Here is a 445,479-nt window from a genome sequence, read left to right as displayed (position 1 = left end):
CTTGTCGTTTGAAACCCCCTCTGAAAAGAAAAACATGAGTCACTGGAAAGTCGGCCCGATCAGTAATAAACCAGCAGGCACAACAAGAAATCAGGTGTGTCTAATGGTATTGAGTAAACAGCAGGCAGAGTAACGAGGGAAAAGGTAAGAACCATCCCCATTGCAAAACAGTTACTGGTGTCTTTCCTGAGGAGATTTTGTCTGTTAAATGGAAGGGGGGATGCCCGGAGGGCAATAAAACTTTTTGGTGACTTCTTTTTGGCAAAAGCGTGTACAATTATAGTGCCTAAAGGGGACGATAAGCTGATAATTGGAGTAACCCAGGGCCTTAGATGCCGCCAATATTTGGATAACGTGTGATTTGTAAATCATTACCCTTTGAAATTTGAAACGGTCTGACTGATGCCAGTGTGATTACAGGAGATGTTTTTCTTTGAGTAATTGCCTTGCAGACTTCAAGAAGCAAATCAGAAATAGCTCTGACAACCACCTAAATGGACTGCAATCCTGCAAGGATGCTCTGGGGGCATCGAAAATAATTCGGGTAATAGTGTTAATCTAGTAACTGGGATCCATATTTACAATTACTCTTCAAACAATGCTGACAGGGCTCCAAATACATTTATGCCCTAAATGCAATATGGGGCCAATCCGGCACGTCTTTAATCTGGCAAAACTCCCACCATTTAAGTGGGTGAGATGATTTCTCCGAATACAGCGGGCAGGAGCTGCAACCGTTCAAGCCAGGGGGGGTTTCCTATTGACTCCATAGAAGAAGGATCAGGCCTGTCTTGTGCAGCTATCGTTCCCACCCCCAGAGCCATCTACTCATTTCCCCCAGTTTAACCAGTTAATGGAGCAGCGAATTGTCTCTGTCCAGGTACTCAGCAGCAAATCAATGCATACTTTAGAGCGAGGGACAGCTTCCCCCAGAAAGAACAGGAGTACTTGTGGCACCTTAGAGACTAACAAATTTATTTGAGCATAAGCTGAATGCATCCGATGAAGTGAGCTGTAGTCTCTAAGGTGCCCCAAGTACTCCTTTTCTTTTTGCGAATACAGACTAACACGGCAGCTACTCTGAAACCTCCCCCAAAATGTGTGCCATTGCACTTCGGGTGTTATGTGCTCCCTGGGCTGGACTAGAGCTTTTGTGAAAAGTGTGGGACAATCACACCTGCTCGCAAATGAAGGTGGTTTATCTGTGACATAGAGAGAGAGCACATTCATGGAATACCTGGAGAAAAATTCCAGGTATTAACTGATGAGATGAGGCAATCCATTGACTTTCAGATCCAGGATATTTGAATACGTAAGAAAAAAAGGAGAGAGAACGGGAGAGAGAGAAGCTGAAACAGGATTTCTAATCAAGTAGCATCACAGTCTTAAATCAAATAAAAAATAAATGTTTTTGGAAAAATTTATAGCTATAGCAGGAGACTTATCACACACTGTCTACGCTCACTGTCCTTGCCAAGTTAGAGTAATGCCCACCGCCAGGGTTCAAACTGTAGACGTTTCATATTGCTGCAACCATAAATACTTCCAGAATAAAGCTAAACATAGTAAGGAGCAAATCGGGTGCCTTGAGTAATAATATGTCATGTAATATATCAAAGTACACGCTTATGGTCCTGGCATGTTTGTTTTCCAAAATCACAAAGTTAGCACATTTTCCTGTTACCTTGCTTTAACCTGAGATGATTGAGTTTTTCCCTTCAATGAGCCTGAAGTCTCCACAGCTAGATAGATTATGCAATAAGAGTCACTTGGTTTTAGCCCAGGAAAGCTTATACCTAAAAAATTTGTTAGTCTCTCAGGTGCCACAAGGACTCCTCCTTGTTTTTGCTGATGGAGACTAACAGGGTTACCACTCTGAAACCTGTCTCGGAATTCAGTTTTTCCTTCGCCCTAGAAAAAGAATGGTCTGTCTTGCATAAAGAAATCTAAAAAGTTTTTTTCGGGTTTTTTTTTCTGTTTACCAATTCTCACTGTAATGTCTGAATCATAAAGGAAAATACATCTAAAACTAATTATTTGGTGCTCACAACAAACGTGATGGGTAAGGGCAACAGGTTAGAGAAGTCCAATTTTAATTATTTTTATTGCACTGTTGTAGTCATACATTAAAAGTCAATAAAAAATTGAAACACAAAGAGGGTGAGGATGTATCAAAAGAACGCTTGGTAAGTGGTTTTTTTTTAATGTTTGGGGGGGGGGGATGTCTATTAAAGAATATTCCTCCTACTTATTTAGAAATAAAAGTCAGACGAAACAATGCGAGCACCTTCTATACTATCTAATTAAACTCTTCGAAGGTTTTTCCCTTCAACTTTAGCGTTAACGTGAGCCGCTTTTTCCATGTTCAAATCCATAGCTCTTGACAAATACATTTTGGAGGGCGCCTATAAATTGTTGCACTCTAAACTTTCTACGGATGAACGTCTCAAAAACTGCAAACATTTGGCCTCAGAAGCACATAGGAATTGGCGGTTGCTCGGCTTTTCTTTAAATGCCCCTCAAGACTTATCACGGCCATAAAATATTACTTGTGATCATTAGGGGAGGTGGGGATAAAGAATTTTTACTTCCGTTTTTGGTCCTTCACATTGATCACAGCTGTTTTAAATTACTTTCAAAGTAGTCCAGAGTTCCCCTCGTTTCCAACAGCATGATTTTTTGTCGTTCAGGTGATGTCAAATGTTAATGTCCGTCGGATGCTTGGCGTCACGTGCTTAAATTGCAGGGCTCTGCCATCTCTTCACTTTAAACCTTGTTGGGGGGAAGTGACCCTGGAGGCGCCTCATCCCCTAGGCTTGCAGCTTGGTTGCGAATGCTGGAGCTGAAAGTGGCTGAATGCGTGCGGCGGAGGGAGGACCGGGGAGAAGGGAGGAGATATCTTTCCTGCGCAGGCTGCCTCCCGTCCCCACTCTGGGTCTTTGAGAGAGGCGCTGGACCTCGCAGGGCGCTTCAAAGCCGCCCAGAGCGCCGCACGTGCGCCGGGCCCCACCCCGTGCCGCTGATGAGGACTTGGTGAGCGAAAGGGGGCAGCCGACGAGCGGCTTCTTGTCCCGTTCGCAGGAGTCGCGGAGTCCCTGAGCAACTGTCATGTGATAATAAGGCGGGCGGCGGGGGTCTCCGCATCTCCGGGATCGTTACAAAACCGTGCAGGAGAGCTCAGCACAGCCACAGCCGCCGCCTCCTCTCTCCGCCTGGCTCCAGGACAGCGGGGCCGGGGCTCCAGCCATCTTCGCCGCCAGCCGGGCACCGGCGCCCCCCTGGCAGCGGCAGCTTGGCCCCGCGTTAATGGGACACGGCGCCGTTTCGCCTGCTTGCCGCGGCGGCGGGGAGGTGTGCGCTGAAGGCAGCAAGGACCACGCGCTCCCGCCGCAGCGCTCCAGAAAAAGCCCCCGCAGCAACTCCCGCAAAGAAAGTCTGAGCGCGCCGGGGGCCGCAGAGTGCCAAGCCGGGAAACTTTCCGGCTCCAAAGAGGCGGCAGCGGCTGTCCGGGGAAGGCGAAAGGTTGGGGCATAAACGGAGACAAGCAGCGATTCCCCCCGCCGTCTGGGTGACGCTCTCCCCGCTAAATAGCCCCCGGGGCGGGCGGCTGAGGGAGCTGCACGTTTCGGGCAGGACACTGTGCTGGGGGGTGGGCGGGAAAGCGGGGTGCGGAGCGTGTGAGAGACGCTGGTTCTCCCCGCGCGAGCCCCCGCCTCTGGCAGCGCCCCGCGTCTCGCCAGCGGCGCGCGGGTTCCCGGGACCCGGCGCGCGGCCCGTGCGGAGTTCGCGGCGGGACGCTCCGCAGCATGCAGCGGGGCTGCGAGGTAGCGAGTAGCGGGACGTGGAGCCAGGGGGCGCGATAGGCGGGAGACGCGGGTGTCGGGAGGCGGGAGGGGGGGGCGATTACCGGGAGATAGGGTCGGGGTTAGCGGGCACACGGGGAGCGTGCGGGGGCTGTAGCTGCCGCGGCAGCGGGCGGCGATGCCGAGGCCGGGGAAGAGCTCCTACAGCGACCAGAAGCCCCCCTACTCCTACATCTCGCTGACGGCCATGGCCATCCAGCACTCGGCCGAGAAGATGCTGCCCCTGAGCGACATCTACAAGTTCATCATGGAGCGCTTCCCCTACTACCGGGAGCACACGCAGCGCTGGCAGAACTCCCTGCGCCACAACCTCTCCTTCAACGACTGCTTCATCAAGATCCCGCGCCGGCCCGACCAGCCGGGCAAGGGCAGCTTCTGGGCGCTGCACCCGGACTGCGGCGACATGTTCGAGAACGGCAGCTTCCTGCGGCGCCGCAAGCGCTTCAAGGTGCTGCGCCCCGAGCCGCCGCTGCCCGGCGGGGTGCCCAAGGGCCCCGCGCCCCCGCCGCACGTGGTGCACTACTTCCACCCGCAGCACCCGGGCAAGATGCCGGGCCTGGGCACCTCGGAGGCTGCCGTGGCCGCCGCCGCCGCCGCCGCCGCCGCCGCCGCGGCCGGCGTCGGGAGGCTGCCCCAGTTCCAGCCCTACGGCCTCAATGGGAGCAGCCCGTCGTCCGGCTTCAAACACCCCTTCGCCATCGAGAACATCATCGGGAGAGATTACAAGGGGGTGATCCAGGCCAGCGGGCTGCCCTTGGCTTCAGTGATGCACCATCTCGGGTACCCGGTGTCCAGCCAGCTCAGCAACATGGTCAGCTCGGTGTGGCCTCACGTGGGGGTGATGGACTCGATGGCCAGCATGCCCGTGTCTCACGAGTATGGACCATTTGGGGTGCCCATGAAGGCTCTCTGCCACCCACCGGGCCAGACTATGCCAGCGGTTCCTGTGCCCATCAAACCCACCCCAGCTCTGCCACCTGTGTCTGCCATCCCCGCGCTGACCGTCAACCCTTCGCAGATCTGCCCTTCCACTTCTCCAGCGTCTTCTTCCCTCCTTGAGCAGACCCCGCCAACCCCCTCCGAGGGCAAGAGCGCCTTACACTCTGTGCTAGTACATTCCTAAAGGGCACGGGCAGAGACAGACACCTAGCCACAAGGGGTGTATTTGTAGGGGCAAGGAATGTATCTGAGAAATGGGCTCTTAAATGGTTTGATTAATATAACTATCTGGTGTCTGTGTTTATATATTGTACAATCAGATTACTGAGAGCCAGGTTTCAGGTAAGAGCTTCTATTGTTGTTAACTATTATAAAACTAAGTGATGAAAAGGTGATGTGAAAAGTCACAGTGGCTGCAGAAGTAGACCCTGGTCCATTTCTGAACAGAGGAAAGTGCTGGGTGGGCAGCACATCGGAGTGGGTCTAAAATCCAGATACATAAGAGCTCACCAGTCAGAGTGCAATCCTTCAGCATTATATATTTTAAACGGAATAATATTTCTGCAGCCGGGATATCAAAAAAACAGGTTCTAAGATTCGAGATGAGAATCTGTGCAAAAATAAGGAATTCTCGAATAGTTAGGGTAAAAGGAAATTATTTTTAGAAACTTTTATTTCCTTAACAAGATAAAGAGTTGGATAAAATTGCCATTAAAATCTGATTTTAAAAATATCTCAAAGGGAAACTTGTTTGTGTTTCTCTGCTGGATAGCGAGACTGATCTTGCTCTGAAAGGGACACCAAAGCAATTACCGTTGACAATGGCAAACAACAAGGGATTAAAGTGGGAGGCTCTCGATTGCACAAGTAAATTTCGCAAAACAATAGAGAAATTATTAGTAGGAATTTAAACCGCAGCTGCATTAACAGCAAAGGGCTCTTTTAAATATGGGTAAGTAGTCATGACTCTGCATTCTTGTTTGCAGTGTTGTTGCAGCGTATTGGTCCCAGGATATCAGAAACACAAAGTGGATGGAGTAATATATTTTACTGGACCAACTTCTGTTAGTGAAACAAACACGCTTTTGAGCTTCACAGGTCTTCAGGACTTGCAGAAGAGGTCCGTGTAGCTCGAAAGCTTGTCTCTTCATCAACAGAAGTTGACCAATAAAAGATATTACCTCACTCACCTCGTTGCTGTATATTCTCTCCATTTTGCAGTGAATGAATATTTAACCGTGGGGAAGGAAACATTTTTATAGAGGACCCTTTAATAAAACAAATGCGTGGAACGTAGCATTGCCTGTGAACTTGTAACATGTCTCTCAATTTTCTGTTGTCTTCTCAAAATAAAAAATCCCCGCAACTTGTGAATTAAGCTTTTCACATCACCTTTTAACAATTCACAGATATAGCTATTTTATGTGTGTTGCTTGGTGTGTATTTCAGCTGAGTTTGAAAACTAAGAACTGCTGAATGAGAAGAATAAAACAAAGATTTTTTTAAAAAAATCACAGGAAAAGCACTTTACTGAAGGAAAAAAAAAAAACTTCCAACAGAAAAGAGGGAAGTTATGAAGCAAACCTCTCAAAAGTCACATTTTGTTTCTTTGACTGATGAATCCCAGTTGGTTTGTGAATGATTGTTACCGTTGTCCGTCTGCCCTGCTGTACAGTACACCAATGTTTTATTAAAGCCGAGCTATTGGTTTGCTTCTGCTGGCGCTGCTGTTTAGGATTTTTCACTTGTTGTCACCCAGATGGGCATTTTCCTCCGAGAGATTTGTGTGCATAATAGTTTTATGCATTAGGAACCTCCCAAACATACACAAATACATAAACGTTCTGGAGCTGTGTTCTGCTAGGCATAAAAGAAGGAATTCTGTGAAAAATAAGCTTGCTATGTCATAGAGAAATTGTTCATCCACTTCCACGTGATCTGCTTATTTCGTCTAGTTGGAGAGTTTGTGCTGAAGTTTCTACTTTTTTCTCAGCCTTAACCTCCAAGATGCGCCTGCCCTTATACTTCCGCTAATGAAAGAACATTAGCAGGTGTTGTACACTGACCTAAAATCCTGCTCCTTCTCTTCCATAGCGATGCTGTGACAAGGGTGGAAAGAAGGGAGAAAGTAAATGAAGCTGTGAAGGTAGGGCCGGGGGACACTTAGTCCGATGCTGATTCCATCGAAGCCAGTTGGAATTATGCCATTGATTTCAGTGGGTACAGGCTCGGGTTCACTGGCTATAGTTTTCTCACCAGATAAGCCTGAAACCTTCTGAGTCATTCGTTTTTAAATTTGTATCGAAGGGATCTGCTCATAGGGTTTGCCGGGATCTCAGATATGCAGATTGCAGTCCAAGTCTTTGCTTTAGAGAAGGATGGCTGGGATCTAAAGCAGTTGTTTTCGCCTTCTTTGGTGATATCGATCTATTCGAAACTTCGTCTGGGAAAGGAAAACCTGTTGCAATCTCCGTGGTCTAGGCTGAAACTGCATGTAGCTTTCCTAAAACACATTGTGGCAGTATCTGTGCACTTTAAATTCCACTGGAATAGTTCCATCCGATCCAGAGAGTGGTTTGACTTTAATTTCCAGAATCAAAATAACTCTTAGAACAGCGAAGAAGAAAAAAACTGCGAATGAAGCACAGATCCGTATCCCGGTTTGGAAATCAGACGGGGGAACGACGCAAGAAAAGTTTTGCATCTCAGACGTGCCGGGCAGGAATTCAGTATAAAAAATTACAAGAAATAGATAGCTTCCCTTAGATTTTACATGTGAACAAACTTCGATAGTCCTATAGCTACATTTAGTTATAAATTAAGCGATTCCCAAAATGTTTTAAATTTAAATTTACTTCCGGCTCTTGAAAGCCCTATAATTGCTTTTAAATACACTAAAAATCGCTCTTGATGTAAAAATGTGCTCTTTTTAGAGTTAGTACATTGTCTAGATGTTTCTTGTTAAATCCGGACAGCTTTTAAAACAACCTATCTCATTTTTGTATAGTTGATTGCAGCTATTTTGGCACATAACAGAAAGAAAGATGGACGCTTTTCACTGACTTCAATGAAAGTAGGGGCTGACCCTTACATTGATACGGGCACGATTTTCTAATATATTTTAGAAAAGATTTTCCCCCCCGAGCAATACACGGGGTAAAGGAGATGAGAAATACAGAGCAGAGGAAGAAATAACCAGACTGCGAATTACTTAGAAGATTAATTTCTGAGTGGAAGCTCCATTTGATTCAATAACAATATTGGTGCTAGAAGCAGGGATGGAATTGTGTAGATGAGACGCTGATCGGGTGTAGACAAACTCTGCAAAGGCAAGTGAAAGGAATTATGCTACTAGAGGGTTCTCTAGTATGTCTACTCTTCCCTCTTGTAGTTGTTTCTCAGAGAAAACTACAGCGTTCGTCTGTCTGTCAAAAAACTTGTATTCGGGAGTCATGGGTTCTTATTCCAAAGTGAATTGATATTGCCAGCCTTTAACTCATCAAATATGATACAGCAGTCATAAAAGGGCTGTGACTAGAGAGAGAGGAAACAATGAGAGAGGCCCAGGTGACAGTTAAGTAGAGTTACTAGACATCCACGATGTTTGACAAATTCCTTCCTTTGACACGCTGTTCTTGTCGATGCAGATCCGGTTCTAACGATGCAGATCCGGCTCCTGCAAAACTCCATCGGACTTCAAGAGGCGGTTAGCCGGGGCAAAAGCGCCCAAAGGAAGCGAACCTGTCAGCAAAGCACGCTGTAGGGATCCGGAGATGTGTAGGCAGAATGCCTTGTAATGAGGATTATCGATCATGATCTTTTCTCAACATACAAAAAATGATAGTGAGGGTGATTGTGAGAGGATCCTTGCCAAATCCTGCTGACCTTACTGACAGAAATTGTCTCACTGAAGTCAACAGGACTCGTGTGTATGAACTGAGCTGGATTTGGCCTGAGGTCAATGACCCTGACTAACATGTTTAGTCCTATTCAGGTATCTCAAGTACAACTACAAACAAGTTTTTAACTCGTGTAATTTGTAATCCATCCGTTTTAATACAACTAATGAATAGCTTTTGGCTTCGTCTCTTCCCCAGTACAGAGAATCTAGACCAAAACTAATGGAAGGAGTGAGTAAAAATGCTACCCCTGCAACACCTGGGAGACATTAGCTCACTTACACTTTTGTACAGAGATAGAGTAGATAAATGAGATCAACAACGCCTTTTCTCAGGGCTCTGTAAACAAGACATTTCTCAATACTAACATCAAATAAGAGAATGTCCAGTCCCATTCAACCGCCAAGAACCGAATCAGAGACTAGTGCTTTCCCATGGGCGGCGTGACTATCATCCCTAGTTCGGATGGATTTCCAGAAAGGTGCTGTTGCTCCCTGGCACATCGACGGAAGGTATAATACCACCAAGCTTTGTGAAAATGAGCGTTACTAATCTGATTCACTTGGACCACAATTGTACAGGCGAGTTCACATCCCCACTGATTCATATGATATTTCTATTCAGTCAGCCGAAGGAGGTATTGGGCAGGGAGCAAGCAACCTTAAGCCACTTGTGTTTTATTAAAATCAGTGCATTACAAACTGAATAAATTAAAAACCTGATTGCAGCTGTGACCGTCAGATGAGAGACGATTCAAGACAAAGGGCTCCAGTGCCCGCAGAGATACACAGTGCCTGACCGCTAGGGGGCAGGTATGGGCTCGGCGAGGGGCTACAGTTATTAGGTTGCTCTCTCCCAGTAGAGTTCTACAGACCAGGAAAAAGCTGCGTGGTTCATGTCTACGTTCCTGGTCATTTTTTTTCCCCTGCTCATGAAAATCTGGAATGAAATCTTGAGTCTCACATATCAAAAGCATGAGAAATTAAAAAGTGCCCTGGGGAACTGCAGCAGGACCAGACCCACTTCTAGTCCAGTCCTAAATGCAGCTAGGTGACAGTTTGACACACACACAGGTGGCATTTCCAGACATTGAGAGACAAGTATCAGTTGCTGTCTCCTTCAGCAGATTGGCACATCTTTAGCTCCTGCTTTCATGTGTTAACACAAAATCCTGGAGTCACTACTGGACATGTGATCCTGCTTAGTTATGAGTGGTTTAGAGTTTATAGTCTTGGGCGACAACTGTGTGTGGGTCAGCTTTGATAGGCCACAGCTGGCTATTGGAGCTGTAGAGCAGTATGTGAGGGGAAGAAAGGGTGATCACCTGCAGAAATCTCCACACTGTAAATACTGTTCAAAAATAGTTCATCTGCTAAATAACAGTTTATGGAAGAAGTGGAATTACAAAATTTATCTGTCTTTCAATTAGAGGACTAACTTCTTTGGGAATCTAATATTTTCCATTTCAGGCTGACTAAATAAAGGAAGATCTTTATGCATGTAGCTTATAATGAAAAATATTTACACAACTCAGAATGACCTCATAATTTAAGATTAGAAGTGAAAAAAGAGCACAGCCACAACTGGGGACTATTTTTAAAATATAATTTTTTTTTATTTCAAAGCATTTATTTCTGAATACCTCTCTAAAATGTCATATATAATTGTTAACTAAGCTTGAACTAAAACTGGTCCCAGTGCTCAGACAATGCCAGCCCTTGGTGTGAACAAAAAGCAGGAAAAATAAAATAATACAAAAAGTGAAAAGCTGATGAAAAACAAGGAGCAACATTCTTATAGCTGTACAAATTGAAGAGAGCAACTACTCAGAGCCCTGAGGAGACCGCTCAGTATTCTACACGTAGAAGCTGTTGGTCTTCAAATCACAGTGCAGGGTGCATCCTTTCAGGCAAGCCTTTAATGGCTGAATCTAAGGTCCCAATCCTGCAAACACTTATGCATTTGGTTAACTTAACTATCATGGACAGTTGCATTGAAATCTATGAGATTGTTCATGGTAATAAAGTTAAACGCATGTGTAAGTGATTGAAGGACTGAGGCCTAAATTAAGACATTGCCTCCATATTGCCATCACACTATTTTTCTGATTTATTTCCTTGTGGGTAATCATTAATTAGGGGAAGGTTAATATTTGTACTCATTGTGGGCTATTCTAAACTGGTAAATTGTTTCTTGTATGATCTGTCCAGAGGCAGTGGTAATGGGTACATTAGAAGTCATTAAAATGAATATAAATAAAATAATAAGACTTTTAGACTTGTAAGGGTTTTTTAATTGGCATTATCCTAAAACCAAATCCATTTGTGGCTCCTTTTCTGCCTAGCACTAATAGTATATATGACTAATAGTATTTTTCCTCACTAGCACTGCTGCCATTTATGGTAGTGACATGAACTACAGTCTTCAGAGATTGTTCCACAGGATTAACCAAAAACACACACATGATTTCTAGACATTGAAGAGTTAAATGGAAGTTAAAGTACTTTCACTGCTTGGTCCTTGCAGTGGAAGAAAAGGTGTTCTTTCTGGTAAGCAGTCTTTGGGTTTTTTAATCAAAGCTTATAAATAGATGTTGCTGATTTTGGGGGTATGCAATATTGATTATTATAGATCCAGCAATCTGCATATATATTCATTTATCCTTTTAGGATCCCCCATTTTCCCCCTATGGAACCTTTGTAAAATGGCAATAAATGGGATCTTTTTGTGTGCCTTTAGAGGCACATATGAATATTTAGCGACTAATAAGTTTTTACTGCCTTTTACTCCTGTTAGCCAGCAGAGCCAACACAGTTCAGAGTGAATGAAATGGATTCTGTTCCCTCTTGTGCATCATCAAGCATTGTTCAGAACTGAAATTAAAGTTCCATTCAGTTATACCTGTGCAAACTCTATCAAAGTCAATGAGGTTGCAGAGGTGTCAAGGAGGGTCTAATTTGGTTTGTAGAACCTTTATAATTGATGATAATGTGCATGGAGGAGAGAACTCAGCTTAGTTGTCAGAGGACAGGGTGACTTTGCAAGACTGACTATTAGTGGAAAAAACAGCCTAATCTTTTTACTTGTACACAGAGTATTTTTGATATGGAAATTCACGGTGCTATGGAGCCCACAATGACATTGCAGTAGTAATTTTTTTAACAGTACTTTAAATACCTGTCGCCTGTTACAAGATGTTGCAATAATTTGGGCTAATAATAATAATAATAAATAATATGGCTAGGTTTTCAAAAGTTTTACTAGAGAAATAGTACCTGTTTTGTTCATTCAAAATGTCTGACCTATCAGAAATGAATTCAAAGTTAATGTTAGCATTTAAGATACTGGTGACTAGATGAATTAAAAAGATTAGGTTGGTACAGTGGACCTTTGACTACCATCAGCCCTGCATGTAAGAGCAGAGCTCTTATAACAGATATATATACTGCAGCAAATCAAATAACTATTGCTCTTTGGAATAAGCCACTAAAGATTTGAACATCTTTCAAATATAGAGCAGCCATGTGTTTGTTTAATTTTAGTTGAGTTTTTGAAACATCAGTATTAAGTTCTGCTTTGAAAATAACTGTCTGCTGTTGTTGAAGCCCTGCTGTTAAACAAGTGACTGTGTCAGTTTTACTAGCCATCTGTATGCCAGTTGTTTCAGTCCACAGGCTCAAAGAGAGGTGCTGGGATGCAAAAGTCATTTGTAGATTTTATCATTGCACTCCTGGCCCCACTGAAGTCAAACAGAGTTTCGCTATTGACTTCAGTGGGGCCACAGTTTCCCCTTATTTTTAGAGGAACCTAAAGGTAGAAAAAATTGGTTTTAAACTGAACTAGCACTGAATTACGCAAGGAAGGAGTAGGGTTTATTACCTTTATTAACGATCTGGTAGAGTGAATTAAACCCCACATTTAATGCTAGGCGCTGATGACACTACGCTAATAGGAGTATACCAATAAGGGCAGAGAGATAATACCAAGGGATCCAGAGAGTTTAGAAAAAAAGGCAGAAAATAATAAAATGAATTTCTGCATGGACAATGTCAAGTTAATACTTTTTCTAAAAATAACTTGAAACACTGATAGAAGGGAGAAATTTGCACAGCAGTCATGCAGCTTGAGACCTGTGTGGATAGTGGACAACAAATTGATGTGAGTTTGTAATGTGTTATGACTGCAAAATAAAAGTTCAATGTAATTTTGGGCTAATAAGCGAAAGTATCGTATCACAGAGCAGAGAGGTACTAACCCTTCTGTGCACAACTCTGCTGTGACTTGAGATACTGTATTCAGGTCTGGGCACTAGCAGAGAGATCTTCAGAGGCACAAAGGCACTAGGGCCTAGATCCTGAAAGCTATTTAGGCCATTGATATCAATGGGAGTTAGGTGCCTAAATACCTTTCAGGATCCGGACCTATGTGCCTCTCTGCCCTATGTGCCTTTGAAAAACTCCCTTCCTTGATCCCCCATAAGAAAAATATTATTAATACATTTGAAGGGCTTTCAGAAAAGAGCAAAAGAAACAATCAAGGGGCTTCTGAGGAAAAATTTCAAGAGATATATATATATATATATATATATATATATATATATATATATATATATATATATATATATATATATATATATATATGCAAAAAGAAAAGGAGTACTTGTGGCACCTTAGAGACTAAGGTGCCACAAGTACTCCTTTTCTTTTTGCAGATACAGACTAACAGGGCTGCTACTCTGAAACCTGTATATATGTTTAGTTTGCCTCAGTAATTACTGTGAGTAGACATAATAGCCCACAAATATCTAAAGGCTATGAACACACAAGGGGGGGTGGGATGAATTATTTAGTGTGATACATTAAGAAAGGGCAAATTCAGGCTAAACCTCCTAGCAGTGAGATATTCTTGGGTATACCAAGGGGGGGGGGGACGGAAGCCCGACTTTAAAACAAGAGGGGACAAAATACTAGAAAAATTACTGCGGAGAATAATCCTGAATTGGATAATCTAATTGGTCCTTTCAGTATTTAGTATCTAGAATTCTGTGATGCTATGGTGAAGTACATAGGATTATAATTTAGGAAAATATTAAAATCCATCATATGTTTCTGTGTAAATGTTTCCTCAAATTCAAAGATTCACACACTTCAAGTTCCGGATATGAAGTGGTTTTTCAGAAAAGATGTTCCCCTGATCCTGACAACCAGTAATTAAAAAACACCCCCTAAAAACACCATCGAAACAATCTTATCTCCTTGTTCAGAACTTTCAGCATGCTTAAAATCCACAAATTCTCATTTTACACTAAATATTAACCACTTTATGTTCAGTAATATTTGTGTTTTTACAGGCAGTCTCATACATCATGTATTTTCTTTTGCATCTCTCCTGGATGACCTACAATAGTCTCCATGTTTCTTTTTTAATTCCTCTTAAAGCCTCCTGGACAAAGTCTGCTGCTGTTTCTTAAGCCTCAGTTCTGCAAACATTTACATATGTGAATAGTCCCTCTGACTTAAATGGGAGTGCTCATGTGAATAAAGCTAAGCATGTGAGTAAATATTTGCAGGATCAGAACTTCATTCATTATGGCTGTCTAAATTCTTGACACAGGATTCTCACCACATGTAGCTGAGTTGAGGTAAATATTGCAGCTATACCTGGTGCTGCCATCTGGAATGAGTGCTCTAGTTTCTAAGAAGCCCTTAATTTCCCCAATTCTTTCGCTTTGGTGGTGTCTCTCTTACACTTTTACAGAAGTCTGGTTCATGAGTGAGCTGTGGTACCATTCTGTAATTTTAAAAGGCTTGTAAACAGGTATTATTATTAAAATTCTGGAAGGCCCATGGAGCTCTGGGCAAATCCACCTGATTTCCATTTCACAGGTGTTTACCCTAGTGTAACTTCATTTTACAATGTTGTATCATATTCATATTTGTTTGCCTTTATTCTCATATTCTCTAATTAAAGAAGGGGCAATTAAATCAATTCCCACTGTAGGCATGATCCTGCAACCTTTACTCAGGCAAAAATTCCACTGTGCCCTCTGTTAGTCAGCTAGCCAAATAAACAATTACTTTACAGTGCATTTCCTTTGCAGTTCATATACACAGGGAATGATTTACTAGAGGTTTAGAACCTGTCAAGGTTAAAAAAGAGTTAAGCATTTGAAGTTACAACCACGCAGTTTATTAATAACTAATTGGCCTTTTTACAAAATGAAAGCAGAGGAAATATTATTGTTTTGCATGTTTGCTACTGAGATTGCTTAGTTTCCTATCATCTGCAGTTAAAAAGAATATGTAGAAGTTAAGGAAATAAAATTGTCTCTAATTTGACAAAAAGGAGGAAACCCCAGTCAAGCATCCCAGAGAGAATAATTATGGCTGAATAAAGCAAAAATGGCCTGTATCACCACATTGCTGTGATCTCTTACATTTGACCCAGCAACTGACCAGATACAAAGGCACTGACTTGAGTCAGGGGGTTCTGTTGTGTTTTGCAAGAGGGTTAAAACATACCTGCTTCAGTACACAGAAGTAGAATAATAAATGACAATGGACCACTTCAGGTGCAGCAGAGCATTGTGTTTTGAAGGAGCGTATTTGAGAGTGGGTCAAACTCTAAGGTAGACTGTATTCTGAGGGAAGGTTATAGATGTGATACAGTTATGTAAACCTGGGGCGAAGGGACAGAAAACAAGGGAAAGGTGTGAAGTCAATCCATCTGGTCTTTAGACACTCTCTCAGTTCTTTCTCAGGGATTACGCACAATAATGAACTCTTTTCTTATGGGTAGAGGATCGGCCAACCAGGTTAGGCACTCCGAGGGCAACAAGTGTCGGTAAGAAACTCACCTTAACCTACATTATAAAAAGCTACGTAAATTACTACTGCTCATTCAGAAACAGATTAATCATTGAGAATAATAGGTCATACTGTGGGATCACATGGTGACATCATTGACAGGATCTCAATAAATAACTGTGAATAGGGAAACTTAATCAAATCATCACTAGGGGTGTTTCAAATGTGGTCCCACTGGGATTGATTCTTGGTCTAACACCATTTAATGTTTTTTATAAATGATATAGAATAAAATACAAAATCATTGCTTATAGAGTTTGAAGATGACACAAAGATTGGTAAATAAAGAAGGCACGTCACTTATACATAGTGATCTGGATTGCTTGGTAAACTGGGTGCAAACAAATGTATCCAGGAAATCTGTCACTCAGAAAAAGATTTAGGAGTCATAGTGGGTCATTTAGGAGTCAAATGTATGTAAACTCTGAATGTAACGTGGCTAAAAGAGCTACTATGTTCCTGGGATGCATAAGTGAGTATACTGAGTAGGAGTAAGGAAGTGGCATTACTTCCACTGTATATGGTGCTGGTAAGGTCATTACTGGAATTCTGTGTCAAGGACTGGTGTACACACTTCAGCCAGGATGTTGAAAAATTGGAAAGGGCTCAAAGAAGAGCTACAAGAATGATTTGAGAATTGGAAAACATGCCTTACACTGAGACTTACGAAACTCAATCCATTTAGCTTGTTAAAGTCAATGTTAAGAGGTGACTTTTCACACTCTGTAAGTACCTACATGGGGAGAACAGAGGGCTCTTTAATGTAGCAGAGAAAAGCATAACAAGATCCACTGGCTGTGGCTGGAAGTTTAAGCTAAACAAATTCAAATGGAAAGTGAGGCACACATTTTTAACAGTGAAGGTAATTAACAACTGAAAAAACATACAAAGAAATGTGGTGAATGTTCCATCACTTGATGGATCTCTTTCTAAAAGCACAGCTGTGCCTAATTACCTTTTACAATCTAGGATTTAGCATTGTCCAATTACTGAAATACTTCTTTCCCTGATACATGCTTTCAGAGGATGAGGATATATGGCCCCAATATAGGCTGTTTTGGAGAGAGAGAGCTGGAACATTTTCCATTATAAAATGTACAAAGGGAAGCCTGAAAGATTTATTTCATAATAAAATATAACTGTAGAGAAATCAGTGAGTTTAAAAATGACTATCCTATATACAAATATTCTGGAATAATAAAAGGAAATGAGATTTCCATGGAATTGGTATGGGATGAACATGGCCTACCTGCTAGTAAACTGACAGCAGAAAGAGGTGAATCTTGAAATGTGCCCAGATGACTGAAAGACTCCTGTTCAGCCTGGTCTGTGATGGAGATTACAACTGCATGTCCTTGGCTGAGACTGTTCTGCCTCTATTTTCTACTCGATGCACCCTGGGCTATGTCAAATTGTCTTTTTCTTGCTCCAGGCAGGTGCCACTCTGAAGTGGAGAAGAGAGATAAACATTGAGACAGCTCCACCTAACAACAGACCAACAAGCTCATAACCTCGTGTTAACTTACTGTGTGTATATAGAACAAGGAGTTCTTGTGGGCAACCTTGATTAGTCTTGTTAGAGTTGGTATGGCAACACCCATTTTTTCATGTTCTCTGTGTATATATATATGTGTGTGTGTGTGTGTATATATATATATAATCTTCCTACTGTATTTTACACTGCATGCATCCGATGAAGCGGGTTTTAGCCCACAAAAGCTTATGCCCAAATAAATTTGTTAGTCTCTAAGGTGTCACAAGTACTCCTCGTTCTTTTTGCTGATACAGACTAACACGGCTACCACTCTGAAACCTGTGTATATATACTAAATGGATTTGGGGTGGACATTAGACCCTATTATACAGCATATTTTTATGCAGAGGTGTCATGGGGAAAGTAAGACTCCAGGTGCAGACATATGTGCTGATTGATATTGGGTAATGTGCTGTGCCATTTAGACTCATTGAGACCAATTCACCTCTCCGTTGCAGCCCTTACAGAATTCCTCTGATATTGAAAGGTTTCAGAGTAACAGCCGTGTTAGTCTGTATTCGCAAAAAGAAAAGGAGTACTTGTAGCACCTTAGAGACTAACCAATTTATTTGAGCATAAGCTTTCGTGAGCTACAGCTCACTTCATCGGATGCATACTGTGGAAAGTATAGAAGATATTTTTGTACACACAAAGCATGAAAAAATGGGTGTTTACCACTACAAAAGGTTTTCTCTCCCCCCACCCCACTCTCCTGCTGGTAATAGGTTATCTAAAGTGATCACTCTCCTTACAATGTGTATGATAATCAAGTTGTGAAGTCTCCCAGACTGCCATTTCCAGGAGCATGGCTAGAATGCTCTGAATTTTAGCTCTTTCTGGCTGCTGCAGTGGCCTCTTGGGGCCATGGACTGCCAGATGCAAGCTTGGGTGGCTCTCAAGTTGCTCTAACATATGCCTGAGGCCAAAACACCCTCCATTCAGTCCAGAATAAGGGAGACACAGATGTGGAATAAAGGCACTTTTGCCTTTCCCCACTACCGCTTAGTTCTGTGCCAAACTCAGTTGCAGTGCAGAGATTAATTAGCTCCTTTATATGCCATAATTTCTGGTGGCCAAATGTCTGTGTAAACACGTGACAACATAATCAGATCACAGACGGATAACAAAATCTATGTGCATACTTGCAAAAGATCTGTGATCTGTGCTGACTGATGATAACTTTAGTGCAACAAATGATCAGTAAAACTCCAACTGACATAGAGGAAGAGAGAATAAGAATTTCAATAGGTATTTTGTCTGAACAAGAACTATGGGTTCACAGTCTCAGCCTACCACTGTAATAATTCTTTATGTTTGTATGAATACATTTTTATTTAAACATGAAAACAGTATCATGCACAGCATTTTTGTCCAGAAGTGTTGCTTATAAGTTCATTATTTTTATTAATATAAATATCTGATGCTTTTCATAGTTTATTCACTTTTGTGCCATGTGTTAGAGCTCTCCACACAGGAGAGAAGTTTCTTATCAACATGGGACTTAACTCTGCAAGCAATCTGCTTATAGAATTAGTCCCATAAACAGCAGTCTCCATAAACTGCCCATTTAAAAATATCTAATGACAAAACTGTTGGCCAAATTCTACTATCAGTACACCCATGCCACCTCTTTGAAGTTTCATAGGTACAACTGAGAGCAGAATTTGGCCTTTTGCGTGCTCTAGGTTTGGCATAGAGATCTCTTTAGACTTTAATTTAAAAACAAAACACTTATAAAATTATAGCATATTTCACTGTCAAGTGAGTTTATGAAGAAAAATAAAATCAGAAACACCCCCATTTTTGTCATATTAAAGTTAATCCTTCTTAATAAAAAATATTGAAGACATTAAGGTTGTGTATTGATACTATTACTAAAACACCTGAACTGATCAGTTGCTACCTACAGGTAGGGGAATAATAGCTGCCTCTTAGATATGTTTTCTTATTAGCAATTAATAATTATATGACCACACATCACATTATGGTCACTTGGGTTCTAAAGAGAATTTGTTTTTAGTGATGATGTTTCACTTATACTATAAGTTCCATAACAGTTACGTAGTTTCTTGTAATGAGTTATTTCAAAATGATGCTGAAAGAGCAGTGCCAGAATAAAGGAACACATTATCCTGTTGGAGCAAAAAACTGAAAATTTGCAGAGAGTTTTCATAAAATTTGTCAAGTTTTATGAAATGGAAAATTTCAAATGGCAAGAATCTGGAATTTCATTATGGATATTTTGTAAAGCCATAGCTGCTGATATAATGATAAAGGGACCTGAGAGAGGGACCAGACTAGTGAATGACTAATAAATGGGGAAGATACCCAAGAGATGAAGAACTAAGCACTGGGACCTAGATACTCAAAGGTATTTAGGTTTATAACTCCTATCAGGTTAGGCACTAAACACCTTTGAGGATCCGGGTCTGGGCTCACGAAATAAAACCTTCAGGAATAAGTTCTGACTCACAGGTCTGGTAGGCTGTCACCCAACAACTAGAATTATGCTGAAGGTGGTTTTGCTCTGAAGTGTGTTTACAAAAATTGCTCCTGATAATGATGATTTTAGTACATGATGATAATAATCTGTATTTAAAAGCAATTTTGTTTTGATCAGATACTTAATCCAAGATTCTAACATGAGATAGGATAGTCCTCTGTTCCATGATAAAACCTACAGCAGAACTAGGGGGAAAATAAACTTAGTGAGGATTTCTTCACAGAATTTCTCCATGATCTTTCTCATGGAGCTGTGAAACACACCCCAGACTCACAAATCCCAAAAATCTCCCAAGAAGATCAGAGCCATTTCTATTGGTGCCCTATGTTTCAACACTGGTTATGTGTCTGCAGGCCCCTTCCCCACCTTCCCACCAGCCATTACTAGTTCACTGCAGTGTAGCTCTGATAGATCCAGAGTACAAGAACCCCTCTTGGTCACAGCTGCTCTCAGGAACCCCCTTATTGGGGGAGGGAGGCAACCCATCACAGGTAGGTAATGAGAAAATGTGGTGTACTGAGGACTGTGCTGGAATTGCAAGCTATCCCTTTCAGAGGAGGGTTTTGCCTGTAGGCTAAAGGGGTTTGCGGGGAAGCATCACATTTGATCTGGGAGCAACAGTCAGTTTTGCAGATGGACAGACTGCAGCCTGCTGTCTCTCTCACTTTTAGGGCTGTTGTGTGTTACTATTCTGAATTCTAAGAAATAAAAGTAGTGCTATGTTGCAACCTTCCAGCAAGATTATTTATGTTCTTATCTAATTTCTCTGTGTGTAGGCCATGAAACATTACGGAAAAGTAATACAAACTTATACCATTTCCAGCCCCGCAGAGGTAAGGGCCCAAAACATTCCCCTAGCCCTCTCAGTCCTTCCTCAACCCACCCACTCTGTTATAATAGTGACCAGAGCTCCTAAGTGGGATTAAGATTCAACTGTGCGAGACAGTATCCATGCACATAGTAAGGACAGCCCCTTCTCTGAAGAGCTTACATTCTAAATAGTTTAGACAAAGTGTGGGAAAAACAAGACATTATTTCCCATTTTACAGGTGAGGAACTGAGGCAGATATAATGTGTCTTTTTCCCAGAAATTTGCAGAAGAGCCAGGAATTGCACCCAAATCCTGAAACCCTGTCCAGTGACTTAGTGCTAAGATGATCCTTGCTCTCATGAGTATATCATTTCATCTCAACAATGTTCTTAATCCAGTTTCCACAAATTTAAATATGAAAACAGCCAAAGGCTAAGAAGGAACAGAGCATTGTCCATAGAAAGCTCTGTGGCTGTTGTAGGTTTGAAAAACGCTTTTTCTGAAGGAGTCATTGCCAGTCTCCGGAAAGTAACTCACTGCACTTCCTTTCTCTCAGAGGCTGTAGTCTCTGGGGTCCAGACCCACAAATTAGGCACCTAAATACCTTTGATGATGTGGGCCTAACTGCTCGTCTGTGCCAGGGACCAATAATAAAAAAGCTACCCTCAATTTCCCAAATTCAGACAAATCCTCAGTTTTTCATATTCCCTTTCAGTTGCCATTTTATCTGCACATTTTTCATTTTACCTGAAATTCTTTATGAAACTAAAATCAGTTCAGCAGGACATTCCGGAGATTTACTGTGCTAAGCTAGCTAATCAGTTTTACTTACTCCTACAGGCTGTGGCTTCTAACTGATATTAGCCCTTTTCTAAGAGCTATACATGTTCAGACCACTTTCAGAACTTGTGTTAGCCGAAATGGAAGTTTCCCTTTTTGGTGAACTGCAGTGTATGATTCTATGGGATGAAAAATATCTGATTTACAAGTCTCATGCACAATTAAAGTTAGCTCTAGTTGGCACTAGCACTAAGCAGCCCTTGTTAATGGTTTCAGAACTTTTATTTTATATCCAGTAACTCTGCCTACCAACCTGCTCTTCTTCTCCGGTATCTCACAGAGAATGTTTTCAAAGTGTTCTTTCAACTTTTGACAGGTTGGGAATTAAGGAAGCTGTGAGAATGAAAGCAGCAGAGTAGTAGCAAAGGTTATTGAAAGCTTGTTAAATATTCTAATAGTCCCTCTCCCCGAGACGTGTAGAATTTCCAAGAACTGCATTGACTGCAAAATGTTTAGCGAGACCCTAATGGCCACAAAGGATTGGTAGGACCACCCAGAGTTGCAAATACTATAAGGAGCTTCAAGGGCCTCTTGCAGGATTAAAGTTGCTCCCCCCATTAACATCCTGAAAGTCTTCCATGAGGGCCTTCCCACCACCATCAAGTAATGAAAACCTTTCTTTGTAGCCTTCCAAGCACTTCAACATCACCACTGTACCCTGAAACTGGACCAGAAGAAAATATCCCACTTGTAAGACTGACCTGACATAATGGTGTTATATCATACTGCTGAGGCCATCTTAAAACACATTCTTTCCAATTCTCACATTTCATGATTCTTTGGAAAATATAATAAATGAACACACACAGTTAATATTTACTACTAAGTTCTGCATCAGGAAGAAACGTTCAAAAGCACAGTCTACCAATGAATCATTTTGGAAAGGCATTATTGATGGGTCTTCAATGGACTGTACACTAACATCTTCCTCTGTGGGAGGGTATCATACAGCTAGAAGCTCCAATTCTAAATATTCCACAGGATGAAAATTATCAGTATCATTGATAAGATTAACCCAGACAGAAAAGAAACAGAAGATGAAATCATCTTATAGGTAATTAGGTGTGGGTTGGTGGGGGTGCGAGAAGTTATACATTATATGTACCCAGTTATAATAGTACAAAGCAATATAAAATTGTCTTACCTCCCCTATCGTATAATTACAAGAAGCATGAAGTATTAAATTGCTGTATGATCAACAACCTGTGGAAAATATTTGTTCCAGACTTATAGAATATAAGCTTCTTTTTCTTAACCACTGGTAACAATGGAGTTTAGAAGTGTATAAACATTTGTATTACCAAGGTAAATGCTCCACTTTAAAGTCAAGACAAGTATACCACTGTATTGGAGGAGAATGGAGTATAATAGCAGACTTGTAGCCCATTCAGCACTGCAGTTGATCTTGTTGAGAATATGAAGATGCTTTGGTGTGTTGGGAAGGTGCACGTTTCTTGTGTGGGCTGTTGAATCTGATTGTCTGTGTTTTGTGATTTAGGAGTTGGTTATCTCTAATCTCTTTGGTTGGGGAAGGTGAACCTAATTCCACAAAGTTAGAGGAAAGACAAGCTAACACAGCCAAATCTCAGTCTTGTGTAGAGAGCAATCATACTTACTAGTGTTTAGTATTTGAAAAAGCTTCTAATATCAGCCTGAGTTATAAACTGCCCAGGAGCACTTATTTTGGCCTTGGGAGATTAACCAACCACTTGAATTCTGATTTACTACTTAAAAAGCGAGAACTCTAAAAGTCAGGGGTTTGTAGTTTGCAAGTGTTAAAACAAAAAGTCTTCCTGTAACCATGTGAGACAGTGAAGCTGTAAAGGTTTGTATTCATCCCAGACGATTCCTTTGAGGCTCAAAGCAGACCATATCACTAGCTACAGATAATTTTCATTTTGATAGATTTCCCTGCAGAAAGAAGCTAACTATTTGAAGTGTAAAAAAGCCTATAATTTTGCCTTATATTCAAATTCTTATATATATATATACATACACACACACACCCCATGGTATCAAATGTACAAGATATAAGATATAAGGCATGCAGTACCTTACAAAATATGATCATAGTAAGCTCATTAGTAACCAATATTGTATTTCGGCATTCCCGTCTTCTACTCTAATAACTCCTTAGTAGCCTTCCCTGCAATCATGTGAAATAAGTTAAATTCTCATTAAAGAACCATCCCAACAACATGCATAACAACAGTCTTTGTTTAAAAGAAAAACAACATATTAACTTGTAGAACAAACCCTCCAAAGCCCACAAACAATCCTTTAGCACATTTGGGAAGATTATGGCTTAATGTACAATCCTTTGGCCCGCCTGATATACTCTAGTGCATGATGAAACTACCCCCACCCCTGCACCTGCACCCTGGCTTTTTGTGTTCTAAGGAGGGTTATTTTGTCTTGGAGAGAGGAGGACTTTCATGACTTCAAACATGAACATTAGATCAAGTTTTTATCTTCTCACATAATCCTGTCTTTGATGTCACAAGACCGAAGCCTCTCAGAACAGAAAGAGAAAGCTGTGAAAAGAGGCCCAGTTAATTTATACATTTAAGTGCTGCTGTTCTAATTCGCCTGTGTAGCATTTTCATTGTTTTCTGCTTTGCATCCTAAAGGCAGGCTTACACCAGGCAATTATGAATGGTCCCTCTGAACAAATAATTGAAATTCACAAGTTGTGGGATATAGTTAAACAATGTCAGGGTTGGAGGTGTGAGGTCAGACATATTCCCAGTGGCATTATTAACGTCACAGGGTACTCTTTTCACTTGTTTTGAAGGATGAGTATTTGTATTACATTAACTTTAATAGCAACTAATCAGGAGAGCTACATGAGCTAAATAACAAGCATGCGGTGATGTTTTGCCTCTTATTCCAAGGCAAAATAACAGTCAGTAGCTAAAATTGGCTTCCGTATCTAGCTTTTAAAAAATATTATTCAGAAAGTCTTATGGAGTATGTGCTGCAATTTGGAAAATATTTGTAAGAGGCAATTATTTTTAACATTTAACTATATGTCAAATTTGCAAAATCCTCTCTTTGCAATGGCAGTGGAGAAACAATAATATGCATCCGGATGAAGTGAGCTGTAGCTTACGAAAGCTTATGCTCAAATAATTTGGTTAGTCTCTAAGGTACCACAAGTACTCCTTTTCTTTTTGCAAATACAGACTAACACGGCTGTTACTCTGAAACCAATAAAAAGGTGAGTGACCATATGCTTAAACATGCATCATTGAGCATTATTGCAGAATAAAGGTAGCAGTGGTAGGACTAGCATTTTATTCTATCAGTACTAGAGACAAATACAAGAGAAATAAATTATCCTGAAACATTTTTCTTCAGACATCAGAGAACAAACATCCTTGCCCATCTTGTTTTGTCAACAGGTCATTTAACCTCTGATAAAAACCAACCAACCGTAACGTAAATTATTTACAGATTACTTTCCAGTGGATTATGTAATGGGAAGAGTTTTGTGCCCAAAAGATTCTGTTCTTAGTAACAGCAGATTTTTTTCCACCATAAAAGCAGATGGTGGGGGTGGGGAGGCAGCTGCAGAAGTGTAGAATATATAATCTTGTCAAGGGGAAAGATGCCATCCTAATGTATTAAGGAATCTCTCTGGGTCACAAGAGAGAAAGGCTTAACTGACAGAAAACATGAGCGCTTCCAATAAATGCTTTCCCCCCCTTTTTTTATTTTCCCACTGATTCAGGAATATATACTCACTGAATTTTGCAATTCCAAAAAACAGAATAATTTACTACGCCACCTTCTTCAAAATGCTGTACACACGACAAAATTTCCTTTTTTAGCATACTGCCTTACTGATTTACAGCATATAGTTGGCATAGTACTGCCAACTCCAAGCATTCAAAATTCATGAGTGGGGTCCCCCAAAATCAAGAGATTGGCTTAAAAATAATAAATGCTGGTTCCTTTTTTATTGCCTTCTGGGTATTGACTCTTTAGGGCTCAGGTTTTCAAGCTTTTCTCTGCAACCATAGGCCTAGAAGTTTATTTGTCTTTAAAATTAAGGCTGACATTCTCTCATACTCACATTACTTCAGTTGCTGTATCTTTAACAAAAACACCCAATATTATGAGTCCTGGGATAAAATCCACAAATGGTATTTTTAAATATATGCCCAATACAATATAGGCCTTGATATTTAAATATGTCCTGCATTTCCTAGCAATAAAAACAGGTTCATATAACACAAAAATAAATGTATCTAACTATTAGTTCAGATTTTCATTCTACAGACAAATCTTTAAAAGTGAAGGAGTAAGGGAAATATATAATAGTAAGATGCTATCAAACAAAATGTTAGCGAGGGCTAAAGTTCCAAAGGTATTGACTAATAATGAGTGTCCACACAGACAAACCACTGCCCCCTCCCCCCCAGGCGCTGCCCCCGCAGTTCCCATTGCCTGGGAACTGCAGCCAATGGGAGCTGCAGGGGTGGTGCCTGCAGACAGGGCAGTGTACAAAGCCACCTGGCCATGCCTGCATATAGAAGCCCAAGGGGGGACATGCCGCTGCTTCTGGGAGCTGCTTAAGGTAAGCGCCGCCCAAAGCTTGCACCCTGGACCCTCTCCTGGGCCCCAACCCCCCTGCCCCAGCCCTGATCCCCCTCTGAACCTCTTGATCCCAGCCTGGTACACTCTCCTGCACCCCAAATCCCTCATCCCCAGCCCTAACCCAGAGTCTGCACCCCCAGCCAGAGCCCTCACACACACCTTGCACCACAACCCCCTGCCCCAGCCCTGATATTCCTCCTGCCCTTTGAAACCCTCAGTCCCAGCACAGAGCCCCCTTCTGAACTCAACCCCTCAGCCCCAGCCTGGAGCACCCTCCTGCACCAGAAATCCCTCATCCCTTGACCGCCTCCCTCCTCCCCAAGCCTGCACCCCAACCCCCTGAGCCAGCCCGGTGAAAATAAGCGAGTGAGTGAGGGTGAGGAGAGCGAGCAACAGAGGAAGGTGGGATGGAGTGAGCAGGGGCAGGGCCTCGGAGAAGGGGCGGGGTAGGGGGCAGGGCAAGGGTGTTTTGGTTTTGTGCCAGTAGAAAGTTGGAAACCCTAGTTCCCATTGGCCACAAACTGCAGCCAGTGGGAGCTGCGGGGGCAGTGCCTACGGGTGCAAGCAGTGCACAGAGCCCCCTGTCTTCCCATGGGCTGCAGGGACATGCCCTTCAGGGGTGTGGGTGTGTGCAGGGACATGTGGGAGTGGCACGTGGCCAGGGCAGGCAGGGACCACTGACCAGGAGCCGCCTGAGGTAAGCTCCTCCTGGCCGAAGCCTGCACACTGCAGTCCCTCCTGCACCCAAACTCCCTCCCAGAACCTGCACCCCACAACCCCTTCTGCACTCCAACTCCCTACCCCAACCTGGATCCCCCTCCTGCACCCAAACTCCCTCCCAGAGCCTGCACCCTTCACCCCTCCCGCCCCAGGCCTGAGCCCCCTCCAGAACCTAAACTCCCTCCCAGAGCTTGTGCCCCACACCCCCTCTTCCTACCTAACCCCCTGCCCCAGGCTCAGCCCAGAGCCCCCTACCACACTCCAAACCCCTCGGCCCCAGCCCAGAGCCCACACCCCAACCTCCTGCTCCAGCCTGGTGAAAGTGAGTGTGGGTGGGGGAGAGCAAGTGATGGAGGGGAGGAAGGAATGAGTGGGGCAGGGCCTCAGAGAAGGGGCCAGGCATGGGTGGGGCATTGGGGAAGGGGCAGGGCAGGGCAGGGGTGGGGCAAGGATGTTTGGGTTTGTGTGATTAGACAGTTGGCAACCCTACTCTGAAAGTCATCCATTAAGCAGCCCTAGGAAGGCTGCTGTAAGTTAGTTACACCATAGCTGTATTGTCCCTCACAGTAGCCAGAAAGTTCAAAGGTAAGGCAATGTTTCTTTTGCCCCTTTCTCTTTTGTCTAGGCTGCACTTCTTAGGAGGTACAGTACAGGCTCTCGTTCAGTATCGTATATTGTGCCTTTCACCCAAAAATATCAGACTGATTTGTTATTCATCTGACATGTTCAGTGCTGCACATAAAAATGTAAAGAAACAAAAAACAAGTGTAAAATATTAATTAATTTAATTAAGCCTGAAAACACCCCTGTGAGATAGGTAAATATTTTTAGTCCCATTTTGTGTATAGGGGGTGAAATACTGACTCTATCAAAATCAATGAGAGTTTTTCTCTTGATGTCAAAGGAGCCAGGATTTCACCCAGGGAACATGAAGCCCTGTGATTTACCCAAGGTAAACCATGAGCAGAGTTGGGAACCTCTCAGAGCCATTGTTTTAGGCCATTTGCAGACCGAAGCAGGTATCACTGCCTCAGTTAACCTTCCAAAAACAAACTGAGTGTTTCTTCACAATCATGAGGTCTAGAAACTTACTTTTTCAATGAAAATTTGGACTCTGCATAACCTGAGGATGTCTTCAGGTCACACGCATACATGAAGTAGATCAGATTGGCCTGTGGGCTGGATATTAGATAATCCTGTTTTTAGCACTATGTTTCATCATCATAAAGGAAACCTAGAATGTTATTCTCTTCTTAAGTACTATTTAAAGTAATGCTATAATTTTACATTTAACAAATGTCACTACATTGAAGAATTTATAGGGAAAAATGTTTCTCACTGAAATAAAAATTATTTTTCTCTGCAGTATACTAAATATAGTTAAAAGTACATATAAATGCTGTCCCCAGCTGCTCTCAGTTACACATCCTTTCTCCTGTTTATGGTCTTTTTTAATGGCTATTAATTTTTAATTTCAGTAGACACATTCACTGTTTTTTCTGCTCTCTGACGGGAGGTTAACATGATTTAGACCCTAATTTATGTTTATTAGGGGTTGATGGTTCTGACTGTATTCCCACAAGAAATATCGTCGACTTTCACAACTACCTTCTTGCTGATCGTAAAACCAATATTGAACAATGACAGCAGCTAAAGAACTTCCATGTCGAATTACATGATGGCTACCAAAGTATAGGTCCACATTCTGTTCTGCAGTGCACTGCCCGTCAGTGTTTTTAACCACTGTGTCCTCCAGATCTGATCAGTACAGACGTCTGGTGACACAGTGGCTAAAAAGTCCGTACACGCTAGCACTCCCAATGTTGCTAGGTCTGGTTATGCTGCATCAATGCTAGAGCAGTAGGAAGAGAATTTCCTAAAATAGCCAATGTAGTCCCACCCTAGGAAAAAAGGCACTGTAAATACGATCCTGCTCCTACTGAAGTTGATAAACAGCCCATTGACTTCTACAGGAACAGGATCAACTGGGGCGGGGGGTACTGGGAGAGCCATAATGTTTCAGAGCCACTCGACATCCCCTTGCACATTGTCCCGCTCCTGATTGTCCTCAGGATCAGTCAGGACAGTGCAGATGCTCTGTAGACAGGATAAAGAGATCAAGTGCCCATTTCTCTTTAGCACTGACATAGATAATTATTTATCTGATTTATTTAACAGCAACTTGCATTACAATACAATTGTCCAGTGAGATTATTGATAGAGTCAAGTGGTTTGGTAGTTTACTTGAGAAGACACTGAAATCAGCAACTAAGGTATATATTTTCTACCAGGGATACAAAAATTTGGCTCAATCTTTTTAAAGGAAATCTCGTCCAGCGATTTTTAATTAGATCTTGAATGGGTAAATAAATATTTTCTGAAAATAATACCTAGACTACGTACCATGTAGTTTAATATTTTAATCATAATACTTTGTGTGACTCACACACTTGCATTGCAGCATTCGATGGTGTAAATAACAGAAGAAACAGCAAGGATACTTAATTCTAAGTTTTGTTTTGGAGCTCTGTGAGTATGATGGCAGAGCAGATTTTCCAGAGCCAGGTGGAGTGATTGTTGGATCCAGAAACTGAGTGTGGCAAGCAGTAGGTATGCTCATTAGCCATTTGAAGCTACTGGAGTAATTTCCACTGTGGGCAAGCAATCTGGCAGGATGCACCCATAGTCACTCTCTGAGAGTGGAACTAATGGAAACTCAAAGAGGAGGTGGGAGAGTTCATAAATAGGAGTGTGAGCCAGAGTACAGGACTGAGCTGTGGAGCAGCTCAGTAATCAGAAGGGTCTGCTGTAAGGATAGTTTTCCAGGGACTTTGCAGTGTTGTTGGATTTAGATTGAAAGCTTGTTCACCCCTGTCATAAATATAAAGGGAAGGGTAACCACCTTTCTGTATACAGTGCTATAAAATCCCTCCTGGCCAGAGGCAAAACCCTTTCACCTGTAAAGGGTTAAGAAGCTAAGGTAACCTCTCTGACACCTGACCCAAAATGACCAATGAGGGGACACGATACTTTCAGATCTGGAGGTGGGGGGGAACAAAGGGTTCTGTCTTTCTGTGTGATGCTTTTGCCGGGAACAGATCAGAAATGAAAGCCTTCCAACTCCTGTTAAGTTAGTAAGTAATCTAGCTAGAAAATGCGTTAGATTTTCTTTTGTTTAATGGCTGGTAAAATAAGCTGTGCTGGAGGGAATGTATATTCCTGTTTTTGTGTCTTTTTGTAACTTAAGGTTTTGCCTAGAGGGATTCTCTATGTTTTGAATCTGATTACCCTATCAGATTATCACGGTATTTACCATTGTGATTTTACAGAGGTGATTCTTTTACCTTTTCTTTAATTAAAATTCTTCTTTTAAGAACCTGTTTGGTTTTTTCATTGTTCTTAAGATCCAAGGGTTTGGGTCTGTGTTCACCTGTACCAATTGGTGAGGATTATTATCCAGCCTAGCCCAGGAAAGGGGGTGTAGGGCTTGGGGGGATATTTTGGGTAAAGAGTTCTCCAAGTGGGCTCTTTCCCTGTTCTTTGTTTAAAACGCTTGGTGGTGGCAGCATAGGGTTCAAGGACAAGGCAAAGTTTGTACCTTGGGGACGTTTTTAACCTAAGCTGGTAAGAGTAAGCTTAGGGGGTCTTTCATGTGGGTCCCCACATCTGTACCCTAGAGTTCAGACTGGGGAAGGAACCTTGACAACCCCATTGGTGAAGAAGATTAGAATTTCTGAATGCTGTGCAAGTTGCAGACTGCCCTTGCAAAGACTCACGGGGAGATTGTGGGGCTCTTCCCCCCTCCTCCACACACACTTTAAGGAGCTGGAGTACAGAGGATTTGGATACCATTCCAGAGACACCGAGAAGGATAAATCATGCCAGAGAAGAGCCCTGAGGGAGTGTATGTATAAGCACATGCATAATTATATTTTGCGTTTGAACTTGTGATAGTAACAAGTACTAAAACTTGGGGAACTCCTCCCCCTGCAAAGTGTCTGTAAACAAGAGTAGTTGTTGACACTATTCACAGTTGTTTCAAGGGTTATAAGGAAACTGTTATTTATGTGCACAGAGAGAGAGTAAGCGTAAATTTTTCCTGTAGAGAGTGTATCACACCCTTATCAGTGATTAACTTTCTATACTATATATATATAGTCAAAGTCCTGAGAAGACTTAAGTCTGGTCTGTGCCACAGCAGAGAGGTAAGATGAGATACCGGAAAGGGGAAAGAAACATTATACCTAACATTAGCGTAGTGCTTTTGCCTAAACCCAGATATAAGACTTTTAGTGTGAAAATCAATCTGATCATAATCAAGCCTCTGTTAAGGCTAGATCACTTGGCTGACAGCTCAGATTTATAGGAGGTCTGATTCTCCACTTCTGTATACCTGTGAAAAATGCGAGAAAAGTGGGGTATAAAATGCTATCATCAGTGAAAGTGATTGGAGAACTCAAAATTGGCACCAATTCATGCTCACTTTGCACAAATGTAATTGACTACAAAAAATGCTAGGGAGTGGAGAATCAGATCCAAGGAATTGACTTTTCCTTCTTTATAAGTTAAACAGACATCTCTAGATCTGCATGCGTCCTTTGAGTAGCAAGCACCCAGCTGGCTGACTCTGCTCTCTTTTGCCATTCTGAATTTTCCATGTTTTCAACTAAAACTAGCCCTTTATATGCATTAGGTTATGAAGCAAGAGCCTTCGTATGAAAAAGTAAGCAGTAAACATGTATTTATATAGAACTTGCTCAAATATTTGTTGTCTTTTGCAATTGGTCTTTTTAAATGTTTAATATTTTCATAAATATACGGTTTTAGTTGAGGTGATTGGGTTGCCATAACAAAGTTCTTTATTATTAATAGTATTTATTTATGCATTAGTGCAACTGAACACTTTCCAGACACTTAAGACAGTCCTGATCTGAGGAGTTCACCATCTAAGGACAGAGGTCAGGAGAATAATAGACAAATTGTATACAATTTATTACAAATCAAAAAGATTCACTTTAGGCAACATGGCAAAAGTAGATCTCTAAGAGAGATTCAAATGTGAACAAGATAAGGGCTTTGTGGATGAGATCATGGAGGTGTATCATGCTTAAGGGGCTTCATGAAAGAAGGCACAGAGGTGATTGCTTGAAAATCTGACAAACAGATAAGGTTGGGAGCATTGGCAGAACAGAGGGGAGAAGCTCTGTACAACGAGGATAAGTACGGTGGGGGAGAGTTCTGTAGAGCTTTGAAGGTGGTGACAAGAATCTTAAATCTGATGATACAATATTCCCTTGGAAACTGATTGGAAGGATTAAAAAGGGGAGTTATATGATCAAATTAATGCATTTTGTATGGACTGAAAGGGGGTAATGTGTGTGCTTGTGAAGCCAGAGAGGAGGAGGAGGATATTGCAGAAATCAAGACAGGAGGTAATGAGGGGCTGAATGAAGGATTTGAGTGTGGCGGTAGAGTGTAAAGGACAGATCTGGGAGGTACTGAGGAGGAAAAAGTGGCAGAATTTAGAAATGTCCTGGATGTAAGTTACCAACTCTCAGAAATGCAAAGCAATTGTTTCTCAAGGACCAACCCCTGAACTGCATTATATGCAGTGACTTCCACAAAAGCAGGATCCAACATTGTGTAGTACAATCCCTAAGTAAGACAGCATCATAAATATGATCTAGGGTGCCTCTCAAAAAAGCAGACCCATTAAGTCAGTAGTGGAGACTGCTGAAAGAAATAACTTGTAAGTACATCACACACTCTTAAACTTATGACCCCATATACCTATGGGAAAATATAATTAAAATGTAGACTATCAAGTCTTTCACTGCACACAGAGTATTTACTTTAGATCTGTTGACTTCTACAGTGAGTGCAGTACACTTATCCTGGTTATAATGGGGCTCTGAAGTCAGAGGAAGATAGGCTTCAAATGATGAAGAAAATTAAAATACTTGTATTTTGTGGAGAAATGGACTACCAGTTAATTGTATCAAAATAATGATTTCGTAGATCTCAGTAGGTTTCCTCTCCTTGATTAGCATACATTTGGCCTATGCGAGGTTGAACTCCTGTTTTGCTTTTGCTAAAGTATTCATCAACAAAAGCACAAAGAACACCATAAAGAGTTGTGATTCTGGAAACAGAATTTTCCCTACGGAGGCCCAACATTTGAGTAAATGAGGCTTCAATTTGATATATATAATCTCACGTTTTACAAATATTGAAATCAGTGGGAATTTCTGCTTAAAGACAGATGGTGTGATATGGTCCATTCATTGCATTCTTTTTGGTAACAACTTATATGTGATTACAGGATAAGAGAAGATGAAGTTCCCAAAAAATAAAAATAAAAAACCCACATTGGATCTGGTTCTCAATTACAACAAGGCTTGGGCAGCTTTAAGGGGCCTTAAAATGGATGTATGCTTTTATTCCTATTACTGCCAGGGCAATGTAAAGGGGCCTTAATGTAAATGAGAACCAGGCTGATGAAATAAGTATTGTAATGCATGTGAAATAGCGTTTGCATTTTACTACTGACCCAAACTTCACTGAAGCGACGCTGTCAGTAAGATGAGGAGTGGAGCAAGGGGCCCCAGAGGCAGTCTAGAGGTTCTTACACAGATAAATATTTTCTGTCATATTCCCCATGATAGATGCACATCTTTGGATATGTGCAGGTTATAAGGTTAACCCCCCTTTTTACCTGGGGGAAATAATCAAAAACATTCTACTTGTGTCTTTTACATACTCACACCCTAGTAATGACCGTGGCTTTTGCCACTCAAGTTTATGGTTTTATGGAAAGTGTGATGTTACTTTGGGGTTGTTGTGTGTGGTGTTTTGTGGGCAGATGGCTCTCCGGGCTGTCCTGCTCCCCAGGGCAGGCAAGTCTAAGCGCTAGTCTACACTAGAAGTACTACATTGGCACAGCTGCACCAATGTGCCTGTGTACCATGCCTTGTGAGGATGCTCTGTGCCAACAGGGGAGAGCTCTCCCATCGACATAGCTACCACTTCTTGAGGAGGTGGATTCATTATGTCAGCATCTTCCACAGCACTCAGGTTGGTGTAACCTACGTCACTCAGGGGGGTGCCTTATTCATACCCCCAAGGGAATGTAAGTTATACCGAAGTAAGCAGTAGACCTGGCCTAAGAAACTGTAAACTGCTGACTTGGGTGAGTGTGTATTGTTCTGGGAGATTTGTATTGACATGTATGTGTAGTGAATGATGGGAGGTGCTGCGGTGAAGGTCTGTGTGTGTGTTGGGTTTCTTGTGTATACTAGTTTGTGGGTGGTTGTGTTGTTTTTTTTTCCAGGTGAATGATTTGTGTGGGCCGTGAATGAGAGGTGGTGCTGCAGTGAGTGTCTGTATGTTTGGGGTTATTGTGTGTGTTGGCTGGGTGGATGGTTTTGAAGAGTTAGGAAAAGTCAGACTTCCCATGCAACCTTAATTCGGCTCCCCTGTGCATGTTTTGTGGGGCAGTCTTTAATTAAATGATCACATACTATTTTTTTCTGCAGGTCCCTTGCTGCCTTCAGTTCACAGGATAGGCAATGCTCATTGAAGGTATAGCTACTCCAGTATTTCTTTTAATCCTCCTCATTCAATGTATTTTCCCTAAGCCTTATTTGTGACACGCCATTCAAACCCTCCACTAAATGAAATGTTAATTTCCTCCTGGGTGTTTTTATGGATGCTCTTACCAAAACAACAGAGTGCTCACAACAACTCCATGAGAATAAGTAGTGGTATTCCTATTTTATAATAGGGAACTTTGGCACAGAGAGATTAAGTCAAAATTATCAAAGGTGTTCACTAATTTTGAGTTCCCAGTTTGAGACACCTAGGCCCGGATTACTTGGCATTTTTGCAGAATTCAAAGCACAGCTCCAGTTGGCTTAAGTTGCAGTTGTGAGGCCTCAGCACTTCTGCACATCTGGTCCCAGAGATGTAATGTTGAACACCCAGAAAACTTGGAACTCAGTTAGTGCCCAGCTGTGAACATTTTGGTTTAAGTGACTTGCCTAGCATTAAATAGGAGCACTGCAGCAGAGGCAGGGATACAATCCAATTCTCCAGTCTGGCATTCAACTTTCTTAGCCATGAGACCATCTTTTCTCTTCCTGCAGTTCCCCATCTCATTCACTGCACACCTTCCAACCTCTGACACAAATGAGGCTGGGGTACTATAGACAACAGCCTCCTTTGTTAAACAACTTGGATTCGTTCCCTAGGCAGAGTCTATCCTGTGTAGTAGATAAGTCAAGGACACCATGGGGGAAAAAAAGTGTGTGATCATGTAATTCAAGACTGACTTTTAAAAGGCTCACAACTTCACCAAATTTGGGTGGTTTTTCATGGAAACAAGAAAAGGCACATACCTGACACCAGGGTGACCCCTTTGCCAAATTTCAAGTCCTTACTTGAACCCTGCTTCAACCATGGAGTGGCTAGCACTTCTTTAAAAAATAATAATCTTACAATCAATTCATTAATCAACATGTATTTTGCCCTCATTCAGGGAAATGACAGAACCCTCTTTGCTAAACTTTAAAAAACCAAACAGCCTGAGGCAGAGACCGGCATGGAAAATTGAGCCCAATGATGGACATTTTGCAAAGTTATAAGCAACTGAAAACAGTGTCTCATAATGGAAAGTGTTGGGAAAACTTAATTATAGATGTCACTGCAATTTAGTTAAATAAAGTTATATGAATAAATTAAACCTCACAATCTGTGTAGTATATATATATATACACACACAGCAGAAACCTATTACTAATAGACCAAATCTTGAAGTACTTACTAATATATAATTTGCATTGACTTTTAGGAGCATTTTGGCTGAGTAAGGTCTGAATAAGACCTGCAACATCTAGTCCAGTGACAGTAAATCTTGAGTTTCAGGGTATTAAAAATGTCATTTATAGTATATGTCACCTTAACCCCTCACCCCCCCCCCCCCAATAAAATAGCGGTTAGTATACTTGAAAGAGGGTAATCAAAATGTTGGGATATTTCATTTATCTTGAACACACAACCATGGTTCAGCAGAGCACGAAGGGTTGTACAGCATGTCATGGTTAAAATACATTTCAGAAATTAAAAATAAATACAAGGTTGCTTTTAGTTCTTGCTAAATCTGTTAAATATGAATGTGAAAATGAATAAAGTATAAGGCCAAAAGCAAATCACCCTGTTTTTATGAACCTTGGTCACATAATAGAAGTTACATTTGTTCCTGAGATGTGAATGGAGATGGAATTCAAGATAAGGTATTAATCATAATTAGAGTGACTATGACAGGTCTGTGGTGACAAATTCTTAACAACCAGAAAGAATGCTTATCCATAATGAACTGTTTAATTCATTAATTTCCTCATTTAAAAGGTCGCCACTTAATAAATTCAATATAAAGTTGATATAACATTATATTTGTAATCTCTATTTTTTATCAATTTCCTTTTCAGTGGTATATTATTCAGAAAATGAAATAAATCATTTAAAACATATAATTGCTTGTATATATTCATACAGTAATTCCCTAAAGCTATGCTGTGGTTATAAGTTGTCAGTGTGCATATTAATTTATCATACCCAGTAGCCCCGTGTTCATTTATTTGCTACTAGCCGTTGAAAAGCAAATTAAAAAACACATGCTGCCCTTCTTTGAAAGTTTTATTATGGTGCAAGTAGGCCAAATGGTATATTCCATTTAGAATCCTGATGTTTGTCAGGACTTGAAAACGACTAATTACAGTCATAACTGACACTGTTTGTATGCATGATTATTTATGAATACATGTTATGTGCTGCATAAAACGATACTTTGTAGTTTCAATATTAAAACCTATTAGTTGTTCAGTAGGTTCAGGTTCAACTGAACTTGGTGAATTCCATGAATTTACTGAGACATATTTCATTTCTATTAAATCTGGCAAAGATTTAAAATAAAACAAAAATGAACTAAAATATGATAAATAGCACCCCTCAGCCAGTGGCTATATACAGGTATATTTAAACTACAATTACTTGGGCAGATTCAGACTATCCCCTGGATCAGCTTTCATTTCCCAGACAAACATTAGTATGTGGTATGCCTGGTGGTACGATAGAATCATACTGCTCCTTTGCTGCCTCCCTCCTTCCTTCAGGATATGTCATGATGTGACCTGAGGAGCCAAAGAGGGGTGTCTGCAGACTCAATGTTCATCTCCCTCCTGTGGCCTATGCTAACAGCAAACGCATAGCTGATAGCAATTATCCCCGTGCTGTGTGGGGCTTGTATCGCTCTGCAGATAAAGAGTTCAGCTTCTGGGTCCAGTGAAGGAGAATCCCAGCTTTCATTTTAAAAAGAGGTTTCTCGTCTTTTTCCTTGCAAAGATGGACTCAAAAACTTAAAGTGGTGTGAACTGAGGCAAAGCAATTGCTAGGAATGAAAAGAACAAACGGCTATGTTCAGTGCTGCAGCGAATGCTAGGGGGACTCCAAGATTCCCCGGTCACATTTCTTCCTCACTGTGTATGGAAGTGGAGGCAGTGATGTCTGAAGCGTAACCCACGAATCATTTCATTAAATCTCTCCAACATTCTGAGGGCCAATCCAGTGTGTACAGGGTTGTGTGATCATGGTGTACAGGAGTTGGGTACAAGGGAGTAGGAGTTGGGGAAAAATAGGCCAATCCAAAAATGCAAAGACCAATCTGAAAATGAAAAATGTCAGCCTTCTCTGTGGCTGGCCCTGGGCTGGTTGTTGCTCAGTCAGGTAGCTTGCAGGCCAAAGGCTCAGCCACTGTTGCTGTGCTTCTGGTAGTTGCAGCAATGCAAACTCCCCTCCTGCCTGCCCCAACAGTGACATCTGGAGTGCATGGGGGACATCCTTCATGTGGTCTACACTTTCTGGCCACTACAGAAGTGCATGTACAGAGGGATGAGAGCCGGGAAAGCTCTTGCGGCATTGAATGGGAGTCCTGCAGCTAAACTCTCTCCCACTAGTGCCACTCTACTCAGTCATAGGTTTGAAGAGCTGAGCCTGGAGCTCTGTTTCTCCCTACCTTTACCCTCCACTACCATACTGAGCAGACCTGCTCTCCCTAACTCCCTCTACCAGCCAAGGGAGACCTTCCCCGGCAACAGCTTGTGGAGACTGCCAGAAGTTAAGGGATACCTGCCTCTCAAACCAGAGGAGCCCCATCACCAAACAAGCATCCAACTTGGCACTAGAGGGGACCAACTCCTCTTCCAGCAAACCATGCCATTGCCACAGGCCCTATTCCAATTGGTTTGCTGCTGTGAGAACAGAGTTGCCAGATAGAGGAGCCACCTAGAAAAGCTTCTCTCAGCTTCTGGGGAGTTGGAAATGAGGTAAGGTGGGTGAGGGTTACATAATGGATTTAGGGGAGAGGAAGAGCATGAAATTGATGGATCTACCAAGAATGCCTCTTTGTGGCTCCAGCTGCAGATAATCTGTGGAGTATGAACTTGGCAGGTTCCCCTGTCAGCCACAGATTCTGAGGTACGCACCTCTGTGGAGGCTGAGACCTGAATATTTACTTGACCAAATTTGGACATAGTTGCACTCTAACACCAAGTCTGAATTTAGCATTCTATGCTCTTTGGTATTCAGCAACTCTCTTTGAATACTTTATTTCTTACTCATAGATAACTTCTGTTAACCATCTAACAAGTAATAGCAGCAGCAGAAACACAGACAATACAGAGAAATAAACAAAAACACATTATAAATAAAGGAGGATTTTGTGTCACAGAGGAGGATCAAAACACAGATTTGGCATGCTGTCTGAACTACATAAAGCAATGCTTAAATCTTTTCTCAGGAACAGTTTTGAGTTCCCCAGGCCAAAATCTGCTTGCAGGTGCCTTGTGTAACTGAAAACAGAATTTAACAATCCCATCCTCCCATCTTCAACAGGTAACTCCTAGAAGTTGATCTGGAAATGACAAATTCACTGTGCTGCAGTTGCAAATAAGAACACACAATTTATAAATGTCTCAGGTATTTTCTGTAAATTGGAGGTCACTGCAAAAAGATGTTAAGATAATAAATCTATCTTATAAACATATTCTCTTGGTACTCAGCAGGGGCTCGCTTGGGATCATTTGTCTCCTGTTCATTATCTTGTCTGCATTATTCAGCAGCCCAGCTCATGCTCAATGGGCTTTCAACAGCTTTTAACAGATAGTCGTCTTCAATTTTGACTGAAATTCTCACTTTTCTTTGTAATAAAAAGTTGGAAACTAATAGCTAACTAGATAATTGATGTCAGAGTTCAGTGTACTTACATACCCCCATCAATGTTCAACTTCTAACATCTGGTGTACATCATTTGCATTTAAATATAATAACTGTCTAAACATTTTTAATATATCTATTACAATTTTTTGTTTTAAAAAAGTGGTGCATCTTGTTAGGGACCACGATGAGTCTGGCCTAGTCGTCAGAGCAGGCATCAGGCCTACTGGGTGGAGCAGGCATCCAGGTTAGAGACCTAAGGAGGGTCGAAATTAGAGTCGAGTGCCAATTACCAGAGCCACAGGTTGAGCCTGAGTCAGAGCCAGAAATTGAAGCTGAAGGTCAGAGCCCGGGTCAAATATCAAATGCCAGAGCCAAGGCTCAAGCCAGAGTCAAGGGTCCGAGCCAGAACTGGTAACTAATGGTCAGAAATGAGTTGTAAGGATAGGAACTGAAAGAGAGGCAAGGATCAGGGATGGAACAGGAGTACAGTGGAAACTAGAACCAAAGCCAGAGGTGGAGCAGAAATGCAGGAAGCAGGCAATCACCTAGTTGCTCAGACATTTTTCTGTGCCTTCTTCTGGTTTAAATAGCATGGTTGGACGAATCAGTGGGGCTGGGCAATCCTCCAGTCAGGACTCCCATGGACGGTGCTTGGGCTGAGGCTGTAGTCTTGCTAGCACCAGGTTTCAGCAGACATCAGGTGGTGGGAAGAATGGCAGTCTGGGAACTCACAGGCCTGGGTTCGAGACCCAGGACATCACACACCTCTCACCTAAATATGGTGTTACATAATTTATCACAATTATTTTGATTTCATATATACAAAACTTCTGTGTGAAACCAATAAATCCATAAAAATATCTCAAACCAGCATTATACTGAAGTGAAAATTAGTTTTGAACAAATGAAGATTTATTTACATTGCTTAATAATCTAAGGACTCATTATATCCTAGATTATCTATTCCTCTTCCACGAATGGAGTGGATTTAGCAGATCTCAAGATGAGGGCATAGAAGAGGCTCTAAGGCATTGGTTTTTCCATTTCCTCAATCTCAAGGAAACTCCTCCTTGGTTCCTGATAAAGTTTGCAGTAGCAAGGAGTAAGGTGGGGACAGGGATTTGGGACTTCCACTGTTTGGAGGGCTGTTTCCCTGGAAACCAAATGCTAATATGATATTGACCACATCAGCATTGTCTTACATGATGGCCATGTGAGCTGAATGAAATTTTGCCCTTTGAGAGGAGGGTTTGGAAGAAACGATACATGTGGACAGTATGAAGGACCAATACTGCCATTGTGGGCCAGCTGGTATAGGAAGCAGTGCATAAGGTCTACACATGTGTCCTGAGAACCATTGGTTTAGGCAGTAAATCTCTGCCCGTTTCACCAGTTGGTAAACCCTGCTCCCATATAGAATAATTTGAAGGAAACTCCTCAATCTGAAACTCTGGTGTTTTCTTTTCTTGTTCTGTTTTTTTCCTATGTTGGGGGAAATCTATCCCTATATCTGAAGCAGCTAGATTCCCAGGTTAGAATCCAGGCACAGTCAACTCAACCCTGAATTCTTCTGAGGTACATACATTGCATTCCATGTGATTCACTGTGTGGGGTGTTTTCAGAAAATATTTAAAAATGCAAAGTCCTCTCTGTTCTGGCTATTAAAGAGCCTATGGCACCTTTAATAAGAATAGGGTGGTTGCCTCAGCATCCTAGACCATAATTTTATTTCTTCATACTGTTATGTATTGTGCTGTCTGGCTGTGCCTCTTTACATCAGAAGTAGCTGAACTTCAACTATGGATGAAGTGATTCGTATATGTATATCATATTAGGTCCTGGGTCTACTCTTACTGAAAACAATGTTAACATTTTCATTGTTCTTAAATATTTTCAGGACAAAAGGCACTCCATAAGCATCTGATAGTGTTATTGATTCTCTTGTTTCTTCTGTCAGTAAGATATAGCATCAAATATTGTATCATGATCACCAGTCACAATTAATGAAATACAATACATTCAGATAATTGAGATTGTGGGAAAACAAGGGAATGTTAAACAAACTGAATGTGGATATTTAAACATACATACATCTATGACTCCATGTTTCACCTATAATGTTTCACTGCTGGGAATAATGTGAACATCCCAAACTCATGCTGATACATTAAGGTGTGGAATAAAGAATTTATTTCTTCTATATATGCTTATCTATAGATACACTGACTGACTTAAGATTTGGATAACTGGAGGATGTGCTGTGTAATAAAGCAAAACAGGGTTGTGTTTTGTTTTTTTTGTTTGTTTGTTTTTTTTAAGGTAGGTAGCAAAGCAGAAAGGAATATGCACACAATCATGACTTGGCATCCACGGTTACTAGAACTGCCAAGAATAGATACAAACACAGAATGAAGGTAAAAATTAAATCCACAGCAGAGCTAATGAAGGCACTATAGAGACCTATCAAATGCCAATTATTTCATCCTATTTATTTGAAAGTGAGGCATCTATTGAACATCTTCCAGTGCTGAAATCACAATACTGAAACTTAGTGGCACTGATACCCTAAAGTATGAAAAGTCAGCTAGATGTGATGGGAAATAAAATGTCGGAATAATTAAAAAAAAAAAAAAGAATATTCCCATTAGCAAATTCTATCACATCATATGTTGTTTAACCATTTGACTGAATCATGATTATCAGAGCCCTTTATTAAGTTAATAACTGAAGTCCCTGTGCTCTCCTCCTTCATGGAGAGGAACAAAGTAATCCAAAAGCATTGTAGTTTTACAAGTATAAACATTGTCCTGCATGCTTAAACACCTCCACTGAAAGGTGAATTAATGGAGTAGTCAGTTATGCGCTGTCATTCAAATCCTATCCTTACTCAAGAAGGACAAATATACAATGTAACTACAGATTAGTCAATAGACCTGGGGGAAAGAACGGAACATGAGTTTACTGAAATAACGAGTACTTGAGAGCTGAGAAACAAATAGTAGAAAGAGATGTAGGAGGAAACTTTAGAGAGAGCCATACTGCCAGGTATGGTGACTGGATGAGGAAACTATACTATTATAAATAGTCCTTGCCTACATGAATCTGGGGTGAAGACAAAGTGCTTCTGACCTGTGGACTACAGATATTTTGTTGCATTGGAAGTTGTTAATGTATGCTTAAAATAAAAAGTAGGAAGACTGACCTGGCAAAAGAGGATCAGGTTTCAGGAACTATACATAGCTGTGGGACTGGAAGGTTTGGGGTTTGCACCTCAATGTGGCATGTAGAGAAACAGCAGAATCTGTAAAACTGGTCACATATACAATACATACAGTATAGCACTGTTTCTTAAAACCTGCTTCTGTGTTGCATTACTACTTGCCAATGAGACTGTCTTCTGTAACAGGAAAGACTAGAAGTAGAATTGAACTTTAAAGATGTCAGCACTATTTTTAGAGTCTTCCAAAGTACAGCTCTTTTAAAAATATATATAGAAAAATAGCACTACTATAGATTTCAATCAGTAGTTACAGTGCACGTTCGCAAGGTAAATTTATGAACTACTAGCCAAAAATAAGCATTTTTAACCACTCCTGACAGACTTCATATTCTCCAGGAGATAGCACTCTCATACAATGTTCAGGAGAGGCCAGGCCATCTGCTTCTAACAGTAGGAAGCAGACTAGAGCTAAATTAACTATGTTCCATGAATTCTGACTAAAGATAATCAGAAACATGGAAGAATGGCAGACATCTGACACGCTGGCAAAAAGTAAATTGTATCACAAAGGGCAAAACATCCATTGATGTCAGAGAGATTTATTAAGCTGGACATCAGTATGTTACAATATTCTTTTTAATTAGTTTTCAGAAATACAGAAACCTGCTGCCTCAAGTAATGAGAAAACCCATTTACAGAATAAAGTACAACTTTGAATAAGCATAAGGGGCCTGATTCACACCTGTTTTACTGCAGTTTTATGCCAGTGTAACCCCATTGACTTTATTGGCGTTATACCAGCATAAAACTGGAGTAATACAGTGGTGAATCATCCCCAAGACGTTTTATATTCATTACTGTATTGCCAAATAGGTTTAAGGAGCATAAGAAGAGAGGGTGGTGAGAAATGATTAAGAGTAATAATAAGGAAGGGAAGAATGATGAAACCTTACTAAAGAAGAGAATTCATCACTAATATAGTCAGGAAACCAATTCTAGGTGCTCTCATACTTTTCTTCATTGATTTGCAATTATTATGTGATTTTTCCCCCCTTCCTTCCCCCGTGCAGGAGAATAAGATAGAGATAACATGGCTTCAGAGTCAAGGAAGTCTTATTTTAGTTTTGATTTTTTTCCATTTTATATAATTGCTGTAAAGAGGTACCAGTCCTCTGAAACAAATACAAAAACACTAGCTGCTCCTTCAACAGTGCTAGCAATTGGGTAACACATGCCCCTCTGAACAAGGTGGGCAAAGTGAGAGACCACAGCAGCTGTAAAGACACAAATGCAATCACACAAGGAGTTATCAGCTTTATGAATTGAGCAGTCTTGACACTACTTGACATTCATTCTCAATTATCAAGCACAGGTTTCTCTCCTTCATTGAACAGCACTACAGAATACCTCAAGTAAATGAGCGGATTCTGTGCAACCGTAATAGTGTAAGTAGCATGCTTCACTTCTTCAAAGAACCTGGGTCAGCTAACAAAGCACTAGGCATTAAATTATATTTGACAGCAGCCACAAGCTATTAGAAATGTAACTTTCCACTATCTTTCAGATGTTTATCTTTGAAGAAAGCACTTACTATTTTATTGCAGCAATAAAGGCTGTTGTAATGATTAAGAAAAGACATTTGACCTATGGTTTTACACAGTAGCAGACCACTAAAAAAGTGTTAATTGCCTTCTTTCACACTTCTTTCAGTTATAACTCCAGGTAGACTTATTCAGAGCACAAAATTAAGGACTGATGATAAATAGTCAGCAGGGGATCATATGAAATATCAAATAATTTGTCTGCAGGAGAATGCAACACTGTACAAAAATGAGTAAAGGAGAAAATAGATGTGTTCAGACCTGTGTGTTTATTTTATGCAAAGTGTTTGTCTTACAATCATTAATTACAATCTACTGCTATTATAAAAAAACCATTGGAAGTTGGTATTTAATTGTTCAGCAAACTGGCCTAACAGAAAACTTTCAAAATGATTTCCATCTAGTTTCTAATTTCTTTACCTAGTTCTACGTACCTAATCATGTGGGGGTGCTTAGCATTCTTCACAATCAAGCACTCATCCTATAGGACTTTTTGAAATAAAATTGGGAAGATAAAAAGTGCTTTCATATCCTTTCCTATTTTACATGAACAATGAATAACCCTACGGGTTGCAGATGGGTGTTGGATACTAATGGATAATTAGTCCATTGTTGAGATTTTAAAGATAAACAGCTCACCCTGTACGTTCTATTGTCCTGTTATCTGTATAATAATCTGATTCCTGACCAATATTCCCTTCCACCCAACAAAACTCAGGACTCCCCCTCAGCAACCACCACCCAACAAGTTGATCTTTCCTCTTGGCTGGTGCTGTCTTCATGTAAAGGCCTAGAAAGATACTAATCCTTCCCCCATTTCCCCCACCCCCTCCCCCACACTCCAGTGTAAGTTCTTCAGGTGATGTCTATCTGTCCCACCTCCCTGCCTTCTTGTGGGTGAAGCGATAAAACGTTGCTGATAGACCTCCCCTACAGAATCCTCACAGCAGTGATCTTTCGAGAGTGTGGACTCCCAGCCATGCTGCATCAGTGGGTGCCAAAACTCTGTTTCAAATTTGCTTCTGGTTCTTCCATTCCTTTAATTCACTGTGTGATGGTGAGTTATCCCAGTGTGCACTGGGCAGAAGAAAAACTAATGGGGTCATAAGCAACAGTGGCAGACAAAGGAATGATCAAAGAATATTTGGAGGGACAATTGTTACTAGATATAATTAAATAAACATGTGGCTGTCCAAATATTACTAATTTGTTTTGCTGATTGGAATTTATAATATTAAATTAACACATTCTGACTTTGAGTAATTTCAGGCTTCATCTCCAACATGTGTCCTTTGTATAGATTTTGTTTGTTTATAAAATGCACTTCATTATAAAATCTCAGGATGTATGTATACCACTAATAAACATTTAGAATGTTTAGTATATTGTTAACTATTATTAACTGTATGTAGATGGAGGATAACATCCAACAGCAATAGCAAGATTTGGGGAAATTGCCCCTCCAAAAATGAATGGTCTTCATATATTAATTATGGTAAATGAATACTTTAATTATGTTCTTGAATATTAACTTTCTCTCTAATCGGTGATTGGGAGCTCAAAAGAAGGAAATCTCAAAGTTTCCTTTCATGGAAATTCTCCCACATTGTTCCATGGGGCCGGAGCAGGGCAGGGTTGAGACCTTCCTCCAAACTTCCTGGATCTTCAGTAGGCCAGGGAATCTCCATGGAGGCTCAGTGCCTTTGCAACTCTAACACCTGGCCCAAGGGTATGTCTACACTACGAAATTAGGTCAATTTTATAGAAGTCAATTTTGTACAGTCAATTGTATATATTTGTACGTGCATTAAGTCGGCAGAGTGCGTCCTCACTACCGTGGCTAGCATGGACTCACGGAGCAGTGCACTGTGGAAAGCTATCCCACAGTTCCCGCAGTCTCCACTGCCCATTGGAATTCTGGGTTAATCTCCCAATGCCTGATGGGGCAAAAATATTGTTGCGGGTGGTTTTGGGCATGTCATCAGTCTCCCCTTCCTCCCTCCCTCCCTCGCTCTGTGAAAGCAACTGCAGACAATCATTTCACACTTTTTTTCCTAGGTTACCTGTGCAGATGCCATAGCACAGCAAGCATGGAGCCCGCTCAGCTCACCACTGCTGCCAATTTTGAGACCAATCACCTGGCTGCCAATTTTGAACAGCCAGACACTAGGGCGATTAGAAGAGCACAGGTAAGCGCGCTGCGCATCAGAGAGGCTTTGAAAACCAGTTTCATGACTGGCCAGGCTATGGTGTGACAGTTGTGTGTGTTTCTCCTTGATGCAAACCCGCCCCCTTTGTTGATTTTAATTCCCTGTAAGCCAACACCCTCCCCCACTTCGATCACAGCTGGCAAAGGAAATTAAGTCATGATTGTTTGAAACCATGCATTCTTTCTTTATTAATTTAAAAAAAAAAAGGGAGATAACTGATAAGGTAGCCCAGGTGTGGTAGGGTGGGGTGGGGGAGGAGGGAAGGACAAGGGTACATTGCTTATTGTAGCCACACTATAAATCAAAACTGTTTGAATGACAGCCTTCTGTTGCTTGGGCCATCCTCTGGAGTGGAGTGGCTGGGTGCCCGGAGCCTCCCCCCCTTCCTCCACGTGTTCTTGGGTGTCTGGGTGAGGAAGATATGGAACTTGGGGAGGAGGGCAGGCAGTTGTACAGTGGATGCAGAGGTGGTCTGTGCTCTTGTTGGCTTTCCTGCAGCTCCACCAGACATCTGAGCATGTCCATTTGCTCCCCCATTAGCCTCAGCATTGCATCCTGCCTCTTTTCATCGTGCTCACTTCCATTGTGCTTTCCTGGACTCTGCCACTGAATGCCTCCATGCATTCAGCTGTGCCCTATCAGTGCGGGAGGACTGCAGGCGTGCGGAAAACATGTCATCGCGAGTGCGGTTTTTTTCGCCTTCTAATCTGCGATAACCTCAGGGACAGAGATGATAGGGGGAGCATAGAAACATTTTCACCTGCAGGGGGATAAAAAGGAGAGTAAAATTTAAGATGATACATTTCTGAGAACAAAAGGGAGACTCTTTCACAGTGAATCAAGCAATTCACAGCAGACAGCACGTGCTTTAGGTACAAGGTTGCATTTTGCCTTTTATATTGAGCATCTGCTGATATGGTGATACATCACACATGACTGAGCAACAGAATTCGGTTTCCAGGCAGCCATGGTAAGCCAAATGTGGGTTTGGCTTCTAACGCCTTCAGAACATGTGGGAATGTTTTCAAACTGCAGCGTCCTCCTGTCCCAAGCTATGCCGGTTGGGTTTGCTATTTAACAGGAGGGGCTGTGGTTTTCAGGTGGATGTGCAGCACAAACCTCCCCCAACCCCTCCACGTGGCTATTTGGGATGATCCCTTCACCCCTCCCCCTGTCGCGTGGTTATGGGATGATCCCTTTTAGCCAAGCGCAAACAGCCCAGCATGAATGGAGTCCTTTTACTGTTCCCTTTCAAAAAGTTTCCTATTTCAACCAGGTGACCATGAATGATATCACTCTCCTGAGGCTAACACAGAAAGATAAAGACCGAATGTTGCTTGAATGCAACCAAAACCCAGGACCATTTGCTGCCATGCTTTGTTCTGCAATGATTCCAGACTACTTCCTATTGGCTTAGCGTGGTAAAGTGTCCTATCATGGAGGACAAAATAAGGCAGCCCTCCCCAGAATCCTTCTGCAAAGGCTTTCAGAGTACTCCAGGAGAGCTTCATGGAGATGTCCTGGGAGGATTCCCACTCCCTCCCCACACACGTTAACAGACTTTTCCAGTAGCTGTACTGGCCGCGAATGCATCCCAAGTCTTCAGAGCAAATCAAACATTAAACAGCCCAGCATGAATGGGGTTGCTTTTATTGCTATTTAAACCCTGTACTGTAGTTACTGTAGTTACAAATGTGCACTTACCAGAGGTGCCTTCTCCGCTTTCAGGGTCGGGGATCCCGCCTTGGGAGGGTATTGGCTCCAGGGTGATGAAAAGGTCCTGGTTGGCGGGGAGAATGGATTCACCACTTGCCTGCTGCACATTCTCCTCCTCCTACTCCTCCTCTTCCTCATCCACAAAATCCTCCTCCGTGTTGCGTGAGACTCCCCCCTTGCAGGTGTCCATGGACAGTGGTGGGGTAGTGGTAGGGTCCCCCCCTAGAATGCCATGCAGCTGTTCATAGAAGTGGCATGTATGGGGCTCTGACCCAGATCGACCGTTTGCCTCCTTTGTCTTTTGGTAGGCTTGTCTGAGCTCCTTGACTTTCACGCGGCACTGCTGTGTGTCCCTGTTGTAGCCTCTGTCCATCATGCCCTGTGCGATTTTGGCATATATATTAGCCTGCACAGATTCTTCTCCCCTTACAGCATTCAGATCCATTGTCTCCCATTCGCTCCATGCCGGAGCTCGTTTGCGATTCTGGGGGGGCTGCATGTTCACCTGGGCTGCTGAGCTCGCCACGCTGACCAAACAGGAAATGAAATTCAAAAGTTCCCGGGGCTTTTCCTGTGTATCTGACTAGTGCATCGGAGTTCAAAGTGCTGTCCAGAGCAGTCACATTGGAGCACTCTGGGGTAGCTCCCGGGGCCAATAGCATTGATTTGCATCTGTACTACCCCAAATTTGACCCAGTCAGGTCAATTTTAGCGCTACTCCCCTGGCCGGGGAGGAGTACAGAAATCGATTTTAAGAGCCCTTTAGGTTGACCGAATGGGGTTGCTTGTGTAGACGCATTCATTGTAAAATCAACCTAACATGGCTAAATTCGACCTAACCCTGTAGTATAGACCAGGGCTAAGACATGGCTGTCTGTGGGTCCCTATTTAAAGATCACAGGGAGAGCAATATGTGTCCCTTTTTCCCCTTCAATATACAGCCACCCTTGATGAAACCCAGATCCACAAAACACTATCCACAGGATTTTTGGAAAGGGAGACCACTGCTGGAGGGGCAGCTGACATGCCTTTCTACACAGCAGAGGTGAGATTATATCTGTGTCTAGATCTTGGGAAGACAATCCTGCCCCCCTCCCCCATTCATTTGATACAGATTATACTGCTGCACTCATAGGAAGGTGAATCAATTTAAATTTTATTAAATCGCATATGATATGTTTTTTGCCAAATCTAAAATAACAGCAGCATCTATATAATGCAAATAATATTTTTAAAATATCAGTCAGAACTTCATAACTCCCTTCTTTGGCATGATGCTAAAAGGGGCAAAAATTGCCACTGATTTAATTACTACCAGAGATTGAAAGAATACTAAAAATGTTATCTTTTGAGGTGGTGATAAAACCTCTTTTTTTAAAAAAAAAAAAATACAAAACAGGTAAAATCCAGCATGTTCTCAGAAGCTGGAAAATTCTACATTCCTGAATCTAATGAGGAAGATCCTCCAATGCTCCAGATTTTCATGGGTAAAAACAAAGTTGTGAAGGGACTCTTCCATATCTACCTGTAACGCCTTGGGGTTTAGAGAGCATGGCCCCTTTAAATCTTTTTCCTAAGCGGGGAGAGGGAGAGGGAGATAAAGGAGGGAAACTCCAGGTGGGTCTCTGGAGCTGGAGAGAGACGGGGGCTGCAGCAAGCAGGCCCTCCCAAAGTGAAGCAGCAGAGAACCTGCCTGAAGCCTGGGAAGGACAGGGTGGCTGATCGGGGACATGCCAGGACAGGAGCCAGGAGGAGCACTGTGCCGGGGGGAATTGCCTGAGAAGGACAGGCCGGAGCTGGACCCAGTATCACTGCTGCCCAGAGCTGCATGGGGCTGTGAGTACTGGGGCTTGTGACTCTGCATTGGGAATAAGGAGGGAGGCTGCTAGCTAGTTAAGTGGGGAGGTGGCTTTGCAGAGAGCGGCGGAAGAGGGCACCAGAGGGGTTTGTTAGGGAAAGTTCACTGGCGCCAAAGACGACCAGGAGCACCCAAGACTCCCCATTGGACTGGAACTTTGCTCAGGACTCCTGAACTCTGTGTGCAGACAGATTGCTCAGTGTCTGCCCTTTCAGATTGTGCTACCGCTGGGCCTGTGGGGCCTGGGTTTGGATGCAACCCGGTTCTACTGCTCCCCCTAGATTTCCCCTTGTTGTTTTTCTCCTCTCATCCCTCTGTAAATAAATATTTCCCTTTCTTATATCCATTGTACTTTTCCGGTAGGTGTGTGTGTTCACTCTGGGGAGCTGGAATAGGTGCCCTTGGGGTGGAAGGGATTTTTCCTGCTGCATTCCTGCGCGCACCTTCTCTTGGCCAGAGGAGCCCACAGAGCAGACCCCATCTTGGCCACGAGGGTGCTACAGTTACATACCTTTGAGGACAGCAGTTTCCATGGTTTGGAATCTTAATTGAGTATAAGTCTTACATAAATAAGGGTTTGATAATTCATTCAATTACAGTCCAAAACCATGAGCTGTCTTCAATGTTGAAAACCAGAAGGCACATTTAGACTCAGAGCTATCTTCTTGATGGGTAATATCTGTCACTCTGTACGTCCTTTCCCAGACCTGAAGAAGAACTTTGTGTGGCTCAAAAGCTTGTCTCTCGCACCAACAGAAGTTGGTCCAATAAAAGATATTACCTCATCCATCCACTCTGTCACTCTCTGCATGAACAGATTAAAAGACATTGACAATAAGTGACGAATAGAAAAACCCAGTCTAGCTATAATAAATTGGAGGTTCTTATACCATGGAAATAAGGAATATACAGGTCGTTCCTCCATCTCCTAAAGGCAAAGGTGGGACAATCTATAACAGTAATTCTCAAACTTTTGTACGGGTGACCCCTTTCACATAGAAAGCCTCTGAGTGCAACCCCCCTTATAAATTAAAAACACTTTTTTAATATATTTAACACCATTATAAATGCTGGATGCAAAGCGGGTTTTAGGTTGGAGGCTGACAGCTTGCGACCCCTCCATGTAATAACCTCGCGACCCCCTGAAGGGTTCTGAACCCCAGTTTGAGAACCCCTGATCTATAATCTGGAAGTGAACAGATCTTAGACCAAAATTTAAGAAAAGTATTACAGGATCTGCTACTTGTAAAAGAACCCCCCTCCTGAAACACACAAAAATGAGGCAGAGGTAAAATTTTGGAGAATTAAGAGTCTCCTCAAAAATTATTTTGAACGATCTCTGAGGCCAAAATTTGCCCCTAGGGGGCAAAACACTACCTTGATCACTTTACTTTTATGTTGTAGCCCTTTCCTGTCTTTCTTTTTAAACTGTGCAAGCTCTTTTGGGGGTAGGGATCAAGTTGTCTTTTATGTTTGCGTAGAGCTGAATAGCTTGTGAGTGCTTCCAGAAACAAACAACAATAGACAAAATTATGGCATCTGATATTTGTATTATTGAAAACTAGTTAACTTAATTTTAATGCAAATTTAAGAGGAGCATTGCTGAATCCACTTGTGGTAGATATTAAAAACTAAGTTAAGTGGGTGAATTCTTGCTGGATATGAAGAAAAAAATAAGTTTAATCAGCTAGCTTTATTACTTCATTTGTTATAGCAGACATGCTAAAACTAAATAAAATTAGTAAAAAACTAATGAAGTATACTTGAACAATAAAAATACAATACAAGGATGATATTTCTTATGTTAATAGAACATGGAAGATTTAGCAGGTACAAATTCTTGAATGATTGAGGTGATAGCATTGTTAGTAATGTGTCCAAATATTCACTATGATGCAGATGCAGTTGCAGTTTATTGGCTAGATCCTGAGGTCCTTACTCAAAAAGTGATTTATACATTTTATGTGTAAAGCTCTAATATCACAAAGCAAGCCAAAATGTTATTGTATCTAATGGAGGCAATTGTTTTCTGACTTTTCAGTGATATTATAGTTCCTATTAAAGTAACAAAGTCCCCATAAAATCTCTAAATTGCTTCTCTTCAAAGGATGGTGATGTAACAAGAATGGCATTTTATGGCATGTATATGAGTTTTGTTATGAGTCTTTTGGCTCTCCTCTGGTCCACCCTCACTTATGTAAATCAGGAAGCACAGTTCTACCAATGTAATGTTAGTGAAATCTATGGGATTGTCTAGATAGAGTTGGGGGTGGAATGTGACCCAAAATGTGATTTCTGTAAAGGATTTTAAACTAATATTTTTACAAACATGCAGTGGCTGACAAACTTTAGGTAAGTGTAATGTTAAGTTACTCATGAATGGGCAAATACTATAGTCTGTACTCAGTTCTTACTAAGGTAATACTCTCACTAAAATCAAGGACAGTTTTGCATCAGTAAGGAATGTGGAAGCTATCTTGAAATTAATATATATGTAGGTATAAGAAAAGCTTGTTTTTGTTTTCAAATCTTAGTGTTTCTATTTAAAATATATCTCTTTACAAACTTGCACTAAGGAAAGCTTCAGAGCTTAAATTAAACAGCCCTTGTTTAACATCAAGTATAAAAATACCTATGGCCTTAGTATCTGGGAATATATGAGCCAGCTCCTTACATTATTTGTTTGGCATATGCACACTGACAACCTCTCACAATGTCAGTCTTTTCAAATGGATAAATCTGTTTGAAATGGATTCACCTTCTTACTTCCCTGTGTAAGAATAATGGAACTGATGCAAATGTAAATCAGCTCTTTTTTGTTATGCACAACATTCAAAGCAAATGCTTGTATTACAAAGCTTGTATTGATTTGCTCTGAAGGTGTGAAGTGGCTTGATAAAGTTCTGGTCGACACTTGCTGCCATCTTCTGGTATCACTAAAACCTGCAAACATAAAATATAGACAGGTTTCAGAGTAACAGCCGTGTTAGTCTGTATTCGCAAAAAGAAAAGGAGTACTTGTGGCACCTTAGAGACTAACCAATTTATTTGAGTATGAGCTTTCGTGAGCTACAGCTCACTTCATCAGATGCATCTGATGAAGTGAGCTGTAGCTCACGAAAGCTCATGCTCAAATAAATTGGTTAGTCTCTAAGGTGCCACAAGTACTCCTTTTCTTTTTATAAAATATAGAGGCTGTCTTCTCAGGAGGCAGACTGTACATATTGGATTGTATTCAAACTGAAATATTGCATTCCTTTTAAAAAAAGAAAAGGAGTACTTGTGGCACCTTAGAGACTAACCAATTTATTTGAGCATGAGCTTTCGTAAGCTACAGCTCACTTCATCAGATAAATACCGTGGAAACTGCAGAAGACATTATATACACACAGAGACCATGAAATAATACCTCCTCCCGCCCCACTGTCCAAGTGCACTATTAATTTAGTATGTAGTGTTGTTGTAATTGTTAGTCCCAGGATATGAGACAGACAAGGTGGTTGAGATACTGTAATATCTTTTATTGGACCAATTTCTGTCCAATAAAGAGAAAGAGACAAGCTTCCGAGCTTACATAGAGCTGAAGAAGAGCTCTGTGTAAACTCAAAAGCTTGTGCCCCTCACCAACAGAAGCTGGTTCAATAAAATATATTACCTCACTCACCTTGTCTATTTAATTTAGTAGCAATTTGTATGCCTTGCAAGTTTTAAGTCTGCATGAACTATTTCAAAGATTTCCCTATCACTGCAGACGCTTATGGTAAAATACCTAATCTGGGATTGTGCTTTATAGGTAATGAAAGTAATGAATTACCAAAGAAATAATTTGTACCAAAAAAAAGTAATGTGACAACTAAGTATTTAAATTACCATGACCTGATAGTATTCCTTAGTGGGTGCTAAAGGAAATGAAGAATGAAATACTATAGTAGAATTCATTTTTTAAAGTTTTAACTAAAAGCAGCTGCCTTTAGAATTTAGAGTTACCAATATTAGAGTAATTTCTAGCCATATTTCAGGCACTATGGATACATTTTTCAGAATTGCCTAAGGGCCAGATTTTTAAGGGTATTTAGGCAGCTAGTGGGATTTATAAAAGTGCCTAGGTACCCAATTCCTTTTGATTATTGGAATTAGGCACCTAAATACCTTTGAGAATCTGAGCCTAAGTGACTAAATCAGTTTTGAACATAGGTCACTTAGGCACTTAAAATAGGTTAAGAGATGGGAAATAAAAAGTAAGAAAAAATGCCCATTACTGGAAAAGAATGGAAAAGGGTTAAAAGTAAGGTGATCCAGAGATCTATACTAGCATTGGTGGTGTTCAACATATTAACATTATTAATGATCTGAATGAGGGAGCAAATCATGAGGTGTCAACATTTGCTGGGGGCACAAATTTGTGTAGTTAGTCAAGACTAGAGAGGATGATAAAGTACTCCAGAATAATCTAAACAAAATGGTTCACCAACTTCTAACTGATTACTTCAAAAGAAAAAAAATCTTCCCTCTCAAAATTCTGATCCTTCATTTCTTGGTTCTCAAAATGTTTCATTGTATGGACCACAAGAAAAAACTTATTAGGCTAATCATACTTTATAACTGGGCAACACAATGACCAATGAAATAACCACTTTGGGACATTGGGAGGAACAATTTACTACTCATACACATGAATGGGTTGTGTACCATTTGGAAATGAGTATATAATAACTTTCTTTTGGTTGAAGGCCATTCCATGTAATGTATCAGTGCCTAGAGACCCCTATATCCCCTTGTGACATGACTTGACATAATTTTTCCCCCCTCTCTCTCACCGCCTCTCTCCTATCTTTTTCAGACTATTCTCTTTTTCTGCTTCTCACTTTTCTATGTGTTTTTCTAGTTTTATTTTTCTGGGCTGCTCTACATGAGCAAGCTGCATGTAGAGGATGTAGGCCCTTAAAATAGGTTTTTAATTCTTGTGGTGTTTTTTCCCACTCATTTCCTTCTCCTAATTCTCTTCTCCCATTTCCTGAATTTCACAGATAAGATTCCCTGTGAAATGGTAGAGTGTTTAATGTTATAAACTGCTTTTGATTTAAGGAAAAAATCAGGGACAAATCCACAAAATGTTCAAGATTTTCAGGAAATCGTGAGAACTTGATATCTTACTAGTTTCATGACTTTTGGACATAAATTAGTGAATGCTTAATCCAATAAGACTGATCACAACCTTCTCAAAGGCTCGGCATCTTTTTAACATTAAACAAACTCAAGTTGGAGTGGTATTTCTCTTACATTATGTACAAAACCATATTATAGAGTTTATTTTTATTTGGAATTTATTTACTTTAGCATACCTTTTGTGAAATTTGCTATGATTTGAAATAATTTAGGGATGTGTTTGACTGAAACAAAATGATGTGATGACTGGAAGACTCATAAACTGTTGCCTTTTGTGTAGGTTGTGTGGTTCAAAGGACAGAATGGGCCTGAATACTGAATTTCCTTTTCATTTATAGTTTTAGACCCTCCAGGGCATGGCACATTGACATGGGAGTGGTCAGTCTCCCAGAGTACTAATTTGCTCTTGGAAAAGCAATAAATAAAAAATAGGTCAAGTGATTTTCCCCAGTTGACAGACTGATTCAATGTGGATTGGTACTCAGGATTCTCTGAGTTCTTAGAGATTTACTCTAACCAATAGAACACACCACAAATCTATCATCAGATATAGATTCAGATGCTCATATTGGCAGTCCTGACATTTGTGTAGAGCAGATATGAATAAGTAAAAAGTAAAATGCTTCTTTTCCATTGAGAGAAATTTATTCTTTGGAGAGAATAATGATTGGGTAAGGGAATAGAGCAGGCTAGCATAAGCACGATTATATTTGGAGGGGCAGGTGGTTTTGGCAGCAAAATCAGGCAGCAAGGGACAAAGCTCAAACAAGCTGTACATCTAATCTTTGCTCTTTGCAGGTGGGTGGGCCTCTGTTCCTCCATTTTGCTTCACTTCATTTCCCATATGACTCTCATGTCTTTGACATATCTCATTCCTCACATCAGCGATGACTGGCATCAGGCCCCTCTGGCTTTTCCTGAAGAGTTTCAGCTGCGTGTGTGTGTGTGCGCGCACTGCCCTACTGCTTTTTTTGTATGCTAAAAATCACTATTGACTTTCATTAAGCTACCTAAACTAGAGGTTTTAAAACAAGGTTAGTTTCAGTACCATGTGGTTCTTAATTACAGAGATCTATCATTTGGATGTATTAGAATACAAGTGCCCATATGCTCTGCTCCTGTGCAAAAGCTCATGCAGGGGAATACATTAATGGAAAAACTCCAGTGGAGCTGCAGAGTCCAGGCATTCTCCCTACAGTCTGCAGAAATAGTAAGCGTGCAGAATAGGCAGGGAGCCAGACCAAAAAAGGGAGTGGAAAGCCAACGGTCCTGGCTTCAAACACTATGGAATGTATCCAGTTGTGCAGACTTCCCTCTGAGCTCCACTGCATAACTCCCTCCACAACCAGGGAAGCACAGTAAGGCTAAAACCTGTTCTGCCATTGACTCACTGCCCCACTGTTTACTCTGTGGCCTGGTCTACACTACAGAGTTATGTCGTCGGAAGGCAGCTTATATCGACCTAACTCTGTAAGCATCTACACTAAAATATAGCTCCTACTGATGTAACTCACCCACTATACCAACTTAATAACCCCACCTCTGTGAGAGGAATAGCACTTAAGTCAATGTGGTTAGGTCGATATAGTGTCAGTGTAGACACTCTGTTGTTTACATCGACTGTTGCTGCCTTTCAGAAACCGTCCCCAAATGCCCCACACTGGCAGTTAAGTCGGTGCAAATGCTCCTGGTGAGGACGCACACCATCAACATAAGGAGTGTAGCGTGGACCTGTAAAACCTATTCAGTTATTGCAGTGGCTGTACATCGACGTAACTTAAGTTCATTTAAATTACATAAGAATGGCCATACTGGGTCAGACCAAAGGTCCATCTAGCCCAGTATCCTGTCTTCTGACAGTGGCCAGCGCCAGGTGCCCCAGAGGGAATGAACAGAACAGGTAATCCTCAAGTGATCCATCCCCCTGTTGCCCATTCCCAGCCTCTGGCAAACGGAGGCTAGGGACACCATCCCTGCCCATCCTGACTAATAGCCATTGATGGACCTATACTTCATGTATTTATCTAGTTCTTTTTTTTAACCTGTTATAGACTTGACATTCACAACATTGCAAAAGACCCTCAACAGAGCTTCAATGAAAGCTTTGTGTTTAACTCTGCGATTAAAGTACAAATGCTACTGTAAATATAAGCCTGGAAATCCATTTCAGATATATATCACTTGGCATAATTACAGTAATCTGGAGAGAAAAAGCAGAGCTGGAAGAAGCAATAATTAGTTCTTCAGTTACATAAAGTTACTGAATACAATTTTGTAGTGTAGACTTGCCCTGTGATTCCGTGGAGATAAGTCCTAAAAGGTAGAGCAGTAGTTAATACTGCTTCAGGCAACTTTATGATGGCTAGGCCCAGTTTTGTGGGAGGGCGCCCAGTGCATCTCCTCCCCTTGATCTGCCCATTTTTTACCAAGTAGCTCTTGGCTGAAGCAAAAAAGGGATATAAGGAGCATAGATCTATTACATGGGTCAACAATGGCCTTCACAGTAGATTTTCTCCCCTCCACACCACATGATATAGAAGGGGAACACAAGGGTCAATGTAAATAATGTAGGGCAAAAGTAGCATTAAGACTCAGAATTGCTCTCATTTATTCTGAGACTGTACATGGTCCCCAATGGACCCCGAAGGGCTAAAAATAGCCGGAAAGACTTGCACTCCAGCAATACACCTTGTCTACCACTGCATGCCCCATATTGGGGCCATAAAGGGGAGGGTGATGTAGAATTGTTCCACTATCTAAGTCAAGAAGAGAACTGTCACTTCTTCTAAGGGTATTTTCCAAGGGCTACTTCCACTTGGCTGTGTAAATATTGCACATGCTTAACTTTACTCCTGTGCATTGTTCCATTGTTTAAAGACATTTATTTTACTTTAAAAAGTGATAGAAAATAATTATCACTAATTATTAATAATAATGTATAATCATACTTCTGTGGAAATAATAGAAAATGTATTAAAATTTTAATATTTGGATTTAAACAATTTAATACTAGTTCCTGAAATCTGATATATGTCCACTAGATGGTGCCATCTCCATCAGCTAAACCAGAAGACTTTCAATTCAGTTAACTCAAAATTTCCTTGAAATTAATAGCTAAATTGTTCAATTACTCTGTTTCCTGAAATCTTGTGAGAAAAACAGGAGCTTCTCTGCTTACTATTTTAGCCCCAGGAGGCTTCACGAAAGTTGAGGTTGTAAAACAGTTTCCATTATAATCTTGTGTTTTGCCATACTCGTAATTTACCATTTTGAGATTATATTTACCACGCTTCACCCTGCCCAAGGGTGTTTTTTTTTAAATGTTTGAATTATTCTCACCAGCTGTTTATGTTATAAAAGAATTAGAATTATTTTCAAATGTGAAAAGTTTTTTTTCCAAGTACACTTTTTTGAACTAGGATACAAATAGAATGGAAGTTTGAAACTTGGCACGGACATAGCTCTCATTGAGCAAGGGCAAAAGAAAATGCCCTACAGGAGGATAGTGAACACAGTGGTACTATGAATAATATGAAGTTAGTTAATGGGGCTTGTTAGTTGTACAGTGGATAACGATTATGAATTTCCATTAGACAAATGGGGAAAATGTCCTGCTGCATAATTTGCTGGTGAAATGAGAGGAATGGCCCAGGGATGAAGCAATGTGATTGTTAAAAATGGAGGAAAATAGTATTCAGCTATGATCCTTGTTAAAAATTGATTCAGGTTGCACCTACTAGCTGGAATAGGTTCAATTCGCTGATCAGTTTTGTTAGTATCTGCGTCACTGTGTTTTAGGGTGACCATATTTCCCTATGCTGAATACAGGACACCTGGTAAAATTACCAGGCAACCAATCAGAACTATGCAGTACAAACATTCAAATTAACATCAAGTTGATTGAGCTCCTGTTAAAAAGAAATACTGCGTAGTTGGATTCTTCTATTTATCTGCTTATCTTTAAGGCTTTAGGGTTCACATGGGGAGAGGTGACACACCCACTCCTACCACACACACCCATGGGGAGAGGTGACACACACACTCACTCCTGTACACCCCTCTCACACGGTGGGGGGATAGGGAGGAACAACCTACCCGGCCCTCCCTGCCTGGCGCTCTCCACCTAGGGTGACCAGATGTCCTGATTTTATAGGGACAGTTCCAATATTGGGACTTTTTCTTATATAAGTACCTATTACCCCCCAGTCCCATCCCGATTTCTCACACTCGCTATCTGGACACCCTATCTCCCCCTCCATGCCTAGCTCGGGCCCCTGGGATGGACCCACCTCTCCTGGTACCTGATGCCGCATCTTCTCGAGGCAACACGGGGGAGTACGCAGGGTCACATCCCCCTTTCCTTCCCCCCCCCCCCCCCCCCCGCAGATTTGGGCTGTGCTGACGGACCAGCAGGGGGAGTGGCTGGCCCTGAGTGCTTCATCTTTGCCCCATCACCAGCCTTGTACACTCACCCCCATCGTCAGCCACTGGATACTGGGTGGGTGGCTGGCGAGCAGGGATCTGGCCAGCAGCAGGACACACCAGTACTGATGGGAGGGGAGACAGAAAATATGGGACAATTTGCCTGTTTTTAAGAAAAAGTTGGGACATTTGCATGAGGGCTTAAATATAGGACTGTCCCTTTTAAAACGGGACGTCTGGTCACCCTACTGTGGCTACATTTAAAATATATTAGTCAAAAGCTAACTAACTTAATCAAATTTTATTAATGTTTTATTTCACTTATTTGAAACATGGAACTCCTGCATTTTCTGGCATTCACAACTGCCCACATTATGCCATTGATGGTGCTCGCACTGAAGTCAATGACAAAACTTCCACTGACTTTACTGGTGGTAGAATCAATTACAATAACTCTGATACTACCTCTGAATTCCAGATGGAGGGAGACATTTGGTTACTGTAGGCTGGTTGGGAGTCAGGTGTTGTCATTTGCAGCCTGAACAGTGCTTGGTGACTGGTAGTTGCTAATCTTAAACAGAGCTGTGAAGAGAGAGAGTGCTATGTTTCCTATACTCCTGTTTACATTCTGACCATCTTCAGAAAGTATCTTTTGTTTCCATGTGCTGTCTATTTCTGCCCTTACACTAAGATCGGGGTCATACCTAGTGTCCTGTCAAGGTTCCTCCCCCACTCTGAACTCTAGGGTACAGATGTGGGGACCTGCATGAAAAACCTCCTAAGCTTATCTTTACCAGCTTAGGTCAAAACTTCCCCAAGGTACAAAATATTCCACCCGTTGTCCTTGGACTGGCCGCTACCACCACCAAACTAATACTGGTTACTGGGGAAGAGCTGTTTGGACGCGTCTTTCCCCCCAAAATACTTCCCAAAACCCTGCACCCCACTTCCTGGACAAGGTTTGGTAAAAAGCCTCACCAATTTGCCTAGGTGACTACAGACCCAGACCCTTGGATCTTAAGAACAATGAACAATCCTCCCAACACTTGCACCCCCCCCTTTCCTGGGAAATGTTGGATAAAAAGCCTCACCAATTTGCATAGGTGACCACAGACCCAAACCCTTGGATCTGAGAACAATGAAAAAGCATTCAGTTTTTTACAAGAAGACTTTTAATAAAAAATAGAAGTAAATAGAAATAAAGAAATCCCCCCTGTAAAATCAGGATGGTAGATATCTTACAGGGTAATTAGATTCAAAAACATAGAGAACCCCTCTAGGCAAAACCTTAAGTTACAAAAAAGATACACAGACAGAAATAGTTATTCTATTCAGCACAATTCTTTTCTCAGCCATTTAAAGAAATCATAATCTAACACATACCTAGCTAGATTACTTACTAAAAGTTCTAAGACTCCATTCCTGGTCTATCCCCGGCCAAGACGACTACAGACAGACCAGACCCTTTGTTTCTCTCCCTCCTCCCAGCTTTTGAAAGTATCTTGTCTCCTCATTGGTCATTTTGGTCAGGTGCCAGCGAGGTTACCTTTAGCTTCTTAACCCTTTACAGGTGAGAGGAGCTTTCCCCTGGCCAGGAGGGATTTCAAAGGGGTTTACCCTTCCCTTTATATTTATGACATGTCCATATTCCTAGGAATCTGATTGTAAAAACAGCAGTTGGAGGTTAGGACTGGGGATAGGTTGAAAGGACAAAGAGTCTCAGTGTTTCAAAGGGTTTAATAGCCAGAACAATATTCACCATCATGGTGCCCAAGGTCTAAGTTAAATGTCTCCTTTTCTCCCTTTCCAGTCTCTTCTCTCACATTGAAGTACATAACAGCCTTTCTAAGAATAAATGCAGCACCCTAAATTGTACTATAGCCTCCTCATTCCCAGATCACTCCACTTGCAATCATAGTCTCCGCATCAAATTCAATTGAAGTGTCTGATCAATTAGCCACAAAAACGGCTAACGTGAGAGGTCAGTGATCCAATAACAAGTGGATGCAGCTGATAAACTAAGCAGCAGCTACGTGGTGGGTTATAAATACCAACGCAAGACTTCTTAGTTATTCAAAATGCATTGTGTTGAGGCAACTGTTCTCAAACTGTGATCCATGGATCATCTACGGTTTGTGGAGCCTTTGGTGGTGATCCACAGAATGAAACATTTTGAGAACCAGGCACTGGGATTTTGGAAAGCTGGGACTAATATTGAGACTAGCCCAGGGCAAGACTTTACCTTGTGTGTCAATCTCAACTCAAACAACCACTAAAACTATTATATGTAGATGGATGGAGGCAAAATGATTTTCAGCCTGAAGCAAATTCAGAACTGGTCCTGATCTTGCCTTTCTTGCCTAATGTATCCTGTACAGCTGCCCAGAGGATGACTGTTCCATTTTGTGGCAACTTCTGAGGTTTCAACATTTTGGTTTTGTTCTGCACTGAAACAAAAATAAAACCTTCAAACCCATTTGTGAAATGGAATTTTGTTGAAACATCCAATTTCAGCTCAAAAAGATCATTTTCAATTTGTGTGTGTGTGTGTGTGTGTGTGTGTGTGTGTGTGTGTTTTCAAAAGTGTCCAGGCAGCCCTAGACCCAGAAAAACCTTCCAGATGAAAACTTAATTGAAACAGATACAGCTCTGTGAGACGTTTTGACTTGGATGAAATGGCATATTTTGACAAAATAAATTTAACTGAAAATGTTTCAATCAGCTCTAATAGCCAGAGTCTGGTGGAGCCTTTGATTCAAGGCTGTTCTCACTGAAGGAGAGCTTCCATTTTCTTGTGGACTGTTGGTATTATTGACCTCCTCATAAGATAAGAATCTTTATTTTAGTATTGCATTTAAATAACTTTGATGATAGAAGAGGGTCTTGATTTTTATTAATAGAGACTTTTTTGGCTAACTTGAACTAGATTTGGACTATTCAGAATTAATGGATCAGCATGAGTTAATCTGCAGTCACACAAATGTGACCTGTGTTGAGTTCTTATAGGTATGTGGTAACAAACATAAAAAGAGAGAAGATAAATTGCCTAATCTGAGCAAACATTTTTAATATTGAAGCATACGAGATATGACACCATGCTAACTGACAGTTACAGAAGATATATCACAAATACAAGTCAAATATTTAGTTTAAAATAGTTCTATCAACAATATATGTATTATAGAGGTGATATGACTCAAAGAAATCTTGTAAATTGAAACACCGTGATTCAAATATTTGTTCAATGTATGCTTGCTAAGTTTAACCATGTTCATGTGCCTTTTCATTTGGTGTTCACAAACATTTGTAGCATAAAACCCATTGATAATGTTTGAAGCATGGCTGTTCTTTGTATAAATACCCATATTTACCCATGATCGAGGGTATTAACATACTAGCAAGAATGTTAAATATATATTCATTATCAGCTATTCATCAGTTGTTGTTCTTCTATTTAAAATGTTTCACTCACTCAGAAGGTAAAAACAATACTATATGATTTACATGACCATACAAATTACCATTAACAGTGAACAGTATGCAAACAACTCATTGGCTGATATTTTTGCATATACTTTTAATCAAACAATTACTTTGAATTTTACAATTTCTATTTATGTGGATAGTTAATTTAACTAAAAAATAGGTTATTCACAATGAACTTTATTTAAAGATGAGGAAGAGGTAACAAGAAAAAAAAATGTCCTAAAAATGGCAGGAGAACCAACAAGGTTTTTAGCTGTGTCTATGTTAAAAAGCCTACAGTAGATGTAAACGATAAAATATGACAAAAACCGTCAATTAGTGTGTTTGTTGGTTTGTTTTATGATACAGTAAGCAAAGTTAAAATATTTAGCGTGAAATCCTGCCCCTGTTAAATCAATGGCAAAACTCCCATTGACTTCAATAGGTCCAGAATTTTGCCCTTAGCTTTTCATTCAAAAGATTTTGATAAATTTTAAGGAGATGAAGGGCACCTTTTAATACCAACAATTCTATATTGATTGTAATGGAAACAAAATGGATTTCTCCTATGTTAGGATCCTATCCAATTGTTCATTCGACTACTAAACTCAAAGATATATTTTAAATTCCATGTCTCTTTACTTTCCAGGCTGGTATCAATATAAATTATGTACTATGTGTAGATAGCTTATCAGAAAAACTTTTATTACAGGAAACATATGGGCTTAGCCCTGGTACACCTGTTTGAAATAAAAGAAAGCAATTCCTTAAATATTAAATTTATCAGAGGCACAACTGACTACATATTCCATCCAATATGTACCTTATGATACAAATTAGATGATCACAATGGTCCCTTCTGGCCTTGGAATCTCTGAATAATGTCCTTTTACTAAACTTTATGGACAGGATTTCCTTGGAAAAGTCTATTGTTCTTAATTTAAATGAGAGTTACGATGTTGCTGATGTCTTGTTATTTGAAGAGTGTTCTCAGTGAGTGATGCAAGAAACAAAGGAGATATATTAAAGCATGTACAATATGCTCTGAATTAATTCTATGAGGGATACCACTACATTATTGCCAGATAGTAATAGGAGTGCATATATACATTTTTATATGAATATAGCATTTCCAATAATCTTTCACTTCTAATGTCATGTTATATTCACTTTTATTAATGACTTACTAAATTTTTAAAAGAAACTTGAATGTTTGAAATCTGGTGAAAATATTGTGATTATTTACATGGGGGTAATATGAGAGTGCATATACCTGTAATTATAGTACTTTTTAGCCCCCCCCCCTTTTTTTTTCAATTAACTGAAGGCTATGTTGATCATATAATCAGAGAATGTAGAGAAGGCAAAGACCTATATTGTCTATCCCTTTGTCAGCCCAGGATTTTCTTTCGTATCTTTTCTAATCCCTAGAAGTAGTGCTTTGACTATTCTAGTTTTAAATGTTTGCAGTAATCCAATACTACTTTTGAGAGACAAACAGAGCTTTGAAATGTAATAATTTTTAAAATTTTACATCAAACAGATTATTAACATTTATCTGCTTATCTTGTTGTCCCCAGACTATTACAAATAAGTTTCATATTAACACTGGTAATACTTCAAAGAATTATGTGGCTGATTTTTAAAAAATCATGAAATTATTGAAACAAGCACCTTGGGTGAAGATCAAAGTCTTTCAACTAATTAAGGTTGTAATTCAAAGGACAAGGACACTAGATTGCCAAGAAATGTCTTGATGACAGAAAAGATTCCTGGAATCGTTATGCCTCCAAAACTTTGTACGAGTTCAAAACATTCTGTAAAATCCTGGCCAAAGCATTTCACCCCCAAAGGAGTATTCTGTTAATGAAAATAATAGACAATGCCCCCCCCATCTCAATTTTGAAACCAAAAGCATCAGTAAAAATAAAAGCAATGAGGATCTGGTAGGGTTTCCAAACTCCTGAATGCACTCGGGGTCTGTAGAAGACATAATTACAGAAGACAAATCAGATAATGAACTGTATTTGTTAGGTGCACGTCAAGTTTCAGAGCACGCTCTTTGTGAGTTTCTGGAAAGTCTTTTTATTAAAAGAAAGGAATTTTTATTCTACATAGATGTTAAAAACAGTAAAACAACAAAGGAAAGATACCTTAAAGCGAATGCGTATGAAACCTGTTTCTAGCAACTACTTACATTCCTCTTTAAATCAACATGGAACAACTAAGGCCTGGTCTACACTAGGAAATTAGGTTGGTATAACGTGTGTCGCTCAGAGATGTGAATTTTTTTTATACCCCTAAGCAACTTAGTTAAATTGACTTAACCGCTGGTGTAGACAGTGCTAGATCAATGGTCGGAGAGGTGGATTACCTACATCCACAAGAGAACCCCACCCGTTGGCAGCCTCTTGACTGAAGTGCTACAGAGACGCCGGCTGCACTGCTGCAGCATTTCAAATGTAGACAAGCCGTAATGCTTAAAAGATATCCTGAAAATAAAGTATTTCTGATTGTGAAACAATCTCTCTCCAGCTCTCCATTATTGACAAGGTCACTTTTAGGATCTTCATTGTTTAATCAGGATAGATTTTCAAGTGGTATCTCCAAATCAGCAGCCAAAGAAATCCTTTGGAAAGAATTCTGCGTCCTCTACAAAAGAACGTCTGGCGACAGACAGCAACCCCCAATCTTTGATAAAGACTACAATTTCATGCCCTAAACGGTTTTCCCCTCCAGCAGTTTCTTTTGATCTTTGGTGTCAGGAAAGATTGCAAAAAGAGAACATAGATAAGAGCTTGACAAAAGAAGCATATTCTTGCCAGCTACTGAATATAATTCAGGTAATGCAACCCTTAGAGTCCGTGTGACTGTAGCTAGGAACCTCTCTGATGAGGCTGTTACCTGAAGTATGGTTATCCCTTATCCTTGGGAATATCCAAAACCAGCAAAATACAGTAATCAAAAACAGCACATTTCCTATTTTTAATGAGATTTTTTTTGATGGAGTGATGGAAAGCATTCCAAAGGTTTTGTAACTTAAAATTAAGGTTCTTAACAAAGAAACTACCATTACAGTTGACACAATCTCAGGCAGAAAAATATTGCCTCTTGGAATTAATTAATTTGTAACACCTACAATTAATTTGTGACAGCAAAATTGTAAAATGGGGATTACAAATTAAATATAATGATTTATATGGCAATGGGAATATTAATGACTAATAATTTAATAAAACCTATAAAGCCTTCAAGATTTAATCTATCTCTCCACAGGTACCGTTGCGGAGAGTGGACCAGATGATATGTCTGGGGCGAGAAAGCAGAAGGAGACTCCGCTGATTGGAAGGCATGAGATGCGATGTCCTGAGGTTGGGGGTTCCACGACCACCACTCCCAAGAGGAGAAGGCGGGTGGTGGTGGTCAGGGACTCTCTCCTCCGGGGGACTGAGTCATCTATCTGCCGCCCTGACCGGGAAAACCGAGAAGTCTGCTGCTTGCCAGGGGCTAGGATTCGCGATGTGACGGAGAGACTGCCGAGACTCATCAAGCCCTCAGATCACTACCCCTTCCTGCTTCTCCACGTGGGCACCAATGATACTGCCAAGAATGACCTTGAGCGGATCACTGCGGACTACGTGGCTCTGGGAAGAAGGATAAAAGAGTTGGAGGCGCAAGTGGTGTTCTCTTCCATCCTTCCCGTGGAAGGAAAAGGCCTGGGTAGGGACCGTCGAATCGTCGAAGTCAACGAATGGCTACGCAGGTGGTGTTGGAGAGAAGGCTTTGGATTCTTTGACCATGGGATGGTGTTCCATGAGTGCTGGGCAGAGACGGGCTCCATCTTACGAAGAGAGGGAAGAGCATCTTTGCCAGCAGGCTGGCTAACCTAGTGAGGAGGGCTTTAAACTAGGTTCACCGGGGGAAGGAGACCAAAGCCCTGAGGTAAGTGGGAAAGAGGGATACCGGGAGGAAACACAGGCAGAAATGTCTGTGAGGGGAGGGCTCCTGCCTCATACTGGGAATGAGGGGCGATCAACAGGTTATCTCAAGTGCTTATATACGAATGCACAAAGCCTTGGAAACAAGCAGGGAGAACTGGAGGTCCTGGTGATGTCAAGGAATTATGACGTGATTGGAATCACAGAGACTTGGTGGGATAACTCACATGACTGGAGTACTGTCATGGATGGTTATAAACTGTTCAGGAAGGACAGGCAGGGCAGAAAAGGTGGGGGAGTAGCACTGTATGTAAGGGAGCAGTATGACTGCTCAGAGCTCCGGTACGAAACTGTAGAAAAACCTGAGTGTCTCTGGATTAAGTTTAGAAGTGTGTGCAACAAGAGTGATGTAGTGGTGGGAGTCTGCTATAGACCACCGGACCAGGGGGATGAGGTAGATGAGGCTTTCTTCCGGCAGCTCACGGAAGCTACTAGATCGCATGCCCTGATTCTCATGGGTGACTTTAATTTTCCTGATATCTGCTGGGAGAGCAATACTGCGGTGCATAGACAATCCAGGAAGTTTTTGGAAAGCATAGGGGACAATTTCCTGGTGCAAGTGCTAGAGGAGCCAACTAGGGGGGGCGCTTTTCTTGACCTGCTGCTCACAAACCGGGTAGAATTAGTGGGGGAAGCAAAAGTGGATGGGAATCTGGGAGGCAGTGACCATGAGTTGGTTGAGTTCAGGATCCTGACGCAGGGAAGAAAGGTAAGCAGCAGGATACGGACCCTGGACTTCAGGAAAGCAGACTTCGACTCCCTCAGGGAACGGATGGCCAGGATCCCCTGGGGGACTAACTTGAAGGGGAAAGGAGTCCAGGAGAGCTGGCTGTATTTCAAGGAATCCCTGTTGAGGTTGCAGGGACAAACCATCCCGATGAGTCGAAAGAATAGTAAATATGGCAGGCGACCAGCTTGGCTTAATGGTGAAATCCTAGCGGATCTTAAACATAAAAAAGAAGCTTACAAGAAGTGGAAGGTTGGACATACGACCAGGGAAGAGTATAAAAATATTGCTCGGGCATGTAGGAATGATATCAGGAGGGCCAAATCGCACCTGGAGCTGCAGCTAGCAAGAGATGTCAAGAGTAACAAGAAGGGTTTCTTCAGGTATGTTGGCAACAAGAAGAAAGCCAAGGAAAGTGTGGGCCCCTTACTGAATGAGGGAGGCAACCTAGTGACAGAGGATGTGGAAAAAGCTAATGTACTCAATGCTTTTTTTGCCTCTGTCTTCACTAACAAGGTCAGCTCCCAGACTGCTGCGCTGGGCATCACAAAATGGGGAAGAGATGGCCAGCCCTCCGTGGAGATAGAGGTGGTTAGGGACTATTTAGAAAAGCTGGACGTGCACAAGTCCATGGGGCCGGACGAGTTGCATCCGAGAGTGCTGAAGGAATTGGCGGCTGTGATTGCAGAGCCATTGGCCATTATCTTTGAAAACTCGTGGCGAACACGGGAAGTCCCGGATGACTGGAAAAAGGCTAATGTAGTGCCAATCTTTAAAAAAGGGAAGAAGGAGGATCCTGGGAACTACAGGCCAGTCAGCCTCACCTCAGTCCCTGCAAAAATCATGGAGCAGGTCCTCAAAGAATCAATCCTGAAGCACTTGCATGAGAGGAAAGTGATCAGGAACAGTCAGCATGGATTCACCAAGGGAAGGTCATGCCTGACTAATCTAATCGCCTTTTATGATGAGATTACTGGTTCTGTGGATGAAGGGAAAGCAGTGGATGTATTGTTTCTTGACTTTAGCAAAGCTTTTGACACAGTCTCCCACAGTATTCTTGTCAGCAAGTTAAGGAAGTATGGGCTGGATGAATGCACTATAAGGTGGGTAGAAAGCTGGCTAGATTGTCGGGCTCAACGGGTAGTCATCAATGGCTCCATGTCTAGTTGGCAACCGGTGTCAAGTGGAGTGCCCCAGGGGTCGGTCCTGGGGCCGGTTTTGTTCAATATCTTCATAAATGATCTGGAGGATGGTGTGGATTGCACTCTCAGCAAATTTGCGGATGATACTAAACTGGGAGGAGTGGTAGATACGCTGGAGGGGAGGGATAGGATACAGAAGGACCTAGACAAATTGGAGGATTGGGCCAAAAGAAATCTGATGAGGTTCAATAAGGATAAGTGCAGGTCCTGCACTTAGGATGGAAGAATCCAATGCACCGCTACAGACTAGGGACCGAATGGCTAGGCAGCAGTTCTGCGGAAAAGGACCTAGGGGTGACAGTGGATGAGAAGCTGGATATGAGTCAGCAGTGTGCCCTTGTTGCCAAGAAGGCCAATGGCATTTTGGGATGTATAAGTAGGGGCACAGCGAGCAGATCGAGGGACGTGATCGTTCCCCTCTATTCGACATTGGTGAGGCCTCATCTGGAATACTGTGTCCAGTTTTGGGCCCCACACTACAAGAAGGATGTGGAGAAATTGGAGAGAGTCCAGCGAAGGGCAACAAAAATGATTAGGGGTCTAGAACACATGACTTATGAGGAGAGGCTGAGGGAGCTGGGATTGTTTAGTCTTCAGAAGAGAAGAATGAGGGGGGATTTGATAGCTGCTTTCAACTACCTGAAAGGGGGTTCCAAAGAGGATGGCTCTAGACTGTTCTCAATGGTAGCAGATGACAGAACGAGGAGTAATGGTCACAAGTTGCAGTGGGGGAGGTTTAGATTGGATATTAGGAAAAACTTTTTCACTATGAGGGTGGTGAAACACTGGAATGCGTTACCTAGGGAGGTGGTAGAATCTCCTTCCTTAGAGGTTTTTAAGGTCAGGCTTGACAAAGCCCTGGCTGGGATGATTTAACTGGGAATTGGTCCTGCTTCGAGCAGGGGGTTGGACTAGATGACCTTCTGGGGTCCCTTCCAACCCTGATATTCTATGATTCTATGATTCTATCAAAATAAAGTTAACAAAATAAATTGTTAAACTCATTCTTTATTCCTTCAAATAGTGCAGATATATTTATACAATGATTTAGAAACAGATTTTCCCATAGTTTGTAATACACACAAATGTACATACAGATAATTATGTAAAATCTGAATAACACTTACATCCTATTAAAGCTTTGATCTTGAAAGTCATTGTGTTGGGCACAGCAGAATGCACAAGGTTCTTGCTTTCCAGAACAAGTTCATCTGTGAATGCAATTAGGTATACTATTCCACTTCAAACAGTTGTAAGTGTAATGTTTCCTGCACATCCACTCCCTTATTTGCAAGTGCACATGGTAAAAAAAAAAAAAAGATCAGGTGTGGAGAGCGGGTGCGTCTGAGGCTATGTCTATATGGTGAGCTAAGGGAGCAAGTCTCCTGCTTATTATACATACTCACGCTAACTCTCATCAAGTTAGCATGAGTATAAATAGCAGCGTAGCTGTCATAGCATGGGTAGTGGCTGCAGAGGCACAGCTGAGCCATGCTGAGTGACGTACACACCGGTTTCAGGTGGATTTGTGCTTGGCACGGCTCAACCGTGCCTCTGTTAACACTACTGTGACTACGGTCCTATTTATACCAGTGCTAGCTAGCATTAGTATGTGTACATGAGCAGGGGAACCACACCTATAGCTAGGGTTGCCAACCCTTTAGGATTGTCTTGGAGTCTCCAGGAATTAAAGATTAATTAAAGATTGTCATGAGATGAAACCTCCAGGAATACATCCAACCAAAATTGGCAACCCTACCCATAGCTCAGAATGTATGCATAGCCTGAGTGTTAACGGAATACACATAGAGAATGCTCTTACTGGAAGGTTGCAATGTAACACGACTTTATTTTTTTAGAATTCAGAATGACAACACACAAGAACCCCAAAACACAGAGAGAGAGTGGGTTGCTCCCTAAAACAGAGAGCCACAACTCTCCTCAACTTACTGTAGGCTCTCTGTATAAATGACTTTGCTAGGCCCAGATCATACACTTCCCTGCAGAGCCCCCTAGCCTGCAAGCTGAACCAGGAATTCTCTCCATCCTCCCCAACATTTAAAGCGATACTTTACAATTCTAATAGTTTTCAGTACACCTGTGAGGAGATGGGCTTAAGAACACTCCTCATTATCAAAGCCAATGAGCTATGTACTCTACTCTTACTCTTGCTACTAGGCCATACAGCAATGCTGCCATTAATGCAGGAATCCTTTTCCCTTGTGCTCTCTGTTTTGTTAATCACTTGGGACCAGATTTTTAAAGATGTTTAGGCACCTAAAGATGAAGATAGGTACGTAGTGGGATTTTCAAAAGCACCTAAGTAACTTAGGAGCCTAAGTCTCATAGAAAATCAGATGCTTTGCACCTTAGTTTATATGTGTTGAAGAATATGGGAGATATCTGTATTAATTTTATATATTGTGTAATTTATATATTTGATTATTATTGTATTTCTAACTAAAGCATTAAGTCAGTCTTAATTACCTTTGGTCTCCAGGAACCAAACTCAATGATTTTAGACAGCCCCAATTGCTGGTACTCAATGGACAATGTAAGTGGTATTCTTTGAAATTTATCTCCAGTTATGTCGAATCAGGAGTTTGGCTTTTCCCACATGCGGGGGAGAAGGATGAGTAAAGTCACAGCTTAGGTCCTCGGGGATTCAGGTGGGAATTCTTAAAGAGCTTGAAAGTTAAAATCTGGGCCTCTGAGGAGATGGAGGATCTGCAGAAAACCAGGTTGTAACTTGATCCCTAGGAGACCTGGAAGGGAGGGGTTCCCAGGCTGCCTAGACATGTAAAGAAACACTGCGGGTATGTCTACACTACAAAATTAGGTCAAATTTATACAAGTCGGTTTTTTAGAAATCATTTTTATATAGTCGATTGTGTTTGTCCCTACACAAAATGCTCTAAGTGCATTAACTCGGCGGAGTGCTTCCACAGTACCGAGGCTAGCGTTGACTTCCGGAGTGTTGCACTGTAAGTAGCTATCCCACAGTTCCCGCAGTCTCCGCCGCCCATTGGAATTCTGGGTTGAGATCCCAATGCCTGATGGGGCAAAAAACATTGTCGCGGGTGGTTCTGAGTACATGTCGTCAGGCCCTCCCTTCCTCCCTCCGTGAAAGCAACAGCAGACAATCGTTTCGCGCCTTTTTTCCTGAGTTACCTGTGCAGACACCATACCACGGCAAGCATGGAGCCTGCTCAGCTCACTGTCACCTTATGTCTCCTGGGTGCTGGCAGATGCGGTACTGCATTGCTACACAGCAGCGGCAACCCATTGCCTTGTAGCAGCAGATGGTGCAATAGGCCTGAAAACCATCGTCATCATGTCCGAGGTGCTCCTGGCTGCCTCGGTAAGGTTGGTAAGGAGCACCTGGGCAGACATGGGTGCAGGGACTAAATTAGGAGTGACTTGACCAGGTCATTCTCTTTAGTCCTGCAGGCAGTCCTATTGTACCATCTTATGATGAGCAGGCAGGAGATGAGGATGGCTCGCAGTCCTATTGCACGATCTTCTGCCGAGCAGCTAGGTGATGTGGATGGCTTGCAGTTCTACTACACCATCTGCTGCCAGCCAAAGATGTAAAAGATAGATGGAGTGGATCAAAACAAGAAATAAACCAGATTTGTTTTGTATTCATTTGCTCCGCCCTCCCTCCCTCCCACTGCGAAATCAATGGCCGACAATTGTTGTTGGTGAGGTCTGTCAGGGGCAACTTGAAAACTTTAATGGAGATTCAGTCCTGCCTGAAATACCAGAGGGAGGGATAGCTTAGTAGGTTGAGCATTGGCCTGCTAAACCCAGGGTTTTGAGTTCAATCCTTGAGGGAGCCATTCTGTGTGACAGGTGTTTTTGTTTCTCCTTGATGTAAAGCCACCCCCTTTGTTGATTTTAATTACCTGTAAGCCAACCCTGTAAGCCATGTCGTCAGTCACCCCTCCCTCTATCAGAGCAATGGCAGACAATTGTTCCGCGCCTTTTTTCTGTGCAGACACCATACCACGGCAAGCATGGAGCCCGCTCAGATTACTTTGGCAATTAGGAGCACATTAAACATCACGTGCATTATCCAGCAGTATATGCAGCACCAGAACCTGGCAAAGCGAAACCGGGTGAGTAGGCAATGTCAGCGCGGTGACAAGAATGACGAGGACATGGACACAGACTTCTCTCAAAGCACGGGTCCTGGCAATGTGGGCATCATGGTGCTAATGGGGCAGGTTCATGCAGTGGAATGCTGATTCTGGGCCAGGGAAACAAGCACAGACTGGTGGGACCATATAGTGTTGCAGGTCTGGGACGATTCCCAGTGGCTGCGAAACTTTCGCATGCATAAGGGAACTTTGTGACTTGCTTTCCCCTGCCCTGAAGCACAAGAATACCAAGATGAGAGCAGCCCTCACAGTTGAGAAGCAAGTGGCAATAACCCTGTGGAAGCTTGCCATGCCAGACAGCTACCGGTCAGTTGGGAATCAATTTGGAGTGGGCAAATCTACTGTTGGGGCTGCTGTGATGCAAGTAGCCCACGCAATCAAAGATCTGCTGATATCAAGGGTAGTGACCTTGGGAAATGTGCAGGTCATAGTGGATGGCTTTGCTGCAATGGGATTCCCTAACTGTGGTGGGGCCATAGACGGAACCCATATCCCTATCTTGGCACCGGAGCACCAAGCCGGCAAGTACATAAACTGCAAGGGGTACTTTTCAATCGCGCTGCAAGCACTGGTGAATCACAAGGGACGTTTCACCAACATCAACATGGGATGGCCAGGAGAGGTACAAGACACTCGCATCTTCAGGAACTCTGGTCTGTTTAAACAGCTGCAGGAAGGGATTTACTTTCCAGGCCAGAAAATAACTGTTGAGGATGTTGAAATGCCTATAGTTATCCTTGGGGACCCAGCCTACCCCTTCATGCCATGGCTCATGAAGCCATATACAGGCAGCCTGGACAGTAGTCAGGAGCTGTTCAACTGACTGGTTGAATGGTGGTAGAATGTGCATTTGGACGTTTAAAAGCGTGCTGGCATAGTTTACTGACTCAGTTAGACTGCAGCAAAACTAATATTCCCACTGTTATTACTGCTTGCTGTGCGGTCCACAATATCTGTGAGAGTAAGGGGGAGACGTTTATGGCGGGGTGGGAGGTTGAGGCAAATCGCCTAGCCTCTGGTTTCGCACAGCCAGACACCAGGGCGGTTAGAAGAGTACAGGAGGGCGCAGTGCACATCAGAAAAGCTTTGAAAACCAGTTGCATGACTGGCCAGCCTACAGTGTGAAAGTTCTGTTTGTTTCTCCTTGATGAAACCCCCCGCCCCTTGGTTCACTCTACTTCCCTGTAAGCTAACCATGCTCCTCTCCTCCCTTCGATCACCGCTTGCAGAGGCAATAAAGTCATTGTTTCTTCACATTCATGCATTCTTTATTAATTCATCATAGAAATAGGGGGATAACTGCCAAGGTAGCCCGGGAGGGATGGTGGGGAGAGAAGCACCGGGAGCGGTGCTGGAGAAGGGAAGGACAAGGCCACACAGCACTTTAAAAGTTTAAAACTTCTTGAATGCCAGCCTTCTGTTGCTTGGGCAATCCTCTGGGGTGGAGTGGCTGGGTGGCCGGAGGCCCCCTACTGCATTCTTGGGCATCTGGGTGAGGAGGCTATGGAACTTGGGGAGGAGGGCGGTTGGTTACACAGCGGCTGTAGCGGCGGTCTGTGCTCCTGCTGCCTTTCCTGCAGCTCAACCATATGCTGGAGCATATTAGTTTGATCCTCCAGCAGCCTCAGCACTGAATCCTGCCTCCTCTCATCACGCTGCCGCCACCTTTCAGCTTCAGCCCTCTCTTCAGCCCGCCACTTACTCTCTTCAGCCCGCCACCTCTCCTCCCGGTCATTTTGTGCTTTCCTGCACTCTGACATTGTCTGCCTCCACGCATTTGTCTGTGCTCTGTCAGTGTGGGAGTACAGCAGGAGCTCAGAGAACATTTCATCGCGAGTGCATTTTTTTTGCCTTCTAATCTTCACTAGCCTCTGGGAAGGAGAAGATCCTGTGATCCTTGAAACACATGCAGCTGGTGGAGAAAAAAAAAGGGACAGTGGTATTTAAAAAGACACATTTTATAGAACAATGGGTACACTTGTGCACAGTAAACCTTGCTGTTAACATTACATACATAGCACATGTGCTTTCATTCCAAGGTCGCATTTTGTCTCCCCGCACTGTGTGGCTAGCCCCTCCGCCCTCCCCCCTCCCCATGGCTAACAGTGGGGAACATTTCTGTTCAGCCACAGGCAAACAGCCCAGCAGGAACGGGCACCTCTGAATGTCCCCTTAAGAAAAGCACCCTATTTCAACCAGGTGACCATGAATGATATCACTCTCCTGAGGATATCACACAGAGATAAAGAACGGATGTTGTTTGAATGCCAGCAAACATACACTGCAATGCTTTGTTCTACAATGATTCCCGAGTACGTGCTACTGTCCTGGAGTGGTAAAGTGTCCTACCATGGTGGATGGAATAAGGCTGCCCTCCCCAGAAACCTTTTGCAAAGGCTTTGGGAGTACATCCAGGAGAGCTGCGAATGCCAGGGCAAATTAATCATTAAACATGCTTGCTTTTAAACCATGTATACTATTTTAAAAGGCACAGTCACCAGAGGTCTCTTCTCCGCCTGGCGGGTCCAGGAGGCAGCCTTGGGTGGGTTTGGGGGGTACTGGCTCCAGGTCCAGGATGAGAAACAGTTCCTGGCTGTCGGGAAAACCAGTTTCTCCGCTTGCTTGATGTGAGCCATCTACAACCTAATCATCATCATCTTCCTTGTCCCCAAAACCTGCTTCCATGTTGCCTCCATCTCCATTGAAGGAGTCAAACAACGCGGCTGGGGTAGTGGTGGCTAAACCCCCTAAAATGGCATGCAGCTCATCATAGAAGTGGCATGTTTGGGGCTCTGACCCGGAGCGGCTGTTTGCCTCTCTGGTTTTCTGGTAGGCTTGCCTCAGCTCCTTAAGTTTCATGCTTCGGGTCCCTGTTATGGCCTCTGTCCTTCATGCCCTGGGAGATTTTGACAAATGTTTTGGCATTTCGAAAACTGTTCTGATAGCACAGATTCCTCTCCCCATACAGCAATCAGATCCCGTACCTCCTGTTCGGTCCATGCTGGAGCTCTTTTGCGATTCTGGGACTCCATCATGGTCACCTCTGCTAATGAGCTCTGCACTCACCTGCAGCTTGCCATGCTGGCCAAACAGGAAATTGAAATTCGAAAGTTCGCGGGCCTTTTCCTGTCTACCTGGCCAGTGCATCTGAGTTGAGAGTGCTGTCCAGAGTGGTCACAATGGAGCACTCTGGGATAGCTCCTAGAGGCCAATACCGTCTAATTGAGTCCACAGTACCCCAAATTCGACCCGGCAAGGCCGATTTCAGTGCTAATTCCCTTGTCGGGGGTGGAGTAAGGGAATTGATTTTAAGAGCACTTTAAGACGAAAAAAAGGGCTTTGTCGTGTGGACAGGTGCAGGATTAAATCGATTTAATGCTGCTAAATTCGACCTCAACTCCTAGAGTAGACCAGGGCTAAGGGTTTAGTTAAGATAATATGTGAATAGGCCTTTTGTTGTTGTTGTTTATTCTTTTCCTCTGTTGTATTTCAATGGACAAATCATATTTTGTTTTGATCAAGCAGAAGCTGTTCTATGTCACTGCACTTTCATATTGGTCACAAGCCCCCAGGGAGAAGTCTAAGCAGGGACCAAAACCCAGTTGGACATGCTGAGGACAGGGCTGGTGAAGAGGGTGCAGTATCCGAGGGACCTAGTCTAAGAGTTGGGGTAAACTGCAGGATTTCACCCTGAGAGAAGTACAAGTGTGGGCCTCTCACTTGGAAAGTATGCCCCCAGAGAGACTGGGTGAAGGGTCAAAGACACAACTCACCCAGGAACCATAACAACACGAAAAACTCCATACCTGATCTCAGATCCTCCTACTGAACTGAACTGTGTTCAGTGCAAGACCAAAGTATAGATGCAAAGGTTGCTTAAGCCACTTTTACACCCTTCCAATCAGGGTGGCGATGAGGGACCGGGCTGGTCTCTGATGTAAATGTTCTAATTTATCTTGCAGTCCACAACCCAAGGGGTCTGCAGATGGGATTACTGGGGCACAGGGACACCTCAGTCCTGTACCTTTCTCCCAGGCACACTTTTTGCACTGGAGATCATTAGGGGTTGGTGCAAATTCTGTTCCAGTGGTTCTTTGACACCCAAGGATTCCCCTAAGTAGAAGACATCTTCAGGAATAAGAATAATCTGCCAGTTTTCTGGCTTCTTTGTGCTCTGCTGTCAGAGAGGGGCCAGGATCTGGCTTCTGTGCTGGGTACAGTCAACAGTGTCAGATTTATACATTTTGAAGAAAACACCTTTGAGAGAGAGAGAGAGAGAGAGAGAGTCTATAATTAGAATCAAGGTGTTAGGTGAAACATTAGGTACAAGCTCATAAAGACTATAAAAAACAAAAGTTTTAAAATTATTTGTTGGAAATAACATTTTATCACATCTGTAATGTATAATTGCTTAGTTACCTTCATATATACAGTAGATTTTTGAGACTAATTAAATAGCATCACTGCATCAAAAATTTAGCTGTCAATAAAGTTCCAGTCCTGCAAACATTTGAGTGTGCACTGCACTCTAAGTATGTGAGTAGCCAATGTGACTACTCATGTACTTAAAGTTAAGCAAGTGTTTAAATGTTTGTAGTACCAGGGCCTGTTTTACCCCTGTGAAAATAACTGGAATAATATTTATTTTCAAGGTTTAATTAAAAAAAACAACGGAGTGCTCTTCTTCCATATATCATTTGGACATAAACCTATTTTCTGCAGAATTTTTTAAAATATCTGAAACAGTAGTTACTACAGTCAGTGGGTACTGACCCTGCTATATGATCCTGATTCACTTGACTATAGCCAGGAAATAAATGTCAGTCTCTTATTAGCACTTCTATGTATCACACTTCTTTTATAAGTACATTTAATTGAAAAGAAGCTTCTTGAATTTTTCCCTCTGGGGGTAGCTGCAGTGTTCCCATATTTTTCTGGGAATAGTACTGTAGAGAAAAACAGAGAGATCAAAATTTTCCAGTGCTCTCTGTGGCATGCTCAGAGGCACTGAAGATTTCAGTACTTTCTAGTGGATGTATGAAAAAGACCGCAAACTGCTAGACAAGGTCATTCATATATCTCGAATAAATCAGTTGCTAATGTAAAGACCTGACCAATAAGAGTAAGTCATGTGAATTTGAGCAGTTAATTGATTGACTAATTGTAGATCAAATTATTAGTGGCATACTGATATACGGGTCAAGGCAAGGTTATTGCAAGAAATGGACTTGCTTTGTAAAGAATGGTGGATATTTGGAGGACTAGTGAAAATGTTGCTTCCCAAAAGAGTTGGCAAACAGTGAGAGAACAGAAGTGCATCTATCCAATGGAAGACCTAAATTTGGGGGCAAGCAGGGTGACCACTTCCCTTCTCCCACTCCCCCACCAATGGCTTTTAAGTGTATGAGAGGCATCTTATCAAGTGTTTTATCCAATTGACAAAAGGAGGTGTATGACACACATTTTCACACAAGGGTGGAGAGTGAGCCCACCCCTACTCAGCTAGCAGTGGTGGCTCGCTCGTCTTGCAGAGTTGGGCCTGGCTCCCCACTTCAGGGGTTGCGACATGGCACATGACACTGCATGGTACTGCAATCCCATGTGCCATGCAGTGCCATAAATAGGCATTTTAGTGCCCGGGGTGAGCAAGCATATTTGCACCCCCTACTAGAGCCCTACACTACTGGACTATTTTTTAATCCTACTCCCATCCTGCCTTGCAATACCCACTCTCACCTGCTCCTGTATTGTGTCCTCAGGGGTTGGGGACACAGGCCAGGAGCTGCTCTTGGGCACCCCAGCCGCCCCCACCCAGGGCAATTGGAGGGTCTGGGGCTCCCCACAGTGGCCTGGGCTCCTTGGTTGTCTCTTACCATGGCCCAGATCCAGCTTTCTGTAGAGGGGGAAGAGGAGGAGCAGGGGGTGGCCACTGAGGGGTGGGTGGGCTCATGTGTCCTGCTTTTGCATTTTGAAAAGGGTGGTCACCCTACCTCTGGGTGGCCCTGATTGTCGCTGTGGGGGGAGTGCAGCGTGGGCTCAATCAGCCCACCACCAATGACCCATCGCCCTTCCTAGGTGCAAAACCTTGCTGTGCCACTGAGTGTATCTAATTAAAAATTAACCTCAAGGCATATAGATAAAATACAAATCCAAACTAATGGCAGAGAACAGATTTAGAAGCAAACACAACATAAAGCAAAGATGCCCAGCACAACAGCTGTGTTAAAGATCTTTTAGTTTGTGCACTGAACACTATATAGACTCACTCATGGTTCAATTAAAATGTTCTAATTAGTACACTAATTGTCAAATTTCAATGTACAATTTCTGAAATCAAATCTATATTTTTTTTCAATTTCATAATCTAAAGAATGGGTATTTAGATTAAAGGTGACTTGTACTCCAAACTCTAAGAGGTATTTTATCTATAAGTTCTTGTTACAGTGTTCTATAAGATTCAACAGATGTCAGAAAATTGATCTCCCAAGAATCCCAGGGCATTCTAAAAATGGACTATGAATTAATCTTAAAGTTTTGAGCACAGTTTGAAAAATCAATGTTCAAGAACATCATTGACTTCCTACTACTGATCCCCCCCTTTTTTTTAACATAGGAGAGGTACAGTGTAGGCCTCGCATAATGATTTTGGCATAATGCCTTCCTTTATTGCCTGTGGATAAATCTCCCTTGAGTCTCCCATTAATTTCATCTAAATTCCAAGTTGTGAGAAGCTGTATCAGTGCAGGAAAAGGCATATGAATTGCCCCACTGTAGACACATCCTACAAGGAAAATACAAGTGCAAAACTTGATCATTTTCTTAGCAAGGACCAATATGAACTTGAATTTAAACCTAAGCCCTTTCAGTTCTTGGGGATTAGTATATAAAAATAAACTCTTTCCAGAAACAGACAACAAAACAATGTTCTTCCTGCCACTAGCAGAGAAGTGTATTCTGCTGCTTTAGCAAATCATCACTCCTCGGCCTGGTCTACACTAGGAATTTAGTTTGGTATAGCTATGTCTCTCAGGTATGAAAAATCCACACCTCTGAGAGATGTAGCTATACCGTGGTGTAGACAGTGCTAGGCTGACAGAATAATTCTTCTGTTGATCTAGTTACTGCCTCTTGGGGAGGTGAATTAACTGCACCGAGGGGAAAAACAATTGACCCAGGCTCTGAGACTTGGCACCATGGTTTTTTCTATGCAGTGCAGACATACTCTGTGTGTGTGTTAGAGAGCGAGCGATTTGGATGTGTTTGAGATGGTGTTGTGGGGACACATGATGTATAGTGGGTGGAATTTATGGATGTGTGGTGTGGGTGTGATGGATTTGGGGATATAGTGGATATGTGATATAGTGGGGTGGAATTGGGGGATGGAATGCGTTGTGGGTAAATTGGGGATAGGGATTATGGATGTTGGGGTATTTGTAAATGTGATGTATAGTGAGTGGGATTGGGGGTGTATGATGGCATAGGGCATGTGGACATGGTGTGCAGTGGGTGGAATTGGGGGACAAGGAGAGATAGTGAGTCATGGATAGTATTTGGGCATAGGGTATGAGGTGGGTATTTGGGAAGGTGGAGGTGGTGTGCACTGGGTGTAGTTGGAGACTGGGCAGTTGGGGATATGGTGTGTAGTAGGGCGAGTGGACAGAGCACTGGACTAGAATGTGGAAAGCTAGGTTCTGCCTCCCAGGTGAGCTGCAAGAGGGGCTCCCTGGGCCTTTGTCCTTGTCCCCACTTCACACTGTCCCCCACTTTGTACAGCGTGGTGAAGGGACAAAGGATGTATGAGGGCATAGCACGTGAGGGGACAAGGGACAAAGGATGTATGAGGGCATAGCAGGTGAAGGGACACAGGCTGAGCAGCCCCTCCAACGGGGAAAACGGTCGCGCCTCGGGTAACAGCGCGCGCGCCCCCACCAGGCACCACCCCGCTACTGTTTAGGTAGTAGCGCGCGCCATCGCGTCACGCGCTCTGCTCTCTGTCAGGCGGCGGTAAGACAGAACGACCGCTCCTTGGGCGCCTGCGCGAAGGGAGTCGCCCGTTGGGAGAGTCTGTGGGGGAGGGGGTGAGCCCGTCGCCGTGCTTCGGTTCCTACTTGCGGCTCAGGGTGGGGACCCCGCAGCCTCTAGTCAGGGAGAGGCCCGGGCAGGCGGAGGGGAGCCAGCGCGCGGCCCGAGGCAGCGGCGGCTCCCGGGCCGGGGCAGGATGGTGTTCGAGTCGCTGGTCGTGGACGTTCTGAACCGGTTCCTGGGCGACTACGTGGTGAACCTAGACAGCTCCCAGCTCAGCCTGGGCATCTGGGGAGGTAACGAGAACCCGGCCGCCGCTCCCCGATACCGCTCCGCGCGGGGCGGCAGGGCACTGCCCGGCCCCCCTTCATACCCGCACCCCGCGGAGCAGGCCCCTTCTCGCCCTCGGGACCGGGCGCCTGCCCCGCTACGGACAGGGTCCGTTCCCCCCCGGGGGGCTCTCGGCAGCGCTGATCTCCTGGAAGGGTTTGCGGGCGGGCGGGCCCGGGGCTGCTGCGCAACCCACGCGCTGTTGTCCCGGGGTGTGGCCTGCTCCCCGCGCTGAGCTGGGCCCGCTGCCAGCTGTGCTCGCCTCGGCTCCGTCTCCTTTCGGAGGGTGAAGGGACGCTTCTGTCTGGGGAGGACTACGCTGTTGTTCAACCCAACGCGACTAATGGGAAGAGCCAAGAAAAACGTTCTCGTTTTTGGATTTGACAGCACTTACATAGAGCCTTGTCCATCGTTACAGTTCGTGTCCCCTGTTCCTGTGTCACGTTACTGCAAAAACAGAGGAAATTATGACTGCAGAACTAGCGAAATTGGGGTGGGGGGCTTTGGGGAGAAAGGCAATATCTGAAACTACTTCACGTTCTTTAAAAAAATCGTTTAATCTTAGTATTGGTGTCTCAGTTTGGCTGAAAACTTTTGAAAGCAGCTCTTGGCATCCACGACCAATGTACCCTTTAAAAACTCTAAAAGAAAGTTGCATTTTAAACACTCCCCTGCACGGTTTAAAACCTAAACAGGTGAATTATTCAGAACCTGAAAGTGAAACTGCTTGTGAATAAAAGTGAATTAGACTTGATTGGATTTTCATTATCCAAGGATAGAGAAAAACAGGTAACAGTGTTAAATTTAGTATAGTTTCAAATTTAGTTATATAAAGTGAAAAGAGAAAACAGTTTTACTGTAACGGGATGATTTGTTAAGGATCTATAAAAAGTTGTATTATTTTGCTGGTTCATCATATAAACACAATGTGGAAGGTTTTATTAATTTGTTTGGCTTTTATTTCTTTTTACCTAAAATTTATCAGGAATGGCAAGAATGGTCTTCCCTACTTTTTTTTTTTTTTTTTTTTTTTGGGAGGACCTAGTGCAGAGGTGGGGGTGTGGTCAGGGATCAGGGGTGTGGATAGCGGTCGGGGCAGTCAGAGGGCGGGTAACGGGGGTTGGATGGGGCAGCGGTCCCAGGGGGGCAGTCAGGACTGGGGGGGGGTGTTGGATGGGGTGGCAGGGGGCAGTCGGGTGCGGGGTCGGGGGTGGTTAGGGGACAGGGAGCAGGAGGTGGTAGGTGGGGTAGGAGTCCCGGGGGGCCATCAGGAAACAAGGGGGTTTGGATGGGGCAGGAGTCCCAGGGGAGCCATCAGGGGGCGAGAAGTGGGGGGGTCGGATAGGAGGCGGGGGCAGGGCCACGGCCACGCCTGGCTGTTTGGGGAGACACCTCCTCCCCTGCCCTCCGTACAGTTTTGGAAACCCGATGTGGCCCTCAGCCAAAAAGTTTGCCCGCCCCTGACCTAGTGGATGTCTGTCTGAAAACATTGTAACCAACTCTCTCTTGTCCAAGGTAGGTTTAAGTCTGTGTGAGGTGTGGTATACAGAAACAGGTAGTGTGAGTAGCAGTGATGACCACGCCACAAGCCCTGAAGGTGTGTACTGTAGTTGCTCCAGCTGCTGGAGCTATGTAGCCATCTGGGCTCACTCAAATGTCATGCATTCAGGAACCACAAAATAAACAGACCCTTTACTCCCAGTGTAGCTGGGGAAAAGGAGTTCAGTAAAGTGGCAAACAAGTCATATGTATGTGCGCATGCACACAGATAAGGTGGGTGAGGTAATGTACTTTATTGGACCATCTTCTGTTTTGGTGAAAGAGAAAAGGTTTTGAGTTTAAATAGAGCAAGCTTGAAAACTTGTCACTTTCACAAACAGAAGTTGGTCCAATAAGGATATTACCTCACCCATCTTGTTTCTCTAATGTCCTGGAAGCAGCATGCATGTGTGCACACGCACGCAAAAAAGTCAGTTAATAACATGCTTTGTGGTTCTATATCAGCCTGAATCCACACTGGCCCCATTGTGTCTCTGGAGCATGCACACGTTCTGAGACAGTCCTTCTCAGCTAGGGATTTTCATGTCTCTAGGGCCAAGGCTTCCTTCTTGAAGCCCTTCCTTATTCAGAGCCCCATCTGACCCAGGCCTTCACATGTTTGGGCCAGATTACAGGAGCTTTCCTTGGTCCCCTCAGGACCAGGACAGTCCTGCGTCTCTCCAGTTTATCTTGATGGCTTGTGTATCCATTTCCACTCCTGGGATTATTTTACTGGCTGAGGAAAAGGGATTCAGCTCTCATCGGAGAGAGAAGCTTTCAGAGTCCTAAAGTTGCAACAACTCAGTTCCCTGCTGGAGAGAGAGAATGGATCTTGAAAAGACCATTGCTAGCATATTTATTGTGAGTATGTGTACCTTAATTGGAAGGACTGAGTTATTGAATCTTTAGTAAAGATGTCATATTTCCAGAATATTAATTGCTCACATTGTTGTTTCATTAGTTCTCCAGTTGTTGTACAGGAAGACAAGACCTGAATTTCTAATATAAAAAACTTGTAAAAACTTTCAGCTGCCCCTCTGTGTCACAGAGGGTAGAAGCTAATTTTTTTCCCCTTTGTAGGATATCTTTAAGACTTCCCCTAGCTGTTCAATCCAAACAATATTGGACTGAATCTAATCTAACTAGATTTTTCTGCACTAAATGGCAATTGGTATCTTTCCCTATGGAAGGCAGTTTTGAGATTTGGCTGTAACATAATGGCATGTAAAATCTCACTTACTGACTGGTCTTTTCCCCACTTCCCTTGGAAGGAACACAATTCTACAGTCTAACAATTTAAATTGTAGCTTTTGTTTTGGAATATTCTGTAAAAATCTTCTTTGCTTACTTTCATACTTTTGTAATAAGTTTATCTTTCCTTCTTGATATTTACATACTTGACAATGCTATACTTTCTCATAGTGGGTTATTTAAGTTTGGTTCTTTTTAATTTTTTAACCAAATCCCTGTGGCCCTTATTCAATTTGGTGCATGGAAAGTGGGTTTTCCCTTGCGGATTCATTTTTCTGATAGCATTGTTCCCAGAACTGTATTGGGTAATCTGTGACACTGTTGAAACAGCATCAGAGAAGGTTGATTTTCCCCGGTCCACAATGTGGTGCAGTTGTGGCATATGCAACCCAAAACATATCTTTCATATTTTGCATTACAGTGGAGTCGCATCTTAGGCGGGGGTTAGGTTCTAAAGTCAGTGCGTAAGGCGAAAATCGCGTATAGTCAAGATTACCCTTGAAAATCCCTTAAATCGCAAACCGGAGTGCCACAGGGTAGCCAGGGGCATTGTCTACGATCAGCAACACTTTAAAGTCAAGTCCTTTCTCTTTGAGGTACCGCTTGACCACCGGAATGAAACACTTGTGGAACCAATCCAGAAATTGTATTTAAATAATGCTGCTGTCACCCAAGCCTTTTTATTTGATTGCCAGAACACAGGCAGGAGATTTTTTATTCTTGCCTTTTAGAGCAAGGGGATTTGCAGCCCTGTAGAGCAAGTTCGGCTTTATTAAATGCCCAGCCGCATTGCCACAAGACAACACAGTCACATGGTCTTTAGCTGCTTTGAAGCCAGGGGCTTGTCTTTCTGATTTCGAAGTGTAAGTGTGATTGGGCATTTTTTTCCAGAAGAGCCCAGTCTCGTCAGCATTAAAAACTTGTTTTGGAAGATAGCCCTTTCCTTCTATGATTTTCTTTAATTGTTTGGGGTAGGCTTTTGCTGCCTCTTCATTGGCAGATGTGGCTTCACCAGTAGTCTGCACGTTTTTGAGGTTGAAGCGGTTCCTAAAACTGTTAAGCCAACCTTGGCTGGCTTTGAATTCCTTCTCATCAGAAGGCTGTCCCTCTTCGGTGGGAGGTTTCAACAGCACATAGAGGCTGTCTACACTACCCGCTGGATCGGCGGACAGCGATCGATCCAGCAGGGATCGATTTATCGCATCTAGTCTAGACACGATAAATTGACCCCCAAGTGCTCTCCCGTCGACTCCTGAACTCCACCGCGGCGAGAGGTGCAGGCAGAGTCGATGGGGGAGCAACCTCAGTCAACTCACCATAGTGAAGACACCGCTGTGAGTAGATCTAAGTACGTCGACTTCAGCTCCGTTATTCATGGAGTTGAAGTTGCGTAACTTAGATCGATTCCCCCGGCCCCCAAGCGCGGATAGTTGAATTCGCGTAAGTTAAATGCACGTATGATGCGACTCACCTGTATATGTTAGCCTTTCATTCCAAAAGATCTCAAAGGCTTTGCAAAATATATATGCTTTTCCCATTCAGATGTCACCATTTCTGTAGCAAAGGGTGGCAGTCAGTCAACAACCCTCCCCCCCACTATCTCATAAAGCCATGGATCTCTAATGACCAATTCACATTAACCAAACTAATGTTATGGAACTCAATTCTTTCACCTTAGAGGAATGAAGGCTTTTTGCCTTAATATTGAAAACAAATAACAAATTTGCTGCTTACAGTCTCCTGTATTACTACTTTCAAAGTACAGTATCTTAATCCTGATAAATATATTTCCTTTGATATTTGTCAAGTGAACCAGCTTGCATGGTTTCATATGAATTTTAAGTGACACCTAGATAATTGCATAATGATGGAGCAGTGAAATTCTTCTGGTCACGGTAACTATAGTGTCTTTGACCCTTGTATTAGAGCGTTACTTTTGTGAACTTCATGTCCATCCTAAACTTTAAATAAAATTTTTAGTCTCTGAAAGGTGAAATATGCTAACTTCAATCTTCCAAATGTCGCACTGAGCAAAGTGGTTGCAACTTTTTATATTTTTGTTTAATTATACTCCTTGGTTTAACATAAGAACATAAAACTGGCCATCCTGGATCAGACCAGTGATCCATCTAGCCAAATATCCTGTCTTCCTGTGGTGGCCAGTGCCATATTCTTCAGAGGTAATGAGCAGATTAGGGCAATTGTCAAGTGATCCATCCCCTTTTGTCCAGTCCCAGCTTCTGGCAGTCAGACCTTCAGGTACACACAGAACATGTGGGTTGCATCCCTGACTGTCTTAGCCAATAGCCATCGATGGACCTATCCTCCATGAAAATGTCTAATTCTTTTTTGAGCTCATTACAATTTTGGCCTCCCTAACATCCTCTGGCAATGAGTTCCACAGGTTGACTGTGCATTGTATGAAGAAATACTTCCTTATGTTTGTTTTAAACCTTCTGCTTATTAATTTCATTGGGTTCTTGTGTTATGTGAAAAGGTAAATAACACTTCCGTATTTATTGTCTCCACAAGAATAAGGTTCATGATTTTACAGATCTCTATCATATCCCTGCTTAATCATCTCTCTTCTAATCGGAACAGTCCATTTTTTATATGGAAAATTTCTTTATATGGAAGCTGTTCTATACCACAGTCATTTTATTGCCCTTTCTGTACTTTTTCCAATTTTAATATCCTTTTTTTGAGATGGGGCGACGGGAACTATATGTAGTATTCAGAATTTTTTTTTCCAGGTGTCTGGTTCGTGGATCTTGGCCACAAGCTCAGAGTCTAATTGATTGCCATATTTGGGGTTGGGAAGAAATTTTCCCCCAGGGTTAGATTGGTAGAGACCCTGGTGGGTTTTCGCCTTCCTCTGCAGCATGGGTCATGGATCACTTGCAGGTTTAAACTCTTGTAAATGGTGGCTTCTCTGTAACATGAAGTCTTTAAATCAGGATTTGAGGATTTCAGTAACTCAGTCAGAGGTTAGAGCAGAGGTGGGCAAACTGTGGCCCTTGGGCCACATCCGTCCTGCGGGACCGTCCTGCCCGGCCCCTGAGCTCCTGGCCCGGGAGGCTAACTCCCGGCCCCTCCCCTACTGTTCCCCCTCCCATGTAGCTGTGCCTGCTGTGAGCTCCTACCACTCTGAGCGGCATGGTAAGGGGGTGGTGACGGCGTGCGTGGCGGTAGAGGGGTTGGGTAGGGGGTCCTGGGAGGCAGTCAGGGGACAGGGAGCAAGGCGCAGTTGGATCGGGCGGAGGTTCTGAGGCGGTCAGGGGTTGGGGAACGGGGGGGTTGGGAAGGGAACAAGGTGTGGGAGTCCCGGGGGGCCTGTCAGGGGATGGGGGTGTGGATAGGTCGGGGCAGTCAGAGGACAGGGAGTGGGGGGGGGTTAAATAGGGGGTGGGGCGGTTTGGGGCAGGGGTCCCAGGAGGAGGCAGTCAGGGGACAAGGAGCAGGGGAGTTGGATGGGGTGAACAGGGGACGGGGGCCAGGCTGTTTGGGGAGGCACAGCCTTCCCTACCCGGCCCTCCATATAGTTTCGCACTCCGATGTGGCCCTCAGGCCAAAAAGTTTGCCTATCCCTGGGCTAGAGGTATATTACAGGAGTGGCTGTGTCAAGTTCTATGGGCTGTAATGTGCAGAAGATCAGACTTAAATGATCATGTTGGTCTCTCCTGACCGTAAAGTCTATGAGGTCTGGGTGTATCATGGATTTATAGTGGCATTATGCTATTTTTGTCCTATTTTCCAGAAGCGCGGACTCCATGGGTGCTCCGGGGCTGGAGCACCCACAGGGAAAAAGTAGACAAGCTCCCCACTCCTTGTCTCCTCCTCCCCCCCTTCCCCGAGCGCGCTGCATCCCTGCTCCTCCCCCTCTCTCCCAGCGATTCTCACCCCCCCCCCCACCGCCTAATACAACTGTTTGGTAGCGCTTAGGACTTTCCAGGAGGGACGGGGAGGAGTGGGGATGTGGTGTACTCAGGGGAGGAGGTGGAGAAGAGGCAGGGCAGGGGCGGGGACTTGGGGAAAGAGGATGAAATGGGGGTGGGAAGGGGGAGGGGTTAGAGTGGGAAAAGAGGGGGCGGGGACTTTGGGGAAGGGGTGGAAAGGGGGTGGGGCAAGGGCGGTGCAGGGGCAGGGGTCGAACACCCATTGGGCAGAGGGGAAGTCAGCGCCTATGCTATTATCTGTCCCTTTCTTAATGGTTCCTAACATTCTGTTGGCTTTTTTGACTACTGCTCTGCATTGAGCAGATGTTTTCAGAGAACTAGTCACAATGATTCCAAGATTTTCTTGAGTGATAACAGCTAATTTGGACCCCATCATTTTGTATGTATAGCTGGGATTATGTTTTCCAATATGCATTACTTTGCAGTCACCAATATTGAATTTTATCTGTCATTTTGTTGCTCTGCGTAATGGGGTCTACAAACCCCATATTAAGCATAGATCGGGCTGGAGGGAGGGGAAGGAGGAGAGTCTCTTCTGTTTATAAGCAAGCAGCTTTATCACAATCCCGTGCAGCTCCCAATCATGGAGGGAGGCACCCACAGCTGCCACCAACAGAGGAAACAAGGCCTGCTATAGAGGGCAGAGTACAGAGAAGGAAAGGGAGGCATAAGAGCCTGGGATAGCAATGGGATGACAGCCCTGCACCAGGCTGCCTCCAAGAAAACAGCCAGAAGACTGAAGGAGACTGCAAGCACAAAAAGTAAAGGGCTAGCAGACTTAATTGGAGGTGAGGGTCCAGGAATTGACCGGAGAGCAGACTATGGCGGGTCAGTCAGAAGAAGCTAAGACCCCCTCGAGACCATACTGAGAGATGGTGACACCCAGTCACCCAGTTTTGTGATATCTCTTTGTAACTGTTTGTAGTCAGCTTTGGACTTAACTGTCTTGAGTAATTTTGTATCACCTGCAAACTTTGCCACCTTACTCTTTACCCTCTTTTCCAGATCATTTATGAATATGTTGAACACCATGGGTTCCAGTACAGATTCATTGGGGACCCAGCTGTTTACCCCTCTCCACAGTGAAAACTGACCATTTATTTCTACCCTTTATTTCGTATCTCTTAACCAGTTACTGATCCATGAGAGGACCTTCCCTCTGATCCCATGACTGTATAGTTGTCTTAAGAGCCTTTGGTGTGGGACCTTGTTCAATTCTTTCTGAAAGTCCAGGTACACTATATCAACTGGATCACTCTTTCCACGTTTGTTTGATTTTCTCAAAGGATTCTTTTAAATAGATGGATGAGGCACGATTTCCTGTTACAAAAGCCATGTTGACTCTTCTATAACATATTGTGTTCATCTATGTGTTGGATAATTGTTTTCTTTTAACAAGGTCATTTTGAATTCTGATCTTGCCCTCCAAAGTGCTAGCAACCTCTTGCAGCTTGGGGTCATCAGCAGATTCTATTAGCATACGCTCCACTTATTTATCCAAGTCATTAATGAAAATATTGAATGAGTCCGGACTCAGGGCAGACCCTTTGGGACCCCATTAGATATGTCCTCCCCGGTATGACAGCAAACTACTGATAACTACTTTTTGAGTACAATCTTTCAACTAGTTGTGCACCTTCCTTATAGTAATTTTATTTAGCCAACATTTCCCTAGTTTGTTTAAGAGAATGTCATGTGGGACAGTCAAAAGTCTTACTAAAATCAAGATATCCTGGCTACAGGTTTCCCCCATCCACTAGACCAGTAACCCGATCAAAGAAGGAAATTAGTTTGCATGATTTGTTCTTGACAAATCCACTATTGGCATATATTTATAACTCTGTTATTCTCTAGGCACTTACAGACAGATAGTTTCAACCATATTTTGCCTGGTACAAGTTAGTCTTACTGGCCTGTAATTGCCAGGATTGCCTCTGGAACCTTTTTAAAAATCTGATGTTACGTTAGGTATCCTCCAGTCATTTGGTGCAGAGGCTGATTTAAGTGACAGGTTATATACTGCAGTTGTTGGATGACACTGAGAGATGTGGCACCCTCAGTTGACTAGTAAAAATAGACAATAGCCTCATACGGTACAAGACAGACTAAAAGAAAAATGCCTTTTTAACTTTAGGATGCCATTATGCATAGGTGTATATGGAGGAGCATAAATGTAAAACCAACAAACGCTTGAAGTGATGGAAAGTAGATAAATATTCAAATATACTAACAGTTTAAGTCTCTTAAATACACACATTCGAAATGGTGACATCTTTTCAGTGAAGATTTAGCATTTTTACCTGAGCCCTGCAGTGAAGTGTCATTACCCGGTTTTATTATATCTGTAAAATGTTGTTTAGAAGATTTATGGGTGAATTATGAGGCACAAGTACTTCAAATTAAATTTCATATGTCAAACCAAATAAAAACCTTTTTTGATGGCTTTCTTGTTTACTTGACAATTTGCAAAATTCCATAATCTGTAGTGCATCTCCTAGTCACTGGCAAGCTACTGATCTACTTTATATGTATGTAGTTGTTCAGCACAGCAAATTCTTCTTCATGGGGCCTCTGCATAATCCTATTTGTGGGATATAGTGTTCCTGGTGTCGAGCTGTGATATATTTCTAGCCAGCAATGTCCATTTGTGCCACTCGGCGTCCCTCTGTAGAAGATTTCGAGAGCATAAAGGGGGCAGTGGCCTCAACTGCCCTTCAGTTGCTTTTTAGTTGCTGAAGATGCAGTGAGCTTGAGTTGCACAGTGTCCTCAGCGCTTTCCTCATCTGTTTCTTTGTTTTGATTCTGCCCTTTGTGGGCTATTTTCTTTTTAGTTTCACAGATTATTTAAACAGATTATTTAGTACTTTTCCTCAGATTGAAGCGTAAAGAAAAATGAATCGTGCTGAAAGTACAAATTCAGAAGGTATAATAAACTTTTTGTGGAGCTGAATATTGTTCTTTGGACCTGATGGAAATGCTGCTGATACTAAAGTCTATTGGTTGCAAATGGTGTTGCACAGATGTGCAGCTCAGTAAAGACTCTAGTTAACACTCTCATAGTTGCTTTGCCTCTACAGCGTTAACTGGAATGAAAAGCAGGAAAAGCTTACCTAAGTAAGCAGATACAACTTAGTGTATACACGGGCAGCAGATCTGTTGAGTAGCAATGTTCTGTGTTTATTCAGGTAGTCACTTTTCTGAGCACATTCACACCTAAAGACAGTTAGATTTACCTAATTGCTCTAGTTGGAAACATGAACATTAATTGTAAGCCTATAGAAGTCAGTTAAATGGATGTTTACCCATGTTGTTGTTAACAGATGCAATATCAGACTTCATGACTTTTCTGGATACTAGGGCCTCGTCTAAAACCTACTGAAGTCAGTGAGAGTCTTCCATTTCTTCAGTGTCCTATTGGTCAGCCTCTGAATCAGTAACAGAGGATCCAATAATTTACTCAGTCTTTTTTGTTTAATTTCAGTTCTGGTATGTTAACAAGTGGCACATAATAGTCTGTATAGAAATTTAGAACACCTAGTTCTGTAGTAGGTAATTCTGATACTTTAAAGAATGTCTCAGAGAACTTTTGTGTGCAAATAGTAGGAGCTGGTAAAGACACACGAAACTTGTTTACATGGTCATCTCTGAAAGTCTCCTGATGTTGCTGTAGCACTGGTGCTAGTATTAGTGGCAGTTCTAGTGCAGACTGGCAGCTAATATTTTTGATCATGGCCCCATCTATGCTAGACGTGCTTTGAGACAGCTGGTTTGCAATAGTGCTCTCTTCATTATTGGCAACTGTGTGACATTTTTCAGGGGGAAAATGTCATTAATTGCAACATATGGTCTGTTTTCTCTTCATAAACAACAAACAAATATTAATACTAAACCTCTATCCTAATTGCTGAAAACTCACTGTGAAATAATGGTGCTTCTAGGTTTGCAGTAGTTTAGGAGATACAGAACTGTGTTTTAACTACAATTTTAAATCTTTTCATCTTTTTCCTTTAGGAGCTGTAGCACTTAAGAATCTTGAAATAAAGGAAAATGCACTGGTAAGTTCAAAGCAAGCAAAAATGAGAAACTGTTACTATTGTTCTGAAAATAGTTGTTTGTATAGCATATTGAACATTTAAAGTGCCATATAAGGATGGAGTTGGTTGATTTTTAGCTAGAATAGTAAGCAGACATCTTTCATCTCAAGAAATGAATTGCTTTGGTCTTCTGAAAAACCTTCAAAAGTTATTTGTTCTTTTGTTTTTATGGACTGCTCTGCTACTATTATTTGAGAGACCATTTAAAAAAAATGTCATGAGGAAACTGGAATGACAGTTACAAGTCTGATCTAAAATATATTTTTAGCTTTTATGAATAATAAAAAAATTTGCTGGCTAGAACACAGTTTATCAAGCACATAATCTAATAAAACAGTATTTGAGATTAATATTAAAATATAGAGAATGGACTCTCTTGAGCACATCAGGAAATATTAAAACATGATGACCTTGACATAGAAACTTTTTTTTAATTATGTAAAATATTGCACAATCACAGCAGAAAATTTTAAAACAGCCCAAAGTCTTAGATTTCCCTAAGCATGTCTTAGAATGGTTAAAGGAAGAAAAATGAGACCTTTTGTATGGACAATGCATGGTCAAAATTTTTAATCCAGCAATTATTCAAATAATTTTGGCAATATACTCAAGAGGGTAATTTCACTTTTCATCACTCTGTTCCAGGCATGTTGGTATTTGTTTGAAGGCGTTGGACTTATTTTCCAGAGCTTCCAACTTGTGTCACAATAAATAACATATAAAATTTTCTCCCAAGCATGACAGAATAGATTTTTCTTGCATGAAAACTGTATTAATTTAACTCAGCCCCATAGGCTTAATTTTCAAAAATTAAGCATTTTGGTTATATTATGTGAAATATTATAAAGTATTAAACTATACAGTTAGCATTTATGTTAAGAAATATTTTGCACTGAATAGTTGCTCCTGATGTTTTTCCCTTTAGGATGAAACTGGTGGAACTTCTGTTTTTTAAAATGCTTTTTGAATCCCCCGAGCCGTGGTGGTGGGGTAGAGCTTGATCCAGACTTGCTGCAGACTATAAGTGTTGTCCTCCGAATATTTGTCAGTTTCTTCTTGAGATACATTTGTGAATGAACTCCATATGGGAAACTGTGCCTCATTGGCTGTTGCTTCAGCCCTTCACCCAATAATGAATTGGATAACGTTTTTATTGGATAAAGTTTTTATTTCTGTAACCCTATCTTTCAGCAGATCTGGTTGATTTAAAAAAAAAAATCTTAACACCTAAGGAATTTCTAATAGCCTTGCACTAAGGAGCTATTGTGATAATTGGGCTACAAATTTACTCTTAATTGTGAGCTCAACTGTAAAAAGAATGTGAAAGTTCTTAATCTGTCACAATAACCTATAATAAAAAATGCCGATGGAAAAAGATATGAAAGGGAGACAGACTGAGTTAATCGAAACAAAAAGGTGACAGATATAACTCAAGGGCTGTGTTAAGATCATGCTTGGTAAATAATGAAAAAGAGTGGAACCGGAATTGATGTGTTAGAAACTAGGCCTGATTGGTGGACAATATAATGAGGGGATTGGCTGTTCCACCCAGTATTCCCTTTGCGGGTCCTTAGAGAAAGTGATTTTGGGGAGAAAAACTGGGTAGTGGACAAGTGTCACCATCATGGCCACCATTTCCACTGTCTACTGGGACCCCAGGCCTTGGTCACCCTGAGAGATGTCCTGACCAGACTACTCCAGAGAGGGGTCCCAGAAGACATCACCACCTCTACTGTGTCCAGCTGAATACAGAAGACCACCTGAGAGGAAACGGGATCAGACCTTAACAGCAGCAGCCCCTCTCAACTAGTTGCTCTTTTCCCCTAAAGGACAGTTATTACCATCTTTAGATGGTGTCTGAGACTGTCAAACAAGGGTTTTTTCCTCTTCTAAGAACTGTCTCCCACTAAAGGGAAAGGGAACAAGGGATGTTGTTAAGCTGAAAGCCTTACTTAATATTTTACATTTCAATTGCTTTAGTTGTTTTTCTTTCTTTTTCTTTAATAAAAGCTTAAGAGGATTTCTAATGGTTCATTTTCCATGGTATTAAGCAGGCTAAGATCTTTGTAAACCAAACCCCAGACCTTATTTAACACATTTGACTCTCTGGGCACATATATTCCATCTAAATTAATGCAGAAGAGCTAAAATCCAGGACTGATATCCCGCAGGTGACTTTCACCAGAGAAGGAGATTGACAAGTTAAATTTTCCTTTATGAGCTCAATATCTGACCTTTTTTAAAAAAAACAAAAGAAGTGATCTGATTCATTCTTCATTGTGCCATGGTTCACAGATCTAACATAACAGGTACTTCAGCTTGCAGTTATTGCAGTTGGAAGTAGAACCAGACCTGTCAGTCACTGATAGTAGGAGAATGATCTGCTCCCTGAAGTTTGTTCCCAGTTTTCCTTCAAGTGCATTGGGTGCACATACACCTAGAATGAAATGTAGATGTGTGCCCAATACACTCACCATCTCCATGAAGTGCTGTTTGATTCAGGTAAACTGAAGCGTGTGCAGAGTATGATAGAAGATTTGCCCTTCGAAGGATCCAAGCTTTTCCCCCCTCAAAAGTCAGACAACAGTATGTGCACTGTAAAGGACTCCTGTGTGAATCTCTGTTCACTAGGAGTTTGTACTCCGAACAAAAAGGAGCAGTTAGGCCTCATCTTTGTTATAGATCCTTGATCTGGCAGAGATCAGACGATTCTGCCAAGAGAGGCTCTAGACCTCTCCATTGTTGCCAGCCAGTGTTGTGTATAGGTCCTTCTAACCAGACAGCCTCAACCTCCAAGTTGAGCAGCTCCATGACTAAGTTGAAAACAATGGGACTCAGGGGCCAGCTTTGCTTCACGCCGCTACGGATCGGAATTTCAGGAGTGGGTGGTGGTGGTGCAGCCTTCATACAACATCCCTATTGTGAATATCTGCAAACCAGCAAAATGGTAGTCTGTACAAACTTTTTCCAGACAATGCTGTTACTCAAGCCTCTAGTTGCTATGCAAACTTTGGCAAAAGGGTGTTAGTCTGTTCAAGTGATCCAAAGGCCCAGGACCTGTAAGGTAATTGCTGATGTGTCACCTACAGTGGAATGCATACGTGCACAATCCCTTGAAGGAGAAATAAAGAGTTGCTTACCTGTACAGTAACTGTTGTTCTTTGAGATGTGTTGCTCACATCCATTACGTGACCCTCCTTCCTCAATACTTTGGACAGTGTATGCAGTGATGCGAAGGAACAGAGAGGGCGGTGGTGGACACATCCTTTTATGCTCTTGGCTTGACACTCAAGGAGAGCAGGGGTATATTGACCAGCTAGTGGAACTGCTGGCAGAAGTCTTCAACTTGAGTATGATGGGTGCACATACACCTTTAACAGAATGTATATGTGAACACCTCTTGAAGAACAAGCAAATAACAATGTTTTTATCTGTCTTCATGGTCGCATGCTCAGCCTGATTCCCTGTTGCAGAGCTTTTCTGGGGAAATTTCCAAACTTTATTTTAAATTTCTGACTAATAATTCAGCTCACTGTGTCTGTTTAATTCCCAGCTGTGTCCTGGAGCTTGTATTTGCTTTTTGGGAAGATTGTCCCCTTAGCTCTACTTCTCCTTTTGGGGTTCAGTGAGTGGTGCTTCTCTAGGCTTCAGGTAGAGAGCTAGTCCAAGAAAAGCCAGAGGCAAAAGGGATCATTCTCAAACTAAAAATCCTACTGACTAAGGCTGCAGCTTTCAAACTATAGCTTTGGTCACAGTGAGGACACTGGACATTGTACAGAGGGGGGGATACTATGGAGCTGTGGAAGAATCACAGGAACTGCTTTGTCTCATTCCCAATCTTAAGCAACCCATGGAAGGGCCAAAACATGAATGAAATCATCAGTTATCTGTATCAGATTGAAGCAACACTCTCTTCTCATCCTCAGCCTTAGATTTGGAACAAACAGAACAGGGCTCCCTCTGAAACATCTGAAAAAGCTCTGAAAAGAGACTTGTCTTTATCCCATAGACATTTTTACTACTTGCATTTAGTTGGCAGCTTTGAGTGTTACCATTTGATCTGGTATGTGTAACACTCTCTTCCAGGATCATATTCGGTTTATTATTGGCATTAAAAGAAGAAGAAAATTCACTTCTTGAACATTTTTTCCAATTATGGAGATATACGCAGAGAGAGCTTGAAACAAACACACAGTGATTTCTGTTTCTGGAGTATCTTGGATTCATGATAAATGCTGATATATGGCACTATGGAAGTCAGTCAGAGGCCTTGGCTGAGGATGAATACTATCAGGTGGAAGGTCTCATCTCATACTGTTAACAGTATGGTGTAACAAACACAAAAATTGAACTCTTATTGGAGCCTATTTGAAATGTTGATCTCATACAGAGGCATGATTCAGAGAACCAGTGTCCATATGATACCTATCCAGTACTACTTATTTCTTCCACATCTTATCCTGTCACATCTGTTGACAGAATTCAGGGAATAGTCTCAGCTCCCTCAATTGGTGAGTGCAGAGAACCAGATTTTGTTGGAGGGATCCACCCATTAATAAACTAGGCAGAGTAATCCTTATGTTAGATGTCCGCTGGGGTTAATGGAGGGGGCTTTTTCAGGTCCCAGTTCAGTCCAGGGAATGGGTATCGGAAGCAAAAATCATAATATCCACTAGCTGGAACACAAGGATTCAGTAAGGTCTTGAAGGATTCATTCTTCCCACAGCCTTGCTCTGGTCATTACAGTCAGTGTGGCTGGGGCATTTATAAATAAATTAGGAATAAACACGATCAGTGCTATTCCAGAGAAAAAATCAACTTCTGTTCTGGGAAGAGCATACTTTCCTACCACTAAGGAGAGATGAACCCATCAATGGAGAGGTGAACATCAGAACTTACATGGCAGAAATTGAGTTAAGCAGAGTGGAACCTACATCCAGAAATACACTCACTCCTTGTCAGTATATTTACACATGGAAACACCAAGAAAATATCAAGGGAACATTAAGGGACAGGGTATATCCTTGCTGCTAGTGAGTGACAGGGCTGGTTCTGCTCCCAGGCTCCAAGCAGGCTGACCTACGTATTCTAATTTGTGGGCCTTATCACTCGAAGAAGGGAAACTTTCAGGTAAGCACAGATACATATTCCTATTCTAGTAGAGTTGCATTCTAGTGTAACAAAAAAACCAATACACATTTTTTACGTTCTGCCTCTGTTTTAACAGTCTGAAGAAGATTAAATGTCACATCCCCCTAAAATGGTTTTGTGATCTAATAAACACATGTTCAATCTAATATGGTTGACATCTAATATGGTTAGACATCTAGGAAAAGACTCCCATACTAAGATATATTAAGAATATATGTTCTCAATTTATGTTTGGTGTTTGGAGCTAAGTGAACAGTAGTGTAATTTTGCCAAGAGAGGAGTTGGGGAAGAAAACATAAAGGTAAATTCAATATGTTGCTTAAATAGGTCTAAATATTTTTTAAAAATACCTTCTCTTTGCAGAGTCAGCTGGATGTACCATTTAAAGTAAAAGCAGGGCATATTGGTAAGTTGCATTTTTGTAGCATGCACTACTTTGTAATAAATGAAGTAAGAGCTTGCAGATGTATTTTCTGTTCTTACAACTGACCTCAGGCATTTCAAGTAGTTAATTTTCTTAAGGGTGTTCTGCAGTGTGTAAATGAATGTGAATCAGTTCGCCCATTCTGGAATTAATATCTTCATACCTGTAAAAGACATTCTTATTTTAACTCTGGGGGAGGAATGCTAACATGGAAAATATAAGGAAGATTTTCATAGTTATCAAATGTTTTAGAACGTATAAAATAACACTGTATATTAAAACCAAAAAATCCCAACAACTACATAATTTCGATTTTTTTCTTTCCTGCCTCCTGTAGTGTGCGTACACTTCAGCAGGCTTCCCATCACTGGCATGTTGCATGACTTGGGGAAGTTTCCTCAGAACACAAATTGACTGGTAGCATGACAAGAATTAGTGACTGTCATAAGGCAGGGCTTCTCCCTAGCTTGCTCAGGATTCACTGCCATGCTATGTTTCTTTTAGGCAGGTTTATTGTCCAAACTAAAACAAACAAAACAGTTCCTCAGTGCACCCTTTGCATTTCAGACTGTCACTGTCCCTCCTCCCAGGGGACTCTGTCAAGCCTGCTGCTCCTGCTTCCTGCAGCTTCCTGGCTCTCTCTCAGCCAACTGCCCCTCACTGGGCCTGTCTCTGACCCTTAATAGCCCTGCATGCAACATTGCTCCCTTAATTGGCCCCAACTGGGAGCACCTGTTCTGGAAACTGGGACTGGACCTACTTAAGTTATAGGCAGGCAGCCACTCTGTGACATACTGTACCTCTCTTCCTCCCTCCCCCTTTTTAAAAAAAACAAACGACTCACAGGCAGGTTTTTTCTGACGTGCGAGGCCCTTCTGGACACCTTTCATCCCTGCCCCCTCCCCCAACCAAAACACACAAAACTTGATATAAACTCCTATGTACAAATTCATACACATCAGTATTCCCTTAATACCCCACATTACATAAAGCCAACATTACAATCCATAATCTCCCCAGAGTCCTCATAACATTGTCTTCTCCAGGGCTTTGAGAAGGGTATCTTCTCTGCACACTGAGGCTTCAGCATGTCTGCACATAGAGATTCTTAATTCTCCCTCAAGTTCACCAACAGTGAGGTTCAGGCAACTTCTTTCTTCCTGTCTTGAGTGGTCTGGCGTTCTCCAGCCAGCTGCTCTTTTTCTTGCTGAATCAGTTGTAGCTCTCATTCTGCAGCCACCAGTTGCTCCCCTGTCTTCACAACGGAACCCATAAAACAAATGTCCTCTGCCTTTCCTCCTGCGAAGGACCACTGCCTTCACCCCAGCCAAGGAGTCTGTGAGAGGCTGAGATGTAAAGGCAGGGAAATACACTGGGAGTGATAGCCCTGCTTGATCTTGAAGAACTATTTTGCCTATGTTTGAGAAATAAAACTGCCTAAAAGAGACTGTAGGAATAGCAGTGTTTTTTTTGCGGGCGGAGGAGAAGACTTACTTTGTTACAATGTCATTGAATTGAAAAAGCAAATAGTTTATAAGGAAATGTGCTGAATCTCAATCCAGTATTTTTTCCTCTTTCAAATTTATCCCTCAATGCACTTTTTCCATAAAGCTTACAATAAATACTTAAATATTTTGATTGAGCCAGCAAGATGTGTCCATATCTAAAATGTCCAATCCTGTTGCTATTGGCCTTATCTTTCCTCCTCTCATCCTGTCCCCACTTATATGTGTTTACCCTGCTAGTTGCTATTTCTAAAATATTGTAATGTATCTAAAGATTGTAAACTTGTCACAGACTATTTTTCTGTTTGCTTTGAAAGGTACTTAACATGCATTTGACTGTGTTAGGGAAATTTTAGATTTTTTTTTTAAACCTTGTAACATACTTGTCAATCAAATTTCATTACATATTGTTATAACTTTTTTCTTTTATATACTGTAGGTCAACTTAATCTACAAATCCCGTGGAAAAACCTTTATACTCAACCAGTTGAGGCTGTTCTGGATGGAGTTTATTTGCTTGTAGTGCCTACAGCCAGTAAGTTGAGTGAGAGGAAAACTGTATATTATTGAGCTTTATTTTATTGTAATACTATTTTAAAAATCACTGTAATAGATCATGTATGCCATTACTCTTATTCCCAGGAGTTGCTGTTGCCTAACCCAAGTTATATTTTTCATATTTGATTTTCTTTTACTGTATTATTAAATCTTTAATATGTTCAAAAAAGATACTTCTTATTTCATCAAAATTATCTTCAAAGATGTTTTCAGAATTTTAACTTAATATATATACTTACTTGTGTCTTAACATTCTCTTCCTTCTTTATGTAGGCATAAAATATGATGCTGAAAAGGAAGACAGACATCTCCTAGAAGCAAAGCAAAGGGAACTGCAAAGAATAGAGGATGCAAAACAGAAAATAGCTGATCAGGGTAAGGAGGAAAAACAAATAACATGGCTGTATGTATTGCTAGATCTTTTAACTCCAAAAGCTGCCTGATGTTAAACTAATTGAATGTGAATTCTATCAGATTAGTTGCTGCCCTTGCAATATTTTTAAAAATGTTTTAGTTATGTGCACTAACATATAGTAAATTCACTAACGTCCCTTAACTAGTAGCTGTGAAAACTGGTGGCTACTGGCTACTGTTCATTTTTGTGCAGGATATTTACTTTATTTCCAAAGTTTGTATTACATATAAATATTGACACTAGGGGTAGGCCAGCTATTATAGTTGGTACTTCAGTCACATTATCAAGCTTTCAGGACACATGTACTGCATAAGTTTCAAAAATAAACAGGGCTTTGGAAGTATAATTCACCTTTTTTTACAATTGTCTGCCAAACTCACTTTCTCTCTGTTATGAAGCAAATTTTGATTTTGGCTCCAGCAACACAGAATCTTCTTGTATCTTTGTGGCAATGCCTCCCTAAAGGCTAATTCTACAAAGTATAGAGTGCCTTATTGTTTTCTACTGCAAATTTGTTAGGTGTTGAGGGAGGATATTTAGGACTGGATTTTGAAAGGTATATAGACACATAAAGCGTAGATAGGTGCTAGCAGCTTTTGAAAGTCCCCCTGGGTGCCTAACCTCTAGCAGGATTTTGAAAATCCCTCTAGGTGCCTGTCTGCATTTTCAGATACCTTTAAAAATCTGCCCCTTACTACATCACTGGAGGCTTAAGCAGGATGAGGCCGTAGAGGACAGTGATATAAACATTATGAAAGTAAACTGAATGGTAGTGTTTAGTACAACTACAGTACAGTATAGCAGCAAGTACAGCTTCTGATACATGGAATCACTCCAGCATGTGGCTTTTGTAGTTAGGTAGTATTATGCTCCTACCACTGTTAATTCCTGGAGTCTAATCAGTTACAAAATTTATAATATTAAAATTATTTCCCATTCAGTTTTATTTCTCTCTCTCATACTTAATTTGAGTAAAAATATAACACCTGTGCTTCAATTTAGATAAAGGACAAGAAGAGAAACAAGACAGTTTTGTAGAAAAATTAGTCACTCAGGTCATCAAAAATCTTCAGGTGAAAATTTCCAACATTCATGTTCGATATGAAGATGATGTAAGTACTTCTGTATATGTGGAACATTTGGCTTTTGTGTATTATTTTAAATGATTGTGGATGACCCCCAGCTAGTTTCTTTTCCCCTCCTTATACTTTCCACGTTATGAGGGAACTTCTAATATTCTAGCAGTTTTCAGCTGTGTTTTTTGTGCCTTTCTTAAGGATGTATGCTGTGTAATAAATCAAATAGCATTGATTTATGTATTTCTAAAAAACCCCCAAAATAAATAAATGAGAGATGAGCATTTGATAAATGTAAATATAAATTTGGAGTTCAAAGTACATAAAATAAGGGTGCATAATTGCGCAAGCAGTTATTCACATGTTGCAAACTGTTTATTTCCTTTTCTTCATGTATTCTGATTTTAAGTAATCCTTTTTGTATTTTTTCCTCTTATTAGATCACAAATCAAGAGAACCCCCTGTCATTTGGGGTCTCACTTCAGAATCTCAGTTTGCAGGTAATTTAGTTTTATACTAGAAAGAATCCAGTAGACTCATCATGTTTTATTCCTGGGTTAATATTATTAATATTCTTTAAATCAGTACATCTGATAAATGATTGATACAAGCAAGTATGCTCTTATCTAAAACAGCTGTTTGTTAGATAGATATATAGGTAAGTATACACACACCTACCTAATAAGTTTAGGATGTCCCAGATATAGTTACCCATAGTCTGAGATGGTTTCTAGTGATCAGTAGCTGGGCTTCCAGGGGCCCTCTTTCCGTCCAGTTGATGGGGAGTTTAGGTGTCAGCTCCTTGCCCAAAGAAAAGCTCCCTTGGATTGTTCCCAGGTATTCATTTTTTACCTGTCTCTTATAGTTAACGAACAAAGCACATAACCTACAGTGGCTCCTAGTGGGTCATCATAATAACCTCTGCTTGGTCACCAATTCTCCTAATTTCAACAACTGCTCATTATCTCAGACATTTCTAGTATTTCTAGCCATAACAACAATATATTGGGGCACCTAAAACCAAGGTAGCTATTCACTCACTCTCTTCCATAACTTTCTAACCATCCTCCCATTCTGATTAACAACCTGCAAATATGCAGCTGTCTGACCTTATCCCACAAAGGCCTAAGATTATTCCTTGCTCTGTGGTATTTAGTTTTCAGCTGGCGGTGGCTGAACAAACAGAATGACTGATTGCAGTGTTGTCAAGTTCTGGGGTACACACAGGAATGTCAAATTCTGGCCAATAGCCACCGCTCTCCACTCTGCTTTCTCACACCTCTGCAGAATACATCTGAGAACATTTGAGAACCTCTGGTGTAGACCAGGCTGGTATGCGTTGAAAGTTTGCTAGTATATGTTGTGCTGTCTGGATTGGCTCACAACTGAGAGTGCCTACTTCAGGGCAGACTATCAGGAAACAGGACAGATACCCCAAGCTGGTGGTGTATTCTGTAACTATATTTCACCAAGCCAGTGAAAATGTAAACTCCTGAATCACTATACCAGTCTTACCATGGAGTCACAGACACCATAGATTCACCAGTCCATCTTACCACCCAGACAAAGTGGACTTCATGATACAGGGTCACTTAAACCAAAAATCACACCACATTAGGTTGCTCCAAGAGACCAGTCGCTTACTCCTGATTAATTGATACTCTAGATATTACACCAAAGACAATGCTGGTAGCCAATTCTGTAGTAAACTAACTAAAGGTTCATTAGCTAAGAAAAGAAAATGAGAGTTATTGAGAGGTTAAAGCTGATAAAATATATACACAGATGAGTCACAGTTTGCAATTCCAAATTGTGACAATGATATAATAATCCGCCACTTTCCGAAAAGTCTTTTCAGGGTACCCAGATTGTCTCTGGGGATCTCTACTTTGCATCTGGTACGCTTCCTATAAGAGTCCAAACAGTCCAGAAATCTAGGATCTTTCCTTGAACCCATACTTATAGATTCTTCTCACAGAAAACAAAGCGAGTGTGTCACTACCCACATGGACTTTTTCGTTGATGGTGGAGAGTGAGGAATGCATTTTGATTGACCTCTAATCATCACACACAATGACCATTTGCTTTAAAATTAGCACTTTTCTGTTGAAGTTCTTCATTTTCATTCCACAAGGCTTCTTTTGTGTTTGATGGGTTATTTAGTTAAAGGGGTACACACAATGTAAATGTTTGCGACTACATTATAACAGGATATGGTTTAAACTCCAAATACACTCTTATACATTTAACAATCACTTTGATCTATACTAATACACAAGTACATTGGCCTTGGACTCTGACATGAGCTGGCACATGGTCTGCCAGTGTCACAGTGTGTGTTACTGTTGAATCAGTACTATGTTAATGTGCACTATGGAACTGTGTATGTGTCAGCAGGGTCCACATGCTGGGCTGGACTAGTTAGTGTGCAACATGTTGGTGCGTTTTAGAATGCCCTTTAGCGTGCATTGCCCCACTGTGTAGGCAAATCCTATTGCCCTCCTGGGCCTGACAGCCAGAGTTAATCGTAGCAATTGCCAGTATCCTAAATACAAAGGCTAACAGCTTCTAGAACTCATTTCTAACTGTCCCAGAAGTTTGCCTTGTATCTATACTCCATTTTAATAGCTGTCCCCCACTAATCTGGGAATGTTTAAACACATCCTTGGACACTTTATACACTGTTCCAATCCTAGACCCAGGTTTCAGGACTGAGGAAGAGCTTTTTAATTCACTTCTCACTCAGGACTGCTGTAACACTAAACACAAATTGCGACAATGTGTTGCTAGCATTAAATTGCATACAAAATTGCAACCACCATATCCTAAGTAGATACTGCACTTCTACTTTTTTTTTTTTACCATAATTGGAATTTAAGTACGATAGTCTGATGTTCAGATTTTAAATGATAGTATTGAAGCTGCCACCATTCGAGAATGTACTCCAGAAGAGGGGAGGTGGTGAAAACAAGTGACTAGATGAACTGTTTTGGAAGGGAAGGGGAAAGGAGGGAGAAAAGGTCCTGAATGGTCTCTTGCTTAAGTCAGTGAGTCCAGTGGGAAGTAAGAAAAAAAACTTAGAGCCCTAAAAATGTTCTGGAATGGAAAGATGCAATGATGCAATTATTTGTATCAGGAACAGTCAAAAGCTCTTAGATCTTTTTTTTTTTTTTTTTTTTGCCTTTCCATGTATTTAAAGATGCACAATCATGGTAAACCAGTCAAACTTCGGAAAATAGAATTAAAAGTAGTGTCCGGTACCACCCCTGCCCCAGAAATGTTACCATTTTTTGTGCTTTTATGAGTAATGTTTTCTTCTTTTGAAACCCCACACCCAAAAAACCCAGCTGTTCTCCCCCATTGTTGTGTTGGTGACAGACTAACAGGACTATCCTTGGGAAAACAGTGAAATGATACATTTAGCAGCTATTTGTGTAAACTCCAAACAAGCAAAAAAAAATCCCATTCCTCTCCCCCAATTTCTCAGGATGATGTTCTTAATTTTGAGTTAAAATAGCAGTGAAGACCAGGCATTTTGGATTTTAACTTGGATTAGCAGCTTGAGTTAAACCCCAGGTTCCTCTACAGCAGTGCTCCCCAAACTTCTTCTGTGGTGCCCCTGCTCCCCCTTACTGTAGGAGACCTCATACTTCTTGAAAATAAGCTGAGTCTTCTCTTCAGTCCTGTCTGAGGTAGGAAAGAGCCAAGATCTTTGGATGGTGCTTCTCACAGGTCACATCCCAGAGGATGTGCCAAAAAGGTCTAAGATTTATCACTTACCCAAACCTGCTCCTTCCAGATCTGATTGGTGCTGTGATCTGTATCTGCCATATGAGTTTCCTTGCACTGTCATAGCTGATCACACAAGTTCAAATCAGTCCTCAAGTCACTGCCAGATCATGCCTGCAGCTTTCTGGGTGTGTGGCAGTGTGTACCTTTGTCATGTTTCATTGCGTTGCTTCCAAGTCAGGTTCAAGTCCATTTATACACACCCAACAGACAGTCTAAACAAGTTGCTCTCGATCCCCTGTCTTATTCTAGTTGTCCTTGAGTGGTGGAAGAATCCAGACAAAGTGTGTTTGGGGGGGTCTCATTCAGCTATCCTCCAGTAGCTGTCGCAGTAATTCCTGATGTATCTCTCCTTGGAGCTCATCACCAGAGCTAACTAGGACAGATGGGCTGCCCAAAATTCCTCTTTACACATCCATGTTCTGGAGCTCAGAGCTATCAGGTACACCTGTCTGCGCTTCCTACCCATGATAAAAGGACAGTCTGTCCACATAATGACAGACAACAGGGCCAGTATGTACCTCCATAAATCAACAATGGGGACTGAAATCCCCCTTTCCTCTCCACAGAGGCTATGAAATTATGGAATTGCTGAACAACCCATGATATCCTGCTCTGGATAGTCTACCTACCAAATCAAAACACTGTAGCTGAGGATTTCAGCAGGCGCTTCACTCAAGTTCATGGGTGGAAACTAGAGAAATCCATACTCAGACAGGTAGTTCTAAACTGGGGATTTCCAGAAACAGATCTCTTTGCCACTGTAGCCAGTGCAATGTTCTGTTAAAGGGGGAGGTTTGCATTGCTGTGCTCAGGAGGATGCCTTTCTCTTCTGGGTGGAGAACCTTGTGTACAACTTACCTCTCCTGCTGCTGATCCTCAAGGTCCTAAACAGAATCAAACAGGACAAAGCCATGGTCATCTTGATTGCATCAACCTAGCTGAGATAGGTTTGGTTTCCTTATCTTCATCTCTCCTCCTGAGGAGCCATCAATCTCCTGTTGCTGCCCAGTCTTTTCATGCAGGACTCAGCTGAGGCCTAACCAGTGCCGAATAGAACAATTCTGTTACGTCCCATGACTTGCATGCTATTCCTCTGTTAATGTAACTTAAAATTGCATTTTGCAACAGCATCGCAGTGCTAACTCAGGTTGACATTGTGATCCACCACAGCTCCTAGATCTTTCTCAGCAGTGCTGTTGCCAAGCCAGTTATAACCCATTCTATATTTGTACATTTAGTTTTCCTTCCCTAAATGTAGCACCTTGCATTTATCTTCGTTGAATTTCATTTTGTTGTATATAATAATCCAGTTCTCCAATTTATCAAGATCCCTCTGAATTTTAGCTCTGTTCTCTAAAGTGTTGGCAGCCCTCCTCCTCCTCCTGCCCCTCCCAGCTTTGTGTCATCTGCAAATTTGATCAGTATGCTGTCATAGAATCATAGAATATCAGGGTTGGAAGGGACCTCAGGAGGTCATCTAGTCCAACCCCCTGCTCAAAGCAGGACCAATCCCCAATTAAATCATCCCAGCCAGGGCTTTGTCAAGCCTGACCTTAAAAACTTCTAAGGAAGGAGATTCTACCACCTCCCTAGGTAACGCATTCCAGTGTTTCACCACCCTCCTAGTGAAAAAGTTTTTCCTAATATCCAACCTAAACCTCCCCCACTGCAACTTGAGACCATTACTCCTTGTCCTGTCCTCTTCTACCACTGAGAATAGTCTAGAACCATCCTCTCTGGAACCACCTCTCAGGTAGTTGAATGCAGTTATCAAATCCCCCCTCATTCTTCTCTTCTGCAGACTAAACAATCCTAGTTCCCTCAGCCTCTCCTTATAAGTCATGTGTTCCAGACTCCTAATAATTTTTGTTGCCCTTCGCTGGACTCTCTCCAATTTCTCCACATCCTTCTTGTAGTGTGGGGCCCAAAACTGGACACAGTACTCCAGATGAGGCCTCACCAATGCCGGATAGAGGGGGACGATCACGTCCCTCGATCTGCTCGCTATGCCCCTACTTATACATCCCAAAATGCCATTGGCCTTCTTGGCAACAAGGGCACACTGTTGACTCATATCCAGCTTCTCGTCCACTGTCACCTCAGGTCCTTTTCCGCAGAACTGCTGCCTAGCCATTTGGTCCCTAGTCTGTAGCTGTGCATTGGGTTCTTCCGTCCTAAGTGCAGGACCCTGCACTTATCCTTATTGAACCTCATCAGACTTCTTTTGGCCCAATCCTTCAATTTGTCTAGGTCCCTCTGTATCCTATCCCTACCCTTCAGCGTATCTACCACTCCTCCTAGTTTAGTATCATCCGCAAATTTGCTGAGAGTGCAATCCACACCATCCTCCAGATCGTTTATGAAGATATTGAACAAAACTGGCCCCAGGACCAACCCCTGGGGCACTCCACTTGACACCGGCTGCCAACTAGACATGGAGCCATTGATCACTACCCTTTGAGCCCGACAATCTAGCCAACTTTCTACCCACCTGTCTATTAACTACATCTAGGTAATTAATAAAGATGTTAACGTCGGACCCAGAACAGATCCCTGTGGAACCCACTTGAGACCTCTGTCCAATCTGACGACTGTGTCAAAACCCTTGCTGAGGTCTAAGTATATTAGGTCCCCTGCATTCCACAAAAAATGGAAACTAGGTCAGGTTACCAAGGATGAATATAAACAAGTAACACAAGATATAGGGACAGAATTAGAAAGGCCGAGGCACAAAACGAGATTAAACTAGCTAGAGACATAAAGGGTAACAAGAAAACATTCTATAAATACATTAGAAGCAAGAGGAAAAGCAAGAATGGAGAGGGAGAACAATAATAGAAAATGTGGAAATGGCAGAAGTGCTAAATGACCTTTTTGTTTGTTTTCACCAGAAAGGTTAGTATCGGTTGGATGTCTAACATAGTGAATGCCAGTGGAAATGAGGTAGGCTCAGAGGCTCAAATGGGGAAAGAACAATTTAAAAATTACTTAGACAAGTTAGATGTCTTCTAGTCACCAGGACCTGATGAAATACGTCCTAGAATACTCACAGAGCTGACCAAGTTGATATTTGAGCCATTTGCGATTACCTTCAAAAAGTCATGGAAGATGGGAGAGATTCCAAAGGACTGGAAAAGGGCAAATATAGTGCCAAACTATAAAAAGGGAAATAAGGACAACCAGGAGAATTACAGACCAGTCATCTTAACTTCAGTACTCGGAAAGATAATAGAGCAAATAATTAAGCAGTCAATTTACTAACACTTAGAAGATAATACTGTCATAAATAACAGTCAGCATGGATTTGTCAAGAACAAACTGTGTTAAACCAACCTAATAGCTTTCTTTGACAGGGTATCAAGCCTTGTGGATTGGGGAAAGCAGTAGGTGTGGTCTATCTAGATTTTAGTAAGGCTTTTGTTACTGTCTCGCATGACCTTCTCATAAACAAACTAGGAAATACAACCTAGATGGAGGTACTATAAGGTGGATGCATAACTGGTTGGAAAACGACAGGTTTCAGAGTAACAGCCATGTTAGTCTGTATTCGCAAAAAGAAAAGGAGTACTTGTGGCACCTTAGAGACTAACCAGTTTATTTGAGCATAAGTTTTCAAGCCTATCGGTGTTTCACAGTCAAACTGGAAGGGCATACTGAGTGAGGTCCTGCAGGGATCCGTTCTGGTTCCGGTGCTGTTCAATATCTTTATGTTAATCCAATGATTTAGACAATGGCATGGAGAGTACACTTACAAAGTTTGCAGACGATACCCAGCTGGGAGGGGTTGAAAGTGCTTTGGAGCATAGGATTAACATTCAAAATGATCTGGATAAACCGGAGAAATGGTCTGAAGTAAATAGGATGAAATTCAATAAGGAGAAATGCAAAGTACTCTACTTAAGAAGGAACAATCAGTTGCACATATACAAAATGGGGAATGACTGCCTAGGAAGGAGTACTGCAGAAAGGGATCTAGGGGTCATAATGGATCACAAGTTAAATATGAGTTTACAGTGTAACCCTGATGTTTGCTTTTTTATTTTTACAACATGGGATGTATTAGCAGGAGTGTTTGTAAGCAAGACACTAGAAGTAATTCTTCTGCTGTACTGTGTGCTTATTAGATATCAACTGGAGAATTTGTGTCCAGTTCTGGGTACCACATTTCAGGAAAGATGTGGATAAATTGGAGAAAGTCCAGACAAGAGCAACAAAATTAATTAAAAGTTTAGACAACATGACCCAGGAGGGAAGACTGAAAAATTGGATTTGTTTAGTCTGGTGAGGAGAAGACTGAAAGGGGACATAACAGTTTTCAAGTACAGAAAAGATTGTTACAAGGAGGGACAAAAAATGTTCTCGTTAATTTCTGAGGATAGGACAAGAAGCAATGGGCTTAAATTGCAGCAAGGGTCGTTTAAGTTGGACATTAAGAAAAACTTCCTGTCAGAGTGGTTAAGTGGAATAAATTTTGACCAGGGAGGTTGTGAAATCTCCATCATTGGAGATTTTTAAAGAGCAGGTTAGACAAATGCCCATTGGAGATGATCTAGATCATGCTCAGTCCTGCCATGGATGCAGGGGACTGGACTAGATGACCTCTTGGACTAGATCCAGTCTTACGATTCTGTGATTCCCTCTATCCACCAAACCAGTTACCCCGTCATGGAAGGAAATCAAGCTGGTTTGATGTGATTTGTTCTTAGTAAATCCATGCTGGCTGCTAGTGATTATCCCTTCATCTCCCGGTATTTGCAGATTGAATGTTTTATGTATTGCTTTAGTACAGGGGTTCTCAAATTTCATTGCACTGGGACCCCCTTCTGACCAAAAGAAATTACTACATAACCCCAGGAAGGGGGACCAAAACCTAAGCTTGCCTGAGCCCCACTGCCCCAGGTGGGATGGGCCAAAGCCCAAGGGCTTCAGCCCCAGGCTGGGGGCCTGTAACCTGAGCCCCACCACCCAGGGCTGACACCCTTGGGCTTTGGCTTTCGCCATGGGTGGTGGGGCTTAGGCTTTGGCCCTGGGCCCAGACACTTCTAACTCCAGCCTTGGCGACTCAAAATGGGCTTGCAACCCACTTTGGGGTCCCAGCCCAGAGTTTGAGAACTGCTGCTCTAGTAGCTTCCCTGGTATCAAACTCATGCTGACTGGTCTTCCCCTGCTCCTCCTTTTAAAGATGGGCACTATGTTAGCCCTTCGCCAAGCTTCCGGGACAAAAGAACGGCCATACTGGCTCAGACCAAAGGTCCATCTAGCCTAGTATCCTGTCTTCTGACAGTGGCCAATGCCAAGTGCTCCAGAGGGAATGAACAGAACAGGTAATCATCAACTGATTTATTCCCTGTTGCCCATTCCCAGCTTCTGGCAAATGGAGGCTAGGGACACCATCCTTGCCCATCCTGGCTAATAGCCACTGAAGGACCTATTCTCCATGAATTTATCTAGTTCTTTTTTGAACCCTGTTGTAGTCTTGGCCTTCACAATATCCTCTGGCAAAGAGTTCCACAGGTTGACTCTGCATTGTGTGAAGAAATACTTCCTTCTTTTTTTTTTTTTAAACCTGCTGCCTGTTAATTTCATTTGGTGACTCCTAGTTCTTGTGTTATGAGAGGGAGTAAATAACACTTCCTTATTTACTTTCTCCACACCGGTCATGATTTTATAGACCTCTATCATATCCTCCCTTAGTCGTCTCTTTTCCAAGCTGAAAAGTGCCAGTCTTATTCTCTCATATGGAAGCTGTTCCGTACCCCTAATCATTTTTGTTGCCCTTTTCTGAACCTTTTCCAAGTCCAGTATATCTTTTTTTGAGATGGGCAGCCACATTTGCATGCAGTATTCAAGATGCGGGCAAACCGTGGATTTATATGGAGGCAATATGATATTTTCTGTCTTACTATCTATCCCTTTCTTAATGATTCTCAACATTCTGTTCGCTTTTTTTGACTGCCGCTGCACATTGAGTGGATGTTTTCAGAGAGCTACCTACATTGAATCCAAGATCTTTCTTGAGTGGTAAAAGCTAATTTAGACCCCATCATTTTATATGTATAATTGGGATTATGTTTTCCAATGTGCATTACTTTGCATATGTTAACATTGAATTTCATTTGCCATTTTGTTGCCCAGTTTTGAGAAATCCTTTTGTAGCTCTTCGCAGTCTGTCTGGGACTTAACTATCTTCAGTAGTTTTGTATCATCTACAAATTTTGCCACCTCACTTTTACCCCTTTTTCCTGATCATTTATGAATATGTTGAATCGGAGTGGTCCCAGTAGAGATGTCTGGGGGACACCACTATTTACCTCTATCCATTCTGCAAACTGACCATTTATTCCTACCCTTTGATTCCTATCTTTTAACCAGTTACTAATCCACGAGATAACCTTCCCTCTTATCCCATGACTTCTGTTATCCATGATTTTGTAAATCTTATTGCCAGTGGCCTCTCTATATTTGTGGATAGATCCCCTCTTCAGCCTGTCAGGGTGTTTTATTTCATCTCCAGCCTCAGACTCTTGTGATGGACACATTCAAGCAGGACTGGAAGCTCATTTAGACATACTCCAGATAAAGGGCTTGTGGTCTTGGACGGAATCATGATTGCTCATAAATGTATTAAACTCCGAGCTATTTGTTTAGCCTTCAGGACTGTCCTACGCCTTCATTGAGGCATCACTGTCCAGATTCTAACAAACAGTCTGAGGGTGCTACACTATATAAACAGACAAGCGGGGGCAAAAATCTTTCTCTGTCTGGAGAATGGTGCATTTTTCGAGTCAGCCTAATAGGCTTTTTATGCCAGGGGCTGAGAACAATTTGGCAGATCATCTCAGTAGGAATTGCTCAGTAACTTGTGAGTGAGACTTTAAATACTAAATTCTGAATCAGGTATACCTGAAACAGGGGATAAGTAATTGTCATCTTTGCTACTGATGCAAATAAGAGTTGCCCCTTGTTTTGCTCCCAAGGGGGACTGAGTCCAGGCTCATTAGCAGCTGCTTTTCTTATTTGATAGGGAAAAGTTCTACTGTACTCTTGTTCCCCATTCTGTTAAACCCTGGAATCCTCAAGAAAATACAAGACAAGGCCCAGATAATATTGATAACTCCAGCCTCCAGTTCATGACTTTTGGTTTTCTGACCTGATGCACCTATCAGTCCATCCACCTCTTCCACTTCCAAATGTTCTGGACATAAATTTTGCAGAACTATACTCTGGTACTCTATGTGTACATCTATGAGCATGGAGACTAGCTTGTTAAATTCTATTGATAAAAGCTGTTGGGTTTTTGGATTCAGAGCAGAAAGTCCTCTAACAAGGTTAACATATGAAGCTCAGTAAAAAAAAAAAATGTTTTTTGTTGTGGGCTATTCAGAGGCATATTCAACACTTAGTCAACTGTTTATTTTATTTTGGATTACTTGTTTCCCTGAAACAGTCTGGACTTTATTGCTATTAGATTGCATTTGACCACAATCTCTGTTTCATCTTTCATCTGGGGGTTATTTGCTCCCCCTGTGTTTCTGTATCAAGATTGCTAAAAGGACTAAGTCATATTTCGTTCAATTAAGGATCCTTTTCCTATATGGGATTTGAATGTGCCACTTCTATTATTATTATTGTATCCTCCCTTTGAGTCGTATGTTACTGTGTCCATTATTCCATTTTCCCATGTAAATGCCTTTTTAATAGCTATAATTTTGTGAATGAAATACAGGCTTTGATAATGGGTCTTCCTTACATAGTAAAGATGGGGTTACTCTCAAATCATACCCAAAATTTTTACCCAGAATGTTTGTTTTTCATATAAATCAATGTATTTATTTGCTGGTATCTTTCCCTTAGCATCGTTTCTCTCTGGGGAGACCAAACTTCATACACTCTCTATTTAAGCAGGGCTATATCCTTTTCTCTCTCTAGAACAGGGGTGGGCAAACTTTTTGGCCCAAGGGCCACATCAAGGTTGCACAACTGTACGGAGGGCCGGGTAGGGAAGCCTGTGCCTCCCCAAACAGCCTGGCCCCCTGCCCCCTATCCTAACACTTCCTGCCCCCTAGAACCCCTGACCCATCCAACCCCCCTCCCCCAACCGCCCCCCTGGGACCCCACCCCCTATCCAACTCCCCCTGTTCTCTGACTGCTTACCCCACCCCCCAGAACCTCTGCCCCATCCAACTGCACCCGGTCCCCTGACTGCCCCTCAGAACCCCTTTCCCCTTATCCAACCCCCTGCCCCCTAATCATGCTGGAGCAAGCCACACTGCTGCGCTGCCCGACAGGAGCGGCGGGCCAGAGCTCTGCCTGCACGGCGGTGTGGCTGCTGGGGAGGGGAGACAGTGGGGGAAAGGCCAGGGGCTGGCTAGCCTCCCTGGCCGGGAGCTCAGGGGCCGGGCAGGACGGTCCCGTGGGCCGGATGTTACCCTTGGGCCGTAGTTTGCCCACCTCTGCTCTAGAATGAAGCAATTTCCTGGATCAGTCAGGCTTTTTGTGGCTGTAGGTGGCAAATCTAAGGATCGGGCTGCTGCCTCTTGGAGGCCCTTGAAGTGGGTTTCAGAGTGCATTAAGATATCCTATGCATTGAATAAACTACTCTTTTCTTCAGGAGTTAGGGCACATTCTACTAGGGCTCAGTTGACATTGGCAGCTTGTTGTAGTGGAGCCCCTATTTCTGAGATTGTGTAGGGTAGCTACTTGAAGTTCTGTTCCTAAATTTACCAGTTGCTACTCCATTGTGACCGCTTCCAAATCCAGGTGTTCATTTCAGCAGGTCATTATTTAGGTAGGACTGTCACACGCACACACCTCCTTAAGAAGTAAGTGCTAGCTAAGCACCTGTCATGGGATCTCTGAGGACAAATGCTTGAGGAAGAGAGTTTAATTACCTTACAGTAACTGGAATTCTTGTAGGGTCTTTTCTTCACAGGTATCCCAGGACCCGTCGTCCTTCCCCACTGATAAAGAGTCCTTTACCTGGATGTTCTGTATTGGTGAAGGAACTGAGCAGTAGTTGTGGCTGATCTACCTGTTCAGGGGCCTGAAGGCATATAGGACATGTGCACAGCCCCAACAGACATTGCTGGCTCAAAGATTGTGAGCTTGTGCACATGGGATGCACACTTACCTGGGATCTGGGTGGGCAAAAGCATCTCAAAGAACTCCAGTTACTATAAAGGAAATAACCTCTCTTTTGAGTGCCTCTTTGATTTCCCACTTATGGTATTTGGCATCTCTGGTATTAAGCTATGAACCTGCATAGAAAAGATGTGTGTGTTGGGGAATGCAGGATTGCCATCACACTTAAGATGACATCATTTGGCTCTGTCTTTTTAAGAGAGCATGTCTCTTGATCGCCTCAGTTTCTTTGCCACCGCAGAGAGGTAAAGGAAGTACCTAGTGTGTCTGCAAATTAGTTATTGCATATTTTCATCCAGTTTCTTGTTATAGTTAGTTACATAGTTTAGAGTTATCTGTGTTGGGTTTCCTCCTGGAGCTACATTGTACCTGAACTGCACAGAAGGTTCAAAAGATGCACGTCTTGTTCAGTTGTATTTCCCAAGACAGATGCCCATGATAGGTTGCTGATGTGCCTGGGAAAGACTCACATCATAGCCCAGTGCATGACTTGCTGCTGCAACTTCACTCTTCAAATGAGGAGGGACAGACAGTTGAGGCTGCAATTACACTTGGGGCTTGTCTACATGAACATTTAGTTCTCATCAAGGTGCGGTGTAAATCTACCCCACGTTAGTCTGCTGTGCACTAACTGTGCACGTGGATGGATCCTGTTGACATGTACTAATAGTTCCTTTGTGTGCTTTTATCTACTTAGTGTTGAAACAGGACTATAACAAATACTGAAATAGGATATGAACTTTAAGTACTTAAGAAACCAACACACTCCAGTGGGGTGGAGAGAAGGTATTGTTGCTTCTCTCATGGCAGGTGCTGTCTTTATTCTGGGAGGCTACTTAATAGGGATGGTAGGCTGTCTGTAGAGCTGTTCTGATTAAGCAGCTTCTGTAGATCATAAATGTGAAGTTTCTATGTAAATAGAATTTAATTTCATGCAGGGCAAATGCTTAGTGAAATCAGTATGCTAACATACGTCTTTTGTTTCTAGACACATACTTTTTAAGGATACTTCGTAGAAAAACTTTAGAAAATTGCACTTTATCTGCTGACAAAAATGGTATTTGTGTACTGAGTAAAAGCTGTTCCCCACAGCACTCCTCTCCTGGAGCTGGCATCATATTGTATATAAAAATGGGGAATTATCAACAAACTATGAACTTTTTACTGGTTCAAGCTACTGCATGCAGCTACCACTAAAACCACAAACAGGAGCCCTTGAGTACTTTTTCCACAGAAGCTGCCTAAAGAATATCAGGAAAAAAAATTGAGGTCACCCTGTAGAAAACTTCACCTTGCTAATTTCTGGTTCATGAGTGGAGCTTGACAGTCATTGCAGGTATATAGACCTACAGAAGATGTAGTCTGATAGTTTCAGTTAAGAAATTGAAAGCTTGGTCTACTTAAATCACTGGAAAGACTCCTGTAGTAGTTGTAGTAGCTTTCATAGTACTGAAGAATCCCAGCGATAGGCAGGTGTCCCATAATACTAGGTGGTGTACAAACAGATCAGAAAGACTGCCCATGCCCATTAACTTCAGTGGGTGTTGAGTTAGGCCCATAGTGTATTTTCTTTTGTTGTGTGGTCTGTTTGACTCTGTGATTTGATTGTACTAAGTCTAGACCTTTTTTCCTTTTCAGACCTCAGATCAAAATTGGAATCCATGTTTACATGATGAAGCTTCCAAGTTGTTCTATAAGGTAAAATATAGGCAGTGAATGCTGTCATTATAACAAAACATTACTGGAGTAGGAGCCAGCTCCTGTGGGTTTATGTTTTTGCTAGGTAAAAGAGATCATCTATTTCTGTGTAATCAAAACTGGAGAGAGAGAGTGTGTATGTCTGTTTGTGGAGCATTTGGCCATTTTAATATCCATGAAAAAACTAAAAATAATGGAAAGTACTGAAAGAGATCAGTGTATTTGACTTCATAAGCATTCGGTTTTATTTTCAGCTTGTACGTCTCGATAACTTTTTTGCTTACTGGAATGTGAAGTCAGTGATGTTCTACCATGGAGGTTACGATGAATCTTTGGTAAGTCAAAGGTGACATAGTGTATCCTGTACTTCCATGTTTCATGATGTGAAATGTTCAATATAGTTCCTATTCATTAGAGATCCAGTTCTGCTCCGATTAAAATCACAGGCAGTTTTGCTATTTGCAGGGTTGGGTTGTATGTTAGTAACTATTTTATTGGAAGAATACTGAATGTTAGATTAGCATACCACAAATATGTTGTGGTATAACTTATTCTTCTCAGTCTATCCCAAGTCACTTAAAATTACCAGTGCGTTCTGTATGATGGAGTGGTGATGGTTGTTCACTCATTACATGGTTGTTAAAATCTTATGTCCTTAATGGAAGGATTTTATAGATTTAAATTGAGGGCAGACAGACTTGTTTTAAAATATATTCTGGTTTCAGAGATACTATTTCTTCTTAACACATTTAAAAAAATATTTTATCCTTTGTTATATAGAAGTGTTTGTCATGACGTGAAAATGAAGCTCTCAAACTTTATTTTTTTTAAAAATAGAATAATTTAAAGCATGGAGTTGCCTGCCACAACATGATTCCAGAAGGTTATGATTTTGGTAAGTGTTTCTTTCACTTTCTGTACTTTCAATACTTAACCGACTATTTCACTTTTATTTTAAAAGTACTTTATTTTTAAATGAAATTTTTACTTTTATTTAAGAACTTAAAGAACATATCACACCTCTCTTCCAAAACACTGATTAATTTCTTTCTGCAATAGAGGACTATGTTATATTTGTGTCTTTACATTTGCCATAGGCATTACAGCATGTAAATTTATTCTATAGAAATGTTTTTGCTTAAGAACTAAAATAGATAGCAATTATAAACCATACATTTAATGTTACCATTCCTTGTTGTTCATATAACAGATGAACTGAATTTTAAAATAACAAAAGCTTTAACAGTAATAATAAACACTTAAATGAAGAAAATACAGCTCTGTATGATGCTGGACCAATAGTTTTAGTGTTAACTAAATTGTATTGAGGGTGTTTTATTTTTTTTGAAAAAAGGTACAGTAGCAGCCACCCATAAGTGTCAGTCAGTAAAAATGCATTGTTCTATTAGTTGTACTGTGATCTCATGTTCATATTTTTCTTTTGTACTTCATTTTGAGGAGCATCACTAATTGTAAAGGAGTGAATCCCACAGTTAGTCTGTTGCACAAAATTTGCTTTTTCGTACATTGTCTTACTGAGAGGTATGCTCATGGTAAATTTGCGGAAGGAAGAATACAACCAAAGGCAAGGTCTGCCTTTGGAGCCTGCAAATGTGAATTGTCAATTTTTGTAACTTCTAAATGTCAACAATACTTTTGGCTATTTTTAGTATTCAAAACAATTGCAGTTATAATGTTAACTGGTTACAGGGTCATCAAGGTGAAAAGCTTCATTGTGTCTCCCCCACTCTCCACAAAAGTACCAGTTTGTAGCTTATTCAGTTGTTCCTACACCTTGTTCTTTTACAGTCACCCAGGACTGGTCTGTGAGGCCTGCAACTATGGGTTCCCCTGGGTTCTGAGGCTGGAAGAGGGACTACTCAGGTAGTTTCCAACAGCTTTAAGGCCTGTTGTGAACTTTTTTCAGACTGTTCGCCTCTCTGTGGAATTATCAGGGCAATCCCTAGCAGTAGTGGTGGAGCTCTGAGCTCCCTTGCTGGCACATCAGAGAAGCCAAAGGATCAAGGAACCTGACCCCCTTAATCCCCCACACCTTCAGAAGTAGTAAAGCCAGGTAGGGATGGACGGTCATGATGTTGTGGGGACTACTACAGCCAAGTTCCATGTCTTTCTTTGTGGAACTTAGAAGTACCGCAGTACTGGACACTGGGCTTCTGGATGTATCCCTAGCAGATAGCAAATAACTGGGATACTTTACAATAACCCCTCACAAATGGAGGAAGACAGGAGAGACCCTATGAGAGAGAGGAAGGATGAACCCATGTAAGAGTAGAAAGGAGGCATCATGAGAGACCTTGACAATGTGGATAGGGGAAGGAGAAGAAGTTGTGAAATATAGAAGGATCAAAGAGGGCAGAAATCAAGTGTAAAGAGGAGCAAATAGAAAAGGAACAATACAGTATGTGGAAGAGAAAAACAGAGGTGAGTCAAAAATAATTTAGTTAGAGGAGAGAAATGGAAGGATTTCAAAAAGGAAGAGGAGAGAAGATTGATGAGCTAAAAGGGAAAGAAGAATAAGGAAAATGGTCAGATGGAAGGGAGGAGGAAGAAAATGATAAGAGTTGGAAAACAAGGTAGGGAAAATGAGGGAACAAGAGGAGACAGATATTCATAAACTTTTAGGTTAGTTAATGTTACATATTCTCCTTTATCTTATTGTATTTCCATGGCTGATGTCCTGTATATTTTTAAGTTTGAAAGAAATGTCAGGTGAGTTCAGTAAGGCATTTGGTACAGTTCCACATGGGAAATTATTAGTTAAATTGGAAATGAGGATTAATATGAGAAGTAAAAGGTGGATAAGGAACTGGTTAAAGGGGAGACTACAATGGGTCATACTGAAAGGTGAAAGGTCAAGCTGGTGGGAGGTTACTAGTGGAGTTCCTCAGATTGGTATTGGGGCTGATCTTATTTAACATTTTTATTGTTGATCTTGGCACAAAAAGTCGGTGTGCGCTAATAAAATCTGTGGGTGACACAAAGTTGGGAGGTATTGCCAGTACAGAGGAGGACTGGAATAACAGACAAGAATCTGGATGACGTTGTAAACTGGAGTAATAGAAAAGGGATGAAAATTAATAGTGCAAAATGCAATGTCATGCATTTAGGGACTAACAACAAGAATTTTTGCTATAAGCTGGGGACTCACCAGTTGGAAGTGACAGAGAAAGAGAGATACCTGGGTATATAGGTTGATCACAGCATGACTATGAGCCTGTGCAAAAAGCTAATACAGTCCTAGGATACATCGAGTGAGGTATTTCCAGTAGAGACAGTGAAGTGTTAGTACCATTATACAAGGCACTGGTGAGACATCTGGAATACTGTGTGCAATGCTGGTTTCCCATGTTTAAGAAGGATTAATTCAAACTGGAACAGGTGCAGAGAGAGGCTACTAGAATGATCTAAGGAATGGAAAACCTATCTTATGAGAGACTCAAAGAGTTTAGCCTAACCAATAGAAGGCTGAGGGGAGATATGATTACTGTGTATAAATGATAAATTATACTCTGTATAAAGGAATAAATACCAGGGAGAGAGACAACAACAACTTTAGGTTTGAAATTAGGTGAAGGTTTCTAACCGTCAGAGGAGTGAAGTTCTGGAGCAGCCTCCCAAGGGGAGCAGCGGGGGCAAAAGCTTAACTGGCTTCAAGACTGAGCTTGATAAGTTTACGGAGGGGATGGGATGACAAAACTGTCTGTAGCAAAAATCCCCAATGGCTGGAGACAGGACACTAGATGGGGAGGGCTCTGAGTAAGACAGAGAATTCTTTTCCAGGTTTCTGCCTCGTGGGTCTTGCCCACATGCTCAGGATCTAACTGATCATCACATTTGGGGTCAGGAAGGAATTTCCCCTCGGGTCAGTTTGGCAGAGACCATGGGCGTTTTTCACCTCCTCCTGCAGCCTGGGGCGTGGGTCACTTGCAGGTTTAAACTAGTGTAAATGATGAATTCTCTGTAACTTGAAGTCTTTAAACCAGGATTTGAGGACTTCAGTAACTCTGCCAGAGGTTAGGGGTCTATTATAGGAGCGGGAGGGTGAGGTTCTGTGGCCTGCAATATGCAGGAGGTCAGACTAGATGATCATGATGGTCCCTTCTGACCTTGAAGTCTATAAGGGTATGGGGGTGGCCATTTTGAGTGTTAATATCATTCTTCACTCTGGATTCTGTAGACTTGGAGAGAAGGTAAAGAAAATAACCTAAAATTCACCAGTATGTGCATATATAACCCTCCAACAGATGCTTTTGAAGAATTATCATTTTAAAAAATCTTCAGATGTTGAAAACTACTCAAACAGGTGGGCAGCAATTCTACAGCAGATGAGGCTGGTATTGGTGTTGAAAGTAATCCTAATAATCATCTTGCTTGTCTTCTCCAAAATCTTAAAGCTAGCCCTGACTGTAAATGCTACATTGCGAAGCATTTAGTGCTGTTATGGTCTGTCATGGCAATAATCCTTCGAAAATACAAGTTTACTTCTTGTTGTGGTTGTAGATATTCCAGAGCAGCCATGCAGTCTGTCTTAAAGAATGGCAAATCTTTCAGCTTTCTGCTTAGGTTTCTTTCTTGAAAGTGTTCTCACGGGGTTTTGAAACTTATACTCCATTCATTTAACATTTTGCTATGGTTTAAATTTTTTTGTTGCTTCTTGGCAATCACAACGGCATGACCGTAACAACTATATTTTAACTGTACAGGGATGTTTAGCATATGTTGTTATAGATTATTTGATACTGCCATGAAAGTATATCATTTTGAATGTATAACTACCTTCCAAAAGGAAATAATACACTGTACAAAAATGGAATAATTTTCTGTTGTTATTTATCAGTCAAAGTTACTTGTGTTGAGTCCTGGTGCCTTATGCTTATGTCATAGATATCCTCAGAAAACTGCTTGAAACTGTATGATGTATACAATCTCTGCTTACTGTGGGCATTTAGAATAACAAAGGAGATGGTTGTTTCTCTGAATACTCTAAATTCTCTTTTTTGAGTGGCTTCTGCATATTCCCACTCATGAGCTGCACCAGCTGTGTGCAACTCAGATGTTGGAACCTGACTAGCGGTGCCTGTTGGAATGCTCACGTGCCCCTTCCTGTTGGCTGTAAAAGGGAGGGCAGGCTCTCCAGCCATCTCAGTTCCTTCCACTTGCCAACTGTGATGGATTAGGCATCACTCTGGACCTTGGGTCCAGATAGTGCCTTTTAGATCGTGCCAAGCTAGTTTCAAAATTCTGTTTTTTAGATAACTTCTTATTGTTTTTTAAATAGTTACTGTTATGCAGTTACTTAGTATAGGGTTATAATAGCTTAGTAAATTAGTTTTTATTATAAATTGTGTAGCATTGATAAGCTTCGGCTCTGGACTAAGATCTCATGGTGGATCTGAAGATCAGATAACTAGGCTTCAAATGCTGCGCCTTTTGCTCTTTGCTTTTTCCAGTGTTGGATGCACAAACATGGTCTCTTACCTCCCTCAGAGAAGGACATTCACCCTCCAGCTGTTTCATCTGTAGCACCTTTATCCTGAGAGTACAAATGGAGAGACAGAACAGGTTACAAGCCTTACTCCTTTGGGAGGCACTTGCAGCTTAACCTTGCAATTGGACAGTATGGTTGGCTATGAGAAAGGGCATAGACCAGCTTTGGTGACAAATGAATTTGTGGACAAGACTAAATGTCATAAGTTTATTGGAAAAGACCCAAAACTTATGGATCAGAAATCTGAGCCATTCCACAAACAAGAACTTCCTTGGCTCCTGTTGCATCAGAACAAAGTAGAGGATCATTACCTGGCAGTAGAGCTAAGAAGCACCTGGTTGTGACAACGGATCCAGCTGTAACACCAGTTCCCAGAGACCTGGATCTTGTATAGAAACCATGGTTAGTCTTTAAGGTGCCACCGGACTTCGTGTTAGTCTGTATCCACAAAAACAAGGCTACCCCCTGATACTTGATACCATCTAAGGGCTCAGTTGTCAAGACACAGAGAAGCAGCAAAGGGTGATATTGGATCTGTGTATCAGTTCTGATCCTTTTACCCCACCTCCTATAATGGGACTAGGGCAAATCCATTGCTCAGGTGCCTCTTCCTTGATTAGATCTAGAGAGTGAAGATGTACAGAAGACATCTTCTCCAGAATCAAATGTAGCAGAAATGGCTGTACATGATAGCTTTTTTGGCTTTGGACTCTGTGTAATATAAGCAGTCTTAGAAAAATTCCATTGAAGGGGAGAAAATTATCTTTAGTATACATACAGGTATGTATTATATCTCAGTTTTAGCTGCAAGTAATCAACATCTAAGACTACATACAGGAATGGATAAAAAGTCTTACCCCAAACATGGCTTTTAAAAAGTAACCTACAAATCTTACTGTAAAATGTGTTTGGATGCCCCCAACTGCCAATTTAAATGAGGAGTAGGCAACATGTTATGAAGGAATTTTGTGAAGAGATTTGCAGGTCACTGTCAAATGACAAGATTAATAAATTAATTGGATTCTGTGTACAATAGTTGGATGTTGGCATTCACATTTTTAATGCTGTTATCCTGGAACCTTCATTAAGGTCCCAAGTATGCAATTGTATCCACAAAGGTGCCTCATTCTACCTATGCAGATGCAGCTTGCAGAATCGGGAGCCACGTAATGAATAGAAACCTGCCCTGAATATTTAGACAGCTATTAGTTTTCTACTGCTCCTCCTTAGTACTTCCCTGGATCCTGTGTCAATATGATGTAGATGTTTACTTGTACTCGCACCTTAAGCTTCAAATCTAAGTCTATCATGTGTGTTCATCCCTTTAAGTACAGCTGACAGAATATGAAAGAGTTTACCAAAGTTTATTTTCATCAGTTGTCAGTATTTCATTTTCTTCATAATTTGCTGACACTTTCAATTTGCTGAACTGAAGATTTAGTGAAATTAATATCCGTGCAGATACACCATACTCAAAGCAATGAATAGCTTTGTGTCTATAATATATTGGTGCAAATTGAGATCACGAGTAAAAATTCGAGAGAATAGTACTTGTCATATGGTAATAATTGGTGTAGTGAAATAAATATTATGGTTGAATGATTTTCCTAATGCAATAGAGAACTCGGCATCATAAGAGGCAAATAAAATTTAAGTTTTCCTGCAAATTGAGATTACTTCTTGAAATTCCTGACTTGTGATTCTGTTGAGGAGAATTTTGTAAATAAATTCCCTTTCAAATGTCCACTGGTTTGGGGTTTGGCTCAGTTCAAATTGAGTACAGTATATTTAAGTTGCCGTAATACAATCCTTATGTTCTGAAATGTGGTGTTTCAAGTGAGTGGCATGATGTAACTTTCAGTGGAGTCTATCCTGCGTGAATATTAGACTGTATTAAATAACTTACTTGTTTTCACATTTCAGTTTCTTTTAATTCACATTTTTTTCTAATATTTTATTTTCTAGTATTCCGTCCAATTTCCGCTAAAGCCAAACTCCGTATGAATCCTCGATCTGATTTTGACTTTTCTTCACCAAAAATGAACTTAGATGTAAATTTACAGGATATAGCCATTGAGTTCAATAAACCACAGGTAACATTTCTTTTGTGAGATTCAGTTGTTTGATTCAATAAAAATATCAGTCGATTTATTAGTCTGGAACTTCTTCTGAGTTTTTCAGAAATAATAAATAGCATAAAAAGTTACTGAAAGGAAATATTCTATTAAAAGGAACCTACCAAATTAGACCTCTTTGAACCCTATAGTGTACTTGACCTTAAACAATTCTGCTTTGGAGACATTTTGGTTTATATTGTGTTTCTGTCTTTTTGCAAATTATAACATTTTGACTTGGTATATTTTGCATAGTACTTCAGTGTTATGGAGCTCCTTGAGTCTATTGATATGATGACCCGGAATCTGCCATACCGGAAGTACAGACCCGATGTTCCTTTGCACAACAATGCCAAGAAGTGGTAAAATCTCTTAAAAGCTTTTAAATAAATTTTTATAAATTGTTTACTTGAAATAATTTTCTGATGATAGTTTTCCTCTTTAAATGAGTGTGTTGCATAAATTCCCCACAGAAATTTTTGCTTATCTGAGTTTTACTTTATACATTTTGTAGATCTACTTCTCCCCCTACACTCCCTGTATCCTTTCCCCCACCAAGTTAGCTTGTGGCATCTTGGAGTGTATCGTGATTTTAACAGTGCATCACACTACAAGTTTTTATCTGTTACCATTGCAGTTTCCATGAAACTGATAATGCTGACAATACTTCATCGGATGAAGTGAGCTGTAGCTCACGAAAGCTTATGCTCAAATAAATTTGTTAGTTTCTAAGGTGCCACAAGTACTACTTCTCTTTTTGCGGATACAGACTAACACGGCTGCTACTCTGAAACCTGACAATACACTGATTCTTGTCCATTTCAATATATTTTTAGCTTACAAGGGAGGAACTGATCTGAATGGATACCTGATGTTATAATGGACATGTACACATCCACAAACCAAAATGAATTCATGCAAACTGCTTTCCTTGCTATATATCAAGGCCAACTGTAAACCCCAGGAGACAGAACTCACTTTTAGGTAGCTAGGATATGGTTAAAGAGGATTTACAGTACTGCAGCTGTCATTCTGAGTATACTATCCTGTGTAGATCTACACTCACTCTCTTCTGCCTGTGAGTTTAAGGGTTTGTGCAACTGTGCTCTGGTTTTTAGTACTTTATAGTTTTTTTAAAAAAAAGTGAATTGTTGCGAGACTAGGATACAGTAAATACAGCATACTTACTCAAAGCTTGCAATTGTTGTCTTGAGCAGCACATTTCTAGAAACTTCTGAATTTGATAGCATTCTGGTATCTATACTCTGATTGTGGATGAAACTCCAGTGTGGCTTTGGAGGTCATTAGTTGAAGAATACTACCGTTAGCTATAAATACTTAGATCTTTTGTGTGGCGGTGAAGATAAAGTAGCATGCACTTTTTTCAAAAGCTCCCCACAGGTTTGCAGAAAACACTTGTACTTCAAAGGATTAGGACAAAGCAACCTATTAACCTCTGAGAAAAAAACTGTAACCTTTAAGTGATACCCTTCTGGTGGACCAGAGTATTGGTATTTGACAAGGTGTTACACCCTTGAGCAACTTGGTTCTGTTTGGAGATGGGTCAGTGTGGAATGTGGAAAGAAGTGCTTTTAACTTTTACTGGTATATAACAAACACTTTAATTTGTTTTTGCATTAGGTGGAAATACATTATTAATGGTATTCTGGAAGTAAATGTTCAACCCAAGCTTAATATGTGGTCATGGGAACACATTCGACACCATAGAAAACAAGTGAAGAACTACAAAGAGATGTATAAAATGAAGATAACATCAAAGAACCCTAGTGAAGAGATCGTAAAATTGTTAGAGGTTAGCATTTTCCATTTGATATTGAGCACCAAAACTTAGAAATATCTTGCTAATTTCTTAGATATAAATGGTCAGACAAAGATGGTCAGAAATTCAGTAGTAAAATTCAGTAAAACTTACTAAAGGCCTGATATTGCAACCTTATTCAAATTGACTAGTAATATGCCTTGTAAGTAGTACAGTGGTACTAATTACATTGAGTAAGGGTTATAGACTGAGTCCTTAAATTAATGAATAGAGTGAAGAAAATTAGTGGTGTTTTCCTCTGGTTCTTGCCTTCAAAAATGAAATGCTTGGATTGTGTTGAAAGACCTATGCACTATATAACAAAGTATAAGAGTATAGTTATTAGCATTTTATGTAAGAACTGCCATACTGGGTCAGAGCAGTAGTCCATTTAGCCCAGTATCCTGTCGCCAGAAGTAGTCGATAACAGAGCTCAGGGGAGGTATAGAGAACAGAACAATTTTGGAAAGATCCACCTCTGTCTTCTTGGATTCAGAAGTTTAGAGTCATCTCAAGCATGGGGTTGCATCCCTGACCACGTTAGCTTAGTAGCCATTGATGCACCTGTTTTCCATGAACTGATCTTTTTTCTTTTTTTTTAACCCGTTGCACTATATATATTTATATATAAATAAAATTAAGTAATATATCTTATCTCTTCTCTGCCACTCCTGCTAACTGTGTGTTGCCTCTGTGTGTTTTATTTGTGTAATTTAGATGGTAATTTAGAGAATTTGCCATTTTCTGTATCTGTAAAGCACTATTTGTGCCTATGGTGCAATATAAATTATGGAGATGCTTGGTGATTCCTAGGGTTTGAGGGGTGGTGGCTAGACCAATTAGTAGGGAAATCCAGTCAATATCTTTGTCCTTTCAATTTTCTGTGTAGTGTTGTCTGGTTTCTCTTATATTTTTGAAATTAGGCTGAAATTAGGCCATAGCAGTGCCACTTTTCATTGTTGACAGTTTTTTTTTTTTTTTTTTTTTTAAATGTCTTTACATAAAATTAGTAGAGGAGCTGGGTCGTGAATAGGTCTGTTGTAATGGGTAGTCTTAAAAAACAAAAACTGGAGTTAGTCATATTTAGCTGCTGATTCACATTGTAATTGAAAATTTACAACCGTGCATTTAAATGTCTGATTGGGGCTGGATGTGCGCACAGCCTTTATCAGAAGCTACTTTTTTCTGTCATGTTACTTTACAGAGGAGAAGATGCATAATGGTGCATATGCAACTATTGATGTGATACAATATTATGTAAGCAGCACCGCCATCTCTAGCTTGCATAGTCCTCCTGTCCCTTCATAAGCTTTTAGAAAAATATATCGGAAATTTAATAAATAATTTAGTTTGGAAGCAGTTAAAGTTACTGTATACTTATGACATACCTGACACAAACCCACACAACTAAACAAATGAAAAGTTAAGTCACCTACCTGTACGTACTCTACTCCTTTACCCACAGTGATGTTCTGCCTTCTGTTATGATGTTGCCATAGAGCTTAATTTGAGCTCAGTGCAGTAACTATCTCATGAAGTACATGCACAAACATAAGCATAGTAAAGATCAACATCAGGCAACTGTGCTGTCGCTATGTCCCTTGAAGCTGAATGGATCATTATGCAACCATAAGTCATATTCTGTTAACTTCTTGGAATGAGAGGTGAGAGAACATGAGCTGATACAATTGAGGCACAAAGACGAGTGATTTAGTTACTCTGTTAGTTTTAAAAAGATAATTGACTTAGATAAAAATTTATCTTCTATTTTAGAAAGAGTGTACTATGAAACTTGTTTTGAAGATGGTGTTGAAATAGTGCCGTGAGCTGTCTTTCTTCCAGCCAATATTTTCCTCACCCGATGTCAAGTGTAAAAAAGATCTACTTTAAATAACTAGATTTATTAGGTCACTTGTGTGTTAATTTTTAACAGAGTCCATTACAAAGTGTATCCAGCTTTTAATTTGAGTGTTAGGTTAGCTTTCATCTAAAAAAACCCATATAAAAATGGTTCTTTTATTGCATTTCTTGTTAGTAGAATATATCCTTTAAATGACAATTGCATTGTAATGTTAATTCTGTAAGGGTGTGTCAAGAGTAGAAACCAGTTGGAGGCCATGTTCCCCTTCCAATAATCTTATTTTTCCTGACAGTTATATTAATCTTTTTCTCCTTCACTACTCTGCAACCTAGGAGTTCTCTACTTGTCAAATGGTTTCATTCCAAAATACAATTTTTGCACAAACCAGTTTCAAAATTCACACAGATTTAAATATCTCTTGAGCTCAGTTGAGCTACAAACCCTGTAAATCACATAGTCCTTTTGAATGGGGATTTTCTAGTTTTGTTTTTTTAACCTTTCTTCATGGCTCATGGTAGTCCATACCATTTGGCTGCAATCGCCAGTTGAGACCTCTCTACATCCATTTTTGTCGTTTTCTAATACTTTTGGCTGAAAGACACTATAAAAATGTACACTGTGATTGTTTTCAGAAGGTAGTATCATTAATAGATGAATTTTTCGTGTAGGGATCATCTCAAGTATTAGTAGGGGTAGCCAATAGGTAGACCCTGGGTCAAATCTGGACTGCCAGATGCTTTCGAATGGACTCCAAAATCTCTTTATTTACTTATTATTTTTTTATTATTTTCTCTGGATTCTTGACTTACCTTGACCAAGAAATTTAGACCTTGACAAAAATAATTGATTACCCTGGTATTACTATTTATTAGGTTATATAAGTTATTAAAAGTCTAGACCATTTAAAGGTAAGGTGGAGTGGAACTAACAGTTGGAGATGACAGTGAAGTATTTATACTAATCATGTCTTCAGAGGGTAATATGTAAGGCATGCAGAAATAACCAGTATGTTGGACTACTATGTCTTGTGCCCTGGAATAGGAATCTAGATAGGATGCTATCTTCAAATGACAGTGCTGGTAAGTAAATTAAAAACAGTGAAGATAAAATTATGCAGATAGATCTTACTAAAAATGCTATGTTCGTGAAATAAATATATTGTAAATAAGGAAAAATGCTTCAATTGCTCATTAATTGAGATTATGCTACTTTGCACTACAGATGGTTTGGGGCAAACAGTACAGAAAGTTGGAGCATACAGTCACTGAATAAAACAATAACAGACTTTGTTAAATATTTGAATCATGTATCATTTTTATTACCTGAGCAGTTAATATTGTATTTTTTTCTCTTACTTTCTAGGAATTTGAAAAGTCCCTGGATATATTTAACATCACTCTAGCAAGACAACAGGCAGAAGTTGAGGTAAAATTGCTATCATTAAGCTCAGTGAAAATAAAGCAATATATAAAATGGGATTTTGGATTGAGGAGTTCTTAAGCAGACAAATTCTTGGACTCCTGCCTTTTAATTGTAAAGTTTGCTGAGTTTCTCATTGTCTTCTTGCCTTTGATTGATAGTTACATGGGCGTGATTGGGCTGAGTCTGTCAGCAAGCAGCATCCTGAGTGGACAAGAACTTGGTGGCCCCATAATCTTCTTTAAATCAGCAGCAGCAAATTTCTTTCCATTTTTAGCCCATACGGCTTGCTCTGAATATGTAATGGGTAAAGAACTGCATAACTTACCTTTTTCTCAGCTGCAGTACACACTTCATTATTTTATTCTTTCTTTTCCTTCCAGACAAATGACTGGAACTGAAACCACTATTTCATGTTGTCAAGGTTCCTTCCCCACTCTGAACTCTAGGGTACAGATGTGGGGACCCGCATGAAAGCCCCCTAAGCTTATTTCTACCAGCTTAGGTTAAAACCTGGTACGCTGCCACCACCCTGCGATTTAACAAAGAATCGGGAAGAGACCACTTGACAAAGAGACGGGAAGAGACGTCTTCCCCAAAATATTCCCCCAAGCCTTACACACCCCCTTTCCTGGGGAGGCATGAGAATAATATCCTAACCAATTGGTTACAAAATGATCAAAGACCTAACCCCTGGATCTTGGAACAATGGAAAAATGAGTCAGGTTCTTAAAAGAAGGATTTTATTAAAAAAAAAAAGGGTAAAAATAATCTCTTTAAAATCAGGATGGAAAATACTTTACAGGGTGTTCAGATTCAAAACACAGAGGATCCCCCTCTGGGGAAAGAGTTAAAGTTACAGAAAACAGGAATAAACTTCCCTCTTAACACAGGGAAAATTCACATAAAACAAAAGATAAACTAATCTGCCTTGTCTGGCTTACCTATACTGGTTGCAGTATTGGAGACTTGGATTAGGATGGGTTGGAGAAGATGGATTTCTGTCTGGCCTCTCTCAGTCCCAAGAGAGAACAATCACAGAAACAAAGAACCCAAAACAAACCCTCTCTTTCCCCTGCCCAGATTTGAAAATATCTTTTGTCCCCATTGGTTCCTTTGGTCAGGTGCCAACCAGGTTATTTGAGCTTCTTAACCCTTTACAGGTAAGGAGGAATTTTAGGCTACCCTTATGGTTATGACACATGTACAGTACAAAGTTCCTGAAATTCTTGATTAATGTTGGTAGATGTTGTCCCAAATACAAGTAGCACAAAATAACTACACATTTGTAATCACATAAGGTCAGATTCTGCCATCTTTACTTGGTTAGGAGTAAACTTTTATTAGATTTATCTTTCCTAGGGTTTTGTACTGTTCATTCTTAACATAGTACCTGAGCATCTTTCATAGAAAATAGATTGGAAATAGAATAGTGTCTAGTGGACTTCATGGAGTCTTGGCTTTTCTCCCTTAAAACACAACTCAGTGAGTAAGGTGGCAAAAACTACCTCATAGTGAGTTGTTAGATAGACCTCATGAGCCTTATGCTACAGGGATGCTTATGCTTCTGATCTTATGTCTAAAACTAGCTTTTTTTATCAGTAGACATTCATAAATGTGAACTATGAATAGACCCTATGAATTCAAACAGCTTTTCAGCCCAATTTATAGGTATTTTTGCTTTAGTTAATCTTTTTGACTCTGTACTATAGCATAAGAGAACTTTGTATGCCCACTATACAGGTAAAGAATTTATATTGTAACCTGCTTAAGGACAGATTTTTGTGGTAGCATTCCATTTGGTAAATTAAAAAAACAGGAAGGAACAGTTTCTAAGATTGTCAAACCTTGGATAAAAAAAATAAAATAGGACAAAAAATTCCATATCAGAGCCAATGCTATTGTTCTGAGCTCCTTCATTTCAACATGAGGATCACATTGGGGGAAAAAAGGTCTGCAGCAGCAGAAGAAAGCCAAACATGTCAGAAAAGCTCAGTCTGTGTGTGCGTCCCACTTCACTGGTTTTATGGAGGCAGTGAGGAAAACTATCCCTCAACCTCCCTTGAAAAATCTGTTTCAGCTTAGCCTGTTGTAACACACCCCCTTACGTATCTTGTAGCTTCAATAATGTTCAGGACTTAAAGTAGTAGTATGGGAGAAGCTGGTAGCAACCCTTAAGTTTAGGTTGCCTAACACTTTCCATTATAAGAGATTATTGCATCCTTTTTAGAGGTTCTCTAGTGCCTCAATTGTTTGCAATACGTCTTTGAAATTTGGCAGGGAGAAAGCCTTTGGGCTAGAAAAGTGGATTTCTCTTTTGACCCATGAGATTCCATGCATATTTGGCTGCCTTATAAATTGTTAAATATCTCCTTTTCTCTTCTGTTGCTTGCATTGCTGAGGCAGATTTTGACAGTATATCAGAATAAAAACTAGCAAGATCCTTCTGAAGGGGAAATGCCAAAGCAACAGTAGTCCCACATGCTAATACCTACTGGAACAGCAGGGGTGGGAGGAGCTCGTCTGGGCTCCCTATGCATGGCCACAACACTAGGCCCAGTGCATGGCCACAGTGTCCCATTCTTCTCCGCTGAGCCCCCTTCCCCCGCGCCACCAGGATTGGGATGTATAGAGAGGTGTGTGGTTTCCCCGACCACTCCTTGGTTGCAGTACATGATGCCAGCTGCTCATACTCCATTGGGACAACAGTCTTCTGCTGCCAGCTGCTTTAGTATAGTCCTGTAGCTCAAGTAATGGAAGTCTGTTCTACAATACCGAAGGTTTAGCGTTCAAACCTTGCTGATGGTGCATGATGGAGCAGTTATAATTTTACATAATAGAATTTTTGTACCTTTTCTTAACCCCCCCAACTCCACCCCCAAAGGTGGATAAAAAAATCTGATTTTTGTAATTAAATCAATTCTCTATTTGGTTTAAATTAAATATGAACATGTCACTTCCACTGTAAGTGTGTGCGTGCCCCGTCGGGCTGGCTCAAGTGCCCCCTTTTTCTGTGTGCCACTGTGTGCTGGTATAAGGGTTTAGTCTCCCTCTGTCCTTCTCAGTTCCTTCTTTCTACCAGTGACAGTTGTTGGAGCATCTCAGACTTGTTTACTTAAGTGCCTCTCTCACTCATAAATAGTTGCAGCTAATGTTAGTTTCTCAAGAAAGTTAGTGTTGGGTTTTCTTTTTTGTGTCCTCTGGGACCTTTTTTTTTGGTACCAGGCTCAGTACTGGAATGATGCCTCGCTTCCCAGGTTTTAAGTCCTGTGGAACATGTTGAAAGCCTATGCTGATTGGTGATCTTCATCCAGCCTGCCTGAAATGCTTGGGTGAGGCCAACAGTAGTGACAAATATCACATTTGCAATGGCTTCAAATCCTGCTTGAAAAAGGATAGAGCAGTGAGGCTTATGTGTTTGCTTATGGAAGAAGCACTTTGACTCCCTGCCAAGGCATCGCATGGAGAGAGCGCCCAAGAACTTCAGCGTCATTACATAGTGCTCCACCAGATGTATCTTTGGCCCTGGGACTCCCGGGGCTGCTCTGGGCTCCATGGGGCATCCCTCCTCCAGCCAGGACCTCCCTTCAGCCATCTCAATAGCTGTGGAGAGCACATCAGACACAACGGCACTGGGAACATCATTCCCCGATACCTGACTTTGAGATGGGTACTGGGTGCCTAGAACATTACTTTTTGTCCGTTACCGTGACCAGTCCCAGGTCCTTTTCAGGTAGCTTCTCCCACCACAGATTACAGAGTTGCCGCTACCTCGGATGCCGGTTGCATCCTTATCTTCATCACCAGATGAAGCTATTGATTCAGTGGGAGATTTCCTCCAGAAGACCACAGGGCCCACCAAGACCTTCTGAAAAGAGTGGCCTTGGTGCTTGGCATCCATGCAGAAGAGCTACATGAGAGTTCTCGCAAGTTGGTAGACATCATAGTATCTGCTACCGTGGCTAAATGCTCTGTCAGTTGGTGAGGTAGTCGTGGAGCTGGTCAAGACTCTTTGGCAGACACCCTCTTCACTGGCTCCCAAAAGCAAAACAAATTGAGAAGAGATACTTCATCCCCTCTAAGGGTATGAACAGTTTTACATTTACTACTCTCCGGTTTCTCTTGTGGTGGCAGCTGCCAATGAGTGGGAAAGACCGGGACAACAAACCTCCATGCCTAATAGCAAGGACTCAAAAAGATCAGACTTGTTTGGTCAAAGATTCCTCAGGGGACCTGCGGATCAGGATCACAAACCAGCAGGAACTCCTCAGGCAATATGACTGTTATTCTGGGAGAACATTGCAGAACTGAAGGACAAATTACCAGAGGATTGCAAGCAAGAGTTCTCAGTAATGGTGGAGGAGGGTAAACTGGTCACTGGAACAGCCCTTCAGGGTAGTTTTTGGATAGTGCAGATTTGGTGGCCCAAATAAAAGTGTTATGAGAAGGTGTTCATGATTACAGTCATCTGGACTACCTGTAAGAGCCCAACAGATCTATGGGACCTTCTGTTTGAAGGCCCTACTGTATTCTTCAAGAAAACTGTTGACAGGCTTCACAACCTTAAAGATTCCAGGGAAACACTCAAATCTCCTGGCAATGAAGAGAAAGCATTTTAATCAGCAACAACCTTTTTAACACCATAACTTTGCTACCAGTTTCCAAGATCCACCTAGGGAAAATGGAAGGAATTATAGAAGGTGCTCTCCACCGCCCTCCTCTTCAGCATCTGTGAGCTCATGCAGTTCAGCTGCTTCTTCCAAGCAGGCATTTAGTTGCTTCTCCGGAATTCACAAAGTGCATGTTGGTGGTAACAGTTCATTTTAGAAAATTAGGTGTCTGTGTTCCCATATCTGGATGATTGGTTGAACATACGTTAATCAGAGTCTCAGGTCTTGTCCAGCATATCCACCACTCTGTCCACATTCAGAGCTTTGGGGCTGATAGTGAATTGAGAAAAATCAATACTGAGGCCTGTTGAGACAATAGAATTCATTAGAGCAGTCTTCAAGTCCAAAAATGCCAGGGCTTTTCTGCCACAGACGGGATTCAAAACCATTTAAGACCTAGTACTTCAGATGAAACTTACCAACCACAACAGCATGCAAGTACCACAGGCTGTTATTTCACATGGCAGCGTATACCTGTGTAGCACAACTCGCCAGACTGTGGCTCAGGAAGTTGCAAATATAGCTAGCATCAGTATATGCCCTGAATTGTCACTACTTGGACAAGGGGGTTCGAGTACCAGAGGTAGTCCTCTTGTCTCTGGATCGGTAGATAGACCCTCTAAAAGTTTGCATGGGAGTTCTATTCCTTCCCTTGCTACCAACGTTCACTTTAGTCATGGAGATATCATTTCTAGGTAGAGGGCTCACATTTGGGTCCCTGAAGACTGAAGGTCTTTGGTTGTCTCAAGACCTAGAGGCTCACATAAATGTCAGGGAGTTAAGAGCAGTAAGTCTACCCTGCTCAAGCTTTCTTACTCACATAGTGGGGGGGGAGATCTATTGATTATGACAGACAGCTCAGAGACCATGTTTTACATAAATGGGCAAGGAAGGAAATGGTAAAACCTATACTGCCAGAAGGCAGTTCATCTCTGGGACTTCTGTATAACCCACTCAATTCACCTTGAAGCTGCTTACTTTCTAGGGAGACAAAACACGCTGGCAGGTCAGCTGAGCAGATCCTTCCGTGACAGGTTGGATCACAGAAACCCCCTTTGGGACTGTCACCTGATGTGCCTAGACTACCTCTGAGCCTGTTTTCCCTGCCAGCTTGGGACTTCAGTCCCTTGCCTGGTTTGAGCCAGACACGCTTGCTTGCTGCAAACACAGATTCAAGTCTGAACCATGTCCCTCACAAGCTGCAGGCTTAACTGAAAACAGCTTAAGAAGTGCTCCTGTCTCCAGCCCTCAGATACCCAACTCCCAATGGGGTCCAAACCCCAAATAAATCCGTTTTACCCCGTATAAAGCTTATACATGGTAAACTCATAAATTGTTGGCCCTCTATAACACTAATAGAGATACACAGCTGTTTGCCCCCCTCCCCCCCCGGGTATTTATACACACTCTGGGTGGGTTAATAAGTAAAAAGTGATTTTATTAAATGCAAAAAGTCATTTAAGTGGTTCTAAGTAATAACGGACAGAACAAAGTGAATTACCAAGCAAAATAAAATAAAACACGCAATCTAAGCCTAATACAGTAAGAAAACTGAATACAGGTAAATCTTACCCTCAGATATGTTTGAATAGGCTTTTTTCACAGACGGGACACCTTCCTACTCTGGGCACAATCCTTTCTCCAATACAGTCCTTGTTCCAGCTCAGGTGGAAACTAGGGATTTCTCATGACTGTAGCCCCCTTTGTTCTGTTCCACCCCCTTATATATCTTTTGCACAGGCGGGAATCCTTTGTCCCTCTCTGGGTTCCAAACCGCCCCCCCCTTCTAAATGGAAAAGAACCAGGTTAAAAATGGATTCCAGTTCAGATGACATGGTCACATGTCCTGTGAGACCCCAAGCCTTCATTCTTCCTGGCCTGACTCACAGGAAGGCTTGCAAGTAAACAGAACCATCTACAGTCAATTGTCCTGGTTAATGGGAGCCATCAAGATTCCATTCTGCCATTAATGGCCCACACTTAGCATAATTACAATAGGACCTCAGAGTTTTATTTCATATTTCTTGTTTCAGATACAGGAATTATACATACATACAAATAGGATGACCACACTCAGTAGCTTATAAGTTTTGTAATGAGATCTTACAAGAGACCTTTTGCATGAAGCATATTCCAGTTACATTATATTCACACTCATTAGCATATTTTCATAAAATCATAGAGTGCAACGTCACACTTCCTGTCTTTCCTACGCAGTGTGATAGTTTGCTCTTGTGCCCTTAATGTCTCTGAAAAGCTGCCAACTCTCTTGAACTGTTTTTTGGCTTTGACACTATCAGCTCTCTGAGTTTGCTAAAGTCTGCCTTCAGTCCACACCTTTACTTCTGATTACGCTGTTGTCCATTTTCAAGTGATTTAAGCGACTAAGCATATTTGACATTTTTTCCCAGACAGATCTGAAATAGTCAGTTTAATTCACTGATTTGGTTAATCCCTCTGTTGAACAAATCATTCAGTTGTAAATGTAAAACATGTTTTGATAAGAGAAGTTTATGTATCCAAAATAGCTAAGGTTTTGTTTAATAAAAATAAAGTTTGTTTAAAATTGTTTGTTTAAATTGCAGTTACCATCCTAAAACAACTTAACAAAAATCATGAGCAAAGTTAATTATCTGATAAATAAGCAATTTATAATTCACCATTTTCTAACATGCTAAAAATGTACAGTCAAGAATCTGACAACGTTAAGCTACATAATTGCTTATTATAAACGTTTATAGTTGAAACTAAGGTTTAGTAATGGATATTTTTAGTAAAAGTCATGGACAGGTCAAGGACCATAAATATAAATTTGCAGCCAGTTACCTGTCCATGACTTTTACTATAAATACTCCTGGCTAAACCTTAGCTGTTCTTAGGGTGCCGCTGCTCTGGGGAGCCCTCGGGGCCAACGGCGGCCCCTGCTCCGGCGGTGGGGGCTAACTGCCTCCAGGACTGCTGCTCCGGCCACCTCCAGAGCGGACCCCGGGACTGCTGCTGCTCGGGCAGTCCCTGGGGCCAGCCATACCGGCTGCTGCTCTGGGCCATTTCAGCAGCGGCTGGTGTGGCTGGCCCTGGGATCGCCTGAGTGGCTGGCTCCAGGGCTGCTCCAGCAGTGTCTGATGCAGCTGATCCCAGACTCAGCCGCACTGGCCACTGCAGCTGCAGAAATCATGGAATCCGTGACTTCTACAATCTCCATGACGGGCTTGCAGTTTTAGTTATAATGAACCATCATAGGTAGCAAAAAGATGTACCAAATCTAGAATAAAGGGTCTCTGTTTAGTTGTAAATCAGTGTGTTTTAGCAGTTATATCAATCAGTGAGAGTGCACCTTTATTTAGGAAAAAAACTGAATTACAAATGGAAAAGTGGATTAATTTTAATTATTTAATTCAAGGTTTTCCATTTGGTGATTTAATTCATCTTGATTTAAATCAGCCCACTATTTGGGGAAAAAACTGCAAAACTAGGTACAAACTATATTTAAAAATGTTATTTAGGTAGCGAAGTCAAGCACTTGTAAATTAGGAGGTACTAGCTTTCCAGTTGAGTTAATTTTGGCTCAGTGTATATGAAATATGATGACAATAGTCTTTAAAAACACTATTAGGTGCTTTTTTTTTTTTTTTAGCGTAACCTACTTTATTCAGTGCATACTTTGAATGGCCTGCGAACCAGAATTGAGGTTGTACGAGCAAGCCTGAATGTGGCCTGTCTTGGCTTTGTAGTGCTTGACTTTATATCCTAAATAAACTTAATTGTAATGTAACATTTTATATGTTGTATAATAAATGTATTACATTGTCATGGAATATTTTGTGCAGCTGTGTTTGAGAGAGGAATGTCTGGTTTATGTGGAAATCTTATAATAGAGGCTTTTGGTGACTTGAGAGAGATTAATTTCCTTCCACTCTATCACTCATGTCAGTGGGTTGCCTTTATGAAAACTGAGAAATTATTTGATATCAGGCCTACAGTGTGCTTTGAAAAACTGTAGCAAGTATATAAGACAAAAAATAAATGTCACTTTTGTCATAAAGTCATTCCTGTTGCTCTGGGGCATTGGAGCATGACTTATCTTTATATCTTTTACTTACTGTCTAACTCATGTATAGAATTTAACTGTGAACTTTTTTTTAATCACAGGTAACTAAAGCTGGATTAAAGATTTACAGACCAGGGGTAAAACAAGATGATGAAAATTCTGGTGGTTGGTTCAGTTGGATATGGGGTTGGGCAGGAGAAAGAAACGATGAGAAGAAAAAAGAAATAAAGGGTGCAAGTATGTCAGTTTTATTTTAGTAGTGGAATTAATTTTCTCTGCCCATAAATGGGACTTGATGGAAAAGCTGATCTGTACCAAAGAGTCTTGAGTTTTTTGTAATGTTGTTCCCATTAGAAGATGCCTGAAAATCTTTATTTTACTTTTCTTCTACCGTTATTGTCAAGGATGTTGTTGCACATTGAGAAGCCTCTAGGTTTCTAATTGTACTTTTTATAAATCTTTCATTTTTTTTCCTTGGGATTTTTCTCCCCCCTTTGCCATTCTTGGAATTTCCGTAAGCCTGCTGTACTAAGAATGGGGAATTGGAGAGATGACTCAGATAGAAAACATCGGTTACTGCAAAGTAACTTATCTTATTTTTGTTAACCAGATTATGAAGGAAATCAGAGTGATTTTACATATTTTATTACAATGCAGCTCACTTAAATGATTATCTGGTGGATGACCTGCAAAGACTTTGGGAAGGGGGAAGCTAAGCCAAAAAACCTTTTTCTTCTTCGAATGATGTCCCCATGAGTGCTCCCCTGTAGGTATGGCTGCGCCTTTGCATCTGGAGTCAGAGATCTTCAATAGCCATGCCCGTCGGACTGTGCATGCACAACTCCCCTCCCCCGCGCTGCGTGTAGATAGTATAAATAGCACTGTGCGGTCTAACCGCCCTTAGTTTCTTCTCTATCACCTGCAGTCTGGAATGGAACAGTTAGTAGAGCCCACTTCGTTATTTAGATAGTCTCTTACCTGGTTTTCCCTCTCATAGTTAGTTAACTCCTTCATTTGCTTTTCTTTTCCTTCATCCATAGGGAAAACAATTTTTTTTTTTTTTTAATTCCCATCAGGGAAGCCACTTCCTTGCCCTTATGCCTTGCTCCTCGGGGTTTAAGCGGTGTGTGTCATACGGGGCTGCCTTCTCTATAATGGACTGCCACACACAGCGTATCCATTGCCTGGGAGAAGGACACGTTTCCCAGAAGTGTTCCCACTGTCTGGTCTTAAAGTCAAGAGCAAGGATAGACTTGGACCTTAAACTCAAACTATTCCTCATGAAAAAGTCCCTGTGACCAGCATTGGACCCCGGTTCTTACTCCTCACCAGAGAGACCCTCAGGCTCAGCAAGGTCATCTGCCCAACTTCACTCGCCTTGCCCCAAGTAAGGGAAGATCATCCTCCCACCGGGCTGACGCTAAGAAGAGAGCAGTCCCTCCCTCAGCTCCTGAGGTGCAAATTGCAGGAATGCCATCCCCAGCTAGATCTATGGTGCTAACAGCTTCTGACAAGGGGCAGTAAGCTGCTCCTAGACCAGGGGTCTCAAACTCAAATGACCACAAGGGCCACATGAGGACTAGTACATTGGCCTGAGGGCCGCACCACTGACCATCCGCTGCCCTGCCCCCACTCCACACCTTCCATGAAGCTCCGCCTCTTCCCTTCCCTGAAATCCCCACCTGAACTCTGCTCCCTCCCTGCCCCCAAGGTGTGGCAGGGGGCTCAGGGCAGGGGGTTGGGGTGCAGGAGGGATGCTGGGTACGGCAGGGGACTCAGGGCAGGGGGTCGGGGTGTGGGTTAGGGCAGGGGGTCGGGGTGCAGCAGGGTTGTGTGGTGCAGCAGGGGGTTCGGCTGCAGGAAAGGTTCGGGGGGCGGGTCTGGCCTGGCATGCACGGGGGCAGGGCAGGCTCCCTGCCTGCCTGCCCTGCCCCCGTGCTGCTCCGGAAAGCGGCTGGGATCTGGAGGAGGGGAATGGGTGGGCACAGGGGTCTGTGTGTTGCCCTGGCCGCTTCTCCAGGTACCTCCCCCGAAGCTCCCATTAGCCGGGAACGGGGAACCGCAGCCAACACAGGGAACCCCTGTGTCCCCTCTCCCCCAGGTCCTGGCCGCTTCCCGGGGCAGGGCAGGCAGGCAGGGAGCCTGCCCTCACCCCATGAGCGCCGGGCCGGAGCTGCTCTAGGTAAATGCTGGGTGAGGGAGGAGGGTGGTGTTGCGGGGAGCTGGCGGGCTTCAGAAAATAACCTGTGGCCCGCAGACTGTGTGTTTGAGACCCCTGTTGTAGACTGACTACCTCAGCCCCTGAGAGTAAGTCTAAGGACGGTCCCTGGGCGAAACAGCAGCTATCGGCACCACCTCCTGTTGTGAACGACCAAAGCGAGCCATTTACCTCCTCTGTGGCTCCAGGTCCATTTCTGGTGCTGAGGACACTGTTGGCACCACCATTGGCACCAGCACTGGCAAAACAGCCGGATCCAGTGAAGCCCTCCGCCCCGATGCTGCACACGGCACCGAAGCTGTCAGCTCCAAGAAAGACTCTGGCAGTGTTGCAAACGCCTACTAAAGCTATGGCTCCGAAAAGCTCTCTGGTGCCATCTGCTGACTGTCTTACATATCACACCTTGCCGCGATGCTCAATGTGGGCACTGAGGAGAGATCACCCACAGGAATTCACACAGCTGTCAGACTTCACTATATCTGACACTCCGGATTCTCCATTCATCAGACAGATGGTGTTTCAAGACTCACCCACTTCTCAATCAACAAACTCTTCGTGCTCTCCCACAGGGACAGCACCTCCTTTCCTTAGTGATGTCGAGGAGGACAAGGGTGTTTGTCAAGACTTTCTTGGCCCATCAGCATCAGGGCAATTGACATCAACTTACCGCAGTTTAGGGCACCCAGCCTTTTCAGGAGCCCCTAAGGATGCAACCATATATTCCCTTACCCCTAATTGGCCATATTGGGATCCCTGGGTCATGTATAGGGCACAATTCAGTAATCCCCCACTCCTGCAAACACAATGGTCTCCATCCATCCCCTACTCAATAATCTCTCGACCTCCAGAACCACAGCCTCCACAAATACCTCCTCATCTTGCTCTCCTTCCAGTTTCTCTTCCAGTGGTGGTATCTCCTGTCCTCCCATTCTTCTTTGAGTGCTTGCTCATGTCCATGTAGGTGTGTGTGCTCGCCACATGCACCAGTGCCGGAAGTTTTTCCCTCAGTGGTATCCATGGGGTACCGGCTCTGGCACCCTCTGCAGTGGCACGCATATGCTCCGGTGTAAGGGGCGCTGCCGGCTCCCCCCCCTCACTTGATGCCTTCTTACTGCCAGTGACGGTGCTGGAATGTCTCCTTGCTTCACAAGCTTTCCTGTCTCTACTGTGTGTAATGGTGAATTTGTTGTATATCGTTTTTTAAAGTTGTATAGTTAATAGTTCCCTTAGTGTTAAGTTAGAAATAGTTAATCCTGTATGAGGCTAAGCCTAGGTATGGAGCATGCCCTGGTCCCCGGGCTTCAAACCTTGTGACTGTTGCAAAAAACCCATGCCAGTCAATGATCCACATAGAAGCTGCCTGAAGTGTTTTAAGGGAAACCCATGTGAGCGACAAGCATTGCATGTGCAAGAGCTTCAACTCGTGGACAAAAAGGAGCTGGGCATTAGTCTCCAAGTGCTCCTTATGGAGTTGGCCCTCGCACTGGCCTCAGAGCCGATGAGATGAGACTGCTTCAAGCACTGTGGCCTCGGTGTGGAGCACGCCACTGGCACCAGTCTCCGACCAGCGCCGATCCCCATACCTGGTACCAGCTAAAAAGCAAAGAAAGGCCGGGAGTGGGCATTCTCCTACGTTGTCCTATAAAAGGAAAGAGAGCCAGAGGAGAGCAAAGACCCGCGCGGGGCAACTCTTCTCCTCCGGATGGTGACCAAGCTCCAACTTCCACTGTTCTGTCGAGCCCACTTCAAGACCTGCCCCCTACCCCATCCACGTTGGAAGCCTTTCAGGCTGCTACGGACATATTCTTCTTTCTGGTGCCATCCACACTAGCTGGTGAGATGCCCTGTTCAAGGGGTAAACCTGCCTTGGGATCCTTCCAGCGGTCTCCATCAGTGCAGCACCAACCCTTGCCGCAGGGGGTGCCCGTCAGCGCTCGCCTGAACAGCGCCACCAGCCCCCTTATGTGGGTCAGTTTACCTATTCAGTATTGGGCAGTGGCATTAGAAAATGATTTTCAGATCTCAATGTGGAACATTAACTATGAAGCCATTATGCTGCCTCCGTGATTCTGTCTTCCATTTTATAGTCATCAGTACTTTCTTTGACTTGAGGGAGGTTGTCTTCACAATGTCTGACAATAGTCATGTTCTGCACAATAGACAGGTGTTGCCACTATTCTTTTTTCCCCTTAGGAGAATAGGTTGGAATTAGTTCTGAGTCCACAAACCTACTTTAAAATATATTTTAAAGCCTGATTCTACAAATTTACATTGATTAGCGCTTCATTTCTCTGGGACTACTTGCAAGAGCAAGATTTATGAAGGGTTGCAGAATCTGACTCCTAGAGAGAGTATTCTTGATAAATCCAGAATAATCTTTCACCCACAATAACAGAGGACCCTATCTGGATTGCCTCCTGGATCACTAAGGACTACAAATCCCAAGAAGGGGAATAGAGTTCTATGTGGTGTTATAAAACATTTTGTTACACATTTTCATGACTATAAGTATTACACAAAAAACTAGGCTGTTATTTTGTAATCCCTTTGCTTTTAGGCTCAATAACTAAGTTATGTGGGGTTGTCCAATTCACTTTTATTAACTGGAGCAACATGCATATAGCTCTGCATGTCAGGGGTAGAATAGACCTTAGTGGTGAGTTCAGAAGAAACCATAAAAGGTCTTTGTCAAAGGTTATGACTTCTGGCAATTTCTTGCATAAAAGTATTGTGTGGTTGGAGGTATATAATGTTGTACAAAGACAACTGCATTTTTTTTTAGGAAATGCATACTGCAAATATAATGTTTTATAATGTGGCAGGTCTTGAAGAATTGATGACACTGGAAGAAAAGGCTAAACTCTATGCAGCAATTGGATATAGTGAAACAGCTGTTGATCCAACATTGCCAAAAACAGTAAGTAAGATTTGGCTACTTTATCTGATCAGCAAATTTACTAATAAACTGCTAATTAGATTTCTATATGGTATATAACACTGGAAAACAATACACACAATTTGGGATCATTTATACATTACTTTGATCTCTTAAATGTCTGTTTTCATTTCTCCTCCCTCTTCTCTTACTTGTTTGAACTATTTTGTGGTTTTTTTGTTAACTTACTTTCTGCTGTGATTTGCTCAAAAAGTTTATTCTTTAACTGGATATTATTAAGTGACATATAAACATTTGGATCTTGAGGATGATATTTTGAGGAATTCAAATCTTATTCTCTGGAGCTCATCTTCAGAAAGTTTTAATATATTTTCAAAGTGTCAAGCTAGAATAAAATCACAGTATTTGCGTATTTAAACAGTGAAATACTTTACCTATTCCTTTGAAAAAAGAGCTTGCATATTTGTGTTCATTAAAATTTAGAAATCATTCAAAATAGGTTATGTTAATAACGGCCAGTGTTCATGCTTTTAGTAGTTTGGTAAAGTTTTATTTTTTTTTTTGGAAGGCCTCTGTGTATTCCCACTTATGAAATATGGTGCTCCTGGTGACAAACTGCAGAACTGCCTTGAAAAAGCAATGTCTATTGGATGATAAGTGAGAGATCTTGTGTAAATGTTGATGTCATTCCTCTGCTTTACATAAGGACATACCCCCCATCCCCTAGCTCATATCTTTTCCCACCGCTGCAGGGAGCACCCACAACTTGACGCTTTGTCCTTAGGTTTTTGCCTAGTCTCTCTTATTTGCTAGTAGTGAGTTTGTATAGAACAGTATAGGATAATTTTGCATACATAACATAACTCATCCCATCATAGCCACCATCTTGGACACCCTAAAGGAGTCCTGACCTAAAACTTGTGAATCCAACTCATGCCCTTCCTGACTTTTGAAAGAAGGTCATGAAGAGCTGGAGTCACTTCTGAACAAAATAGCCAACGCCTCAGTCAGAGAAGGAATCTTTTCTTCCTTCAAATATGCAATAGTCTGCCCAACACTGAAACAACCTTTCCTGGATACTTCAGTTCTAGCAACCATCGTTCGCTGTCAACCTACCCATTCCTGAGCAAGAAACTGTCAAAAAGCCAACTACAAGCTCATCTAATTGAAGCTTACATTCTTGACTTGGCACAATCTGGATTCAGGCCACTTCAGAATGGAAACTGCTTTAGTGACACTGAGGGATGATTTCCGCTGTCAGTGAATAGAGGATAGACATCCTTTCTCATCCTCCTGTATGTCTCTGCAGCCTTTGACACTGCAAAGATCCATGAGTGAGGCCCTTGAGAAAATCATATTTTTTTTAATTCATGGCTGTATCACGGGTAATGTACAGAATTTTGCAGAATGTGCATGTCATTAAATGTCTTCCACTGTCCGCTGAACTACTGCAATTTTTCCAACAGCAGGGAGCCAGAAACAGGCATCCATGCATGTTGGTTTCATGCTTGCTGTGGCTCAGAGCATGCGTTTGTGGCAATATCATAATGTCAGAGCAGCGGTTTGAGAGGGGGACTAGGTGGCTGGTTTTATGCCAGGCCAGTAGCTGGTGCTGCTGCTTCTTGGAACACATGCATTGTGAGCCCTGGTGTGTGCACATGCCTGCTTCTACCGCCCTGCTGTTCATATTCCAAATGGTGGCAGCACTGGCTACTGTGCCTCAAATAAAAACAGATATTTAGTCCCCCTCTAAACTGTTCCAGCATGAGGCACACTGAGCACGAGACCACTGCGTGAGAATGCCCAATTCTGCCATCCTGCTGTTGGTAAAATCATGGTGTTGGGTTAACTTTGTGATTTTTATGGAGTCCATGAAGTTGAAGATCTAGCCTCAGTTATTAATTGCTTCAGCACCTCTTGAATGTACTATAGCAATGCAATATACCTGGGCATTAAACATTCAGCACTTAAAGTCCAGCTAGTACAAAATGCTGCACTGCATCTCTTCAGAACACAGGCTACTGTGAGTCCATCATACCTGTTCTCTGCCCTGGCTTCCTGTAGAATTTTCAATCAAGTTCAGTTTCTCTCCTTAGGCACAATGGACCTCTCAACAATAAGAGTAACGTTCAGCTGTGTGGGAGACAGAACTTTCTCTGGGGGGGGTTGCTTGAGGTTGTGGAATTAACAGGAACTAAAGACCATCCAAATCTCACTACTTTCACCTCCAAGCATAAGACCCATTTCTTTGACCTTGTCTTCTCTAAAATAAACACATAGCAATTGGTATATTTAACCCCCCCAAGTAGATACTCCACTGCACACATTTCTCCTCCTGGGAAGAGGATGAAAGAACAAATGTGACAGGTATGTAATCACATAGCTTAATGTGCTACTGGAAGGTGTTCATATGCTATGGTGATGAGCCCTGTATAAAAACCTATATAAAATCGAACCTGGAGGTTTCCCTTGATCTCAAGGATCCCAGTCATCTTCCTTTGCACCGGGTTCAGACGTCATGGAAGTATCTCGTGCAGTCCTCTTCATCTCTCCATGTGGCCCTGCACACAACATTCCATGGAAGACCTGCTGGAGACTGATATAATACCCCTTCCAGCACCATGGCAAGTGCTGTCCCTTAGCACAGATGCTTGTGCAGCCACCTATTTCTAACCCAGCACCTGTGCAACCTTTGGTGCTGTCAGGGGACCTCTCAGATCAGCAGGAAGATCTGCCTAAGTCTGAGGATGGGATGAGTGTCCTTCAGAGGAACCATAGGAGTCCCCTCCAGAAGAACATACAGATGGCACCTGACCAGAAGATCAGATTGGTATGTCATCTGTCCTCCCTTCTGATGAACAGTAACTGTTTTTGAAGAACTATTGGGGAGAATGGCAAACACTCTGCAGCTGCAAACAGGCTACAGCACCAGAGACATCAGATCCCCTGTTGGATGTGTTACAAATGCAGACCAGGGATAAACTAGCTCTACTTACCAGCTCCAGCCTTCTTAACCTGGCCAAGGATGTCTAGCTCACTCCATTCTCATCGTCACCTGTATCCAAGAGAGCTGAAGGATCTCAATTTTTGCTGTGTTGTCCTTTGGCAAACTCCATGGTGGGCTCTGCACCACAGGAAAAAGAGGCAACAAGACAAGACCCCTCAACTCGTTCCCTTCTGACATAGAGCCTATTTGCCTAAAGAGCCTATTTGTTTGGCTTACTAGACCTTTGAGTGGCCAACTCTCAAAAAAAATTGTGTTCAGCTGTAATTATGCCCTTGGGAAGCAATGATGCCTTGCCCAAGGAAAAGAAGGAAGCAGTCTGGGCTGTACTCTGAAAGTATCATATGCATAGACACTTCCAAAGAGCAGTATATGGTGCCTTGGACTCCAGTGCCAGAACAGTCTCTAAAGGAGTGCTCTAGAGAGAAAATCCTGTGAATGTCCTATGGGAAGAAATGGATTCCCTTTTCAGAAAGGGAGCCATAGAGGAGGTTCCACAGGAACCCAGAGATAAATTACTTTACTCCTCCTCTGTTTCCAAGGAAGAGCAACTGTCCAGGACTCATCCTGGACCTTAGAAATGTCAACAGATACATAAGAATATTCAAGTTCAGGATGTTCACTTTAGGAGACATTGTCCGTTCCTTATGCCAGGGAGACTGGTATGTACCTCCCAGTTGAAAGGGCACCACTTCTTTGTGGTTATTAAACTCAGATCAAGTATCCGAGGTTCTGTGTAGGGGTGACGCACTACCACTTCAGAGTTCTTCTTTTTGGCTTATTCACAGCCCGAAGAGTCTTCATTGTGATGCTCCCAAGGAGATCCAGGGTTGCGTGGTACCTCAACACCACTCGCTCTTAGTGTGAAGCAGCCTTGTCTGTGCCGGCTATGAATCAGCTTCCTGAATCCATCTGCCTGTGGTAACACAAACACTACCTTTTCAGGTCTCTAGTAATAGGCACATGCCAATCACCGAGTCCCCTGGAGCATTCCCTGTAGTGGCCGTCCCCATATCCACTGAACATTCACAGAAGTACCAGGTATGTAATTCCCAAAGAATCAATACACACCAATGTAAGATTCAACCCAGGAGCAGCACTTTACTTAGCACCATAGCTCTGATGTATATTTAAAGTAAAAACAAGAATAAGTTTATCATCAGAGCCTAGAGATTCAGGAGACCGTGAGTAAAGGATATTGAAAACAATATAAAACAATCATAACACATTTGCCTGGACATGAGTACATGGCCTGTATTGCCCTTGGGAGCCCTGACTCCATAACAGGGCATATGATTGGCTCTCAAGGCCTTTCACCTGACCTGCGGCATCATGCAGTGTAGGTGCTTACAGACAACACTGGCCATGTACTAATCTACAAGCAGAGGGGTTTATATTCTTTTATCAGTAGAGGTAAGAAAATTTTGGATGTGATACTTCAAGAACCAAAAACACTCAGTGGCTCTTCACGTTGGTGGGGATGAAAATGTGAAGGCAGGCTTACTCAGCAGTTGGTCTCATGATCAACACAAGTGTTCAGTGAAACCAGTGGTGGCCTGTGAACTGTGTCACAGGTGAGTTTACCAGGTAATAAACCTCTGAACAAAACATCAAATGTCAACTGTATTGAATGGGAGCACACAGTCAAAAGTGGTCTGATGTGTTTCTGCTGGGCTGGAGACAATTTCTTTACACCTTCCAATTTTTCTTCCTATTATCCAGAGTCATAAGGAAGATCATGGTGGACAGATCACATACTAATAGCCCCAATTTGGCATGTCAGCACTGGTATCTAGATCTCCTGTACCTGGCCAGGGATCCACCATATTTGCTGCCTTTCTCCGCAGACCTGCGTCAATAACAAGGGGAGGATTCTGCATACCAACCCAAAGACACTTCACTTGGCATTGTGGAGGAGGAACCTGCTAACTAATGTGGACTGTTTATGCTTTCAGTTCAAGGCACTCTCTTGTAATCCAAGAGGAACTTCACCCTGAAATGCTATAGACAAAGGAAACAGTTTACTATCTAGGCCATTGGTAAAGGATTTTTTCCATCTCAAGCTGGGTCCTTGCAGTCCTAGAGTGCCTTGTACACCTGAAGTCTCAGGGCTTAGCTGTAGCCACGCTAATAGTCCATAGGGCAGGAGTTATCTGTTCATTACATTTATGTTCTGGACAAACACATTTTCTCTTACCTTGCAATCTCCAGATTTCTTAAGGGCATGGTAAGTGTGTTTTCCCCCATTAGGGAGCCTCTACTTTTATGGGACCTAAAACTTGTCCTAACAAAGCCAATGGGCTCTTCTTATGAGCCTCTGATGGAAGCCTCTCTCAAACATTTATTGATCAAAACGGCTTTCCTCATTCCAGCTGCTGTGTTTTGATGGTTTCTCCGTCTTCTATTGTAGTACACAAGACAAAGTCGCATTGAAATCCCATCCCTGCTGTGTTCTTCTCCAGGCCCCATTTCCATACCCTAGACGTCAAGTGGGCATTCTGTTCTTATCTGGAAATACCAAACCTTTAGAAAATCCAATAGGTTATTTGTAGCATATGGCCAGAGATGCCAGAGAGAGCCTGTCACCAAACAGACTTTCTCATGGATTAGGAATTGTATAGAACATTGTTACATCTTAATTAGAAAACTAGTAACCTATGGTTTAAAGATCCATTCCATAAGAACCACCGTAACATCATTGGCATGCCTTAGCAGGTTCCCCTGGTAGATGTAGCATCTTGCTCCAGTGCCTGGTTTGGGAGAGCTGTGTTACAGTTTATATTTACCTAAGAACTCCTGGTTCACTGTTCTCCTGGTGGAGTGCTGTTTGGTAATCTTCTCACAAGTGGAATGAACAGGGGCCCTCGAAGAAAAGGGTTCCCTACCAGTAACTGTTCTTCAAGAGTTGCCCCTATACATTCATACTATTTGCCTATTTTCACCTCTACATTGCAGTTTTGTCTACTCTTCAGTTAGTGGGGAGAGAGTTTGAGAGGTTGGAGTGACGACGTGTGCATTCCTACAGAGTGAGGCAATGACATCACTGTCATGTGAGATCTCTTGTGAAACCCCCAATGACATGATTTTTCATGGTAGTACCACCACTCAATGCCAGGAGCGCAAGTATGAATGTGCCAAGGTGACTCTCAAACTACAACACTTATTGGTAAATAATCTCTTTATTGTACTTTTTCCTGTTTTACATAGTATGAAGCCATGAAGCTTTCTGTAAAGCTATTAAGCATGTCCATATCAATAAGGGAAAACAAAGAGAAACCTGAGCTGATCAAATTTGCAATAATTGACTTGAGTACAATGTTAACGCAACGACCAGGTGCTCAAGCAATAAGGTAAGCCTTTTCCATCAAACGATTTTTATTCCTCATAAAATGGCCAATATATTAATAAAAATGGTGTTTAGCTTCCAGTCTTCATTGTGCTAAAGTTCACAGACCCGTTACAATAGCTAGTTTAGCCTGCTTGCAGCTTGGGGTAGAACCAGATTGGTCAGTTACTGGCAGTAAGGGAGTTCCCCATCCCCAAAGCACCGTGACAGCTTTATCTTCCTCCACAGCTGTTGGCTGGCTTAACTCATCCTCCCTGCTGCAGAACTTTACGAGGAAAATTCTAACCTGTTTCAAATATCTCTCTGGTTCCCAGTTGTGTCCTAGGGGTAGCATTTTTCTTTTGGGGGAGTTTCCCCCAGCTTTGCTTCCTCCTTCGAGTTACTGCTGCAGCTGTTGCCTCTGCAGTCTTCAGGGAGAAATGTAGGCTGAAAAAGCCCCAAAGCTTCACCCCCTTATCAGGTGCATCTGGGGAGCTCAGCAGTTGGGGTGCCATCGTTGTGAGGGATGTATATGAGTCCTGATACTGCTTCTATAAGAGTGCCATGGCCAGATATGATGGGTCTGCCTGGGTTTCCTTGTCTGTGTAACTTCGGAAGCATATAGAAGGTCCTTGGGGGGAATTTGTGGGAGGTGAGGTTGTAGAGTTTCTCTTGGAGTTGTTTGGGGAAGGATTGGATGATATTCTTAAATTTCTGGGTGAATTGTCGTGTGAGGTCGTCTTTGAGTTCTTTATTGTGGGTGGTGTCAGAGAGATCTCAGTTGACCTCGTGATGTATTTCATCCAGTACACTAAATGCCCAATATCAACTATGTGGGTGAAACCAGACAATCCTGACTGGCAGAAAAGATGCTGAAGAAGGAAAAGAATTGGTTAGAAAAAATGTTCTATTTTGATTGCAAGTTGTTAGTGCTGTGGAGAGTTGTTAAGGCTGCTAGGTTAAATTACTGTTGCCCATGTTGCTGTTCTTGGAGCTCCTATGTCAGCTGCACTAGCAGAAAATGTAGCTTACCAATTCAGCAGACCTTGGTGTGATTCATAAGGAAAGGCTCAGGTCGGTGGTGAAGGCACTCAGCCAGGTTTATTGTCGACAAAGCACGGTACTAGCACCCTGGTTCAGTGGTTACAGGTACACTAACACATCTATGCCCGTGACAATGATACCTGCTCAGTCAGCACACCAGGATGCTGTTCCCTCAGCAAGTACAAATATGCCCCCCCATGACTTCTCCTTTTATACATTGATACAAACAAGTTAAGTATTATACTCCAGACATTGTTAGATACCACCCTTATTCTTGTACTTCCTAGTTAGAACAAAACATCCTTATCTATTATTCTGTCATCCCATCCTAATCTTACGAGAGGTTGATATGTTCCTGTACCATCTCTTATGAATGTGTTTATGTAGTTACTTCAGAGATCTGTGTGTCTCTGTACTATCCTCTTGGGTCAGGGATGTGCTTACTTGGTTAGCCAATACCTGTTGTGTTACTATTCTGCCAAGGCAAGGCATACGCTGGTTCACAGCCATTGGTTCACACTTTTAGTTATGCCTATATTAAATACAGTAACTCCTCACTTAACTTCCTGGTTATGTTCTTGAAAAATGCAACTTTAAGTGAAACGATGTAAAGTGAATCCAATTTCCCCATAAGAATTAATGTAAATGGGGGGGAGGGGCGGGGGGTTAGGTTCTAGGGAAATTTTTTTGCCAGACAAAAGACCTATATATATATATACATATATATATATATATATATATATATATATATACACACAGTATAAGTTTTTAAAATAATTTTAAACAATTTAATACTGTACTCACCAATGATGATTATGAAGCTTGGTTGAGGCAGGGGTGTAGTGGGGTGGGGATGCGGGGGCTTGCCCACTCCCTTGCTGCAATGCTGGGTGAGCGGAATGGGGCAATACCCTGCGCCCCAACCCCACTCCCCAACAGGAGTGCCGGACAGGTGGAACGGGACAAGTCCCTACACCCCCCCACCCCACTTCCTGGCCAGTGCACCAGGCTGGTGGAATGGGGCAAGCCCCCTTGCTCCCCAGGAGCACCGAGCGGGGGGAGCCAAACAATGTTATAAGGGAACTTTGCAGGACTTTAAAGGAATAGGTCAGCGACCTAATAACGAAACAACGTTAACTGGGACGACATTAAGGGAGGAGTTACTGTAGAGAGAAAGAGTCCTTCTATGGGCTAACTATTCTTGTGGATCCGGCTGATGCACTGGTAATACGCTTTCATCTAGTCCTTTGTGACCTGGAAGTAGATTAAAGTGCATTGACGAGATGTTAATGCACATCAGCAGGGTCCACGTAGGTAGTCCATTGTGCGCTAGTGCTAGGTAGATTCACTCCACAGCTTGTCGCAAATTAAATGTACATGTAGACAATTCCTTAGACTTGTTTTGATGGAGGAGGAAGTTTGTTCTTTTAACCTGGCACCTGCTACTTATCTTGTAGTCAATAAGACATCTTCTGTTTATTTAAATGTTCCATTTAAATGTAATTTTGTACTATTTTAACTTTATACAGATTTGAAACAAAAATAAGCACATTTGAAGTTACAGGCATGTCTGAAGAAAAATTCATACCCTGTCTGCTATCTTCTCGAACAATCCATTCGGAAAACAATACCTCACTCTTAACCATAATGTTTGAGACCAATCCTTTAGATGGGAAAGCTGATCAGAAGCTTCGACTAGAATCACAGCCATTGGAAATAATATATGATGCAGTAAGTAAAAGATATGTTAATGAAGCTTCTAAAAATCTTCTAAAATATGATGTAAGCATTCATTTTCTTTTATGTTTATTATATCTGTATTTTAACAGAGGACTGTGAATAGTTTAGTGGATTTCTTCAGGCCTCCAAAAGATGTACATTTAGAGCAACTGACCTCAGCAACTTTGATGAAGCTTGAAGAATTTCGTGAGAAGACATCAACAGGTGAATGTCAATAAACATTTTCAGTGATGCAGTTTTTGATAAATTTTGAAGATTTTTTTTCTTTTAGCTGAATTTTTCAAATATACTTTTGTTGTAAATGTATCATAATTGCTGATTAATGTATTAATGCACAGAAACAAAAATAGGAAATGTTTTCATATAATTACTCAGATACTGGTGGTGGGGGCCATATAAATACTTAGATGGTTTAAAGTTTTCAATAAAGACATGATAAAAAATGCAATTTAAATAAAGAGCAAAATGTCAGGACAATAAAAGGGTAAAACTATCACTGGTTTCAAGAGGTTTTGAGGTATGTGTTGTTTTAAGTTCTATAACATTAAGTACAAGAAATATAATTAATACATACCTAATAAAATTAGTACATGCAAAGTTTTTGTTTGAAAACAGGGTTGCTGCATACCTGACACAAACCCACAAAACAAGAAAATGAAAAGTTAAGCGACTTAACAGTACATACCCTCCACTCCACACACATGCAGGTACCTTATGATCAGGGTCCTACCAAATTCACGGTCCATTTTGGTCAATTTCGTGGTCATAGAATTTCAAAAATCATAAACATCATGATTTCATGGTGTTCTAACTGTAGGGGTCCTGACCCAAAAGGAGGTAGTGGGGGCATTGCAAGGTTATTGTAGGGGGGTTGTGGTATTGCCACCATTACTTCTGCGCTGCTGATGGCATGGTATGGTATTGCTACCCTTACTTCTGTGCTGCTGCCTTCAGAGCTGGGCACCTGGCCAGAAGCCACCACTTTCCAGCCACCCAGCTCTGGAGGCAGCGCAGAAGTAAGGGTGGTAATACCATGACCTCCCTACAATAACCTTGCAACATCCCCCCCCCCGCAACTTCCTTTTGGGTCAGGACCCCCAGTTTGAGAAACGCTGGTCTCCCCTGTGAAATCTGTATAGTATAGGGTAATAATACAGAAAAGACCAGATTTCACAGTCCATGATGCGTTTTTCACGGCTGTGAATTTGGTAGGGCCCTACTTATAATTGCTACAACTCGCCTATACCATAGACCATGCACTGCACCTTAATTCATTCATCTTTTTACCCTTCTCAACACAGCTCTTTATCAGATTTTCCAAACACAGTAGTACTTGAGGATGTTTGGTATCGCAGTTGATTGTGTTGGGAGAGAGTAGTTAGTTAAAGGATTGTGTGCTAAAGAGTTGTTAAAGGGACTGATGAAAAGTTCTTATGACAGTAAGGCAGATTTGTCCATGTAAGATTGTCTTCTACGTACTGCAAAGTGTGAGGCACTTGCAGGGCCTGATGCTGTGATAATGTTAAATTCTAGAAGTATGACATGCATAATACTCTTATCTTCCAAGACAGACTGGAGAAAAGGGCTGCGCATCAGTTCTGGGAGTAACCAGATTGGGGCTTAAGTTAGTTTCCATCTTGAGATGGTGAACATTTGATAATCTAAAACAGCGGTTCTCAAACTTTATTGTACCAAGACTCCCTTCTGACAAGAAAAATTACTACAGAATAGTTAAAAGAAAAGGAGTACTTGTGGCGTCTTAGAGACTAACCAATTTATTTGAGCATAAGCTTTCGTGAGCTACAGCTCACTTCATCGGATGCATCCGATGAAGTGAGCTGTAGCTCACGAAAGCTTATGCTCAAATAAATTCGTTAGTCTCTAAGGTGCCACAAGTACTCCTTTTCTTTTTGCGAATACAGACTAACACGTCTGTTACTCTGAAACCTACAGAATAGTTAGTATTTTAAATTAAAAATGCATTACAAGCTTATATCTATGAAAAGTAGCCACTAAATATTTTAATTCACAATACAGTCACAGGACAATCTTTATATCTAGTAGTAAAAAATAAAAATAAATATGTACCTAATGGGCAGGGTGAGCTTGTATTGATGAACACAAATCCTTGAAGTGGGGCTGTGTGTGGCTGAGGTAAAGATTGAAGTTATCTTCAACAGTGAGGTGGGCCTTGTATTTGTTTTTCAGTAAAGTCAGTGCTGAAAAGCCAGCTTTTCATAGATAGGTGGATGAAAATGGCATGAGTGCTTTCAAAGCTGGAGATGACAGCCCTGGATATTCTTCTTACACAGAAATCCAGAAGTTAGCAAGAGGTCGCTCAGAAAATCTCAGCATCACTGTCTCATCACAGGAAAGGACCATTAATGTTTTTTTCACTGTAAGTGACATAACAGCACTTGCAGTATTAAAGGGATTTCTAATCCACGCCTCTGTTTTCTGATGCTTTTCAGGGCAGTACTCACAAAACTGCAGTTTAAGCCTTTTCAGGTAGCTGCTAGATACTGGGTTGCAAGTCATGCTTTGGCAAGGCATTTTCATCCAGAAAGTCATCCAGTAAGAAAAAGCTTCAAAACTGCCACGGTCCACATGAACATACCACAAGGAAAGTTTCTTGATCCCACTTTTGATTTTCCCAGTGAGAGAAAAGACAAAAGCGTCTCTCACTTGAAGTGAGGTATTAACACATTTAGGTGTTCAAAAATGACTGCCAGGTAAGATAGCAGAGCAAGCCACTTGTATCTGCAAACCTTTCAGCCAGCGGGGAATCTACGTCTGAAAAATTCTCACTTCCTCACTGAGCTGAAACCTTTCCCCAAGACAGCCACCGAACTTCTGTGTGGTAAAGTAACTGATGGTGTTCAGCTCCCATCTATCATACAAAACTCCAGACAGGTGTACACTTGTGAACAGCTTCATCGACAACTTGTTTTAGAACAGGTGGCATTTTTTGCAACTCGGGCTAGCTTATGTATAATACGGCGAGTCCAAGTGCTTGCCATGCAACAGCCTGCACTCAGGTGATTATCCTGCTGTTTCTTCCAGTCATTGCATGAGCACCATCACTGCAAATTTCTACACAGCGCTGCCATTCCAAGCCCGAATCAGAGACAAAAGCATCCAAAAGTGCGAAGAGCTGTTCCCCAGTAGCTTGCTATGGTAATAGCCTGCAGAACAGAAATTCCTCTTGGAGTTCTTTGTCATTCTCAAATTTTACGTATAGCGGCATCTGAGTAGCACCTGCCACATCCATTGTTTCATCAAGTTGAATGGGAAAAAAAAGAACTTAGCTAGATTTTGGCAATTGTTCAGTCACATCATTTGCCATACTGTGAATGCGCCTGGAAATAGTGTCATTGAGATGGGAATTGAATCAAGTTGAGTCACAAGTTGCCACACCATTGTCGAAACCACTTTCTTGGAACATGGCAGAACAAAAGTTTCTCCAATACTCTGCAGTTTCCCAGTTTTAGCTATCCAGTATGACACAGCAAAAGATGCTTCAAGGGCTTTCTTCTTTGCTGTAGCTGCCATTCGCAGTATGTTCTCAGTACTCTGAAGAGAACTGTGCCATGTCTGCAAGTGCTGCAACATTTTAGTCGGTTTTAAGCTCTCCTTTGCCGGACCTTCATCACACACTGTGGCTGTGGTTTCTCCTGAAAACAAGTCCATGTAAATTTATATTCCAGATATTTTGGATCGTATTTGTGGTTTCTTGGCTTTTTACTGCTGTTTGGAACCTCATTGTCAGCCCATCTTTTGCTGCAAGTGGCAGTCGACTCCCCTTCAGTACTCCCCTTTCCTCCACTTTTCTTCAGAAAATGGTCCATTACTAAAATTATTTCTACAGTAACTTTTCAAATTGGTTTCAACACAACATGTGCTGAGTGGGCTGTCAGATAAACACAAGTGCCTGAGTACAGGAAGTGCCTCAGTATAGGAAGTAATGCACACGGCCTACAGGGGGTGGAAAGCAGGGCAATTTCGGGGCCGCACACCATAGGTGGGCCTGCCAAACTAAATTGCTCGGGCTTGAAGCCCTGCCCACCTTGAGTTCAGGCTTGGGCTTCAGCCCCCTGCTGCCCACAGAGCTCTGGCTTCAGCCCCACCATCGCCTACGAAGCTCTGGGCTGGAGTTTCAGCCCCACCACCACACACAAACCTCTGGGCTGGGGTTGGTCACTTGAGCACAGGCTCAGACAACTCTTTTGGGACTTCTTGGGTGCAAGTAATCCAGTCCTACTGATTTTTTAAAATATTTATCCCTAGTAGAAGCTGTTTAACATCCTCAGTTCCTATGGGATTGCAAAGGACTTTATCATCCTCCTATTGTATCAGTATATCATCCTGCTTCTTTACAAATACAGAAGATTTTAGTAAACACTTCTGCCTTTTTGGAATTATTATTAACATTTTTACCAAATCCATCTAGAAATGGTCCTATGCCATTGTTAGGAATTCTTTTGTTCCTAATATACTTAAAAAAACAAACAAAATGAACAGGATCTCCTCCTTGTCCTCAGCTCTGTCAGCCATGGATTTTTCCTTGTCTTTAGCTTCCATTATCAATTTCCTCCATTTAAATTACTTCTGATGTATATTGATGGCTGTCTGCTTCCCCCCTTTTTCATTTCTAGTTTACAGTCTTCACTTCCCCTCTTAACTAGGTTGGTTAATGATCACAGCTAAATTAGTAGCTGAGGCTTAAAGTTCAAAAAATTAAAAGGCAGTGTGTGTATATTTTAAATCTTGTTATTTTTAAACCCATCTGATTTATTTCTTTATTTTGTCTCATGATTGCTGAATTGTTGGGGCTAGAGATAGTTGACTGACTTTAGGTAATGGAATCTTTTGTAAAAATGATTTGAGAAAATCATTTTATTCTGAACAATGACTCAGAAATTATTAGACTAAGACATTGTTATAATGGATGGGAAATGGAGAAACTATATTGAAGATTTAAACTTTGATTAAAAGCAGATCTAATTGTCACATGAATATTTTGTGTTGTAACTTAATTCCAGTGTATTGAGCCTACAGTGTCACACAATCCTCATGAAATTGGCTATTGTGATTTCTTAGAGAAGGTATCGTATTTGTCATCATTTATGCTACGTTCATTAGGACTGACAAGATGATTGATTATTATTCATGGGTACTTTGCACACTGAAAAGAACTACACTAATATGAAGTACATTTATGAAAGTGTAACCGATAGAGAATTGAGATCTATCAAAATAAACCAGCATACTGTACATTTGGGATGGCTGACTAAGTTTTTGATGTGGTTGAACAGTTTCAGCTGTATATTTTAGTAATCTGATTGTAATGAAATTGGTCGTCCGGTTCATACATTATCACCATAATTTATTTAAAATATGTTTAAAGACATGGTTTCATATTGGCTCCTTAACTGTTTCAATGTGATTATTTTCTAGGATTATTATATGTTATTGAAACACAGAAAGTTCTCGATCTAAAAATTAATTTAATGGCTTCATACGTCCTTGTTCCACAAAATGGATTTTATGAATCTACGTCAAATTTACTTCTTCTGGATCTTGGTAACCTACAGGTACAGTTTCCATTCATGAAATGATTTATCATTTGTGATAATTTGGCTTTTATTTATTGTAGTATGTTAAAAATGAACTTAAATTGTGTTGACTATAATGGATTTATTTAAATAGTGGTGATTCATTTTAAACTGCTTTCTAGTCAAGTCTGGATTTCTTTAATCCGCTTAGAGTGGCTAGTGTAGGTGACAAAAATGAGGCCACTTGCTTTGTGAACCTTTGAATGCTGTAAAATAATACATGAAAATTGTTCTTAACAGTTTTTCATCCTGGCATTACTTATGCTATATTGGAATACAAAGAAACAGAAACTCTCTTACTCTGACATATGTGGTTAACACAATATTTTTAATTTAATACTGTTTGTCCTTTTGTTCCCAACTGTTGCCAATGCTATTTTCTTGTTCATTATCCACTAAAATGATATGGATTGACTAGAATGATCATTTATGAGTATAGGACTTAATCAAAACTTCAAAATGTTTATCTTCTATATATTAAATTTTATAGATTATATAAATTGTAAGGAAAAAGCAAGCAAAAGGTAAATGTATATAAAATGCTATTAGTGTGCTTAACACCATACCAAACACAGAAAATATTATTCCTGTCCCATGATAATTGCCTTCTTATTGAACTAACAAAATTTAAAATAGCATGTTCCCCTTCTTTGTATGTTTGCAACTGGTATTTATCTATATATCTGTATATCAGTGGTTCTCAAACTTTTTTACTGGTTACCCCTTTCACATAGCAAGCCTCCGAATGTGACCCTCCTTGTATATTAAAAAGTGTTTTTAATTTACTTGACACCATTATAAATGTTGGAGGCAAAGCGGGATTTGGGGTGGAGGCTGACAGCTCGCGACCCCCTGAGGGGTCCCCCAGTTTGAGAACCCCAGATATATATAGATATATCAGGGGTTCTTAAACTATATATAGGTGACACTGGCAGCACTGCATATTAAGTTTGCTTGACTCTTCTCATTGTAAGACTGTTTGCTGTTGCTTATAATTTTGCCAAACAATAATCATTTGGGCTGAAATTTTGCATGCTGGGTATCTGTTTCAGGCTGAATTTTTTTCACTCTTTCAGCTAAAATGGTTTACCTGTATTTGAGAACAAGATTAGGGGAAAATGTTTTGCCCATATTTAAAAATATCTTAAAATAACTTTGTTGCGAAGCTTTAGCACCTCCGTGTTTTTGGAATAAGGGTTTGATGTTTGACAGTGTGCTCGCCGCAGGATGTTCCTTTTAGCTACCTGCATGAAAACTTTGGCTTAAGCATAAGCCTATGAAAACTCTGTTTGTACATGCTCAGTAGAGACTTGTTAGAGTTTGGAAGTTTAAACTCATTGAATATTCCATATGCATTGGGCATTTACCATACCAGGACTTCTGGGGCTGAGCAGCACTTCCCTTCAGGAGCTTCACTTGGATACCGGGGGATGCTGTGGCACCAGGCACAGGACCTGACAGCTGGCAGAAGATGCACCAAATAAGGCTATGTTTTAGTCACGGGTATTTTTAGTAAAAGTCACAGACAGGTCACAAGCATTAAAGAAAATTCATGGCCCGTGACCTGTCCATGACTTTTACTAAAAATACGAGTGAATAAAACTTGCAGCGGGGGGAGCCTACCCAAGGGAGCTGGGGGAGGGTGACCCAGCTGCAGTGTGGGAGGGGGTAGGGTGTTGGGGCATGGTTAGGGTGTTGGGGCAGGTTCTGGGTGGAGCTTACTTGGGGGGGCTCCTGGCCATGCCTCCCACTAGCTGCTGAGCGAGGGGGATGTCTCCACTTCCGGGGAGCCTCCCAGGTAAATGCTGCCCAGAGCTTGCCTCACCCTGTCCTGTGCCCCTACCCCCTCCCATACCCAAACTCTGTTGCTCGGGGGGAGGGGGGGGCGTGAGGGCGCGGTGGCCCGAGACTGCCCCAGCAGCGGCCGGTGCACCTGGAACGGGCTCCCTGAGTTGCTCCTGAGCCAGGTGCATGGGCTGCTGCAGAAATCACGGAAAGTCACTTCCGTGATCTCTGTGACAAACTCGCAGCATTAATACTAAATGCTCCCTCTGTTGGTTCCTGGCTGAAATGCAGAGGAGTGGGGGCAGCAGGAGCCTGAGAGTGGAAGGAAGCAGAGGGGAAAGGAGCTGGTAAGGAGTGCTTGCAAAGGAGTAGAGAGGGAGAAGGACTGGAGCCCTGGCAGTAGGGTCAGTAACTACTAATGCACACTTCTATCCAGAACCTGATACGTAATCTAGGAGTCCTGAATCCACATTCTTCTGCTGTCAGCAAATAGCTGTGAAATTAATTGGCAAAATATGTGTCCCATCTCTCGCTCCTCCTCTGCTCCTGTGGCTGTTCTACGTAGAAAATAACAGCCTACTACTGATTGCCATTTACATCATTTGCTTAAGTGGCAGAAGTCTGTGCTGTGGATCTAAAGGTCCTAACGCTATTGACAACCCGTGTTGGGGGCAATATGGTTCCACCTAGTAGAATCTCATTTTTCAGTGTTTTTTTTTTTAAACATAGGAAATTACATAAAAAAATACATTAAAAATCATTAAGGTTTCAAAGTCAAGCACTCCAAAGTTCATCTAGAATGAATGAATCAGTTGTGTAGTAAATACGACTGTTGTATGTCGGACCATGGTCTCTTCTGCTATGGATATTGGATAGCGTGTAGTGAATGAGGTAAGGGATTGCAACATATGGGTAAAAAAAGTTATTAACCTGGAGAACTATAGTCTGTTCCTTCCTCTGCCACCAGACTTCCCAGAATCACAAAGGCTTAACCACTTAAGACAAACACTAAAATGAGAATGTTCACAGTTTACTACTGATTGTTTGTTCCTAATTTCTGGTTGCCCCATGTGAGACACCAAGGATCAGATTTACAAAAGTGTTGAGCACTCATAACTGCATCATCATCACAGGAAATCCCAAAGGGATGTGGCCGCCTTGGTAATCAAACGCCACTGGATCGATCTCTAGCAGAATGCTTACGGTGGTCGAACTGTAAGTTCAGGTTATGCTTATCACTGGTAGTCTTATTGCACCACAGACGCTTTGGGAGTTTGTGATCACAGGCATTCCTGGATACACGCACTTCGGAATTAATTGATTTTCCATCCTAATATGTCCATACTTAAGACTGAAACTGAACCAGTGCTGATGGAGCTGGTTGCTGGGTTCTGCTTCAAATAGAAGACATAAGAATTGCTATCCTGGGTCAGACCAGTGGTCCATCTAGCCCAGTATCCTATCTTCCAACAGTGGCTGGTGTCAGATGTGTCAGGGAAGGAACAGAACAGGACAATTATCGAGTGAACCATCCCCTGTCAGCCAGTTCCAGCTTCTGGCAGTCAGAGGTTTAGGGACACCCAGAGCATGGGGCTGCCCCCCTGACCATCTCGGCTAATCGCCATTGATGGATTTATCCTCCATGAATGTATGTAATTCTTTTTGAATCCAGTTATGCTTTTTCCCTTCACAATGTCTCCTGGCAATGAGTTCCACAGATTGTGCATTGCGTGAAGTACTTCCTTGTTTTAAACCTGCTGCTTATTAATTTAATTTGGTGACCTCTGGTGTGTTATGTGAAGGGGTAAGTAACACTTCCCTGCTTACTGTCTCCACACCATTCATTATTTTATAGACCTCTATCATATCCCTCCCCACCCTTAATCATCTCTTTTCTAAACTGAACAGTCGGTGTCTTTTTAATCTCTCTTCATATGGAATCTGTTCCATACTCCTGATCATTTTATTGCCCTTTCGGTACCTTTTCCAATTCTAATTTCTAATATATCTTTTTTTGACATAGGGCATCCAGAACTGTACATGTGATGTGTGGTGTGAGCGTACCATGGATTTATATGGTGGCATTATGCTATTTTCGGTCTTATCTATCCCTTTCCTAATGATTCCTAAAATTTTGTTAGCTTATTTGACTGCTGCTGCAGACTGAGTGGATCAGAGAACTATCCATGTTGACTCCAACATCTCTTTCTTGAGTGGTAACCACTAATTTAGAATTCTTTGTATGCATAGTTGGGATTCTTTTCCAAAGTGCTGTACTTCGCATTTATCAACATTGAATTTTAGTTGCCATTTTGTTTCCCAGTCACCCAGTTTTGTGAAATCTCTTTGTAAGTCTTTGCAGTCAGCTTTGGACTTAAGTATCTTGAGTAATTTTGTATCATTTGCAAACTTTGGCACTTCACTGTTTACCCCCCTTTTTCCAGATCGTTTGTGAATATGTTGAACAGCACTGGTCCCAGTACTGATCCTTGTGGTACCCTGTAATTTACCCCTCTCACTGTGAAAACTGACCATTTATTCCTTCCCTTTGTTTCCTACTTTTAAACAGTTAATTTTCCATTAGAGTACCTTCCCTTTTATCTCATGACTGCTTACTTTGCTTAAGAGCTGTTGGTGAGGGACCTCATCAAAGGCATTCTCAAAGTCCAAGTATGCTATATCCACTGGATCACCCTTGTCCGTGTTTGTTGACACCCTCAAAGAATAGATTAGAGAGGCATGATTTCTCTTTACAAAAGCTGTGTTGACTCTTCCCCAACATAGTGTGTTCATCTGTGTCTGATAGTCCTGTTCTTCTAGTTTAGTTTCAACCAGTTTTCATGGTACTGAAGTTAGGCTTACTGGCCTGTAATTCCCAGGATTGCCTGTGGAGCCTTTTTAAAAATCTGTGTTATATTAGCTATCTTCCAGTCATCTTGGGCAGAGGCTGATTTAAGTGATAGACTATGTACCACAGTTCATGTACAGCAGTTTCGTATTTTAGTTCCTTCAGAACTGGTCCCGATGACTTATAACTGTTAATCAATTTGTTCCAGAACCACCTCTGCTGATGCCTCAATCTGGGACAGTTCCTCAGATTTGTCTGCTAAAAAGAATGGCATAGGTGTGGGAATCTCAGTCACATCCTCTGCAGTGGAGACCAATGCAAAGAATTTATTTAACTTCTCCACAATGGCCGTGTCTTCCTTGAGTCCTCCTTTAGCCCATGGATTGTCCAGTTGCCCCACTGATAGTTTGGAAGGCTTCTTGCTTCTGGTGTACTTAAAAATTTTGTTGTTGGCTTTTGTGTCTTTTGGTAGTGGCTCTTTCACATTCTTTTTAGCCTGCTTAATTATATTTCTTTAGTTGATCTGCCAGAGTTTATGCTCCTTTCTGTTTTCCTCAGTAGGATTTTACTTGCAGTTTTCAAAGGATGTCTTTTTGTCTCTGCCTCTTTTTCTCTCTTTAGCCATGATGTCATTTTGTTGGTCTTTTTTTTTTTTAATACATTTGGTTTGAGCCTTTTTTTTTAACCAACATTTCTGTTTAGCTTACAAGCATTTTGCTCTTGTGACTGTTCCTTTTAAATTCCATTTAACTAGCTTTCTCATTTTTCTGTAATGATGCTTTTTGAAGTTAAATGCGTCTCTGGTGGGTTTCTTTTGTATTTTTCTGCCCTATAAGAATGTTAAATTTAATTACATTACAAATTAAATTTTATCATGAATTTATCATCATTTCTGTTCTTGTCCTGCCACTTGACATGGTTTTTAAAAAAAGTGAGTACGTATGAAGAATGGGTTAGAAAATAATATTGAAAACTTACAATGCTATTACATTAATCTATGGTGGTAGAACTTCATAATTGCATTGTATTTCAAGATTGTTAACCCATCTCAAAAAAGTAGGTAGAAATACAAGGTTTCTAAAAGTAGATGACAAAAATTATTAGAGGCATAGGAGGACTTCTTTATGAGGTGAGATTAAAAAGATGAGGACTACTTAAACTAGCTAGGAGGTGAGTAAGAGGGGATAGCATGAAGATACATAATGCTGCTGAGGGTATTTGGACGTTTCTAAGTTAATCATTTTTTGCAATAAAAGACCAAGAGGATGGCCAATGAGATTGAAGGTCCAGAAATTTAAAACTGATAAAAGGAAATATATTTCCATGGATTAATTACAAATTGTGTAACTCTGCTACATTTTATCACCGAGACTGAGAGTTTATTTTGGCAGGATAAAAAATAGATTAGACAGTCGTATGTTTAACAGTCACAATAACATTAGATAAAATAAGCTATAAAGAGTATGAACCCTCGTGGTTCAGGGAAAAAGTCACCCACTAACTAATAAGTTTCAGAGTAACAGCCGTGTTAGTCTGTATTCGTAAAAAGAAAAGGAGTCCTTGTGGCACCTTAGAGACTAACCAATTTATTTGAGCATGAGCTTTCGTGAGCTACAGCTCACTTCATCAGATGCATACCGTGGAAACTGCCACTAACTAATAGAAGTTTAGGAAGCAATTTTTCCTATGGGCATCTTATTTCATAGTAGTTCATTATGGGATTTCTTGAAAAGTATCTAATTCTGGCTATGACTAGAGGCAGGATTTTGCACTACATAAATTACTGGTCTGATGTGGTATATTTGTCTTAAGGATCCTGTTATTTATTAAAATTATTTGATTTTTGACCTCTAATCATGATAGAAGTTGAATATTTGTGTAACCAGTGCTTTGAAGATTTTTAAACTGATTGTAATTATTTTATTTTTTGTGATTTTTTTAAGATGATGAGTAAAAGTCGTTCTGATGTGTCAGATCTCAAAGTAGGACAAAGCACCATTGAAGATATCATGTCAAGAGCTTATGATAGCTTTGATATTCAACTCAGCAGTATACAGCTACTTTACTGCAAACATCGTAAGTATTCACAACATGAATTGCTTTTTGTTGGAACAACTGAAAAAAACTTTTTGGTAACTAGTATGCCAATTTTTAACAAACAATTGAGTTTCCAGTACATTTTGTTCTTCAATTCCACAGATGAGTACATGCTAGGCCCTGATTGCCTTTAGGACAGATATTTTTAAAACTGCAAATTGAGTCCCACACATCTACACACAGTGAATTTCCCAAGTCCTTAATTAAGCCTGACAACCAAGCTGCGCAACCTTATTGTACACAGTTAAGTCGACATAAAGTAGCTTATGTTGACCTAATTATGTCCATGTCTACACTACAGCCTTCCTCCCACCGTTGTAAATGCCCTACTGTGCCGACATACTAACTCCACCTCCATAAGAGGCATAAGGCTATGTTGGTGTAGTTAGGGCAAGGAAGTGTCTGTAGATACTGTGTCCCAGGAGCCATGAAATTGACAAGAAAGCCCCTGCTCCCATGAACAGCTGGGCTAGACTCTGCTCCCAGCTGGGACCTGAAGCCCAGGTGACTTCGATTCATGGGGCGAGAAGCAGGGGTGGCTTTGGACCCCACTCCCAGCTGGGAGCCAGAGTGAGAAACCTGAGCAGCCCCCCACCCGCTCCTGGTGTAGAGTGGGGGGCTCAAGAAGCTGGGGCAGCTGAACCCTACTCCCCAGTGGTGAGAAGCCCCAGGCGGCTCACTCCCCAGCTCTCGGCAGGGAATGGGAAGCTGGGTGCGGGAGGAGCATGCTGCGAGTCTGTGGGGCAGCCCGGCTCCTGGCAGGGAGCTGCCAGCACAGCTGAGAGACCAGGCTCTCTGTTCCCCACACTGCCCTCTTAGGTCTCTGGAGGTGCTCCTGGTGAGGACGGGCACCACCAACCCAAGGATGGTAGTGTGGACATGCACCACTGCAGCAATCTAATATAGGTTGACTTAGGTTTGTAATGTAGACATACTCTTAGTTTTTGATTTCTTACAACTGCATAGACTTTTGAGGCCGAAAGGTCTCAAGATTACCTAGCCTGGTCTGGCTCATATTGTATAGACCATAGAATTTCATTTGTGATTTTGGCATCTAGCCAAATAACATTGGTTTTCCTCCCTTATCCTTCCTTATTCTATACTTTCCCCAGCTCCAGAACACATTTTCACAATGTATTCAATGTATTGGGGAAATCTGTTGTGGCCTAAAATAAGTAATACAACTGTTTTCCTTTCACTAGATGAAAATTGGAAGGAGGCTCGTAAGCTAAAATATTCTTCACAACATATCTTGCGGCCTATGGATGTGAAAGTGGAATTTAGCAGGGCAATGGTTGTCACTGATGCAAGAATGCCTAAGTATGTTTTTCTTTCTGTTGTGTAAATGTTCATAATAAATGCCTTTTTAAGGGAATAGTCCCTACAAGGAACAATTATACTATAATTCTTAAAATGAATTATAGGCTAAAGGAAGCGTAGTTTAATATTTATCGTATTTTTTTTCCTCTAATTTTATTTCTTACTTATATTATCATGCAAATGGTCCGGGTCTTATTGTGTGAGGCACTGAACAAAAAGACTGTCCCTGCCTCAAAGAATTTACAATTTACAAGTGATCACTCTCATTCCAGTGTGTATGGTAACACCCATTGTTTCATGTTCTCTATGTATATAAATCTCCCCACTGTATTTTCCACTGAATGCATCCGATGAAGTGAGCTGTAGCTCACAAAAGCTTATGCTCAAATAAATTTGTTAGTCTCTAAGGTGCAACAAGTCCTCCTTTTCTTATTACAACTTGAATGGCTCTTTAACAGTTTCAGTGTTGTGCTAATAGGTCTGGCAGGCTGGAAGGCTTTTTCACTTTTAAGTTACTAGATCCCCTCCAGAGTAAGAGTCACCAGGCTGCAGCAGCCAGCTGTGGGAGCTTACAGGAAGAGGCGGGAGGGTGGACACTTAAACCCAGTGGTGCCCCAAATTTTCAGGTGCCTTACGCAGCCTTGTATGCTGCCTATACCTAAGGGCAGCCCTGATTCTGGGTGTGTATTTTCAGGGCAAGATTGCGTTTATCAAGGACAGAGGAAAGGATGTTGCAGTAATTGAGATAAGAGCCTGGTTTAGAGTTTCAGCTTTGTGGCTGGACAGGAAAGTCCATTCCTTACAGATGTTACATAGAAAAAAATGTGGAAGACTTAGACAGTCTGGATACGAGGGCCTAGACAGCGGTCCAAGTTGAAGATGATTTCCAGGTTACAGGCCTGAGTGACAGGCAAGATGGTAGTGGTGGCCACAGTGACCAAGAAAGGTGGTAGTGGGGAAGATTTGAGAGGTTGGGAGGAAGAGCCATAGTGAGCTTGTGCAGACTGCTAAATATCCGTAAGATGTCAGAGACAGGCTGAGACTTGAATTAGGACAGAAGGAAACAGGAGTAGAAAGGTAATAGTCAGGAGTCATGAGAACAGAGATGATGGTTGAATTTATGTTTGTGAATAAGAATACCCAGAGAATAAGGTGTGGAGGGAGAAGAGAAGAGAGCTGCATTGGGGATGGTGAGGAACCGCCAAAGGACATGCTGAAAGAATGAATAGAGAGGTAGGAGGAGAAACAGAAGCCAAATTGGAGAGGATCCAAGATGGAACTGAAGGAGAGGAATTCTAGACTTTCATTGTAAACAGCGCATTCAGTGAGCTTAGAGATGAAAGGGAGAATGGAGATTTGGGATGGTGGTAGTTGGCGAGACAAGTGGGGCCAAGGGTATGTTTTTTTTAAGGTGGGAGAGACAAAAGCATGCTTGTATTGTGAGGGGAAAGAGACAGGATAGTGAGAAACTAAGGAGAAGAGTAAGGGGGAGATGAGAGTGGGCATGAGGGAGATCAGGAGATGGAATGGGGTAGGATAGGGTCACTGACTCACTGGGGCAAATTGGAGGGGTTAGAGGAGGACAGCAGATTGGCAAACTTCTGTATCTGTGACTACGGAGAAAGAGGAGAGAATTGTGGCAGGGAAGAGAAGTCAAGATGAGGGGAGGGGAAAGGTCAAGTTGTATTTTACCAATTGTCTCTTAGAAGAAATCTGTCTTGTATTTACAAATCTTAGATTTCTGTCCTGTGTAATTGGCATCGTACCTTTAATAGCACATAAGATTTGTCAAGAACAAATTATATTAAACCAACCTACCTCACTTCTTTGACAGGATCACTGGCCAGCTGGATAGGAGACAGCTTTTCATGTGATTTATCTTGATTTTAATAAAGCTTTTGACACAGTCCCCATGATATTCTTATCGGTAAACTACGGAAATGTGGTCTAGATGATAGTACTATTAGGTGGGTGAAGAAGTGGTCAAGAGACCATACTCAGAGAAGTTATCAGAGAAGGCTCCCTGTCCAACTGGGATGATGTATATAGAGGGGGCCTGCAGGGGTCTGTCCTTGGTCCAGTACTAGTCAATTTTTTCATTAATGACTTTGGTAATGGAGTGAAGAGTATGACTAAAATCTGCAGATGACACCAAGCTGGAAGGGGTTGCAAGCACTTTGGAGGACAGAATTAAAATCTAAAAGGATCTTGATGAATTGGTTTGAATTCCGTAAGATGAAATTCAATAGACAAGTGTAAAGTGCTACGCTTAGGAAGGGAAAAAATAAACGCACAACTACAAGATGTGAATAACAGGCTTAGGTAGTAGTAGTATTGCTGAAAAGGATCTGTGGGCTATAGCGAATCACAAATTGAATATGATCCAACAGTGTGCGGGTGCGAAAAAGAGGACTGTTGTTCTTGTGTGTATTAACGGGAGTGTTGTACGGGAGGTAATTGTCCTGCTCTGCTCAGTCTTGGGGATATCTCAGATGGAGTGTTGTCTTGTTCTGGGAACCACGCTTTAAGAACGATGTGGACAAACTGTAGAGAGTCCAGAGGAGAGCAGCCAAAATGATAAAAGGTTTAGAAATCTGTCATATGAGGAAAGGTTGTTTAAAAACTAGGCATGGTGAATCTTGAAGAAAGAAGACTCAGAAGGGACCTGATGATAGTCTTCAAATATGTTAAGGACTGTTATCAATGTAGCCCAGCCCTGAAGTGTGGCTGCAGCCTTCTCCCTTTTCACTTCAGGGTTATGGGTCCTGGGTTCACCTCTAAGGGCGCTGGTACCTGCACCCAAGGAAACCCATCCTAATGCAGAGAACAGAGGGCTTGTCCCTTGGGGAAATATTTAACAAGCAATCTTTTATAGAGGAGTGTCAGTCAGAGCACAAAAAATAAAATAGCTATCACAATTCCCAGACTAATGAAAAAATAACTGGGAATTTATTAGGAACGGGAAACCCAGGACAGGGGATAATGTGATAAGGGATCAAGATAATAAAAGACAAAAACAACAATACATAAACACTATCCCTCCCAAATGTACCACCAACCCTGTGCTCCTTCACAGCACTTGCCTAGGCACATGGTGAGTTTAAGCTCAGTCTTTGATGGGTAGTGCAGCTCTGAAGTCAGTGGAAGACTTAAAACAAAATAGCAAAATGAATACAAAGGGATGTTCTTACAAATTATTTATGCCAAGGATGGTAAGATTTTTCTTGTAGCTCTCTAGTTTGGATTCCAGTGTGCAGTTAGGCTGGCTTTTGGTAGCCTAACCTTGAATCATAGAATATCAGGGTTGGAAGGGACTTCAGGAGGTCATCTAGTCCAACCCCCTGCTCAAAGCAGGACCGATCCCCAATTAAATCATCCCAGCCAGGGCTTTGTCAAGCCTGACCTTAAAAACTTCTAAGGAAGGAGATTCCACCACCTCCCTAGGTAACGCATTCCAGTGTTTTACCACCCTCCTAGTGAAAAAGTTTTTCCTAATATCCAACCTAAATCTCCCCCACTGCAACTTGAGACCATTACTCCTTGTCCTGTCATTCGTTACCACTGAGAATAGTCTAGATCCATTCTCTTTGGAACCCCCTTTCAGGTAGTTGAAAGCAGCTATCAAATCCCCCCTCATTCTTATCTTCCGCAGACTAAACAATCCTAGTTCCCTCAGCCTCTCCTCATAAGTCATGTGTTCCAGTCCCCTAATCATTTTTGTTGCCCTCCAATGGACACTCTCTAATTTTTCCACATCCTTCTTGTAGTGTGGGGCCCCAAAACTGGACACAGTACTCCAGATGAGGCCTCACCAATGTCGAATAGAGGGGAACGATCATGTCCCTCAATCTGCTGGCAGTGCCCCTACTTATACATTCCAAAATACCATTGGCCTTCTTGGCTACAAGGGCACACTGTTGACTCATATCCAGCTTCTCGTCCACTGTAACCCCTTGGTCCTTTTCTGCAGAACTGCTGCCTAGCCATTCGGTCCCTAGTCTGTAGCGGTGCATTGGATTCTTCCATCCCAAGTGCAGGCCGCTGCACTTGTCCTTGTTGAACCTCATCAGATTTCTTTTGGCCCAATCCTCCAATTTGTCTAGGTCCCTCTGTATCCTATCTCTACCCTCCAGCGTTTCTGGTTTAGTGTCATCTGCAAACTTGCTGAGGGTGCAATCCACACCATCCTCCAGATCATTAATGAAGAGATTGAACAAGAGATTGACTCTTCAGAGCCTTTAGGGTTTCTGGTCTCTGCTGAGATGACACTGTTCAAGGTCCCAGAAATTCCAAAAGGACTGAGTCTTCTCTTGGGTAGGAGTGTGTAGGGTAGACTAATCCTCCCTGGCTGTGATGCTTCTGTTCCTGCTACACTCCCAACACAGCCAAAATCAAACCCTTTGTCTCTGAGTTCTGCTTATGATTGGTTCTTGTAGAACTAGCTAGCAACACTATCTCCACCCTGGATAATAAGCAGTATAGGAAATGGAGTTCAGAGCATCTGTAGCCATTGCTGCTGTAGTCCAGGGGTGAGTCCACTAGAGGCTCTGTGTGGTGTTTCAAGAGCACCATCTCCAAAAGGGTTACACACAGAGGACAGGGATTGATTGTTCTCCATGTCCACTGAAGGTAGGACAAGAAGTAAGGGGCTTAATCTGCAAAGGAGATCTCTGTTAGAAATTAGGAAATAATTTGTAACTCTAAGGACAGTTAAGCATGGGAATAGGCTTCCAAGGAAGGTTGTTGAATCCCCACTATTGGAGGTTTTTATGACAAATCACTTGTCAGAGATGGTCTAGTGTACGTGGTCCTGCCTCCTGCTTGAGGTCCTATCCAGCTCTACATTTCTGTGCATCTGAAGTGTTGTATATTTGCTATAATACGCTGATCTATACAGTAAAATGTTTTTTTTTAATCCGGTTATAGTGAATCTGGTTATTTATTATACACATTTAGAAGTCACTTATAACCAAAATATCTGCGTGTAGTTTCCATCTTTATAGATTGAGAAATGTTGTTTCACGAAAGCTTATGCTCAAATAAATTTGTTAGTCTCTCAGGTGCCACAAGGTACTCCTGTTCTTAATGAAATCATCTTTCCTCACCAGAACTTTGAAATCAAATGTGGAAAGTGTAGGGACTGGGTTGAATGCTGGAAGTTCCACTGTCTACAGTTAAATAAAAGCTGATATAAAGAGAGGTCTTAGCATTCTTTCTAAATATGGACAGACTTGAATATCTCTGAGATAAGAGTGAAACCAGAGGTAAAAACCTGCTATTAAATATACCCTATCTTTATTTACTTTGAATTTCAACCTGACAAGAAAGAGCTGAAGAGTTCCAGACAAATTCAGGTGGTTGGTAATTCAGAGATGAAGAGACAGTGTCTGAGAACTGAATTATAGGTGTTTTTAATCTTTGTAGATAGGAACCAGCCCATTGAATTTCACCTGGAAGTAGCATAGCAACCACAGTGTATGACTCTATTACTGTGGGTCAAAGAACAGATGTTCCTCTTTGAGTGCTTGTGCATGCCCATTCTAGTGTAGGTGTGTGCGTGTCCTGAGCATAGTAGCTGGAATTTTTTCCCCAGTGATACCTGTTGGGCTGGCTCCAGCACCCTCTGGTGCCACGTACACATAGAGCCGCTATAAAGGGCCCTGCTGACCCACTCCCCTTCAGTTCCTTCTTACTGCCCATTATGGTTACTGGAACTACTTTTATTGCTCAGGCACTTTTCCTAGTGGTTTTCTCTTCTTTATAACTGTATATAGTTATTGTAGTGGAGTGTGTTAGTTTTTAGTAGTTAGATAGTTGTTTGAACATCTCCATGCACAGTGAGGTTCATCCGTTCCCCATGGCTGGGGTATGCCTCAGTCAGTGGGCTTCAAGCCCTGTGCTTCCTGCGTCAAGTCGATGCCATTGTGCAGCTTGGACTCAAGTTGTCTCCAGGGCTTGGGGGAACCTCACAGAAAAGACCCTACCAGATCTGCAGGGACTTCAAACCCTGCACCAGGGAGGACCAGGAAGAGAGGTTGAAGGTCCTTCTCATGGAGGCCAGCCCTAAGATCTGCTTCAGAACCATGTTGAGTCTCAGCACCAAGAACTTCAGCTTTGGTGCACAGCACGTCCCGCACTGGTCGTGAGTGTTGGCACTGATCTTCATCCACAATACCCAAGAAGTAACACCAGAAATAGCACAAGAACTGATCTCTGATGCCAAAGGCAAGCAGGCATAGGGACCGGGATAGAGTGAGATCCCTGTTGGGCCACTCTTTCTCTCCAGCACCGCAATAGCCAATACAACCGGCTCTAGTACCTTCACAGGCCCTGCTGACTCTGGCACTAGAGGCATTGCCATTGGCAGACAGTGTGCCGGTTAGTTTGCAGTGTTGTCTACTTCAGGGGCATTTGCAGCAGCCAGAAACCTGTTTTTTTGCTACCAGTTCCTGCATCCCAAGAGGTTCAGGACTCTGCACCGTCTGTACCTCAGAACAGCAGAGAACTATCCCCTAGCCACTGCCTGGTACGAATGCTGTCCTCTAGGGGTGAACCCTCTATAGTAGCTTCATCACAGGTTTTTTTTAGGCTGCTATGACTTTAATATGTGGGAGTCTATGCAAAAATTTAAGGACTTGCTCCTCCAGGATGCCAGATAGGCGTTCTCCTCACCGATTCAGGAGGGGAAAACACTGACGAGGGCCGCCTTGCAGGCAGCCCTGAATGCAGCTGATTCTGCAGCCAGATCCATGGCAATGACAGTGACCATGTGCAGAAGCGTGTGGTTGCAGTCGTCCGGTTTCCCCAGGAGGTACAACAAAACCTCCAGGATCTCCCCTTTTGAAGAGTCTTCACTCTTTTCGGAGTAAAGAGACACCGGACTCCATGGTCTTAAGGACTCCAAGGTGACCCTGAAATCTCTGGGACTATATACCCCAATGATATCCAGGAAACATGACAGGCCCCAACAGACTGGCCATTACTTTGCCCAGCCAGCCAAAAACGGTCCTGCAAAGGAGGAAGAGCAGGGAGTTCAGGCGTAGACCTCGTCTACTGACCTTAACAGGGCCGATGCAGACCGCACCCAGACACTTGGGGAGCTCAAAGCACTCATTTTGATGAGATGTTCAAGGTCGAAATCTCAATCCCCACAATACCGGATCCAGTTACCCCTCTGTTTTCCAACTGACTCTCCCACTTCTTCAATGCCTACACCCACATTACTTTGGATTGTTAGGTACTCAACACAATAGAAGTGGGATACACCTTCCAGTTTTTGTCTATCCCACTTCCCACCCCTTCACCTCATCCCTCTTCAGGGACCCTTCTGATGAGCAATTGTAATAAGAAATCCAATCTCTCCTTCAGGTGGGAGGCATAGAAGAGGTTCTGCATCATTTAAGAGGAAAGGGGTTCTATTCCCATTACTTCCTAATCCTGAAAGCCAAAGGTGGTTTCAGACCTATCCTAGACCTGTGTTGTCTCAACTGCTATCTCAAGAACTTAAATCCTGCATGGTTTCTTTGAATTCCATCATTCCCTCACTGGATCCAAGAGATTGGTATGCCCTCCTCGATTTAAAGGAGACCTACTTCCACATATCAATTTTCCATAGCCAAAGAAGGTTCCTAAGATTTGTCACGCATTACCAGTTCACAGAGCTTCCATTTGGCCTGTTGGCTGCCCCCTGGGTTTCAACTAAATGTATGGTGGTGGTGGACGCTTTCATCGGAAAAGGGGCAGTAGACTTATTCCCGTACCTCAACGACTGGCTTGTCAGAGGCCAGTCCGGAGCTCAGGTGGAACCCAACATCCATCTTATCCAAGCGACCTTCGGGGCACTAGGTCTACTGATAAATGCCCAGAAATCTACACTTATCCCTGTGCAACAGATGGAGTTCATTGGTGCCAATCTTGATGCCACGCAGGCAAGGGTCCTGCTTCCGGAAGATCGGTTTCAGGCAATCATAGTCCTGATAAGGTCCCTTCAGACACATTCGGTCATGGCAGCTTGGAAGTGTTTGAGTTTTCTGGGCCACACTGTTGTGCATGTACTTAGTAGAACACACGAAGCTATGTCTCAGACCTCACCAACCCTGGCTGGCCACGGTATACTCACCTTCAAGGCATCATCATTTCCGGCTCACTGATGTGGTGGCTGAACCACCGTGAGGTCTGTGCATGAGAACTCTTTTCACAGTCTCAACCGTCGATATCTCTAGTCTCCAACGCGTCAGTGCTCGGCTGGGGAGCCCACTTAGGGTCCCTTAGGACTCAAGGTCTATGGCCTCAAGAAGAGCTCTTCAAATCCATGTCAGAGAGCTCAGGGCAGTCTGCCTCACCTGCCAAGCATTCTTGCTCCACTTTACGAACAAGGTTGTTTAGGTTATCATGGACAACACGACTGCCATGTTCTACATGAATAGGCAGGGCGGAGTGCACGCTTCCCCCTTACGTCAGGAAGCAGTCCAACTGTGGGAGTTCTGCATAACACATTCAGTCCATCTAGAAGCATCATACCTTCTGGGAGTGGAGAACCAGCTGGTGGATCACCTCAGCAGGACTTTCTCCTCTGACCAGGAGTAGTCCCTTCATCTGGACATGGTAAGGGACATTCCAATGGTGGGGCATTCCCCTTATAGATGTTTTGGCTACCTGTAACAACAGGAAATTCCACTTGTTCTGCTCCCTGTGAGGCCACAGCCCCATGGTCTCTTGTGGACACCTATTAAGTCTTTCTACCTATTCTGATGAGTCACAAGGTTCTGGTGAAGATCAAGTGGAATCGGGTGCTGATCATTCTCAGGGCCCAGGCAACATTGGTTCACCACCCTCATAGGCCTTTGGGTGGAGACCCCGCTCCTGCTTCCACTACACCCGGACCCGATCTCTCAAAACCATGGTCAGCTGCTCCACCTAAACCTCGGCTTTCTCCATCTGACGGCCTGTAAGCTCCATCTCTGAATCCTGAGGAGCAAGCTTGCTTAGAGTCTGTAGAGTCCTGCTGGGCAGTAGAAAACCCTCTACCAGGACCACTTACTTTGCAGAATGGAAGTGATTCTCCATCTGGTCCTCCCAACATGGAATTCTGCCTATGCAGTCCTCATTGCAACACCTTCTGCTTCTGAAATAATATGGTGTGGCTCTTTCTTCAGTAAAGGTACATCTAGCTGCCATTTCAGCCTTCCATGCCAAAGTTGACAGCCGGTCTTCTTTTTGCATGAGATGGTTGTGATGGGTTGGGTCACAGAGACCCACCTTGTGACTGCCATCTGATGTGCTGAGACTACCTGTGAGCCCGTTTTCCCTGGCAAGTTGGGACTTCAGAAGCCTGCCTTGTTGAGCCAGACATGCCAGTCTGCTCCAGTACGGACCCAGGGTCTGAACCACGTCCCCCCAAAACTGAAGACTTAATTGAAAATGGTTTAGAAAGTGCTTCTGTCTCCAGCACCCAGATATCCAGTTACCCAGGGGGTTCCAAACCCCAAATACATCGGTTTTACTCTGTATAAAGCTTATACAGTGTAAATTCATAAATTTGTTCGCCCTCTATAACGCTGATAGAGAGATTTGCACAGCTGTTTGCTCCCCCAAGTATTAATTACTTTGGGTCAATTAATAAGAAAAAAGTGATTTTATTAAGTATAAAAAGTAGGATTTGAGTCGTTCCAAATAATAACAGAACAAAGTAAATTACCAAGCAAAATACAACAAAAACACGCAAGTCTAAGCCTAATACAGTAGGAAACTAAATGCAGGTAAATCTCACCCTCAGAGATGTTCCAGTAAGCTTCTTTCATAGACTAGATGCCTTCCTAGTCTGGGCCCAATCCTTTCCCTGGTACAATCCTTGTTTCAGCTCAGGTCGTAGCGAGGGGATTTCTCATGACTGCAGCCCCCTTTGTTCTGTTCCACCCCCTTTTATAGCTTTGGCACAAGGCGGGAATCTTGTCTCTCTGGGTCCCCACCCCTCCTTCTAAATGGAAAAGCGACAGGTTTAAGATGGATTCCAGTACCAAGTGGCATGACCCAAGCCTTCATTCTCCCTGGCTTGACTCACAGGAAGTCTTGCAAGTAAACAGAGCCATCTACAGTCAATTGTCCTGGTTAATGGGAGCCATCAAGATTCCAAACCGCCATTAATGGCCCATATGTAATTTGCATAATTACAATAGGACCTCAGAGTTATATTTCATATTTGTAGTTTCAGATACAAGAATGATACATACATACAAATAGGATGACCACACTCAGTAGATTATATGCTTTGTAATGATACCTTACAAGAGACCTTTTGCATGAAGCATATTCCAGTTACATTATATTCACACTTATTAGCCTTTTTTCATAAAATCATATAGAGTGCAATGTCACAATGGTTATCCATTTTCTTAAAGACCCCCCGCCCCTCCCAGGTAAGAGAGGGATCTAAACCTCTCTCTCTCCAGGGATGCTGAGATGATGGTATACCTTGAGCAGGGAGTTTACATCTATGAAGTTTGTATCCATGGCAAAGTGCCTGCCAGATGGTATCAGCACATTGCCTCAATTATAAGCCCTAATGCAGAGCTTAGGCAGCTCTGCAACAGTTTTGCTTCATCCACAAGATCCAGGGTCTTTTTATACCCCAGATCTCTTGGCCATTCCCAGTTCTGGTTAACTTGCTTCTGTGGGTATGTCTTCTACTGATTCTCCACTGTAAGGCTGCTGGTCCATTCCCCTTCCTTGTCCCCTTCAATCTGCTGTTCCTACAAGAAAATTCTGCTGCTGCAGCTGTTATTCATTGCCTTCTTTTCTGATGCTTCATCAGCTGCTTATCAGTCATTTTACCTTCTGTGTACGAACACTCTGTGAGCAATGTGTCATCTCAAACCTTCAATGTATTCCAAAAACCTATAAAATAAAAGCTGTATATAGTATGCTTGCTGAATACAGACACAGATGGGGGGCTCATAGTTAAAGCACGTCACAGTAGCTAATGGTAACAAAGACTACGTCAGTCTTCATTTTCAAGGAAAGGCACAATTTCTTTTTAAGTCAAAAGCTAAAAAGCTTCTGACTGCTTCTGCTATCTTTAAATCCAGGAGCAATGGTAACTATTAAGAATCTTGGATTACAGATCACCTAGGCAATAGGTGGGCAAGTACTTTCAGGTCAGGTAGTGATCATAGACTTCGCCAGTTCCCAAGGGACAAAGCAAAAATAGAAGAGACAAAAAGGCAGTTTGAAATGTCTCTCTAGAAATATTGAACCTATGGACAGTACTGAAGAAGAACTCTTAAAAATTCTTATTACAGAAAGAAATCTATGACTTGGTCAGACCTAGAGACCCGGTGATTCAATTTGAAATTTCAGTATAGTTCAAAGAGACTGGCTTGTCCAAAAATGAAGAGGAATGGTTGTTGCAGTTCTATATTTAATCTGAGAAGCAGATGTAGCTAGATTATAAAAGTCGAAAATCTTGATTGATTTCAAACTGCTTTCTTAGTCTCTGGTTCACACCTAATTATGCTTGTCCTTATGGTCCTAATCCTGCAAATACTTAGGTATACCACATGACTTCAAATCAGTCTGCTTGCAGTACCTAAAGTTAAATGTGTGTAAGACTTTGCAGGATCAAGGCCTGTGTTTGGAAAAGTCCCATTTCCTGTGTGCCAACATCTCCCTGCTTAACTTTGACTTGTTTTAGAAATTCTTCATACATTCTTTTGTCTCCACTTTTTCTGAACTGTTGCCCCATATACTGTTTTAGGTTTTTTGCCTATATTAGAGCCCCAACCCAACAAAACACTTAAGTGCTTTGTTATATTGGAGTGCTAGATTGCACACTGCTTGGGATAGAGATAATGTGTTTTACTTCATAAAGTACTGCGTAAGTATAATACTATTTAAGTGATGTGTTATAAATAATACAATAAAACAAGCAAGTAACAGAGAGGATTTCCTGGTTGTGGGACATGAGAAATCAGAAGTGGGTAAAGTACCCCTAAAATTGGTATTTGGAGTCTTCCTTTCACAGAACATGGTAGCAGTAGGGAACTTAGAATTGCACAGATATCTGTTGGAAGATGAGTTCAGCAACAGTTTTGTATAGATTAAATAACTTTTCCTCAAATATAACTGGAATATATCTTACGTTTAGTATTTTTTTCTGTTTTTGTAATTTGCTGCCAAGTAAGTATGGTGTTAGTAATAAGAAAATGAATGCAGCATTTTAATTGATACAGCCATTTGAAATAATGGAAATTATTTATATAACAGATTCAAAATTTTTGGACAACTGCCTTTGCTCTCTGTTCAAATCTCTGATCAAAAGCTGATGGGTATCTTGGAGCTAATTGACAGCATTCCTAAACCAGAAAGTGGTTCTGCTACCATGTCTGCTTCCAAGCCAACTCAGGTAAGCTAAGTTTTTTAAATGGTAGAAAAATAGTTTACTAAAATATATAAGACTTGGGTTTGGAAAGGCGCTTACAGGAGTTAAATCCCCAACACCCTTTGAAAATCACAGTCAAGTTTCTACTCTGTAGAAAAAATACAAGTTTTGCTCATAGACGTTACTATACTGTGTCTGTAGTGTGACTGCCTGGTGAAGTTTAGCTTGATTAACCCCGTAATTATCAAATATTTTCATATAATTTTAAAAATACCCTTACCTAGGTTGCTAGTATATTACTTTGGTAAAAATTAAATAATATTTGAAATCTAGTTTACTTTTCACTACAACAGTTAATTTCTTTGTTTATTGTCTATTGTTTATTCTCACTTCTTCTGTTTAAAATTATTTCCTTAAATTCACATTCAGGTTTTAATGTGCTAGTAGTTACTGCAAAGCTTGGGTTGCAACTCATTTTAAAGAAACAAAACAAACCTTGTTTGTATTTCAGTTAAAACAAAATCATGGAAATAATTCTATTAGTTTTAAGTTATATAAATAGTTAATTTTTAGAAAACAAAAATTCTGACCCAGATTTAACTGGATACTGCCCTCTTAACGAATGAGCAGTTTTTAATCAGCTACCTCAAACTCCATTAACTGAGTTTCCATTCCGCAGTGTCTCTTGTCTTGATTACATAATGTGCTTTAGTCAGTAGAACTTCCGGTTTTACCTTGGCTGTGCAGCTGAAGAGTCAGGAACAAATCTATAATTTACTTTGTTATGGTTTGGGTTCCCCCTTTAGGAACACAACCAAGTGAAAACTGCATCTTGGCAACCAGTGACAAGAAGTTTCGAGATGTCCTGCTTTTCCTAAGCTACAGAGAAAAATAAATCCTTTTAAAAGATTTAAATTTGGGTCCAGGTCAGTTTGTTGTAGATGGGAATCTCTCTGCTTGTCTTCAGGACCCTGCTACTTTGTTAGGCAGTTTGCTCCACGGTACACAGTAGTTACTGTTCCCCACTTCCAGAAGAGACCAGAGCTCTGAGCCTCTTGTGCTGCTCCCTTGCAGTCTTTTGCATTTAGAAGCAGTCCCCACCTGCCTATACTAGTTTGCCATCTCAACCATGGGCCCCATTAGAGGGAGAAGGAGGTCACCAGTCTTCGCATGTAAAGCTGTTGAGGTAATAGTAAAGCAAGCAATTTATTCTTGCTATAAGCAGAAGTTTCAGCTCACTTGTCTAGCCACTTTCAGCTGGTGCATTTTTTAGGCAGATACCGACATCTGATTGCAATGTATTTGAGCTGAGGACTTCGTCATTGGAACCTTGGTAGTGTATTTTCACAATAAGGTGATAATTTGCATTGTCCCTCTTTCTGTACCACAGGCGTCAGAAGCTAGTCCTCTCCTCATTCTATACCAATAAAAAAGTCTAACACATGCTGGATGGGCAATCTTCTGCTTTTCTTCAAGTGATTGCAAATTGCCATTTAACTTTAGGCGTACCCAGTGCACCAAAGCTGAAGATTTTTTTATAGGGGTACCTGTCAGGACAGATGTTACTCCTTTTAGGAGCACGTCTCTTGATTTGTCTGAGTCTCCTTCTCAATTGGAGCATCGAAGGAAATTATATCCCTCCTCTGTGGGTTCCATGAGCAAATGGCAGAAGACTTGGAAGCAGCCTCAGACAACTAGCGCAAAGAATACCTCCTCTGCCACCAAAAAGGTTTCAGAATCTTGTTCCCTGATTTGATACTTTACAGAGTTGCTTGGGTATCAAGGTTAGAGTGCGAGACCCAGCTCAGTGTTCACCAATACTGATGGATAGCTGTCGCTGACTCCAGTGCCATCCTTGCTATTGTTGAGACCAGCACTAACTACCCTTTCAATTGTGGAACCTGCCTCCATTTCAGCAGTGCCACACAGTGGAGTGCTGTCAGCCTTGTTGGTGTTGACAATGCCAGAGACCTGTGAGGTGACTAAGGACCTCCTGTGCTTCTTGGTGCTGGACTCTCCACTATTACAAACGGACATGGACCATCCCCTTCAGCTATGCAAATTCTAGGACCACTCTTGGAACCAGTGTGAGTACATACCATTACAGCCCTGGACTCACCACCATTTTTCACCTTGGCACTGACTGCGAAAAAGCCACCAATGCGGTTTCCAGGCAGACAGCTGGTACCGATTGCTTGTAAACATTTGTTTGTTTCCTTCGGTACTGATGTCCACACATCAATCCCACATTCAGTCCCCAGTGAGTCTGCCCACAACTGCACCACGTTGTCCAACAGGCTATTCCTCCTCCTACTCAGAGTGAGAGATTGGATTGTATACCACTCACACATTACAGTCCTGGGTTTTCCCTCTTTCTTTAGAAACGGGCTTTCATGTATGCCTTAGGCATGCCTACAAGTACAGGTTTAGAGAGAAAACTTTATGGGGATGTCATATTTGGCCTTATGGTCTTCCACAGTCTTCCTACTGGAATACTTGGGGTATGCCCCCACCCCCCTTCAAGATCAGCCTCCCCCATTGTGGCCCAAGACCATGCTGCCTTGAAGGAATCATTCCTTCCGAAAAGTATGTAACGGGACAGTCAGAATCAACTATCTTACACTGAAGTCACTCCCCTTCCCATGAATTCTACTTTATCTCCAGATGAGTTGTTGGTTCAGAAGTCTTCCTTTCCAATACCCGATGACTATAACATGTAGCAGGAACTGGTTAAGAGGGTGGCTACATCTTTGGACATACAGGTGGAGCTAGTTCAGGAGAATCCACACAAGTTGGTGTACATCGTCCACACTACTGCACCTGATAGGGTGCCATTGGATATTATTAAAGCTATGTTGGATCCTACAGAGATGCTGTGGCAGACACCCTCATCCTTACCTCCCATAGTTAAAAGAATTGAGTATAGATATCGGGTTCCTTCAAAGAACTTGAACACTTTTACTCCCTTCTGACCCCTGGGTCTTTGGTTATGATAGTTAATGAAAGTGTGCCAGGGCCTCATGAAATCTATCCCCAAGGACAAAAAGTAAAAAGAAAACAGGACTGACTTTGTTGGCAGATTTATTCAACGTTAGGATTGCAAATTCATATAGCCAATAATCAAGGACTTCTGATTATATGTGATTTTTCTTATTTATTGGGACATGATGTCCAAATTCTTGGCTATATTACTGGAGAAATCCAATGAGTTGTTCCAGGTGATACTTGCTGAAGGTCATCTGGTCATGAGAACATCCCTCCAAACTGCACTAGACGTAGCTTGCACAGTGACCAGGATGATGGTGGCAATGGCAGTGACCATGTGTAGTTCCTCTTGGTTGCAGTCTTTCAGCATACCTATGAAAATTCAACAAACTATTGAGGACCTACCCTTTGAGGGATGTAACTCTTGTTTGAAAAAGTGCAGGAGGCTTTACATTCTGTCAAGGATTCCAGATTCAAGGATTCTGGTCCTTGATCATCTACATGCCAGCTCCTAAGAGAAAACAGTATTGTACTCAGTAGAGCAGAGGCAGGCCTTTTATCCCCCAAGACAACTTTATCAGATTAAAAGGAGAAATAAGTCTTGGAGGAGGAGACCACCTCCTGCTGTTGCTTCATCTAAGCAGCCACCCACCTCAAAACAGCCTGTTTAACTTTTTGGATGAGATGAGCGTATCAATCCATTGGGATTTTCCTTGCTGTACTGCTCCCTTAAGGAATAAGCTCTCTCTCTTCCTTGGTGCTTGGAATGCTGTTAAAACAGATCAGTTTCTCTCCATCCCTTCTTCCCTTGACCACTGCTTTTCAGTGACCAATCAAACTCAGGAGTCTATTATCAAGTGAGAGATACAGACTCTGCTCAATTTAGAACTATAGTGGAAGTACTTCCACGGCACTGGGGAAAGGGGGTTTACTCTTACTTCCTCATATTGATGTCCAGAGGGGGCCTGTGGCCTCTCCTAGATCTGTGAAACTTAAACAGATTTATCAAGAAAATAATGTTTTGCATGGTTTCCCTGCTTTCCATTATTCCTTCCCTAGAACCCGATGATTGGTATGCTGCTTTTGACTATGCTTGTTTTCATATAGTTGTCTACCCTATTGTAGGAAATTGCCTGAGACTCCTAGGACAGATAGTAGCTTACTCAGCATACCAGACTACCTGAGGTTCACACAGGGTGGCTGAAGACTATTTATTGTCCAATAAAACATCAACTTGACACGCTGGTTCATGTACCAGCCAGAGTTGTGTCTTCATTAAACTGGTGGATGAACCTGTCCAATGTCTGCAGCGAGGTTCCCTTCTCACCTTCCCTTCCCTCTTGGAACAGACATTGTCCTTAGGCTGGGGAGCACACTTCGGGGATCTCCAAGCCCTGTGGTTGAATCAGGAGCTGGCTGTATACATATATATACTCAAACTTAGCGCAGTCTATGAGTCCCGTCCAAGCTTCCTGTTACATGTTAATGCCAGTATGGTATAAGTTCTCATTGACCACACCATTGCGAATACTCTGTTTAAATAGGTGGGGTAACCAGATGGGACTGGTTTTGCCAGGAAGCAATAAGTCTTAGGAATTTTTGCATTCAGAACTCAGTGACACTCAAAGCTTCACACCTTTTGGTGATACAGAACTGCCTCGCACACCACCTCAACAGATGCTTCAGAACGAATCATGAATGGTCTCAAAACTGAAGTGGTCAGTTTGATATTCCAGACTTGGTGAACACCTGTAGTAGGTCTGTTTGCCCTAATAAAGAACAGGAAATGCTACCAGCTCTGTTCCAGAGTGTGTCACAGTCCACTTTCAATAACGCATATGTTCTTATTACAATGGAAGGGCAGCCTGCTTTATGTTTTCCCTCTCTTTAATTCCCCGGTAGTTCTCAATTCATAGCACCACATCAAATTGCTCTTAAATAGTGCTTGCTTGGCCAAAGCAGCTCTGGTTATCAGACCCTCAAATGCTTCCTGTCCTACCCAGATCAGAGATATATAATCTCAGAATCAGAGATGTTTTCTACATCCAAATCCTCAGAACCCTCTCTTTACTGCGTGGATGCTGAGTGGTTAACCCAAGGGGAAACAGATTGCTCTTTCGTTGTTCGGAATATTTTACTGAACAGGCGAAAGCCATTCACCAGATATATTTATTTTATTAAATGAAAGCTTTTTTTCGGTCTGGTCCAGGCAGTGAAGCATCCCTCTATCATAGATAGGCTAAGGTGCATGACAATCTGGAATACTTGCTCTACCTAAAAGAGCTGGGTTTCTCAATTAGTTCTTAGAGTTCACTTGGTTGCAATCTCAGCTTTCCACCCCTGTTGGAAAGTTGGCCTGTTCTAACCCAGTGACAGTCAGATTTCTAAAGGGTATAAATAGATTGTGCCCTCCAGTTAGGGACCAAGCACCACCCTAGGTCTCAAAGCTGATATTGTCAGCTCTGATGGGTCACCTTTGAGCATCTGGCTTCATGGTGATTTTTACATCTCTCAGCTAAAGTGATTTTCCTCATGGTCATCACAGTGGCGCCAATGAGAAGTGAAGACTCCTATTTCCCCACAGTCTTCTGCTCCTCTGTCTCTCTTAGTGACCACATGGTAAAATTCCTTCTAGCTCCCAATTGCTGCTTGGTTCTGCAGAATGTTTTTGTTTTTTGTTTTTTGGGGGGGGGTGTATGTCTGTGTCTGAGACTGTCAAATGAACTTCCCCGAGAACTACAGTCCATCACAAATCTTACCACTTTCCACTCCAAGTGCAAGACACATTTCTTTGGGTTTACCTTCTCTAATATAAGGGCTCTTTGTGTGTGTGTGTCCGTCCGTCTGTCCAGATATATTGCTTAATGTGCTACTAGAAAATGCTCAGACCTCGCGGTGATGACTGTGGTATAAAAACGTATGTAGACTAGAATAGAAATGTATATCCCCAATCAAAAGCTCCATCAGCATCTGCTGTCTCCTACTTTTTCCAGTACTGTGTGGAGGTCTGAGGAGGACCATCTGTTCTTTGTAGTCTCTGAAGCTTATGGGGAGCGATCAAAGGGAGATGAGGAAGCTTTCTAGTATGTGCTTTCTTCCATTCCCTCCTCCCCCTGGCTTGTGGGGGAGCCTCCAGACCCTGCCCTGCCTTCTAGTTTCTCCCAGCCCTGTGAAGATGGAACTTCCAGGTCCAGCTGTCCTCTTCCTACCTCCCTCCAGGTCCATCTTTTCCATTCTCCCTACCTCTTGAATTTGTGAAATAGAGCTTCCAGCCCTTTCTGCGTACCTCCCATTGTCATCTTATAGCATTTAAAGGAGCTTCTATTAGCTGCTGCTTCCACCTGATTTGTGAGGCCTTGTTTTGCCCCATTTCTCTCTCCCTAAATTTTAATACCCTTAGGCAGAGTGTCCCAAACTTTTTTTTGCTGAGCCCCAATTTGGAGACTGATGTCCCATGAGCATGCGCCTCCCGCCACCCCCATACTAAGAAACAGTATTTTTGCACAGAACAAGAGGATTTTATTTTCTTGGCTAATAATCCATATTGCTTAGACAGAAAGCAACATAAATAGCACAGTACCACAGTTCTTCTACTGAGTAAATATCAACATAAAACAGTGGTTTTCAACCTGTGCTCTGCAGACCACTGGCGGTCCTCAGACTGTGTTTAAGATTTCCAAAGGGGTCTGTACCTCCATTTGAAATTTTTTAGGGGTTCACAAATGAAAAAAGATTGAAAACCTCTGACATAAAAGAACGCTAAATGGTTTGCATTTGTCTCAGTGAGTAGGATAAACCTGTTTGCCCAGCACAATTATGGAATCTCTGTTAGATTTTGAAGAGTTTCGGTTGCAAATCAGCCTTTACATTGAAGTGGCTTCTACACTTTGTATGTGTGAGTGTGTGTGTGTGTGTGAGTGAAGAAAAGCTCACTTCACATAGATACCTTGAGGCAAAATGAATAAGTATTTTGATGGTGTTTGGGGAATTCTTTTTAAACTGAGAGAAAAAACTAATCAAGAGGTGTGATTTAAATTCTCTCTCAAAACAGAGTTATCAGCGTAGTCAATCAAATTCTCTTTTAGACTCATGCCAGTCTTGATCTTTGGTATGAAATCCTCTGAAAACCGCTTTCAGACCCAGGTGAAGTCCTGCAATTCATTTCTCTCTCATTTGGGAAACTATTTGCTGACTTGTGTGCAAAGCTGAGACAAATATTCAAAGATGAATTACATATTTAACTTCTAGAACATTTCACAGTCCATAATGACAGTAGACCATATCGGGAACACAGTTGCATTGTCTTGCAGCATATAAATACTCCCTCCGTAGCAAAAGATTTTGGCAAATCTCTGTTTTTGTGCATAAAGAAACTGTTACAGTTCTTGTCTTTTAATGAAAGGTTAAGTTAATTGAGCTTGTCAGATGTCAGCCACAAAGCCCAGTAAAACCTGGAATTGCTCGTCATGGAAGTAATTGTGAAATGGTGTTTCAGAGTTGCTCAAAAACATGAGACACTCCTTCCTGAGTTTGCAGATTCTTGCCAGAAATTTACTATGTGACAGCCATCTAACTTCTGTATGAAGCAGAAGTTTCTGGTGCAACAATCCCATTTCTTCACATAGCACTGAGAAGAGGCATACGTTTGGTGGTCAAGCTTTTATGAAGTTCACAACTTTGACAGCAGTGGTCAGTACATCTGACATCTGCTTTTGCCATTTCATTCATGGCTCCAGTGCCTCTCTGCAACTGTATGGTGCAACAGCTTTCATCTGAGCAACAAGTTCATTACTGCATCCAGTCATGACTTTTGCCCCATCCATACAAATCTTGACACAACGATTCTACTAAATGTTTTTATCCGTCATGTACTGGTCTAAAATTTTGAACAACTCTTCAGCAGTAGTTCTTGTTGGGACAGAACGGCAAAATAAAGTCTCTTTGATCTGAGATGAGTAGATGTATCTTATGAAAACCATCATTTGTGCTTCCTTGGCAAAGTCAGTGCTCTTGTCAACTTGTAGTGTGAAAAAAGGGCTGCATCTCACTACTTTGATCTCCTTCTTGACATCTCCTGCCAAATCAGCAATTCTGCAGCTAACTGTGTTTTCAGATAGTAGCATGAGACTCTGTTGGTCAGCAATCTTTTTTCCCCATATTATCAATGCCATTTCAATCGCTGCTGGCAGCACATGACTGTGACCAATCAAACGAAACTTTTCACTTCTTGGTGTTTGACGAGAGACCGCGTCAGATGCTTAAAGTGCTTAGGGCAGTGTTCTTTGATTCATCTGTCCTTTCAGTTGAAAGAGCTTTTGTTTTTTTAAAAAAAAAAAATCTTGTGGTTTTATCTTTGAGGGCATGATGTTTGGTCTCCAAATGGCACTTTAGTTTTCTTGGATTCTTGCTATTCTGAGCAAGAACTTCAGCACAAACAACACATTGCAGTCGAGGACTATATGAACCCCAAGTCCAAGCAGGAAGGATATTTACTATTTTTCATGGCTCTATTTATTCCTTCCCCAGAATCAGCATGTCAGTTTTTCACCTCACGAAACATTCCATTCACTCAGAATTGTCGAACACCAAAACAATTGATCTCCAATAGAGTACAAAGAACATCTGAGTGAAACCTCACACTCACATCAGCTATATAGCATGTGGGAGTTAGGAGGTGCTGACTTGGCATGAGCACATTGGTTAAGGAAGTTTTGGTACTATGCTCTGGTAATCTTGTGATTTGAGGGACAAAACCGATGTGTAACAGCAGCAATAGGATCTTTCTGAAGGGGAATTCGTAGTATGGCCCTTATTTTCTCTTATTTTATTTTAATTTAAAAATCTGGAGAAAATTGGTAAAAACCAAAAATGAAGTGCAGCTGGTGGCAGTGCTCAAATTATAGGGGGCTCTGGGGTTTGGGTGGGCTCCCTTACTACTTTTAGGGGCTACTTCACTTCTTATGTGGCTAACAGCAGGGCTAAGAGCTGCAGAGAAAGAAGAATGTAAGGGGTAGTGGCAGGTATAAGGGGTCCTATGCTGGGTATAGAAGGGGAAATTTATGGTGAGGTGGAAGGCAAGGGGTAATAGGTAGGGGAGATGGGGGAGTTAGGGGTAGGGCAGGAGGAACAGTTATGGGGAGGGGAGGCTGGGGCAAAAGACGGGGAGTTGCACAGTAGGAGCAGGCAAGAATCTTTAGGGGTAGGGGAGGAGGCAGGGGCTGGGTTTGAGGGTGAGGTGCACAGTACCCAGGGAGATTGGGGTTGCTAACCGTGTGGCACTTGAGGAAGCCTTCAGCTCCCTGCAGCACTTGGTTTGTCTTGGCTGCTGGGACCCAAGTCCTGCCCATCTCGCTCCCCAGAGCGCTGTGCTGAAAGGCTGGGGTCAGGAGGAGAGTATAAGGCTGTACCTCATGAGTACTGGCCCCCTGCCAGACAGAGCCCCGTATTGACCCTGGCCCTTCAGCATGGCCCCATCTACTTCTCCTACTTTGCTTACTTCTCCAGGCTCTGTCTGGCAGGGGAGGAGGACAGCACTCTGTGCTCTTGGGCTGCGCTGAAGCACTGGAATCAGGAGGGGGCCCTGTCCAGTAGGGGGCTCAGTACTCCTGGTGTTCAGCCTTCCACTCCCCACTTGCAGAGTCTCTGCCGACCTGCCCAGCAGAGGAGGGTAACTGCCAGTTGGTGGCTGCTGCAACTGTAACAGTGAGGGAGTGAGACAGGCAGGGAGCCTGGTCCTGGCAGCCAGGACTGCTGACACAGAGCCCCATCCACTTTCCTTGCTGGACAGAGCCCCGTGCTGACCCTGGCCCTTCATGATCTGCCAGGTCCTCATGCCCAGGAAGGCGTGCCCACAATTTGGAAACTTCTGATTTAAGGTGTTATTTTTAACAGATAATTAAAAATCATTGATACAGAAATGTTTTCTTATTACTGTAAAGTCATAAAATATATACAAATTAGTTGTCTGAAATAGCTGTAGTCAGTCAAAATGGACAGGAAAATTGAATTAAAATATTTTTAAATTAGTTTTTTTTTTTCATCTTGTCTTCTGTTTCAGATTGCAGTAACTCCTCTGCTTGCAACACCGCATGTCTCACAAAATGTACTTCCATTTTTGGAACTTCATTCATTAACTGAGTCAGGTAAAGATAAACTATTTTAGAGCACATTTTCTTAAATAGGTACTATAATATGTCAATAAAAATTATTAAATTAAGTGCAATATTAAGAATACAAAGATGGTGAAAAGTAAACATAAAAAACTACAATATTCTAATGTGGCGTTGTGTAATTATTTTTGTTAGTATTTGGGGGCTCTGATTCATAAGTTCATGTTGAGCATAAAGATATGATCAAGCTTCTGAGTATGTATCATTTTCTTCCCCAGTTGGAAGATTCAGGTGATGTGGAGAGAACTGTTGTGTCATAACTATTTCATTGTATGTCTTCTAACAAACAGGAATGGTGATTTTTTTTTTGCTGCCTGTTTCCTTTTCTATGCTTTGAATATGCTGGATGGTCGTATGTTCAAGTGAGAGAGTACCTTTTACTTTCTTTTAAAATCTTTGTGCAAAATTTGTTTTAATGGCCAGAAAACATTCATGAGACTGCATAAATTAAAAATGAGTTCAAAATATATCGTATGTTTATCGGTAGCCACTTGGAAGTTTGTGTGCGGCAGAGTTTTTGCTCTTTTTAAAAAGAGCACTCTCACACAGGAGCACATTTGGGGCAGGGCAAGGAGGAGATGTTCATGCAAAAAAAAAAAAAAAAAAGAAAAAAAATCCAGTATTTTATGTTTTTGCTGCTGTTGAAAATACTCTTGCTTAAGGCTTCCCCATTCGAGCTCATGATTTTTTTTCTGAATGATACTGCAGTGAAATAATAACGATCAAATAGAAGATGTGCCATGAGAGACAAATCACGTTTGAATACATATTTTTATAAGGCGGTTATAAAATCCCATTTGTAGATTACATTTAAAAAGTTTAGTTACATAGGTTAATGGTGTTTCTAGTATTAAAGACCTCCTTAAATGTAAAAACGATCATCAATATAAAAAGAACATCTGACCACTTTTTTGCTTACTTTTACATGTAATATATATGATCATTTAAAACAAGATTAGAGAAAAATATAATTCTCCTTTTTTTTAAAAAATTTTCACTGAGTGCTCTCAATGCAGAGTGTAGTTCACTTCCCCACTTGTTTGTGTGAGTTATTCACATGGCAACAGTGGAGAGTAAAACATTTTCTTAAAATTACAAAAGATGAGAGAGAGACAGACAGACCAAGGGCAGATGTATCTGTAACCACTTTTAAGTCATTTTTTAAAAGAAAGACTAGATTTCAAATTGATATATTTCTGATTTTACTTGTATTACATTGTACGTGGAGCTGTTTGATCATTTATTATTTTAATAGTTAGTTGGGCATTATTTTAATTTCATTCCTGTGTTTTGCTCTATATGGTGCATTTAGACATTCTGTCACATACATATCTTCTCTATATATCACACATTCAGTCTTTATCAAAGAATGGCGTTTTCAAAATACACTCAAAGAGCCCTTTAAAAGCTTTAACCTTATCGTTGATTGTGTCTAATTATTTACTAGATAATCTTACCATATTCATGTGTAATTGTCCATAGATGATATTTCAAATAAATTCTGTACTATATTATTGCAAAATAACTTTTGGTATGAAATTTAAATAGTCATGAAGTGATCATTAATAAAACTTTAAATTTAGAATCGGAAGAAGAATTTTATGATGCCCCCACCAGTCCTGTGGAGGAGATGCCATTTTTTGAGGCATCTTCAGGCTCTCTGACCAGGGTTAACAGTGCCAGAAGGAAAAGGGTACAGAAGCAAGAATCTTTGAAGAATATGACAGAATTCCAGCTAAGATTTGAAATACCTGAGGTAATGTAACTTTTTTTTTCTTTCTCCTAAATATACTCTAGTCTGCATCTAGCATCTCCACAACGTGGTTCATGTATGTTGCTTATGCCTATGTTCAAATCCTCATTAATGCCATTGTTGCCTCTTGGTTTGATGGCTGCAGCTCTTCCGTGGCCTCCAAGTCCCAACTGTCCAAAGTCTAACATGTGCAGGATGCAACTGCCTGCGTTCTTGTCTGCATGAAGAAATACATCCCTTCACTCTATTCTCAAACACCTCCACTATCTTTCCATTTATTTCATTTTTGAGTTTACTTTTACTCTATGCTTTCTTTAAAAATAAAACTACTATGTTCTTGTTCTCTTTTACTTCCCAGCTTTATCTCCCCTTCTCCAAAACTTTCCATGGTCAGTGGGAGAGCCATGTCTGCAGCTCTTTCCATCTGGAACAGCCTTTCTGCCCCATTAATGCTCCATCTTTAAACAGTTACCTTAAAATCTAACAGTATTCATTTTGCTAGCTATCTTTGGTTTCTCTTGGCCTCTGTTATTGGTCTCATGACTAAATATTTGGCACATTTACTGTGCAGGGTTTTGGTTTTATTTGCATTATTTTTCCCTATAAATTATGCTATGCACTATCTTTTTAACTATGTAAAGCTACCTCAGGTCAGTGCTTGTATGAAAGACATTATATGAAATAAAGTTTTGATGAGTTGTCTTGTACTCTCATGCAGAACACTTGGCTCATAAAAATCATGAAAGTTATTATTTTTGTTTGGATTATGGTAATACCTTCAATATGGTAGGTCCTCTCCAGATGTAGGATGCAGACGCTTGCCCACTGTGTTGACAGACTAAGAATAAGTGTAGTTCTGAAAGTCTTATCTGTACATAAAATCTAACACTTTCTGTATTTGAAATTTGCCTATATCGGGGTTCTTAAACTATTTCATAGTGTAGATTATATTGATAGAGGCGTCTATTATGTATGGTGTTCCTTTCCCATTCATTGGATTTAGTACTTGAGGGGAGCTCCTGTTTCCTCTACTTCGTATGTAGGACCAGCCTCTAGTAGAAAGAGAGAGAGATTTGGTCTCCTTGTTTCGATTGTTCTCTTTGAAGTGAAGAACCGAAGACCTGTAGAAGCAGCTGGAAACAAGGAATGCCTGTGCCATGAGACCAACCTTGTTCTCCATTGAACACGGCTGTGTGACTGTAGTGCAGACTGCGGTGTTAAATGATGGTCAGACAGAGGGACAGATCCCCAGCCAATGTAAATCAGCATAGCTCATTTGAAATCAGTAGAGCTATACTAGATTACGTGAGCTGAGAATCTGGCTCTGAATGAGATTAACTTTCTTGAACTGTTTGTGGAGCTGCTTTTAAGAATGAAGTTTTATTTCATACACATTCTTCTTTTGCTGTTTTGTTTTACAGAAATGGCAGCATCCAGTATTAGCAATTTTAATACTGAATGGATATTCTTCAGAGTTTTTTCAAGGAACATTTTCTGTCTAAAATTATATTTGAATTGGATATTCACTGAATACGAACTCTGATGAAACTATACTTTGTGTGTCACCATTATCACATTATGCCTTATTATGTTGTTTTTTCCCAGGTCTTAATGCAGTTGTGTCGTCTTGCTGATGGTACTGAAAAGCCTGTGCTGCAGCTAGAAGTTGTAGGATTAGGCACTGAACTTAAACTAAGAACATTTGATATGGCTGTAAATGCTTTTCTTAGAGAAGTCTGTTTACTGTGTCCAGAGTATATGGGTAAGAATGTACATGATGCTCTAAAATTGATTAGCAGATCTACAATAGTATGGTGAAGAGTTCATTTCAGAAAGTCTGTTGGGCTCCCTTATGTCAGCTAAAGTTGCAGGATCCATTCCTCAAAAATTAATAGTGGGAGAGAGAAACCAATTATTCCTGGACAGTATTTCTTTCACTTTACCCCTTTTGATACCAGGAAAAGTACATCATCCATAAAATCCCCTGTTCTTAGGCCACATGAGACATGTCATCACTTCCATGAACCCTTTTTTTTATTACAATCATCCTTGTCCCGCAAGACACATGATTGTAACCGCCATGGGAATCACCTGTATATCTCCAACAATTGGATTTTATTTCATAGATAAGACTGTACCAGCATGCACTCTGGTTGCCATGTTTGTGTGTAATATTGTAGGTTTTCATTTAAAAAAATATTTTTGCCCTAATGATTGCAAAGGAAATCTTACAAATCATGAACCAGTGCGCTGCTGTGTTCTTGAAATTGCTTCCTGAGTAAAATCCAACTCAGAGCTGTATACTGCTTTGGTACGTTACAATGGGGAGCTAACTATGCTGCTCAATGATCACAGTCCAAATGTCAACATTAACTGTGTTGCTGCTGATCATTTTAGCAGAAACATTCAATTATTTTGTGGTATGGATGGGTCACTGCTGATCCTACGCTACAGTGACAGTCTGCTTTATAATCCCATATGCATTTACATAACTGATTATAAAACACTTGTATATTAAGTTTTAATTATTTGCATTTTCTTGAAAAAATAAGTGTCAACCAAGCTATTTTAACATTAATTTTTTTAAAAAAAAGATGATAAAGACAAACCTGTTTACATCATTACAACTTTGGATAATACAGAGGATGATCTTCTTACACTGGAATATGTAAAGGTAAGAAAACTTTAGAAATGTCATTTCCTTAATCTTTCTGGTGACTTTCTTTAAAATTGTTTGTGTATATGGTATCTAAAAAGTAAAATGCATGGAGCTGTAGTAGGTTTTGCAGTAAACTTTCTGTATGAAGTTTGCAGATTTTTATTTTAATTATTTTTTCTGCGGGAATAGGCTGATATTAATGGACCCGAATTGAAAACTGCTTACAAGAATGTTCTGCAGCTGTTAAAGGTATGATTATCATTTGTTTTTACGTTTGTGTATTATTCTTATTTTGGAAAAAGCTTTTTGGAAAATATGTTCCGGCTAAAAATGCCTTTTTTTGTAGGTGAATTTCTCCTCTCTAGATGTTCATTTGCATAATGAAGCACTTCTAAATGCCATGAATTACCTAAATAATCTTCTACCAAAACAAGAGACTAAAATAACAGAAGAGCTAGTCCAGGAAAAAGAAGAGAAAAAGGATGTTCTTAAAAAATTAAGTAAGTTGGTTTTTATCTTGGTTCCCCCCGCTTCTTTTTGCTTTGCCCTTTATCCACCATCCCCCCACCACATGGGACATGTGACCATGTCCTTAGTTGCAGAGGTGGGGAGAAGTTCTTGATGACAGAGAAAATGTTAACTGTTGGAAGATGGAGAAGTAGAGAGCCCTTCAGTCATATAAGCCTGGAAATGAAGGAAAGGAAGAATAATTATTGAAATCAAACTTTTTTCACTCCACTGGTCAATAGCACTTATGAAAAAGCATGAGAAGAGCAGAAATGGATTGTTTTCAGGCAGAACGCTGTGTAAGAATGTTGACTATTAGTTTTATGCATCTTTGTGGATCCAGGCACTCAATACCAGGGATATACTAGGGGCCTCAACCAGTTCTTTCTTACTGTGTCAGTGGTTAGTACAGATACCCTCATTCAACCTTCTCCAAGTTGTTGGCATAGGCTAATTAATGTCAGTTTGGTCCAATATGTAAATTGGAACCTGTCTGGCTATTGGTTGTTCTGCACCTGTTGTACAGTTTAATTGGATCCCTGTTCCAGTTTGATTTATGCCCACCTGTTCAAGCCTGCAACTGTGTATCGGATCCCTAATGGTGGATGTTGTGTGCAGATTTTAAATGTTGACTGTGGACTAGTATGCCATTCCACATGCACTTAATGTATTTTGGTATGATTTGAGGCTTCCCTATATACACTGCGGATTCCTTGGTGCCATTTCTGCCCTTGGGGCCATTGGTAGTTGGTATAATGCTCAAAATTATGCCGGGGCATTGGCCAGATGCAGAGTAGGCTAGGGATAAGAGGAGCACAAAGTCCCCTTTTCACACCCATTTTCCTCACCTCTTGGAATTGCATTTAGTTTTCCTTTTGGAGCTGCACTTTGTTCCCTCTGTACTAGAAAAGGATCAATGTGTGTTTATTTTTAAAAAATTAAATAAAGTTACAAACTAAGCCTACAACTAAACTTGGAACGGGTAATATGTGTCTATCATCACTATGATCTAGGTATTAGCATAATACAAATAATTAATAATAATAGTGTTGGTTTCAATTTTCTCACAGCATCAAAAAAATCCAAGTATGAGGATGTCATAGACCTACATGTCTGTGCAGATTTATCCTGTTTGCGGGTTTTTATTAGAGAACAAAAGCGCAGAATATCTGAAATTCACGTAGAAGGTAAGAGTGAAAGTTTGAACATGTAATTACAAAATACTAACAGATATCAGTTAATTTTGTTACTCTTTTTTTTTTTTTAGGTCTTGATTGCCAAGTGATCATGAGGAAAGCAGCAACTGAAGTGTTTGCAAAATTAAAGAACATAGTTGTTATGGATTCTGATGATATGGCGTTGCATAAAAAGGTATGAATGCTCATATATGCTATTGATTTCTGTTGCCTGGTGGACAGACACTAATTCTGGCTTAATTATTGGGGTCTACCATCTAGCATTATTTTCTCTATTGCTCTGTGTGGGTGCTGGGATCATTGTTCGCAGTAAGAGGTATGTGCCTGATTGTCCAAGAACCTAAAATGTCAGTCCCCGCACAACTCTGTGACTGCTGTATTAAAAAACAACAACAACAAAACAGCTTTCTGTGGCTCATACACTAAGCTGTCCTTTACTACTTACTATAATGACTTCAGTGAGCTGATTTACACCTGCTGAGATTATAGTCCAATACTTAAAATTCTCCCACGGATTTTCAAACTCAGTATTTGTAAAATTCTTTACAATCCATAGATAAAACAGAGCCTAGAAGTATGAAGTGTTACTACTTTTTGTAATAGGCTGTAGTGAAAATATTTTAATAATGAACTTCTTCAGTGTTAGGTTTGAGTTAATTACCCTTTTCTCTGTTTTAAGGCTCTTTATATCACAGGAAAAGAAGTCTTCAGTTTTAAAATGGTGTCGTACGTGGATGCTACAGATGGTGCTGCCTATACAAATATGAATATTGTGGACAGCCAGGTTTATTTAACTGTTGGTTGCATTCAAGTAGTTTTTGTCAACAAGTTTGTTTCAGCTATTTTGGTAAGTCAAATCTTTGTCTCGTCTCCCACCCCACCCCAGCTTCTTTTAGACATGTCCAACCGCAAGTGGAAGGAGGCACATGCAAGATGATATATATTTATATGAGCTCCCTTATTTTTGTACAAGGTTCCATTTAATGTTCAGAAATTGAAAGAGTTTTCTTCCAAAATTACAAAATTACAACTCCTCCACATTCACATGCTGGAACTGAAAAGCTAAAACTTCAGTGCTTCTGTAACTCTGCAGTTGTTGTTATTATTATTATTCATCATTACTCTCACACTTCTTTTTATGGTACATGACCAGATTTTAAATTCACATACACAGTTTGCTGTCACATGACATTGGAGAATAAAACAATCAGAATGAATGCCTCTTGCATACAATTTTCCAAAGCTAACGAGTATGCACAAACTTGGAATAGGTTACATGTAATTCCTCAGAATCATGATGGAAGGTCTTTAGTGTTGGAACTCCATTTTTAATATACAGTATATAAATAATTGTACACACATACTTCATTTCCAGTATATATTATTCTTCATTATTCTTAGTATTAGAATACTTCATTATTCTATAAAAGCATCTCTATAGGCAAATTAGGTGAGTGTATAATATTGCCAGCACTTAAGACACACAATATAGCATTTGAGGTGGAATTTTAAAGGGTAATTAATGATTAATAAATGTAATATTCCCGTGATTAATATCAGATGTAATGATAGTTTCTAATTATTTTCTAGGCTTTTATAAATAACTTCCAAGCTGCTAAGGAAGCTATTACCGAGGCAACTGTTCAAGCAGCAGGGAAAGCAGCTACAGGTGTAAAAGAATTGGCACAACGGAGTTCCCGAATCGCACTGGATATTAATATTAAAGCACCTGTAATCATAGTGCCACAGTCAGCAGATTCTACTAATGTCCTTGTTGCTGATTTTGGTCTAATTACCATGAATAATCAGTTCTCTGTTAAAACAAAGGCACGATGTAGCCTTCCACCTGTTATTGACTCTATGACAGTGAAGCTGAGTGAACTAAAACTATACAGGTAACCTAATATGTATGTGTGGTTTTTTTAAAGTCAATTTAATTCTTCTGAAATACCTCATATTGACAATTCTTCAAAATGAAGTGCTTTTATCTGAAGACCAGGTTTATGGTTATCACTTACATAGCACCATTAAAAAGAAAAGGAGTACTAGTGACACCTTAGAGACCAACCAATTTATTTGAGCATAAGCTTTCGTGAGCTACAGCTCACTTCATCGGATGTATTCAGTGGAAAATACAGTGGAAATCCTGGACGCCCCATCATCTCAGGCATTGGCATCCTGGCAGCAGGATTGTCTCGCTATGTAGACTCCCTCCTCAGGCCCTACGCTACCAGCACACCCAGCTATCTTCGAGACACAACTGACTTCCTGAGGAAACTACAATCCATTGGTGATCTTCCTGAAAACACCATCCTGGCCACTATGGATGTAGAAGCCCTCTACACCAACATTCCACACTAATATGGACTACGAGCCGTCAGGAACAGTATCCCCGATAATGTCACAGCAAACCTGGTGGCTGAACATCACTACAAAGGTTTTCTCCTCCTCTCTCCTCCTGGTAATAGCTCATCTAAAGTGATCACTCTCCTTACAGTGTGTATGATAATGCCCATTTTTTCATGTTCTGTGTGTATATAAATCTCCTCACTGTATTTTCCACTGAATGTATCCGATGAAGTGAGCTGTAGCTCACGAAAGCTTATGCTCAGATAAATTGGTTAGTCTCTAAGGTGCCCCAAGTACTCCTTTTCTTTTTGCGAATACAGACTAACACGGCTGCTACTCTTGAAACATAGCACCACTAGTGTACGTGACACTCTACAAATAAATCACAAACAGAAAAGTTTGTGAGAAAATAATTAAGGTTGTTTAACGAAAATATCCACCTACACCAGCAGTTCTCAATCCGCGGGCCACATGCGACCCAATTAGCACACATCCCAGGTCAGCTGTATGCTCAATGCCAGCTCACGTGGCAGAGTCCAGGTTCCTGGCTGCCTGGTGTGGTGTGGTGCGGGCTGTACCACAGCCCAGCGTGGCAGGGTCAGGGTCTTGTTGGGTCTGGCGGCCCACCACGCAGGGTCGGGGGCCCGGGGCAGCCACATGTTGGTGGTCTGGGCAGCTGTCCGGCTGCCCCTGCATGGCAAGGGTTCGGGGCAGGCAACCCACCAGCCCCACACAACAGGGTTCGGGGTCTGGGCTGCCGCTGCCCTGCCACTCAGCCCCTGTAGCCCAAGTAACACGTTGTGACTTGCATATGCAGCCCACAATGATAAATAAGTTGAGAACCACTGACCTCCACAAACCCTTCAATAGAAGAAAATATCCAATTAGGGTATCCTTGTTTGGCATTCCTTAATCCTCACACAGAATTCACTTCTTACAGGGACAAGTTCTATTCCTCTCTATATAGATAGTATTCAAAAGGGTTAGGCAAATGCAAAAATGTTTCATAGTTGTGTTCTTCAGATTTTCAGTGAAGGATATTGAGTTATGAACATCATTTTATTTCTATCCACAGAACACATTTTGAGAGAGGTTCGTTACAAAGTGAAATACAGCTGTTGCAGCCACTAAATTTGGAAGTTACTGTTGAACGGAATTTAGCTGCTGCCTGGTATAGCGAAGTGCCTGATATTAAAATACTTGGACGACTTAAACCTATAAATGTAAGTGTCCAGTACTGGAAATGACTCAGAAATATTTGTGGGAAGCTAATGAATTTTACTTCCCACAAAAGCAAACCTTCTTGACTTGGTGGTTATTTGGTTCAGAGAGGTATAGGTAGAGTGGATTTTCACTGATAAGGTTGAAAAAGGAGGGGGTCGATAAGTGATAAGGTGATAAGTGAGAGCTTACAATGGCTTTTTCAAGCACTGGACTAGGATAATGTGAAATGCAGGCAGGCATTATGTCTCCTTTATTATTATAATAGCGTAGCTCACGCCTGACCTGCAATATCCTTGATTTACCTGTGTATTGGGTATTTTGTACACCCTTTCAGGTATGGTTTGAAACAAGTTCATGTATTCTTTTTCACAGCCTATTCATGTGGGTTTGAACCTATGTTAATTAAAAATCAGGATTGAACAAATGTGTGTTTTCCACAGTGTACTCTCATTAAAAGTATATGGACAAGGTTTGTGTTCTGTGTTTGTACAAATACATTGGTTTGCCAGGCTTAGAAACAAGACTAATGACTTCATGTTGGAAAGTATTATGTGACTGGCCCCATATGACAACTTTCAACAAATATGATTCATGCTCTAAATGCATCTGTTAACAGATGTATACCCACATATAGCCAAATAGTTCATACCCAGCTACCTAGCTTTTAATTGAAAGTTTGCATAGCTGCACTAAATAATATGTGAACCATTGCTGGTGTGCATACACAACCTGAATTCTAGCCAAAGCTAATTTTAAGTACATAGAAGGCTTTATACAACTGTTTTTCATGGTTCTAGTCTTCTGAGCAAAGACTCAAATATGCTAATTTGTGTTATTGGGATATAGCAGCATAAAGAGTTATTACCAACTAATAAATAAATCTCCTATTTTGTTAGTAAATACTTCTCTTTTGAGAACAAATTTTGGAGAGGAGAATGTTTGAGAAACGGACTGCAGGGGAGTGAGAAATAGTGCCTTTTAGTTGCCATATTTTTTTTTAAAGTGAGTGAGATTGCTATATTCAGAGTAAAATAAGGTTTGTTCTCCAAGGTTAGCCTTTTTTTTATTATTATTTTTAAGCTCATTCTCAGTCAGGAGGACTTAACCACTATATTGAGGACACTGAATGAAAATTTAGGGGACAGTTCTGGTGCTCCACCTCCTTTACCAGAACCAAAAGATACAAGTAGCAGCTGCAGCGATGCCCTCAGTACTTCCCAGCATTCTGCAGGTATGTTCTTTAAGCTTAAGCAACAATCCAGAAGCATTATATGGTATTTACAGGTTAACTCTTCCAGTGGATTTACAAGGATGTCTCCTTTAACTGTGTTTAAATGTTATGTTTATATGCAGTGGCCTTGTTTAAAGTTTTTTATCTAATTTATTCTTAATATATCCAAAGTGGATGTAGGGTTAGAAAAAAGACAAATAACTTTCTGCAGTAGATCTTGTGACATTAGAATGTTTTACTATAAAAGTTGTATAGCGTCCAGCTTTATTGACAATTTAAGCATCTGCATAAAACATTCAATAAACTGTCAATTAGGGTTGGTAATGTTTATGGAGAGTACTTTGCTTTTTAGTATCAGTTATTTCCCTCTATTTATGATGATCTTTTCTTTCTGTTACTACATTAAAACTGTTTATCCCTCAGAATCACAGTATAACAGGATCACTGAAAATCTTTATTTTTACTACCAGAGCTCCTGTAGGGCTCATTGTGCAATACAGTGTATGGACACATAATAAAAAAGTCTAGATAAGCAGGACAGACAAAAGCACAAAGTAAAAAAAGATAGGCCTTGATAATTACCCTCATCCAACACCTGCCCTCCCCCCGCCCCCATATATCAGATTATATAAACCTCCTAATGCATGAGCATGTAATCCTAAATAGTGTTAACAGGAACTAGGAATGTGTGTTTTTCCTTGTTGTGGAATTCTGATAGTTAGAATGATATTTTTATGTAATTTTCAGTTTAAAATAAGACTTTGCCATACAGAAGAATTGATTTAGTAAAGTCAAATTATCTTTGGGCTGAAGTGGGGGGAGGATGTAGTCATATGAAGACTGCTATGCATTGAGGAATGTGTAATTTTCTATTTTGCTGTTAGTTTTAGTGCTAATGCATCTTCCATTTTTAAAAGGAACAACTATGGTAACAACTGCTGTGGTGGAATTACATTCACCTGTTAAAGTTAAAACAACACTAAAACTGGACTTCCTATTCGACTCTCTCACTTTGGTATTATATAGTCCAAAGTCTAAACAGGTAAACAAAACTTCATGTTATTAAAGAAAACAAATTAGTAATCTTACTGAAAATGCTGGCAATTCTGAACAGGAAAATGTGAATTAGAGGATATTACACAGGAATAGCTCAAGGGCAGTGGTTACAAACTGTAGTCACAGATTTATTCACGATACTACAGAAAACAGAATAGGGAAACTCTGTCTCTGAAGCTTATTGTGTGATTTGACTCTCATTTTCCAGGAAATTTAACCTTGGATAAAACAAAGTGTGAAACTACAGATGGATTTGCTTTGTTTTTGATTAAATTGTGGCGGTGGGTTGAAAATTGGGGTTGTACTATGAAGCTAGCTTCTATCTTAATGTGGACTCAAAATCATCATACTTAGATTCATAGATATTAAGGTCAGAAGGAACCATTATGATCATTTAGTCTGACCTCCTGCACAATGCAGGCCACAGAATCTAACCCACCCACTTCTGCAATAAACCTGTCACCTATGTCTGAGCTATTGAAGTCCTCAAATCATGGTTTAAAGATTTCAAGGTGCAGAGAATCCTCCAGCAAGTGACCCATGCCCCATGCTACAGAGGAAGGCAAAAAAATCCCAGGGCCTCTTCTAATCTGCCCTGGAGGAAAATTCCTTCCCGACCCCAAATATGGCAGTCAGCTGAACCCTGAGCATGTGGGCAAGATTCATCAACCAGATAACCCAGGAAAGAATTCTCTGTAGTAACTCAGATCCCCCCCCCATCTAACATCCCATCACAGGCCATTGGGCCTATTTACCATGAATAGTTAAAGATCAATTAACTGCCAATTGATCAATTACTTGTCAGCTAACCTCCACTTAGAAGGTTTAGTTGGGCATGTTTTCCTGTGAGCTTCTGCTTACAGTTTGTCATGAGTTTAACTCTTGATAAGTTAATCAGTCTTGTCTCTAACATTTTAGAACAGAGGTTCTCAAACTGTGGTCCATGGACCATGGTGGTCTGCGAGCTCCATTCAGGTGGTCCACGGATAGATCCCTCTAAGGTGCGCGCCTGGGCGCCCGCACACAAGAGAATGAAGGGCCACCCACCTAATTAGTGGAGCCGCGCAGGATTGGCTCCACTAATTAGGTGCCTGGACCCTGGAGAAGACTCACATGTAAGGTGAAGTCGTGGCCTTGGGCAGATTAGGGGGGAATGGGGTGAGAAGAGGGGGTGGGAGAAATTAGGGACATGCAGGGCTGCGGCGGCCAGAGAAAGAGGCAACTTTCCTCAGGTCTAGGGCTGCGGCTGCTGGGGAGAGACGGCTCTCCTTCCCAGCTTCAGCTCCGTGGCTGCTGTGGTGAGGGAGAGACCCCCCTCCTTCCCAGCCCCAGCTTGGGGACTGCCGTGGCTGGGGGGAGAGGGCACATCCATCACATTAGAAAGGTAAGACTACTGATATTAAAATATGAGTTGTGTGCTTTTATTTGTAGAATAAAAATATTTATTATTATTAAGGTTTTTTTTTATATAGCGCTTTTATTCAAAGCGCTTTACAATAGTTATCTAATGATACAAACAGCATTTGGAAAGATCATTAAGTGGTCCGCTGAGACCCTCAGCAATTTTCAAGTGGTTCGTGGGAAAAGAAACTTTGAGAACCACTGTTTTAGAACATAGTCATGTGCCTTAACCAACAACAGAGAAATTTACATATTTGTCTCTGTCATTAGAGTAGCAACCAGGTTTTATACTTTCTCTTTAGAACCCTTGGTTAGCGGTTTTGATAACTGTTGCAGACTATCCTTCTAACATTACCTGGTTGCTACTGGGAACAGTACTAAATAGTACCATAGGAGAATCATAGAAGATTAGGGTTGGAAGAGACGTCAGGAGGTCATCTAGTCCAACCCCCTGCTCAAAGCAGGACCAACACCAACTAAATCATCCCAGCCAGGGCTTTGTCAAGCCAGGTCTTAAAAACCTCTAAGAATGGAGATTCCACCACCTCCCTAGGTAACCCATTCCAGTGCTTCACCACCCTCCTAGTGAAATAGTGTTTCCTAATATCCAACCTAGACCTCCCCCACCGCTCCTTGTTCTGTCATCTGCCACCACTGAGAACAGCCAAGCTCCATCCTCTTTGGAACCTCCCTTCAGGTAGTTGAAGGCTGCTATCAAATCCCCCCTCACTCTTCTCTTCTGCAAACTAAACAAGCAGAATTTCCTCAGCCTCTCCTCGTAAGTCATGTACCCTAGCCCCCTGATCATTTTCATTGCCCTCCATTGGACTCTCTCCAATTTGTCCACATCCCTTCAGTAGTGGGGGGCTCAAAACTGGATACAGTACTCCAGATGTGGCCTTACCAGTGCCGAATAGAGGGGAATAATCACTTCCCTCGATCTGCTGGCAATGCTCCTACTAAAGCAGTCCAATATGCCGTTAGCCTTCTTGGCAACAAGGGCACACTGCTGACTTATATCCAGCTTCTCATCCACTGTAATCCCAGGTCCTTCTCTGCAGAACTGCTGCTTAGCCAGTCGGTCCCCAACCTGTAGCAGGGCATGGGATCCTTCAATCCTAACTGCAGGACTCTGTACTTGTCCTTGTTGAACCTTATCAGATTTCTTTTGGCCCAATCCTCCAATTTGTCTAGGTCACTCTGAACCCTATCCTTGCCCTCCAGAGTATCTACCTCTACCCCCAGCTAAGTGTAATCTGCAAACTTGCTGAGGGTGCAATCCATCCCATCATCCAGATCATTAATAAAGATGTTGAACAAAACTGGCTCCAGGACCAACCCTTGGGGTACTCTGCTTGATACCGGCTGCCAGCTAGACATTGAGTCATTGATCACTACCCTTGGAGCCCGACAATCTAGCCAGCTTTCTGTCTGCCTTGTACACCATTCATCCAATCCATACTTTTTAAACTCGCTGACAAGAATGCTGTGGGAGATGGTATCAAAAGCTTTGCTAAAGTCAAGAATATGTCTGCACTGCTTTCCCCATATCCACAGAGCCAGTTATCTCATCATAGAAGGCAGTCAGGTTGGTCAGGCATGACTTGCCCCAGTGAGAGTCCCCAGTGGGATCAGAGCTGGAAAACCGGGTTCCTACATCTTTCTCTGTGCAGTCCATGGTGGTGGTCTGGAAAAGCAAAGTGGCTGGATTGCACTGCATGCCAGCTGTGTCCAGTGTGTAGTGTATAGAGGACGGTTTCCAGCTGGTGCAAATTAGAGCAGCCCCCCACCCTCAGCTGCTCTATCCTGAGCTTAGCCAGAGGATCAAGGAGCTTCAACTAGTTGTTGGTTCTCAGACCACAGCTACACTGTGGGATAACTATAGCGCCATATCTATGACAGCATAACCCCAGGGGGTAGACATGTTCTGTGCAATAGAAGTGATTTTTCCTTCGCTGTAGGAACAGCACCTTCCTGAGTAGCTGTAGCTGTGTAGATGGAAGCATTCTTCCATCGACATAGCTATGTCTACGTTGGGAGTTGGGTCAGCATAGCTATGGTCAGGAATGTGAATTTTTCACAGCCCTGAGTGCCACAGCTATGTCGACCTAAATTGTAAATGTAGGCCATGGCCTCAGCTTCTCTTCTTCTTCCTATCCCCTTGGTGGCTGTGTGGAAATGGAAAGGTAAAAGTTTTATTTTAAAAAAATGCACTCTAGTCAAAATTAATAAAAATTAGTTTAAATTTGTTTCAAGTTTTAAAATGAATAAGAAGCTTTCAGTAACTGATGGCTTGAAACCTAGTCAAAATGATGCTTTAAAAAAATCTGATTTCTTGTGTAAAGTGGTGCACATTAGTGGCACCTTCTTATTGTAATGCACTAAAGGTAATACTTAGCCTTCGTGGAGCTCTCTCTGTATATCTGATTTCATGGTACTACAGAGTTTTGATTTAACTATACATTTCCTTTTTTAATCTTACATTTAATATGGTTGCAATTAAAACCGTTGCTAGTCAGACTGAGTCAAAAATGCTTCAAGTATAGTAGTTGTGAACAAATCTAGAAAAATGCTTTCTCTTTTTTATTTTGTGTAAGTTATGTTTCCTTTTTAAAACAGGTTTCTGCTTTGGATCAAAGAGATGATCTTTTGAAACTTGCTGAGTTTAAATTGGTCTTAATATCAGCTGCTGTCAAAATGTTGTCAGATGGTTCAATGAATGCTTCAGTCAAGTTAGCAAACTGCACATTAGATGATAAACGACTGACAGTCCAGAAGACAACTCCAAGGTGTTAATTTTGCATAAAAGATTAAATTGTTGTTCATCAGTGATTCTTGATTCATCCTAGGGCTGCTAACATTACCTACAAGTTGCTATTTGAGTTTGTTAAATTGCATGTCTTATAAATACAGTTTGGAAAGTAACTAACTAAAATTTGTGTGTATGCACAGATTGGACCTTTATTCTGCGTGCTACTTGCTCTTTCTTATGGATATTACTTGGGGCCTAGCAATATTGGTGGGATGATACTAATTGTATTATCAAGTTGGGGAAAAAAATAGGAACATGTAGAAACCCATTCCACTTTTACTTTTACAAGACAATAGATAAGATATATGGAGAGAATTGTGTCTATATATGTCAGTAGGAAATATTTTGGGGGTTTTTCAGTACAGCAATAAAATATATTTGTATCACTTAAGTGAACATTAAAATGCTGCTGAAAGAGGACATACTCAATAATTCATCTGCAGATTTCATCATGGTTTCTCTGGTGCTAGATTATTATATTTTTAGATACTGTTAAAAGGATTTGAAATGTGAAACACAGTATTTAAAATAGTCACAATGAAATCCCTTAAGATTTGTACATTTGCACAGTTTTAATATTTCAAGTGTTACCTTGATGTGTGAGTGTTTATCTTTTCAAGTAATTGGTCTGTTAGGCATCCATCACTATAGCATGAATACTGTGCCTAACATTGGACGAAGGTGTGTTAACGAAAAGTAACACATACCATTATGTTTTATTAGTTGGTAGCATACATAACATTAGTGTCAATTTATTTTACAACCTACACAATCTTATGTAATACATAACATAGAACTTTGATTATTTGAATACTATTAGATTTTATGAACTATTCATATTTACAAAAATATACAGTATTAAAGTCATGGGAGAACATAGGAACATTGAACTTTGTCATATTCTGAATGCTGTATTAACAAATTCACAAAGCCACTGTTCTGGAATTCACAAAGCCACTGTTCTGGCTCTTGCAGTGGCCATCAAGGAGATCTATGTTCTTTAGCCTCTAGCAACAAAGAGGCTGAGTTAACTGTTCTGATTATTTCATGTTTCACCTCTGTAACTTTCTTCTATCTTTTTTGAATGGTAAAGTGAGGTCCTACTCAAAAAGCTGCAAATGGCACCTGGTGCTCAGTGTTGTATTTTAGTTATAAATTGAGAACCATTTGGCTATAAGTATAAAGTTGAATTTTTCTATCTGTTGTTCCTACAGAGCAGAGCTTCCCTTTTCATGCATCATCAGCATTAACAAAGATCCTTTGGAACAAGTGTTACTCTCTTCTACACCTGTGCAGCACCAATATCTTCAAAATATGCCCACAGTGACACCTGTGTATATCCATTGCTACCAATGGATTTGAATAGATACATTAGCAGAACTATCTAAGTTGTAATTAGTTATATCAGAAAGACTGGACTACAGCATGCTCTTAGTTTGTTGCCTTTTCATTGCCAACAAGACCACAGCAGTAAAAACTTAGTCACCAAAGCCAGTATTTATGACTGACAGTCCAAGAAGAGCAGATCTGTTGAGTAAGAAAGTGCCATTTTACAAAGTTGCTTTTTAGAGTTGTGTGTTATTTTAACATCATTTTTTGGCTAATGCCTATATTGGTGGGTTTTCTAATTTTTTTAAAAAGTGGACAGAATGAGAACTCTCCTCAAGTATGAGAATGAATTGTTCATATTAGAGGCCAGGTCTGCTTTTGAAAGTGTCTTATTGTATACTGTCTTAATTGTCTTTCAGAATGGTGGAAATGAAACATGGATCTGAAAAGAAGGAGATGGTGGATATAAGCTACAAGCAGGGGAGAGATGGCACTGTTCTGGACACAATTGTTCAAGACCTATATCTCTGTGCGAGCATGGAATTTCTACTTACTGTTGCAGATATATTTTTAAAGGCTAGTGCAGAAAGTGCTGCTGCACAGAGGAGTATCAAGCAAACTTCAGCTGTAAAGGGGCAAGGTTGGTAACTTTTTTTTAATATATAAGTTTCTAACTTGAGCATAGAACCATAATACTAAGTTTAGGCTGCTTCCCGGTTTGGCTCCCATGTCTTAAAAAATCTCCCTTCTTCAGTGTGCCAGACAACCTCAGTCTTACCATTCAATTCCAGTCTAACAACTTATTTTTCTGCTAGTCTTTCATGGCTGAGTATTCTCTTGTGCATGATTACCAGACACATGCCAACTACCATCAGTGGATATGTTTTTCTTTGTTATCTGTGTGTTAGTTTAAATAGATTTTTACTGACAACTAACGATTCAAATGGAATCCTTCCAAGCATACTTAGTGACTTTTTACTCAACAACAAAAGGAAATATGGTGTATATATGTAAACATAGATATCAGTATAGTTATAGTAATTTCCTGGTGTGTTCAAACAATAGGTTTAACTTAAATGTTTTTTTTTTTTTTCAGCATCTGTGCAGCTGGTATCTTCAGTGGAAATGAACATCGTTGTTAAAAATCCAGAAATTGTGTTTGTGGCTGATTTAACAAGAAGTGATGCTCCTGCATTGGTGGTTACAACACAGTGTGAGATCTTCATTAAGAACAGCCCTCAAATGTATAAAATGACAGCTGCTGTTAAAGATATACAAATGAAAGCCTGCCCCTTTCTTGTAGAAAAGAGAAAAGGGAACATTACTACAGTGAGTTTTCCTATTAAATATAATCTGAGTATCTGAAAAATTACAATATTATTGGTGGTGTAAATCCTTTTCTTTGACTAATTTATATATAAAATAATTAATCTGAGTTTGTGGATTTAATGTTTGAAATGTTGGTGAAAAATTATTCTTGAGTGAATAGCCATCTGGTAGTCTCTGGCTATGCTACAGCATTTTATACTGTTAGTATGTTTGTTTTCTCTGAGTTAGTGGAGGGAACATGAAGATCTGGGTTAGTTTTACATGTTTTTCAGAAGTACAGCTGCTAGTGTTTACTGTTAAGCTTTTTTTTTTTGAGAATGACTGTTCTTTGTTCTTCTACAGCGTTCATGATTGTACTATTCCAATTTGTGGCTTTTGGGGGTTTTTTATAACTAAAAATTGTGAGTCTAAGGGAAGAAAATGTTATAGTTCCCATATCATCTAAGCATACAGATAACATGTTTCTGGGAATGCACTATTAGCATTGTGTCAGCTTCCAAGGCTTTTTGAATAATTTAGAACATTTTTGGTGTGAAAATTTTTCTGAGACACATCAGTGGGAGGAAAAGAAAAGTCATTCTCCAGTTTTTTTCCAATGAGAATTTAGACTGCCAGTGGTACAATTTAAATTTCTTCTTTGTGTTAAGATCCACAGATGTTTTACAATGGCACTTGAGCCTGCTTCTAGCTTGGGGACAGAACCAGGCCTGTCAGTGATTAGGAGGAGGGGAATGTTCACCCTTCTGAAGATCTGTTCATTTTTTTCTTCCTCTGCAGAAGTTGGTGGCTCAACCAGCCGTCCTAACTGCAGAGCTTTTCTGAGGGAAATTCCAAATTTTGTATCAAATGTTTAAATTAACATTTAGGCTCAATTATGTATGTCTAATTCCCAGGCAGGTGGCATGCTGCATTTGCCTTTTGGGGAGGTATTTGCAGTAGTTCCACTCCCTCTTTGAGGTATTTAAAGTACAGTAACTCCTCGCTTAAACTCGTCCCAGTTAACATTGTTTCATTGTTACGTTGCTGATCAATTAGGGAACATGCTCGTTTAAAATTGTGCAACGCTCCCTTATAATGTTGTTTGGCAGCCGCTTGCTTTGTCCACTGCTTACAGGAAGAGCACTCTGTTGTAGCTGGTGGGGGGCTTGGAACCAGGGTGGACCGACAGCCCTGCATCAGCTTCCTGCTCCCCTAAGTTCCCTGTGCGGCAGCCACCCAGCGGGCAATCAATTGCCAGACAGTTCAGCTATACCTCCCCCCATTGCCATGTGCTGCTCCTGCCATCTGCTTTGGAGCTGCTCCCGGGAGCCTCCTGCTTGCTGTGCAGGAGGGAGAGGGAGGGGGGCTAATGTCAGGGTGTCCCCCTCCCCCTGCCTACCGCATCCATCGAGCAGGGGGAGACACGACAGGGCTCAGGATGGAAGGACCTTGCTGTCCACAGCTGCTCTCTCAACTTCCTGATTATTTAAAAAGGCAGTGTACTCAGAGGGGGGTCAGCGTACATAAAGGGACAATGCAACACACAGACACACACACACACAGTGTGTATCTGTCTGCCATGCTGTCTCCCCTCCCTCCATTCGTGCTGCCTTGTAGAGTGTGAGGCTACATTAACAACGTGTTAACCCTTGAGGGCTCAGCCGAGTGCTAGTTCATCATTTAGCAGTGAGGCATTCCCTGGGAAATATCCCACCCTCTTCTACCCTCTGACTTCACCACCTCAACCAAGTTTCACAATCATCATTGCTGTGTACAGTATTAAATTGTTTAAAACTTACACTGTGTGTGTGTGTATATATACACACACTCTCTCTCTCTCTCTCTCTCTCTCTCTCTCTCTCTCTCTCTCTCTCTCTCTCTCTCTCCAAATTTCCAGGGAAATTTTTTTTTCACCAGATAAAAAACTATATATATACACATACACACACACATGGTGAAAAAAAATTCCCTGGAACCTAACCCTCCCATTTACATTAATTCTTATGGGGAAATTGGATTTGCTTAACATTGTTCCGCTTAAAGTCACGTTTTTCTGGAACATAACTACAGTGTTAAGCGAGAAGTTACTTTAGCTGATACCTTTTCAGGTTTCAGGGAGTGAGCTAGGACAAGAAAAGCCAGAGACAAAAGGAGCGGCCTGTGTCTCCTGATTCCCGCTCTCCCTCTAGACTGTCTTGTGGAGGACCTAGACCAGCTCAGTAGGCAGAGTGCAGTTTCCTTCACAGTCCAAAGGGCAGCATGACAGATTTGTGTGTGTTGGGGGAGGGGGGTCATGCCTGAGTTCCTGTGGCCCACATAATCAGTGATGCCTCCAACTGAGGAGCTCAGCTGTCCCCTCCACTTTCCCACAGGTCCCACATTGAAAGCACTAGATACAGCATGGACACTGCCAGCTCCAAAAAGTGTAATTAGAAGCCTTCAGGCCCAGCTTCCTCTTCCTACTGCCACCTCTATAATAGCCTCCTCAAGAATCCCTACTCATATCCTGGACTGAGACCTTCAGGAGAAAAACAGACTTGTCTGGTCCATATACATCCCATGCAGTAGAGAGGGGTATTGCTTTTTGGGAACCCATCCTTGAGCCTCGGGCTTCTACCTTCCTTGAGAGAGCCAAAATGGGGTCTGTATGTGAGAGGAGAGACAAATAAACCCAACCTCCTTCAGTATGTCTACATTGCAAAATAAAGCCCCATGGCAGCAAGTCTGATCCTATGTCTGTAGACTCTAGTTTGCTGGGCACTAAAAATAGAAGTGTAGATTCCCTCTTAGGCAGGATCTATGATCTAAATCCTGGCAAGGGGGTGGGTCTCACAGCCTGAGCGCCAGCCCTTGTTGAAACGTCTACAAATTTATTTTTAGCACCATCGCATGAGTCTGAGTCTGTAGACCTGGGGTCTAAGTCTCACAGCTGCATTTTTCTGTGTGTACAGTTTAGACATATCTTTTGAGAACAAGGGAAATAGCTAGTGTGACGAAGTTCCTCCTCTACCTTGGTGGGTCTTGTGCTTACTGGCGGATTTGCTCGCCTTGGAGCTTCATGGCAGTCCTCAGCTTGGCCGTTTTTTCTGAATCCACAGTCCAGTTCGACAACTCCTGTGTCTGACCAGAAGTTGGGAGGTTTGGGGGGAACCCGGGCCCACCCTCTACTCCGGGTTCCAGCACAGAGCCCCGTGGAATGCAGCTGTCTGGAGTGCCTCCTGGAACAGCTGTGCGACAGCTACAACTCCCTGGGCTACTTCCCCATGGCCTCCTCCCAACACCTTCTTTATCCTCACCATAGGACCCTCCTCCTGGTGTCTGATAATGCTTCTACTCCTCAGTCCTACAACAGTATGCTTTCTCACTCTCAGCTCCTAGCGCCTCTTGCTCCCAGCTCCTCACATGCACACCACAAACTGAAGTGAGCTCCTTTTTAAACCCAGGTGCCCTGATTAGCCTGCCTTAATTGATTCTAGCAGCTTCTTGATTGGCTGCAGGTGTTCTAATCAACCTGTCTTAATTGTCTCCAGAAGGTTCCAGATTGTTCTGGAACCTTCCCTGTTACTTTACCCAGGGATAAGGGACCTACTTAACCTGGGGCTAATATATCTGCCTTATATTACTCTCTTGTAGCCATCTGGCCTGACCCTGTCACACTAGCCATTTGAAATATTTTGGAGCAATCTCTGAGCCCAGTTTCACTTCCTACTAAAGCAAGATTCTTCTTTGAGGGGTTGCAGTTGTATGTTCCACTCAGGTGCATGCTCACCCAATGCACCGAAGCAGTAACTGTTGGGGCAGCGCTTGTGCCCTCTAGCCCTTCCCATGGCTACATAACGGCTATGCTACCCCTGATCCACCTCATTTCCACCCGCACCTTGAGTCAGAGCATTCAGTATGGTGTCTCCCCTCGTGTTCTTTATCATGGTGTTTGTGTTTTTTCCTGTAAATAGGTAAGTTTAGTAATACCTTAGGGTTTAGTTTAGATTAGTGTAGTTAGTAACGTTTTAGCCCAACCTGATGCATTTTCTGGGTTTTAAACATTTAACCATCATGTGAGGATGCTATCCCTACTAGTGACCCCCCACATCTGAAGTTTATTGTGCCTTGGAGAAGAGCATATTAAGGAAAGGTGCTCCATCTGTAAGTTGTTTAAGAGAAGGTGACGAGGAACTTGCATTTGAAGACACACCTTATGGAGAAAGGGCCTGCTTAGGGACCACCACAGATTCAGACTCTCCAGAGAGTGCCTGAGCCGATACAGATGGGGACTTCACATCCGATCTCCTTTCCTTCTCCCAGAAGGAAGAGGGATCATTCCCCTTCCCACAGAACAGACGGGGCTGCTTTAGAGTTGAAAGAGATTCCTCCTCCCTGTTTAGCAGGAGTGCAGACTGGCACTGTGAGTCTTCCAGTATGTGGGATAGAACTGTCCTGTCCTGCTATCTAGTACCAATGCCTCATCAATGAAACTCTGTACTGTCAACTCTGGTACTGCCCCAGGGGTTTCTGTTTAGTCTGGTACCGACAACTGTAGTCTCCAAATCATCGATGAATCAGGCACAAGTTTACTTGTTGTGGTGAGTCAAGAACAGACAGGTAGTTTCTCAAGAACATTTAGACAATGGTGGCTTTGTCTTCTGTATCCTTGGCACCTCTTGGCTTGATTGCTGACTTGTCCGCACCACCTCAGACCCAGGGCACTGGGTTACAGTCAGCTTCCTGATTGGTACTGGAGGACTGCCAGCACAAATGCTGTCTTTGGTACCAACAACAATTCCAACAGAGTCTACATCTTCAGTTCCAATGCCTGCTTTAGCACCGAGTATGAGTGTGAGGCCTTTATTGGTACTAAAGGTGTCTTCGACTGTACCGTCATTGGATCTGATGAGACCAGCATGTTGGACTGTGGATGGTACAGATCGTTTATTGGCTTCACCTGGAGCGGCTCCTCCATTACCACCAGACTACTTAGAAGGGTCTTCTGGTTCAAGTGTTGAAATTTCTCCTTCACCTTCACGGTACTGCTCATGGAAATTGTCAAGACCCAGGCATCAACATTGGTGATGGGATCATTATGGCTCCTGTAATAGGGATGAAGCTTCCTGGCCCAGCTCCTACTGGCCACCAATGTTGTGCCTCTATGCAGAGTAGCCTCTTTGAAATTCCGGGGAGGTTCCTCGTTTAGCAAGGTCTCAATCATCTGCTCAGTCTAAGGCTAGATCACCTTTTCCTCCGGTAGTCTCTCTGCCTGGGTCACCTTTGCTATAGTCACAGGTCAAGGGGGTGCAACATGATCCCTTGGTACAGTCAAATGTATTACCATAAAAGAGTCCAGTAGTTCTGCTTCCCTCTTCTTCCTCTTCATCAGATGATCCTATATTGCCTGTGTTCTCTTGTACAGTACCAGAGGATTTTAAATCCTATCAAGACCTTTTGAGACAAACAGAATTGTTGTTGTGTGTTGAGGCTGGGTATGTTCAGAAGGGCACCCTTAAGTTAGAGATGTTCTTCAATTCACAGTTCCTGGGAGACTTGCTTTCCCTCTAAATGAAGCAATATTGGAGCCTGAAAAATCTGTGTGCAATATCCCAGCATCTATAACACCCAGAGCTAAACATAGCAACAAGAGTTATGTTTCCATGCAAGGTTTTGAGTGTTTTTTTCTTGCATCACCTCATAGTACATAAGAACATACAAATGGCCATACTGGGTCAATGCTAATGCCAGGAGCCCCAGAGGGAATGAACAGAACAGGTAATCATCAAGTTCCCTGAGTCTGACTGCAGCAAGTGAGAGACCAGCAGACCATAAAGGACTTATTGTTCAATTGTCGTTTTTTGTTTTCTGAGAAAACTGACAAGACTTTACTTGGAAGGACTTCCAAGCTACTGTATAGTCAATAGGGTTTAAACTGAGGCTACAAAGAGTGTCACTTTGAGGGTCACATCACCAGCAATATCACTCTTAGCGATACTTTTGCCATCATCCTATCCTGCTAAGCAGCAAGACTTTTCTAGAAGAGGACATAAATCACAGAGGAGATCATCTTCTGAGTCTAGTTTTAGTCAACCATACTTTTATAATGAGAGCAGTGTACCAGTTGTGAATGTTTCAACCCTGGCTCCTCAGTTTGGGAACAGGCTGTCTCAATTCTACAGTACTTGGGGAAACAATAACTACAGACAGATAAGTGCTGAGCACTGTGGGATTGGGTTATGCAATATTTCTGTCCGTCCCATTCCTCCCAACCTGAGCCTTTTCAGGGACCCTTCTCATGATTTGCTGCTTCTTCAGCACGCCCAGACTTTGTGTGCTCTGAGAGCTATGCATGAGGTTCTTCCTTTTCTTCAGGGAAAGGAATTCTATTCCTGTACTTCCTGATCCCCAAGTTCAAGGAAAGGTGAGACCTATCTTTAATCTCCCTGGTTTCAACAAATACATCAAGTATTTGAGATTCCACATGGTTACCCGGCTTACTATTCTTCCTGCATTCAATCACAATGTCTCGTTTGTTGCTCTCAATCTTCAGGATGCCTAATTTGCTGTGCCAGTTTTCCCAGGCCACAGAAAGTTCCTGAGATTCATTGTTGCCTGCCAACAGTATCAGTACATGGTTCTCCCATTTGTCCCATCATGAGCCCCAGGCATATTTACCAAATGCATGGTGGTGGTAACAGCTTATCTCAGAAGGAGGGGAATTCATGTCTTCTCATACCTAGGGTATGGCTAGCGAGAGGGAGATCCGAGGAACAAATCCTCAGTCGTGTCCAGTTCACACTGAACCTCTTTGATTGACTGTGGTTGATTTTGAACAAAGCAGTGTCGAGTTGACTGCAACTCAAAAAGTCAAGCTCATTGGAGCCTTACTACACTTCATGAATTTGAGGCCCTTTCTCTCATATGAGCGATTCCAGGCAATTTGTTGCCTTTGTCTGGATCTGCAGTCTCATCCTTTGACCACGGTCCATATGTACCTGAAGTTATTAGGAGGTATGGCCACATTCACTTGTATAGTTCAGCAGGTGAGATTGCTTCTTCATCCTTTTCAGTTATGACTGAAGCTGGTCTATCACCTGAGCTGCCAGTCATTGTACAGGCTTGTCTGAGTGCCTCCAGAGATGCTGGATTCTCTACAGCATTAAGCCAAAATGGAACAATGTTGCCAGGGTGTTCCCTTTGCGTGTCCTCTGCCAACCAGAAATATAATCACTGTTGCCCCCATAATAGGTTGGGGAGCACATTTAGGAACGTTAAAGGTTTAGGGTTTGTGCTTGGAATGGGAATTGCTGTTCTGTATCAATGTCCGACGTTTACAGTGCATGGGATTGTGCCTTCTGGTGTCTGATCAAGGGAGCAATGGTTCACATACTCAGCAACAATATTACCATAACATATTATGTGAGCAAGCAAGGAGCAGCCCACTCCAGCAAGCTTTGTCAGGAAATAAAGTTTTGGGACTTCTGTGTCAAGGAAGACATCATACCCACAGTGACACACTTACCAACTCTCAAAACCGGTTGGCTGATCATCTCAGCAGGACTTTCTCTGACAACCGCAAGTGGTCTCTAAAGAGCTGTGTGGTAAAGTCCATGTTCAGGGAATTGGGCATTCCGTAGGTTGCCCTTTTTGCAATAAAGCATAACAAGTGCTGTCAGTTTTGTTCCCGAGCAGGACTTAGTTTAGGGTCTCTAGCTGATGCCTTCCATCTGAACTGGGGAACAGACCTGATGTATGCCTTTTTTCCATCCCGTTTGCTTCTTAGGTTATTCTCAGACTTGAAGTTGGACCATGCCAGACTGATATTTATTGTGCCAGCTTGGCCAGGACGATATTGGTTCTCCGACCTTCTCAGTCTGTCTGTTTGACCTCCCAGATCTTACTCCCCTTTCTCACCTGCTGACTCAGTACCATGCCCAGGTTGTTCATCCAGTACTTCACACTGTGGATGGTATGTTGTTCAGTGAGGAAGAACAACAATGCATGGAAGCAGTACATAGGATCCTGCTTAATAGTAGGAAACCATCTACTAGGTCTACTTATTTGGCTAAATGGAAACATTTTTCAGTTTGGTCAATATTAAAGGGAGCTCAACTCATGTCAGCTCATGTTCAGGACATTGTGGGCTACCTGTTACATTTGAAGTCCTCTGGTATGGCTCTTAACTCATTGAGGGTTCACTTGGCAGCAGTCTCAGTTGTTTCATCCTCCAAGAAAAGTCAATTTTCTTAAACTCCATGGTAGTGAGCTTTCTAAAAGGTATTGTCCACCTCTTTCCACCTGTGAAGGAAATGGTCCTGTTGTGGGACCTAAATACTGTGCTGGCTGCCCTGATGGGTCCTCCGTTTGATCTGATGGCAGCCTGCTCATGGTTTCTCTGTTCCAAAAAGACAGCTTTTCTTATGGCTATAATGTCCACAAGAAGCGTTAGCAAATTACAAGCCATAATGGCAGAATTTCCATTTATTCAGTTCTTGAAAGACAAAGTGTCCTTAAGACTACATTCAAAGATTTTGTCCAAGATGGTTTCACACTTTCACCTTAATCAAGTTATTTACTTGCCTTTATTCTTTCCTAAGCTGCATGGAAATGTGGGTGATCAGAATCTCCATACATTAGATCTGAGGCAATGCTTGAAATTTTATCTCAAAAGGACTAAACCATTTCGTTCATCACCTTGACTTTTGTCTGCTGTGCAGATCGGATGAAAGATCAGATGCTTTCTGCACAGACTATTTCCAGGTAGATAACTTCCTGTATTACCACAGCGTATGGAGTAGCTTAAACTATGCCCTTGCGGACATTATAGGTTCATTCAACGAGAATCCAAGGGACATTGATCATATTTGTCAATGTTAGATATTTGCAGGGCTGCTACATGGTCTTCAGTGCGTACTTTAACCAAAAATTATGCTATGACTGCAACATATAGGTCACATGCAAACTTTGGGGAGGCAGTTATGCAGTCATTGTTTAAGTAGACTCTGAACCCTACCATCTGTCGGAACTGCTTATGAGTCACCTGAGTGGAATACACGTCTTCAACCACTGGAAGAAAACAATTACTTACCTGTATTGTCATTCTTGTTGGGGGAGGGATAGCTCAGTGGTTTGAGCGTTGGCCTGCTAGACCCAGGGTTGTGAGTTGAATCCTTGAGGGGGGCCATTTAGGGATCTGGGGCAAAAATTGGGGATTGGTCCTGCTTTGAGCAGGGGGTTAGACTAGATGACCTCCTGAGGTCCCTTCCAACCCTGATATTCTATGGTTCTATGCTTTTTCAAGATGTGGGTGCAGACCTGCCTTCATGACTCGCCCTCTGTCCACTCTGCATTGGAGTCTCCAGCCTTGGATTCTAGTGTGAAGGAACTGGGGGCGAGTCGGGGCAGTGCTGCCCTTATATAGCCATGGGTCTGAGGGTGCAAGCACTTCCCCAGTGGGTGCTGCCACGCCACGTTCTCTGGCTTTAGTGTACTGGGTGTGTATGCACACACGCACACCTGCCCACCCCGAGTGGTTTGCAACTGTGTCTTAAAGATGGTAAGTAACCATTTTTTGCGGGGATAATCACCAATGTCAGATTCTCCTACTCACAGTCTGAGTGCAGCATGACAAATCAATGCAAAAAGACCAGGTCATAGACTTCTATACATGCACAAACTACAAAGGGAATTCTTGGGCCTTAGAGGAGAAGGCCAGCAGTTCAAATCAAGATATAGAATCAGGTAGTTATATAATATAGAGTAGTGTCTGTTGATCCACACATGCTCCTTCACTCTCCTCCTGCTGCCAACCAAAGAGATAAAGGACCGGGCAGACCGACTGACAAGTCTGATTCTGACCACAAGTGGAAAGCAGGCTGAAGGACCATTGTAATAGCTCTGTGGCTCTTACTACTTGAAGAATGGACATTTTCTGTTAAGAATGGATACTTTTTCCCTATCATTCACTTTTGATATTGAGTGAGTAACAGTCTAGTAAGGCTGAAATATTGTTTGCTCCATTCACTTTTGTTTCTTTTCTCTCATGTCAGAAGGGATGCTAATATTAAGTAGTCAGTTTATCATTTTTAAAGAACCAACAGAATTATCACTAGTAACTCTTTCCCTTAAATCTTCCTAATGGCATTTTAGAGGAGATCTTTTTATAGCTAAGCGTGTATATTTACTCCAATTACTATACATTTTTAGAGTTGACCATGAATTCTTTCTTCAGGTATTGCAGCCTTGTGATTTCTTCTTCAAAATGGTGCAGTCTGGTACTAATCCACAAATGGCTGACCTATCAATTAAATCTTTAACAATAAAGGTAAGTTGAATTGTAGTTTTTGTGTCCTGTCTTCTTCCTCCTCCTCCCCCACTGGCTTTTAAAGTTACTGTTTTTGTTTTAAAATTTTGATTTAACTAAAACTAAACACAATCTAAACACGTTTCGTAGTCTTGCATCTCATATTGCTTATTATATTGAAACAAAAGAAGAAAAAGCCTTTCACATGTACTGCAGTCATGTCACCTCATTTTTATATGGAATATGGTGTCATATGATAGGTTTGGACAAAAATCATCCTATTTCCACAAGGTATAGTTGCTTGTGAAAAGAAAGATTTAGCCATGCCTCCAAGTTATTAGAAATTACATTTTTTCCTGCTCTTGTTTTAAGTATGCTATGGTCGTGCCCCACTCAGATTTGGTTCCTGTGTATGTACTTTAGAGAGCCATGTTGATCACCCGTGCATCAGTGTGAGAATTTTCTGTATTGACAAGTGGTGTGCTGCCGTTGTGTTAATTTTCAATGATGCAGTACCATTGTGGAGTGCAATCACTAGATGTAACCTTGGCTATGCAAATAATCCTGCAATCACCATTGCATAATACACTGGTCACCGTTTAGGTGGCCTGTCTGGTTTGCTTTCTGCACTCCATCCCCATTTCCATACACTTTGGAAACTTGTGCACAGAGGACTTCTGGTTTGGGCAGCATGATGGTTGTAAGCTGTGTTAAAATAAATAACAAGAAATATTCTAGATAATGTCTCAGAATTTCCGCAATCAACTGGTGGATCTGTTCACATCCAGAAAAAATGCCATAGCAAAGCTGTTTTTCACATGGGAAACAAACCAGAGGGCACTTGGAATGAATGATCTTACACAAATGTTGGCCAAACTGAGTATATTTATCTCCCTCATCATGCAACTACTACCCCTTACCACATCTGGGAAGGAAAAAATAAGTGGAGGAAACAATAATCACAGTTGTCAGATGGTGAAGGTAGCCACAATTCTCCAACTTAGTGAAACTCGCACAGTGCCTATCACATCATCCATTAAAAGGTGGGACCTCTTGTAACAGGAAGCACTACTTTAGCCTGATTACTGAAAGGGGAATATTAACAAAAAGGGGGATATTCCAAGTTGGGCAATGTACTTCTTTCCTCACTCTAACCATTCTCACCCTCACTCCATGTTAAAAAAAATTTCAAGACTTCTGTTAGAGCAGTGGTTACCAAACTTCATTGCTTCATGGACCACCTTTTTTAAAAAAATGACGTTTGAGGTAAACGTCTGCAAATAAATCTGCAAATTTATCCTTTTTGTACACGTTTGTTTTAGGCCTTACTAGACTTAAATATTTCTGGACTCAAATGCCTAAGGAAGCCTAAAATGTTAGATTATAACATCTATTTTAATATCTGAGGTTTTGAGACAGTGAATCAAAAAGCACAATGAAGAAGTGATGACAGTTTGTCTTCATGTTACTTAGATTATAAGAAAAAATATGTTAAATGACATCTTGATATATTTTGGTATGTCACGGAAGCAAATCAGTGGTGTGACTTTTTAATTTATCAAATTTCAGTTCAGAGTTCCTGCTAATTCTTATCTGGACTATAGTTGAACACAAGCCAAACTTCACTATGCTCACCTTTTTACAAAATGTAAATGAAGAAAATACAAAACATTTTGAAAAAAAGAAAAGGAGTACTTGTGGCACCTTAGAGACTAACAAATTTATTTGAGCATAAGATTTCGTGAGCTAAAGCTCAGTAGCTCTGAGACAATTTTAAGGGTATTCTTGCTTCATAGAACATAGTTGCTTTATGTCAGGTAAGATGTTGGGGAGCTTCAACTGAAGGTCCAGTCCTATACTGAGATTCATCCCTTGTTTTTAATGGCAACCAGAGCAAAAAATTTAGTCTCGCAGAGCTACGTAGTGCTGAAGGACATCAAAAATTGCAAATCTCTGTCCAGGCTAAACTCCTTTCTTCTTTTCATCCAAAAGTCTCTGAGCTGCATTTTATTGAGTTTGAGTCCACCAACACATGACAGTTCAATCAACTTTTCCTTTTCTTTTGGCAGGCTGCCTTGTATTGAAAATGAATCCCTGATCTAATTCTCATTTGTTACACTGTCAGGAAAATATTCATTAAACTTGGTAGCCAAATTAAGGCAGTGTTTTCTTATGCTCAGCAGTGAGATCAGGATGAATTTTCAAGTAATTTTCAGTGAGGAAACTTTCCAAAGCTGGGAGTCATTGGCAGGTTCTCTTTTCTTCTTTTCATGCTGCATTTTCTTTATCATTGCTCTTGATTTGTTGTGAACATTAAAAAGTATAATTTTCATTCCCTGTAAGCTGGCATTCAGTTTGACACACACAATGAGTCAGCTCAATAGGCTAGTCTTGAAAGCTATAATTCATCCAAAAGCAATCAGCACATTCGAAACTTAAATCACTGAGGAAAATTTGTGCCTTTGAATGGAGTTCAGAGAGAGAGGTCAGCACCTTCCCGTGCATTAGCACTTCCCATTTCATTGCACATAATTGAAAAGCAAATGTGAATTCAGTGCTCCTTGTTGAATAAAAATAACCGCCTTTACAGTAGGATCCTGAACAACTTTCTGATTGACAGGGATGTTTTGGCAACTAGTGCCTTGCAGTGAATATTTCAGTGAGTAAGTTTAGCATTGGATACCACTTATTTAATTTTTGTCAAAACACTGCCACATTTTCTGGTCACTTCTCATGCTCCATCAGAGCACACACTTGAGACTGTTTTCTCACTCCACACCACTTCCTGAAATAAACTCAGTTTAAAATTTTTTTCTGCTGTTGTACGTCTTGACAAATCTTCGCAAAACAAGAACTATTCTTTAACTGTAATTTGAGTCAAACCATGTAAGAAAATGAGCAAAATTAGTGATATTACTCCTTACATCTAATTTCAATTAAAAGAATTTATTTTGTTTACACATTCTATGAATTTTTCCTTTAGTTGAAAAGCCATCTCTTGAATTCTTCGTGATATTATATTATTAGATAAACAATATCAAGCTGCAAAACAGCTTGATCCTCTGGAATCAATAACTGTGTCTTTTGCTGCAGGTACACAAGTGTCTCACCAATAGTGTGCAATTTCCATTTTGATCAATCCTTAAATTTACCTGATATTATGCTATCAGGGCCTTTACATTAATATTGCATAAAGAGGTCATTTGTTTTGTTTCTTGAGCTGTCATTCAAATCACTTAGCTTTCTTTAAAAAAAAAACATAAACAATCCACGATGTTTGTTTTCTAAAGAGTTGTGCTTTCTATTGAGGTAACATTGAGCAGGGAAGGTTTAATTGAATATTGGATAATAGTTGATAGCAAATGATGCACTAAGCCCATGGCTCACTTTTTTCAGCATTCAAAGTCAATCCAAATGATAGGTACTTGGGTTCATACTTTTTAACAATCTTATATTTTCATTGCTTTGTAGCAGGAAGCCAACAAGCATTGCCTGAAATTTTTTCAGTTTTTTCAGTCAGGTTTTGATTCATACCACTGCCCATTTCATCAACAGACCTTTGTGTTTCAGTATAATTTCTTTTGAAACTACTGCTAGTTAGCCACTTATCCATAGTTGAGGATCACATATATTCCCAAATACATAAATTTCTCTACCACATGGACTAATGTAAGTGATGCCAAAGCATTCAGATGAGAGGGTCTCAGACGGATGGGATTTTAAAACTTGTGCTGAACTAAGGCTTGGGCCATGTCCCTGGAGAGAGAGAGAGAGAGAGTGTGTGCGCGCGCCTGTGAAGGTGATTTGGCTGGTGGGGATATGCTCAAGGAAATTAGAAGAGAAAGGAGTCTGGGTGGGGGAGTTAGAGGACATGACGTTCAGACTGAGGGGTAGGGGTTGTGGCTGGAGTGCTGGGGGCTCTGGTGGTGTGGGTGGGTGCATGTTAAAAGGAGAGTGTTGGCTCAGAGTGGGGGATAGAGAGATGGGGTAAACCATCACTGGAAGTAAGGGGCTGAACCTGGGCAGTAGGCAGCTTCTGCTCCAATTCACCCATGTTCCAAGGCTTCAGATTCACAGTTCCCCATGAGTCAGGGGTTTTTGTCAGTCTCATTGCAGGCCTTGGCCCTGTTGGAGAGTCTTTTCCACTCGCCACCTGCTCTGTTCCCTGGACGTTCAGCTTCTTCTTTATGTTTATGGGATTCCACAGCCATACTGCTTGAAGCTGGGCAGTGGTTCGGGGCGGCCTCTCTAGCCCATCACTCTCCCTTCTGGTTCCCATTCCAGGGGCCGGTCCTCCTGAATCTATGCTTTTCTGTAATTCTCTTCTCCCAGCTCTCTGCTCTTTCTCCCCCCTGAGTTTTATCATATTAAGGAGGTAGCAAGCTGATTTAACACCTGGCCTCCATTCTTCTGCTAGTCTGCTGTTCCCCTGAATATCTGTGTGTTTTGTTTTGAAAAGGCCATTCCATGGATTTAGGGGTTGGCTAGGCCCAGGTTCCACTACCGTTTGAAAAAGAGAGATCACCCTGTTACAGCACAGTACTTCCAAGTGAACATATCACAGTTTGAGAATACCTGTAGTAGTGGCAAAAACCTCAATTCTGTGAAAGCAGGCATAAGAACATTATTGTAATCCTAAGTGGACAGCTGTAGTCTGAGCTTAAAACCCTGTTGCAAAATCACGATGTGTTGTAAAGCTGCTTGAAATTTCATTTTGAAACATGCCAAAAGTTCTTTTCAGAATTGAGTTTGACACTGTTTCATGACATCACAAACAAGATGATGTTCTTATCTAGAAAAGATGATAAAATGTTTCAATCAATTCTAAGTAGCAGCTTCCTTTAATGAGCTGTAAAATAAAATAAAAATAGAAAATATAACATCAGTAGTTGAAATAATGACATGTCAGTGGTACTAGTTCATATTAGGTAAAACTAATGTAAAAATGAAATAAAACATTCTGAAACAATTTCGGAATTCAGAAACATGCTTGTTTTCAAATTTTTTTGGTAATCATCAAAACAGACTCACTTTTCTGAAATATTTCAGTTTGAAGAAAAATGGTATTTTTAATAATAAAAAATGTCCATTTTTTGTGGAAATATGTTCTAAGACCTTGTTATTACAGTACCATAAACACAGGGTCCTCTAAATCACTCTTGGGTCATCATCTGGTTTCTTGGTGTTACTTAGCTGACAAAACAAGCAAACTGACTCATTTGTCCAACCTGGAACTTTTCAGTGGTTTCTAAGGCCCTTGAATCTCCTCTTTGGACTTCCATTTCACTCTAGTATCTATCAGTCAAAACCCTGTTTTCTGCTGGTCGTTATTTCACCTCAAAGAGCCACTGAGATCTCCGTCTTAGACAAGCCCTACTCTGTTTTCCACAGTGCTTGTCATCCTCATTCCCGTACTTTTCTTGACAAATGTAAATGTAACTTTCCACGCTTCCCAAGAGATTGTTGTCTTCCTTTTGTCTGAGTTCTCAATGCCATAAGAAAAAAATGGTGGAATAAAAGGGACGCTAGAAAAGTGGTTGAGACTTACTTGAATCAAATTTAGAAAATCATGTTTTTCTTAACTTGGATATCTGAAATGTTTCTTTTATTAAGCTATCTGTAATAGTGCAAAAATGCTAGTAAATGCAGCAACTTACATGGCATTGTGAAGGCCAATTTCAGAGGGGATAAAAACTCATTCAAAATGTTCCACTCCAGTTTTATGGGATGGGCAGTACTGGCCAGCACAAAAGAAATATGCAAGGCTCTACTTAGTCTTTGTTCAAAGCCTTTTTTAAGTACTACAGGTATGATCTGTTTTTTCTTCTACAGAAGTATCTCTTTGCAGGAAATAATAGTCCCAAAGTAAACTACATAAGCATTGTCATTCAGAAAGGGGAAACTCATTTTCTGTCATCTATAACTGTTTTTTTCCCTCTTGATTATTTCTCCATAGTGCTCACTACGTTCCATTTAGAAATGGGAAAAAGGTATGGAAGATTTGTTACTTGTTTAATTATTTTCTGGATTTGAACTCTCCTCCAGTCTGCCACATCTCTGAAGCTTGTACACAGTCATGTTGTTTTGAGGTTACTAGCTAGAGATTCAAGTCTTACACAGATTTGAAAGCTGTTCTGGAAGGCAGACAGAAGGGGCATGGCTTAACCCCAGAGCAAGTCTAAACTGTCTCTAGTGTATGCAGAGAGAGAAATAAAGCATATGAATGCTAAAATGAGTGGGAGTCAGTCCCAAAAAGGAAACAACCAGATGCTGTAACAAATATTCATTATAATTTTGAAACTGAAAGCAGTAACTAGTCAGTTCAAGAGATTACTTGAAAAAGTGGTTATTGATACTCCGTATACCCAGTTCCACATTTTTTCCATATACCCAACAGCACTGAATAATCAATTTTTTTCCCCTCGTAGGTTTCACCCATTATCATAAATACAGTGATTACGATTACATCGGCACTTTCTCCAACTACAGAGACTTCGGAAGAAGAGATTACTCCAATTCCTCCAGACCTGTGGGATAAGAAAGATATAAAAAATTTAAAAATGTGGTTTCTTGAAAAGTCAAATGGAAATGAAAATAAAAATACAGCAACTGAGTTGGTTCTCACGGGGGAGACATTAAATATGAGAATTGAATCAGTCATTGTAACTCTTGAAGCTGGAGTTGGTCACAGAACGGTACCTATGCTTTTAGCAAAGTCGTCGTTTTCTGGAGAAGTCAAAAATTGGAGTACGCTCATCAACCTCCGTTCCCAGCTTGAACTGGAGGTAAGGCTATAATATAATGCCACTTTTCCCAAAAGCAGGTGTAATAAAGATTATGAAACTAACTTGTTACGTAGACAAGACTTATGAAAGAAACTTTTGACAAGTAAAGGTGATACTTCTATCTAACCGTTAAACTTCGGGGGGAGAGGGGGAAGAGTGCCTTGTGGAGCACAACCTTCCATTGTTCTCTGTGTGCAGGGTCCCTTGTACTTCACTGCAACAACCCTAAGTTATGGAGCAACAATCCCTAAATTACCTGACAATGTTAGTTTAGTCTATCACAAAGTTACTACCCTTCATTCCCAACTTCCTTACACTACACGCAATTGTGACACATAATTTAAAATACTTATTGACATAAAATTCATCAGTTATTTTAGATAGTAACTATATTTGAGCATGGATTTTTTTGTTATGTTTGTTTGCTTTCCTGCAATTCCTATAGATCCAACCAAGATCAGTTCCCTATTCTGCCACGCACTGTACAAACGTAGATGATCCATACCTTGAAAAGTTTATAATATAATGACCCACTCTGGCAAATAATGCCCATGCTGAACTTCATAATTGTGAGTAGTCCCACTAAAGTCAAGTTAGTGTTTGTGGGATGGGGACATGCATAGACAGGATAGACATATAATGGGAGAAAGAGATGTAGAGTACAATTTTCTAAAGTTCCTAAGTCTCACTGAAAATCAGTGGGACTTGATTTAGTGTCCTAATTCACTTTTAAAAATGGGATTTAGGACCAGAATGTTAAAAGATATTTAGGCACCTAAAAATTCAGATAGATGTGTTTGGGATTTTCAGAAGTGCTTAGATATGTAACTCCCATTAATTTCAGCAGGAGGTAACCATCAGTGCTTTTTTGAAAACCCCACTGGGTGCCTGTGTCCATCTGTAGGCATGTAAATACTTAAAAATATCTGACCCGTAGTACTTTGAAAAACTTTACTCATGACCTACAAGCAGAGTAGTTTGCAAATGCTACATTAGTACGGTAGATGCTTGTTGGCAGCAACATCTTGAAAGAGCACCTGCTGCTTATGAGCAACTTTTCCCCTGTAAACATTTTCCTTACTGTGAATAGTCAACACTCCCCATAATAGCAACAACCACTTATGAGCAACCAAAAGAAAACTGATATGTTGCTGCCAGCCAATCTGCAGTGTGGGGGAGAATCCAGAGTAAAAAGTGTAGAAAACAGTCTCTCATCATTATCTCAAGGTCCCTGTTGAAATAGCTTATGTAGCTGCTTCAGTCTCTGACCCCCAAGCTGGCTCTGCCCTCCACTTTCTGCAGCCTAGCATCTCCCACAATTCTGGATCTCTGGGCTGCTCGTGGAGATAGGTCAGTGTTTTGGTGCTGCACACACTGGCCATGTGCCCTCTGCTTCTCCTTGCCACCAGATTCTCTGTGTTCACAGCATTGGACGGTGGTTTCTGTTGCTCCCACTCTTCTCCTTTTTTAGTTTTTCTGACCAATTTTTGGGCAAGGAGAGCAGTGTTGTGCCTCTTCAGCATTCCTACTCCTACCTGGGTCATTTAACTCTTTGGGGCTGTAACTTACCCTAAGTGTTGGCAGCAGTGTCTCTCTGCCAGATGCTCTGTCTCTATACAGTCTTGGCAGAGCAGCCAAGAAAGCACTGGGTCAAATCACTGCTCTATTTGTGAGGCAGCCTTCCCAGGCTTGGCAGATGGTGAGTTGTGCCCAGCCTTCTGTCCCTAACTCTGCTATATCCCAAGGCTGTGAGTTGGATAGGCAGGTGGAGTCCCCTACCCACCATGGCAGCCATGACTCCAACAGAAAAAATGGACAGGGTCCCCAGTGCAGAGCAGGGAGAGGCTCTAAAAGTGAGGAAGACTCTGACTACTTGACTGAGGGGATAAGTCCCAGAGGACCCCTGCAGAACAAAGAGGGGAAATTTGTGAGGCCCACAAGTCTCCCCTCCCCTCTTCTAAAGTCTTAAAGTGGGTCTTGAGCATCCTGGGGAAAGAAGCCGGGCTTCTAATCAGCCCCCTCCCAAAGGGAATGGGACCTAGTGGGTGAGAGTTCAGAGACAGACATCTTTCAGTCCCAGAAATCCTGGAATTCCAACCATTCTGGACTTTCTCCAAGAAGACATAGACAGAGGCTTCAGCCAGTACCATTGTGCATCAGGTCTCTGCTCGTACTCGTTGGCTATTGGCAGAATCTTCTGGCTTCCTGGCACAGGTAACAAGATTCCTTCCAACTCTTCCCACTTCCAACTCAGGCCACTCTTCCCAAAACGGGACCTTTGGCTCGTTTTGAGGGCTCTGACAAGCCATCTCTTCAAGCCTCTGACTTTAGTGTTGGCCTTTTATTTATCCATTAAGACTTGTTTCTTAATAGTTGTCATGTTTGTCAAGTGAGTGTCAGAGCTGGCAGCCTTTTCTATTCAGGAGCCTTACAGCACATTCTGTGAGGACAAGGTGATGTTCAAGGCACCGGAATTCTTTCTTCCTAAGGTAAATTTCTCCTTTCATAATTCTCGAGTGGTTGTGCTTTCTTCATTCTGTCTAAATCCATAACATCCAACTGAAAATATGAGGCATGTCTTTAAATGTCAGAAGAGTGCTGAAAATCTTAGACATACAGGATCTACAAGATCAGACTCCTTATTTGTGTCTTTCCACCCAAAATGCCAGGGATTCAGAACTTTCACATTCTTCATTGCTAGGCATATTAAACTATGTATTGTGTAAGCCAACAAGGCATCAGGGTGTCCTTTACCGTAAGAGATCAAGACGTTCCATGAGATCCCTTGAAATTTTGTGGGTAAAATGAGCAGGTGTGTCCATCTCAGAAAGTTGCAAAGCGACTAGGTAGTCAACAGCTAACTGACATACCAAGGTACAATTCAGATTAATGAGTAGCTGTGTCACCCCTCCCCTGTAACATGGGGTGTCCTTTATTATGCCTTGCTTCCGCCTCCAACCTGGACTGCTCACAAACAGCCTCTAGGATGTTAGTCATTCCCAGCTATGTCTGTGTGTGTGTGTGTGCTGCAGCCATCTGGCTAACCCCTGGCTCTTACCAGCCTTGATCATGATGCAGGGTAACCCCAACACGCTTCCAGTCCCAAATTTCCCCCCCAGAAAAATGTCTTTTGCTGCTCAGCCCTCTACTGGACAGTACAAATACAAAGTCCATTATTCCTTTAAGGAAATAATATGCACACAACTTGTTACTCCAAATGAAGTTACCCAGACACTTCAGTTTGAACACATGGGATTAAATAAAACAAGTTGAAGACAAAGAGAGAGGTTTTAAGTGAGTACAAGCAATGAGGCATAACCCAGAAATGGTTACAAGAAAAAGTATTTACTGATGCCTAACTTAACAAACTACATTAGTTTCAAAGCAGAGTTTCCTCACCACATGCTTTCAGCAGTTTTAGTGATCAAACTTCTTAGGTCAGGACCCCTTCTCTTAGTATCCCAACTATTGCTTTCTTTGTCGCTGTCAATGCGATGGGTTGGGGGGGGGGGCCTTACGTGTTAGTCTATCCTTTTTATATTTTCAGTCCCCCTCTTGAAAAACATATCCCTCTGAGAATCAGGAGCAGAGAGACTGTGTGGAAGGATATTCCTGATGGTTTTTTTTCACCTGTTTGAGCTTCCTTTGTCTTCACTTCCTGCTTGATGACTCCATTTGCTGCTTAAATGCAAACTAAACAAAGCACACATTCCTTTGTTTAGGACAAATCTGTTTGCTAGTTTCTGTTTGGGCAGGGCTGTGGGGTTTGGAACTTGTTATCATCATCATACAGGATAATCTTATAATTTCACACACAATATTGCCACAGATACTTGGCCAGAACAATATTGACCAGCAAATTGAGTTTTCAAAGGACACCTTACAAGGCATACTTTTTACAGAAATTATTACATTATGGCTTAGGGTGTGTATTCAGGGGTGTATTCCATCACCCGAACCCTTTGTTAAGCACTATAAGATGGCCTCCTTTGACAGAAAGGCACTGTAGGTAGTGGCCCAGAACTAATAGACTTTTCAGCAAGCTCACAAAAAGGAGGATGTTACTTTTGTTTCATAACTCTCCCTACATCTGTTCACTGCTCACCACTTCACAGATATCCAGAACTGTGGGAGACTCTGGGCTGCAGACCAGAAAATTTCTCACTGATAGTTTCCTTTCGGCTAGCAACTCCTACAATTCTACCCACCCTTAGTGGCTTAGAAGCCAAGGATGAGATCTGAAGTAGATTCGTTAACATATGACTGTCTACTTTGGTCTAATGTACGTAGTTATTTCGTTATCTTGAGTTATTCTCAAACTGTACAACTTGCATAACATCATCCAGCAGCAAACTGGATTGTAAGGGGAATGGCCAGATCATGTGTTGCCCAAATGCTGATGTGCCTCGTGAGCTGCAGAAAGAGGAGGGCATCCCAGACATCCAGAAATTTGGGAGATGTTATTAGCAGAAAGGAAATTAGTAAGAATTTTCCATTCTGCTTTCTAGGGGAGCAGTGGGGGTACATGTGGCCACATTCCCCTTCAGAGGGATTGAGGGGGGTTCCCCTGCTCTGTTCTTGATCTAGAATGTATTGGATGTGGGGTAGCCTGGCTGCATCTCATCACTAAGGCTATGATTTTGTCACAGGGGTCACGGAATCCATGACTTCCAGAGACTTCTGTGACTTCAACCCACGGTGGCTGGGAGCTGCAGGGTACACCCACCTCCTGAGACAGTGGGGGCCCATGGCGCTCCGGGCAGCAGAGAGCCCCGCAGCTCCTGGCCGTGGTGGGGGGCCTCACTATTCCCGGCCGCCACTGGTGGCCCCAAAGCTCCGAGCTGCCTCTGGGAGGCACTGGGAACTCCGAGCAGCAGTAGAGGACCCCATAGCTCCAGGCTGCCTCTGTCTCCGGTGGTGGGGGCCCTGGGACCACCAAGCAGCAGTGGGTGGCCCCGCAACTCCTGGCCACCGTAGGCAGTGGAGACCCCGCACAGCGGGCCCCTGTCATCTGCCAGTGGCTGTGGGTGGCAGAGGAACCCCACTGCTCCGAACTGTGGGCGGCGGGGGCCCCAAGAGCTCCAAGCCCTCACAGATGGTGGGGGCCCCCAGAGCTCTGAGCCTGGGTCCCTGCAGCTGCCCAGCCGCCGCAGGTGGTGTGGGGACTCCACAGCTCCCCAGTTTGTCATGGATACTTTTAGTAAAAGTCATGGACAGGTCATGGGCTTCTGTGAATTTTTCTTTATTGCCCATGACCTGTCCGTGACTTTTACTAAAAATATCCGTGACAAAATCTTAGCCTTACTCATCATATCCCCTTATCACCATTTATGGTGCTTCTGAAGGTTGACCAGGTAATGTGGTATCAATTTAAACTTAATTCATGTTTTCAGGTTTATCTTCACAACCATAAGGGCTGGAAACATGTTAGTCTGCTTGCGTCAAATGTTTTTTATCAGGAGTATAATGTAAAACACTTATACAATTATCTCCTGTATGTTTACATTAGACATTGACATTTTGGTATAATATTCGTTCTTGAGATTTGTACCTATGTCTTATAACACTTTCATTCACCTTTCTTTCCTCAATCATTAGCCCACATGGATAGACTTCCTTTGAGACTTAAGGGGAAACTTGGACTAATGTGGGCTGCTAATAGATTAAATAGGGAGTACTGTGTATAGCGACTAGAGCAGGAAACTGGATACCAGAGCTGGGGACTAGGCTTTGTCATTGACTTGCTAAGTAAATATAGCTAAATATCTCTGTCTGTGAGAGTCTGTTTACCTAAATGTAAACTAGGGATGATGCTACTAATCTGACTCACAGGATGGTTGTGAGAATTAATGTTTAATGGGGTGTTTTGAGATCGTCAGATGAGAGCAGATATATATTCAGAGTACTGTGTGTAGTTTACTGTTGCATCCTAAGCTATAAATGAAATGTGTATTTACTAGGCAGAATTTTCTGCTGCATGAATCGTTCCTCTTCTGGGTGTATGGGGAGGGCATGTGAATGCCTGCAAAATTGCTTAAATCCAAGTGGCTAAAATATATTCCACAAACTGGATCCATCGTCTGGAGAAGAAGAGCCCTTGCTCCATGTACCCAGTATTCAGCCCTGCTAATTTTGTTGTGCACTGAGCTCAAGATTTGGCCCTACACAAAGAATAAAAGTGGAAAGTATGACCAACTTTTTCCAAAAACGCAAAAACACTTCTTGCATTAAAGACAGATAATGAATGTTTTCCCAGTATTATAAATCCACATAAGTAATTATAATAGTTGCCAGATGAATGTAGCATAATTATGACTAGGATAGGAAATGGTCCCTAAGACAATATCTCTTAAGACATTACACATTATGAAAGACTGTGAGAACCCCTGAGTTAGAGAATTGCTAATGGGATACAGAACTTTTCACTCTAGGCCACTTATTCATATTTAGAATTGGAAAAGTAAGTAGAAAATAAAATCTGTTGCCTTAAGGTGGTGGTTTAATAACCTGTATGAAATAGGTTGGTAATTTTAGTCCATCTTATACTGGACGTGTATCCACATCCCAGTGGTTCTATTGGCATGCTTCTCAAAGACACCAAAGGTAGAAACGGCTATGTAGAGAGAACTTAGCCCGATGGTTCTTATTGATTAAAATTGACAAACATTTATGTGGAATTGGGTCATGGGGAAGTTTGTGCTGCTGCCTTATGGGCCGTGCTTGCTTTATGTTGTATAAGTAAAAGATTTTTGTCTCTAGTTCCCTTTATAGTCAGATTCTAGTATCCTGGCCTCCATGAAATCAGTGACAAAACTCCTATTGACTCCACTGAGGCCAGGATGTCAGTCCCATTGTTTTTTCATGTTTTATTTTAGTTTTACTTAAAGATTTTTTATATTCTAATATAATGAAAACAAGCAACGTGTTATAATGTCTTATTTTGAAGTTTCTGTTTGAGTCTATAGAGCATCTTTTATTATTTGCTGTTGGTTCTAAGGTGTATCTTTTCTTAATTCAGTACTCTGATGATTTTATATTTTTTTAGGTGCATTATTATAATGAGATGTTTGGTGTGTGGGAACCTTTGCTTGAACCACTAGAAATTGAAAAGAGTGATGAATTCAAACCATGGACTCTTGGAATCAAGGTATATTTTCAGAAGTGTAAACTGAAACTATTAACATACAAATCTACATTTTAAATAACTTTTGGGTTGAAACATGAACCGGTAGAGCAAGGCTATTTGAACTTAAAGTTAATACTCTGTTCAGTCGTGTATGCCAAGGGAATAGAATGCAGGGTAGGCCACAAGGCTTATATAACTCTAACTATTGTGACAGGGTCGGGCCAGATGGCTATAGGAGAGTAATAGAAGGCAGATATATTAGCCCTGGGCTAAGTAGGTCCCTTTTCCCTGGGTAAGGTAACAGGGAAGGTTCCAGAACAATCTGGAACCTTCTGGAGACAATTAAGACAGGTTGATTAGAACACCTGCAGCCAATCAAGAAGCTGCTGGAATCAATTAAGGCAGGCTAATCAGGGCTTCTGGGTTTTAAAAAGGAGCTCACTTCAGTTTGTGGTGTGCATGTGAGGAGCTGGCAGCAAGAGGCGCTAGGAGCTGAGAGTGAGAAAGCATACTGTTGTAGGACTGAGGAGTAGAAGCATTATCAGATACCAGGAGGAAGGTCCTATGGTGAGGATAAAGAAGGTGTTGGGAGGAGGCCATGGGGAAGTAGCCCAGGGAGTTGTAGCTGTCGCACAGCTGTTCCAGGAGGCACTCTAGACACAGGGCTCTGTGCTGGAACCCGGAGTAGAGGGTAGGCCCGGGTTCCCCCTAAACCTCCCAACTCCTGGTCAGACACAGGAGGAGTTGACCTGGACTGTGGGTTCACGAAAACGGCCAAACTAAGGGCTGCCGTGAAGCTCCAAGGCGAGCAAATCCACCAATAAGCGCAAGACCCACCGAGGTAGAGGAGGAACTTTGTGAAACTATGTATATTGGCTAAAAGTGAGTGCGGTTAGAAGTTGATTGACCACACTTTTTTCCCCCTCTTTGCATTCTTATATCTAGAGCATGTACAAACATGATTAACTTAGAGACAGAAACTGTTCACAGAATGCAGCATAGTGATTAGTCTACAGTGACTACTCACTTGCCAAAGTATATATTTAAAACTTCATTTTTAAATTGAATACAAAAACTGAAATTGAAAAAGAAAAGATGTTTTCTTCTTCACATTGATTAAACCAACCGTTGTTCTTTGGGTAGATGCAGCCTCATATTTCATTTAGGTGTGTGTGCCCAGAGTGCCGGAGCCAGAGAATTTGCCTAGCAGTATCCATAGAGGGGCGGAGCTTGCGCCTTGTGACCGCAGCCCTCCCCCTGGCTCTGAGGTGGCACCACCCTGACCCCTCCTCGGTTCCTTCTTATCACCTGTGGCTGGAGTTGGAGATCTGTGTGGTTTTCAACCTCACAATCGTCTATTCAGTGAGGTTTTTTTCTAGTTCTACATAGTTCATGAGTACCCCAGTATAGTGGTAGTTGTAGTTTGTCTCCTAATGATGCCCTCACCCAGATTTAAACATTGTCTGTGGTGTGGGTGGGGCAAACCCTACTAACTATCCCTACACACAGTGCTTGTTGTGTCTAGCTGAAGCCCACGTTAAGAAGCAGGGTTCGATTTGCAGATTGTTCACAAAACAGACTCAAGTGGCCAGGAATCTCCATCTGAAGCAGCACCTGCTCAAATACGCCATGTGGACTGTTTCAGTATCGAGGCCTTCATCAGATCATAGGTCGCCCTTGGATCGGAAAGTGCTGTCGCTTCGCTTCCTGGAGCTGGCACCTCTCCGAAGAGATTGAGGAGTTGTTCCCCACCATGTGTGCTGAGGAAAAGGTCACATAAGACCAAGGGACGCCACTTCAGGTACTGTGGGGACTTGTCTCCCTCCTTTAGAAGGAACATGGATCGACACGTCATGAATTCTGGTGCATGGGATGGAGCAGGTCGTGTCAGCTACTCCCCGACACTATGCCAGGAGGTTAGAAACCCTGTACCATTGACTCTGGTTCTGGCCCGAGGGTGTCCTTTCAGTCAGGTACCAGTGAGGGCGATGCTGGCACTGGCTGCTTCAGCGCTGGCAGTGTATCAGACAACAGGGACCTCCTTTGCCTTTCTGTCTTGACCTCTCCCTTGGTCCAGAACTTTGCCAGGGCTGTGTCCTTTATAGCTCTGTTGGCTGGACAGGCTGCTGAACCTATGGGTCTGCTGATGCTGCGCCCTGGTGTTTCCCTCAGGAGAAACAGGGCTGGTACCAGACTTCTTATAAGCAACCTCCTCAGTACCAGGAACTACTTCAGTTTTTATGTGGCCAGCACTGCCAGTGTTGCTGAGGCAGCAGTCACTGCCTTCCACCTTGGAACTCTTAGTTATGTCAGTGCCAATGTTGACTTTGGGATCAACACCATTCCCAGCATCGGAGACTGAGGAGGCGTACTAGCTGCCAGCCGTACCATTCCCACCATTGGTATCAGCACCCTAATCATTCTGGGCTATGGACGAGTCAGACCGGCTGCTTGCGCCCTCAGAACTGCCCTTACTGTTATGCCCTGAAGCTCAGCTTCCACAGCTCTTCACCATGTTGTTTTTGGGTGGCCTCGTTTTCACTTGCCTTCAGATGTCCATCTTATTGCTGTTCTGGTGATGGAATCAGTTTCCATCCAAAGCACATGACCGATCCATCTCCAACACCTCCTGGCAATGATGGTGCTCAGATCCTCTTGGCTGCACTGTGTCAATAGATCTTGGTTTGAGATTGTCCTGGCTGATGGTGCTGCCCAAGTATGTGAATGTTTCTACATTGGTGAGAACATAATCCTCTAGTCGTATTGGCAATGGTGAGGCAATATTAAAGGTCATGATATCTGTCTTATTGCTGTTGATTTTCAGTCCAATTTGCTGGCTGAATGTGTTGAGTCAAGTTGTTTTTTCTTGTATATGGTGTTGGGAGTGTGATAGGAGAGTGACATCGTCTGTGAAGTCCAGGTCTTCAAAGGATGAGAATAGTGCCTCTTGGCATGTCTTCTATTGTATGCCGCATTACCCAGTCAATGGCAATGTTGAAGAGGATTGCAGACATGACACACCACTGCAAAACTGAAATCACTGTGATCAACACTGCATGTAAAGTTGAAATAGAAGCTTTTGATGACATTGATTATATGAAAAGGAATTCCATATGCCCGCAGAATGTGCCATAGGCTGGTCTTGAGAATGCTATCAAAAGCATTCTTAAAGTCTATGAAATTTATGTAGAGTTTCACTGAACTAAACACTGTTCTATTCTGTTTTGTAGAGTGAAGATCTGGTCTGTGCATCCACGCTTGTTCCAAAAACCAGCTTGCTCTTTTCTGAGAATGCTATCAACTGCCTCTGATATATGCTGGACTACGATCTTACACAATACTTTGCTTAGCACAGATAAAAGTGTGATACCATGCCAGTTATTACAATCACTGAGAGTTCCTTTCTTTGGTATCTTCACTATAACCACATTGGTCCACTCATCCGGTACTTTTTTCCTTTCCCAGACTGATGTAAATAGAGGGGCTAGGATAGATGCTGCTAATTTAGGATTTACTTGAACAATTCTGCATTCAAGTTATCCTTGCCAGGAGTATTCCCATTTTTTAAAGATTTGGTGGCTTGAATGATCACTTCCTTAGTTGGGGTGTCTGTGTTGATATCAAGATCTTCTGCCTCCTGGATGTTTGCTTCCTCTTTAGGTAGCTCTCTGTTCAGCAATTCTTTGAAATGCTCTGTCCAGTGCATTTCTTGTTCTTTTTCGGTTGTTAGTAGGTGTCATTGTTTGTTCCTGATGAGAGTGTTTGTTGCTGTCTGCCTTTTACCACTGATAAGCCGCGTCATTTTGTAGATGGTTCCTTGTTCATCGCGAGCAACTGCGTCCTCTGCTTGTGTTGCCAGATTATCCATATAATGCCATTTGTCTTCTCTCACAAGGCATTTGACCTCCTGGTGTGCCTTGCTATACTGCTCATGGTATTTGTCCTTTAGCTTCTGGGATTTTTTCTTCAGGGCTTGTCTGGTTTCTGTGGAGTTCCATGTGCTGGGTGTAATCCACTCCTTCCTTCTCTTCTGCTTGTAGCCTAGACAGGCTTCACTGCTCTGTTTATAAATTGCTGTTACTTTGTTCCACTTCTTGTTAATCTCCTCATCTGCATTCCCCTCCTCTTCATCAAGGTCTGCTTCATCAAGTGCTTGCAACCTGTTCTTTAACTGAAGAATGAAGGCTTTCTATATTTCAAGGGACTTTAGCTTGTCGATATAACGTCTATGTCCCTTGTTTGGTGGACTCACACATCTCAGTTTTAGCTTGATGGAGGCTGTCACAAGATGGTGGTTACTGCCAACATCTGCACCTGTTCTCACTTTCACATCTGTCAGTGAGCATCGCCATTGATCATGATATGGTCAGTCTGGTTCTTATCTCTGCCATTTGGAGAACAGCATGTCAGCTTGTGAATTTCACAATGTTCAAATAGGGTTCCACCGATGACTAGGTCATTCATATTACAGAAATCAACACGCCTTTCTCCGTTTTCAGCATGCCACACCCATGTCTTCTAATTGCTTTGTCATTGTTTTGTGTTGTCCTTACTGACCTTGACATTCAGGTCTCCCATGACGATAATTAGGTTGTGGCATGATACTCTCTCTTACTCCGCCTGTAGTGTAAGGTAGAATTTGTCCTTTACTTCCTCATCACTGTCATTTATCAGAGCATAACACTGAATCAGGGTGATATTATTATGTTTCCCTTTCAGTCTGGCTCTCATAAGTCTGCTACTGATGGATTTCCATTCAAGGAGGGAATGCTCCACTCCCTTCTTCAAAAGGATGGCAACAACCTCATGGTGTTGTCCATCATCCCATCCAGAAAACAGCAAAGTTTCTCTCCAGGCTGTTGTTAATCTTCCTGATCGCATCCATCTGCTCTCACTGACACCTAGGATGTGTAAGCTGTAGCGTCTCTGCTGAGCTAGCTTCCCTGCTTCGTACATTGTCCGTATGTTCAAAAAACCAAGTTTGGTTTTTGTCTTGGTGTTGAGCACTTCAGTCTTCATGCCAGTGGCTTCCTTTTAGCTTTCACCACTGGCAGTCATATGGGTCATTGACTCCTGAAGGCCATCACACACGGTAATGGTCAATTTCTCCATCGCTGTTTCTGTAACTTATTTTGTTTTTTACGGGACAGGGTTGTTAGCCCTGTGCCTAACCCCGAACCTGGAGGACCGAGGTGTCTATTTTGTCTGGCCCTTACCCCACAGACCAATCCAGCATGGTTGAACCTATCAGGAGCAAAAAGCCCCCCGCCGACACAGACTCTGGGGATCATTAGAGCATGCAAGCTGTCCTGCCATGATAAGGCACAGAAACCAGAGCACAGCACGGCTGCTGCATGGCTGAATGAGGAGGAAGAGCGGTGTTCCGCGGCTGTTTAGAAGGTTCTACTCAACATTAGGAATCCCTCTACCAGGATGGCTTGTTGGGCAAATGGAAATGACTTTTCCTCTGGTCATTAGCCCGTAGAATTCAACCGATGCTGGCTTCCATTCATGACATCTTGGAGTACCTGCTGCACCTTCAGTCATTGGAGTTTGTTCTTAGTTCATTGAAAGTGCATCCGGCGGTGATATCTGCATTTCGTCCCCCTATTCAGGGAAGATCAGTCTTCTCCAGTCCCATGGTGACAAGATACTTAAAAGGGCTTCTTTGTCTACTCCTCCAGTCCAAGAGCCAGTTCATCTGTGGAACCTTCTCTGTCCCAGCAGCCTGATAGGACCTCAGTTTTAGCTCTTAGCATCTTGTCCCTTTCTGCTTTTGTCTCAGAAAACTACATTCCTGGCAGTGATGACATCCATGAGGAGTATGAGAGAGTAGCGGGCCCTGATGGCAGGGCCTCCTTATACACAATTCTCCAAAGACAAGGTGACTTTACGACCATATCTAAAATTTTTGTCTAAAGCAGATTCTCAGTTTCATTTGAACCACATGGTATACTTACCTGTATTCCTTTTAAGCTGCATTCATCTCTGGAGGAGCAGCATCTCCATAAATTATATGTCAGGTGATGTCTATCCTTCTGTCTGGACAGGACTAAACAGTTCTGTGCTTCGCCTTGCCTGTTTGTGTCATATGCAGATTGTATGAAGGGTCAGGTGACCTCTTCACGGATGATCTCTAGATTTATACCATCCTGTATCAAGACTGCATATGAAATAAGTAAGTGGGTGTGAGCTCATTCGACGAGAGTGCAAGCAATGTCAGTAGCATTCCTCAGTGACTTTTCCATATTGAACATTGGTATGACTGGCATGTGGTCTTCCATAGGTACATTTACAAACCGCTATGCCATCACCGCATCTGCCAGGGTGGATGCAACTTTCAGAAGGGTTGTCCTGCAATCCTTGTTTAGGTAGACTCTGAGCCCCTCCTCTGGGGGCGGGGAAGGGTACTGCTTGTGAATCATCTAAATGGATTTACACAGCTGCATCTACTCACAGTAAGTAATCTTTTTTTTTCTTCTTTAACTGTGGTTCTTCGAGATGTGATGTAGATGTGTATTCCTCGACCCACCTTCTGTCCCCCTGCATTGGAGTCTATCTCTGGGCATTCGGTGCAAGGGAACTGAGGGAGGGTCTATGGTGAGGGTCTGAGGCCATGAGGTGCAAGCGTTATGCCTCCATGCATACTGCTAAGCAAATTCTCCTGCTCCAGCGCACCAGATGTGCACACGCCTAGGTGGAATACATATCTGCATTACATCTCAAAGAACCACTGTTACAGTTACTCTCTCTGGAAGAAAAATCTGTCTGATTATGCCAGGTTTCAGCTATCATAGAACTTTAATCTTTAACATTTTGAAACAGGTATTTTGAATGGAAACTATCAGAATCCTTGTCAGTGGTGTAAGTTTTTCAATAGAGTGCAGCTTCCGGGTGCTGCTGAATTACAGCCTGCTTTTTTTAAGGATAGTTGCCCTCTGCTCAAGGAATGCTGTGTTAGTTGTGTGTGTTCCCTTAATAATTGGTTATATTTATGGGATAGTAATTAATCATATTTTATACTAAAAATAGCTTTTTATAGAGAAGGTTGGATTTAAATTTTCAGATTAGAAAAAATGCGGTAAACCTAAAACAAATGTGGATCCTGACCTCTTTCCAGTCTGAGACTTTGAGCAATACCTCTCTTCCTATAAATAGTAGAGAGAATAGTTCATAAAAGCTCTGGGGCTTGGTGTCAGCCTTTTCATTCTTATTTCATCTTCTGGATGCTGCTCTGATATTTACCAGATGGTTATTATTCTCAGGGGACTATATCCCAGCTTTGAATAGTCAAAGTGCAGCTACTTTTCCTTCCTGCCCCCGACATACCCCCAGCAGTGGCGGGAATTCTGTCATCAGTATTTTCAGGCTGAGAAGTGCAGTCCAAATATCTCGGATTGATGCAGAGATTATTCCTAGAAAGAAAATCATTGGACAATTAATTTCCCCTTTTCTTTTTTGGTAAAATTCATTTTTGGCTTTTTTAGATGAAAAAGAAGGCTAAAGGAGCATTAGAATCAGATGCTGAAGAAGAACGCTATAAGGTACCAGAATATAAAACAGTAATAAACATCTCCTCGAAAGACCAGCTGAACATTACACTATCCAAATGTGGACTACAAATGTTGAGTAACCTGGGCATGGTAAGAAATATCACCTATCTGTTTAAATGGGACTTCTTCACAATCAAGAAATTCAGTGTTAGTTTAGATGACTTTTTATACAGGTAATCTAGATTTAAATAACACTTTGGTATTTAGTACCTCTTGGGGTTATTTGTGCTTTTAAATATATATTTTAACAAATTTATTTTGTTCTTTAGGCATTTGCTGAAGCAGCTAGCAAAACTTCAGACATCTTCAAAAAAGATCAAGCACCATTCGTAATAATGAATTCCTTAGGACTTCCCATCACTGTCTCACCGAGTGATTCCTTTAAAGTCCTTAATGTTGAGTCTGGAGCAAAAACATTTCATTTAAAAGATGGGGAAAGTCTAAACATGGAGTTTCTCAGAACTAAAAGTGAGAGTGACCAGTTCGCAGCAATGACCACCCTAAGCAGCAAAATGTTTTACATTCAGCTCAGTAAGTTACATAATAAATCTTCTGCTTTTGTATACATCAGTAGTGCATCTTCCCAGTGAAGAAGATAATGCTTGCGTTTAATATGATTTTTATTACTTGAAAGGAACAATTTCTGGCTTTCCAGTGACATAGCAATATCTTAAATCTTACTTTAGAGTCACATCGGATTTGTTTTGTGTGTATGTAAATATTTTTCAAATTTACATATGATACATTTGAGCATAATTATTGTGGTCTGCTGGTTTATTCTATGCCATAATAATGTAGGCCCCAGTTTTTGGACAGGCCTTGTCTCAGTTTCTGATTTTTGTGCCCAGAAACAAGTAGTTCAGACTTCATTTGCATACACAACTTTGAGTGCAAAATTGTGCCTCCAAAATTTGAGTCTATTTCTAGATAGTTTAAGCATTTATGTATTGTGGTCCTGGAAAAGGTGATTTTTAATAAAGATTTTAAAGAAAATTAGCATGGTTTATTAATTCAAAAAATAATGAACCTATTTTAATACTGTATAGCTTGCAATTGAATAACGTTGATAATGCTAGTTTATTAATTATGAATTTGGGACTTTTCAAAACTAGTTTGTCAGAGTACCTTCAACCACTTATTTCATTATTACTGTGAAACATTAATGAATGAAGCTATTGCGCCACACCAATAAACATTTTTTTTAAAAGATGCAAAACTTAATGTAAATTATCAGTCTTTGCAAAACAATGTTGATGATTTGTAGTGGTAAAAGACACATTAAAAATATTAGAGATTAACTCATCCTTTCTAAAAACAATTTTGTAGTATTAGCCAAACTACTGAGAAATTTTACTTCTAAGAGAGTGACATTCAGATCAGAAATAGCATAATTCCATATTATATTTTGTAAACCGGTGAATATTCTTCATGTTTCCAGATTTATTGTTACAGTAAAAATTCTTGAACACAGATTTTTTTTGTATAAATTGTTGGTTTTTCAAATGTATGTACATGCTGCTTTGATTGTTTCATTAATTTATAACTGTGTATTTTTTCAACTTTGAGGTCCTCATAAACACTCCACTGCTGACAAGATTCCGTTGACAAAAGTGGGTCGATGTCTTTATAGAGTAAGACATGAGGAGTCGGGTGTTGAAAGATCCATTGTTTGTCAAATTGATACGGCAGAAGGGAGTAAGATGATAACTGTACGTTCTCCTGTACAGGTACTACAGTTTTCTTCCAATACCTTTTTATAAGACTGTTAATCTGGGTGATTTTATTGACTATAATTCCACATCACCATGTTTACAACCATGTTTTAAGAACAGTTATTGAGAGAACTTTTCTAGCACAGATTCTCTTACCAGTGTGGACTGGAATTGTCTTAGTACTGTTACAGATAATCATTAGAGAGATTAGTACATTAGTACAGCACTTGCTTTATATAATACATTTCACAACAGAAAAAGCCCATTCACACCAACCAGGGAAACAGCTATAGCACAGTTTCAGATATTGTGGGGACAAGAACATGAGGTTCTGTTTGCCCATCCCCATGTGTGAATGTGAGTCTCTATTCCCCAACAAGTTGTGGACTAGTCATGGAAACCTATTCCATAGTTGGGAATGTTTTACCTTAAGTCTTGTGGCATTAAGGAATGGTCTGAAAGAGCTTAAATGTATTCTGCAGTCCAGCGTATCCCACAATGCCGGACAACTGGGACCCTCCCCTCCACTGAGCAGCTCATGGAGGTGGATCAAAGTTTTGGCCCTGTGCCCTCTGACCATACCCCCTCTGCTCCTGCTTGCTGCCAGTTCCTCTGCTCTGCATTAGCAGTCAGTTGATGGTATGATTGCTCCTGCCCCCATTTATTTGTTAGTTTAATTTTTACCCTGTTTTTGAGCAGTGGCAGGCAGGTATTTCTTTCTGGCTTCCTCCTCCTCCTTGGGTCATTAACATTTCGGTGGTTTAACGCATCTTATCCTCTGCCAAAGCTGTTTCCTGCTGGCTCCTCTGTCACCATACAGGTAGGGCAGAGCAGTCAAAAAGCACCAGGTTAAATCCAAGCAGTGTTCCATTTGTGAGGTAGTCTTCCCAGGAGTGACAGACAATGAGTTGTGCCTAGCCTGCACCCAGCTGACTTCAAAAGGCTCAACATATAGATGAATAAAACGAAGTTTCATTTGGGGAATCTGGCCTATATGGTGTCATCCTTTTCTTGGGGTGCTTCCTGACTTCAGTGGATCTAGCAGATGCATACTTCTGTATTCTCTTCAGACTGTGTCACTGCAGGCTTCTGAGGTTTGCCTATGGCAGGAAACATCAGTATCAAACAGTCTGGTTCAGCCTGTCCTCGGCCCCCAGGTTTACAAAGATGGTGGTGGTGATAGTTGCCAGACTCTGGTCACAGGGAACGTGCCGGTACCCATTCCTGAACCACATGCCAATGAGAGCTCCATCACAGTCAGCAGCACACAGAGCCATGTCCTGGACATTGATCTCCTACAGGTGCACGGCTTTATCAATTTCAAGAAAAGTTCCCTGACTCCGTCCACCAGCATAATTCATCTGGGAGCAGAAACAGATGTGTTGATAGCAAAGATCTATCCATCACTAAAAACATTTCAGAAAAATCTTGGATCTTAGCTTGCTCTGGAGCTGCAGGAGGCCTACTATACCACTGTGCCTTCAACTGCTAGGCCTTCTGGTGTCATATAAAGAGATCATTGCATCAGCACAATCACACATCAGAAGCCTTCATGCTAAAGATGTGGAACTGCTCCCTGGAATACATGACAGATTAAGTTCAGATTCCAACACAAGTACTCCACTCCCTACAGTGGTGGTTGGACCATGACAGTGTCTGCAAAGTCATGCCCATCTGCCTTCAGGATTCTCTTTCTCACAACTGACTAGCACACTTGGAGACTCAAGCATCTCAGGGCCCCTGGAGCCTGGAGGAAAATGCTCACGGCATAATCACCATAGAGCTGAGAGAGTGGTCAAGGTGGCTCTGCGAAGGTTCCATTCTGGTATAGAGTGGAACTATGTCCTGGTTCAATCAGACAACACAACTGTGGTCACATATTTAAACAACCAAGGGGGAACAAGGAGTCCAGTGCTACATGCAGAGATAATGGAAATAATGAAGGTGAGTGGAACAGTTTCTTTCCCTCCAAGCGATCCCCATAAAAGGGGATCTGAAACAAAAAGCTGGCTGGCTCAGCAAACAGAGTCAGTAACTCCAAGTGGTGATTGAATCAGAAGGTTTTCAATCTTAGTGTTCAGACTTTCTGCGTCCATTCAGGTGACTTCTTCACAAAACATACAAATGCAAAGAGGCCAAAATACTTCACCACGAAGACAGACTCCAGATCCAAGGGGACGGATGCCTTATCACATAGTTGGTCACAGGACCCTTTCTGTGTATTTCCACTTGTGGGGAAAGTGGTCCAAACAAAGTGAGAACAGGCAACCACACTGGCTGAGGAAACACCTTGGTTTCTGACCTGATAGAGCTGAACCAGGGGCCTCCACTACAGTTTCCATGGAGACTGGAAATTCTCTTGAAGTCCTTTTCTTCATCTATATCTGAAATGATTTCAACTAACAGTTTGTCTTTTGAGAGAGAAGCACTAGAACATCTGGGCCAGCCCTCCAGAGTCTTTAAGGCCTTTACTTTCATTTTGGCCAGTACTGATACTAAAAGCAGAGATTAATAAGACTGGGACTTTTCAGCTTGGAAAGGAGATGACATGGGGGGGATATGATAGAGGTCTACAAAATTATGACTGGTGTGGAGAAAGTAAATAAGGAAGTGTTGTTTACTTCTTCTCATAACACAGTAACTAGGGGCCACCAACTGAAATTAACAGGCAGCACGTTTAAAACGAACAAAAGGAAGTATTTTTTTCACATGCCGCACAGCCAACCTGTGGAACTCCTTGCCAGAGGATGAGACAGCCAAGACTATAACAGCGTTCAAAAAAGAACTAGATAAATTCATGGAGAATAGGTCCATCTATGGCTTCTAGCCAGGATGGGCAGGGATGGTGTCCCTAACCTCTGTTTGCCAGAAGCTGGGAGTGGGCGACAGGGTATGGATCACTTGATGATTATCTGTTCTGTTCGTTCCCTCTGGGGAACCTGTCATTAGCCACTGTCAGAAGACAGGATCCTGGGCTAGATGGACCTTTGGTCTGACCCAGTATGGCCATTGATATGTTCTTATACTCCACTATAATGTCCAGATTCATTTGCTGGTGCCAAGAGCACAGTGCAAATCCCATAAAACTAGGAATTCCAATCATTTTGGACTTTCTCCAAGAAGGCAGAAACAGAGGTCTCCAACCCAGCACCACTGTTTGTAAAATATCTGCTCATAGATAGTAGTGTGCTTTACACAGGGACCTCAGGCTCACTTGCAGAAAATCCCCAGGTAGCCAAATTTCTTAGAGTAGTACAATCTGACAGACCAGCGTTCAGGCCCCTCATCCAAAATGGAACCTACCTGTCCAGTGGTGTTACCTTTAAAATTATATCATCTTGATCATGGGACCTATCTTGTGTCCCTAGCCCAAAAAAATGCTTGCTTTATGAACTGGGAATTATTAAAAATAAAGGGAATCCTGATGCCTATTTATTACTTGCTCCCAAGTAATCAGCAATCTCCTGGAAGCATCCTTTAGATTCAACAGGACACACTTCATATTTAAATTTCTTTCAGTTTTTGTGCAGTGAGACACAGGTTTAATTGTAGAAAGTCAGGGAATTTTTAGTCCTGGAAAGCCCACAATGCACCAATACTTACAGGAAGGCATAAGCTTTATTTTATTTATTTTTTCACTTTGTTCTTTGACATCCTGACTCATTCAGGCCCTCTTAATCTTCCTAGCTTCACTGGGTCAGACTACAGGAAGGGTCATATCTGTGACTTAATTGACAAATAGCTGACTTGAGATGTTCTGAACATTCTCATCCTTGAAGATGCCATATCCCTCACTGTAAATATCTGTAGCCCTTTCAATCTTTGGTGTTGGAAACAAAGGGCTGCTCTTTGAGTGACTGTCCACGAGTTTCCCACTCTTTGTAAGCATGCTCTCACAAGCATGAGATTGTATTCTTTTGAATAGCAGTGTCCCTTGAGCTGCACCTGCTTCTTTAGTGCCCTCTTGTTTCCTGTAGCCATGGACATAAAGGGCCTCGTGGCTGCAAGCCACATTCAGTTCCTTCTTGCCCCCTATGATTGCGAGGTGGAACCCTGTAGTATCCATGTTCCTCGCTCTTAGCAAGCATAATTTGTATTAGTTCAGAATAGTTGTTAGTTACTGTACTCCAGATGAGGTTTTTTTGGGGTTTTTTTTTTTTGTTCCTTCCCCTACCCCCTGTTGGTTTAAAAGAAGTGTTAGACTTAAGAATAGAGTTGTGATATGTTTTCTTCCTGCCTATATAACCTCTGTATAAGGGCCTTATCCCTTCCCCCCAACCACTATATAGCAGTTCTGAAATGGCCAACCATAAATTGCTGGTGTTCACTCTGCGTCTCCTGCAGTGTACTGATGCCTAGGAATGACAGGCACTTCAGATGTCTGTTATGCCTGGAAGACAGACATGCTCCAGAATGCTGCTCTGTTTACAAGAGGACCCAGAAGGCAAGAGGTGCAAAACTGAAACACTTTCTCCCAGAGAGGCCCATGCAAGTCTCATTGGATCTTGGCAGACTTTCAGAGAATCTCCAGATATCAGGTTAATCCAGTGCCCAGGTGAGCTAAAATGCCAAGCTGAGTTACTGAGCCGTTTTGCATAAGCCCCTCTCGTTGTCCATTTCGGTGGTGTGCTCATCAAGTGGCCAGAAGGAGCATCACTTCCAGGACCAAGGCAGATGTTGATTTCCTTCTTCAAATAGGGATCACAGGGATTTCCCCCTAATGTTCACTTCTCTAGAAGCCTAAAAGTGATGTCCAACACTAAAACTCAACCCAGCACCGATGGTCTCTGTCCATATCGTAGACCATAGTGCCTCCAGTACTGAATACTCTGGCACTGAGCATTATGCCGCTGAGTGTCTCTATCGTGAGATGTCTCTCTTTAGCACAAATTACATTTTTCGGAAGCAATGGAAACTGCCGCTCCAGTGGCTCAAGGACTGTGTGTATCAGCACCCATGTACTACTTGGTGTGAACAGACCTTTCTCATCGAGAGGCTACAGAAGGTCGTTACCAAATAACCCATAGGACATGTGTAACAGAAGTGCCCCTCAACCTCAGAGGCACATAGCAGGGATTCCTCTCCTGAGCATGCCCCCTCTTCTCTGTGTGCGGCACAGTGAGAGTTCGGCAGAGAATTGAGGGATGAATCCTTGAGGGATACCAGAAAAATTGGGAACGAATAGGGAGCCCCCTTTGAGTATCCACCAATGTCATCCTAACTACTGCTACCAATCGCATCTGTGCTCGTTCCCCTGGGAAGTAAATCCATACTCAAGCAATTGGCATAATCCTTGATCTTTACAGACAGATTCACTTTGCCAAGTATACAGCTTCATTTGTATCAGGCTTGTCTCCTGTCCTATTTTCAACTTGTAAAGGGCAAGGAAGAATAGAGTAGGAATGGCCATTCTCCCAAACCTTATCAGCCTCTGGCCATCTTATTGCTTTTTCCAGGTAAAGCTGTTAGGGTCCGTCTCTCCTCTCCCCCTCCCCCCCCCCATTCACAGCTTCTATGGATGAGCTGAAAGTCTTCCAGGACTTATTGAAAAGAATTATGGAGATTCTGGACATTCCACTGGGAATTTATACAGGAGAAAACACCTGTATAAGCTTCTGGATATTCTCTAGTCTTCCTTTATGGGGCAACTGGCTAATGTTAATAGCCTTTAATGATGGGCTGCTCAGACTGGCCAAAATGATTTGGCATTGCCTGTCTCAATGACAGCAGCCTCTGAAAGCAGCCAATCAGTACACGTGACTGCTAAATGGTTTGAATATATTTACCAGTATACTACCTCTAATGGTCTTGTGGTGGAGTCAGGTCAAGAAAAATCAAATCAGCGAGGTCAGCCCACATACACTCCTTTGGAGAAAGACCCAAAGAAATTAGACGTCTTTGGGAGGAAGACATCTCTTCAGCAAGCTCTCAGACCAGCAAATTATTGGGCATTACTCTCAATATACAGCTTTCTGCTTTGGGACAGACTTTCCATCTGCATAGAGTCCTGAAAGACTAGCATAAGTAATTAAAATCCCTCATGACTGGCCCTTGAAGCAGCCCTCAATGCGCCTGACTCAGTAGCCAGAACAATAGTCACCACCATGTTGAAGAGATCTTCCTGGTTGCAGGCATTGGAGTTCTCAGGTAAGCCTTGAGGGACCTCCCACTTGAGGGCAATAAGCTCTCCTGTGAGGTATGGATGAAGCACTCCATAATCTAAAGGGCTCAAGAACATTCCTAAGATCTTTGGGTGTGTACGTCCCAACCCCAAAAGAGGAAGCATCCAACACAACCATTTTATAGACAGAGACCACAAACTCAGTCCTATCCGCAGCAATGGTCTTCAGAACTCTTGAGGAGGTACTTTCACTAGAGGTGGTGATCTACCTCTTCCCCAGCTGCCCCACAGTCTGAGGCATCAGGTAAGAAAAGGTTTTGACACACATCAAGACACTAGCTGGACCACCTTCAGATCCACTTTCCTCCACCACCCCTTTTTCCAACTGTTTTTCCTATTTCCAAGAAGCTTGGACTGAGGGTCCTCAAACTAATCAGCAAGGGGATGTCCCATATAGTTTTAAAATAGTCAAGCTCCTTTCCTGTCCCTCTTCAGGGACACTTCTTATGAGACTGTTGAAGCAAGAAGTACATTGCCCTCATTCAAGTGGGAACAGTAAGAGAAAGGTCTCCAGAGTTCAGGGATAGGTGATTTCAATCATATTGCTACTTAATGCCAAAGAAGAAAGGGGATTGGAGGCCTGTCCTTGATCTTCATAGTAATCTCAACACTTTCATCTGTTGCTTCAAAATTCTGTATAGTTCCCTTGCTTCTGTTATCTCCTCTTTGGATCCAATGGACTGCTTTGTGGCTCTTGACATACAAGACACCTATGTCTACATTTCATGGGACTCCCACTCCTTCCTAGAATGTGAGCAGTTATCAGAGAAAGCTAATGCTGAGCTGCTCAAATAGAAAATTTTTTCCATTTGGCTTTAAATATCTGTCTGTTCTCAGATTTTCTGTTTTGGAGAAAGAAGTCTTGAACCAGAGCCAATCAGCTTTTCTGCAGTCAGCCAGCATCCAAGCTGTCAGATGCAATGTGCAGGGTCTGGACAGACATCTCCAAGCAAGTATCAATCCTCCAAGGACAAGAAATCAAACCGTTTTCCTATTGCTAAGACCTTTGCTTCCTCAGAGCTGATCTCAACTGACTGTTCAGTAATAGAGGAGGAAGACTTCAGTGTCCAAGCTGGAAAGCCCACGTCCATCCTTGTCTTCTACAGATAACTCTGTAGTCTCCCTATTGTCTTCAATCTTGAAACAGGTAAACTTTGCTACCAAGTCCCCCAGAAGACTTTTCTGGATCTTGATCCATCTCTGAGGTATTTGCATTGCATCTCTACCTGCAAATACCAGAGGTGGTTCAGCTATCTCCACTAATCTCTGGGATTTAGCCATTCCCTTTCTGCCTTCTGAAGCAGAATCTTGGCCTCTAGAGCTGTAAATAAATTGGCTGTTTAGGGCTCCTACTTTGTCCATTGCAATCATAGTTCTAAAGCTGATTTTGAGATAGCAGTAAGCAAAATCATTTCACTTTTTTTATCCCTTAGGGGACCAGATTTCCAGAGCTGTGTCCCTTGAATGATACCATCTGCTGAGCTAATTTTTCCTTACTGCTTACTCGTCCATAGTGTCTCACTGTGGGATAGGTTGTTATCCAGTAGAAAAAGCTAAGCTGCCACCAGTATTTCCACATTTGTAAGAGAAGCACAGCACAGATGTTTCACATTGGAGAGGAGGTTATTCATAAAAAAGGAGTAATCAGATAAATACTTGATTGATACTTCATATATCAGAATTCTCTATAAGAGGATGCAGAGTCTGTTTGCTTAGTCTAATCTCAGATACATGGGTTTATTGTGTAACTTCTACAGTTGATGATTTTATGAAATATATCAAATGAAGGCCTTGCCAAAACAAATCAGAATCAATATCTGATAGAAAAGTGAATACTTTCACATTTCCTTGCAGAAAATTCAGTTTTTTTTAATTTCATGCTTTTTATATTATTATCTTAATAATCAATTTGTATACACGTCTACATATTTCAGGGCACCTAAATAGTATCAGACATCTCTCCCAAGCAGAAACATTATTAAGAAGATTAAAAAAGGATTTTTTTAAACAAACTAAACTGATTTAGCAATATTCATTACCTGTTTGTTGCCAAGACTGAATCACACTAAGACATAAAAAAGTGTGTGTACATGAGCAACATTAATCGTGTGCAGTTTTGATTATAACAGATGTGATGGCTGAAGAACTTTTTTTTTAAACAGTTGCTATAATTTTGTAGTACTGTCTTCTGTAAGTTTCTTGACCTGCAAACAGTTAACTTCATGTTTTGATACAAGGAAGATCTTTTGAAAGGTATCGTTTATTATAGAGGTATACTTGCCTTTCCTCGAAAGCTAACTTCTTTTAAGTTTATTTCCTTGAAAAGGAGCTTACAGCTGAAGTCTAATTCTACTTCATTCTCACTCATGGTAGGATGGTTTTAGGCTAAAATATTTGTCTAAATATGAGTCAGTTCTTTAAAACACATGATATAGGATGCCATATGTACAGGAACAAGGTGGTTAAGGTAGTATCTTTTATTGGACCAACTTCTTCTGTTGGTGAAAGAGACAAGCTTTCGAGCTTACAGACACCTCTTCTTCAGGTCTGGGAAGCATAATCAGAGTGCCACTGCTAAATACATGGAGGAATATATCCTTTAATACGAGTAGTTAACACATATTTCAAGGGACCGTTAAAGGTGAAGTGGCCCGTTAAAACCCTTCCAGTCATAGGGGACGAAGGAAGTCGGGGAAGTCAGCTGGGGGGTGGGGAGAGGGACATTGTTAGCAGGTTATAGATTATTGTATAGTAACTCCTCACTTAACATCATCCCAGTTAACATTGTTCAGTTATGTTGCTGATCAATTAGAGAACGTGCTTGTTTAAAGTAGCACAATGCTCCCTTATAACGTTGTTTGGCATGTGTGTCTCTGCCATGCTGTCTCTTCTCCCTCCATTTGTGCTGCCTTGTAGAGTGTGAGGCTACATTAGCAATGTGTTAACCCTTGAGGGCTCAGCTGAGTGCTAGTTCATCATTTAACAGTAAGGCATTCCCTGGGAAATATCCACCTTCTTCCACCCTCTGACTTCACCACCTCAACCAAGCTTCACAATCATCATTGTTGTGTACAGTATTAAATTGTTTATTTAAAACTTAGAGTGTGTGTGTCAAAAAAAAATTCCCTGGAACCTAACCCCTCTCCCGCCCATTTACATGAATTCTTATGGGGAAATTGGATTTGCTTAACATCATTTCGCTTAATCAACAGAGTTACTGTATTATGTTATAAATCCAGTGTGTCTATTCAGTCAGTGATATTTAGTGTTTAGCAAAGTTATGAATTTAGGCTCCCTGGGTCATCTTTGGAAATTGTTGTGCAGGTTTCCTGTGACGATGAGGATAGATAGGTCAGATATAGTGATTGTGAAAAGTGAGATAGTATTTTGAAAAGCATTCACTCAAGGGTGATATGGTGTTTTTGTCTTTTATCATGTTTCTGTGTGAGTTCATTTGAGAGTGTAGTGATGTTCTGTTTTCACCCATGTAGTTGTTGTTGAGGCATGAAATGCACTGGATGAAGTACAGCACATGTTGTGATAGGCATGTGTAGGACGCATGGATCTTGAAATGTGTGTTGTGGGAGGTATTGATCATTGTAGCAGTGGAGATATGGCTACATGTTTTGCGTCTGTTGTTTGCCATGGTGTGATGCTGCTTTGTGTTAGTGTGTCCTGATCTGTGGAGAGCTTGCTTCTGATGATGAGCTTGAAGAGTTTGGGGGATTGTTTGAAGGCCAGAAGAGGTGGTTCAAGTAAGATTTCTTTCAGGATGGGGTCCCCATTAAGTATGGGTTGTAGTTTGATGATACCCCATATGGGTTCCAGTGTGAGGTGGTAGGTGACAACTTAGGGGTGTGCGGTTGGAGGGGGTTTTATATTTGTATGGAAGCAGGTTCTCTTGAGGTATTTGGGTTGCCCATTCCATGATGTGATCTGCTTCTCTGGTGGAGTGTCCTTGTTTCATGAAAGCACTGCTGAGTGTGTTAAAATGTATATCCTGGACCAGGGGTGGCCAACTTGTGGCTCTGGAGCCACATGCGGCTCTTCAGAAGTTAATATGCGGCTCCTCGTATAGGCACCGACTCCGGGGCTGGAGCTACAGGCACCAACTTTCCAGTGTGCCGGGGGGTGGTCACTGCTCAACCCCTGGCTTTGCCACAGACCCTGCCCCCATTTCACCCCTTCTCACCCCCTTCCCTGAGCCTGCCATGCTCTCGCTCCTCCATCCCCCGCCCCCCCAGAGCCTCCTGCACACTACAAAACAGCTCATCAGGAGGGAGGGGGAGGCACAGGTCGTCAGGGCTGCCAGTGGGTGGGAGGCACTGGGAGCAGGGGGTGGAGTTGATGGGGGGCTGCTGACGTATTACTGTGGATCTTTGGCAATGTATATTGGTAAATTCTGGCTCCTTCTCAGGCTCAGGTTGGCCACCCCGTCCTGGTCTTTCTCCTCAGAGCATATTCTGTAGTATCTGAGGACCTGACAGTAGATAACAGATTCCTTCATGTGTTTGGGGTGGTTACTGGAAATCTGCAGGATTGGTTATAAGGAATTTCTCATTCTGCACTTTACCATAATTGAAATATTTTAGATCTTTAAGGCTTTTATTAATGTAATTTATGCAGACTTTTATTTTTCACAGATAAGAAATCATTTTTCAATTCCACTGAGTCTTTTTGAAGATGGAACATGTCTAGGAACTGCTTCACCAATAAACGAATTTAACATACCACTGACCTCTTACAGGTGATAATTTACATTCTTCTTTTAATACAGAATATATTGTATAAGTAATGATGGCTAATCTAGTAAATACAAAGACAAGTTATACGTATTTTTTTGATTGAAAATTAAGCAAGTTTTCCAGAATTGTTCTTTTCATTATTGAAAGTTTTTAGAACTGTTGATGTAGAAGCAGCCATACCATGTCATACTAAGATTTTCTCAGGGCCTCAAAGTTAAATAGGATAAATATTGGGCAGGGACTTTGAGCTGCTCCAAGTCTGAGATTTTTAAAGGAGTTTAGGGTAGTGGGCACCAGATTCCCATTGACTCCTTTGAAAATTCCAGCACAAGCGCTGCAGGAAATGATTATGGTCATCCAATAAAGAGCAGTCTCTACACTTGATTGAATGATTAGGGGCGCAAAGATTGAAATTACTTCTGCCCCTCCCATTGTCACTTTTGTTAAACATTTTTTGCTACATTTTATTATAAATACTGTAGTTAAATTATATTTATGGTTTTACTATTTTTTTCAAAATGATTTAGTGGTGTTAGTAACATCAGATTCATTGCACAGGTAGTTTCGTCAGTCTGGCTGTAGGAGCATGCTACTAATAGGTTTAATCAGCTGGATACATGTGTACTCTAATACAGTGGCTGAATCCAGGAAGCAAATTAGATTAAATTGGTGCTGTACTTAAAAAAGCAAGATATCTGTCATTATCCCTCATATTTTATGCGCCTCAGAGAAGGGCAGTATCTGAGATTTGTATTAGCTTGACACCCCACAACAGAAAAAAAAGGAATCTTGGCTCCTACTCTTCCTAATACACAGAGAGGTTTCAAAGTCCCTTATGTGTCTCCAGTAGTCACTGCTTTCCAGTAAGTTCTGTAAAGGGGTGCACATACCACTCAAAGAACCCTTTGGTTAGAAGCATTTTTTTTGCTTCCTCTTTTAATAGCTATGTTCTGTTTTAATTTTATATTGAGAAACAGTTGTTTGAAACCAACAAATTAGGTAAATATATGTTTGAATTTTGTTACTAAAATTTCTGTTTTTAGAAGTTTGTTACTGAGAGATTAGATGTTATCAGAAGTGTTTAAAAATGTTTTCATCTGCAGATCACTACTTTGTTTGCAACCAGTAACTGATGAAACTGGAATTGGTGGAGAATATGAAATGTGTGAAGGAATTAGCTTTGATGAAATTATGAAAAATTTTGGCAACTTAATACAGAGGAAATGCCAGTCCATAAAATCAACTAATCATTCACTTATCATTAATGTTGTGCCAGTAAAAGATACCTTGACATCTTCAGTATGTGCAGATGATCGATGGGATTTACCATATGTTATTCATTTATGGCCCTCTCTCCTCCTCCACAATCTTCTTCCTTATCCAATTACTTATTCTCTACAGGTAATCTTCACAGTTATTATTTTTGTATTGTTCCAGTATATGCTATGTAATTTGGTTGAGAGTAAACATTCTTTTACGGGCAGGCCTAAATAAGCACAGAAATGTTTCTGCTGCATTATCAGTTAAACTCAACTATAGATGTTATAGGAGTGATGTTTGGTCTATTGGAGGAGAAACAGATACCATAGTATGAAAGATGCTATCCTGAATTATAAATACATCAAATATATGAAATGTAGGCAAAGAGAAACTTCAACACTTCCACTATAGGTAAGTTTAGTACAGTACATATTAACTTTGCCATATGAGACTCCGTTTTTGACTGTCAAGTAGAACTGGATCCTAGTAACTCTCTGCAGCGTAAATGTGCAGGATCCTTTTTCATGTGGACTGCGACTGCCTCAAGAAACAGTGGCATCAATAAGTCTGTGTCCTAGTATATTACCAAAAGAAGGGCAATGGAAATTTAGAAGGGAGACACCAAAAATAAACATCCATTTTGATGTAAGTGCTCTTTATATTCAGCAAACAGACATACAAATAATAAACAAGTCCTGTTCTGAGCTGTGTTGTTAAAACTCACCCAAGTGACTCTCTCAAATAGAGACTATTACTTCTAATACAAATAAGAGCAACAGATAGACTGTTTTCCACATTTGTCATTAAATAAAACAACTTCCAGAAACAGATGCAGTTAAAAAAATTACTTTTGCCTACCTCAGGCTGATAACAGGTCCTTCAGTTGAACTCTGCAATGATTTTAGATTCCCTATAGATAATGGGTAAAATATTTTAACATTGATTTAGGAGCCCAAATCCCATTGAAAGTCATTGTATTAATGGGTACTTAATTCACCCTTTTTCATCTTCGTTTAAAAAAAGTGGGATGGTTATAGATTGGTTATTGACAGATATTATTTACATAATGATTGTTAAAAATGCAGAGGTTTTCCCCTTCTTCAAGCGAAACAATCTTTTGACACAGAAGTGCTTCTTAGACTAATGTGAAATTTTCCTCTTTGGGGGAAGGCATGGAATGTGCTATATATGGCTTTTCAATACCAAGTGCACTTGGTAATTAAACAGATAAATTATAGCTTCCAGTGTGGGTTCCAGTCTTCTTTCAGATTTGAGATGCGTGTCATGGTGGTGAGTGATGTACTGTTTTTAGTTCCAAATGATTTTGGCCATGCTAGAACCCTCAGTAACTTTTGATACAGTTTATCACAAATTGCTGTTTTGAATAACTAAGGTATGTTGCTGGTCTTCCTTGAATTACTGTCCAGTGGTTCAACTAATACCTTGAAGACAGAAGTTGGCTGGTAGTAAGGGGCAATTTTATGTCATCACCAAAGGATTTTAACAATTGTGTTCAAGTATCTACTGTATTTCTAGAGTTGCTTGATATATATATGAGGTCAATCAGTGATGATTATTTTTTAATTTCATATCAAACGTATGGGATTTTCATATGAATACAAATAGAAGTTAATCCAAAATGAAGTTCACTATAATTTAAAAAATGTGTAATTGAGTGATGACTACTAGAGTTTTTTTCCAGTGATTTCAGTAAAAGATGCTAAATCTCAAAATACTGTTTAATAAGTTTTTCATAATCATTTATTAATTTATTAAATTATCATTTATTACTGTTGAGTGACTAAAAATGTGCTAAGGATTTCATAAACAAATAAGAGACATTCCCTGCCCCCCAAAAAATTATATAATCAAGTCAAAGAAAACAATATGGAGAGAATTGAGGGAAGAGAGGACAGAGAGGGTACAGTAATAAGATTAAAGGATTGTTTATGGCACGAAACTTAGTAATTAAGTGACATACGTACATGCTTTTTAAAATTTTGTCTATTCTGTACATCTAAAATAATAAACGTTTTTAAAAGGCGCATAAAGTTAAACCAAGATGATGTTACAACTGTATATTGTCCCATGTGAATGTAAAAAAAATTTTTTTTTCCAAGGGAAATGGTAACAAATGGGACACTCTAGAGGATGGATGTTCAACTCAGATTCATAATGCAGTATTGGATCAAACCATGCTGGAATTGCAGTTACTTAATTATCTTGATCAAAATTGGAAAAGCGAGTACCATATAAGAACTAATCAGCAAGAAATTGGCTTCATCACATTCTCTTGTATCACTGAAATGGATAAGACTGAACTAGATATTGCTGTTCATGTGACCTATACAACTGGACAAATGATCATAGCAATTCACAGTCCGTATTGGATGGTAAACAAAACTGGCCGAATGTTGCAATACAAAGCTGATGGCATTCACCGCAAGCATCCTCCTGATTACAAAAAGCCACTTCTTTTTTCTTTCCAGCCAAAAAATTTCTTCCAAAATAACAAGGTACTGTAAGTGAATATTATTAATAAACTGACAGCTAAGTAAAATTAGCTGTCATCCTTCCTTTACCAATTGAAAGTTTTTCAGAACTTTGAAAACTGGCAGCTGTAAATGTATCAGTAAAGTTTATTGTATTTACTAGATAGCATGAAATTAGTAAATTTGTGCACCAAGGTTTTTTTAATACAGCATTTTATGAGATTTCTTAAAGAGGTGAGAAATTTACCTATTTTTGGCTTGTAAGTGAAGCAGTAAAATAAGAACTGAAAAATCCTTTAAGGTGTGATGTATTACAATGGTCACCATGTAAAAAATACAATGTATTACAATGGTCACCATTTAAAAAAAAAAAAAGGGCACGTTCACCAACAATTGCCATCATGGTACAGGTGATACTGCAGGTATTTCTGTATTCTTGCAATAGGACATAGGAGCCAGATCTCACTTTGAGCACTTGCAATTTCCACTGACAGTGAAAACTGAAGGAGATCAGTACTTTATATGATTTATCCCTAACTGTGTCTCTTGGATATTAAATTAAGAAAGCAACCATTGGTAAATGGTATTTATTACTTTAATAATGGGAGTGCCCAGATGCCCGAATCAGAAATAAGGAGTCCCATTGTGCTCGGTGCTGTATATGCAAACATATAGAAAGGCATGGTCTCTGCCCCAAACAACTTTTAGTCTTAAGGCCCTCATCCAACAAGCTGATCTCTATGAGCACAATCATTTCCCCACGCAGATCTCCTTGGAGATCCAGGTCTAACTGAAGATAAGACATGCTGTGTAAAGGTCTAGATTCTAAATGGTCCAGAGTGGGTGAAAGATGATAAAAAAAACAGCTCAGCTTGTATCAACTTGGTTGAAAAAGAAGCAAAAGTTGGAAAGCAAGACACTGGTACAAACTAAATATGTGCAAACTGAAAAACTGTGTTTAGACTTCTAAGGCTACTAGTGAGGTCAAAGATGGGTGTAACAAGGAATTAATGGATTCTAGAAATGGAAGGAAATGTGTTTTTATTGCATGGTGATAATGGGATGAGATTGACACCATTTTTTTGGATGTTGGGGTTTTGTTTTTTTTTTTGGAGGGATTACTTAGCAACTTGCTTAAGCATGGAACGCACCATTAAAATGATTAGGCCATGATTAGAACAGGCCAGAGAGAAAGAGAGAACCACATAGCATTACCACCTCCATCTGCCTCAACTAAATGCTCAGCAAAACCTTTGATGTTAATCTGTAGTTTTTGCCTTTGTCTCTCCTTATTTCTCCTTTTTTTGTCTTCCTCTTTCTCCTTCTATCCGACTTAGTCACCCAAGACAAATCTGCCTTTTACAACACTGGTATGAGCCTGTGACCAAAAAGCAAGCAGTCTGATCCTAGTAGAAGTTTGTGTCTTGGAATGCCTGTTAAGATAATGGTGTATGAATGTAATTTCCCAGGAACTAGGTTGAAAGTGAGGAAGTATGGGAGATAGAAGACATTTTCTGGTTTTACTATTTTTTTTTCTTTCTCCCTTTGTGCTTTTAGGGTTTTTTAAAGAAATAAGATGGGTCTAAACTACTACTCAAGACCATTTAAACTGACTTTTTCTTTTTCGCCAAAATAAAAAGACAGTTAACATCACGTTTAATACTAAGAACTATCAAACAGTTTTAACATATATAGTCAGAGGAAAGGGGAATATGGGAAATCGTTAAAATGAGTTTTACTTAACCTTTCAGACCCCAAATCAGGGCATATCCCTACTCAGGGCAAAGCTTTAGCAAATGCTTAAAGTGGCATAATGATGTTGCTTAAAAGGTTAGCGTATTTTTAGTAGTGGTTGTTACAGTGGGACTAAGCTGGTGATAAGTTCACATAAAGCTGCAATTTACTGGTTAATGCTGTAATAGTTAAATAAGAATTTTAATCACCTTTAAATCACCTTGTTGAGACAACCATATTATTAATACAATAGATAGCACAAGAATGAGTGTGTGTGTGTGTGTGTGTGTTTAAAAGAAATGATGGTAGAAAGAAGGCAAGGATAACAGAGAGGATCAGAAGACGGTTGTTTGTCGATTTGGCTATTTTAAATGTTTTCCATTAGTTTTCATACTCTAACAAAAATGAATTTACTTTTTATAGGTGCAGCTTATGGTGACTGACAGTGAACTGTCTGATCAGTTTTCTCTTGATACTGTTGGTAGTCATGGTTCTGTTAAATGTAAGAGTCACAAAAAGGAGTACCAAGTGAGTACAATATGTGTCTATCAAACTTCTATATGTTAAAAAATATAAAAAATTAAGTGAGACTAACAAATTTTCAACAATTTCCTTCATTCACAGGTTGGTGTTACCATAGATAACAGCAGTTTTAATATTACAAGAATCGTCACTTTCACTCCCTTTTTTATGATCACAAACAGAAGCAAATATACTTTAGAGGTAGCTGAAGAAGGCAAGGAAAAATGGATTCCTATCACTTTTCATCAGGTAGATTTTTAAAACTCAAACCCATAGTATTTGAATTGTACATAATTTCTTGAGCGTCTCAGGAAATTTTGACTTTTCATTTCTCACACAAAGATTGTCTTAATATTTCATATGCGATACTGTGTGGTTACCAGAAATCGGAGGGCCTGATTCTGGTACCCTTACTTCCACTGAATAGTACCTTACTGTAAACTAAATTGTAGCCTACCTTGCATGGCAGTGCAAGATTGGTAGGAGGCTTAAGGCACTTCCTACTTGCATCACAGGTAGCAGCACTTGAGGAGAAGCAGGCTCCACAGAATCACTACATTCTCCCCCTGTCCCCTACAGAGGTGGGTGGGGAGTGGGTGCAGCCTGTTTTCTGTTCCTCCCATAGTATGTGGTGGTATAGTTGTGCTGACATGTTGGGCACTGTGCAGTTTACTCCCTTTGCAAAGCAGCAGAAGACCTGGAGTCACGTTTTCTTATGGATTGCTCTAGGACCAACATAATAATGTATTGCCCCTAGCACATGGCAGATCATATAGTGATAATGTAGCCTCTGTGAGTAGTCCTACTAATTTCAAAGAATTGCTTGCAGAGTAAGGTTTTACTTAAATAAGAGTATCAGAAACTGGCTATAAATGAATAGAAACCATATCTTACTGTTCTACTTTTAGTAGTTACTATTGTTAAATGTAGAGTTTATATTTAATGATTATGGAAGAAAAAATACAATTGAATATAAAATTGTTAAATCACCATTCCTCATACACAACATAGGAAATGCCACACTGGATCAAGCTGGAGGTCCATCTTTTTAAGTAACCTTTTCCTGGCAGTGGCCAGAACCAGATGCCTCAAAGGAAGGTGCTCAAAAGGAAAAAAAATACCTGACTTCTATCAATTAAAGATTGGCTTTTGCCTTGAAGTATGATGGTGTATTTCCATTCTAAGTTTTTTAAAACTCCTGTCTAATGTAACAGTTAATTTTTCCTCATTATCCGTACAAATGTCCTTTTATGAATACTAAGCTCTTCCATCAGTGACATCTAGTGACAGTAAGTTACATAGGGTAATTATACATGGAAAAAATTGGGTTTGTCAGTGTGGAAAAGAGAAGACTGAGAGGCGACATAACAATTTTTTCAAGTATGTAAAAGGTTGTTACGAGGAGGATGAAGAAAAACTGTTTTTCTTAACCTCCGAGGATAGTACAAGAAGCAATGGGCTTAAATTGCAGCAAAGGAGGTTTAGGGTTGGACATTAAGAAAAACTTCCTAACTGTCAGGGTGGTTAAGCACTGGAATAAATTGCCTAGGGAGGTTGTGGAATCTCCATTATTGGAGATTTTTAACAGCAGGTTAGACAAACACTTCTGAGGGATTGTGTAGACAATACTTAGTCCTGCCATGAGTGCAGGGGACTGGTCTAGATGACCTCTCAGGTTCTGTGATTCTATGATTGTGTGAAAGATATTTTCTATTAGTTTTAAATTTGGTGCCTTTCGTTTCATTGAATGTCCCCTTGTTGTTGTCATGAGAGAATAAATAGGTTTATTTACCTTTTTGTGTTTCTTCAGAATTCATTATTCTGTATATTATTATTTTGTATACATGTGTAACATATCCTCTCTTATTCTCATCTCCCTAAACTCAACAGTCCCAGTCTTTTCAAATAAGGGGTTCTCAAACTGGGGCTTGTGACCCCTCGGGGGGGTCGTGCAGTTATTGCACGGGGGGGTTGCGAGCTGTCAGCCTCCTCTACCAAACCCGGCTTCACCTCCAGCACTTATAATAGTGTTAAATATTTTAAAAGAATGTTTTTAATTGACAAGGGGAGCACATTCAGAGGCTTCCTCTGTGAAAACAGTCACCAATACAAAAGTTTCAAGACTTCTCTCGTTTTCACTATGTCTGTTTCTTTTTGAGAAAGAGAAACTAGAACTGAACACAGTGTGCCAAGTGTAAAGGCATACCATTGATTTATTTAATGGCACTGTAATACTTTATGTTCATTTTACATCCCATTCCTTGTGAATAATAATGTTTTGTTTGCTTTTTTTACTGCTACTGCTGAACATTGAGAAGAGATTTTTGTTGAGCTACATTTCTTTCCTGAGTAGTTAGTTACTTTCATCTGCCATTGTTCTAGCCATTCACCCAACTTTCTCAAGTCATTCTGAAGTTCCTCAAAGTTTCTAGTTTTGATTAAGCTAAATGATTTTGTACATCTGAAAATTTTGCCACCTCATTGATTATCCCTTGTAATAGAACATTAATAAATATATTTAATGACACCAATCCTGGGGAACCTTTGAGCATGCCACTGTTAATCTTTTTGCCATATTGAAAATTGACCATTTAGTCCGACTCCGTGTTTTCTCTTAGCCATTTTCTGATGCCTGATTATACTTACGTATTCTTGCCCAATGTCTACCTTGTTTCCAGTTTGAGGGACCATGTCAAAGGCTCTTTCAAAGTCCAGATAAAGTGGCTCTCATTCATAGGCTGTTGGTTGACATGCCACAAAATTCTAAAAGATTACAGAAGTACATTTTTCCTTTACTTGATGCTATTACTGGCTTGGCCAGATCATATTGTGCTCACCAGGGTGTTTTATAATTGTATTTTTATCAAGTATCAGAGAAACACAGGGCTGGAATGGACCTTGAGTCGTCATCTAGTCAGTCCTGAGGCAGGACCAAGTATACCTAGATCCTCCCTTGACAGGTGTTTGTCCATCCTGTTTTTAAAAACTTCCAGTGATGGGGATTCCACAGTTTCCCTTGGTAACCTATTCCGTTGCTTAACTATCCCTACAGTTCGAAAGTTTTTCCTAGCATCTAACCTATCTCTTCCTTGCTGTAAGTTAAGCTGATTATTCAGTGGACGTGGACAACAATTGGTCACCTTCCTCTATATAACAGCTCTTAACATATTTGAAGACCTATTATCCGGTCCTCCCTGTCATCTTTTCTCAAAACTAAACATACCCAGGTTTTTTAACCTTTCCTCATAACTCAAGTTATCTAAACCTTTTATCATTTTTTTTTTTGCTCTCCTTTGGACTCTCCCCAGTTGGTCCACATCTTTCTTAAAGTGTGGCATCCAAAACTGGGCACAGTACTCCAACTGAAGCCTCACTGATGCTAAGTAGTGTCGGATAATTATGTCCCATGTCTTACATACAGCACTCCTGTTAATACATCCAGGAATATTAGCTTTTTTCACTACTGCGTCACATTGGTGTCTCATATACAATTTGTTGCTTGACAAAGTCCATCTAATAAAGAAAGTGTAATCCTCTGTCTTGCAGACACCACTAATATATCAAATATAGCGTGTACCATCTTTCTCTATGGACACTGAAAAATATTAAATGTTTTTGTCATTCTAGCCATTCTGTCTAATTCATAGTGTAATACAGCATCTTCTGAAGATGATGAAGCTTATGACATCCTGAACACTTTCTTCTGGAGATGTTATGTCTCCAGAGTCCAGGTTCAGCATTCCTGCAGCTGTTCTATTTGTTTTTCCTCGTCTGATAAAGCATCCTGCAAAATCATAGGAAACCTGTCTCTCTCTCTATTGTACAATTGGATCCATGCTCTTCAGATCCAAAGACTGAAATCCTTCCTGGATCCATGTAGCGATCCCAGGATGGAGTTTGCCAATCAAGACAAAAGCCTATATTTAGATCAAATGGGAAAAATCATGGGCGATACAGATCCTGTCCCAAATCCTTGTGTAGAAGAGTATCTTTCCTTCTGATAAAGGATCTAATCTGGTTCCATGTCTAGATGCAAATCTGAATGATGCAAATGCAAACAGTGAAAGGAGGGGCAGGAGAAGTGCATGAAAACTCCAATGGGCACTGCTGTTGTTCAGCCTGCACCAGTCAGAGTGTCTCAGGAGTCAGAACATACAGAGGACATTCAGTGAAAAATCTGTTACTATACTGGAGAACGGAAGGGCAACAAATGTACCTTTTTAAAAAAATGTTCTTAGGGATGATCCTGAGATCTAGAAAGCCTCACTTTGGTATCTGGAAAACCAGTGAGTCCAGTGCTGTTCATTATTTTCATTAATGACTTGGATGATGGAGTGGAGAGTATGCTTATAACATCTGTGGATGACACCAAGCTGGGAGGGGCAGTAAGGGCTTTGGAGCACAGAATTAGAATTCAAAGTAACCTCCACAAATTGGCAAATTGGTCTGAAATCAACCAGATGAAATTCAGTAAAAATGAGTGCAAAGTACTACACTTAGGAAGGAAAAATCAAATGCACAAATGCATGTGGAGTTACTGCTTAGATAGTGTACTGCAGTAAAGGATCTAGGGGATACAAAAATAGAAAGAGAAACCTTTTAAGCCCTGCAGTAAAGGGATACTATCGGTAACACCATCTTCTGGAACTCAACCTCAGTCTTTTTTTACATGAGGACAGAGGACCTGCACATCAATCGTATCCAGTACCTGCCCTACCTCATTTGGAGACTACCTGTCCCAATTCTACCGCCAATGGCAGTCTATAACATCAGACAGGAGAAATCTAGAAATTATTTTCAGCAGATACTTTATCAAATTCAAAACCCTGTCACATGAGAGCCTGCTGAGAGTCGAGGTTCTCTTCCTTCTAAAAAGCAGGAGCTATAGAGGAGGTGCTGCATGTAAGTACAGAGGAAAGGGTTTTTATTCGAGATACTTCCTTATTTTAAAACAGGGTGGGGAAGTCTTTGTCCCATTTTATATATCAGGACGCTAAATGTATTTTATTGAAGATTTTGGTTCTGCGTGTTTGTAATTTCATAATTTCCTTCCTTTCTATACAGAACTGGTTTACTGCTCTTAATCTAAAGGATATGTATTTTCATACTTCAATAGCCCATCCATCAGAAATGCCTGCATTTTATTTAAGAAAGGACCACTTCCACTACAAGTTCCTTCCCTTTTGTCTTTCTGCTGTACCAAGTGTTTTCAAACAGTGTCCTTCCATAGTGGCTACATATCTGAGAAAGCAAGGGATTTTCGTCTCTCCTTATCTAGACAATTGGCTAGTCACAGCATCATCAAGAAAGTAGTTGCTATTGGATATAACACAGATTTGCTAATATAGATCCTTATACAGCACCTGTTCGGTATATTTTAGAGTATTTGCTACATCTTCAAATGTCTAGTCTCTTGCTGTCTTTTGTTGGGGTCCATCTCTTCGCAGTTTCAATACATCTTGTTCCTATGGATAATAAATCTGTGTATGTTCATTATCTGGTTAAAAGATTTCTAAAAGGACTTAATTTATATCTACCAGTTTGAGATGCTGTCTCATCTTGAGATCTAAATATAGTACTTGCTCATCTCATGCAACACCCTTTTGAACCTATGGGGGAATATATATTTTGCCATTTATCCATTAAAACAGCTTCTATAATAGTTATTACTTCAACAAGGAGAAAAAGTGAACTTCAAGAATTGATGGCTGGGCCACCATTTCCTGTCTTTCATTAGGACAACTACTGCTATGTCCCCACTCTAGGTTTTTACTTAAGGTGATTTCTGAGGTTCATATAAATCAAGCAAGTAATTTACTGATTTTTTTTCTAAACTTCTTAGTCATGAAAAGAAGCCTAGACTACACACTCTGGATGTTAAAAGAGCTTTAGTATACTATTTGGACAGAAATAAACATTTTAAACCAATTCCCAACCTGTTCATCTCTTACACAGATGGGTCAAACTATCACTACTCAAATTTTATCTAAATGGGTTAAACATTGTATACAAGAAGTGTATGTCAGCATCTGTTCTGCTCCACAAAGGGGTTTTAGCACATTCTGCTAAAGTGAAAGTAGCCCATATGACTTTTACTAAAAGCTTGTAGGAAGTTGCAGGATAGCTATGTGGAGCCTCATTCATACTTTTACTACAAACTATGTTCTAGACTTGGTGTCTAGCTGAGATGCAGAGTTTGGTGAAGCACTTTTCAAGTCCTTATTCAATTGTGACTCCATGGTGCACCTTACAAGGATTAGTATACTGCTAAGCAATCTATCCCAGGTAGGAATATGCAGAGGGCACACAGAAAGGAGAAGAAAGTTACTCACCTGTTGCCAGAGTTCTCCAAGCTGGACGACATATGCATATTCCTCTCCATCCTTTCCCTCTTCCTTGGGGTCATACTTAACAAAGGACCTGGGGTCACAGGGGAAGGAACTGAGGCAGCCGGAATATAGTGCCCCCTTTTGTGCCCTCGTCCTCCAAATATTCACGAATACTGAGAGGAGCGGCATGTGAGTGTTCCAAATGTGCAATAGTAGTTAAGGTTCTGTTCAAGTTGCACTGGTGGAAGCATCCCAAGAGTGGGAGTATGCAGAGTCCATGTTGAAGAACCCTAGTTACAGGTAAGTAAGCTTCAGTTTTCATGAAAAAATGTCAAAATTGGTAGCAGCGCAGCCACTTCATTCTCAAGTTCCTCCAAATGTCTTGGGTATTTACTACCTAGTCCTGAGCTCACTTGTTGCTCTCGAACTTACCCATTTTTGCCAGCTCTTCCTCTTTTGACACCTTTGCTCTGACAGTGCCTCATTTTCTTTGTCACAGCCTGGCCCAGTCCCCCTCTAGATGGTCACCAGTCTGTAAGTGGACCCAATCTCTGGACTCCACATGCTTCTAGCTCTGGGTTTGTAGGGTGTGTTCACAGGCACAGACTTCTTGTCTGAACCCTTCTTTGGGATATGGGACTCTGCAGTCCAGTTGCTCAAGTTCGTTAAACCAGTGCCTCTGACTTCCTGAGCCCCCAGTTGCTTACACATGCTTCCAAAGTATTTCCCACCTAGTTGTGGGCACTCTGTCTTCTAATTTAGAGATAACATGGCAGGCAAGCAAGGAACATAGGTTTAACAAAGGAATTTCTTAACCAGTCGCTTTATTGTTATAAAGCACTGGAGTTAGAGATACTTGTAAAATAAAAGTCCTGAGACACTCTCCCTCTCCACCACAGTCAGAACTCACCCCTTCATTGATTCTCAGGTTCTGTCAGCATTTCAGGGTGGGCAGAGTTTGTCCTGCCTTCTCTGTCTCCAGCCAGTTCTTCTTAAATGTGGTGATGAATGACCTCCCGTCTCACAGAAGTTACCCCCTCTTAAATAGTCTCTCTCCCTTTCACTGTGTGCTCAGGCTGAGAAGCTGCAGATTCCCTAGACATGCTGGTGCCCCTGGGTAGAAAATCCAGTGTGCTGCTGGGATTAGGCCAGCAGTTGAAATACAATCCAAGTTGATGGCTCCACATTACTCTATGATGGGATGGATGGATTCAGTACATCACAATAGCAAGGTTAGACATGCCTTCAGAACATAGAAGAAAATGGAGTTCCTTGTATAAAATGAAGATTGCAGTTTGACACAGTCATATCCCACACTGTCACATTTATTATCATGTAAAGAGGAGTTTTGGCATAAGCTTGACCTCAGCATGCTCTGTGGCTAAGACAAGCGCAAAAAAAAAATTGCCTAGTTTTTCTCCAAGTCTTCCTTATCCTTAATTGCCACCATTACTCCATTTTGCAATTTTCCTGCTTCTGATATATGAAACAACTGTCTATCAACTTCTTTGTTTTGGGCTATTTAATCTTCAGATTTCCTCTTAGCTTTCCTAATTTCCATTTTATAGTTTACCTTTCCATCTTTACATTTTACCTTTCGTAGTTTTTCTTTTTGTTTGCTTCATGAGTATGAATTTCCATTGTCTGTAGCATACCTTTTTGACTTGAATAACCAAGTCAGTCTTGCTATTTAACTAATTTTTTTCTTGTCTTCCTGCTTCCTGGGGTCTGAGAATCTATGGGAGAAGGAACTTGATGGCATGGTAAGTTAGTGAACTAGCCCTTGACTGTTGGAAATTTGAGTTCAGATTGTTGTAGGGTCACACAAAATGTCAGATTGTTGTAGGGTCTCATCCTAGTACTACAGTTCATATTATTTTCCTTTTGAGAGGCACATTACTGAGATATCAGATGTTGCAGGTATGTATTCAAAGAGGAAGCATTTTCTGGGCAAGCTTGTTTAATATCTGTCCAAACAATCCCTGGCTCTTGTTCGGTCTCCCTTCCATAAGAACTAAACTCACCGTAAAATTTAAAGGTATGCTTTTTAAAAGTCTAAATGTGCACCGGACTCGAGACCTCACTACTATTCCCAGCTTTGTCAGTGACCTTCTGTAAGATCCCGGTCAAGTCATTATACCTTTCAGTGCCTCTCTTTCCCCTCTCCCTCTTTGCCTGTATTTTCTATTTGAAAATAAGCTCTTTGTCTCTCTTATGTGATTGTAGTATCTAGTACAATGGGGCTGTGATCTTGACTGGGACCTTTATGTATTACTGAAATATTAATAATTATAATGAATTGCAACTTCAACAAATGACCAAAAAAATTTCAGTTGACTGTTTGACAAACAGTGAAAGAAAGGAATTAATTACACTGGTAACAAAACATGCTGTACATACTTAAGGAAAAAGCAAGTCTAATTTTAAGTGGCCTTATTATACACTATATAAAATTGGAAAATATTAAAAAAGACAGTGGGCGAGACATTTCTAATAAAGAACAATGTGCAGGGTTGGATATAATTACACAGTCCTTCAACAGGAAAGGTAAGTATAAAAATTCACTAACATACTGATACCTGACTTAATTTGCTTATTTAGAGATTTGAACATATAATAGGTTTTACCGCTATACTAAAGTGAGATTTTTGTCATTGAATGTCACTGCTGAAGCTGATAATTAATTCATAATTTTTGGTAAAAGAGATACCGAAGTTCTTAAATTAGAATATGTCTTTTGCATACTGATAAGGCATAACCAGTCCATCAGAATTTAGATGTCACACCTATGCACCAGCTTTCAAGAATATATAGCTGGGACTTCCTCAGCAACAAGGAGAAAGAAATACCTGACCCCATACATGTTAAATGGATGAAACAGGAAATTGATGGTTAAAAGCCAGAGCTTTCTTAATATACTCTAAATTTTAATTCTGTTTTCCATTACAGGTGCTGTTCTCTTTTGAAATGCTATATGCATTGGCCTCCTTTCCTTTTTTACCATTAGCTCCTGACCCCTCCTAATTTCCACTCCCTTGCTCTAGCATGAATGTTCCGGGTTCCTCTCAGGTTATCCTTTTTAGATTAGGTAACATTTAGAAAATGCTAACAGAGCTCCATATTCATTTTACAGCAGTTAAGATGAAAGTGTTTTGAAAAATCAATTTTTTTTATTGCAGCCGAGCACTGTAGGGGGCTGAGACTACAGCCTATCACGTCGACTGATATTGTCTCATTGTTTCCTTGTATTCCCCCATTGGTCTGTCCGTATCCATCAGCTCTCTCTTGTCTGGTACTTGCATTGTAAACTCCTTGGGGCGGGGACTGCCTTTTGACCTGTGCTTGTACAGCATCTAGCACAATGGGGTCTTGGTCCTTGACTGGGGCTCCTTGATGCTGTAATATAAATTACAGAAATAAGAAACGTGCCATATGAGGGCTGCATAGTAGTTTTCCATTATGATTTGTATTATTTGAATATAAAATTGATTATTTTATTCTAGTGCATTCCCTTTTGGCCTGAAAATGATTCAAATAAACTGCTGATTAGAGTTGAAAATTCCAACATTCCCCCCAAGATGATCTGTTTTAATAAGCAGGAAAACTGTACATTGCTGTATTTGGACAATAAGGTAAGTGATTTTTTTGTGGAATTATAGAAGACAACATAAATCTGTACTCTACCTCCTCCCATACGAAACTCTTCTCCCCTTCCAAAAACAATGGGGTATTCCAAATATATATAAAACCTTCATATAAAAAAAGAACCTGTCAAAGTTGAAACATTGGCTATTTTGAATATTGACGGGGCTTCATGCCTATCTCATTTGCATTAGTTTTACACTGGTAGAACTGTATTGACTTCAGTGGAGTTACTCCTGATTTAGAAATTAAATCCTATTTAAATGAAATCAGAATCAGGCCTATTGTATTTGCTGTTAGAGTTTATTCCTTTAATTATCTCTCATGTTAAAGTTTTTACTTGCTAACTGAAAGCAGGTAGGTAAGACTCTAAATTTTATATGTCTGCATTTTTGCAATTTACCAGTTCACTTTTGGCCCAGGTGTGAGTGACTTTGTTATCTTGATGTCAGGTGAAGGTGGAGGAAAAAGGATTGTAAGCTAGATACTCAGCTGATGTAAAAGGCAAGGAGCGCCGTTTAAGTCAGTGGAGCTATGCTCGTATATCTGAGCTGAGGATCTAGACCACAGTGTACAGTACATTGTTAGGATCCTGTAAAATTAACTATAACTTTTACGACTTTGTTTACTGTATCTGAATAGAAAAGTTATAGAACTCAGGGTGTGCTGCAGGACTGCTACCTGTACTACAGTTAATGATTAAGAGTGGGTTTGATTCTTATTACTGAATATTTATTTGAAGAACTTTTTTCACATACAGCTAAAAATTTTAAACTCAGTACAGTGGCTTTAGGAAACATGAATACAGTTAGAGATAAGTGGAAAATAAAGGCCATATGCTTCTAAATTAATTTCCGATATTAAAAGTGATCTTTTGGGGACAGGCTACATTTCAGTTTAGCACTGGCTTATGTTAATTGAAAATATATAAAATGTTAGAAGTAGCCAGTTTATAACAGCAGTTGTAGTCAGTTGCCTTATTTGTAGATCTATCCATTGCTTTTTCATTTTGTATGTGGAGGGACATTACTGATTGTTATGGTGGCTTTTTAAACTTTATATATTTTGAACTTCCTACAGTGCATGTTTTATTATCTTGAGGTTGCACAACAGAGTCAAATGAAATTAAGCATCACAAGAGCTGTGTTCACAGGCTTAAGGATATATGTTTGTTTACCACTGGTTAGTTTGTCTGGTAGAGTCAATCTTATTTCTGCCTAAACAGATTGCTATAGGGTTGTGTTCTCCAGCTTTGTGGGGGAGAAGGTTAGGCATGGCCTTAACAAAAGCATATTGTTGAGGTCAGAATGTACAAACTCGTCAAACATGCCCTAGAGTTTAAATGATCCAGGAAAGGATTGGTCTACCAGCAAATAATTTAATTATTTGAGGGTGTAGAATGTCTGTGTAGTCTTGAAACACTAAATGCAGCCTCTCTTTCCTGACTTCCCATAAATGATCGGAAAATATAATAAAAGTAGATTAAAACAGATGTTTGTGGTTTAGCTTATGGGGATAAACTTTTTTATATCGTAAAAAGTAAATGGTATTTCATACGTAAGGTTTATCACAACACAGATACTTACTCTTATTTCATATCTGATAGCTTGGTGGCATTATAGTGGATGTTAACCTGACCGAACATTCTACAGTAATTACTTTATCAGATTACCATGATGGTGCAGCTCCATTCCTGTTAATTAATCATACCAAGGAGGAGATGATTGAGTATGGGCAGAGGTACGTATGTAATGTTGTTATAAAACTCTCCATAGCATAGAGGTGCAGACTATATATATAAACTTACATGTGCCTATATGCTTACAGTGTATGGGTTACAGGGTCACATACATGTGCGTGTGCACATATATAATTGTGTGTCTGAGAGAGAGTAGGAACATGCAATTTGTACACTGTACGTATATATATACCTGCAAGTTTTCTCTAGTGCTGTGTACTGTCTCTCAAAGAGCTGTGAAAAATGAGATTAAAAGATCCCAAAATATTCAGCATGTTTCATGAGGTGGAGATGTACTTGAGGTGCGTAACATAGATGGTATCCTGTTGTTGGATGGGATGGATTGTTAATGAAGTAGTGTTGTGTTGTCCATGAGGCATGGGGCTATAAGAAGAAGAAGAAAAAAGAGATGGTGGTGTGAATAGGACACTTACCTGCAACCAAGGAGAACTGGGTTCTACCCTGGCTTTACACAGACTTGCCACATGATGCTGGGCAAGTCAGTAAAACCAAATTGTTACCCATAGCCACTCATTCATGTACCTCATTTTCTGGGTGCACAACTTGCAACATGTTGGGCCTGATATTCGTAGGCAGTGAGCACTCACAACCCTAGCTGAAGTCAGTAGGGCTGTGAATACTCAGCATCTCTACAAAATGGCACCTTTTGGTGTTTCAATGGAGGCACTCAAAATTAATGGACTGTGTTGAAAATTGTAGTTTGCTGTTTGGAAGTGTGCAGTTAAGAGGGAGGATAGCTGTTAGTAGGACCCAGTGGCTATAGGCACCCTTTGCTGCAAAAACTACATGAATCCTGCTTCTTTTTGTTTGTTTATATTTTTGTTGCTTGTTGAATTAAGTTGTGGCATTTGAACATATTATTTCTAGCTTGTTGAGGTGTCTTTCAGGAATCCCCCATGCAATTTTAAAGCTATAATAGATAAAGTTCTTTACCCAAGAAACAAACAAAACAGTATATTATAGTGGGAAAGACCAGTTCCTGATAGTATTACAAAATACTGCACCAGACATACCCCTAGCTGTGTCAAGGCTGAATAGATCTGTAAAGCTCCTACGTTTTTGCAGATATCCATAATACTGAGACACTACAGACTAAACCTTCGTGCCTCAGCCAGCAAATTCTGTGGTAGAGTGTGCTCCAGGTAGTTCCATCTATAAATACATTGTTCTTCTCAAGAAAATTTTGTATGATAGTACTCAGCCTAGATTTCCTTTATGATTTCTAAGCTCTGCTGTCTGCCTTCTTGTTACTTATTTGCCATTAGTAAGTGGAGATACTATGAAACAGAACGGAAATTTTACTAATTAATATCAAGTAGATTTCATACCATTTTCGGAATTTGAATAAAAAAGATACACAGGTTGACCAAACACAATTGAGGTTTTAAAAGGAAACAAATATAGGCTATGGATAAGATTTACTAATACCTGTACGAGAAGTTCATTTATGTTGTTAATAAAATATTTTTAAAAATTATAATTCCACTAAGCTGAACTATCCCACACTTCATAAAATTATAAACATGTAATACTGCTTGAATTACTCTCCTCTAAAGTGTGTGTGTGTGTGTATGTATTATTTACACACTGTATATTGCCTTAAAGTTCACACTTTTATAGTTTAAAAAAACAAAGTGAAAACCTTTATTAATGTATTCCAAGTGGAATATTGCCAAGAAACAGGAAACCCACGAATGATAGATTGATATTATGAAAGTGAGAATAAATTAACAGGTAAGAAATGTTGCAATTCTTTGACTGGTGTGTTAGATTTTGAGTTTGTTGTTTAAAAGATCATTGAATATATATTGTTAATCATTATTTTGCAGTTCTCTCAATGTGATGGAAGACTGTCTTATGCCAAATAAAGCAGTATTGTACACCTGGGCTGATCCAGTAGGCTCGAGAAAGTTGAAATGGAAATGTGGAAAGTGCAATGGGGAAGTAACGCAAAAAGATGTATGCGTACTGTTTAACATAATAGAACTCTTACCAGTGCTATCGGTTGATATTGTATTTCTGTATGCTAATTTTAGACCCCAGTATTGCCCTTCTGATGCCCATAATTATGAAAGCAGCTTTTTGGCACAGACACTAGCAGGCTGGCTGTACTTTATTTACAGACATATTTTTCTAAAAATTGGTACGTGATTAAAATACCTGTTAAAATGTGGTTTATATTTATATGGCTAAGTATTCAAAAGTCAGAAATGTTGATATTAAGGTTGTCTGCCAACCTAAGTTCTTTCCCTTGTGTTATGCACTGCAGTAGCCTTTAAATACATGATCTCAACAAATAGAAAAAAAACAACTGGGTTTGCTTTTTACAGTCTTAGATGCGCACTATTAGAAGGTGGTATATGTGCGTATTATTCTGCAGGTATCAGACAGTCCACGAAAGTCATTCAGTCTTGCATAACCCTCTTGCATTTAGGGCATGATGCAGAGCCTACTGAAGTTGATAGACTCCCATTCACTTCAGTAGGCTTTAGATTAGGTTCTTCCTGCACGCTTTTGAAGATGCACCTTACAGGTTGTAGGATAAAGTATAATACATATTGTATTATTTGAAAAATAGCATGCAATCTTTTGAATTTAAGTGCTTCGGAGTATACAGGAGCAGCATTTAAGCTTATTCATGCAATCTTAACTTTGACATTTTCTTTATTTTAATTGCTTACAGTGTAACTGTAATGTCCTCCTAGCATGGTGGTTGTTCAATGGAATTTTTTAGTTTGTTCTTATTTTAAAAATAAATTCCAGGAAAGTTTGTTAGACACCACTGGACCACTCTATTTTGCGGAGGAGCGCTGATTCACTGAGTTCAGTATCAATAGTTTTTTTAGTTGTTCTTGTAGTATCCTAGGGTATGTCTACACTATGAAATTAGGTCGAACTTATAGAAGTCGATTTTTTAGGAAGCGATTTTATACAGTTGATTGTGTGTCTCCCCACTAAGCGCATTAAGTCGGCGGAGTGCGTCCACAGTACCGTGGCTAGCGTCGACTTTCAGAGCATTTCACTGTGGGTAGCTATCCCATGGTTCCCACAGTCTCCGCTGCCCATTGGAATTCTGGGTTGAGCTCCCAATTCCTGATGGTGCAAAAACATAGTCGCGGGTGGTTTTGGGTACATGTCATCAGTCGCCCCTCCCTCCGTGAAAGCAATGGCAGACAATCGTTCCGCGCCTTTTTTCCGTGCGGACGTCATACTGCTTTCAGCAGATGGTGCAGCAGGACTGCCAACCGTTGTCATCGAATGACCGGTTCCGTTGTAATTCTGCTCTGCTGCTTTTGTCTCGATAGCGAATTTCTCCATGTTGGCTGTCATTGGCTCCCGCTTCTGCTGCAACTCTGCTCTCCGGCTCTCATGAATCCACCTCGCAGGTCCTCTAGACATTCTCTATAAATATCTATTTCCATGGCATCTGTCGTCAGCCACCGCTTCCGCTGCAACTCTGCTTTGCTGCAGACGCCATACCACGGCAAGCATGGAGCCTGCTCAGATAACCATGGCAGTTATGAAAGTAAACACCTCGCGCATTATCCTGCAGTATCTTCAGAACCAGAACCTGCAAATGCAGGCGAGGAGGCGACAACAGTGCGGTGACGAGACTGATGAGGACATGGACACAGACTTCTCTCAAAGTACAGGCCCCGGCAATTTGGACATCCTGGTGGCAATGGGGCAGGCTCATGACATGGAACACCGATTCTGGGCCCGGGAAACAAGCACAGTCTGGTGGGACCGCATAACGTTGCAGGTCTGGGATGATTCCCAGTGGCTGCGAAACTTTCGCACGCGTAAGGGCACTTCCATGGAACTTTGTGACTTGCTTTCCCCTGCCCTGAAGCGCAGGAATACCAAGATGAGAGCAGCCCTCACAGTTCACAAGTGAGTGGCGATAGCCCTCTGGAAGCTTGTAAAGTCAGACAGCTATCGGTCAGTTGTGAATCCATTTGGAGTGGGCAAATCTACTGTGGGAGCTGCTGTGATCCATGTAACCAACGCAATCACTGAGCTGCTGCTATCAAGGGTAGTGACTCTGGGAAATGTGCAGGTCATAGTGGATGGCTTTGCTGCAATGGGATTCCCTGACTATGGTGGGGCAATAGAGAGAACGTATATCCCTGTCTTGGGACTGGACCACCTTGGCAGCCAGTACGTAAACCAAAAGAGGTACTTTTCAATGGTGCTGCAAGCACTGGTGGATCACAAGGGATGTTTCACCAACATCACCGTGCGATGGCTGGGAAAGGTACATGACGCTCGCATCTTCAGGAACTCTGGACTGTTTGAACGGCTGCAGGAAGGGACTTACTTTCAGACCAGAAAATAACCATTGGGGATGTTGAAATGCCTATAGTTATCCTTGGGGACCCAGTCTACCCCTTAATGCCATGGCTCATGAAGCCATACACAGGCACCCTGAACAGTAGTCAGGAGCAGTTCAACTATAGGCTGAGCAAGCACGGAATGGTGGTAGAATGTGCATTTGGACGTTTAAAAGTGCGCTGGCAGAGTTTACTGACTTGGTTAGACCTCAGCGCAACCAATATTCCCATTGTTTTTACTGTTTGCTGTGTGCTCCACAATATCTGTGAGAGTGTAAGGGGGGAACATTTATGGTGGGGTGGGTGGTTGAGGCAAATTGCCTCGCCGCTGGTTATACGCAGCCAGACACCAGGGCGGTTAGAAGAGCACAGCAGGGTGCGCTGCACATCAGAGAAGCTTTGAAAACCAGTTTCATGACTGGCCAAACTACAGAGCGAAAGTTCCGTTCGTTTCTCCTTGACAAAAACCCACCCCCCTCCTTGGTTCACTCTACTTCCCTTTAAGCCAACAGACCTCCCCCCTTCGATCACCACTTGCAGAGGCAATAAAGTCATTCCTGTTTCAAATTTATTCATTCTTTATTAATTCATCAGACAAACAGGGGGATAACTGCCAAGGTAGCCTGGGAGGGGTGAGGGAGAAGGGAAGCACTGGGTGGGGTGGTGGATGAGGGGAGGAGGGCAGGACAAGGTCACACTGCACTTAAGAACTTTTTGAATGCCAGCCTTCTGTTGCTTGGACAGTCCTCTAGGGTGGAGTGGTTTGATGCCCGGAGGGCACCTCTCCACCCCCAACCATCCCCCAGATGTTCTTGGGCGTCTGGATGAGGAGGCTATGGAACTTGGGGAGGAGGGAGGTTGGTTACACAGGGGCTGCAGTGGCGGTCTTGCTCCTGCTGCCTTTCCTGCAGCTCAACCATACGCTGGAGCATATCAGTTTGATCCTCCAGTAGCCTCAGCATTGCATCCTGCCTCCTCTCATCACGCTGCCACCATCTATCATCTTGATCCTGCCGCCTCTCCTCTCGCATGTCCCTCCTGTCCTCATGTTCATTTTGTGCTTTCCTGGACTCTGACATTGCTTGCCTCCATGCATTCTGCTGAGCTCTTTCAGTGTGGGAAGACTGCATGAGCTCAGAGAACATTTCATTGCAATTGTGTTTTTTTCACCTTACCTGTGCTAACCTCTGGGACGGAGATGATAGTTGAAACATTTGCAGCTGCTGAAGGAAAAAAGGGGAGAGTATTATTTAAGAAGACACACTTTAGAGAACAGTGGGTAGACTCTTTCACAGTGAACCGAGCTGTTAACATTACATAGCACATGTTCTTTCGGTACAAGGTCGCCCCCCACACACACCCCCAATTCTCTGGGATAATCGGTTCACCGCTCCCCCCACTGCGTGGCTAACACCGGGGATGTTTTCTTTTCAGCCACAGGCAAACAGCCCAGCAGGAACGGCCACCTCTGAATGTCCCCTTAATAAAATTCCCCTATTTCAACCAGGTGACCATGAATGAGATCACTCTCCTGAGGATAACACAGAGAGATAAAGAACGGATGTTGCTTGAATGCCAGCAAACACCGGGATCATAAGCTGCCATGCTTTGTTATGCAATGATTCCAGACTACGTGCTACTGGCCTGCCGTGGTAACGTGTCCTACCATGGAAGAGGCAATAAGGCTGCCCTCCCCAGAAACCTTTTGCAAAGGCTTTGGGAGTACCTCCAGGACAACTTCATGGAGATGTCCCTGGAGGATTTCCGCTCCATCCCCAGACACGTTAACAGACTTTTCCAGTAGCTGTACTGGCCGCGAATACATCTCAAGTCTTCAGGGCAAATTAATCATTAAACACGTTTGCTTTTAAACCCTGGATTATATTTACAAAGGTACACTCACCAGAGGTGCCTTCTCCACCTTCAAGGTCTGGGAGCCCTGGTTGGGAGGGTATTGGCTCCAGGGTGATAAACAGTTCCTGGCTGTCAGGGAGAACAGTTTCATCCTCCTCCTCATCATCATCTTCCTCGTCCCCAGAATCCTCATCCCTGTTGCGTGAGACTCCCCCCTTGCAGGAGTCCATGTACAGGGGTGGGGTAGTGGTAGGGGCACCACCTAGAATTTGTATGCAGCTCATCATAGAAGCAGCATGTCTGGAGGTCTGACCTGGAATGGCCATTTGCCTCTTTGGATTTTTGGTAGGCTTGCCTGAGCTCCTTCAGTTTCACTCGGCACTGCTATGGGTCCCTGTTCTACCCTCTGTCCTTCATGCCCTTGGAGATTTTTTTCAAATATTTTTGGCATTTCGTCTTTTGGGACGGAGTTCTGATAGCACGGATTCGTCTCCCCGTACACCAATCAGATCCAGTACCTCCCGTTCTGTCTATGCTGGAGCTTTTTTGCGATTCTGGGACTGCATGGTCACCTGTACTGATGAGCTCTTCATGGTCACCTCTGCTGATGACCTTACCACGCCGGCCAAACAGGAAATGAAATTCAAAAGTTCCCGGTGTCTTTCCTGTGTAAGTGCATCTGAGGTGAAAGTGCTGTCCAGAACAGTCACAATGGAGCACTCTGGGTTAGCTCCCGGAGGCCAATACTGTCAAATTGCGCCCACACTACCCCAAATCTGACCTGGCGACGTTGATTTCAGCGCTAATCCCCTCTTCGGGGAGGAGTACAGAAATCGATTTTAAGAGCCCTTTAAGTAAAAAAAAAAAAAGTGTAGACCAGGGCCTAGAGACTTCATCCTTGTTAAGTTCTTTAGGACTTTTCCATAAGGGAAGAACCAGAATATCAATTGTTGAAGACTTAGCAGGTGACAAAGAAAGGAAAGAAGCAAAGAGAGACAAAGCAAAACAATTTAATGACACAGGTTTTCAAAGTATGCAATATTGGAGACATAAGGGCCAATTGTTGTTTTCTGAATAAATGGGTAGTGCTACGGGAATTGTGAAACAATTGTGTTGCCATTTTCCTTTATTCAGGTAACTTAGTATTGCTAGTTTTGTTATACTGGGGACTTGCCTATGAGAACAGGGTAATTTTTAGTGTGTGGCAGCAAGGTCCACATGGATAGTTAGTGCATGACAGACTAGTGCAAGGTAGATTTACAACCCAGCTTGCAGCACACTGACTGTATAGACAAACCCTGATTTCACAATAGCACAGTTTGTGTTAGTAGAGTTTTTGGATTTAATAGTATTATTTTCTAACATTTCTCCAAGAATTCGAAACCTGGTTGTAAAATTCTAAAACTACAAATTTCAGCTTATTTTTTGCATGTTAAGACCAGTCTGTTATAGGAATTATCCTTTAAACTACTGAGACAAATAATAAACCACATATTTAAAACACAGAACCATGTTACACTCAATTTTAAGTGCAGAACTCCTGTTGAAAACAATAGGAGTTTGTACAAGAATGGAGACTAGATTGTCTGTAAGATCCTTACTTATAAAAACCGTGACAGATTCTTAGTTATGGAGACCTAAGACAGTTGCCAAAAAGCTCTTTTATATCCAGAGCAACCAATCATAATTTAAGATATTATTCCATTTCACTTTTTGAAGATATGGAAATAATTTAATGTATAAGAATATTTTACACGTTCTGGTATATTAATATAATGAAAACGGATTTTTTTATTTTAATCACCTGAACAGAAATGGTTTGTGTTATCGAGGCTATACTTAACAGTACTAATGTATAGTTCACTTTTTATTTCTCTTATGCTAACTGTTCTCTTGGTTTCAGTTTTATGCTTCTCCAGTGGGTAAATATAGATTTCCTCTTCTTTTCATTGTTTCTAATAAAGCAGAAACAAATATTAACTTCTGATGTGTTTGCCTTAGTTTAGTCAATGATCAACATGTGCATAGCTCGCATGGGGGAATAATATTTGCACTTATACATATTTTGAACTTTATTCCCATTTGTCCCCTTGTCTTAATGAGTGCTTGCACAATTGAGATCTCGCTTCACAATTCAAAATTTTACTATTTTTGAATTTCATATAATGTACTGCTTACGAATATAACCTGTTTTCTTCCATTCTTACCCTCTCCAGTGTCCTACCTTCCCAATATAGCTTTTATTTGTCAGTGTCCATGTTGCTACAAAATTTACATTTGTTTGTCAAAGTAGAATGAACAAGAGTTGCAAACTTTTGGGTTTTTTTTCTCCTCATGTAGGACATGATGGACTCTCTCCTCCTGGATAAAAAAAAGAGAGTTTATTTAGTTTCATTTTTTGAAGGCTTGCAACGTATTATCCTATTCACTGAAGATGAGAGTGTATTTAAAGCAACATATGAAAGTGAAAAAGTAGAACTAGCAGAACAAGAAATTGTTCTATCGTTACAAGATGTTGGAATTTCTTTAGTCAACAATTATACAAAGCAAGAAGTGTCCTACATTGGAATTACAAGGTAAAGTAATCTATTAGGTAGGGAGTCACTGTAAGCATTATTTCAAGCATTTTAAACTCAGCTAGTTTTATTTTTAGTTTTATACTTTTTGGTCTGATCTAGTCGTCTTGTTGTTAGTACTAAATCATTGTGTGTTTGTAGGTTGTACTCGGAATTCCATTTCCATTTAGTTTTATGCTTCAAATTGGTATGTGCTTTTTATGGGTATGTGTGTACAGTATGTCATATTAAACTTTCTGCTGCACAGCTTCTCTCCTCATTCATCACTAATGGGTAATACCTCCCACCTGTGGAATTTGGAAGGAGTCCACACTGGTGTAGACTCCAAGTCTAAGCCCTACCCTTCAGCTTAGGCAACCAGATTGTCGTCTTCCACCAGGGGAACAAGTTAGCAGTTCAGTTTCTCCCAGCCAGTATGTTTTATAACTAATTTTTATGTTTTTGTGCAGTAGCAACTTCATTTTAGCTTCTAGCTCCTCTCTCCCTCTGCTGAGTTGCGGAATTACCATAGTGTTAAGGCTATAACCCTCTATTTTCTCCTGTATAACACTTCATGAGCAGCTCCCTCTGACCCCATCACAACAGAGAAGCCCTACTAGCATCTAACCAAGTCTGAGATGTGCTATATATTTATAAGGACTCTCAGAGGGCAAGCGATGGCGACACAAGTCACAAATCCTTACTCATCCAGAAGGGTGAGCTATTCCTCTTCTTTTTGATCAATACTCTGCATCCAGATTCTTTAAAAAACAGCTGGTGGTAACTACAGCAAGGCTCAGGTTGCAAGTTATGCATCTGTATCCATTCAGGGACAAAATCCTAATCAGTGCCCACTCATATTTGCCAGGTGCTGGAAATGGTTCAAAATCAGGAGGAAGTTTTTGATCCCAATACAGAGAGCTGCTTTACCAGGGTCAAAATAGGCATGGCTCTACAAATGTTTGCCATAGTGGTAAAATTATGGTCAAAGAACCAAAACTTCATTGAATCACTATTTTTCTCACAGCAATCTCCCATATCCAGTTGCCAACTAGGATTGCTGGTGGCATGCACAGGTGTTATCACCTGAGTGGGATTTCTCAAAATGTGTCTCCAGAAATTCCTTCAAAGTATGTAGAACTGCACAGTAGACACAATGCAAAATTAAGCATCATTTCCACATAAAATGACCTCACTTGTGGGCAGGTAAGGACATAGAACATCCTAAAAAAACAACCTGCTTTTCACTTTAGATCCGTGCATACTCACTACAGAAGCAAGCCTGTCAGAGAGGGGAACATACCTTGGGTACAAAACAAGTATGGGTCCCTCATTTTGGAAAAAGGAAGACATTAGTTCTCTCAAGCTTACATATTGTTCTGTACCATTTTTCAAAATCTCAGCACATTCATCCTTTTAGTTCACTTGGACAGCTCTGTCAGTGACATGTCTGAACAAAAACGTAGGAATGACTCTATGGGATCAGACTAGTGGGTTCATCATGTCCAGTATTCTGTTTGTATCTGACTGGGGCCAGCGTCAGATGCTTCAGGGAAAGGTGCAAAAAACCCTGTAGTGGGCAATTCTGGAATAATTGCTTGAAAAGGAAAAGGAAATTTTCCTACATCTGGTTGCTAGAGGTTGGCATATGCTGTGAAGCATGAATGTTCACATGCTTTCCAAAACTGCAGAATAACTAGGAGTGAAAGCTTCTTCCAGAAGCAATGTTGTGGGCAGAGAAGAATCTGATGCCATTCTGAACTGTTCATGTAAAGGATACGAAAAGAGGAGGAGAAAGAACTGAGGTCATTTTCTTAGTCTTGCACTGGCTTGGTTTGGACCTGATAGAGACAGCCAAGGAATTTCCATTGTACCTGCAGAAGAAACCAGACTTCTTCAGCCAGGGTCTCTATCTGGATATGGACCACCTACAGTTAACAGCCTGGGGTATCTAAAGAGGAGTGGGTTCTCATTTAGCCTTGTAGATGCATTTTGATATCCCAGCGGAACTCAGCCAGAACTCAATTCATTCATTGATCCGGTCAAGTTTCATTTCTGGTCTGAGGGTAAACAAGTATCCTGAAGTTCTGGTGACCTCAGCTACACTGGAATTTCTCCAGGATGTTTGGTTCTTGTCCTAAAATTAACCACTATAGAACAGTAGGTACCAATTCTAATGGCAACAGGCTCTTTGACTGAAGATCCTCAGATGTCAGGGTTCATCAGGATGGCCAGAGGAGACAAGCCTGCAACCAGCTATTCTAGTTGCATTTAGAAAGAGACGTTTCAGAATTAGTGCCCAAATGTTGTGGTGTGAGAAAAAGATTATTCTTATAGTACCAGCAATCTGTCTGGTAAATTCTTCTTACCATACTTGTTGGGAAATGGTTCTCCCATCAATTTTTTTCATTCCTTAGCATTCCTTTAGAAAGGTTTGCCATAAATGGACATTTATAAAGCTCTAAAGATGTCTCTCAAGTGTATGCAGTACACATAATAAGTGTATCCTGTTATCTCGTTTTATCCAAAATACCAGGGGTGAAATCCTGGCTCAGTTGAAGCCTGTGGAGTTTTGTATTGGCATCAGTGACGAGCACTTTAGGCCTCAAAGATGCTGCAGGCAAGATGTTAAAATCCTGCACCAGTTAGCATGCTAGACATGAGTGAAACCATTCCTGGAGGAAATTAAGCATGCTAGTGGCATTGTGGGTAGAAAATAAGGTCTGAATATCTTCTGAGGAAACTAGCAAGGTAGGTTTCTTTCCATTAAAAAGATTTTGCTTCATATGGGAGGAACAGGCTATTATTCTACTGTAATATAAATTGTTCCTTATTCCTTCCCCTGTCCCACACACACACTTCTGTGATTCATGGCTCACTTCTTGCCATTTTTGCGGATGAGGTGAGAATGCTGGACAGCACAATGTGAAATTTCAGCAAATTTTCTTTTGGTTATCAGCTTCTCTCCTCATTCAGCCCACCCCGGTAGTCTGGTAAATGACCAAAATATAGTTTGTAACCAATTGAAAATTTTCTACAAAGAGAGACGTAAACATAGAATTGCCTGAAGGTTAATTAATGTAATTACAAGTTGTTGATTTAATGCTTATGATTTGTTGTTTCGCATTCATATACAATTCTGGCAAAACTCTTCTGTTGGCCTCAAATGAAGGGAGGGGCTTACTCCTAAGCCTCCAGAACAGTTCTGGGTTATTTCTGAATTCCACAGGTGAGAGGCATTACTTGTTCATTAGGAATGAGGAGAGAAACTAAGATATTCAGGTAAGAAATTTTTCATTTTGTATCTTGAACAACTCTGGTAAGGGGAACTGTGTATAGTTTTTTTTTAAACCCTCTTGGATAGATATGCAGCAGCAATCAAAATTAAATACTACCTAGTACTAATACTAAGTTGCCAATAAATAAATAAAATAACCAGAAAGAGTACTCCATGAAATTTGGTATTTTTTGTTTTTGTCTGTCATATGTTTTATATGTATTGAGGATCCACGTCCAGCAAAATATTTAAAATGATAAAATTGTCAAAATAAACTTGAAACTCCTAATCTTTCATTCTTTTATGTTTACCATTTGTTTTGTTTTCATTTACAAGTTCTGATGTAGTTTGGGAGACAAAACCCAAGAAGAAATCAAGGTGGAGGCCAATGAGCATTAAGCAAACTGAAAAGTTAGAGAGAGAATTTAAAGAATACAGTGAGCTGTCCCCTTCAGAAAACAAGATTGTTGAGCTGGAAACAAATGTTATGGTAATATTTGATAGAACTCTTTACTCTTAGATATTAATTTGTATATAGAGATATACATACATACGTACATACAGGGCAAGAGAAGAGGGAAAATTCTATACATAGCATCAAATTTGGACAAAATTCCAGTAGAGTCCATTTGAAAACCTTTCTATATATATCTCCAGAAAGGATACATTAAGACCTTGAAAGCTACTGTGTCTAGTTTGTTTTTAGCCTTTACCTTATTTAAGGAGGCATAACCGATTGCAGGTTGTGTGTTCATAAAATCTGCACACACATACACAGTCAAGGAGCGTTACACTTCTTCACATGATGTTTAATACAAACTTTTTGACACTACAGCTTTTTCTGCTTACATATTTTGTTATGGAATTCTTTAAACAATTATAAATATTATCACTGCTAACATACAAGCAAATAATAAATGTATAGCTTTACTGTGGTAATATACAGCAAAGGTAACAGTATAATTAAATATGTGGTTGATAAAGTGCTATTGGTAAGATAGCATAATAGAATAGCTATGCATGTTTCATTTCTAGGCAAGGTGAATCACTTAAAGCAGTGTTTCATATCATACTGTAACTACCAAGCAGAACATTATAAATGATTTTTTTAAAAATTAAAAAGTACATTAAGATCTGAATCTTCCTTTTTCTGTATGTAGTAGGTTTATACTTAAATAATTTGTGCAGGAAACTGAGTCCAGGCTCCTGCCACCTGCAAGTTTATATCTTAGGATGACGTTGTTCACCATACTATTGTACATCAACTTTAGATAGCTACATGTAAATAGATGAATAAACCCTCAAAATAAGTGTACAAACTTAGGTCCTAGTCTTGCTTCCGTTGAAGTTAATGACTATCCCCGTTAACTTGAATTGGAGAACATTCTAACATTTGAGCAGTAACACTTTTTAATATTAGTTTTAAAGTTGACTTTCAAAAACGTACACTTTAAAATTAGAGTTTCTGGTTACTGAAGCACACAGCACACCTATGGGTTTTTTTATATATATTAATATTACAGGTTTGTTTAACTCCTAATGGTGGTAACATGAAAATCCAACAACCAAACGAAATTCCTGTAAGAAGAAATTATTTGCCAGCTTTAAATGTAGAATATAGTACATCTGCGCATCAAAAGTCCGTCAGAGTCCAAGTTTACTGGATACAGGTGAGTCTTCCAAAGAACTAAAATGTATGATGACAGACTTAGTAAAGTTACTGTTCAAGAATTGTTTACAATGTTAGGGCTACAGAAATTAGTTTTTCTAAGTTTTGTAACCCAAATGATCTTTTTCAGGAATATATTGAACGCTTTTTGGATCAGTCACTTTTGTGTTTGGCGTGTGTAAAGGATATTTTAGTGTTTCTGTATGTTGCTTACCTAGAGTTTCTTTTTTAATTTTTAATAAACAGTTGCTACTTGAACAGCTAACATACATCATCTTATCCTGTCCTTACCCTTGTCAGATACAAAACCAGATTCCTGGAGCCATATTTCCTTCTGTGTTTTATCCTATTAAACCTCCAAAGTCCATCACCCTGGATTCAGGTTTGTGGATATAGTATAATATATTTCACAGTTCTTACAGAAATATAAATATATATTTTATGTGCATTTGTAAGTGGCTTAGGTTGTCACTATAAGCAGAATAGAAGTTGGTCTCTTTAAAACAGAAAGATGTGCATGAAAAAGAGAGAGGCCACTATCAGTTAAATGACCATAAAACTTGATAACTACAGAGAAAACAAATATTAATATTAAGGAATGAATGATCCAGCCCATCCACCTAAAACCAAATGTACTATGACTGGAAGGCATATTTGGGTGAAATTCTCATAATTTTAACCAAAAAAAAAAAAACCCCTCTTTCATGCCACCAACATTAGATGTTTCATCCACTATACATAATACTTATTTGACACACGCTTTTAATACTCTCAGAGAATGCACACACTTCCCCAAATTTACAACTGGTGCAAGTTGAATCATTTAAATCAATAGAGTTGCACCTTGCTTACACCAGGTTTGAATTTTGTCCTCAATCTTTGTTGTCATAGCACAGAAACAGGAGATGAAGTTTAAAAAAAACACTGCTGGCCAGTGGTTCTCAACCTGCGGGCCACTTACAGCCCAATCAGCACAGCCCTGCGGCCCGTGTGATATCCTCAGGACCATACAGATAGTACTGGATGCAGCCCACAATGGTATTTAGGTTAAGAACCACTGCTATAGGCCATAAGAGTAAGGATACACTCCAGAGCTATTTCAAAGCCTCAGTTGTAGCCATTCAACCCATATTTTTTTTTTATATATATTTAGTAAGGAAAGGCAACTAGAAGGCAAGCAAGTGGCTCATCATCTAGGGGTCCGATCCTTAATTGGAATGAGAGTTTCTGGTTCTGTTCTAGTTGCATCCTTGATGTGATTTGTGATGAGCAATGGGGGTTCTAACTTTGTGGTTACAAGGAAGTTATATTATATCCATGAAAAGCAAATGTACAGGTGAGGAACTCCTTGGGGAAACATTAGAGAAATTAGTAGCTGAGAATAGAGAAAGGACTCAACCTTCACTATCAAAGCCAGCATAGAAGTCAGTTGGTTGCTCCCAACACCAACTTTATCTGAGAAGGGACTATTACCTTAGCTGAAGGGAAAATGTGGGGCAGGAGTTCCCAATAAAACCTAGATAAATTTTCCTCCAAGCCTTCAAAATCTTCAGCATGACAAAGAAAAAAAATAGAGCATTTGTGTAGGAGAACTCACAATTCATGTACAAGCCTTTTTTTCCCATATTCTCCTCTCCCAGAGTCTTAGGAAATTGTAGGTAGAAGTCTCGGCAAGGCACTGGTTGCAATTTACGCATCTATACCCATATATAGACAACATGCCAATCAGTGCTCTGTCCAGAGAAACAGACCAATTCCTAATTGGAAAGAATTCATACCTACCAGTTATTGAATAGCTCATCTTGATTTTGAACTCCAGTGCAAAGAGTTACTCACCCAGTGGTCAAAACAGGCAGGGGTCTGGACATAAGTTTACTATCATGGTAAAGATTTTTTAGAGATGCAAAATTCCATTCCATTTTCTGGGAGTTGTCATCTATAGACAATTATGTCCAGTGGCTAGGATGTGTGGTGCCATGCATTGGCATCATTCCCTGAATGGGTTTCTCAGAACGCACCTACAGAAATTCCTTCTGAGGACATGGAAACATGCACCTGATAAAATGCAAAATTAGGTATCCTTTTTGGATCGCAACCAGATGTCCCTTTCTGGGGCAGGTAAATACAAAAAACATTCTGAAAGCCAACCCAATATTTGCTCTAAACACTTGTATACTCATTTTGGAAGCAAGTTTCATAGGATGAAGAACATACTTGGAAGACAAATTTCCAAAATCTTAATACACATCGACAACAATACTATGTCTCAGCCAGAACAAGCACATCCCACAAAAAAATTGACATAGGAGATTGGGCCAGTTGTCGATTGAGTCCAATATCTTGTCTATGACTGTGGCTAGCATCAGCTGCTTCAGAAGAAGGTACAAGAAACCACATTAGTGGACTATTATGATGCTCACAAAGGAAGTTTCCTCCTACTTTCTGTTACGGATTGGCTTCTGATCTGAGCATGAACGTAGATAGCTCTTCCCAAACCAGGGAGTAACCAGAGGTTAAAGCTTCTCTGCAGCAATGGAAGTAATGTCCTGGGCAGAGGGCATTTTCTGAGTTTTCAAGACAACTCACTTAAAGGATATAGAAAAGGAAAGGGGAAGATTGAAGGCATCCTCCTAGTCTTCCATTGCAGAAGGCCCTTTGGACTTGTTGGGCGGTCAAGGGACTGACAGTGCACCTGCAGAGAAGACCAGGACTCTTGAAGCATCAGGATTGGGAATACCTACAGTTAACAGCATAGTTATTGAAAAAGACGTATAGTTCAGCAGGATTTCTCTGATAGTCTCTCATACATTTTTGGAGTGCAGATAGAACTCAACCAGGAAATCTCATTAATTAATCTGGTCCAATTATATTGCTAGTGTCAGGGGAAACAAAGCTCTTTGGGGGGCAGGGACTGCCTCTTTGTACAGTACCCAGGCCAATGAGGCCCCAATCTCTAGATGCTACAATACAAATATAATAATAATCACAAAGTTCTGGTGATCTCAGCTACTTTAGAGTTTCTTCAGAATGATTTGATTGGATTCCTATAAACAAGCATCCTAGAAATGTGGTATCAGCCCTTGTGGCATTCTATAGGTAGGCACTTTGGGCTGTCCATTTGAGTATCATCAGATGCCAAGATTAATTAGAATGACATTACCTCCAAAAGGTAATTAATTATATCAAAAGTTAGGTTTTGGAATTAATTCCCCTATCTGTACAAGACCCATATTGCTGTTGCCATATGAATAAGGTTATTTTTGTAGCTGCAGAAATGTTTCTGCTCAAGATGAATTCCTTTTTCCACAATTCCTGGAAAATGGTTCTCCCATCATTTTGTTCTGACCCTTAGCATTGCTTTGGAAGGTTGTGGCATAAATGGGCATTCGTAGTCTATGACTACAGTAGCCTAAACACTACAGTAATAAAAATAATACTTAAAACTAATGGCTGAAGCATGTGGAGTATATACACCAGTTGTCCCAGTTCATCTCATTCTATCCAAATTGCCAAGGCCTGGGTGCATCAAAGTGGCTGCAAGCTGGATTTTAAATCCTGCACCAGTTGGCATCCTTTTGTGATTCACTGTTTATTACTTCCCACTGAGGGATGAGGAGAAAAGCTATATAATTGAATGAGAAATTTCCTAGCTGATAATTTTCATTATGTTAGCAGCTTCTCTCCTCATTAAGCCTACCCTAGTAGCCTGGAAAATTAGCATATAAATGGTTTGTAGGTTGTTGTAGCCGTGCTGGTCCCTGGATATTAGAGAGATATGAAGTAGGTGAATTAATTATTTTTATTGGACCAACTTCTGTTGGTGAAAGAGACAAGCTTTTGAGGTTAAACAAAGCTTATCACTTTTACCAACAGAAGTTGGTTCAGTATTACCTCACCCATGTTGTGTCTCAGAATACAAATAGAAATTTTTCTTGAAAGGGAGACATAGACATATTACCATCTTAACTTGATATTCATTAATCAGTCTTATCTTAATGCTAATAATTGGTTTCTGGAGTGTTCCTATAGCTTTAGAAGACCTCTTCCAGAGTTGTAGGGTGGGGCTTAGTGCTGGAGCCTCCATCAACAGTATTAGACTTGGAATCTTCTCTCCTGGTATACTCTGAGCCAGTTTGTGGACTGGAAGCATTAAAGGCATAGCTCTCGATCGCCTCTGTCTTGCAGCGGTTCCTTACAAATGAAATACCGTGCTTGGTCTTCTGCTTTTCCCCCTGCTTTGCCATTTGGGGTGGGATGGAGGTTGAAGGAAGAGGCCAAGAGTGGGTGCTGTGTACATATTCCTTTCACATAAAAAGTGTGTGTGATGGGAAGGAGGTGATCCCTGTCTGAAAAAGGGCTGGGGAGGAGAAAGAGAAGCTCAGGAAAATAAGAAAGGAATGGACTATTTGCAGGGTGAATAAAAATCAGTGGGTTTTTTTTTTTAATTTAAAAGGTTAAATTGTTTTTAAATTAAATACAGGTTTATTTTTAAACACATGATTTAACATATTTGAAATTGACAACTGAAGTTAAGGCCTAAACTTATTATAGTATATTAAAATTAATGCAAAGTAAAATATTAAGCAGCACGTTTGCTGCCAATTTTTAAAGAAATTCAAGCCACTGAACTGCTGGAAGTCCATGGCTAAAACCTGGTACCAGAGTTTGCTGAAATGCTAAACCAGCTTTTGACATCCGAAGCCTCTTCTGTAAGTTTATAGATAATATTTTCTTCCTTTGTTTGTTCAGCTATGTCAGTGCAGTGACTAAAGTTTATTTGAAGTTTAAGAAACAATTTGGGAGTTTGGAAAACAAACTTTCCTGCTTTTTTTAATCTATGAATAAAAACTAGGTCTGAGAAGGTTAGAGCTACTAATTCTAAAATCTTGAAGGACATAGTGACTAAAAACAATCAGTTCAATTCACTAACTACAGATAATACTTCCTTTGTTTAATGAATAGGCCAATATTTAATGCAAAACGTATTGTGGTAAACTTTTTTTAATGTATCCAGCACTTTTCAGGTTGGGTTTTTTTTTTTTTTTTTCAAAAAAACGTTGCTGTCTTTGTGCAAGTTTAATTGTATTTGAATGTCCATCCAAATAGATCTTGACACAAATCACAAGTAAAAAAATTAATGTAGTAAATAAGAAGTGCACTGTTCACCATTTTGCAACGTACAAAAAATACAAATTTCAGTAAATGTGGGTTAAGACACACAGTTGCTTTAAATAAGTGTATAGATATGGTATATCCTCCTGGCTAGCAAAAAGAAACACCAAAGTTAGTATAAATTGTATATTTAGTTTAGTTTATTAACGAATGAGAATCAGCCTTTCTTTATGAAAATAACTGAAAAGCACAAATGCAAAACATGATTAAAATCATTTATTTAAATCAAGGTTTCCTGCTTGCTGATTTAAATTATGATTAAAATCAGTTATTTATATAGCTTTGATGTAAGTCATTCCACTCCGGCTATTTGTTGATATTCAGTAGCTTTGAATGTTGATAAGTTAGGGTGAAGGCACTGGACTGCTCTTGCATTTATATCACCAGCCAGTGTTTTTAGTGGGAAGAATGGGCATGTCTTAGCTCCAGACATGAGCTGGTGTTGCCACTGATATTTGTGTGATGAAAGGTATACCCCATTAGTGGGGGGAAAGGTCTGGAGCCAGAATAGATCATTTTTAGCTATAAGTCTCTGTATGCAATACAAAAAAGTGTTGATTTTGTGTTTTTAATTTGAGTGAATGTATTGCTTATGCAAGGCTTAGATCAGTAGCCTTGGAAATTGGATAGGTATGGTTCAGGAATCTGCAGTGCAAATTTGACAGGTCAATGCTGTAGATCCATGGTTCTCAACCAGGGGTACTTATACCCTCGGGGTATTCAGAGGTCCTTCAGGGGGTACATCAACTCATCTAGATATTTGCCTAGTATTACAACAGGCTACATAAAAAGCCCTATCAAAATCAGTACAAACTAAAATTTCATACAGTGACTTACTTATGCTGAAATTTGTGTACAATATTTACATTCCAATTGATATATTTTATAATTATATGGTAAAATGAGAAAGTAGGCAGTTTTTCGGTAATGGTGTGCTGAGACACTTTTGTATTTTTATGTCTGATTTCATAAGCAAGTAGTTCTTAAGCGAGGTGAAACTTAAGGGTACACAAGACATATCAGACTCTCAAAAAGGGTACAATAGGCAGGAAAGGCTGCTGTAAATGTTGACTGCTGCAGAGATTATCTGCAGAAATTAGAGAGCTCATTTCCCATGTATATAATCTTCCTACTGTATTTGCCACTCCATGCATCTGATGAAGTGGGTTTTAGCCCACAAAAGCTTATGCCCAAATAAATTTGTTAGTCTCTAAGGTGCCACAAGTACTCCTTGTTCTTTTTGCTGATACAGTCTAACACGACTACCACTCTGAAACCTGTCTCCATTACTGGCCATTTTAAAATCAAGATTGGATGTTTTGTAAAGATAAGCCCTAGCTCAAACAAGAATTAATTCAGGAAAGTCTTTGTTATGTGGGAAGTTAAACTAGATAATCACAATGGTCCTTTCTGACCTTAGAATATATGAATAAAAGATTAAATTATAGCATTAGCTATATTATATATAGCTAAAATAACCTCCAAAGCATTCATTTTGCTATCAAGTGAAAATGCTATGTTTCTAATAGTTGGTAGGCTGGAGTAGAGTTTTTTGATGTTCCATTTCCGTCTCCTCTTCCCCCCTGCCTGCTCCTCTTACTTCTCCTTCATTTGAATCACATGAGTGCCCATTCCTTCCATTGTATTCTATTTTATGGGATTTAAATACTGCAGATAATCAGGATCATAAATGGCATTTTTATATCAGGAAAATTTAGTTCATACATATTTCTTATAAAACCTATACTGACCTCTTGGTTTTACCTCTTTATAGCACCAAAGCCGTTTATTGATGTGAGTGTTGTCATGAGGACTGCAGGGCATTCTCAAATATCGCGTATTAAGTAAGTATATTTTACATATTCCATTATGGTGGAACGTTTAAACTTTCCAAAACCATTATCTTTTCTTCTAGCAGAGGTACTCTTTCAATTAATAGAAAACTCCTTGTTGTGTGCTATTTTCCTTATGTGCTATTTTCCAAAAATTTTTGGAGTCCTGTCTGTATTACATTTCTGATTGTAACATATAGGAAGATGTGTATTTTTATGTACTTGCAATGAAAAATAGCTAAACTGATTTTGCTCACACTTTTGGAAATAAACTTCACTTGTGGACTGAGACAAAGCAAGGTAAATTTCAACCCAAAAGAAATTAATTTCAGAAAGATAGCAGTTGGGGGAAAAATGGAATGTGGAACTCAGGCTTATTTGACCTGTTAGTTACCTGTGTGAGCACTAACAGTTCTGCATTAGAGCAAGCATTTGTTAACAATGTCACATATACAGCATTTGTTTAAGTTAAAAGGTGTTATATAGTGAAATTATTTCTGGTTATAGCAAATGTGGAGTTCAAATGTTACACTTCTGTTGTTGTTGTTCATATTGCCATAGCACCTTGGAACCCTGGTCAGAGATCAGGACCTCATTGTGCTAGATGCTGTTCAAACACAGAAGAAAGAGATGATCCCTGCCCCAAGGGGCTTGCAGTCTAAAGTATAAGACAAGAGAGATCAGTGATAGATATAAGACCAATGTGGAGTACAAGTAAACAAAGAGTACTGGTCAGTATGATAAGCAGTGAGTGGTCTCTACACACAAGCAGCCTAACTGTTGTCAAATTTTTAATAGTATTCATGGCAAAGAAGAGTCTTGAGGAGAAGGATAAGGTTTTTTTGGATGCTCACTGGGAGCACCTCCAAACCTTCTTTGACAAATGGCAGTGGATTGTTTAAGGAATTATTTTGTATCTATAGTTCATAAATAGCTAGTTTTAATACAATTTGAAGCTTTGCTTTTACAAACAATAAATTGCTGCTGTTTAATAGTTTATTGTTTTACTGTCATATCTAGGTACTTTAAGGTGCTGATTCAGGAAATGGATCTCAAATTAGATCTTGGATTCCTGTATGCATTGGCTGAACTCTTTACACAGGCTGAGGTGCCCAAGGACCAAGAGGTAGAAGTCTTTTTCATAAATAGAGAGTGTATTTTTAATTTGTAAAACATTACACAGATGTATGCAGCTTGGGCTTCTGCTGCTGTAGGCAGTGTAACAAAGTTCCTCTTCTACCTCGGTGGGTCCTGCGCTTTTTGGCAGATTTGCTTACCTCGGAGATTCACGGCAGCCCTCAGTTTGGCCACTTTTGTGGCTCAGATCCTCTGTTCACTCAGATGACCTCATCACTGGCCAGCATGGGGAAAAGGAAAGAGAATAATCCCCGCAGTTTCTTCTGATCCACCACGTGGGTCGGGGAACAACCCAGAGACCTTCCCCTCTGGTGGAACCCACAGTCCAGGTCAACTCCTCCTGTGTCTGATCAGGAGTTGGGAGGTTTGGAGGGAACCCCGGGCCCGCCCTCTACTCCAGGTTCCAGCCCAGGGCCCTATGGACTAGAGCTGTCTAGAGTGCCTCTGGAACAGCTGTGCCACAGCTATAACTCCCTGGGCTACTTCCCCATGGCCTCCTCCCAACACCTTGGTTTATCCTCACCACAGGATCTTCCTCCTAGTGTCTGATAATCCTTGTACTCCTCAGTCCTCCACCAGTACGCCTTCTCATTCTCAGCTCCTAGTGCCTCTTGCTCCCAGCTCCTCGCACTCACACCACAAACTGAAGTGAGCTCCTTTTTAAACTCAGGTGCCCTGATTAGCCAGCCTGCCCTAATTGATTCTGGTAGCTTTTTAATTGGCTCTAGGTATCCTAATTAGCCAGCCTGCCTGCCTGCCTTAATTTGTTCCAGCAAGTTCCTTCTTGTTCTGGAACTGCCCCTGTTACCTTACCCAGGGAAGATGGACCTGCTTAATCTGGGACTAATATATTCGCTACCATGGCCGAGGCATGTTTGGCATCATGGAGAAAGTCAAATGACATTTCTTTGTGAAGCTTGTAGAAGGCCCACCTACCCCTCTGGAAGCTAAGGAATATGTGCAGCAGCTCCGAAACAGAACCATTATTCATACACTATGACACCCTAATCCAGCTGTATATATATTCTTCATAGTTTGAAAATGTGTAAATAAAAATAAGATTGTAAGACCAAAAAAACCCCTACTCTCCTGTAGCCATCTGGCCTGACCCTGTCACAGCAGTAACAGCTGACAATGATGTCCATGGTACAGATTGAGCAAGATTCACAGGATTGCTGTTGAGCTACAGTTTTTAGTAGCTGTTTACTGTCCCATGTAGACAGCAGGTTTTCTGCTTCTCCTTTCCCCTCATTTTGGCATAACATACAGGGAAGGAATACAGGCCTCAGAATAGAAAATGAGACGGACATTGTGCAGGAGCCAGGATCCAGCTCCCTCTTCCTAGTAGCAGGCTGATCCTTTGCACTATGGGCAAGGTCAGGAAAAGAGGGACAACAGTCATCCTTCCCTGAGCCTTCCAGGAGGACTAGGAGAAGCGAGACCCTCAGAGAGGAAAGTAGGGGAACAGATTCAACCACGACAAGCTTTCCCCTCTCCTCCCCTGGAGAGGAAGGGAAAAAAGATCCTGGCATGTGGGAAGAGGATTCCAACGTCTAAGTGAGGTGCCACTGGATTGAGTATGTGTGAGTGTGTGGAAGGAGAAGGGAAGACAAGTGATTGTTATAGCGTGAGGGATAATGATCAGGTCTGCTGCAGTTGTAAGAGTGCATTGTGTGTTTGGGGATGAGAGATAGTGGTGCTGCACAAATGAAAGGGAAATCGTAAGAATTTGGATTGAGAGAGTACATGAATGGATTGGGGAAGTGATAGACTGGAACTGTAGCCATTTCAGCAACTATAACAGTTACACTTGGATCCTATATAGGACTGCACATCTGTTGATCTCAAAGAGCTTAGCAGAAAGGAAGTATCATCCTTCTCTTGAGACAAAAAGAGGTGAAGTGACTGCCCAAAGTCTCTCAGCAGGGAAGTGGAAGAGGCAGTAAGTAGTATGTTCTCTAGGGACTTTTGCTACAACAAAAAGAAAACATAGACAGTCTCAACCATACCATACACAAAGGACAAATTCACCTATTTTTTACCATCAATAGCCTTCAGAACCCCCCAGGAAATGTCAAAAAATGCAGAAGAAAAGACCACCTGGCTGCTTCTACTTTTTCATCAAATCAACGTCAATCAACAAGCATCCCTTTTGACAGGATTCATAATAGCTACAGACCAAACATTACTTCAGATCTAGTGATCTCTCCTTTTTTCTCTACTGCCTTTGGACGTGGTCTTTTCTGGTTTTGGAGAGCATGGAATATTAGTATATCAGACAAATGGGTGTTGGAAATTATTTCAACAGGTTATACCGTCAAGTTTCATACCATACCCATCTTCCCTGTCCCTTTTCAGGGACCGCAACTCATGAGAGGCTTCTAATTTAAAAGGTAGATTCTTTCATTCAGCCGGGGGCGATAGAAACTGTTTCCTCCTTAGCACAGAGCGTAAGTTTTTTATTCCAAATATTTCCTCATATTCAAAAAGAAGGCAGAATGGAAGCTCATCCTAGATCTCAGAATGTTCAGTGTCTTCATTCACAGTTGAATATTCACAGTGGTTACACTGGCCTTCATAATACTGATGCTAGATGAGAGTGATTGGTTTCTAGCTCTTGACCTGAAGAATGCTGCTGCTTCGAGTAGTGTCCCTATGGTTGCTCCACTGTTGGTGTGCTTGTGTCCCTGTGTTGCTGATTGGAGAACTTCAGTAGCAGTGTCCTTTAGGCTCACACATGTGCTGCCTCTCCTCCTGCTGTGCCATGAGGCTAGTCAGTGCGCGCGAGCTAACACCCCTCAGTTCCTTTCTCAACTGCCCCTGGCTAGAGATGGGGCCATTCATAGTCCGTTAGGACCATTATTTTTGATTTACGTTTCTATAGTTAGCCTCCTAGTTCTTAGTTGTAGTTCTAGTTGTACTTATTTGACCAGGGCCCAGGCAACTTCGGTGGCCTCTCTGAAAAATGTTCCCTTAAAAAACATCTGTAAATTGCCACATGTAGCCCTATGTGTACCTTTGCAAGACCATGTACTTTAGTGGAGGTATCTTCGTCAGATGCCTCTTTTGGTAAGGCTGTTCTTCACGCTATCATAGATAGGATTCAGTGCACCCACCACTGTAGTTAGAGTATTGCTTGAGAGTCAACTAGAGTGAAATACCAACTGGGACAAGCTTTGCTTTGGATTTCTCATTCACTATATGGGATTTGAGGTAGAGACAGAACTGGAGTGGCAGTTGGTTTTGCACCACTGTTTGTACCTTCAGTAGGGAGCACAAGGATAGTTAGTGCATGTGCGGACCGAGCTGATACTGCTAACAAAAATCTTCCATGGGGCGTATGCGTATCAAGAGTAGTACACACAGCAACTACACATCTCCAGTTACTGTACAGGTAAATAATCTCTTTACCTGTCCACTTGTCTACAGCTCTGCATCTATATCTTTCACTTCATTTGGTGTATCTTCTGGCAAGATAAATATGAATTCTAGAAGAGGTTTTTAAAGATTTGTATCAATTATAGAATAACTTTTATGTATTTATTTGACCCAGGCTCTGTATTTATCTATTATTTGAATTTTAAAATAAGATTTTACATTGAGATAGATCTTTAGAAATTTGCTTGTAGTTTATTGCACCAAATAATACAATAGAAATTCTATTTTGAAGTAATATCAGCAGAATGTAGATCATACAGTGTTTCTGGCAATTAGTTTATTACATCTCCCTGAAAACTATTTGTATTGTTGAGTTTAATGCTTTAACAAGTATTGTAATTCTAAAACTAATTTTTCAAATATTTTGACAGGTTGAACTTTTCAAAAAGGATATAGAATCTGTCCAAAAAGAATTGATGAGTATGTCATCAACAGATACATCACAAATCAGCTTGTATGAATATTTTCATATCTCTCCAATCAAGGTATGTAGATTACAGAAAATGATTAAAATTTCTGTTTTTTAGTGAAGGAAGGGGGGGAATTTCCTTTTCATGCCACATTCTGAGAACGGAGAAATAAGAGAGAGAAGAGGGGTAGAGCTAGAGAACAATGCCGAAGGAAGTTAACTTGGCATTTCTACCAATATGTATAAGGAGGGTTTCCCCTGATGCTGTGTGGACATTTCAGCATATCAGAAGGTTCAGTTCTAACAAACAGCGCTACTGTCATCCTTTACAATTCCCTGACATTTTCTTTTTCATAGGATTGTCTGTATCTCAACTTTCATTAACATATAACAGCCTCCGCCAGCCGACAGTTCCCTCTGTCTTCTAAGAATTTTGTGAGATTAAATTTGTCTTCCAGGTTTTTCTCTTGCTTCCCAAATGCTGGTGCATTTCAGACTTGCAATGTAAAGTTTATGTAGCCAGACACATTGCAGGCTGGGGAAAGAAATCTTTCTTTTAAGAACCCATACACACAGGATTCTCAATACTTGGGCTAGCACTCCTTAGCATGACACTTGCAGAATTCCCTTAGATCTGAGGTGTAAGACTCTATGGGGCAGCAGTAGTGGATGGTAGAGTACCAGTTATGATCCTTTCTGGCACTCTCTCTGACTACATCCTTAGGTATTCAGTTGCAATGACAGATATTTCAAACCAGTTCTTTCATCACCATGGTTAGAGAAGGAATTGCTTGCTGCAGTCTGCTGTGTATGGATCTAATTCATACATCTTTTTACTTGCTAGTTTTGTACCTTGTCAGTCTCTACTTCTAAATTGTTTGTCCAGTCCTGATGTCTACAATTCAAGAAGGTTATTGAAAAATTGGAGATGATTCAGAGAAGAACCACAAGAATGACTAAAGGATTAGAGAATGTGCCTTATGGTGATAGATTCAAGGAGCTCAGTCTATTTAGCTTATCAAAGAGAAGTGCTAACCACATTGTAGTTTACAAATACCTGCATGGGGAATAAATGAAAGGAGGCATGAGTCCACTGCCACTCAGTTCCTTCTCAACCCCAATAGCTAGAGACAGAGCATTCTGCTGCCCACTGTATTCAGCTCCCAACATTTTGCCTTTGACTTTTTATCTTATTTACTTCATTTATTATCATTTCTCTCTATTTTCATTTCTTTGTGCCTTTTATTTAACACGGTTGTACTTCTGGGAAAGGTGGTTTTTTCTCCTCTCCTCTTCTTGGACGTGTCATTTATGCTGGAGCACAGCTTGTTATGCCCCAGGATTTAAGCCCTGTCAGACCTGCCACAGTGATGGACATTCCAGTTGCCTTCTCTGTTTGGGGGACTCTTACAACCTTTTTAATGCAAGGTTTATCTGGGTTTCAAGGGCCGATCTAATGTCACAGGCTGCCTTGGTCCCTGTTACTCCCTTGTCTATGGCCCTGGAGAATAAATCTCTAAAGAAGAGGAAACATACCTCTCCAGGCAAGGAAATGAAGAAGAGCAGTGGGTCACCCCATAAAACCCAGGGAAGGTTTCATCAGATTCGGAGATCTCTGTACCGAGACCGATCCCGATACTGTACTATCCTACTCTCCTGAGTCCCTTTCATTAAGAGGAACCTAGGAAACCTATCAAACATCACAGGCACAGTGACTATGATTTTCCCTTCCCTTATTCCTCCTCCCCAGTGGGATTACTGGGACCCAGGGGTTCACTGCAGGGACCAATTCTATTTGATACCTAAGAAAAAACCCTGGCATCCACTGGTGGTGTATCAGCCAGTGACTCTTGCAGATAGTCCTGGTACTGCACACCTCATACTGCACACTTGTCCAGTACCCGATGATGAACAGGAAGAGTAAGAGTCTTATACTGAGGAGATCTTTCCTCCCTCTATAAAGTCCTCTTCATCTCCAAATGAGGCAGTAATGCCATCACCACCCTCCTATACTGATGATTTCAAAACCTTCCAGGACTTCATTAAGTGGCAAGCAGACTCTCTTCAAATCCCACTAGTGTAAATCCATGGCCATGGTGGTGGTCATGAGAACAGCATCCTGGCTCCACTGCTCTGGTCTTCCAAAAGATGTGCAAACCACGTTTGATGACCTGCCATTTGAAGGGCCTAAGCTCTTCAGTGGGCACACAGACTCTGCTCTGCACCCAGAACAATCTTGCACTCATTGGGGATGTATGTGCCTGCAAAAAAAAGGTGGTGTGCTGGAGCCCAAACTTCTCAAAGATTGAGACTATTTCAGTACCATCAGTATACTTTCTCTAAGCCCCAGGAGCCCTTCCATTGAAAGCCCAAACTACAAAAACCGGGGCCGCCCACCCCTACTTCTGCCCAATCAGCCCCTCCCTGTAAGAGGCACTTTTGATGCCTGGATCATGAGCGTCAGGCAACCCACTTCAGTGAATCAGTTGCTATGCCACTTAAACCCATTCTGAAGACCGACTATCTCACTACTTACCTGCCTAGGAATCTCTTACCTCAGACAAGTAAGTTACTCTGTACACTTCCATTCCATTCCTCCTTTCACCCCACACCATCCCACTTCAGGGACCCTTCTCATGGGGAACTCCTAAAATAAGAAGTTCATTCCCTCCTCCTTTTGGAAGCAATAGAGCCAGTCCCACTAGAGGTTCATTCTTCTAATCAAATTACTTTCATGTTCCCAAGAAAGACAGAGGGTGGATACCTCAGGAACTTGAACAACTGTGTCTTAGTACAATACTTCAGAATGGTGACATTAGCTACCATAACCCCATCCTTAGATCCGGAAGACTGGTTCATTGCCGTCAATCTGCAGGACGCCTACTTTCATGTATCCATCCATCCCTCCCACAAGTGCTTTCTATGCTTTGTAATAGGGGCAGAGTGCTATCAATATTGATTTCTGTCCTTCAGATTCTCCACAGGTCCAAGGGAGTTGGCAAACCGTGGTAGCCGCTCAGATCCGCCGGTGGGAAATATCGGTATTCCCATACTTGGACAACTGGATTCTCAGAGGTTGAATGCCTCGAGGTCCATTCAGCAAAGTCCAGGGAAATTAACACTAACACTATTCCAATCTCTGGGCCTTTGTATCAACCACAAGAAATCCATGCTCACTCCAGTACAGAGAGTAGACTTTATAGAATCTACTCTAGACTCCACAACAGCAACCGTCTACCCACCCAAGGAGAGATTCTCCACCCTGTTCTACCTGATATCAGAGTGACAGTTCAGTCCATAAACAATCATAAGGACTTGCCTACAGATGTTGGGCCACATGTCGGCCTCCAAGTAGGTAATTTCCCATGTGAGGATGCACCTCAGATACCTTCAGACATAGATAAGAGTAGTGTATCCTCCAGACACAGCCACTCCGTCACCATGCCTGGGGAAGTGTTGGACTCTCTTACATGGTGGAAAAACTCACCATCTTACAACCAGCACCTTCGAAGACCCTCACAACAGATGCATCTCTGTTGGAATGGGAATTCACCTGCAGGGAGACACAGCACAATGCAAATGGTTGGGACGGGTATTGGCCCTCCATAGCAATATCCTGGAATTAAGAGCAGTATGATATGCTCGCCAACACTTCCTTCAAGCCATACGAGGTCACTCCATCAGACTAACTCTGGACAACAGGGCAGCAATGTATTACATCAACCACCAGGGCATTATGTGCATTATTCCAGTCATTATGCACGGAGTCGCTAGGATTGTGCAATTGGCGCATCTACCATCAGATCAAAATATCAGTAGTCTATTTACCATTCTTCCAGAATACAATTGCTGGCTCCTTTAGCAGACACTTTTGGCAAGGTGGAAGCTCAACGACTCTGTCTTCTGCAGCATCTGCCAGATCTGGGCCATACCACGAGTTGACCTCTTTGCCACTGTGAACAACACAAGATGTTGTCTGTTCTACTCCAAGGGAGATTATGGCCCCAGCTCTCTTGGGGATTCCCTGATTATGCCATGGCCCCATACCCTGCTGTATGCTTACCCACCTATACCACTAATCCTCAAGACCCTTCTCAAGCTGCGCTGAGAAGGAGCAAGAGCTATCCCCATAATACCTGTTTGGCCAAGGCAGGTGTGGTACTGAAACCTTTATTCACCTTTCAGAGGTGACACTCCTCAGACTTCCTATCATGAAGGACCTCTTGACATAGAACTCAGGGATATTCATCCTTCCTAATTCCTCCTCCCTCAATCTGAGAGCATGGCTGCTCAGTGACTCCCAAGCATGGAATTGACCTTCTTGGTACAGTTGAGTCAGTTGTCTTATCCGGTAGACAGTGGCTCTCAACCTTTCCAGACTCTGTACTCCTTTCAGGAGTCTGATTTGTCTTGCATACCTCAGGTTTTACCTCACTTAAAAACTACTTGCTTACAAAATCAGACATAAAAATACAAAAGCACACTGTTACTGAAAAATTGCTTATTTTCACCATATAATTATAAAATCAATTGGAATATAAATATATATTTATTTATGATCTGGAGGATGGTGTAGATTGCACTCTCAGCAAATTTGCGGATGATACTAAACTGGGAGGAGTGGTAGATACGCTGGAGGGGAGGGATAGGATACAGAAGGACCTAGACAAATTGGAGGATTGGGCCAAAAGAAATCTGATGAGGTTCAATAAGGATAAGTGCAGGGTCCTGCACTTAGGATGGAAGAATCCAATGCACTGCTACAGACTAGGGGCCGAATGGCTAGGCAGCAGTTCTGCGGAAAAGGACCTAGGGGTGACAGTGGACGAGAAGCTGGATATGAGTCAGCAGTGTGCCCTTGTTGCCAAGAAGGCCAATGGCATTTTGGGATGTATAAGTAGGGGCATAGCTAGCAGATCGAGGGACGTGATCGTTCCCCTCTATTCGACATTGGTGAGGCCTCATCTGGAGTACTGTGTCCAGTTTTGGGCCCCACACTACAAGAAGGATGTGGATAAATTGGAGAGAGTCCAGCGAAGGGCAACAAAAATGATTAGGGGTCTAGAACACATGACTTATGAGGAGAGGCTGAGGGAGCTGGGATTGTTTAGTCTGCAGAAGAGAAGAATGAGGGGGGATTTGATAGATGCTTTCAACTACCTGAAAGGGGGTTCCAAAGAGGATGACTCTAGACTGTTCTCAATGGTAGCAGATGACAGAACAAGGAGTAATGGTCTCAAGTTGCAGTGGGGGAGGTTTAGATTGGATATTAGGAAAAACTTTTTCACTATGAGGGTAGTGAAACACTGGAATGCGTTACCTAGGGAGGTGGTAGAATCTCCTTCCTTAGAGGTTTTTAAGGTCAGGCTTGACAAAGCCCTGGCTGGGATGATTTAACTGGGAATTGGTCCTGCTTCAAGCAGGGGGTTGGACTAGATGACCTTCTGGGGTCCCTTCCAACCCTGATATTCTATGATTCTATGATTTGTACTTACATTTCATTGTATAATATATACAACAATATGAACAAGTCATATGAAATTTTAGTTTGCACTGACTTTGCTAGGGCTTTTTATGTAGTGTGTTGTAAAACTAGGCAAGAATCTAGTTGAGTTAATGTACCCTTGGAAGACCTCTGCATACCCCCAGGGGTGTGTTTACCCCTGGTTGAATACCACTCAAGTGCTCTAGAAGTGCTGTATGTAAGCTCAAAAGCTGGTCTCTTTCACCAATAGAAGTTGATATTAAAGATATTACGTCACCCACCTTGTGTCTCTAACAACGTAATGTGTCAATCATGCATATGTAGCCTGGGATTATTTAAGAGTGCAAAGTGCACCTGTCTCAAGTAACAGTTTCTTTATTCAGGCAGCTACTTAGAGTTAAGAAGATGAGATTGGTAAAACACACTCAAATTTTATTAATGCACACAAATATAATAGAAATAATAGAAAAATCAACATTCATAACTATAAGATTAGTACAGTTAAGTGGTTTCCTGAATTGTGCATACTTACAACCTTATGGAGACCGTTAGAAAAAAAAAAGATGGAAGAAACAGCTAGGGAAGCTCACCCTAACAGCAAGACACTGGGCCAGGCTTGCTACCTGGTTGCCCCATGTCATCATCTGAGTGGATCTAGGGACTGGTTTGTGACAACCTTTTATACATTGTTCTCCATTCCACTCACAATTGTCCAGGATCATGTCTGATTACAATCTCAGTTCCTATTCATATTTGGAATTCTAAGAGGCTAATTTTAGGGTTCTGGTTGTCCATATGTGGTATTTGGGTTGATAGTACATTACATTTCCGAAAGTTAACCCAATTATTTGAATCAGTCTCTTTCCCAATAGATTAGGAAATAATGTATGCTAATGACACCTAATGACTTTTTGTTAAAACGTTAAGATACTATCCAATCAAATGTGGAGTTCTACATTCTCTTTCTCTTTCTTATTCTTTCAGTTACATTTAAGTTTCTCACTGAGCACGGGTGGAGAAGATAGCAACAAAGAAGAAAGACAGCATGAATTGATTCCAGTTCAGTCCGTGAACCTTCTGCTGAAGAGTATTGGTGCCACACTCACAGATGTACAAGATGTTGTCTTTAAGTATGTTGAATATATAGTTTTATAATGTATAAGTATTAAATTCACACTTTCAACACAGGGAAATTCATTTTGTTCTGCTCTAAATAATGTGGACTTCTTTTAGGTTGGCTTTCTTCGAACTCCACTATCACTTCTGTACTACACAACAACTACAATCAGCAGTTATTAGGCATTATTCAAAACAGGTTAGTCTAAATTAATTTGTGTACTTTGTTTAAATACATTATATTATATGCTGGAGCTACATGTCAATGTACTGTATTCTTTTCTGGTTTGTATGTTTATATGCACACTTGTTAAAGAAGCAAAGTGAAATGAAAATATTTGGTTGGAAACAGGCTAGTAACCTAGATTATGACTCGTATTTTTAGAATACTATTCTTAAAATAAGGCTAAATATCACCTCATCTTAATAGGATACCAATTTTCAATCTAGTCAAATTTAATAAAAAATAGTTTAAAGGTGCTATATTTGCCCTGAGCTATGCTGCCATTTTTTTAGTTTACAATTCCATTTTTCTATGACTTAAGTGTTGAGCCACCAAAACTGATAAACAGACTGTACAGGGAAACAGATATTGGTTTTTGTGAAGCAGATTCTGGGACGTTTATGTTGAATGCAACAGTCCCACTGATTGCAAAGGTACTACTCAAGATATTTCTTGACGTGAGTAAGGGTGGCAGAATCAGCTGTATAGAGTATCGGTGGGTAAAGAGTGCAGTGAGTAACAGGGTATCACACTGAAATGGATAGTATGAACTAAAACAGAAGTAACACCAAGCTCTGAGTGTTTTATCTCAAATTCAGTAACTTCTGAATTCTGATTTCTCCCCAGTCCAATGGTTTTGTTAAGGTCTCTGCATTTCCCAGATGAGATGCCTCCAGAGACTGCCACAGGAATGAGTCAGTGCTGTTCAGCACTTGAGACTCAACAAGCTGGTTCATCCTTGCTAATCAGACACTCCTCAGAGGCAAATCTAAAAATTCCCCAGCTTGGCCAGCCTCTAAAAAGAAGAGCACCAGTGTGCTTAACTCTGAAACTAAGTGACATGGCAAGAAATCTGACATCCTTTCTGACTCTCCCTGTCCACAACGGGAAGGTTTGAATTCTGCTGGGTAACTTGCCCGACATTTTTTATCCAATTACATATCAGAGTGATACAGCAGTGATACTCCTGACAAAGGACATGATAGTTCCTGCCAAGGGAGAAACAACCTTTACTCAACTTTCCTGCCAGGGCACCCAAACCATCTTAACTCTGCCTTGTAGTGATACAATGAGAAAAAGAAATATGCAAATTGGAGAGAGTCCAGCAGAGGGAATGAAAATGATTAGGAGGCTGGGGCACATGACTTATGAGGAGAGGCTGAGAGAACTGGGGTTATTTAGTCTGCAGAAGGGAAAAGTGAAGGGGTATTTGAGAGCAGCCTTCAATTACCTGAAGGGGGGTTCCAAAGAAGATGAAGCTAGGCTGTTCTCAGTGGTGGTAGATGACAGAACAAGAAGCAATGGTCTCAAGTTGCAGTGGAGGAGGTCTAGGTTGGATATTAGGAAACACTCTTTCACTAGGAGGGTGGTGAAGCACTGGAATGGGTTACCTAGGGAGGTGGTGGAATCTCCATCCTTAGAGATTTTTAAGGCCCGGCTTGATAAAGCCTTGGCTGGGATGATTTAGTTGTTGTTGGTCCTGCTTTGAGCAGGGGATTGGACTAGCTGACCTCCTGAGGTCTCTTCCAACCCTAGTATTCTATGATTTTCTGTCTTTTTCATCTAATCTGGGACGACAAACACTAATATGCATTCGTCATAATTGTGTGGTTACTTCATGGTGTCACTACAGGGCAGAGTTAAGGTTGTTTGGCTGCCATAACAGTGTATTCCCAATTTGGATTTCTTTTTAAATTTAACAATAACCCTGAATTATGTGAGTTCTGTTTGTTTGTTTTGGGGGATAATTTTAACATACCTGAAATATTTTTATCCTGAATCACTGATATGTACTCTCAACCTTTAACTCCATCTTAGCAGAGTTTTTGTTTGGAAGCACTATATGTCATTCTGAGTATATTACTATATTCCAGCTAGAAACCACTCATCTAGTATTGAATGAAAAATATACCTTCCTTGTTACAGTAAAATTTCTATGCAAACCATATATTTTTGTAATGTTTTTACTTCAAAATTATTTTCATTTTAGGCCATTAAACAAATGTATGTTCTTATTCTTGGCCTTGATGTTTTGGGCAATCCATTTGGATTCATAAGAGACTTGTCTGAAGGAGTAGAAGCATTCTTCTATGAACCTTACCAGGTAAAACTGCCATTTAGCATCTTACGAAACATAATACAGGTGGTAAGCTACTTAGATGTTGTTTAAAATGTAGATATATTGTAAGGAGCTTTCATTTTAAAATTGGGTTTAAACTTTTAAATGCCATTTCTAGGAGATGCATTCAGTTCTGCCAAATCCTAGTATAATACTAATTATCAGGAAAAGTTATAGCAAAAATTTGTGTAAATGCAAGAAGGGAACAGCCTTTTCATACAGTACTTCTGACAAGAGACTATTCTTTACACTAATTTACTCTAAAGAATATCAAGCACATAACAATTGGAAGAATCCAGTGGCTGAATTTTGTTGTTCTGTTAAAGTATACTTTTTATATAAAAATATGACATTCAGATAAATTACTCTTTTTCAAATAGGATTATTTCCTTTTTCTATTAACCTTTTCCCCCCTTAGGGAGCCATCCAGGGTCCTGAAGAATTTGTAGAGGGAATGGCACTTGGTGTTAAAGCACTAGTAGGGGGAGCTGTAGGTAAGCTGTAATATGTTTATACTTTTATCTTTTGATTAATAGTGACCATGTAATCTTGTGTAATGTGATCATGTTAAGTAGTTTGTGTCACTTTTACATAATCTTTAATTTTTCCATAGGAGGATTAGCGGGTGCTGCATCAAGAATCACTAGTGCTATGGCTAAAGGAGTAGCAGCAATAACTATGGATGAAGACTATCAGCAGAAGAGAAGGGAAGCCATGAATAAACAACCAACTGGCCTTAAAGAGGGCATCACTCGTGGAGGGAAAGGCTTAGTGTCTGTAAGAAATATCACTTTAGAAAAAATAATCAACTTCATCCAATTTATCTATATAGACTACATTTTAATCATGCTGTTGCAAACTTATTGCCAAAGTAGGGTTTTAATTGTAAACTGAAAATATACTGAAATTATAAAGGAGGTATAGAAGCAGTAAAGAGCGTCAGTTGTTTCATTAATTTTCCATGGGCCTTAGTGTACTACCTCCAGCAGAACCCATGTTTTGAATCACATTAAATCACAATTAGAATTTTTATAAAGTAATAAAAATACATTCTGAAAACATGTGAGTGAGAATTGTCTATTTCTCCCCATAGGGTTTTGTTAGTGGCATAACAGGAATAGTGACAAAACCAATAAGAGGTAAGTATAGTTCTTGCAGTGTGTTAGCAGTGCATACGTTCTTGATTCTAATATTTGTTGAGAGAGGTTGAAAAACTCATATCTGGTATACAGTGCATCTTATTGTTTTATACTTCAAACTTGATTGACTAATTTTTGGATGGACCATCTTAGGTAATGACAACATTGTGTAATTATTAAGGTAAATTAAATTGTGCTTTTTATAACTCAGTGAAAGTAGAAAATGTGATAGTGATTGTTCATAGTTTTCAAGTATTTGGGAAAGAAGGTTTATGAATATTACTACATAAAGATGTTTTTCTTTTAATTATTTCTAGGAGCCCAGAAAGAAGGAGCAGCTGGTTTCTTCAAAGGTGTTGGGAAAGGTTTAGTGGGAGCAGTAGCAAGGCCCACTGGAGGAATCATAGACATGGCAAGCAGCACATTTCAGGGTATTAAAAGGTACAGTATAAAATAGAATAAAGACAGAATAGCAAATAGCATGAAAGACCGGTACCGATGCTAGAAATGAATATATTCTGGTAGTTGTGCCTTGGTACTTTTTCAGGAGCTTTCAACTAATCATTTGTCTCCAGTGGCACAAATGCTTCAGATAAATAGTTCATAATCGGTTTATTATTTATATTGATAACAAACATCTTTCCAAATTGTTAAGGGTACTTTACAATAACTAAAACCAGAGTATCAAATCACAACTATAATTTAATACAATTACTTGCCTACTTCAGCTGTTGTTGGCTTAAAATAACTCTATCTAAAGCCTCATAATCGAAACTCCTTCTATGAACCCCAGTCTCTCAGCCTGACCCTAAATGCCCCAAAGAAAACATGAACTTTGCAGGTTGATCAGAAGGTTAATGTATACAGAAGCCATGAAAGGGAATTCCAGGACTGACTGGCATTGTCAAGTTCCTCTCCCTTCCTGTTTACAGGGAGAGAGTCCCAGCACTTCTGCCGAACACAGCTGTGGATTGAATATTGTGAAACTCACACTCAGTAATATCAAGCCCTATAAAAACTGAATCTAAATTACCTTGTACTGCAATGGACAAAGAAGTAGGAGAAAATATTTTAAATGTTAATTATTTTATATTTAAATATATTAAATATTTATATTTTAAATAGCTTAGTCCCCAGATGTAACTGAGCTAGAGCAGTTTAATCTGTGGTTGCATATCCCTACTTTTAAAATTAACTGTTATGAATAAAGTACACCACTTCTTGTGCTGTAATCACTGTATGTTAAAAAAAAAACTGATTTTTCATCCAGTGCAAAGGAGAAACTTGCAGCTTCCTAAAATTGTTCTGTTAAGTCATAAAAAAAAAAAAACTATTTTAGAAGGAGAGAGACTCCCTAAGAGATGTCTACTGTTTAGATTTATGGTAACTTAAACGCATCTGGTATTACAAGAGGAAGAATGCAAAAGTAGTCTGAATAATATTTTTAAAATATCTAAAACATTCCATATGTATAAATTATATACTTAAAATATATGGATATATCATATACCTTTTTTTTAAAAGAAATTATATTAATGCAAGATTTAGTTCATAAACTTCAGTGCACAAAAGTAAGGGAATAAAGGAGTAAACAATTGATATAACATAAAACAATCTCATTGTAATATACACTTGTTTATATTTGCATGTTTGGCACTAAATTTTCAAAAATTGCTTGGCACAAATTTGTGCATGCCAGGTAGTGCCCTTAGGGGGGAGACAGGTTAGAAGTTATTACCTATCAGTCCAGCTAGTAAGTTTGATCCATCTTTCCTTCTCTAGACCTCCTCAATTATAAGTGAAAGCTTATAAAGTTGACCATATTTATGTACTGTACATAAAGCTCATGCTGTTGACCATATTTATGTACTGTACTGTACTGGCCTTGCTGCTCTCCAGGATCTGGACCATTGTTTTTTCCTCATACCACTACCCTCCCCACTGCCTCTTGCTCTTTTATTAAAGTTCCTTTGTGGAGAAAACACGGAATATGGAGCAAAGTTGAAGGAAGAACATTAGCACAGGGTTCTTTTACATGGAAATTTCAATGAGAGGAATTTTGTAGACATTAATTTACCATATAATTTTCTACAGAGTCCTGCTTGTAAATAAATACATACTTGTTCAGCCTTGTGTTCCATAAATCAGTAAATAGGCACGCACATTTATATGCAGTATTTTTGTTGTCCCATTGACTTAACAATAAGCATGTGCATAAGTCTTTGCCATTGAAGCCATAGTATGTGTAATGTGAATGTATCGCATAAATAATAATCACCCTGACTAGTCAGTGAAGATTACAGTTGTCCAATTACTATAGCTATATGTGCCTCAACAGTCAAACTGAAAATTGCATGTAAATTACATATAGAGAAAGCAAATACGTCATTTTATCAGTATTTTAAAAATTTACGTAGGATAACTTTAGGAGCTTTTTGAAAATATGGTATTTTAAAAGTATGCCAACATCTGTATTAAATATGTAACATATTTTGAATTTGCTGCTTTGTTTTCAGAGCTACAGATTCATCTGATGATGTGACAAGTCTGCGCCCACCTCGTTTCTTTTGTGAGGATGGAGTTATTAGACCTTACAGGTTAAGGGATGGGACCGGAAGTCAGATGTTACAGGTGAAGGAACTGAAACATAATTTGGTGTAAACTTGCATATGGGAGAGGAAAAAGCCTAACTCAGTTTTTCCAGAATTTTTACTCTTATTTTGTGTCCCCTGCCAGTATATTTTTGATATTTAGTAACCTGTAGTCTCATTTGTATCTTCATTGCATGGGTTTTATGGCCAGTCTGACAGGATTTTATAAACAGACAGCTAATACATGACCTTTCAGAGAGAACTTACGGTATAATTTATATCACAGTGTCCTTAATTATGCACACATTCCCAGAGTGGCTTAAATAGGAGAAACTTGCATGTGTGAGTTTTAGGCTTTTTAGTTTTGTTACAACAGCTGCAGGAAACATAGTTTTTCTTTTAATAACTTTTTTTATATTGTGTATTTAGGTAAAGTTAAAGCACAATGATATTTTTGACTGAATTTTAATTGGTTAAACTCTTCTGCAACCACAGTGTGTTTTTAATTAAAAATGTGAAAGTAATGTTTTTGCAGAAATTTGTATTTGAGATACATGGACAGTAACTATATTTATATCACACTGCTTCAATTAAAAGCATTTCACTAATTTTTAACTGTAGCATTGTTCGTATACATCATTTTATGATATGAGCTGAACTGCTGTGAATAGATTGATTCAAGATGTGTAATTCTGCTTTTTATGCTGTCTGGATGTGTACAATCCCATCACAATTTTTCAAATGGAAAGAAGATAGGGAAATAGAATATTTTTTTCCTCTAATGGTTCTGTTTTTTAATTAAACAGTAAGATAAAATGAGGAGTGTGTTTAGATTTCATAAATTTTTAAATAGTGTGATATTTTAATAATTGAGATGCTTCCTATTTTTACCTTAACCACCTTTAATGGAAAGTTAATATGTAATTCTAACATTACAGTTGAAGTACTTCGAACTGATTTTACAGTATGTCCATAAATAAGATGGAAAATTCCTGTCATCTAATTGTCTTTCATTATCATAGAAACTGAATGTTAAAAATATCCACACCTGGGAAATGACAGAATCAATAGCTGCTAGTTGAATGCAAATTGAAGAGGACAGATAGGATGTTCTAATATATATGAAAGCCTTATATTAGAGATTTCCCTTCAATACCCTAGCAGTGTGTTGGAATTCCTGAGATCCAGAGATGAATTTGAGAAAGAGTAGGTGGCCTTCTAGAGGATGGATGGGAAGTTGCATAGCCAAACATTTTCAAAAATATTTGTTACCTGGATAGGGTTTTTGTTTCATTTAGAACATATTTTGAGATGCTGCACTGTGCATCATTTGAGATGCTGCACTGTGTGTCATTTATATAAAATTAGGATCTGTCTGTTTCTGTGTATTCTGCTATATCTTCTCTACTGCCTCCTGCTAAAGGGGTGCTTTTCTGAATCAAACTATTCTAAAATTAAAATTGCTAAACTGAGTTAATATTATACCTTACTAACGAGTTCCTCTTCAACATTCTTTGAAGATCCTATGACACTAACGGCTATAATCTTGCTTTTTTCTCTCATGGTTCAGTTTATATTTCCTGTGCTATTATCTTGCAAAACACATACTAACCAACAACATGGCCTTAACTGGCAAACAGTTAAAAACTGCTACTGATAAACAGCACAAAAAGGCCTAGTCACTATACTTCCTCTTTCTGATAAGACAGTAGGGTCCTTGATGTATTTCCCCTTTAATCTTTCATGCCATGCTAGTGAAGCAGAATGCTAACAAGACAATAAGTCCAACTCCTTGAATACAAATTATATAATTATTTTGTATAGTTTATGCTCCATCTTAATTTTGCAAGTGTTTGGATTAGATAACACATTCATTTGTGAGCAAATGAGTAGTTTTGAGAGGACCTCGAAGGCACTGGCTGATAGATTGATTCAAGATGTTTAATTCTACTTTTTATGCTGTATAGAAGGCTACAATCCCATCACAATTTTTCAAATGGAAAAATGATACGGAGGTAGAAGATTTTTTTTCTCTAATGGTTCTGTTTTTTAATTAAACAATAAGATAAAATGAGGAGTGTATTTAGATTATCATCCTATACCTTGGAGAATATTCTGATGCCCACTGACGTTCAAGTGACTTTAATCTTCAGAGAAATGCAGTAGTCACCTTAAGCATGTCCCTTTCATGAAATAGGATTTATACATTATAACTCTGATATTGCAATAAGATGTATGGTGGCAGATCCCTATGCTTACACAGAACCCTACTGAAATCATCGGGTCTTTGTGTAAGAGCAGTATTCTGCCTGTGCCCAACAAGTTTCAGGTTTAGGTGAATCTTTGGTGATTCATTTGCTGATTATTATAGACAGGTGTATGACTCCATTAACAGGGGATTGGAAGGGTTCTGTTGTATCCTGAATTCAGAAACCATTTCAGAATTTGTCTGCTTTTTAAAAACTGACTAACTAACTTGCCAGCTTAAACTAACACTTCTGCTTTTTTTTCTTCCCTTATCATGCTTGCAGAAAAGACAGGCCTACAGGGAATGGACTAAGACTCACAATAATAGTGATGATGATGATAATGATAGCTAGGAAAATATGCACCATTACAAATGCATGAGTTTTTGTCACATTAGTTGGACTCTTAGTTTATACTATTAAATGTTGTTGCTGCCATTACTGCCATAAAAGTAACTTTGATTTTAATTTTTGTCTTTTAAAAGTTGTACAAAAATATAGGTAAACAAAATATATGATAGTATTTAAGCAGAGAATTTAAGAATATAGTAAATATATTTATGTACTAAGTTGACAGTCAGGAGCTAATGTTATACTCTGATTTAATGATATTTTTGCAGGTAAATTTCCATAAATTATAATCTGTTTTTTCCATTTTCATCAGAGTTTTAATATTTTTTTTATTTTAAATCATCATTTGTTAGCTAAGATGCCTTTATAATATACATGCGTTCAGTGTAATCTTTTTGAGCTGTACTGTGCTTATTGATATTAAAAATGCTGTTGAATATTTTGAATTCTGTTTATTTGATATTTCCAAAATATTTTGTCTGACTTTCTTTTAATAACAATAAACTTGTTTAAAGTTTATCTAAAAAAATCGATTCATCTGTTCTGTTCCAACATCATCACTCATATTTCCCAGAATTAGATTATGTAAAAAAACAAGATTATGGAATATGATTGTCCTAGAAAGGTTAGTTTAAAAAGCTTATTAAAATTCAGGTAATCATTTTGATTTTTCATCCATCATTTCATTTTCAAGATAACTGGTTCTTAAACATTCATTTTAGTTTACACATGTTGAATTTTTCAGTTAAATGTGGATCCCCTTAAAATCCTTTGTTGCCAGCTTAGAAGATTTGGTTCTTCATATAATGTGAAACATTCTTTTTAGAATGCATTTATACTGTCATTTACTCCAAAAATTATTGTTTAAATGCATTTTGGGAATGTGGCCTTTTTTGTTTTAGTCTTGTATGTTATTCTGTTCAGTAACAGGTATAAAACATACAGGTCCTCATTAAACTAGGTGGAAAATGCAGAACGCAAAATAACAAAAGGCTTACACAGTACAGTATTAGATGGAAACTTTCAATTGTCACTGTAAATGTTCTTTGTTTCTTTGACAAGTAAGTGCTTTATGTACATTTCTTTACTTACTAGTAGACGTGCATATTTTTCTCTAAACCAGTTGATCTTTCATACATCTAAATTTAGGTATTGGGGGCAAAGGGGCATTATAAAAGCATTTACAGTATGTTTGTCTAGTAGCATGTGTTGTGCAAACCAACTCTTTATTCAGATATCAGCAAAAAGATTGTCCAAAAAAATCTTCACTCGTTAGTGCCAACTAAAACCTTATCATATTTATCAAAAGAGTCAGCCTCCTCTAGTGCATCCAGTTATTTCCTTACAGCTTTTGATGGGAGAACTACCTTACAGTGCAGACTGCTCATCCTGATTTTCATGCTGTTGCTACTTCATATGCTTTAGAAGCAGTTGCCCAGTTTGCATTCTTGGGCAGTGGGTGGAGGGATGAACATTGACAGTCCAGATAATAGGGTGAGGAAACTTGATTTGAAAACTCATTTCAAAGGGAACTGCTGGTGCAGAAGATAATTATGTACCTTACACTACTGTTTGTTTCTACAATATTGGACTCTTCAAGAGAAATACCACAAAAATGGTTTAGAGAAAATATTGCATTTCATTACTGCCTTGAGATTCTGCAGGAAAAATATGGGAGTATATCAGACATAAAGTTATAATATACTGTATTTGAAGAAAGTAGAGGAAAAAGTGTGTATTCTTTAACCTGAAAAAATTCATGCTATGCCTAAAAGGGGAAATAGTTTTAAGTTCATCCTTCTGAAAAGGTCAACTACAGTATTTAATGTTCCCATTATGCTTTATTAGATTTATTGCTAGCAAACTGTAACTTTAAATTCAGCATCTGACATTTCCCTTTTCTTTTTGTGCATTTTTAACATGTATAATTGGCTTTTTTAGTATAGTTCCTTCTATTTGTGCTTTACGTCCAACTTCCAATTCACTCTATAGTGGTATACTTGCTAAATCAGGAAGTCTCAATTTTATTTCCTTCATAATGAGGGACACCTTTAAGTAAATGGAAACAAGTAATTGCTTTTAGTTCAACCATGCAAATTAACTGTAAAAATGGCATTGAGTTCCATGTTTCTTTTGACTCAGTGATTTCATATCAAATTGGCTCAGTTTATAAGTATAGGAACTAAGTCAGGTTCTTTTCTTTTTTGAGTAGATTCAGCCACATATTCCACATTTAGATGTGTGCACACCCAGCACCCCAAAGCTGGAGAATTTTGCCTAGCAGTACTGTACAAAGCAGCACTCATGTTTCATGCTCATTGTCCCTCTCCCGGCTATCTGAAGCAGCACCACCTTGACACCCATCAGTTCCTTCTTACTGCCCATGGCTGGAGTTGTAACTCGGTGTGGTTCTTAAGCTCACAATCTCTCTCTAACTCTTAGTGACTTTTTCTAGTTGTATGTAGTTAGTTAGTTAGTTAGTCCCCTTCATGTTAGTTAGATTTAGTTAACTATTTCCCTAGCGATGCCCTCACTAGGATTCAATTTGTAAATTGTTTACAAAATGGACTAAGGTGGCTAGGGACCTTCACCTAAAGCTGTACCTACTCAAACAGGTCCTGTGGCCTGCCTTGGCACCGAGGCTTGCGTCAGATCGGAGGCTACCATTGGGTTCTGAGAGTGCTGCCATTTTGTGCTGTGGAACCGGATTCTGGCTGACAAAATGGAAGGAGCCGCTCCCCATCGTGTGCACTGAGGAAAAGACCTCATAAAACCAATCGTGATCACTCCAGGTCTCGTGGAGACACTTTTTCCGCCTCTAGAACTGGCACGGTGTTAATTCTGGCGTGCGGGATGGAGCAGGACCCTCTAACTGCTCCCCACTACCACTCAGGGAGGTCAGAGTCCCTATACCGTCAACTCATGTCCTCTGAGTCCAGTACCGATGAGGGTGATGCTGGCACTGGCTGTTTCCACGCCAGCAGCATATCAGGCAGCAATGGACTTCTTCCACCTTTCTATCCCAATTTCTCCCTTGGTCCAGGACTTTGCTGGGGCTACGTTGTTTATAACCTTGCTGGCTGGGTGAGCTGCTGAACCTTTGGGTCTGTCAGCACCACACCTTGATGTTTTCCTTCCTCAGTCCATGGAAGTGGGTCCGGGAAACTCCTTGATACTCTTGCATCCTGCGCCGCTGATGTTACTATGGCGACACTCGCCACCCTTCACTTCAACACTGTCAGCTACTTAGGTATTGCCGCTGACTTCAGGGTTGATGTTGCTCTTGGCACTGGGAACAACAGAGGCATATTCAATGCCAGAGGTACCATTTCAACCATCTGTGCCAGTCCGTGCCTCTTTCTGGGTGACGTGAGTCGGACCGATTACTCACACCCTCAAGACTGCCTCCACTTTTGTCCCTCGAAACCCAACACTCCTTGGTGTTGAGGTTGGGTTCTTCCTTCTCTCACTCTCCATCACCTGGTCCACATCGGGGGCAGTCCATGGTGAGCCATGGGTACCAAGATTGTCGTTTGTCTGTGTTCTTTTCTAAGCTGCATTCACGTCTGGAGCAGCAGCGTCTCCATATATTAGATGTGAGAAGATGTCTAGCCTTCTGTCTGGACAGAACTAAACCATTTTGTGCTTCACCTCACCTATTGGTGTCATGTGGATTGTAACATCTTGTATCAATAGTGCATATGAAATAGCTTTGACTAAGCCTTCTTAGCAGGAGCGAACTCATTATGTGAGAGTGCAACTAAATCAATAGCATTCCTAGGTGACATCCCAATATTGGACATTTGCAGGGCTGCCCTGTAGTTGTCGATACATACATTTAGGAACTATTATGGCATCATCCAGAGCTGATGCAAACTTTTGGAAGGCAGTCCTGAAATCCTTGTTTAGATCGACTACAAGCCCCATCTTCTGTGAATGCTTCTTGTGAGTCACCAAAGTGGAATACATGGCTGCATCTACTTGAAGAAAAAAAAGAAACGGTTACTTACTGTATCTGTGCTTCTCCGAGATGTGATTCGGGCATATATTCCATGACCCATCCTCCACCCCCTTTGCATCGGAAAGGAACTGAGGACTGTCGAAACAGCACTGCCTTATATAGCCAAAGGAGGGGCTATGAGCACAAGTCACCACCACCACCTCCTACAGGTACTGCAAGACAAAATTCACTGCCTCTGGTGCTCTGGGTGTTCACACACCTAAGTGAAATACAAATCTGCATCACATCTTAAAGAAGCACAGTTAAAGTAAGTAACCGTTTCTTCTAAACTGTGGTGGTTCTGGCTCATATGTTCATGGTATGGCCGCTTCTTGAATCCTGTATGCAGTTCTGGTTGCCTCGTCTCAAAAAATATATATTAGAATTGGAAAGATGCTGAGAGGAGCAACAATGATGAGTGGTATGGAACAGCTTCCATACAAGGGGAGAGTCAAAAGCCTGGGACTTTTCAGTTTAGAAGAGAAACGAGTAAGGGGGATATGATAGAAGTCTATAAAATCATGAATGGTGTGCTGAAACTGAATAGGGAAGTCTTATTTGCCCCTTCACATACACAAAAACTTGGGGTCACCCGATGAAATTAATGTGATTTTAAACAAAAAAAAAAAAGGAGGTACTTCTTCACACAATGCACAGTCTATCTGTGGAACTCATTGCCATGGGACATTGTGAAGACCAAAATATAACTGGGTTCAAAAAAATAATTAGAGAAGTTCATGGAGGATAGGTCCATCAATGGCTATTAGCTGAAATGGTCAGGGACACAACTCCATGTTCTGAGTGTCCCTAAACCTCTAACTGCCAGAAGCTGGGACTGGACAACAGGATGGATCACTCAATAATTTCTGTGCTCTGTTCATCTCCTGTGAAGCATCTGGCACCAGCCACTGTCAGAGACAGGATACTGGGCTAGATGGACCATTCGTCTTCCCAGTATAGCATTGTGTATATTCTTCTTTACCACTAGTATTCCTGATGCAGTCAAAGTATTAGAGGTGTATAGTTAATGTGCATTTGAGACATAAATCCACTTGACATCTTGAAGCAAAGATTCTGAATTTGGATCTTAATCAGTATTAGCTGATCCTGAAAAGAATTCTGCTCAGTCTCCTATAGTTCTATTGGTTCTGCAGTACTAAGAGTAGTAAAAAACAGAGTGTGTGTGTGTGTTTTTTATATGCAGTGTTGTTGTAGCCATGTTGGTTTTCTAGACCAACTTCTGTTGGTGAGAGAGACCAGCTTTTGAGCTACACAGAGCTGTTTCTCAGGTCATTTGTAACTCGAAAGCTTATCTCTCTCACCAACAGAAGTTGGTCCAGTAAAAGATACTACCTTTCCTACCTTGTCTCTCTCTCTCTAAATAAAAATATGGAGCCATTTTTATAATGTCACTTTTTCTGATCAAAATTGCACTTTTTAAAGCACTGTTTTTATCAAATCAGGAAAAAATGTATTTGTGTTTGGATGTTTCACCTGCTCCCACCACAAATAGCCTGTTTTGAATAGGGTTGTAGATGGAAAAGTACTCCATGCTTAGAGCAATTAACAGATTGACATAGCCTGATGCTAGCAGAGGTACCATTTTTCTCCAAAGCCTCAGAAACAAACAGTATGAGAGATAATTAACAATATCAAATATAAATACAGTTACGCCCTGATCTCTATTCTTTATACACCCAAAACCTCTTACTGAAGTTAGCAGTTTTGTTTGCACAAATAAAGCAGGAACAGAAACATGCTGCTATTGTTATAATTTAGCTTGGAGTAGCAAATTCTATTCACCAATTTTTATTTGTTTTGTGTATTAAGGTTTTAGGAACACTTGTTGACCTTACAATATCATGCACAGTTTGTACACTTAAACTGATGCCATCAGGGATTTCTGATTGTGTTAAACAGGGTATCTATATTCTAGTTGTTCTAACAGCTTGATATGAGTGTGGTGAAGGATTTCTACTTGGTACTATTAAGACTTATTTTAGACAGTTAAAGTTACCAGACTACATAAACATGGAATAGGCCTTGCTGTGCATTTAATTAACTTGTTTACTATATTGTAACTGTTTACTATTACACAGCTTCTTTCATTCATCACTAAAATACTTTCACCTGTGGAATTCAGAGGCGGTCCTTTGTTGTTGTGGGGGTCTCCAGGACTAAGCACTGCCTAGCCACCAGATTTTCTGTCTCCAGCTGCAGGACAAGTCGTCAGTTCAGTTTCTCATGAGCATTTTGTTTTATAGTTTAATTTTTTCATTAGTTTTCGTGCAATAACTTCATTTCAGCTTCTAGCTCCTCTCTCTCTTTTATGAGGTGAGGAATTAGGCCTCTGGTTTCTCTGGAATAGCACCTTTTGAATGGGCTCCTCTCTCCTTCATTGCGGCAGCAGAGAAGCCGTACAAGCATCAAGCAAACTCCGAGATGTTTAGGTGGCATTTTCAGAATGCTTAGAGGGCAAGCTATGACCTGCTGCCAGAAACCATCTACCCTGGCTCTGCCAGGATATGGGCTTGAGAAGGAGAGCTGCTGCTGTCCTGCTGCCACAAGCTGCTAACCCTCGCTCTGTCAGGTCCTTGGGTTTTGAGTGGGAGAAGTGTGTAGGTCCTTGACCGCGGCCTGAAGCCATGACTCGACCATGGGAGGCTCAGCAAAGAGCATGAAGATTTCCACAGAGAGAAGAACCCCTGAACAAACAATGAGGGTAAGTCTTGTAAATTCCAAAGACTTTAGGTCCCAAAAAAGCAGAAGCAAGTGTCTCCTTCGTAAACTACCAATATGTATTGTTAATGAGTAAACCATATAAAAATTGTGGTTTAAAGCCTTTCTCCTTTGCCTTCTAACCCTCAGGGTGGGAGGGAATCTCTGCTGCGTTTTTTCTCCTCAGAGGGGCTCTTTCACAGTGCCTCTCTGTCAAGTTCACTGCCCCTTTCCCACCCTGCAGTATGTGTGGGCAGAGAAGCATGTTTCTCCTGTGAAGCCCTGCTTCAGGTTGCAGTCTAATGGGACTTGTGCCTGTCTGGCTTTCAGCCCACAGATCCTCACTCTTCCAGGGAAAGGTGCTTAGTCTAATGAGTGGGAAGGGGTCCCTCTCTCCACCCTTACCACTTTCCATTGGCTAGCTTACGTTAAAGCATCACAAGCATTCCACACACTGATCAGAAGGGAGGCGCATGAGTATTTCATGTTCTTGACAGCTGCACTATAATGGGAATACAGGGAGGCTAGTGAGAAATGCCTTTCCGTGTTCAAAATGACCCCTGCTTTACTCAGTAAAGCTCTGAGTGATACTAAGTCAGTCTGAAAGTGGAGCTCGCCAGCCTGGGAGAGCAGGCAGGCATCCTTTCAGGTGCTTGGGGAGGTGTAGCAGGCTTTTCCCAAAATCAGGATATCTGTACCAGTTGATGGGTTCCCACACCAGGATATATAGCATGCTACTTCTCCCCATACACAGCCAGGGGAAGTACCACAAATACACCATCAAAAAAAAAAAAAGTTAAACATAAAGGAATTTCATAAGTTCTGTGAACCTGAGGTTGTTGCAGCAGGATTCCCACCAGCGGAAGACACAGTTCCATTCTGAAGGTGTGACTTTCTTCCAAAAGACCCCATGGAGAACAAGAGTGAAGACATACTGCACAGCAATTTTAATACCTCAGCTGTAACCATTCAGACAAAGATTTGGAATGAGGGGCTTTTGATTCTATTCTGGTCAAATCACTTGATGTGACCTGTCACAAGAGCAATGGTTCCTAATTCAGTAGCTATACTGTAGGCTGGCACATCAGACTTCCCATCTGAGTATCATCAAGTTTCAGGATTATTTAGAATGACAGATTAAACAAGTCTGTTGCAGGCCTTTCTAGTTGGTATTCCCTCTGAAAGATAGGGTATAGAATTGGTTTCTGTATCCATACAAGAACCAAATTACTATTGTTATGTATAAAATGTTCTTACAGCCCCGGAAACCTTTCTGTTCGATGTAAATTCTTTTCACAATTCCTGGGAAATGATTCTCCCATTATTTTGTTCCAATCACTAGCACCCCCTTTGGAATGTTGTGGTATAAATTGGCATTCCTAGCACTGTAAAAAATATATCTCAAGCATATTGAGTACACACATCAACTGTACTCAGTTCATCTCATTCCATCCAAAATGCCAGGGCATTTAGGGTCTCAACATTGCTGCAGGTAATATGTTAAAATCCTGCACCACTTAGCATGCTGCATATCTCGGAAACTATTCACAAAGGAAGAATCAAGTCTCCCTCTACAAGATCCTTGGTGGTATTATCTGGAAAAAGTTTGAGCCTCAAGGGAGATTTGCAAAGTAGGTAAGAAGGTATTATTGGATGAGGTCCCAAGTAACGTTAAATTACAAAGCTCTTGCTTTGTTGGGTGAACTTCTCTTTGCCTGTTGTTCTACTATAATAATAATAATAAAGACTGTTTATCCTCTCTCCTATTTCTGTGATTCATTGCTTGCTATTTCCCATTCCTGACGTATGAGGAGGGAAAGCTGTGCAGCAGAATGATAAATTTCTTACCTAGTAATTTTCTTTCTGTTAACAACTTCTCTCCTCATTCAGTCCACCCTAGTAGTTGGTAAATGACCAGAATACAATTTTTTACAATTGAATTTTTTCTCTAAAGGGAGACTCGGACATACATATATAAATAACCTTAAGATAATTAGGATACCAAGTTATCTTAATGCTAATAATCTGTTGGTGGGGTATTTCTGCAGCTTTGGAAGAACTCTTCTGGTGGTCTGAGCTGAAGACTGGGCTTAGTTCTGAAGTTTCCAGCAACAACACTGGACCACTTCCAAATTCTGCAAGTGGAAGGCATTACCCATTAGTGATGAATGCGGCGAGAAACTGAGAAGATTGTCAGGTAGTATATTTTTCAGTATGTTCAGATCGCATGGCTGGTTAGCTGAGTGCAAAGAAGTGTGGCCTAACAGATTCACAATTGCTATTTAATCTCTAGCAGTTTTCTGGTTCTTGCATCCTCCCCCGCCCCCATTTTGCCTCACCTAATTAAGATGGCCCTTAAATCGTTCAATTGTATGTGGGCCAGTTCTGAGTGGGCATCACCCATACTGTTGGCAATTGCCAGATGCCAATCCCTACATTGTGGAGAGATGGTAAAGTGCAGTTCTGCTGCCTCTGTTCTTACTCCATCTCCTACTTTCAGAACTATGAGAAGCTCCACGCTCTCCAAAAGAGTGTCTGTGTGTATATCTCCCCCATTACCCATCAAGGGTACCATATATGCCAGGAACTTCGTATGCATGGGTAATCTGTACTGCTAGTAAGAATAAGCTGCACAGAGTGGGAAGTAGACCTGTGCTTCAATTTTTACAGATACTTGTTTTGGGGGTCCAGTTTCACAGATAATTTTTGTCCTCTTTTTACATCTAATCAATGAAACATTTGCTCAAATCGGCTGGTTCTTCGAGTGCTGGTCTGTGTGTACTCCACTGTGTACTCCATGTGCCTGAGAAGAGAGAATTCTAGCAAGTAATGTCCATTGGTCCGCTCCTGCACAGTTTGTTTCCTTGTCCTCTATACCTAAAGTATGAGAGGCAGTGCAGACCAACGCCTCTCCCATTCCTTCTTGCTACGCATTACCTGAGTTGAACTCCTCTGGTGTCCGAAACTGATTCTCTTCAGTGTTCTTTCCTGTAAATATTTAAGTTACTGTTAGTAGTTTTTGTAGTTAGATAAGTAGTTAGTTAGAATCTTCGCCCCAGGGTATCCCCCAGACTCTCAGAGCAGGGCTTAAATTATGCCCAGGCTCCTGGGTTTTAAGAATTAAATCTCTTGCCCCCACTATTTTTCAGTCAACAACAACCACCAGTGCTGCCTGTACTGCCTTGGAGAAGCTCATATCTCATAGAATCATAGGACTGGAAGGGACCTGAGAAGGTCATCTAGTCCAGTCCCCTGCACTCCAGTGATGGAAATTCCACAACCTCCCTTGAAAGCCTATTGCAGAACTTAACTACACTTTACAGTTAGAAAAAAAAAATGTCCTGACATCTAAACTAAATTTCCCATGCTGCAGATTAAGCCTACCTTCAGTGGAGATGGAGAACAATTGATCACATCCTCTTTATAGTAGCTCTTCACATCTTTGAAGACTGATATCAGGTCCCTCCTCAGTCTTCTTGTCTCAAAACTAAACGTGCCAAGTACATTTTAACCTTTCCTCATAGTACTGTAAACATTTTATCATTTTTGTTGCTCTCCTCTGGACTCTCTCTAGTCTATCCACATCTTTCCTAAAATGTGTTCCCCCCCAAAATTGGACACAGTACTCCAGCTGAGACTTCACCAGTGCCAAGTAGAGTGGGATAATTGTGTCTTACATCTGACACTTCTGTAATGAGCCCCAGAATATTAGCTTTTTTTTTTTGCGCAACTGTATCACATTGGTGACTCTCATTTCATTTGTGATGTGTAACCCTCAGATCCTTTTCAGAAGTACAACCACCTTGCCCTTTATTCCACATTTTGTAGCTGTTCATTTGATTTTTCCTTCCCAACTATAGTTCTTTATACTTGTCTTTATTGAATTTCATCTTGTTGATTTCTGACCAATTTTCCAATGTGTCAGGGTTGGTTTGAATTCTAATTCTGTCCTCCAAAGTGCTGGCAACCACTCCCAGCCTGCTATAATCTGCAAATTTTATAAGCATACTCTCCACTTCATTCTTCATGTCATTAATGAAAATATTGAATAGTATCAGACTCGGAGCTACAGAAAGTTTCTTTCACATTAGCAAATGTTTCTTCAGTGTTTGTTTCACAGCTTTAAAGAAACAATCATTGAGAGTTCTTATCCTTCCACCACTAAGAGTTTTACTTTATCATGATGTTCTGGGATACAATCGTCCTCCAAACTATTTATAGCTGAATAATGCAGAACACACCTTTAAAAAAATATTTGTTACATCACTCAATAGGTACAGTTCAATTTATTTCAGGAGCCTTCCTCTCTTAATACTTTAACATGCACCCATAGAATCTCTCATATGTAGTTTGAATCAAAATGGTAAATTAGGATTTTTTTTAATTGTTGTAATGTCCCTTTGTTGTTCTTAATACATATATGCATGTAGGTATTGGAAGTTAAACCTTCCCACATATTTAAATATGGCATTCTCACCAGTAAATTGTTAATCAGAGCAGTTTTGTAAAAGTAAGTGAAATTATAAGATACTAGGCATAAAGATAGAAATGGAAAAGACCAATAGCTGTTATCTCATCTATCCTCTTCAAGTATCGATTGTTTCCTACATATTTTCTGTTCCTTTACCAAAAATAGGTTTCAATGTAAAGTGATGTTGCTTTTGATGTATCTGTGTCAGTACTCTTTTAAAAAAACAAAAACAAAAAAAAACCCTACCAACTGGAAGAGGAAGACTGATAATGAAACGTTTGAGGCAATGGTTTAATTTTAAGTGGGGTCAGTGGAGATAAGTTGACATCTTCTGATGGCTTTTTGATCTACTCTTGAAACAAATTGGTTGCCTCAGTTCAGTTTACAGTGGATAGACATCCATGTCACACAAATCATCACCTTAGTAGGTACTGACTATGACAAAACTGTCCAATTATGACAGTCTTATGCCTTGTCTACACTACAGTGTTGTTTTGTTGACAAAACTCAGTTGATGTAACTCCCCTGCTATGCTCACATAAAACGAGAGGCATAGGGCTTATGTCAGTGCAGTTAGGGTGACAGTGTCTCTATAGACACTGCATTCCTTACATCAGCTATTGGCTGTCATAATTCTCAGTTTCACAGCTCTGCTGCTGCCCCCGTCTCCGCTCCAAGCTTGGCTGCCTCCCAGGCTCCTGACTTGGGCTGCCTCCCGGGCTCCCTGCTGGGAGACCTGCTGCCCCCTGGGGTCCTGGCTCCGTGCTGGACTCCTAGTCCAGATCTCCCCACCGGATGCAAGAAGCCTGGGCTTTTCCCCCACTCGCAGCTAGGAGCATGGAAGCGAGAAGCCCCCTACGGGGCAGCTGGGCTTCTGGTGGGGAACAGCATGGAGCTCAGAGCTCTGGCTGTCAGTCCCCCACATTGCCCCTCTTCAGTAGGTGGAAGCACTCCTGGTGAGGACGTGCACCACCGACAGAAGGAGGATAATTACTGTGGTGGCTGTAAGTCAACCTAACATAAGTTAACTTATCTTTGTAGTGTAGACATAACCTTAGTGGAAAGACCAGCAACTACGTCCACATTAGATAAAAAGATGTACATTTAACATGTTAGCTGGTTGAGGTAAACCTTACAGTCCCCCATAGAGTTTACCTCAGCAAACTAATGTGTTAACGCTGTAACTGCTTTGTTTACATAGGAATTTTAATATGTCAGTAAACGCGTGTTTGAAAAATACTCATTTTTTCCTAAAAGAAGTCAATGCCCAAATGCACATGAAAAATCCTCTGCCCTCTTACTTCAGTAATTCACCCACATTAGGATATAGGCTAAGCTCACTCAGAAATGTGTTTAAAGTCTCTTGTTTCTAACAAGTTTATAGAACGGTTTCTTTGACCAACATGGCCAAGGCTTTTTTTTTTTTAGAAATGTATAATGAAACTGTACTGTAGATAACTAAGGTATGTAAGATTCAAATCTTTATGAAGGAATAATTTAGTTTATTTAGAAAAACAGTAAGGATGAAATCCTGTCTCTATTAAAATCAGTGTGAGTTTTGCCATTGACTTCAGTGAGCCCGGATTTCACCACAGGATTTGAAGAGTTGTTGACTGAGTGTGCTCAATTTTCAATTCTTTAAATTATATTTTAAATGTTTCCTTTGTCCAGTCCTTAGGTGTAGCTATGGAAGATTGTTGAATAAAATAATACCTGGTATAAACTTAAGACCTTGACAAGGATAAGCAAATGTTAATGAAGGCATTTTTTTTTATTTTGGAGATCATCTTTTCATTTTTCTGGTGTGATTTTTGTAACAAATGTATTAGTCACTAAAATTCTAAACCAGTGTAATAACTGATAAGTTAATGGAAACTTCTAAATGTTTCTTGTGCATAGAATTGTATATTGTCCATATGTATTTTTCTCCTTGTCATTGCATTGCATGAATTTTGTATGTAAACTAAAAACATTTTATATTGGGTAATATCCCAGTTGTTAAATTACTGTATACAAAGGAAAACATAATTTTTAAAAACTGTTAGGTCAAGTGGTTTTCGCAGCAGTTTGCTTATAATAGAAATCTCCAGTCTCACTGTAGGACTTCTTAATTTGTTTTTATTATATTAACAGTGGTTTCAAGTGGTGATCAATAGTCGCCACATGGCTCTATTCTTTTAACTTGAGAGAGGACTTGACCTCTGAATCTTAGAAATGATTTTGGAAACTTTTAGGTCTACAGTATTTCAAGGACTATTTTTTGGTTATCTGTTCTATTTTCCATTTAAAAAAAACCCAGTAATACAAAGGGGATGTTTGTGTGCACTCTAATGGAAAAAAGAGAAAGTAAACAGCTCTTGTCCTTATTTCCCAGCAACACAGGATCCAAATTAGAACAAATTTCTTAGGCTAAGCAGAATACTTTTGGAACATCATCACTGCAAGCAAAGGAGCTGTGCCAGAGTGAAGCTGAAGGAGAAACCTGCTTTACATTTTTATATAGTTGTTCATTCCTCTGAAATCCAGGCTTCCAGAAGCTGCCAAGTTGTACTAAGTTTACAGAGCCTTAGCATTTAAAACTGTAGAGTCTGATATCATGGATTCGCCATTTTAAATACAATTCCCTCATGAACAGTGAGAAGATTCAGCTACTTTATTCACAAACTACTGTACATGATTAAACTCGATAAGTTCATGGTATGATGGGATAATAATTAAATATTATTGGTAAATGGGCCCAATGGCCTGTGATGGGATATTAGATGGGGTGGGATCTGAGTTACCCAGGAAAGAATTTTCTGTAGTATCTGGCTGATGAATGTTGCCCATATGCTCAGGGTTTAGCTGATCGCCATATTTGGGGTCGGGAAGGAATTTTCCTCCAGGGCAGATTGGAAGAGGCCCTGGAGGTTTTTCACCTTCCTCTGTAGCATGGGGCATGGGTCACTTGCTGGAGGATTCTCTGCTCCTTGAAGTCTTTAAACTATGATTTGAGGACTTCAATAGCACAGATAGAGGTGTGAGGTTTTTTGCAGGAGTGGTGGGTAAAATTCTGTGGCCTGTGTTGTGCAGGAGGTCAGACTAGATGATTATAATGGTCCCTTCTGACCTAAATATCTATGAATCTATGAAATGAGTATGTATGTGTGTTATGGAAAATGCACAGAGAATGCAGAAGCATGCTGCCCATCATGTGATTTCCAGTACCAAAGAAGTGTCCTGTAGTTAATCTGATCCTATGTCTGGAATTCTTGTATGGAGTTGAATTCAGTTCTGTTAGCAGTGATAGTGATTCTAATGTGTTCATGGTAGTCAGGTTGATTCTAATTTAAAGAGTCCAAGAGTCATACCATAGTTATGTTGGGAATCCATTTATTTTTTCATATACATTTTAATTATATTGCAGTGCACTATAAGTATGGGAAAATTTGAGTTCAAAATCCTTCTGTGTAGCTGTTTTGGAATCAAGACCTTGATGATGCAGCCAGCTTTGGACAGGGCTGATCCCAATGGATCATTTATTTGCCCATCTGTATTAACAGAAATCAATTTCACATACAGTTGTCTAAAGATTATATCTTCATGGCAAATGCAAAATGTCACAAAAATTTTGGTTGTGTTCTGATTTTTTTTTGAGTAGGTAGCTCTTTATTGGATAGAAGGTACAATGTTGTGTTCAGTTATAGTAAGTTGCTTTTATTCAGATTAGAAATTGAGATATAAGCAAGAAATAAATAAATGAATTAATGTATTTTATGGGATGCTATAACACTTTTTCTCTTTTTCTTCTAGAAAATTGAAAATGGAAGATTTGCACAACTCAAATATGTTACACATGCCATGGTCAATAATACAGATTTGTTAATGATAACAAAAAGGTAGAGGCTTTTCTCTTTGAATAGTAAATAGTTTAAAATGTACCACCAAAGTGTTGGAGTAATAATTATTTTAGATAGACAACTATTTTTTATTGTTTTGTTAAGTAGGTGTTTACACATGTGTCTATATGGAGATATACATTATACATATATGTTCACACGTGTGACTATATGGAGATTTTGTGTGTTTTTATTTATATATATATATATATGTATTTATATATATATAAAAACACACAAAATCTCCATATAGCCACACGTGTGAACATATATGTATAGAAAATGTATATATGTATGTACATATATGTGTGTATATATATATAAAATGGAGGAAAAAGTGCATCTGGCATCCTGTTATCTATGACTCTTTCGTTGCCAGTTTGGCAAAGAATATATTATCCTATGTCTCACGTGTGTAGCTTCTATAATCCAAGGATGACTAACTTGCTTTCATGTTTTCTCTAACTGAGACAGATAAACTGAATATTTAGTCAGGATGAAGTCAGTGGGATTCTATATGGACTCAGGGATCCACCTGTGTAAAGCACATTGCAAGACTGGAATCTAAGTAAAGATACTCAGTAATAAAGGAATGGAATTTCCTCTAAGACTCAAACATATTTAATAGTGGAACATAAGTCAATTTTTCTGTCTGGGGACTATTTTTCCTCTGAGAATATCAGGTTAGAAATAGAGTAGCTGCTTGGCTTAAAAGAAAGATGCTGATAGATGCTATTGTAAATAAGCACAGGAACCTGCAGAATGTAGGCGTTGTCTACACTGGGATATCCAGGAAAATTAATCCGAATTAACTAAAGCTCTGAATTTGCAGTGCATTAGTTAAACCACATTAAACCCCTATGTGGATGCTATTGGTCAGAATTAAAGTAGCCTTAATGTGTTTTACCTTAATTCACCTCCAAAGTAAATTATGCTAAACCGAATTAAGACCATTTTAATTTTGAATAACAGTATCCAGAAAGGGGTTTAATGTAATTTAACTAATGCACTTTAAAAGTTAATTTGGATTAACTTTCCTGAGTGTCCGTATGTATCTTTTCAAAAGTTGTGCTATGTGGTTGTTGCATGTAGCTTGTGGGAAACTATCTGAAATAATAAGACAACTTCACTGTACCTAACATTTAGTTCCTAATTTCTTTGGTGCGGGGAGGGGAAGTATTTCATACCCTGTTTTATTTTCTGCTTTCATTTTTGAACTGTTTATTATATTTGACTCTTTCTAGTGGTATTTTGTTTGTGACAAAAGGAACATTTGGACAGCTGACATGTGAGTGGCAGTACACTTATGATGAGTTTACCAAAGAGCCATTCATTGTTGATGGAAGAAGATTACGCATTGAAGCCAAGGTAGGGTAGATGCCTGGCTAGTAGTAGAATGAAATGTGAAAGTACCACTTAATTTTTTTTCTTTTGACACATTTACAGGAGGCAGCTCAGACTTGTCTGTGAGGGCTTAATCATATCCCAAACTAACTTTCCTCTAGCAAGTGGATCAGAATGGCAACTCAACTTTCCCAATTTAATTTTTCAGTTCCTGGTTTTTAAAGTCAATTTTGGGTGATAACAAGGGGAGTTTCCTTCTCCCCATTCACCTTTTTTTTTCACCTTCCACCCAGACACTTTTCTTCTCTGGGGAAAATATTTATTAAAATAAATAAATAAATAAACATACATTTTCCCAGGTAGGATTGTACCCTAAACAGATCACCTGCAGATCTCTTTTTCTGTATTTGCTGCCCTAGCTCTCAGTGCAGTAGAACCAGCCATATCTGTCAAGATATCCTCTCAAGAATTACAGATCCACAGTCAGCCAGAGGAAAGAGGCTTAGGATATGTCTACATTGCAATATGAGTTCAGGGTTACAGAAACTCAAGGCAGCTGACCACATCTGTTTTCCTGGAGTTGATTGAAGATTCTTGGGTTAGAGAAGACAAAGAAAGATTATGGTAGTATAGGATACTTTTGGTGGACTCCCAGGGCCAGAGTCAGAGGTGGGTGGGAGGCTGTATCTACACTGTAAAGCAATAGGTCCTGGCTTGACTCTGGCTCAAACCCTCCACCACTGCAGGATTCTAGAACCCCAGGTCTGAGTCCGAGTCTCAGAGATTTGTGTGTAGACGGAAGGAGGTTTTGGGCTCAAGCCTGAATCTAAGCTTCATCTTATATTGCAGTGTAGACATACTTGTAGAGTCTTGAGAGCTTCTTGCGGGTCCTACATCCCCCTTCTATAAATGCTAACACTCCTTTGGAGACAGTAGTAAGAGAGGGTCACTACTCTTCAACTCCTGGGACACAACAGGAAGGGCTGTCTTCCCAGATCAGGGTTTTATCTGGGTAAGTCCAAATACCCTCCCTAAAGCCCCTGGCACAAGAGTTACTTGGCAAAGGGTCTGGTATCCTCTTTCTTAGAGGAGTGGAATTTGGGAGAAGATTTGGACTCAGGAAAACCTTTTTTATTCAGCTGAGTGTCTGACAATAAGGATAATGTAATGTCCTCTCCATGGACTATGCTCCTAAAGGGAGCAACAACCAGGAAGAGGGATTGATCCTAAAATGGAATTCACTAACGAAGTGATTCTGTACATGAAAAATTGTGTACATACATGAGAGAACTGTCAAGAAACAGTTAAATTTAGCCACAGTACACATAGGTTCTCACGTAGTTTACTTCAGACCATTATTACACAGAAAATTTAGCACATCACATTTTGCTTTTATTAACCCGCTTTTCCCAGGTAGACTAGATTATTTTATAGATATAAATGTTTAAAGTGATCTACAGTGTATTAAACAGAGTGATATGTTGTAAAGTAAGATTTTTGATTAAAAATCAGTTTATTATGTAGACTGCACTTTGAAGGTCACTTTTGTAGAGCAAATCAGAGTATAAAAGCATTATACATTCATTAACTTTAGAAAAATTGAGGTCATAACTTAACTTAAAATTGCTTGTTTTGTAGGAACGAGTTAAGTCCGTATTTCATGCCAAAGAGTTTGGAAAAATAATTAATTTTAGGACTCCAGAAGACGCCAAGGTAAATACTAGCCACTGCTATTTAAATTATAGTAATACAGTACTATACTTTTGTTAAAAAGCCTGACTTCATGGGAGCATTGACATGGTAAGGAAGAAATGTTCCATACTTAGTGTTTATTGGGGGGAACTACCCTGAGGACTGCAGGTTCAGCTTCTATGTTTTCTCAGGGCAGATGATTAAATAAGTGCTGTTACTCATTTTGGAGAGTAAACTTATTTTGTGAAAAGTAAGTTGGTTTTCCACTTATAAATACATCCTACAAATAATATTTAGCATTTGTATAACATATCAAAGTCTTTTGCAAAAAATATTAACTTATCAATCGTGACAACATTCCTCCAGTTATAATTAATATTCTGAAATGTGAAATTTTCTTAAATAGTTGAAGTCTTAGTGGGCAGGGGTAGAAAATTTCTAGGGTTGTTTTTTTTAATTGTTTTTTTAAAATGTATTGTGCAATGAATTACAGTATTTCAGCACACAAAATAAAAAGTTCCTCTACAGATCGTTACACACGATTACTTATAATAGTTTTTACAGTAAACTTCTTTGGGGATCACATTTGCAATGAAACTCCTTTATTTGGGCACAATTCAATAATTCTACATGGCCACTAAACAAACAGAAACCAACAATAAACTAGTGAGTATTTAGTTTTCAAAAATGCACAGATCTAATGCAAAATATCTCCTTGCTTAGGCCCATGTAAGACTTTATTTTATGTAAGACTATTGATTTGACTGTGTGAGTGGTAAGCAACGAGTAATATAGCAGAGCCAGTTAAAATACTGGGTTTCAGTGTATTAGTCTTTCAATGATAGAAATCAAAATGCAGTGAAAAGTGAAAATTAGACTGGAGGATTCATCCCAGTTCCTAGAGGGCATTTATTTGCATCACAGAACCATTCTCCTAGTTTGGTTTAAATAGCACTATTTGTTCAAGACACACGTGGAAGAGAAGGTTTGCAGGTCAGATTTGAAATACTGGTAAGATTAATCTTTTAAAGAAAAGGAGGACTTGTGGCACCTTAGAGACTAACCAATTTATTTGAGCATGAGCTTTCGTGAGCTACAGCTCACTTCATCGGATGCATCCAATGAAGTGAGCTGTAGCTCACGAAAGCTCATGCTCAAATAAATTGGTTAGTCTCTAAGGTGCCACAAGTCCTCCTTTTCTTTTTGCGAATACAGACTAACACAGCTGTTACTCTGAAATTAATCTTTTAGTGCTTCTGTGTATTCACACTTGTGAGATAGGGTCCTCCTAGTGTCGAGCTGTAAAAAAAGCCATGTTCATTGAGTGCATGAGTGATCTCACATAAGCTTTTTGTCGTCACTATGTGTGCGTGCCTTAATTCTTCGCTCCCACCACAGACAGTGAACAGAACTCACTTTCATATGCCTAGGCTAGGTCTTCTCTCAGTTTAGCTTATTATTTTTCTTGTGGTTAGTTTGTGTGGAGTAGTATAGAGTGTTTCTCAAATGCATCCACCAGGGACTTTTCTTGTGGCCACAGTCTCCTGGGAGGAGATTGCGGGGGGGTAAAGCAGCAGCCTCTCCCCCAAGGCCACCAGCAGGGGTCACGCCTTGCCCCTCTGCAGGGACACAAATGCTGGAGTTGATGCTGGAGTTGAAGCTCCAGGTGCGGGGCTTAGGTCTCCATCTCTGCCCCGGAGTCCACCCCGAAGTGCTCCGCTCCCCATACTAGAAGGGAGAGATGCTTGGGGCTCTAGGCTCAGTTGACTTCTCAATTCCTGCAGCCTCCAAGGTGCTAGGGACTGACCCTCTGTGCTGAGGTGCTCTTACACAGGGCTCAAGATACATTGTGCTGCTCCAGCCTCAGCTTCACCATCTGTCTTAGGCCCAAGACCAGATCTTAGGTCTTGCATTGGGAATAATCCCTTATTTGGCACCACCAGCACTGGCTAAATCAAAAGCAACACCACAGACGGAACAGGCACTGCTAAGTAAGTCCTCAGTGGCCTTCACAAAACATAGAAAGCGGCCATTTCTGTGTGTACTCCTCATTTGGCACCAATGCCCTCAGAACCAACTTCAGAACTATCCTCTGGTGCCAATGCCTCTGCCTTGGCATCACAAGTCAATGCAGATATCTGTTAGGGTAAAACAAAGGAGAAGAGGAAACATCTCCTCAGAAGAGAGGTAAAAACAACAGAAAAAGGAAATGCCAGCCCTCTTCTTCCTTGTACTCTCCAACCCAGGAGGGCCTCTGAGACACAGAAATGGCACCATGGTCACTTTTTCTCCCCACTCCTCCAGAGCCACACATCGTGGCAACAACCAGCTTGGACTTCTCACCAGTTCAGATCCTGATAACACCTTTGAAGTCTCCATACCTGCCTGGGATCCACCACTGAAGCTACTCACTATCCCACCTCATGCATTTCTGCTGCTTGGCTCTGTGCCTGCACCAACTTCTCCAAATTTCACCTGAAACCGCTTCAGGGTATCTTTGACCCCATTAAAAGATGAGTCTATAGGGTTTCTGACTCTGCCTTGAGACCCTGGTCATCTTCTCATCTCAGATCCAGACATCATGGAAAGGGAAGGGCCCTCTTTAGCTCCTCATGTTACCCTAAATATAGAACTCCATGAAAGCCCTCTGGAGACTACAAGGCCAGCTCCAGCTTTCAGACTGGAAAAAAGATGTAAATTTGTAACAGTGAGAGTAGTTAACCTTTGGAACCAGTTACCCAGGGTCATGGTGGATTCTCCGTCAGTGATCATTTTTAAATCAAGACTGGATGTTTTTCTAAAATGTAGGCTCTGGGAATTATTTTGGGGAAGGTCTTTGGTCTATGTCATGCGGAAAGTCAGACTAGATTATCACAATGATGCCTTATGGCCTCTGAATTTGATTGTCCGCAATTTACAGATGGGGAAACTGAGGCACAGAGCAGCACATAACTCCAGTCCTATTTATTTATCAAACCTGGCTTCTTATCAGCCTTGATACACTGTTTGTTTCTTTCTTCCAGGAGACTTTCATCTCCTTCTTTTCATACTCATCATGATACAGGGAATGCCTTTCCCACTCCGATCTGCCATGCCAATATCCTCTTATTTAAATCCCTTCTGAAAACTAATTTCTCTGTACTGTGTTCATTGACTTACTAGTATATTTATTTTTCTAATTTTAAATACATAGTTAAGAAAAACCTTAACAGAACCAACGACATGTTTGAGCCTAAACTGACTTACCATATGATCGTATTGCAGCAAAATTCAGTTTTGCTGGTTCCACCCTCTGCCAACTCTTTGTCATCCTCATTCTTTTTGTCACCTCTAAAATTTAATTATAATTGTTTGGTGGCAGGAACCATGTCATTCTCTGTTCTGTGACTTGCCTAGAATGCTTGGATAATATAAATGAATAATAATGTCTTTCCAGTATATGTGCAACACACTGATGATTATTACTTTTCTAAAATATTATTGTTAATATATGGCACCTGGACACAGAAGCCAAAAACTGGACTGTCCAGGTAAAAACCAGACAGGTGGCAACCCTAACTGCAGATTAAGAAATTGGAATCTTGGCCTAGCCAGATGTCTTAGCAGTAGTCCCATATGTTCTCATGTGGGAGATTGAAATTTGAACTTCAAAACACAGGATTAAGACAGAGAAATACTATTGTAGATTTTGAACTTTGCATAATGTTAAGATTTGATTAGGACCAGGTATTAAGTGGTGACATGTCTGGCCATCCCAGCCAAATTTTCTACTGCACGGCATAGTTTTTACTAAGGGAACTTTTTTTTTCCTTAACTCCCACAGTGGATCCTTTCTAAACTGGACGAAGTGAGAGAAAGTCATCCAATGTTGTAATCACTGGAGAAGCTCCAAGACACAGAGAACATGGAATGCACAGTTCTGGCTATTGCATTTTAATTGCTGTTTAACATGTGAAACTGCTTGATTATCAGCCCCCCCGCCCCCCCTCCCCCAAAAAAGAGGAGAGTTTGTATTAGCTTCGTTCTGCCTGTATGATATATAATCATAGTCAAATTTTAATTGAGTAATCAGTCAGTCAGGTAAAATAGTCTGGTGATTAAAAAAAAAAATTCTACCAATTTTTGGCTTGCTGGGTTTTTTACTTATGAAATTACAGAGACCTAAATCTAGATACCTGATTCCTTACAAATACAGTATAAAGATGAAGTTGTCTTATGTCTGATTCTTTCACGTCTGCTACAGAAACTAAGCTTGAGAATAATCTGTGTGATTTTAGATGGAGCACATCTTGAGGTGGTGATCAAATACTCAAACTCTAAGTTCTCCCATCAGTTTTTACATAGATGTCAGTCACTATGTTATATTGAAATTCAAATGAACTTAGAACTTCTCCTACAGCTTGAAGAAAATTCAGAATGACTGCTGACCAGAAATGTCTAACTTAGATATTTAATTTTAGAAGGGCTTTTTATTGATAAATATCATGGAATTGTTTCCTTTATTTTTTATATAAATGAACAGTTCATGATAAATTTAAAATATAGTAATATCACTTTTAGTGTAAACTCTTTTATATGCCACTCAGATTTAGCAAAAGCTTCATGACACACATACTGGTATTCATAAAAAAAGAACAGGTCAGTTTATCAGAGGAAGTGATAATCTGGGGAGAGGAGAAACAGATAAATCTTTGGAATAATGCTGTGAGTAGTCAGACCTTATTTTAACTATGTGAGTGGAGTTGGAAAACTTGCATAATGAAGCATATCCTGAGGTTTTAAGAGTACTGCTTAATACAGTAGTATTCCTAGGGTTACATAGTATTGCATGCAAAGCAAACTAATAAATTCTAGAAGACTGCTGAACTAATCAAATTTTATATAAAAATCATGTTCATATTAAAGTAATTTAACAAAAGTAATATTGGCTTCATTCACATTTGCCTTTACTCACCTAAATGAAACGATTTTAAAAAAAAGTTTAATATCCAGTTGGAATAAATGTAAGTGGCAACTGGACTTCAGTAAAGAAATGCCTGCTGTGATGTCATATTGGGTTTTTTTTTTTCAATTTGCTGTTATGATGTGTGGATAGTAATATATGAGGATGTCTTGAAAAATAAAATCTATAGATTAGTGGACATAAAAGGTGAAGGGGAACTGCACAGTGGTATATGAACATATTGTCTACTCCAGATTTTGAAGACTATGGAAGGTCTGATGCATGTAGTATCTGCTGCCAAGATGTTATTTCCAAACCACTGTTTGGAATGTGCATAGTTAGGGAATTTAATCCTCCTGAAATTGCTGGTGCTGTTTGAGCTATCCAAAATGTTGCTTTGTTGTAAAAGCTAAAGTAAATGGCTTGCCAAACTACAATTCATTTCATTTATACCAAGTCTTTCCTGCTGTGTTGTTTAACCTTTCAGCCGGTTACAAAATATATTGTAATATTATTGTAATTTCCCCCAGAACATTTTATTCTTTGCTATATTGAATGTAAATTGAATCAAAAGAATATAAACAAGTTCCAAACTATGACAATGATTGTTTGTTACTCCTCTCATGTGTACCCTTCATAGTAGAGAAAACATGAAACATGCACCAAGAGTATTTATTCAAGTTACATTCACACCAAAATAATAGTGAATATATTGCCTTGTTTGATTGTTGGTAATGTCTTAGGTGAATACCAGATAATACAAACTTTCTCAATCCCTGCTTTTTACCACTACTACTTCTAAACTTATACAATACAACTGGATCAAGAGCCTTATCATGATCCTCTCTTGAATACCATCTTACTCTTTCTTCCTATATTTGCTACAAATCCGCTCCTCGAATTTCTGCTTTTGGCTTCTCTCACAACTCATGCCTTCTTTGTACATACTCATTTGTATAGCCTTTTTGTTCTCTTATTTTGAAATCATTCCTCTCTGTTTGAAGCTTTCTTTTGTTTGATGGGTTTGATTATCACCAACTTTTATTTTCCTGATGTACTCTGCCAATAAAATAATTTTGTGCAAATCCTGTCTTCATCCTGATCACCTAATAAGTTCCTAGAGTACTTCAAAATTTTCTCTATTTCCGGTGCCCAATTCTTAAACTAGATCTTCAAAGACTATGTATAGCTGTGCTCAAGCTCCTGTTTAAATAGATTGTAGTTTTTTCTATTCTTTATGCCAGTGGTGGCCAACCTGTGGCTCTTCAGAAGTTAATATGCGGCTCCTTGTATAGGCACCGACTACAGGTGCCAACTTTCCAATGTGCAGGGGGGTGCTCACTGCTCAACCCCTGGCTCTGCCACAGGCCCTGCCCCCGCTGCACCCCTTCCTGCCCCCACTCCCCCCCCAGAGCCTCCTGTACGCCACAAAACACCTGATCGGGAGGTGCGGGGAGGGAGGGGGAGGCACTGATCATCAGGGCTGCTGGTGAGCAGGAGGCGCTGGGAGCTGCAGGGGAACTGATGGGGGGCTGCTGACGTATTACTGTGCTCTTCGGCAATGTACATTGGTAAATTCTGGCTCCTTCTCAGGCTCAGGTTGGCCACACCTATTTTATGCTATATTTCTCTAAATTATCAACTATTTTAATATTATAAACCATCAAAGATCCTTACTCAGAGAGCTTAAAAGAACCTGGAAAGAGTCTCAATTCCATAATATTCCAGAACTTTTGAAAAAGACACTTGTAGACTTCCTCCTGCTTTCCCAGTTTCCAGGATCCTACCTTGCCCTGATTTTCTCAGGCTCCTCTCTTGACCAACAGGCTGCATATTCCCCCATATCATCTTTCTTCTGGACTCCTATCACTGCACCTTGCTACCAGTCTTGACTGCATTGCTACACTTCAGCCATTCTGTATTCAGTGGAAAAGAATATATTAATTTTATTAACAAATTATATTAAATTTAAAACATATTTTAATGTCTGCCTTTTGATTTTGTCTACTGTAGTGTTAAAATAGTAGTTAAGTATACTATAAACATTTGTTGAAGCACATTATCTTCCCTGTATGAACATAAGTTTCTTCTTTTGAGAAAATAGCTAGTTTGATGTCTCAGAAAAACCGTTTTACGTTTTTTAACTTGATTAAAAATAGTAGTATTAGTAATAATCATTGACAAACCAAAACGTGGAATTAAGAGCAGCAAATTTGATAGGTTTTTTTTAAAAATAGTAATATTGTGTCCAAATAACTAAGCTCTATAAAAAGTGGGGTACTGTAGTCATAAAATATGCAAGAGACATTATTGAAATATATTCATAAGTCAAAAGATCTAACATCCGTTCTACACAACTATGGTATTGCATACAATTAAGGGCTCTATAAAGTCTTTTCCAGGTCTTAAGGTTAAAAAATATATATATAAATGTTAATATAGCTCAGAATGTTTTCCTCATAAGTTATATAGTTTAACTATTTCCATTTTCACTAGTCTTGTGGATTTTGTTACCATGATTGAGGAGAATAGGACCACTTTGTAAGTGTTATTACCCAGAACCTTTAGGCTATATGCAACTAAAGCCAAATTATCTGTCTGGATATACAAGCACCACTCCAGTTATCTTCAAAGAGAGTTGTTTGCACCTGAGAGTGGCATGCAGCCCTGAGTTTTAAGTTTTCCTTGATAAAAAGTTGAGATTTGTAACTGGATTTTTTTATTAAAACTGCAGAGTGTATACAATATGCATGCATGATACATAGTCTCTCTCCCTCTAAATGAATCAGGAATCAGATGTAAGATTTAAAAGTTGCCATAAGTCCTGGAAAAAGAATTTTTTAAAATTCCTTTCCTTGTTTTCTAATATTTTTATAAAAATAACAGTAGTAGTTTATGCTTCTTTGTAACCTTTCATAAAACATACGTATATTAGTTAGTGCTGGTTAGCAGTTCAAAAATTTCTATTTCTACATCTGAGCAGTACTTTGCAGTTCTATCTGGTCTTTGTTTCTCTTACATGGACTCTCTTAGCTCATGTGTCTATGAAAATAGTAAATTAAGTGTTACACTCTGGTCCATCCAAGTTCTTGAGCTTGAACTGTAAACATGCAGTTTTCGTAAGAAATTAGTCTGCTAATGTTAAATGATGATTTTTATAAATACAGTGTTCACATATCTTTATATGATTGCTAAATCTTGTATAGTTTGCAATCTGACAATATAATCACACAATGGAAATATTTATGCCTGCTATAGATAAATACATTTATTAAAAATTTTAACTTTAAAACCTGTATGTTTGTTTCTTTGTATGGTGTTAGTTTAGAGGAAACAGTAGTATATTCCTTTTAAACAGCATGGAATGTTTCTCCTCTTTCTTGTTGCTTTGCATTTGAGCTCCAGAAAATGATGATTATTTTTTCATTAATTATTGATTTATATTTAATGATACCACCATCGCACAAAGAGGTGCGAGGAGTCTGCTGTATTGTATTTTCAGCAAGCAACCAGTAAGTCCATAATTAAACATATTTTCCAGTGATAAATTACATTTTTCTAATTTCTCAATCTGTATTGGTTAATTCTTACTAAAGGTTTGACTTTTCCTATTATCCAGGACAGTTCAGTTCTATAAGAAGATATCCCAGATGTCTCACCTATCTAGCAAACCACTGAAAAATCTGTCTCCGGGGGATAAACAGAATGCAGCAATTCACCATTTTCATTTTTAAACATCTGTGATGCTTTTTGGGAAATAGGGAGACCTTCTTTTTACTTTACCTCATGTGTTCTCAGCATTCATCTTTGAAGCTATTTTTTTGAAGAAAATACAGGGACCATTCTTTAAAATGCTGCTTTCAGGCTTCTTTCTCTTCTTCTCAGTGCTGGGTTTTCTTCTTTGAGTAGATGTAGCTGTGCATTCCACTTACGTGTCTGTGCACCCAGGGCACCGGAGCTGGAGAAATTTGCCTATCCATACCCATAAAGGAGCGGTGCCCATGCCTCATGGCTGTAGCCCCTCTTCTGGCTATTTGAGGCGGCACCACCCCAACCCTCCCATAGTTCCTTCGTACCCCTCCCCTGTGTCTGGAGTTGGGGCTCTGTGTGGTCTTAACCTAACAACCTCTCTAGTGTAATTTTGTGTTGTTGTATATGGTTAGTAGTACCTTTAGTTAGATTAGTGTTAGTTTAGTTTTCCTTGGTGATGCCCTCATGGCTTAAACATTATCCTTCATGTGGGGGAGTGATCTTCAACAGTGGTTCCCATGGACAGTGTGTGCTCTGTCTCAGCCAGGCCCACGTGAAAGACTGTTGTGCAATCTGCAGATTGTTCACAAAACAGACCCAAGTGGCTCCAGACCGTCACTGAAGCAGCGCCTGCTTTGGTACCAGGGCTCTCGTCAGGTCGAAGACTGCCTTTGGCTTCCAAAAGTGCTGCCGCTTCACATTCCAGAGCTGGCGCCTCTCCAAAGAAATGGAGGAGCCATTCTCTGGCAACTGCGCCAAGGAAAAGCACAGGGACTGTGGTCAGAGCTGGAGGCCTCGCTCCATATCAATGCGCAGGAGCTTTGGGCCATTTAGAACATCTGTTGCACATTTTGTGACTGTATCAGAGACTCAGTGGCTCACATACTTACCAACAATACCACCATGGTGTACTATGTGACCAAACAAGGGGGAGCAGACACCAGATTCCTCTGTCTAAAGGAGATCAGCCAGTGGCAGTTCTGCATCAAGGAGAACATTACTCTGATAGCCAATCACTTGCCCAGAGTTTGGAATCATCTCGTGGACCATTTCAGCAGATATTTTTTCCTGAATCACAAGTGGTCCCTGAAGGCAAATGTCCTCCAGGTCATCTTCACAACTTGGAGCATCCTGACAATTGACCTGTTTGCTACAAGGGACAACAGGAAATGTCTGTTCTGCCCTCAAAGGCTTAGTTCAGGCTCCCTGTCATGCTTTTCACCTCAGCTGCAAGTCACCTCCACTGTACGCCTTTCCCCTGATGCCAGTCATCCCTCAGGTCATTCTCAAGCTCAAGGCAGATTGGGCCAAGCTCATTCTCATTTTCCCAGTGTGGCCAAAACAGTGCTGGTTCTCCGACTTTCTTATGCTGTCAATTCAGCCTCCCGTCCCAACTTACTCATTCAGAACCAAGGCCACACCTTGAATTCTGCGCTCAGCTCCCTGCATCTTATGGTGTGGCTACTGCATGGTTGAACAAGGAGGGAAGAGTAGTGTTTGGTGGCTATCCCATGAGTCTTCCTTAACAGTGGGGGGAACCCGCTCAGGCTGGCCTATTGAGTGAATTGGAAACTATTTTCAGTGTGGTTATTAGTCCACTGAATCCAACCACCGCTGGCCTCTATCCAGGACATTTTAGAGTACTTGCTGCACCTTCAGTTGTTAGGGCTTGCATTTAGTTCCTTTAAAGTGTATCTGGCAGAAATATCTGCATTTAATCCCCCCCATTCTGGGGGATCTGTCTTCTCCAGTGCCATGGGAGCAAGATTCTTAACAGGACTCCTTCATCTATATCCTCCGCTCTGAGAGCCAGTTCCTCTGTCAGGCCTTAATGGGACATCTGTTCGAGCCACTGACCTCTTGTCCCTTTCCACTTTTGTGTCAGAAAACTGCATTTCTGGTAGTGATAACATCCTCAAGGAGAGTGTGATAGTTGCACGCTCTGATGGCAGAGCCTCCTTATATGCAATTCTCTAAAGAAAAAGTGACTAGACAAAAAAAAATGGATGTGGTCATAGAGTGGTTTCTCATTTTCATTTAAACCAGGTGTTATGTTTTACCTTTGTTCTTTCCTAAGCCTCATTCATCTCCTGAGGAGCAGCATCTCCACATGTTAGATGTCAGGCAATGTCTGACCTTTTATCTGGACAGGACTGAACCTTTTCATGTTTTGCCTCATTCACTTGTTATATGCAGATCATATAAAGCAGGGGTTGGCAAACTTTTTGGCCTGAGGGCCACATCTGGGTATGGAAATTGTATGGCAGGCCATGAATGCTCATGAAATTGGGGGCTGGGGTGGGGTGAGGGCTCTAGCTCAGGGTGCAGGCTCTGGGGTGGGGCTGGGGATGAGGGGTTGGGGGTGCAGGAGGGTGCTCTGGACTGGGACCAAAAGGTTTGAGGGTGGGAGGGGGATCAGGGCTGGGGCAGGTGGTTGGGATGCATGTGGGGGTCAAGGGTGCAGGCTACGGGCAGCGCTTACCTCAAGCAGCTCCCAGAAGCAGCAGCCTGTCCTCCCTCCGGCTCCTATGCAGAAGCGTGGCCAGGCAGCTCTGCACGCTGCCCCATCTGTAGGCACTGCCCCTGCAGCTCCCATTGGTCAGGGATCCCTAGCGCAGGGGTGGCGCTTGGGGTGGGTGCAGCTTGCAAAGCCCCTTGGCTGTCCCTACGCATAGGAGCCAGAGGGGGGACATGCCACTGCTTCCAGGAGCCGTGCGGCGTGGGGCAAGCCCCTGACCCCGCTCCTCGGCTGGAGTGTCGGAGCAGGAAAAGCCCTGCACCCCGCTCCCCAGCAGGAGCTCAAGGGCTGATTAAAATGTCTGGAGGGCCGGATGCAGCCCCCGGGCCATAGTTTGCCCACCCTTGGTATAAAGGGTCAAGCACTCTTCTCAGAGACTGTCTCTAAATGGATAACATACTGCATCAAGACTACATATGAAACAGCTTTGGCTAAGCCCTGTCGGTGGGTGTGAGCTCACTCTACAAGGGCACAATCAAAGTCCATAGCATTCCTCGTGGTGTTCCCATATTGGACATTTGCAGTGCTGCTACATGGTCGTTGATACATACATTCACGAACCGTTGCGCCATAACCTTGACTTATGAGGAAGGCTGAGGGAACTGGGATTGTTTAGTCTGCAGAAGAGAAGAATGAGGGGGGATTTGATAGCTGCTTTCAACTACCTGAGAGGTGGTTCCAGAGAGGATGGTTCTAGACTATTCTCAGTGGTGGAAGAGGACAGGACAAGGAGTAGTCTCAAGTTGCAGTGGGGGAGGTTTAGGTTGGATATTAGGAAAAACTTTTTCACTAGGAGGGTGGTGAAACACTGGAATGCGTTGCCTAGGGAGGTGGTGGAATCTCCTTCCTTAGAAGTTTTTAAGGTCAGGCTTGACAAAGCCCTGGCTGGGATGATTTAATTGGGGATTGGTCCTCCTTTTGAGCAGGGGGTTGGACTAGATGACCTCCTGAGGTCCCTTCCAACCCTGATATTCTATGATTCTATGATTCTATTTTCCAGGGCAGATGCAAGCTTTCATAAAACAGTCCTGCAGTCCTTGTTTAGGCAGACTCTGAGCCTCACCTCCTGGCAGAAGGGCCTACATGACAGAAACAAGTGATCCCTTCTTCAGGATTTTGTTTTTTAAACATTAATATGACAAAAATCAGAGTTTTAAACTTTTTCTTCATTGCTTTCCAACATTAGGAACATGTTTGCAGGGTACAACCTGAATGAAGGGAATGCATGGTGCTGTTTATGCTCAGACGCAGGCATAAAAGGCTTCTTTTCCAAGGCGGCTGTTCCACCACTGGATTACAGGGTCATAAGTGAGAAACCATTTTTTTTGTCTGCAAAATTCCAAATGACTTGAGAAAGCAGGTTGTTAGTGTTTTATGGACCACAATTGCTCAAAATATTTCAGATTCTGAATTGTTTTGATGGAAAAACAGGCCAACATTTTTGTGACAACTTTTTCTGGTTTTAGACCAACTCTGTTTTAGACTCTCAGGACTATTTCGTGGACATTTCACACAACTGGGGACAATTGCCCCACTGCCTGTCCGTGTGAGAGATGTCTCCAGCTCAGAGTGAGAACAGTCTGCTACTTCCTTTTTGAAAATAAAGGGGAAAAACTATAATGTGTTTAGCGTTCAAGACCCCTTTCGTCAGACCAGCTGGTAATTGCTGTTGAGAAACTCACAAAAAAGTAAATAGGCTAAGCCAACTTACAGCGCACCCCTTTCATCCCAAAAAAATAAATGTTATTACTTCTCTGCCAGTAGTTCTTCTTGTGATGAGGATGAGCTTTCTCATTCTGACCATGGCCAACCACAGTCAAATACTCAGAGGTTTTCTCCACCTGAATACTTTTGATACTATAACTTGAAAACCAGTGGTTACCCTGATATTCATAAAGACAAAATGGAAGAAGGTTAGAGAACTAAGGGGAAAATATTTTCCCACCAAAACAAATTTAGAAACCAGGTTTCTCTTACACTTTTTCTACAAGAGCATCACGGTTTTAAATAAATAAAAATGAAATTTTCTATGTTCAATTATCCAAAAGTCTCTTGGTTGTGTAAACTGAAAGCTAACAACAGTAGTAGCTTTATTGGTAAAAGATCTGGTTTTCCTCTTGGAGAAGGACGTCTTTCCACAAGATTACATATATTGACAAAAGAGGTACAGCAGGCAATGCAGGCATCATTAACTTCATACTTTGCCAGAGCAACATGTCATGGTGTGACATCCTACAGGCGACTGACTTTTTCCACTAAGAGTGATTTTCTGTCCTTTGTTTAAGTAAATTTACTTGGTGGCATAATTCAAAGCTCTTGCATTGATCTGGTGTGATTTATGGCAAGAGCATTTTGGGACAACATCACGAATCCAAAGGAACTATATACCTGATCCTAAATCTATTATAGTTGCAGGGCTATGTGACAAAACTCCAGAAAAGTCTTCTGCAACCAGACAATCAGATTAACAAACTTATATTTAGCAAATGAGTCAGCCCAAGACAGGACCTTCTCAACTCGCTCCCACCCTCACCCACAAAGTACAGGAAGTAAATCACAGCAAAACCTCTCCAATTCAACACTACCTGTAACTATTAAGGATGATTGTATCATGCATAGGAATTGCTCCATGGGCTAGGTTTCACATCTAGTCACGCCGATTCCTAGTGAAGCCATTCTCCAGCCATCTTGGCAAACAGAATCTTAGCTCCAAGATGTAAGGAGAGCTCTCCATGATTACATAGAAATGAACAAGGGGAGATGGTTTACTTATCAAATCACAGGAACAAAGTAATTGCTATGGACATATCTGCTGCAGAAGTTAGTGGCACAGAGAAAATGGCCACAACAGGAAAGAAAGCAATGCACAAATGCTGTGGAGTTAAGCAACCAAACAGGCTCTGCTCACCTTTCAGAGGCTAAATGCTAATACAGAGGCACAATATGACATTGTACCTAAAACACACACAATTATGACATCTTAACTGGAGTCCCAACACCTGAAGAGCTTGGGGCTTATTCATCTAGAGCCAGGGCAGCACCCATGGCCTGCCTTTGAAATATTTCCATCCCAACAGTCGGGAATATTCAGAGACAATACTCCCAAAGAATCAACTCTTCGAGTGGCTCTGTATGTTCCCACTTATGGGATATTGCATCACCGTATGGTGCCTTGCCATAGAACCATCTATCAGTCTCAAAGCACTCTCACATTCTGCTCCTCCCTTCAGCATTACTAGATGGGGAGAATTCTGAGTCACTACAGAGAATTCTTTCCCAGGTGTCTGCCTGGCAGGTCTTGCCCACATGTTCAGAGTCTAACTAATCACCGTATTGGGATCAGGAAGGAATTTTCCCTCAGGTTAGATTGGGCAGAGACCCTGGGGAGGTTTCGCCTTCCTCTGCAGCGTGGGTCACTTTTAGGTTTAAACTAGTTTAAATGGTGAATTCTCTCTAGCTTGAAGTCTTTAAACCATAATTTGAGGTCTTCAGTATCTCAGTCAGAGGTTGGGGCCTATTTCAGGAGTGAGTGGGTGAGGTTCTGTGGCCTGCAATGTGCAGGAGGTCAGACTAGATGATCATGATGGTCCCTTCATGAGTCTATGTTCTGAGGGTGAGGCTACATAGGAGCAGAGCACCTTCACCACTTCAGTTCCTTTCAGCCATGTGGCTGGCCAGATGTGAACCTCTCCAGTCTCTTCAGAGCCAGAGTTTGTCTTTCTTAGATAGTTATCGTTAGCAGTTAGTAAGTGATTCTCTTTTGGCTCCATGTTATGACAGAATTGAGGAAGCAAAAGAAGTGGGGATTAAGAGGTGCACCTCATGCTCAGCTGTCTTCTTGGCATCTGATGACTACATGCAGTGCCTCCAGTGCCTGGGAGAAGGACCTTCTGGATGTTTGATCTGCCAGACCTTTACTCCCAGAGCCCTCAAGGATAGGGAGACTTGCCTGCAATTCGTCCTCCTGAAGGAAACCATCAAAGCCAGACCCTCTTGATCTGAGCAGTCCTCTGATCCAGAGTCTGTAAAGCCAGATTTGGCCCCTGTGGCTCCCAACAGCAAAAGACTGAAGTGTTCTAAGAAACCACACCAGCTGCCAGGATCCCATCCCTCCCTCTTTCAGTTAAGCCTTCAAAGCTACATATAGCCAAATCAGAGGCCATGTGCTGTCCTGATTGCATTAGAGAGGTCAAGAGACAGTTCAAACACTCTCACCAATGCCCTACCTCATACCTTACAGCTTTCCAATCCTGATGGAATTCCAGCAGTTGCAGGACCAGCATTGGCTTTGATCTTCACTTCCAGTTCCAGGAAGATCAGTTTGTCAGGGCATATGGACAAGGCAGCCCCTGTTGGCAGTGCTGGTTCCCAGGCATCAGAGTTGTTGGATCTACCTGAATCTGACAAGAAATGGCTCCAAAGCGCAAACCTGTTCCATCCTCAGCTTTAATAGCAAGGGAGATGGACTTGTGCATAACACCGGTTCTGATATGGTCTGGATCTGATATAATCTTTAGATCTGCTTTTGGTTCGTGTGTCAGTTCTGATTATGTCCTCAGAGAGTTTCATCAGTGTGGCAGCCCAAGTTCTCCTCTTGACACTGTTGCACGTGTCATGAAATGCAAGAGTTCTAAGAAGAGGCTTATTTCCCCAGCTCCAAGATCATCTTTGTCTCCTGGCAGGAAGAAGAGGCCAGAAGGCATTGAAGGACCTTTCATTGATCCTCCAATGCCACCTCCTCCCAGGAGCTTTACAGAGTTTCCATGAAGAGCCGGTTCCCCATATCTTGTGCTGGATCCACTATTGTCCCCAGTGCACTCTACCTCCAATCTGGACTTTTACCAGGAGGGAGATAGAGGAAGAGTGCGGAGACCGGTGGCACAATTCAGACCACCCCTTGATGCGCCTGCAGTCAGCATGTTCCCAAACCCCACCTCAGGAATTTTTCAACTACCTTCCACATGGATGGAGACGTCATGTCTCATCTACTAAAGTTCAGGCAGCCCAGAGGTCCCTGGATTCAACTCCTCCAGATTTCCTGACATTACAGACAGTGATGCCTGAAGTATTGTACAAGGGGAGGATGAGGAGGTAACTTTCCTTTTGAAACAAGAGTAGATGGATACAGATTATGAACCAGATGAATATGTGGGGGTGTCTTCAGCCTCCTCTCCTTCTGAGGATGCTGCACAGTTCTATTCTATGGTATATCACATGGTATCTACCTTGAACCTACCTGTGGTGTCTGTGGAAAAGACTTCCCACCTTATTCAATAGCCAAAATCTTTGGTGCCACAGCTAAGAGTAGCCTCTTTCTACCCATGTTCGATGGGTTGTTACAGCCGGCTCAATCTGTGTGGTCCACTTCTCCATCTTGTCAACTGGTCTCCAAATAAGGCAGACAAATTATTACCAGATACCTTCTGAAGGTTTTTCTTATTTTTATACCCACCCTGTGCCTAACTCATTGGTGGTGACTGCTGCCAGCAGCAGGCTGAGATCTGGGCAGAGAACCTATGGTCCATTACCAATCCACTTATGGGAAAGGACTTTTTATTTTTACAAGAGTTGCCTGATGACAGAAGACGTTTGGCTGATGCCTCTTAGTAGAAGATCAAAGTGTAGCTAAACATTCCCTTAAGGCATCCTGTCATGCTTCAGACACTGCCACAAGAGCATTTGTGCCTGCCATGACGATTAAGAGGCATGCATGGCTCCATTCCTCATCTCTAGCTACAGACACTATAGGACACTTAAGCTAGTGGTTCTCCCTTTTGAGAAGGGAAGGTCGTGTTAGCACAAAGATGGAAAAACTGAAGGACATGAGATTAAAGGCTCATTCTCTGGCTCTAGCTCCATCTGCTAGGATGCCATCACCCTCTGCTCCTGCTTCCTGGTATACAAGGCAGTCCGACCCACAGTCTTTGCCATCGTATTCTTCAGTGAATCAAGATGTCATCAATATCAGCAAGTTGCAACCTCCTAGCATCAATCTAGAAAATAGCCTTTCATGCTAAGGTCTAAACCTAAACAACCCACTTCCTCACCAGTGTCCACATCATGAATCCTCAAACTCCAGTTTTGACGAAATGATCAAAAGTCAAGAATCAGCCAGACAAGACTTTTTTTTTTTTTGGAAACAGATTAGCGCACTATATCAGACCAATGGGTTCTACAGATTGTGGAAAGAGTCTGTGCCATACAATTCAAAAGATTGCCTCCTACCAATACCCTCTTTCCTTCCCCTTTCAATGACCCCTCTTATGAAGCAAATCTGACCACAGAAATGGAAAAATTGCTTCTGATGGAAGCAGTCAAGGAGGTTCCTGAATACCTAAGGGTCTGGGGTTTTTATTCCCACTATTTTCTGGTGCAGAAGCAGGATGGTGGGTTTTGGCCAATACTAGACTTAAAGGCTTGAACAAGTTAATTCAGATGTTTCGGCTCCATATATTGACTCTGGCCACCATAATCCCTTTGCTTTTGTTCATGGAGTTGTTCATGACTCTTGATCTATAGGATGCGTATTTTCATACTTGAGTTAACTGAAATCATAGCAAGTACCTTTGATTCGTGGTGGCTGGTCACCACTTTCGGTACATGGTGCTCCCATTTGGCCTCTCAACAGCATCCGGAGTTTGTACAAAATGTCACTCTGTAGTAGCAGCTCACCTGAGGAATGAGGGTATTTTTGTTTACCCCTGTTTAGATACCTGGCTACTGAAGGCTGTGTGTGTGAGAACCGGCTAAACCATATCTTCACAACCAGTCTCTTTGACCTTGAGCTCTCTCTCAACCTCCCAAAGTTAATCCTTTGCCCTTCACAAAGGATTCCCTTTAGAGACTCCATACTGGATTCAGTGGAGGGGGAGCGCTTTCGGCCCAAAGAGAGACTTATCAAAATGAAAGACTGTTAAAGACTCAATGATGTGCCACCCAAAGAATAAAAATCTCTTGGGTCCTATGGCACCCACTACCTGTGTGACTCCATTTCTTATCTGAGAATGTGCAGCATTGGATGTCGCAGGTCTACAGATCAAGTCATAACCATCTTCACTTGTTGAACATCATAGTTTCTCTAGACTGGTGGTTAGTCAGAACGACTGTGCTCAGGATATACAATTCAATCCCCTAGGTCCAGCCCTGACAGTGACTTCAGACGCAAATAATAATTGGAGGGTGTGGGGGCATCTGAATAATTTAACAGTTTGTGAACACTGGTCTTCTCAGGAAAGAACCCTGCACATCAGTGTATTTTAATTAAGAGCTCTTCATCTGGTTCCTAGGTGGTTCTGCGGGGGAGGATTGTGCAGGCGGTGATGGCCAATACATCGGCAATGTATTACATCAGTGTGCGGGGGATGGGGCATACTCTACGGTCCTGTGTGCAGAGGCAGTAAGTCTATGGAACTGGTATATTTGTCATAACTTATCCTATGGCCGTGCATCTAGCAGGGGAAAACAACATAGTTGCTGATCATCTGAGTAGAGACAGCTCCCAGATGCACGGATGGTTCCCTAAAGGATCAATTGGTTCAGACCATATATGTTCTCCAGCTGCGGTCGATGAGATGTGGGCTTGTTCAAAGAAGATCAACAAAAAGTGTTGCCTTTTCTGTTCCAGAGTGGTCAGGGACAGTCAATCCCTGTCGGATGCCTGTCTTCTGCACTGGCGGAAGGGCCTGATGTACACCTTGATTCAGAAAGTAGTGAGGAAGATAGGACAGGAGTGATTCTTATCACTCCAGTTTGGCCATATCAACAGTGGTTTACCAATCTCCTGCAACTCTCCTGCGGAGTCTTTGTGCAACTTCTGTGTCAAGGGGAGGGCAGGATCTTTCATCCGGGCCCACAGTCTCTTCACTTGGCTGTGTGAGTGATCAGACTGTGACTTCGTTTGCTGTTGAGAGGTCATGTTCTTCATTTATGCAGGACATGCTAACTAACTCTAGAAAGCAGTCAACTAGAAACTGCTACCTTTTAGAATGGTCCAGATTTCAGGCATGGATGAAGAGAAATTCTGATTCATCTGTATCGGCTCACATTCCTTATGTTCTGGAATATTTCATGCATTTAAAAATCATCGAGTTCATTTGGCAGCCATCTCCACGTATGATACACTTGTGGATGATAGCTCACTATTCATGGTTCAGCTAAGAAGTTTGTGAAATGTTTATCAAATGTGTATCTTCCATTAGAAATCCTATTTGCTCTTGGGACCTTAATCTGGTTTTGGTCATGCTGGTGAATTCACCCTTTGAACACTTGGCTGCCTGTTCACTCTATCATTTATCTATCAAAACAGTCTTCATTATCGCCATCACATTGGCCAGGAGAGTGAACGAACTTATATCTGATCCACCTTTCACTTCTTTTCATAAGGACAAGGTAGGTCTCAGACCTGATCCCAGTTTTTTACCTAAGCAAATAAATTGCTATGGTATTGTCTGATTTTTCACATTAACCAGACAATTAATTTGCTCTTTTTGCCCCTAAACTACACTCTAATAAGTTTCAGTATGATAGCCGTGCACGCATCTGATGAAGTGGGTTTTAGCCCACGAAAGCTTATACCCAAATAAATTTGTTAGTCTCTAAGATGCCACAAGGACTCCTCGTTGTTTTTACTCTAATAAGTGGGGAACTTGTTCTATACTTTGGTTGCCAGAGGGCTCTTCCCTATTTGGATAGAACTAAGAATTTTTGTAAATTGTCTAGATTGTTCGTATCTTATGCTAATAACCTCATGGGTTGTACAGTCTCTTCCTAGACTATTTGTGTATTAAACTGTGTATTGCTGCATGTTACACATTTGCAGTAGATACAAGAACTTTTGCTAGTCAACCACGTGAGCTGCAACTACATCCTTCATTTGTCTTCAACAGGTGCTAGTTGCTGGAATTTGGAGGGCTACAACCTGGGCTTTGGTGCACACCTTCACTGAGCATTATGCTCTGGACTTGGCCTCCGGAGGGGTCACTGGGTTTAGCAAGGCAGTGCTTCAGTCTATTCAACAAGGACTTTGTTCCTGCCTCCAGGTTAGTTTTTAGCACTGCTTATCTGTCTGTCCCGTAAGTAGGAATATGCAGAGCCACTTGAAGAAATGAAGGTTACCTGCCTGTAACCAGAGTTCTTGGAGATAGCTCTGTGTTCACACTTCTGACCCGCCTAACCCTCTCTGTCACAGTCCTTGTCTCTGGGTTTGTGGTGGAAAGAACTGAGGAGTTGGGGGCATTCCATCTCTGTATAGCTTCTCCCTCAGAACACTGGTGATGCTAAGGGGAGGGGTGCCACAAGGCACCACAAGGTGGTGCAATAACCCATACATGAAATATGCAGAACCATCTTGAAGACCTCTGTTTACAGGTAAGTAAACTTCATTTACTGGTAAGTAACCCCTTTTTCCTATGTAAATTTATTTCAGACGTGCCATCAGTGTGTTACTTTGACCTATTTATTTCAGTTGTGTTATTTTTATATAGAACTACATAAAAGGCACATATGAAGGTGTTAAGAAAAGGCTTACAGCAATATATAAAAGTAATGTTGTGGTTTTTCTCACCAACTTCACTGAGTTACAATGATCCCTGTATTCTTGTCACACAGTAGAATGTTGTAAAGTGTTGTCAGAAACAGTTGTACAAAACCTTACTGCTGTCTCCGATTGCAGTGTTTCCAGAATTGAACACAGCAGCAAATAAATTGCTGTTACACTTTGAGACATTGTAAGATCACACATGGTTGCAGAAATTAGTGAGAACATGAGGTCTTTATGACTTCATGACTTGGTGTTTGAACATGAGGTCCTATGACTTCAAGTTGTTGGAAGTTGTGCCCAACAGGGCCCTGTGAGCTAAAAAGTTCTTATACCTTTGAGTTTCCCAAACTTCCATAAATCAGATTATTTCTAAAAACCAGATTGTTCTAGTAATACTGGATGACACATTCAGAGCTGTAGTGCACACTTCATGCTGTTCAACAAGATTGACACTTGGCCATTGTTAAACTACAGGCTGGAGCACAACATTCTCTCCCCTGCAACACTTAATGGAGAGGACACTTAGGAACTGGGCTGGGATGAGGAGCTGATTGTCCCATTATGGTACGCAGACTCTGGAGACAAAACAGAAAGAGGCAAATCAGAGGATAATCTCAGGTATGTTGCAGTTTTCTGTAACCTAGTTCACCAATATTGAAGGATAAATCTTTTCTTTTTTTTAAGGTTTTCCTTTTTTGGAAAAAATATACAGAATTAAACTTCAGTTTTCAATGTGATAATTGTAGGTGAAAATGCAAATAAGGTTTGTTGATAAGAAGAGAGTTGTATATTTGTGACTGATTCAAAGGCACAATGCAAAGTCTAGTTCTGACAGTCTACTATCTGACACTTTGTTTCATTTTTTGGTATTACATTTTTCATGTATAGGACAATTATTTGTCCTAAAAAACAGATACATTTTTTGCAAAAGATGGTTATGCTTACATATAGAATGAATATATTTATATGTACCTTTATCCTCTCTCAAAGCCACATTTTCCATGTATTGGTTACATGACAGTCACATAGTTTGGTTTTTAATGTTATGTTGGCATTTCAGTATTTGAATTAATTAGCTAATAACTCACTAACACCTCTTTCCACTTAAGCATGTTACATATTTAAAAATCTGTTGCTATTAATGCACAATCTGGTGGGTGTTTAAAATATTGGGGTTTTTTTTAAAATGCAGAGCCTGAGATTTGTTGGGGTCAGTACAAGTACCCATGGAGGTCACCCAGCAGCCTGATTTATACTGCTGGGCTGAGAGGTACACAGGCAGAGTTTGAGACAGAGGCCTGGCTTTGTGGCACAAACCAGTAAAGAGCACAAGGATATTAGGGATAGCTAATGGTGGTAGCTGGCCTGTGAACTTCACACTTAAGACTCTGCCTTCTCAGGACCTGCTGGTTTGGTTGTGATAGGCTCACCATGTGGGTGACACAAGAAGCCATGAAAGTGCTAAATAAATAAAATACTAGTGCTCCTGGGACAGCATTATATATATACTGGTGAAGATCTGAAGATTATTTTTTAGGATTTTCTAATTAAATCTAGGCAAATAATCCAAAATCTGTATCAAACATGTTCCACTCAGATTTTTGGGAGACAGGGAGAAGTTGCAACTCTCAAACTTCCTCTTTTGGAGGCACTGCCCACATTTGAAGTTTTTGCCAGTAGGAGTCTATCTAAAAATACTCAGGGTGAATTTTGGCTAATCCACTAGCTATCCTAATTGCAAATAAATCAGCGATCGAAATGTTTTGTACCCTCTTTTAAAGTGAACAAGTTACAGGCATGTGACGCTGGGGCACTACTCAGTAAAATATAAAGTCTGCATTCCTTTCCTTGCTGGTTCACACTAGCTGTAGAATTTCACCCTGTAATTCCTGCATCTATCTTATAACTTCTGGTTGAGCTAGAGCATCTTTTTTAGAAAGACATCCAATCTTGAATTAAAAATTTCTATCTATTGTATCTACTACATCCCTAGGTAAGTTGTTCCAATAGGTTTGAACTGGACTAGGTTTTCTTAGAAGTCTGTGGGTGGATGTCCCTTGGATTGATTGCTTCCAGGGCCTTGGCATTCTATGTGTTTTCTCCCATCGTGTATCGCTAGATGAAGCTGTAAACAGGCTGAAGGATGTTAGTGGTGATTCTTTCAAATCTTGGGTACAGTAATAATGTGATGCCCTAGTAAGAGCAGATCTTATTTTGGTCCAGCAAACAATTGGGTGTCCACATTTTTAATTCAGCTCCTTAAGGTTGTGAATTAGTGAGATTTGGTTTATGTTGAACGCTTTAATGATGATGAATGTGCATGCTCATGCTCTTTGTGGTCAACTGGGGTGCAGTTTTAACAAAGAAAAGGTTTCTGTAGCCATTAAAATTCACTTAGCTTATGGTGTTAGTGATAGTTGGAAGCAAATGGCATTGGTATGCACACTTCATGGCAAGATATTTCATGTGTTATGTTACTGAATATCCAAGTGGCCAGGCTGTGAACACTGGTGACCAGAGCTGACAAGGATCTGTTAACAATGCCAGGCCTTGGCATTTTTTTCAGGAGTGTTGAAGATGGCAGTACTACCTGTGACCTGGAAGACATTGACTTTTTCACTGATTAACCCATTGAAACAAAATACATGATTTGTAGCTACTCGATCTGTCATCTCTTCTACACTGTCATGTTTGTCAATTTGCTGAACTGTCCAAGGGTCTGCAGTCTCGGCCACTGTAGATATTCACAACTCCAACCCATACTTGCTGTGCATGAATGACTGGAGTACCGGCTGTTAAGAGCAACGTTGTTTTTGTCCTTGTCCTTGTTGGATTCAGCCCCAGGCATGTTTGCTGCTGATTAATTACTTCACCTACATGGGCAGGGAGGCATGTGTACAGCTGAATGTTTGTTTTTCCAACACGTGATTATGGAGTCAAGTCTTTTGTGTCTTTAAAGGAGCATGGAGATGCTGCACTGGGTTTTGCTCTAACATTAAAGAAACAAATTATTCTGATCCACTCATTAGGGTCTCTTGGCCTTTCATAGTATGAGTATTCCTCTCATGACCATGTGTCAGTTCTTACTTATAAAGAAACCTATAGTACTTGTTCCTTTGGGAATGGGGTGATCATACCTGCTGCAGAGGGAGACTTTGGCCAATGGAAATTTTACAGCTTTCCATGTTATGGCAGCATTCCCCAGAAAAAACAGATCCACCTTAGGTTTGTGGGTATTGGCACTGGCATTGTTCAGGGAGCATTCTACTATGTACTGAGAAGTTGGTTATGACTCTTAGCTGGAGTTGAGCAGAGAGTAGGCTTCTCCCCACTGACTCGAAATTACTTATTTATATTATGTTAGCATCCAAGAGGCTAAATTAGGATGAGGGTCTCACTGTGCTAATACACAGCCCCAAAGAGCAGCTGATCCTCTCATGGGCTGGTGGAAGGTGGCTTTCTGAGGGTTGGATTAATCCTAAAAAATCAGTATGAATGTTTTATTAAGGAGTATTTGCTAGACATAACAGTGGTATTGCTGGATCTATTTCAAGGTACACTTCAGTGACTAGCAAGATTGTTCATCCCTGATAAAACTGACTATCAGACATTAGTGCATATATCTTAAATGGATATTGTTACTGTGGCAGAAGCTGGTGAGAATGCTCTAGTGGTCTGAAAATCTTCTGGAAGTAATATGGTGTGGCTAAGGTGTTAAGTATGCTTCCTACAGTGGCTTGTAAAGCCCAAATACAGGGGCTGTGGTAAGGAATGCAGTTTTTTATATATATATACACACACACACACACACACAAATGGAAATGAGCAGTTCAGTACATGCAACTGCATCCTCAAGGATGGCAGTTTTATTCTTCCTATGGCACAGGGCTTTTGGAGGAACTACCTAGGGCCTAGAAACCTCAGCGACTGAATGCCCTTTCTAGCCACAAAGGTCTGTTAGTGAATTGCAAGTGCTGGGTACTGGTGTTACACTGTCATTTTAATAGAAGTGACAGCTATGTGCTTTATAACTATACACTTGGCTCTTGTGTATTATTGCCAAATGACATCAAAGACATGTTAAGACTTTGGGCATATCAGCCTACGAAAGACACTTCCAACATAAAAATCTAAATGAGTAAATTCAATATATGGCCCCCAAATTCATTAAAATGCTAACAGCTCATTCTAACTCAAATGATAAATATTACAGTATCTAACATTCTAAAATAGCATCACTTTATCATTTCTAAGGCATCTCAGGTTAAAATTTCCTACGATAATTTTCATGATTACGAAATGCAATAAAAAACCCTAAGAAAATAACAGATGAATGGCAATGGATTTATATATAGTTCTATAAAAAAAATTTCTTAAATACCCTTTGAACCACAGTTGTCACACAAAATCTCACAGCCTAAATTAAGGGAAATATAAAAACAATATTTAAATGTATAGTTTAAAAAATTGTAAACATTGGAAGTTCTCCCTTAAAGTTCTATTAATCCACTTCTCTTCAGTAAATATTTCAAGATCAGCAAATGTACAGAAACAACCTCTGTTTCTGTAAGTAAATTGTTTCAAAGAACAACTCTATTTGTATCTGTGTCAATCTGTCTTTTGTGGAATTTTTTAGAATGCACTAGTAATGTTTTTATTAGTCTATGGTGGGTGGGTAGATGACGATAGGTGGATCCAAGCCGTGGTTCTCTCTTTACACCAGGTTGAACTCCCTCAGGTTTAGCTGTAGGATAGTGTCTTTGACAGCAGCAAAGACAAAGCGGATATTCTCTGTGTCTGTGGCACAAGTGAAGTGGGAATAGATTACTTTCTCTTTGTCTGGATTCTGGTCCTGGTACAGCTTCAAAATGAATTCTCTGGCAGCTTTCACATCTTGTTTAGGTCCTGTTTATAGAGGCATATTAGATAATATTTTTAAAGGATATAAAATATTTAATTCAAACAAAATATCAGCCAGCCCATTCAAATAAATACTTAGCTATATATAATTTACTGCAGTGACTATTTTTGAGCATGGGATAACTACTGGGAGATAACATTATGCAAGCATATCAACAAAAAGCTATATATCTAGTGGGGCTAAACTTGTTAATAATATGTAGAAGTGGTACGGTTACAATTAAACTTTCAGATAAACTTCTATGGTAAAACACTGTCATCAGTACAACGTTCACTCAAAAGTGTTCCTACAAATTACTTTGAGGATGTATGTTTGTTTTAGGCTGCTATCACACAGAAGTGCTAACAATGTTTAATGTATAAGACTAAATTGTCAGACTGATACATAACACACGGTATATTTATTAGCTTATTGAATTCTTAGTTTTCCCTCTTTTTGAATATTTGATATAGCTCTGCATACTATAAGATGTTTCTATGGCAGTCTGCATCCTGGGATTTTATTTTAAGAGGGAGGTAGACTTTCTGTAAGTAAGTATTTTAATCAAAGGAATTTTCTCAACTTAAATTTAGGATTCAATAGGATTTAATTAGCAAGCTAATGCATTTTACTACGACAGACGGTTCTGCACCTAAAATGCTGATTTAAATCACAGTCTTAATCCATCATCAGTGTAGGTCCGTCATTCTTTTGGGATTATTGAATAGATACTGAATTTCAGTATCCAACTGAACCCACTTTAAAGCAAGTTTTATAGGTAACAGCAATGTTAAGTTAAAATGCACCAAAGGGTTTTCTTTAGACTATTTTGTTTTATCCAGTTATTTGTGAAATGCCTAGACAGTATGAGAATGACTATAAAGTAGAGAATAAAGTAACTATACCACAATATATTCAGCAAACACCTAGAAAATGTACTAGAAACTTTTAGAGTATGTAGTACAAGGGAACAAGAGATATATATTTCCCTAAGTTTACCTATATTATAGGTAAAACCAATTATCTTCCTCTGTATCAAAATGCACAGTTTTCAACTTTGCATTCAAAAGCTGTAATATTTAAAATCAGACTCCAGTCTCCTCCTAGCTCTAGCAATAAATATTCAGGGTGATATGCCACAGTTGTGCCCAGGTACCTCAAAGAGGAGAAATGTGTGTTTTATCAGAGGTCAGGCTAAATGAAAGTGGGTTTCCTGTGTTCTGGCATCTTAAGTCTAACACTATGGCTGCATGAAATCAGCGCTTTTAAAAGCCTCTGGCCCTGATCTTGTTATTTACAATACAGTCTCACAGATTGCCCTAGCTGCTATTGGGCTGTCTGTGGCTCAGCAATCTGCCCACATGTTGCAGGATCGAGGCCTAGGTTTTCAAAACAACAAAACTGCATTTTATTATATACTATGACCTAGGTCTAGATTTTAACAGGCAGAATTTTAAAAAAATTAGTTGCCAAATAATTACCTCAAATATATTACACAATCTCATTTATAAAGCGGGCAGGGAAATTGGAACTAATAACAGGAAAAGGTAAGGCGATTAACACTCACGTTTAGAGTTTAAATTTGATTTTAAGTCACTATTGTGAACATAGTCTAGCATAAAAGCTCACCTGTGTATTCTGGGAAATAGCTGATTAGATGGGAGTACATGATTTTCTCTTCTAGAAGATCTTTTTTGTTTAAGAACAGAATGACTGAAGAGTTCAGAAACCATGGGTATGTGATGATCGTTTTAAATAAGGCCTTGCTTTCTTCCATTCGATTCTACAAGGAGACAAATGAATTTGAAATTCAATTGTTTAAAGCATTACCATATACATGATCAGGACACACAAAAAATCAAATCACTCACACCTCAACCATCAATCCAAAATAAAGTTCTCCATAAAACCAGTGCGTTTTCAAGTTCTCTTACCAGACTCTCTCAGCCCAGCAGAGTTGTAGCAAAAGTATTAACTACCCTACTTAATATTTTTATACACACACGGCTTTGAATCCGGCCTGCCTGAAGCGAAGTGAACGGGCGGCATGACGACGCACAAAATTTAACGGAAGGTAATGCACATCAGAAGTCATCTGAACTACTCATGTGTATTACTGGACATCACTGTGGCCAGCCCAATTAAAGCCTCTGCTAAAATGTGCAGTGGCAGTCCAAAGAGCAGTGGGAGAATTCATAAGGGATGGATTAGCAAACACTGAAAGTATTATAATTAGAGCTGGTTGAACCTACAGATTTCTGATTAGCAGGAAATTTTCCACAAACTGAAAATTCATTTCAGAAACCATGACACAGTGTTTCTGAAACAAAACATGCCCCATGGGGAGCATGACAAGCATTTCAGTTCACAGCTGCCAGGGCTCCCAAACATCTGCAACTGCCAGAGCAGCTCCACCATGCAGTCATCCCCAGGCTGGGGATGCAGGGCTTCCAGATTCTCAGGCCAGCTCACTCCCAGGACTTCCCACTCAGGAGTCTGGAAGCCAGGGGGTCCCCAGCGTGGCACAGTCTGCAGCTTCCCTGCAGATGAAGATGAGGCTTTCAGGGCAGGGAGCATGAAAGCCCTAAGTGTCCTCCATAGGAAGAAGTTTGGAGTTCCCAGCAGCTTACCAGGAGAGCTAGCAGAGAACCAGAGAGGTTTCCATCAGAACTCTGCCTGTGATTTGACCAAAATTTGAACCTGAACTGTTTTTGTGAAACAGTTCAGATTCAACTTAACTGGAATTTTCCACCTAAACTTTTATTAGCAATTTTTAGACCAGTTCTAATAAGACAGTTCTATAAATCCAAGCCTTATAGCCTTACTTAGGATATTGTGTTCAGTCGTGGTCACGCGCTCTCAAAAAAAGATGTGGGAAAAAATAAGGATTCGGAGATTGGTTGTGAAAGACTTCATATGATGAGATGAAAAATAAGAGGTACGATTGAAGTATACAAAATAATGAATGGTAGATTAGAAAGAGACTATTTACCTTCTTTGTTCCGTGAAACAAAGTCAGAAAATCTAAAACTGATTGCAGGAAATAGTTTCTCACAACACACATTTAACCTATAGAACAAATTGCCGCAAGATATTGATGCCTAGAGGCTAATAAAAGTCAGAAGAGGATTAGGAAATGTATATATTTAAAGAGAACATCCACATACTTGATAGTAATTATCTTTAAAATACTTCAGAAGGTAATGGATGCAAAGGCACTCAATCTCTATTTTGTAAAGAGAGGAGTACTTATGGTGGTATATTAACAACAACAATCTTAGCTGCTTTCCTTTCAACTGCCTTCTCTTCTCCTTTTGGTGGGAGACTGTTGCCCCACTCTCAGCTGGCAAATGGAAGTGTAGGCAGGATCAGGTCTCCAGCCCATAATTAGTGGCAGCTATGCACAGTATGTGCAGCTTCCTTTTGGACTGTGGTGGTCTGTGGCCCATAGTTGAAAGACAGCTGAGGAACAGTGTTCAGAGTTGAGGAGGATTGGTATTTATACTTTGTGAGTACTGTCTTTCTAGACTTTCAGATGTTTAGGGTTTTTGAATTGCACAGTATAAACTTCCTGATTTTCAAATACTTGGGTTTCTTTCAATAACTAGACTGTTCTATTAATGACGTGGTTGTAACTCAATAGTCTAATAGCCTTTACTTTAGACATTTTGTTTCTATATTAGACATTTCATTAGGTTTTGTTTTTTTTAATATTAATATGTGAAAAGCTGTTATCACTGAAAGAGCGAGGCAAAACGGATTCCTGCAGCAGTTAGAAGCTCCTCAGGAGGTCCTTCTGGGTTGTGTAGAAGCTGTAAGGCCCGCAAGTCTGTAGCTCAAGAGCCAGTTTTGTCCCACAGTATACATTAAAATAGAGCCACAGTCACTATGACTCAATGTCAAATAACTTTATGGATGGATAATGCTGCACTTCCAACTTTGTAGGGACAAACTGTTAGTAATACATGCATTTATAAAGAACTAGTGGGTTTTATTGTTCTTACAGAAATACAAGCCTCTTTTTTCTATGCCTAATCGAGATCCGCTCATTCCTTACCTCATTGTCACATTCAGCCAGGACCTGGTCGTATTCACTTAGTGCAACTAAGAAAATGATGGAGGTAACACTTTCAAAACAGTGAATCCATTTCCTTCTTTCAGACCTCTGGCCACCTACATCCACCATTCTGTTAAACAGAAACAAACAGCACAATGATTGTTTTGTGTCATCATTTGACTATATGTAGTTAATATGTATAGAGAAGCGGTCAACCAGTAGAACCCAAGACACTTTGTAGACCATTTTTTCCAAGAATCACTTGACCCATAAAAAGTGTAGCTACTTCTAACATGGAAGCTATTTAACATATTTTAAGTTAATTCACTTGCTGAAGGATCACAAATATCAGCATAGGTCAGAATGAATTGAGCAAGCCATTATATATGAAAGCTACCATCATGATCTGCTTCAGCTTTCTGAATGCAGCTCTTGAGGAGGGGATGTAGAATTATGCAGGTTCTTTCTATATGAAAGTAGCAGTAAAGTTAAGTGAGTAAAACTAAATGTTTATCTCCCATAACTGCATATTTAATGCCATCAGGGATAAAATGTTCCAGATCCAATACTCAGAATTGCTCAAGTGCATTTCCTCTCAACACAATCACTTAAAAAAAAAAATCAAGAAAATTACAAGTTACGCCAACATTTACATTCATAGCAATCTCTGCTCACATATTACTACCAAACTGATAACCAAACATGCACACAGACGTCTCAGCTCCACATCAAACTTAGTTCTGACACAGAAAATCTGATAATGCATACTTCCAGTTTCTCCTAATCACATGCAACTTTAATTCTCTCCAACTTCAGTTAGATCAAAATTAGGGCTGTCAAGCGATTAAAAACATTAATCGCTCTGTTAAATAATAATATAATACCATTTAAATATTTTTGAATGTTTTCTAAGTTTTCAAATATTGATTTCTATTACAACACAGAATACAAAGTGTACAGTGCTCACTTTATATTTTGATTACAAATATTTGCACTGTAAAAAACAAAAGATAGTATTTTTCAATTCACCTAATACAAGTACTGTAGTGCAGTCTCTTTATCATGAAAGTTGAACTTACAAATGAAGAATTAGGTACAAAAAACCTCCATTCAAAAATAAAAATGTAAAACTTTAGAGCCTACAAGTCCACTCAGTCAGATTTCAACCAGTTGCTCAGACAAACAAGTTTGGGTTACAATTTGAAGGAGATAATGCTGCCCACTTCTTGTTTACAATGTCACCTGAAAGTGAGAACAGAAGTTCACATGGTACTGTTGTAGCTGGCACCACAAGATATTTACATGCCAAATGTCCTAAAGATTCATTTGTCCCTTCATGCTTCAACCACAACCCAAAGCAGTGCGGAACCAACGCATGTTCACTTTTATCATCTGCGCCAGATGCCACCAGCAGAAGGTTGATTTTCTTTTTTTGTTCTGTAGTTTCCACATCTGAGTGTTGTTCTTTTAAGATTTCTGAAAGCATGCTCCACGCACCACTCCTCTCAGATTTTGCAAGGCACTTCAGATTTTTAAACCTTGGGTTGAGTGCTATTCTGCTGTGAAAATGTTCTTAAAACAAACATGTACTGGGTCATCATCCGAGACTGTTATAACATGAAATATATGGCAGAATGTAGGAAAAACAGAACAGGAAACATACAATTCTCCCCCAAAAGAGTTCAGTCACAAATTTAATTAACACTTTTTTTTTTTTAACAAGCAACATCAGCATGGAAGCATGTCTTCTGGAATGGTGGCTGAAGCATGAAGGGGCATACAAATGTTTTTCATAAATACCTTGCAACGCTGGCTACAAAAGTACCATATGAATGCCTGTTATCGCTTTCAGGTGATATTGTAAATAAGAAGAGGCAGCATTATCTCCCATAAATGTAAACAAACTTGTTTGTCTTAGCGATTGGGTGGACAAGAAGTAGGACTGAGTGATTTGTAGGCTCTAAAGTTCTACATGGTTTTGTTTTTGAGTGCAGTTATGTAACAAAAAAATTCTACATTTGTAAGTTACTTTCATGATAAACAAATTGCACTACAGTACTTGTATGAGGTGAACTGAAAAACTCTTGATTACAAATATTTGCACTGTAAAAATGATAATCAAAAATATAAAGTGAGCACTGTATATGTTGTATTCTGTGTTGTAATAGAAATCACTATTTGAAAATGTAGAAAAACATCCAAAAATGTAAAATTTCAATTGGTATTCTATTGTTTAACAGTGAGATTAATTGTGATTAATTTTTTTGAGTTAATAGTGTGAGTTAACTGTGATTAATTGACAGCCCTAATCAAAATATTTCCCTATAGACACACAGGCAGTGATAAAGACTGTTTGTTGTTTGTAGATGAAAAGGTGTGATGTTGGAGTTGAGTGTTGTGCATCAGAGTGCCCTGTGTGCTCTGTAGTTGGTTCTGTGTTGAAAATAAGGGTTTTTTTGTGAAGCTAAAGAGCCAGCATATGTTTGGCTATGATGATGCTTTTGGTGGAAGGACAAATGCACTGATGCTGATGTGCATGTTATAAAGGAACATAAGAATTGATATACATTAGCAGACCTGTGGCCCATCTAATCCTGTTTCTTGCCATAATTAGTACCTGATGGTGCACGAACCACTAAGCACTACAATCATACCAACAATAAATACTAATAACGATTTTTTCTTCTATTGTTCTTAGAAACATAGCTGACCTTAAAAACCTCTAAGGAAGGAGATTCCACCACCTCCCTAGGTAACACATTCCAGCGCTGCACCACTCTCCTAGTGAAAAAGTTTTTCCTGATATCCAACCTAAACCTCCCCCACTGCAACTTGTAGGCCATTACTCCTTGTTCTGATGTCTGGTACCACTGAAAATAGTCTAGATCCATCCTCTTTGGAACCCCCTTTCAGGTATCTGAAAGGGGGTATCAAATGCCCCTCATTCTTCTCTTCTGCAGACTAAATAATCCCAATTCCCTCAGCTTCTCCTCAAATGATGTGCTCAAGCCCCCTAATCATTTTTGTTGCCCTCCGCTGGACTCTTTCCCATTTTTCCACATCCTTCTTGTAGTGTGGGGCCCAAAACTGGACACACTACTCCAGATGAGGCCGCACCAATGCCGAATAGAGGGAAATGATCACGTCCCTTGATCGGCTAGCAGTGCTCCCACTTACACAGCCCAAAATGCCATTAGCCTTCTTGGCAACAAGGGCACACTGCTGCAAACTTGCTGAGGGTGCAATCCACGACATCCTCCACATCATTAATGAAGATATTGAACAAAACCAGCCCCAGGACCGACCACTGGGGCACTCCACTTAATACCGGCTGCCAACTAGACATGGAGCCATTGATCACTACTCATTGAGCCCAATGATAAATTCAATGCAGCAGTGTAATCTTTAATTTGACTTGCTAGCTCATTTGACAATTGAACACTGCCTTGTTGTTGCTAGGATCTTACTTCAAGTAGCTACCTCAAGTTCAGATCACATCTTTATTTTCTAGTGATGATGAGGGCTAAGTTTGACTAACCAAAAGAGTTTTATGCCATCTTCAAAATTAGCCACCTTGCTCTTCCCTCCTTTTTTCAGGTGATTAATAGCATGTCATAGTACGGAACCTTGGGCATCCCAGTTAACTTTTTGCTACGCTGACCATGTATCGTCCTATAGTTTTCTCTCTCAAATGTCTAATTCATGAGAGTGCTTTACTGATGATCTCTTTGGGCTCTAGTTTGAGAGTCATGACACCTGATCTCTATTACACCCAGATCAGCTGTAGGACCTCAAGCAACTCGCTGCACTTGAGTTTCCTTAACTCTAAACTAGAGCTAATTATTCATATTCTCCTTTTTAAAGTGTTTTGAGAGTTACAGATGAGAAAACACACTGTATAAAAGCTAAATACTATTATTATTTAGTGGATGCGTTTACAGAAAATGCAGTTGTGCAACTTTAAGTTAATTTTTTGTGAGCATTTCCGATATTAAAATAAGACAGAGGGCAATAGGAGATATTGGGACGGGGCTGGGGAAAGAAGAAGAGAGGACAACAGGGGAAGGTATGGGGTAGCAGATGGCTGTAGATCTGTCTGCGTGGACTGGGGATATGGGAAAAGCAAGCCTATCCAAGGAGGAGTGAAGCAGGGTTTGGCAGGTGGGCAGAAAAAACAGTACAGCAAGACAACCCAGCCTCAACTGCCCAAACTCTTCAGCCCTACTGCTCAGCTCATTTCCCAATACCATGGGGATTGCTGGCATATTTTCCCCCATCCTCTGTGGCCTAACTGCACACAGCATTTTAAATATTTTTCATTGACATTCATTATAAACCACAGGACAGGTCACTCCATAGAGAAGCTGCATGGCTTGCAGAATTTCAAACTCTACTTCCCATGTAGCTCTGGGTGCAAGGTTCCCCTCTCACTGCCCCTTTCATGCTTGCAGTTGGTAACAAGGGAGAGGACACACTGATGGGGACAGCCTATAGTCAAATATGCTGAAGAAACAGAGCTTGCATGTTAGCTAGGGAGGTAGCGTCTCAGTCAGATTAGCTTCTTGTGGTTAGTCAGATGGATCTTACTCGGGTCCTTCTCCCTATGACTCGTGTCATTAAGTTGGGATCAAGCATGAAGGGCGAGCAGAGAGGCAGGGAAAGTGACTATCTGGTGATGGGGAGGAGATCTCCAGAGGCTGGGAAAGCGTGCCAGAGAACTGAGTAACTGCTGGATCTGGACCATTCTGTCAGTGTCTCTTAAGTTGCTTATTGTCAAATCAGAGAAATAACTCTTAAGTTGTTGGTAATATCTTCAAGCTAAGTTTGAAAAGAGGCCTTTGACATTCTATGTGGTGTGTGTGTGAGCAGTTTGGAATACATGGTAACTGGGCTTGTTTGGATATAGGAAGGCAAAAGTTTTTTAAAAAATTAAATTGGCCCAGTCTCAAAGAGGAATGGATTTTAAATATCCTCTGGAAAAGTTAGAAAATGTCATTTAAAAAAACCATAGACAATTTAATTCTCTAAAGAGTTACTTATTGAATTTGGAGACTAAATTCAATCACTGAAGTGTAAGAAACTGATATTAATCCTGTTTTGAGTATAAGGCTCACTGTAATCTTAAGGGCAGAGTCTCTGCAGACAATTTCATAAAGTCATATCTTTTAATTTATTTCATACATTGCCAGAATACAGTCAATCTTACCTAAAAATAATGTTTTCTAAATCAAAAGGATACTCAATAATTCCCGTAGTTGGTACTCTGACTCTGAGAATATCTTGCTGAGTTGGCACAAATGAGGGCAAGGCAATACGATCAATGTCAGTAAGGTAACTGCAAAATAAGATACAAGTATATATTGCTAAGTAAATGTTTTGATGTAATGAATCAAAATATGGAGCAGTAAGCATAACAGTTTACCCACAAACCAAATGGAAGAACTATATACTTAACATAAGAGAAATAATTTATACCAGGTTCTTTTAAGTACAGTACCTGCAAGTATATGCCTTGAATTTACAGATACCCACTTATTTATTCCATACCAGAGGCGTTTCCTAGGCATCCCCAACTTCCTCAGAGAGTTGATTTGGTTTATATCCAAAGTTATTGAGTTCTCCCTCCAGTTGCCAAAGACTACCATGGCCCAGCATAACACCACAGAAGGATGCAAAATAATTGTAAACTCTTATCTCACAAGTTTGATAACTGAAACTTTCATGAATGTTCTAGCCTTGCTCACCATCCAGTCACTTCATGTCCATGTATTAGACTCCTTGCAGTGGGACTGACAATACTATTAAGCAACTTTATTTGTTTAGACAAAAGCTTCATAATCTATAACAAACTTGTCATCCACATTCTTTTCTGGAGTAAAATAATACTGCCATGCAGGCAACACATTGTTTCAGTATATACAAAGTGTGGTATCATCTTCCCCTCTCCAGATTCTCATGCAGATGGGACCCTTCAGCTCTTCAATTTACACAACTGTGTATAAAAAGTGATATTTAAGGGAATCTCTACACTGCAATTAAAATCTGCAGCTGACTTGGGCTTGCAAGGCTCTGACTATGGAACTGCAGCCCAAGTTCTAAGACCCTCCCAATTTACAGGGTCCTAGCATGGGCCAGCTGCAGGTGTCTAATTGAAGTGTACACATACGCTAAGGCAGCGGTAGTCAATAGGTGGACCGCAAGCCAAATCTGGACTGCCAGACACTTTTGAATGGACCCCAGAAATCTTTTTATTTACTTATGCTTTTATTATTGTCTCTGGAGTCTGGACCTTGACAAAAAATAATTGATTTCCCCACCCTAAGGATTGGAAGTGTTTTCCAGAAGATGCTTGGTGGTGTTTGACAGGAGTTTTCTTACTTCTCTTTAATATTAAAGAGATTTGTCTACTTTCTGTGCTTTACATTAATAACAAATGGATTGATTAGTCACGTATAGATAAATTCATTTATAGATAAAGGAAATCGGTAAGAGTTTTCTGCCTTCAATGCAGTTAGTCTAGAAATCTAATTTAACCTCTTTGATTGCACAAGATTTGTGGTTTATAAAGCCAGGGTTTAGTCAGACTATCGCATTCTTGTGCTTAGATAAATAAGTGTTACTTGAGGAAGTCAGAAACCACTCAAAAGAGCGCTACAGGTACAGAATATTAATATCTGCAACTTTTCTTCTCAGCACTACACAGCAACAGCAGATGGGCCAGAATCCTGTTGTGAAATACAGGACAATACAGATCCCCAAAACACATTAACGGTTACGTTTTCATAATCAGGAACTCTTTAGAATAGATGTTTAGCACAGACCAAGAATGTGAAGAGCACTTTTTCCTCCGAGGAGCTATAGCAAATCACCAGATTACTTCTGTGACCTCAGAACTATAATTTAGACCACACTAGACAAAGGAAGATTTACTTCACAGTGAAGTTTGAGAACTTTCAAATATGGCTAATTTGTACACCAAATTTCATTCCCTAATTTACGTACTTTTAAAACTATTATTACATAATTGTGAAACACACTGCCCTGCCTGCTTGACGTTGATGTATTTTGTGCAGCTGTTTTCAAGCTCTCCCCAAAAGGAAATTTAATTATGTACCAGCTGTGCTGACCTCAGCATTGGAGGGGGGGGGTAACTGCACAGAAAGAAGATGATTGGAAACAAACATTTTACACAGAATTATTTAAAATTTTAGCATAAATCTCAGACTAATTTAAAAGGTGGATGAAATTTTCAGGCCCAGGGATATATAGGAGTAGATTGACTTAAGCAGGGTGAGTCCACCACTCTTTGTAGCTCTGGGAGAAGCCTGGGGTCAACCTTGTGCTAGCACTGTGTACTTACTATTTAGCAGAGTCTGAGAGCTGGTATTCTCTCCGTCTATCATAGCACTCCTGGATTCCTGGATCTGCCCAGAGCTTCTTGATTGCTTCCACTTGTTTTCTTTCTAGAGCTGTTACTCTGTCCACCTCCACTTCTCTGATCAGCTGAGCATTTTCCTAATTAAATGAAAAAATGAAACCTGTCTGACTAAAATTTGTTACAGGATGATAGGTTCACTGGCTGTGAAGGAATGGAGTGTATCTTCCGCTTTAACTGGTGTTAGCAGTACATTAGAAGGAGAACTTCAACAAGGAGCATGGGGGAAGACAAGCAGCAAAAAGGTAAAATCACCTGAAAAAACAAACAGCCATAAGGAATGCATCAGCACTGAGTGTCTTGTCAGCACCAAACAAAGAAATTAGTTACCCTAACGTGGCCATTATTTGCAATTCACCACTACTGTATCCTATTGACGGAAGGAGATTTTTGTGGTAAAGGAAAGCATTCCAAAATGGCTGAAGCTAACATAAAAGATAGCAAATCTCATCAACCTGATCACTTATCTCTGTAAATTTAATTAATCCTAATTTCTAAGTGTACTAATTTAGAAATTATTATGTGTGTTTTAATTTCAGTACAAACAAAGCTTTCCAATTGAAGATTAGATATCTTCTTTAATGTTTGCTAAATGGGGGCCATAGTGCTGTAGGCCTTTAAGATTTCTGTAAGGCATGAATGGAGCAAATGTTTCACTGAGAAGAAGCCATGATCATCTGCAGTAAGAGCGATTCTAAGTTTTTTACCATGTATTGTGGTACCCTGAATCTCTGCTTTGGCCATTGAACCCCTTGTAGTTAAACAGAAGAGGTGACAAAAAACACCCCTACTGCTGCCCTCTAGGACAGGGCGTATGATAAATAAAGGTATGTACTAGGAGAATTATAAAAATTTTTACTGTGCTTATAAATTGATGGAAGAAATTACATTTCTCCCCTTCTACAAAAATGTAGTCGCAAAAAACCTTCTGTATACTTAATACTAGAAGAAAGCCCCATTTATTCACTTGTTTAAGAGATGAAAGATGTTTAAGTGTTTGCCGAGTATTGTTATTTGTGGCTCTCCTTGAAATATAACAGGACTGATCACTGTGAACTGGCAATAGGAGAACTAGGAATATCTGGTTTGCTAAGACTTCTGCTAGTACATTATTAGCTAGATTATTTATACTGTTCTTTATGATCTATAATCTCAGATTATTTTTTCTCCCCAGGAGTATTGTTATGCTGGGTTCCAACCTGGAATTGGGCAATTTTGTTTCAGGAAGCAATGAAATCTTTCAAGTATTTATAAAATTATAAAAATTTTTACTGTGCTTATAAATTGATGGAAGAAATTACATTTCTCCCCTTCTACAAAAATGTAGTCGCAAAAAACCTTCTGTATACTTAATACTAGAAGAAAGCCCCATTTATTCACTTGTTTAAGAGATGAAAGATGTTTAAGTGTTTGCCGAGTATTGTTATTTGTGGCTCTCCTTGAAATATAACAGGACTGATCACTGTGAACTGGCAATAGGAGAACTAGGAATATCTGGTTTGCTAAGACTTCTGCTAGTACATTATTAGCTAGATTATTTATACTGTTCTTTATGATCTATAATCTCAGATTATTTTTTCTCCCCAGGAGTATTGTTATGCTGGGTTCCAACCTGGAATTGGGCAATTTTGTTTCAGGAAGCAATGAAATCTTTCAAGTATTTGAGGCACTAGATGCTCCTGACAGGATGTCTAGAACTTGCTGTAAAAGCCATTCTGGTCCTACAGGTTTGCTATTTGAACTTCATTTGCTGATATTTTTGCTTTAATTATACTTCTTTCACACAATAATTTCAAGAGCTATGTGAATTTGCACTAGTTGAGAATCTGACCTACATATCTGTGTTGCATAAACATCTTTACAGAACTTTAAAATGTGGCTTTTTTTAATAAACAGTTTTTATTAAAATAGCAAGTATAACGGTCAGCGAACTAATGGGATGGCACATTTCTGAAAGCATATGATTGGCATTATTTCCAAATGCAAAAAACTATTGATTATGCCTTTGTAATGATATTGTCGAGTTACAGCTGAATTTATTCAGTTTGACCTTTTATTTCTTGGGAAGTACCAATTATGAGTTTTTGAAGAGATTTTAGCTTCTCTTCCAAAATAAACTGCTCTGCTAAAATGGCCCTGGTATAATTATTATGATCACTTCTTTAACTTAACTTTCCCTTATGTTTTGTGAGAGGCATTTGTCTCACTGACATTTTTTTCAAAAGTGTTGCACATGTTCATTAATACACTGGAGAAAGGTATCTTTTTAAAAAAACAAAAAGGAGAGAGGAATCTGTCTCATCTTTGTCATCCCATACTTCTAGCCAAGTGTACACTGATGCTGTCACAGTTTGAGGGTACCCACTTATGGTTTCCAACTCCAGTCATCACCTCTCTGTCCCTTTCCCCTCTGACCAGGGGGCTTTAAGGCTGCACAGTTTCCCCGCCTTACACTGTGGTATCCCCATTGAGCCAGTCTGCCTACAGGCCAGCATCTGTGTTTTGCTTTCTTGCTTTGAACAGGGTGTTACTGGAGGTTACATGTTTCCACACAGCTCTTTCTAAGCAAGCACATTTATTCTTAAGGTAACAACAGAGCTCTAGCAGGCCAAAGTCTTTCCAACCAAGCGTTGGGGCCCTCTTTGGACAGAAGATCCTTTCCCTTTGCTGGATCAGAAAAAGGCCTTAAGTCAGTTTACAATTTTATGCTAAAAAACCCAGTCTGAACCACTATATGCAAGTCTCTCTGGGGGTGTTTACAACCTAAGTGATACACCTTAATCACCTCCCATTCTTTCTGGCTCTTGAGGAGCTGCGATAACCCTTCCCCCCTGGAGTTGTATACAATCCCTGGCCCACAGTGATACATAAATGTATGTCAGTATGGTCCCCAAATCTATTCCATGAGGTTGCAATATTTGTCACAGATGCATCATCTGAACCCATTTTAGATGCTAAATGTTTTGAGGCTGTTTCAACTTTAGCTAAAAATCAAATCTATTCTAGATAAGGAATCAGAAACTTTGGAATGAAAATGAAATCAAAGTTTTGCCACTGACTTAAATGTTACCAGGATTTAATCCAGAATAAATGTCCAGCCATTAAAGTTATAGCATCTGGCTAATTGACAGGGATAAAAGAATACAGAAAGCAATTATATTGTAACACATGCAGAAGTTAATCCCCATTCAGCCAAACATTTAAGCAAGTGCCGTCCACATCACTTCAATGTGTCTTAATTGCTTTGCTGAATCATGGGTCTAAGTACAAACTATTAAGTACTAAATAAATACACAAACAACATTTAAATATCATACATTTTTATACACACACTTCAGTGAGTATTCCAGATCTCTACAGAAGCATCTGATTTTTCCAAGACAGAAGAAGAGTCATAGAGTGCATGCTGTACTAGACTGCAGGATGAGCCCTTGAAATCTCCAGGATAGGAGTTAAGGATTGAAAAGTTTAAGTAAATAAGAGCAAAGCCAGAAAAAAAGTGCTTGCATTTGATGGAGTGGGAGTACTCAAAATCCTTAAACTATTGTCACAGATTTCTTTTAAACAACTCTAATGTTTCTCTGGGGAACACCAAATTGCTCTTATTCATACAGGATGAAATTCACCCCATGCAGCAGGCTAGACAACTCTTAACCACCACTTAAGTTCCACTTTAGCCATATTTTGAGGGTTTAAGTGGGATGCAAGTAGTGCACAGGCTACTTCTTGGTCCTCTGCCCAGGAGCAAATGTTACCCATAGATTCTTATTACGAAGCTCTTGTTCGAGATTATTCAAGGTTTCAAATACTTAAAAAAAAGTATGGAAGTTTGCTTGAAGACCTATTACTATTTTCTAGAGATCAGTGAGGGAAATCGTAGTTTCTTCTCACCACTCTGATGTATATTTCTTTTTATTGTTAAGCACAGCATGAGATTTCACACACAGAGATAGTACCACTTTCAAATGCAACAAATGTTAGGGCTATGCACAGATTATTATTCATATTTTGGGGGATGGGGAGGAAGTTTCTGATTCTGAAGTGGAAAGACCTGAATATTGACCACTTACATGTCTTCAATTATGTCTGTTTTTCAGGCACAATAGGGCAGGTATCACAAAGACCTGTCAGGACTTTGTCTTGTATTTATTGTAGTACTGCAGTGCCTACATAATTTTTGGCCTGAAAACACTCAATTCCATACCCACATTTAATTCATAATCTGCTCTTAAAAGTGCTAACATCAAATGTAAACTCTGATTTTACTAAACTATTCCCTATTTATTTTTCAAATGTAAAGGATATGCTCTAACTGATATTGCAGAACTTTTTGTATCTAAAGATGCTGTACACTGTAAAAAGCCTGAGTATCATTTCTTCTGGATCCTTCACAAAGAAGGCTGAATGTAAGAAGCTTTAAGGAACTAGCTATTTTTGTCTTAAACAGGATAAAATATTTAGCCAGACAGGCAGTGTGTCAGCCTCCTAAAGGAGTATTTCTAGTCCTTGTGTGTCATTCCCATCCACACTGATCCACTGCAGCAGAAGAAAAGTGCTGCCCACTACTTTACATTGTATTTAGGTATTGGTACTGGAGAGGAGCGTATGCCAGGACACAAACTCTCTAGCATAAGCTCCCACACCCATCCTGAAGTACAATTATTCTTGCAAAATGATTCCACATACTACAAATAAATCTGCTGTCAGGCAACAAACTTCACAGTTTCCCAGATCCTATAACCTTGCTTTCATTCATACACCTATTAATCTGTAAAACAGCATCTACCTCTAGGACTTCAACTTCCTTAAATGGATATCAGAGTTACGCTGCTTGTAATTTCAACAGCCTTGTTTTATTTTGGGTGCTGAAAAATTGGACAGCCTTACAGATACAGCAAAGCATGTTACAGTTCTGTAACTGAGAAGTTTTCCTGAAAAATCTACTTTTTTCTAAAACAGATTAGCATAAAACTATCAAATTTGTCTGCAACATTTTAATATTTTACGGACAGTTGAAAATTTTTAATCATTTTCAAAAAAATGTTGTTTACCATAACTACCAATAAGGAAGTGTGTGTTTTGGTAAACACATTTTAAATAATGATTAAAAAATATTTCTACTACAATTTATGTAAATATTAATGAAAATGTTTCAAAACAATTGCAAATGGATTTTGAATACTGCAGAACACTGTTTTCTTGTTTTTCAGCCTGCTCCAAGATGGAGCCAATCCTACAAAGAGAATGAGATGGCCAGCAGCTTCCCCAAGGGGAAAGTTTGCTCCTCATGGATATGGTCATGTTGGAGTATTGCACAAGTGTAAGTTAGTGGGGTCTGGAAACCAAAAAAGCAAGGGGAGCTCCAGGTACTCTGACGAAGGATTTATTTCACAATTGTCTAAACTGTCAAAGCTCAGGTAGATAACTTGTCAGGTGCCATTGTGGGAACCAAGCAATCACTTTGTCCAGTTACTGTTTCACTTCAGGTGTAGGACAGCCTAGTTCTTCCCAGTGTAACCAAAGGTGGAGACCATCCCTGTAGCAAAAATCTTAACCCGGAGAGACCAGTGACTGAATCAGTACGAGTCCATTGCATTTTTCCTTCTTCCTCCCTCCGTAAAAGTGTTGCTGCCTTTGAAGCAGTACTATCTCTAAAGAGGCCTCTATAGTTCAAAGAAAACAGAACATCTAGACTGACTGACTCACGCATGTTCCAAAATAAAAAGGAAAGGATACATCAGTAATGGTGTCAGAGGGGAAGGGACAGGGCTGACCAGGTGGTGCTTACCTCTGACCGGCTCCAGCACTTACGCAGCGCCTCCTGCCCGTGCAGTAGGCTTGCCCTGAATTAGAGAGAGGCAGGCGTAGGGCCCGGGCCCGGGCCCGGGCCCCTCTCCTCTCCTCTCCTCTCACGGGGCCTGGGTCGGGTCCTGCCGCCGCGGCCATTTAAAGGGCCCGGCCCCGCCCCCTCCCAGCTGGGAGGGGGCGGGGCTCGGCGCACAAAGCCGGAAGCGGCCCACGCGCGAGTGGCGGAGGCTGCTGCAGCACCCGGAGCTCCGGAAGAGGAGGGGAGTGAGCGGAGCGCGTCCCGCGGCGGCTGGCTGGCCGGCCGGCCGGCCTGGAGGAGCAGAGACCGCCGCCGCCTCTCCGGTTACCCGGCCTTTTACTCTCTTCCAGGCGCGCCTCCGCCCCCGGTGTGGCGGACGCGAAATGTGACTGTGATTTCACGGCGTGAGTAAACACAGTCCAGTGCTGCTTGGCCCTCAGCCCTAGCGCATGCTGCCTTTCATCTCCGCTACGAGCTGGTCAATCACACTGTAGAAGGCTGATTTTAAAAAAAAATGTAGCACACTTGGGTGAGGTTTGTTTGACTCCTGATTTTTAACTGAGCTAAAAAACTCCGAGCGCCTCCTGACCACTTATGTAATGAAGCAAAAAGGGAGACTTTTCTTACCTTGTTTTGCTCAGATGTATACTGTATTTTTAGAGTATCCATAGCTCTGATCATAGCTTGTATAGCAGTAAATATGTTTTGATAAACCAGTTTTGTGAAGCTTTTCTTATCTTCATCTGTGTAACCTGACCCATGAATAATCCTCATCTGTTTAATAAAGGTACTCTTTCCACTTTCTCCTGTGCCTGCAAGAAAACACAGTATGAACACAACATGAGTAATAGAGGTTAATGTTTTAATAGCAATACAGAGGAATACCAAAAAAAAAATGATGAATCAAGGTAAGTGTCTTTTAATTCATAATCAGTGACAAAACATGGAAAAAATATAAAGTCAAGGTCTAACTCTTTGGATAAAATTTGCATACTGGGGAATTTATAGGAAGTGAGAAAAGAAACATGCACAAAGATTAAGCCAAGCAAAGTGTATAGGATTTACATAGGAGGCTGCACCTAATTTACATTAAAAGAAATGAGAACACTAGGTTTTTGAGGGTTGGAGATACATTTAACTTTTAAGCAACTACTGGCATCAGGTGGAAAAGCATGTCTGTCTGGTAGTTAAGGAGTGTTCTACCCTGGATTCTCTGTGCCTCTAGTAAAAATTCTCTCTAAACAATTTCTCTTTCATCTGAGTTTGGCCCAAGGGGAGATGAGTTAAGTAAAAGTGTATCATACTCATTCAGAAGTAAAGTGGCCTTGATGCACTTCAGCTTAATTCTCCTTAAAAGAGAGAGCAAGAGAACTCCCCAGCCAGAAGCAACAGTTCCTGCTGCTCCTGTGAGGATAAAAACAGAGCTAAGGAGGACTACTGGCCTAAGTGACAGAACAAATGAGCTCTCCAACAAAACAATTTCCTGTGTGACACATAAAACAGGAATACTCTAAACAGATTACTAATGCTTGCCAGAACTTTAAGATGCTTCTTGCTGTTTGGTAGAGAGCAGGGGGCCCTCTGTGGTAACTAAAAGATTCTAAATGCCATCCGTTACTGAAGATAAATATGCTATAGTTTATATGTAAAGGTTTACACAGGAAGACTGAGATGTGCATTATATTTTCACCTTTCTGCCTTGCAGTTTAAAAAATAAGTATATATTTTTCTCTTTTAAAACAAAACAAACCTTTCTTGATTCCTACCCTTTGAAATCCAGGTACACTATAAATGCAGCTTCTCTGCAAGGGCCTTGTTTTTCTTGAGTGCTCCTTTAACATCTTTGTTGTCTAGTGGCCCCATTGGCCTGCCTCTTTACATCATTTACTTGCCAGAGTTTATTACTCTGCTGTTTAGCCATAGTGGCATTATTTTGGTCCTCCTACTGTCTTTTGATTTGTGGGATATATTTTGTCTGAGCCTCTATTATGGTTTGCTCCCCTTATGAAGTAAAATGTCACTGTGATGGCCCTTTTTTTGGTTCCTAGTTTTTAATCTCTGCATTATGCTCTTTCTGGTTTTGTAGTCTCTTTTTTAAATTTCATTAAAAAATGCTTTGCTGGGATGTTCAACAAGAAACTAATAAAAGCTTGATCAAGGCTGACATGGTCCATCTATTAGTGGGCAATCTGTAACATACACCTTTGTCTATACTAAAAGAGGAATATTTCTTATGCTAACGAGAAAGGCCTAAGAAATGCTTTCTCCACCCTTTTCCTTCCCCACAACTTTGAAGAAAAAAAAAAAGACTTCAGACTGAAATTAAAACAAAACCAACCATCACCCTGAGGAATTTCAGCTTTAGTAAGAACAAAGAAAAACTCACTGGTATTAATGCATGCCTGAAATCTGCCCAAGACTGCAGTTCGTTCACATTTGACTTCTAAATCTGACATATGCAAAACACTATAGAACACGATGGACAACTTTGATTATGGAAATTAGGCTCCTTCATATGCTTAAATGGTCTGAAAAAAGCACAAGGTCTATCATTTTCTCCAGTCATGAAAACAACCCTGCAGCTTCTGCTCCCTCCTTCCCCTCCCATCCTGTGAGAATGGTATTGGAAAAAAAGGAGGCGGTTATTCAGCACCTTTTTTTTTTTTTTTTTTTTTTTTTAAGGCTTTTAAGGATATTCGCAAAAAGAAGAGGAGGACTTGTGGCACAATCTCTAAGGTGCCACGGAACTGCAATAGACAAGATCATGCAGAAGTTACCAATCCAAGCCCTTGAAAGCACAGACGTTATTTGGAGTAGAGTGGGAGGGCCACCTGCTCACAGTGTCTGAAATGGAACTTTATCAAAAGCCAATTAAAAGTCTAAGTGAGGCTTGTTTGTTCTCACCATTCTGTGAACACTTTCTAAAAATTACCCTACAAAATGCACACGCATTTGTCTTACTCAACTAATCTAAATGTGTTTAATGATTTTCTCAACTATTTTCCCGCCAGGATCAACCTTAGCTCTTTCACGAAAGATGGAAAGTAAAATAGTTTAAGTGATTTAGGAACTTAAGTCCAATTGACTTTGTGAGATGTAGGCCTCTATGTCCCTAAATCACTTATCCATAATAAATTGTTCAAACACAGACTATTCACATTATTGATTTTACTCTTATAATTGCAGTAGGTTTTGTTGCTTTACTGGTTTCTTGTTATTCTGTGACTGTACAATCACTTACTTGTGAATCCAGTTGTCACCTTCCTCTTTCTCCCTCAGTCCACTCAAATCTAAGGATATCACCTCTGATTCTTAAGCACAGGAGTCCAGGGATCAAAACAATTCCCTTTATATGGGTATTGTGCTGCAGGACCTATGAGGTAAGTGTGTGAAAAGGGCCAGATTTAGCCACTGCTGTGGTTGTGCTTTCTTCCACGGCTGGAAAAAAAGAGGAAAAATAGACCCCTCTCCCAGTATGCCATTGCTTTAGGGAACATTGGACTATTTGTCATAGATCATTAAGTATAGTTTTGAGGAATCACAGAACAGTATTTCAGCAAGAGGATACAGAAGTACACACAGAAGCTACAGCAATTTGTCAGCTCATTTATCAAACTTCTGATGACATAATAATAAATATGGAATCAGGAATGTTACTCTTTAACCAATGCAGATTAATTAAAAAAAGTTTTAGTTGTGTTAAACAGGGAAATCAGTTGGACAGCCAGCATAAGGATGACTTGCAAATATTTTTTATGAGTTAAATAAATGTCCATCTGCCAAGTACTCCAAATAGCAAAGGAAAATCATAATTCCCCTTTCCTGCCCTGGTCCCACTCAGTGTTGATTCAGTACACGCTATGCTGTGATATCACAACACCAGCAACCCTGTTGGAACATGAGCCATCCCATGCAGAATTAGCTAAATCACCTTATATCTCACATTTTATATATAATTTGGAATAGGTGAACAGAACCATTCAGATTACCTTCAAACTACAAATACAAATGTCATCTTACTTTGACTCTCCACCTTTGCAATTTCCTCATCCTTCAGCATTTTCTCATCACTATCAGGGGACACCTGACAAGTCCCTGCTACATCATCCTGCATCTCTGAGAACAGAGTCAGTTCCTCTCTCCCGCCAATTCACACATACAGTATAGAAGCCATAATAAAACAAACCAAGTTTGTATTAAGAGGGTACTATTTCAAAATCGTGTAGTATTTACAGGGAGCTTTTACAGCCTGGATTCTGTATATACTGTAACAGCACACTCTGTCTTTGCTCTCAGTGTTTACTTTGCTTTTAAAACATCTACTCCTTAGCCAGGAAAGAATAATGTATAAACCACAGATAAACAGAATTGCACATTAACAAGTAAAAAAGCATAGGCAGGTTGAAGTATACTTTATATGTACTGCAATTAGTATAGACTGTGTCCTATCACTAAAGGACAAGAGTTTATGTAATAGCATCAAACCTAACAGCGTTGTGGCACTGTTTGAATACTAAGTCAGAGGGGAGAGAAAAACCACCTACAGAATTAGTAGCATAACTTCCTGGAGCAACCAGATTTTCCTTGGGAAGTTTCCCATCTACATTCTAACCAGGTCAGGCTGCACTTTGCTGGAGAGATCTGATAAGATCACAGGCCAACTTGTATAGCTGCATGTAATTATAAACTCTATCCTCTATATTTCTGTTGGATAGGGGGCCAAAAACCGTAAAACCATTTTTTTCCTGTATGTTTGCCTTATAAAACACAAAACCAATGCATATACCACTCCTGATGTATGAATAAGTAGGTAAGGTAAATACCCCTGCTCTGAGCAAAGTTTGATGGCCAAGCTATAAAGCAATGAAAAGAAGGGATTATAAAGATATCTGTACTGCAAGTGTGCAAAAATATTACATTTTTAAATTCAGGTGCACTTGAAATATTTGAGTTTTCACAAAACTTAGACTAAACTAGTGCAAACAATCTACTATGCCAATACACTGGACAATTAAACACACTTCACAACTAGTAAATATTTGTCAGAATGAGTCAAACTCATGATGCAGTCAAGAACACTTATTTTGAGGCCTGGCTGAATTCAATTTTATTTTTTTAATGTTTATATATCATATCAATGTTCACTTAAACTTTTTTTAAATTTTTCACAGTTGTGCAAAATTATGGGGGAGGAATCAGAAATTTAATGACAATCGACATTGTGATTCAAAAAGCTAACGCTTTATATATCCTTAAACCAAACTCTAATAAATTCTCAAGCAATATTTTTGTTACTTTGCCTATCTGTATATTTTGATCATGATCAAGGGGGAAAAAAAATTTCATGGGTTTGTGTGTATACAATAAAACATTTACCAGTAAAACTCTAATCCTTCCAAGCCTACTTATAACTATGTAAAATGGCTTCTCCTGTTCCACCTCTTCCTTTAGCACTGCATTATCATTCGGCATAAGAACCACTAGCTAGATATTTATTCATCCAATTTCTGCTGAACCTTTAGCAGTTCACTTAACTTGCAGCAAGTAAGTTAAAAACAAATGTATTACCCCAACAAAATCAAAAGGAGTGGAGAGATCCTTGCACAGCAAGATAGTGAATAAACAAGAAAGGTTCTGCAGTTACTGTTCAACTCAGATCAAATGTGTTTTACTACAACAAAAAAAGACTGAGTAAATGATTAACTATGAACAGGCATTAACTATTAGTGCTTTTAAACATAATTACCCTTTGCAATTTTTAATGAAAACTTTTGTAAGTTGAACTTTCTTCTAAAACATGTATATTTTAGCCTAAGAAGTGCCAAAACTCAAACAGTAAATAAGGAAAGAAAGATGTTATCTACAGGATGTCAAATTAATATATTGGCAGGTTACAGTGAAAGACAGTTCACCTTCTAACCTAGTTTTAGTCAATACAAACAGAAGTTTTCCCCCTCTCAATCTATCCTTTACAGTAAGAGATTATTATACTTTATATTTGAGCTAGAGGATCCACTCCCTCAGGGAGTTTTACATTTACAGGCCCAGATCAATATTGGATTTTTGTTATTGAGCATTTTTTTTTTTATATAATGTTTTCTCAGTAGAGTATTACAACGTCCTAATAGTTAACACCCTTGTCTCCAGTGAGGTCACCAAATGCTAAATTTGTCTGGCAGGAAATCATCCACATGCTACAAACCAGACTACAGGCACTATGTAAGGAACTAAAACAAGATTCTACAATGCAAGGAAAAGTTTAATGAAACCAAAAAGATGATAGCTGTGGGCGTGGCCTAACCGTAATATCTGCTTTCTAGGTACATGACCTCTTCAAAGGAAAACAAGAAAGCAAATTATGAAAGAAAAACCTCTGTAACCATGGAACATGGTAGTCTAATAGATCCTAACTTTAAAAGTGAATGACAGAACAGCAAAGCTTTTGTTCTTTGTTTTAACTGAAAGTCAGCTAAATATAGAGATGATTGCTCTTGTTTTAAGATGTTCCTTAGAGCAATGTAATTAAAAAGCTATGTGCAAAATACTTTTAATGCCAAATACTCTAAGAATCTTGTTTCTATAAAACCAGACCTCATTTTAGCTCTCAAGCAAAATTCCCTAATTATCTCTGAAATTCCTCATATTTGTTTTTTAAAACAAAAAGGAATACATTTACCAATGAGGGAACACCTGGTCAACTGTAGGCTGCCCTACTGGTGAACTCATGAGAGCAAGCTTTACATGAGCCCAACTGGTATTTCTACATTTTCAGCCTATGGGGATTTTCAGCAACTAGCTTTTCTCCACTCCTTTCCTCCTCAGAGCAAATACCAGAATGGTTAACATTCAAAAGTCCCCAGCTCAGTGCTTGCACCACAAAAAATTTACTTTACTCTTCTAAGCAGTCTAATAGCAAGTATATTGACAGACATATCTCTATGCAGCCCTGCTCTATTCCCTGTCAATTTTAATGCAAGAATAAAACTGTTGGCCCTGGTACACTGGCCAAATTCCATTCTAGGTAATTGCATTTAGCACGCCCAAAGTCTTCCTGTAATTTCAGTTCAATTGTTTTTGAAATTTTTAATGAAAAATTGAAAGCTTCAGAAACTCTAACTCATTGAGAACTCACCTTCTAAATTCAACCCTCGTATAGAGGGTGCAATAGATTCTGTGCCCACTTACACCAATAAAGTATTGAGTCCCTAAAAGGTTGGGAATTGTGCTGCTGTAAACTGGAAGGAGAGGTGCTTACATTACATATTCCTGTTTAGTTCCTCCCGCTTTATTTTAAACCCTCCAGTTAGTTACTTTCCCTGCCATAGCTCCTTTCCATCCTCTTGGTGGGTAAGTTACTGTGAAGGATGTGGGAAATGCCTGTAATAGTTGATGAATATGTGTGATTACATTGCTTGCTATATGATTACCAGTGGTTAATTTCAGGAGGACTTACTGGCATGTCTTCAGGAAAGGGGACAATGCCTGCAGATTGCCCCATTCACCTATGCTTACTAGGTCAATGAAGGTGGCATTCCCTTTGAAGTTTACTCTAACCATACAGGAATCAACTGTTTGACTGGTAAGCCGCATCTTGTATCCTCAGGGGGTCTTCAGGTGAGAACTGGAACAAAATTTGGGACTGGATAATATCACAGTCCCTGAAGCACAAGGGAGAAGCAAGGATTGTGGGAATCAGCCTGAAGCCCAGTCCCCAGAGGCAAGGATGTCTGCAACAACGTAGGCTTACCTAAACTATAGGTAAAACAGCTATGGATGTAGGCTGTTTGTGCTGTAAAGAACCCTAGTCTTTGTTCTGCTTTGTTCCCACTGCTGAGATTAAACAATATTTTGTTTCGAAAAGGCTGCTTTGGGTCACAGTATTCATCTATTGGTCACAGCTCCCAAAGGGAACACTAGAACAGAGTCAAAGGTACAGCTAGCCCTGAACCAGAGGTTTTCAAACTGGGGGGGGGGGTCCCAGAATGTATTCTAGGGAGTGTGAGAAGCTTTGGGGGGCTGGGAGGGAGGAAACTTACTGTGCAATATTCAGAAGGGTGGTGGTATGGTATTGCCATCCTTCCTTCTGCACTACTGATTGCAGCAACACTGCCTTCAGACCTGGGCACCTGACCAACAGCCACAGCTCGCTGCTCTGCCTTCAGAGCTGCGTTACCCAATACGCCTGTTACTTTGGGGTATGCTCATTTATTAGGGTTACTCTTCTGGGAGGGGGGGTTCTGTAATTCTATTAATGTGCTGCTTATGTCACTTGTGTATTCATATGGAGCTCTACTCCTTTCTGAAAGTCATCTCCCAAGGGAGCTATCCTTCCGGACTTAGGTTCCCCCAGCCCTAGAACTAGATGAACACGGACACGGACACACACAGACAGAGAAAGTCTGAGCAGACCGGGTCAATCAGCACTCTCAAGCCCATCCCCTCATATGTCCCTGGTCTCCATGGGCTGGGCCAAGCAGCTCCTTCAAGCTATCCCCCCTATGTGCGCCTGGTCTCAACAGGCTGGGCTGAGCAGCACTTTCAGCTGCCCCCGCCCTTATATGCCACAGGTTTAACATGTCCCTATCCCACTTTCATGTCACAATTGTACGGGCGGTAACCCACTTGATGAGCAAACCCCACCGCATTTTTGGGCGCTACAGGGATCTTTAGCTTAGGTAAAAGAAGCGTTGCTGCAGAGTAAATGGGAAAAGCTAAGAACACAAAAGAGTAGAGTTCAGCGAGAGAGAGAGAAGCAACCAGCTTAACCATAAAAGTTATTTATTGAATAATAATGATAACTTCACAAGGAGAGCCTAAATCAACATAACAGTTCATTATAAAAGGTTAACTGAGGTAGAGAGAGAGAGAGAGAAAAAGAGGGGGATCTCACCCACTCCAGGAGGCTTGAACTGGTCAGGGTTCCCAGGGGACAGTGGTAGCTCAGGGTCCTGAGGGCAGGAGACAGGCAGAGCCCCCAGCATGATCAGTCAGGCGAAGATGGAGTCCCAGTGGAATGATGCATAGTTTGGATCTAAGCATCAGAACACTGATTGGAAGGTGAGTAGGGATTTTTGTAGAGGAAATTACAATGGTTCAAGGGAGAACACTAGATTTGTTTACAGATAAACTGAGGACTCAAGGGTTTTCTTTAGGCTAGACAATAGGAGCTGATCACTCTTGGCTCTGAGTGGTCTTTTCTTCCAGGGAGCTCACAATGCAACTAGGCTGCTTCAGTATTTTGGATATCAATCACGGATTTATTACTAGAATTGGTCTGATAATTGCTGAGCTGGGTGTGTGCAGGCGTAGATTCATTAACATCTGGAGCAGAGATTACCATGATGAAGTGCATCCCAGAGTTCTGTTTCAGAGTAACAGCCATGTTAGTCTGTATTCGCAAGAAGAAAAGGAGTACTTGTGGCACCTTAGAGACTAACCAATTTATTTGAGCATAAGCTTTCGTGAGCTACAGCTCAAATAAATTGGTTAGTCTCTAAGGTGCCATAAGTACTCCTTTTCTTTTTCCAGAGTTCTGTGCGGTTCTCCATTCTGTATGCAAATTGAGAGGTGTCCCTGTCCCATCTTTCATGCAGATGAAGCTAGGGGAGTTATCTCTGTAGTTATCTTCATTCTGCATGCTAATGGAGATGTTTTAATCTTGTCACCCTTGTCAGGAGGGGGTCTAGGTGTGTCTCCCAACGCCCTTCACTGCTCTCTGCAAGTTTTTTCTCTGATGGGTTTTGGTTTAAGGGTGGGGTGTGGGGTGTCTTTCAGACAGGCTGGATACTGCACCCTGGTTCCCCAAGAACACAGAGATGAGCACCTGGTGGGTGGGGTGTACACTACTACAGACACAAAGAAGGGGAACACGATCAAGTAAATTTGAGAACCACGGCCCTGAATCATTACTGTTACACTCATTTTGCACATTTCCTGAATGTTAATTCAGTTATTTGCCACTTGCATCCAATATGTAAATTTAAGCTGCTGCTGAACTTGATCAATAATCCACAGTGCAACATTTTTACTTGCATTTCTGACATCTTAGTTAAAAATCTACAATATATACATATACAGGTGTGCATAGGGCTCACCTCCTCAACCACAGATTATTGATCTGTTCAGAATGTTGCAAAAAAAAAAAAATCCTTTAGTTACAAATTGATTGATAAAAATAGCTGTAAATATGAGTTTATACATAAACTGGGCTGTAAATAGGATTCGGAAATCTATCAAGGAGATTTTGAATTGGCAGGATATTAAGCACTCTGATGAGTACAAAAAAAAGTCACAAAAATCTTTTCCTTGAACTCACAGTGATCTGGCCCATGACTGATTTTTCCCTTGTGTTAGCTTTGTAGTATGCTGGCTTCTACTGAACCATATTCCATTTCTCTTGGAAAGAGGCAACACTTTTCAGTGCTGCTTTTGTGCTTTTAATCTACCCTATTCTGATACTAAATCCACATTACCTTGTGTCTATATCATTTCACTTATGAAAGAAGAAAAAAAAAAAACTTTAATTGATTGCTTTTCCCACTACAAGGATTCACATTTCTAGAAAAGAAACACCTTAATTCTTACTTGATTTTAATTATTAAAATGGCATTTCATAAGCACCTGATTAATTGAGGTATCAGCAAGTACTGCAGGTTACAATTCATGATTCTGCAACCTTTAACTTCACAAGGCAACTGTCAGATTACTTGATACACTAATATACAGTTTTGCATTGTTAAAACATATAGGCTGGTACATTCCTTGTATTAAATGTCTTATTTAAGGATTTAAACACCCGTGATGATAAGTGCTACAAAAACTGCTGGCGAAAGGATTAGTAAACCAAAAAGAAAACAAAACAACCATTCTATATCCAAACCTGTAAAATCTGTGAAGCTGCATGAAGACGGTGCTATTAGAGGTATTCATCCTCTAACTGCTGCCTCTGGGTAGACAAATCCCCTTGGGGAAAGATTCTGATTCCAGTTACACCAGTCTAACAGAGTTGATTTTAGCCCCAAGCGTCTATTATTTCAAGAAGAAAAGGAGTACTTGTGGCACCTTAGAGACTAACAAATTTATTTGAGCATAAGGTGCCACAAGTACTCCTTTTCTTTTTGCGGATACAGACTAACACGGCTGCTACTCTGAAATCTATTATTTCAAGGGTATACGTTAGCTGCGCTCTCCTGCTAGAGCCTCCAAACAAGCTCAAGGTTATGAGAGGTGATACCCGAGGCAGTACTGCCATCCCCAAATGTTCAAAAATTGTGAGTCAGGCTCACCAAAAATCATGAGATTGGCTTTAACAATCATGATTTTTTAAATTTGCCTTCTGTTTGTTTGTTTTGAGCCTTTAGGGTGCACTTTACATTTTGAAGCTTTCTCCACAGCCATGAGGACTAGAAACTTACTTTTTCTTTAATAAAAAAGGCTGAAATCATCGCCTATCCACTTGACTCCAGAAGCTGGGGCTTTAAGGAAAACAATAATTGTCATTAGGCTTATGATAAAATCATGAGGAGTTGGCAACACTGGTCATGGTCTCACATCAAAACCTCTTTTCTTCCATGCTGCAGAGATTTTGGAACTTTGTTGATTCTTTAGCCAGTGAGAGTTTTTAATGACTGGGAGAGAGAGATGGGACAAATGGCTCCTGATTAGCCACCAACTGTGCACACAGTATTATTTTGGTTACTCCATCTCCCTCAGCCCCTCCCCAGCCTGCTTGTTTGTCTCATCCATCTATAATGTAGCGCATAGTAGTTAAAAGGTAAAACTAAGGGACCTCACTTCAATCCTAATAGTGATAACTAGACAGGTGAACCAACTTGGAGACAGTTTAGGAAGAACAGAAGGAATTCAAACATTGTTTTCTCCACAATTATTTCCAAAGGAAGTAGAAATGGTTTGAATAAGATCCATTATAATACAGCTATAACAAGTGGAGAAAGCGGTCGATTAATATACAAAAAGAACCAGCAAAACTGCTCTTCAGGAAATGGGATAAATCCTATTGTACGAGACAAGATTTTCTGTAATTTTTCAGTGGGCAAAATGCTAAATCTCCTGTTTAGTTGAAACTCCCCTCACCAGAATTTCTCCAGCATATCTCCAGCCTTGCTTATATTCACAACTGTAAATATTTATAGCACAAGCTTGCTAATCACTTTGTTGCTAAAGGATCTTTTTTGTTTAAAACTTGTGAGGAGTTCATGAGGTAAACACTTGTAATATATGGGCCAGGAAACAGCCTACACATGTCTCTATCCAGACTGTACATGTGTATTACAGACAGACATTTTAAACACTAACTGCTGTCCATGAGAGTTTGACCAGGATGAAGGTGACTTGTACCTAGGGTGACCAGATGGTCTGATTTTATAGGGACAGTCCCGATATTTGGGGCTCTCTTATATAGGTTCCTATTACCCCTGTGGCAGAGCGCCAACTTTGTCCCCATGGGTCCCGCACTTCCAGGCGGTTTATGCTAGCTTCAGAGGCTCACTGCAACCCTCCACGTAGCCCTTCTCTCTCTAGGGCCAGGGATAGAGTCTACTGAGCCCTTTTCATCATAAGCCAGCAAGGAGGTTTGTGAGAACTCCCACAGTCTGTGTTGCTCCTGCGGCCTCATACCAAAACAGTTTAGCCTCCTGTCCTGACAGGGGCCTGTTTTCCCCTCCCAGGAGGGGTTTCTGTAGTGGTGGGTTGGGGGGAACCTGGGCCTGCCCTCTACTCCGGGTTCCGGCCCAGGGACCCTAACGATAGCAGCTGTTGGCAGCCAACCTTTCACTGCCAAAGTTGCTACATTTCCCTGGGCCACTTCCCCACAGCTCTCCTGCTTCTCCCTTCTTCACCCTTACCTTAGGGCTCCCTTACCAATGACTTGAGGGTGTCTTCATTAACCAGCCTTTCAGCCACACTTCCTCTCCTCTGCCAGGCTGGAGTGAGCCCTTTTATAGTATCAGAGGGGCCTTAGAGTCAAGTGGTCACCTTAGCGTAATGGCCTCACCTGGCTCTTTGCAGGTTAATTGGAGTCAGGTATTCTCATTAGCCTGAAGCAGCCCCTGCTCTGGTCAGTCAGGAAACAGAAAACTGTTAATCCAGTGGCCAGTATATCTGCCTTCAGCTACTCTGCTGTACCCAACTGGCCTAGGTCTATCACACCCCGCATGCTCTGTTCCGATTTTTCACACTTGCTGCTGGTCACCCTACTTGTACCACAAGCAGCCTTGCATACAGTAACTACTCTCTACCCATCTCCATTGCTGCAGTAGGCAAGATCAGGGCAGGAACCTAACAGAGGGGTGAATCCCCTGTATTTCTGCTGTGACAAAGAGAATAAGGAAAGTGGTGGTAAAGCTTCAGGGAGCAGACACTAATGTTTACGGCCCCAATCCAGAGCCCACTGAAGCCAACAGGAACTTCTGAATTGCTTCAGTGTATGCTGGAAGATGTCTTATATGAAATTCAGTTCTGTACACTGGGCTATTATAAAGGCTGCACTCCAGTTACGACCCTCTTAACTCTTCAAAATATGGCTTTCATGGGGTTAATATGGTGCATAGGCTTATGCTGGCCTTCTGCTCACCACTCATTCCTTTCAACTGCTTAGGAAACTGCCCATATGTGATTCAATGTGAACTGCGGTATAATTGCTATTTCATAGTCACATACAACCACAGCCCCAGAGTTGCGGTAAGCTAAGCCGATGTCTTCACCTTACATAGGAAGGTAAAGATTGGCTATATGGATCCATGTTCCTGTCATACATTTGAAAATCTGAGAAAGGCAACAGAAAAAAAATTATTATTTCGAAGTGGCAACCATAGTGACTCATCTGAACAAGAACTAGAGCCTAAAAGTACAAAATGAAAAGGAATATGGACAAATTAAATTCTACTGTCTGAGATCAATATATTTTCTGATGAATTCAAGCAAGGTTGATTCTAGAATAAATAATTTCTCTCTGATAATAGCCCATTTCATTTATGATCATTCTCTAAAAAGTGCTTTAAATTGGTATTAGAGCGGGCGGGGCCTACTCAATAGAACAAGCAGTGAGAGTCAGAAGCTCTGGGCTCTTTCGCCTGCTCTGCCACTGATCTGTTGTGTGACCTTGGGCAAATCATTTCCCCTCCTCTGTTTACACGCTCACCTTTTTCTTTTCTATTTAGACTGTAAACTCTCCAGGGATTGTCTCATGTGTAAGTGCAGTGCCCATGCTACTGGGGACCCAATCTTAACTGGAGCATCTAGGTGCCACTGTAATACAAATTAACAACAAACAATTGGCAAGTAGTTGTGAGTATACACCACACATTTAAATTGGACTATTTGACCTCTAATCTAAATTTTCAGAAAAAAAAATCAGATACTTTTTATATGATTTAGCAGAGAAAATCTCAGTACACAGTAATTTCAGGATTCAGTTTGATAGCTAACATTAAATTACTGTATGACTATTACAAGGTATTAGGAAAACACTTATAATCTGCAGCCCCTTTAATTCAGTAAACCTTCATGAAGAATAACCTGATAAGGTCTTCCGTTATGCAGAATACCTACAAAGCTCAGCTCTGTTAGGAGGTATGTGACTTAAGTGGTATCAGCCACCCAAGAAGTGTGAGTAGCTGGCTCCTTCGGAAGTGGTGCTGCTTTATAAAAACATTTGTTACCTTTTTATGATAACTCATTAATGAATTCTGAACAATGGAATGGTGCTAGATAGCTGCATACACAGACAATCCACCTCTTTCATAATGTGTTTTATAACACTCTCTCTCTCTTTCAAATATGGAAAGTCAGGTTGAGAGCCTGGCTGGAATAGCTCATAATCCTTCCTTTGCCACCACTAAAAATAAAACAAGAAATGCAGCTACACATACACTTATGAATTTATTTAGGGACAATGCTGCCTTTAGCAGGGGGATATGGACTGGATGATATCAAGGTCTTACCGTTCTAGGACTCTGAATCCTCCATACTTGACACCGACCCTGCTCAAAATTGCCCATGTAATCAAAAACATAGTGATGTTGTTGCAACATTTCTGCTACAACTCTCTGCTGAGTTCCAAATACAAAATCTATCAGTGTATCTTAAACATAACTCTGAAAAAGTCAAGAAAGAAAAAGCAGCACTGTGTGGTTGGATTAAATAACTTCCCCTAACTCAGTGGTTCTCAACCTGCAGCCCATAGGCCACTTGCGGCCCAGTCAGCACAGAGCTGAGGCTCATATGACATCGTCAGGGCCATATAGGTAGTACTGGATCCATCCCACATAACACATTGTGGGATGCAAATGTGGCCCACAATGGTAAAAAGGTTGAGAACCACTGCTAACTGATGCACAGGTATGTAGCTTCCTGATCAATTCTGATGCAGTATGTTAACTGCCCTCTGTAATATGCTTTCCATGTTGGGTTTCACCTACGTTAACGTGTGTTCTTACAAATGAACAACACAAAAATATGTAGGGTGACCAGAGAGCAAGTGTGAAAAATTGGGACAGTGGATGGGGGGGCGGGGGGGACGACTAATAGGCACCTATAAAAAGACAAAGCCCCAAATATCGGGACTGTCTCTACAAAATCGGGACAACTGGTCACCCTAAAAATATGGTTCATAGCTGGACAATTTTTTGCTAGATGCTTGAAATTGCGGGATGTGTAATGGAATGCTAAGCCGTATTTTATTATTCAGCCACTAGACAGCACTGTGCATAAAATACCTTATTTAAACGAACCTCAGCCATACCTGGCAGAGCATTACAGGATGTTATGATGAACACATCTGGTGTGTATAAACAAGTTTTGTAGCAAGTCCATATCTGGCACAGGAACATGACAGGATGTCCATGAAATACAAACTGAGCAAAGGAATACCAAGACTACTGCTTGTTTGAGAATGATCTTAACACTGAAACCTTCTTCTTTCAAAGAAGAATTGTAACTGGAACTTGGATAGTATCGACTTCTTTATTAAATGCATCCTAATATTGCCCCACTGTTGCCCCCCATTTACCATAACAAATCATAAATATACTAAATATCTAGAGGACTCTTTTAAAACACACAAATTAAGAACGGCTGCTGCTTCATAATCATCATGCAACTTTGATTTAAGACAACAGATTGAAAATCTTAGTAGTGTTTTTTAGTACTTGCAGTGGAAAGGCTGCAAATAGTAAATGATCTTCTCTGTTTAGTCTTCATTTAGTTGGGTACCAGGTGTCTCTACACACAGGGTAAAATAAAAAACTACATGCAGTAGCTTGCAGACAAATTGCAACTAAAGGTCCTATCCTGAATGCTTATATGGTACCTTTGGAAACAGCTGGATGTTGAAAACAACTTGATGATGGAGATCTGCATTTGCTACTCGCTATACAAAGTTCAGGGGTGGGGAGTAAAAACTAATTCCAAATCTGAACAATACAGACAGACAGACAGACAGTGACAGGTTCTGAGAAGATTAAGTAACAATGAAACAAATAGTTTATCACAAGAGTTGAAGTCTCAGTACTAACCTAACCAGTGCCAATTTTTGATTTGGAACATTCTTTTCATTTCAAATACAAGAGACAATAATTATGAAATGGATATATCCTAAGGGCAGTATGAATTGTTGGCCTTTGCTAATAAAAAGAGTTTAATCGAGGCTGTCTTTATTGTTGGATGCTTATTTGCCTTAATACATCTATGAACAGAGATTAATACTTTGCATAATATACATTAGAAAAAAAGTAAGTCTGATCATTATTTTCTTTTTAAGTGTTAGCCCAACTATGAAAACGGGTCGGGGGAGGGGAAGGAATGATGATATGTTGCATGCTAATAAATTCAAGAGATGTAGTATTTTAATTTGTAGCAGTTCTTTCATATATCTCCCAGACAGCATGTACAGGGTGTTATTTCGTAAATGGATTTTTGTGTGTGTATCAAAAGTTCTTCAGCACAAGATGGGCACAAGCAAATCATATCCTAACCAAGGGGGGGGGGAAAATCAAACTTAAAAAGGGACATTAACTAGAGGAGCTCTTGAGTTGGTATTTAAACCACAGAAATGTAAGAAATATGCATGGAAAATTTCTCTATTAAGGTTAACTTCATTTTACAAAATGTTCTCACACATACTTCCAAAGAATTGTACTGGCTCAATTTTTAATGAGGAATAGAGGCTCTCTATATAAATTAGATCAGATAAACTATGCCTGCTTAAATTCGCCAATGAAAGCGCTCCAGTTTTTTATTTAAAACACAACATGAACCTAATACTGTTAGAGCAGAAGCATTTCAATAAATTTGGAATTCCTCAGTATAAAACATCTGTTCCTGGGATTTAATTAAATACTGTTTCATATTTAAGAATCAGCTGCTGGGTTCGTCACAGAGCTTTCAGACACAATTTTTTGGTAGAAAGACACAGTACTGTCTTAAAAGCAAATATAGTTCTCTAAATGTATTCATCCTTCCTAAAATATTGGGGTTCAAATATCGCGCAGGGTTGAAACAAGAAGGGAAAAACAATGATGAAAGCAAAGCTAAAAAAGTCCACTGTCACAGATCCTTTTGGGTGGGGGGGGGGTGTGAATCTTAAAATCGAATGAGCATTATTGACTTAAATATGGCCTCAAAATTTAAATTTTCTAAAAATAAGGTTTCATAAAATCTAAGACACTTGGAAATTGTTCCACAGGTTTTTTCCCCCTGAATTGCAACAGAAACAGACTGTTTATTTTTAGATAAAATAATATTGTGCTGAAGTGTTTGAAATCCAAGCATTGTAGCAGTAAGAACCTGAAAGTGAAACTGACTAAACAAAAGTGAAATTAATTTAAGTGAATTTCCAGTGTTAAAGTTAAAAAAAAAAAATCACACAAATTAAACAAAGAGCTTAACTCATTACAAACAAACTAGATTTTTAAAGTTCTCATGTTTAATATACAACATATTAGTAACATAAGAGAAGAAACCTATTTGCATTTAACATATGATCTTAAGCGACTGTCTCAGCCAAATGTCCTTGTTCCTTCTTTGCACCGTATGTAAGTGAAAATCTAGCAGATGGAAATGTTACAAGAAGTTATTTCAATATTTTTGATTCTCTAAATATCACTATCATCTTCACTGCATGGAAACAATTGGTAGATACAATCAAATATTGTTTTGATTTGCACTGTTCTATAACTTTCATCAAAATAAACTTATTGCTGAGGATTTCAGACATTTTCATATCAGGCTGTCACAGGCAAACACTCATAATGGGCCTTCAAATGTGTCCCAGAATCTTTCGCACTTACAGCCCCCACACTTCAAAAACATTTCCACAGGAATCAGTGGAATGGTGAATAGGTCACTCTTGGTGTCAGAGAAAGGACAGTTAGTTACAAATGATTCAACAAATCAGATTCAACAGAAAATAGGATGTAGGGAATTGGAGTTAGTTTGAAAATCCCCAGCAACTGTAGGGACTTCCCCTCTGGGGCTAGACACCCCAAAACAGGGACTGCTGGGCTCATATAAAAGTGACAGTTTATTCTTTTAAAAACTACTTCCAGGTAAAATATTTATACATTTATCCACATTTTACATGACTGTAAAGACAGAATTAACAGATGTGTGGCAAGATTTGCATTCACACACACTTCTGGGCTGAGAACAAGTGTGAGGAATGTCAGCACAAAAATTGTTTTGAAGAAGTCATTAAGCAATTGAAAATAGTGGTACATGGCTGTCATCTCACCTATAAATATACTGTGATATTATCTGTAATGAGATCTTGCATTTCAGCAAAACTATTCTACAGACTAAGAACTTAACATGGGGAATATGATGCACTCTTTGTTATATTGCCACACTTCAAGCAATACATTAAAAACAAAAATAGACACCTGCTTAAAAAATTAACAGAGCACCCAAGGACATATATTAAAAGATACCTTGTCCCAAAAAGCATGGTAAGTAATAATATACGCCAATGCCAACATCGGCTACTAAATATCACTATACAGAATGTTAGAGAGATAAGGGGGGTGAGATAATATCTTTTATTGCACCAGCTTCTGTTGGTCAGAGATACAGGCTTTTGAGCTTACACAGAGCTCTTCTTCTGATCTGGGAAACATACTTAAAGTGTCACAGGTAAATATAAGGTGGAACAGATCATTTAGCATAAGTAGTGAACACATATTTCAAGGGACCATTTAAGGTGAAGTAGCCTATTAACACCCCTCCAGTCATAGGGGGCAAAGGGGGGGGGCAAAATACAGTTGGGGAGGTTATACATTGTTATAATAAGCCATAAAGCCAGTGTCTCTATTCAGCCCATGATTTTTTAGAATCCTAGCAAAGTTATGAATTTAAGCTCTGAGGTTGTCTTGTGAAAGCATTGTGCAAGTTTCTTTTGAGGATGAGGACTGATCAGTCAGATATAGTGATCACTTTGTGAAAAGTGTTCAGGGTGTATTTGTGTTTTATCGGTTTTCCTGTGTGAGTTCATTCGAGAGCATAGTGATTGTCTGGTTTTACCCACATAGTTGCTATTGGGGCATTTAGTGCACTGGATGAGCTACACCACACGTAATAGGTATGAGTTACACCACACAGATCTTGAAAAGTGTACTGTAGTGTAGGGGGATGTTGATCATTGTAGCAGTGGAGATATGTCTGCAGGTTTTGCATCTGTTGTTCTGACAGGGTCTCATGCCATTTTCAGTTGGTGTGTCCTGGTCTTGGGGGTGGGGAGCTTGCTTCTGATAAGCTAGAAGAGGTTGGGGGTTGTTTGAAGGAAGAGTCGTCTCCGGAGTCTTGGTTGTAGTTGTTTGACGATAGCCCATATGGGTTCTGGTGTGTGGTGACACGTGACAACTAGGTGTGTGCGGTCAGAGGGAGGTTTTATTTCTGTATTGTCGCAGGTTCTTTGAGGGTATTTGGGTGGCCTATTCCATAATGCAATTTAGCTGTGCACTCTGAATAAATTTCCCCAGACCTAAAGAAGAGCTCTAGCTAAGCTCAAAAGCCGGTTTCTCACACCAACAAAAGCTGGCCCAATAAAAGATATAACTTCACCCACATTGTCTCTCTAATATCCTGGGAGTGTCACGGCTACACCAACAGTGCACACTATACAGTGGAGAAATGTAGGTGAGGAGAGGAGTCAATGGGACCTAGATTTTCCATGTAGTTTTTTTCCACATGTTAAACAGAGAAATCAAGACCGCAAACTGCAAGCTGATAGATCAATTGTGACTGCTGAAGATATGAAAGTACTTAAGAAAGAATATATTGCTTCTTGTTTACTATTCTTTCATCAAATTTCCTATAATCATTAATATTATTACAGTATACCATATTTTGATTTATACTAGACATAATTTTTCAGTGTTGTGAGTGGCAGTTTACCTGTCTCACTCTCATTAACATTATCACCTAAAAGAAAATCATTTTGTACACAACCTAAAAATGTGTTTCAAATGAAAAGCTCAATCCTTTTAATTACTCGCTGTATAAAAGCACAGATATTACAGATTCAGCTTTCTTCATTCCTCCTAAAAAAAATAAATAGACTGGAAATAAGTATAGTTGATATCTGATCTTAAATATAAGGCATTGGTAACAATTTTGTATTTTTTCTTTCTAAAGTCAAAGATTTTCCTATTTAAATATTATTGACAGCAAACCTCAGACCTATTTTGCAAAAAGTATTCATGAGAGTCTCACTTTACAATCCTAAGTGTTGCTAAGCAAACTAAATTTAAATGAGTTAAATAAATTTAAATGAAGTGATATACAAATATATTAAAACAAAACTAAAGCTGAAAGTAAAATAGCCAACTGAAGCTACAGCATAGCAAACAATTTACTATGTATCCTGAATGCAAAAAAAATCCACATCCTTTGTGAAACAAATTCAAAATTACTATCAATCTATTTTTTGATTTGTGCAAATGAAGCTGATCCCTTCGCGTGAGTATCCATGTTATAGAGATAAAATAATTAAACAGGATATTTACCATGTTAGGAAATGGCAAATTGAATGTCAAGTGTTACTCTTTGTTTTTTTGTTTAGAAAGTATATTTAAGTGCAACACTGAGGCAACAAGTAATTTGTATAATCAAATAAGAAATTGTTTAACCTGTTTTCCTTAGTGAGAAATCATTCCTGGAATTGATTTCTAATTAAATAAACATTCTTGGAGAACAAAAGAGAAAATAAAGTACAAAATATTATCTTTGATGATTATCTTTAAATACAGCCAAATGGGCTCCCGTACAATATTTCAGTTTTAATGTGCTATCTTTTAAATGGACATGCTGTTTGATAGGCATTTGTTTGTTCACATTCATCATCTGCACTCCTCTGGTTTTAAGTACAAGATTAATATTTTCTTATGAGGCTCCCTTATTCAAAGGGGAACCAAGTATTGATCTGTCATGGATCAGATCCTGGATCATTTATTTGACTTTGAAATTGCGTGAACTAGTTAGTAATTCTTTTTTCTGCATATTTGATGAAGGAAAAAGCACACTCAGTGAGACAGGGCAGCCTCTCATTTATCTACTCCAAGTTCAGCAAATACTAACAGATATAAAAATTAGGTTTTATGACAACTAAGGATGCATGAGGCCCACCAAATCTATCCAAATCCTTGAAAGCATGGAAACAATTTACAGGAAAAGTCTCCAGCATTCCTTGCCACCTTCAACGTCACCTAGAATACTGTTGAATTTCTTATGGATCATTGCAGAGTATCATCATCATCTCCATTTCCAACACATACCAAAAAGAAATACATAACAGACTGAATTGGATGAAGTTAGGTATGTTAAAAAAAAACAAAAACACAAAACAAAAAAAACGCCTTACTCTGTTATACTCATACTCTTATTTCCACAAACTTGACTGTCACATAGTCCATTCATTTGAAAAGTTATTCTGATTTAATACCATTAAGGTTGTGTGTGTGAAAGAGTTGGATTAAGTTGGGACACGTGTTATTGCTTTTTGGAGCAATTTTGCTGGCGATCAAAATGAGACCACTGCCATTGTACAGCTTGCACAGCAGGGGTTTGTTACTCAATGAAAGCGAAACTTAGGCAATCCTTACACCAAGAGCTTGACACCATTTTTTGAAAGTAGGCCCAGAGGATGCCTGTTGCTTCAAAATTCAGGTCTCCAGTGCGGCAGCCCTCATATTTAAATCAGATTTTAACGTTGCTCAGTACCCAGCAGCACCCACTGTAAAAGCAAAGATATGCAATGCAACATTCTTAAGAACAATGGGAGTTGCTGCATGCAGAGTGAGCACTTTTAAAAATCTGGCCCTTAAATTTTAGTTTGGCATTAGCAAGAAATATATTCTCAATTTAATTTATTCTTCTGTTGATATTATTAGATCCACAGGACAGTACATACCAAGAAACAAGAACATTTAGTTAAGCATTAGCGTGAAGACAAGCAAAAGAGAATAAACTTTAAAGCTTGACAATAAGATTCATATTTTTATATACCCAATTATTATAATCCCCCATTTCTCAGGTTCTCTGCCTTTCAAAGTAATAAGATGCCAATTAAGCTATGGAACACTCACAACTAGTGAACACATTGTCAAGTAAAGCCATATTAGCATATTCTGCAACTTCAAATTTTATACTGACACATGAAGCTGGTATGGAACTTGCATTTCTTGGTAAGAGGGTGGGATAAGGTAGAGACAAATTTCTTACATACCATCTTTTGACTACAACAGCCGTACAAAATAATCTCCCTCACACTGTTAAACGAGTGGGCACATAAAAGATACCGTGGAAATACAGTGGGGCACAAAGAGCTGCCAGCAGGAACCACAACAAAAGTACAATATTATCTTAAAGGAAAATTGAAGTGATATGATTTAAATCGCTTGTTGTTACAGAGGTGTTTACTAATAATCCAATCCTGAGAGGTGCCAAATGTCTTCAACACGTCATGCTCTCTTTCTCCCTACTTCATTCCCTCCCCTACCTCCCACCCCAAAAATTATTTGGGTCTTCCACATTCAAGGACAGTTTCAAATAGCTCAAGAATTAAAATTTCCTCCCTGCCCTCCTATATCACTTTTAGTTATATCCTACAATCTGTGGTAAATGTCATCATTGCTTAACTTTTCAGACTGATTCTTCCATGTTTTGATTGCAGTAGTATCTCCCAGAAACCTGCCAGTTTAACCCTAATAAGGCAACAAATGACACTGGATATGCTAGATGTGGGGAATAACTTTGAATTTTCAACCACAGGCCAGTGAGAACAAAGAAAGGTTATTAGTGCAGTGCATTGTCATTTAACACCATGCAGCTGAACTGCCATACATCACACTGGAAATTATCAGAACTTTGTTTATTCCTTATATTATCTTTAAAATACTTTAAACAGTATGTCTTAAAAATCTCAAGACCAAGATTTAAGATATGCTATTTATAGAGTTGCTCTTTTAGAAAACAAATTGCATATAAGTCAGAATCAATTGATGGATTCTCCAAAACCTGAAGTCTTTAAACTGAGATTGCACATCTTATGTTCTAGTTTAATGAGAAGTTACAGGGTTGATGAAGGTATTACTGGGTGAAAATCTATGACCTGAGTTATGCAGAAAGGCAGAACAGACTGTCATAATTGTCCCTCCTGGGCTTTAAATCTATGAATTAATGAAAATTCTTAGTATGATCCAGGAATCATTCCACAGACAGCCATGAAAAAAAAATCAGTCCCTCAGTGTTAAATGTAGCTAGTTTTACACTTTCCAGAAGAACAAACAAACAATCTCCTCTCTAGTTCAACAATAACCCACAAGAAGGTGTGCATTAGTAGACTAATAATTCAATTCTTGGATAGTTGCAATCACTTGTGCTCATTCCTCACAATGCACCTTAAGCATGTAGTAGCCAGGAAAAACATTAACAGCTTACTAATGCACAGTTCTGGGGTAGTTTACTGTTTTTAGAATTGGTTTGTAACAACATAAGTGAATTCATGTAGGGCTAAAAGATTATCTTGTGGTTAAAAAAATAGGACTAGGAGTAAAGAAACCTAGGATTAATTTCCAGAATGGATGAGAATTCAAAATGGGTGTGCAAGTTAGAGTTCTACAGGGGATGGGTTGTTGACATTCTAAGAAATAGCACACTGCAGCCCGTAAACAGTGGAAAGAGACAGCATTCACCCATCCCACCAGGATCTTCTCTAGAGAACTCAGCATCAAGGATCCCTCCATTCATAGTTGCTTTTTTTTAAAAAAAAAAAATGAAAAGATTATTATTCCTTGTATTTTGGTGCCCTACAGAGCTGCCTGCCTAAATTATGTCCAAATTGAGATTAGTGCATATTGATGCCTTTTAGAATTACATTTTGCACAGCTAGGGAAGAAAAAGAACAATGCCACTGACCAGAAAAGTAGCTGTATTTGTTAGCATTCTTACAATTTGCTCCTAAAAAAAATTTACAGAAGAAATGCAGTCAATATATTGATAACATCACACTTTAAGCTTTGCATTTTTTTTGTTTTGTTTTGTTAAGTGAGGAGCCATTGCTCATTCATGGGACGGTGGGGGGAGGGGGAGTACGATCCACAGAATATCACCAAGCTAAGCTACAAGAAAGCGAGCAAACTCTCTCTCAAAAAAAAGGTATCTATCCCAAATACATTAAGAAATAAAAAAAGAGAGAAGATATTACTTGAAGAAAGCAAGCGAGTGATCCTACAAGTAACAGTCAGGTTCTCTCCAGAGACATATCTCTAGGATGTTGTGGAAAGGCCAAAGCATTTTGTTTCCTTCCTGGTTTTGGAGTTGGTACTTTGGGCTCCACCCCATAAGCACTTATGGATATGAATAACTTTACACAACTCAGTAGCCTTAATGTCTTCAAAATGACTACTCACTTGTACAGGATTACTCATGTACTTTAAGTTTTTGCAGAATCTGCCTGCAGTTTGTAGCTAATATTCTTGATGGTAGTAAAACAGGCTATTTACCTCCAGGCTGGCTATTGCCAAACAGGCACAAATTATTCCTTTCAATTTTATCCATTTATCACCCTTTGGGGGGGGCGGTATTTTTAAAACTGTCCTTTCATCATCTTTAACATGTACAAAAAGTTACCTACTGTTACGGCCAATTTAAAATTGTTGGATACATGCCCAAAAGTAATAGTACGAAGAAATAAAACTCCAGTCCTAAAGCAACAACATTTACAACCCCACTTTCCCATAACTTCTGGTTCTGTAGTATGTCTGCTTGGGAAACACTGACAAATGTAGGAACACAATAAAATAAAGTTTGTTAAGATAAAAACAGTTTTGGTCACCTCCATGTGTGTACCTTTATTCCCTTGTTTGCATGTTGTAATTCTCCTATTCATTCAGTCCTATTTCCTCTTTTTTTTTTCTTTCCCTCCCCTGTTCACTTAAAGACAAAAAGAATATTATTCCTTTTTTACTTTACGGTACCATCTTCTACCCCTGTTTTCAACATCTCTGACCTTCCTGTTTCTCTCATTCTGATCTCTCCCCTTACTGTTTTTTTTATCTGTTTCTAATGTCCCGTCCCTCTCCTCCTTATCCACATAGGACATGAACCTGCAATCTGATCCATATGGGTGGACTCCTGAAGAGCCTCACTGACTTCTATGGGCGTCTGTTCCTCTGTATGAGGAATATTCCCACAAGGAGCAAATTGCCGGATTAAGGCCATAGTCGACTCCAGGGAGATCAGTCTCCATGCCTGTACACACCTTGGCCTCTTTGCTGAGACTAACAAAGGTACAAATTAGTGCCAGTTGGAGTGATGGACTGTTTTGCAATATAGACACTTATCCCTGAGAAACTGGATTGGGACTGCCAAACTATTGAAGAAAAGTTTTAGTCATTATTCAAGTATCTACTGATCACCAGTCGGTTAATGGCTGTGTATTGCATTAGCAATCCTCTAAACCAGCAATTATCCCTCAATAATTATTATTAATATGTATTATCTGTGTGTGTGTGTGTGTGTGTGTGTGTATTTGTATTTCAAGTGTATAAAAGGTTGTTACAAAGAGAAGGGAGAAGAATTATTCTTCTTAGCCTCTGAGGATAGGACAAGAAGCAGTGGGCTTAAATTGCAGCAAAGGAGGTTTAGGTTGGACATTAGGAAAAACCTTCCTGTCAGGGTGGTTAAGCACTGGAATGAATTGCCTAGGGAGGTGGTGGAATCTCCACCATTGAAGAAATTTAAGAGCAGGTTAGACAAACACCTGTCAGGGCTGGTCTAGATCAGGGGTGGGCAAACATTTTGGTCTTAGGGCCACATCTGGGAAGAAAAATTGTATGGTGGGCCATGCATGCTCACAAAATTTGGGTTTGGGTGCGAATGGCGGTGAGGCTCTGGTTGGGGGTATTGGCTCCAGGGTGGGGTCAGAAATAAGGAGTTCGGGGTATGGGAGGGGGTTCCGGGCTGGGGCAGGGGACTGGCATGCCGGGGGTGGGAGGGGAAGGGCTCTGGGGATGAGGTGTTTGGGGTGTAGGTGGGTGCTCTGGGATGGAATTGAGGGGTTTGGAGTCCAGGAGAGGGTCCAGACTGGGGTAGGGGATTGGGGTGTGGGAAGGCATTCAGGCTCCGGCTGGGGGTGCAGGCTCTGGGGTGGGGCTGGGGATAAGGGGTTTGTGTCGCAGGAGGGTGCTCCAGGCTGGGATCAAGGGGTTGGAGGGCAGGAGGGGGATCAGGGCTGGGGCAGGGGGGCTTGCAGTGCAGGGAGAGTCTCAGAGGTGCAGGCTCAGGGCAGCGCTTACCTCAAGCGGCTCTCAGAAGCAGCAGAATGTCCCTCCAAGGCACAGCCAGGTGGCTCTGCATGCTGCCCCGTCCGCACGCAATGCCCCTGCAGTTCCCATTGGAGCGCCAGAGGGGACCATTGGAGTGGGGCCATTGGAGCACGGATGAACCGGAGGGGGGCCATGCCACTGCTTCCAGGAGCAGCCCCCAACTCTGCTCTCCGGCTGGAGCACTGGAGGGGGGCCAGGCCCCAGACCCCGCTCCTCAGCGGGAGCTCAAGGGCTGGCTTAAAACAGCTGGAAGGCCAGATCTGGCCTGCAGTTTGCCCACCCCTGGTCTAGATAATACTTAGTCCTGCCATGGGTGCAGGGGACTAGACTAGATGACCTCTCAAGGTCCCTTCCAGTCCTATGATTCTATATAAAATCTTTTAATGTTCCCGCAAACGTTGTTTAAGCACTCAAATATTGCGTATATAAAATACTTATATGGCTCTATCGTTGTAGCATCTTAGCATCTCACAGTCTTCAATATGTTTATCCTCACAACAGCGCTGTAAGGCAAGAAAGTACGATTACTGAAGCACAGGGTAACTAAGGCCTGGATTTGAAAAGGGCTCAGTGTTGCAATGCCTATCTTTTAAGCATCTAGAAAATAACTGGACCAACAATGAGATCCACAAAGCCTGAGTTAAATTCCTTGGCTCCCTATACAATGAATAGGGAGAGATAGGCACTTAAGAATAGGATCCAGAAAAGCCAACATGCAAGGCAGGGAGTCACCTAAACAGGGCAATGGGAGATGCCAACTAGAGGGCATGCCCTAAGCCCTAGCCCTCTCACAGAGTTTGATACCTAAGGCTGGGCTGCAGGGAGGTGCTTATCTCTGCTTGCAATCCACAGCTAAGAACCCCTCTCGGGGTCAGGTGATTTAGGCTCCTAAGTTGTTTCTTCCAAAAATGAGTGGGGTGTCTGCTTAACTCCATGTCCAAGGGCCAGGTGGAGGGATTGAAAGTGCCCTTGGAATTTGGGATATTCTGATGTGGGTCTCGCACAATCTCTCCTAGTGGAGTTGTTCCACTTTAATTAAATAACTGATTAAGTAAATAACAATTGGGCAAGAGAAAGAGACTCATTCTGCAGTTCAGTGGTTACCTGAGAGGTGGGGTACCCCTGTTCAAATCTTATCTTCTCATCAGGGGGATATTGAACAGGGGTCTCCCACATCTCAGGTGAATGCCCTAACTACTGTGCTAAAAATCATAAGGGAGGGTCTCTCACACCCTATCCCACTGGCCATTTTTGTGGAGTTAGGCATGCTCTTAGAATACCCACTAATTTGGCCCCACAGACAAAACAGGCAAGGAAACACCTGTCATCCCCCAGTTTGTGGATCATACTAGGTTTTAGGTGGGAGACAGAAGTTCACACAACTAGAATAAGGCAGCCGTGCACATGTTAGGAGGTGGAAACATAGGCGATAGGAGATTTTTACAATGGAAATTTAGTCACCAGCTAAGTGTGGGTTTGTAGAATGCAGTGGTGGTCCCTGTATGGAGCTGGACCTTAGCGACGTGCCCAACGTCACAATGAAAGGCTGTCACCGAGCCTGGAATGGAACCCAGGTCTCCCCCAAAAAAACTAGGCTACTACTCTAATCAATGGACCACCATCCTCCATAGGGTAGCTATACTATTTTCATGACTAGTGTAGGGTGACTCTTTCACTGTGCCTATTGATTTACTGATTTTATAAATCAAGATACAGACATTTCATTTGGGTTATCTGACAGATCTGATGACAGAGTAGTAAAAATTATACACAATAAAAACCCCAAGACAGGATAACAGTTTCTGATAAACACAACTCCTAGTCACAGCTGCTGTGGAAATATGAACAAACTGACCGCACTACCTTATTTGTTTTAAATGTTGGATGTTCCTACTGTAAGTCATACAAATCAATAAAGGAGAGGAACTCCACTCTCTCTGTGGGGATTGCTGCAGTATTCATTTACACACTCTTCTTTGATATTTGTAGTACTGAGTAACTGAACCCACCTAGGTAAGTGCAAATTGGCAGAGATACAACTTGGACAACTGAAGCTGCTGAGTCCAGATTCCTAGAGCAATGGAGGGTTAGGACTGCAACTTTATAAGGGACGTGTTGTGTCACCCTTTTTAATATATGGCTTGTGGCCTTGGGGTTGGGTTGGACCCACTGCTGCTTCAAGATATACTGACAGTAGCTTTAACTCATATTGGATTTTCGATCATTACTTTTGTATGTATTGCGGATCAGGGTCCTAGTGTGCTACGTATTATACAAACACACAGTAAGACACAGCACCTGCTATCTGTGGATCACCAGGAAGCTCACCAGAGCTATTCATGCCTTTGTCTCCTCCCGGATTATTATAATGCAATTTACTTGAGATGGCCCTTGGTAAGCCTATAGAAAAGTCAGTTCCCTGTATTCTAAGGGAGGAGGGTCAACATTACCACATTAAACCTGTACTCACATCCCCTATTGGCTACTACTTGGTTCTTGGTCATTTCAAGGCATTTTCATAAGGAATACTATTTTCTCCATGAGACCAGAAGCCTTATGTTGATATTCCTCTCATAATGGTAGTCAAAACAAGAAAAAGGTGTGTTATCTATATACTTTGTCCTCTTCTAGATTAACAGGAAAACATAACAGAATCATATTTTCAAGAGTGGTCAGCATCGATAATGGGGACCAGATTTTGAACAGAGCTCAGCACCCAGCAGCTTCTGCTGAGAACAATTTGATCTATTTCATATATTCAGACTTGTGTTGTTTGTTTACATTCAACCTATAAAGGACAAATATAAAAAACAAACAAACACAAGTCTGTAGGGATAAAATTAGAAATGCCAAGGCACAAAACGAGATTAAACTAGCTAGAGACATAAAGGATAACAAGAAGAGATTCTCGAAATACATTAGAAGCAAGAGGAAGACCAAGGACAGGGTTGGCCCATTACTCAATGAGGGGGGAAAAATAATACATGAAAATGTGGAAATGGCAGAAGAGCTAAGTGACTTCTTCATTTCGGTTTTCACCAAAAAGGTTAGTAGTAATTGGATGTCTAACATAGTAAATGCCAGTGAAAATGAGGTAGGATCGTAGGCTAAAATTGAGAAACAAGAAGTTAAAAATTACTTAGATAAGTTAGATGTCTTCAAGTTACCAGGGCCTGATGAAATACATCCTAGAATACTCAAGGAGCTGAATGAGGAGATATCTGAGCCATTAGCGATTATCTTCAAAAAGTCATGGAAGACGGGAGAGATCCCAGAGAACTGGAAAAAGCTAAATATAGTGTCCATCCATAAAAAGTGAAATAAAGGATAACCAGGAAATTATAGACCAGTCAGCTTAATTTCAGTACCCGGAGAGATAATGGAGCAAATAATTAAGCCATCAATTTGCTAACCCTAGAAGATAATAAGGTGGTAAGTAAAGGTCAGCATGGATTAGTCAATAACACATCATGTCAAACCAACCCAATAGCTTTCTTTCATAGGGTAACAAGCCTTATGGATGGGGCGGGAAAGCGATAGATGTGGTATATCTTAACTTTAATAAGGCTTATGATACTATCTCTCATGACTTCTCATAAACTAACTAGGGAAATAGAACCTAGATGGAGCTACGAAAAGGTGGGTGCATAACTGGTTGGAAAACTGTTCCCAGAGAGTAGTTATCAGTGGTTCACAGCCAAGCTGGAAGGGCATACTGAGTAGGGTCCCGCAGGGATCAGTTCTGGGTCTGGTTCTGTTCAATATCTTAATCAATGATTTAGATAATGGCATAGAGATCACACTTATAAAGTTTGCGGACGATACAAAGCTGGGAGGGGTGGCGAGTGCCTTGGAGAATAGGATTAACATTCAAAATGATCTGGAGAAACTGAAGAAATGGTCTGAAGTAAATAGGATGAAATTCAATAAGGACAAATGCAAAGTACTCCACTTAGGAAGGAACAATCAGTTGCACATATACAAAATGGGAAATGACTGCCGAGGAAGGAGTACTGCAGAAAGGGATCTGGGTCATAGTGGATCACAACTAAGTATGAGTCAACAGTGTAACACTGCTGCAAAAAAAGTAAACATCATTCTGGGATGTATTAGCAAGAGTGTTGTAAACGAGACACGAGAAGTAATTCTTCCGCTCTACTCCACAATGATTAGGCCTCAACTGAATTATTGTGTCCAGTTCTGGGCACCACATTTCAGGAAAGATGTGGACAAATTGGAGAAAGTCCAGAGAAGAGCAACAAAAATGATTAAAAGTCTAGAAAACATGACCTATGAGGGAAGATTGAAAAAAAATGGGTTTGTTTAGTCTGGAGAAGAGAACACTAAGTGAGGACATAACAGTTTTCCGGTACATAAAAGGTTGTGTGACAAAGTTCCTCCTCTGCCTTGGTGGGTCCTGCGCTTATTGGCGGATTTTGCTTGCCTCAGAGATTTACAGCACCCCTCAGTTTGGCCACTTTTGCTAGTGGCTCAAACCTGCCATTCACTCAGCTATCCTCATCACTGGCCAGCATGGGAAACAGGAAGAAGAACAATCCCCACAGTTTCTGCTGATCCACCATGTGGGTTGGGGAACAGACCAGAAACCTTCCCCTCTGGTGAAACCCACACTCCAGGTCAACTCCTCCTGCATCTGATCAGGAGTTGGGAGGTTTGGGGGGACCCCAGGCCCGCCCTCTACTCTGGGTTCCAGCCCAGGGCCCTGTGGACTGCAGCTGTCTAGAGTGCCTCCTAGAACAGCTGTGTGACAGCTACAAATCCCTGGGCTACTGCCCCATGGCCTCCTCCCAACACCTTCTTTATCCTCACCATAGGACCTTCCTCCTGGTGTCTGAAAATGCTTGTACTCCTCAGTCCTCCAACAGTCCACGTTCTCACTCTCAGCTCCTAGTGCCTCTTGCTCCCAGCTCCTCACACACACACCACAAACTGAAGTGAGCTCCTTTTTAAACTCAAATGCCCTGATTAGCCAGCCTGCCCTAATTGATTCTGGCAGCTTCTTAATTGGCTCCAAGTGTCCTAATTAGCCTGCCTGCCTCAATTTGTTTCAGCAAGTTTCTTCTTGTTCTGGAACTGCCCCTGTTACCTTACCCAAGGAAAATGGACCTGCTTAATCTGGGACTATTATATCCACCTTCTAACACTCTCCTGTAGCCATCCGGCCTAACCCTGTCACAGTTGTTACAAGGAGGAAGGAGAAAAATTGTTCTCTTTAACCTCTGAGGAGAGGACAGGGTGACCAGATGTTCCGATTTTATAGGGACAGTCCCAATATTTTGGGCTTTTTCTTATATAGGCTCCTATTACCCTCCCACCCCCGTCCTGATTTTTCACACTTGCTATATGGTCAGCCTAGGATAGGACAAGAAGCAATGGGCTCAAATTGCAGCAAAGGAGGTTTAGGTTGGACATTAAGCACTGGAATAAATTGCACAGGGAGGTTGTGGAATCTCCATCACTGGAGATTTTTAAGGGCATCTTAAAAAAAAAAAAAACAAAAAAAAAAACCACCTATCAGGGATGGTCTAGATAATACTTAGTCCTGCCGTGAGTGTAGGGGACTGGACTAGATGACCTCTCGAGGTCCCTTCCAGTCATATGATCCTATGATTTTGAAAATCTGGCCACTTAGGTGCCTAAATGGGAGCTATTGATGTTGAGCTCGGTTAAAAATCTGATCCTTAGCTAATATAACAAGAGAAACAGGGTAGAATGATTTTTTTGTTCTTTTTAAACTTTTACAGTGCAGTAAATTCTTAAGCAAGAAGCTCCAATATTTTAGAATTTATGGTTGCTTTAACCTGAAAATAAACTATCCCTTCTTATTTCACAAATTTGAAATAGGACCATGACAAAACAGATCATGCGCACACAGATATTCTACATGGTTAACAACACAGGCCATGATTTAAAGTCATATGGTTATCAATACATATACCTCCCCTATACAAATCCAATCGCTTCCAGGGGTCAGCCTCCACCCCAAACCCCATTTCACCTCCAGCATTTATAATGGTGTTAAATATTTAAGAACTGTTTTTCATTTATAGGACTCAGAGACTTGCTGCGTGAAAGGGGTCACTAGTACAAAAGTTTGAGAACCACTGGCTTAAATTATATGCAAGACAGACTCAGCTGTGATTGTAGCTTTTCGTAACAAAAAGTATGTACGTTTTTATACTGAACTCTGTGGGACAAATCACATGTTTAAAGTTAAGCATGCATGTAAGTTTGCAGTGTCAGGGCCTGTGATGCTGGCAGACCAGGTGCCAGCTCATGCCAAGGTCCCCGTGACTCAACTGAACACTTGACAAATACATAGCTGGAATCAGTCTGACTCTCTTGTGTTAGTAAGGTTAAAATAGGTATTAGAATTACAAGAATGTGTTCAGTGTTTAGACTTTATTGAATGCTTGTGGGTTGTTGCATACATTAATCTCACTTATAGCATCTGTATCCCATACTGTAAGATAATATTTAAGCATTTGTATTGCAAGCCTCTGTTATATTATAAATCACGAGACAGGAGACAGATATTAACTAATGTACAATACTGGTCTCCAAGATAAGGTGTTATGTCCTGCCCAACAAGGAAGGCACATGGACACCAGACAGACTATTGTGGAACATTGAAAAGGACAAAATACTTTGTTGTTCTGCTTCCCTCTTCCCACCCCCCCACCAAAGAAGATGAATCATGGAAGTGGATTCCTCCCATCAGCTGAGTTTGCAGCTCAGAACACATGGGGGGAAGGGAATGAAAACCCCTAACAAGAAAGAACTGTAACTGCTTGGACTCTGGGGGGGCAAGGTTTTCTAGGCATAAGCAAGACAACCCCAGTGGTTAGCCTGGGTTAGCCCTAAAGGATATATAGAGCTTGCTTATTATAGATGCTACTATTGCTTTTTGAAACTTAGGATTGTAACTCATTTGTGTATGTAGGTTTACCTGCTTTAACCTTGTAAATAACTCATTTCCTTTTTAATACATCTGTATATCCTTTATTAGAGGATGGCTACAGCATTATTTTTGGTGTGCGATCTAAGGTGCAATTGACCTGGGGTAAATCACTGGTCCTTAGGGACTGCAAGTAACTTGAATATTGCTGTGATTCTTGATGTAAGGGACCATCTGCCATAAATGTAGGCTTACCTGAGTGGCGAGACAGAATTTGGAGTACCCAAAGGGACTGACTGTGATTCCGCATTAAGGCTGTTACCGTGCACAAGGAGTTTACACTTGCTACTTGGTTGGTGAAATTTAGGTATAGAATTCACAACTAATTTGGGGATTGTGCCCTGCGTCTCAGGTTGGTACTCACGCTGCTGAGCCACTGCAGGACAGCTTGACTAGGCCTACATAGTAAAAATATGTATACAGTGCTTATGTTCTTCTGAAAATAGAGACATATCTTGACTATTACAGTCGACTAAAAATTGCATCTTTTGTATTTGTCTGAAAATGTTTTACATGTAAGTCTAAGATTACAATAACCAAGGCTACAATAACATTTCCATTTTTTCAGTTTTACATTACATGGGATTTTCAAAAGCACTTGATGTTAGTCTACTCAAAACCTCCTCTATTCCCACTGAAGTCAAGCCAATGGTGAGCACTTTTAAAAATCACACCCTTTGTATTTTGACACTATTTTCCCTGTATACTCTGTTTTGTTTTTGTAAAGGGTCTTTCACAGGAACAGATGAGAAAAGTGGAAAAATTTGATCTTAAAACAGCGGGGTAACTTGGGGACAGGTGTAATTGTCCAAAACCAAATTCATTTTTAAAAATTAAATTTCTAGTTGACAAAGTCAACTAAATTGAAAATCTGAATAGATTTGTGGATTTTAAGGCCAGAAAGCACCATTATGATAAATTAGTCCGACTTCCTGCATAACTCAGGCCCATAGAATTTCATTCAGTGACTCCTGCTTCAAGCCTGTAGCATCAGGCTGAGCTAAAGCATATATTTTAGAGAAATATTTAAAAAGTCTTGATCTGAACACTAAACGATGAAACACCAGGTTTCTAAATAAGTTGTTACAATGACAAAATTACCTGCCATTAAAATTTGCATCTTATTTACAGTCTGAATTTCTCTAGCTTCAACCTCCATCCATTGGATCTTGTTATGCCTTTGTCTTCTAGACTGAAGAGATTCTACCATCAGATATATTCCATAAGATACCAGGAAACTGCAACTACTATGTCTGGTGTTCTCTAAAAATTAAGTTTGGCCCTAACGTAGTCAATATATTTCATTTTCTTTTACATTTAAACAAACAACCAAATATGCCTGTGCAGCATTTCCAGTTGAAACATGGCAATATCATGAAAGTGGATAAAAACATGAAACTGGACTAAACTAGGAACAACAGTGAAGCTTGTCAATTTGCCTTAGCTAAGAAAATATAAACAAACAACACAAAGTAAATTCGATGTTTAGACTATTCCATAATCATCTTTATCGGAGATGTTGTTCGGAACATAGATATGGACTTTTATTAAAATCTGTGTTTTTTAATCTCTCTCTCTCTCTCTCACACACACACACACGCGCGCGCTGTGGAGGATATTTTTTCTCCTTTCCTTGTCTGAGTACCTATAATACAGACACATAAACTAAACTTTTGGCTGCCCCAAGCAATAAATTTTTACATGAGAGATCAAGGATATCTTTGTGTAAAGAAAGGACAGGTAACATCTCCCCAGGAGGAAGCAGAGGTAGTGGAAAACCTGCCAAGCCTCACTCACTGAAAAGGCAGACTCACGCATTTTTTATAAATTTTATATCAGATGAAAGAGTTTGCTCTGTTTAAATTTCCCTCATTTAGTGGCAGTGGAGGCAGAGGCAGTAGCAACAGAGGTCAGATTCTGGAAGAAGTACTAACTTTACTCTGTCCTATCTCATTGCACTAAACTCAGACTGTGTCTATGGTGAGCTTTATTTTTCATAGATCCATAGAGCTGAACACCAGAAGAGATATTTAGATCAGTCAGACCTCCTATATACCACAGGCCATTACATTTCACCCACTTACCCCTTCGTTCAATCTAATAAACTTGTTTTGCTAAAGCCTATTGTCCAGAAAGGCATCCAGTGTTTATTTGAAGTCTTCAAAAAATGGAGAATCCACCATTTCTCTTGGTAGTTTGTTTTAATGATTAATCACCCTTACTGTTCTTAAAAGCTTCCCACTGTTATACTACCAGCCGTGTGACCCCTGATACATTACCGCCAGGGCAGTGGGAGCTCGAATGAAGACAAAATGCCAGTGTTTCATTTGCCTCTGCTCAGAGCAAATCTAAACAAGTTGGTAAAAAGGCTTGCAGCTGTCAGCACCTTGTCTCTACTAGAAGTCCCACCAACACTACCACCAGTAGAGCTGCACCACTCCTAATGCAGCCATGACAAATTTTAAGAAAAAAGCTCAGTATAGACACACCGAAATGGGCCCAGAATTGTGTCAGGGAGAACTCTTCACCCCCACGCAGAGTCATGTGTCCTTGAAGGAAAACTGCAGAGAAGACCCAGCCAGAGACTCCAACCACTATGAGCAAAAGCTGACAAAAGCTGGGACCTCAAAACTTCCTACAGTTTTGACTGGACTTTGTGACTCCCTGATGACTGGCTGTTTGTGAGGGAGAGGGAAGGCAAGGCTGGAGAAATCTTTTCAGCTTCACTACACATCTCCCCTCTTACCCTCTTCTCCCCACCCTGTCCTCCTTCCTCTTCTTCCTTTTCCCTTTCTTTCTATTTAGCTGATCCTCCCCTAACTGTCCTCCCCCCAGAAAAACCCATGGAACTAACATGTTTGTCAGCATCACATTGTTCACTGTGCTTGTGTGTTCTACCTCTTCCCCACCCGCTGTCCATCTTCTCTGTTTAGATTGTAAGTTTTTTGGAGAAAGAAGACCATCTACTTCTCTGTGCAGTGCCCTGCACAACATAGCCCCATTCTTGTTTGGCCTTAGGCATGTCTGTAGTAAACATGATTTCAACAGTAAAGCTGCTCCAGGCATCTCTCCAGGGCAACGTTTACATACAGATTGGACTAGGCAACCACTCACTCCCTGCTCTTCACAGATAGTTTATTGACATGATAATATTCAAGTGTGTGCGAAGTGCAAAAATGACTGAAATCTCAAGTGTACGTGAGAAGCAATGGGTCATTTATCTGCCCAGGGTTGAGTTTCATACTGCGTTGCGGGATTCTATTTCCTGTAGACACACATCTTAAAAAAGAGTTGGAGCGTAATCGTTCCAACACTACATTGTACAATAGTGTTACTGGGGTAGTCAAGGCCTTTCCTGATTTTTTTTCCAACTTCTGTTTTACAAAAGGGACACCCGTGGCCCTGTGGGCACAAGGAAGCTCAGTCCTGGAGAAGCTCTGGAGAAGCGCCACAGGGGGGAAGCTATAGGTTAGGCTTAGCCTGCACTAGTATTTTTTCTCTACAACTCCACAGGCGTTGCTGTGACCAAGGCCATTTCTCCAGTGGCTGCACCAGTACAGAAAAAGTGCAAGCAGCTCCGGTCGTGGTCGTTTTATCTAGAGCTCCTCCGAGTAGCAAACAGGGTGGTAACTAGAACAGGAGGACTTGTGGCACCTTAGAGACTAACCAATTTATTTGAGCATAAGCTTTCGTGAGCTACAGCTCACTTCACCGGATGGTAACTAAAATACCAGTGCTTCTTCCACAACAGCACTCCCACCCAGTGTCCTTCCGACCACCAGCAGGGCTGTACTGGTGGCCAGGGAGGGGTCTCAGTTTTGCTGCTGTAGATGCAGCCAGAAGCTGCCTTGCTTACCGTGCGTTCCACTGCCAGGTTACCAGACCAAAGGAAACCCTCAAAAACACCCAAAGGGAGAAAGTCACTGGCAAAGAATGGCGCTGCTTCAGACAAAATGTGAGGAACGGCTGACACACAGACACAAACACCGAATCAAAAATAACTGGTCAAAGTTTGACATTTTGACTAAAAATGTCGCTGAAAAATAGAATTTCGGGAAACGCTGACAAGTTTTGTTATTAGCAGGAGCCAGCTCCCGCCTCCCCCTCAGCCCAGGGAGCTCCTCTCTCTCCCAACAAGAAGGGCTCTGGACGGGTATTATTATGCAACCATGCGAGGGCATCAGCAGAGGAGGGAGATGACTAGAGAGCCGCGCACCAACGGGGCCCTCAGCTTCCCCATCCCGGCACGGTCCCGGAGGCCTGGTGCGGAGTAACCGAGCGAGGCTGTCGAGGGGAGAGGAGAGGAGGCAGCCACTCACTCACTCACTCACCCAGCAGCAGCAGCTTGAGCTCCCTGCGCGCGTCCCGCTTATCCCGGCGCAGCTGCCGCTCAATCTCCGCGCTGATCCGCTGCGACTCTTTCTCCTCGGCGGATAAGCAACATCCGGCCATGGTCAGCGCGGCAGGGTGCGGGCGAGGAGCGCTCCCCTCCCGGCTCTGCGCGCCAGGGAAAACGACACCCGCCCGCACCTGGTCCTCTGCGAGCCACGGGCGGGCTTGAGCCTCCCGCCAGCCCCGGATCCCCGCGGCACCAGCCGCCGGCTGGCCGGCAAGGGCAGCGCGTCCGCAGGGCTCCGCAGCAGACGAGTCCCACGCAGGGAGGCGGCAAAGCCAACGGGGATGCGAGCGCCGCGGCCGCGTCCCCACGGGGTGTCTCTCTGCCGCCCGCGGCCGCGCTGAGCCGCGCTCGGTGGGTTGGGCTCGCCGCTTCCCCCAGGCACTGGGCTCACGGGCAGGTGCTTTTATATCTCGTTGTCCCTCCTCTCGTGGGTTAATATTTGCAAATGCGTCTTGGAGTGTCACGAGAGACCGGCGGCAATGGGGGGGGGGCGGAGGAGGAAGAAGGAGGAGGAAATTCTCCCCCCCCCCCGCCCGCCCGCCGCCAGTTGGAGGCAGTGGGACAAATGAAACCTCCAGGCTGCGGCTCCTTGTCCGGAGAGGGAGCCAGGCGGAGAGGGAGGAGCAGCCGGGACTGCTCTCGGCTGTGCCTGCTGCCGCTGGAGACGTGGGGGAGGCGGGGCGTCTTGCGAGCTCAGTCCGACTGGCGGCGGGACTCCGGCAGGGCGCTGGAGCAAATGGCGCCTGGTATTTAATAATAATAAATTAATAATTTTTAAAAGGCTGGAGTCAGGAGCGGGGGAGGGGAAGCTGTGCCTTAAACTCCTTCAGCCCCTCTGGAAACCCCTTTCCCGTGGGAGAAGTCTGTCCGTGCGTAACACGGCCCCGGCTGCTCATCTGCAGGCGAACAGCCCCGGGCGCCCAGTCTGCCTCCGTAATTGAAATATCCCTGCTCCGACAGGTGAGCGGCTGCTGTCTCCAGCTCCCCAGCAGCGAGGCTGAGGAGGCGCTGCTGCCGGGCAGGGATAGCACACCGGGCGCGAGCTGCTGAGCTCTAGGGGGCTCGCCTCCCGGGAACAAAACTTGTTTCGCTTAGCAGCCTCTTTCTGCGCACACTTCCCTCGTCTGGCATCTGCAGCCTTGATTCATAACCTAGAGGTTAATCAGTTCCTGGGATCTCACTGGAATGAGTGCAGACCTGTTTGTTGAAGCTGAGACAATCCGAGATGCATACTGTCATTCTGCCAATTTACATTGTGGGGGTGCTGGTCTTTAAACTACATGGCAAGCTGACTCACTGAGGGACACACCATTAACTAGAAGAAGAAAAAAAGCTCAAGTGGATGAGGGATTCGTTTATTTCAGAAGTCTAAAACTTTCACTAACCTTAGGAGAATGATTCCACATTTCTAGTGTTAAGAATTGATAGTACATTAATGAAGTCAGCTAACCCCAGTTTGGTGTGGGAAGAGATTTGACACCCAAACGGAGTGATGTACTTTGTAATCTTGTGCAATTGTTGGGAGTGAGGTGGAGAGAAAGTTTTGTAGCAAAGTAGGTCTGATAGGTCAGGTTTCACATTTGTTATTCTCTCATTTAAAAATGACACTTGTATAAAAACGTATAGTATTAGGGAGGTTTATCCCTGTTTTTTGTAATTTTAAAGTTTTGCCTAGATGGGAATCCTCTGTGTTTTGAATCTGATTACCCTGTACAATTACCTTCCATCCTGATTTTACAGAGGTGCTTCTTTTACTTTTTTTTCTTTATAATGAAGTTCTGGTTTTTTTAAAGAATCTGATTGGGTTTTAGTGTCCTAAAAGCCCAGAGATTTGGTCCGTGCTCACCTGTACCAATTGGTGAGGATATTATTCTCAAGCCTCCCCCAGGAAAGGGGGTGAAAGGGATTTGGGGGAATATTTTGGGGAACAGGAACTCCAAGTGGTTCTTTTCCTTGAATCTTTGTCAAACTCACTTGGTGGTGGCAGCGATACCGTCCAGGGACAAGAAGGGATACCGGCAGTACCAGGTTGAGTAACCGAGAACACCGACCAGGGAAATAACCATTTCCTTCCCTGATGAACTGAGGGATGCACCCTACCTATGTACTTATTCTCTACACCAATACTGACTTGGACTCTTAATACATTCCATGGGTGGCGCACCTGAGCCCACTTATACACTGACGCTTTAAAAACTCCCACACCCCAATCTGGATCTATGCTGGTTATGTGATATGTATGTACCTCATGAACCTTGCAACTGATACTTGCAATCCCGCATAACCCAAGCCTGATCCCAGATGTAAAGTACCTTCCCTCTTAACTTGTGTAAATTTGATTTTAAACATTAACTTTAATAAAATGTTTATATCTCCCAACATTGTGTGACTCCCTCCCCCCATCTTTCTTTCTCCAGTAGAAAAATCACAATAAGTGAAACTATTTGACCCTTTGGTTGCAGCTCTTCATTTCTGAGTCACTAATTGTACTAATTGTACAATTAGTCACATTTCTCTCTTTGGCTTACATACTTATCTTGTATTTAGCTGTACAAATATTACTTTCCATGTTGTGAGGTATGAAACACAGTTTTACAGTTAAGCCTTGTCTGCACTAGTAAAATTAGAGCCATATTCCACCGACTGTCAGCAGTGGTGTAAACTGCTAGTAAAACAGGATTCAGGTGTTTTTACTACTGTCATGTAAACCTATTTTAACAACAGTGTTAGACACCTGAATCTTATATGTTCTAGTAGCTTAGCACAGGTGAGTTCTCATTTGGGGTCTCCAGTTGCTACTGTTAATAAGTAAAAATGAGCAGCTTTGTTATGTTAAATAGTCTGCTTGCTATTGCGTAACATACAACAGTGACAAATTGTACTCCTGGGGGAATTCTGCACCACTGCGCAATGCAGAATTTTGCAGAAATTAATGTGCAGACAGAATTTCCTTTCCCCTCCCACTACCCCCATCTAATACCCCATCTAAAATATCATTTTAAGAAAAAGTGAACCCCAACCCATCTCACCAGGGACTCACCAATAATACAAAGATGGCCCCAACACCACAGTGGTGATCAAGAGAAGAAAGAAAGTGGGTCGGAGAAAGGAAACCCTTAAACCTTCCTGCCTCAGTGAAATTAAGGCTGAGATTAGCCCTCTTGTGATTTTGATTCTGATTTGTTTGGAAAAGTCTCAAGTTCTGCACAATGATAATGTCCCTAAGGACTTCTCAGCCATTAGGAAGAGTGTGTTCCTTACCCCTAAAGGATTACAGTGATCGGGGCAAGAATGCCTCTCACTTCCAGATATGCTTACATTCTTAAAAATCCCAGTCTGATCCCCTTTACAACCTGGAGTTATGAGGAGTGACTCCAGCTCAGTCTGTAGAAGGTCAATTAGGCAATATGGCTTTGTATCGCAAACCAATTATTTCTGGGATTTGGCAGTTATGGAATATGGTCATGTGCTGGAGCTCTCCTTCCTAAATACTGCAATTTTTTTAACTTGTTGCCCAGATAAACTGTTCTTCCCTTGGGATTGATCAGCCTGCAGCTGAGCGACACCTGTTGCTCTCTAAGGTTTATGCAGCTCAGAAGGCTGTGGATATTTTATGCCAGAATGGGCCCTTAAGGCTTTATGTAAATACAAAGACTTCCTATTAATATAAAGTTTCTATGTGCAGATCAAGACCAGGGTGGAGGGATAGCTCAGTGGTTTGAGCATTGGCTCAAACCCAGGATTGTGAGCTCAATGCTTGAGGGGGCCATTTACGGATCTGGGCCAAAAATTGGGGATTGGTCCTGCTGTGAGCAGGGGGTTGGACTACATGATCTCCTGAGATAACCCTTCCAACCCTGATATTCTATGATTCTATACACACGACTCCTGAACAACCTGGCAGCATGACTCAAACTGTACTACCAGGGCCACCTCTGGCTGCCCCAGACCTTCTTAAAGAATGATGCTCCAGCATGAGGGGGCTCTGGGAAAGGCCACTTCCTACTAATCTTCGTAGAATTACAGAGTACAGATAGGAATATCACACCTCCTACCACTACTAAACTAGGTCTGCTCATTTCCCCGCTCCCTCTGGGTGGATATCCAGACCACATGGAGAACTTTCAAGAAGGTCCCAAGAGAGGTAAAGTAAAAAAAGGGTGATGATCCCGCATTCTGTTTAGGGCAAGCAAAATCTTGGGACCGTGATCTGGTCCTGAGTTAATTATATTTGAACTATCCAACTGGGAGTGAAATTCTGCCCTTAGTTCAGGGGAGGTCTGTGTATCTAAGCAAAGTTGTATGTGTATTTTTGAGAGCAGACTCTAGATCTGTTCCCCACCCTTCGCTAGTTGCAGGGTACTTAAATATAATCACATATCATCATCAGAACTTGAACATCTCTTTATTGTCCCTTTTAGAAAGCATCTCCAAGTTGGGGGGGGGGGAAATGTTTACATATCACTGTGTAAAGAGGTGGACCATCTTAGGCAACCTTTTGTGGCCAGGTGTTGCACAGCAGGTGAACCTTACCTTTCTTTCCGCACCCCCCACTCAGCATCAATAAATCTTCTTGCACAGATTTTGAGAAACAAAAGCAAATGAATCAAATTAAGACTGCCTGCTTTAATGGCAGTCTAAGGAAGGAGCACCTGGAATACAAGTTCCAAGGTCCTTATTTCAGGACCCTGATTAAAATCCAAACCAAAGTCTCTGGTCAGGCTACCCTCCATGGAGAGAGATTACCCCTCTTGCAGACTATTCAGGTTCTCTTCTCCCCGCCCTGCTTGCTCACTCTCCTCTTACTGCTTAAGCAGGTCACCAAAGTGAAGCAGGGAGTGTCCATAACTGCACCCAAGCTGTTCTGTTTGTGAGCCCCAGGATGGTCCTTAAAGGGCTAGTATACTCCTTACATACTAGCACTGGGGTTTGCTGATTGACAGTGTTTCTCAACTGGTGGGTTGTGGCACCCGAAAAGTCACAAAAGGCAATCAAGGGATCATGAGGTGTTGAACATTTTATTCCAATCTAAGGAAAAGATAACCTCTCTCCCTCACTACCCACAGACCCATAGCCTTCAAGGTCAAATATTCTTTATCAGCCTCGTGCAACCCACACAAAGTAAAAAAAATCCTGTAAATTTATCATTGATACTTTGATAGTAGATATATGGAGATCACAAATACTTTTTCTTTAAATAAGGGGTCACTAACCTGAAAGGCTACTCTATAGCAACCAGGAAAGAATGAAATATGAAAGCTGTATTGCAATTCACTTCCAGTTACTTTGTAATTCTCTAACTTCTTAAACAACTTCCCTACAGAAAGGTAATTGATGGAATAAAAAAGCAAACAAAAACCTCATGCCTAACAGAATGAAGAAACATGACAATTCACGGTCTGGAATAAATATAATGCATTGCTCTCTGAAGGTGTGAAAGTCTTGGAACAGGAGTTTAAACTAAGTTGAACTTGCTGTAAGAGCTCGTGGTGACAGATTGCTGGAGCCAGATGGCCCAGTCTCAGAGCCATTGAGCCTGGAAAAAGTGTGAACGTTTGGGGCCTGGCACTCTAAAAGGGGTACTCTTAAGAGGCTGTATAAAGGCTGGAGGCCTAGCACAGACCCTATAAATCCATGACACACAATCTTGCTATACACTGTTCCCTCTTTATAAAATTCTGAAAATACACCTATTCAGCTTCGTCTCCAGAGTCTATTATTAATTCCTTCTTTTGAAACATGCTCCTTATAACACCAAACACTTGTGTACCAATAGCAAAGGCAGCAGTAGAATGGTATTAGAAATTACTGTTGTGGACACAGCGGAAAAATGAGGACAGACGCATGCATGGAATTAAACTGCAGGCCCACAATTTTTATTAAAGTTTAACACAAGGGAGAGGCATTACCTGCCCATCATCCATATTTCCTAGTCTGGCATTTAACTGGTTCCAGGAGGGGAAGAGGGGGTTACAGGGTTCCTTACCATATAACCAATGGTGTGGGATAGGCTGGCTCTCCTCAGCCTACACTTCCAGGACTCAGCTCTCTCTGAGGGCTTGTCAACACTACAGCCTAAATCGATATAACTTAGACCACACAGAGATGTGAAAAAGCCTCCCACCCCGCGCAGTGCACGTTTTGCTCCATCCCCACAGGCACTATGTCAGCAGGAGATGATCTCCCGTTGACGTAGCTTCTGCTTCTCGCTGAGGTGGAACAATTATGCCGACTGGAGAGCGCTCTCCTGTCGGCATAGCGTGTCTTCACCAGATGCGGTGCAGCTGGGCTGATGTAGCGCTGTAGTGTAGACTTGCCCTGAGTCCTAGCCCCCTCCTCCCTGCGAAGAGGACAGAGGGTGAAGCAGGATGGGCTGTTGGAACAGAGCCAAATGGGCTCCACATGGTCTCCATGCTGGGCTAAATCCTGGGAGCTCAGAAATGCTGGCCAATCAGCATCTCTCTCCCTCAGCTGGCGAATGTGTGTCAGGGACACCCAAGGAAGGGGCTACCTATTTTCCCTTGGCAAGTGTCTCCTTCCCTTGCCACTGAGACTGTCCCCTTTCACTGCTGGCCCCATCAAGTTCCCCCACCTGTTGATGTGGGTGGGTGGCATTTTTATGATTCAGACAGAAAACAAGGAACATTTTGAAAACTAGGGCTCTGATTCTCCACTGCATTCAGTGTCAGTCATATATATCTGAGAATAATAGGTATGAACTATTATCACTGCTCTAAGTGAAGAATTCCAGTTTGGTAGCATTTTACATCCACTTTCTACAGGATTAATTACTATGGCTACAAGGCAAGTGGAGAACCAGACTCTTAAATGTTATGTTATGTTATGTTATGTTCAAGTTGCAGTGGGGTTTAGGTTGGATATTAGGAAAAAAATTTTCACTAGGAAGGTGGTGAAACACTGGAATGCGTTACCTAGGGAGGTGGTAGAATCTCCTTCCTTAGAAGTTTTTAAGGTCAGGCTTGACAAAGCCCTGGCTGGGATGATTTAATTGGGGATTGGTCCTGCTTTGAGCAGGGGGTTGGACTAGATGACCTCCTGAGGTCCCTTCCAACCCTGATATTCTATGATTCTATGATTCTATGTGTACTTCCAAATCAGGATATTAAAGTGAATTATGCTCTACAGTAACTCAATATCTTGTTTGACTAAATGGCTTTTCTTCAGGATGGGTGTTTTAGTTTCTGTTTGTATTGTTATTTTACACAGTGATAAAGTTTCACTCCAGCTGACTTCTTTATTGTCTTTGGCAGTCTGTGTATTTTGTGAATTTCACTGCTCAGTAACTCCCAGTAGCTACACTCCTTAAAAGGAATTGGCTCAGAGAAACTTTCTTACTGGCCCAAACAAGTTTGACAGGTTTAATGACCCCACAATTTTGGTGCAGCGAAAAATAGCCTAGATTCAGTCATCTTCAAAGTACACATTACATCCAGCTTTATCCCTGAGTTGAACAGAAGAATTTGGATAAGAGGGTGCCAGTCAAACTACAGTAATATTAAAATAATATAGTCAAATGAAAAATCAGTAGAACAAAATGATGTTTGAAATAAATTAATCATAATTCAATAGATATTAGTGGCTACTGGTAATAGAATTACCTTGGAAATGCGCAACAGCAGTACATATTTAATTTTGGCAGAGTTATTTCTGAGACTTTTATTATCACAATCAAATATGATCAATTTTATTGTGTGTTAGGAGAAATCTAATCTTTACAAATAGAGTAATCCTCCTCCTTGTCCATAAATAAATTACAAAAAATAAAAATAGTATTGAGATCCAAGAGAAATTGCTGGTAGCCCATCTCATTAGAGGAATAGGAAAGCAGAGATAAGGATGACTAACAAATGATGAAATAATGAAGGTTAGGAAAATATCAAATGATCTGCTCTTGTAAAGGTGAAAAGGAGATAAGCCTCTCCTTAACGCCCTCACTGCTAGAGGCTTGTCCACACATGGATTTATTTAGGAACAGCTATTCCGGAATAACTCCATGTGCAATCACTTTAAGTGCCTTGTTCCCATTAAGAGTCACTGAAGTGCATCTCACAAATTGTTACAAAGAGTGCAGGAATGAAGGAATTAAAGCACCATGTGTGCTCCATTCAGTAAAACCCAAGTCATTTTGTTTGCAGGGGAAAAAACATTCTTTATTATTAGTGACTAATCATTAATATTATGTAAGTATGTTCAACAACTGTGGAAGAATGGAAACCACAGCCAGCTACAGTCATCTCTTGTAATAATGGTGGGTCCAAAGGTCTGTCTTTAAGGTGTCTCAATTCCAATTTTATTTTTAGGCTTTATTACTCTTACACAGTAATTGTAATCCTTGGGCACCTCCTCAGGAAGGTAATTGCTGATCTGATCTTGTCCCATCTTTTGACTGACAGAAAGATTTTGTGGGCCGGCATGTCTATCAAGGTGACCTAGGTGCTTAGATAGTTGAAGATGATTCTTTCAGAAATGTACTATAAATCCATGCTGTTCCAATGTTTGGACTGTTAACTGAGTCACTTGACTGGATCCTTCATTGGGTGGGACTCTGAGTACAATGTAATCCAGGAAAGGGTATACTTCTATCCCCTTCTGCTTCAGACAAGCCACAAGAACAACAAGGCCTTTTGTGAACACTGGAGTCATGGATGAAACAAGATTGAGCAATGGCCTGAGAATGTCTTCTCCTCAGAGACTCTATCATGTCTATTTGCAAAAGATGATCTATGACCTTTGTCATTTTTTTTGGGGGGGGGGTCTCTTTTGCAGATTTGAGTACACTGGAGAAGGGAGAAAACAACAATTTGGAATCATTGAAAATTCTATAATGTATCCTTGTCAAACCACACATGCAGGACCCATCTCCAATGTGGAGAGAGATCATTGGTCCTTGAATTGTAATAGTTTTCCCTCTAGGTGTTGCTTGTCAGAACTTTCCTGACTGTAGTCAGGCATTGTTTCTAATATTGGAATTTGCATTGCAGGAAGATTGGTCTCTGCCCTTTCTGGGTTTAGACTGGTTCCATTTGCTTTTGCTGTAATCTCACCTTCTGTATGTAGGGAAGTAGCCATGAAATGATATTTAGACCTGTAATAAGTAGGCTATCCCTTTTTCCTGGATTTAGAGGTATTCTCTAAGGTCTTTTTTGATTTATCTGAGTATTCTGTCACCACCTGTGTAATGGCGCCATAGATAGCCAACCTCCTGGATATTTCAAAACTGATAACATGAGTTTGGCCTGCATATTGCCTATCCAGGCTCATAACCAGAGGTGCCATCTAGTCACCACTTTGGAGACCATAGCATGTGCTGAAAACATCAAAACATCCCTTGTTGTAGTAGCTATGAATGGTGAAGCCATTGAGATTTTCTTTAACTCCAAAACTACCTGTAATGATTTCTAAGCCTTTTTTTTTTTTTTTTTTTTTTTGCAATCTGATTGCCAAACAGTCAGCCCAGGCTTGTATTACTCTTGCAAAACATGTTGCCATAGCAGATACCCCCAGAGAGGAAGATGCAGCCTCAAACAGAGTGCAATGATATTTCTACTCTGTGCGTTCTTTTGGGAAAAAACTGCCCTTCCACTGGGATAGCAGTGTCTTTGACTAATACTGAAACAGCCACATCCACTTTGGGAAGAGACAAAATCTGCTCTGCTACGGTACACATTGTAGAATTTTTTTGGCATGCCTCACAGACCAGTGGTTCACAAAATGGGAACCTTGGATGAGTCTGTTGTGGGTTATGTGGGGGCCCATCCCTTGAGCCAGAGCCAGAATGCACACAGTGCATGGGTCACACTGGAAGGAGCATTCCCAAGCTAGTGTGGGCATTCCAGTAGTACTGGAAATGAAAGGGGTCCGGGACACTTAATAAGGTGCCAAAGGGGTCCTTGGGGGGAAAAGTTTGGAAACCACTGTCATAGACTTTGCTGGTGTTCCCTTTTTGACCTTAATTATTTTTCCCAAAATGATGTGAAGGGAATGTGTGGTTCAGATTTTGAAGCAGTTGGAAAATACTGTTGGGTAATTTCTGTACCAATCATCTCTTCTCAGAATCTTTTCTAATGGGCTCATCTGATGGAACAACCAAGTCTATAATCACCTTTCATAACATCTTCACATATGATTCAGTTGGGAAAAGAGTCTCTTGCTTTGCTTCATTCTGCGATTCACACTGAGGTTGAGAGTTCACCTTCCTCCTATGAAGATGATCCTGACTTTCCTCTTGACTTCCTTTTTCCTCATTTGGACTTAGATTGAGCAGATTTCCTATCCTTCTTCCTTTGGTGATACCCTAGATGAGGATGAAAATGAATTAAATGATGAAGAAGAAGAAGAAGAAGAAGAACCAAACACATACAGAACTTTGTTCCTTTTGTAGTACTTTTTCTTTCCATGGATGAAACCCTTGGGAGCAGAGCCTTTAGCTCTGGCGCCCTCTGGTGATGAGTCAGAGGAATAGCTATCCCTAAAAGAACAGGCCAGTTTTCTCCTAAATTTTTAAGGTAATTTCTTGAACCCCTTGCTCAGTTTTTAGTTTTACTCCTTCGGGTATGTGGGGATTGGGAACCTGGGTCAGATGAGGAGTCCTGAGAACCTCTTTGACTAGCAGGCCTTTATCTCTTAATCTTTGCCCTTTAGAGAGTGGACTGCCGTGCTGCCTGGGGCTCATAAGATGGTGGACTCTGAGGTAAAGGCACTTTTTGTGCCAAATCCAAGAGATCCCTAGCCAAAGCGGGAATTTCTTCCTGAAGGGAGATTTCCTTCTTCTGCCCTCGTTTCAGAATTCCTTCAGACTTCCCCAGGGTCTAAGGTAGGAAAATGAATTACCCAACAAGGGACGGGAAGGAACCTGTGCTGCAGGAGGGTGCATGCCCCAAATGGTCTAACCATCCACCCCTTGCTCTGTCTATGGTGGATTCAACCCCTGTGGTAGGCCGCTGCCCTTTGATGTGACCGCCTCTAATGCTGAAGGGCTCTCTTCATTTTTACACCATCCTTTGAGGCATTTGCATCCCAGCTGTCACTCCCCACTGGTGGGGAACTCCTGGGGAACCATCTCCTGGGTTGGGGTCAGGAGGCCAAAGCTAAACCTTTCTGACCCAGCAGATGAGGAGTCTGGAATGCACAAGGCACAAACCTCTCCCCTTCTGCACCATTGGGTAGGGATACGGAGCAGGAGGAAGACAGCTTCGGTCTCCTGCTTGGATTCTTCTCCTCCATCTTCTTAGCCTTTATCTGAGCAGTCAGGGGATGTGGGGGAGGCATTGTGGTAATTCCAGGAAGGAGACAAACTACCTCTTCAGGTTTGTTTGGTTTTTTTGGTGAATTCTCTCTCTCTCACAGGTGATTCCCCCATCCAGCCAGTAACTACAGGAGGCAGAATAAAAGTGAGGGAGTCTCCAGAAGGTGGGGACTAGTCCCTCATCCAATCAACTTTGATTCTGCCCCCTGCAGCTACAGAGAGGGGACAACTAGGGTTCCCAACAGTCCCATATTACAAGGGACGTCCCTTATTTAAATAGAAAATTGCCTATCCCTTACTAAATCAGTATGGGACCCCTTTTATCCCATATTTCAACGTATTAAAAATAATGCCATTATGCAAAGCCAGTTTTATTATTACCTCACCTTCCAGTTATATTAAGTTTGAAAAATAATGCAATGTAGTAATGCAGAATCGGTCCCATGATTTACTGAACCAATGTTCCTATTGCGCAGAGGTTGCCAAACTATGGGACATAAGGTTATCAGGGGGCACAAGACCTGATGGGGTCATGCTAAAAGGCTAGAAAGAATCAGGATGGGGCTCTCTCCAGCAGGGGAAGCGGACAGGGCTCTGTGCAGGTGGTCTTGGCTGCCAGGACTAGGCTCCCTGCCTGCCTTGCTCCTCCACTGCTGCAGCTGCCACAAACCAGTAGTTATGCTCCTCTGCTGGGGACATTGGCAGAGACTCTGTCAGAGGGAAATGAAAGGCTATACCCCGTGAGTGCTGACCCCCTTGCCAGGCAGAGCCCTTTCCTGATCCTGGCCCTTCAGTGCAGCTCCAAGGTACACAGCCCCATTCACTTGCCCTGACAGACAGGCAGCCTGCACACAGAAAGCAGACAGGAACATGCTTACGGGCTGGAGTCAGCACAGGGCCCTGTCCAGCAGGGCGCCAGTACTCACAGGTGCCTCTTTCCACTCCCTTCCGGACCCTGTTCATTTCTGGAGCTGCGTCTCCGCAGCCAAGACTGACTGCAGCGAGCAGAAGATTTCCTCAACTATCACATGGTTAGTACCTCTACTCCTGACAGCATTCTGCACCAAAAAAATTCTGTGCCAAAAAAATTAAAATTCTGCACACAATATTTTAAAATTCTGCAAAGTTTATTTGTCAAATAAATGTGGAGGCTCCAGCATGGCATCGGGGAGCACAGGCCACTGGCTGCACAGAGGTGGGAGATCACTGTGTAGCTCCCTCCACCCCTCCCACGGACACGGACTCAGCGGTGAGGCCTGACACAACGCAAGGACTCAGCCTGCCTTAGAAACACCCCAGGGCCCAGCCCCTCTGTGCGGGCAGGCAGGCTCAGCAAGGCAGGATCCAAGTATGGAGTGGTTTAGTGTGGGGGGAATCCAGGTATGGGTTGAGAGGGTTTTGTGTGGGGCAATCTGGGTGTGGGTGACTCAGTGTGGGATCCGGGTGTGGGCTGGATCTGGATCACAGGGGCTTGTTGGGGGGGTTCTGGGTGCAACAGTAATGGGATTTTGTATGAATGGGATTCTGCAGGGGGCTCCAGGTGAAGGTGGTTGAGGCTCAGTGGCGGGGTCTGCGTGTCCGGGGATACAGCTCAGCGGGGGGTCTGGGTGTTGGGGGCTCAGTGAGCTGTCCAGATGCTGAGGGAATGGGGCTCAGTGCGGTGGGAATCCAGGTTGGGGCTTGGTGGGGTAGTGATCTGGGTGCGGGTGGCTCTTCGCGGTGGTCCAGGTGCAGGGAAAGTGGGGCTCATCGGGGAGGTTCTGAGTGCAGGGGGATGAGGGTTGGCAGGAGGGTCTGGGTATGAAGGGGTCTGGATGCTCGGGGGTTGGGTGGATGGGGAAGCAGCTCCCTGTACAGGAATCCTTCCCTCTGCAGCTGAGGAGCAATGGGTGCAGGAAGCTGGAGGCAGGGGGAGTTTGCAGAGCTTCCTGCAGCCAGGGTAGAAATGTGGGGGGTGGTCTGACCTGGCCCCAGATGGCATGCAGGGGAAGAAGAAGTCCCGTCTCGTCCAGGCCAGTCAGGACTAACAGCTGAGCCCAGCGCAGGGTAGGAGCCACCAGCCGGGTCTTCCCGAGTCCCGCCTTCTGCCCCACAGTGATTTACCTCTCTGCCGGTTGTCCTGGGCACCCGAATGCTGGGAAGGGTCACATGACCGCTCTTGTAACTTCCTTTTGCTTCCCTGTCAGAAAGTCATTTTTCTGTGAGGAAGCAAAGAAATCTGCAGGGGACATAAATTTTGCACAAGTGCAGTGGCGCAGAATTCCTCCAGGAGTATAACTCCCACCCTCTGTGGTACTGGACACCCCACCATTGACCCCTGTGGGTCCAGTGTACTCCTCCCTCTGAGGGGTGCTAAGAAAACAATCCTGTATTTTCTAAATACGTTGGCAACCCTAGGGGCAACCCACACAGAAAATGTGTGGACCTAGCCCTGAGGGAGACTCTAACAATACATTTGTGGATACAGAAATATGTAGACAAGGAAAGCACTTAAACAGGGATTGTGTGGGGGTGGTCAGCTGGGGATATCTGAAGCAACAACAACAACAAAAAAATCAGATGAGCCAAGTGTTTGTAAACCAGCTGTGACATGGATTGACCAGTGCAAAGAGGGCCATACAATAGTTGAACCATAAAAGAATGCTCATGCTAAAATTTTGCATTAGTGTTTTAAAATGTATGTATTTTAATATGTAGTAAAAGTCTTGTGCAATTACAAGGTGTAATGACAGCTTCAGTCTAAGGATGAAATGACAGAAACGGGAATACCAATGGAGTTTTAGCTCAAAATACTGTATGCTAACTCAATAGTGAATAAGTTAGCGACAGAGGCAAAAACCAGAATGTCAGTATTTATGTCCAGAAATGAAGTTAATCTAATCAGAGGTATTACCCAAGCAGCAGGAGAAAAACGAATGCAGAGACTCAGAAAATACAAGAAAACAAACATAAATATTTGTGTCATCATCATATAAGAAATAAGGAAAGCAAGAAAAATTTAAAAGGGCACCATGTGGTTGACAGTATAAAGAGAAAAGCAGTAGGCCTAAAACCTAGAAGAACAGCCACCCACAGATTATGCCAAGAAGATTGCTTCCTTGTGACTATAAAGCTACAAGACTAGCAAGAAAATACTGCTGTAGATACCAGCTATTAATGAGTTCAGATAAAGGCATCATATCATCTAGTGTGTCAAATGCTGCAAAAAAATCCAATAGAATCAGGACAGATGTCAGTCTACCCAATTTAGCCACAATAAAAGCGAAGACACTTTAACAATAGCAGTTTACATTGAGTGTCCTGATTTGAACCTCAACCCAACCAGATTAAATGGAGGAAGGAGATGTTTCAAGAAGGAACGGAGCACCAAGCATTCTAAAGATTTTGAGATAAATAGTCACAGAATTAAAACAGTAATAATTCATTATCGGTGGAAGAAAATTTGATTAAAAAAATAAAACCAACATCAAATGTTTAAAATTCATAGAGACTCCTTGGGAAAACATGATATACACTAAAACTAAGTTAATAAAAGAAGCAATGGCAGAAACAACAGCTGGCATATTTGTTAGAAAAGAAAGGAATTAAAAATAGGATCATTTAAAACGAGTGGTCACTTAAACAAAAGAAAGCTGTGTATCAATCTGCAGACAAAACTGGAGAAAATGCATCAGATAAGATGGTAATGGAGGGTGGGGTGGATTTCCTGGGGAGAGAACAGCAATACAGGTGATCTTAAGTTCCACCCACAATCCCAAGTACCACTTAAAATGTCAGAGTAGCTGGATATCTCTGCTAAAATGATCAGCAGAGAAAGTTATTGTAGAAATTTAAATAGTTTCGCTTCAGAGTTAACACAGGATAAACCTAGAATCACTAGTGGCTGACACACCATGGGTGAGCCAATTATTGAAAAAAACAAATCAGGAGCAGCCACCTCCATAAAAGCTAACATTAAAAGCCCCCGAACAAGATGTCAATGTATCACAGTCTAACACAAACAACTCCCTCTACTTCCATTTTGTTGGGGGGAAGGGAGAAATAAAGCCCCCCATCTTTAGAGCCCTGCAAATATGCGGATGTCCGCAGACCATGTTTGCGGTTCACAGATCGGATGTGGATGCACATTTTGTATCCACACAGGGGGCTGCCCATCTTACTTGTGATGAGCTGCCAGCTAAGTGAGGAAGAGAAACAAAGGACATCAAGCAGGTATCTGCCACCTCACCAAAGGTCTCAGGCAAAAATAACTAGGGGTAACAATCAGTACCAGAAGAAAAAAAAATCATATAGTTGTCCCTATCCACAGACTTAAATGGAGCTACACCGGAGATTAATTTGGCACAGTTAGACTGTCAACACACAGGACACATGTAAGTGAAATGTATATCCAAAACAACAAAATTAAGGACACACACCTAGGAGATGCAAACCAAAGGACATAATATCTTTCCTAGAGTTCTCCATGCCATCCTAAGGCACAAGATCAAGGGAAGTAAAAGTTCTGGAGTTAAAGTGATTGGTCTAGTTATTGGTGACTTTAGACCTCCAGAAAATATGCCTCAGAATAGGAATCCATTCCAAACAGACACCCTATAGACAACTATTTCCAACATTGTACACCAATTGCTCACTTCAGACAACATCAACTCCTAGTTATCACAGACATCAGTCTCAGTTTGTTCACTGCTGTACACTTTAGCCTGCAGCTGTACATCAGATCCCAAATCCATTGCTTCTCAAGGATTAACATCAGCAAGGTATCCCCAGGGTACGCTATGGTTGCAATGCAGATCTGCTCCAGAGAACATAAAGTAGAAAGCTCTAGCTATAGCCAAACAATGCTTAAATATGGAGAAAATATTGCATTACAGCTATGTTATGGGTCTCCAACAGGCTCTGAGTATTACTGACAGAAAGACTAAGCAGTTGAATTGTGCCACCACAGTAATTTCCTTTCACTAGTGTAGGAAATCTCACCGGTGAACCACCTCCTAACAGAACTAGCAAAATGGCAAGTCTGGAGAATGCACTGGTTTTTTGAACTTCTCTGAGTGGAAAGAAGAGAACAAACTAAAGTGCTGCAAAGAGTAGAGCACCCCATTATGAAGATCCCTCACCCAGTCTCCAGTACTTTCTAGTGCGTAATACTGCACCATTTAGGTCAACTGGAGTTTTGTGATTGACTTCACAAGGAGTTGGGCCCTAAGCAAGTGTTCTTTGGACTGATCTACCAGAACACACAGTTTGAGCAGATTTTTTTTTTACTGATTTAAGCTACATTGAAATAGGATAATCTCCCCAGGATAAGTGTCCACACAAAAAGCTTGCATCAATTTAACTAAAATAGTCTGTGTGTAAACAAGCCCTTTGAGTCTCTGTAATGTTCTTCATTTCATGTTCTTTGAACAAACTACAAAATCATATTAACCCATTTTAAGGCCAGAAGGGACCATTAGATCATCTGGTCTGACCTCCAAATTAATAGTGACCATAGATTTTCACCTAGTTACTCCTGGCTTGAGCCCAGTAAGTTCTGTTGACTATAACTAGAAGCTATCGTATTAGAAAGGAGAGATATTTATAACAAATAAAATCCTCCATATAGTTGGGAATAAAGTCATCTTCCTCATGTATTCTTAAATTTAAATACCTTGAACTGCACTTCATTAGAATGATTCCAGCTGCTGTCTTCTCTTGCATTAACCCGACTAACCTGTAGTTACAACTACTCCTTTAAATTAAATAGAAGTTTAAAAAAATAACAGACTCAGAGACAGATGCTGTCTTTCCTCTCGTGTCTCCTTGGAAAGAGAAGGTTAAAAAAACCAGACCTGTAACCAAGTCTGTCAATTTTGCTATTTTGAGTACCAGTATTTCAGTTTCTGGAAGGTTTTCATATGTGAAGTAAGCCTTTCACTGGCTTTTTATAGCAGCAATCTTAATTTCTGTAAAAAGTCAACAAACCAAAACCATTGTGAATTCAGTTTATGTGACTTTCTCCCTACATGCATGTGCTTGCTCCTGACAGTCTAACTCTGCAACAACTGCCCTCCTCGGTCTCAGTAGGCAAAACAGAGTGGACAGGATAGCATTCAGGAATTGAAGTATATTTTAAAAGTTGTGTGAGACTTTCAAAGAGGCAGATGGCAGGAAAGCAACAGACATGTCTGACAAAGGCAGCAGAGGGCCCTCTAATAGGAAATGAACATGACAGATGAAGATTAAAATGATATACAAGAATTAGAAGTGGTCAATGATTGTAACCATTCTCTTTATTGCAGCTCCTAAGGCCTGGGGGTATGAGGCAATTTGGCACATTTGTGCTGAAGCCATAATGATCCCACTGGCACTCTGCCTCTATTTTACATAATGAACGTTTCGGGCAGGACTCATTTAGTTTCCTACCTCTTTCCCTTATAATTCTCAGACACATTTCCTTGTGAGTGTGACTTTTTGAAAATATTGTGGATGGATTTAGCACACAGATGGCATCTGGCTACTCTAAAGAGTACAGTTAAAGAGCCCCATATTAAAGCTCCTGGTCTCTAATATAAAAGAGGAAGAAGAGGCTGTCATAAATATAAAGGGAAGGGTAAACCCCTTTGAAATCCCTCCTGGCCAGGGGAAAGCTCCTCTCACCTGTAAAGGGTTAAGAAGCTAAAGGTAACCTCGCTGGCACCTGACCAAAATGACCAATGAGGAGACAAGATACTTTCAAAAGCTGGGAGGAGGGAGAGAAACAAAGGGTCTGTGGGTCTGTCTATAGTCTGTCTTTGTCGGGGATAGACCAGGAATGGAGTCTTAGAACTTTTAGTAAGTAATCTAGCTAGGTATGTGTTAGATTATGATTTCTTTAAATGGCTGAGAACAGAACTGTGCTGAATAGAATAACTATTTCCGTCTGTGTATCTTTTTTGTACCTTCAGGTTTTTCCTAGAGGGGTTCTCTATGTTTTTGAATCTAATTACCCTGTAAGATATCTACCATCCTGATTTTACAGGGGGGATTTCTTTATTTCTATTTACTTCTATTTTTATTAAAAGTCTTCTTGTAAGAAAACTGAATGCTTTTTCATTGCTCTCAGATCCAAGGGTTTGGGTCTGTGGTCACCTATGCAAATTGGTGAGGCTTTTTATCCAACATTTCCCAGGAAAGGGGGGGTGCAAGTGTTGGGAGGATTGTTCATTGTTCTTAAGATCCAAGGGTCTGGGTCTGTAGTCACCTAGGCAAATTGGTGAGGCTTTTTACCAAACCTTGTCCAGGAAGTGGGGTGCAAGGGTTTGGGAAGTATTTTGGGGGGAAAGACGCGTCCAAACAGCTCTTCCCCAGTAACCAGTATTAGTTTGGTGGTGGTAGCGGCCAATCCAAGGACGACGGGTGGAATATTTTGTACCTTGGGGAAGTTTTGACTTAAGCTGGTAAAGATAAGCTTAGGAGGTTTTTCATGCAGGTCCCCACATCTGTACCCAAGAGTTCAGAGTGGGGGAGGAACCTTGACATGGTGGCATAGTGGTGGGATTAACCTGAAATCATTTTGAGATCCAGTTGAGATTTTTTGAACTAGAAATACAGTTTTTGAAAAGGAAATTTTTTTTCCTTTGGAAAGGAAGTCCAGAAAGCAGCTGAAACTGAAAGCAGCTTGTTTTTTCTCTGCTTTGTGGCCAAGCAGAGACAAAAGGGGATTATCTTTGTGAATTGCAGGTTTTCTTTGCCTGGAGGCAGGGTACTAAACTCCTGCAGGGAAATTCACAGTCTTCCAACCCAGAGTTGTTTTTTTTTTTCTTCCTAAAAGTAAATGGGGGGGGGTGTGTTCTACCCATTTGCTTTTTCTTTAGGCTGGGTAAGCAGGTTTCCAAGTAGTTGGAGGTTTTTTGCTTTAATTTGGGCCCAGAGCAGAGACAAGGGAATTGTCTTTTTCTGTAGGCTGACAATCACTATCAGAGAATAGGTATTCTATTCCAGCACAGCAAAATTTTACAGCCAAGTTTTGTTTGTTTATTTCTAAACCTCGGGTGTAAAGTTAGTTAAAAACAGAGAGGTTAGAATGACAAAATCCGCGGCTCGACTACAGCTGGAATTAGCCAAATTTCAGGCTGAGGAAAAACAAAGGGAACATGAAAGACAGATAGAACTCATGCAGCTGAAGAAGGAGGTACAGGAGGCTGCCCACAAGAGGGAAATAGAGGCAAGGAAGCATGTGGAGGAGGAGAAGGAAAAAGAGAGGAAGCATGTGGAGGAGGTGGAGAGGATAAAGGCCCGGCAGAATATACCAACAAACGCTAGCAATCCTTCTCCAGTTACCACTTCCCATCCCAGAAAGTTCCCCATCTACAAGGCAGGTGATGATACTGAGGCCTTCTTAGAAAACTTCGAAAGGGCCTGCCTTGGGTACAACATCTCTACTGACCAATACATGGTAGAGCTGAGGCCGCAGCTCAGTGGACCCTTAGCTGAGGTGGCAGCTGAAATGCCTAAAGAACACATGAACAAGTATGAACTGTTTAAATCCAAGGCGAGAGTCAGAATGGGGATAACACCCGAGCAGTCTCGTCGGAGGTTCCGAGCCCTAAGGTGGAAACCAGACATGTCATTTACCCGACATGCCTACCACATTGTGAAACATTGGGATGCTTGGATATCAGGAGCAAGTGTTGAATCTCCAGTAAATTTGCCCTTCCTAATGCAAATGGAACAATTCTTAGAGGGTGTTCCTGAGGAAATAGAAAGATACATCCTAGATGGGAAACCCAAAACTGTAATTGAGGCAGGAGAGATTGGAGCCAGATGGGTGGAGGTGGCAGAGAAGAAGAAAACTGGTCGCAGTTGGAGCGGAGACCAGAAGGGACCACCCCAGACCACACCCTATTACCGGGGGCCGCCCAAAGCCCCACCTACCTCCCAAAGAACCCTCCAGACCCCTTATCGTCCCACCACCCCATTCTCCAGCAACCCTCCTCGCCCCAGTGACCCGTCAGCTGGACGATGTTTTAAATGTAACGAGCTGGGGCATGTAAAGGCCAACTGCCCCAAGAACCCCAACAGATTACAGTTCATTGCACCGGAATCACACCAGAGGTCCACAGGCCCAGATACCTCCCAGATACCCTTGGAGCGGAGGGAAACTGTGAGTGTGGGCGGGAAGAAGGTCACCGCGTGGAGGGACACCGGAGCACAAGTGTCAGCTATCCATGCTTCCTTAGTGGACCCCAATTTAATCAATCCAGAGATCCAAGTGACGATTCAACCCTTCAAGTCCAACTCTTTCAATTTGCCTACAGCCAAGTTGCCTGTCCAGTATAAGAGCTGGTCAGGAACGTGGACTTTTGCAGTCTATGATGATTATCCCATCCCCATGCTGTTGGGGGAGGACTTGGCCAATCATGTGAAGCAGGCCAAGAGGGTGGGAACGGTCACCCGCAGCCAGGCTAAACAAGCCGTGAGGCCTAGCTCTGTTCCGGAAACTTCTATCAGGACCCGGTCAGAGGTGATGGACCTGGACCCCAGGCCAATGTCTGCAACAGCAGTAGTGGATCCAGTCCCAGAGACCCAGACGGAACCAGTCCCAGAACCGGAACCAGCCGAACAACCAACACCAGACCCCGTGTCAGCACTGAATCCAGTACTTGCAACCTCAACACCAGAGGGCCCCACTGAACCTGAACTGGCAGCAGCCGATAACCCTACACAAGAGGCTCAGCCGGAGCCTGAATCCCAACATAGTGCACCAGCGGAGAGCGGTTCACAGTCAACAGAAACAGCTCCATCCCCTATATCGCTTCCAGAGGGACCAAGCCTAGGTCCCCAATCCAATGAGGAACTGATGTCTCCAGCATCAAGGGAACAGTTCCAGACCGAACAGGAAGCAGATGAAAGCCTCCAGAGAGCTTGGACGGTGGCACGGAGCAACCCACCGCCTCTCAACTCTTCTAATCGATCCAGGTTTGTTGTAGAAAGAGGACTTTTATACAAGGAAACTCTTTCTGGTGGACACCAGGAAGACTGGCATCCTCAGAGACAGTTGGTAGTTCCAACTAAATACCGGGCCAAGCTCTTGAGCTTAGCCCATGATCACCCTAGTGGCCATGCTGGGGTGAACAGGACCAAAGACCGTTTGGGGGGGTCATTCCACTGGGAGGGAATGGGCAAGGATGTTTCTACCTATGTCCAGTCTTGTGAGGTGTGCCAAAGAGTGGGAAAACCCCAAGACCAGGTCAAAGCCCCTCTCCAGCCACTCCCCATCATTGAAGTTCCATTTCAGCGAGTAGCTGTGGATATTCTGGGTCCTTTTCCGAAAAAGACACCCAGAGGAAAGCAGTACATACTGACTTTCATGGATTTTGCCACCCGATGGCCGGAAGCAGTAGCTCTAAGCAACACCAGGGCTAAAAGTGTGTGCCAGGCACTAGCAGACATTTTTGCCAGGGTAGGTTGGCCCTCCGACATCCTCACAGATGCAGGGACTAATTTCCTGGCAGGAACTATGAAAAACCTTTGGGAAGCTCATGGGGTAAATCACTTGGTTGCCAATCCTTACCACCATCAAACAAATGGCATGGTGGAGAAGTTTAATGGAACTTTGGGGGCCATGATACGTAAATTCGTAAATGAGCACTCCAATGATTGGGACCTAGTGTTGCAGCAGTTGCTCTTTGCCTACGGAGCTGTACCACATCCCAGTTTAGGGTTTTCCCCATTTGAACTTGTATATGGCCGTGAGGTTAAGGGGCCATTGCAGTTGGTGAAGCAGCAATGGGAGGGATTTACACCTTCTCCAGGAACTAACATTCTGGACTTTGTAACCAACCTACAAAACACCCTCCGAACCTCTTTAGCCCTTGCTAGAGAAAACTTACAGGATGCTCAAAAAGAGCAAAAAGCCTGGTATGATAAACATGCCAGAGAGCGTTCCTTCAAAGTAGGAGACCAGGTCATGGTCTTAAAGGCGCTCCAGGCCCATAAAATGGAAGCATCGTGGGAAGGGCCATTCACGGTCCAGGAGCGCCTGGGAGCTGTTAATTATCTCATAGCATTCCCCACCTCCAACCGAAAGCCTAAGGTGTACCATATTAATTCTCTAAAGCCCTTTTATTCCAGAGAATTAAAGGTTTGTCAGTTTACAGCCCACAGAGGAGATGACGCTGAGTGGCCTGAAGGTGTCTACTACGAAGGGAAATGTGCTGGTGGTGTGGAAGAGGTGAACCTCTCCATGACCCTTGGGCGTATGCAGCGACAGCAGATCCAGGAGCTGTGCACTAGCTACGCGCCAACGTTCTCAGCCACCCCAGGACTGACTGAACGGGCATACCACTCCATTGACACAGGTAATGCTCACCCAATTAGGGTCCACCCTTACCGGGTGTCTCCTCAAGCTAAAACTGCTATAGAACGGGAGATCCAAGATATGTTACAGATGGGTGTAATCCGCCCCTCTGAAAGTGCATGGGCATCTCCAGTGGTTCTAGTTCCCAAACCAGATGGGGAAATACGTTTTTGCGTGGACTACCGTAAGCTAAATGCTGTAACTCGCCCAGACAACTATCCAATGCCACGCACAGATGAACTATTAGAGAAACTGGGACGGGCCCAGTTCATCTCTACCTTGGACTTAACCAAGGGGTACTGGCAGGTACCGCTAGATGAATCTGCCAAGGAAAGGTCAGCCTTCACCACACATCTCGGGCTGTATGAATTTAATGTACTCTCTTTCGGGCTGCGAAATGCACCCGCCACTTTCCAAAGACTTGTAGATGGTCTCCTAGCGGGATTAGGAGAATATGCAGTCGCCTACCTTGACGATGTGGCCATATTTTCGGATTCCTGGGCAGACCATCTGGAACATCTACACAAAGTCCTTGAGCGCATAAGGGAGGCAGGACTAACTGTTAAGGCTAAGAAGTGTCAAATAGGCCTAAACAGAGTGACTTACCTTGGACACCAGGTGGGTCAAGGAACTATCAGCCCCCTACAGGCCAAAGTGGATGCTATCCAAAAGTGGCCTGTCCCAAAGTCAAAGAAACAGGTTCAATCCTTCTTAGGCTTGGCCGGTTATTACAGATGATTTGTACCGCACTACAGCCAAATCGCCGCCCCACTAACAGACCTAACCAAAAAGAAACAGCCAAATGCTGTTCAGTGGACCGAAAAGTGTCAGAAGGCCTTTAACAAGCTTAAAGCGACACTCATGTCTGACCCTGTACTAAGGGCCCCAGACTTTGACAAACCGTTCCTAGTAACCACAGATGCGTCCGAGCGTGGTGTGGGAGCAGTTTTAATGCAGAAAGGACCTGATCAAGAATTCCACCCTGTAGTGTTTCTCAGCAAAAAACTGTCTGAGAGGGAAAGCAACTGGTCAGTCACTGAAAAAGAATGTTACGCCATTGTCTACACTCTGGAAAAGCTACGCCCATATGTTTGGGGACAGCGTTTCCACCTGCAAACCGACCATGCTGCACTGAAGTGGCTTCACACCGTCAAGGAAACTAACAAAAAACTTCTTCAGTGGAGTTTAGCTCTCCAAGATTTTGATTTCGACATCCAACACATCTCAGGAGCTTCTAACAAAGTGGCTGATGCACTCTCCCGTGAGAGTTTCCCAGAATCAACTGGTTAAAATCGTCCTTGAGATGTGGAAAATATTGTTAGTCTTTATGTACTTGGTAGTATATTTAGAGATGCATGTGTCTTATTAACTCTATTTTTCCTAGAGCTCCAGGAAGAAATCCCAGCCAGTGTTTCACCCTAGCTGAGATTTGGGGGGCGTGTCATAAATATAAAGGGAAGGGTAAACCCCTTTGAAATCCCTCCTGGCCAGGGGAAAGCTCCTCTCACCTGTAAAGGGTTAAGAAGCTAAAGGTAACCTCGCTGGCACCTGACCAAAATGACCAATGAGGAGACAAGATACTTTCAAAAGCTGGGAGGAGGGAGAGAAACAAAGGGTCTGTGGGTCTGTCTATAGTCTGTCTTTGTCGGGGATAGACCAGGAATGGAGTCTTAGAACTTTTAGTAAGTAATCTAGCTAGGTATGTGTTAGATTATGATTTCTTTAAATGGCTGAGAACAGAATTGTGCTGAATAGAATAACTATTTCTGTCTGTGTATCTTTTTTGTAACTTAAGGTTTTTCCTAGAGGGGTTCTCTATGTTTTTGAATCTAATTACCCTGTAAGATATCTACCATCCTGATTTTACAGGGGGGATTTCTTATTTCTATTTACTTCTATTTTTATTAAAAGTCTTCTTGTAAGAAAACTGAATGCTTTTTCATTGCTCTCAGATCCAAGGGTTTGGGTCTGTGGTCACCTATGCAAATTGGTGAGGCTTTTTATCCAACATTTCCCAGGAAAGGGGGGGTGCAAGTGTTGGGAGGATTGTTCATTGTTCTTAAGATCCAAGGGTCTGGGTCTTTAGTCACCTAGGCAAATTGGTGAGGCTTTTTACCAAACCTTGTCCAGGAAGCGGGGTGCAAGGGTTTGGGAAGTATTTTGGGGGGAAAGACGCGTCCAAACAGCTCTTCCCCAGTAACCAGTATTAGTTTGGTGGTGGTAGCGGCCAATCCAAGGACGACGGGTGGAATATTTTGTACCTTGGGGAAGTTTTGACTTAAGCTGGTAAAGATAAGCTTAGGAGGTTTTTCATGCAGGTCCCCACATCTGTACCCAAGAGTTCAGAGTGGGGGAGGAACCTTGACAGAGGCCTTCTCACTTTAAATGATGAAGTAATTTACAACAGACAACAGGAGAGGTGTTCATATAAAGCTCCTGAACTGGCTTTTCCACATTTTGCTTGTAAATTGCAAACATTCGAACAACCTACAGTGAATTCAAGCAGAAATGAGTGTTCATCCATAGAATTAAAAAAGGTATAAAATTCTATCATGATATTTTAGATAATCTGAAATAAAGCAAATGAGTTTAATGATTATACCTGTATCCCTTTTAAGAACATCAGCAACAGGGTAGATAGAAGGTACTTGTTCCAGAAAACATAAATTACATCATCAAAAATGGGAGGGTATCTTGTGAGAAAATGTTACATATATAAAAGGAGATAAAGAGAAGATAAAACTAAGACTGTAAGAGAAAAAGTAGAATGAAGACAGGGAAGTGTATCAGCAGCCAGATGGCAACTGGTATAGGCACAAGGAAGTAGAGCTTGCAGCCAAGAAAAAGAATGGCTCCAAGTGAATTAAATGTTTGTGAAACACTGATGTGCTGGGAGACCGCAATTTTATACTCCCTCCTAGGACAGACACAGTAAGTATAAGAGTGTGAAAACTCGCTTAACCTCACCAGTGTGTCTCACCAGGATTCACTGCCCTATATGGGGTGAGGTATTTGCTGAGACTGACAACAAGGCATGCCAATTGCGTTCTCCACTGAGAGTGTCCATTAACATAATGATCGGAGCATTTGCCCTGTAGAAATGGGTTGACAACACCCACTCATATCATATCATATACCATACATCACTAAGCCCCCATACAGAGCGTATTCTAACCTTTGGTTAGAATAACCTTTGGTTCTGTGCAGATGAAGGCTGGATTTGAAATAATGATATTAAGTTGAAGGGGCCATACCCCATTACTAATTCTCTGTATTAGTTAGACCAACAAAATAACTTGGTTATGTGAATGTAGTTGCGTGACTAAAAGACAGTAACGTAATAGCAGTTTATGAAAATGTTGGGAGACAATCTTTATATATTTAAAAAGGGGAAAAAAAATGACCAGGCATAACTGCAACCTGGTTGAGGTCTCAGGCTACAAAATATATAGGAATGACAAAGTAGGTCGTGCTCGTGGAGGAGTAGCACAATGTGACAAAGAAAGCACTGAGTCAAATACACCTCTACCCCGATATAACGCGGTCCTTGGGAGACAAAAAAGCTCACCGTGTTATAGGTGAGACCGCGTTATATCGAACTTGCTTTGGCCCCCTCCGTTTCTTGTTCCCTGACTAACCCCTCCAGAGACCCCCGTTCCTGATCACCCCCAGGACCCCACCCCCTACCCAACCCCCCCTTCTCCCTGTCCCCTGACTGCTCCAACCCCTATCCACACCCCCCGCCCCATGACAGGCACTCACCAGCAGCGGCAGGAAGCAGAGCAATGCGGCCCCAGCCCGCTCCACTCTGCCACCTCCCAGGCGTGGCGCTCTGCTTCCTGCCATTGGTGAGTGCGGGAAGGTTGGGGAAAGGATGTCCTCCGCACTCACCGGCAGCGGGAAGCAGAGCGACACGGCCCCAGCCCACTCTGCTTTCCTTGCCCCGGCCCCAGCCGTGTCGTTGGGAGGGAGGGGGGTTTGGGGAAAGGTCCCGCACTCACCTGTGGCAGGAAGTGGAACGCCGCGGCTGAGAGCTGGTGGAGTGGGCTGGGGCTGCGCTGCTCTGCTTCCGCCGCTGCCGGTGAATGTGGGGAGATCCCTTCCCCCGGGGCCATGTCGAGGGAAGCGGAGCAGGGTGCTCCCGGCCCCCCGCTAATCCCCGGGCCACTCTGGGACTGCGGGGCCCCCAAAAGTGCTCCTCCAGCTTCTGCCTCCCAGACCCCAGGGAGAGGGGGAGCCCCTGACCACCCCTGAGACCCTCTGCCCCTTATCCAATCCCTTAGCCCTGGCCCGGCCCGACACCCTTAACACGTTGCTCAGAGCAGCATGTCGAAGCTTTACTGCATTGTATGTGAACCCGCGTTATATCGTGTAGCATTATATCGGGGTAGAGGTGTATAGTAAAAATCTTAAATGAATCAAACTGTACCATACAAGTTCTATGGATAGAAATTCCATGCTTGAATAATAAGAATATAGCAGTAGGAATATGCTACTGACCACCTAACTAAGATAGTGATTGTGAAACGTTCAGCGAGACTAGAAATGCTACAAAAGGAGAAAACCCAATAATAATAGGAGATTTCCAACTATCCCCATATTGATTGGTTATCTCACCTCAGGATGGGAGGCAGAGATAAAATTTCTAGTCACCATTAATGACTGCTTCTTGGAGCAGCTAGTCCCGGAACCCACAAAGGGAGAGTCAATTCTTGATTTAGTCCCAAGTGCAGCACAGGACCTGGTGCAGGAAGTTATAAAGAGACCATAATGTAATTAAATTAACATCTATGCAGTGGAAAAAACAACAAAGAAATCCACCACAGTAACATTTAACTTCAAAAAGATGAACTACACAAAAATGAGGAAGCTAGTTAAATGGAAATTAAAAGGAATAGTCACCAGGGTGAAATGCCTGCAACATGCATGGAAACTATTTTAAAAGACCATAAGAGAGGTTCAAACTAAATGCATACCCCAAATAAAAAACAACAAAACAGTAAGAGGACAAAAATATGTCACCATAGCTGAACAGCAGAGTAAAAGAGGGAGTCAGAGGAAAAAAGGCATCTTTTAAAAATTAGAAGTCAAATCCTACTGAGGAAAACAGAAAAGAGCATACACTCCGGTAAGTTAAGTGTAAAAATATAATTAGGCAGCCCAAAAAAGAATTTTAAGAGCAACTAACAAAAGACACAAATATTAACAGCAAATATATTTTTAAGTACATCAGAAACAGGAAGCCTACCAAACAATGAGTGGGGCCCCTGGAAGAAAGATCAAGGTGCTACAGAAAAACTCAAGGAAGACAAGGCCACTGCAGAGAAGCTGAATGTCTTCAGTGCAGACAACGTGTGCCCACACCCGAGCCATTCTTTTTAGGTAACAATCTGAGTAACTGTCCCTGGCTGAGGTGTCAATAGAGGTGGTTTTGGAACAAACTGATAAATGAAACAGTAATAAGTTACCAGATGGCATTCATGCAAGAGTTCTGAAGGAACTGAAATATGAAATTGCAGAACTACTAACTGTGGTATGTAACCTATCACTTAAATAAGCCTCTGTACCAGATGACTTAGAGGTAAGATAATGCAATGCCGATTTTTTAAAAAGGCTCCAGAGGTGATCCTGGCAATTACTGGCAGGTAAACTTAACTTCAGGATCAGGCAAATGGGTTGAAACTATAGTAAACAACAAAATGATCAGACACACAGATGAACATAATATGTTGGGGAAGAGTCAGTGTGACTTTTGTAAAGGGAAACATGACTCACCAGTCTATTAGAATTCTTTGAGGAGGTCAGGAAGCAAGTGGACAAGGGTGATCCAGCAAATATAGTATCAAAGGCTTTCTGAAAGTCCAAGTGCAAGGTCCATCACCAAAGGCTCTTAAGCAAAATAAGGAGTCATGGGATAAGAGGGAAGGTCCTTTCATGGATCAGTAACTTGTTAAAAGACAGGAAACAAAGGGTAGGAATAAACGGTCAGTTTTCAGAATGGTGAGACATAAATAGTGGGATCCCCCAGGGAACTGTACTGGGACCAGTGCTGTTCAACATATTCATAAATTAACTGGAAAAAGAAGTAAACAGTGAGGTGGTGAAGGTTTGCAAATGATTCTAAATTACTCAAGATAGTTAAGTCCAGAGTTGACTACAAAGAGTTACAACGGGATCTCACAAAACTGAGTGACTGGGCAACAAAATGGCAGTTGAAATTCAGTGTTGTTAAGCGCAAAGTAATGCACATTGGAAAACATAATTCCAACTACACATACAAAGAGTTCTAAATTAGCTGTTACCATTCAAAGAAGAGACGAGATCTTGGAGTCATCATGCATAATTCTCTGAAAACATCTGCTCAATGTGCAGCAACAGTCAAAAATATAACACCATGTTAGGAACCATTAGGAAAGGGATAGACAATAAGACAAAAATATATGTAAATCCATGGCACACCCGTACCTTGAATACTGAGTGCAGTTCTGGTTGCCCCATCTCAAAAAAGACATATTAGAATTGGAAACGGTAAAGAGAAGGCTAACAGAAATGATTAGAAGTATGGAACAATTTCCATACGAGGAGAGTTTAAAATGACACCTTGAAGTCTTTAAACCACGATTTGAGGACTTCAATAGCTCAGATATAAATTAGGGATTTGTTACAGGAGTTGGTGGGTGAGATTCTGTGGCCTGCGTTGTGCAGGAGGTCAGACTAGACAATCATAATGGTCCCTTCTAAACTTAAAGTCTATGATTCTATGATGCTAGAAAAGAGATGACTAGGGGAGGATATGTCAGAGGTCTATAAAATCATAAATGGTGTAGAGAAAGTGAATAGGGCATTGTTATTTACCCCTTCACATAACACAAAAGAACCAGGAGTCACCCAATGAAATTAATACGCACAAGGTTTAAAAACAGACCTAAGGAAGTACTTATCCTGTGGAACTCATTACCAGGGGATGTTGTGAAGGCCAAAAGTGTAACTGGTTCAAAAAAAGAATTAGATAAATTCATGGGGCTTAGGTCCATCAGTAGCTATTAGCCCAAGCTGGTCAGGGATGCCACCACATGGTCTGCGTGTCCCTAAACCTCCGACTGTCGAAAGCTGGGACTGGACAACAGGGGATGGATCATTTGATGAATGTTCTCTTCTGTTCATTCCCTCTAAAGCATCTGGCACTGGCCACTGTCAGCCAGATGGACTATTGATCTGACTCAGCATGGCCATTCTTATGTTCTTACCATCTCTAGGAGATACTACAATAGAAATGTTAAATAGTAATAGTTATAATAATATGTTGAATACCTTGATTAATGATAAATTATCTATAAATGCCTCTAATGGCTCAAAATTTCTAAAGCAATTATTAACCAGTTCATGGCTTTTTTGGGACTTGGTGGGGGATTATGTGGCGGAATAGAGAGGTATGAAGAAAGTGCATCTGAAGGCATGAAATTTTGTTCATCTAATCCACCAATCAGATACAATCAGTCATATTCTGCACAGACTGACATGCCTGTCCTGCACCATTGCATCAATATGCCTGCTACAAAAGTTAAGATATCTATGTTCCTTAGGGAACAATCTAATGGAATACATTGGTTCCATGAGCTAGTAAAGGGGTTATAACCTTTTGGAAACAAGGAAACAAGAAACAGGTAAAAGCCAGTCAAACAAGAAAAGCCCTTCTTGTTTAAACCAAAACCAACCAACTTTAGCAGGCAAGCAGGAAATCCTGATGGAAAACAATAGACAAGGGAATAGGAGTGATTAATCCATCTGTGAAATGTATGCATTTCCAGAGGAGGAGTCTAACGATAGAAGGATAGTTAGGAGTTTCAGCCAGTGCTTCAGGTAGGGCCAAAGTCTCTTACAAAAGTCATACTCTTAGTGTGAGATAATCAGCAGGGTGCACACTCTTTTAGTATGATGTTACTGTTACAATAAACTAAAGAAGGTATGTGCTTCTCGCAACTTGCCCATCATTTTATCAGAATATATATTTAGCTTATGGTGAGATTGCATGGCCTCTGATTTCCTCATGAATAAATGCTAAACTACTTTATTAGTTAAATAAACCATTTGTTATGCTAAAGTTCTAGGAGTTAGTTGTTACACCATTGAAACAACCTGCTTAGTATTCCTGGTGTATATTGTGGCACCTAACTTGAAGCATATTAAGTGCCTTTCTTACATGTTTAGGGAGAACCTAAATGCTACTTTCCATTTAGTTTGGAAAACTCTCTCATGGGTGGTTAACCTGTAAACTAGTAAATTAGCAATCAGTATACTAAGATTTCAAACTGTGGCTAAAGGTATTACTCCTGTCGCATTGAGATACTGTACTTGAAAAAACATGAGAATCAGGAGAAAGGTTTGGCAGAACCTCCACATAAGCATATACCTTTTATTTTTCATGGGTAACCAATCATCCAAATAATAAAATGTTCCTATATTAACATTAATAAAAATAAGTCTATGTAAATTTAATTCCCCCCCCCCAATAGGTGATTTTTATGTTCAAAAGTTTGTCATAAATGTATGATGTTGATGAGCTGCATCTGCACTGATGGCTGGCTTCTAAAGAAAGATACATTGTAAAATTGTAAACTGCACATTGCCTATAAATGCAAGGTAGGGACAAGTTTTAATTGCTGGTGACTTCAAACAAGAAATTTCTATTCATCCATCAAGGCTAGAAGTGCTTCAAATATTACAATTGTTTTAACAGATTTCTGAGTTTGTACTTTGGACTTGATTTTCACAGATGCTGAGCATGTGTAACTACCATTGAAGTCAATGGGACTGCAGGTAGCACCTCTAACAATCAGTCCATTATAATGACCAAATTACAGAGGGATCATTGTGTCCCTCCATGGTACTGATGTAGCCTTCAGTAACAATATATGGCATCCCTGTACTAACATATATTTAAAAAGGAGAGTCATCTTCTACCTCAAACCCCATTGATGATACTATGATCTGGACCTTTTTTTTTTTTTTTTTTTTTAATGTAAACAAGCAATCACCATGCAGGCAGGATAGTTTGCTGGAAGGGAGAAGTAGGAGGTTGATAAAAAATATCTCTAAACTCATCCAAAAGCCCAATATAGTTTCATATTATAAAAGGTTTCTTATATACAATTGTCCAAGGTAAATGTTAATACACCAGTTTCAATAACTAAAAGGGGGGAAAGTGCATGGGGGATGGGTGGGGCACCTAGAAGATCTGAGGTCCCAAATTAAGCCAAAAGAAAAAAAGTGATACTATATAATAAAAGTTTGGGATATACAGATGCTTAATTGCTCCATTCTCTTGATATTTTCAACCTTGAAAATACCCTTTAGTTCTATTTCTTGAGAGGATAGTAGCTTAGCATCCAGGAATCTCTTGGCAGCATCATAGTTTATAAAATGCATGTAATTCTCTCCAGAGAAACGCAGACCTTCACTGGGTAGAACATTGCTACTTTAACTCCAGGGAGAGATAATTCAATTATTAATAACTGAAATTTCCATCTCTATGGTTACACACAAGACATTGCAGAACATAGGAACCCAGCCATCCAAATGAAATGGAGCTTAAAAAAAGAAACTTCGGCTTTATTTAAAACAATACCTTAAGAACAAAATCCATTCTCTATTCCTTATCAGAAATGAAAGAAACTATGAAGTTTTGATACCGCTCTAGAGACACATTAAGTAGATTAGTATTATCTGTATGGATATATTTAGTATGCAAAATACAAAATGCTTTATCTATCTGATTTTTTCCCTCTAGATTGGTTATTCGAATGTGTGTATATGTGCACACACACATATTTTAGAATATTTTTGCCATTTTTTGCTAAAACATTTAAAAATATAAAGGCTTGAAGTGGCAAGAGTTGGGCTTATCAGCCACTTCATGTCCTAGGAAGGAGTACATTTGACCTCAAGGCTTGTCTGTATTAAATTCTTTATGCCATTACCCATATTCACCCATTTTCAAGGGGTTGTTTTCTAATATTGCAAGATCTTTTGTGCATGTGTGTTTTCTTCAGTGAGACCTCCAAGTTTACAACCTCTATTTGCAAAACCCGTTAGTTTTGTTAACAGATTGGACTTGCCCCTGAGTATTTTCAAAAGAACTAGGATTCAGTGGTTAAAAGAGGTATGATGGTACCCATTTTGCCTTGCACCGCTTACTCTATATATTCTTGGCTTAAGAATTAGTAGTTTCAAAGTTAGTTTTCCACAAAAACAAAGTTCCCCTTGCCCTCAGTTCTTGTACTGCATGACTGAGAGTCTGAAGCTAGAACTGAGGCAGGCCGGAGTACACAGCCTGTTCTCCTGATTGCATGGGCTTGTTCTTAAGTAGTCCTCCACTGGTCATCATTGTGTCTTCATCAATTGTTTCTTTCTTGACTGTTTTAGAAGCACTAAATCTGAAAACCCTCTGTATAAAGAAGCAAACTGCTGAGAAATCAGAAAAGATACTGAGTCAACTAGGCTCTCCTTAGGATTTATGGGGCCCTAAGCAGTATTATTAAACTGGTGCCCCTATGCCTGGCTTGCTCTTAGCAACACAAACATAAGCTTACAGTATTGGAAAACTTGCCACATGCACTTTATTAAAAACAGTTTCATTGTGCCTTCTTCACCCCTAGCCCCTGCACTTCTCTCCCACCTGTGCCTCCAAACCGGCCCTGCGCTGCCAGCATGCCCCGCCACATGGCCCCCTGCCCAGTACCCCGCACCCCCTTATGCCCAGCAACTCCCATGCCCAGTGGCGCCTCACCCAGAGATCTCCACCACAGATCCCGATGCCCAGCAATCTCCTACCCATAGCACCCACCCACTGCCCCTCTCACAGCCCCCCTCAACTGCCCAGCACCCCATATTCCTGACAGAATTCAGCACCAAATAATTAAATTCTGTGCACAATATTTTAAAATTCTGCAAAATTTGTCAATAAATAAATGTGGAGGCTCCAGCATGGCAGTGGCAAGCACAGGCCACTGTCTGCATGGAGGTGGGAGATCACCCTGCAGCCTTCCCCTCCACTCCCCTCCTAGAATAGGGACTTGGCAGTGAGATACCTCTGTGTGCACGTCAAAAGGCCCCAGGGAAGCGTTTGGGATGTCAGCCATGACCCAAAATCCATTTGAATGACTAAAAAGAAATGGGTTTCAGAGTAGCAGCCTTGTTAGTATGTATCCACAAAAATAACAGGAGTACATGTGGCACCTTAGAGATGAACAAATTTATTAGAGCATAAGCTTTCGTGGGCTACATATATCTTCTTACTATATGTTCCATTCTATGCATCTGATGAAGTGGGCTGTAGCCCACGAAAGCTTATGCTCTAATAAATTTGTTAGTCTCTAAGGTGCCACAAGTCCTCCTGTTCTTTTTTAAAAAAGAAATAGCAGAGACCAATGGCTGAGTCCAGCCCTCATCCAGGCCCTTGCCTGCCACCGCTGTGACTGCTTTTAGGGTCTTTCATTCTCCCTAAAATAGAGCTTTTCCCTCTAATTCTGAAAAGTAAAGAGGTGCTTGGGATGTGCAGTTTAATAAGAAAAGGAACTATATTCAGGCACCAGTCTTTTTTTCTGCCGTGATTTACACACCTGGTTGCCACACCCGGCTCAGTGGGATTGTACTGGGTATAACTCGGCTTGCGGTTTCAACAATGCTTCAACAGTGGGGCTGGAGCCATAACCAGCTAAGTCTCATTTGAATGGTGGCTCTTGTTTTGGATTATTTGAGGCAGTTTTAAAGGTTTTTCCTATGTGTGAGGAAGGTGCTGCATTCCTGAAGGGACCTTTAAAATCCCACCAACTCTGCACTGTTTAGAACTCTCCCTCCTTCAAAATGCTACCAGCTTGAGAGACAGCTCAGGAGATACTTGGATCCACAAGAAAAAAAATCATGTCCCTTTCCCCTAAATACATTTTTTCAGCTACTCCAACCTTATCAAAGGTGAGTCCATCTTCCTCCCCAGCCAAGAGGTCACTCCCTCCCTTGCATTCTGCAGCCCTGATTGCTGCTTTTCTGCTCCAGGTACATTCCCCTCCTCCCATTGTTTTAATGTCAGTTTCCTCCGGTTGACCCCGGAATATTGAGAATGGGCAGGCAAAGCAAACGCCACCGTCTTTATCTTCCTTTAACTTTCCCTCCTCCCCAGCCAAGTTGTGTGTGCGCCTCTCCCTCCTCCCAGCCCTTGCCTGCGGCAGATCCCGGCTGGGGAAGGGAGGAGAAGAAAAGGTGACGGTCCAAAGGGGATCCTCGGCATTTGGGCTTAAACTTCAGAGAAGAGGGAGGCGGAGCGAAAAGGAGACTAGGAGAGCGATTGCAGGGCCTTGCCGGCGCGGCAGGGCACGTGGGCTGCAGCGGGGAGAGGGCCAGGCACAGCGTGGGGCTGCTCGGAGCAGCTGCTCTCCCCAGGGGCCACCAGCCTGCTCCTCAGGACGCCCGAGCGCGGTCACTGCTCGCTCCCTGAGCCAGACAAAGAACCCCGGCTCTTTTCCCTTCCCAGCCCGGCTCCCCCCAGCCAGGTTCCTCCTCTGACCCCCCCGCCCCGAAATCCCGGGCCCGCTCTCTTCCCCGCCTCCGGGTATGCCCCCAGCTCTGTTCCCAGCTCCCCCTGCTCACTCCCATGCACACTCTCGCTCCTGGCCCTGTGAGGTCCCGCCCGAGAGTGGGCGGAGGGGAGGGGCCGGGGGAAGCCTGCCGGCCCAGCACGGGGTGGGGGGGAACCGGAGGGGGGGGGTACGTGGCGCAGCCAGCAAGGGTGGTGCCCCAAATTTTAGGTGCCCTACTTAGCCACGTATGCCTAAACACAGCCCTGTGAGGCAGTAAAGACAACTGCCAACAGAGCAGAGAGGCGCAGCACATCACTCTCACAGGAAGCTACAGGATTGTGCCCTAGATTTTTTTTTGACAAAATTTACCACCATTGAGAGCGTGGGTTCAGTGGCACAGGAGGCAGCGATGATGGGAGTGCTAGCGTAAATGAGGGTCCTAGGAGTTGCTGGCATTTTAGGCCACAGTCATCTAACCGTGAGCCAGTTTACACAAGACAGTACTTTAATCACTGGTGGCTACCAGCACCATCTACATATGCTCCAACCTTTATTACCACTGATGAAGCTGAACCAACAGTTGCAATTTTGCGAAATTTTCGGAATAAAGTCCTAGCATAAACAAAGCCTTGCCCACCAGCCTATTGGAAGCTAGTGCCACTGACTTCAAAGGAGCCAGGACTTCACCCCGGGGGACTTTTGTGGGAGGTGGGGAAATGGACTCCATTTTCACTCCATTCAAATGCATTGGGCACAGAGTTTATGGGAGGGACAGTGTGAAAATCAATAAATATATTGCTAAAAACTAATAGAACACTTGGCTCTATGCTATTTCAGTAAGGGACTGCTGGTAGCTATCTGTCTTTTTACTTGTTCTGCAAAGCACTGTGCAATCATGAGGCACTGTATAAATAATAAACCATACAATTAATAAATACAGAGGTGCGCATCATCCAAGCAGGGCCATTTAGTTTCCATTTTCTTACTAAGGCATTACACTGTCACTGGGAAAAATAATATTACAATAGAAAACAGAGGATTATCAGAATCATTGATTATTGAGAGTGAAGGCTGGAGGTTGAGTTAAAAATCTGTTTAATTAAACTGCCAGAACTCACACTTATATGTTCTGATCTTAAGCCATACCAAAATAACTAACCATATTTTGAAGGTTATCCAGAAAGGATTCAGATGCACTTGCTTGACGAAGAATACAAGATCAATCAATCATACTTTTCTGACTATTGTTTTTCCTTTGCAGAATTCTGAAGCTCTGATTCTGCAAAAAGTTGCATTACCATTTGCACCGCTGCAGGATCAGAACCTAAGTAAAATGAGCTTTTAGCACTACCTTTTCATTTTGTTGTGAACTAATCGTGCAAGAATATTTAATGGACTCAATGATTTGCTGTCAAGCAGTCTATATTTAAATGTGAATATACTTTTCATTAAACTCAAATTGTTACATACATACTACTCTAAAATAATGGGAAAGAAAGTGTATGTATAATCTTCTCTCTAGCTATGCTGTTCATTTAAGAAAGAAGACATAAGATTCACTATGCTAACTTAGGCCAAAATCTATTTTAGGATCTGAGCTAGAGATGAGAGTCTAACAATTATTATTTACCTGCAAACATATTTTGTTTACTATCTCTGGGCTAGATTCTGATCTCATTAGTGTAAAACTGAAATTATACTTTATTGTCTTCAGTGGAGTTGCTTTT

At 41.2% G+C, this 445,479-nt stretch overlaps 3 protein-coding genes and 1 long non-coding RNA gene across 8 annotated transcripts; 2 read left to right on the top strand and 2 right to left on the bottom strand.

The window, feature by feature from the left end:
• Positions 1 to 3,981: 3,981 nt before the first annotated feature.
• On the top strand, positions 3,982 to 4,986 carry FOXB2 (forkhead box B2). The gene has a single exon (XM_077816393.1). The coding sequence runs from the start codon at positions 3,982 to 3,984 to the stop codon at positions 4,984 to 4,986; it is 1,005 nt and encodes a 334-aa protein (XP_077672519.1).
• Positions 4,987 to 73,870: 68,884 nt separating this feature from the next.
• On the bottom strand, positions 73,871 to 81,246 carry LOC144265191 (uncharacterized). Its single transcript, XR_013346202.1, has 4 exons — positions 80,991 to 81,246; positions 77,369 to 77,541; positions 76,402 to 76,852; positions 73,871 to 74,507 (listed from the first exon to the last, which is right to left on the bottom strand). It is a non-coding gene; the product is annotated as an uncharacterized LOC144265191 (long non-coding RNA).
• On the top strand, positions 80,612 to 365,787 carry VPS13A (vacuolar protein sorting 13 homolog A). 4 transcript variants are annotated; one of them, XR_013346200.1, is made up of 74 exons: positions 80,613 to 80,913; positions 91,705 to 91,748; positions 97,302 to 97,344; positions 99,307 to 99,402; positions 99,699 to 99,800; positions 100,843 to 100,952; positions 101,357 to 101,416; positions 115,488 to 115,547; positions 115,802 to 115,882; positions 116,385 to 116,442; positions 123,022 to 123,149; positions 123,426 to 123,532; positions 124,812 to 124,983; positions 128,213 to 128,275; positions 137,089 to 137,224; positions 142,028 to 142,122; positions 148,313 to 148,455; positions 151,004 to 151,205; positions 151,304 to 151,418; positions 156,672 to 156,808; positions 163,406 to 163,538; positions 164,762 to 164,879; positions 177,141 to 177,279; positions 187,298 to 187,382; positions 188,993 to 189,165; positions 190,768 to 190,924; positions 191,757 to 191,836; positions 192,011 to 192,070; positions 192,168 to 192,321; positions 193,399 to 193,515; positions 193,596 to 193,699; positions 194,204 to 194,371; positions 195,115 to 195,419; positions 196,949 to 197,096; positions 198,178 to 198,328; positions 199,246 to 199,370; positions 203,405 to 203,574; positions 205,346 to 205,566; positions 206,023 to 206,255; positions 216,448 to 216,540; positions 222,948 to 223,304; positions 230,350 to 230,451; positions 237,918 to 238,073; positions 238,253 to 238,514; positions 239,550 to 239,710; positions 250,520 to 250,623; positions 251,725 to 252,022; positions 254,002 to 254,397; positions 256,531 to 256,635; positions 256,732 to 256,878; positions 266,462 to 266,590; positions 268,207 to 268,340; positions 270,189 to 270,318; positions 276,888 to 277,123; positions 280,716 to 280,869; positions 281,903 to 282,049; positions 282,349 to 282,430; positions 288,995 to 289,064; positions 290,073 to 290,178; positions 293,999 to 294,112; positions 300,506 to 300,651; positions 300,755 to 300,836; positions 302,851 to 302,964; positions 303,398 to 303,473; positions 303,593 to 303,756; positions 304,073 to 304,118; positions 304,436 to 304,559; positions 306,635 to 306,749; positions 324,288 to 324,373; positions 325,618 to 325,741; positions 327,356 to 327,430; positions 348,632 to 348,775; positions 364,677 to 364,794; positions 365,724 to 365,787. XR_013346200.1 is itself a non-coding variant. In XM_077817554.1 (72 exons), the coding sequence occupies exons 1-72, from the start codon at positions 80,814 to 80,816 to the stop codon at positions 331,281 to 331,283; spliced, it is 9,453 nt and encodes a 3,150-aa protein (XP_077673680.1). In that variant the 5' UTR covers positions 80,613 to 80,813; the 3' UTR covers positions 331,284 to 331,393. The 4 variants fall into 4 exon arrangements, 2 of the variants coding, with proteins under 2 accessions (XP_077673680.1, XP_077673679.1); XM_077817554.1 differs by lacking the exons at positions 348,632 to 348,775; positions 364,677 to 364,794; positions 365,724 to 365,787 and adding an exon at positions 331,233 to 331,393 and having other exon boundaries at positions 190,768 to 190,798; XM_077817553.1 differs by lacking the exons at positions 348,632 to 348,775; positions 364,677 to 364,794; positions 365,724 to 365,787 and adding an exon at positions 331,233 to 331,393.
• LOC144265190 (guanine nucleotide-binding protein subunit alpha-14) lies at positions 351,992 to 409,118 on the bottom strand. Of its 2 annotated transcripts, XM_077817557.1 has the most exons (8): positions 408,524 to 409,116; positions 373,618 to 373,749; positions 371,004 to 371,188; positions 364,475 to 364,629; positions 362,321 to 362,449; positions 357,115 to 357,244; positions 354,687 to 354,840; positions 351,992 to 353,062 (listed from the first exon to the last, which is right to left on the bottom strand). In XM_077817557.1, exons 3-8 carry the CDS (start codon positions 371,148 to 371,150, stop codon positions 352,872 to 352,874), a joined length of 906 nt encoding a protein of 301 aa, XP_077673683.1. In that variant the 5' UTR covers positions 371,151 to 371,188; positions 373,618 to 373,749; positions 408,524 to 409,116; the 3' UTR covers positions 351,992 to 352,871. The 2 variants fall into 2 exon arrangements, with proteins under 2 accessions (XP_077673683.1, XP_077673681.1); XM_077817555.1 differs by lacking the exon at positions 373,618 to 373,749 and having other exon boundaries at positions 408,524 to 409,118.
• Positions 409,119 to 445,479: the final 36,361 nt, after the last annotated feature.

Source organism: Eretmochelys imbricata, chromosome 5, assembly GCF_965152235.1.
Source record: "Eretmochelys imbricata isolate rEreImb1 chromosome 5, rEreImb1.hap1, whole genome shotgun sequence".
In the NCBI taxonomy this organism is placed as follows: domain Eukaryota; kingdom Metazoa; phylum Chordata; order Testudines; family Cheloniidae; genus Eretmochelys; species Eretmochelys imbricata.
Note: the sequence above shows the minus strand (reverse complement) of the source record. Positions and strands in the feature narration are given on the sequence as shown.

Bases quoted from the DNA above. Each gene is read 5' to 3' on its own strand.
- FOXB2 (XM_077816393.1), top strand. From the start codon at position 3,982: ATGCCGAGGCCGGGGAAGAGCTCCTACAGCGACCAGAAGCCCCCCTAC.
- VPS13A (XM_077817553.1), top strand. From the start codon at position 80,814: ATGGTGTTCGAGTCGCTGGTCGTGGACGTTCTGAACCGGTTCCTGGGC. The intron at 99,403-99,698 runs GTAAGTTGAGTG...TTCTTTATGTAG, and splicing joins GCTTGTAGTGCCTACAGCCA to GCATAAAATATGATGCTGAA. The intron at 303,474-303,592 runs GTAAGCTGTAAT...ATTTTTCCATAG, and splicing joins ACTAGTAGGGGGAGCTGTAG to GAGGATTAGCGGGTGCTGCA.
- LOC144265190 (XM_077817555.1), bottom strand. From the start codon at position 408,644: ATGGCCGGATGTTGCTTATCCGCCGAGGAGAAAGAGTCGCAGCGGATC. The intron at 371,189-408,523 runs GTGAGTGAGTGA...GTTTTCTTGCAG, and splicing joins GCTCAAGCTGCTGCTGCTGG to GCACAGGAGAAAGTGGAAAG. The intron at 357,245-362,320 runs GTAAGATTGACT...TCTGTTTAACAG, and splicing joins TTAGAAAACATTATTTTTAG to AATGGTGGATGTAGGTGGCC.